Below are 458,125 nucleotides of genomic sequence, written 5' to 3' on the forward strand. Positions count from 1 at the left end.
AATCTACGCGACAGATTCGTATTACTCTTCCCAAAATGCTGATAAATTTCAAGTAACGCTTTTTATGATTCATGATTCAAATCTATGAATTTATTTAGCATCTCTTTAAGTGATCTAATATCAACAAAATCACTAATTTGCGTTCAGCGTATGGAAATATTTAAAACTCTTTTCTATTCTTGTTTAGATTACTACGTGAATAGCAAACTACAACAACTATGCTTCAAGTCATTCATTTTCACAAACAGGTGTACTCTAGAATCACGTTCTCCAGGTCAATTGTTTCTCATGTGTCCAGTTTCAGCGATTCCTCGCTGTTAATGAGTAATCCAACTCTTTCTCACCTCCTTACTTGCCTTAATTGCCACAACTACTTTCAGCGCAAGAAAACAAATTATGAACCAAGATAATGAAAATTACATGGATATTTTGTAATCGATCTTTCACAACGCAAACGACACTTATTAGAAACTCGCGTGGTCCCTCATTTAAGGAACTACCTCAATCATAAACGTCTTGTGCCCAATTACAAGTACGGAATGCCTGTATCTATGTTATATATGTATATGTATGTATGCGAAAGTGCAACAACAACAACACAAATACATACGCTAAGCTACAACAACCACCGCTGGGATAATTGTAGTAACTGGCAGGCGAAATAATATTAGAAACTCAAATACAATCAGAATCCTTCGGTATCCTACGGTGTAGCGTGGAAGCGAAAACATTTGAAAAGGTATACATGTACATATCTACTACATTAAAATATGTATATCTTTTGTTTAAAATGCTATATATTACTTTTTATGTCACGCTTTGTTATTTGTTTTAATTGGAAATTTGATGAATGAAGGTTTTCATAACGTTTACTATAATGCTTTCGATTGAGCAAATTTAGGATTTATTGGTTGGTAGTAATATACAACATAGAATTTTATTCACATGAGTATGAATATATATATATAGATATTAAAAAAAAAAATTCTTTCATCTTTCAATCAACTTCGATCTGTTGATGAATATATGCACTAAGAAGTGTTTTCTTTCATTTAAAATCCGATTAGTTTTGATATTCGAAAATGCTTGTCAAAGTCAGAGTTGATTACCGAGCTTATTCTTCGACAAGGATCTTAGCAAAATTGCTTTTTATTATAGTCCATTGAGTGCACTGCTGGAAGCCTAAACTTCTAGTAGCTAGAATAACTAAAAAGAGTTACTCATCAAAGTCCATAACTCATTTTAACACACTACCATACTCAGAGATCGTAAAACATAAGTGAATCATTTCGAATTAGATTAACATCAGACATTATTCCTAAGGAAGCAAAAAAGGCCAATTTTTAGGTGTTTAAATCCACTTATAGCAAATCGAGATCAACCCAAGGTTAGAGCCATTAAAAAAATGTAACGTGTAATCTTTAATTTCTTTTTTCTTTTTCAAGAATCACTTCTATTGTATATATAGCAATGTATAACGAGGGTAATTAAATAGTAAAACAACGAATACAACCTGTAGCCTTATACAAGGACAAAGCTCGTGCAATATGCCGCAAAGCAGTTTGTATGATGTATATAGCTTTCATTGTAGTAGTTTAATAACTAACCTTCAAATACTTCACTTTTATAGTAAGCAAGTATGCTAAGACAGAATTAACGTCATGTCAACATTAAACTGCTGGTTTATGAAATTTGTAAGCCTGAACAACGTTCTTCTAAATTCGTGATCAGAGTACAGCTTTAGCGAAAATGGTTTTGGATATGACGTCAAACTACATCTAGGATACTATTTAACGTTAGATGACCATTTTTGTCTCGGCAAAATCCGGAACGGTTTTTTTAGTCATCGATTTCTTTCCGTATTACAATTCACTGAAAAGCGCGACATACAATTGGTAAGAGAGCAACACAATTTTATTCAATTAATTTTTTTTTTTTAATTTCTAAGCTCTGTCGGGGCGCTTAACTCGGAATTCGTACTGTCAGAAACCAGGACAAATGGTCAGCTAAGTTCAACATCAATTGTTACAATATAAACGCAAATTGATAATTCCTCGATATAACTAATAGCTGGAATTCAAGCATCATGCGGCTTGTTATTGAAAAGAAATATGGCTTATTGGTGAAACTGGAATATTGTGGGGTTGAAGAAGGCGGAAAACATTTCCTGGCATCTCGAAAGCAATTACAAATTTTAATAAATAAACGACGAAATCTGACAGTTAGTAAGCCTTCAGGTTTCAAAGTTTGCTTCATTCCCAATTTCCATTTTATGCTCTGTTGTTCTTATATTATATTGTGGAAACAACTACGTACGAATTGCGTTGAGTGAAGTGAGCATGAGATGAAATGAGTCGCCGATTACAAAGCTAATGGTGTAAATGGTGAGGCGAATAAAATCATCTAACTTCAGCCCATTATGTCCGCCAGATTTTCCCAACGAACTTCTTTGAAGAATTATTTGTAGATGACTGAAAGGTCGAACATATTAGACGTTTTATAAAACTTGCAGCTCCCAATGGCTTGTGTCGTCTAATCAGGAAAACACTCTTGAAGGAAACATAGAAAAGGTTAAAGGAGAAAGAATCAACGGACAGAGGTTGACACTGTGATGTATGTTCTTGGTTCACTGTTATGGATGGATACATGTGACATCCTTGCTTATCTCAATCTGCCTAGAGGCGATTGGATACATACGTATATAACATGGTTTAACAACTTTCAAGGTTTTCAGAAATCGACAAAAACTACAAAAGTTTCCATATCCCCCTATCAAGTATTTGAGTCCTTTGAGTTGAAGAGTTGAAGGACTTTAGTAATCTTTTGTATGTATATTATGTAACTATATAAATGTATGTGTTGATATCAGTATTTTTGAAATAATTCTTCATTTCAAATAATATACTTTTTACAACTGATATTTTATACAAATGAATAATGTTGAGAAAGTTTTTAACAAGCGTGTTATTAAAAATGCGAACAACTCAAGTTTGGCGGGTGCAGCCTACAACAACAAGTGTTTGCAATATCCTTTAACCCTTTAATATTTTGCACAATATTATAATAAGTTTATATGCAACTACACGTATATTAGGGTGGGGCGAAAAATTTTATTTTTGCTTAGTTTATAGATTATAAAAAAAAAAATAATTTTTGGACAAAAAAATTTTTTTTTACCATCTAGAGACGGTAAATTTTTTCAACTTTTTATTTCGTAAACAATTTTTGATAAGTGTTCTAGAAGCTGTGCAGAGTCCTCTTTCTGGTCAATTAACAGTTATCAACTTAAAAAAAAATCTTAAACGACAACATGCTTTCCTTAAGTGTTAAAATAAATTTTGATCAAAAACCGTCACATTCGGTAATTTTTATATAAATGTAAAGAGTTTAAACCAAAGAAAATTTTAACTCGAAATTTACTTTAACTGAAGCAGCCGTAAAAAATTTTTTTTTGTTCGCTCCACCCTAACGTAAGTATATATATTTATGAGTATTAACTATATATGTATTAATAGCAGCCTGCATTAGTAAGTGTTTGTGTATTTGTATTAATGTTGGTGTTGTAAAATAAGTGGCTACAAAAGTTTCGTGCCTTTTAATTTCCTCTCAAGGATATTGACACATTCAAGCGTTGAATGGCTTCATCATTAACCGCTGCGCGAATAGCATAAGCAGCGAAGCAGCAATAACAAAAACAACAAAAAGTGACTACTTGAAAGGAGCAACAACATTACACACACAAATTATGCACTCAAGTACTCATTCGCCTATAACAAAGATAATTAAGGACAACAACAAAAACTGCTGCAATAAACGGATGTGCATACATACATACACACTTACATATATATATATACATATATATGTATATATACGGTTATAGACATACATATAAATGTATATGGTATATAAATGTATACAATTTGTGTATGTAAATGAGCGTCAGTATATGCGCGCCAGCTCATTATTGTTGTACACATCATTATCTGCGGCAGTTGAAGTGTCGGCAACAACAACAACAAAAACAGCAAATTATAACAACACCATCATTAGGAACATCATTAAGTTTATTTTACGACAGCAACTGCATTGCGCAACGCGAAAAGCAATGTTGCCAAGGAAGGCAGCAAACCAAAAAAATTCTAAAGCAACAACAACAACAAGCTAAACTGTAATCGTTTTAGCTGCCAAGTAAAAATGACGGCAAATAAAAAGGCAAAGACTGCGAAACAATAACAATTCTATGTGTTTGTGTGTGTGTGTGTAAGCCGATGACAGCAGCAACAGAAAAAAAAGAACAATAATAATAAGAGCAACAACAAGAGAGGCAGCGGCCACTACTTTTAAACGGCGTGCAAGAGTACGTTCATTCGATTAGTTCACTAAAGAAAGAACAGAAACACAACAACAACAACAACAATATTAATAATCCTTGCAACAACAACAACCATAATAACAATTACAAAAACAAATAAAATTGCTGTAACAACAACAACAACAACAACAACAAAAATGGCTACAACAACAAAAACTAAACTAACAATTACAACAACAACAATTACAAGTGTGCGAAAACAACAACAACAACACTAATATTTACAACAACAACAGCAAACACAGAAGAAATTACAAAAACAACAATACTGGTGCTTACAACAATAACAACAACAATTCCAAGTGAGCGAAAATAACAACAGCAACAATGTGCCACAATAACAGCGCGCAACATTTGCGATTGTACTCGCTGACGATGATGTTGGCAGGCTGCAAACAGGCATCCAACCAACCAACCGGCGAATCAGTCATGCCTAGCCATGCCGAGTCAAGCAAGGAATAATAATAACAATGGAAAAAATGTAACATCTGCTCCTTTTATGATTTCGGAAAAGCTGAAAACTCAAAAACACACACAAGTAATAAAAGCAACAAATGCAACAACAACAATAACGACAACAAAAGCCATAATATTAATGTATTATTTCGTTGGCAGCGGTGTGCGCTCACAGATACCGACACACAGCCGCACAAACTCACAAACACACACTCACACGCATATGCGCACCTTTGTCTGCAGAGTGTTGTACGTTTTTATTGTAACTGTTTTGGCATTTCGTTGCTTGCACACGTTTCCCTTTCTCACTTCGCTTCGCTTGCTGCAGTCACAATATAATTTTACAATACAGATTTATGTTTGAATGTGTATATGTGCGCGTGATAGAGCCTTCGTTGGTATAACTATCGCTTGTTGACACTATATTTTAGTGTTATTGTTGTTGTATCGGTTCTCATGAATGTGAACTTGCAGTTAAGACAAACTTATTGCACCAGCGCTCATGCGCTGAGAAATTTTCGCTTTTAAGCCGGCGGCATCAATACTGACAGCGTTTACTATACTCGTAGGACAACGAGGAATGCGCCTGTGAACGGGAATCCTAGTACAGCAAGATACATATATGCAAATTAGGGTGGTCTTTAAAAAATTTCGGATGAAAATTTTTTACAACAACAAATTGCTTAAAATTGGTACGGAGGCTTATATTATAGTAAGGACGAAGATATGTATGTGCGCGAATTAAAATTTTTTGAAAAGTGGTCATGGCCTAGCCCCTAAAAGGTTTTATGTACATATCTCGCATACCACTAAAGTTGTATGAACTAAACATCTTGAAATGTTTCAGACCTCTCGTTATGCTTTGCGAAAATGGGTTAAGGAGTTATCATATCCACTTATAAGTAAAATACACCGTTTTTTGTGACTTTTTTTTGAAGAAGCATTTTATTTAATAATAATTTAAATAATTTAATGTACTTTAACGATTGCGGATTCATTTTGAAAAATTTTGGATTCCCTTAATCCCGTAGCCGATATCTAGGTGGGCGTCCGAAGCAAGGCATTTAAGGGTGAGGCAGGTTTTTCTGCTTGGAATTATCTCAAAATGCCGCCTCCCCAAAAAAAAGTCGTTTGTGAAAATATATAAAATTCAAAGTGCAAAAAAACACTGATTCGTTCGATAATTACCTGAATTTAATAATATTTGGGGGTTCTGGTTATGTATGTTTATCGAACCATAAGTTTTCAAGTCCTCTTATAACCAATGTAAGGATCTCAGTGGTTCCGCTCTAGTTCCGAAAATATCGAATCAGTCCCGAATTTATTCCGAAACTATTTTTCTATTTTGCATTATAATTCCTAAATATTGATAAATTTTTATGTTCACTGTGTCTGTATGAATTTCAAAATAGTCCCGAACAAATCACGAAAATTGTCGAAGTGAACCTGAACTGCTTTTGTACTTTTTCGTTGCATACTAGTACGTAACGGGTAACAATACTTTCCCATAATAAAAAATACCCTATTTAAAACACTAATTAGTTAAATTAATTGATTGGCTTATTATAAAAAAAAATGTAAACTTAATAATACAAATTAATAATAATCTGCCGGATACCGAGTATGAGAAAGTCAATGCCTTTGGCTGACTTTTACCGAAAATATTGCTTAACATGTGAGATATTTTTGTGTGGAGTAGTTAATTATTTTCACACTTTACTATTATCAAAAATCGTTTTAGTATTCTCACTAGTCTGAAGTTAGATCTAATGCATATATTACTTTTATCCTTCACGTTATAACTAATATCAGCATACTTAAAATCAAATTCTTTGGAACTATTCGGTTAGAAAAATTTTGTCGCTGAAATTTTATATAACTAATTGCGAAATTATCCTAAAATATTTCTGCATTGATCCCGCTTCTGTCCCGAAAATGTCGAATTAGTCCCGAATTAATCCCGAAATTATTTTTCATTTTTTTGCAGATTACTTCCTAAATAACATAAAATTTGTATTGTAGAAGTAGACCCGAACCGGTCCCGAAAAATGTTGAATCAGTCCCGAAGTAATTCGAATTTAGTAGGAAGACTATATAATTACTTGTATACACTTATGTTGGAAAACTAAGCCAGTTATGTAATATCTTCGCTTTCAGTAATTTTTGCGATTTCGAAAGCTTTGTAAATCGTTTATATAATATTTTTTTGATATTTAAGAACCACCCTATATGAAACACACTATTCCATACTCATATGACTAATGCAGTCGTGCGTACATTCAACTTCTGTTCAAGTATTTTATTTATTTAAGCGTATACACAAATATGCACTAAAGCAACCGTGCGTACATACATATGTGTGTGTATGCGTGTAGATACTCATATGAGTGAGCTGCACTTTCCTGACGCTGCTACTTTAATTTTATAACACTCCTTCGCTGATAGATAGATAGTATTTTCTTATAGGCGCGTACGACTTACAATCGCACACACACGCACACAATCGTAGGACGAAATATGCACCTAGTTGCATGGTAAGAAACATACAAACAAGTTCGCATCAGTCGCATCTGTCTTACTGTTGCACATACACACACTAACACATGCATGCACATGTTTGAGCAGCAAATAGTCAAGGCAAGTTAACGAAAATGTCTCTGCACTTATGTTTATCTACGAAATAGCTGTATGTATGTATATGCATATGTATTTGTGTGTATGTTTGCATGTTTGCATATAGGAAGTGGCATTTGTGTGCATCTGCTGCTTGTTATTTGAACTCTCAATGTGAATGTCCTTTTCGCAGGACACTTTGATTGTCGAGTTAAGTATTTTTTCTTGTGACTTCACTGTGCGAGCGCTTCGAATATTTTTCTATTTACCTTAGATGTGTGTGTGTGCAAGTGTGTGCATATGACAAATATATTCCGTATTTGTTGCGACCATATTGCGTATTCAGCCGTTGTTGTTATTTTTGTTGTATTGGAATGTTACCATTGATGTTTGTATGTGTGTATGTATGTATAGTTATTCATGTAGGTAGGTAGGTAAAGTGGCTGTCATTCGACACACTTAGGCCTTTAGGAGGCCCATTGTGATAGTTATTCATGTACTTCTTGCTTTAAGTGGCTCACGAGTTTATGCCTTTGAGGATCACATTACAGCGCTACACGGTACTCATACACACATGCATACATAAATATAATAAATTTGATATCCTGCAATGGACATGTTACTAAGCGGTCTAGGAAGTAATACGTTCGGTAATGTTTGTAGGTTATGCCAACAAAGCAATGAGGAAAAATATTAAGCACAAGCTTTTACACACGTACTACATAAGTATGCTTCAAAACAGTTTTGATAAAATATTATTCATATATCGGTGCATGAGAGCCAACTTCAGCAGTTTTCTGGCATCACTTGATCTTCAGATCTAACCATACGATACCTAGCAGCTACATTTGCTATATAAACTGTAAAGTATTTTGCAAATTCTGGACAAAAAAGTCGTTATAGTCACATGATCACCTGATCACTTGCTTCTATGATGATTATTTTACACAAATACACATTTCGAAGCTCCGAAGGACGCGAAGTGATGTTACCTTCGACTAATGCAGTTAAATATTTTCAAACTTTATTATCTTCAAAAATTACTTTAATACACACATCATAATTAAAATCTGAAGCTAGCTTAGTAATCTATGTATTTTATATATTATTATTCTTCTTTACCTTATAACTAATATCAGCTCATGCTTAAACTCAAATTTTTCAGGAATATTTTGGAAATGAATCAAAACTAGATAAGTTTTATCTCTGAAATCATAAAAAAATGCTTAAGAAATAATTTTAAAATAGTCTCGAAATGGTCTAGCCTCAGTTCCGAAAATGTGGGAGTAGTCCCGAATCAATCCCGAAATTATTTTGTCTGTTTTTTTGCAGATTATATGTTATGTAACAAAATAGTATTTATAGGTTCAGAAAAATTTTGGACTAATTCGAAAATACACCCGAACAAGTCAGAAAAATCGCCGAAGTGAATCTGAACTGCTCTCAAATCTATATATACCATACACTTGTTTCGAAGGAGTCAGTAAATATACTTACAGAAACAGTCCTGGCCTATGTACATACTAGTTACGTAGTAGTAGTAAACTTTTCCATGACAAAAAAGCACTACTTAATAATAAGTTAAATAAGAAGATTAGCTTATTAAAAAACCATTTGAATCTTGTATGTATTAATAGTACGGGAACATAATAGCTTAATTTCGCCACTGAAATTGTATCTAACTCTTTTCCAAATAATCCTGAAATAGTTCCGATCCAGTCCCGAAAATGTTCAATCAGTCCCGAATTAATCCCGAAATTATTTTTTTTTTTTGCACATTTTTTCCAAAATATTAATAAATTTGTATGTTTCTGAACTTATTACCCGAACAAGTCTCGAAAATCGTCGAAGTGAACCTGAACTCCTCTCAACACTATTAATGTTATCTTGCCCTTGTTTCGAAGGAGCCCGTGAATTTATTTTCGGGTGTTGCTTTATTGTAGACCAATACTAGTACCGTAATGGCACTAAAAGGATGCCAATGTTTGTCCATGCCAATAAACAGTATCTTAGTATTATAGGTTTTACAAAAAAAAAAAAAATATTGTAACCTTATGACACAGTGATCAAATTAATTAAATTCTACACTTTTATGAATATACAATACATATGTATGTACATACTTTACATACGAGTGTGCATGTAAGCATTTCGAAATATATACGTACTTTAAATCGAACTATATGCGAAGAAATTTGATAGAAGATCTCTAAGTGGCAATTATATCTAGTTGCAATAAAGCATGAATACACACTCATATGCACATAAATATGTACAATTGCATGTAAAAATATTCACGTTTGTATGTACATATTATGTGTGCTCCATTTTCCATTTCGCCTGTGCGTACCTTTGCAAATCTGATGTTCAAAAAATTCGTAAGACAGGTCAGGGGCTTCAACGTGTTTGCATGCGTTCAACAAGGATACTACTTAATTCTACATACGTGCCAGAATACATACATACACATACGTGTCTACATACACATACATATGTATATACATATATAAGCCTGTTTATGTGACTTTGTAAATAGAAGCTTGAGTGTATTAGTTTGGCACCCCTTACCTTTGCAATGTTAACAACTACGATGGTCGAGTGTTTCAAAATACTTATTTGTAGTTATGTATGTCGATGTAGGTTTATGTGTATGCAGAATCATAAAAAAGTTCTATTCAAATATGCGTCTGCACGCACTTTTGCACTGCAAATGAGAACGAAAATAATTTTTGTTGTTTTTATTATTGTTCCCAAAAGTACTTTACTGAGAGATTTCATAATTTCAAATAAATGAAGTGCTGAAGAGCATGAGTCGTGCTACAGAAATCATACTTATACTTATAGTAATAGTTCGTTCCGATTTTCCAAAACTGGAGAGTGAGGAATCGAACAAACAACTTGCAAGAAATAAATATACTAGCATAAACATATAAGGATACATGAGTTCGTGATAATGCTAAGTATTCCTAGATTCGATGTTTATGCAAAATTTATTTCACACGAATTCCTTCATAAATCCTATTTACTTGTATAACTCTATAATATTATGTTATTATTCAAATTTACAACATTAATTGTCTATCACTAGTGAGATCCATAAATGTCTATAATATAAGTGTAAGACAAAGGTAGTTGTCTTAAAATCATCCATTGAATACACAATACGAAATTAAGCAACTGAGGTAGCTCAGTACATCCTTGGAAGAAGCTACGGTGCACTTACTGATAGATCCCCACAAGGTTTCTGGAATTCATTTTATCTTTACAATGAATAAAATATTGTGTCATCTCGGTTTGCCATATTAACAACAAAGCCATATTTAGGGGCTTGTAATGACTATGAAAGATGGATGTTACATCGCTATCATCTAAACTCATACAAACTGAAGCTGGGGATTTGAGGAAAATTCTGCTTCGATCATTTCCACGGATCCAAAAATAAATTTAGTTTAGTGTGTGGAATTCCTTACTGGTTAATTACTCGTTTCTGCTTCAGTTCCGGTACCAAACTCTGTGAGTATTTTTGAAGTTGTCATACTGATTCAGTCCGGGTCAATTTTGACTAGTTGGTATTAGAGATAAAAAATTTATAGAATGAAATATGCCATCTCTTGGCACTTAATAAACCAGATAAGAGTAGGATTAAAATCACAATTAAAAAAAATAATAATCATTCTAAAGGTCAAGTAACATTTTAGCTCTTTTGTGCTGTTGTTGTATTTCTTTCTTAACACTGAAATTAGCTAACCAATTTCTATAGATGAAGGAACAAAGCAAATCCCAGTTAATGTAACTATTGAGTTAATGAAATTCCAATTGTTACCTTTTTATGATTTTAAAATGCAGATTGACACGCCCACTTGCAAAGAAATGAATATAGTTGTATGAACAGGAATTGCCAACTGACGATGAACTTACCTACATACATACATATGTCTACATATGTGTACATATGTATGTGTGAGCGAATTTCGGGAAGACTGCATAGATAAAATCGTAAAAATTACTATATGCCAACAACAACAACATGCAAACACACGTACAAACAATACCATCAGCAGAACTGGATGCAAAGGAAACGAGCAAAGTAAGAAAAAATAATAACGAAATGACAACATTCGAATAACATTCAAAAAGAGAACAACAAAAATAAGTAACTTGCTTTCCCGCAATAATAGAATAATAGCTAGCGGGCTAGAAGGGATGGAAGTGATGCGAAATGTGAGTGAAACGCGCCGGCAGAGGGTAGTTGCAGTGCTAGTGCATTTTTGCAACAACAACATAATTGAAATTTGAAAAAGTCAAAAGAAATGGGAAACAGTGAAAAATGCAACAACAACAAAACAAAAATAATAATGAAACAAAAACAATACAAATTGCCAAAAGGATGTGCAGCGCATTGGAAACGAAACAACGAATTGGAAGAGTTCGCAAACAGATATTTTGGCTGACTGAAAAAAATATTTGGAATAAACAAAAATTTTTAAATAAAAATAATTAATTTGAAAAATAAATGAATTCTATTATTTAGCTATCAAACGAAAATGCGAAAAATATGCTAACAATTACATAAACAACAAAAAAAAAATCAAGTAAAAATTTGTTTAAAACTTATTTTTATACTCTAACCTTTGAAAAAAAATAAACAACCAAAATTTTTTAATTAAAAAATTATATAATTGGAACAACTGTACAGCCTGACAACAAAACGGCACAGAGAAACTACCAACACCAACACCAATTTTGACACCAACAATCTCATGCAACTCCAAATCGGTGCAACTATCGAGCAAACTGCGCTCAGCGTTGACAGGCAAAGTAGGTGACTTCATACAAATGAGATCGCATACAAACATAAATACTCATCTACATACATACATACAAGTATAAGCAATGTTAGTAGCGTTCGCTGTATTCCGTTCGAACCGAGCTACCAAACCTCCATCAAAAAGCGAATGACGCAGCAAACGAACCAATACAATCGCCCACCGGCAAATAAAGTTGCTTGTATGTGTATGCGCGTGTCTTTTTGTGCTTGTGTGTGTGTGTGTTCAGTTGACTGTGGTGTTGCGGGAAATATGTCGCACACGCTGGAATGGGAACAAAGCGGGATACGAATGCTGAAAGAGGAAGAAAAAATGGAACAGCGCACAACGGCTTCCATACATATCTAGCGTGCTTGCATGCATACACACAGCCATACATATCAACGCATGCAGCACACAATAATAAACCGAATCAACGAGTAGATGAAAGAAGTGTTTACAGTGTTCTATTTTCAGATTGGGAACGCTTTAAAATTTTAAAGAGTTTTATATATTTTTGTTTTGAAAAAATTGTAGGTATACTATATTAAGAAAATTTATATAAATAAAAATTGTTTTAGAAATATAAATATAAATTTATCATAAACATAAAAAATTCAAGATCCATATTGAAGTATTTAAAACTAAATTTGATTTATATATTACATTTACTATAAACAAGGGGTACTCAAACAGCAAAATAAAAATAAATTGGCTCGGGTGGCCCACAAAAATCGCACGAAAGAACAAAGTACAAAGAGATTAAGAAGTCGTCTTCCTACACGCTCAAATTTCGGCCTTTTTTGACCGTAAATTACAAAAACGCTACATATGATATTACTTATGTTTTTTTACACTGAACAAAGTGTATTAAGTTTAGCAGGAATTTTGTAACACCCAGAGGGAAATGTCCTAGACCCTAAAATATATATATCAGCTGACCTGCTGAGTCGATTTAGCCATGCCCGTCTGCCCGTCCGTCTGTATATATGCGCACTAGTCCCTTCAGATATCGATCTGAAATTTTACAGCCGTCTTTTTCTCAACAATGAACTGCATTTGTCGGAACAGCCGTTATCGGACCACTATAGCATATAGCTACCATACAAAATGGAAGATCGAAATCAAGTGCTGGAAAACTGGAATTGGACGAGATATTTTCACGGAATTTGGCATGACTTATTACATATAACAAAAATGAATAATAAATACGAAGAAATTGTTCAGATCGGATGACTGCAGCATATAGCTACAATACAACCTGGACGATCGGAATCAAATTCTTGTACGGAATAATTTGTATGTGTGAAGGATATCATAATTTGTATTACATCAAAACTCTGTCATTGACACGTTTTTGAATGCATCGCTGCTAGTGCGACATATTCGACTTCTAAGCAATAAACTTCAGCTTCAGAACCTTGAAACAAAAAAATTTTTTTTACTTAACTTTAATAATCCCAGTTATGACTCGATACAGACTTTTTTGAATATTTGAAAATCTGACAAAATGCCAACGATTTACAAAAAGTATGCAGGTTTTTACCATGCTTTTTATGCGACTAAACGGTCAGCTCGATATCTCGTAAACCAATAAGCTTGAAATCAAATCCTTTATAGGCATATTTCAAGTTATATCTTTATTAGAAATATGCAAAAAAATCAACTTTTGCAATGGTTGTCTACCTTAACCATTTTAAGGCAAAAATTCACGGATTGGGCTTTGTTTTAAAAAAAATTCACTTTTGAGTTTTCTAGGTTTTAACTTTTTTATGTATCGTTAAAACTTAATAAAATCCCTTATTAAAAAATTAAAAAAAAATATTTTTGGTACTTTTTTTTATTAATAACAACCGAAAAACATTTCAAATTCAGGCCTTTAGACTACAATTAAGCTAGTAAAAAATCTTGGCATACTTGGGTTGTGAAAATCTACACAAACAACTGAATGTTTTTGAAAAAAGAAAACACATTTTTTTTCTTAAATTTGCTATATTAATATTTTCTAATAGCCCTTTGTATATTTCATACATAAAATGCTTGTTTTTTGCCACGCACTTAGTTATTTAATTTTTTTCACATAAATTTTAAGGTTATGAGCAAAAAGTAATCACACAAAAAATGTAGATCTTTTTATAACCTACAGCTATGTCATTTTTTCCAGACTCGTGGTTTTTCGGTTATCGAGATAAACCGTTTTTTACCCTTGAAAACTCAATCATCTTACTCGCACTTCATGACCACATATCGCACGTAAATTATTTTTCCTCTAATTTTTGTTATATTCTCTTTCTTTTCAAAGAATTTCATCTCACGATTATGTTTTTGGTTTGAAAAATTATCGACCTTGGTCTACATATATATAATCAAAAATTGCATAATTCATTTTTAGCTGAAAAATCTAAACAGCATTTATAAAAATATCTAATGTGTAAAATAAATAATAAAAATTTACACATTTTAAGTAAACTGTAGTGTTTCCCTAATTATGTCCCACTGTACCGAGAAGGAAAGCGCCAACTGCTGCTGTCCAAACTAGAACATGATGAACAAATTCACAACAAAATCCAAATAAAAACATACCAAACTATAGAAAAATCAGCAAAAACAAGCGAATGACAACAACAAAAAACGAAGCACACATACACAGGCATTGCATGATAAATGTGGAACACGGGAGCGAAAAAGTAAGCAAACCAATGTTTCAAATATTTCACAACATTCCCATACCAAAAGCGCCAAGCAACATGTTGCGCTGTAGGGATGCATTGCCAGCAACAAGTTCGACAGCGCGTGTAGGGATTAAATGTTGTAAGAAGTTGTGTAGGAGAAACAACAACAACACACACACACACACACAAAGTGCGTAAATATTTGCATGTATTTGTTGTTGCATTATTGAAGACGAAACTGCTCGTGTGAAGGAAGCGGAGCAACACAGCGCAGAAAATCAAGTAAATGCAACACTGCACTCCAAGCAACACACAACATGTTGCAGTCAACATGTGCGATCGACCAATTGGCACGTTGCATTTGCGGCGCTGCAGCTATGGGCACAGTGTGACATGTGGAACAGGGGTTGGTTTTGGCGTGCGACCGTTCGCAGCGAACAGTTGTAGTGTATCCTTCGAAGGGGTGAAAAGTTGTTTTTCACACACTTTGGCACCGTACAAGCGAAGCGGCCTGTCGTTTTTTGAATTTGAATTTTTTAACAACAATTGCCGTCGTTCATATAGTCCTCATCGCTCTCTCTCTTTCACTCTCTCTCGCGCTGTCTACATCTCGGTCAAAATATATAAACATACTCGTTTACTATTTTTATAAACAAAAAGAAAAAAAGTTCAAATATTATTACAAAAACAAAAGCAACGCAAAAAATTTGTTTGTTGTAACATTTTTGTGAGCGTTTTGTGTTCAAAGTTCCAAGCTAAAAATTGTTCTGTAGTGTTACTAATGCCAGCAAAATGAAAATGAAGAAGAAAATATAAACAAATAAATAATTTAGCTGATGACACATAGTGTTGAAGATAAAACAACAATAAATAGTCTATGGTGAAATGGTGCATATCCAAGCAAACAAATATACAATAGTGAAAGTGCATTTGATTTCGTGTTTTTGGAAAATTCAAACACAAAAACTGAAAATGTTCGTCGCTTTATGAAAACAGCATATAAAAATTAAAACAGTTTACAAATAACAACAACAGCTTACTAAAAACAACAACAGTTTACAAATCGAAGGATAACACGCCACGGCAAACAAAAGTGCAAAGCAGCAAATAGACTGCCAAAAATTCTGAAATTTATTTATATTGAATTCAAAAAAATATTTTTCTAGTTGGAAAACGCATAAAAAAGTGTATAAAAAGTTCACAAGCCCAGTGCAAAGTTTTATTCCCCTTCCCATATCTTTTTTAAATTTCCGTTATTGTGTATTTCGGTTTCCCAACTCAATAAATATTATAATTCCCTTTAAGTAAAAAAAAAACAAGTTCGGTGCGTAAAGCGTTTAGAAACCATATAAAAACGCTTGGTTTATGAAAAATTAAAAATCAGACAGTGAACAACAAATGGATTAAGAAAGGTTTGTAAGCTAAATGTAGATTAAATGAAAAAAATAATATTTTGCCATGAAAAAGAAAAACAACTAAAAAAAATTATTAGAAATAAGATATATGACCCCCAATGTCTAGAACATAGAATTTATAGGAAATATTATATATATATGTATTATATATATTAAGAATAGTTGCGTTTTCTTTTCGTTCTCAACTGATTTTTCTCCAAAGTTAAAGTTCTGAAAATTAAGAGGTTCCGTGCTATGGTTTCGTCAATTTGCGTCGAAAACATTCAATGGCAACATGATCTAAATATCTAGATGATGTTTTCAGTTCCTAAAACGCATTTTTATTGCGCTTAAAAACTACGAGTAAATCCCGTAATAACTCATTCGTCGAAGAGAGCCTTTAATAAACCTTATATGCTTTTTCGCAATGTTTTTTCACATAAAAAAAGAACTAAAGTATTTACTTACCACAAAGAAAAAAATTAAGAAATTTCATTTAAATGTAAAAAGGCTCCTTTAAAAAAAAACCAATATAACTTCGATCCTCTTGATTTTCATTCGTTGTCCTTTTTTAGCTTCGTTACTTTAAAAACTTCGGTTGTGTTGCTTATTTGTTTATCTTCTGGTTTTTGGAGACGAAGTAAACTCAGGTTTCGACAGTTAAGAAACTTCACCAGTTTTCGTAGAGTTGATCTGTGTGACAAGTTTTCAGAAAGCTGTCCCGTCGCTATAGTTTTGTCTTGCATTTCGCTTACACCAGAAGTGATAATATTACCATAAAACAGTATTTTTCCAAAATATGCTACGCGAACAATATTTTATAATAAAAAGGAGAATAAAAAATTCCAATAACAAACCAGACACAACAAATGATCAAAAAATTATATGCTTTTTATTTTAAATGATTAAAATGCTGATGAGTTGAATGAAGGTTCCGAAGCATATAACAAAATTTCATTTAAAATACTATTTTTTGAAGATACCGGATAACTAAAATAATATATTATATTGATATAGCCCGTTAAAAAACAATAATTTCAATTGACAATTTTCTTAGAGGAAAATAAATTGAGTTAAGGCATAGACCTTAAGTAATTATCTTAATTTTTAACAGATCAACACTTAATTCTAATTTAAAATTAATTGATTTCTAAAATTTAGTTGACGCTTTTTAAACATATGGTTCCGAAAACTCCAATATTACAATTACAATGTCTCAAGTCTCTGATCTTTCGTCAATTGTTTACCATAAATGAAACTGTGCGGTGTTCACGGCATTCCTATGACTGCTTCTGCTTTGGCTTCTTCCAAACAAATTCTTTGTTGATCCAAAAATGGTTATAACGTAGGTTTTTTAAAGAAAATATTAATATATTTTATACATAATTTTATGATCTACAATTTTCGTCGACAGTTTCTTCTCAAACTACTATAGTAGCTTAGTTGTTATGTTTGATACACTTTTTATCGAAAAGTAATCAAATCACTTTCATATTGCTCAAGTGAGATCTTGTTAGGATCGAACTAATAATCTAACCTAAACTTTTCAAATCATCTTTTCAGATCTTATTGACTTATAAACTGTATGTTTTTTTGCGGAATAATAATATTTCTTTAAAATTATTACATTATTGAATTGATAAAAGTCCGCGCGTAACTTTTGTGAACAGACTCCTTATACATCATTAATAAACGCTCGAAATAGTAAACTGAGTGAAATATTATAAACTCATTTTGTACGATATTCGTCTAAACATATTAAGAAACTGATTAAAATTGTTGGTATCGGAGTTTTTTTTTTTAAATACTGAACTTTTGTCAAAAACCTCATAAGTCTTTTGAATTATTTGAGATAAATAAAAATTTTTAGTCTCTTCAATCGATACTTCATTTCTAGTTCTGAGATCAGGGACGTTTAAAAACACCAAAAATTATCGGAAAGGCACAAGTTAGAGACCAAATAAACAGCCATATACAACAAAAGAATTTCAATATATAATTCACCAACAACTTACATATATTTCGCTTAGAATATTTTAGCTCTTAGGCGCTTTTAAACCGAAAGTGATGCATCTGAAAAAAAAAACAGGAAGATTAAGCCGGTTTGGTTTAGAAAAGCGTTTTCTCAATGATTTTCGTTTATTTTTTTTAAATTTTAAATTAATATAATTTATTGAGAATATTTTATACATACATTTCAGTACGCACTATAAATTTTTCGAACAATTTTTTTGAAAAGCAAATAACACATATTAGTGACCCTACATTGCATTCTGGAAGACTTGATTTTCAGGTGAAAACAATTTTCTCAACATTTCTTTTGTATAATGAAAATGTTTCGAATTTCAGTTCTAATATAGCGCTATGCTATTACTATGCAGAAAGTATTTGCAAATTTTAAAAACGATTGGTTAAAAGTTTTCAAAATACAAATCAGTATGTACGCAAGTTCCAAAAAAGTAATTTTGAGAAAAATTTGTTTGAAAAAATCTCTGATTCTAGGCCTAAAGAAGAGCAGCTGACTTCAATGACTTGTAACCATAGAACGAGTCGGTATTCCTATATGAAATTTTAGGAAAGTCTTTTAAAACGTTTGCTTACAATTCATGATATAATTTTTTTTTTTGTGAACCGTCTAACCGAATTTCTCACCTTAAATAATAAACTGCAGCACAAACAGTATCAACTTTTTAGGCAAATCCTTTAAAGAGTATATATTCTTATATACTAGAGTTGATATTTACATATTTGTAAATATTAGTGCACATGTACATAACATACATATAGATGTATTTACATATGTATGGATATAATTTAATTATCTGATCTGTATACACACGTAACATATATTTACTCTGTCTCTTTTTCACTAAATAAATCCTGTTCAAATTTATCGGATTATTATAAAATATATTTAAATGCTTGCTTTTATATTATATATGTATGCATGTACGTGTATGTATGTGTTGATGAACATTCAAGGAACCAAACTAAAATACTGCATATGTATGTACGATAAAAAGTATTAAATCATGCAAAAATAAACAAGATGACACATTTATATGTGCAAACACACACACACACACCGACATAAACGGAGATAAACGCAAACGAAGTCAGCTGCCGGCAAATGTGCGCCAACAAACGGTACACACACACACACACACGCACACAAAGGCAGTTGTTGTTGGTTTGCTGGTGTGTTTGTGTGCGCAGCAGTTGAAGCAACAATCAAAGTCACATTTCGGACATAAATAAAGGCAGCCGATACAATTTGAAAGCAAAAACAAAAAAATAAAAAGTACAAGACAGCAAAGCAAAAAGGAAGCGAAAAAAAAACTAGAAAATTCAAAGCTCAAGCAGTGCACGGCCGAAGAATGAAAGAAGGCCTGTTGTGGAACGGCTGTTCGCATGCGTTGGAGCAATGCAAAAAATAAATGAAAAAATTATATATGTGTATGTATATGAAAACAACAACAATATATATATATATATATATATATATAACAACAACAATATATACAACAACAACAAACCACAACAATATATATATATGTATATAAACAACAACAACAAATATATACAAACCATATTAATATATATATAACAACAACAACAAAAACTGACTGGAAAAATATTGCAAAGGCAAGCGACCGACGTGTAGCACAACAAAAGCTAAATTTTTTTAAGCAAAACGCTGAAATGTAAGCCTGAGCTTTGGCCAAACAACAAAAACACCAACTAAAACCAAAAATATACTCGTAAAAAGCGGAAAAGATTCTGCGCGCACAGGAAGAGGAAAATGAAAACAAACCGCTTTGGAGCTACTAGCAAAAACCCAAACGAAGGCGAAAGGCAAATGAGGAGACAGCGAAATAAAAATAAAACATAAAAACAACAACAACAACGACGACGACGACGAAAGAATAATAAAAATCATAAAACACGAAACGACAACAACTTGAAGATAATCAAACAATTTGCTACCGTTTCTTGGATAAATGCGAGTTTGCGCGCCAGTTGCTGAGCTATGCTGGTAGTTAATGTCGTTGACGATGACAAAGGACAAGCCAGACATACATATACGTATACACACATATAGACATACAGACAGACATGCACATTGATGATGAAGCAGCGCGGAGGAAATTTGGACGCTGATGTGCCGCACATCATAAAGGCAATCATAAAAGTGAGTAACCGCAACGTGCAAACGACGACGGCGACAAATGTGGCACAAACAAGTAAAAACGTTAACTTTTGTTGTATTGAAGTTATAATGCCCTTCACAGGTGCATTTTTTATAACATAAGAAGATCTTTATTTTAATATTAAACGTTTAGTTTGAAGCGCAGCAACATACATATATGTATGTACGCTATAGTGGTCCGATCTGAAACATTTCTTTGGAGATTGTAGCATTGTTTTGGCTAATAAATTATGCCAAATTTCGTGAAGAAAGTTGGTGAAATAAAAAGGTTTTGCATACAGGAACTTAACTTAATTTTGATTGATAATTTTGTATGGCAGCTTTATGTTATAGTGGTCCGATAACTGCGGTTCCAACGAATGTGCAGAGTCTTGGCGTGAAAAAGTGGCATGCAAAATTTCAGATCGCCATCTCAAAAACTAAATAATGGCAATGCTTATTAATATACCCTGTTCAGGGTATAAAAATACAAGTATTCATGTATGCGTGTATGTTTGCAACAAAAAATTGTAAATGCCGTTGCTGACAGTGAAAAATCAACTAAGAAGACAGTTAACAATTGTGAGCGCCATTATGAGCACTTGCAGTTACACCAACACATCCATCTACATATATCAATATATACACCCATAAGCATATACTTGTATGTAACTGCTCTCAACTGACACCCGCGCCTGTGTCCGCTATAAAATTTTGGCGCACAAAATATATAATATAGTAATGACACATGAGTTTGTCTTGTCGTACGCTTTTGGATGTCCAGTCGGCACGTAAATATATGAGTATATGCGGTATAGCGAAAATGCGTAAAGTCAAAAACGCACACAAGCGAAAAAAAAAAAACAGAAACAGAAGATACAGAAAACAGCGCCACAGTCGCAGCAAGCAACGAAGACGCACGAAATCATTATGTATGGAGAAAACGTGCACGAAACGTGTATGCGCTCCCACAATAACAACAACACATATCCATACGAAAAAGTAACAGTACTGTGCGTACGCCAAGCGCACTCGTATTGACTCGTCATCGCAGGGAAGCGCTGATTGGTAGCTCCATGTCTCATACAAACTATTTTTAAGTTATTTATAAGACATTGGTGGAAGAGGAATCTTTGAATGTAAAGTAAACGAAGAATACTTTTATTCTATCGCGGACTCAATTACTCGTACATTTGAGGAAAGTTTTGCAAGTTATGGAAAATGTATGGATTTTAAAAAAATATCAAAAATATTTCCGAAACCTCAATGATTCTAAGAGGAGTATATTAAATACAATAATCTTTAAGACTTAAAGGTCTTCTGTGTATAAAAACAGACTTGAAAATTATATGATTATCAAGTTGATAATTGAACTTATTTCAAATTGAGAATAATATTTTTCTAAAGTTGTTAGTCATAAATTTCGCAACCTGATTTAAAGAACAAAGACATGCGAAAGATTTTTTTTTATGTTGAGAAGCAGCTTTTGAAAATAGAGAAAATAATACATTTCTCAACTTAGAAAGGTAATTTTCAATACAAATACACAATTTTTGAATTTGGTTTTGGGTTCAAGTTAAGATTAAGTTATTTTCAAGTTGAAAATTCAAATTTTTCAGATCGAGTATAATATTTTTCTCAAGTTGATGGTCATAAAGCTCTCAACATGTTTTAAAAAATATATGAAATTAAAGCCAATTCAAAACAAATATTCATATTTACGGAAGACATTTTGTACCTCTTGTTATGTTTCTGTTTTGAAAACCAGCGTTTGAGAATTGAAAAATAGATATATTGTTTCTGAACTTGGAGAAGTAATTCTCAGTAAAAATCCACATCAATCATTTTTTGAATTTGATCTTAGGTTGAAGTTAAGAATTTTTATATTTTCAAGTCGAGAACTTCAGTATTTCCAATCGAGAACAATATTTTTCTCAAGTTGATTTTCATAAAGGTCACAACTTGATTTAAAAAAAACCTAATTATAGCCAAATAAAAAAATATTATGTATGAAATGCATTGTATGAAATATATTGTTTCTCAACTTAGAAAATTATTTTGCAGTAAAAATCCAGCTTCAGACATTTTTTGAATTTGCTTTTGAGCTCAAGCTGAGAATTATACTTTTTTCTATTGTTTCAAAGTTGTATAAACGAATTTGTTTTTTATACAAAATAAATTTTCACAAAGATCTGAGACCATTTTGCATGTATTATTTTAGGCTTTTTCGCATTCTGAGAATGTTTTAAAAAAACTAAATTCATGATTATATTCAATTTATGCAGAAGTCTCTTTACCTTTTATGTAAAAAATTTTGCAAATTAAAGAAATCGTCCCTGAGAACAACTTAAAATTAAAATGGTGGCATTTAAAAAAAACTTAAATTTTTGGCATGTGAAAAATACCATATTTGATCAGATCAGAAAACTTTTATAAGCTTTGCTGATATTGCCTTCCTGGTTCGCTTGCTACATAAACACCAAGCAACGAATCAGATATTGTTGAAGATGCCTCAACTAAAGCAATCATGGCATGTCCCAAAATCACAAAAGCCATCATAGGTCATTGAAAGCAGAGCTATATACAAAGCATGCAGAAATATGATGGTGATCGGATTATCTGTTTCGGAGTAGTTTCTTGCGCAAATTCGAGAACAGCTGTTTCAAGAAAATCGCACCTAAAGATAAACAGATCAAGCTGATTGAAGTGGTTTCACTTTAGAACACTCTAACTTAAAAACCATAAAAGATATTAATTTAAAATTTTATTATGTTATTTTTAAAGGTATAGATTATTGAAATCTGCAAAAAATTAAAAAATTAATAATTTGTTTCAATATTTCACTTTAGAAGTGTGCGATATTTGTGTGTGTGGATATTTCAGCGGCTTTCACTTAAGTAAAACACTTTTTCTCTTTATTTTTTCTCATGTCTATGATGATAAGTATTGTCTTTTGTTAAAAGCTGTACTTTTACAGTGACTCAGTTACAAGCAAGTCCGAGTGCTTTGTCTTTAGTTGAAGAATATGAATAAGTTTAGGATATGTATACGCTATATGAGTATTATTATATCTATATGAGTTCTAGAATCTTGTTGTTTCGAAAAAAAAACTAAAAATAAATGGAATAAAGAACTTTGAAGATAAAAAACTAGCTTAAATCAAGATTCGAAAATTAAACTCTGTCTTGTGGCATAATAAGGGGTTATATTAACTTGCAAGTCAGAGAAAAAGCATGTTTTTTTTTTTTTTTTTTGTTTGTAACGTTATTTTATTTAAGATATAAATCAAAATTATGCAGCTATACAAAATTCAATGTACTTTAATAATCGGTGATTAAATTTAACAGCCTCCGCAAAAGGTGTCTTGCATCGAGGAAGATTTTTCTGTTTCAAATTATCTCAAATCCGAAAAACAAAATATCTATTACTGCTAGAGATGAATACAGGTAATGAACGAAGGACTTGCTTGTCAAAAATCTGAATTTTCGCAAAAGGGCGGCTTCTCAAAAAAAAATTATTATAGTTTGTTGTGAAAAACAACCGCGGTGTAGCTTAAAAAATGTAAATTATTATCAAAAATTGTATTCCTTCGATTATTACCAGACAAATATATCTAAGAAGGTCGTGTGAAAATTTCAAGTTGATTAGTCGAGCGGTTCTAGAGACAGTTTTCTCACCGACTCTGAAAACCGCAACTCGAGAAAAATGCGTTCAAAGTTTTGAGAGCTAAAATCTACGAAACTACTTGTATTGGCCAGAACAACTTAAAGTGTTCAGAGAATATGCTCAAGTATATACACACTCGATATGTGTATATGCAAAAAATCGATTTTTTGAAATACAGCAGTGGATATAACCCCTTAAGTCTCAGTTGACAGCCTAGCATATTCTTAGTTTTAGCACTTTATCTAATAGGTTTGCAATGCAACATATTTCAGGGAAATATGAATTAGCAACTTTGTTAGCAACAACAACAACATAAAACGCTTCACATTTAAAGTGCGAATAGCAAAAACAAATTTTCTATAAATATGCAACAAACTCTTTCACATGGCAGACGCATTAGCGCTTCCACCGTAGATCCCCACACAATTAGAAGTATATAACAAGGCGAAAGTAACAACAATTTGAAGATCAAGTTCAAGTGTATTTGATAATAGATGTACAAGTATGTGGCTGATCATAGGCGCATAGGCAGATCGTTGGCTTGTAAACACACATTACAGCGCAAGCAAACAGTCTGCGGCATTATACACAAAAGTATTTATGTGCCGTGCCACGTTATGTACACTCACATGTATATATAAATATATACATACACTGTAGAGTCATCCAGATGCCACGAATATGCGCAAAATCCACATAATGCAAATTTGCTTTGCTAAATGACTCAAGCGCTGCTCGCTTCATCTTGCAACATCAAGTGCAGGCATTTCTTGCAACTTGCAACATATTTCGAGTTTTCGTTGTTGCTCCCTCAACAGCAATATATACAAACTTTTGAGTGTGCGGCTGCAGACATAACTGTGTGCTTCCATAAATATGTGCCACATGCCACAAGACAACATAAATACGACAAATAAGTACCGCTACAACGGTGCGCTGCCACAATTTGTCTGTCATACCGAATAAATGACTGCAATTTCAATGTTGAAACTTTACCAGTGCATTTACCAATAAGCAGCGTGCAGACGCTGCACCAACTCCATTTTGTTGCCAACTATTTTTAGTAGCAAATGTGGCGCGAACACACCTACACCGCTTACTATTTGCCATTTACCACATTTGTTGCATTGGGGTTGGCAGGCAGTCAAATACATAGAAGACAATGTTGCTACGCAATAACGGGCGCTTGCATCTTCGAGATGAGCCATAGCGCACACACTTATGCACGCACATAAGTGCAACATATACATTGGTACGTAGCCGCGACTATGTTGCGCTATGCAATGGAGTGCATGCATAAATCCATATTTTTCTTTTTGTTTTTCCTCTTTGAAGGCATAGAGTTCTCCCCAGTTTTCTAGTTTTCTTGGCCATCCCCAATGGAATTTATGCTTTTAGTGCGTGCGGCACATTATGCCATCAGTTGTTGGGTAACTCTAAAAATACACTTCTCCACTTTTGAAAATTTTCGAACGCATGCGACTCTATCTCTTGCATACTGACAGGCAAAGGCGTACACTATGAGGGTGTACAGGGAGTTGGAAAGAGAGCGGAGATGATATTATTATTTTTAAAATGGCTCATCACTTGGGCAGCATCACTTTTTGTCAAGGTGTACTTATGCGCTTAATGCTCGGGATCGCAAGTTTAAGTGACAGAAAAAGTTTTGGAATACATGCCGTTGTGTTAACTGTACTTTAGGAGAGTGTTTTCAACTTTTTAAATTTAATATTGTGTATTTATTTAAGATTTTGTATGTTCACTAAGTAGGTGTTAAAATTTGAGTTCAAATATGTTTCTCAACTCGTAACTATTATTTTCAATAGTTTCTCAATTTGAGGATAATAGCAATCTCAACAGAAATAAATAATTTTTGTGTGGCATTCGTTTTTTTTTCGCGGGGAAATTAATTTGTGTGCTTTATCTCATATTTTTTAGGGAGTCACCTAACTGACGGTTAAGTAAAGTATACTTTAGTACTCAAATTGTAAACATTTATACCAAAAGTTTATGCTTTTTTACTGAAACCTTTTGAATTATTTAAGTGTAGGGTTACCTAACCGGCGGTTAATTTAGTAAATCATACTTTAGTACTCAACTTGTATTCGATTACCATCAAATGTATGCTATTTTGATAAAACCCGCTTATTTACATTAGTTGGGAATCGCCAAACGGGCGGTTAAGTTAGTAAATCATACTTTAGTACTCCACTTGAACTCAATTACTCTCAAATGTATGCTTTTTTGGTCAAACCTAGCTATTTATTTAAGCGTACAGTTACCTAATCAGCGGTTAACTTAGTAAAGCATACTTTGGTATTTCACTTGAACCCAAGTTTACGCTATTTTGGCTGAACCTACTTATTTACTTAAGTGTAAATTCACCTAACCGTCGGTTAAGGTAGTAAAGTATACTTTAGCACAATTACTTTTAAATGTGTGCTGTTTTGTTTTAACCTGGTAGTTTACTCTAATGGATAGTCACTAAACCGGCGCCTAATTTAGTAAAGCACACTTTAGTACTCCAATTTAACTCAATTACGCTTAAAAGTATGCTTCAATTTTTAAAAATATCTGCGAAGATTGCCATGTAATTCAAGAATGTTTTGGACTATTGGCTATCATGTCTGAAACACACTAAAGTGTTGAGATTTTGTATTAGTTTTTTTTTGTCAGAGAGAATTCTTTTTGTAAAAGAAATCAAATTTAGAAACGAAAAGAACATTGGCTAAATACCACATAAATTAGCCACAATCTCAAGCGATAGCGGAAATATTTAAACTATTACAACGGTAGCGGCAATTTGAAACATTTTCCAAGTTATATCTCCAAGAAACATTATACACATGTATAAATACCGGAAGACATATCGAAAAGTCAAGCAAACTAAGATAATATACACATTAAACGGAAACCTTAACTTTAACGTTTGGTAGTCATACAAATTAACAATGTGGCATGCAACTTTAGCTGCTTGAGCAGTATTTTCAACCCTTTCGCGAACTTTTCGCGTGGCAATTACAATACGATTACATGTGGCATGACAACAAAAAAGCGAAACCAATGTGTTACTAAAAGCCGAATGCCTGAAATGCAACAACAAAAAAAGACAATTCGAAACAACAATAACATATGTTGCATGTTTGACAGCAATGAAGGGAATTTGCAATAAAGTTTGTCATACGTTTAAGACAAAACAGCATGTGCAGGGATGAAGGAATGAGTATGTAGTGTTACTGGGAGTATATACAATATATAAACTTTAGACTTGATTATAATTATTTGAAAATTATTCGAAAATAAATTTTTGAAAAATTTCTGAACGATAACAAATGTTGCACGAACATTAACGAGCAAAATTATTGTTTTTTCTTCATTTTCAATGATTGAGCCTTATAGTAATTAAAAATTAGCAATATTTCTGTATAACTACTGGCACAATTCTGCTGCAGAAAAACCTAACCTCCAAAAAAAAATATTAGAGCAAACAGTACAGGCTAATGAAGTAAATCGAGAAAATTTATTTCCGTCATCATACCTTTAATTTACCGCCTGGCTTAATGCCCCCAATTCATATTGAAGCCAATGTACCGCATGCAGCAGTGACTTGCCACCAACAAAGGCACGCAAGCACCCGACTCAAGCTCACGAAGTGATACACATAATTTAGCTTCATAAAGAGGGTTAAGACACTCACAAGTGCCAATGCAGCATGCCTCGAATGTGTGTGTGTATGTGCAGCAACATGCAGCAATTTGCAGTCCTTTATGCGCCTTCGCAGTAAATCGGCAGGATACGTAAATCTATACACATATACATACATACATAAACAAAAGCTTGCAGATTGCTTGTTGAATCCTACCCCTTTGTTTACTTTAACATTCTTTAATGTGAAAATGTGTGTGCGGCAAGTGTGACAATGTGCAACACCCGCACATTTGGCCGCGAGCGCTTGGAAGGAAGTTCGCACTCGAAGTGTTAAATTAAAATGCCTTAATTGTGGCACGAAATGTTCAAACGCGTTTATGTATGTGTGTGTGTAGGTGTGTTGTTTAAATATAGTCAAATGCACGCGAAAATATATGCTAATAAAGAGCTTTCGCCACAAAAGCCTTATTAGTCGCATTTTTATACCCTGCACAGGAAATATTAAGCTTGCCACGAAGTTTGTAACATCTAGCAGGGAACGCCGGAGACCCTATAAATATATATTCAGCTTAACGAGCTGAGTCGATTTAGCCATGTCCGTCGGTCTGTCCGTCTGTCTGTCTGTATTTACTCGAACTAGTCCTTCAATTTTTGATATACTATCTAAAATTTTTTACACGTCCTTTCATTATCAAGCAGCTGCTTATGTGTCGCAGTCGCTGCGGGGCCTTATAGCATACAGCTGCCATAAAAACTGCTTAAAATCAAGATTTTTTATCGAAAACTTTTAGCTTGTGAAGGGTATTATAGCTTCGGTGCAACCTTAGTTAACGTTTTGTCTTGTTTGTGTTGGTATGTGTGTGTGTATGTTATTGCGTATCGGTGTGTGCTAAAATGCGCGTCAAGTCTTTTTAAATTTAATGAAACACATAAGGTTCGACAGCCGCATCGCATGTGGTATGCGCAATGGGGCACGTACGACATAAGCAAGGTTTGCATATTCTTCCTGTTGCTTTTGTTGTTGTTTTTGTTATATCTGCGCCATACCAAAATGTGGCATGTGCAAATCAGTCTAATATAAAAGCGAAAAACGTGTTGCACAATAAGCTATACGCATGTAAATAATTGCGCACTCACGCCCATATGTATTGATATATGCATGTTAGGCAGGCACCAACTACATGTGTGTTTCACATGACGCCATAAATGACACTTACACATACTCAAATCATGTATACATACACATATAATCGCATTCTGCAAACGTGCACTCACAAATTAAGTCCATTATACCTACTCATTGCAATATTAAAACACCCCGTTCGCCCACTCATTGCCCTTTGTGGCAAGCACTCAACAAAATTTAGCTGCTACTAGGTCAAAATGTACAAATACAACCATTCACCTTTCCACCAACTTTGCTACAATTGTTGATATTCAGTTTTCCATTTTGTATTTTGCTTTTGTGCCGGCTATTTTTGTTGTTGCTTCATGTTGGCGCCTCATTTTCATGGCCCAACCGATAGCTTTGTGGGGCAGGCGCTCTTCACCCGCCTAATACCTTTTGCCGCCATCGACGAATACGAATTTATGAATGAGCCAAATGTAAACAAATGTCACACCGTTACTGCTATGCTTAACGGTACTTATGTGCATAGGCATAAGTGTGTTTGTGCGTCACACATACTGAAACGAAATTCGCAAAGTGTATTGGTGTATCCTTGCAACTTCAAATTTTAATGGAAATGCTTAGATCCTAAGTTGATTTATTGTTTGTTTTTGCAGCAACTGAGTTTTTGTTGTAATATCTGTTGTTTAGATGCCTGGTTTTTAGCAAAAGAGTAAGGACTTGGAATTTCGGTTATTCTTTTTATGAGTGCATGGTTTTTCAGATCTACGGATAATGATGTGAGCGAACAAGATAGTTCATTTTGTGGAATGATAACTTAACTCCTATATTCCTTGTTTTTTTCAAATACTTAACTCTGCAGATAGAGGGGTATTTGAAATTTTTATTTGATCAAATATATTTAAATAGCAGGGAGCATTATAGCAACCTAGAGAGTCGTAGATATTTGTAGGAACACGTCCTAAAATAATATCAAATCAACTTTAATAACATAAGAAAGCCAATAACAATTCTGCGAACGTATTTCATATAGTTAAAAAATTATCTCATAAAAACGTCAGTGGCTGTACTGCGTGGCTTTAAGCTTGGTAGGCACTTAACATTTTCGAATAGCTTCAAGACGTACATCAGAAATAGAAAAAAAAGTTTTGCTAAATATCGAGAAACTATATATATGCATTATTATATCGAAAAATATTCAATATTAGTACCCACAATTTCAGAAACATTAAATATATTTTGTGTTCTTCAAAAATTTACATTTAAACTAAATTTTTAATCAATAAAGCATTGTTATATGTTGTTTTATATCATGTTTTATAAAGCCCAACTTTTTTACGCCAAAATTCTCCAAATATAATTTGCAACAAACTTCTATTACAACAACAACAAATGTTTAGTTACGTTACTAGTAATAACCAAGATAGGCTTATGGACCAGATAAGTTTCTTTGTCTATGGTATAATAAAATACTTACATATGTACGTATCACTTTAAAGAACATTTGTTTCGTATACTACACTGAGTTATCACTTGAAAATTCTGGTATAAGATGTGAAGTAGTATTTCCTTTCAACACAGCTTAATCTTAAATTAAGCTATCAATAATATGGAATCGGTCTAAGAGACCTAGATCTGATTATAACTGAAGAAATCAACGGAAGGTAACAACTTAGCTTGAAAGTTAGAAGAGTTGGACCACAACATATTGGTTATTATGAGAAAGTACAGTCTTTTAAAAATGCTTCAATTAACCACATACCTCTAATCGATTTGTTAATCTCTACTGAGTTATTCAAAATTGCTCAATGCAAGGAGTGAATAATTTATTATCAGTATTAGCTTTATCATTTTCATATAATATTTCCGTTTTTTGTTTTCTAATTCTAAAAATATAAAGAAATAATTTCATAGATGTTTCAGAATCTTTCATGTTTGACAATATTTTAGCATAAAGCCGAACTTTAAAGATTGAAGTTGTAAAATTGGATTTGGAACTCGAAAAATAGGAATATTTCAAGCTTTAACCGTTTTCAGTGATTCTCTATATACAAGTATTATCCAAAAAATTGATTCAGTTCGTATTTTGCCTCACTGTTATAAAAACTTCGTTAGAAGCTCTTGAGAGACAACGTTTACAAGACTTTCATGTATGTATCTCTTTCCAAGGTTTAAATAGTTATAAAGGGTATTTTTTTAGACATGTGGTTTTCAAGAAGAAATAAAGCGCATATAATATAATTTTATGGTCATGAATTTAGCTTTCTTATAAAGATAAAGGCTTACCATTATGTTTTTAAAATTATTTTGTATTTCAAGTGACTGGTGTTCCAGCACAGAGACCCAATTTTCGTATGACATGCAGCGCCATCTTGTTGGAAGCGAAGGTCAGTCTCATCTATCAAAAGTGAGCTTCTCACTGAACAAAATTTTCTTATGAAAATCGGGATCAGTAGCCATATTGGTTTGGGCCCATTCAGCGCGCTTGATAGTTGTTCGTCTTCAATTCTTGCACGAGTTGGATTTTGGAAGGCCGCAATCAAAGATGCTTTCGCAACACTTCCATAAAGTGGATGGGTACAGCTCGAAATATTAAGTGCGTTGGCGGATGGACTCACTTAGATCTTCGTCTCGCGTCTTTGGTGCGCAATGTGCCGCGTTACGTACCCATCGACTCTTTACTTGACTTAGTTAAATGCTATCGAGTATCTATAAGGTCTGAAAATGTGACACTGAAAGAATTTCTGCATCTTCCACTCTTCTTACCACCTTCTAGTTAGTCAAAATATTTATATTCCTTCAAAAAAAAAAAAAAAAAAAAAATATCCCAAAAACCTATCCACTGAACATGTGCTATCCACCGCTTAAAATACGTTGACCCATATGCATTAATTTCGAAGAGGGTCCAGATAAATAAAAATAAAATCAAAAGTCACATTCTTTGCTATCTTTTGTATGCTTTCAAAGTAAAAAAGACGAATTCTCTAAAATTCTATAATAAAACATAAAAATGTGCAGCAAACACCCCAATATAATATGTGGCACGTTTTGTTTTTAACTTGCCTTCATTGACAGCCACAATAGTACACTGAGAAACCAATTTTTGGCAAATGTTGAATGCACGCAAAATTTTTTTTCATTTTTCACTTTTATATTTGTATTGTATGCTGTAAGTATGTATGTATATATAAAGTATATAAAATTGTATGCGCATGAATCAACCAAAAATTAACTCTGCCTTTGACATGTTCACCCAATTCGAATGGCAGGTAAGCATGTCAAACTCCGATATCCGGCGAATAAAGTAGAAAAGTACCGAAATGCAATTTTTTGTGAATGTATGTAGGTATGTGTGTATATTTAGAAGCACAAACAATACAAACTGAATTCTGTGTGTGTTTGTGTACGTGCAACACCCCCGCAATGCTTGCATAGTAATATGTTGCACGTGCAAGGTGAGTTGCCTTCACCTAAAATCACCAAAGCGTGTAGCTACAGGGTGCAAAAAACAAAGAAGGAAATATGAAAGAAAACAACAACAACAATTGCTAAACAACCAACGTGCATAAGAAAGGCGGAAAATGGGGAAAAGGTGCAAATAGGTAGAAATTGGTGGCAAGTAAGGCATTGCGTTGCACTTCAATTCCCACAATACAACGCGCAGCAGGAGCAGCGTATTGCCAGTGAGTGGTGTGTTGCGAGCGAGCGTGTTGAAAAGTAGGGAATCTACGTGCAACAGAAAACGAAAAACAGTGAGGGAAAAGTGTAAACTTCAAAAGAGCGTTGAAATTGCAAAACAAAAAATCAACAACAACAACAAAAATTGGAAGATAAAACAACAGCAAATACGAAGAAAAAAAAACCAAGGCAAATAATGTTTGCGGAAACAGCTCAGCGCGAGGGCTGCAACAGTAAGCTTAGCTGTTGCCAGCATTGCAACATAAACATAGTTGTTGTTGCCACGCGAAATGTGAAATGCGAAACGTTGCAATTCGCGAGGGCGCCGCGGCAACAAGCGTGTTGCACAACTACAACACACCAACTACGCTACGCGCAACTTAACGTACGTTACTTCAAGCTGCATGCCACTCCACCAATGTTGCACTTGAATCGCTATAAACCTGCTATGCGCAACCCTTTTGCTTTTCGTGGCGCTGCGGCAAGTGTGGCAGCCGCAACGGTTGTTCCCAACGAAAGTAGAGTAAAGTATGGCGCAAATGACATGCCATGGCCAACGGTTATGCCTAGAAACAACAAAAACAACACAACTATAATAACAACAACAATATGCAGCTTAAGCATGTGCCAACAGTATACGCTGCCACAACGCGTTGTTTTCCGCGTACTTGTTACCACACACATACACACAAACGCACTCACACACAGGCGCACATTGGCATGCATATTGGCATGAGTATGCATATTTGCTGCCCTCCATCCGCACCGTTGCACACAAGCGCCTCAGTAAAACTTACTATACTCGCTCACTCACCAGCCTGCTTGCCACAACGCAACGTAGGTATACCCGTTATACTATTTACCTGCAGCACTTTTCCCCCTGCTTCGCAGTTCGGTCGCTTGGACCCATGTCGTCGTACAAGTGCAGCGGTATTTACCACCTTGACGACGCAGGCGGCTGCGCATTGTGCTCGTGGACTCAACGATACGCGTTTTTTGCGTCCCCATCATCGTGTTGCCCTTAATGGTAGTGCATATAGTCGATTGTGTATGTATATGTGTGTGTGTGCCAGGCGTATTGTCCGCGCAATTATTTGCAAGTTCGTAGTCACCTATTTTTCACTTGCTGCAGGCATGCCCCGCGGTTTTGTTGCCTTCCGAAGCTCACTGCACACACACATATACATATTTTACTCTATATATATACATATAGATTTATATACCTGCCTGCCTTATTTATATGACGCACACTTTTTAATTTTTGTTTTTTTTTTTACTTTTCTAATTTTCTATGCTTTTTTGTACACAATCCGTTTTTGCAAATTCATAAAAAAATTTCGCTGCTTGCATATCTGCGCCGTTGCCATGGCCGTTGCACGCATAGTCGTTGCTCTTGATGTTGCGATTGCTATTGCGCTGTTGCTGTTGTCCTGGCTGTTGCTGCGGCAATTCCCGTCGCTGTTGGCTCTGCTGCTTTCAAATTCGCTATTGAATTGCTTGCATTGTTCCAAATGTTTATTTGTTTTGTATGCATGTGGCCAGGTTTTTTCTACTTTCACACACATACATACAAACACGCGATTTTTATTATCATTTAACTGTGTTTCGTGTACTCGCGGTCGACTCTTATCGGTGCGCCTCTGTTGCTTGAGCGTGTGCAGGAATATTTATGAGTGTGTGTGTGTGTTCTATCTACAACCGCATAATGTAATCAGCTTTATCTATTCAGCTGGTATTTTAAGGGATCTGCACTACTAGAAGCTAAGTCGTGCACTGAGAAAAATAAATCTCTTAAATTAAATTAAAATTTTACCGCAATTCGATTGAATTGAAAGTTTCTTATTCGTTAGGCCCCACTTTATTATAGAACAAACAAGAAAAAACTTTAACTTCGGCTTCATTTAAACATTTGTTATAGCATAAAAGGGTATCAATAGCTCTTCGTCATGATTTTGATAGGTTAATTTGTATGGTAGCTATAAGCTATAGTGGACCGACTTCAACCATTTCTACGGAGATTGTATCGCTGCTTTAGAAAATAATTTATGCCAAATTTTGTGAAGATACTTTGTCAATTAAAAAAGTTTTCTATACAAGAACTTCTTTTTGATCATTAAGTTTGTATGATAGCTATAAGCTATAGTAGAACGATATCGGAGATTTCGACTAATGAGCAGCCTTTTGGGGAGAAAAGGATGCGTGCATAATTTTAAATCGTTATCTCAAAAATTAAGCGACGAAATATAATCCGTATAAACCTAAACTCAAAAACCTCTCGAAAATTCATGGAAATATAGTCACGAAGATTTTGTATTTACTATATTTTAGCAATTCTTCTCTTCAAATTTTCCTCAAAAACATTTTGAAAACGCAGTGAAAAGTTAACAAAGTGCAGTTTAAATATCAGATTTGAACTTTCGAAAGTAAGTATTACGAAAAACGCAAATCCTCACCAAAAACCTGCTTCAAAGGATTTTCAATAGAATCGAGAATAGGCAGTGGCAATTGAAATGTCGCATTTCTAAATAGGAATCAGCATTTACCGCGTCCAATTCGCTGGAAACCAATTCTATGTATAACCCTAAAAGTGTGCTACTTTTTTAGATATGTTTTAAACCAGTTCAATTACAACAAGACGAGGGTTACATACCAACCTAACTGAAAATTTATAAGTTATCCAATTTCAATTTATGTGAAGGCAATTTTTATTTACGAATATAGTAGGATATTTGTTCAATTCGTTGAAATCGAATTCTATGTATAACCCTAAAGGTATGCTACTTTGTTTGAAGTAATAATTTTTTTACAAATTCAGTACCATTGCAACAATACTAAAAGTGCATTCCGAAAAAACTGCAAATTTGAGTTTTTCAATTTTCAATATGGTTTATTGGGGAACGTAGGACGAAACTTAGTAAAATACAAATTTTTACCGAAAACCAGATTCAAATGATTTTCATTAGGATCAAAAGACGACAGAGACATATAACATACTGCTTTACCTGCTGAGAGTTAGCATATACCTGCTCCAGTTTGCAGGAATCGAATTTTTTGCTTAACCCTAAGGGTATGCTAAATTTTTATGAACCTTCAAAAATCTCGGAACTTCCTAATATAATGTTTTTCCCGATCTTACCTGGTAAATGGTTTATCATTAAATTATCTGTTAGAAAGTCTTTTAATTACGTAGATCATTAAAAGGTTAGTTTAGTGATTTTATACTAACATCGTGGCTGATATGGTTTTTCGTTTCTTTAGCGATTTCTTTTATTTTCTTAGATGAACCATTGCGGGTTCCAGGAGCAATCATATATCACATATCAAGAAGAGATAAGCAGCTCTTTTGGACTGATTTCTGTTAGATTCTGTGGTAAGCACCTGTCAGCAACCGGTTTTATATCAAAAGTATCCAATAGGTACACAGTATCGATGTATGATTCAGATCTCGAAAGCATCTAACCTATACGACGTTTTTGTCACATTTGCCTTCACTTCGATGTTAGAGCCGTTAGCCGATTTTTTTAGTGCTGGTTAGAAATTGGGATCGTACCCAGCGCTAACAGCGTGCTAGTGCGCCCCTTAAATACGACGGCTACCCCAGTAACCTCCTTAAATTTGCACTGTGTACATTCGGTAAAAAAAACAAAAACCAACATTCGAACGCGCAAAAGCGTGAAACGGAAAAAAGAACTTTTTTGCTTTTAATTGAAAACTACATATTTATATTTGTACATATATATACTATTTATATATATATAATGCCAACGGCATTGCTTACCGCCTGGTATCTCATGCTTTAGCTAAATTGAAAAGTGAAGTAGTTGATTTTAACGAAGCTTAAATGTCCACAGGCATTTGTTTAACGCTGATAAGATAACAGCAAGGGAGACTGAAGTATAAGATCAACAAATGTGAAGCGTCGGTTCCACCTATACACTCACGCACACACAAGCGTATAATTATTATATAAGCGTGTGGGAACGTGTTTATACACTAATACATAATAAATATGTGAAACTGACACATATTCTAATTGACAATATGGCTACTCTGCACTCATATTTTATGCGCGTGTATATGTGTGTGCATTTTCCCACACTGTATTTAGATATTTTATGAGTTCGACATTTCTTGTGTGTACATTTGTCGCTTTTTTATAATGGAAGCATAAAAATCACTGACTAAATATTTGATAGTGGCAGATTTTTAACTATATTTTTAATATTTTTTTGATGTTATTATTATTTTTATTTTTGATGTTATTATTATTTTTTTTTTTTTGATGTTATTATTATTTTTATTTTTTTATGTTATTACTCTTAAATTATTAATAGTACAAACTCTACGTTTTTTTTTTTTTGCTTCCTGCCACACCTTTTATTTCAATTTTTAATTTCTATTTCCTTTTCTGTTATTTTTTTGCAATATTCTTTTTTTTGGTTTCATTTCTTGAGCACCCTTGGCGCCCATTTATATGCGCCTCGCTTTTGGTTGGCCTAATTTCTGTCAGCACTGCGAGAATGGCAAATAAAGTGTGCAAAAAAATTAACGCTAAAAAATATTCACCGTTTTAGCGTGAACTAACAAAGTTTGCAGTTTGCTTTGAAATTATTTTAGGATTTTTTTTTTTATGAAAAACGCAAGTGACTGAATAATTCGCATGTAAAATGTGGCATATCACAGACGGGGTAGTAAAAAACTAAACTTTATTGTATTTTTTGGGAAAAAAAAAAATCAAAGGTATGTGAATATATGTAGGTATATAAGTATGTATTCAAATATGTGTATGTGTATGCTTAACATATCTTTAAATATTTTTTTTTACATTTCCTCACGTTGCACCGGAAATTATGGCTAAAAAAATGTAATTTCGCTATTTAATGTGAACGGGACTTTGTGGGTGATTTTTAAAATCTCATATATAAATATTTTTGTACGAAATGGTGACTCAAACACGCCACACAATAGAATTCGTACTATACTAGCCTTTTTTTTGTTTGTTTTACAAGTATTAATCAAATGCGAATATGCATCCCAAATACAAATTTATATAACTTGGTAGTTTTATATATACAAACTTTTTCGGAATACTCACTTAAGGCCTAGTTTATATTATATATATCTACATACATATTTTTATCATACAGTATATGCGCTACTGTTGCAATAAATTTCTTTTATATAACTTTGAATGTATATGTGTACAAAAGTATGTTTCATACAAAGAAATCCTTTACATGTTGCATTTCTAAAAAATTAAAAACCCTGTTCTATTAAAAAAAGGATATAACTTTTTAAATAACTAGAAAAAATGCTAACTTTGGCGCATCGACGCTATAATACCCTAAACAGGTGCATTTTTTATAGCAAAAAAGGGCATCCCAAGATCTTTACCTTGAGTTTGACCGGTCAGTTTTGTATGTCTGCTATATGCTATAGTAATCCGATCTGAGTAATATGTTTGGAAATTGTAGTGTTGCTTTGAGCAATAATTCATGCCAAATTTCGTGGAGATATCTTGTCAAATGAAAAAGTTTTCCATACAAGGACTGCATTTTGATCGGCCAGTTTGTATGACAGCTATACCCTATAGTGGTGCGATATTGGCGATTCCAACATATAATCGCTTTCTTGGAGAGAAAAAAGATGTGTTAAAAATTTTAGATCGTTATCTCAAAGACAGACCGACGGATAAGGCTAAATCGACTCAGTAACGCTGACATTTGTATACACCTACATATATTTCTAGGGTCTTCCATGTTTTCTTCTGTGTATTGCAAACTTCATGGCAAACTAATTATAGCCTAATAGCCACCAAAGTATATATATAAATTTTAAATATGTATCCCAACTGCAGTTTTTAGCTACTCAATGGCCACAGCAGGATATTTCATCGTTTTGTGCGGCAACACGACAGGTTAATAGGCTCAGTGGCGCGATGAAGTTGCCTGCGAATGCAAAACGGTGTGACGAGAAAAAAATGCGTACACATACGTATGTGCATAGGTACATATGTACATATGTTATATGTATGTATATACGTCTGCATTGTGTGCCTGCAGTGGAAGATGTCTTTGCTTGAGCTGATATTTATGTGACGTCTTGCTCGAGTTGTGGCTTCCTTTCGACTGTTGCACGTTTTTATTTTTTTGCTTGTTTGTGCGCTTCAACAAGAGCACAGGTGTACAAGGTTTTGCGCGCGATTCTTCGCTTATATGTTGTTGTTTTTTTTTTCGTAAACTCTGCTTTTATATGCTTCTTCTTATAAGTATTGAATGAGAGGTTCCATCATCGAGGTGTTTTGTTGTTTTTGGAGTAATTTTATATATGCTATATATATATATACGTTTTCGGATCCTAATGTATGGTTAAATTCCGGTATTTATAGAAGCTAGTTCAAATTTGTTTAACAAAACCAACTTTTCCCCCTTCCAAGTAGTTTTTTGCTAGAGACAGAGTAGTTTCCGAAAGTAATGAAGAAGTTGTGAAAAGATATTTGAATTAAGAACTTTGGGCCTAAAGCCGGGTTTAATTTTAAAATATTTTCTCGTTATCAACATTGTTAAATTGATAATTTCATTATTCTACTCATATTATCAAGATTTTCCAATAAAGAATTTTACACCCTGGAACTCACTGAACAGAGCAAAAAAAAAAAAAATCCACATTAAAATTCCCATTTGAGCCGTGTTTTAGCGACATTTATTGTTTAAATATATATTAAAATTATAGAAATAGGACACATCTATGCCCGAAAAATATTCTCAAAAATAAGCAACTACAGTAGTGTGAACTTTCTAGGTTAGTGAACAGAGGACTTTTCGTTTGAGGAGACTAAGTTTAGATATGAAATTGAGAGAAAATATTAAGAATACTAAATGAGAGCTCACATTGAAGTATAAGCTAGTCTTTTCGGAGTGGAATATTAGTGGCGAAGGCGAAATATTAGAAAAAGTAATTTACTAAAGAGTTGTTGAGACGGAATGCATAATTTCGGCTAGTGGTTGGAGTGTGTTCAATGAGCATTACTTTTCATCGCTTTTCATAAAAATGCGAAATTAATATCTTTATGAAATTTTAAAACTTATAAATGAGAAAAAAATATTTTAAAATTAATATATTATAAATATAATAATTATAAATATAATAATGACTATACAAATTTTTGATTTTTTACGTTCAAGAATTTATTGTTTTTCAAGAATGTTTTAGAATTAAATATTTTTCAACAAATAAATCATTTTGAATCGAAAATATATTTTTTAAACAGGTTTTCAAAAATAAGTAATATTTATATGAAATTTTACAACTCATTAATAAGAAAAAAAATATTTTACAATTATTATATTAAAAATAAAATCATATTTTTTTTCAAAATTTTTAAATAACAGTTTTTTTTTTAGATATATCTTAACAAATTTTTTTTAAATTTTTTTTCAAAATTTTTTTTTCAAAATTTTTTTTTTCATTAATTTAAACAATTTTTATTTGTTTACATTCAAGCATTTATTATTTTTCAAAGATATTTTATTTTTAAATATTTTTCATCAAATAAATCAATTTGAATCAAAAATGTTTTTTTTAACCAGGTTTTCAAAAATAAGTAATATTTATATGAAATTTTACAACTCATTAAAAAGAAAAAAAATATTTTACAATTATTATATTATAAATAAATCCTTTTTTTCAAAATTTTTCAAAATGTTTTGTTATTAATTTTTTCCAAGTTTTTTTTTTTTAGATATATCTTAACAAATTTTTTTCAAAGTTTTTTTTTTCAAAATATTTTTTTTTCATTAATTTATTTCAAACATATTTTCAAAACATTTTTTTTTCTCATTTCAGAAATAATATCGCCAAGTCTTCAATCAAAGAATTACAAAACTTTAATACTATCATTTCGAGAAAATAATCAAAAGCAACCAAATCTTAATTTAGTCCTACAATTTAAGTTATTTTTAATTAAATTAAATCAATAAATCCTAACAAAAATAGGTGTATAAACAAACTATACCAAAAACACAAGAAATATAGCGTAACTCTCATAATAATTACAACAATAAAGTAAAACAATTTTGGGCGCTTAAGTGGAAATTTTTGAAATTTTCGAACGAAAATTCAACAAAATTAAATTTAAAAAACAAAAATAATAATTCTAAGCATAATTTAGCATAACGTATTAAAAGCAATTAAGCAAAGCAAACAAACCAGTGGAAGACAAATTTTTTAATTTAAAACAAATACTTAAAATTAAATTAAAACAAATACAAATACATATAGCCAACAACAAAAACAACTATACAATTAAACACAAATAACTTAAGTAGCAGCAAAGTACACAAAGAAATAGCAAAAGTAAATAAATAAACAAAAACAAAACGAACAACTTTCGATTTATATTTTTTCAATAATACCACGTTACAAAACCCCGTTACAAAACCGACAAGCAAGTTAAACCAAAAAGTACAAAAATTCACAACAAATTTCGCAACGCAATAGCCGCAATTAAAGAAATATAGAAAAAACAACAACAACAACTTATATATAATATAATCGAATATATTGTAAAATACTTACAAGTTTATTAAATGAAATTCAACAAATTGTTAGTAGTAAAATTTAACGAAAACAAATTTACAAAATTTTGAAAAGTCTGAAATATAACCAAATAATAATTAATTAATACGTATAAATATCTTAGATATATTGTATTGTAAAAAAAAACTTTATTTTTTTTAAATAAAAAGTTTAAAAAAATATAAATTTTTTTTTAACAAAAATAAAAAATTACAAAGAATTTTTAAAAATAAAATTACAAAATTTGTTTTAAAATAAAATTTAAAAAAATTACAAAAAAAATTGTGAAAATAAAAATTACAAAATTTTTCATACTCAAAAACACAACGCTATTCAAAGACAGTGCAAACAAATTTAAATATTGCATTTCCCACGCAAATGCAGTGAAACGCAAGCAAGTCGTAAATAAGTAAACATATTACAACAACAAATACAAATTTTAAATAGCAATTGCAGTTTATACAAAAAAACAAAAATTAATTAAAACCCCACAAATATACAAGCATACAAAGCAAATTCGTTTAATAAGCTACCAACAACAACAAATAAATCAATAAACCAAAATAAAAATAAAAAGTAAAACAAAAATGCAAAATATCTTACAAATCTTCAAAGTACAAAGGCGCGCTTAGATTTTTGCGCACATTGCAACACTTATACATACACAGCAACGTAGCTGCATAACGGCATAAAACCGTAAGCATTTTCGTATTGTCGCACTTCAAATAGTTAAAAGCAAAATAATTTAGCAACAATATCAATAAGAATTAATATAAAAAATAACAACAACAACAAAATACCAATAAGAATTTATATTTAAAAAAACCAAAACAACAACAATAAAAAGCAAGTACACACTTAAATCAATCACGAACAACTTGTACAAATATCAGTAAAATATAGCGAAAAACAACAAAAACAACAACCAATACATTTACAAAGTAGCAAAGTAGAAATATTCAAACACAGCGAGAAGCGTTTACATAATCACTTTAAAACCAATAACAATTAATAGTTAAAAACCATAAATAATTAATCCAAATAAATACATGCATACATACATACAAGCAAACCCAGCCAGTGAGCAAAAGTTCAAATTGTTTAGTGAAAAAGATTCAAAAAAAATAATAAATAAATAACCAACGCGTAGTTCAAAACAGTTTATAAAAGCTTACAAAAACAAAAAGAAAAAAAAAAATAAATTAACAACAAAAACAAATATTTATAACGAAAATAAAGGATAAACTACCTCAAATCGAAATTTCAAGTGTACAAAAAGCAAAGTTAAGAATTACAAAAACAACAACAAGTAAATTACAAAAACGAGTTACAAGCATTTTCACAATAAACTTCCCAAATTAAAAAGACGAAAGAAAAAAACAACAACAAAAACAATCACAAAAAAACAACAACACTAAGAAAAGCAACATAACAAAAGTAAGAAAACAACAACAAGAATTAAAAACAACTACAACCCAAAAAAAACACCAACAACAAAAATAATAAAACGTCAAGCAAAGAGTTTTGAGTAAATTTACAACAACCACAAGCGCAAATAACAGTGTACAAAGCATTTGTTTCACAAAACCAAATTTTTATAAACAAAAAATAAACAAAAACAAAGCAAATTTCTGCAAAATTAAAAAAAAAAATAAAATAAATAACTTGCGTTGTGCGTGTTCTTGAGAAAAACAAAAACAAGCCATACAGTGTGTATGTGTGTTAAAGCTCACACATACACACACGCACACTTACAGACGAATTCACATTATAAATAAACGAAATAAAGACTTTACAAACAAAAGCTCGTCGAAAGCCACAAGGGCACAGCTTATTTCTCAATCGTTTGTCACGTGAGCGGTTTGACCGCAGCGCATACGGCTCCCGCCATGCCGAAAGGGGGGCTTAAATGGCGTCTTCAATAATTGCGCAGACCAGCGGCGGCACAGCAGAAACGTCAGCAGCATTAGCGACTACAACTGCAGCAGCAGCAGCAGCGGCGGTAACTAGCAGCCACTACGGCAGTCATTTGAGTCAACACGGATTACAACAACACTACGCGCACGCATATTTGCCGACAGCGCACCCGCAATTGCAGCATACATTGCAACAGCAACAGCAGCAGCAGCAACAGCAACAACAACAGCAACAGTTTTTATATCAACAGCAGCAACAACAACAACACCAGCAGCAGCAACAACTAGTTGCCGAACAACAACAACATTGGGATTATTATGCACGCCAACAGCAGCTACAGCACTTGCAAACGAGTCAGCAATTACAACAACAGCAACAACAACAACCACAATTACAACCGCCACTTCCTCAACCTCCACCCGCTCGGTCCACTGCTCAACAGCATATACAACAGCAGCAATCTGGCGCTGCCGCAACAGCCAATGCAACCAGCAGCACCACCACAACCACCACAGCCAGCAGTCGCAGCAACCACAACGGTAATAGCAATAATGAACAACAACCACAACAGCAGCAACAATCGCAACAGCAGCAGCAGCAACAGCACTCGGCTGTAAGCTCACAGTCTAACGGTAATACGAATAACAGCGGTAGCAATAGCGCCGCTAACGCAAATAGCAATAACAATTATACGCGTCCTTGGGAAATGGAGACCAAGGATCATCACAGTCAGAGCAATACGTTGAAGGGTGCCGGCATTGGCAACAACGGTAACGGCAATGGTAGTAACAATGGCAATGGCAATCTTGGCATCGGCAGCGGTTTCGAACCCTTCTCGAAGCTGCCCTCATTTCAGAGTCAATTTCATGGTTACAACGATCCACTCATGCCCGACGGCATTACACCCATGGCTTCGTCAATATTGCCGCCGTCGATGTCCTCACTGCAAACGGTGGCCATGTCACCGGCCAGCATTTCCGTCAGCTCACCAGGTATGGTGAGCGTGGGTTCACCGTTAACACAGCTGAGCAGTCTGCAGGCGAGCATCACACCTCCAGTGGCCGCCGCGACGGCAACTTCATTTGCACCACTTGCGGCACCACCACCGCCACCACCGAATGCTTTCCATCATTTGGGTGCGGTGAATACGCATGGGCATCACCGCAGCAGCACCGCTTATGCACCACTTATGCCCACCAATACCGCCACAATGGGTGGATTTGGTGCTGGCGGCGCACTCGACGATGGACGCCATCACTTGCCTTTGTATCAAACGCTTACACCGACTTACGCTACACCGCCACCACCCGGCGCACTCGCACCGCTGCCAACACAACACTCGCTGAGTGGTCTCGGTAGCTTGGGTGGACTCGGTGTCGGTGTCGCCAAGAAAGATGTTACACAAACATTTGATCTCAATAATGGTAATGGCGTTGGTCTCACACTGGGCGCAACGTCTATTAATACAGCTAATACCAATGTTACACCAATGGGTATGCATACACCGACTACGCCCTCGTATGTAGACGGTGGCATCACTATGATGGATACATCCAATGGCGCTACAGCCGGTTATCATACGCCACACTCAACACATGCTGGTGCGTCTGGCGGTACGGGGGCTGGTGGACCGCATACACCGCATACGACACAACCGCATACACCGACGCCATCGACGACAACTCAAATTAAAGTGGAGAAAGTATTGAATTCGCCGATTGCACGGGTGGATGCGAGAAAGAAAGAACGTCGGAAAAATCGGGCGAATTCGCTCGAGTCCAGCGCAGAGTCTGAGGCAAGTGCTATGGATGTAGATCCCAGCAATCCCGGACAAGTGGATGCGGTCTCGAGCACGGCCAATTTCAAAAGTCCACTCAGCGCGCTCGGTATGGGCGATAGTAATGATACAAACGGCGACAAACAGGTGAGCAGTGAAATAATACATTAGCCCTTCAAGCCACATAATTATTAGTGTGGAACTTTGTTTGCTTACCTCCTAAATTTAGACTTCTGTCTTTCAGTCGAAGAAAAAACGCAAACGTTGCGGCGAATGCATCGGCTGTCAGCGTAAGGATAATTGTGGCGAATGTGCACCTTGCCGCAACGACAAAAGTCATCAAATCTGCAAGCAGCGACGTTGTGAGAAACTCACGGAGAAGAAGGTAAGTTCCAATTTAAGTAACTTTGTAGGTAATTGTTCTTGAAATGTCGACAATTGTATTCTTAAATGATTCTCATTGCAATATAAGATTGATTAGTCGGTAACGGTGGAACGAAGCATATACTAGAGTTGAAAAGAGTTATAACTCTTCAGGTATCTATTTGCTTATGTAGGCATCAAACTATTTAACAAAACGGAAGTTGCTTATTTTTTAAATTACCGAAATTATTTTCCAATTAAGAATGAGGATCGTATGTTCTGCTAGGTGAAATAATAAAACCACATTCTGGCATACGCTAATGGTTTGGGGGTATTAACAAAAGGTCTTGCTAGTTACAGATTTAGTTTACCAAAGATCTCGGTATCTGATTGCCTCACGGCCAATTGAGCTAATAGGTATAGTAAAGAGGACTTCTGGTTAAAATAAGCGAGACCGAAGTACGTTTCGAGCTCGAAGTATACAAGGGATACAGATTAGTCATAAGTCGTACCCACGACAGTTTGATAAATGTAACAAGAACGGGCCTGAATTTTTATCCATTCAAGGATTGTCAAGTCGGCAGCATTTCTCCAAATTACTTCAGAGATGTTTTCTGCTGATACCAATAGAGCAACATAGATCATACTTGTAGGTTGAAAGCCTTGAGTTGTCGTTATGGTATTTGTCAATTATTAAATATACTTCTGCAGCTTTTGAGGGCATGACATTGAAGTATATTCGAAATGGAAATATAAAAATGGCAATCAGATAGAACCAACGTTCTTTGCGATCACTTGCCGAATTGTTTGCTCCGCTCTTTGCAAATATTATCTTAAGATAGATGAATTTCAGAACCATAGTTTTGTAGATGTGAACTTGGTATACAGGTGTGGCGTAGTAATGCCTTACTCATATGTCGAAGACCGCGAGATCGGATGTCATTAATATATGACTAATATATGTACAAGCGATTCTTCAGATATAAACAATTTCTTTGTGATTCTATCAGTTAATCAGCAGAGAATTCGAACATTGCGGAGGTGAGAGAGTAACACCCAGAAGGAATGTATAGTAAATAGCTGCCTTACAAACTATTCGATCAAACTCAAGTCCTTATATGGAAAACTTTTTTGTGGGACTTGGTATCTTAACCAAATTTGGTATGTATTTTTTCCAATGCAATGCTGCAATCTTGGAAAAAAAAGTTTCAGATTGGATCGCTATAGTATATAGCTGCCATACAAACTGACCGAACCATATTAAATTCTCGTAAAGAAAACTTTTTTGTTTGACAAGATACCTTCACGAAATTTGGTATATAATATTGTACAAAGCAACGGTATAATCTACGAGCAAATTGTTTAGATCGGATCCTTATAGGATATAGCTATCATACAAACTGTCCGTTTAAACTCAAGTATTTTATTATTGTATGGAAACTTTTTTTTTGCGAAGCGTGAAAAGCCTCGGCATTATTTCTTGTTAAAAAATGCATTTGATAGCCAGTCTATAACTTTTCTCGATAAAAGGGGTTTCTATTTAACGTAAATTGAGTACAAATATGTATACGATTAGGCACGAATCGCCTGGTGCCTGAAATTGAATTACTTTATATAACGCTAAAAATTCCTAGAAATTAACTAAACTCTCAACTGCGGAAGCTCAACAAACTTGGAGTACATTTTTTCTACATTGTTTCCAAATACTACAACAAAAATAAAACTTTTATTGTATAGCGGCGAATAATAGTATGGTTACAAAGCAAATACGCTGCCATACATATACATATTCATGTTATACATATGTATGTATATGTAGGTATAAATGTATATTGTGGCATGAAGCACTTAATGCTGCCTTCAACTATATAGCAACAACAAAAACAACGCACAGAAAATATTATAATAACAAAAATTATAAATACAAAAACAAATATAATACAAAGTTAACAACAATGAAGGCAGTAATAATAACAGGAAGGCCGAAATGCCAAAAAGGAATAAACGTATATGTATGTGTGTGTGTGTGTATAATGCCTACTACAATAGCAACAACTGTTTAGCAAACCAACGAGCAGATGTTCACAAGTTGCAAACAAACTCATGCACGCATACATACTTATATAGAAGCAGGCAGTATTTGTACAATGCAGGAACAACAACAACAAAACGACAAGCCTGAAAATGCTTTAGAGACAGCACAATAATATATACATATGTACGTATATGCATACATACAGGCGCACTAAATCGACTTACATGTGTGTGGATGTGTACGTGTGTTTAAGATATGCATGTGTATGTGTGTGTGGAATTGCGCTCATTTTATACAAAATATTCGTGTATGTATCTATGCAGTTTTTGACTCGACGATCGAAGCCATAAAACATGTACAAACAAACATACATACAGACAAGCTGGAAACTCAGCGTAAAATAAAGAGAGCCGCGAGAGTCACGCGGCACAAACCAACTGGACTCTATCAATTGACATACACACACGCACACACACACACAGAAAGGCTAATGGCAGACAAAAGTTGAATTTTTATAAGAATTACAAAAAGAATTAGTGCAACCAACAACAAAAAGACAGCATTTGTTCAACATTTAGCGAATTGGCGCAGCATACCGTAGCGCTCCGATCCAGCGTACTTCCGAAGTGACCAAGAAGTAACGGCAGACCGTGCGAGCTAGCGAAACCGCACAAAAGTGGAGCCGTGTAAGACAGCGCTAAGGAAGACAAATATTTCAACATTAATTTCACACAGACAAACAGACACATAAGCATATGTACATATGGAGGCATGTGTTTTTGCAACTCCAATTTGGTTTTTTTAATTTTTAACCTACAACATTTTGTTGTTCTTGTTTGCGAGTGTGAAAAATTGTGCGCCGGTTTTTGCGAAAACACAGCTGTCGCCTGACGCATCGGCCATTCATTCATACAATATAAAAGTGGCGCTGCGCATGCGCAAAAACCGGTTGGCGCGCAGTAGCCTCCACGTAACGCAGCTTCGATTAAACACCGGCAGCAATTGTAGCGCAATTTGTTGTTGCACACCTATACGCATATATAGCGTTAGCGTTCAACAATTTACACCGTTCCGTCTGTCTGCATGTCCGTCTGTCGGTACACATGTTGCAGCTGCTCTACTAAAAGCGTATTATATCTTCACGTGGTAGCAACCTGCCTTATTGTTATTGGCTGAGATTTCAAACTCAGACGCATTCGCTTTATTATTATTTTTTTTTTTGTTCAAGCGTGTACTCGCTGTACTTCGCTGATTTTCGCTGTCAATTCCGTTTGTGCGCTATCAATGAATATTGACGTAACTTTTAAGCGGGAAGGCTTGTATTTTAATTTAATTTTTTATTTTTGTTTTCTTGATTTGCAGTTGCAATCTTCAGCATTTTTCTTTTTTTTTACTTTTTGTGACTTTGTGTCGCTTTGCTCTTTATTTACGAGCATGCCTTGGTGATCGGTCTTCTTCAGGTTTTATTGATTAATTTTCGTATACGTTTTTGTTTTGAATTTTTTTATTGCTATTTTTTTCGAAATTACCTTTTTTGTTCTTTTTGTTACTTTGCTTGCACATTATTTTCGGGCAGCTGCAAAATTTTCTGATAACTGTATTTCAATGCACTGTTATTTTGTACCAAATTGATCGATAAGCCAGGACACTGACTTTTGAACTTTCACGTTTGTGGCAGAAGTTGTTTCCAATTTTATGTATTGCGGTAATTTATTTCGATTGACAGCGGCAATCGAGCAAAAAATTCTACGAGGTTTTTCGCTACTCGCAAAATCGCAAACTCCAGTTTATTAACCAATACACACAAAACTGAAACAATACCCAGAAACACTCATATTGCTCGTATCAACAACAAGTTTTTTTAGACTCGAAGTTTACACCATTCATAAACTCGAGTTTATTGGTAAATTGCGTGTTTATTTGTTGAAACTACTCAGACATATGGAGTATATAAAAAAACGTGATATCGCATTAAACTCGCTTTTCTTAAACTCGAGTTTATTGATAAACCCCAAACGGTAACATACGCAGAAACACCGAAATTATTAACAACAAATTTTTTTTAACTCGAAATATACTACATTCATAACACGAGTTTATTGGTAATTTTGCCGTATATCGTTAAAGACTACTCAGAAATATAGAGTATATGTATAAAAAACGTGAAATCGCATTAAACTCGCTTTATGGATCGCTAATAAATTCGATTTTAAAGATCAATAATCACCGATTCGTTATCGATTGTATCATATATAAATTTTCCTTTTAACTCATCTTGCAGACCATACACAGACTCGAGTTTATTAGTTGTTTTCATATTTAGGGTTAAATGTCAGCAATATAGAATGCAAAATAAAGTTTTAACCCGCTTTAAACTCGCCTTACAATTTCCAAAGTTCGAGTTTAATGACCAATAAACACCAAATTGAAACATTACCACGAATAAAGATTTTAACACACATAAAATTTTCTTTTTACACCATTTATAAATTTAAAAAAATTATTAAAATTGGTAATTTTTTTGCATTAATTTATTCATAGACTAGTTGATTTTTACGCAGAATTTTCTGACTAAAAACTATTAATCTCCCAACTAGTTGGCTGTTTTACAGCAGGGTACAAGTAAAATCCAATCCATCACGAAAAACGCACTAATAACAATAACAAGCTAACACAACAAAATTAATAGAAACAATTGCACAATGAGATTTAAATTTTAAATCAGGATAACTATAGCAACGAAAATAACAGTAATAACAAGCAAACCATCAAGCCGGTCAAGTAGAGGCTCTACATAATATGAACATCTGTATATAATAAACTAGTTGAGCGAACAAACCTCAACGGAAGAGCGAATTGAGTGGAAATCGCATAGCAACATTAATTACGCAATCAGCGTTTACTATTCAATCAGCAGCTGTTGCAATTGTTCACTTAAAAGCGGCTTAAATGCCACCATTGCCAGAGACCTTTGCGTATTTTAAATGCGTGTAATATGCAAGTAAGTTTTTGCCAATAAGAATGGTATAGACATATGTATAGTGCACATACATACAAATGGATTTAGAAGAAATAATAATAATTAGGGCTTTTAAAGTGAACTGTAAAAAATTAAAACAGTTTAAGCGGATGGAATCTCCAGCTAAATCTAATCTGAAGTGATTTAACTACAGAAGATTAATATTTTGGAAATTCAAGCTAAATAAGTACATATGTATTACTTGGCATCCTGACGAAGCTGGTAATGCAGACGGGCAAAATCGGACACACACACCCACAAAATGTTGTGAGAACAGGACAGCATAACAATATTCAAAGAAAAATATTAAATAGTTAACGAGTTACAGGCGAGCTGCGACGGCGCAAAAAAATGTCATCCACTGCTACAGCGGTTCCGCTCCGCTCAATGGGTGAAACCTAATAAAATTCTCTCCTAGAAGATATTTTTGTACAATGAGCTATGTTCAAAGAAAAAACCGAAAATTACCAAAATGTGTTTTACCCATAAATGTTTGTTCTATTTGGTCTGCCAAAATTCGATTTTTGATCAGCTCAAAAAATTGGTAGATTATTGATGGAGAACTATCCATAAAACATGCAAATTTGATAGTGGTCGGATCATTTGTCCCTGAGAATTACTCTAAAAGAAAATTTATAAATAAATAAAAATAATGGATATGTTGAATATTGCTGAAAGCCTTTTACCTCGCTAAATAAAAATATCAGAAGCATTATGTACATTTATAGAAAAGTTGGCACGGAAGCGCTGAATGGGAGTCGGTATTAAAAGTAGACAATATCCATACCACCGCACACTTTCGGGTGAAATCTCATATCTCAGCAAGTGTTGGACCGATTTGAACTAACTTCAGTGCATAACATTATCTTAATATTCTTATCTGTCAGTTGGAAAATGGGCGCTATTGAACTAAAACCACGCCTACTTCACATATTGCACAAATTTATATGCCCTCAGTACTTTCTTTCTGGTTTCATATAAAAGCTCACTTTATAAGCTTGCAAGTAATTTTCTGCACCCGAACAAATAAACAAACAAAAAAATTTACCCTTCAACTTGTCTGTGTCGTCTCAATGATGATAACATGATCGGCATAATATTGCATATCTGGGCACTGTGCGCCCTTTGGCTTATTAATTTTTAACACGATTAAAGGAAGACTACTTTGGTGGCTGCCGGTATGGACGCAGGCATAAATCAACTTAATTATGATAGCAATTATTTAATTAATTACATACATGTGTAAATTCATGCAAGCTTATTGCTACAAACTGCCACAATAACCGCAACAATGCTTACAACATGCCACAAGAGACAGGTGCGTCAGGATTTTTAATTTTTTCAAAATGAAAAAAAAAAACAAAAATGCGCTCATATCTATTTAGTGGAAACAAAGGCATTATGATGGCGATGCATGTTGTAAAAGCGGAAAGCGGACGTGTGGAAAGGAAAGGACGACAGAAATGAGCAAGCGAAACGAAATTTATGTAATTATGTATTAAATGAGCGGCATTGTCCAGCCGGTCAGTGATGCTGAGGAGATGAGGTCCGAAAAAAAAGAAGAACAGAAATCCGCTGCTTGGTGACAATTCGCCATAGTTATTCGTGCACGAAGGAATACCAGCGAGCAACAAAACAAAAAAGTACAACAGCAAAAACAACTTGAGTGCCTGTTGAGTTCGCGCAGATGCAGATGCAGGCACTTGAGGAGCCACACACACACACACACATACAACATCAAAGTGGCACTAGGTGAAAATGATTTAAAACTGCGCTCAAACCTACACACATGCACATGCTTGTGTGTGTGCGCACATAAATATATTAAACTAAGGTGTTTTCTGAAGAGCAGCTGGTGGAATAAGAGCCAAAGCAAAATTGAGGCCTCAAAGAGGCATACTACACTCTACCTACATGTAAGTATGTGTATATGTATCAAGGAACTGTGAAGCGCGCATCCAACAGCTGGGCCGCAAGCATTACGTTAAACCGGCTGAAATGCGAGGGAAGCGAACTCAAGCGAGTCGAATGTGAAATGAAAAAGTCGTATATGAATATATGTATGTATGTCGGTAATGGAAGAGCGAAATCCGAAAGGAATATTGTATAAAAACCAACAACAACAACAACAAAAACCAATGTGGGAAGCATTAAAAAGGAAACGGATCAGTGGAAAAAAGAGGATAAAAAACGTGCATTGACCTCCTACTTTTGTGTCAGTCAACAACAACAAAAACAACAAGCGCATGTAAAACAACAATGGCAGCAGTTGAGGATTCAGCTGCAACAACAGCAACAAGAACAGCAGAAAATTTGAAAATATTGCATTCGACATTCATTTCATAGCTGTGCAAGCAAATTATATGCGTATAAAGGAGCGTGTGTAAGTGCCCTGTAGGAAAATTTAAGAACATACTGCACAATTTTTTGGACTTTGCAAACCTATTATAAACTAAGAAAATTAAAGAAGAAATGAAGTGTTGTATTAAGTTGAAATTTTAAAGAAACCATTACCTTATATAGAGTGTTCGACAGATTTTTTTTCTTACCTAATTAGAAGGATGACTTAACTTGAAATAAGTCTTTGCTCAGAGTCAAGCTTTATAATGCAATCAAGGATTATTTGGTAAATATGAGGTTAAGCTAGTCAAGCGCTCTAAAAAATACCTAATTTTGATAATTTATTCCAGGATTGAGGAAAAATAAATTTTATTTACTTTAATAAATATCTTAAAAATAGATATAAGCAAAAAAAAAAATTGCGGAATCACCTTTTTAAAGAGAGCTTTTACGGGCGACAGTGATTCTAACAACTCATGTTATCTGAAACAAAATGAAGAAGAAAGCCTAATCTATATAAAAATTTCGAGAAGAGTATGTACTTTTTAGCTTTACATAATTTTTCGCAAAATTTTTGACTAAATTTTGGACCGGATATTCTCTGAGTACCATCTTCATCCGATTTAAAATATGAGTTTCGAAAAAAATGCATGACTGACTCGATCATTTCGACACTATAGTGAGCTTAGCAGAGAAATATTTATCTTTTCACTATTTAACAGTTGTACAATGTTTTCAGCATCCCAAAATATTTTTAACTCAAAAAATTTTCGATACCGAATTTTTGGAAATCCATAACTGATCTAACAATAAATTTTCTCAATAAATTATAATGTAAATAAGTGTATAAATAATTTCGTGTCATAAACTCACATTTTTCCTACTGGGTCTAAAGAAGTTTCATTGGTCACACACACAGCCAAGCTAACACAGCACACGAACATAAATATGTATGTAGCTATACTTGCAGGGCTGCATTTGTTGCCGCATATCCTGCCACATATCGGCATGTTGTTTGTAAAGGAAATACCGGAGGCTTATATATTTTTGTTGTGGCTTATTTTGAATTGATTTTAAGGCTCGCACGCACGTTGTTGCAAAGCATATATGCATACATTTGTTGCTATAGCTATATAAATATCATAAACCCGTAAAAGTATACTACAGCACGTACATATTCAAATGTTTTTTCAGATACATATATGAGATAAAAATGTTTTTTTTGATAAAATAAAGCAAATTTTACAAAATATTTAGACAAAGTTTACTGTCAATGTTATTTCGCCCATTTTTTATGATTTTATAATTTTGCAAATATTTTTATTTATGATTACAGAGTTGCATTATCAGATTAATTTCTATTTATGCAGTAATGTTAATGAATATGGCACCATAATTTTTGTATACTCTGCACAGAGTATTTTAAGTTTGCCACAATATTTGTAACACCCAGAAGGAAGCATCGAAACCCTATAAAATATGTGTGCTCAGTCGATTTAGCTATGTCCGTCTGCCTACCCGTTTGTCTGTATATGCATGAACTAGTTCGAAAATTTTTGCGATATCAATCTACAATTTTGCAAACGGCGTAACCTCCCCAAAGGAGTAAGGAGCTCCCCAAAGGAGCTGACGATATTGGACCAATATTTCATAAACTGATCAAGCAAACTCTAGTATTTGCGTTTTAAAAATATATCTTCACGAAATTTGACATAAATTATTACTCAAGCCAACGATATAATCTCCGAAGAAATTGTATAGATCCGGCTACTATAACATTGAGCGTCCATACAAACTGAACGATCAAAATCAAGTTCTGGTATGGAAAATTTTTTTAGTTGATAAGATATCTGCACGAAGTTCGGCATGGTTTATTGTTTAAAGTATCGCTAATCTCCGAAAAAATTGTTCAAATCGGACCACTATAGCATATAGCTGCATTACAAACTGATCGAACAAAATCAAGTCTTTGTATGTAAACTTTTTTAACTGTGAAAGGTATTACAGCTTTGTTGCAACCGAATTCAAGCATTTAAATATTTATTAACTCATGGCAACCCACTTAGCTGAATAAAAGTATGCAAAGCACTTCATCGCCATCATTGGCTTATTTTTAAATATTCAGACCAAACAGTAATCACTTTTACAATATTCGCATCAGCAAGGCTTAATTCTTAAGCAAACAATTTTTCGCTATCAGCTATTATATTCAAGTAGGTATATTTAGACTAAAGTGCGTAAAGCCGGAAATGCATTATTTTTGCTTATTTTGCCGTACAGTTATCGATTAATTAGAGTAGTTGGCATAAAAAAGCGTGATATCGAATATGTAAAGTAAAGTGTGATGATGCTTTAAGTATGGTCGTTCAGATAACCTTCGACACATCCTTTGTACCAACCAACCTAACATAAAAAATATAACTTATGTAGTCTATAGTTATTGTACAATATTTTAGTTAACGGATTATATCCACAATAACCACAATATGCTTATTTATTTATTGAACGAAATGCCTCTTCCAAAAATTTCATAAAAAACGCGTTTTTTCTGACACTGAAGCGGGTACAACCCATCAAATGAATCGAGTAAATAATTAATTGGAAAATTAATGAACCTTTACTCGTTTAATAATAATAATAGTCACAAATCCGTTAAATTTTTACCAATTTTAAACTAGACGGAAACTAGTCGCAATCACATGAATTCAGTACTAGTAACTTTAGTTTTAAGTATTATATAATAGAATCACTTCTATTTTTCACATTGTACTTAGTATATTCGCATAACACTTGTTAGGTAGTTGTCCATATAAATATGTATATGTAGATCCTGGCATATCCAAGCAATGCATACATTAATGCATCAGTTGCAATGCAATATCCTTTTTGAGTATTTCACTGTGATATGGATTCCTTGCTGACAGTGTTCTGTAATGAGAATTGCCAGCTATATACATGAAGTTAGAGGCCATTCAGTTAAATTTTTTTTTTTGTAAGTAATTTTCGAGGTTACTTTGGATTGAAGAAAAATTTGTTAAGGTTAGTTTTCTGGGAAAGGTTGTAGTAAAGTGATTTTTTGGCATTAAGTGCCTAAAATAAACATATTCTGCAGAGATAATGTCGCACATTTAGAATTTTCGGCCTAGTAAGCTTTAAAAATTTCGGTTTTACAGAAAAGGATTTATTCTAGAAAAGTTTATTTACATATTTTTCATAGAAAACTACTTTTTTTTTGCAAATTACTATTTTTTCCGCAGTTGGCACACCACACTGGCTTAGAAAAGTTTACAGTCATTATGAATTTGGAAGTCTAGGTGGCAACACTACTCAAAATGCGCCTAAATTCAGGAATTTTTGCATTTGGTCCAACACTGCCACTTACAAAAGTTGACAGATATTGTGGTTATTAAAGTCTAGGTGGCAACTCTATCCGAAAAATTTCCAAATTCAGAGATTTCTGCATTTGGTCCACAATTGCGACTTAAAAAAATATATAGTTGGCAACTCTACTCAAAATCTGTTCTAATTTAAGACTTGCCGTTGTCTGTTGTCTTTCTAAAGGCATTTCCCAACAAAAATATATGTTTCGATTTAAAGCTAGAAGTATCGTTATCTGAGTACTTCCAAATGCATAATAATCAGCATTCATATGCAAATTATATGGCTCAAAACACACTTCAAAATTTCAAAATCTTCATTAGCACACTGTAGTCGAATTGATGTGGCATAGAGTAAATGTAAATTATCCTGATTCCTTTTCGCTTGCAATATATTGCGAGCTCTGCAGTTCCCAGCCAGTTCTAGTGCGCATTGAATCACATGCTAGCTTTGCAGCGACTGAATGGACATACGAACTCGTGTGGCATACAATCACATATCGAAATCACACACACACACATATATATATATATACATTTGGCATTCGCATTAAAGCCGCATGTACGTGTTTTCATAATGGCATATCGGATTTTTCGCACTAGCATCACGTTCAGTCGATAATACCGGCATATACTGGTGCTTACCTATTCATATCGGTACATATACATATGTAAGTGTGTAACTATATAACATGATATTTTTTCTGTATCTCTATATGTATGAGGATATTCTTTCTATGCACATCACACGTGCATTTGCCTCTTCCAAGTAGAATGGCGAGCAAACCACTTGTGCTGAGGATGAAAAAAAATAAAATAAAATAAAAGTGTACAACAACAAGGATAACCGTGGTGCACATAACAAATCTGAAATACAATATTGCCAACAATAACAACAAGTGCACCTCTAAAGTACCATACAGCTACCACGTACAAACAAACATACATTTGTATATGGTATAGCTGGAAATATCGGCGCAGTACAAAGGCGCATCGGGAGTAGAGTATGTCACGAACGATATTTTAAAGGAGCATTGCCCTTCAAGCACTAGCACATGCGGATGCACAAACATAAGTATTTTTGTATGTATGTGTGAACACACCTTCGAGTGCGCTGATGCATACTTACTATTTAATAATGTTCTATAAGGATGTGCTAACAAATATGCATGCAATTGAGCTATGAGCCTGAATTTGTATATCCGTATGTACATACTTACATACATACATATATAAGGATTCTAGTGTATACATACCTATATGTACACAAACATTTTAAAGTGAAATGAAAGTGGCAAGGAAAGTGGTTTCGAATTGCAACACGTCATTTAGGCGCTACAATTGTTTAGGCTCTTTAATGGGTGAAAAAATTTAAAAAGCCGGGCCACTTCAACACTTAAATATAATATATCTCGAAAACCTATAGAAATTTTAAGTCGAATAAAGCCTAAAACATTCCTGTTTTGCATATCTAAAGTTGGGAATCTATTTTTAATAATTTTATTATTTTCTAAAGGTGGCAACTCTATTAAAGATACAAAATATTTTAAATTTTTTGACTTTCCGCAAGGTTTTTTTAAATATTTTGAACTTGGCACATATTTTATATATTTTCATTTGAATTTTATCGATAGTTGGCAACTCCGTTCCGAAATAAATAAAAATTAAAGACTTCCTAAATACAATACTTATTTGATTTTTCTCTTGATTTGTTCCAAAATATATTGTGATTTTGATTGTCGGATTAAATATTTTAAACTTGGCTATCACATGTCGCGTCGAAACCTAAATATAATATATTTCGAGAACGTTTTGAAGTTTTGAAGTCAAATAAAGCCGAAAACATTCCGCTTTTGCATATCTTATGTTTGACATCATTTTTCAAAATTTCATTTTATTTTTCGAAAGGTGGCAACTCTACTCGAAAATACAAAATATGTACAAATTTGTGGCAAGGATTTCTTAAATACTTTGAACTTGGCACATATTTTATATTATATTTATTTGAATTGTATCAAAAGATGGTAACTCTCTTTCGAAATAAATAAAAATTAAAAACTTAATTATTATTTATTCGGTTTTTCCTTGATTTGGTTGAACATGTATTGTAATTTTAATTCTTAAGAAAAGACAATTATGGTAGACAAACCTTCTCATATATCGGGTACCAAAAGAGCTTTCAAACAAAGTGTAGAAAAATACGAAAAGATTTATAGGTGGCAACGCTACTCTCAAACATGTTCAAATTTATGACTTTCCGATTTCAGGAAGGATTTTTTTAATGTTTCTATTGTAGTTTTCCCACACTTTGCCTTATTTTCATTTGAATTTTATCGATAGTTGGCAACACTGTTCCTAACTAAGTGAAAATAAAACACTTTCAAATTGCTATTATGATTACTTCAAATTGATTAAACGAAATTTAGAACAGACAAAAATTCTTATATCTCGACAACCAAGAGAGTTTTCAAGAGAAAATGTAGGCAGAGACATATTTCCCTCGGAGTTGAGGCCTATTTTCGTCTTTTATTTGCCCTTAAAAACGAATTTTAAATAAATTTAAGTATAATATTCTATAAAAAAGGGTTGTAAGCAACAGTTTTTAATTAACAACAACAACTGATTTATGCAAAAAAGTTATTTACGTATACATAGGGTATTTGCTATAAACCTGGCTTACATTCATGTTGATTTAGCTACGAACTTTGATGGAATTAAATATACATGCAATTTATTTTGAAGAAATTCCAATTATATATGAGTATGTAACACAGTAGTCTCAAGTTAACTCAATTAACCTGCTTACTTAAATCACCGGAACGCCAAAAATACTGCTTAGTTAGGTTAGAGCAGTCTAGGATTTTCAAAAAAAAAATTGCTTGAAGTATACTTTAGGATTCTTAAAACATGATTCTGTTGATATAATAGTGAAAGATATTTATTGTCTTCTGTCTAATACGCTGAGGTGTTAAAGAGTCCGAATAAGAGCGCTTCAGCTCGTAATACTCCAAAGAAATTTTTCATTTATCAAAATGTGAAAATACAAATGTTTTTTATACACCCAAAAATATAATATTTTTCATAAAACCTCAAAGAGAGAAATTCGATTCCATTATCCTTACTCCCAGATAAAATGATCAAATTTAAGACTCTTTTCGAGCTCTTGACTGGCATAAACCTCAATATTGTAGGCAATCAAAGGACGAAAATTTAATTGGAATTCCCTTATTTGTTATGAAATTCTAATTATCTCCATTCCCTGCAGCTAAGAGAAGAAAATTCATTAAAGACGTAGGAAACCATAGCCGTGAAGTTAAAACAATATGTAAAGTTGGCCAGTGAAGCTGCTGGACATTTCTTTTATTGCAGAAATTTTTGTCAAAATGTCAATTGCAGGTTTATGAAGGTACGCATGTACGTACATACATATATGCAGATTTCAATTATGAGACAAATAAAGGAAAGTTGGTAAACATGACGCAATTATGCGAGGTGTCCTCAGAAATTGCATTAAATATTTAAAAAATTTAAAATAGAATGTGTTAGAGTTAAAGAAAAAAATTTTAAAAAGTTTAGAAAAGAAATAAATACAAAAAAAAATTAAGCAGCAAAAAAAAAAAATTTTTTTTAAATAAAAAAGTTTAAACTAAAATAAAAATTTTATTTAAAAAAATAATTAATAAATAAAAAATTAGCAAAATCAAAAACAAAAAATAAAAAAAATTAACAAAAATTAAAAAAAAAAAATTAACAAAAAACTAAAAAAAAATTAAAAAATAAAAAAAAGAAGTTAAATAAATCAAAAAAACTTCTTTTTTTAGAAGCACACTTTAAATTTGTAATTTATTTAAATTTAAAAAATTAAATTTAAAAAAAATACAATATGTTAAGAATATAAAATTAGTCAAAAAGATTCAAACAAAAGGAAAATACTAAGAAAATATGTAAAAAAAATTTAGAAAATACAAATTTTAAATAAAAAAATTATGAAAAAATTAAGAAAAAATTAAAAATGAACTTAAAAAAGTTAAAGTTATTAAAAAAAATATATATTTTTTATATTAAACATTTTAAATTTTTAATTGTTGAGGGCATTGGGGCATTTGGCATGTTTTTTTTTTGTTTTGTTTGCTTGCAACGCTGCAAATCAGTGCAGCAATAATTATGCCATTCATTATGTAATTTTGTCCGCTTAGCATTTTAACATTTATATATTTTTTATTTGCCTGCTCATCTTGGCACTGTGCAAAACGAAAATTTATTCCGCATTTATCTCATTTTTTATGCGTCCTGCCAGCAAATACCACTTTATACCTTGCAACATGGTTTTGTGTGTAAACTTTTTAATTTTATTTCATTTTTTCAATTATATTCTTCAACTTTTTCAGCTGCTCCTTGAGAATTTTTTCTTCACTGCAATACTTTTTACCGCATTTCCTGTGGCAATGCTCGCAGAAAAAACGCAAACCAAATCACTGCAACATGACAACGCAGTCAAATAAAATAGCGACGCTGCGCCGCAAAGATTTTACCACAAATTGTGGCATGGTCAGGTGTAATGTTGCTAATGATTTTCATTTTTTATAACTTTTTTTTTTGTATGAAAATTGACGGCAACGGCAACTGACAATAATGACGCAAGCAAGTGTAAAAGAAGAAGAAATCAAAGAATGTAGTAAGAATGAGGGAATTAAAAAAAGCAAATATGTAGTAGCGCGGCATAACTGCAGTGAGCAGAAACATTTTTGTCAGTCTATCAGCCACCGAATGAAACCAAGGTAGCACTACAGTATGACACAAAAAAAAAAATCCTACAAGCAGTGTCCACTTGAGAAAAAATCCTAAGGACAATAGCATCAAATGAAGTCAATCACTCAAACCATTAAACTTAATTTTGAGGACATTCTTTTCTTGCTGATGTTGCTGTCGTATTTGTGGCACAATTTCTGGCTTTCTCCAATCAGCGTTGCTGCCACCACCACACTAGCTGGCATTTTACTATATATGTACATTCCTCTAATTTTTTATCATTCACTAAAGTATTTTGCCTTTCAACGTAATTTTTCCTCAATTTCACTTTGTTGCTGACAGTTTTTTTTGGCAATCTGTTGTTTTTGTGTTGTGTTTTATGTGACATTTCATAGTGTTGGTTTGCGGCATGCAGTGAGTGTTGCAAGTGTAAGATCGATTACTTGATGTGCTGACTTAGTGTTTTTATTTCCACGTTTTTATTAGAGACTTGTGAAATATTTTTAAAACTAATTAAAATATTTCCAGAACCCGACGGCGTAATATATTCGACAGAACTAAATAGCATTGAAGAATGTTTCATTGATAAAATTTAATTTTCAGTAAAGAATTGATTACGATAACGTTGTCATAAAAACTGATAGTATTTCTCACTGCCTAGAGTTATGGATCGTTACCGATACTTATCGATACCCTCGCTGTTCCGAAAATTATCGATTATTAATCGATTTTTTAAATCGATACTTTCAATGAAATAACGCAAATATTAAAATATGCACACAAATAGTCTCTTCCAATTTTCCACTTTTTGATACCGAAGGAAAATTTCGACGTTGGTATCGTTGATATGATTACAAGTGATAGGAAATAAAGTTACCGTTTTATTTAAGCCACTTTTTTAAGGATATGTAAAATAATATATAGATTAGGTTTGATTGAAAGATCAATCCAAAAAAGCGGACCTCAATAGAATAGCTGAGAACATCCCGGTACTCATACAAGTACTTCGGCGAACCTGGCGAGATAACCGGAATTGATATAAGCCAGTTCAATAAATTTATGACAGGCTCAAAGCGGTTTGTCGATTTTTGACAGTCTTTTCGATCAAAACTTATTAGTATTTAGATAAAATAATATCTATCTTTCCTACATAAAAATCTTCCACTTCAAGTTCTCTAGGCTTTCCGAGGAAATTTCACATGTTATTTTGCCGATATTTTTTTGTCAAGAATTATAATTAATTTTATAATGGCTGCTTTTGGCTCACTTTAGGTCAAAACTTTTGTAGCTTACTCACTAATGAAAGTTAGTAATTTTTTAATTATTTCAAATTTATGATATGTATTTATAGTTCTTAAGAAGTTACGTATATACAAAATTGTATTTAAGTACAATTTAATTTATATAGAAATATTTTGTATTAAATTTATCTAATTTTTTCATTTTTGTTTTATTTCCAGGAACCCAAATCCAAACAAGTACGTAATCTATGATTTATTTATTTTTTATTATTGTACGCCTTAAATAAATTTTCTCAATGTTTACAGTAAGTAATATTTACACTTTAAACTCGAGTTTGTTATTTAGTTTGTTGTTTATCATTGCACTTAATTTACAAACTTGGATTTATACAGAAAAAACTTGCATCCAACTCGACTTATACTCTCATAGTTTCTTAAATAAGAACATTATTAGTAAAACAGAAAACCTTAAACTCGAGTTTATTATATATTTCAGTGTTTATCATTAAACACAATTCACAAACTCTAAGTTAGTTATATAAAATTGGAGCTAGCTCGACTTAAACTCTTGGTTTCTTAAATAAGAATATTTTTATTAAACTCAAAGACTTAAACACGAGTTTATGGCGCAACATACACCAATGCGAAACATTTATATAGTGTTTCTAATATTTTCTAATTAATAAAATATTATATTTTTGGTGAACATTGAAGTATTTATAATTAATTGTCTGCGCCTGCTCACATCTGTTCCAATGTTGAACGGTTTGTTCCGATCCGTCGTTCTGTATTATTTTTCGCTGGTTCGTTGGCATTTGGATTAATGTACTCACCCATGTATGTATGTATGTATGTTTGTATTTATATACAAGTACTTATGTGGTAGGTACAGAAATGAATGACAAAGACGCAATTTGTGGCAGATGTTTTACTTTTAATTGGTTTTTAAAGCGTCACACTACATCTGAGTGTTGTTTTCTTCTCAAAGCGGCGTATTCTTGCGAGTTCACTAACCTGCGCTTAAGAGGCAATCACAAATTATTTATAGATTTATACATGTGCCGATACTTGTGACAGGCTTAAGGAAATTCGAGTCATTTATAAAAGCGGATATTGTTGTAAATTTATTGGTTATACCTTAGGTCTATATTTTATATGTTTATGAAATGTAAATACATTTTTGAATGAGTTTGAATATGTATTTTTCAACTTCTTCAGATCAGGATCTTCATTTTCGTTACTTTCGAAGCATTTAATTGTGCTTTGAGTAAAACCTATAAAATGTTTGAAAAATATTTTGAATAGGAGCATAAAATTTATGCAATTTTTAATATTTTAAACTTTTTGTGATTTTAGTTTATAAAACTATAAAATATATAATTTTAAAACCTAGTCAACATACATTACTTTGTAGAGATTTCAGTCGATAGATGTTCTTAAAGTCAGTGTAGACATTTCGCAAAAAAAAAGTTTCGGGTGATTTGTAATTAGACTCGGCAGATGGCGCCTTCGTCGCAATTTCTTCTAAAACGTTTAAAGTAAGCCATAGCTAAACACAGATCTTCTATACGCAAACATATATAAAAAAAAATTTGATAATAATACAGTTAAAAAAATCATGAAAAACAACAAAAATTAGCACAGTTTTGAGAAAAGGCATCTTATCTGGCATGATAGATTGCCTCTGCATGAAACCAGATTTTTCTTTAACAAAAAACTTCTTTGTTAATTTAAATAACGTAACTTATTTCTTAAAAAATTATTTTTCTACTTTTCGAAAAAGGTGACAACGTCAGCAAACCATTTTTTTTTATTAATGCTTACTTAAATTGCATTTTTCAGATGGTTTTATAGTATTGTTTATCTTTTCATAATCTAACTTGTTCGTAATGTAAATAGTGTGGCAACCTCGCCCAAATTTATACTTGAAAACAAATTTTTTGATATTAGTATTGTTATACACACAGTCGAAGTATGAGGTCTAATAGTGTTTTTAGTACAAAAAAAAAATTAATTAGGTGGCACCTCTACAAAATACATTTTTTGACGACGTTGAAAGACGTTTAAAAAATTTAACTTACAATTTTATGTAGTAACTATAAAATTTTTTGTTATCTTTTATTTCTAAATAAAATACACGTGGCAACACGTTTTTTTTAAATAAAGGTTTTGAGTGTATTAAAGTATTTGTAGGTACAAAGTGTGTTTGACATGTGTAATTTTGGTGTTTTTAAAAACAAAAAAAATTTAGGTTGGATGGCAACGCCGTAAAATCAATTGTATGTAACATAAATTGTCAGAAATATCTAGTTTACAATTCTATATACATAGTTCTAATTAATTTTGTATTTAAAAAATTAAGTGCATGTGGCAACGCTCTTCCTAAAATCAAGCTATAAAACATAGCAAAGGCTTTGTATGCACTAAATGTGCTGGAAATGTGTGACTCTTAGTTTTTCGAAAATAAGAAACGTTTACAGTTTGGTGGCAACTCCGCAATTTTTTTTTACAAAAATTGTTTAAAAAGTTTTACTTTCAATGTTATATAGTTTAAACAAATTTTTTTTTATTATCTACTATTTTCAAATAAAAAACATGTGGCAACTATTTTTTGTATTTTTTAAAAATCTTTTTAGGTAAAAGCCAAAAATAACCAAAAAAAAATTAAAAAATATTTATGTTGGCAAATTGTGAAGTTTTTTGTTGCTTCCTGTCTTCGTTGTGTTAACCGTTAATTTAATTAAAATTTGCTTATGTTAAGAATTTGAGCCTTTCAAATCACACACAAACACATCCACCTGCTTACATTGTGATTGCCTTCAATTACATACATTTTGTTGTTGTTGTTGTTGTGTTGTCGTTGTGCTCATTGCTGTCATTGTTTAGAGGCACTTAAAAGCGCTTAAATTGATTAATAAAAACAAATCACGACTATGTCTGCACAATTTAGCTCAACACTAACCGTCGCGGCTACCAAAGGCATATACACAAATATATATGTATATACATAAACACTTACATACTATAAGTTCATACATACATACATATATTTGCACTCACAAAAGTTGCTGCTGTGATTTTATGTGCATACATATGTATATGGTGCTCATTTTTTTTCTAGACAATTTAAATAGGAAAATGCTGTGGCATAAATCATTCAGCCATTCAAGCGCTAATCGCTCTAAATGTCGGACCATTCAATTGTACGTACATACATACTCGTGCATATGCGATAGTATGTGTTTGTACACATGCTGGTATAGCAACGGTGGTGCGCTTCTGAACTACGGTGACATGTTGCCATGCAATGCTTGGGAATCACACCAACAGCCGTTTCAACTATTATTATTTGTTGCTATCAAATATGATTATTGTGCGTTCTGCTAAATCACAAATAATTTCCACATCCTTGTTAACATTCAATTGAAATTTTCAGCTACTCTTAACATTGTCGTTGTTGTTCTTGTTGTTGGCACTCATACGCCAGTTATGCCTGTTGCTGCTGGCACATCAATTATTGCAACTGTGAATTGATTGCATACGCTTAGTAAATGGAAATGAAAATTGTACGACGTTTCCGTAACAACAAAAAAAAAATATATTCCAGCCGAGAATAATTTCAATATTTTTTTGAAAAAATAGTTAATACCAGACTCTCTGACTAACGCCGGCAATACACCACTGAGTCGGTTATACGGCATATATGCCGAAATAATCAATCCAATATATATATATTACTCTATGTCCTTGTGTATATCCTTGCGGCACTAAGCAACATACAACAATCACAACACATATCGCTACGTTGTTGCATTTCATTCGCGAACATCGGCGAACATTTTAAAATACCGCGAAAGCGCTGACGCAATCCAAAATGTGTTGGCTGGAGCGAGATAGTTTCGTTGCATTTGCATAATGCTGCAATCGTGGCAGCCGCAATGAAGCCATCGCTATCAAGGACACTCGCTGCCTTTAAGGGCTATGCTTCTGCATATTTGCTGCAGCAATACCACAGAAATCAGTTGTACCGTTAAAATGTCACGATAGTAAGCAAGTTGCAATATTTTGCGACATGTGGGATTGTGCTCTCTCTGGTTGCCATAGCAAAAAATAGTGTTTGGAGAGCAGAAATGTCACATTTATGTCTACTTGCAGCAAAGTGTGGTACAAAATAGCGGCAACTCTTGACCTGTTCAAATTGAATTTTTTATTTCCAATTATTTTTTATCAACTTTTCGTGAAAGTAAAGAAATTAAAAAATTTTCAACGTACAAAGCAACAACAACTTTAACGGTTTCTACAAAAATTAATATCAAAATCAATTTCAGAATATTTTCAAACCCATCTCTAGCAATTTTGACAACACTCAAGCTTCTAGGGCACGCTGAAATTATTTCCTTATTAGGCCGCAATTTGTACCTATATGATTTTGACATCACCCAAGTCTTTAAAATATACAGAACTTGTTTCCATATTAGACCAGAACTTGCACCTTATTTCTAATATCGATCTGGACTACATGGGCTGATTAAACCACAAAAAATCTCGAACCCGCACATTACATCAAATGTGTTGTTCTAAATGAAGATTACGTCGAACAATTAAATCATATTTCCATTCAAAATCCTTCTTCAGTGTTTGTTCTAATTTCCTTTGATATCCTTTCTTTGACGGAGAAATTTTTCTTTACGCTAGAAAAAGAATTTAGGAACCTCTTAGTTTCGAGCCTTACATTTTCGATAAGCAACTACAATTTATTTCAAGTGTTAAGTTTTTAAAATCATTAAAAAAATGTATTTCTATTTTTATTTGTAATTTGACATATGAGCTATTCACAATAGTTTAAACTGGTCCAAAATATGTAAAGCCAAAGTTGTTAGTAAAGAAGACAGCGGTTATACCACTCTTTTGTATCGAAATGAAGTCAAGAACTTTGTTGACTTTTATATGAACATATTTCGCAAAGATAGCGAGCAGAGAAATGGCAATCCAACACAGTTGAAATACTAGTATAAGATCTTCGTTGAAACCAAGAAACAACTTATAAGCATTTGACTATTCCAAAAATTAATTCAACGATTGAAATATCGGAAAATTATGTGACAAGATTACCTTATAAGTTCTTCTATAATGATTTTAAAATAATTAAAGCAAGGGAAGTGAAGTTTATTACATTAAAGTTGTGTCACAAATTCGAGTTTAAGGTACTGAGTTTATAATTGTGTGCTGTCAATTGTTTTTTTTTTTTTGTCAAAAAAGGGTTGTGTCATCTTCCTAACAAAAACACCCAAAAAGTTGTGAATTTTTATGTTCAGCTAAGTGAAATTTTTTACATGGTAAACTAGGGGTTTATAAGTAGTGTTCAATGCTAACTAGAAGTAAATATGTTTAAGCATTCATTTCAAAGAGTTTGTAAGTTATAAGCTTAAATAATTAGTATATGTTGAGTATGACAGACTACAACTACAGAAGCTGACAACATTTTCATTTCCAACAAACGTCAGAGCCGACTTACCAAAATTAAAAGTTTGCTGCATTAAGAATAATACGTCAATTCAACTGTAAAGCTATCAAATGCATTTGATTAAATGAAATTTGTTTTCTTATATACTTATTTCACTTTCAACTGCCAATAATACATATCATGCCAGACATGGTGGTCAAAATGATAGTAAATTCAAAGAGACCAACCAAAGAAGCACTTAAGAAAAAAAGTGGACTATATGGAAATGGTGAAATATACATGACATCAAAAGAATTCGCAACTGAATGCACACTTCAATTTGAAATCAAATAAAAAGCCTGAAAGAAATGGAAGTACAGAGTAAGAAATGGAAAAAACTGAGAAATCAAATCAAGAAAGTATTATTTGTGTACTTACTTGTATATATAAATAATAGTATGGAAGAGACGAAAATTCAAAGATAGAAAAATACAGACAAAAAAGTGATATTGAAATGCATCAATATTTGCACTAACCTCTGGAGGTAATACATATACCAACACATGCGGTGTTGCCATTAGGGTGTGTGAAAATATTGATAAATTTTTTACCTCTTGTTCTGAAAAATTTGGCGAGTAAACACCTCAAAAAAATGCTCTCCAAGTATGAGCTTTTAATATTAAATTCTTCGCTTTTCAGTTTCCTATTTTTTCCTTATTATTGGCAAGAAAAATTCGCACCTCATTTACTATTGAAAAAAATATCTCATCTCGCTTGTTTGTAGGGAATTGAACTCTCTACAAAATTGGTCTGCTGCAGCTTTTTCGTAAATCTCGACGTTTAAAAGTAGTTACAGATATATTTAAATTATTTTGAGACATATTTCTGATTTTTCATAAATTTTATAACTCGCTAACAAAAAATTATTATGAGCTTTAATAACTTTTGAACTGTGAGGTTTCCGAAAAAATTGTATGAGATCAGTTTTTAGAGAATTCAATTTCATACAAATATAAGAGATGAGATATTTTTTTAATACTAGATACAGAGATATGAATTTTTCTCTCCAATTATGAAGAAACCATAGGAAAATGGAAAGCGGAGGACCTTTCGACTAATATTAAGAGCTGCTATTTGGAGTTAATTTTTGTAAGGTGTCTACCAACTAATTTTTCAGGACATAAAGTGACAAAGTAATAGATTTTTTTGACCCATCATAATGAATATAAATATACTTTACCAACCACTTCTCCAGAGTATTAAGTTAAAAAATATTAATCGAGTTTTTTTACCCACCCTAATATTTATATAACTTTGAAGCCACTTGCAGTTATTATCTCTGAGAATTCCTAGACAAATATCTGCTTATGTCTATGTAAAAGTATGTGTGTGTAGTTAGTGGAGCTCAAAAATGAACTGCCAAAGTGAAAGTGACCTGCTGCCAAGCAGTTTAGCTAAAAGCCAGAATTTGCAATTTCATTTGATTCAATTGTCCTTTTCGCCACACTGTATAGAGGTGGCAATAAGAACGCGCCACAAATAGCTGAACTCACTTCTCACTTAATTTTGTGTTTTGTTTTTGTTTTTTCTATTCAACAAAACTTTTTTTCTTGATAAAACAATTTTTGCTTGCGAATGAAATTTGAAAATATTTCATTTTCATCTTTAAATCGATTTCATTTTTATTTATAACGGTACGTGTGCGTTTGTAAGTCGATTTTGTTTTGTCATTTATTTGCTTAAATTCAATTTCCGCGCACTCTCACCTAAACGCATACATATAAAGTTAGAAGTAAATGCCTAAGATGCAAGAATTGATTGTGTTTCTTAATATTATACATACACATACATATATATGTATACACATACACACATTTTATACATACATAACAACATATTTAAAAAAACATATTTTCGTGCGCTCACTTGGCATTCTATTTATTATTAAATAAACTCGCTTTAAACCAAAAACACATTGAAACAAGAAAAACCATCAACTTCGGTTGCAACGCCGCTATAATATCCTCTACAGAGGCATTTTTTATAGCATCAAAGGGTATGTAAAGATATTTATCTTGATTTTGACTGATCATATGACAGCTATATGTCAAATTTCGTGAAGATGCTTCTTCATATGAAAAAGTTTTCCCTGCAAGAGCTTAGTTTTGAACGATGAGTTTGTATGGCAGCTATATCTTATAGTTGTCCGATATCGGCGATTCCGGCAAATGAGCGGCTTCTTAAGAAGAGAAAGACGTATGCAAAATAACAGATCGATAACTCATAAACTGAAGAACTAGTTCGCGTACTAGTTCGTGGCAAACTTAATATACCCTGTTCGGGGTATAAAAATCTGAAAAATATTAGACAAAGATTGCGCCAACTTTTTGGAATATTTTCAATTTTTTCCTCTGTTTTCTTGCTTGGTTTGCTTAAGATTCATGCCATTCGCACACACATACATATGTATGTGTGGCATGAAGTTTGTATGTATGCGTGTATGTATTTATATTTATTCTGATTTCCCGTTACTGCTGTCTTCTGTCAAGACAAGTTTTCCAATTCACTTTGCCAAATTTGGTGGATGAAAAAGTCAAAGCGCAACCAAGTGACGCTAACTTCGAAGAAGACGCAGTGCCAACAAGAAGTTTAGAAGCGCCACGAAATGAAGCCGAAGCGGTTGGGGTAAGCACAACAACTTAGAAGTTGCACAGTCAGCGCGCTGTTTCGTTTGGCGCGAGAGTTTATTTTGCTATGAAGCCAAGTCTTTCTTTTTTAGTGTTGTTGGATGGACTCTTTTTTATGGCAAACAAAATGAAATAGAAAATCAATTGTTTAACAGCGCATTTCTCGCTGAGGAAATTGAAAAAATAATTCATTTTTGATTGCGAGCGTATATTTTAATGCTGTTGCTGTTGTTGTTGCCGTTGCTTTTCGCGCAAGAAAAGGCGTGCAAGTAACAATGAAAGAGCAGCTAGCGCGGCTGACGACAATGGGTGGGGGAGAGGTATAAGTTTTTAAGGATATACAATATTCATATATAAGCACGTTTTTTTTTTTTGTTTTTTCTGGATTTTGCTGCGATTTGTGAAGCTTTGCCTTTAAATGGAGAAATGTTTTCCTCTTATTTTAAAGCAGGACTGCTTAAAGGTTAAAGGAAGCTTAAATTTTGTATTGCTTATTTTCTATAATTTTTTGTGGAATTTTTTTGATTTTTTCTAAAGCATTTTAACCGACCTATAAAGGGTCTATAGCAGATTTTTTTTGGTTAGGTACTACTTTGCACAACTTTTAGGTTATTTTTATTAAGTGCGAACCTTAAAGTACTCCTTGTTATAAGCTTTTCCTACATATTATTAGTGGTTGAGAAAGATTAATACTAAGTCATTATCTTTGAAAATGATCCGATCTTGCTCTAGGTTCTCATTCTAAGGAGTCGGTTGTATACCAAACCGACGTATGTTAATTTAAGCTCGCTGTCATCTTTTATGGAGCTGTCTGTATTGGGGATTAATTTAAAAAATAATGGTACTTGAATTCTTTACTTCTTTGCGAAAGTTTTTTGGATTGCCATACTTCATCAATAATAGCTTCAATTACACTTGGTATGCATAATAACGATAAGTAATTGTAGCAAATACAATCTCATTACATCCTTGTATATTCAACTGCTGACCACTGAAAACCATTTGAGCACGATGATGTCATATAACTATTCCAAAAATTCATTATCATTATTGATGTTTGATTGCTGATAGATTTATGAAAAAGTGTGGGATATGTCAGAAAGATATCCAAAAATGGTCTTACTTATTAACAAAGCTGCGACTATATGAGCTAACCCAATATAATTCAAACTCAGTTAAAAAATCATTTCATATATAAAATTGTATAGCACCAGACAGTTTAATTTTAGTCAAAGAAACAACATCACATAGCAAAAGAAATTAATGTTAAACAAATTGGGGACATTAAGGTTTATCATTAGGTCTCTTAATAATATTAAAGAATTTTCAAGTCAAAATAAAAACGAAAATGTCTCAACAATATTAACAGACATCTTAAATTGACTCTCCAGAAAAAACTTGCTAAATTCAACATTAGGGTGGAGCGAAAAAAATATTTTTTTGCTTAGCCTAAGGGTAAAACTTGTAGATTATAAAAAAATAAAATTTTGGAAAAAAAATATATTTTTAAAATTTTTTTTTAGCCTGGTGGTAAAATTTCAAGATTATAAAAAAAGAAAATTTTTGAATAAAAAAAATTTTTTTTCGCTCCACCCCAGTCAACATGCATTTCAGCCAAAGCTGGAAGAAAATGACGTTTAATAACTAATGCGGCATGATAGCTCTGCTACATATTGGCACGAATGTTTAACCTTTAAAAATGCTAAAAAATTTTTTCTTACATCAACTAGACGTAGAACTAACTTAAAAACGTCATGAAATAGTGTTTGTAGCGTAAGATATCTGAAATAAAAAAAATTTTCACAAACAGAATGTAAGAAGCGTCGACATATTTACTGCCACAACGCGGATTCTAATATAAAAACGCACATTTTTAAAACGAATTTGCTGTGGCTGCAGCTGAGCTGAAGCGTTGGTGACAAGGCAATTGCAAAAAACTGTTGCTGCTGTCAAGCTGGCAAACGAAAAGTGAACGAACGTATAACAAAAGGTCCTTGAAGGTGCTTGCGGCAGCAATGACAGAGCAATACTGGCAGCAGCGGTTGAAATGACACTGATGGCACAGGACTTTGCGCTTACAGTTATTGTGTGCCAAGGAAAATATAAATTTCTCTATGTACGGTATATGTGTTTTCTTATACAGACCCATGAGGAATATCAGTCAACAAATTTTTTTTTCTATTTTTACACTCAAATAGAAATATTGAAATCTAAATAAGCTTCTTTCGTCTAATTATAAGTTCATGTAAAAAAATATTTCTACAAAAATTTCGTTAATTCTCAGCAACACATTTCTCACTGGGCATCCATCTGCAGACAAAAAAAATATATTTGAATTCGTTCGTAAAATTTTTACACGTTTCAGCGAATAAATTTTACATCATATATGTACATATGTATATATAAATTTATATAAACATATTTCTATGGCTGTGTGATTGCGCACTTGAGCAAATGTTGTTACTCGCTGTTTAAACTTGCCAACAACGACACAGCTGAGTCCTCACGAACGCTCGCAAATAAACCGAAAATCCTGAAATCGTTGGAAAAAACATTAAACATAGCAAAAAGCACGTCGAAAATGGCGAAAGCCATGGATGTTGGCTGCTCTTCAAGCGAATATTGTTGATATGCGCTTTGTTGTTGCTGACACATTCTACAATCTGCCGCCAAGTTGGTTCTATGCAGTACACATGGGTTGGTGGAGTACTATTTTTTCCCTTTTTCGGATTTTTAAGTGCATGCTCATATGCGGATATATGGCTAAAATATATAAAATCCTTTGAACTGGCATTTCTTTGTATTGCCAAAGCGGAGTTTTAATACAGTAATCAGCGCACCACTATTTTTCAGCTATTTCTAAGTTTAATGTGGACTCTCAAATATGTTAGGCTAGGTTAAGAAGGTGAGAGTTGATGACTGGTTCTGCTACCCGTAACTTTAGATGAGTTAACCATAAAATGTCAGACTTAAAAAATTTTATAATTTCGTACATAAATATTAAGCAAATAAAACTTTATTATTTTTCGAAATATTTGTCATCTAAACTCTTCGGAAAAGCCAGTCAACAAAACATTAACTCCAATAAAGAATTAGAGATCTCAGAAATATGATTTCATAACAGTTGAACAGCCTCTTCAGATACTCGAAACCTTACCAAACGCAAAGATGAGTTATCGGCCAATAAATGTCATAAAAATTTAGAAAGAATCTTTATTTCGCCTAATTTGTCCGTTTGCCATAATCATTCCAGTATAAACTCTTCGGTTTCAGCATTTCTTACAAAACCGAAGCTTTCGGACTCATTTGGATAAATTGAAGTTTCGACAGTTGACGGGAATCTTTAAATATTTGGAGAGGAATGATTATATAACAGATGATAAGATATACTCCACAAATTTGGCATGAATCATTCTCCGAGGCAACGGTACAATCTCCAAACATCTATTCACATCGGACTACTATACTTGTAGCATATAGCTGTCATACAAGCTGATCGCGCAAAACTAAGTTGGTGTATGGACAACTTTTTGACAAGATATCTCTTCTAAATTTGTCATAAAATATTGTACAGTACAAGGCTAGAAACTCTAAATGTCTATCTCTTTAAGAAATTGTTCATATCGGACCACTATAGCATATATGTAGCTGCCGTACAAACTGACTGATTAAAATAAAGTTCTTGTATGGAATACTTTTTTAATTGGCAAGATATCTTCACTATAACATATAGCTGCCATACAAACTAGCCGATCAAAATAAAGGAAATGATATTTTTAGGTATGCCTTTTTATGCTTAAAAAAATGTAGCTGCTAAGGGTTCTATAACTTCGGTGCAACCTAGGTTAACATTTTTCTTATTTTTTAAAGAATTTTGTTTTTCATTTCCTGTCTTTTAATTTCGCCCGTTAATCCATCTCGATCAAAAACTTTCGATGTTTAAAGAATGCGTTGAAAATTATAGGTATTCCTGGCCAATAGCTCTCTAGCACTACCAGCGCCATCTGCTGATTATACTTGACATTTCGACAGAGCTGTTTGGTTTTTAGATTTGGCAAAATACTTACCTACGCATAAAACATTGAAAAAATTTTATATAAGGAATAAAATTAAAATGATCACTTCCTAACTGGTGCAAAGGGAGTTATGGCATTACAATCCTTCACAAAACCAATTGGAATCGTCCACTGAACTCTTGCGACTATTGAACCCTTCAAGTGATACCGTTACTGCGCAGGAGTACACTTTCGTATATTAAAACAAATATTAAATAATAATTTCTTTTAATTAGAATTCTTATTTGCTGTAATTGCTGCTGCAACAAAAAAATAAACAACAAACAAAATGTGCTTCCCAGCACCGCTCAGAGCTTTAGAACAAGTTAGCGCCCCACCAACTGTCGCGATTATAAAAATGTGTGCAAATTTTATGCTTGATACGAATAATTGTAATTTTATCTGCAGTCGATGTCCGCCACCTCCGCTGCTCACGCCAGTAAGCAGGCACAAAGTTTACTTTTGCACTTGCAACATTTTAAATAAAAGTGCATGGAGTAAATATTTACTGTTTGCAACAACTTGCAACATCTGGCATTATCAAATTAAAATATCACTATCTTGCAGCCACCCGCTCTAGCAGTCGGTGCCTGGTATATTTCGCACCGCTTGGCTGGTAGCTTATCAGCTGTCAGCATCTTCAAGACGCGTTACGTTGCATTGCGCGCCATTGTGGCAAATGGCAGGTGGCAGGTGGACGCCGCCAAGGCAGTTGCCAGTTGGCGGTTGGCGGTTAGTTTTGCGGCAATTTGCTTATCATGACGCCGCCACCGCCGCCGCTACGTTTATATTGCAATACAACAACAATAAGAATATGGCAGTGGCAAAAGTAGTGCAACAAAAGCAGGGCACATACAAGCGCTAAGGCAGTGAAGCATGTTGCAAGTTGCGCGTTGCGCTGATGTCGTTTGATGTCTTTGCAAAAATGTGTCTTCCACATGCAATGCCACAACTGCCATCCTGCTTGCTACCGACATTCTTACTTGCCACACATACACACACGTACACTGCTGCTGCTGCTGTTAGTACGCTAGTCAAGTTAGCGAGGGTGCAACGCTGCGCTCGTATTTCACCGCCGGCAAGGCGCAACTGCTAGTGCCACCACCAACATCAGCAACACCGGTGCCATCGCCATCACCACTGTCTTGCTATTTAGTTTTAGCAAACAACGCTATTTACTAGTTGCTGCCGCATGGGGTGCATCTTTGACACGATCGCGCCCCATTGCAATTACTCAGGCCAATGTTCTTTTTTGCTGTTGTTATTGTGTTTTGTTTTTTGTTTTTGTAATGCTTCTTATTATTCTATGTCTTTGCCATTATGCGTTCCGCCCTTAAAAGCGACGACTTGCAAGCTGCCGCCGGTTGCTATGCGCTATTTATTGCAGTGCCACACGCTGCTGCACTCACTTGCAACCAATATTTTAGCAACCTGACAACAACTTTTGCACAATTTCTTTAAAACAACGCTTACTTACTGCTTTTGCTGTTTCTTTCAATTCAACTTCAACTATGTTGAGGTTGCTGCCGCACCCCCTGTCGCTGCATTGCACAAAGTTGGCTTCTTTGCGCTGCATTTGTGGCGGCAACACATTGGTAGCTGCTCGTCGCAGATGTTTTTCGTATTACTGCGCTTCAAAAGAAATAAAGTTTTCCTGTTACTGCCACGCCGCAAACTTGCAACATCAATAAGCGGGTAGTGCGTAGCGTCAAACGAACGGAAATGTGGCATGTGGCATGTGGTATGATGTGTGTCTTAGCGGGTGAACTAAAAGCGTTGCGAAAACGACTTTAGCAAACACAACTACTTTTACCGAGCGCAGTGAAGTGCCTTAAGTAAGTAAGAGGGCGCCAAGAGTCAACAGCTGTGTATGTGCCACACACAGACACATTGCGCGCGCCTTTGCAACGCATTGCACGTACGCAAACTTTCTGCTGCTATACAAGTAGATGTTGCTGATGCTGTTGCGCCACCACACAACTTTATTACGTCGCATTTTATTCTTCTTACTACTTGTGGCAGTACCAACAAAGTAAGCATAAGAAAGTGGAGACGACAAAAGTAAAATCAAAAGAAATTGTAGTCGCAAGTCAGCGCACAAAAGTTCTTTGCTGCCACACCGCATGCATCTACACAAATAACAACTATGCTTATGCGTATAACGGTAGTATTTGTGGCACAAGCGTTGTGCGTACGCTGTAGCAGCGCGCAGGTGGGCAGTTGCTGGCGCCGCCGAGTCAAACATAAGGAAATGCGTAAGAATATGCCAGAAAAAAAAACAGGCTGCGCCTTTCAAGTGGTATGCGCAACACACACACACCCACCTTTGTATATGTTGCACATAAATTATGCGCGTCCACGTTCTCCAGCCATACGCACTTTTGCCAGCGAAGAGTTTATGCCTCAGCTCTTTGGTAATTTCATACTACTTTCCAGTAACACACTCATTCCGCATCATTTTTCTATGCTTCTATGCGTGCGTTCTTTATGCTACGCATTTTGTAGAGTTTTAAGTCAGAAAATTTTTTTTTTAATATATATATGCTCGTATTTGCAGAACTTTTGTAGCGTAAAAGAAAAATGTTTTTTCTGCCTTTCACATTTTTGCATGTAAATATAAAATATTTAAATATTTGTTTGTATGTGTGTGTGGTTTTTGCATAGAAAAGGGTGAAATGCGTACGTCGCCCTTTGGCACTAACCACCCCCACAACAGTGTTCCTAAATCCCTTAGCCGTTAGAGCGCTTAGCAACAGTGCACGTGGTGCATGTTTTTATGGTTGTAAGTTGACTCAGAAAATTTCTTGAAATATTGATTTAGTAATGCCGCAGTTTATATATAAAATGCGAACTTAAGCCGAGCTTATGGTGAATTTTGAGGATTTTAGGTAAATAGAAATACAATAAAGGTATGTGGTATATAAAAAGTCAACTTTTTTTTAAATACTCTCAAGCTAAAAAATAACAATGAACAATTGCTTCGGAAATTGCATTGTTGTCCGAGATAATTACTCATGCTAAATTCCGTGAAGATATCTCGTCAAATGAAACAGTTTTCCATACAAGCACTTGACTCCATTTGTTCAGTTTGTATCGCAGCTATACGCTATAGTGGGCCGATATCGGCCATTTCGACAATTGAGCAGCTTCTTGGTGAGAAAAGAACTGGTCAAAATTTTCAGATCGATATCTCAAAAACTAAGGGACGAGTTCGCGTCCAGACAGACTGACAGACGGGCATGACTAAATCGACTCAGCTCATCATGCTGATCATTTATATACATATATATTTTATAGTGTCTCTAACGCTTCTTTCAGGGTGTTACAAACTTCGTGGCAAGCTTAATATACGCTGTTTAGGGTATAATTAGTGCGGGCTAAAGCATTAGTAGGCATATGAGTTATTATCTTCTCCAATTAAGGTGTTAGATCAATCTACAGCCCTTAACAAACCAGATTTTGACAAATTATTATGGTATTTAGGAAAAATAATACTGGATATCTTTTTCCTCTCCCTCAAGCTTTATTAAACATGCTTTTGAATGTATAAAAAATTGTTATGAAGAAATTTTTCAACAAAATGGTGGCCATTGGCCACTCTTCGGAATCAACTTTTTCATGAAGGCCTCTACGATTGACACTGATTCTGAGAACTTGTGTTGTCATTGTGTATTATAACAAAAACCGGGATCGAAATCCACCAAAGGCTTGTTAGTAAAATACTTACATTTTTCGCTTCACATCAATATTTCGCGTAATGGCGGACTTGTAAAAAAGTTAAACTTTTTACCGAAAAACTTTGCTATAAATTTTTTATAAATAAAAAAGTTGCAATAATAACAGAAAGTTGTACGTTTTTTACTTGATAAAAGCCTTGTTCAGCTGCAGTTAAGATTTCAAGTGAATACGTGCGATAAACTCCGAGTACCATCGGTCGTCCGATTCGAAAAATTCGATTTTAAGAAAAAGAAGTACTTTTAAATCTTTAAGTGCTGAAGCTTTCTCACAGCAACGCTTCGACACTACAGCACTTGGACATACAAATATTTATTATATTTGCAATTCTAACAATTGAGTTATAATTTTAGGACCCTAAAGTTAACTTTTAGACAAATAAAAAATTGATTATTTTTGCGAAATTCCCGGACTCCCTAAAAAAAGACTTGTCTGTCGATCGATATTGCGGATAAAACTGCAAAAAATTACAAATGTTTTTTAAAAATATACAGCAGTTTTCGAAGATTAAATGGAAGTTTTAGAACGAAAATCAAAAATATATAGAGAAGTAGATCGAACATTCACTCAAATATTGATCGTCAACAGTTAGACGTTCTTGAATATTAGATATCGATACCGAATTTCTTTCTTTTCCATTGGTCACAAACTACAGAGAGAGAGAGAGCGAGCTTATTTATTCTCTCTAATATGATTTTTAATTAGTTAAGAAAGTTTAACAAAAAAGTGGCAAGTTCAATTTCGTACGTGATGAGTTATTATCGCGTATTCTGGAAAAAATATCAAAATTCATTTATATAGATTTAAGGCAAATGCTTCCTTATGCTCTGGAGCCTTTGAAAATGGTAAAAAGTGAAACTTAATTTTTTGCATTTTCTGAGAAAAAATCTTAACATATAAATGCACATATATTATTTTTTACACCATCAGAAAATAGAGATTTAAACGAATATAAAGCCCACCGACTTTTTTAACAAAACGGGTATTTTGACCGGGTATTTGGTAACCCTTCCAAACACAGAAAAGAGAGAGAAGTTGTAGTCGGAGCCCGAAGAAAACGACGACATATGTTCTATTTCTTCGCTTAAAAAATAATAAGCTATAACTGAGAGCTTTAAGCCAGTGTTTGATATTTTTCCTGCTTCAAAAATATATGCAGTAATATTGACCCTTTGTATCTGAATGATTTATCGAGATAATTTAGGAGATACAAATTGGAAAATATTATTTTATATTACTTGTACTATGAGTCATTTAGTCGAAATAACTTTTAATTGGGCTTAAGGGAAGTGGGTACACATGGGAACACATGCACGGCGGTTAACTATGGCCGTAATAGACAAAAATGTTGTAACAGATTTTTCTTCTAACAATAAAAAGTAGCATAAAAAACAACAACTCTGATCAAATTGACTGAATTGAGCGGAAAGGCGCATGATTAACGAAAAAAAACGACATTGTCAGAAAAAATTCGAAAAGTTAAATGTTCTAAATGCCGTATAATACCCAAACTAACGAGTGTGACTTAAACAAGTTTCTGCAGTTGCAAAAAAAAAAAAAATATATATATATACATACATATATTTATATACATATATATAATAAGGGTGGACAAATAAGTAATAGCACCAGAGGGTTGAATACGAAATCAAACAGCATTGCAGGCGCTAGTACGAGCAAATACAGGGAATGGTAAGAGCAATGAATGCTTAGTGGCAAGTGGTAATGTACATATGGCCAAACATACATACATATATGTACATACTTATGTATCTATGCACGAATAAGACACTGATGTCTATATGTATGCATATGGCCAAGTGACTAAGGTTATATTCAAATGAAGCGATTCATACCACCAACAGCGGCAAATATGTTGCAAGTGGAGCAAAAGCATAAGTAAAGAAAGAAAGAAAACAAAAAAAAGTTAAAGAAATGTCTAAAAGGAAACAAAACTGCAGCAAAAGAAAGCTGCAAGAAAAATAAAAGAGCAGTGGGAATGCAACGAGCAGAACAAAGGCTAAAAAATTGTGGACAAAGCAAGTAAAAAGTTGCAAAAATAAAACTTTTCATTACACGTATTATATAATTTTTATAAAAAAAAAAACGAAAAAAAATTGGAAATAAAGTAACAGTAACGACTACAAAAGTCCTTGACAAGGGTAAAGGCACATGCGATACATATGCAAGTCAAACTTCATTTGCACACCCACCAAAGACAACTCGAGTGAGTGGACAGCTACTCGCACCCTCGCAGCAGTTACATACATACACAAGTACATAACTAGGTATAAGTAAAATTTTTTGTAGCTGCCACTGTTGGAGTTGAAGGTAGAACGCAAAGCTGCTGCAAGTAAAATATATTACTGCTTTTTTACCTTTGCTAAGTTTTGCAATAAGATTGTGCTGTAGAAATTGTAGAGAAAATGACAAATCTAAAAAAAAATGAATTTTTATTTGCCGAGTCGCTACAAAGACGGCTAAGAAAATGAAATTGGAGTTATTTTACTGGCGGAAAGCACTTGAATATACGTAGCATAGAGATTTGAAGGTATGCTGAGTTATGCGCTGAGCATATTTTTGAAGAGACTTTGATAGATACTTACATACGAGTATAAGCATTTAATGGCAGGGATTTGTATAAGAAATAGAAAAGGAAAATAGGAAAGACGTAGTTAATCGAATAATTTTTTTTAATAAAATATCTTTTGATAAAATATCTTTAAAAAAAGGTGAATATAAATATTATACAATGGAATAAAATTTACAAAAATTCTGGCATTACTAACATTTTTCAAATGTGAGAAATTTTCCTAAATCTCTATAAACTAATAATTTCTTCAATCAACAGTTCGGAGAGCACTATTGAACTCTTTAATGGTCAAATGGAGTTTAATACTCATCCTCAAGAACTGTTCGGATATAAAATAAAACGAAACTTTTTTTGATTTGACTGTAAATAATAGCTTCAAACATACTGGAAGATTTTTGACTAACAGCAACTACATTTTCATTGAATATATATATTTGTCAATAAAAAAAAACAATTTTTCGAAATGAATTTTTACAAAAGTTTTAAGTATTTTTTAAGATTACACACATTTCCTTTAAAAATATCGTTTTACAAATTATAATAAATATATCAATTTAAAAATTTGTAATTTATAGCTATATTTACCTTACAAAACCAAAACTGAATTGTTTAATGGATTTTTTTTTGCTTTTTGTGGGAAATTTTTATTTTTTATATATATTTTATATTATATAAAAATATATTTCAAAAAGAAAAAAAAAGAGAAAAAGCATTCTGATTTTTTTCAGAAAAAAGAAGTTTTGGCGTGAGAATTTTCAGTTCAAAATTAGGGTCCTTTTCTGTTATTAAGTCAAAATAAGTTGAAAAAATAAATGTTTTAAACCAAAAAAGTTACAGTCAAATTTATTTGTAAAAAAATAGAGTTTAAACCCAAAAATTTGGTTATGTGAATTTTTAACTTAAAATTTGAGGTTATGTGAAAAATGTATTAAAACAAAAATTGTAAATACGCGTATTACCCAGAATTGTGCCATTAAATTTTTTTCTTTTCCTATTTTTTTTTTTTTTTTGGTTTCAAATATTATAGACTCAAGACTATATATTTCATATACCTATGACTAAATGCTATAAGAAAATGAAAATTGTATATTTTACAGTGATCCAAAATTTCGAATTTGCAAAGCGTTTGGTTGACTATTTTTAAAAAAATTCAAGTTTAAGAAAGACGTTTTGAGAAAAAGGCGTTTGAAAAAATCTCTCGCCCGGAGTCTGAAGGATAACTACTCACTTTAATGGCTTATAAACAATAGAAGGAGTCAGAGTCATTTACAATTTTGAGAACATGTTTTGCAATAGTTCTTCGAACAACTTTTGAACAAAAAAAGTCGCTTTTGAACCGCCTAACCTTATTTCTTCACTTAATACAAACTAACAGAAGAAAACACCGTCCACCCCATTCAAACTCAAATAAAGCTGATAAGTCCTCATTTACTAAAAAAAAACAAAGTATTTCTTTTTGCAAACTGCCTGCAATCAACCTAAGAAATTTTCCCAAAACTACACCTACTATGAAGTTCAAAAAACTTTGCTGTCATGAATCAACTCAAGCCGATAAGAAACGCTGCTTTCGCCGCTAATGCTTGCAACTTAAGAGCAAAGTGGGAGCATGCTCAAAATAATGCGCAACATTTTTGAAGTTGATGCAAATACATACACGCTTCGTAACAACGTTACCCACGCGCATAACGGTGCAGTTGTATCCTTTTCTGCTTCTTCTTCTTATTTTTCTTCATAATAACAACGTTATCAAGATACTCGGTACAATGAAAGGCACCGACAACAAACTCGCCGTGAATCAATTTGTGTAAAGCAAGTTGAAGATGCAGTTGTGTGAATTACGTTAGAGCAGAAATGGAGAAATGGAAAGGACGTTGCCATTGGTGTAAGCAAAACTGAAGTGTGCACAGGCAAACACAAATAAAAGTGCCAGGAGGAGACGGAACTAATGCGGCCACGGCAACTTGCGCTATTGGCAATGACAGCGACAGCGGTTAGAGTGTAGTATATACTGTATACTAATATATATTAAGCTTTTATGTACAAAAAACATACCTATGTATATAAATATATATATGTGCTTATGCCTGTCCTTGCACACTTTACAATAATCAGTTGTTTGCCACCGAAAAGTTGCCGCCTTACACGACGCAGCTAGCATAGGAATGTTGCACGTACAAGCGTCGCACTCAAGCATAAACTTGATGCTTTCGCTGGTTGCTGATTATGCAACGGAAAAAGTTTGACTTCCAAGTCCTTGCAAATGAAAGAAAATAACGGAGATAAGCATGCAAAAGATGCCAGCAATGATAGTGAAGCGCTGCTGGCACAGTAACAGAAATCGAGGTTTCCGCTTCTATGCATATTTGCAGCCAAATGTGTTCCTTCGCTAGTTGTGCTTGTTGTTGATGCAATTGTAACGTGTTGCCGAAAGAGCTCATTATTTAGCGCACGGGCTTTTGTGAATATGAGTTGCTCTGTGTATGTAAGTGTTTGTTTTTTTTATTTTCCAAGGCAACGCTACACGACGAATATACCATATTGTGTAGATCGAACCACTATATTTTTTGAAAACTTTAAAAAACTATCTTTTATGAAAACTTTTATATTTGTGAAGGTAATTTAGTGCGTATTTAACAAAAAAATTCACTAGGTTTAAGTTAAGTATCTTCTAACCACCCCTAGCAATCAATAGGAAGAAGTCCAAAATGGTTATTATTATGAATTATTACAATAAGTGTCTAAATTTTCATCTACAAGAACATGCAGCACTCTATATAAGTATGTACTTGTATATAACAATGTACGGCCCACTTGCGGCACTTGCGAATCCCATTGCTTATTGCCTTCAATCAATTACTAATATAACCACTCACCGGAATTTTCACCAAATCAGCTTTGCTGGAAAATTCATCCTCCGCATTTAATCGCAAGAGATTACGCATAAATTTTCAAAATAAACACACTTTCTTCTCCCACAACACTTTTCGCACCTTCAACTTGCCGTACAATACTCGTACGTGCTGAGCTCCTTATTTGGCCGAATATAAACACCGTTTGCATTCTTTGCTTACTTTCGAAAGAAAACGCACACTTTTAACGATATTATCAAGAAAAATGCACACCTATAGAATTTTAATAAAGAAATCAACACTTTTTAGAAAATATTGCAATTTATTGTAACTAAAAGCATTTCACACGCGCCAACGGAAACTGACAGCTGTAGGTGGAAGTAACAACTGTGAGCTATGCACAGAGCTGCATTTGATCTAAATAATTTAAAAAAAAATTCATAATTTAAAAGAATTTTAATTAATCAATTATTTAAATAACTTAACTTATTTTGTAAAAAAAAAAGACTAAAATAATGAGTATTTATGAATCTTATGTGGTGTAAATAATATTATCTTAATTTGCGAGCACGAGCGCACCTTGTATTATATTTTGCTGGCAATCAGCACTGATTTATGAATGATCTGTTGTATTATATGCAATATTTTATTATATGCACCATAAGATTGAAAAAATATTAATTAATTTTCTTTAAAACTACACCTTAAAAAGTTAATTATTTAAAATAAGCCATCTGCCACACTTCTACAAAAACCAAGTTTTTTGTTTTTTTGCTTAAATAATATGCAATTAATGCACAAATTTGAGTATTTCCTTATAAAATATATACTTTTTTTATAAAATATATATAACAATAAAAAAAATTTATTTTGTTTTATAAAGTGCATTACATTTCGTAAAATAATTTTTTATAAATTTTGCACTCATACACTCATTAAAAAACATATCATATTCACCACTCAGCTGATCGTGATCATTACTTAGAAGGTCTGACGTATTCTCATATACTTAAATATAATAAATTATTTCAGATTAAACCATTTACTCTGGTCTTGCGAAATAATTTCTTATAACTGATTGTTTTTTGTTGTTATTGTAGCTTAAATTAGTTCATTTCATTTTCAATATTTTATAAAAACTAAATTTTTTTCGTAAAGCTCTTTAACACTTTTGAAAAATATTTTTATAATATAATATTATTTTTTCACATTTTTAATTTAATTTTTTAGTAAAGCACTTTGACCATTTTATATATATTTTAAAAATGTATTTCAATTTTTTTATATTTTTATTGGAATTTTTTTAGTCAAGCGCAGTAACTCTTTTAAAAATTAATTAAATTTTATTTAATTTTAATTGTTTAACATTACTACTTCAATAAAATACTTAAATAACATATTTTTTCAAATATAATTAAATATACTCATTATTTCTTTTGAAGAAATTATGTTATCACAAATTAAGATTTAGCAGTTGGGCAACACCCTGTTCTAAGTTTTTCTAATTGTAATAGCAGACTTAGGCAACTATTTGTTATGTCAAGTTTCCGCCGCCATTTCAACAGTTTCGATCAAGTTTCCATAACGCGAGTGTAAAATTTTTTGAAAAGTGAAATTTTAGTCTAAAATGTTTAGAAAGTAAGGTTCTTCAGTGAGTGTATCAATTTTAAGTGTATTTTCGTTTATATACAAGTAAAATATGATATCATTCAGCCTTTCTTACTTTGTAATTTGCCAAAGAAATCAGAGCAATCGCAGTCGGCTCTGTAATATGTATAAATGTGTGCATGTGTGTGTTAAATATGAGCGCATTAAAGTGTGAATGTTTAAAAAAAAATGTAAATATTTCCGGGTCCTTTGCTTTTGGCACCACAATACACAAAGGTGAGCACATTTAAATATCAGCCAATTTATTATATCGCTTTGTAAGTAACTGTGAGTGTTGCATCGGCCAACAACCCTACCGAAGCGTTACTTTGCTTTTGTTTTTGTGCAAGATTAAGCAACTGCGCCACCTGTCTGTCCTTAGCTAGAACTTCCGGTTAACTAATAGGCGATAGTGGAAGGATCCTAGTGCAAGGTGATACATTAATTAGAATTATTTTAGTCATTGAGATAATGATGTCCATACATATGTACTTACTGAAGCCAGCACTTTTCTCGAACATTTAAGGATTAGGTCATTCTGGTGATTTAATTAAGGCCCAACTTTGACAATTTTTAGCGAGAGCAAAGAAATAGGACTTTAAATTCTCTCTTATAGGCTTTATTAGACATGTGTTTGAAAGCATAAAAACATTTTTGTCTTGCCAATTTTGATGCAATTTTTTTTTGCCACTACTGAGCCAATTTTCATTATCACCCTTTTCGAAAGAGTCTCTACGGGCGAAGATGCTATCTGAAGCAAAATAATGGCATACTTACAAAATAAAAAAAGTTTTAATTTTCACCGAAAAAAATTAATAGTAAATTATATGCAAAAGCAATAACAAAAAAAATGTCTTACATGGTTTAGAAAAAAATTCAATTGGATATGAGCGATAGTCTCCGAGTACCGTCGTCGGTTTGAAGTTGACTAAACTAAACGCTTAGACACCAAAGTGAATAGACAATATTTTTTTAGTATTCTGCGAATTGAATTATGTTTTTAAGAAACTAAAGTGTTTTTGAAACTCCAAAAATGTCGTTTTGTTGAAAACGCTATGCTGGCTGTACCCTAACTGGTAAAATTTTGTAACAAAAAAGTATTTAAAAAATGTTTTATTTTCAGCACAGATGTCAAAAAAAAAAATTAATTGCTCACAGTAAGGTTACTGGATTACATTTAATCTCAAATTAACTATGCACGCAGTTTTACTTCAGCAAATGGAAAACAACTGATATACTCGTACATATACATCTGTATCATATTTATATCGCTCCGAATATTCAACTCAATTAATTATTAGGTTAGGTTCGGCGCCCTTAGTAAAATTCGCTCGCTTCATACGCCAACTTTCAACTTTAATTCTTCCAACTTCAGTATTTGCAAAATTTTCCACCACAAAAAAGAGTGTGCCAATTTCTCCTTTTTCAACTTCGTCCTTCTTTTGCACAGCACACATACTAATACATATTCATATATATATATATATAAGTATATAGTATGCATGCAAAGGACGTTACCAATTCGTGCTTAGTGGAAGTGAGGGTGGGATTTGCCTGCAATAACCACTTGAACACCAGCTGCAACTCGCCACCGCCGAGACTGCAACTCGAATTCTGCCATTTACTATGGTAAACAAGGCTATGTGTTTGTTGCCACTCCACACCCACCAACTTTCCACCAACTTTTCCTGCGCTCTTTCACTTTCATATTCTGCATATTGCATGCGAGCGCTCTGCTGCTGAAACTTCATTTTTGTGCTGCTTCTTCTTCTACTTTCTAGTTTTTTTTTTCCTGCTTTTTGCTTTTATTCTTGTCACTTTACTTTGTATACTTTTGCTTTTTGCAGTTTGCTGCATTTCAAATTTTTTTTATTTTTTTTTGTTTACTGTAGCTATCTTACTTCTCTTACGCCAACATGTTGTTGTATGTACTTGTGTTCTTCGTGTCTTCTGCTTTTATTTTGCATTCCACTTTATCCTTTTTTGTAGAACAAAGCATTTTTTTGTGTTGGTAGGTCAATGCACGTACAAAAGCCACTTTTCAAGTTAACTTTGGCTTTTTCTCCACATTTTGTTTTCCTTACTCGCTTCATTTTTGTTTGTTGTTTTTGCTTTCTACTAAAGGAAAAAGTGTAAAATAAGAAGTGCATGCATAGCAGCAACGAGCAAAAATCATGCCAAAGGATAGAGAGCGCGCGCATTTGAATAGAAAGGAGTTTCAATTGTATGACGCGCTGCTCAAATTAACAAAATGTAGTGAAGCGTTGCAAGCAAAGCTGTCGAAGCAACAAAAAAAAAGCAAACTCAGTTGTAGTACGTGCAGAACGAAGCGCAGGCACAAAGTGCGCGTAAATACTGAAATGTGCGCGCGTAGAGGTCGCAGGATGTACCGAATGGCGTTGAGGATGAGCAACGGTGCAATGCAACAGCGGTTCACAGCATATAGAAAGTGTACGAGTGTATGTATGTGCAACTGTGCAACATTTGGCATGCCACAAAAGCAACATGCACCTACAGGGCTTCCAGCGACTGCCAAGCATTGTAATTGGCGTTCGAGCTGCGCCAGGATAGCGCTTAAGTTCGGTTTGTGCGCGGCCCACACATATATTCACAACTACAACTATACAACTTCACATATATTTTTCTTACTCGAAAGCTTAAATACAATATCATTAGTTTGAGTGTACGCTTCCAATTGTGGTGTGTTGTGATGTGGCGGTTAGAGTCGTAGGGGAGCGGCGCGCGTTCGCAAATGCAAGGATAATAGTTGGCAGAAGTTTGACATTGCTGCACATGAAGATGACTTTGCTGCGCAAATGCTGTTGTTGCTGCATTAATTTAATACGCTCGCATTGGCGCGTTCGCGTGTAATTTCGCATAAATTAAAGAAAACTTTTTCTTCTTTGCTTTTTTATTCCACACTTATCCTTAGCCAAAGTGCGCTTTGTGGTAGTATATGTGTAATGGCGTTGTCTTTTGTAGCATAACTCAGTGATGTGGCTTTCGCGAAATAACTGCATTTGCATCATATCGTGTAGTTGGATGCCGTTTGAGTTAGAAATTGTAGTTTAAGCATGGCTAAAAGCATTTTGTGAGCTTAAATTGCGAATTCACACACATTGTTGAGTAGTAGCGATCACCAATGAAAAAAATCTTTTTCTACTTCTTCCTAAGTGTAATTTACATCCCAAAAATTATTTTATTTTTTCATTTTCAGTATCAAACATTAATTGTTTATAAATTCAAAACACATTTTCAAGTGATCTCAGATTTTTTCGTATTGCTAGTTTAGTTCAAGATCCTCTCTTGGCTTTTGAAAACCTTTCTTTTTTCGAAGATAAATATTTCCGCCACTTAAAATGACTTAAGGGTTCGAATTATATAACCTATTGTTGATAATTATCTTAAGTTTTTAGAATTCCTTAATTGTACGATTTTGACTCACTAGAGTTCCTCCTTCTATGCTCCTGGTGGGATCGCTTCTTCTAGACTGTTTCCTTATTATTCAATTTGTACTCACTACGGATCATTCTTTTGCACTGTAGGTAGCCATACTCCACGAATAGAATGTCATTGCTACCTTGGTCTTTCTAATATATTTTAGGAGTTATGCCTAGTTGTAAGTCTGAAAATGTGTTTTTTCTGGAATTTTTTGTGAAAAGACTTTTTATTATATTATATATGGTTTTCCAAAAAGAGTGATATGATTTAAAAACAAAAACACACATTAGTTGTTAAGAAAATTTAAATGTTTTTCTTATTTAATGTGAACTACAATTAAGTTCTAAATATAACATCGTTCAACTGGCCTTCACACCTTTTTTCAGGAACAAATTCAATGAATCCAATTTTCGAAAACTTTTTCCACTAAATCCTATAACAATTTCCACCGTTTCCATTTTTAAAACTATGCAGCTTGAATTATTAATTATTTATTTCTCATAATAAAACATTAAATTTTGCTCTGATCGACTTATTAATTAATAAGAATTTAACATTGGCCTACAGTTTACTTTTCAAAAATGTAAAATATGCAACAAAACGCATATGGATGTACATAAGTAAATGTTTCACTATTCTCTCTTCAGTTAACAAAGCTTATAAAATAGAATACCGCAATTTATTATGATTTCTAAAATTTCGAAGTAAATACATATACTCTCAGTTAATCAATAAAATTTATTACCATCAACGATTAATGATAATTTCGCGAACAATGGAACTACAAAAATTAATGTGCGAGCACACGCTCTTTGCCACATGTCACATGAGCTGCATATTTATTTCTATACCATTTACTTCCAGTACTACTTAATTCTTGCAATCAGTTTTAGCAATCTTCACGTCTACCATTGATGGACCGTCATTAAGATAACTATGTACTCACATGAGCGGGCGGCTCTACTAAATGGTGGTGCGTTGCATATTTTATATAATGGGTGTACGCGTGCAACATACTGGTATGAGGTTACATGCAATGTGACATCCTTCTATTGTATAAAATGCGCGTGCGTATGCATATGTTGGGACTTTCTACTTTCTTACTGGCATTTGCATTAATTTCCAATAGCCAGTCGGAAGTGTAAATGGAGAAAATAGGTTTGGGACCGTGTTCGCTCAATTATATTCATACTTTTTTTAGTCTTAAATTTTATGGAATCTACTTGAGTATATTGTTTGCATATACTTAAGTATTATATATATATAAATAAAATATTATTATATATATAAATAAATATGCACCATAAAATTGTTGAAGAATTTCTTTGGTAAATACCGAAAATATTAACGACTAATCTTTCAGGTCACAATCAGACACAGCCTTTTGCTTATACTCTGGAAGCCGCAATTTTCATCTGAAATCAAACGAGCTTGTAATTTACTTTTTTAATTCAGATATCTATCTGCTATATGAACTGAAATGCGTTCAAAAATACCGAAATGAATTTTTTCAAAAGTCCGGTTGTCCGTCTATCATATGGTGGAATTAGTCTCTCGGTTTCTGAGATATCAAGCTGAAATTTTGCACACGTGCTTTCCTCACAAACGAGCTGCTCATTTGCCAAAACATCCGATATCCGATCACTGTAGCATATAGCTGACATATAAACTGACCGATTAAAATAGAGCTCTTGTATGGAAAACTTTTTTATTTGACAAGATATCTACACGAAATTTAACATAGATTATTTCTCAAGACAAGGCTACAATCTCCAAACATATTGTTGGGGTCCGACCACTATAGCATGTAGTTGCCATACAAACTGACGAATCAAAATCATGATAAAATTTTTTTTTTACTATATACACTTTTATGCTATAATAAATGCACACGTGAATGATATTCTAGCTTAGGTTCAACCGAAATAAAGATTTTGATTTTTTTTTTTTTGTATTTATTTGATTATATTCCCCTAAGTCTTTCGCTACGCACTTTTGAAATTAATAACTTTTTGCAATGCATAAACTATATAAAAATATACATATATATAGTATTTACATATTGTATGTCTTTATATATAAAATCTTTATCTCCACTCATCTGTCTAGTCTTCTATACAAATTATTTCTACATATGTACATAATTCAAGTCCTCACAAAATCTGCGTGTATTTATGCGTTCATCACATACATATACATACATGTAAACATTACATATATACTTACATGCATAGGTTAGTTAGTTAGCAAACGCACTGTTCTCTATTGCAAAAATTCGCATTCACTTCAACTCGGCCACAACAACAACCACACGCACTTTACATGCATACAAAATGGGGGTTGCAAATAAATTGCTTTTAATTTGATTTCAACTCAATTAAATCTACGAAATGGAATTTCAAATTAAATTTTTTTTTTTCCTTCATTCTTCACTCTTCACTTCCAGCGGATTTCTTTTACGAAATACTTTTACAAACACACACTTTTTAATTCTATGCTATGTATGTATGTGTATATGTATTTGTAATCATTCTTTTCGTTTGCTATAAATTTTTTCCTATTGCATCCTTCCCATTGCATCTATACAAACATACAAACAACTATCTAGTAGATTTTACTTGTTCGTTGTGGGTGTGTGTGTGTGTTGGTGAGCGTTTAGTGCAAAGGGTGCTTACGCTTTTGTAACGAAGTTTGTGTATTTGTGTGTGTGCAAAAATTGCTACAGATGCGCTCAGTAAAATTCCAAATTGACTTGATTAAATTTTTATATTTATTTATTTACTTTTTCTGCCATATTCATCTATTTCATCTATGAGTGCGTTTAATTCAGTTACGTTCTTAATTGGTGTTAAAGATTAAGGAGAAAAATCCAGGTCCAATAATTTTAAAGTGGGTTTTCAAAGCGAGCTCATATAAAAAAATATGTATCGAAATATAGCAGATGTTATAGTTTTTAAAAATATTGAAAACTTTTTATAGTCGTGATTTACAAGTATAATTAATAATTTTTCTTCAATTACTCTGTTACTTTTGAAATTATTTTTTTCTATTTATAATAAAAAATATTTATTAAAATTTGAAACTATTAGTTTTAATCGAAATTCCGATCTGTTATATCTGTTATTTTTTTCTATGAGCTTCTTGTTGTAATAGACATTCCGATTGTTCGATATTAAATTATTATAGTAGCTACACCACAGATGAGATAAAAACAAATTTTCATCGAAATTCCCATTAAAAAACCTGCTTTAGATTTTCTTAAATATAAATAGCTCCAATATTATTTTTGTTAATTTCTTATGCTCAAATAATTTTCTAGTCATTTTTAGTTGGAGTACTTTTTGTTGCTTACCAAACATTCAAGTTCTGAAAAATACCATTGAAAAAATGATTTGGTAAGAGTCGTGAGGTGTTTTCAATATCGACGACCCAACTACATATAATGGAATTGAGATTTTGTAGTTGTTCTCTAGTAAAATGGAACATTAATATTTTCTTGGTATTCAGTACATGTTTGCCGTTAGCAATAATCTCAACTATTGCATGTTCAAAAATATTTCGAATTGCATCTATTTCCGGTTATTTATTAAAAAAAAAAAAACAGAACTGGATTTTTCATCTCTGTTTCATAGCAGAATATAACGGTACTTTTTTACTAATTTATAAAGAAAAGCCATACCATACCATCGATAAACCCTGGTGCGTGATGGACCTTCATCGCCAAAAATCTAATTAAGTTCATCGATGCACCGTTGCTGAGTTAATTCACATCAAAAGTTGTAAACAAATATTTGCGCGATTTAATTCCACTTTTTGACCGAGATGAATATTTTAAGTTACTGTAAAGAACACAAATAGCGCACATATGTCAAAAAGTTTTGCGTATGTATAACATCAAAAATGTCAAACTTTTCGAGAAAGTTATGAGTTGCAAATTATTTTTAAAACCTTATTGTTTAAAAATACTTCAGATTGACAGTTTACGAGAACCAGCAAGCAATTGAACTTCGAATTGGACTTGTGCCTCTTCTATATCTTCTTTGTGCGTCGTCTAATATACAAATATTAAAATAATAAATTTTTGAGAGAATTTTGAACACACTCTTCTTTCTTTATTTTCTCTTCGCAGTTATTTTAAAAAAATGAATAATGGACTTCATTTTACTGTAAAATTTGTAACAAAAATTCTGAAGTTTTTGTAATATTTTTAATTTTGGTAATGAGGACTGGTCTGTTGTAAGACTCAAATCGGAGACCCTAATAATTATTTATTCTACGCCTTTTGCCAGCAAGCATAGATACATTTTTCGAACAAGAACATCATCTTTCAAGCTCTATTAGCTTCGTTCCAGCGTAATTTTGAGATTTTTGCATCTAAATTATTTTTATAATTTATATATAATTATTATTATTTTTAAAATAATATTAAGGTTTTTGTTGCTTTTGCTTAGACTGTATCACAAATAAACATATAGACATAAACATGCTATGTTGTATGAAAATAATTTTTCAACTCAGTAGCACATCAAACTAGCTTAAGTCTACTTAAGTTTAGCGAACAATTTGAAGTTTACCAAGCATCTTTGTTGAGGCCAGAAAACATATTTTTTTATTAAAAGAAGCCTTAAAGCATTAATTTAATATAAAACACAAAAATTACTCTGAAATGATTGCTATGCATCAAAACTATCTCAATTAACTTAAGCCGACTTAAGCTACTTTAACATAATGCCACAATTATATTTATAGTCAATTTGTAACCCTTCAAAGTGTGTCAAGGAATAAATGAAAGCTTCGGTAAAAAGTAAACCACCGGCATTTAGCGGCTTTAATTAGGAAATGCCAAAATCTATTTGATTGCAAAGCCCCCCCTCTAACGCTACCGCACACAAACAATTAAATTTTAAAGGACATGAAAGGACATGGCAGAGAATTGCGGTCGAACCCTTTTTTGTTATCATACTAAATTACACACAAATACACCGAAATGTATGTACGCAAGTCACATGCTCGATAAGCAACAGTTGAACTTGACCTTGAGCTGGTGAAGAGCTTTTTACACGCAAACAAAAGCACACACTGTACCTACGACAAAAACATTTTGTTACAACCAATTTCACTGTGACTAATAGGAATATATGGATAAATACAAGCAAACACACACACACACACATACACATGTAAGTACAGGGTATTAAACAAAGCATCGAAATGCTCATAAGTTGAACACACGAGAGAGAAATTGGGCTGTCACACAGACTCCCTCGTCGTTGACATTGAAATCGTGAGGAAAATGTTGATTAGGGCGCTTGTGAAAGCATGGTGATGAGTCTAACTAGGCGAAAACGCACACACGCACACATGTTGCCAGAAAATTGTGAATCGCATACGAAGAAATACACGCTAAGTACGCATGAAATGGCCCAAAAACACAAACAGGAACTCACCCTTAAATGTGGAAAACATAGAAATGCTGAAGGTTTAGGGTGGAAAATGTACAAACACATACACATACATGTGTACGGTTAGAATGAGACGAGCAGGAAATGAATGATTTCATTACAGCCATTGGGTGTAAGACGCGAAGCGCAAGGGAAACCACATGAAAATTGACAAAATTTACGATTACGAGCAGGCGGGCAGACGTCTAACTGCTGCGCTCCATCCTTAAGCGGATGTGAATCATAAATGAGGAAATACCCTGTGACGCATTTGCTAAGCTTCGCGTGGGTGGTTTTCATACACATATGTATGTATGTATGTATGTATGCATGCGTGACGCGCCAAAATGCGCTACTATGCGTGTGATTCATTGGAAAATCATAAGTTTATGAATTTTTCGCATTTCAAGGACACATGCTAATAAATTTGAGTCAACAGAAATACGCGTATAAAAGTTTGAGACACTGCACCACTGAAAAATTATGACATACGGAGGGTGTATGTGTTGCAGTTAATGAGGGATACGCATTAAACGATTTATTTTGGGTGCAAGCACGTATGCATAATCTTTTGAATGTTCTGAAATTGTGGCTGTGTGGCAGAGTGTAGGTGTTGCAATTTGAGGGTAACGCAAGTAAGGCAAATTAACGCTTGAATTACGCCTAAGCGACCCACATATCTGCAAACACTTGCAACACAAACAAAAACAAACAGTTTCCCCTTATGTTGCAAGTGTAGGCATTGCGTTGCAACGGCGTTTGGTAAATGCACCCCAAGCTTTTTACGCTTAATTCAACATAATTTTAATCTATGCTAACCTTGAAATGGAATTTTTCCAGCAAACACACACAGTTAAGGGGGGCGATTTGGGTTAAGCGTTTAAAATATTTACTTCTTTATTTCAAAAATGTATAGTGAAACTATGGAAAACAAGAAAAAACTCTTTACAGTTGCATTTCTTATAGTATAAAAAGATCTGCATCTTGATTTTTGTAGGCCAGTTTGTATGACAGCTATATGCTATATTAGTCCAATCTGAACAATTTCTACGCAGATTATACCATTGTCTTGGATACATATCAAAATTAAATTTCATGACGATATCTCGACAAATAAAAAAGTGTCCATACATAAACTGGATTTTAATCGTTCAGTTTGTATGGCAGCTATATGCTATAATGGTCTGATCTCAACAATTTGCTTGGAGATTATAGCGTTGCTTTGGACAATAATTCATGCCGAATTTCGTGAATATATACTCTCAAATAAAAAGGCTTTCCATAGAGCGACTTGATTTTGATCGCTCAGTTCGTATGACAGCTATAGGCTATGGTGGTTCTAAATCGGTGGTTCCGACAAATGAGCAGTTTCTTTATGAGAAACGGATATGTGAAAAATTTCAGATCGATATCTCAAATATCTAAGGAACTGGTCAGCGTATATACAGACAGACAGACAAAATTTTTAATCTGATTGAGACCTGTAATATGAGATAGCTAATATCTTCGGTGGTTTTGAAAGAAATTCTTCAGAAATTTTATAGCTTATAGCTAAATATATGTATACGATATTCTCAAGTTTCAAGAAACTACAAACATTTTTTATGCAATAAATAATTTCATAAAAATAATTAAGAAGACGCAATTCTAAACCTAATTCCTCCTTAAATGCGATTTTACGTTATATTTTCCACAAATTTTCCCTAAATAATAAAATAATGTGTGTGTGACAGTTAAAATGCCATTCGTACACACCCCATTTTTAATTTGTGGCAAACACTTTCGCTTCACTCGAGCTTAATTGTCTCGAAATGTCAGTCCTTAAGCGCCAACCAGCGGTTTAATCCGCTTTTCATTAACGCTACACCGTTGACTCGCACAAAAAATCAAGACACAACAACAACAAAGCATATAAAGTATAATGCGAAATAAAAATGTGAAGGGATAACACTTTTGTTGGCATTACACCGTGCAATTTGCGCTCGTTAGTGACTAGTTAAGCAGCAATGCGTTACTTGTTTTTTCGGCGGCACTCGAAAATGTGTGCAAATCATTCATTTGGAAATGCTCAAACAGTCAACAAACAAATAGTCCGGTAAGCGCGCCTCAGTGACTGACAGCTAAAAAGCAACAGCAAGTAGGCCAGCCACCAGCGCGCAGCATGCGAGCAACCTACACTCGATGCTTGTGTGGGTGGCTTATAATGTACGTGCCACAAATCGAGGTCAAGGACACCCACTTGGCTATTCATGTGCACACTTGCAATTGTAATTTAAAAACAAAAAACACAGCATAAAAACACACACACATACACAACGGGAAAAATGAACAGGGTTTTCTTTTCAATTATTTGATTTCTCTGCTACTAATTGCACTGATGCAGCTGCAATTGTGAGGGAAATTTTGCAACCTTTTTTTCAGTTTATTTTGGTTGGTGTGACAGGAGTAGCGGTGGCAGAGTTTGTTGCAATATTGCTAGAAATATAATATTTTAACCATTTTTAACATTTATGGTAATGGCTGCTTAGCATTATTTGCTGCTTCATTATGTTACTTGTTCTTGGATACTGAGGAACTTAATCAATTCTTAATATTAAGTTTGTTTTATCAGTTATAATAGATATAGAAATTTTGTGCTGACTTTACTCAGTAATTGGGGTTACATATTGAGCAAAAGCAACGGTGTGTGTAGTCTTCTTTATGTCTAAGGTAAAACTGAGATGAAGAAGGGTACTAACTCACTAAATATATTATTTCCTTTAACACCGGTGGCAGCGTAGGGTATGTTGTTCAACGTCTCACTGCATAGCTTAAATTTTATTCCGGAATCTTCGAAGTTTGCCTTGTCGCAGTTGATTCAGTTATCTTCAGATTTTTCCAAACCGGCGGTTGTAGCCAAATCGCCTAGCATCACATACAGTATTTATCATGATGGGAGTCCATACAACAGATTGTTTCTTTGTTAGTATCAACATATGCATATTTGCAATATCTGAAGTACCTTGAAACTCCTTAATAAAGATGTCTGCTGGAGTAGTGGTATTTTGTTCTCTAGTCTCCGTACTGAACCCTCGAACTAAAGTAGTCGTAGTAGTTTAAGCTTTAAAGAAAGGGTATCTCTAAAAGCTAACTAGCTTGTATACATCAGTTTAGATGTAAGCAGAATTCATCTCAGTGTCTTTATTAATATAGTTAATTAATTAAAGCTTTACTGACAAAACAAGGTTAGATCGCTGAACAACAGCTCTTGAATAGAAAACCGGAGCAGTTCCGTTAGCGTCGAAAATAATGAACACACTTTTAAACATTGTAGAAAAAAACTTTACTAGAAAATATTGATCTCTACTAAAAAAAAGTTGTAAGACTCTGATGAGGATTAGTAGACTTTATTTTTTAATTAATTCTTGATAGTCAGAGTGTTGCATATCAAGCTTTTCGATTTTATTCGAATATATGATCCCTAACATACATTTTGTCTGTCAAGTGGAAACTTTAGTAATAACCCAATAAAAACAAATTCTGAGGTGAGGTTTTCAAAAAATTTTAAGTCACAATTATATGTGACTTAATATATATGTAACTTGATTGCAAATATATAATTACTTTTTGTTTAATGGAATTTAATAGAATTTTTTCAAAGTTGACTGCTTTCTCCCTTAAAAAAATAATAATATTACCCTCTTACTGGTATTGAATGACTCACATTTCGATGTATATCAACAACAATGTACAACCAACAATAATAACAAAATGAAGGCAAGCGAATATCAAGAAGCAAATCTAAGAAAGAAGCAACTGAAACAAAAATAGAAAAATAATAACGAAATGAAAGTGAAATGAAAAATGCGCTGCAAGGTATATACATACATACATATATACATACAAATAAGTACATGTCTCTGCGGTGTCGGATTACCAACTTGGCAAGTTGCCTAAAAACCTGGCACCACAACGCCAGACCCGGTTTAATGCCGTTTCGGCTTTATAGCTACATAAAGCGGCTTTAAAAGCGCAAAAGAGGCGCTTGATATAAAATATATATTTATATTTTTGTAAATAAAAACTTATGTTTTCAAAGTTTATATAAAATCGATGTTATTAACAAAAAACATTTCCCCAAATTATGAAAAATCATTAATCTTGCAAAGTTAAACTTTTTTCATTTTTGGTTGTGATCTTATTGAAAAAATTTTTTTAATTTCACTGCACCGAAGCCATTACACCCTTCAAAGTTGTATTTCTTATAGCATAAAAGGGTATAAAAATATCTTTATCTTGATTTTGATCGGTCAGTTTGTTTGGCAGCTATATGCTATAAGTGTCTGATCTGAACGATTTCCTGGGACATTAAAGCAATGCTTTAGGTGAGAATCCATGCCGAATTTCGTGAAGATAGCTTGTCAAATAAAAAAGTTTTTCATACAAGAATTTAAGTTGAATCGGTCAGTTTATATGACAGCTATATGCTATAGATGTTCGATTTCGGCAGTTCCGACTAATAAACAGCTGCTTGATGAGGAAAGGACTTTTGCATAATTTCAAGTCAATAAATCAAAAACTGAGGGACAAATTCACGCATATACAGAAGGACAGAGGGATATGGCTGCCGACTCAGCTCATTTATCGCTGATCATTTACCTATATGTGTTCTTTACAGTGACCCTAAAGTGTACTTTAAAAAATTTTCGACCTTTAGAAAACTCTATACTGGTTTAACTAACCTTTTTATAAATATATATATACATATATATTTTATTTTCCACAAGAACATGACAAAATTTTTATGAGCTCCTAGCTATAAAATTTAAAGATATGCTACATGCATATGAACTAAGCTATATACATGTGTGTTCAATCATGTTCAATGATCCATCAAAGCTTCGCTGATATATATACAAGCACATATGTCCTCACACATGCGCATATATACAAACACAAATAAACTTTTTATTGCCTATACTTTGAGTCTGACGAAATTTTATACGCACACATACTTTCATTATCCACAAAGCATCACTTCCAAGGGCTTTGCATGCGTAACTGGACCCTTCGCTATGCGCTCATTTCGCCTTCGCCAACTGCGGTCGTTAACTTCTAGGCTCATTCATATGTATTTTTGGCGCAACATACACCAAACCACATTGTAGTCGGCGCCTTTGGCTTGTTTATATTGTATGTTGTTGTTGTTGGTTTTATTATTGCTTTTGTTATTGCTGATGTTGTTGTTTTTTGTTTATGGTAGGCGTTAGCCACCGAAATTTCCATTGACATAGGTCAGGTTTCGTCTTCGAAAGACACTGGCAACGGCCGCCAACAACAGCGCAGCCATTGCCATTGAGAAGCTCCGCTGTCTCCATCATAAACATCATCATCGCCATCATCATCATCAGCATTGTCGTCATCAGCCTAACTGCCAGCGTCATTATAGCTCATCAACTTTTTTGTGTTATTCGCTTTAAGTTGTTATTGTTGTTGCTGTTGCTGTTGCTTTACGTTTGCCGCACAACGAAATTCATCTTCGTGCCAGCAGAAGGCTCGTCTCAGCAGCCTACCAATTTAGTCGGTGTATTTGTATGTATTGCTATGGCTAAGGCATGTGCGTGTATGTGTTTGTGTGCGTGTGTCTGCTTCTGTTTACGTTGTGTTGCGCTGTGGGTTAAGGTTGCGTTTTTTGCGGTTTACCAAGTCGTTATCTCTAACTGCCTCTGCGCTAAAGCCCCAATATGTGGCACATTGGTTTTGTTGTTGCTTATATTTCGGTTTATAGGCCAAAAGCGCCTACAAACCAACTAGTTGAGTGAGCAACAAGTTTTGTCAGCCGTTGAAAATGTCGGTTGTCCCTTTTGGGTATTTAGCAAAACGAAGGTGTGTGCGTGCGCTTGCATTGCTCGTGTTTGTTCATGTGTGTGTTCGTGCGTGCGGTTGTAACAGTTTTTATTAGACATGCAATGTCTGCCTGTTGCCTCGTTTCGGCGTAAAGACCCTACATATTATTGTTTTCGAGTGTTGTTGTTGTTTCTGTTGTTGTTGTCGCCGTGTAATTTGCACTCGTTTTGCAAATCAACTGTTATTATATGTGTTGCAAGTATTTTGCACAGAAAGACTTGTGTGCCACTAATGTAAAAAAGCTTTGTAACCGCAAAAATGTCCCAACAACAACAACAAGTAATTTCGTACAAACAAGCTGGCTAACAACCTGTGGCATTTAATTTGATGTATTGGCCTTTCTGCTATTTGGCGGCCAAGAGTGAAGCGCATGCACGGTTCTGTTGTTATTATTGTTGCTATTACAATATGCATGTATTCTTACCTCGTTGCGACTGTTTGTAGGTTATCTGCTTAAGTGGACAGGTGCTTTTCATAACCGCCGCCGTTTATTAGACCTCATTTGCATCTATCTCTCCCTCTGTCTTTCTCTCCCTATCTCTCTCACTGTCTCTTTTTTTATTTAACTGAAGTTTGCGTATGTGTATAGCGTTTTGGTTGTAGTGCACATACATACATACATAATAATTATTTGGTATATTACTAAATGCTATGTTTGTTGTAATTGGTTATCACGCAAAAAAATTGCTGACATTCCTCGTTTCCACTTAATGATAGTTTATGAATATACTTATGCATTTTATTTGTTCTCCTAGCGACAGCCGGAAGTACATATATACATATGTTTAAAAAATATTATATGTACATATGTCAAAAAAATATTAACTTCTTACAAAAAATTTTAATTACTTAAAAAACGAACGTCCCTTTGTGATCGTGTTGCATTTAAAATGAATTTTTAGATATTTTAAGGTGAAGTATTCATCAAAAATAATAAATAAATATCAATTTCGTATAATAATAAAATTAAATAGATAAAAAGGCAATTTATCAATTTTCATTACCAAAATATTTACTTATAAAGCTGCCACCTGTCTTTAAAAATTAATTACTTGACTTTGAACGTAATTTAAAAATTAATAGGTTGCCACACTTAGAAAATTCATTTGTAAAATTATTTAAAAAATTATTTTAAAAATTTTTAAAAAAATTACTCTTTGCAATTAAAAATTAATTATTTAAAATAATTTAAAAAAAAGTATAGAGTATATTTTTTTGTAATATCATTAACATAACAGTACGGTGTTCTTTTGAAAAAATTTAAAAAAGGAAATTTTCTTTATCTTAAAGGCGTATGCTTAAATTTATGCTCTTAAGTATATGTATAAAAAAAATACTTGTCCGTAACTTTTGATAAAGAGGAATTTTATATCGATTTGTCCGTCTGCCTGTATGTACATAAATGCGAACTAGTCGCAGAGTTTTTGAGATACCAATCTGAAACTTTGCACAAGTCCTTCCGAAGAAGTTGCGCATTTGTCGATATCGGACGACTACGAGTAAAGCATATAGCGAGCAAGATATTATCTCTGAGTCAAATTATGTGCAATCAAAACAATGGAGAAAATAATTTATAAAATTGACAAAATGGCGACTTCTCAAAAAAATGCTTTATAAGTTAGGTTTTTTAAATTACGCTCGTCAACTCCGAAAATACCCTTCGAGAAAAACGCGTTAAAATTTTGGTAGGTTTTGTGCTTATTAATACGCCTATGAAAAATTTAACGAATAAAATTTTCAAAAAATATATTTGAAATATGCAGATCATACATTTAAAATATGCACTATACAATGTTAGTGTTATTTAATGTTCAATAATTACTTTTTGGATAAAAAAAAATTTTTAATTTAAATAAAAAATTATCGAAATAAAGTTATCGATAACAGTTATCGAGTTAAGATAAAAATATCGATTAATTTTCACTTAGAAATTTTCACAATTTTTCGAAAATAAATTATGCAAATTAAAAGCATGCGTACTTTACTAGCAAGTTTTATGTGCATCTTCCCCGTTCTCCCGTTTCTGTGCAATCAGTTCTTTAATATTAATTATAAATTTTTTCGATAGAAATGTAAAATAGATAAAAATATAAGTAAAAATTACCATCGAAAAGCAATTACCGATAAAAAGTTATCGATAAAATTATCGAATTAAAATATCGATTTGCTTTTGTTTCAATTTTTCAAGTTTTCTTTAAAAGTTTCCGCGGACGAACCGTTGCACCAATGTTGCTATCTGATCAAATTTTAAATATCGATATAAAAGTATCGATATTTTTTTGTTTACTTTTTTTATTTTTCATGATTTTCGTTATTGATTTCCTTTGAAGCACAGATACACTTATGTTACCATCTGATAAAATTCGAGACAGACTAACAACAAAGAAAAAAGCATTTTATAAAAATACGTGATAATGTATTTTGAAATCTTTATTACCGCTTTCAAAATAGGCTCTTGACTAAAAATTACCAAAGCAAGCTTTTGTGCACAACTGTACTTCTCAGCAAATATAAGAAAACAATCGACAATGTGCGCAGACGCAGCGTCGTCTACACCTACAGCATATATTTAAACACACTAAAATAAAATCAAGCAATAAATAAATCACCACACTTCAGGTTTCATGAATATAACTAAGTATGTAGAAGCACTATATCCACTATATGTAAATGGATTTAGAGTACGACAAAGCTCCGCCCATGCCACTTATAAATAGCCGAAAAAAAATAGTTTCGTGAAAATTTCAACTAGAAAAACTAAGCTGCACATATGTACTTGTATTGAAATGCTTAAGCAGAAGAATTATTAGTATATAAATATGTGTATGTATATGTGCAGTCAGCTTACCTTGCTTGCAACAAACATTTGGTATTGCACTAGAGTGCCCTTTTGTAATTCATTGGGGGTAACTAAAAATAGAGCAGCTCAAAAATACATTAAAACGCTTTTCGTTAAGCGAGTTCAAATTCGAAAACTCACAAAATACACAGAAATGCTAAGAAAAAGATGACAACAACAGCATGAATGCAACAGAAAGCAGACATTTTGACGTTGCAACAACAAATGCGCCGGTTGCCAAAGGTACTACAGGAATTTTTGGTATGTATTTGTATATATATAATATATATGTATATATGTATGTATATGTATATTCTTCAAAGTATGTGCGCACATGTGTTGGTTGACAAACAAATCCTCCACACGCCATTGGGGGGCTGCGACATTAAAATAATTGCTTCCGAAAGTCAGCAGCAGTATGATGTGGCAAGGAAGATATATGAATATATATATGTATATGTATTAGGGTGGAGCGAAAAAAATTTTTTTTTGGCTTAGGCGGGGGGTAAAATCTGTAGATTTAAAAAAAATAAAATTTTTGGCCAAAAAAAATTTTTTTTTCTAACACCTAGAGGAAAATTTTTGGACGAAAAAAATTAGTTTTAAAGTAAATTTTCGAGTTAAATAAAAAAAAATGTTTTTGCCAAAAATTTTCTTTTCTTATAATCTACAGATTTTACCCCCAGGATAAGCCAAAAGCTCCACTATAATATAGATATATATATTTATTTGTAGATATGTGTTTATATAAAACAGTTGAGAGCATCTTTCTGTATATTTCGTGCACATGCTTTGAGTACTCTTGAATATATGTAGATATATAAGTAGATAAGGGCACATACATATATGCTATACATATGTAAATATATATTATTGCTTCGAGGTATGTATATTTATATATTTGCTTATACATACTTCGTTACATATGTATGTACGTGCCACTAAAAAGTAAGAACTCTTCACATCATGGACTTAGCAACAACTGGCCCAAGTTGCGGACTCAACGCTCCGCGTATTTCCTTTTTGCTACTAAAAATCTGTTTTCGTTTAACATATATTTTTTTACTCTTTTCTGACATGATTTTCCACTTTTACTCCGCTTTAACGGTTAACATGCCGCCACAACTACACTTGCGTCCTCATACCACCATTTACACATACACATACTAAGACGCATTCATGCATCTGCCGCCAAACGATTACTCAAAGCGATGCCAACAACCACAACAACAACAACAGCAACAAAACAATAACAAATGGCGCATTAAGTGAATTATATTTTCATCCGGTGCATGCAACACAGTCTGGCGGGGATGTATTGCTGTGCCAGTGGCGCGCCGCGGCATATGTGCGCACGCGTGCCAACCAATATCTCCAACTCCACTCCAGGCTGCAATGCTGCATAGCGCTCGGGCGCACAGCAACGCCTTGCCGGCGGCTGCATGCATTTCGTGTCGCTTTTAATTGCTGCCACACCGAACGGGTCTATGTATAGCCCGCGACAGCAGAGCCATTAACACAGCAACAGTGCGCGCCTGCTGCAACAACAACAACAATGAAATGAACGTTTGTTGGCGGTGGTCCATGTAGCGGGTGCCACATAGCATTTGTGGCACAAACTCATTGCTTTGCGCCTCCAAGTGCACGCGTTACATATGCACGCACGTACATATGCATACTTGCTGTCAGGGTCATATCAACAATCCGCTTACCCACTCCGTCGTTGCATCCACCAAAAATGTTGACATTCAAAGTGGTGGCATTCCCAACATGCCTCTCAGCCAGGCAACCACCTCTACCGCCACCCAACCAGTCGCCAAGCCGTTGCTTCCGATGCAGTAGCGCCTTCATCTGTTTATGCCCATTTTTATGAGGCTGCTTGCACCGTTGACGGCTGGTGTTGCACATTCTTGTGGCACTCCTGCGAAGCTACGACGCATATCTGCGCGTTTAACTGTCGGCTAATTATTTGTAGAAAGCAATCGCCACTTTGACTTTGGGGGCTGTGCGCGTACATGCGGTTAGCTGTAGTTGGCGACCAAAGGTTGACGGATGACGGCGTCGGCGTCGGCTATTTTTACATGCAAAACGTATGTCTTGACAGGCGCAACGCTCGTTCGTTCGGGTATAACGGCAATCGGAGTCCGTTTCCATGTTAAGGGCAATGCGTGTGCACATATGGTGCAAATGTGCCTCAAGAAATGCATTTCTGTAAATATACATATACATACATACACACATATGTAATGTACTTACATACATATATGTAGAATGTAAAAAACTAGGTAAAAGAAAGGAAAAGTATTAAGTGCCAGTTCATGTGAAAGCTATAATAAGTTCAGGCATTTACATGTGTGTCCAACTTGAAAACGATTTAAAATTAATTTCGTTATATAATTTTATATGATATTAATTATTTAACGCTGATCAGGATATATTAAGTTTGCAACGAAGTTTGTTTACATCCAAAACGAAACGATTGAGACCTTATAAAATGTACTTATATATAAATGATCAGCGTTACGAGCTGAGTCGATGTAGCCGTGTCTGTCTTTCTGTCCGTCTGTCGGACCTTCTGCCTGTAGGTAAATACGCTAACTATTTCCTTAATTTTTGAAATTTTGCCCACGTTTTTTTCTCTGAAAAATTAACTCCTTTTACGGAAAACTTTTTTACTAAGCGAGATCACGAAATTTGGCATTGAATATTATCAGCCGCAACGCTACAATCTCCCAAAAAAAATTTCAGATCGAATCACTATAGCGTATAGCTGCCATACAAACTAACCGATAAAATTAAGTTCTCCTATGAAAACTTCCCCAAAAATAATATTGTTATTGTATCATATCACGTTTTCATACAAACAGCCGAAGCAATTTACTTTTTTATAGTCAAGGAACATGTTGCTTGCAGCATAGTGTAGCTCACATAACTGTCAATTGCAATAGTATAATATAATCCAGAGTGATAAAAAAGTATGTATGTCTAACAGAATGAAAAAAAACTAATTTGATATTCAGATGTCTATCTGTACTTTCGACGGTTAGTTCATGCAACATATGTTGCAAGCTGGGAATTGGCCAAATTATAATTGCGATATCCTTCAGAAACTAGGTAAATATGCTTCTTGGAAATAAACGTAAGTGGATTATGCATTGGACGAAATTGAACCAATCCCACGCCCACAAAATAACATTACTCAAAAGTGCATCGAGAGCCATTATTCTATTTTGTGGCACTGGAAGTGGCCCTATTTACCAAATTGAAGATACTATTTTCCTGCAGCTAGAAACACTTCAATGAGAAAATAGTCGAAATCGGGTAATAAACACGCCTACCTATCTTGTAACTGATTCTTCTATGTAATGGATCACTGAAAACCTAAAAAAAAATCATCGAGACAAAAGCTAGTTCATTGATATTTGGAAACTTTCTGCCATAAATAACCAAATCTGCCAATAATTTCACTCTTATCTATAGTGAATATAGCAATTCCCGATTTCAGTTATCTGAAGAAACTAATAAAATACTTTACTTTTAGAGTAATTTGCTCTGTTATCAAATATAAGTGTTAATACTCCACTAATTGGCATAACATTGTGGAAGCTAACTCTCGGTTAAATTATTGGTTAATTACCGGAGCGCGCTACCAGAGATTTCTGTTAAAAATTTTATGAGTTTATTATAGCCGAACAGAAAAATCTAACCAAGACTCTTGTGAATCTTTGATGTTTCATCCATACCTTAATTTGTTAATTTCCACGTTAACTCTTTCAATTTATTGCGGTTTCGGTTATGTGAAATTGCTGTTTTTGTTGTAATAAAAATAATGAAATCAAATATTTGTTACATTAAGCATCACATTTAGCTATTATGAATAGCTTTTTAATTTTTGAGAATCACATTCTTTTCCCACTTCCATCTAAGAACAGTTGGAAAATGAATACAGCATCGATTTTCACTACTTGAACGAAAGAAATGAATATAGAATGTGTCCTCGCTAAGTATTACAGTAGGTTTGTGTCATTGCTTTACCTTAGCATTTTTCATGGTTTGTGTCGTCGATATATCTCGTCTGCATATATGAACAGTTGCTATAAAGAATTATAAAAGCAGATTTCTAAACCGTTTGCATATTTCCAGCATTTAATAATATTTAGGGGAGTTTTTTTTTCACCTAAGTGTGAACAGTTGATGCGTTTGGAAACAATTCAAAACTTTAGGCGGTGAATATACATTTTCTAGCAGCTGAGACGCAAACCGTTAAAAATTATAAATAATGTTGAGTTCAGTCTTTGTTTAAGTTCATAAATTATAGCAACTTTTGGTTTATTTAGTTATGCCATAATTAAAACATTGTAATTATTATTACTCAGATTTTCGGAAGATGAGCATTGCATTTATTTTAATGTATTCATATATTTATTTCTCTATTTCTAGATTATCTACGGTGCCGATGGTCAACCGATTCGTGCGGAAAAACGTGGACGCGGTAAAGCGCGTACCGCAACTGGCAATGGAACGCCAACAACTGGGGTAAGTGTCCTCTGTTAGTATTCTATATGAGTTTTTAATTATTTGACGTAATCTAATGATAAATTTTAGTTTAGTGTAATGATTTTCGGTCACCTTTTGACACAAGAAAAAAATTGACATTTTTAATATCATTTATTTTTATCACTACTTCAAGGGTTTACAAAAAATGTAAAAGCAATAAAAATATATTTAAAAAGGATACACACTGTTGAAGTAGTGGAGAAAAACAGGGCGTATCCACCATGACACGATTTCCACACACGCGCTTGCTTTTCTGCTTATCTAAAAATTTAAACAATTTTGTAGACTCTCAATGCCTATAAACTTTTTTATAGCGCAAATAACTTAAAAGAAATATTTTCTCGCAGATTGGGGGCAATTTAAAAAATTAACAATTTTTTTTTCACTACGTTTTTAAGTTGTTCCGAACATAAAATAAAAATTTATTCAATCAATTTATTTAAATCAATTTTTTTTTATTTTGGTTGCTAAGAATTTTAGACTTTTTAACGAAAACTTCGAAAAAGTACATTTAAAACTCCATCAGCTGTCTATTGTTAGATCCGTTCTGACTAAGCCGACCAAGTTGCCACAACACTGAAATGACTCTAACTTTAAAAATAATTAGAATTTCTAAAAATGCTTCTACGGAGATATTCTTGAATATTTATCGAAATATGAATACAAAATTCGAACTTATCATAAGGGCTGAACGCTAAATGTCAAAACTGAGATTTGCTCTCTTAATTGGTTCGATTTTTGTTTATACTACTCCTAAAGTCTACTCCACTTGTCATTATAATAATAAGTATTTATTTTAAAATGTTTTTATTGATAGGCCCAACGCGGTTTGCGCGCGAACTTTTTTTGGTACGTTTTGACTATATTGCGATTAACATTTTTTACTACAGCTTTTTCGCTATCAAATTTCAAAAAAAATGGGCTAGGACTCTAACTGAGCTTTCTAGTATCTTACCTAGAGTTTTTTTATACTCTCGCAACCTGTTGCTACAGAGTATAATAGTTTTGTTCACCTAACGGTTGTTTGTATCACCTAAAACTAATCGAGTGAGATATAGGGTTATATATATATAAATGATCAGGATGAAGAGACGAGTTGAAATCCGGGTGACTGTCTGTCCGTCCGTCCGTCTGTCCGTCCGTCCGTCTGTCCGTCTGTCCGTCCGTCCGTCCGTGCAAGCTCTAACTTGAGTAAAAATTGAGATATCTTTATGAAACTTGGTAGACATGTTTCATAGTACCGTGAGACGGTTGGTATTGCAGATGGGCGTAATCGGACCACTGCCACGCCCACAAAACGCCATTAATCAAAAACAAATAACTTGCCATAACTAAGCTCCGCAATAAGATACAAGACTGTTATTTTGTACACAGGATCACATTAGGGAGGGGCATCTGCAGTTAAAATTTTTTTTTAAAAAGTGGGCGTGGTCCCGCCTCTAATAGGTTTAATGTGCATATCTCCTAAACCGCTAATGCTATAATAACAAAATTCACTGGAAGCAAATATTTTTAGCACTTCTATTGACGGTGTGAAAATAGTTGAAATCGGGTGGCAACTCCGCCCACTCCCCATATAACGGTACTGTTAAAAACTTCTAAAAGCGCGATAAATCAAGCACTAAACACGCCAGAGTCATTAAATTTTATCTCTGGGATGGTATGAAATGAGTTTATAGGAACCGCGTTCAAAATTAGACAGTGGGCGTGGCACAGCCCACTTTTAGGTGAAAACCCATATCTTGAGATCTGCTTAACCGATTTCAACCAAATTCGGTGCATAACGTTCTTTTCATGTTTCTATGTCACAGTGCAAAAATGGGCGAAATCGGACTACAACCACGCCTACTTTCCATATAACACCATTTTAAATTCCATCTGATTATTTCACTTTCCACTATGCAAATCAGGCAACAATGACTGTATCGGGATAAAACTTTGCGTGAATAATGCGATTAAAGTATGCCACCTTGTGGCCAAAAATTGTCTAAATCGAACCAAAACTGTTTAAGCCCCTAAGTACTAAATATGTGGACCCCAGTGCCTATAGTTGACCTTCTACCGAAAATATCAGCCAATCCACAAAGAAATCTCAAACGAGTATACTATTTGACTTTGCGAGAGTATAAAATGTTCGGTTACATCCGAACTTAGCCCTTCCTTACTTGTTTTTTTACTAATTTTTTTTAAGAGATTTTATAACAGATTCCAGAGGTCATATAAAGTTCAAAAGTAAATCGATAGTGGTATTAGCAAAAATAGAGAGAGAGAAGTAAGAAAACATTAGAAGGCTAAGCTTTCAACATACCATGCTGAGAAAGGACTTATAAGGTATCAGTTTCTATTGACCAATTAAATTAGACAATATAAGATCTTCCTAACAAGTCATCAATCAAGTTTCCACTGAGCAATCGGTAATGTACACAGCATAAAGTCTTCCTGAGAGGTCATCAAACAAGTTCGTGTTTTGAATTTGTTCGTAAAATCTAAGAGAACCATCTTGTCTTTAAAGAAAGTCAAGCAATGGAGCAGAAGTCTATCTTAACCTTACATAAGCACAACAAGATAGAGGCATTCTAGATTTCTGTATTCTATATCAGCAACAACTGCTTGCCACATGACACGGAAACTGCTCCGCCATAGCGGACTGTTTACGACGACTAATGATGACATTGCCTATTGTTGACTTGTGTGGCAAGTCGATAATGAAATGCCAAAATCATTGTTATGGAAAACAAAAATGTGCGCACACAAGCTGAGGCACATGATATATAAATATGTATGTCTATGTATGTATATAGATACATGCATGTATTTGCTCACGTTTAATGATATCGTGTATCAAATGCTTAACTACCGCATAGCTAAAATGACAGCAACAACTTGAAGTTGCGGTTGCCGGTTGCCAGCTGCCAATTCCATTGCTATGCATAGACGTGCGGGTGCCGTGCAATAAAGATTATATATACTCGTATATATGTATGCATGTGACAGCATTGCTTCGATGGTGGCAATGACAATGGCAATGTCAAGGCAACGACGTCAAACGCACAACAATCATTGTCATTGCTACAACGACGGCGACAATAAACTTTTATTCTACACCTCCGACTGCAACTACGAAAACAAAGACAACAACGACAACTTTAAGTGCGATGACAAGAAAAGTTCAACTACCATTTCGATTTGTCTGTCTGGCAAGGCGTCTGGCGTGCGTCTGCTCTCAGGCGCATAGCTGGCAATTCATCAACCAAAGCCGGGCGAGCTATATGTAGATGTCAGCATAACAAAACAATTTGATTTTTGTTGCACTCACATACATATCTACACATATACATACATACTTGTACATATAAACGTAGGTAAGTTGCCGCTAGAAAGCTCCAACCAACGCAAGGCATCGAAATGACAAAGCATATATTTGTCTGCGTGTGTATGTGTGCTTATGCGTACTCGTATGTACACACCTCGCTCACCTGCTGCATTTGGCACTCGCTTGTGGCAAGTGGTGGTCTATCCACCTAACTCCCAAACAACTTACTTGAGTTTTCGTTTTATATCCCACATGCTTTAGCTCACACGCTTTTATTTACACATTTTTGTACAGACACACATAGATACATATGCGCGCCTTGTGCCCATCGTTCACCTCACACGCGCGCCACATGCCAACTTACCGTAATCTCTGTACATGGCGCCGCGTCGCAATCTTTCCGCGCTAACGCCTTTGGGGTTTAACGTCGCGGCATTAAATCTGCAATGTCGTTGCGCGCTGCGACATTTTGCTTGGGGAAAAAATAAACAGCGTAACAACAACAATGAGTGTAACGACAAAACAATCAGTGAACCCACCAATCGTCCAAGCAATCTGCGGCGCAACGGCATGTGTGTGCGCGCAAAGTTATAGACCGCGCGGCAGGTATGAGTTACTTGTTCGCAAATGCATGTCAGACGCCAGACCGACGACAGTTGGCAATGCGTCACCATTGGACTTGATTTGTGCGAGCGCTGAGCAAGAACGTTTTTTTTTTGTTTTTATTTTCGTCTCTATTTTCCCTACTTTTTATTTCCCCTTAGGAGTGCGCGTTGCCGGCGTTCGTGCGTCGTTTTAGCTATCATCAACATCAGCATTGCGGCAAGTCCACCGTACCACCGTTGCAATCTTTCATTCATTCATTCCCACACTCATTGCCGTGTGCGCGTTTTCTTTGTGTCAAAGAAATGCCGCCACCTGACGCTTACAAATTGTTTTTCTGTGGCACATACGATGGCGTTGTAGCTGCTGGTTGCCATAGCCATCGTCATCGCCATCGCGCTCGACAGCGCCATTTAATGCCCATTACCCTGGTCGCCCATTCACCCAGTTGTGTGCCGGTCTTGCCACATTCACTTGCTCCACTTACTCCGCTTACATACCGCTACACAAGTTTGTTGGTATGTTGCATGTACGTGCATACTGTCTTTGGCCCAGCTTTCCATTGCCTTGTGTACGGTCTCCATCTGGTTTAAGGCTTGCGAAGCGCGTGCTCGTTTGCTGCCGGTTGATGTCTCAATGCGGTATGCGCTGTTCCCAGCGTTGCCATATTCAAAGGCGGAAAGTGCAAATAAACCTCCTTGGTGGTGGGATGTCGTTTTTACAGTGTTTTTATTTCAATTATTAGCAAATAAATTTTAAACGAGTATTTGTTTTAGAAGGTTTCCCATAAAAAGAGGGAATATTTTCTATTCAATTTCAAAAAAAAGAACCTTATTAATTTAAATTCCCATCGGAATACAAATTTCCTGGTGAAAAGTGCTGGCTTAATCAAAATAATAAACCTTCCCAATATGAGGCAATCATGTCATTTATGAAATGTAAATATTTTTGATCCAAAAATCCGTTTTCTAAATGCGAGTTTATTTCTTCATCTTCCAACAATATGATATTATGAGTTTTTTATAATGTAAATATTGTAGTTTCTTAAACAACCAAAAAAGTGTTAAGTCGATAATTATATCTGATTTTATCGTTATTTTTTGGTTTTGCGTTAGTTTTCTATACTCTCAATATTTTTTTAAATAACCTAATTAGCACAGTTATCAGTATTAATAAACACAAATGTGTAAAATATATAAATATGTGTGATGGTATCAATATTTGATTGTTTATCGATAGTTTTCAATTCTAAATAATACTATCGCTAATTTTCCATCAGCAAGCGAACATAACCAATATATTATTATCGATAGTTTTGCTGGTTGTAGCTTCTGTTGGACAACTTTCTCTTCACAAATATATTTCTGCTGAAATTATAAAACAAGTATCGTTAAATTTATATGATGTTACTGGTACTTTATTGTTTATCGATCATTTTCAACTGTGAATAATATTATGTATAGTTTCCACAAAGCATCGAACATATCGAATACTTATTTATCGATAGTTTTGCTGGTTGTATCTTCTCGTTGTAAAATATCCTCTTTATTAATCAATTTCTGCCAAATTTCTAAAACAATAATCGATAAAAGCCTACGATGTTATCGATAATTTTTGTTTATCGATAACTTAAAACTCTTAAATACACTATAATCGATAGTTTTGTTGGAAATTTTTCCCAGTATTAATTTGTTTCTATGTAAATAATAGAACAATAAATTTGCAACCACATTTTGTTCACTTAGAACCCATAGTTCCACACTGTATGTCTAGCTTACAACAGGTAGGTAGAAATACCACCTCGTTTATCAGTGTACTTGAGTCGTTCTTGTGGCGGAACACTCAAACTCCGCCACTTCACTTGCTGGTCGCGTATTTTGCGCATTGCCGTTTTTATTCTATATCTTTACGGCTACTAAGGCTAATGTCAGTCCTCCTAACTACATAAACGAAAGGCGCTACAGACCAACAGCAGACGATTTGTCTGGGCACTAGGTGTTCCACCATTTAACTGCACGACAACTCTTTTCACTTACCACTTACCACTTCCACACATCCACTAATGTACTTGTACCTTGGGCGCTTTGATTTGCCGTTCCCCCATAAAGAAGCGAACAAATCCCTTTTGCGGACGGACAACTGCCAAGTCATAGCTTGTAGTATGGCGTTGACACGCACATTCACACCGCAAGCGAAGGCAATTGAGCGGAAGACAAAGCGTATTACACGCATCACGTGGACACTGAACAGCACGAGCACACCAATAGCGCCGGCGACATTGTCAATGCCACTGAAGACGGTTTGTGTTGATTTCGCAGACGATAAAATTGATAGAATTGGATACAACCACAACAAAAAAAAAGCAAAAAATTAAAATTAATAAAGGCAAAGTTGCAAGTCGTCCTAATGTAGACCCGGCGGCGGCGCTGACGAAAGCCAAGACGAGGGCAAAAGCAAATGTGCGCTCACGCAGCTCTATGAGGGTTCCCCAAGCAGCAACAACAACCTGAACATTTGCCGTGAAGCACAAAAGAATCCAAACGCTTTGACGTTAAAGCAGCTTCATGTCGATTAATATGAGCACTACGGTCGCCAACAAACCGTAAGCGGTTGCCTCAAGGGTCACTTGTGCGCGCCACATACTTACTCGTACTATATTGCCACATCGCCATTGTCAACGCCGGCTCAACGCACGTTATCGTCGTCGCCGCCGCACTTTTCATTGACACTGCACGCTACATACACCGTTCGACTCGACTGACTGGAGGGGCTACTTGGCAACGTAGACAGAAGATAGCTGCTTCTTAGTTACCTCACATACATTTTAACTGCTTTGTTGCCTGCCGGTTGCCAGCTGTCTGGTGAATGGTGTTGTTTGACTATTCTTTCGTTGGAGCAAAATGCTCATTCGTTCAGCAAGCGGCAGCAGACAAATCTTTGCGGAAGCCAACAACCCTCTTGGCTGACGGTTGACGGTCGCTTTTATTATGGTCGCAGCTTGGCTATGCTCTGCATGTTTTGCCGGCTGTCGGTTGCCAGCTACCACTTGCCGGTTGCTGACGACTGCTGCTCTGTTCGTAGTCTCCTTGGTAGATTGCGCGTGGGTATTCCCAACAGTGTTAGTCGGGTGCTGGGAAAACATTGCTACAATTCCGCACGTGATGTATTCACTTTGTGGCTGTAATATGAACCCTTGGCAAGCCGTTTGCATCTGCTGCCGGTGTCTGTGGCATGGCATGGCCGGGCATGTTGCTTTTGTGTAAATGTGCTGTTGACGTCTGCCAGAAGTGGCCAGACGTGGAGCGCGTCACTCGCTGTATAACATGTATGTGTTGAAAATTTTTTTCTTTTCCGCATTACCCCTCCTTTTGTCCCCTTTGTCTGTTATATGGCTTTGACACTCTTTGTTGGCTGACTTTGACCCAAGTCGAACACGGAAATGTTTTTATCGTCTGGTTTTATTAGTTTCAAGGGCAAATCTTATTTGGATTTGGGTCGCTTTTGATATGTAAGTGCACAGTTATGTTTTGCTACTTTGCGTTTTCTTTGATTGCCACACCAGCCGAACGACGAACTTGGGTTATGATTGCACAACTGTTGCTCAATGACCCTGATTTCACTCTGAGTCTTTTGTGTAGAAATAACTACAGTCTTTTACATAAGCTTCGTGGGTAAAATAGCTGTTGTTGCTTTCAATAAGTTGCATCAGCTGGAGGTGGGGTTGTAAATAGTCGTCAACTTACCTTTATGTAGGATTTTTTTCACCATTTTTTGAAGTCTAAATGAATTGATGATTTTGACAATATACATTAAGTACATTCAAGAATTTGATTTTGACCGAACACTTTATATGGCAGCAATATCGTATAGTGGTCCGATATAGGCGTTTCCGTGTAATAAGCACTTTCTTGGAAAAAAGAACATTTGCAACTTTGTTTAGACTTTAAGAGGTCAATTACCCTTTTGTTTACATTTTACGAGATCAAGTTTACCTTTGTTTACATTATGAGGTCAATGACCTTTTGTTTTCATTTTGCCGAAGTCAGTCCCCTCTTTGTTTATGCTTAATAAGATCAATGACCCTTTGGTTACATTTAGCCAAGTCCAAAACCATTGTCAATAACCTTTATATATTGTCAATGACCGTTTTGTATACGTTTTGACGTTTTTTTTATGGGGTAAGTGTCCCCTTTTTTATAATATAAGGCGAATGACTCCTTACTTTACATTTTATGAGGTCATTGAGCCCTTTGTTTACATTTAGCCAAGTCCACAACCTTTGTTTACTGTTAGGTCAAGGACCTTTTTTTTACATTTTATGAGATCAACTTTTTATGTAAATTGTTGAGATCGCACCACTATAGCATACAAGTATAGCTGACATACCATCTGGCTGATCAAAATTAAGATTAAGATCTTTTTATACCTTTTTATGCTATAAGAAATGCACCTGTGAAGGATATTACAGTTCCGTACAGGCGTAGTTAACGCCACCTTGACACAGCAGCACTCGTCTTCAGTCATTTGCATATTTTTATGCGCGAACGCTACGTGCATTGTTTTTATGACTACGAGTGCCACAGCGAGTGAATAGCGAAAGTTTCTAATGTTGCCTGAAGACAGCAGCCTCCAGCAGGCAGACAAATCCGCTAACTGTAAAGTTTCTTAAACGTCCTTGTATGTATGTGTGTAGCCATAGCGAGTTGACAATAAGATAAAGTTACAATTTTGGCTGCATTTCAAGTTCACCACTGACTCCAGCATTTCAAGCATTCCAAGCTGCAACTTCAACTGGTAATATAGACCGTTATTATTTGTTGTACGAGTGAAAATGAAATTTCAATAAAACTAGCAAATGCTCTATGCTTTTTACAGCCACCAACCAGGAATACTAGGGCAACGTGACATTCAACTAGCCGAATAACCGACTAACTGTATGCCATGCTGGATGACTGGTGTACTTGTACACTTATGCAGTTGTCTTGCACAGCGCCCACATAGTAGAGTTGTGTAGTAGACAACAACAAAGCAAAGGATCAATTGCCGGATTGTAAACTTAGGTTGCACGCGCACATAACCTCAATATTGCTTTTTTTCAATAAAAAAACACTGACACTTTGCTCCAGTTTTCAGCGCTGGTCTGTAAGCGCGTGCCATGTAGCATGCCACATCGCATAGCCAATGCACTGTTGTCCAACTGCTGTGCATCCTCACTACGTGTTTGCTTATCGATTGTTGGTCTAACTGGCGTCGAAAACAAAAACCAAAAAAAAAACAAAGAGGTGCAACAGCATTCGCACACGCGGAATTTTCATATTCCATTTGCAACACATACTTACATGCTCGCGAATGTTTAGTGGCAGCCAATGGAGTTTGGCAATGTTGCACTTGGAAACTCTAGTTTGTAAATTGTTTTTGTTGTTGTTAGTAGCTGCTGCCATTGGCTCTATCAGCGTGTCATCAAAGTGTTGGTACTTTATTGGCTTACAAATAACGGTTGCAGTGAATTTTGTGCTGACAACTTGTTGCACGGTAGTCAAATAAAGTTCATAGTGAATATTTTGCGGAAAGCTAGCACTTCTTTTAAGTGGTGGTTCTATACTAGATGCCAGATGTATGTACTTTTTGAGTACTTATATATTACAACAAAACCTTCACGATTTGTGATGTATATTTGCATAAATTTTCAAATTTTTAGCATACACTTAGGCGCATTGCTTTATTAATAATAATAAAGTTCTCTAGGTGACTTGGGGTTATAAATGCAAAAACTAAAGGTTATTGACAATTGGTAGCCTAAATCTTAAATCCTTCGAGAAATCTAAAAATGTTTAACCAAAGAATTGCTAAGAACTTATAATAATTAAAGAAAAATAAAAAACTAAATCAATATAACAGTTGCTAATTAAACAATAAATTCTCCACTCAAAGTTCTACATAAATCGCCACATAAAATCAAGTATTACAACCATTATAGGTAACTACTTAAAAAACTCTTCTAAAACCACCTGCTGCTTGCCGCACATACACGCCACACTCACGTCAACAACACTTAAATTCAAAGTTGTTTGAAAAAAATCGAATAAAACTGTCGTGTCTAACTGGCTTAAGCCTCTATGCGCTTCAGTGATTGGTTAAGTGACTGATTGCGCGTGACTAATCGCTGTCGATGTATTTCTAATTGACCACAAAGCTTCACATTCATGTCAGCCAGTCTGTCAGTTGTTGCCGCTTAAAGACATTCGTAAGGTGTCGCACGCATCTAGCTATTAAGCATAACATATTTAACAAGCTTTGAGTGTGTTTATTTTTATCTACAAGTACGTATCTAAATGTAAATAGATATAAGTAAATTTTTGAATACGTTAGGGTTGTTCTCAAATCTGCACTTCATTTTGTTATATGTTTTAGCTTTATTTTTTTTTATATTTATGTATATAAAATTAAAATAGATACGAATATTTTTCAAATACATTAGGCCGGTTCTAAGATTTTATCTTATTGAGTATATAAATAAAAATATATATGTATAATTTTTAATTTATTAGGGCGGTTCTACTTTTTAAATTATATGAAAAATACTTGTTCTTTTGGGCAATATTTAATTTATATTAATCGACGAGTACGCTTCCAATTGTAAACACATATTAATGAAGTTTTTCCTTATAAATCAGATGGGTTAAATTTTTTGATATCCTTTAATTTTGTTTTATTTTTTAGCACTATTTGATCAATATTTTTTACGAGTTGTATACAATGTAAATAGGTAAAAATAATTTTTTATATATAAGGGTTGTTCTAATTGTTTAATTTTATTAAAATTTCTAATTGTTGAGCAATATTGGATTTTTATTTTTCTATGAGTGTCTATCTAAATGTAAATATTATTTTACATTAGGGCTGCTCTATTCTTTATGATTTTTTTTTATTATAACATCTTTTTTAAATAATGTTTGCTTTATATTTATCTAGAAGTGTGTATCTAAATGTGAACTTAAATAAATACTTTTCTAAATATATTAGAATGGTTCTATTTTCGATTTAGTTTATTAGCAAAATAGAAGCAAGAAGAAGTGGGTGAAATTATTTACAATAATTTTATAAAATGTGCGAATATTTTGTATACTTCATCGAATATCTCAAATTTTCCATACGCCTAGTGATTATTATTAAATCTTATATCAACATATATAAAAATGAAGTTTTGTCCATAGCAGATTAATCTGGCTTTCTCAATTTTTGACCAATTTTTTTTTTATTAACATCTATCAATTTTGAATTTTTACATATAAAAAAAATTACAACAAAAATTTTTCAAAAATATAAAGCAACAAATATTTTGATCATTATCAAACTTTCTATAAAAAAAAGGATCACCCTAATATTCTCATTTAGAGTATTAATCTATTTTCAAGAGTAATAAAGTTCAATTTTTTTCGAAATTGTAAATTTAAAAAACTAGAACACCCCTAATGCGTTCGCTCACCAACTGCGCGTCATAGACTGTTTGACAGTTACAAAGCGATTACACAATCTTTACAATTTCCTCATAGCTACAACGCAACGCACAACCAATTAGCGGCACACGGCAATTGACCAACAAACGGCTACTAAGTGGCAGCAGCAAAAAAATCGAAAGCACCGTGCCACCACTCAATATGCCTGTTGATGTTGCACATTGGTTGCCTGCATGCGTTTATGTGCGTGTCGACTGCACTGGTCACTGTATTTGTCGCAGCAACCAGCTACACAATGCTGTAGAACTGCAACAGCACATTGCTATTGTTGTTGTATAAGCACCGCGAGGCGCGTACTGGCACTAAAGCTAAACCGTTTGACATATCAGCTTTTACGATTTGCTGCCACCGTTCCATTCATTCATTGACCGGTCTGTTGCTGTTTTTTGTACTACGCTTTTTTTCTGATTTTGTTTTTGTCATGCATACTGCTACGCGCACTGCTTTGTTGTCGTGAAGTCATTTGATGTTTTACGTCATGTCGCGCGCGCACACACTTTCACGCACACATATGAGGTGCATATGCTAAGGCGAGCGCGCGCGTTCAAATAGTCAATTTGTTTGCATGACAGTCAGCGCGACGCCTGTCTCACTCTGTCTCTGTCTTTGTCTCTGCACAAAACGACAACAAAATGCGGCACTTGAAACAAACGATGCGCCGTGTCGCCGCGACATGCATCACCCAAAGGCGCATTGCTAAGCGGCATAATTGAGACTTTTTGGCCTTGACGCATGCCATTACGTGTGCGTTAATAACACCATAGCAATAACAAAAACAACAAAAATAGGCTGCCACACTGCTTGTTGCGTGTATATGTATGTGTGTGTGTGTGTGGTGAGTGCATGTGCGTGCGCACCTCACTGTCAGCGTCTTGACAGCAACAGATACCGCACTAACGGCGCGTTGTGTCTGTCCCTGGCAGTCATGCAACTGACACCTGCCCCTTCTATTGCGCGTCGTTCATTGCAAAGCGACAACAACGCGCGTTCCAATGGCACGGTTCAACCGCATTTCAATGTTCGTTCAGCTTTTGGAGGCTCGTCTCGCTGTGGCTGCCAGCACACCATGTTGGTCGTTTGGCTGTTGGTTGCCTACATGCCAGACGCACGCGTCATTTACGTGCACGTATGTGTGTGTGTATGTGCACGCGCTTGCCAGCGTTGGCATGTGGCGTTGTTGTGATCTCAATGCGCAACGCAGTTTGCTGCCAGCGCATTCATTGATACATACGTACATGCATGCGCGCGGCCGTACAATCGTATGTTTATGCCGTTGTACCAGAAACACTACACATTTTGTTGTTGTTGTTGGCTCTTTAGCAAATCACCGGCCACGCCGAGTCACACAACGTTTGGCATGAGTGATTCGGTCACGTTATACCCACAAATGTCCACCAAATGCCAAACCCAGCCAGATCCGGCAATCGGCCAGACAGTTAGCCAGCCAACAATCACAGGCAATGTAAAAAGACCAATATGCGCCACGGCAGCCAACGCCTCTGTGGCACAGTTGGTATTGTGGCGCTTGGTGTCCGTCTAGCTTACATAATGCCACATTGAAATGCCCGACGCCAATCGCTGCTGTGGCGTGGCCATGCTACAGCGCTGAAGTGCCGTTGTCCGTGGAAACTTTTTTGTGGCGCGCTTAAAAAATCACCTTAGTTATTATGGTTTTTCTTTTTATTTTTGGTTTTGACTTTGGTGTTGATTTTGTTTTGCCAAGCTGTCATCACAATGGTTTGTAGCACCGGCGGCGTTGCTGAGCAGCCGGCTGCCAGTTGCCTTGATTATCTGGGTCAAACCGATTTGGGGTTTGTTGTTGCTACTCTGTGTATGCGTGTGCGAGAAATAAAAAAGCAGTAACCAAAACTAAGACATTGAAAACAAAATCGACTTGTGAGCATTATAGGCAATAACAATAACAACAACAACAATGTTTTACAGCAAAAACGCGTGCCTAAATCGCAAGCGTTGCCTACCGAAAGCACATTGCGCGCCGTTTAGTCGTTCAGTCGGCTGACTGGCTGCCGGTCCTAGCGAATACCACACAGCAACACAGCAGCTACAACGTACACCGCAATGCCCTGAGGCGCAACAATAACACACAAGCATATGCACAATATGTTGTTCGTTTCTTCTTTTTTCGTAAGCCATCACATACCGTTACTTTTGCTTGTGCCGCTACTAGTAGCAGCAATCATTTGCGCGCGCTCAAGTTCAGGGCCAAGGTCTGCGCCATCCAACACACGCTTACAAACATACATACATACTTACGTCGAAAACGGTAGTCAATGAATTGTATGAAATCCTCGCTGTTGCTTTGCCGCTTGTTTATGACTTTTATATTTTTGTAGTTTGCTTGTTGCCTCTGCTTTTTTTTATATTCTCCAACGTCCATCTCAAACAACACGCGCTAACAACACCCGCTGGTTAACTAACACTGACACTTCTGTGTCAAGGTCACGCTCAATGTCTGGCATGCATCCATTCACAGTCGGGCCCACAAAGCGCGCTAAACAACAAAAGTTCCGCATCATGCTGCGCATGGTCGTCGCAGTCGTCTAGCTGCTGCCTGCTGGCTGCCGTCGGCTGCTGACTGACAATTGGCAACTTTTCTTACTTGTAAATGCTGGGCGTTGAAGTGCGAAAAGTGTCCACTTAATATAATCGTCGACCCTTTTATGACCCTTTCATGCTCCCTTCTTGCCGCGCGTGCAAAAAAGTGAAGTGTACAACTAAAATACAAAAAAAAAAAATTAAGCACTTAGTTGCCCAGCGCTCGCCTGTTTTGCACGAAGACTGCGCTTTAACCCTTTTCATTTGTGTTTCGGTTTTTGTTTTTTGTGAAGAAAAAATATTAAATGAACTTTGCGCTCACCCTCTGCGGCATGCCGCTTGAATATGTCCCTTAAACTTCTACTTCCACTTTTGCTTTGTATATTCACGCGTGTGTGCATATTCTTATCCTTCGGCTTTTTCTTCCGAAAACTTTTTATTTCCGCATTTTTTGCGCTAAACAAGCATTGCGGTTGTAAGCTGCCTTCTGGCGCCGGCCAAGTGCCCACTCAAGTTGCGCCACGCAGCTACGTCGTGCTGTAAGCAATCTTGCTTGTTGCTTCTATAAATGTCCTTTTGCGCTTTGCCGCTCATTTACGCTGTGACATTGTATAATCCGGGCGTACATATCCTTGTGTGACCGACAACAGCCCCTGCGTGTCGTCGTCGTCGTCGTCGCCTTCATTGATATTGCACAATAAGCACGCTTGAGTATATTACTACGTTATAAAACGTTTAGCGTTGCCTTACCTTTTACTCCTGCAGGCGAAACACACACTGCTTCTCAAACAACAACAACACAATTACTCAATTCCGCCACAACCACGAGTCATCAACTTCCTTGCAGCTTCTCAGCAGATCCCTTTTGCTAAGCAGCCTTCGTTGTTTTTGCGTTGCGTGCGCTTTTATCGTCCCTTGCCGGATCTTGTGCCTTCTTCAACTTATTATATTTTATATCACCTTTTTTCTGGCCATTCAGCAGTCGTTGGGCTTATGATTGTTGCTACGGTTCCTTGTACTATTTGCATTATGTCCGTGTGTCTCAGAAAATTTTGCTACAACTTTTTTATTTTTTTTTCTTTTTGTTGTATTTTTTTTGCTTTTCCTGCCTCTTTTTACGCACACATTCCCCCTTGTTCCACATAAAATGTCTCTCTCTATATCTTTAGGGTGCTCACATCCACAACGTCTGCTTGCCGTCTAGTCCGCCCGTAAATGATTCGCTTCTTATTGAGTTGCCTTTAGCAGTTATACACTTAGTCCTTGCGTCCTGTCTCGTTCATTCATTGCTGGTGGCAGCTGGTGTTTTGAGTTTCTTAAGTTTTTCTTAAAAAAGCGTTGCATGTAAACCTTTTCGAGTTGTTTGACCTTTTCTCGCATGTATTTACTGCCTGCCAACGTAATGTCGCCGCAACAGGCTGTTAAGCATATCCTTTGCGTTGCCACAAGCGGTTGTGTTATAAGTATTTTCATGTTTACGGTTTACTTGCCATTCACGCGCTCATTCAAATAATATTTGTCGGTAATCGTTTGGTTTACATTTTGCCATAAGACTTCTCAGCTTATTCGGCTGTACGACTATTCGTGTGTTGCCCTGGTGCCATTGTGTCGTCATGCCGTCTGTGGCATGCTGCTATTTTTAGTTGCATGAAAAGAAAAATGTACGGCAACAATAAAAAAAAGGCGCTGAGTAGGATAATAATGCTTTCTACACGTTGGTTATATGGGTTAAAGTCAGTGACCTTGGATAATATTTTTTGGAAGGTCGTTAAATAGGAAAGGATGTCAACAAACTTGTCATGACCTAGTCTTTTTGTTACTTGATATTATGTTGCTAGAAGGTTTAGGTTAGGAATAATGGATATTAGTGAACTTTACAACAATGAGTACGATAAAATTTTTTGTAACTTTGAAGACGTGTGCTACACCTTTGACTGCTCCTTCAATCAAAAAAATTGTATGTAACATTGTAATTATGGTCAAAATATTTTATATGGTTTATCATTTCGTTATCTTTCACTAAACTCTTTTGACATTCTTTAAAAAAAATATTTTTTTTTTGAAATTAGAAAACATATATATTTCTCGATATATATAGGTATTTTTTTTTCTTTTGGTTCTTAGCAATAATACCATATTTTGTCTGCAAAATATAAATAAGTAACTAAATTAATGTTATGGCGACATCTAGTGTGTGCTTTTGATGGAAATAATATGGAAAAGAAAGCAAAATTAATAAAAAAAGGTCTTCTGCGATCAATTAATAATCTGTCTTAATTCAAAAAGTCATCTTAGGTGTAAATAAGACCATCTTTTTTACTTGAGACTCAACTAAATTTATTTTTTGCACATTTTTGATACTTTTCTCTTAATTAAAGTTTAAAGATGTGTTTTACATTAAAATTTTGTAGTAAAAAGTTTATCTAAAATAAAAAAGGTATTAAAAACATATCGTAAACAAATAAGTAATTTTACGCAGCGCCATCTAGTATAAGCTTTAGATACAACTAAATATAAATATATAAATGTAATGTTCCAAAGTCTTCAGATTTATCAAATTTTTTCGAAGATTTAAGAAGTGATAATTAATAGCTCAGTAAGGTTGAGAAGTTAAAAATTTAATTGATTTAAAAATAAATCGGTAAAATAAGTATTTTTATACAGCAGCGCCATCTATTAAAAGCTTCAGGTAGAAAGAAAGTTCAAACAATAAATTCATAATTTCAATATTGTAGAATTTTAAGCATTTTTCAAAGAATTTAAAGGTAACATCATCTATTGCCTCAAAAATCATAAAATAAAAGCGAGTTTTAGGCAGCCTGAAAAAAATTTATGGGAAGCATTTTCTTATCAAAATTATAGATATTTCGCTGGCAAAAAAAAAGGTTTTTAAAATGAGTCCTACTTGAGATATGAGTCACCAATAAATTTTTTAATAATATTACTTTAAAAAACATAATTTTTTAAATTTATATACAAAGATAATTTAAATTAATAAAATTTAAAATAATATATTAATATTAATATTATTAAAAAAAATATTATTTTTTTAATTTATATACGAAAGCACAAGGACCTATATTTAGATATTTATCTGCTCAAAAATAAAATATATTTACAAAATATTAATACTTTTATTATCAAAACACAAAGATCTATAGTTTTTGATAAATATATAATATATACATATATATATATATATGAAATCATAATATATGCATAACCTCAAATTTATTTCCTTTTCTTTTAACCTTTAAATTTTTTATCCAAAAAGTGAAATGCTGCCGGCTACATTTTCATAATTGCATGAATGTTTATGTATGCCTTTAATACTTCACTTAGTGCTTTAATACCTTTCAATTATCTCATCCTTCCTATATATAATATATACTAATAAGCAACTAAATCTTCTTAAATAGCATTTTTAGTATTAATCACATTTGATTTATGCCGACAATTTGAAATTGAATTGAATTATACGGCAATTTAATAAAATATATAAATAACGGCATTTCAGAAATTCCAAAATAATCATAAATCATTTTTTAACGATTACATAACTATTTAATCGCCCAGCATTAAATATATATGACGGCAGTTGTCTAAGAAATATCGCCTCAATAACTAAATGACGGCATAACTAAATAACATTTAATTTAATCTACAGCCGAAATTCGGCAATCGTTCAATTGTGGCATTTTAATAGCCATAAAATATTTATAGCCTCAGTCGGACGCATTTAAACAAGTCAAAGTAACTCATACGCCGTGGCATACTTGTGCACAAATATTTTATTTTATCAAATGCTTATCGTGGAATATAACATGAGGTTAGCAGAGCGTTTTCTTAATTATTTTCATACTTTTTTTATAGTATAAATAATTTATATAAATTATTAAAACTTTGAGAATGAATGGCCATAATCGTCAACCTGCCTCTAGAAGTAGTGCCTCAGTTTTCGAGATATTGATCTGAAATGAAATGAAAAATGAAAAACAGGTACCTTCCGCTCAAAGGTGCTACTCATGTGTCGGAATCGCCGATATCAGACCACTATAGCATGTAGCTTTCATACAAACTGAGTGAATTAAATCATGTTCTTGTATGAAAAGCTTTTTTATTTGACAAGGTATCTTCATAAAAATTGGACATAGAGTATAGTCCAAAGCTGCGCTATAGCTCCCGAGTAAATTGTTCAGATGGCACCAATATAGCTTAAAGCTGCCATACAAACTGATTTATAAGAAATACACCGTAAAGGTTATCATAGCCTCAATGCTGCCAAAGTTAAAATGTTTTTTTTTTTTGTTTTTGTTTTTATGCGTGTGTATTTGCGCCAACTTCTTACCACCTGCTGTTTACCTGGCTTTTATAAAGCGCACATACTCTAATGTTGCATCGCACTATGTATGTAACACATATTTAGACACACACAAAATATACTTATATAAGAAACTTACGATTTCTCATCGCGTCTGGTACTTTGAAAGCCCCCCCATTGAAGTTATTGCTCTTATTTTCAGCTTTGTTTTTCCCGCTTATTGCTGTTGTTATTGTAGCCATTTGCGCCATTATTCTCTTCACGACAACGAAATTGCAGCAATAAATTTGGAATTCAATTTAAAATGAACATAAATTGTTGAGACTTTCGAAACATGTCATTTTAAAACATTTTCCAAATTAACAACGGCACGCATACAGGCACAAACACATACACAAGAACTTAATCTGTATGTAAGCATATACATATAATTGTACATATATAATATATACATATATATGGGTGTGTGTGTGTGTGTGAGATATGTAGGCTTGTGCTGTTAAGATGTCTCGCGTGTGTTATTAATTTTCGCCATATTCGGCTTGAGCTCAACTTAATCACAGCAAACCAAGCGTGTATTCATTTAAAAGTGCTTCTCGCGCTAGTATTCGCTCGCATACGTATACACGAGTGCAACGGTATGTGTAAATATAAGCGCTTATTGCTGCTAACTTGCACATTTTCGCGTTCATTTAAATTCTCGCTCGCTGCCTTGCCGGCAACGGCTGCCGGTATTAAGCGCTTAAAGCACAGCAATTTCATAATATTTTCTTTGCTTTTCTTATGCGGGAAAATTTTCAGATATTTTTTTTTCGTTTTTTATTTATTTATTTTTTGCTTTTTGCTCATTTTCTGCACTCGTTAATTTCTTGCATTTTCCGTATTTTATTTTTTATTTATTACTTATTCGCCTTTTATATTATGTGCTACTTTCGTTCTGCTTCTTCCTCTATGTAAATGTATAAATATACATATTGTGCACTGTGCAAGGTTTTTGCTGTATTTGCATATATACATGCATACATACATATATATATGTATGTTTATTGCTAAGGCATAGCGATGGCATGTATTAAATCGCTCAACAGCCACCACCAATATTCCGCTATCCACTTTTCAATATACTCATTTACACAACTTAGCAGGTTCCACCCTCTCATACACATAGTATATAAAGAAATATAGTATGTAGCATATCTTCAGGGGCTCCTATGTGTCCGTGAGGAAATACTGAAAATCGACATACAAATTTTACAATCGCTTAAAGATGTTTAGAATTTATTACAGTCTTGCTTCAAATAAAACAGCGAGTTGAAAAATAAAATACTCACTTTAGAGTACATGCACTAATTGCGTCATCAATTTTGACCTAATATTCCTTAATTAAAAAATTATTTAAACATTATTTGCTATCTTCAAATTTCAAATTTTTAGAAATTTAAATTAATTGAAAATCAAATTTTTCGAAATTAATAGAAATTTAAGTTTTCCGCAATTAGAAATTTTTGATCTTTCAAAAAAAATTCAAATTTTACATATTTGGAAATTCAAATTTTTTAATTTTGAAAAAAAAATTTTCGCGAATCAAAATTTTAGAAAACTTAAATTTTCCAAAATTCAAATCTTTTGCAATTAATATTTTTAGACATTAAAAATTTCCCAAATTGAAATTTTTCGAAAAAAATTTTTTTTAAATTAATTGAAATTTTCCACAATGCAAATTTTTCGAAATTCAAAATTATTATTCCGCATGCTGATGTCTATATCATATTTTTAAGCATAAAATAAATTTTTCATTATTCAAAAAAATATTTTTTAAAACATTTTCAATTATTTATTATACCACGCATAACAATTAATTTCCTAAAGGGCTTCCAAATGCATATATAGCAAATTTAACTCTGTAAATTAATATGTGTGCGCTGATTTATATATATATGTATGTATATAAACGTAAATATATTTGTGCCGCCATTTTCTTACGCCAGCAATTTATTTAATTTTTTTTACTTGTTTCATTTAGTAAATTTTTCGCATGATTTTATATTATTTTTCAGCGTAAGGTCAAAAAGTTCATGGAATGAATGGATAGAGAAAAAAAAATTTGATAGATTATTTTGGATTTTTGTATTGCAGATCGGTAATAAATCGAAACTTTATAAATCATTTTTTAAATGCAAAATTATTTTCAAAATATTTTTTTTTTGTTTGGTAAAATTTAAAGTTATTAAGGAGAAGTTTGTTTAAGAAGATCTGGTTATCATTAAAATAATTTGAAAAATACAAAAATTTGAAAAAGAAAATTTAAAGAATTTTTTTTTTTAAATTTCAAATCTGACTTTTTCTCACTAAAATAAAACTTTTACTAAAAATTCTATTCTAGTTATCACTAATATTTTAATAAATAATTTTTGAGAAAAAAACTTTAATATTTCAAAACTTTAGATCGAAATTTTTATTACTTGCTTTTAAAATATAACTTTTGGTTTGAAATTTTTCTTACATTCTCCCAAAAATATAAATTTTATTACATATTCTATTATAGTTATCATAAAAAAATGTTAAAAATATTTTTCAAGAAAAAAAAATGATTTTTCAAAGCTTCGTATCGAAATTTTTCTTACCCTCTCACTAAAATATAGCTTTTATCAAAAATTCTATTTTAATTATCACCAAAATATTTTCAAAATAATTATTTATAAAACAATTGTAATTTTTGGAAATTCCATTTGGAACTTGTTTTTTCACGAAAATATAACTTTTGTAAAAAATTGGGAGTTCGTAAAAAAATTTGCTGAATTTATTATATTTTAATCGAAAATTTAAATATATTGTGGCGAACCTAAAAATAAAAAAATATTGGGCACACGTTCTAAAATTTTAATCGAATACGAACATATACGAACACATTTTCCAAAAAACAAAACAAATAATGATTTTATGAAAAATTATTTCCATTAAAAAATTAAAAGAAATGCATTTTAACTATAGTAATCACCAAATTCATATACGATATTCAAACATATGCAACAAAAGTAAAATCACTTTACTTTAAATTATGCATTTCAACTTCTTGCTTTTACTCCGTTATTCCACCTCTCAACATTCTTCAAAGTTTTCATCAATTTTTGTCTCTACTCCTGCGCCAATAACGCCCACACCAGCTGGTATTGGCATTCAGTAGCCATTTTGCATTACACACATTTGAACACACACTCGCTTATACACATTTATGTATGCACAAGTATGTATCTGTAATGGCGCAGCTGCTCTTGCTCAACATTTTGCAGTTTCTTTTAACCAGCGTTTTTGTTTTTGACGAGCTTAACGTGAATTTCTCTAGCGCCATTTCGCTTTTAGCCACGTCATTCGCTTAACGCGCACACATGCCGTGCCACTTGAAGCGCAACACACATACACGCTTACATATATACGATATTTACATTTAACACTCATACAATATTAGTTAATTCAACCCTTAGTTGGCCATTTATTAATATATGAATGTGTGTGTGTGTGTGTGCAAGCTATCGCCTTTCACTCTTTGACACATTGCAGCTCGATGGAAGCGCTACATACAGGTATGTGTATATAACATATATGTATATTTGTATATATGTGTTTACAGTTATGTTACTCCTTTGGAGCGTCGCACATTTCCCATGTCTCTCTTTGTATACATGTGTGTCAATGTATTGGTGTATTTGCAGTGAATCTTGGTTGTTGATTTTTCTGAGTTTCCGCTTTAATTCCTGCCACTTTGCTGCTGAGAGTGCATTTTTTGCCCACACCGCTTTTCAAAACGTCTACATTTTGTACACATATGTGTACAAGTATATGTGTGTGTGTGTGTTTATGCAGTTTGTGTACGCACCGTCTGCCCGAAGTGGCTAAAATGCGCTAACACAGCACTCCACGCCACTCCACTCGACTCCACTCCTTTCCAGCTGCTTCATTGCTCTTTATGCGCGCAGATGACGCGTCTTTGAACAGCTGCACGAAAACAACAACATCACTCATATCCTCCACGTCTATCGCCATAGATAGTATACATACTATATTTTTTCTGTTCATATCTATCAGTTAATTAACATTTTAACGAGCGCGTATGCCTGAAAGCTAAAAGTCGCGTAAGCATTTTTAATTTATCTACAAGATTGCGACGGGCAAAATTTTATATGCGTACTCGTCTGCGCAACCTCATTGTACACATTGAGTTCATTAACTTTAATTCGCTGAAATAATATTGAATTAATGAACACTGAGCTCCAAGTAGAGCGTAAGTAAAGTTAAGTTTACACAGTCGGTACATATTTATGTATAGTGTTCGATTCGCCATTTATCTGCTCGGTTATTCTACGCGCTGCTCTCTTGTCCAAAAACTTACATGTGGAAGCAACAACAAAGTTAGCGAGTTGAATTCAGAACAAGACTCTCTTAGACTTTGGTATAAAGCGTGTATAACAAAACTTGGTAGTTATCGGGTTATACCACTTTAATAGAAATCCGAAAAACATTTTTTTTTCAAAGATCCGACTTTGATCCCTTATGGCATCTGTCATTTAAGCTTAACCGACAAAGTGGTACTATTGAATTAAGAGAAAAACGTGGCTGATACGCATTTGTTTTTAATTTTTAAGTAACCTATATACAATAATTGAGAATGATATTTTTAAAAGATCCAATTGAACATTCAAATGCATATATTTTTGAAAAACGGAGTGATTACTTTTTCATTTTTGACTAAATATCTGCAAAAAATTGATTTGATGCAATTGCGAATGCAACAGAGTGCGTATTAGCGCACAAGCACGGTCAGCTTGTTTGAACAGCTGGTATAGTGTGTTCTTTTCGCTACTTTCCAATACTTGGCGAATCGAAAACAGCTTATATATAGAAATAAAATACGATTATAAAAGTACTGTAGGAGTGACGTTATGTTTGAATTATTGATATACGAACGAAGAGGCAAAGGGTAGTTGAGCCTTTTCTTGGAGCTTGACATATGTTTCACCATAGTAGGGTGATCAAATATTCTTTACTTTCTCAAAAACAAAATTTTACAAATTCCAAAAATGCTGTTTTTTTGCCTATAGATATAAATTTATTTAAATAATAATACTTATAACAATTATATAAATATCTATTAATTATTAAGTTAATACTAAAATTGTCCAATATACATACGATAATCAAACATGAAACCTAAAAAGTGGCAGAACTATTAGAGTTTATTTTGAAAAATATAAACATAATTCGTCTCGGCTTCATGCATTTCGAAGCGAACATGAAATAATCGAGGGGTTTTAAAACTGCATTATTTTTTATGGTTTTTAATATAAAATATGTAAAAAAAAAAATTTTTCTCATAAACACTGATTTGATCACCCTAATATATCAGTGAGCATTTACATTGATAGAAGAAGACTATAGTTTAATGAGGCATCAATGCAGTGTTTGAAGAAACTGTGTTGTTTCGAAAGCATGGACTATCTTAGTACATTTTTTAACCGATAAAGAAATCTAAATAACAAACTTTGGATTGCTTTCAATATGTGCTTGTTGGATTAGGTTATGATGTTGTGCTGATTCCAGATAATCTTTGTGAATGCGATGGATATTACATAACTAAGTCCTAAAAAAAATCATGAAAAATAATACTTTATAAACAAGTGAAAGTTTAATATAGTATAACAAACAATTCTGTTATGGACTTAAGCATTTTTTCTGGTCTTGTCAGTAATAAAAAAATCACGTATAATTGCTTTAGACGATCAATGATCTAGGATTTTAAACAGGGGAATGATATAACTTAATTAAATGATCTTGATTAAAACTAATATTTGAAGTACTAAATTTTATATTAAGAATTTGAAAGACAGGCTATTCAAAATGATTTTATTATTTCAGAGGATTTAAATATTATTTATGTATCTATATTAAATTCTGCACAAGACCACTTCGTAGGACAGCTGTTTTCATTTTTGATAGTTATGTAAATGTAAATTTTTTGTTCGACTTGGCTCGATTTTGAGTAGCAAGTGCAAATTGTGAAGGAAAAGATGTTTTACTATTTCGGACGCCTTTGAAGCTCTATATCCGTCAAATCGTGGATGTCCCAAATTATTTGTGTCAAATGCAAGTTGTTGTACTCCTGTCACGATGTAAGACTTAGCGATGAGTTAAGCGGTTAAGTTAAAGCGGATTCACAATTCGTTGGTAAGTAGATTGAGAGATCTTTTTGGATAACTTTTCGTACCTAAGAACTGAGAAACTGAATGGAGGTTGAAAGAACGAACAAATGCCGAGTTTTTTAGGTAAAACAGTTAAGCTCTTGCCTATATTTTATAATAGCGTTAAGGCTACGTTTCATAAATGAAATAATACAAATCAGCTACACCCACGCATTTAATGCTTCAACTTTCTAAAAATCTTTAAGTACCTAAAATGGTGCAGATTTACAAAATTTTCGCTGAAAATACCTAAAATAAGAAAAAATATATAAATAATTACAGCATTTTGCAGTAAAGTAAAGCTCGCTCTTTTTGCATGCATTATGAGTATATATTTTTTTGTTGCTCCAATATTGCAGCAATTGCCTGCAACAAATTGCTTTTTTTACTTCGTTGCATATGCAGTTGTGTGCACAGGCACAAGCACACACACACCTACGCACACATATTCACATAGCGGAATTACGGCACAAGCAAATTTATGCATACCTAGAAGTAATATTAATAATTAAAAATACACTCAAAATTCAGTTATTTTACGCAGAAGAAACTACACCCAATTTAAAATTAATTGCCAGACACAAAAGGATCGCCATGCCACAAACCACATTCGAGACCATTTGTAAATATACATATATTTATACGCTTATATATATATATATACTTTAGTGCTTTCTATTTATGTGTGTTTGTGTAGTCATTGCTCGTAGGAAATGGGCCGTGCAACTCCCACTGTATGCTTTGTGGCACGAAGCGGTAGATTGCGGTTATGGCTGTTGTGGAGCATGGCTGCAGCACATTAGCGCAATGAAGAAGTTGTATGTACATACATATGTGGGTGGCAGGGAGGTGATGAGCTGGTGATATTGCAAGAGAATGTGGCATAGCGTTGGGCAAATGAACGCGCTGTAGAGCGAATGCAGAAAATTAAATTTAATAATTCATATGGACACACAATTACAAAATATATATATGTACACGCACGTTTACATGGTTACAATATACTACATATATACATATATAACATATATACGAGTATATAGGTGTGTATATATAATCAGATGTGCGAATGGAAAAATGTATATGTACAATATTTATATGTATATATGAGCATATATGCCATATCAACCACACATCCATTTGTGTCAAAGTGTGGGTGTTAAAGAGTGAATTAAACATAAAATGCCATTACAGCTTTTGTACGCATTCATATACTAATATATTTATGCATACAAAGAGCTGTATTATTCCAAAAATGCAGATATTTATGTACGCAACATACGATGTGACCATTAACTTATGCATTTTTCTCATTTCTCGCAGCAAAAACCACATAACCAAAAAATATGAAAAACAAATGAATGAAAGCATAGCGTTGATGAGGTAAAAATCACAAACAAACACATTTTATTTAAAAAATGTGAAGATTAAAAACAAAAAAAAAAAATTATTTCAAAAAATACTTGTATGTTAAGGGGATACATACATTTTATAATATTTCAAGAGAAAAAATTTACGTTAAATTTCACAATGCTGCAGGACGTTGCGTTGTTTGAGGAGAGAGGGGAAAGGCCGAAAAAAACACGGTTGAATTCTCTAAAAGTACAAATTTCAATACGACAAAAAGTCTAGAAGCTGAAAACAATCCCGAAATTTCACAAAAATAAAATATATTTTTTCAGTAATTATAAACTTCGCCGATTTTTTTTAAAACAATACAATGTAAAACTATATTTTTTGATGCTTCCCGCTTTTTATACCCTGAACAGGGTATATTAAATTTTTTAGTTTGTAACATCCAGAAGGAAACGTCGGAGACCCTATAAAATAAATACATAAGTGATCAACATGATGAGCTGAGTTGATTTAGCCATGTCCGTCTGTCTGTGTATATACAAACTAGTCCCTCAGTTTTTATGCTATCGATCTGAAATTTTGCACCTGTCCTTTTCTAACAAAGAAGCTGCTCATTTGTCGGCCGATATCGGACCACTATAGCATCTAGCTGCCATACAAACTGAACAATCGGAATCAAGTTTTTGTATGGAAAACTCTTTCATTTGACGAGGTATCTTCACGAAATTTGGCATGTATTATTATTTAAAGCATTAATCTAATCGCCGAAGAAATTGTATGGATCGGATGACTATTGCATATTGTTGCCATATTAACTGAACGATCGGAGTAAAGTGTTTGCATGGAAAATTTTTTTATTTGACGAGGTATCTTCACGAAATTAGGCACGAGTTATTGCTAAAGGCAACAAATTATTCTTCACAGAAATTGGTCAGATCAGATCACTATATCGTATAGCTGCCATACAAATTGAACGTTCGGAATCAAGTTCTCTTGTAAGGGGCCTTTGTATTTGTGAACGTTTTTTCTTGTTTTTTTTTTTAATGTAAGTATTCAATAATATTAAATAATTTGAGGATATATTTTTGAATATTTAAAACGCCAAAAAAAATTTTTTTTTTAATGTTTAAAATATTCAATAACTGTATAAATAATTTTTTTAATTTATTTTAATTTTTAAAATTAAAAAATTTATTTTGTTTTTATTTTAATTTTTAAAATTTTTTTTTTCCAATTTTAAAAATTAAAAGACTATAAGATTTAAAATAATTCAAAAGTGCTGTTGAGCAGATATTGTTAAATACTTAAGTTCGATAAATTAATTTAATATTTGAAGTATTTTTTATTTTTATTAAAATTATTTTGTTTATTTAAATGGCTGTAACTTTTAATATAATTCAAATATCAAAAAATGTTTGAAGAGATATACTTGAATACTTAAATTTCAAAAATGTGATTAAAAAAAATAAAATTTTGAAAATAGTTTTAAATTTTTTTAATTAAAAATTTTTTATTGTAATTTTTTTATAATTATTTTGTTTTTTATTTAAAGAACTGTAACTTTTAAAATTATGCGAATTTCAATATTCTCTTGTAGTAGATATTCTTGAATATTTAAACCATGGAAATAAGACTAACACTTTTAATTTTTAAATTTTTAAATTTATTTCTAATATTTGTTTAATTTTTAAAATTAGTTCTTTATTATTTAAATATCTGTTAGTTTAAAAAAATTATAATTTCACAATTCTTTTGAGGTAAGATTTTTGACTATTAGACATATCGAAATTTGAAAATAAAAACTAATTTTTAATTTTTTATATATAATATTTTGTAATATTTTTAAAATATTTTTTTTAATTTATTTAATAATTTAATTTTTTTTTAGTTTAGAAAACCTTTTTGATGTCATAAACATTATATGCTAAACAATTCTTTTTTTTTTTTGTTATTTATAAAACTGTACAATTCCATACAGTAATATACAATTCCATTTAATTTTTTTTTATTTAAAATTTTTTTAACATAGAATACTCCCTTAGCTTCCTAAAAACTATACGCATTTTAAATATACACAGACACATATGTATGTATGCTTAAATATGTATCTATGCCCATGTATGACTGCCCATAAATTTATTTGTATGTGCTTAAGCGCTTAACTTTGCGACTGAGACTGCTTGGAGACAAAGCATACCAAATTTTTGCAATGGCATTACAATTAAAAAATAGTTCAGCCATAAATGAACAAAAACACACGTGTATTAACTGCGATGCCAATAACAAAAACAAATACTTAATGCAGTTTGTAGAGCTTTGCATTACACACCTAACTACATTTACGAATGCGAAAAGATGCAACAAAGAATATATATTTATAAATGTATATATGTAATGTGCGTAGATGTGTATGGGTAGAAATGCGCGCAAAAAGCTCAATTAAATGCAATTTTCGAGGTAAATATGCAATTACCACAACATACAGCGCGGCAACGTTGCAATTACGCTGCCAATGACGTTGCAACGTGGCTGCAGTCAGCGTCATCGGCATCGGCACCGCCATCGTCATCAGTGTTGCCAGCGTCACTGTATATAGCAACAACAAAATGTCGCCTGCTTGCTTTAGTCGCGCTGCAAATGTTGTTGCCGTATTTTTGTTGCCTTGTTTTTATTGTAAATATTTTATTTTCTCGTTATTTTCGTTGCTGCTGCTGTTTATGTTGTTGCTGCCTTTGACAGGATGCGCACATAAATTGGCATAATTTTGTTGCAATTTTCCTCGATTTTTTTTAAATAAAAATTTCGTTTGCTCGTTTTTTCCTCCTTTGGTGCTGTGACAGTATTGAAGAGGCCTGTGCAACACAATTTGTTGGTGTATTAAAATAAAATCACATCGTAAATTTATGTCTTGTAAAAATGCACTTGTGCAAGTTGAATGGACTCGAGGCGTTTTTACGGGCTTGAATATTTTAATATATATTTTTAAAACTTGCACGCAGAGAATACACAATTTTTTTGTGTATAATAATAAAAATTAAAAAAATAAACACGAAACGCTGTTGAAGAATATAAATTTAAAAAAAGTTGCCCGAATTTGTGCCTGGATTTTGTAAACATTTTTTAAATATCCAATTTTACTAAATAATTACATATATTGGAATTCTCGTTGATATGAAAAATTTATTTAAGAAATTTTTCTTTTCTAAAAGTCCATCCAATCATCATATTAGCTCTATTCAATTCGTCAAGCGTTAGAATGTGGCGAATCGTACAAGCTATACCAGCTGTCAGTCAGCTTGGCTGCATTTGCGGTGTCCCCATACGAAATTTTATTGCGATTCTTTCTCTAGTGGAGAAATGCTTCTTTCTGCGATCAAAAATATTTTAGAAACCTGTAAGTTTGAAGTAACTTTCATCCATTACGTTTTCTGTAAATAATGATATATTACTTGAAGTCTTAAGTTTTGAAAAAACCATGAAAAAAGACATTTTTGTTTTAATTTTTGGCAATAATTGGTTATTTGAGCCATTCACAATGGTCTAACTGATTGAAATTGATTTAAACTGATTAAATTGAATATCGAAGTTTTTCGTATTGACTCCCTGACCTCGCTACGGCTTTCACGTGTAAAAGGTTGACTAAACAGCAGCGCATATGTATATAAACGAATATAATAAAATATTCTGCGAACTAGTTCCTCAGTTTTTTTCTCTTCATCTTAGCTCCAATAGAAAATGCTGTTCCAATTTCTTTAAAGCCTTTAACAAATATAAAATTTCTTCATTTCGTTTCGAAAAACTTTTCAAAACTTCTCCAAGTATTCCGCTAATCTTAACCAATAACAAAGCAAAATTTCAAACAGGAAAATTTTAGTTCGTGACCCACAACAACAATAAATATAATAATAATAATTAGAGAGGCTAAAATAAAAATCGAAAGCCAAAGAACATCAGCCAAAGCGAAATTTGAGCAAAAGTAACGAAGTAGAAAACGGTGTCAGGCGAGCAGTCAACCAATCGAGCAACTTGCAACCGGCGCGCTGCAGCATAGCGAATTCTTCTAAGCGTACAGTCGCACAAACTACACAAACACATACATATACACCTAAAAAAAGCAGATATATACAATATATACTATATATATAGTGGTATATATATATATATATATAAACAGCATGTCGTACCCGGCAGTTTATTGCCGCAATAAGGCTGGGACCATAACTGCCAGCCGCAGCCACATTTGGCCATACGTCGAACAAACTTTAATTGCATAATTATGTGCAGTTTGCAATTTATCATTTTTTTCCTCAACTTATTATTTATGGGCTTCGCTCAGAATACGAGCGATGTACTGCTATATACTTGTATATGTAGCTATGTGTGTGTGTGCACGATCTTAAGCTGGTTGTTGCGTTTCTAAAAAAAAAAATTGTCGTTCTGGTTCATTATTATTTTTATACTCTCGCAACATGTTGCACAGAGTTTAACAGTTTTGTTCACCTAACACTAATCGAGATAGATATGGAGTTATATATAGAAATGATCAGGGTGACGAGACGGGTTAAAATCCGAGTGACTGAAACTTGGTACTCGTGATCCTTTGCAAAAAAAAAAAAAGAACGAGTTAATATATGGACATAATCGGACCACGCCCACAAAACGACCTTAAAGGAAAACTTATAAAGTGTTATAACCTATGTTAGCACTTAATTAATCAACCAAACTAGCTAAATGCTTTTAGCATATCTTTATACACTGTGAGAATGAAGAAAATCAGTTGACAACCAAAAATTCCAACTTTTAATTAAAATATATACGAAAATCCCGTAAATCATTTTAACACATCTTGCGAGAGTATAAAATGGTCGGTTCTACCCGAACTTAGTGCTTCCTTACTTTTCGTTATTTTCTTTGCCATGACTTTCGCGCTCACCATTTGCTTATTATTATTTTTAATTCTTCGGAAATATTTATGTCCACATTCATGCCTGGTATTAAAGTTTTTTAACTCTATGTGTAAGTTATGGTTTATTTGAGGTTAATTATATGTTTGTTTGGTTGAGAGTAATAAGGCATAAATAACAAAAATAATAACATTTCGGGTCAATTAGTGGGTGTGTCACAGGAATTAACGAACGTGCTAAGAATTTTTTTTTTTAACACAGTGCGCTTGAAGAATGACTTAGTAAACTGTTGGAAATGCTTATATAACTATATGTTATATATTGTGTTATGTATCTTTTTTTATATACAATATATTTATTTATATTTAATTATATTATATTTAATTTATTTCCATTTTCTATGCTAATAAAGCTACTTTTTTCTATTTTCAGGTAAGTGTCGAAAAAATATTTTACAAAGTACAATATTTTAAATAAGATTTTGCAAGCAGACAGAGACACTGAAAAAGTAAGTCTTGATATTATTTATCTAGTATAAACCATCAATAAACCATTTAAATTCAAAAAAGTTTTTAATGCGATTTTCTATCTATCTATCTTCATCATAGAACTTATTTTTATAAAACTCATTTACATCGCCCTAAAGAGTTATATTCACTTGCAAGTTAGGAAAAACGCTTTTTGTGAATTTTTATGGAAGCGACATTTTATTTATTAAATAAATAAAAATAGTGAAATGCTCAAAATCTTATATACTGTAATAATAGGTGATTTATTTTGATATACAATATTTTCGATTTTCTTAATCCAATATCCAGGATGACCTCCGAAAACAGTTGTCTGTCGGCGAGGAAGATTTTCTGCTTAAAATTATCCTAAATCCAAAAACAAACTATTAATACTCTAGATTTTGTTTGAAAAATTCGAAAATTTGACGAGGCAAAAATATTAGTAACGCGCAGAAGCATGGAAAACTCTAGAATTAGTTAAATTTTTTTTGCAAATTTCATGATGTCGACTCTCCTTACAGGAAAAGTGAATGTGTGTTTATAGAAAAGAATTAAATGAAGCTAAAAACTAAATATTTCATCCCAACACCGTTAAACCTTTAGCAACCTCAATACGTATGTACTAATCGTTAAATGTAACGATTAATTACGGCATAATGATTTTTAGACAAATCCAACTTTTGGTGATTTGTAACTAAAATAAAACCACTCGACAAAAGGGACTTTCCCAATATTTCGCCTACAGTGTCACCTAATTATAATATAATTATATAGTTAATAAATAAATGAAATATTTTTGATATAAAAGTATATTTAGGTCATATATACAATAGTAGGCTGACCCAAAAAAAAAATTAATAACATGTTTATGGGTTAAAATTAGCCTATATAAAGAGAAAAAATATTATTGGACAGATTTTTACATGTTAATTAAATGCTCACCGGATATTATTCAAATTAAGCAAAATATTCTGCCTTGCAGGTATATTTTTTTCTTCGTAGATACATAGCTTCATTTTAACCTATAAATTCGATATAGATATTTTTGCTCAGCCAAATACTTGTTGTTATATATGGTAGACCTTAATCTGTAAAAAAAAAACCATGTATTTAAACCGCAGCGCCATCTAGCGCATTATCTCAAAGATCATGGTTACAACTGAAAATAATGCTATATGTATATCACTATAAATTTGACTGCAAATCATAGAATTTTTATTTGAAAATTAAATTTTCGTTTACTCAGAAATGGAAATTTTAAACTTCCCCATAACTTTTGTTTCAACACAAACCATATTAATCAACGACAATATGCGTTCGAGAAGCGCTCAATGAAACATATGGGTAATATTAACTTGTAAGTCCAAGCGAAATTTATCGCCGCCTTTCCATTTCACAATTTTTCACTTAAATGCATTTGTCTTTGCATAATACCCACGCCATGCGGCACACCACCTCTCCCCTTCCCAGTTGGGACACGCCGGCAAACCAGCGGCACGAGCGCCGCTGACACACGAGTAATGTGATGATGCATATTGTTGCCACACCAATTTATACTTATCTATATACATACATATACATGTTTATGCCTGTGTGTGTGTGTATGTGTGTATTGCCAAAGAGTGGGTTGAGTCGGGTTGGGGAAACTTTTCACTGCAATAATAAGAATACGAAAACAACAGCATATATATACAAACAACAATAATGGCAAGAAAATAATAATAATAATAATAACAACAACAAAAGCAATGTTGCAACTAACGAAGAGACCAGCAAAATGTGGTCATAAATAATGTATGCAGTGGTGCCCGAGTTGAGTCGACGATATTAGCCCAAGTTATCGATTGCTTGGTTCTAAAGGTACCCCCTCCCGCCCCACATACCTCAACATTCTCCGTTTCTCAGTCACTGGCCACAGCCAACATAACTCTCCATCAATGTAAACAAGCGCACACTGGTGGCATTTTTGCTCGAAGAAAAAGCACAACAACATTTTCTTACTTGTTTTTCCAGGGTTGTATTTTCCTGAATGCTAAATGACTATGGCGACGAGGAACATTTTCGCAATTTGCATGAATAAACTATAAAAAAATAACAAATAAATATAAATAATGTTGCCGCAAACATATTAAAAAATAAATATTGGTTTTCTCTTATTTAGCTTTCCTGCAACGCGCTGAGAGTTGAGGCAGGGAAATTTTATTAGAAAAGTAGGAAACTAAGATAACGTATGTATGTTTGTATGTATGGTAAAAATTTAATGGCAGTATGAGAGAGCGTAATGTTTTGCTATAAAGCAGCCAGTGTAACAATTTTATACGGAAGTAAAGCAGAAAATAATAATTTTTTATTACGAGTAAATATAGTTAAATTTGTTTACATATCCAATAAATTTCAGTAGTAGTAGTAATAGAGACTCTATAATGTAGGTTTATTAGAAGAAAAGGTCTTGCAATATATTTTGCAAATTTATCTAATCATTTTACTTGCTCTTACTCGCTCACTCGGCGCTCAAAGTTAGTGAAGGAGTGGGTATCCTCACTAACAATAGCATCAAACTTCTTTAGTATCACACTCGTTTGGTTATTCTGGTTTTAGCGGAATTGCAAGAGATCGTGTTGATAATGAGCTGAGTCTCTGTTATCCTCCTGCGTTCTAGCGCTGGACATCTGGACTTTACGTGAGCTTAACTGGCCAACAACTAGTTCTTGTGTGACTGTGAGTCCCTTCTGGCCTAGAGTAGCACACTTACGATCTACTGAACTAATTGCTCTCAGCAATTGCCATCTTGGCCGTAGGAGTTCTTACGGGATTTTGATTAATAGCGTACATGCAGTAAGGCTGAAATCCTTGTCGGACGCTAATTATCAAAGGTGAAAACATATAGGCTCCTCCATTGTCCACCTTTTGCAAGACTAAGCTTGAAACATCTCCGCAGTCATATCTTCGGCGATTTTGATGAAATAGCTGGAAATTATACTAGCCGCCTCATCTGTGGCAGGCTCAAAATGCTTTGTTGATTTTTGAGGGTTTTTCGATCACAATTTTTATATATCACAATGGACCGGTGTTCTCAGCTGTTCAAGTGGGATCCATTTTGAATAGACCTTTTAATCTAACTTGCTCTTAATGTCATGAATGTAATGCGGAATTCTTCGACTCTAGTATATTTGAGAAGAACTTCAAAGCTGTACTTTTCTTGATAAATTTTGTAACAGACTCTAAGCACTCTGTCGATATGCGAAGGTTTTATTGATCTATGTTTTAGGCATCAAAACGGACCCTCGTTTCTTGTAGTTCGAGTGGGATCATTCCCAACCAAGAAGATCAATCCGTTTATCTAACTTAACTTAATCTAAGAAATCATATATATTTACTACATTTATAGGTTAGGTAAATTAAAAAAAAAACTTGCTAAAGGAAATAGTGTTTTTTTCTTGACTGAAACTGGCTTCATATGTGTTGTTTTATTTTGGTATATCACTCTATCACTCTAATACTGTTATAGGTCTATCACTCTAATACTAAAAATATAATTCAAAAAATTTATAAATATATTTCCTATACATCACTCTAATACTGAAGCTTTAACGGGAAATTTTTCTTCCAAAACCAATTTTTTTCAGTGTACAAAATGAGGAAGTTCAAAAAACACTCAAAATAATAAAACATAACAACCACATATATATAGGTAGTTAAGTCGCTATCGTTACTGCTACTAGCTAAATTAGTATTTTATGCAAATTTTGCAATTTCACTACATCAACAAACATATTAAAATTTACATAACAAACAGAGGTATATATCTGATATAAGACGTTCCAGCACGCACCAGTGCACATTGGCAAAACACACGCATAACACTCTGCTTTGACTTCATTTATATAGGTATACTTCTTAGTATGAGTTCAAGCACTTTCCTTGACTAAACATCGAGCGAAATATTGTGTAATTCTCAGCAAATTTATGCAGAACTTTTTACTAATAAAACTGCTTAGATAAAAGTTTTATTATAGTATTTTATACCCTGAACATGGTACATTAAGTTAATCACGAAGCTTGTAATACCTAGAAGGTCACTTCGGAGAGCCTTTAAAGTATATATGTGTATAAATGATCAACGTGACGTACTAGTGATTTATCCACGTTCGTTTACCTATATATACGTAAGCTAGTCCTAATGTTTTTACGATATCGATCTCAATATTTGCACTTGTCTCTTTCTCTCCAAGCAGCTGCTCTATACTATGGTTGCCGCTATCGGATCACCGTAGCATAGAGCTTCCACCTACATTTCAAATCAAGTCCTTATATGGAAAACTTTTTCATTTGATAAGATATCTTCACGAAATTTTGCATATTTTATTATTCACTGTGACACTACAAACTCCAAGCAAATTATTCTGTTCGAACCATTTTAGCATTTAGCTGTCATACAAGCCGACAAGTCGGAAGGCAGCTACTTGATGAGATTTTTTACTGAATTTATACCTTCTTTTTCTAAATAAACCTTGTAATCTTTAGAAAAAATATGTATTATTCCCGACAATAACTGAAGAAAAGAACTTTCAAAAATTTAATTATTCGAATTAGTGACAAATTAGTGAAGCTATTATAAAAAGTTAAGGCACAGGATGTGATGAAAACTCAGGCACTCACGGTTCATTAATAACAAAAACGAAGTCAAAAACTACATTTAAAGTGTTCATAATGACCACTACCATTATATAGCCGGCAAAGCTATATATGGTTTCAACTTTTTATGGCCAGGTGTTAATTAATATTTTTCTGAAATTCTTTTTAACATTTCAATTGTCATGGCCTTGGAATAGGACGAGTATGCGATAACGAATTGCGATTTTATGGCGAAAATAAACGACAGCGGCTTATAAAGCCTGGCTAAGAATGCAATACATACACATACATGCAAGAATTTCATACATTTCTTGCTTGCTTAACGCTTTTACACATATTATATATATTCGCATGTACATGTGCATATGGTTGTATATGTGTATGCATGTAAGTTGATGATAAATGCCGTGGGGAAGCATTCATTAATTTACACTTGTCAACACGGCGTAGTAGCAAATTTATGAGGTGGCACAGCAACAGAAGCTAAATGAAGTCAAATATTTTTACACGCTCACTGTTGGCACTAGCCATTTACATATGCTGCATGCGTATGTAAACATGCCAACACGTGTATGCATGTACATACTATGTACATAGGTGTGAGTGTAAACATATTTGCTGAAATTATAACGAAGTGCGCTAACTAACCTGACAATGAGAATATTGTCGCTTTCATTGCATTCGTAAATTTTCACTCGCCGGCAAAGGCGAATTTTCACGCGCGCCATTTCATCACTCAGCTAGCAATGAAAAAGAGGATTGTTTCGGAGAGTAATGTAATTACGTATAAAATTTTTATTTTCAGTTTTAGTCTCTCAACAAAACTCCTTACAAGAGCTTAATTTTGATCGGTCAGTTTGTATGGCAGCTAAATCTATCGTGGTCCGATCCGAAAAATTTCTTCGGAAATTACACCATTGCCTTCGGCAATAACGCATGCTGAACTTTGTGAAGATATCTTGTTAAATAAAAAAGGTTTCCATATAAGCAATTGATTCCGATCGTTCAGTTTATATGGCAGCTTTATCATATAGTAGCCCGATATTTGTAGTGCCGATAAATGAGCAGCTTCGATATCTCAAAAATTGAAGGACTAGTATGCATCTATACAGACTGACGGACAGGCAGATGGACATGGCTAATTTGACTCATCTTGTCATGCTGATCATTCATATTATATATATTTATATTTTATAGGCTCTCCGACGTTTCCTTCCCGGTGTTACAGGCTTCGTGGCAAACTTAATATACCTTGTTTAGTGTACAATTAGATCATCTAAGGACCACCTTTTTCTTTCCATATATAATTTAATTTAATATATTGTACCATACATACAAGGTATATAAGTATTAGTGTATATGTCCCTTATATTGAAGCCTCAGTCAAAATTGCAAATTAGTATCCTTGCTTACTCGCCTTTCCTCTTGCCTTGTAGTGGTAGTTGGAAATGATGACATCTCCACACATATACATATACATATATGTATGTGTACTTAAATATACACTTGAATTTATGCATTTCTGTAGCACTACCTTCGACATTTGTTGCGATTTTGACCCGTTGAGTTGGCTGAGTTTGTTTAGCCATTGTTATGTCAAAGTTGACAGAAATTAGATATGCAAAATGCAAACAGAGCACGTTGAGTACACTTCCATAAGTAAATCATACGTACCGTTGAGGTAGCGTTGTACATTAGGACCATGTGAAGAGCATAAGAACCGCGTAAACGTACATATTTCTTATACAATGCTAATTAATATTGACAGTAATTAGCGTGAAGTAAAAACAAGGTAATAAAGAGCGTATAGTTAAATTCAATGGAGAGAAAAATAGTGTGTGTCCATGTGGATGCTACGTAAGGGTGTGAGGTAGGAGACAATAAAAGATAGTTAGTACAATTTTATAAAAAAAGCACAGAAATTTAGAGTGAAATCTTTAAATTTGACAGAGAGATAAATAAAGTGTGCCTAAATGACCCTAAAGACATAACATAAGGGTTAAGAAAGCAGAAAGCATACAAAAATTAGGTAGAGAGATCACTATATATAGCACCTAAAATCGTTTTTATTTTCCTGTGCGATCTCCCTTCCAAAAACAAGAATCAAATCACCGAGCAATCACAATTTGTTTACACTTTTTCTCTAGAATTTGTTTAGATTTTATACCATGAACAGGGTATATTAAGTTTGCGAAGAAGTTTGTGACACCCCAAAGGAAACGTCAGACAAATCATGAAATATATAAATATATTTAAAAATATATGAGCAGTGTGATCGAGTTAGACATGCCCGTCTTTCTGTGCGTTTGTTTTTATATACCTTAGTTTTTTGAGATATCGATCTGAAAATTTGCACGTATCATTCTCTAGCCAAGAAACTTCTCATTTATCGGAACCGGCGATATCGGACTACTATAACATATAGCTGCCATACAAACCGAACAATCAAACTCAAGTCCCTATATGGAAAACATTTGTATTTGACGAGATATCATCAGAATATTTGGTATAAGTTATTGTCCAAGATATTAGTGTAAACTCCGAAGAAATTGTTCAGATCGGCTTGCTATAGCATATAGCTAACTGACTGTTCAAAGTTTTTGTAGGCCATTAAAGCTTCGATGCAGCTGAAGTTAGGTTTTTTCTTTGCTTGTTGTATATATATAAAAGTATATAGGCAACGCGATACATGTGTGTCTAATGGCTTGGCTAACTATCACAGCCAAATCATTATGGCCAAGTGTTGCAAGAGTAAATGCGCTTGCTGCTGCACAACAGCTAGTTAGAAAGTTTTTCAATGCGCTTACGCACACAGCCATTTCAATGAGATATGATACAATTTTCATCACTAATAATAAAAAAGAACTTTGCGAAAGTAACTTTTAAGACTTAATTTTAAAATATTGCGCGGAATCACAGTTGGTGTGCGAGTAAAAAGCGAGCAGAGTGAAGTTCGCTGCGCGCAAATGTGCCACACTATATTTGGTCGTAAAAATGTTGAAAAAACGAAACCAAAAAAAAAAACAAAAAAACCAAAAGCAAGAACAAAAAAATATTTTCCATTTTTTACATTTTATTGCATTTTTCTTTCAAGGTATTGGCCATTTATAGTCCTGCCTCATTTACTTTTATGACTGGCAGCGTCGCAAAATGTGCTGCACTAAATTTTTATATTACAAGCAAATACTGTATGAACATACAAACATACCATATATAAATACATGGCTTGAAGGCTTTCGACACACGCACACTAGCATAATTATGTTTATACATAATATATTAAATTTTTTATATTTTAAGCGCGCCATATATAGACATTAGCTTTTAGTACATACATAATTTCGCTTGCCTTTAATTTAATGCCCGCAGTAATGTGGCAGCAACATTATAACCTCTAAACAAATTTCAAGAAACGTCTACTAAAGTGTAGCTGGTATAAGAAATTGAAGCGAATGAAATTTTGTAGCTCGAAATTCTCACAAATCCAGGCGCAAGCAAATGCTTGAATTGCTTATCTGTTTAAATTGCTTGAAACACACCCATTTTCCACGCTTGCCTCTCTACTATACATACTATATTGAATACTCGTGCCGCTTGTTCTACAGTATGCCCCTCAACCGCTCCTGCGCCCTTCATTGCGCTATTCAATTTTCATATCATTTAATTAAAATCGCAATTTTCGTGTATATTTTCTTCTACCGATTCGCTGTGCCTCTTCTCTTCTGCCTGTTTCTTACGAAATTCGCCCACTACAGCCTACCTGCCACAAGTTATGTTGTTGTTGCCGGTTCGCATATTTGCATATATATTTTATATTTCCTTACTTTCCAAAAAAATTGAAATAAATTAAAGAAATAAATATGCATGAGTAAAAAATTGATGGATTAAATTGCCTTAATGAATTTAAAAATGCGGAAAGTAGCCTTAGTCGGTGGATTATTAATTAAAGAAAAATTTTGAAAGATATTTACTTTTAAAATAAGGTTTTTATTGTAAAATTAACACACCAATTGTGTAAGGCTACTGAATGAAAGTTGCTGGTATTTTAACGCTGAATGTATAAGATATTTTTGCTTTGCGAATGACTACTGAAAACAGTATACTAGAAAATTTAGATAACAACCCTGAGATGGTTTTTGGTTTAAAATAGTTGGCGGCATTGCTCGAATTTGTGACAGAATATAGTATATATTATACATAATACGAATGTAAACATAATACAAAGTGATCAAATTAATTTTTCTCAGACGTGGTCTCATTATCTGCTCAATCGAACAATCAAATTATTCGGAAGGCGGTTAGTTATTTATTAATATTCAGATTAATTGCCTTTGATCTCGGTTCAGACCAGCTTCGAAGAAGTTTTTCCTGCAATTTTTTTTCTAATAATGGTCACCTTTGAGCAAACTTTTAAGCTGTAACAGATTTTCATAAAATGTTCCGGATTGGCTTAAAATGTGTATATATATTTCAGACCGTCAATTAATCCAGTGGTATTTATAGAACTTTCAGACAGCTACCTGTATTAACCTGTACTTATAGACCTTTCAGATAGTTTCTTAAGTAAAAAGAAAACCCTTATTTTTATATTATATAGAAGTTTAAGTGTTTAATTGGCATTTTTAGAATGGGCCAATTTTGGTTAAGTGGACCGTTTTGTTGCCATTTCGAAGGTAATTTCATAATGCCGCTCTCATATTAACCTTCGTCCCTACAAGTATTAGCAAAAAACTGGGGCAATCGATTTACACAAGCTTCTCTTGAGGCGAATTTTTCAACAGCAAAATCATTCACCATGAACAGAAATAGGAGATAATCGCTTGAAATCAGGTCCGGAGTAGAGAATGGATCCTAAAGAAATTCCCAACCAAACTTCTGGACCTTCTAGCGAGCCAATATCGATTGTTTCCGTAAGATGGTCCACCTGTTGACAGTACAAGTTCGATTTAAGAGTTTGGACTTAGGTGAGTAACTGATGGTGGATAATTCAATGCCAATCTCACCAACCGCCTAGGCAAATCTTCTTGACCTGGTTTTGCCACCGTTTCCATCCGGTTAAACGGTTTCAGACGGTTATTTGTGCAAAGTTTCAACTAATAGGTACTCGATACAGTTCGGATTCGATTAAAATATATTCGAAAATTGGGTTTCCAAAGCGTAATGCATCTTTGGCATCAAAATTGGTTCAACGGGATCGACCAAAATTGCCGGTGATCGGCTGTTTCAGTATCGGGACCTTAAGCACTATTTCTAATTTCAGCCGCCTGGATTGCTATTTCACATTTATCGGAGATAAACTGTAAAATATGGTAGTTATTCTCTTTGCTGGTGTTCTTCTTTGACGCGCGCTCAAAAAATACTGAGGCTAGCAATATAATAATTGTCTGAAAGAGTTATTTAAGATAAAATCTTATCTTTCTGATGCCATATAGCATAACTGGATCGCATTTATACAACACGAGATACAGAATACTCAAGTCGGCTGGATTAATAATAGATTTCTTTTTAATAGACGTAATTTTCAGACCCTTTGTATATATAAAAAGTGTGTTGGATTATTTGTCCACTGTAACTTAATTAAATTTTGAATTGACTCAATTTACCATACCGAAATATAAAGTTTAATTCAAGTATAATAAGTAGATTAACAGAATTTGGATATAATGTAGTAAAAATGTACTCAAACTAACTGTAGATGTTAATTGAGTCAACATAGTGTATGTTGATTCGACTTAATTAAGATAAGACTTTAAATTTTAACTCTATTAGAAATAAAATAATTTCTTAAGGACCGGCAATATTAAAAGACGAATATTATAATATATTATATATATCTAGTAATTCTTATATAGACTAAATAATCATAATTATAATTTTTAAAATTCATGTTCATAATGATCACATTAGTATAATTGAACCATTAAGATTTCAAACCACTACGATGAAAGGAACTACATGTGGTTAAACAAGATAAGCACTGACTAAAGAGACTACGAATGATTTTTGTTTTTCAAATTCAATGCAAGCATTGCGTAAATCTTGGTTACAAAGCATACATTTTCCTAAAACAATTAGCACGCCAGCTGCAGTAAAATTGCAACGCCTTCACATGCGAGTGAAAAATGGCGCAAAAGAAATGCTCCATCAGCAAATTTAAATGCTTGCAAACGACAGCTAAAAGATACGAATGCAATACCAAAAGAAAATCGAAAAATTAAATAACATATGCCAAACTCAAGGCACGAGAAACTAGTCACCGCAGTGCAGAGTGCAGAATAAAAATAAAGCTGAAGAATAATGAAAAGAAAAAGAATAATGAAAAGCAACAAAAAAAACAAAATTATGGTAAGAAAAAGAAGAATGCAAAGAAAAGGAGCTTCACGGCCGCAACTTGAAATGCAACTGGATTTCTTCTTTGCATTCTACAAAAAGTTGCATACACTTAAATTGCGCAAGAAATAGAAGCATACGAAATGAAATTCTAGTAAAATGAAATAAAATTGAAATAAAAAGGAATACAACTACAATGCTGCACGTTGCACACTGCATCTTGCCCAACAAGACAATGGCTGCTGCATTCTATATGTATACCAGGTTAATGGTTTTGCTCTCCAGTCGCGCAGGCAAGTTGTATGCCTGGGAGAGCACACCACGCCATGCCACGGCGGCCATACCGGCCTGGGTGCAGATAAAGTTGGCCATGACCTTTTTAATGTGAAATTACGTTCACCTTTTCAATAAATCAGTTTGACAGTTTGTGAGATATTCTACGCTGCTACAGCGTTGCATTCACCATTTTTAAGACGGTTAAATGGGCCGTGTGCATTTTCGTTTCGCAATGAGAATGTAGCGACTAAGGAGAAAATGAGCAAATTAAATTTATTTAAAAGGTGAAACGTCGTGTGGGCGGCAATGGTTATGCCTAACAAATGAGATGTGCATCAGTAAATAACTTGTTATTGTACGATGTGGGCGTTTAAAAAAATTTGAAAAAAAATATATAACAAAAGAGAGCTTCAAAACATATTACTTTCGAAGCTTTTGAAAAGCAAAGTGGAGAGCGAAACAGAAAAAAGCGAGCACGGTGCATATTTCAAATTTAATTTTATTGTACTAGAAATATATTTTTGTACCTGTTTACTCGTTAATATAATTATAATTTCCTTGAATCCACAAAGTGTGCTTAGCATTTGGTATAAAAGCACTTCATTTTAGGGTTCTCCACCCGAATTCCATTAAAAATTAATATGCCACCCTTAATTTGTACGCAACATTTAGCCTTAAAGCCTTGTGGCTTAGTAATTTTATGCAAATCTGAGAATTTCAGTGCATATTTTGAAGTCACTAATTTGCATTTAAATTGAACATCAACTTTCAGTACAGAATACTCGTAGCTTGAAGAAAAGGAAGGCAGATCTTTTTTTTAAACTAAGAATTAAATTAAGTGTAACTCCTTGGTGTTTTAATTATTTTTGGTATTAGGTGGACATTAATGGTTCAAAAATTATATTTTTACATACTATTTATAGGCTCTCAGAATAATTGTCGATATACACATACTACTTAACCACTTTGATTTTTTAGAAAGTCCACATTCTGATGGATTCTATAAAGATTTTTTTCTATGAAATGAAACTCATATTGAGGATACATCTCTAAATTGAAAGAAAAATCGTATAATTCTCAACAATTCGACAACAGCGCCATCTAGCCTTTGACCCAAAAAGCAACAGCAAGTACTAATTCATAAAATAAAAATAATAAAATAATAATATAGATTTGAAAATATAATTACAAAAAAATATTTATATTAATATAAATAACAAAATAAATAAAAAATTAAAAATGAAATTAAATAAAAGAAAAACTTTCATTTTCAAAATGCGAAAGAAATAATCTTTAACGATAATTTTATAAAATACTAATTATATAATTACAAAAAAAAATAGTATTATATAAATATAAATTACAAAATAAATAAAAAATAAAAATAAAAAATTAAATAAAACACAAAAAGAAATTTAACAAGACATAAAAAAATTAAAAAAAAAAATATAAAAAAATTTAATTTTCAAAATGCGACAGTTTCTTTAAACAAAAAACTTTCATAACTTCAAAAGCTCACTTAGGGCTAGTGTTCTCAAAATTCTATTAAAACTTCAAAGTAAGCTGAAAAAAATGTCTAAGCAATTCTATAACTCCCAAGTATGCCGAAAAACATTTTTTTTCCAATTTAATATTTAAATGAAATTACCGTTTAATTTCACTTTACTTTATGCTTTTGATCCAAGCGAAAATCAAATTAACATGTAACACTAATTATAAACATTGAGTTTTTAATCTAATCAAAAATGTTGAAAAGCATACAACGGCACTAATTACGGCAACAACAATAATGACAACAACAACAACGATAATAAAAACAACAACAACAAAAACAACCAAACCAACATTAATAAAAGCAACAACAATAATAAAAGCGACAACAATAACAATATAAACAACAGCAACGTTAATGAAACCAACAACAAAAACAACCAGCATATAAGTTAAAGCGCTTTCGCAACAATAATGCATTCTTTCTTCGATAAATCTATATGAAAGCAATTCAAAATTTCATTAAAAACGCAATTATAGAGCTTGTGCGCCTAATAGCATGCTACACTGGTGGTGGCAAAGCGCTGCTATAACCCATATACATATACATCTATATAGTGTATACATAACTACCCATTAATCGCAAACACAAAACATGTTATAAACTAATGCATGTGTATATAGTTGTTGTTGCTTTCAGCTAAAAATTGCTTTAGAGCTTGAAAGTGTAGCAATATGTTCAGTAATAGAAATTGTTGCGCATAACTATACAATAAAAATTACATATAGCAATAAGATTTCAAATAAATGTGGGTCTAAGAGTTGTTATTTATATAAGTAAATATACATATATACACATATACTTTTTAATACATTTTTATTTATTGTTTTAAATTTTTTCTAAAATTTGATTTCAAAATGTTTTTAAAAACCATTTAAACAAGTATATCATATATACATACATCCATATATACACTTACTCTTATATATACAATATATATTATATATACATACATATTTTAAAATATTTCGTTTTCCTCAACAAAAGCCTCACCTTGAAATTATTTTTCTGCCTACAACTTTAATAAGTAATTTTCTAAAAGCAGGAAATCAAATTAGACTCACATTAATTATGTATAACCCTTAGCTTTGAGTGCCTCATTATTGCTTTTATGACAATGAAAGGGTGCAAACGGTGTAGAAAACGCCCAACGAACAATATGTATAAAGAATTTCATGCAGGTTGTTGTTATACCTAAACAAAATTAAAGGAAAGGGATGAAAATTAAAAGAAGAAAAGGAATTTTAACATTGTTACTAAGAGTATAGCAGAAAGCAAATTTTTACATTATAGACAACAAACAAATATTTTTTATGTTTTAATAAATATTTCAAAAAGTTGTTGTTTAAATTATAGGGAAGAACTATGTAACATGGTATTGTGACAAGGTATCTTCACAACCTCTGGCAGAGATTGTTGTCCTGAACAACGCTACAATTAACAGTTAAGATTTTTTTTCCATACAAAGTAACCTTAATTCGACGTGAAGGCTAATATAAAACAAACAGCATAACTAGAAAGAACTTGCAACATGCTATTCGTTGGTTGCAAATATCAATTATAAACCCCTCGCAATAGATAACCCCACGAAGCGCTTTGCAACATGGCGCTTTGAACCTAAAAATAATTTTATAATTTAAAAGCAAGAGAAATCGGCAGTTATTCTACAAAATTGCCAAAAACAACTATATATTTTCCTTGTCATTGCTGATAAAAGAGCTACGTAAATTCTCTGCTACCCACGCGCATGCGCAAAACTCCAAAATAAATTTGCACATACGCAACTTGAATCGCAAGCAAACAGCTCGTGTATGCATGCGGCCACGTATTTTTATGTGGGCGCTGATAAATTGTAATGTTCGACAATTGAATAAGGCCAAATGCGCTAACATTATTTGTAATTAGTGTGGAATGCAATTTGTCTTAAATGGCACATGTATGTGCTATGTATGTTTGTGATTATATGTGTATATATATATATTGAAATAAATGTGACGTTAAAATGCCGTGGAATGCCGTATATAGCATAAAAAAGTGGTATTTAGAAGTTTGGAGGCTATGAAGACAATAATGCTAGAAAGTCTCTCTCGACTGTAACTCCAGTCATCTTTATAAATTACTCGCTGTGAGTTCAATACTTTTGGCGCATAAGTAGCACTCATACTTTGCATACACAAGTTTGTAATAATATATGTACAAGTATATGCTGCATTGCGTTGTTGTTGCCTCCTCCTATACCATTTAAATGGTACAAGCAGCTAAATTACTGGAAGGCATTTTACGACAACTAAATGTGCAGCCTTGACCGCCACAGAGGTTAGTACTTACATAAATACATACTCGTAAGCATGCATATATTTTACTGACAATCAGATTATGCTGTTCGCCATCGACTGGTTTGGTCATTACAGAGCTTTTTTACGCTCAGCCGAAAGTAAGAGTGTTCAGAATTGGCTTTCAGCTGACGAGCTCGGATTGAAAAGCAAAACATATTTATTGGTTATGACTTTAAGTCAAATTATGTACATTTAAATTTCCTTATATTAGCATATATATATGTAGTCGAAGTTATATACAAGAAAAACGACGATTTATTTCTCAACATAGTCTCCTTTGAGCTCGTTGTATAATGCTAAAACCAGCGATGCTTCAACCTTTTTAAGCCGCCTCAGAAGTGCGTTTTCTGGATTTCCTCGAAGTAAGACTCCGTAATGGCGATTTTATTTTTTTCGAATAAAATTTCTGTCCGACAAGTGACTTTTTCAAACCAAAATAAGTCTAATGGAGCCGAATATGGAGTATACGCTGAATGGGAGCAGTTTATAGTCTAAATTGGCCAATTTGGCCGACGGTGGATGTACGAGCCGATTCGTTTCATGGTGAAAGACAACGGTAGTCGATGAAAAACATACTTTGTGACTCTCAAAAAACGTCGAATATCCACTTTCAAACCAATTGAACTGGCTTCACCTTCTTCGAAGCAGATTCGTTGCAGAAAATCACTGTTTCGTCCATTCGTTGGGTTTGGTTGCGTACCAGTGGGTCCCTGTTTGATAGATGATCACGAAGCGAAGCCGAAACTTCTTCTGTGAAGTCGTTTAATATTTGTAAAAAGTTTGCAATAGACTCAATTTCGAACTTCAAAGGCAAATATTTCGCTTTTGGAGGCTGTATTCGAAAAACGGAGATATAACTTTTTTAACCACCTATGACTCGATCTCTCGAAAAAAATTGTTTTGGTGCAAATTAAGCCACATTTTCGAAATTAAGTAGGTTTCTTAAAACAAAGCTCTTGAAATTTGTTTTTGCCAAATAAAAAAAAATTAAATGTTAAATTTTGTTGAGAAATTTAATTAGTTTAAATTCAAAACCATTTCTCTTGGTCACAGGGTATTTTTCAAAAACATATATATAAATATAGATATATGTTCACTTATACACAATATTCTTTGCTCAAAAATGCTTCGTCGCCACTTTTATGACTCTAAAAAAGCAACACAAGAAAAATAAATTAACAAAAAAGCGAAAACATAACGCCCATAAAACCAGAAATCTTGCTAAGAAATTTGTTGGAGCCACCACTACAATACACATATCGCCACACATGCATCACATCCTGATATGGCGAAACTAAAAGCAAAACCAAAATGAGCAAGTGGGGAAACTAAAAATGGAAAAAAATAAACAAAATCGCTTTGTCGAAATTGCAACATAACCTAAATGATTTATAGCCTTTGTGAATATTTAATGGCGCAGCCTGTCTGCCGAGATGATGAAAAGCACACGAGATGAAAAAAGGGAAAATGCAATAAAATCATGCATAAAAGACAACAACAACAACAGCACACACAAAAAACAATGGACAAAGGTGAGTAACGAAGAAAAACGAAGTGAGTCAGCCAACGACAACTAACTTGGCTAAAATGTGTTTGGTTAAAATGCGCCGGCATATTTAGCCTTCTTGCAGGTCAGCGCTAACGAATGAAGTGAAGAGGTAAAATACACATGTATGTATATATACATATGTACGCGTGTATGTGTGTATGTGTAAAGAAAGTGTATACAAGGCAAATGCAAAGTAATAAAGAGTGAAGAATAACTACTGAATGTATGAAAGTTGTTTGCTAGATGCGCCGGAGCGGTGTAAAGTTGCGAGGAATTTGTAAGGATCAGTTAGTTCAGCCCTTTCTGACCATTTGCGCTTGCTGTTGACGGTGTGCAAGTTAGCTGCTAAACAAAAAAAAAAAACAAAAATAAATAAAGTCAAAGACAATTTATTGCAAACACAAGATGACGTAAAATATGTACTTTCGTTTGAGTGCGTCAAGAAAAACAATTCAAGAAGAAAATATGAAATCGAAATAAACTACGAAAATATGATGAAATGCGATTTGAAAAAGAGTGAATAAATACATTATACAGGCAGCAAATTTTGGTCACGAAATTATTTGTGAAATATACTTAATACATTTTTTTTCTTGGAGTATCTGAAAACGCTCAAAAGTTTAGAAATTAAAAATCAATTATTTTTATGAAAAATTAACCTACAAATATAAATTTTGTACTTGTATAACGTTGGCAACCCTGTTTTCTAGTGTAGTTTTATATTAAAAACTCAAGCTGTCGAAAGCATCTACTTATTTGTCATTGTAATATTTTACGTATTTTAACTAAATATAATTTTTTAAATAGGTGGCAACTCTTAAAACATAATATGTTTGTTAAAAAACTTTTGTAAATTCAGAAACATCTAATGATTTGTAATTGTAATGTCTTATAATTATATAATAGCATATCCACTCCACCAATTTACTCCATTATTTTTTAGCTATTAAAAGGTTTTTTGTGTTCATTCAACGATAGAGTATTGTCGAATTTTCGAAGTTAAATTTCATTTATAAATTTCATTCGACAGAGAAATGTAATTTTCGACTAGATTCGACATATTCTAACATTATTTTCAAGAGTAAGTTCTTTTTTGTATTTCATTATCGGACTGAATTACATACATAAATTTTTTCTAATTTTCGAAGTTATTTGTCAAAACACGGTAATTTATCATTAAAAAATTTTATTCAGCAAATTCAATGAATTTGTGACTATAAACGACTTATTCTAAAATTTTTTTTTGAGAACAAGACTTTTTTATATATCACTTTATCTGACTGAGTAAGGTATATTTTTCGAATTTATGAATTTTGCTGTCATTTTGAACTAAGATGTCATGACTTATAAGAAAATCGATGAAATTTTGAGTGGAATCATTCTGTTCGTAGTTAAAGTGTCAAAGCAAACGTGTTTCTTGTGTTCTGATAAACGACAGACGATTGTCGAATTTTCGATTTTAAATTTCAGTTAAAATTTGAAGATTTGAAATTTGTGACTATATCCCAATATTCAAAAACTATTTTGGAACGTAAAATATTTTTGTAATTCTTTTCTGATTGAATAAAATATTTTATTTCGAAATTTCGAAGTTAAATGTCATTTATAATTTTTATTCGACAAATACAAGGAATTTTCGACAAGACCTATTAAAAGACTACTTTTGAGAGTAAACTATTTTGTATCTCTTCAACAGAGTGAATATGTTTTTCGAATTTTCGACGTTATAACGAACATTTGACGTCTACATAACCAAAACAAGGTAATTTTGACTGGTGTCTTCCCATTCAAGAAGGATGCTTCGAAGCAAACATATTTTCATATTATAGTGTCCGACCAAATCGTGAGTGTTATTCGAATTTTCGAAGTTAGCTGTCACTTATAACTCACATTGTACGTCTAAAAACCAAAAACAAAGCAAATTTAACAGGAAGCAACTTATTGCAGAATTATGTTTCGTAGCAATCATTCTTTTTAGTGTACTGTAGAAGAGAGTCGTAATTGTTTTTCGAAATTTCGAATTTAATTGTCATCATATCTAGGTAGATATTGTTGAAAATGCAAAGCAATTCAAATGTTTTTTTGTTTAATTTTTTTCATTATTTCAGAAGTAGAGTATTCATAAATCAAAAAAGCTTGAGCTTATGGATTCCCATTCCGAGAGTATTTCGGTAATCATTAATTTTTATTATATGTGGAAAATATATATATGTATATGTGGTAAAAATTCTTCCCCATATATATCTTCTATAGCTCTTTTTCCACAAAAATCTTTGCAAGTTAATGAGGTGAATTGTAAAAATGCTATAAAATGCACATAATTGTACTTACATACAGACATAAATCTTTGCAATGTTAGTACCAGTTAAATTATATGCACTCCTTTTATTATTGTTGTCGCGAGCGTTGCTTATTATTACATTTCATACACATTTCCATCAGCAACACTACGACTAGGTACTCAGTACCAGTATAACTTATATGTATATAGAGGCATATGTGTATATGTATGCACTGATGTATTGTTATTTTTAATGCACAGCTTTTATTCGTTACCGCAATTGCCATTATTACTTTTATGGTTTTTGTTTTATACTCCTTGGTATTTGCGCTGTCGACTCAACTCACCGTTGGCGTGTTGAAAAATTACCCTTAAAAGACAAAAAGCTCATAAATTGCCTTTTGCTGTTAAGTATTACTGCTGTGCCAGTCGCGCCAGCCTCCACATACTCGCTTATGTTGTGATATGTATGCTCGTATGCTAGTATGCTTGTATGTGTGTGTTGTTGTTGTTATTTTTACCTTCATAGCGTCTTTTTTAACTTGTAGTTTTATGTTTTTATTTCGGTATATTTTTTTATTTTATTTTTATTAAAATTTTTTTTGCTGCTTTTATTGTGGAATATGTCGCTTTTTGACCATTGTCGTAGCGCTTTTTATTGCCATTGTTTGTGTTGTTGCAATTTTTAATGGTTTTTAACATGTCTTTCGGGTTATTTATTGTTTCTATTGCGTTCTTCCGGCAAAGTGAAGCTGTTGTCATATAGTCATTGTGATCTGTGGTATATACAAACCTCTGTTTCTGTACCAAAAACGTATATGCACTCAATACATGCATTATATTTATGATGTTATATATATGTTTGTATATTTTCTTGCAGAAATTTGCATAAAAATGCTTTCTTCAGAAATTTATGTTTCTCTTTTCCTACCGGGTACTTTTTTCTTTACTCTATATTAACATTATAATCACAACATATTCGTTAAAGCAACTTTTTTCAAGTGTTCGTGTTGGTAGTGTAATTAATTCACATCGAGGATGTGTTTCAATTAATTTCGCTTGAATTACTTCTTCTCGGAAAACTTAAGTGTCTCAAACGCAATAAACTAAATACAAAATTGAGGTAGGCATATAACCACATAATGTTCTGAGATATACGAGCATTTCGCATAATTGCATTAACGCCAATAATAAAGTTTTTTTTTTATTATTATATACATATTTTTTAAGACATTTGTGGATGCATCTTAGGAAAAATATTACAAAAGCCCAGTTATTTATCTCTTATGAAAGCTCATATGTTTAAACCATGATATATTGAAGTTTAAGGTCTTTTGACATACACATGTATGTTTTAGGTAATCGATTTATCTTCAAATTTCCTTCCTTATGAAATATTTTTGTAGAAAATTTAGTTAAGATCCATTATTCTGAGATTTTAGTGTACGTGTTAGTTTTTTAGCTGAGCTTCTTTTACTCAGTAGTATCTTTGTTGGTTAGCTAATTCCCAAATGTGTTTAAAAATTAACGTTGTAACAGAAGGTTAAGAGTAAATTTTGGCCTGGATCGCGCTTTCTTTTAAAAATATGATAAACTCTACATTTCGGAGAAGCTCTATATAACATAGACTTATATATATAAAAATAGTGGCGAACTGAGTCGATTTAGCCATGTCCGTCTGTCTATCGGTCGGTACATACGCGAACCAATTATCCAGTTTTTGAGATATCAATCTGAAATTCTCCTCAAGAAGCTGATCATTTGTCGGAACCACCGATTTGGCAACACTATAACAAGGCAATACTTATTACAATCTCCGAACAAATAGTTTAGATCGGACCTCTATAGGATATAAATGCCATTTAAACTTCTTCAAAATTAAGCACTTTTATGGAGAATTTTTTTCATTTCTTTCAAATAACTAACACGAATATTTATTTTCCCTTAAGAAGAAGAAGTCGCGGCTACGTTCTTAATAATATCTAATAAAGGAGTAAAACAAACCTAATTCGTAATGACTTAAGCTTGTTTGGGACCAGAATCTCTTAAGAATGGATTCAGTACTTCTACTGATCTGGTAACCTACACCGTCGTTATTTTAGTTAAGTTAGCTGTCGTTTGTTGCTAATGACTTCGTACTAGATTGGCACTATGATAAAGATATACAGAAAGGAATACAATTCTCACTTTACTGAATTTTGAGTTGCAAAATCCCGCTTAAACTTGATACATCATATCTTAGGTTAGATGGCTGATCCCCCCAAGATGGCGGGGGATCATATTTCGATTCTTCTTCATCCTCTTCCAAGCAGCTTATGCAACTGGTAAAATTTTAAATCTTACTGCATACATTCCGATCTAGTAGTGTCCAGTTGGAACTTGTTGTAACTGTGAGAGATGAACTTTGCTAAGGGCGATGATCTTACTAGACTCTTGAGATTTACCCAAAAGAAACTTGCGGTCAGGCAGTTACTAGTATTTGACCAGCGCTTGTCAAGCTCGGCTGACGCCCAACCATCCAAACCAACCAACCGCAAGAAGCCAAAGGAGCTGCTATCCGTTTTCATTCCGCAACTAGTGAGACAGAAGTACCTGACTTAGCAAGTACCTGGTTTTCGGCAATTTTACTATGACCAGGCAGACAAACCAATCTAATCATGAAGTAAGTCGTTAAGGAGTAGCGAATTCCCTTCACTAGTCTCGAGTGTACGGTCAGGGAGCTCAAGGCTAGTATCACCACACTGCTATCGGAGGAAGTGAATGGTAACCACTCTGAAGGAGGCTGTACTCTGCAACAGGAGATCTACAGGCAGGCGAGGCAGGCACTTTCACTTGTAGGACAGTGGAGTGAGAAAATCTGAAGTGGAGTTGATAGCTAGTTCCCGACAGTAAAGACCATAACAAGAATGCAATCTGGAAATGGTACTAAATAAACCACAACCGAACCAGTTCGGCACAGGACTATATTTCGGCACGGTATATACAAATTTAATTGTACTTACGCCTTTGTTTTTACTTTTTTTGACCATAAAATTTCGTTTGTCTCCTTCTCTCTCCGGTCTACAAAGCTTACACGCCCTTTCATTGTACAAAGATGTCATGTAATGCGATAAAGCGCTAAAATCCACTCAACTCTCTCACATACCAAGCCATCATTTCGCTTTTCAGCCGGTCATTAGTTTGTTTTACAACAAGCATTGCATGAATTTATTTGCATTATTTTCTCCGCCGCCACACATATGTACATATTTATATGCCGCATCTGTCGGGAATATACAAAAATTTATATATATTTTCTATATATGTGTACCCTAAGCATGAAAGCGAAAGGATTTTATAGCCACGAGCCGACGATCATAAAAACAAACTACAATTACAACAATAGCAAAGAAATGTATAACACCGAAAAGCGCATAAAAACCAGTTACATGTGGGAAAAGCTCGTCAGTACAACAAAAAGCATAAAATCATTTACAACAACAACAAGCTGGCTTAAAAGTAACAAAAATCATCAAACATATGCGAGCAGTCAACGCGAATGCAAAGGGCAAGGACAGACAGACGCGACAAATACAATAACAAAACCATTATTCTAAAAAAAGTTCAAAAAGCAAAAAACAAAAAAAAAAACAGATTATCATTAAAACTCACTGCTGCGCAATCGTGAGTTATTTTTTCACTGCAATATTTGCCATATGGATACATGTTCATATGTGTGAGTATGCGTCTAAAAAGCAGAAATTTATAAAAAAAACACGAATTATATACATATGTGCGACGGCTTATATGTCGCAAAAACGCGAATAGCTAGGCAAAATGGAATTGTTCTTGTAATGCATTTTTTGCCAACATTTTCGCGAGCCAAAGTAGTAGGAGCGCTAGTAGTAGAACAAATGGCTCTCCAACGCTTGTGGATACACACATGCAGCCCTGGGGATGCACATGACTATGTACGTGTGTATCTAAATATTTATGTATATATAAGCAACAATGCTGACCAATGCCGGTTACAAAGCGACCATCGGCTAACGTAAATATGAATATAACAAAAAAAAAGTAACATTGCAACAACAACAATAACGAATTAAATTCAAAAACATGTAAAAAAATAATAATTTACAGACAACGCAGAATACGCCAAAGGACCATTGACTTTGCAGACAGAAACAAGAATGCGGCAGGGTTGCCAAGTAATTGAAGATTGTGTTTGGAAATTTTGCAAAAAATATTATATTCTGTTTGGAGACTTCTAGGGGTCTAGACTACTCTAGAAACCTGAATTATTTAATTAAAATACAATATTATTTTTATTAAAATTGTATGATATGATTCGAAAAAATTCTAGATTCTAATTCCGATAGTTACAAGAAAAATGCTAAAAAAAATATTATATTTCACAAAGTTCTTTATTTAAAATATTTCGATTTTTCACCCTTTTTTTTAATTATCTTTAGAAATGCACGTATTTAGAAAACAAATATTGAACAGTTTAAAAACTTTTAATTTTTGTTGCTTAACGCCATTAAAGATTATACAATTCTTTATAATTAATAAATGAAAAAAATTGAAAAAAATTTCAAAACAATTTTTTTTTAATTTTCGAATTTTTTAAACTAACAATTTTGAAAGTTTTTAGATCTTTCAAAAATTCTTGAGTTTCTAAATTAACGATTTTTTTTTAAATTTTCGATTTCTTAAATTTTTCGATTTTTTTTTAATTATTTGGTTTTTCAAAATTTTCTATAAAAGATAGTTTCGAGAAAAATGCGTTTAAAGTGCCTGCAGCTGTCCATTTTTAGCTATGTTCTGACTAAACGGACCGACTTGCCACGATACTAAAGTTATTGTAGCTTTTAAAATAATGCGAATTTCGAAAAATACTTTTGCGGAGATTGAATATTTTGGATTCTTGAATATTTAAACTATCGCAATATGAAAACTAAAAAACTTCTTTTTTCCTTAATTCTAGCCTAAAATGTCATCTTAAAGCGCGCGTATTCGAAATTAGTCATTGTGATTGTTTTAGTCACACTAAGACAAGCGAAATTTCTTACATTCAATAGGCCATTTTGGCTGGCTTTGATATTGTCTGAGCAACCAGTCATTAGTCTTTCAAGAATTATAAAAAATGTATATAATTCAATATCAGTCTAATACCGAAAATATCCCATGTAATTGCTTACTGTGTTCACTCTCACTGACTTACTACTTATGTGTGAATATATATATATATGTTTGTGCAAAAATCTATATTTGAATGCATATGCTTTGCATGGCTATTTGATATTTGGCTGCAATATTTTTTAATTAAGTGGAAAAAATAATGAATTTTGCATGTTTATCGCTGGCAGAGGCATTTTTTCAATTTCATTTCCATACAAATATACTTCTACATGCACAGTTAACTAGCCAGATATGTGTACTACATACAAGTAGTGGATATTTAAAAATAAATTTGTTTCACAGTACACCAAAAAGGAATGTGGATACAGTCGCCCACCCATACACATAGGGTTATATGGTTAGCAGCTTTTAGCCGCCATTTTAATTCTATTTTTTCACGCAATATTTTTGCAACATTTTTACACTTTTGATTTTTATGCACAATTTCGCTTTTTATAATGAAACTTGTTCCACCACAGCATGATTGCCACTTTTTTTTTGTGTTTTTAAAACAACAGTCGGCCTAACCACACACCTGTGCGCTGGTGTGCTGAAATGAAAGTGAATTTGACCGTGCGATTGGCATATTTGAACTATTGCCGCATGCGAGCTGCTTCAACTAGTAAATGCAATTGTTGTGGTTGTAGTTTTACGAATCCATTCATGCAGATGTCTATATATATATATATATATGTTTGTGAGTGTGTTGATGCAGCTGTTTACACTTTCGTAGGTGTTTATTTGTCATGACTTTATTGGCCTTCAAACATTTTTTGCGCTCATTTTACGATTGTGTTTGCGTAACAGTTAGGGAAGTGTGTGAGTACCGTTATTTTACGCTGTGACGCGTCAATTGGAACGCATTTTTATGCACGTCAAAAATTCATTCACAAAATTGCGTTGACGTGCCCACACTCAAATCATGCTTGTTGGTTGTTGAACATGAAACTACAACCACAAAATATGATTGTTGGGTGGCAATTATGATTTCTTTGTAAATATTTATTATTTTTCATCTCATCGTACATATTAAATAATAGTAGTTTTATGATAAAAAAATTAGTGATTAAATATTTCTTAGCATACTTTTGAGGGTGAATTAAATATTGGTATGATTTTGAAAATTTTGTGCGTTGTATTAAATAAAATTACTCTTAAATAATTCTTAGCATATTTTTTGGGTAGATAAAAATTTAAGCAACAATGTTTAATCATTTATACAATTTGGAAATTTTGTAGTAATCGCTTGTTGCTTGTCCGTATACCTCTTCGTTTTAGTTTTTCTCAGCATACTTTTTGGAGCAATTGTTATTCATGTATTCAAAACTACATAGAAACACATAAACAAATAAACATATTAATGAATACAAATTAAAAATTTAAAGGTGTTAGTACTTTATTGCATACGGTACACTTTTTTTTTTTAAAAGAGAACTGCTGTCACAAGTTTTTCTTAAAAAAAACTAGCATACTTTTTCGGGCACACTAAAATTTTTCTTGAAATTTTTATTGTTGCGTGCAAATTTGTCTATTTTATAGCTAATTTACTTGCTTTTGCTTACTGTCCACATATTTTCCAAAACACAAATAAGTGTTGAAAATTTTTCTCGAAAATTACTTAGCATACTTTTGAGGTTTTGAGTTTGATGTTACATTTTTGTTAATATATTGTGAACTGTTTTTGATTATTTACAGTTATTTTTTACATACTTTTCACATTTCTTCGAGACAGTTGTGCCGACAAGCATACTATTACGGGCAATTAGAATTGAAATTTTAATTTTTGAGTTCGAATTGTGAATTTTTAAAGTGAATATTACTACATTTTGCTTACTTTCCATACATTTTTTTACAAAAGTTGTGTTTGAAAAGATATTTTTTTGAAATAATATTTAGCCTACTTTTGAAGTTCATCAGAATTTATGCTCAATTTTTGATTATTGTAAATAAATTGCGAAGATTTTTGCTAATTTTCAGTTATTTTTGCAACTTTCCACAATTTTTCGAAACAGTTGTATTCAAAAGCTTACAACTTGCAATTGCTTAGCATACCTTTGGGTGTCACTGAAATTAATATGCATATTGCTACCGAGTTTTCTTTTTACTAACCATTTTTTGAGCTAAATATCTGAAAAATTATACGTTTTAATCGAAATTTATTTTGAAATCTCTCGAAATCACTACAAGCATTGCAATCTCACTGAATTTCGGCGTCTTAGTAAGCATACTTAAAGGCGCAACACTGAGTTTACAACAAAAATTATCATAAATTATATTGTTCAGCACGAAATGACAGAAATTATAGTCTTAAACGTGCATACTCATTAGTTTTGCATAGCCACTGCCAGATTATCAGCTTGTGCGCCTGACAGTATGCAATGTTAGCCCTTAAGCCCTTTAATAACGATACCTACACCCATTTATGTAATAATGTTAGCATACCTTTAACTCGATATATGCATACTCATGCATTTACATATACCCATACATACAAAAATAAATACATACATACAAGTGTATATGCAAATATCGCCACAAATGCAATTAAGCAAAGTGGTGAGTAGGAAAATAAAATAAAAAAGGAACAGTCACAATGCCCACTCTGTAGTAAGCGCAGGCACTGCTGAGAGTTGCCATAACGTTGCGGGTGTCACGGTCACAATGCTGCTGCTAGTGTTGCCGCTGCTGCTGCTCCAGTAGCTTGTCGCATAATTCGATTGCTGTTGCTGCAGCTGCAATTCAATTAACTGCCGTCCACTTGAATTAATGCAATGATTGCGCTTAAGTGCCTTCGATATCACATTTGGCAATAAGTTAACGCGTGAGTGAGCACCGGCACGACCAAATGGCCAGCCAGCAAGTGCAAAGATAAAAACCGATTAAAATATGTAAGTTATACTTTCTGTGATAAAATATTTATATGTTTTTATGGGTAGAATAAGCAAATTTCATATTTATGTACATGATTTAGCTTTATAGAGATAAAGAAGCGCATTTTCTTCAAAAGAGGTTAGGATATTTATATATTATATATACATGTATTGAATATTATTGGAGAGCTCTATAATGGTAGCTTACAAGGGCAACCTGTATATTCCACGGTAAAAAAATACGAAATTAAGCTATTAACTTCGAAAATATTTATAAATAATTTATAATTATTTATGGGGTTGCTGTTAAATAATTAATTTGGAGAGAGTTATAAAGTTACAAGGGAGAGCAAACTGCATATTCCCATGTAGAGAGACTGTTACTGTTCTAAAGATCGCTAAGAATATTCGGAATACCTTCATATTGAAATAATTTTTTTTGCCATCTTTCAAAAATTAAATCTATAAATTTTCGAACTGAGACATCAAGCCATTATCTTTAAAAATTATTTCTATATAATTTGTAACCTGGTAACCTTTTCAAAATGTTAACCAATATATCTTCTTAGCAAAGTAATTAAGGGCGTCTAGGTCCTTTTGGGGCTCGAAAAAAAACTATGAATAGTTTTACTTATATTTGTTAATGTTTTAAGAGTTTACAAAAAATTAAAAAAAAAAGTAAATTTCTCCAAGTTATACTTCAAGTAGAGAGAGTAAAATGTACATACCCATCCATAATGGTAAAAAGCAGTAACTTTAGTAGAAATCGGTTTTTAGTTTATCCGATTTTTTTTACATAGTACTAAAACTAAAAATTTTATTTTTTATAGGTCTTTGTGACAGAGAGATATACACAGAAAATTCTTTTCAAAATACGAGCAAATTAGTTGATAGAAGTTTTTTCGAGGAAAAAGGATTTTTTTGACCTTGCCACTAAAATAGCCGTAACTTTAAAAAAAAATTCGAATTTTAAAATTCTTTTTGAGAACATATTCCTGAATAATTAAAATATTTGAAAGCTTTCAATCTTTTTTAATTACTGGACTAGCATAAACGTTAAAAAATAAATTAAATCTTTGCCTAGGGAGAATATAACCAAAATATATCTAAAACTAACTAACTAAAAATATAAGTCGAGCTTAAGGATCCTTTTTCTTTCACCGCGTGTTAATTTGCACTTTTTAATTCCAAGCTCTGAAAATTTTCTTAAATTTCTGTAGAAAAAAAAATTAAATTTTGTTACAATATTATATAAGAGCAAAGAAAGTCGCTACAAATAAAACTAATATCTCTCAACCAATTGAACACAAAAAGTAAACAGTTTTTTCTTTTCTACACAATACAGACTCAATGACGCTATTTCTTTGCTCTGGTGTGCGCCGTAAAGTATGCCACGTTGTTGCTTATGGCCAGCTACTTGTTAGACGCTATTGAAATTGATTTTTCATAAATTTTTATGCACCATTAAACGCATGCGAAGCAAATAACGCAAAAGAAATAATATATAAAATTGTGCGCACACAAATTTGCGCAACAACAAACATGGTTATATACAAACACATACATATTTCAGCTTTTCTTGGCCCTTTATATAATTCTAACTGCTTTTCTATAGTTTCTTCTTTATGCTTTAAGCACAATTTTACTTCTGTTACGCCTAAATGTATGCTCCACACGCTGACAGCGTCAGCAATGCACAAATAAAATTATTAAATTTTATGTAGCGTAAGTTTTTTATGAGCGCCAAAGCAATTTCACAGCGCCGCTACAATATGAAGTATACACACACACATGTATGCATTTATGAAGTTTCCATATTTTTCAAGAAAATTGCGGGCATAAAATTCCGTGAAAGCGGACATATAAATTTTTATGTTGCATATTTGGAGGCGAATGCGCAAGTTATTATTGCCATATAGTCGCTTTATTGCTAATTTTGCTTTGCGCTGATTTATAATTATGCTTTTCATGCAAAAGATTATTTTTTGTAAAAAAAAATTTTAATTTTAAAAAGAATTCAAGGCACCGTAGAATTTTCCAGACAGATATAGTTATATCATATATTAAAGAGAGAAAAAGATTGTCAGATATTAAACATGGTTCCCAGACTTTTATAGATCGACGAAGTGAGCCTACCTCAAATTTGTTATGACGGCTAATATTAATCCCAGCTAATATCAATCACAGCAACTAGGCCAGGTTCGCTGAAAGTGTGTGCCCCGAGATATTTCAACGTCATTCTGGCAAAGGCAGGACAGTTGAGAATAAATTTACTAGATGATTCCAATTCGCCTTCTTACATACTGCTTCTCCATCCGACAAGATTTACATCCTCACCACATGTTTGTCTATTGGACAGTGCCCAGTTAGAACACCCATCATATAGGCGAAATGCACCTTGGTAAGAGCATTTGCTAAGAGCAGACAAATTAGCGGACCTCTTGGATTCCATTTTGCGCCAGAAGTTTTGATCTCTGATGAAATAGGAGTAAAAGTGCCCTCTATAGCAAGCTCGACGGCTTTTCATCTTCCATTGATTCCGCAGTGGATTTCTGAATAGTTTTACTAACAATTTAGAAAATAAAATAATCGATTTTTGAACTATTAAATACTAAGCGGGAATCCTTAAATCTCGATTTTTTTTAAATTGCAGCAAAAAATGTTTCAAAAGTGTCTCTCCCTTACAACAGCGGCCTTTTTTTACTTTTACACAGCCTATAAAGACGACTAAAAAAATGAACTGAAACAAAAACACAGAGAAAATAAAAGATAACAAAAAAAAAAAAATCAAGAACTCTAAAAATACACACAAAGCAGCGTAGCAGCGGGTGCACAACACAGCATCAGGGACCAAATGAGCAGCGGTAGTGAAAGAATAGGAGTAACGTAGCGCGTCAGATGAGCGGCACGCAGGGGCGGCGAACGCAAACATTTTCGTCTGACATTGAAAAATGGCCGGTCACGTTTTATGGCGAATGTTTTGAAGTTGTTTTTTTTTTGTGCTTTCTGCAGTTTTTTACATTTTTTGCGCTATACTTTAAGATTTTTTTTCGTAATTTTTTATGATTTCTTTTGTCATTTTTTATGATTTTTTTTTTTAACAATTCGTGAGCGTTTGCGAAGCGGCATAAAGCCTGCCCCGGACTAGATACACACTAAATCCATGTAGAATGGCAACAGCACTGCTAGCAGCAGCATCCGTGACAAAACATTTGCTCTGTATTATCCGCACTTGTGGTATTTGGTCGCAAAAGTACAACAACAAGAACAATACACGCATTTCAGAAATGTTGTATACAATTCTGTGCCGTTGCTTGTTTTTCACTTTAGTTATATTTCTGTATTTTTTTTTTTTTGTTTTTTTCTCTTTAACTCTTCTCTGCGTTTCCTTCCGTCCTTCCTTAGCTCGCATGTTTATTTATTTCCATTACAGGCAATTTTTATGCGTGTGTTTGCATTTCTCGTTCGATATTCGCTTGTTTACACTGATGTTTTTGCTCTGCAGTGTTGCCAACTTGTCGTATGTTGGAGTTCGGAGAGGTCTGCTTATGTTTTCATTATTATATATTCCTCTTTATTTGTTGTGCTTGTTATTATTTACATGGTTTTAGTGCGTTCTTACTTGTTATTAATATTATTTGTTATTGTTGTGATGCATCTGTTATTTTTGTGGATATTTTATATGTCATTAAATATATATATATATATATATATATATATATTGTATTATGTGTAATACATGCCCCAAATAAAGCTTTAAGTGAAACAGGGTATTCTGATACTGTTACGAAAAAAAATTCTCTCACTATAGTGTGGTTCAATGGAAGAAATTTGTGCGAGGTTATATTTTGTAATCCCAGCATCTCCTAAGATCCCTTATTTATATTCTTTTATGGCAAACACTGCCAATACAATCAAGCTTCCGCTATGTGTCTATTGCTTTACTGAGAAAGTAACTCTGCTCAGCTGGTTGTTGTCTTAGAGAAGTTAAATCCTTATAAAAACGCCTCCCAGATGATACTAAGTAGAAGGTTAAGTCAATCGGATTTACGGTAAGAACGGAACTCTTAGAGTGTGCTTTTAGCATCAGAGCTACGATTAAAGATCGTGTTCATATGATAATTACTCAAATGTGTAATTACTGAGTACTCTGGTTCCTAGGAAACTGTTCAATATTACTAAGTTCTATACACAATAAAAGAATGAAGAACAAAAATATTTAGATTATTGCTCTGTAAAATATTCAAAAGGTGGTTATTGAAAGATGTTTGGGTTTTCCCTGCTGATCGAATTTTAGTCAGATGGATATTTCTAAACGTCCAAAGAGTTTTGAATTAGCAATTGAACGCTTAACTTTGTTGCCGTTTTGATGTCGGACCCGACTGATGTCTCAGTTACGGGTCTGTCAAATATATTAAGCTTAATATTGTCAACTTACCCGTAGCCCCGTAACTATACATAGCTTCTCTTAAGAGGTTATACATCTATCCACTAGCAAATTCAAAAAAACACAACCAACAAAAAAAAACACTTTTGTTTGGCGTTTTTTCTTTTTTATTAATCAAATAAAAGTTATGTACATTTACAGAACTTATTGTACTTGGATAAACGGTGTTTCATTTAGAAAAATTTTGAATTCTTTTGGTCCCGTGTCCGATCTTCGAGAAAACCTTAGAAAAAAGCGTCCGAGGGTGAGAAAAGTTTTACAACTTAAAATTATCTAAAATCCAAAAGCCAAATAAATTGCTTATTACAATCGATAAATATAGGTAATGATCGAAGGTCTAGTCCAAATTTTGATTTTTGACAAAATGGGGGCTTCTAAATAAAAAAATTTAGATTTTTATGAAAACATTTATTCTTCAGCGTGGCCCACAATTTCGAAATTACTATCAAAAGTCCTACTGTTGACAAATATATTTAAGAAGTTCCTGAGAAATTTCAAGTCGATCGGTCCCGCCATTTCGGAGTAATTTTCCTCTATGACTCTGAAAATAGTGAATCGAAAAAAAAACTCGTTTAGGTTTTGGGAACCGATTATACCAAGTTAAAAATACTTACAAACACGATCATATCTCCGAAACTATTTGCGGATCAACTCAAATTTTCAGAAAATATTCTCTAATTTACCTTTATACGATATGTGCGCAGCAAAAGTCGTTGTCTGGAAATTTACAAGTGAATATAACCCTTTAAACAATACGCAATATGAAATTCTTGAGAAGTGAGGACAGTTTTATGCCCAAAAAGGCTTATTTTTGATACTTTATTCTGAGAGCAAAGTAAATAGCATAGCATATTTTTGTTTCAGGCTTTATAAAAGATGTATTTAAGTATCTTTCCAACTTTACTTAAATTTTTTAAAACAAAAGATGAACTTGTAGTTTCCTAGGCTAACATTTTTACAGAGAAAATGAAAGGTAAATTGTTCAAAAAACAAAAAAAATTTAAATGAGGAAAACTTGTTGGATATTGAACGGAGATTTGGAAATTATGTTTTTGTTGAATAGAAATATGTTTGTAGAACCCATACGTATACTTTGAGCCTAAACGAGAGATTTTTTTTAGCTTCTAGATGGCCTAATACCATAAAACACTCTTCCGAAGACCCGATTAGGAAATTAAATTTTTCTTGAACTCTCAAATTGAATATGCTTCATAGAATACACTGCTTAATACCGTAATTCGCTGTAGTGATGCCCCATGATTATTTAGCAAAAATTTTAGACCTTCAAATACGTACTACAAGAAATTTATTGAGCGGAAAAAAGTTTAAACCAATTTTTTATTAAATATTGCAATAACCAGCGAATTCGATTTTCAAAGTTATTATTTTCTTATAAATAATTCGAACAATTTGCTAGACCATTGTGTGCACCCCGAAGAATGCATAGTTGGCAATAATAGAACATAGTAGTTGCTGCAACAATAACAACCACAAACAAATGTAAAACAATCAAAATGCTGCTGCTCGCTTGTTAGCAACTTTGGTAAACAAGAATTTCTAAAAGCGTAACCTTCGCTTGCCAGCCACTTTGGCACAATCCCCGCACGCGCTCCCCACACCTCAACTCAAGGCGGCACAGCACAGCTGCGTGAAGACGCAGCGGACACTATAGTGAAGGTGGCGCAGAATGTGCTGCGTTGCAACAAAATTGCGCTTAATTGAAAATGCATATTTAAGCAGGCGAAGGTTAGCCAACGGCAACGAACACAGTCGACGACGATAACACTCACAACAATAACAACAAAAACATAGGGAATAGAAACTAAAAACAATAGCAACAGGCAGCAGGCAACGTCTTGGTTGGTGAAGCGCTGCTACTGCTGGTGCATATCTTAAGCGCCATTTCTGCTGGTACTTTGCTGACTGGACATTCGCTGGCAACGCAACGTGCACATCGCGCTTTTCTCGTTACTTGAACTTGGCTTACGCCTCACGATGAAGTTTTGTTGGTCCAGCGCTCGGTTCGCTGCCCGCTCGCTAGCTGGCTGGCTGGCTTGCTTGCTCTGCTGATTGGTTCGCTTTTTGGTTCGTCGAATTTGCAAGCAAAATGCATTAATCATCAATCATTCAATCAATTCCGACCGCCAGTGTTTGGAGGCAAGCATCATCAGAGTTGCATCGCAATTGAACATTAGCCTCCGTGCCGATATTTTTCCCTCTCTTTCTGCCTTTCTTTCTACAACATCCTTTTTTCAACTCAAGCTACTCATATAGTTTTTGTTCTAGTTTGTATGTATGCTTGAGTATGCCTGCAATCAGCCAGACAACAAAGATGATTGATTGCAATTACTAAATTGCAATGAGCAATCGCCAGCTTATTCTACTTTGTTTTTCCATTTCTATCTCTGCGCATTTAAAAATAAATTATTTATTCAATAATTATAAGCGATAGTGCGGAGAAAATTGGCTTAGAGCTGAACGTTTATGAAAATGACTTATGTTGAGAAATAAAAATTTCCTTGGGTGTGTCTTGACAGGTAAAAGGATAAGTACAATATTATTTACAATAAATATTTAGGTCTTAAAAAAAAAAGTGTTTATATAATTTTGTTTATACATTTTTGAAAATTAGGTGGCAACTCTACTAACAACTATAATGACAAAAATAATTGCGAAATTTGTTTGATGTTCTTATTATAGTATTGTTATTGTTTTATTAATTTTTAAACAGCCGGCAACTCTGTTTAATAATATTTTCGACAATAAGCTCTCTTAAAACCCTACATGATAATAGTAGCAATATTTATAAGATATAATATAATATATTTCAATTAATTTTTTTTTAATTAAATTAAAAACCTTTATTTATATTTTTTCAATTTGGCAACTTTTCTGATAAATATTATATCAAAACTATTTGCTAAACTTGTTCAATGGCCATATTATGGTCCTTTATAAATTACAATATTTAATTTTGTGAAAAAATTTAAGCAATCGCCGATCCCTTTTTATAATATTTTCGACAGTAAGCCCTCTCAAAACATAATTCCTGAGAGTACCTTCAATGCTGACAGGAGCGATAATCATTAAATATTTTATGCTATTACACTTTTAGACATCGAATAAGCACTCATTAATGATTTTTTTTTTTGCATTTTATGCGAATTAGATGGCAACTCTTCTCAAAACTATTATGACAGAAATAATTGCGAAATTTTTTGATGTCCATGTAATAGTATTTCCTTATATTATTAAGAATTTTTTTGTGTAACCGCCGGCAACCCTATTTAATAATATTTTCGGTATCAAGCTTTCTTAAGATACATTTTCTGAGAGTACCTACAATCTTGAAAGATACTATTACTTCTAACAAATATTGTATGATGACAGAAATCTTTCCTACCAGTATAGTGACCCTATTGCAATTTTTAACTTATTTTGATAACGAATTAATTCGGTTAAAATATATAACCGGTGGCGACCCCATTTCAAAATATTTTCAACTCTAAGATATATTTGTTTGTGTTACTTATTAAAAACAGGCGGCAACCCTTTAAAAAGAAATTGCAGCTATAAGCTATAAACATATATATTTTTTTAGTTTTATGACTTAAAATTTTCAAATAGGTGGCAGCTTTCGATATTTGATTGTTTTTAAAATTTTTAAATTGTATCGAAAATTTAAATTTTCAAATCGTTTGAAAACATTGCGTCAGTTTGATATACAGATTTATCTCATGCATTTTATCGACCGAAAATTTTCAAACATGTGGCAGCATTCAATCTTTCAATGTATTGAAAAATTAATATTTTATGAAAAAATCAAAAAAAAAATTGTTCAGATGGCTTAAAAATGTGAAAACAAAATAAAACAGTGAATTAAAAATAAAATAAAATAATGAATATAAAAATAAAAAATATTGTAAAAGCATAATATTTTTCCGACAAAAAATATATATTCACGTTTTATAAATTTTTAAACATATATAAATTTTTGCCACCAATCGTTAACAGCTGCTGTTGCAACAGCAATATATCATTAAAAGTCATTAGTTTATTGATTTTTTATTCTCGGCCATGACTGTTGCTGCTGCTGCTGCCATAAACTTGCAACGCCATCAATTTTTATAGACTTTTTTCAATGTCACCATGGATGTTGCATCTCATTTTTCTATTTTTAACATTTTCTTTGTTTTTGTCCACACCTATTTCCACAGCGATAACGAGCAACAACATCTTCGTCCGGCAAATATTGCTTCTTTTTCGCCTTCAACTCCACTTTGTCAAAGTTGCATTCGATATTGCCAACACTAGAAGCATTAGTGCTTCACAAAAACAATGTGTCTCTGACTTTTTTTATAGTTTACACTTCAACTTTTCTGCCTTGAGCTTTATTTCTTAGTTTTTTTTTTAGTTGGTGGTAGTTTTTTTTTTTTCTATTTCATTATTTGTTATTTACTTGTCTTCCATTCTGGCAAGTCGTTTGTCAATGTGAAACTTAGTTATTCTTAATTAAAACTCAACAGTTTGTAATTACGGTGATGTGTTTATGAAAGAAAGTTGCTTTTAATAATATATGTAGTTTTAATAATTATTTCATTACTTTTTCTTGTCACAGTTTATCTAAGTACTTTGAAACTTCTGCACAAAAACGTAAATTAAATCAAAAGTATAATTTTTAGAGTGTTCGAAGACTAATTAGTTCTTCAATACTGATTCAGATGTGATTTTGAGTCTAACTATGATTATATGAGCATTAGTTGATGTGATCAAATATCATATTATATATAGGAATTATTGTTACTATTGTCAATTATACTTTCGGTCAATGTCTTTTGAGACCCAATAGAACAACCTGCATCTCTCACTTAGTAGTTTTGGCGCTCTTAGCTCAGATATAACAGTGGATATTTATAGATATGTGGTAAAAATTGTTGATAGAGTCTATTATATCGACGGAACGAGGAACTGATAAAATATAGAAGTCTAACCATGCCGCTTAAAAACTTAATGTAAAGACTAAAATTTTCAATTTATGTGGGCGCTCTAAGGACACTGAATATTTCTTGAGTCAAAAAATGAAATCGTTTAACGCACATTAACTTCTCGATTATTGAAGAATCTTATTTTATCGAAAAACATAATTAAATCGGCAACAAAGCTATCTTAACATAAGAAGAATAAGCTCTAGAGTAATAAAATAGTCGAAGTAAACTTAAGCCAAGAAATCTATTTTGATTTCCAGTAAATACCATATCTGTTTATAGACTATGATAATAATTTCTTGCGAAACTCAACGTCAAGTCACGAATAAGTAGGCTACAAGAACTTAGATTTAGTTTAAAAAGGATGCAAGAGAATATGGAATTAAAAAAATGTCGCCATATGCAATTAATATGTATATTTTCTTTTATAAATATTAATATTTTGAATAGGATTATTATAAAAAAAAATTTAAATTAAAAAATTATTTTGCCACCTTATTTGAATTACACACAAAAAAAATTAACAACATTTTTTTAAACGACTTAAGATTAAGTTGAAATAAAGTTGCCACCCTCATATTTTTTTTTCGAAATACGTTTTAAAAAAGGATTATCACCAAAACTTATTAAAAAAATTATGTTGCCACCTTATTTTAATTATAAAAAAATGTTGCTGCTTGCAATTTGAAAATATAAAAATCCAAGTTATTATTACTATTACTACAAAATTTGTATATTAAAAAAAAAGTACGTTGCCACCTTATCTTAATTATAATTATTATTATTTTATTATTTTTCTTTTAGTAGTTTGGAATTTTAACATATGAAATTATAAGTTATTATTATTACTACATAAAATTAAAAAATTACGATGCCACCTTATTTTACTTATAAAAATATTTTGTTACTTAAAATTTGCAAATATAAAATTCCAAGTTATTATTACTATTACTACGAAAATTTATCAAAATTGCGTTGCCACCTTATTTTAATTATAAAAAATATTTCGTTTGAACCCAAAAAAATTCCAATTATTATTATTAATTTTTTTTTAATAAAGTTTTATATGCTTCTAACTCTTATTATTTCAAAGTCTTCGTAAACCCAACATTTTTCCACAAAGAAGAAACTTTACCATAAATATTAAAAATAAATAAATCACCTACTTATGATTTCATACCTTTATTTCTGAAACATTAATTTTCAAATCCATTCAGATAATATAAAATTTAATTAATTCTTCAAAAAAAATTACGGCAAATGAAAGAAAACTAAGGTTTCGAGGTACATTACACTTAATGAACCCCCCATTTTTAATTAATACCAAAACACAGATGCACTAATGCAAGTTTACTTAGAATATATATATACGCAGTCAATTTATGTTTGTTCCGCTTAAATCACATATTAAATAAAGCAATTAAATTATAAAATTGCAGCGCTATAAATTTTTCATGCGACTTTGGAAAATTTTTAATTACCTGACAGAAGCAATAAAAAACAAGAAAATGGCAAATATTGATGCAGCCACAAATTTCAATTACGACTCAACAGCGTGACAGGGTGGCCGGGGGTTGGCGGCACTACAAAGCAGGCGAATGAGGCAAATTGAAGTTGAAGGTGGGGAGAGTAAATACAGCTAAAGAAAAAACACAAGCAACAACAGCAGCAACAATTATAAAAATAACAAAAACAAACAAAAATACAACATGTAAGCGAGATACATGTGAAAGAAAGTGTAGAAAACAGCAGTATTTTGACGAGATGTGAGAGTATGAGAAAGGAAAGAGCGCTAGTAGCTCATAGGTAGCTCATACGCCGTGCGCACCCACTTTAAGCGAACAGCAAGTAATACAAATTGCACTAGCCTTGCTACTGTGTGGTTATGGGTTTATATATGTATATAATATAGATACGTTTGTATATATATATACTTTATATATGTATATGTATATGCATACTGTTAAAGAATGTATGTGTTTGAGGTAGAAAAAAATGAAAAGCAGTGAAAAACTGCACGACGACGTCAGCAAAGCAGAAAATACCGACTACATATATACACAAACAGTTATTACGTGTACTTATTTATGGATGTGTGTGTGTGAAAGACCAGGAAATCCGCTGAAAATTGATAAAAATGAGCAGTAACATGGGAGGTTAGAAATATTGGTTGAAAACAATATGAAGAAAAAAAGTGTAAACTAAAACAAAAAAAAAAAACAATATTAATTTTACAAATTTTTTTAATTTAATTAACATTAAAAAAAATCACAATTTAATCATAATAAGAAAAAAACAAAAGAAAATAATAATAATTAATACGAAAAAGCTAGGAAGCGGTTAAAAACAAATTGAAGAAACAAGACAGAAATTAAAAAAATTTAAATTAATTATAAATATTAATTATAAAACCCACAAATATTCAAAAAAGATATACAATAAAAAATATATTTATTTAATAAGAATACAAAAATTATTTTTTTTTTAAATTAATTAACAATAAAAAGTTAGAAAAACCACAATATTAAACAAAAAGTAAAAATTTAAAATAATAATAATAGTTAATTAATAATTTAATGCAGGAATGTATTAATAAACAATATTTAACAAAAATATTGTTAAAATTTTTAATTAATTTTTTTTTTAATAACTTAATATTTAAAAATACAAAAATCCGCAATATTTTATTATAGTAATTGATCAAAATGAAAAAAATAAGAACACTGAAAAATACAGACTTGCCCAACACGAAGTCCTCCTATCTTACGAACTTGCACGATGATCAAAATCAAAAGCCAGCAACCCTGCAAATTGAAAGTAGCCTGCTGCAAACCGGAAAACAAAGAAAAGTGCGCGAAAACCGCAGCTATGCGCCACAGAGCAGACGCTACAGTAACGCGCTCTCCAAAGAAAAGCGCTGTCAAAGCGGCAGCACCAGAGAGAGCGCACGACAGCCAATGCTTGGCCAAAACTGAAGACGCTACAACGTCGGACAATTGTGTGTTGAGCAGCAAGTAGCGAACAAATGAACGACGACCAGACAACACTGTCGGCGACGACGCAAGGCAAGTGACCCTGTGACTCCCCAATGCACAAAATAGTATACCCTCATACATATGCACAAAGAAACTCCCCGAAAAAGAAGTGGTAAAATGCGCGAGAACCCAGTGACAATGCTGCGAGACAATGCAAACGCACACACTTACAAGCGAAATGGAGTTCAGCGCTACAAAAGTGCTGCTGCTGGTGTTGGTGTTGGTGTTGGTGCGAAAAAACACGGTAAGGTCGCCGAGCAGTAGCAAGTAGACGACGCAAGGAAGCGCCTCAGCACGAATACGATGCAAAATGGAATATGACAATGAAAGATACTACTACGGTAGAGTGTGAAAATGTCAGTTACACTTGCTGTCTCTATCACACTTTTGCTCTTTTACTGCACATAAATGCTCTTCACACACACATACACTCACGCGCATGCAGGACAAACGTTTAATCAGCCACCAGCACATACACAGCCATTTATGTTCGTGACTGTTAGTGGCACTTTTGGGGCGGTTTACGTCTGAGGCATATCGATTTTCTATGCTTTACACACCCTCTACGCTCTTACCCATAGCTTCTTCTTCTTCTTTCGTTTGCACAAAAGTACCTCTGCCGAGTGGTGCCTTGTTGGCTGGTCCAATATCGAGCTGTTTTAGCTCTGCCTGATTCTGTGGTGGGCCAAACTGAAAGAATTTCACTTGTATGTACCGTAAACTTGTGCACACAGTGGGGCGAAAGGGTAAAAAATTTGCTCGAGAAAATATTTAAGTTTTCGAAAACTGTAAAATAAACAAGTGATAGTCTTTACATTACTTCGATCTGTGGAATAATGACAAACAAGTGGTTTTTAAAAATGTTTACAAATATTTGGCATGCTCGAATTCAATAAATATAAAACCACTTTTGCTGCACAGTTGAACTTCTAAATAGCATTAAAGGGTATAAAAAATATTTCTTTTGATTTTGATCGGTCATCTTATCGTATAAACAAGTTTTCCACAAAATTACTTGATGTTGATCGGACAGTTTTTATGGCAGCTATATGCTATAGTGGTCCGATATCAAAAATTTGGAGACTTACTAGTTCGCGTAAATACAGACGGAGGGACAGACGGACATGACTCAGCTCGTGATGCTGATTATTTATAATATATATACGCTTTATAGGGTTTCCGAGGTTTTCTTTCTGGGTGTTACAAACTTCGCGCCTAACTTAATATACCCTGTTCAGAGCGTTAAAATAGCAAGACTTCTCTCAAGATAAAAAATTTTGGGGGTCACTTTAAAAAATTCACAACAGATCGTATTGCATTCTACTTAACTAATGCTTTTAAATTGTATACATTTTTATTGCAACTTTCACCTCTCACGAACCATTGTGCGCTTACGAACGACGCCATTTAGTCCACACGAACCTGACACTGTCGTTTGGGTTGTTAGCGTCTACGAATGCAAACCCGAAATAGCAGCAGCAACAAAATACAACTACATACATATGACCCACACACACAGAAATGCTCGACGTCAAAATAGGCAAAAAGACGATTTAAGGATTATATTACGGGCAAAGTCTCGGCTTAGTCGTTCGGTCTAAAATTACAATGGGCACTTTTGTACGCTGCTACAAAGATATTTATGCCTATGTATGCTGCTCGCTTATTGCTTTGCGTTGTTGTTTTGTGGTCATTGCGATAATTATAGACATTTGCAAAGTGCAAAGATGCTTAAGTACAAAAGATGGCAATTAACATGGCCCCCAACAACAACAAAAGAAAATAGAAAAGTTGAAGGTTGGTTTCAACTCCGATTTTAGCTTAATTAGCAGTTATCTAGATATATGGATTAATTTATCAAGCTTAAGAGTAGAGTAAGAAAATTCACTTTTCACTTTTTCACTCTCGCGATATCACGAATACTGATAATTCATATGTATATATATTATCTAACTGAATTTTATAGCGAAAGCAGTTTATATTTCATTTCATTTTTTATGACATATCTGCTTTTAGATACAACTGCACTGAGCTATCTGATTTGTACAAATAGAGTTCTCTAAAAATGTATTAACTGGTTGAGAATTACACAATCAACGCAACGAAATTTTTAGTCATCATCAAAAAGCTGTCAAAATCAAGTTGACATCTTAATTTAAGGTTTTAATGTGTGAGAGACTTCTGTGTGTTAATAATATTTCAGAGCGTTTTTCAATTGCCAATCCCGAAATCCGATATAGAAAGTTTTTTTTCTATATTTTAAGCGACGAACGAAGGAGCTGAGTGAGATTTATCCAATTCTAAATACTGATTATTGTCTATGTTGCTTCACAAGAATGAGATTTAGCGTCGAAAATAGCAATAAACACCGCTCAATATATTTTCTTTCTAGCCATATGTTGAATCCATTTACATTTATTTCATACGTTAGAATCAATATTTTTGTTAATAATTATATTGTAAAACCTGGTGAAACCGTGTATGGGGAATTCTATCGATAACAATTCAGCAAATTGGAGCGTGTGACTGCCGAAAAATGCACGGAATTTTTGACTAGACACGAGGCAATAATTTTTCATTATGACAACGCTCTGCCTCATGTTTCAAGAACGGTTTAAAACTATTTGAAGAACAACGGTTGCGAAGTTTTGCTCACAAACCTTCTAGCCCAGACCTTGTCCCTTTTCACTACCATTCATTCCAGTGGACGCAGAACGCCCTCACTGGAATACGCTTCACATCAGAACAGGGTAACAAAAATTGGATTGATTCATTCTTGGCCGCCAAGCCGCTACAGCTAATGTGGGATGTAATCCACAAATTACCGGAAAGGTGGAAAAATTTTACAGTTTCAGATGGGCAATACTTTGAATAATACTAGTGAACTTGGTTTCCTTTAAATAAACGTTCAAATTTTGAAAAACAACGTACAAGTATACAACTAGTTATAGATCTTATATCGGAGTCTACTGTAGTGGCAGTGATTGCTATGAATTTGCTGACGTCACATTAGCAATTACTCGCGTGAGGAAACTTCTCTAAATTCTCATAGAAATACTGCTAAGCTTACGTCACAAACTTACTCTCAAGGCAATATAATTTTTCTTTCAGCAAACTTATTCTCATGCTTAAGATATTAGGCGCTCTTATGACAGAATGGAGTAATTGATAGCGAGATAACAGTAAGAAAAGATTCCGTATTATTTTCTTTTTTAAGAAAGTAGAAGCAATAAAGTTATATTTTCTCAAAGTCATTGTTATATATTATATAAATAATTTAAACCTTAGATTCACTTCAAATATATATATTAAGATTTGATCAAAAATCATCACAATTTTTGAAATATAAAATAGATATTTCAATCTTAAAAGGTACATCTAGACGATTTTTGAGAATTAAAAAAACAAATGACGCCATCAATTTGTTTTTACATTTCAAAGGTATATTTATACATATATTAAAAATACACAGTAAAATCTTTGGAAGAAAAAAATTATAAAAGGGTCTTCACTGCTGTAGTGAAATTGGACTTCTCGGTGGAAAAAACCAAAAAAAAAAATTTTTCTATTAAAGGTTGGCCCGAAATTAACGCAAGAATGGAAATAAACAGAAGACACAGTTTCTGGGCTTTCGATTGCAATTTTTTAATTGAGTTGTAAAGTATATAGGACAGGATTATTTATTGAATAGCACATCGGGCAAATGGCTTCCACGGCTTGGCTTTCCATAACATATATGTGGTTGAATTTCATTGATAAAACATTGAATCTCCTCCTTCGCGTGCTTGTGGGCTTGTTGCAATGGACCTGTGATTTTAAATAAACCTATAAAAAGGAATATAATGGTGCACAAGATCTAGGAACACGTTGTTCTATCATATAACGCTCCATTTTTACTATGACTAAACTAGCAGCAGTTTTTGTTTTTGGGGTTGTCAACACTTTACTACACAAATGGCCGCATATTTAAATATTGTGTTAATGTTGGAACACCCTGTATAAGATATTGTCCATACAATATTTGAGATATGGACTAAAATTTTATTTTAAAGGTATAATTCAACCATATATAAAATTTTTTTTTTTTTACAATAGGTGTGCCTTTAAATCACAGACTAAAGCTTCAAGTTCTAGCTTCTCTAACATATCCTCTGAAAAATTTATCTTCATACACATACATACATATATCATATATTATAAATTCCCTGCTTTCTCAAGCTCTCCCCTAACAAGAAGCACAAAAACAAAATCCACTGCGTTTGCGTCTGTTTCAAAAGCATTTTCTCGTAACGGAAGTAGACATAATTGACCGGAAACGGAAATGTACAAGTGATGACTCACAAAATACTGAACAAAGCACAACGAAGGAACACACAAAAGTAAAGCGTAAATGCAATAGAAGAATAGACAAAAATAAATACGCAGCACAAAAGCCCGCAGGCATAACAACCGCACGATATTGCGCATGCAAAGCTTCGGCAAATTGTATATATAGAATATATGTATGCAATAATATACTAATATATATGCACAACAATATTCTAGATCCAGAACATGGCACGTCTGCAAAAATGTTTGAGCCGCCCAAACCGGCTGTGTCTACAGAAATTATTCATTCATTCTTAGCAAATTTCAAACAATTGCCTCGTCATAGACCACACAAACAACACATACAAATATAACTCATATTTCTATACAATTACGCTTCAATTCAAATAAATATTTCGAGCATAAATAAAATGTTCGATTTTACATTTAGCATTGCACGCAGAAATTGGGAAACCCCAAAAGCCAAATTTCAAAAGCAAAATAAAAACGAAAAATAATACAAATAGCAATAACAACAACAAACCGAAAATAAATTCTGCTTACTAGGTATAACCGAAAAATATCTAAAATTAGTAAATATAACACGTGCTCAACACGTCTGCTCCTTGGGGAGCATTTAGCACGTCGCACTCAACATCAAAATCAAAATCAACAACAGCAACAACAAACCGAAAATCGAAAGCCGAACAAGGAACTCCAAACAGCAACAACAACACACTCAAGTATGCTTGTATGGCAACAATTCACTTGCCTCAACTTGACTTGACTTTTTCTTGGCCGATTTGTGTTGTTGATTTGGGTTGCTTGGCTCCAGCTCGAGTTTGGGTGCGTCTGAGCTGCCACTCATATTTTCGGCAAATCATTGCCACAGGACAAACTTTTTGCGTCTGCCAAATGCTGGTGCGTATGTTTTGTTGCTATTTTGGAGCAATGCGAGCATTTCCTTATTGTTTGATACATACGACTTTTTGCTGTTGTTGTTTTTGCTATTTTCGGCATTGTTTTTGTTGCTATTTATAACGTCTGCAACCAGATTTATATTTATGATGTGCGCTTATATGTGCGTGTGCGTGTGTGTGCGTGTATTGTTGGGTAACGATTACTGCCTGGTTTTTTGTGCAAGGCACTCTGCGTACGCTGAAAAGCTGAGCTGTAGGCAAAATGGCAAAGCGGAAAATGCGAAATGAAAACAAAGTTGAACTTGACTGAACTTGAACGATTATAATGTACATACTCGCATGAGCGGGATTTTCTATTGTAGAGGTACCTATGCATGTATGTATGTATGTTTGTGTGTGTTTTGTTTACGAATTGCGTGCAAATGAGTCAATGGCCTAGGCGTCTAGTGTGCATGTGAGATTCTTAAATGAAACTTTTTGAAAAGACAGAAAGCTGTAAAATTTACTTTCACAGTCTGGCTAATTGTTAAGTGAAATGTATCATATTTTATAATCGATTATCTGTATATTATATACACAACATTTTAATGATATTATACCACTTATAAAAGTATAGAGAGTTATATGAGATTTTGGAGCGTTTAACGATTTTCATACACGAAAATTAACACTAAAACTTTAAAAGTAACAAATATTAGACAATTTTTGTGTTTAAATATCATTGGTAGATATATATATATTTCAACAATTATCAATAGTAACGAAGTCAGCTTACAAATAAATCAATATTATACCTAAGAAATATATTGTCAATATTTAAGTGGACGAAAATTGGCTTGTTGAGACGCTTTGAGTTATAAATATTTTAACTGGATTATTTTTTTAATAAAACTGAAAGCCTTTATTGGATCATTGGGCATCCTTGTCGCGTTTACATCGAGACCTTGCCCTTTTTTGTTTTAGCGCAGGGCCACTGAACTTGGCGTGAGCTTTTCAGACGCTAGTCAAAAACCATATCTTATGTGACTGTGAGATATTTCTGTCCTAGAGTAGAACGCAGGAGATTCACTAAATTTTTTGCCGTCAGCAAATTGTCAAAGATGTATGCAGTTCACCTTCCACCAGGTACTTTCTCCTCCATTGTTCAACTTTGGCAAGTTTGAGGCTGTAATACCTCGCCAGTCATATCTTCAGCGAACCTGATGAAATATTCATAATATCTAACATTGCTAAAAAAACTATTAAAGTTCATTCCAGTACTATTCTGTACTCACAAGACAAGAAATTCGTTGTTTTGTTTCAGATGTATTTGGAAAGCCTTAATCAGTAGAAATTCGCCAAACCAGTTTGGTTTGTATAAGTACCGTACGAGATTTAACACCTCTCTTGAAGCTCAGTTAAAGTCTGAAATATCAATTTAATGCCGCTACTTGCTACCTTAAGTCGTTTAAGGTTTTTAAGGTTCATCATTATATCGGAATTCGATTTTTTTTAATATAATATATATATATGTGTACAGCCAAACTCAGTAATGATGCAATAGGTTACATGATTACATAATTAAAAGGTCGATCCAAACTCCGGTCCATTGTGTTATCCAAATACTCAAAAAGACCTTCAAAAATTGATAAAGCGCTTTGTGCCTGCCACACATCGACTGCTCTTCAGTAAGCTACTATACATATTCCAAATATTCACCAGATCCAAAGCGTACTAGACTAGCAATTTGGTTATCATAATTCGTAGATTAACATTCGCTCTCTAATTAATTCAACTGCGAACTTAATGCTTCTGGTATTAGAATCTAATAGCATATTTCAAGTTCAATGCTACTACAAAATAATCACCAAAAAATTAATATACTCAGCATACCAAATCACGGCAGTCACGAACTGAACTCACCGGTAAAAGAAAAAATTCAGCAGCCAGCCAGTTTCCTGTATGGCGAAACAGAGATGGAAGTCAATCATTAGACCAACCATTTAATAATTGTTTGCCCTTCAAAGGAACTTTTTTTCACTTCCGTATTTTCGCATAACTTTCACCCTTTCACGGTATAACACAAATCTTGCTCAACCCCAACCATGCAATTGTACAACACCAAGTCACGGACATACAAACATATACAGATATGTTTGGTCATTACACCGGCTTGCCAGGGATTTCCTGCCACAATTCGATGAAACACAGCAAACCGATGCAGACATTAACTTTTTTTCCAAGCTACACTTCCTTTTCGGGTGCAACACTTAATGCCGGGCCAACTAGAAAGGAAAAAGGCAAAAACAAAATGAAAATAAAAATAGTTGCGTAATCATGATGGAGAAAAGTGAGACATTGGAAAAAATTGCAGAACAAGGTGAGAAAGGCAATGGCAGCCAGCAAGCAGAAGCGAGGCAAGCATAAAGGAGTGAGGCAAACAGAGAGACGTGCGGCAAGCAGAGAGAAGCGAGGCATGCGGCAGAACCGAGCGAAACAAGCTAAAGTAACATTTGCCACACAAAGGGGCATCCGCATAGACCGACTGCGACAAACGATTGTTGTTGGGCGCATGCTTGTACATTGCTTGGCAAGTAACAGCAGCAGCAGTGGCAACTGTGATATGTAGCCCCGAAGAGCTGTAAAAGGAAATCTACAAGCCGACATGAAAGGGAAAAAGACCAAGTGAAGGCATTTAGAAAGGCAGCACGTGCCACAGATCCGGAGGAGACTGAAAAAAAAATTACTATACTTTTTTTTCTCGATTAAAATACTTTTGCATGCACTATTTGTAGTGTAGTCGGTATTTATGTGTGAAGTTGTGTGTATATATGTGTATATTTGTTTCCCGTTATACATGCATGCCCTAGTGAGAATGTTAAGTGCGCTTGCCTGCTTGCCGCTTGCCGGCGCGACTGCAGCACTTCAAGCACAAGCAATGAAAGTAAACTTTTCACCAGACGACAGCAGCAGACTTGGCATTGCAGCAAGCATGATTTACAACAGCAACAGCAAAAGCAACAGCAACAGCTGTAAACGCATTAACAATGGTAATTGTAGCAACAATAAAACTCCAGCAAGCATTGAGTCGGTTGATTAGAAAGAAGCAGAGCCAGTAGCAGTCGAAGCACAAAAAAAATGGCCACTTAAGCCAGCCAAAGGCCACAAGGCTACAAAAAGGCAAGCACAACAACAACAAGGGTGAGGAGGATCAAACGAAAATTCTTGCACGCCTTGTTGACATTTTGAACTTGAAAAGTCGGCAAGAAGCGCTCACATTTGAAGGTCACAGCTGCGGCGTTACAATGGAAACTGAAATGAAAATCGGCAGCGCCTTAAAGTATGCCTCGCATGCACACAAATACAGACACAATTTAGGGTTTATTGACAAAAGCAACTTTGTAGAAGTGTGTGTGTGTGTGTGTGCAATTCATTCATAAAATGCGTTTTTATGCAGACAACAAGTGTATTGTTGTTGTTGGTTTCTTTTTTTTTACAATAATAGAACCAAAGCAAAACGCGTAAAAGTTTTGTGTTGCAAGTGGAAATTGCAGACGGTAATATACGCGTGTAACGGCCGCCTGCAACTACGCCAAGGGACGTAAGCAGGCGTTTGCAACAACAACAATAACAAGAAAGGCAACAACAATAGCGTATAGCGCGCCAACATTGGTGGCAGTGGCAATGGCAATGACAACATGTTGTAGACGTTGTTGACGAACGGCTGCTGTTTTATGTTGCCACAAAAACAATCATAACAACAACAATGACATCAACAAACGGCTGCTAACAAAAAACAAGCAGCGCGCGCACAGTGTAATGCCGACATGCAGCGAGACTGTTTGTTTGTATGTGCCACATCAACTAGTGTAGCAAGTAAGCAGCAGCCGTCGCCGCCGACGTGCAACCAGACACATGTAGCACAAATACAAGCACAAAAACAAACAAAAAAATATACAAAAGAGATCTACAACAGGCGTTAGTGCAAAGGCGGCACGGCACACTTTTCGCCTGCCAGCGGCAGAAGAGCGCAAATGCAACACCACTTGCCGCAGACGCGTCTGTGGAAAACCGCCACGAGCTGCCAGCCAGCCCACGCAGACGTGTCTACATTTTCATATACACTGTAGCTGATTTGGCATTGCAACATTCAATGTTTTTTCAACTTGCGCATTTTTTGCAACCTTTTTGCTTGCACCGCACGTTGCAAGTTTGCATTCAACTACGCGTCGCTGAAAATCAGGTCAAATGCATTGGCGAACGCACAGTCAGCACTTCAATGCCCGCCACTAGAGTGCAACAATTCAATGCCGTCACTCGTTTGCAATTGCAATTGCAATTGATTTGTTATCGGCGCCAATATGACAAACAGCCAACATATGTATGTATATGAGTGTGTGTGCTTGTGGCATGTGTCTGTGGCGGCATGCCATTTTCGGCACAAACAGCGTTATAGCGCGCATCCGCATACATGCCACAGTTCTATGCAAAAAAAAATCGCTAAATTGTTTTGTTGCAAATGTGTGCGCACATGGCGCAGCTGTGCAACCCTCGCCAAAATAAAGCTTTTAGTCAACACAGCCGGACCAACAGCCATAGTCATTGGCACAATGTGGTACAGTGTGTACAAAAAAATTTTGCCTCGCATGTGTTGCATGCAACCCCAGCACAACGCTTGCAACATTGCCACTTAGCAGCCGCACAGTTCATTGATGGTGTTTGCTGCAAAAATTGAAATTCGGTGTTTTGACTTTTGTTTTCACTTGCAACACATACACTCAAGTAACAGACACACACATACACATCTAGGCAAAATGTTGCAAATTTATTTTTTCAGTATTTGAATTTATGCTACACGATTACGATCACGCTTTTATACTTGTACATGTAGATATGCATGTATTTGCGTTGCATGTCATGCGCTCCTGATTGCCACGTATGTTGCAACATACATATATACATTTGTATGTCATCACATCAGCAACACCCTGCCACAGCCACCGGAAAGCAAGCGAGTTAAATATTCCAATGCTTTTGTGTGGCAAATTTTGATATGCCACACACACGCTAACACTTATTTGTAGATTTGTATGCTTGTTCGTGCGTGTTGCATCACTAAAAAAGTTGCTTTGCTCTATTTGCCGACCCATATTTTCCCAAATGCTACGCTGCGCTATGCTTTTATAGCTTTTATATGCCAGCCAGTCGAAACAACCAGCAGCGGCAACAACAACAACAACAACAACCATAACTAGTGCATATCAACAATAGTGCAGCTATATGGTGAAAAGCATTGCACGGCATCCCCAGTTGTAATAAAAAATCATTTGAACATCGCGACGCGTCACACACTCGTAAAATGCAGCAACCTGTTGGTGCAACAACATGCCGGCAACGACACGCACACACACACACACGCTCTTTAGTATAACTATAGCGTGGCAGAGTCAGACACCGGCTGTTTGTTACGTTCCCGGCATCATCAACAGAACGCATACAAATGCGATTTGTTTGTTGCTCGCTTTAACTGTTGCGTGGGAAAATCCCTGCAGGTATTTGGCTTACTGGCAGTATTTGGCAGCTGGAAAAGTGTAAGCGAGCGTTTTTTATTTCTTGTTTTTTGGTTGGTAGTTGGGAAACTGAGTTGCCAGTTGAGGTCACAAAGTTAGTCGGTTGTAGGAAAATAAAAATTCACATGCGCTGCTTTTGCCTGAGTGTCTACAAGTTACTTTTTTTTTGCTATCTGTTTCAATGTTAAGAACGAAACGGCAGAGAATATTCTACTGTATTTATAGCTATAACTTGTAATCACAACTTTTTTTTGGCAATTTGTATAATAAAATTTACATACGAATAGTTAGTCGTTAGTTCTCTTATATAATCTGTTGTTAGTACTCCTTCCAAATAGCAAAAAAGAATGCCTAAAATGAATGCCACTCACTTTAAGGACTTTATATTGTGTCATAAAATCTACATATGAATAGCAGACAGTTAATTTCGTTACAAAATTCTCTCTCAAATTGTAACTTTAACTTCTTATAGTCCTCCATAACATTAATAGAAAGTCTGATATAATTTAACCCATTTAATTGTACTTGAAGGAAATGTATATTTAGTATTGTAGTATATAAATATCGGTACTTAAATATATATATTTTAACTATATTAATTAACCTTTAAATTTTTTGAAATAAATATTGGGGAAACCAATAAGCCCTTTAGTGTGATCAAACTTAAACAATTAAGTGAGGAAATCAATTAATGTAGAGTGTTCAAGCTGGAACTGTAGTATTTAATTTAAATTGCACACCCTGTGCAAAGTTTAAAAATATCGATTTTTTATATTTTGATAGTTTAAACCTTTAGAAATAACATATCAAAACTTTAAATCGATATCTGAAAAAGTTTTTGTTTTACAAACTTCTAAAGTGGCGGGGCTCAGTTCATCAGTTTATCTTTAAACGCGTTTTTTTTTCACAAGTACTTTTTTCAAATTTGCTTGTAATTACTACTCGAGTTTGGGTAAAATAATTTTTTTTAAAGGCAGTCATTTGACAATTTTGGATTTTTTTCGGTCATTATACGACATTATCTTTTAGAGAAAGTCATTTTTTTACCGCGGAGTAGCCCGGAACACTACAGCAGTGAAGCACTTTTTTAGCGCTATCGGAAATCGCGAATAGCTGCAAAAATAATTAGTTTTACTCTTAAAAATTTACTGTTTACTCTTAAAATATGTATAATTAGGTACAACCTTAAACCCATTTGAAAACAATTGATAAAATATTTTTTTTTACCTTCCAAAAACCGTTTTCCAGACTGTCACATCAGGTATACTCTTAAATTGTTAATTTAGCAACCCATTAAAGGTTAATTGCTACTAAATTTAGCATATAATTTACTATATGACTATGAATTTTGTAACATTTTAAGTCTCAATTAACGCTAAATTATCCAAATAATAGACTAATTACCATTAAATATGCGTGCAATAATGTGGTATATGACAAGAAGAAGTGAAAAATATGAAAACATTAACTGAAATTAGTTGAAATTATAAACTACTTTCTTTCAGTATTCAAATTTAAAATTCAATGAAAATTATTTCATATAGTGAATTCTATAGAATCAATAAAGCTTTGAATGAAAGGTATAGCAAATATTTAAAAAAAAAAAATTATCTCAACTCAAGTGAAGAGTGTTGCAAAATATTGCGAAGCTACCTTTTGCCAAAAATAGTTTCATTAAGTATTTTACTTTGCCGTCCATATTTTTTATATCAAATTATTATAAAACCCGAATCCAGAATAAAAACAAACAGAGATTTTAAAATTAAGCTTCATTCCGTTCTTATAAAGAAGCTATTCCACATAAAACCTGTGGTCTGATATTAGTTTTTTACGACTAATTGAGTGGCTATTAACTCTAAGCTCTAATGACACAACATAAATGCTTCGATCTCTTACGAATGCCTTAAATTAAATTTATTCAAATCACAAATTATAAAGAGTCTTGAAATATTTTAATTGCTATACTTTAATGTGGTTGTTATTATTATTAGGTAGTTATAATTTTCAAGATAAGCTGTAAGATTAAATATTAAAAAAATATTTCGAAATTCCTGCGATTTGTGAGGGTATATATTAAGAACTCCTCTCCATCAATTAATTTTCTTCAACCGAAGGATTTTCCAGTTTTTCCTGATTTGAGAGCAATTTAATATAATACAACATAAACCCGAGTTTATTGACAATTTTGGTCATTTGCACGTTACGCCATAAATTTGAGTTTAGTCATATTTTTAATATTTACCAATAAACTCGAGTTTATATAATATTAGTAGTTAACGTGCAAACTAAAATTCAAGTTACTTGATAATTTTTAAGTTTACACATTGCATCATAAACTCCAGTTTATTAATAATTTCAGTAATTTCACATTAAGGCTTAAACCCGTTGTTTGCACGTTATCTAATAAACTCGAGTTTATTGTTAAATTTAAAAATTTCCACGTTACCCCATAAACTCAGGTTTATTGAAATTTATTGTAACTTCCCTGTTATCCTATATCCTCGAGTTTATTATTGCTTTGTTAATTTCCTCGTTCGGCCTTAAACTTGAGTTTAATGATAATTCTAATAATTTTCCACTGCCCCATAACTGGAGTTTATTTATAGTATTTTTAATATCTAAAACTTTATTAATGTAAAACTAGAGTTTATTGATAATCTTGTTAATTTCTGCGTAACCCTAAACTCGAGTTTATTGATAGTTCGGTTCACTCACTTTCTCGTTCCGCCTTAAACTTGAGTTTATTAATAGCTTTGCAGCATAATATTAAATACGAAAAATTAAACTCGAGTTTATTGATTGTTTTGCAGTTTAATATTAAATACGAAAAATTTTAACTCTGGCTCATATAACTTAAGATATCTCTTTAACTCGCCTTAAACATCACATTTTACGAGTTTATGGCTATAAACTCCACTTTCAATAGTTTAGCATTAAATATAGATATATGTGATAAGAATGTTGAACTAAACTGAGAGGCCCTTAAGACTCCTAAACTTTAAACTCTAGTTTGTTATACAACAAGAATTTTGCATAAATGGGCAATTATTTCAAACAATTTATAACTTAAACACTTTAACCAATAAATTCACATTTGTACACACTCACACCTTACTACGTGGCGCTCGCTGACTTACTTTCAGCTTTTGCGGTATTTTATCACTTCCGCACAACTTTAGAAGTTTCAAACAAAAATTATTTCCTTAAACACTTGCCTTGGCTCATATCAGAAAATATGATCTAAAATGGGGAAAAAGTTTCGCATTATTACGTAAATTGGAAAAAATGTGCCCACTAAACAAACACACCAAAACACACACACACACACACACATTCTAATATATGCATATATTTTCGTGTAATGCATAATTCGAGCTTTCAACCGAAGATGGCATACTAAGTGCTTGAATGGGAACAACGCGAACAAAAGCAAAGACATTTTAGGTCGAATTTCGTTTTCTTAGGCGGTTGCCTACACTCACACACTTCTTAATAGTTGTGACAAGGGCTTGGGGCTGATGAGAGGCGCGAGCTGAACGTACTCCTACTATAGGTAATATCTATGTATAGGTGAGAAGGTGGATAATGAAATGAATGTTGTGGTCGTGGTGAAGGGGCGTGTAGTTGCACGTCTGCTGCTGCGTTCGGTCAATGAGGTGCGGTGATGCGATGGTAGGAGCAAGGCGAATATTGTGCGTTGTTGCGCATAAGAAATATGTTTACGAAATCAAAACAACAACAATAGCCACGCGCACATTGGCGATAACAAAGAAATTGCGCAGAACAATAAAAACAATAAAGCAAGCGAGCGAGCAAGCGCATCCTCAAACCAACCAATTCTGTGCAAAAAAGACCGGAAGAAGGGCAAAAGGGCACCACAAATCGAGTAGGTGGTTAGGCAGGTCGCTGTGCTTGTGTATATGCGTATGTGTGTGTGTGTGTAAATGTATTTGAGTCGCACATTAGAATGACATGAAGGGCGCTTGAAGGCAAAAAAAAAATCGTATACTTGCATATATTTCGACTACGTCGTGGCATGCCTCGCCATGAGTGTGAGTTAAATTGCGACTCGGGTGGTGGTGTTTGGCGGTTATACAGACCGACTGGTTGTGGTGGTATTGGTGTTGGTGGCGGCGCATGTTACAAACGATAGCAATTTAGAAAGATGCCAGAGGTATGCAAATTTATTGCCGGAAATGTAATTTACGAAATCGCTTTAAGCGATGGACACACGAAAAACGAAATGAACGCAAGAATCCTACAGCATTATGTGGAATGTAGGTGAGATGCTGTGGTGCTTAGAAGCACGCTTTTGCATACATATATGCATATATATACAATAGTATGTCTGTTTGTATGCATATATCTGTACACTAAGCCACAGCGACTCATTAAGCGTGCTTGTGTAGCTACGCTGCTGTTGTGACTGCTCCTGCTCAAGTCGTGCTTGATACTGTTGAAGCAGGATCTCTCGGTTTTGACATTTTTGACAGCACCAAAACTCAGTTGTCGACTCTTAACTGATGTCACTCTGTAGTTGCACGATGGAGAAGATAATGTAGGACTACAATATGTATACATACATGCATACATATATTTGTACAGGTTTTGATTATTACTAAAGACAAAGATCGCTAAGTAAAAATACTTCAACTTGTAATTCTAATTTATATTATTTTTTTAAGTCCCTTCTTAGATACCTATTAACATGTTGCTCTTGCGAAAAATAGCTAATTTTATGAAGACTTGTGTATATTGTCACATATATTTTTCTACTGCTTGAAAAAATCTTCATAAAATTTTTTTTACAAAATTTATTTTTATTTGAGAAAATTGAAAATTTCGCTATAAAAAAAACAACAATGGAACCATTTCTAAGAATAAAAAACTTTTAATTTTATATTTCGATACTTTCAACATTCAAGAATATTTCCGCAAAACAAATTTTCGAAATTCGATTTATTATTTTCAAAGTACATTCATTTTAATTTCGCGGCAATTCGACCGGTAAAGACTTAACTTAAATCTTTCTCAAAAAATCTCAAGTTTTCATCAACCTACTCTCTTCGAATTTGACATAAATTTTCTATTTATATTATTTACCATTATAGGATTAAACCAAGTAAAAAGAATTAATGTATACAATTATTTAAAAAATCAGAATAATTCGATATATTATTAGAAAGACAAAATTTTGCTAACAAAAAATTTTAACGACGAGTAACTTCAATTAATTAAGTATTTTTCGTTTGAGCTTGTTTTTTTTTTGTAAATTTTTACACTATTTATACATACCTATACATTAAGGGTATTAACTGTTTTATCAAGCATCCTAAAATGCCCGTTGTTTAAGCTTCCATGGTAGCCTCTTAATTTTAGTTCAATTAAGCAATGAATCTAAAAACAAATGCTTTTTAAATTAAATGTGTTCGTGAAATTGATGTAATTTCATTTAATTGAACCCCTTTTTTTTAAAACAGGTTGTTTTTTCATTCAGAAAAAGTTATATATCTCTATTTCAAGTAAACATCTAATTTCCCCAGTTTTGTTTTAAACTAATTTAACCATAATCTTAAAAAAATACTGTACTAATTGAAAATAGCTACCTAAAAAATTTTTTGCAATACAATTTACATTACAAATATCGAATAAACTAATTGAACTAACTAAAGCTCAATTTATCATACAATCAACTAATTGTTCAAATATTAGTGTTTCTAATAAGCGACGAAATCAACTAACTGAACAAAATTAGATACAGAATTTTATGCTATTTTATAATGAATTTTTAACAGAAAAATATGAATTAGCTAATTTTCATGCGATTTGAATTATTTGAAACGCAATTTAAATTACAGCTTGCTAATTGTCTATAAATTTGTGTTAAATTGTAGCAACTAAAAGTTTAAAGTATGTAATTTCTAAAACAATATTATGATATATGTTTATATATTTATTATTCAAACTTCAAAAATGCTCTGGAACAGTTTTATTTGACAATCAGTCGATTGTTGATTTAATACAAATATAAATTAATTTACGAAAAAATATGGAAATATTAATTTTTAATATAGAAACAAATTTCGAAATAGCCTACAGCCAATAATGTTGAAGTTAATTGAAACTTAATTTAGTTAATTGTATCAAAATTTCGTTAAAAATGTGACATTTAGAACTGAAAAGCGTTGAGTTTATGAAAACAAAATGGCAATGAATAACTTTATATTTATTATAAAAATACAAACAATTTGTTAGAGCAATTTGATTTGATTATAATAATTTCATTAACAATTACAACTAAATTTACCATAATAGTAAGGTTTAGCTAATTACATAAAACTTTTTTTATTGCCGTGTTATCCCTAAATTTGAGTTTATTGAAAATTTTGAAAATTTTTATGTTACACCACAAACACAAGTTTGTAGATAATATTGGCAATTTTCCGTGATGCTTGAAACTCGAGTTAACTTATAATTTTGGTTATTTCTTACTTCCACGTTAATCCATAAACTTGAATTTATTGATAATTTCCGTATTTTCCACGCTCTCTTATAAACTCGAGTTTATTAATAAATGTGTTAACACCTAAATTTTCTCATTCCGCCATAAACTCGAGTTTATTAATAATTTTGGTGTTTAATTTTAAATTGGAAAAATCTGAGCTCTATTTCATATATCTAAAAATCTCCCATTAACTCGCGCAACACCACATTTTACATATTTACTAACTAACTTCACCTCAAAAGTATATATTAGCTAACTTCAAAATTGTTTAGCAATTTAAGCCTTAATTGAAAATCAATTTAGCTAATTGTCTCAAACAAAATTTGGATTAGAAGTTAAAAAAGATGTTTATTTTGGAAACCAAAATGGCGAAAAATCTTTATATATATATTTACATTACCCGATAAAAATGTTCACTAAAAAAGTAGGACTATACTCATGGTAATGATTTCATTTAAAGAGTAACAAGTTCGAACTCTAATATCTCAAATAATAACACTTTTTTAAATAAAAATATTAGAATAGTCACCCAAAAAACGTAAAAAAAAAGAACCTGGAAAAATTTCTCGTTTGGATTTTTGAGCTTAAAACTGTTCATATTATTATAAATTTTTTTAATATTTAAAATTAATATTCGCTTAAAACCCATTATATGGGCCTTCATCTCTGATGCCCAAAGCAATTACTTTCTTGCACCCAAACTGCAACTAAGCTAAAAGTGGAAATCCTTAAATTTTTAGAGCAACACTAAAGCATCGCACACCACGAATCCCCGCACACACACACACTAAAAATCATACAAAATTAACAGGGCAACCATTTAGAAAAATTGTATATTGCCTCGGCGTGTGCTAAATATATGCGAGAGTGCAGGAAAAAATGTTTGCTTTTCGCTTCATTTGCTGTTACAATTTCGAAATGATTATTTTATGTAAATTTATTTGAAAATTACATATTAAAAATTATTGCCACCAACATTCCGTTTCCGTTGCTTGTGCTGTTGCCGTGGCTGTTGCTGTTGCTGTTACTGTTGCTGTTGCTCTGGCTACAACTACCTCTGCTGCTACCGGCGCTTGGCTGTCGTTGTTGTCGTTCCTTATTGTTGTTTTATCGCAATTTCCATTTTGCCTCTACATTTTCGTAGCAAAATAACAATTATACACATACAAATACATATATAAAGGGGCTCACATGCGAGTGTGTTGGTGTGAAGGAGGAGGTGACGCCTGCAAATTTAGCCCCAACATTTTGTGGTGCCTCTCTTTTGAGTCATATATACACACACACACACACATGTTTATACAAAATGTGAGAGCAATTTGGAGCTTACACATTTGGTGAGACAGAAAACGATGAGATTCACACATGCATACACATACCCATACTTATATTCAGTTTACTTCGAATGCCGACTACAGTTTCTGCTGCATAAAAACAGACTGCTCTGCATGAAAGCTGCGCGCACATACACACACACACACACATTTACCTTCTCGTGCACTATCTGCGTGTATTGCCCTTTGCAATTGCCGTCGGTGGCGATAAGCGCTCTGCTCTCTGCTGTGCATTTCCTTTTGCATTCTTCTTGCGTTTTTGCACTTCATCTTGCATAAGATGGTCGGGACTTTGGTTCTATTTGCTTTTGCTGTCAATGGGCAGAGCGCAAAGCGGCGACTTATTGAGAGAGTGCAAATTCATGTTGAAAGAAGAAATTGAGCGCTGAGCACAATGGGTTGTAAAGGAAGTTTTTTGAATTCAAATTTTCGTTGGTAAAGAAATCATGTTGAAAATTACTTTTCTTAATTGTCCCTCTTCTATATGAACTTAAATTCTATCAAAAAAAAAAACAAAGGAATATTTTACTTTCTTACAGAGGTCAATTCAAAAATTTTGATTTTTTGGCTTTTTACACCTTTTTTGCAAAGTAAAAACTGTTATAAAATTTGATAATTTATTTTGAGGTTCATAGAGAACGCGATGCTTTGAAAAGAGTAACTGCCTATTTTTAAAACAAATTTTGGATAATTCTTTAAATAGGATTACTTATAAATTATGACAAAAAATTGAAAATTGATTTTTCAACAGCCAACACTATTTCCCCACTTTAGAGAGGTATATATATATAGATGTATTATAGCCTTAATATGACATATACATATCTTCGTCCCCTTTAAATTTTTTCGATACGAAATAAATCCGAACCAGTTTCAAAACAGTTTCCTAGATCTCAGTTTCGCATGCAAATCCTCAAATCATCATATCTAGAGATTTATTCGTCGAATAGGCTTCCTCAAGCATTCTTAACTAACAAAAAGGACTATACCCTTTGAAATTATTTATAGTTGGATTAAAAAATATTTAAAAGAGGAAAACACTATACTATTTCGATTGAAAATATTTTCTTTAGATTTGATGTATGTATATAGTATTTATGAAATTTTTGAATTTCTTCCACACCATATTGCAAATTGAAATTATTCGAAAATGAACGATCGAGAAGTTTGCGACCGAAATAAAACAGTCGGGTCTAAGTAACCGGAACTGACCCAGCGTTTTATCTGGCCAAGGACTGTCACTTCGGCATCATTCCTCGAAATTACTTCAGGAATGTTTTCTGCCCCTACAACCAAAATGCTTTGAGAAGTAAAACGATGCAATTCCAAATTATTTGAGCACTCGTTTTTAGAAATATTGAAGTCTATTTCTTTTGAGAAATGCACACGATACTCACGAATAAAGTAACAACATTCCAAAAAATTTAAGTTTTTAATAACACACATTTTAATATCAAAAGTCGACAAACCATACCACTATGCAGAGTATTTAAAAAAATGTCGGCTAAACGAAGGAGTACCGAAGGAGAAGGTGCTTGCCTTTGCCAAGGCGCAAAATATTCAAGTGGAAAAAGTGAAAAAGAGCAAATAGGTAAAACAATGGGCAGAATAACGAAAACACTGTGGGGGTTAGGATAGCGAAATTAAACAAAAACACAGCGAATTCATAAATAACCGCACAAGCAAGCGCTGGCATTGCAAAAAGTGAGAGGCACAAGGCGTACAGCAACTGCAATGCCACAGCAAGAGCACACGCCTGCAGCCAGAATCAACTTATGCCGACCGCCGCCTTTGCAACCGTCGCTACAGTCGCTGACAGTCTGCGATGTAGGCATTTGTTGTTGCTAATTTGCTGCTGCCACTGCTGCTGCAGTTATTATTCTTAACGTTGCTGTGCGGGCGACGCCAAAATTGCAAGCAGCAGCAAGCGGAAGAAGAAGCAGCCGTGCGCCGAGTAAGCAATGCCAAGAAAGTGCAAGGCAAATGCCGCAGCAATGCAACGCCGCAACCCGCCGCCCATCAAATAACATGCCACAACAACACACAAATTCTCTTTTGCTGCACATTCGCCATCGATTGCTTGCCGCCCTTTTCGCGCGCTGTCGCCATCAGCAAAACGCATTAGCTTTTGGTCACGGCAAATTGTGGGCGGCAGAGAGAGTGTGTGTAGGGGAGGCGGGACGCGTGCGTGCGCCACCAGCGAACAAAAGGCGAAAGAACGTGCGAGGCGTATAGCAGAATAATTGAATTTTATTACATTGTTTGGCGAGAGTTGGTGGGGTGGTGACGCGGCGCGGCGCATCGCTATAGCGTCAGCGTCGATAGCGCTTGGTTTTTGCGCGCGCGCGCGTTCACTCCCTCCGCGTCTTATGTCCATTATTCCAAGAACGCAAATGTGGAGGCCAATTGCGTTGCGCGAGCAAGCGACGAAGTCTTTGCTAATGTCGACGGCGAGGGGCTGTAAGTTGGATGTGGAGCTGGTGGAGTGTGTATGCTAGTGGTGGAGGCGTTGCTTGTTTGTAAGTGTGTGCATGCGTGTGTTGTTGTGTGTATATGTAGTTGCTGCCACGGCGAAGAGAATAATGACCCCAAGGTTTGCCAGCGCTTGCTTACTGCTGTCTCCGCTGCTGCTTGAAGTTTTTATTGTAGTGTTTTGTATCCACACATACATATATCTGCATTTTTTAACTCATTTTTGTTTTGTTTTGCTCATTATTATTGGCAACGCCTGATGTGCCAGCTTTTGTTTTTGTTGCTTTTATTATTATTATTATTATTGGTATTGTTTTTGCTTTGTCCGTATTCTACTAACAAATGGAAGACTGTGCTGCGACTTGACTATGAAAGTAATACTATAATGGCAAATACTTAGCTGTAAATGAGACCATATAGGGAAAAGTTTTGAAATCGATTGGGAGATTTTATTGAGTTTTTCATAACTTAGCAAATATTTTATGAAGAAAAAGTAATTTTACACGTTCGATTTCCGCTATAACCTCCAAAAAATTGGAAACATTCAAAGCGAACTCTTCACAAAACTCCACAAAAAAATTCACGCTTAAAAATTTGCAAGGAATATTATTGAGAAAATTTACTATTTTAAGCTTAGAATAGACCATATATGCCTAAAAAGTAATTATGAAACGTTTTTAAAAATATAAATACACAAATTATTCCATAATAAATTTTTTAGCTTAGAATAATTTACTATTTCTCTATATGGTCATATTCAAAATATAGGAATTTGAAATTTAAAATATGTAATTTTTTTTCAATGTCACAAATTAAAATAGAAATGCCTGCAGGGTCTTTACTGCACTCCTATACGGATATTTGCTCGTATGTGTGTCGAAAAGCCGGCTATATTCGAATCAAAATGTTTTGTAGAAAAAAGGCGGCGATGGTGGGTGGTGTTCGCCAGTTGTATGGAACAAAAACAAAAAGGAATATATGAAATGGAGAGAAATAACAAGGGTGGGTAGGTAAACAGTCTGTCGAATTGTCTTGGTAAAAGCTTGCAGCAGTAAAATCATACTGAAAATAATTTTAAACTCAATACTAGAAGCAACAAGTAAGGATGGACTAAGTTCGGGTGTAACCGAATATTTCGTGCTCTTGCAACTTGCAAGGAACAAAGGCGGAGGAACACCTTTAAGTTTTGGCAAAACTTTCAATCAAACTAAGGCAACTATCGCCGTAATTTTATTCATTTAAGGAATGAGGGCACTATTAATGGAATATGGGATTTATTCTAAAGGTGGGCGGTGCCAAGCACCTTGTCCAATTTTCACACCAGATCCCGAAAAGTACTTCTCTACCATCCTAGTAGCGAAATTTAATGCTTGTGGCTCATTTATTCAATAACGTTTTATGGGGAATGGGCTTGGTTATTATCCGATTTTACCCATTTTCTCAGAGTTCGAAGAGGCGATAAAATATGTATTATATGGATTGAAAGATACGTACCCACTTTTAAATATGTTTAGCACACAGGTTTCCCTGCTACTCTTGTATCAAATTACAGTTTTGCATCTTAATTTGCGAATTAGTTATGACACTTTAAAAGTTTTCGTTCAACGTCGCTTTGTGGGCGTGGCAATGGTCCGATTACACCTATTTGCAATACCAACCTCCCTTGGGTGCCAAGAAATACATATGTGTATCAGGTTTCATCAAGATATCTCAATTTTTACTCAAGTCGTCGATTGTACGGACAGACAGACAGACGGACAGAGAATCACGCTGGTTTCAACTCATCTCATCAGTCTGATCATTTATATATTTTAGGTGAAACAAACAACCGTTAGGTGAACAAAACTATTATACTCTGTATCAGCATGTTGCAAGAGTATAAAAATAATAAATTTGCCGGAAAAAGATGAAGAATGAGGATATAATATGAGAAAAAGAGAAAATAAAGTAAACAAATATTTAAGGAGCGACCGAGGCGATGTTAATTAATGCTAAAAGAGACAAAGAAAAATTTTAACGCGAATAAATTATATTCAAATTTAAAATTTTATAAATAGTCTTAAAATTAAAATTAAAAATAAAATTAAGAATAAAACTTAATTTAAAATTAAAATTGAAATTAAAATTAAAATTTAAAATTTAAAATTAAAATTACAATTAAAATTAAACTTAACACTAAAATTAGTATTAAAATAAAATAAAATAAATATAAATAAAATAAATTCAAATAAAATAAATATAAATAAATAAAATAAATTCAAATAAAATAAATAAAATGAATTTAAATAAAGTAAAATAAAATTTAATTTAGATTAATTATAATTAGAATAAAATAATTTATACATAATTAATTTAGATTAATTATAATTAGAATAAATATAAAAATACAATACAAATACAAAATAAAACAAAAAAGAATGAAATAAAATAAAAAAATTAAAATAAATTTTGTTTATAAAAATAAAATTAAATTAAATTGAAAATAGAATTATGAACTTAAAATTAAATTAAATCAAATAAAAATTGAAAGCTAAATAAATTCCACTAATATATAATTAAAGTAAAAATAAATTAAGATTAATTATAATTAGAAATAATTAAACCAAAACAAAATAAAGAATAATAAAAACAATTAAAAAAGCATGAATTAAAACTAAATAAAATAGGGCAAAACAAAAATGAACAAAAATCATTATAAAATTAAATTAAATATAAAGAAAAATAGATTTAATATAATTAAATCAAAATATAAGAAAAAAAATTTTAAAATTTAAATTAATTTAATTACAAGTAAAATCAAAATAAAATATATTATATTAAACTAAAATAACTTAAGTAAAATTAAATCAAACAATTAAAATCGGAACTCAAACAAATATGTGCGAAACTAAATTTCACATAAGAATTCTACAAAAAATTTAAAGAACACAAAAATAATTTAAAATAAACATTAAAACCAATCGAGCGCTCCACAGCCGAAGACATTATCAGCGCTCAGCAATAGAAGGTGAAGAAGCGTGTGGGTCACAACAACAACAACAACAAGCAAGTCTACCAGCCATCCATACAAAGTTATGAGAATGCGCACAAGCAATGGTGGAATGAGGACAGAATAATAGCAATAAAAGTAAATAAGCAAAATAATAATAAAACAAAATTGAAAATTTGTAATGATGCAGCAACGTTGGCAGCGCTCACGACAACGACGACGACGCTGATGACGAGGAGAACTGCGTTGCCAACCGATATTGCGACAGCACGCTTAATATGCGCGCCTTTTGTGGGTGGGGCCGGACAATGTTGGTAGCAGAAAATGAACACAAAAGAAAAACGAAAAAATAAATATGTGTAATTTAAAATGAAGCACACTTTGCTGTAAATAGCAACAACGTAAATTTCGTAATTTTCTGCCACCAGCCATTATATGAGCTTTTATTTTTACCTCATATAATTAAATATTATTTGCTCTCTTTTTATTTTTTTCGTGTTTTTGTTTATAAGAAAGTATTGATTTTTTGCATACACATCACTGACTAGCGAGCAAAATGTGCAGTTGTTATTGTAAATATGTGTGCATGAGCTTAGAAAGTAGCCAGCTGGCGTTTTGTTTTGGCATGAAAAAGTATTTTTAAGGTGTAAAAATTATCTCAATTTAAAAAATTTTTTTGACAAATGTGTTTACCTGTTATTTATAGTTTAATTTTTCTAAATTTTGTAGTTTTTTTTTAATTAATATTTTTCCCTTAAAAAGTGTTTAAAAGAAATAATATTATTCAATCAAATCTATCATTTTTTGCAAGATTCTGGAAAAATATTTATAAAATTTGTATTATCTTAATACTTCTAAAATAAATAAAATTTATGCCTACAATTCGATCTCCTGGGGTCCATTCTGGGTACATATGTTAAATGGTACGAGTAAATTTATTTTTAACAAATTTTGTTCAAAAAAAATAATAAATAATTTTATGATCTTAAGTGGCACATATTTACAAAAAAAATTTGTTTGCGTATTTCAATAGATTATGACTTTAAAAATAAAATAAAAAAAATTTAAATCGATATCTCAAATAGTTTTTGAGTTGCATGGTTCTATGTGGACGCTCGGTTCAATCAACTCTATCAGCTTACCTTTAAACGCGTTTTTTTCAAAACTAATGGTTTCAAATTTGCTTGAGTGACTGCACGGAGTCAAATGATTCGATCGCTGTCAAATTCTTGCTGCATGTTAAGCCAGTTTAACGCATTATTATATTGTTTTTAAAAGCCGCAAAGGAGCCTCAAAATGTACACAGAAAGTAGTGTTGTTTATTTATATAATATTTTTCATAACAAAATAAAAATATATATATTATTATCATTAAAGTATAAAATCTCTTCTATTGAAAAAATTTTCAAACAAATACAAATTTTCATATGAACATACATATTGGAAAAATTATAAAAAAAAATATTTTTTGCATCTATGTACTTTCAGAAAATAATTTTATATCAAAAATTTATTAATCTTTATTTTTTTTATATTTTCAGGTAAGTTTCTCACTCACAATACAACTAAAATACGCATACAACCAACTCAAGTAAGTGTAGCATATAGAAAAAATATCTCTAAAAATTAATAACATAAAAATAACAATTAACAACAATGCAAATGTATAAATAAATATGCAACATGCACGAATTCTTTAAGTTGCCGTGTCGAAATGTGCAACAAAATACGTTGCAATGGTCAATATTTGTGGCAAGCCAGCAAGCGATGCGTTGTTGCGCTTTAAATGCTCGCCAACGAATTTTCTATTCTCTTTTGTTGCGTTTACTGTTTTTCCAACGATTTTTCCTTTCCACCATCTTCGTCTTATGCGGCTGCTCGCTGCACGCTGCCGACTGCAATGAGCATCCTTAAAATGTTGTGCTGTTGTTGTTGCTATATTTCGCTTGGCGCTGCTGCTTGCTGCAAGTAGACGTCTCCACTTTGTGTTCCTCTTATTAGAGTTCGCTGGCTTATTGTTGTCCTCTTATTAATTTTGTTGTTGCCGTTGTTGTTGTTGTTAATGAAATACCCTCACGTTGCGAGCGCGGCCTCCTTCAACAACCAACACACACACGCCCAAATAAACATGTATTTCGGATGCGACTTGCACTCCAAGTCATCCTGTTGTACACAGAATCTTCAACACAATGGCCACCACCAGCACTAACACCAACAAAACGCTAGTCATACACCACACCACACTCTCCGCACCAACACCAATACCAACACAACTACGAGACCATCCATTTCACCTGATAGCCGAACTGTAGCGACCAACACTAACGCAAGTGGGGGTCCGCATAAAGTGGTTGTGTTGTTCTTGTTGCGGCTCTTGGTGTGCGCACTGCTTCGCTTGTTTTCTCTCATTCAGTCTTCACACATGCTACGCTCCGGCCGCGCTCACAAACACTTTGCAGACCGCCAGCGCCATCGCCACCTGGTTCGTTGTTTCTTAAATTTTAATACTCTCCGTAGTAAGTTGTCTAGCTGCGCTTGCTGCTTGCTGCCGTTTCTTCGACTTGTGTGAGCTCTCGAGAGCGCGCAGCGAGAATGTCAACAAACCATTCACACACACATACACATATTCACGTCGGCATAGTCGGCAACAAACAGGTATTTTGTTGATGCATTTATGCCAAGCCGCACACTCACCACTATTGTCTAGCAGTGTGAGTGTGTGCGTCGTCGGTGTAGCAGCAGTCCAATGTTGTTAGCAACCATTGCCACGCCGTAGTTGCTGTTTACCAAAATTCACTCACTCACAATACTCGTACTCACGCACACACCTTCAGAAGAAACAACAATTTTATTATTTTGTTGCTACGGCAATGTTGTGTGCCGCATACAGTGGTGTATTTGGCGCTAAAATTTTCGAAAAGTATTTTTAGAAATTTTCCATATTTTTCTCATCCAAACTTTACAATAAATCGAAAAACCTTGTTTACTTAACAGCCTTTATTTTAATTACTCTACACAACTCTCGACTGGATATTGGAGATATGAAGAAGTAATATCGCCGCTTTTCGATGCTAGCCTCCAAAAAATGAGATACAAGTATATGCCTTCTTCCATCGAAATTGAGCTTGTTTCAGATATTGTTAAAATATTTTTCGATCAAACTTATATGACAAAAGCTATAAGGTGTTGAAGTTGTATTTTCGGCAAATATAAAAATATTTTAACTAAAATATTGGACCGTAATTTTTTAATGAAATTATCTAGCTGTTAAGCTTATACAAAAAAGTTTTAAGGGTTAAAATCGTTTTCGAAAAAAAAAACTTTTTAATCAGAACAAAATACTCGCCTGATACTTTTAAAAAAAATTTCGAATGCTCACTAAACCGATTGGGTATTGTTATGAATCCAATTCGGTTTTGTTTTTCTTTAAAAATTTCAGCAATAGTTAGACATAATTTTCAAATTGATTTTCATTCGAAAGGTCCAAAATCGGGCCCTTGATATTGCCATACGGCTAATAAAATTTGATATAAACGTTTCATGAGTAAAAGGTTAAGAAACCTTCTATTATATTCATAAAAACATAAAGTTTCATCTACTTAAAGGAAAATATGAGATACCAACCGAAATATTAAGTGCTTTCTCGGAATCACTTTTTTATCATAGTTTAAATTCTAAAGCAGTTCTAAGCGATTCAATATAAATTTTCTAATTGGATATCTTCTGTGAAAATAGTATTAAAAAGTCTAGTTTTCAAAGGTTTTAGACTAATTTTCTTCCACTTTGCCAAAATTTATTTATTTTCTTTTGTAAATGATTGATGGAAACTAGGCATAAAAAACGCTGTTCGTGTAGATTTATTGCAATTACAATTAGATGATTTTTTGAAGATCTAAAACTTTATTATATTATTTCAACGAATTTTATAAACGGTAAGCTTAAAGAATTCCTATATAGTTAGTTTTCATTTAAATAAGTGGATTTTTCTAGGGATTTTTTAAATAAAATATTTGTTATGCTAAAATACTGGCATATTGTATTAAATATTTATAGAAATAAAAATAACTTAATAATAAAAAAAGCAGTTTTAGAGACTGAATTAAAAGCCTGTTGTGTCCAAATATTTCTATAACAGCAGTCTTGCATCGGATATATGGAACGCCACCCTAAAGAAATGAGATAGTGGTCGCAGGGTGTGCAACGGTTCCCAAGATAATAGTATTTTAGTGACCTGCAAGTGGCACATATCATTGCTGTGACGAAACGATGATACGGAAAGCACTCCCGTAACAAAAAAAACTGAAAAATTAAAAAAAATGTATAACAAAAATTGTGAGAAATAAAAAAATAATAAAATAATTATTTGTAAAATGTATCTTATAAACCATATACAAGTACATACAGTTAATTTGTAACTCCAAATAATTTTCCACAACATTTCAAACGAAAATATTCCACTGTACGTTGATTACTATGCTGAGGAAGCGAGCGCAATTTTCGCGTCTCTTTGCCACCATACAATCGCCGCCACACTCACTGCCAACGCCACTATCATTGCCTCTATCGCTGCTGCCTCGCCGTACTCACACTCTCAGCGGCGCGCAGCCATGAACAAGAGGCGCAACAACAAGCCAGAGCCAACTAACTGCACACATATACACACAGAGCAATGGGAAGGGTGGAGGGGGCAGACTGGCTGATAACTATATGTATGTGTTAGTGTATGCATAGCGAACGCAAGCAGCGCGACACACACATAACAAACGCCAAGATACAATACAGGCACGTTGACTACAAACAAACTTATAAATTGTGCATGTAATATTTGTGTGTATATATATGTATATTTGAGTGTATGTATATATGTGTGTATATGTACGTAAATATGCTTGTGCATACGTTGAACAGCATACAACTTTAGCGTACGTTCGTGTACACTTGGCTTCGCTTGGCGCTGACACAGCGGTGACGGCACGTTCAGATTCATTCTGCGATTCCTCGAGGACGTAACGAAAAACGTCGGTGTGCGCGTCATACTATTCCGCCGAACAGAACAGACAAGGCATAACAGACAACTAATAACCAACCAAGTGTAGAATCAAAAAAAGTCAGCAAGTAAGCATTGATTGCAAGTAACAAATCAAGCTCGACGCAGCACGACCTTTTAAATAATAGCGTATACAATAACAACAACTAACAACAGAGATTTACTTTGGATTTTGGGCAGATTAAGAATACGAGGTAACAGCAGCAGAAGTAGAAGAATTATTATTGGATAAATGAGTTTTGAAGTAACCAAAAAAGCTGGAAAGAGTGAAGTTGAACAAAAAATTTAATTTAAAAAAAAAATTCTCGAAATTCTGCGTTTCTGAAAATTAGAGGAATTTCGAAAAATTTAAAAAAATTCTAAATAATAATAAAATTTGCAAGCACCCAGTGCTCAGCATTTACTGTTTGCCGGCTTTCAGACAATAATAACGCACGTACAAGCAAGCGCTGCAACTACAAATCAAACGAATTGTGTGTGTGCGAGCAATTTTTGAGTGATTTCACGGCAAAACTGCTTATTAGAAACAAAATAACAGGCGCATCAGTATCGAAATCCACAATCTGCTTTCTAATATAGCTTATGAGCGGAAGTCGTACTCACGTGTGCCAGCAAGCTTAGGCGGTTTATATGTGTATGCGCGTGTGTGTGTGTGTGTACGTGTTCATTTGCCAGTGTATATATTTAGGCGAATTCGCGTGCTAATGCAGTGAAACCGACAGCAAAAAACAAAAAAAGAATACTTGAAATAAACACGAAAAAAATGCACAGACTATGAAATACGAAAGAAGCACGATTTCCGCTTAACAACCGAGAGTTGCGCCACACGCAACGGCATAAACAAATACTGCAGAGGAATAAGAGTCATAAAAAAGTCAGCAAATTTGTGAATAAACAAACTACCACGACGTTGAAAAAATAACAAACAAAAAAAAATTAAAAAAAATAATAATAAAAAGAAAAAATAAAAAAGGATAACCGTTATTTTTATTTGTTTGAATTTTCACTTTTTTGCCGCTTATCAATCAGCGTGAGTACAAGCGCGTAAACTAACAGCACAACATAAACATAGCATAACGCAGGCAGAGTAAAGCATACAATCAGTGTTGTTATCAGTCGCAGCTAAACTAGCAAAGTGAAAAAATATTTTAAAAACTTGCAATAAAGAATTGTAAAACAAAATCGTGTCGTAAAATTTTATGAGCACACAATTGGTTTGAATTAATCGCTATCACGCATAAACAAGCTGTTTTTATACTGCAAAAGCAACAACAAAAACAAAAATCAGAAAAAGTTGTGAAAATAAAAATTTTAGTGAGATAGACAAGCAAGGGAATCGCTAAAAAACACAGAGATTAATAATTAAAAATTAAAAAAAAATTAAAGGAAAAAATAAAAATAAATAGAAAAAAATTAAAAACTAATAAAAATATTAACATATAAAAAATTTTGCAAAAAAAAAATAAAATAAAAGCAACATTATTTTTTCGTTAATCTGCTTGTATTTGATTGCAATGATGACTTTCGCAACGAAAGACGCGCACAAATTCACGCTTATCAACAACCCGCACAGCGGTAGTAAAATGCCAAGCGTGAGAAGTGCAAGGAAATGAAACTTAAAACAAAGCACTAGAATAAATATTATAAATAAAAAAACAAAGATAATAATAAACAAAAAGTTGTAGTTGTAACTAGAAAAAAAGCAATTTAATTGCGTTAAAGTGTTGTGAATAAATTGAATATAAAAATAAAATAATTAAAACTTAAGTAAAAAAAATTAATAAAATTTAAATAACAAAAAAATTTTTTTTAAATAAAATCAAGCAAAAGGCACAAAAAAACTAACAATATTTGAGTACTAAAGTAAAAATAAATTTAATAAAACTTCAAGTAAAATCACAAAATATTCATTAAAAATTTCATTGCGAAAAATACAATTTAATTGAAATAAATTAAATTTACTTAAAAAAAAAGAATTTAAGTAAAAAAAAATGAATTAATTAAAACAAAGTAATAAAAAAGAGAATTTACTGAAAACAAAAAAAAAACTAAATTAAATAATACTTTTAAATTAAAACAAATTAATTAATTTAAAAAAATTTAAAAATTAATTAATCAAAATAAATTAATTTTAAGAAAGTAACTAAAAAAACACAAAAAGAAAACAATTTAGCAAAAAACTAATTACAAATAATAATTAATTAAAATAAAGAAAAAAATTACCTAAAAAAATTCTAATATTTTTAGAACAACAAACACTAACAGGAATACACGAAATTCCGTTAAATATATTAGACAACAAGCTATTGCGCTAATATAGCATCATATTATTTATGTGTAACAGTTAAACAACGGCTTTGTGCCAAGCAAAGCGTAATAAGTGATTTCAGAAATATTGAAAATAAATAAATTTATTGTGCAATGTATTTTAAAAATAATAACAAATAATAACTAAAAATATAAAAATTTAATTTTTAGCAGCAGAAAACTACAGAATATTTTTCAGACCAAAAGCAAAAAAAGTAAACATTTACAGTGTAACTAAATGACAAAAATTAGTGGAAAGAAAAAAACAAAATTAAACAGCAAAACATAAATGTATATAAATAAACAAATTTATATAAAAAAGTTATACACAAAAACATCAATAATAAAAATTTCAAGCGCACGTGCACCTAAGAAAATTCCATTTCCCAAATGCGTTAAATTCAAAAACAAATAAAATTAAATTTTTATCAAACGCAATCAACACAATGCTACTAAACAGTTGTAGGAACTAAATAAATTCGCTGATTACACACGAAATTACCTGGAAATCACGTGTGAGATCTAATTTTTGCGGCAAAATAAAATACGAAAAAAGCAAGCCAGCAAACAAACAAAATGATTTAAACTATAAAACAATAACTAAATCTATAAATTGTGCAAAACTATAAATAGCTTGCATTTAGCTGACTAAAGTGGCCTAAAGTTGGTCAAGGATATCGTCATAGCGCAGCGCGTGCACAAGAGCGGCAATAAAAGGCAGCTATTCCGATTTTACTGCTAATAAAAAAGTAAGTCTGTTTTTCGCGCAAATTAAGTAGTAAATTTGTCGTTTTTTCAGTGTAAAATATTTAAGTGGGAAAACACTTTTAAATGTGGGTAGAACTCGTTTTTCTAATTAAAACTTGAGTAAAAATGTTTATTCTTGCAGCGTAGTCATTGAAATTTTGTGGCCGAAAAGGAGCTTAAAAATTTTAATAAACACAATTTTTTTTGATTTTTCAAAACTTACATGATAACTTCACTCAGAAACATTTCCCAATGATATTTTTGGAAAATTTTTTTCTTATAGATATATTCTTTGATTATTTAAAAAATTTGTTTGGGAAAAAATTTGTTATTTTGAAACAAAAACTAAAAATTTTTTTTTTTCCTATTCAAATAGTTGACAGTAATATAAATATATCATTGGAGTTCCGATAGCTTAAAACAGAAATCAAAAACAAACCCGACTTGCATTATATATATTGTATTTGCTTAAGCTCCGTTTGGAAAACTGGCCAAAACTTACGCTTGAAAAACACTAATTTAGTTACCACCCTGCACCCTTAAACTACATTCTTCAAAATCTCAAAAATCACGTTTAATTATTTTGACTTGTGAACATAAAAATACATATGTATTTATGTATATATGTAGACATATATCTAAATTAGCAATAATTCTTGCTAAAACCCATTTACCTAGATTTCAAACCTCCTACACTTACGTAAATATGCAAATTCTGAGACTTTATGGCTAAACTCTATAAACGCACCCAGAATCATAAAAATATTTCGCAATAAAAATCTAAAAAATATAATTAAAATTACAAAAACAAAAATACACATAAACAAAATAATAAAACTAAAAATTAAATTAAATTACCGTTTTCATAAACTAAACTTTTATATACTTTTATGACAAAAATAAAATGCGGCAGCACCTTATTTTTTATAACTGGTTATATGAGTTAAAGTAGCCTTGCAGCTAATCAAATATCTTGATGGAAAATTATTTGCAATGATATGATTTTATTGTCATTTTTTTATGACAAATAAATAAATAAACAAAAAAATTTTATATTCTGAATTTCAAGCTATAAAAATTTAATTTTAAATTGTTTTATTAATATTAGTATATTTAGCAACAAAAATTAAAAAAATTTCACTTTTCTTCGAATATATGTATGTACATATATATCATATCTTCGGATGCATATCATGGCTATATTCAATATTTTAATTAAATAACATATTTGAACAAAAAACTGAGTTCATTCGGCAATTATTACACTTATGCATTGTCAAAACAGCTCAATTAGCTGACACAATTAATTTACAAATTGAATCATTTGATGTTCACACACACTCAGTTAACCTTCTGCGTAAATTAGATAGTCCGAGAAATTATTCAAATAATTTAAATTAATAATTGTCAATTAGTTATTTGTGTTAGTTTTTGGCGCAATTAAGATTTGGAATATTCAAATTTAATCATACTAATTCAAACATTTAAATAAAACATCATTTGAGTTCAAATTTTAAACTATCATTTTCTAAATAATATTATTTAAATGAATTAAGTTGCTCATTCGTTGGCAAATACTATGATTTTCTATTTCCGATATCAGGAAGGACCTCCGAAAAAAGGTGTCCGGCGGAGAAAAATAGTTGTCTGCTTAAAATGTCTCAGCTGCAAAAACCAAAAAAAAAATATTAAACCAATTAATATGAATACATGTAATGATTGAAGGACTAGTCAAAACTTTATTTTTGACAAGAGGACGGCTTCCCAAATTAAAACGAGTGTGAGTGATTACACTTAGTTGAAAAATTCCTCTCCTCCAAAACCTTTTGCCGAATCTACTTTAAATTTTCGGAAAATATTTTCAAATACTATATACCTATTCCATATACCATATATGCAAAATAGAAACGTTTTTTGAAATTCACCAGTGGATATAATTCTCTTTTTTAAAGGAAACAACTATTAAAAGACGTTTCTATGCATTTAAAAATGTATATTTATATAATTAATGTCGAACACTTAGAAAACATTTCTTTGGAAAGTTTTTTGAATCGCATGACATTTAAGATAGCTTATATCCATAAACTATCATTTTCTAAATACAATTACTAAAATACATAAAACTGCTCATTTTATTGAGAAAACTATGCTTCTCCAGTTGAAAAATTGTTGAGAAGGTGTTGAGAAATGGTTGAGAAATGGCGTTTAAGATTTGAGAGAAATATTAGTTCACGAGTTTTGCTTAAACATGACTGTAGAATAAATGTTTATTAAGAAATATATATTTTTCTATGGTTTTAGCGAAGACACCCACCAATTCAACAATATTTTTGTTGACTATATTATATTTCTATTTAAAGCATTTATTTGCTTGACAAAGTTGCTACAAATTTTTACTAACAGTTGTTTCTTCAGCAAAATTTTGTATAAAATTATTATAGAACAGCACATCAAAATTATTTTTTGCTAAGCAACTTTTAAAAACTGCTTGAAAAGTAATTTTTTGTGATAATTATTCGCTAGCTACTTATGTCGATCATAAGAAAAATAGGTTTAATATTAATGTTATTGAGGTAGATTTCATAATATATACCATATGATCAAAGTTGACCCGGACTGTTTGATTTAAACAAGGCTTAACCGTTAACCGAATCGATAAACAATTTTTTCCAAGATTTCATTATTAATAGGTATTACAGACTTTCACTACAGTTTAATAAACGAAATATTATTGTCGGGTTGGGCATATGAAAATGTCTCCAATTTCGAAAATTTCTGTGAGGGAAACTAGACTTAATCTAATAAGAATATAACTGGTGACAAAAAGCCTATGGCATATCATTTTGCAAGAAATTATAATTTTACATGATATATAAAATAAATTTTAAAAAGATTTTCTTTCACAGCATTTGAGATATGCAAAATTACTTAAATTTCAAATATTAAATTTATTAAGATTAGCTTTTCATTAACCTACACACTTCTCAGCAACCATATGTCTGTAATTGAATAAAAGTATAATATTTCGCACGAAAAGCAATTTTTTTCATATATAATACTTTATGATATCTCTTCCGCAACTTGTATGTGTGAATAGTAAAATTACCAAAACCTTGCTAATTCACTTCGCAGAGTTTCACAGAAATTTGCTTTAATTTATGGCAAATGAATTGCAAATACAATCGTTCTGACAGGCGTCTAATTTCCAATGCTCATCAAATTACAACAAGCCATACATACATATATAGCGCGGACGCAGCGTTAATGATATTTCCGCATTTCCCATTTCTTACGCTGAACTCACTCATTCAAACGCAAATTGCGAAATTTTGACAGCAAATATTTGAAAAATTTTATATTCATTGGCGAGAGTGCGAACACAGCTAATTAAATGTAATTATTTTAATATGCACGAGTGGACTTGATTACTAGACTGTCTACTCAGCAATTGTAGATAGTTTTTTTTCGTAAAAAAATATTAAATAAAGCAGGTTTATAAACAATCTCGAAAATATAGAAATAAATATCTATACAATTATAATGTCATCTGCGCAACAAAGCTAGTCTTTTTCATTTCTTGTGTTAATCATGCTGCCATATGTTATAATTTATTTCCCATTTTAACAAAATGCCACGCCTATCAAGCGGCAAGTCATATTTAAAAATAAAAACTTCATTTGTTATCAAACCTGATTCTCTGAGTCTCCTTTTCTTATTTTTTACAAAATTCTTGCTTGTTTTTTTTTTTAATTTTTTTCGATTTCTTTTAATTTTTTTCTTATATTTGCTTTTGTTTTTGTGCATGACACCGCTATTATTTCCAAGCGGTGCATGCAGGTATCTCGCACGAAACATCCTTTAAATGTCGATTTATATTCACTCTGCACCATGCAACACACCGCAATCAAAGAATGTCGTAGGGATAACTTGAATTTATCTCAAGAATTCGAATCAAATACATTTAAATGCCAACACACACACATACACACATATGTATATGTTTTTGTATGTGGTGGCGAAGAAAGAGCATGGCAGAGCAAAAGAAGACAATTAATTCCATCTTATTGTATTCGTATTCGCTTGTTCCCCTCTTCCTTTGCTTTAATGCTTCTACAATTTTGGCTCACATTGTTGTAGCGCTCCGATCTGTTGTGTGTTCGCTTTTGTGTGTTGTTATTATCTGTCCGTCTTTCTCACTTTATGACATTCAGGCTCTTAATTGTATATATGTATGTATTTAAATTTATATACATACATACATACATACTTGTATATCGGTTGCTCGTATGTTATTTCTTCCTTCGACTCATTTAATCTTTGCATTTTTGCCTCAATCTCTTGCATTATAGCATTTGTCTTTTGTTTTCAATTTGCGACACACTCATATCTGATCTCTGATTTACCTAAATACAATTAAAATATATATATATATAAATATATATAAATGTGGATTTACTGACTAATTTTTGCCATTTCTTAAGATTTCTTTTGATGCTTCTTGAAAAATCTTAATTAATATAATTTTTTTGTTTTTGGTGTATTTTTCATTATATTTATTATTACATAATAATCGGACTACTCAGGTATTATAGCCGACTTTTCCATTAACTTTAGTAATTCCATTAAACTACAATAAGAAAATTTAAATAACGTGCCTAAAAGCCTTTGAGTAGTAAAGTCGTCAAGTCGACTTTTTTAGGAGAAAGATTCTTCCAAAACGTAGCACTTTTTTGTGGAAAACCAAAAACTTTCTTTGTACTGTTCCTGATTATTTTTGGAACAGCGAATTCTCTCCCAAATTCAAAATTTACAAGTAAGCACTTCCATTAGTCTCTTAAGCCAATCTTGTCATTAATTTTTCTGCATTTTTGTTCGACCTTTCGAATCAAGTACTAATATTATAGAAATATCTTAAATTTTCTTCTTAATTTTTTATTTAAATGTATAAAGCTTGAGAGATAATTTTAAGCATCCAGGAATAATTCTGATGCAGAATATTTTCGAAATTTAGAAGTGAGAGCTATTATTTTAGTCTCTTAAAACAACATTATCACAAGCTTTCTAGAATTTTGTGCGACCTTCCACGTCCAAATCTACTATTATATAAAAATATTTAATTTCTCTTTTTAATAATTTCTACCTCTCTATTGGCAAATTCAAGCCCGCGGGAATAATTCTAAAGCGTAAAAAAAAAATCCGTTAGCCTTTCGTAGGCAGCTTTCAATATTTGGTGGAGATCATTAAGACATATGTATAACACAAAGAGTAAGAAAACCTCGCCAAAACATCTAGTAAAATACATACTTGTTTAGGGCCAAAAAGATGAATATTTTCTGTGCTCTATAGTTAGATTATGTTAGGTTAAGTAAGTAGTTTTCGAAGCAAAAAGATGAATATTTTCTGTGCTCTATAGTTAGATTATGTTAGGTTAAGTAAGTAGTTTTCGAAGCTTCGCCAATCTAGTAAAGATAGAAGGCACAATAGACCACAGGTAGCAGTGCATTCCTCAACTTTGAGCCAGTCAAGAGAGTAAAGTTTATACAATTATCTTTGGCCTTAGATGGAGTGCTTTGGGGATCTATTATTGTCAGTAAAAATATCAGTAAATAAAACAAGGACATCAAAAACTGCCATCATCTTAACATAAACGACAGTTTAAGGATAGATAATTCGCTTCCAATGAAAGAAAAAACAATAAAAACGTCTAAATGTCTAATTTCTGAGTACTCCGCGATATCCCTCCCTCTCTCTCTCTACTTATTAATAATTTTATAATAATTAATAAAATAGTAACTCTTTCTCTACCGTTATCTCGCAATTCCGAAATTGAGAAATACCTCTATAACGCCAAATAAAAATTACTTTATCAATCATGGCTAACTTGAGAGCTGAAAAGCACCTCTTCATAATTAAAAGAGCCAGTATTATACCATATACAAATACAAAGCGCCAAAATGTCAACACTTTACTTACATTTTGCCTGTTAGTCTGCATGAGATTCATTCAAAAAGAGTCTCTTTAAGAAATGTCAATAAACATTTTCTTTTTACTGATAAATAAACTCAGCTCCGTATGCGCACAAAGCCAAGGGATTTCTTTTGCGATAGGCACTTAAATACTTAAAGTTATACTATATGTATATAAATATATACAATATGTATGTATATATCTACGTAAGTATGTCAATAAATTGGTATGTAATCTTAAGTCTGCGCGCAAGAATTTCCATTTTCCACTTACCTTTTTCATAGATAAGTAAATTTCCCGGTGTGCCTGTGTGTACATAAATTTATCTTTGCAATTAAATTTGTTTACTTTCTCGTGGTTTACTCACCTCTTCTTGGCCAGGCGCATCCTGCGACTTTAATGCTCCTTCACTGCTTGGCAGGAGTTATTTACGGTACGTACGCAGACGGTCTACAAATTCATATTTATCTTTGTTTGCACGCGGTTAAATGTTTATACATATATATGTATGTGTACATATTTATTTATACAAAAATACATATTTATTCAGCTATACATATGTACCATATACATCAGTTTTTCTTTATTATACAACAGGGTTTGTTTGCTACGTAGCTTGTAACACCCAGAAGAAAACGTCGGAGACGCTATAAAGTATACTTATACATGCATGATCGCGAACTAGTCTCAAAGTTATGGAAATTCTGCACACGTTCGATTTGACCAAAAGAGATGCACTTTTTTTCTGAATTGGCGATATTAGGTCACTTTAGTATACATATATTTTATAGCTGACATACAAACTGACCGCGCCAAATCAAGTCCTTGTATGGAACTCTTTTTTATTTGACGACACATCCTTACGAAATTTTGTATGAATTATAGCTAAAAGTAGTACTACAATATTCGAGCTTAATGTTCAGATCGGACCACTATAGCATATAACTGCCATACAAACTGATCGATCTAAAACAAATCCTTACATGGCATACTTTTTTATTTGACAAGATATATTCACGAAATATTGTATGGCGTATTGCCCAAAGCAACGCTACAAACTCTGAATAAATTATTCACATTGGGCTACTACAGCTTATAGCTGCTATATAAACTGATCGATGAAAAACAAGACCAAGATCTTTTTATACCCTTTGATGCTATAAGAAATGCACCTGTGAAGGGTATTATAGCTTCGGTGCAGCTGAAGTCAACGTTTTTACTTGCTTTCATATATTTTGTGTATTCCGACATCCCTGCTTTGTGCCATTTACCTGTTTCGCCTGTCGAATGACCACACATCCATTTTCAGGTTTATCTGCATCCTTACATAAAAATAAGAATAAGTTCATGAAATAAAAATATTTAAGGAATACAGAGTTGAACAGCAAATGCAAAAGACGAAGTAGTTGGAGAAGCGAAGTAAAAGCTGTTGAAGAATTAAGTCTTGTGCAGAAAAAGCAATAGAGGGCATGCCAAAAGCTGCAAAATATAAAAAAAAAATATACATATGTATGTATGTATGTATGTCTACAGCAGCGCGAAAAGGTGTTAGTAAGAATGCAGGATAATGGTGGCACTTACAAAAATGTACAAGTGCTTATATGTGTGTGTGTGAGCGCTCGCTTGCCATCACAGACTCAAGCAGACTATTTTCATAGAACAACGCATAGTTTTTCAAAGCTGCTCCTTTATTTTCAACTTCGTCAGTATGTAAACTTCTTATAAATATACATACAAACATACATATAAATACATACACACACAGCCATTCACACATACTTTTCATAGCACTTTATTACAGCGCACCGCTTGGCTGCTGTGTGTGAGTGCAATAACAAAGATTAATGGCTGCAAACACCCTAACACACATACATACATACACGTGCACACTCTGCACAGAAACACCCATATAGACAAAAAGCAATAAAACGAAATAAATTACCATATAAAGTGAACAGCAGAGCATAGCACACGAAATTAATTTCCATGTTTCAAAAAAAGTATGAAATTAAAATAACAACAACAAAACGTGTAATGTGATGAAGGAATTAAAAAAACAAAAAGTATAAGAAATAAGATTTAAAATTTTTATTGCTGTTGTTGTTGTGTTCATGTGTAGTTATTGAGGTATAATCGTACTTGTATGCGTTATCGGTCTTGGATCGGCATGTAATTCGAAAAGGGTGTTGCGCTGTATCGAAATAACTTGAGCCGAGCTTCAATGTAGTTTCATACGCATGTTAATAAGATCTAAATTGTAAATCTGCGTTAAGATAAAATTAAATGCATATTGAATATTAAAAGTTGCGCTAAGTATATTTGCAGTGGGGGGAAGGAAGCAGTATGTTTTAAAAATTGAAGGAGAGCGTCAAAAATTGATGGAGAAAGAGATTGTCAAAATATTAATCGGGGATAAAAAGTCGCACATTTGCACAAATGTAGCAGTTTAAGCGAACAATTGGTTACAAAATATTCTTAAATATTCATTGAAAAATCTGTAAAATTTATTTTAGGAAAAAAAATTAAACTATGACGTCACGCAACTGTCATAAATCTACAAAATCTCAGATACCAAGAATATTAAGTTATCAACATATAATGAAAAATAATTTTATTCTGCAAAATATTTGTTAAAATACACTTTTCTTTTCCTTATTTTCAATTCCCTAAGAAATTTCTCGAGTTTTCAATAGTCTTTTAGTCCAAATATATAAAATGATTGTGTTTTCAACCGATTTTTGCAGAATTGTTATTGAAACAAGTGTTTTCAGATCTTGAAAACTCCACAAACATACCGATTCCTCAATAAAATTTCTTTAGAAACCTACAGTGTTATTTCAAAAGCTTCTTTTTACCATAACTAAGTTGAAAAACTAATAAAACATAATTTAAAAACATTTTCGAATGTCACTTCATAATTAAATATTTAGTTTTCTAAATATACTTGCAATTTTACCAAAGGAAATGGTGTGTGATAATCGATACTATATAGAATATATCACCATAAACAAGACGTGGCTCTGGATATGTATGCCACCAAAATCTATAACAAATAGAAAACCTTTCTTTGATAATCTACTAAAATAAAGATCCCTAAAACAAAAAGCTACCCTGTTTCTACTAAATTTTTAGCCATCTTCATTCCCTTGTGAGTACCTTAATAATATACTATACTCAAATGATGTTCCTTACGATAAAATTCGGTTTTGTTTCTACTCAATTTGGAAACATCAAAGTGCCTTGAGCTTTTTCCTTGTCAAAACCGTATTAATATATTTTGTAAAACAGCTGTCTTGAAAAATTATTTGGTTTGACAGCTAAATCAAAATTTCGAATTGTGACAATTTTTTAGATCAATAATCACTAGGGAGCCAACAGAACCTTTACGTCTAACATAAGAACTCAAAACTATAGGTTGTATATCTAACTAATATTCTATTAATTATGAGTTTAATTCTACAAGTGCTATGGAAATAAATCAAAAAATGATGGATCAGTAGTAGAAAAACTACTCATAAAATTCAGCAGCTACTCGGTGGTATATTCTAAAATCCTCCACTTGTCGTAGAACAATATGTATATAAGGAAAATGTGAATAAACTGACGCGAACAAATTCTCTCTCTCTCTCTCTCTAGCTCTCCAAAACATATACAAGTATATGTGGGCATGCTCTTTGAACTTTCAGTATTTCCAAATTAGGTTTCAAATTGAGCTTAGCTTTTAGCATTTTCAGAGAGTGTTTGTTTCACAATATTGTACAGAAAATGCAAGAATTTAAGGAAATCCTTAATTTACTCTAAAAATGTTTGGAAAAGTCAAATATTAGCTGTTTTAATGAGTTTTCTACTAGAAAGAGCCTCTTATTGACTGCAAGAAACTAACTCAAAACCTAATTAACCTTCCAATTACACCATAACCTCAAAGAGCACACTAATTGCCTAAGGCTCTGAACTAACCAGTTTGTAAGCCGCACATTAACGCCATTATTCTAAAATCAAAATATACAAATAAATTTCGAAGATATGCTTATTTTATAAAATATTTCTCAAACCCATATTTTGTTACCCATAAACTTAAAACAGTTAAACAAGCGTCTACGAAAAGTACAGAAAACCAGCACTTAACCTCCGTTATAAATTTACTATCAACAAAATATCAAACATTCATCTCTTTCAGCCGCATATTTCATGCAACGCCTTGCCACCCTTTTGCGAGTAGTTTTACCTGTGCATTTTGATACATATACGTTTGTATATGCATGAGTATGAATGTGTGTGTATTTTGTAGAAGTTTATGCAATATTTCAAGCATCCAAACTTTCCCAGCCCATCCATCTATTTCTAAGTGATTTATGCAATGCAATTCATAAAACTTATTATTTCTCAGCTGCTTGAACTTCTCTCGCTTACTACGAGACACACACATACACACATATTTATGTATGTAGTATATGCTTGAGTTAGGTTTATATGCATATATGTGCGTTTGTAATTCTGCTAAGCCAGCCAAAAAATGCTTTAGCGCTCTCCTCAGCACATTCTCTAGGCGTAACGAATAAACGCATATACAGTTATGCACGTAACTGCATTTGTATGTATGTATGTATGTTAGTGAAGATTTATATTTGCGGCACTCAAACATTTGTAAGTCGTTAAGTTATCTTCGCAGTACGCAAAGTAATTTTTTTTTGTTTATGTTACTGCAGCTCAGGTCAGTTTTTCATTTGCATTCGCGCCATGACCGTCTGACCAATTCCGCTTACAAGTTTTGCTACTTGCCACCCACATAGTAGTCGAACACACACAGATGCTTTTGATGCATATACATATACTTGTATATATATAAAATATGAATGTATATATGTATGAATGTATATGAGTCTTCTAAATTTCAACCCAATCCGACCTTCGTTTTCTTTGCGCTGAGTTTCGCATTTTTTCTTTCACAACCATCACATACAGGCATACATACCTACATATAAACCCACTCAGTAGTCCTCGCTGCCTTCCAGTATCAAGTAGTTGGGTATTTCAATCTTTTAGTTGTATTAGTTTTTGTTCATTGCATTTTTTTTTTTTTTTGTTTTTGCAACAACTTTTACAAAACTGTCATAAATTTTATATGTTACATCGCATAAAGTTTATTTTTTCGTGCATTTCACATTTTGCAATTTAGCATTTTTATTCAAAAAATCGAAAAAGTAAAGCTTAAATGAAATAACGCAACAAAAATTTTGAAGTAAGAAACTTTCGTTTATAATTTTAATTCATTTTTCTATTTTGTAGAACTATATTTTCTCATTTTACGCTCAAATTAAACTTTTTGGAATAGTTTGAAGTGGAAAAAACGCAGCACATACATTAATTCAAGTGCTTTGTTATATGATATGACATTGTAGATCATCTGAAGTGACAGTCTACGTATTAGACGTATATGTTCATCTTTCCAAGTAATTTTATTGAAGTGATCATTGAAAATATGTTTTCCGCTGCTTGTGCTCCATTCTCTGAGAACTTTGCTAAAGTGACGTCATAAAATGTTTAGCACGAAAATGCCAGTCAATTACAAAATAAGCGTTGAACTGTAGTTCAAGTTGAAGTAAAAATTTCACTTTTATTACCTTAATGTATCTTTTCTAAGATAATATATGTTATAAGATAATCCACACAGTAGAACCTTAAAAACGCTGGTAACTACTATTAGAACACATTATAAGCGAATTCTTAACGAAAAACGAACTGGAAAAATATATATATTGATTTCAAGTGCTAGTCAAAACTTTGTTAGAGTTGAAGATCATGTCATCCTCAAAAATTCATTGTTAATGAAAAATGATTTCCAAAAGATCTTGGTATTATGCATTATGTGCTGGAAGATGGAACATAAAGCCTCAGTAAACACATTATATTCAGATTTATTCAGCGCTAGAAATTTTATTTGTCTCTACAAAGGAGCGTTTTTCTGCGCTTCTGTTTCGACTTTATGCCTTCCTTCATATGTTGGCTGGTCTCTCGCGTCTGTGATTGCCGTAAGGATTAGAATTATTATTGAAGATTTAATAATAAGGATCGTTATTATTGGCATTTATATAAAGTTTTCAAAGGTATTTGATGGCAAAGTTACAATAAAATTTACATACAGTTCTTTTAACCTTTGAAAGATAGAGCACAAAGTATTTCTCTGAAAAACCAAAAATTTAGAGGCAAACGCAAGGCTTAAAATCCTTATAAGATATACTCAAAGTAAACATTGAAATAAGAAATTTTTCTGGACAACTTTCTTCGAACGCCTAAATAAAATTGATACTATGAAGCTCATAAGCTGCTATGACAAGCAATATCTTTGTTTTCGGCTACAATATTGAGTTTAGCGTTGTTGAAAAATGTCTCTTGTTGCATCCGATTCTTCGTTGGGGTTCCGAATCACCTAAGGGTTTCAGGTAAAAGTGTGATAGCTAACATGTAATTGGAATGACTTCCTTCACTTATTAAACTGGTGAAAAATAGTTACAAATTATAGGAAACACATCTATCGTCTTAAGACAGGTCAATTTACTCCACCGAAAATATTTTCCATTCGTGAAAATTTCGTTTAAATATTAAACAGCCAACAGAAGCACCAACCATTTGAAGCAAAACATGTCAAAAATAAGAAATGAAGCTCGTTTGAACATAAAAGCATAAAGGTTTAATATCAGTTGGAGAGCAAAAATTTGGCACAGATTATTTTGCAAGGCAAGGCTGTAATCTCTGATCATAATACTTGAATCGAAATACTATAGCATATAGCTATCATACAAACTGAACACTCATAACCAAGTCAAAGATCTTTTTATACCCTTTTGTGCTATTAGAAATGCACCTCTGAAGGGTATTATAGCTTCCTTGTGGCCAAAGTTAACGTCTATAACAACTGGCACTTTCAAAAAATAAATTTTTGAGCTTTGATGCAATTTCGCTTCATAAAATATTTGCCTTAATAACATCACTTTCTCGTAATAATGAGGAAATCAAATTATTTAATTATGCGTATAAATCAGCATGTATGATTACATTTTCAAAATTATACAAGCGCTTTCGTCAAAAATTTATTTCTCACCATCTCACCGAAATTTTGAATAATTTTTCACGAGTTTGCTATATTTTTTATAAATATGAATAAGTACGTGCATATGTATGAAGCTAATTATGAAGTTAGGAGTCGCGCACTGGTTTGCATAGAAAAACTAAAGACAACAAAGTAGCTATAAAATTTCACATTAAATTCATAAAATGTTGTTGTACTGTATTTATTTTCATTTTTTGTTGTTGTTTTCATTATTTTCTTTTTTGCTTTTGTTGTTGTTTTTATAATTTTTTTGCGCTTTCTGTTGTTTTCATTATTATTTTCTGTATTTGTTGTTTTTATTCATTATTGTTTTTGTTGTTGTTTTTTCATTTATTATAGCTTTCTTGCGCACAAATACGAAATAAATAAACAAGGCAGACATTGTAAAGTCGAGAAAGAGTCAAGCAAAGTCGAACTGACTGCAGCTGCAGACAAAATCACAACAACAATAAATAGTTATGCAGCAACAACAACGTGGCATTGTTGTGTACATAAATTAAAGTTAACTTCGTGCCTATCATTATTATTATTTCGCTTCTTTTATTTTGTTTTGTGCGCGTTTTTTGCTGCCGTTGCAAATGCAACTGTTTGCCACTTAGTTGCCATTGTTGTTGTTGTTGTTGCTTGTGGATTTTGCAAATTTTCCTGGTTGCTGCACAACATGCAAGTGGTAACAGTTTGTCGCATGACAATCCGTTGCACTTACTCTTTTTGTTGTTGTTGTTGTTATTTTAATTTAATACAACTTTTTTGTTGTTTTTGCATTTATTTATTTATTGTTATTGTTATCTTTTGTTGTTTTTTTTTTGCCATTTTTTGGCCGAAAACGCTATTCACCTGTGCACTTTGACGCTGCAAGTAGGAAGAAAATTCGCAAAATGCGCATAAAACAGCAATAGCAACAACAACAAACACAACAAGAAAACATTGTTGTCTAAATAACAGCGAATAATTTGTGTTGGCATGCCTTTTAGCAATTAGCCTCAAAAAATATCGTACGCTAACAACTATAATCGGGCGCAAACACACGCATACACAAAATAATGCATATATATATGTATATGTGTGTGTGTTTGTTCATCGCAAATGCAACAATTTTAATTGAAGTTTTTTGGGCACAACCGTGACGTTGCAATGCAGAGAAATATTTAAAAAGATCGAAAAAAAGCTAAACAAATTTATATTTCGTTAATTTTCTTGCGAAATTATATATGTGTACATAAATATATTTTCAGAAACTTTTTTCTATTTTTTTTTTTGGCCTTCCTTACTAAACGTTTACTTGTATTGCTGTCCCACACTACCATAAAAAGAATTTACGCACACACTTGTCTACATGTATGTATATGTATATGTATGTATGTGTGAATGTATATAAATATACATACATGCATCAAAGTGCATACACCACCTTAACGGTTAATATTGTAATTGTTGTTGTTGCATTGCTGCTACTGCAATTCTTTCGCCACAACTTTCCGCTTCACTCGCATGCATAAATCAACGTTTTTCCGCTAGCACAACGTAACGTAACGCTCCAAATGCAAATTAAATATACACTCACATACATACATATGTATGTACATTTTTTGTGGTAATATCTACAATTTTCGATATTTTCAAAAATAAACAGGCATCAGGCAAGCAGTTGCTTAAATATATAATACATTTCTCTGAAATTTTGTTTAAAAATTTTTTTATTACATTTTTTAAGTTAGAGCAGGACTAAAAACTTGTATTAAGAAATCTAAAAAATTCATAAACTGTCCACTGTATTTGGCCTTTGCAACAATTTTCGAAAAGTGATTTTAAGAAAAATACTTTTAACGTTTTCACAGCCGTCTAATTTTAGATTGGTTGTGACTAAACCGACAAATATACCACTGAAATGGCTGTAACTATTAAAAAAATTCGATTTTAAAAAAACATTTTGAAGAGACTTTATGGAATATTTCAACTACCAAAATATAAAATATGCATTGCAAAACCTTTTTTTTAATTTTCATTTTTTTTTTTAATTTTTAAAATATTCCGATTCTTCTAAAATTTTCACAAACAGTTTCCACAAGCAAAATGCGTTTAAAGTTCCTACAACCGTCTATGTTTACACTCGTTCTGGCTAAACCAACCGAATTGCCACGACATTAAAATAGCTGTAACTTTTAACATCATTCGAATTTCGAAACATCTTTAAAAAAAAATTCCTAAACTACGGAAATATGAGTCTCAAAAAGTCTTTTTTACATTACATTTTTTTTTCTAAGATTTTCAATTATCGATTTCTTAAATTTTACGACTTTCAAAAATTTCCGGTTTTTAAAATTTTAATTTTTTTTAATTTCTCGATTGTTTGAAATTTGTGATTTTTCAATATTTTCCTATTTTAAAAAAATCTTTATATTAATTTTAATTTCTGTAATTCCTCTAATACTATTTTTAATTTGTCGATTTTCAAAAAAAATTTTTTTTTTAATTTTAGGTATTCTTAAATTTCTGGTTATTAAAATTTTTCGATTTTTAAAAAATTGTGTACTTATATTCATTTCTGTACTAGAATCCCCTAATATTTTTTTTTTAACTTTCCGAATTTTTTGATTTTCGGTTCTTAAAAATTTTGTTTTTTTTTTAGTTTTTGATTTTGAAAATTTTTCAATTTCTTAATCATTTCAATTTTTACTACTGTTTGCCAAAATTTGTTGAGAAAACTTCAAAAAAATTTATTTTTTCATCATACCTATTTTAAATAATTTCAAAATATGCATAATTCAAAAGATCTGCAATCAAAAAGAAAATTGAATTTTAACTCATTTTATATAGAATTGATATACAATTCTCACAACTTACCACAAAATTTTAATACCTTTAGACCACTACACTTTTATTTCATTTGGAAACACATTTTGACATCCTCGATTTTCAACTGGGTTATTTATAGGTATTTCGTAAAATTACTCAAAAATATCTCGCTGTAAATCATTTTGAAATTAGTCACAGATTAATGACAAAATTTACGGTCTACAGACATTAAAATAAAAATAAACTAGTCTAGAATTTTTCTTTACTTTTCAATAAAATTGTATTTCAAAATAGCCATCAGTTTTGAAATAACAGAGACGTAACAGTTTGTAAATAAATAAAAACAAGTACCGCAAAATCAATTACATGACATTTTTTTGAATAATTTACCAAGCAATAGTTAAATAAATCACTGTGGCCCATTTACTTACACAAGATTATACATACATACATACTTACAAACATGCCAATGTCCTTCGGCAAATGTCTGGGTGAAAAAGCAATTTCGCATTTACATTAATTTGTCATGTAAATATTTATTTATTTTTCGCTAAGAGTTCACTTGTCTCGCGATACCGTATTTATTTTCGTGCATTAGCATGGCATTTACTAGCACACACACACAGACGTGCGTGAGACCCCACACAATATGGTTAACATTTCATAGGAATATGCATAGCAGACACTTATGTATGTATGTATACCTGCACTTACGTGAAGATAGGCGCATAAAGTATGCTCTGAGCCTCTTTAGTTGAAACTTATACACAGTCAAATAAATACGCACACATGCATATACATACTCGTACATATATGCAAATATATACATATTAATGTAAGTTTACAAAATGTTGCAACAACATGCAACATTGCCAGCAATTAACTGTGCAAATACGGCAGCAACAACACCAACTACAAGCAAGCCAACAGCCGCATCGCCGCCGTCGCCAACACAGCTGCCCACCAAACCGAGCAAATCAAGTCAAGCGACCCAGCAACCGTCCGCGCCACAGTGAATTTGCATGCTACTGCATTTCTCCTATTTTTAAATAATTTTAAAATCCGTCATTTCCACTCTTACGTACAGCCTTCAGCCTCATCCGTATTGTCGTTGCCATCTTGTTGTTGTTTTTGTTGCCCTTCTTTTCATTGCATTTATTTATTTTCATTTCATTTTGTTTTTGTTTTTGTTGTTGTATTCTTTGCTTGAGCGACTGGCAAGTAAATTAAAATTAATGAGCGAATGTCATTTTCTCGTAATTATAATTGAAATTCAAATTACCGATGTTGCATGTGTGCCAATGCACCTACATACATACATACATACATTTACATAGAGCTTAATACTCGTATGATCGCCTACCGTTTAACTCGTTCGCTATTAATGATAGTATGAGTAAATTAATTGCGGAATTCTCAAGTCCACAGTAATCTGGCTGTTGCTAAGTAAGATCTCTTGTTTTCATACTTTTCTTAGAACGAAATTGATTCGGATTAATTCTTAGACAATTAATTTGATCTTTATAATTAAAAAAGCAATATTCTTTTACAGTTTTAAACACCCTAATGTTTATTGTTTGGAAATTTAAGCTATCTTCTTTTCACTCACATTCTTCTATACACACATTGTGCGAAATATTTTGAAAATAATGGCTACAGAGAAGATAACCAACAGTTAACTGTTAAGTAACTCAAACAGGATAGGCAAAGCAAAATTTTTAATTCGTAAACTGTTCTTCATCAGAATAGGCAAAAAGCGATTGATATGAATATGTGTAAGATACAACCGACAAATATTAAACGTTTTTTCGTCATTATTGATGAAAATATGAAATAATATTTAATTGAAAAAATTATCTTTTAAATCAAAATAAATCTTGTTTAATAAACGTAAAGCATAAACTTTGGTCGTCCTGCCGTCTGACCAGATTGGACCCGTACTCACAAAACAATATTATTTTAATCTTTATTATCGCCTGCAAAATATGTTCCTGAGTCAATGCTTATTCCAATTTGCCATACACTTGTTATAAGCCTTAGCTGGATAACCTTCAATGCCTTCAGCGCGTTTAGGTTTTTTCGATTTCCGCTCATTCTTGGTGCGCCATTCGTTAGATTATTGGACAATTTCAGTTTTAACAATTATAATATTATATTTATGTAATTATGGACTGCCAGGCCAGAACAGGTAGTTTTAAGAGCATATTATATGGATAGATACATATATATTTTTACTCATAAACTATACTAAACTCCTAACGAATTTTAATTGTGATAGTATTTCTGCAGTCAAATCACATAATAAACCATACATTATTTATTCCACGCATTTGCCTTAATCCAAATTCTAATTGCATCATGTGACTATTGATAGTTAATTATGCAACAAATTTTCCATACCATCAATAAATAGCAATAAAATCAGGCATACAAATAAAATACAATTGATATACAAAAGTTAAAACAACAACATAAAAAAAATCGAAATTCATTAAAAACACACAAATTAAAAAAAATAATAAAAACAATTAAAAAAACTGGTAAACAAGGAAGAGAAAATATGTAATGTTTGGTAGAAAGTTGCCGCGACCAGTTTCGCAGTTTTGCAAGTGTCTCAATAAAATCCAGACTTTAGACGGTGTGCCAATAAATATATGTATATATGTATATACGAGTATTTGTGAAGATATATGTATGTATATATCTATGGGTTGTTTTATTTTGTGAAATTCAATTTTATTTTCCTCTGGTTGTTTTTTTATTTTTTTGTTTTATTTTTCGATTTTTTAATATTTGATTAAGGTTTCTATTTTTTATTTTTCTGTTTATTTTGTTTTCCTACAATTTTCACAATTTTAATTTTTATTTATTTACTTTTTCTCTCACTTTTTTATTGCTTATTTGTTTACTTATCATTTTATTTGGCTTGTTGTCGTTGTTGTTGTGGGTCGGCATGGTTTTAGTTTGTGTTGCTTGTTGTTTAGTTTTCGGTTTTTATTGCGACTTTTGTTTGCTTTTAAATTTATGGCACTAAGATACCGGCAATAGGCTACAACAACAACAACAATAATAACAACAGTAATAGCAATAGCTAAAACAACAACAACATGAACGATAACAACAATTCGTTAACAGCTGCAGTAAAAGTTGAAGTTATAAAAGTGGCAGCGGCGACGTCGTGCGCAAGCAATCGACTGAAGGGTAGCGGGTTTGGCAGTGAGTGTGCTGCACTGCCTTATTGCAATCTGCATAAATTTGTTACTTACTTGTAGTACATACATGCATATGTATAAGCTCATAGAGTTCAGTTAGTGCATATTCACATTTATATGAATGTGTTGCATATTAATAGAAATAATAATTATTATATTAAAAATAAATACTCATACGTTTTGTAATTTTGTATTTTAAATGGCATAAAAAATGCATGAGTCCGATCACTTCTAGTCTAAAGAATAAACGTTAAATTCGGCCGCACCGCAGCTATAACAGTCTTCACTAGCGCATTTGTTATAGCTTAAAAGGGTATAAAAAGATTTTTATCTCGATTTTAATTGATCAGTTTGTATGGCAGCTATATGATATAGCAGTCCAATATGAACAACTTCTTCGGAATTTGTAGCGCTGCCTTAGAAAATAATGTTTATCTAATTTCGATAAGATATCATTTTAAATCAATAAGTTTTTAATGCAAGAACTTGATTTTGATCGATCAGTTTGTATGACAGCAATATGGTATAGTGGTTCGATTCCGGCAATTCCGACAAATGAATAGTTTTTGTTTTTTTGAGAGACAAGAATGTCTGCAGCAGTTCAGTAAATATCTCAACAACTTAGGGACTAGTTCGCGTATATATAAATGTACATGGCTAAATCGTTTCTGCTCGTCACGCAGATCATTTATATATATGTGTATATATATATATACTATATACGGTCTTCGACGCTTCTTTCTGCGTGTTACAAACATCATGACAATCCTAATATACGCTTCAGTGTACAAAAAAGGTACATGGTAGGAAGTTCAGAAAATTAAAACATATTTTCTAGCCGAATGGCACCAACTCGAAAAATATCGATTTTTTTTGTAATTTTACAATTCTCCCGAATTAAAAGAAAAAAAAATTTTAAATTCTTAATTGTTTGTCATTTTCCGTCACAAAAGGGCATAAGAGTATAAAAAAACTCAAGCTAAGGTTCAAATTAAAAAAATTTTTAATTAACTAAATACTGTAAAAATAATCATAATTAATAAAAAATAACTAATCAATTAATTAGTTAATTGATTTTTTAATTTTCATTGAATTTTTTAATTACTTGCTTTTTAATAACTTACTTTTTAATTTTTTATATGTATTTTTTTGTTTTTATATTTTGTTATTTTTTTAATTTATATATTTTTTCACCAGTTAGTATTTAGTTTTTTAAATTAATTAATGTTTTTTTTTTAATTTTTATAGAATTTTATTTCTAATTTTTTTCCAATTCATTTTCTTTCTTGAATATTCACTAATAAATTTAAGATTTACTAAACCAAAACTATGTAAGTATGTATGTATATAAAACAGTATCTATTCATATGCAATTCTGTTGACAAAAAAAAAAAATACCATCTGATCAAATTTGACCCGGACTGGTTGATTTTAAATGCACACGCAACCCGATCGAAACGTTAAACGTACGTGTGAAGTTTCTTGTCAGTCCGGGTCAAATTTGATGAATGAATAATTTTAAATATGCTTGATTTTACTATAATCAAATATCGTTCCAAAAACGGATAAAAATACTAGATTGAGACTAGATACACTTGCGTCGGTTTGTTATAGACAAAAATGTCTAAAATAAGAATGCCTGATTTTTTTTTTTACATTGGCCTATATTAATTTAATGTATATATATAATATTATCCTGCTCAACACTGCTATAGTTTTCAGAGTCATAAATTAATTGCGTTTAGAAAGGATACTTTTTTTTTGCAACTACATATGAACCAAAATACGCCGTTTTCACAAAAACTGTCAAACATAAAATATACCGCCTAAGCGCACTTATGTCAGCTCCTCATACATAATAACGGTATAAAACAATACTAATGCCAAAAAAAATGGCAGCAAATAAAACAATTTTAATGCAATCTAGGACATAATAATATATGACCGCAATACACGTCGCTTACTTGCCTCGCACTATGCTACACACAGTGCGAGCGGTTATTTCTTTGCCACAAACACATGTGCACCTATGTACGTATAAAAGATATAGTATTTACAAAAAAAATCAGATACCTATTCGTTGCCTAGATAAAAGCAGACATGCAAAGGCTTCACTCACTTCAATGTTGTTGTAGTTGTTGTATGCGATAGCAACTGCGATATAGCCGCAATGGCACACACACAGCTATACATAAGAATGTACAAGGCACTTGGTTGTGTGTGTGTGTGTGCGAGGTCGCTTACGTTACACAAAATATAATGGGTAATTATTTTAAATTTATTGCACTTAAGGATTTCCTACATTTGATATTAAGCATTTGAAATTGTAATGCGCCATATATTTTATGGATATAAATACACGCAAATGTAGATATATATATACTATATATGTGTATGCGAGTATACATACATAAGTACATATATATTTATATACAATTTGTAGGTAATGATTTTGCCTGGCTGTTAGAGTTGACATACATACTCGGCATGATTTCGCAAATATTTGCCGAGATATAAACTAATAAATGTTATATGACGTTACCAGATAATTTTTTACTATTTTCTACATTTGAAACAACGGTAAAAACAATGTGCATTTACTTCGTACGTGTAGGATTGAGAACACCATGAATTCAACTTGGCAATAGGTCCCGAATATCACGAAATCACCGTTCTCAGCATTAATATTGTTTTAGAAAGAAATAGAGAGCGAGAGAGAGAGGAGAGAGGAATAGAAAGAGCTCTGTCAGAGAGTCTCAGATATTGTTTTTTAACCAATTCGGGACATATATATATTCTTATATGTATAAAAATTTCTGATCTTTCGCTTACTTAGTCGAACTAATTTTAGAATAGTTAGTGGGTTGTATAGTGTCTTAAACCTAAGCTGCTTTTACTGTTATGTATTTTATAGTATTGTATCTTGAAAATAGCAGAGTTTACTGCTCAATATTTTTAGTTCATGTTCTCATGCTTGAACATGAAAAATGTTTAATTCCTAATACCGGATTATTTCTTAGAAAACACTTAATTTTAACATAAATAGATTCATAAACTTTTTAAAGATCGAGACAGGAGAAGCTCGAAACCGCGAAAAATTCAATCCCCAATATAAAATAACCCCAAAATTAAAATCACTAAACACAATTAAAATCCCTAAACTTCAAACGTAACAGTACAGGAAGCAGGTCCAAGCGAAAAAACTACCCCGGTGCAACACTTTTTTGTTTTGAAGCACGGCCGACAGTGCTGAAAGATGTTTTTGTTGATTTTGAATTTAGGGGTTTTGTTTTGGGTATTTTTAAATCGAGGATTTCAAACCTAACCCGACGTAGATGTATGCCTGCAATCAATATATCGTTTATAAGTCATATTTATAATATTTTACGAAAGTATCAAAAACCTGATAATGTAAAAAAATAAGACGACCTTTCAAAAATCTCAAAAACTAAAAAAACTAATAGTTGTAATCAAAGAAGTAATATTTCTTCAATAAAAATTTTAGAAAAAATCACTGGACAGAAAAACGAAAATCAAACCATTAGCAGAATGTTTAACAACTCTTTCTGCTTTAAATCTAATGAATTTAGTAAACTAGAATTATTCGAAAAGGCCTCCGAAAACAATTAAAAAATTTAATGATGTTGTTCGACCCCAAATCAACACATATCACTTAGAAAGCAAAAATGCTTAAAGTAAGTAAAGCGTAAAATTATTATACTCTCTGTTGCAACACGAAGCGAGAGCACAAAAAAGTAATATACTTGTAACATATAAAAATATATTTTCTAATAGTTCAACATTTTTTAATATTTATTTGCATTTCTTTTTTGTATTTAACTCTCATTTTCAGTTGCTCAAGCATATGCATTAATTTTTTTTATTTTTTTTTCTTTAGTTTCTTGTTGTTTTCAATTAGCCACGCTTGCCTCTTACTCATTTTCAACTTTCACCCACACATTGCCTAAGTGCATTTAGCAAAATTTACGCGCACACTGAATAAAATAAAAAGTAACAGCAAAAAAATCGCCACTCAATTAAAGTAAGTGCAATAAATTTTCTTAAAAAATTCATTTCCTGTACGCTAAGCAAGCTGCCTAGACGGCTGCAACGACTGGCAGCGGCACCACCTCCGCCGCTTGCAACGCCTGCACACACAGCGCCCATGTGGCGAAATGCATTAGAGACTCCACACAGAGTTGCTCGTTGTTTTTGTGCGCATTTAGCGCGTTGCATGTTGTTGCTGTTGTTGTTGTTTACAAAACATATTACTTGCAAATGTATGCAAGTTAAGTTAGTTCATTGTTCTTGTTATTGCTGGCTTTGTGGCAAGCATTTGCTATGCTTAACGAGCGCTTCTTTTTTATTAAAATTTTTGCTTGCTTATTTTTATTTCGCAAGTTTTCTTACTTTTTATTTTTATTTTGTATATAATTTTTTCTTTTTTTTTTTTTTGCTTTTGTGTTTATTTGCATTTGCATTTTTCATTTAGTTTGTTCAGGTTCATTTGCTCGCCACGAAGCTCGAATTTAATTCGCCCCAAATGCTTTGATGAGCTTGTCTGATCCACAAGTTGCGCTCCAAAGCGCTCTAATTCGCTTCGTTAGCGTACTAATTTAAGCTGTTCCGTACGGCGTTTGTTACAATCATTTTTATACGCTTTTGTTTTGTTGTTGTGAGTGTGCAGGGATGCATTTGTTGTGGTTTATTTTTGTTCTTTTGTACTTAGTCTTATTTACTGTTGAGTTTAAAAGAAAGAGAGCAAAGAAGGCGATAGCAAGTGACATTTGAAGCCAGTTGTATAAAATTTTCATAAAGAAATATTAAAAAATGCGTCATTGGCAGCTATGTATTATTCGGACATGGCTCGGAAGAAAGTAGGATTTCAGTTTCCCTTATAATTTGTTGCTGGATCTATTGAAATCGAAAAATCAAGGTTCATTCGTTAGATATATTAGTTTTCTCCAAGTAACGCCGTTTTGGTTTTCCGAAATTACAATTTTTCATTAATAGAACTATTTCAATAGAAAAGAAATTAAGTTAAAATTAAACAGAACAAAAAAAATAACACACAATTAAATTAATTAATTAAAATAAGGGTCTGAATTAAAAAATTTGGAATTAAAAGTTGCAAATGTTTTATTTATTATAAATTTAATATTATACTAACTGCCAAACCAGAATTAAAAATTGATAAAATAATTAGATAATAAGAAAAGAATTCATTAACAGATAAAAATATTATTTTTCATAGCAAATGTTGAACGAAAAGGAATAACAAGAGAATATTTACATATTTCTAACTGAAAAACTTTAATTAAGGGTAATTAAATTAATGTAAATAAGACAAAAAGTGCCAAATTATGTTCATATTTTATTAAAAATAAGCTTTTTAACAATGCAAATTGTTTTTTTTTTATTTTAATTAAATCTCATATATTATCTATTCTTTATTTTTCAATACGGTATTTGGGATTAAAATTTTATTTTTTTATTTTTAATCCGGAGATTTTTGGAATGAAATTTTTTAACCTTTCCAACCGGTATTTATGATGAAAATTTTGAAAATTATTTTTAATTAAGATTTTAGGGATTACAAAAATTTAACTTAAATTTTAATTAAATTGTCTATTTTATACATTCTTTGCTACATCGAATTTTTAATATTTTTAATAATAAAATGAACACCTAAGCACCTTGCTAAAACATATACATTATATGTATACATAAAATTTTTTTTCGGTTACCCTGAGGATAAAATTTGTAGATTATAAAAAAATAAAATTTGTAGATTATAAAAAAATAAAATTTTTGGCAAAAAAAAATAATAAAAAATAAATTAACATCTAGAGGCGGCCTTATAAAGTAGATTTCGAGTTAAAATTTTTTTTGGTTTAAATTCTTCACATTTATATAAAAATTACCGAACTTGACGGTTTTTGACTCAAAATTTATTTTAACGCTTAAGGAAAGCAATGCTTTTTTTAAAACTCCAATAATGACCACAAAAAAATTTTTTGAAGTTGATAACTTTTCATTGCCCAGAAAGAGAACTCTCCACAGCTTCTGGAACACTTATCAAAAATTGTTTACGAAATAAAAATTTTAGCTCGAAAACTACTTTAAAAGCCTCAATATGTTAGAAAAAAAAATGTTTTTCCAAAAATTTCCTTTTTTTTATAATCTACAAATTTTATCCACAGGATAAGCAAAAAAAAATTTTTTTTCGCTCCACCCTAATACATATATAATATTTATATCCTATTTTGCACATCAACGCATTGCAAATTCATCCTCAATACTCATTGACCTTTTAAGTGCAGCAATATATTTATATATACACATATATTTCTATACACATCTGCTTGTTACTGTTTCTCACTACTATTCAATTGCATATATAACATACACAAGTGTTATATACACAACTCTAAACACTGTTGCTAAATTTCTTTTCTTTTATTATTTATTTTTATTTATTTCTTATTATTATTTTTCCCTGTCACGCTGACGCACTTTACGCTGAATAAAATCTGCATATTTGCATGCATTAATGCCAGCTGTACCGCCAACGTTCCCACTCTCCCCCTGCAGCTGTTGCCACGCATTGATACGCGCTGTTAGTTAGCACTTCCCTACATTTACACACACATTCATATAAGTGTATATGTTTTGCATGCAAGTTCTTACACACTTAGCACAATCGCGAAATGGCTGTGACGGCACCTAGCAATATAGTATTTCGAACTTCGCGAACCACACATTTTTCGCCTAAAACTTCACCATTTATTTATAGACAACTTACGATACACACCATCGTAGAAGCGCCCTCAAGCCGTTGACTGTGCCAAGTCCCCGCATTTCCATATTATTTCGTAGTTTTGTTATTTTATTTTAACTTTCATTTTTTTCTCTGCCTTAAGTTCACATCGGCCACTGCCACTCACTGCGGCATTATTTTTTATCATTTTGACATATTGACGCGCGAAACGAAAAAGTGCATTCGCAACGCGTCATCGTGCCGAACATTGTGCAAAACTTCATTGATACTGAAACTGTTCGAAGTGGTGACATTGTAGTGAATTTGGAGGCAGTACTAGTCCTCTGTATTGTCCCTATATTAAATTGCATGAAATATTATAAAATAATTTGAATGGAAAAAATAATAATTGTTTATTTATTTTATTTTTAATTATTTTTTTCTTTTACCAAAAGTGTATATAAATCTTGAATTATTATAATACATATTACAAAAAAATCAAAAAATATGTATAGTAATATTAACTAATAAAATCGTGGCAGATGTACAACATTTTCATAAAAACCAATAATAATTATTTAAAAAAGAAAAGTGTCCATTTTTAACCCACCTTTTCTTTATCCTATGTAAAATTTAAGCCTTTTCGAACGATCTCACAACTAGCCACGAAAGAACTAGTTATGGACTACTTCTAATATATTTACCGATCAGTATATTTTACATATACTAATCAAGACATAAATATCTTTATATAAATTTATGTTCATGTGTGAGAAAATCCACTGCACTTAGTTCCTCCTAATTTATTTTCCTTAATTTCTGTTTTCATGCATAAGTGTCCATTCACATATAAGAAAGTAAAAAATTGTATGCGGGTTAATGCTTAAATATACGTACTTACATGCATATATAAGCACACATTTACATATAATTTTTCACGCTTTAATCGCTTTAGCCGCAACTTATCCCACCTCCTTTGCCGGCGCACAATTTGTTACAACGCAGAAGGTGGTTGCCACGACTAAAGGAGAAAAAATGAGATGAGTTCGAGATGTGTTCGGGTTGTACGACTAATATTTATTTATTTTTTTATCATACCTTTGTCCTTTGAAAAGCGGAAATTTTATTTTTATTATTATGAATATTAGATTGCAGTTTAGCACTAAGCAACCTCTTACTATAACTTTTGGAGAAATTTCTTTACAACTAATTTATACCCAAAAGTATCCGAAAAGCAGGATTTAAGGACTAATTCATGTTTAATCTGAGTTAATTGCGCCGTATAGAGAGTTATCTGACTGTACTCTCCTTAAAGACTTCTTGTACATATAACCGCTTAGGTATACATATATATACATATATTTCTTAACTTGGAACAAATAATTAAAAATAATATTCAAAATTATGTATTAAATGTTTTTTTTTTAATATTTAATACTAATTAATATGTTTTTCTTTTTTCTTTCAGGTAAGTTTCGAGGCAAATTATTTTTAGACAATAAACTGGCTTATACTATATAGCTTCCTGGTGAGCACACAATAAAAAAAATCGTGGGTATTAATACAAAAAAGTATTTATTTTAAAAAATGTTATGCTATATATTGTATCCAAAATATTTATAGCACAGTCTTTAAAAAAATTTAACAAACAATTTTTTTTTAAATATTTATGGTATAATATTAAAAAAAAATCTTAAATTTAAATCTAATTCTCAATTTTTTAAATTTTAAAACCAAAATATTTTTCAAAATATTTATTTAAATTAGGAAATTAAATAAAAGAAAATTTACAATTTTTTTCAAAATATTTATAGCACAGTGTTTAAAAAATTTAAGAAACAATTTATTTTTAAAAATAATGAAAGTATACGATTAAAAAAGTGTGAATTTTTTTCAATGTTTATAGTAAAAGATTTAAAACACTAAAGAAAAAAAATTTCAAGTAAAAAATATAAACAGTACATGGTTTTTCATTGGCTTACAAATTAATTACCCTTGTATAATTCCTCATTAATTTTGAACACTTTTTTTTAAAAACAAAATGCAATGAAATCGTTTTAAAATGCGAAAATTTTTGTTATTATTTTATTTACAATAATATTTTGTGGTTGTAATTTAAAAAACAATTTTTACAAATTTTTGCTGCCTTTAGCAAACCAAAAAATTGTGAAACTTAATTGATTCAAAAAAAAATTATTTTTCAAAAAACAAATTCAAAATTAACGACGGCAGCGATGTAAAATTCAAGATTACATTACCTTACTGGCTTTTTTATAAATTTTTTATGCGAGCGCATTTGTTTATGCCTTTACCACATATAATTTTACGAATTTACAATTCCAGCAATTATTATTATTATTATTTTACCGCGAACCATAAACGAGTTTAGTTAACCTCATTTGCAAGCTACCAAAACACAGCATCAGATTGAAAGTAATAAAGCAGCTGCTGAGCTGGCAGCATTGAAAGCTGCAAATTTATTTATTTTTTTTTTATATTTTTATTTGAATTTTTTGTCTTTTTTTATTGTTCTGTTGCACGTGAACTGCTTAATATGCAGACAAAGTGTTATTAACCTACATATTTACATATATGCTAATGCAGAAGCTACTATACATAATACTAGTAGCATAAACAGTCTTAAATATGGTATGTGTCCTCAGCACATATATACATACATACATACATACATAAATATGTGCTTAAGTACCTGCAACATATATTCAAAATGCAAAGATGTTGCAGCTGCAAACATTTTTTTGGCGTCTCTCAATTTATTATGCTAATAATATGTTGTTAGTTTTGATATACGAGTGTATGTATATACAAGCTTATCCACATATAGGTATTTATGCAAACATAAGGCCTTACTGACTTTTTAAAAAACTCAAGGCAGGTCAATAAAGTATTTTTTTCGCTGCTTACCGTTTTTATAAAAAGTTTATATAAATTATCACTTTATTAAACAATTTCCTAAAAAATATCAAAAATTAATTTTCAACAAATTTTCAGTGTTGCCAGCTCGATTAACAAACTTACAGTTTGATCTTCACAGGCAATGAAATGTTAAAAGTCACGCTCCCGCTACTTAGCTGGTTTAAAACAATTAAGAAAATAAAAAATACAAAAAAATACTAAAAATTAATTTTGAAAAATTTTCCAATGTTACCAATCCGATTAACAAACATACAGCATCCAATAAACTTTCAAATGCTACAATTGCAACATATCTTCAGCTTTCGCATACTCAGTAGTCCCTGAGCAAAAGTTTCTTAATAAGTGTATTTACACATATGCACAACACATACACATCCATATGTATGTGTACTTGCATCTCATATGTATTAATGCCTACATCCGTTCCACGAACGTAAATTTCTAGCTTCTCTTCTGAATGACATTAAATTAAATTCATTTCACTTGAAGAATTTTATTTACTTTTATTTCTTCTATTATTTGCTGCGTTGTTGTTGTTTTGTGTCGTAAGAGCTGAGATGTCTGCTCGCATGTGAAGCAACTAAGGCAATATTAAATGCGTCGAAGACGTTGTGTAGAAATGACTAAGTATGTATATATTTTTATATGTATATGTATAAGGAATGTGTGTGTATAAGGAATCGAAAGACAAACTGCAGCGGTAACATTCGCACACAACCTCATACTTAGTTAGTATATACTCTTGCAAGTACTTGCAGTCTTCTGAGCAAATGTACATGCATTAAATTTGCTGCCCTGTAGAATATAGGACTTCAGACGCTTTTTTTTTATATACTAATATAATGATTTTAAAATCAAAAATATAGATCGATGCGTTACTTTCGAGTATACAGGTAATAGAAAAAATTATTGTATAAAATTAAGGAGGTTTTTAACATAATAAATATATGTTAAAAATTTTTTTTCTCTGTGTTTATGAGAATTGTACAGTCTCAAGCAGTGCTTTAAAATTGATCTCTCTGAATTACTTTTCTCTTTAAATTCATATTTAGGCACTGTTTACCATTGATATTCCAAAATATGCTCCTATATTTCATACAGAAAAAGTGTATGATACCGAATCCACTATATATTACCTATATAAACTAATATTCAACATCTTAACGACTAGATTAATAAGATGTGTCTCAAATATTGACTTTTTGACCACTCAAATCAGTTCGAAATTTAACAATTAGAGTTCAACAATAGTAGAAATAAGCGTATGAAACATGTATTCGAAATTTTTAAAACTCAAATATTTAAGTTTGATTTTAAAATCATTTTTTTTATTTTTTTTCTCCCGAAGATATGTATATTACACCAGGGGTAAAGCCGTTGAAAATGGACAATTTTCAATTGAAAATTTGGGTCTTTTTTAAATATTAAGTCAAAATAAGTAACTTAAATAAAAAAAAATTATAGTGTGCTTGAGGCATAAAAGGGTTACTTTATCCCAAATTTAGTGCAAAATAAATTTTTTGTAAAAGATAAAAATAAAAAACCAAACACTTGGTTATTTGAGTTTTTCACACAAATTTTGAGGTTATATCAACAAATTGTGTTATACCGAAAGTTATAGACTGAAAGTTGTAGATAGAAAATTGTAGTTGTAGATCCTTCTATTATTCCTAAAAATTTGCTATTCAACTTTTTTTCCATAGGACTTGTAGTTTTTCTGGATATTAAGATAAACCTTTAAAAACTCAACCACCCCTCTTTTCTACCACTTCCCATCCTCAGGCCGCTAGCAAATTATTTTTATTATTTTTTCATTGTTTTTATATTTTCTTCCTATTCGAATGACTTTCATACTATTATTATACTTTTTTTTAATTATACACAGTTATTTCTCAATAAACTAATATTTGTAATTTCCACCAGAGTTATTTTGAAAGCTGCATTCTTTATACAAATTAACCTACCATAGTGGCATTACCTAGAGTCTTTCCTACTGGGTTGCTTTGTCGTTTAATGTAAGCATGTATGCCTCTGTTTATTTTCATTCCTATACATATGTATGTATAGTACGTATGTCTTTCTGCAACTTTTTAATGCAATGCGCAAATTTATGTGTTGATTTATTTATTTTTTTTTGCTCTGCATTTTTCAATTTAATTGCAATGCGAAATGTGTCAATTAAATTTGATTTGAATTTGATGATTGACAGTAAAATTACAAACATAAGCAACATGAGCTTGCATATACATATGTACATAAGTTAAGTATGTAGTAAGTATATATGTATACAGAAGTGAAGTAAGAGAGCAAAAATGGCGTAAGGTCGTATTATGGTAATATTGATTTTTAGTTGGATTATTTAAAATACAATGTATTTGTATATAATATTTATGAAAAAAGAAACGAATGTTTTTTTCGTTTGATACTCTGAAAAATTTATTGATAGACAACTCTAAGAAAGTTTTTCCAAGTACGAGCTGTTAATTGAAACGGGAAGATCCTCCGCTTTACAGTTTTGTAATTTTTTTCTTATTATCAGATAGGAAAATTCATATCTCGCTTCCAACTACTTACAAACGAAAAAAACAGCGTTATTTTAACCACCCTACTATGTACAATCAGTCATAAATGTATGTCTATACTTTTGTAAATTCTCATTATTTAAAGACATCTTTTGGTTTTTTAATATTTTTTCTGATGCTCAGTCATACCTTAAAAATTTATCCTGTCCTCGTGAGCCTTGAACAGATTTATCTTTTTTACGTTTTAATTTCGGATCCTGATGAGTTACTTTGAGTATACTTTCGTAGTCTTACTTTGAGTAGTCCTTTTTCGGTTATAAAAACGTTACTCATACAAATTTCTCTTATTGGCAGCATTACATTTCACTTTTCTACTAAATCTCAACGTTTTTTCTCACAAAATTATTTCGCTAAGCTTTCTTTAATTAAACATAATCTACTCAAAATCTAAAAAAAAGTAATTATACAGAAATTACACTTTCCGCTGACAACTGAAGTAAAAAATGGTTTACAAAAATTTTTTAATAAAATTTCTACTTAAAAAAAAAAATAATTTAAAAGGTCATTCACTCTCCAATATTTGTTTGAAGAAAAAAAAACTGACAGTTTAAATTTCTAAATTTTGCTTAAAAATTATTTACAAGCCAGCAAGCAAATCTACTAACATAAATGCAAAAAAAATGTATATATATATATAAATAAATACATACATACATTAATTTACAACTGTCAGCTAATCAAACATCCATTTCTTTGGCACAAAAAGCAAAACTTCACTAAAGCAAACAAACAACGAACATTTCATACTAGTTTCACTTAAGAGCAGCGAAATTACTTTGTTGTTGTTGTTTTTCCTGTTTTTTTTTTTTGTACAATTTTGTCTCCGGCTTCGGCAAAGTTACAGCCTCCTTGTTTGTTTTCCACCAATTGAATATTTAATTCAAGTTGTCTTCTGCCCAGCTTTTATGTAAAACAAATTTTGTCTCCACTTAGTGATGTTTCTTAGCAAATCTTTCTTCCTATTCTTTTTTTTACTGTCTTTTTGGTATTTTAAAAGCTGGCGGATAGTTGAAAGCGAATAAAGAATAAAGAATAATGTAAGAAAATGAAATTAAACTGCAGATTAAACAAAGGCAAAAATTAAAAGCAAATATTAGCGCACAAATGCATAGCAAGAGGAAGAAGTAGAAGAAGACGACAATGAAGAAGGCAGCAGCCATGTACAAAGCGGGAGCAGGCACATTACACACACACAGAGATTACACTGGCAGAAACAAATTCAAGCGCGAACTGTAATTTGTTGTGGTTGCACGGATTCCCAATGCAACACTCCAACCATTGACAAATTATATTTTTCAAATAGATATACAAAACTTTTAAGAAATTCTCCAATATCATTCTTCGGTCTTTTTAAAACTTATAAACATTTTTGTTCTCAAGTTGACATCCCAGTCATTCTCAATTCATCCTCCATCCTATGATATATGTATAACTTCACTTTTCCCTTATCCTTTAAATTTTTTGAGATCTAAGTCGAGACCTATAGCATGCTCGAGTTGAAATGAATGGTCTGAACCTCCAATTGCAGTATCGTTAAGAAATAAATATATTTGATAAATAACGAAGAGATGCTCAGTTAAGAAGCTACAGAAAAATTTTTGTGATACTGCTAATAAAAAACGATATGGTTATTTGTTGAGAAATTATTGAGTTACAAAAAGTTTCATTAACTAAAATACTGTTAAGAAAAAAATACCATGCTACTTATTGTTGAAGAACTAATGAAAAATTGGTGAGAAACAATATATGAAGTACTCTTGAAAAATTTAAATGAGGCATTATTGAAGAACCATTGACAAACAATGAAATAATCCTCAGTTGAGGAACTGTTGCGAAATTGTTGATTTACTGTTGATAAAAAACGATATAATACTTACTTGAGCAACCATTGAGAAATGATTGCGATACTGTTGAGAAACATTGAAATGATTCTCAGTTGAGAAATTGTTGAAAAATTATGAGTTGAGAAAAGTTTCACCAACTAAAATACTGTTGAGATAAAATGATTTGTGTAGTTAGTCATTTAGTTAGTTGTTGAGAAACTGTTGAGAAATTGTTGAGATACAGTTGAGAACAGTATTTAAGATTTTCGAGCTTAGCTCTCAACATGAGCTGTTCACTGTATGCTCCATCGGCATGCTGCTGCCTCGGCTGTGTCGCCGACATGGTCGCCGTAATATGCCCATGGCCGTTGTTCTAGCTGTTGCCGATCTTTATGCTATTGTTATTGCTGTTGTGGTTGTTGTTGTGTTTACATTTCTTGTAGTTGTCGTTTGTTCAATTTCACTGTGAATTTTAATAAACGAATGTCAATATTTACATAACATAAAAGAAGCGAACCAACGCAAGAAAACGAAATGCAAACATGCCAACGCACCGCCCTGCCACCACCACAAACAATGCGGCAAGACAGCGTTACAACTATAAACATCTATATAAATATACATATGAATTTATGTTATGTATTGCTGGGGTCACACTCCACTGCCTTGGCTTAAGCTTGTTAAAGACTAAGCAGGATATGCACAAAAAATGTAATGGTTAACAAATATATGCTTAAAACACATTTACACATACTTGTATTTATTTAATGTAAGTACCACAAAAATATTTAATCTTGAACTTAGCTCAAAACTGAGTCTCGCACAACTTTCTCCAGAGATTTGCACAACTTTATGGCTTTGCACCTGAAAATGTGGTAGTTGCCTTAGTATTACCGTTATTTTTGCTCGCTTTCTTCCATACCTTTTCTTTATAATCGCTAATTCATTTGTCAACAAGACATCCTTAAAACAACACAAGCACACACACACAGCGCTACACTTTTGTTGCAGGTTATATAAGCGCTCGCGCTATATTATTACGGGAACTCATAAAATATGGCGACACACACCTGCAAAAAAGTATGCACATAAATTTGCATTACATATCGTTGCAATAATTTAATTACAATGAAATCTTGAGTCAACAAGCAAATGCACTTTTCATCAAAAAAGTAATAATAATAATAAAAATCAAAAACAACAACAGCAATAAACTATTAAAGTGCAGCAACAACAAGAAAATACGTTAACTTCGGTTGTACCGAAGCCATTATACCCTACATAAATAAAAACGATTCCCTACAAGAGTTTGATTTTTATCGATCAGTTTGTATGGCGGCTATATGTTGTAGTGGTCCGATGTGAGCAATTTCTGCGGAAATTGTGCCGTTGCCTTGGACTACAATCCACTTCAAATTTCGTGCAGATATCGTGTCAAATATAAAAGTTTTCAATACAAGTACTCGATTTCGATCGATCAGTTTGTATGGCAGCTATATGTTGTAGTGGTTCGATCTGAAAAAGCTTTTCGATGATTTTACCGTTGCTTAGGGTAATAACTTATGCCAAATTTTGGTAAAGTTATCTCGTCAAATCAAGAAGTTTTCTTAACAAGACCTTGATTTTTATCAATCAATTTGTATGGCAGCTAGGTGCTATTATGGTCCAATACCGGCGGTAACGACATTATCAGTTTCTTGAAGAGAACAGAACGTGTACAAAATTTCAGTTTGATATCTCAAAAATTGAGGGACTGGTTCCCGTGTATACAGATCCTGTATAGGGTATAAAAAGCAACAAAAATAAGCGGGCATGCAAATGTACACAGTATATGAAGGTGTATACTTGTATGTACGAGTATGTGTGCGCAAATAAAAATAGTTGCAAAGAGATAACCTCAAGTGCATCTTATAGCCCACGCCACACTGTGGTGACAGTGTGCGCAACAAGTGCTGTGCACAGAAGTATACATATATGTATATGTATGTACAATATAAAAAAAAATATACATATGTATTTATAGAGCTATTTTTAAACGTTAAAATTTTTTTTTTAGACAAACATACATTTATATTTATATGGCATGTATATTTGCCTCACAATTTAATCTTAATTGCAAATCCGTGCACACAGATAAGCAGTGCAATATTAATATTAATTATAACAAACAAAATATACATTGTACAATAATAAACATAGTCTATATTTACAATAAGCATACATATTTACATATATGCTATGCCGTTGGTACAACTTAAAATACAACCTTTCATATTAAACCGGCACTAACGACGTCAAAATAATTTGTCCGAACAGGATAGTAGGCATCAGTGCTGCGAATATCTTCCAGCGGAAGACCAAAAAATAAATTAGACACTTTATTTGAATTAAATTTTATTTTTACTACTTCTTTTCGAAACTTTTATTTGAAACTTGTAAAAACTAAATTTCAAAATTAAAGCTTCCGGATCAATATGGATGATGATGATCACCGACAGCTTAAGAAGTTATAGGAAAAATATTCTTGAGAAATCCTCGTCAAGTTTCTCGCACAATATAATTGGCATCGTTGACAAGCACCTAAAAACGGAGAGAACACAACGCACACCAAAATAATTTCGAAAACCTCTTCAGTTAGATACTCTAACGTATAGCATTAGCAATACTTCGCCTTATGTAAGTTTCCAGCGCCAATTCCATATAGTGGTTACTACTAGAAAGGAGTTGTTTCGAATACTAAGAAGTAGCCTTCTAAATAATTCTGATACACACATAACACAAAAATTATTTAAAAATTATATAATATATAGTTAACGACAAAGAAATTTTACCTTCAAACTGGTTTTCATACACTTATTTGTAATAATATCGGCACTTTTCGCATTAAAAGCTCAAAAAAGAGCTTAAGCAGCACCTTAGAAACCTAACCTCAAAAATATTTTTCATAAAAAAAAAACGTCTCGATGAAAAATTTTTACTTCGAAGTTTTTTAAAAATAATAGTAAAATAATTTTATCTTCAAAAATATTTTTTTATTATTTTCAATAAAAGAAGAACAATACTTTTTTTACATACTATATATAGAATGCACACTTAGAGTCATGTATATAAGTGACTCTGATGCTTTTAGTACAGAACTTATTAACAAATGACTACATGCGAGTCTATGTGTGTACAATATGCTTGCATATAATTAATTACTGCACAATAAAAAATAAATATTATTTCGAAAAAAAATCTAAAAGCTTCAAGTACACTCGAGCAATAGCAACTTGTTTACGATCACACTTATTCCAATTGCATATTTAACTTCAAAAAAATGGTCCTTCAGCACCCTCTACACAAATTTGCACATTTGTTTATATTCTGTATAATAGTATAGTATAGTAGTGTAGTGTATAGTAATGGTTATTAAATATAGTATGTATATTTGTATGTGTGTTGCATTGATTTTACACGCTTATGCGCAAACATACAAATATTTACTCGCATTTATCTTGTTTAATATTATTACAACTGATTGTGGTTGTAGCAAGTTTCCACGAGACTGCAATCAATACACACATATTTACATATGTACATATTATATTTATTATATTGTACATAGATCGGCAATTAAATATTATGACACCGCAAAGATGCCGTGCTTTGCATATTTACCATATTTCATGTATGTTGCTAATAATTACGGTTCACATCCGCTTTAATGTGCAAATACAGGTAAATGTATGTGTGTGTGTGTGTAAGTACAAATATGTATGTTAGCACAATTATTAGAATAGTTGAAGTAAGCGATAACTTCACACGCTTACAGTTCCGGCAAATTGAATTAATTTTATGTGGTGTTATTAAAATGGGGCTGATATATGTACATATGTAATTAGTGTTGTTGTTGTTTGCTAAATTATGTATTACAACAATTTTGATTATTTATACTTGTAGGTAATAATATATCAAATTCGTATATGAAATGTTTTCAATAAACTCAACTATTAAGAGTTTTACAAAAATGTTGGGTTTCAGAGAGCTTTCGCGCAAAGTCCTTGTATGGAAAACTTTTTCATTTGAAAAGGTATCTTCACGAAATTCGAGATAGATTAGCGTCTAAGATAATGCTACAATTGTTTAGATCGAATCACTATAGCCTATAGCTAGCATACAAACTGACCAATCAAAATCAAGTCCTTGTATGGGAGACATTTTTATTTAACAAGATCTCTTCACGAAATTTGGCATGGATTATTATATAAATCAACGCGACAATACCTGTACAAATTGTTACGATCGGACCACTATAACATATAGCTGCGATACAAACTTACCTATCAAACTCAATATACATAAAAATTTTTGTATACCCTTTTATGCTATAAAAAATACACCTATCAAGGTAATATATCTTGGGCACAGCCAAAGTTAACGTTTTTTCTTATTTTTATCAAAATTTTGACATTATCCAAAGAATATATACCATATATAATTCAAAATAAAACGTCTTCCAATGACGTTTCTATATAAGCAAATAGTCTCAGAAATCAGTGAGTTTATTCCCTTAATTAGTTGAACGCTTTAGCTACCGAGTGTTCTGCACGCACTCGTCAAAGATATCCGCCTAATTATAATAAAATCATATTTCGCAAATATTATTACTATTTGCGGCCTTGTTTCAGCTTATTTAATGCAATCAAGTATAGTTAGTGTATTGTTGTTGCAATAATTAATTAGCAACCGTTATTAATATAATTGGCAAATGCACTTACACAAACAAATATATGAATATCTCTACATAATTTATGGCCTGACTCATTCTTAAGCCGTTTCTTGAACGTTCAATAACTTCAAAACAACTCGTAATTGAATTATATTCATTAGTGTCAAAACAGTACGTAGCAAGCTTATAATTACGGTAAATTTAATTATAAACTAATTTAATGTAATCAACTTTTCCTGCACACAATATGAAATAAAGTAATTTAATTGGAGGCACAAATGAATTATTTAATATAATATGGGTATCAGAAAATGCATGAGCTCACAATTATTATGGAAATACCAGTTATTTTCGATCTTTTATAGTTCTATAACGCATTTCTGCTCTGGATGAATAGTCTCTGAAAACTGTTATGATTTAGTGGCATATATCTAATATTTTGCTTATTAGTCCCTGTTACTGTGATCAATTTTAAGAAAAATATATGCAAATACAACTCACCTTAGTAATTATTACCGCTTAGCTCCAAGTAAACGTGGTAATTGTTGAAATTTTAGATTATAACTGTGTTCGATTCGCCACAACAATAGAGTTAGAGAGTTGAATTTGGTACAAGAGAGTATGCCTCCTTTTTATCTCCTTGAAGTCTTTAACCAGCGGTTTTTAATGATCGCAAGTTTTGTTTTACAAATTTTAGGCCAGTTTATACTTTGTTTAGCTCAAAGGACAAATTGCTCTCAAAATTGATTAAACTACACTTTTTTAAATTTATTTTTTAACTTCTTGAAAAAAAATGTAATTGGACTACTGCTCGAAACTAAGGGGCTACTAAAATGTTTTTTGTCGAGGTAAGAAACATATCTCCAGTAAAGAAGGAAGTTCAGCTCAATTGCTGCTAATAAGTTTGAACAACTGGTTTAATGTGTTCGATTCGCTACTCTCCTTGACGAAAGGAGATACATTACAAAAATATTATTAATTTATTCATGAACAACTTTTTGTATCGCATTTCTAAATATATCGACCCCTATTGAACACTCCTTTATATACCAAAATTCATGTATTTCCATTATAATATTTCAAAGCGATTTTTCTCTATTTGTAAATACTTGTAATCACTATTTTTTATACACAATAAAAATGTTCTCCTTTTGAAAACATTTTTTAAGACAACAATATTTTTATTTTTTATTATTTATAAGAAAAGTTAATATTTGGTAACCAAAACTTCAGAACTGAAATTACTGAACTAGTATGAGGATACTAGTTTACATCAGTCTAATTACCGGTACTACTTTTTTTCGAAGAGAAAACTAACTAGTTCAAAAATAATATTTACAACTAAAAATTCCCGATTGCAACTAAACTAGTATGTCTGATACTAGTTTAGATCGGTCTAGTTATCGCTACTAGTTTATTTCGTAGTGAAAAATAACTAGTTCGAAAAAAGCCAAATTTGCTTCAAATATAAAACAAACTCACTACTTCATTTTCTTTCAAATTATACTTCTTAATACGAATTAATGCTAATAATCCTAAATTTTATTGCATATGGTGGTGGTCTGATATATTTTCGATTGAAACACAGCAACTGACAGCTCGTAAAGCATTGTCACGTAAAAATATTACTAGCTTGCTTGGAAAAATATTGTCGACTCAATAGTTATAAACTTTATTACACTGAGGAACATTGAAGTTGCCACAAGCATTCACTCCCAACATTTATGCTCACACTAACATAATTTTTGTCTGTCCGTGAGGTCACGTATTTGCCTCATTTCCTTTATTATGCGTAAAATGAACGAATACAATTTCGCCAATAATAATAAATTGTATGCAATTACGAGCAAATTATCGTTATTTATGTGTGGCAGGTCAATTTGGTGTTTGCACGTGTGCACACAAATACATACATACTCACTTGTAGATATATGTATGTATATCTTAATATATATGTACATATATCACACATAGTATTTAAGTATTGCGGGTATTATTTCTTATGCTTCTTGTTATATATGCTGTTTCTTTTGCTGCTAACCTACGACTTCCATTTTTATACCCTTAACAGAGTGTATTAAGTTTGCCACGAAGTTTGCAACACCCAGAAGGAAACTTCGGAGATCTTATATAATATATGTATGTATATATAAAGGACCAGCGTGACGAGCTGAGTCGATTTTGTCCGTCTGCCTTTCCGTTTGTATATACCCAGTTTATATATTCTCAGTTTTTGAGATATCGATATGAAATTTAAGATATGTCATTTCCTCCATAAGAAGCTGATCATTTGTCAGAACCACCAATATCGAACCATTATTGCATATAGTTGCCATACAAACTGACCGATCAAAATCAACTCGTTGTATGGAAAACTTTTTTATTTGTGAAGAGTATTATTGCTTCGGTACAGCCGAAGTTAATATTTTTGCTTCTTACTTATTCCATGTTTAATGTTCACACTCATATACACATGCATATGTACATATGTATAAGTGTGTGTGCGTGTTATTGCCGCCGCTTTGAAATTTTATTTGCACTTAATTGATACTTTCCGATAGCATCTGCGTGGCGTAAATCAAAGACGCGGCGCATATTGAATGTTGCACATTGCAGGTTGCATGTTGCAAGCTACTACATAACATACTATAACACAGTAAGTGCTAAGAAAATTAACTGGCGTTGCAAGTGCAATCAGTTTTTTATGTGTTATGCGAAATTTAATGGCCCAGCATTTGGACGAGCGATATACGGGCGGAGCGGTGGTGCGCTGTTTTTGGCGGCAGCGCGCTAGCACTTACATATGTACATATATGACTTATTGTACTAATATGGCATTTTTCTTGTTGCGCATGCGTAGAACTCCGCCTTTTCTAGTACTAGCAGCGCTTTGTTCTACTACTATTATTTACATTTTTTTCACTTTTCCTGTTGCGATTTTCGCAAACTGCTTTTCCTTTTTAATCGCTTACTCACTCGTCGTTAATAAACCATTTTAAATGTCGGCAATTAAATGTAATTATTGTTTTGAAATCGCAATTTCTCAAGCAATCAGCTGTGACAAACACCCCGCCACACCCCTCCACACCCCTCCACACACCGCAACACACCACAACTCACCACAAATTTTTACGCACCACACCATGCGCTCTTCACGAGAGAATAACGCAGCAACAAAGTAGTGTCCGAAATGACTAATAAAAATTGTTAGCAAACACTTAAAGCTACTAGCAATTGCTAGCTAGAAAGAATGGCAGCATGCCGTTGAAGAGTAGCATCTTATCCGTAGTAGGTAGACTTGTAATTCACTTAAGAGGCGCTTGTTGGCCCATTAAAACGGCATGTTGGCTATTTGGCCTGCAGCTTTTATTGAGCGTAATTTCCACTTAATTGCACTCTAAATTACGATGCAATTTTTTAATAGCTGCTACGAGTAGCGCTGCGCAACGCCGCAGTCACTTAAAACCAAACATGCAGCAAGCCGAAACACATCTGCCGCTAAACGTCCAACACACCGCACGAAAGTAAAAGCAGTGCCGTGACTGGCGTTAGTAGAAATCACATTCGCTTTACAATTTCCCACACACGGAAAGCAACAGTCAGCAATAGGCAAGTGTATGGAAAAAAAACAACAACAAGTGCCTTGCAGTACGCCGGCGCGCATTTTACTATCACACTTTTACGACTCCATATTTCCACATAAAATTATCAATGCACCATAAGTTTGGCGGCAAAGCAAAAAGGCATAGACAAACCAACCACACACAAAAAAAAAACCAACACACATGCAACGAAATACAACACACACACACACACAACAGCACAGTAAAAAAACACACACACAAAGCGCATATTCAAAATTTTCCGTCTGGCAGCTTCTAATTAACAATTGGAAAATGTATTTGTATTGCAGCACCTTGTCTTTATTTCCATCCACAGTTTCACTGCAACATCCCGACTGCAATTGTGCGCCTCTGCTGCATGTGTTTTTTCTTCTATTTGTTCGAATGTATGTATGTGTGCGCTTGTTTCACAGCTCATAAATGCATTGAGGAAAATCCAAGTGCCTCGTAAAATCTGTTAACGTTTCTATAAGTAAGTGCATCTAATTGCAATTATATCGGCGGCGATAGCTTCTCCAACAAAGCAGTGATGCGCATGAACAAACACACACACTCGTACATACGAATTCATTCATGCTTAGGTAGTTGGGATTCTCATCACAAAATAATAACTGCTGTTGCAGATTTTAAAATTTAACGTTAATTAAAACAATTTAACAAACACCTTGGCTAGAGCTGCGTAGGAAATTATAAATAAAACAATTGGAAAATTAAACAAATATATATTGAATCAATTAAAATAAATTAAATTTAATAAAACAATTGGAAAATTAAAAAAATATATATTGAATCAATTGAAATGATACGAATACTAAGTTAGTAAAAAAAATTTGCGACAGAAAATTGATTTGTAAATAAATAAGGTGGTGCGAATTTTGGTTGGAAAATAAATTAACTAACGAAAATAGCTGTTTTTAGTACAATTTGTATTATCAACGAAATTTTAAGGCGGCATTCGAATCTAGAGGCTTTAATTTCGGACATTTTTTTGACGTTCGATAAAAGAAAAAATAATTAAGAAGTCCATTATTTTTTTATCAGTTATTTACTAATACTTTCATCAATAATTTTACAATCAAATTTGCAAAAAAAAAGTTTCAAATTCACAAAATTACAGTTTCTTAAAATACAGGGAAGTAAAAACGACAAGATGAACACGTGATTGCCATTCTGATTATCTAAAACCAACAAATGTCATTATGACAAGAAGCTTACAAACTGAAAAATTAAAAATTTTTCTACCGAAAATTTTAGCAACTTAAAATTAACATCGATTCCTTTAGTAATTTTTTAAAATTGCCATTTTTTTTTAAAGTAATAAAAACAAAATAACACGTTAACTTCGGTTCCACCGATGCTATATTAACCTTCACAAATACAAAGGCTCCTTACAAAAACTTGATTGCGATCTTTCAACTTGTATGGCAGCTATATGCTATAGTGTCTGATCTAAAAAAAAAATTTCGGAGATTACTTTGATGCCTTAGAAAATAACTCATGCCAAATTTCATTACGAAGATATAATATTACGTCAAATAAAAAAGTTTCCCATACAAGTACTTGATTCCGTTTGTTCAGTTTGTATGGCAGCCATATGCTATGGTGGTCCGATATCGGCTGTTCCGACAAATGAGCAGCTTCTTAATGAGAAAAGGACAGGTGCAAAATTTCAGATCGATAGCTTAAAAACTGAAGGATTTGTTTGCATATATACAGACAGACGGGCATGACTAAATCAACTCAGCTCATTTATGTATATATTTTACCCTGAACAAGGTATAATTAAATTTGTTTATTTTTCCTCACTCCAAACTTCAAGCAAATCGGTGGATCAGAACTTGAGTTGTTTTGACAAACGCTTTGAATAATACACCTGTTATTTTTAAACTACTACCAATTTCCTTTAAGAAGATATTCATAAATACTTAAACTATGGAAATATGAAAAAAAATCGAGTCCGATTTTTTACTAGTGTGAAATTTTTAAGAAATTTATTTTTCATTTATTGACCATATGCAACATAATATTGTACAAATGAAATATGAAAAAATATAGTAAAAATTTAATGCAAGTTGAAATATTTTTCAAACCCGCTACTTTCCATTCCAATAAACAGTCGTAAGCCCCGTATTTCGTTAGCGAAACGCGGTAATTAAGAACACGGCGAATTGGCAGTATTTTTCGTTTGTACAGCATTTAAATTGGCATACAAAAGAAGACAACAACTCAGAGCTGCATACAAAACTACAATTTAATTTCGCATTTCAATTAGTTTATTATTCCACGCTATCCCTTAAGTTATTCCAACGTATTTACAATTTGCATATTTCACCATGAGCAACAACAGGACAACGCAAAAGTGCAAGTCAACAACTTTGCAGCCTTCACCTATGCAGCCTTCAACTTTTCAAGCATCGGTTCTTGCTCGGTGAAAAATATAACAAGCAACAACGACTTACACAGTCCTTACGTTAATCGAGCGATTTTTTTAATTAATCGCAATAAATTGAATTTTATATGCGAAATTATCATTCGGCCGAGCGGCAGCCAATCAAGCGCGCCGAGTGTAGGAGGCAATTAATACCAGGAGAGAAATATATAGAGGCAAAAGGTATGAACCCATATACATATAGAAGTTTGGAAACAGTTGTAATCGGTTTGCGAAAAGTCAAATTATCATTCAAAAAGGTGGTGGGAATAGTTTAAATTTACGGCATCCGAAATTGAACCGATTCTACGATCATAACAAACATTTAGCGTGAAATATCTATAATACATATATAAATATAATATTAATATCTGTTGAAAATTAAAAAATCTAATAAAATTGGTAAGAAGAAATTTGCAACATGTGTAAAAACAACAAAGTAAACAATAATAACTACAAGCGACTGAAAGTTATAATGCACACCCGCGCAGACGCACAGTCCGCTACTCACATATAGAGAACATACAAAGCATATAGTAGCTACATATATAACCATACAGCCTTCAACCGCTACAGAAATCCGCGGATATCCTTGAAATAGTGCAATGGCCGTAGATAGGCAATGCGCACGGTCAGATTCCTTTGACGCCCCACAACAATGCGAAACTGGCCGCTTATTCGCCGCTACTCCACCTCCCGCCAATGCAAGCAGCAAGGTAAATACGGTGATGGAGGCTTGAGATAAAAATCAACGAATCGTATTGAAGCGGCTGAAACAATTTGCGATTAAAATAAATAACAGCAACAACAACAAAATAAAGAAAATATTGTTATATATATATGTGTGTGTGTGTGTGTTTCGGAAGGAGGAGAAAGCAACAACAATTCGAAACAGATAAAATTGGCAGCAAAAGTGTATGTGTGTGTGTGTGTGTGTGTGTGTGTGTGTGTGTATTTGTTTATGCAGATATAACTACATACACCTATATATATATATATGCATTGTAGTGTATATAACAATGTGTATAATGCTTTATGCAAACAAAGTAAAGCAACGCGAAAAACGCTGAACAGGAGTACACCACTCGTATGGCAACAAAACTCGATTAACTCTTGCGTCGCATTAATTTTAATTCGACAGCCGCACCGAAACGCGACAGGCCGTGCTGAATTCAACCGTGTTGCCGCCGCCGCCGCCGCTTAATATTCTTTAGTTGCCATTGTTTTGTTTGCGCCACATAGCCCGAAGTTGCTGCCATTTTAGCTATAGAGAAACTGATTTTAAATTAACTTTTATTTTTTTGTTTTTTTCTTTATTATTTATTATTTTTTTTTTTTCATTCTTTTGTTACCATTCTATCTTTTAATTGCCTGCTTTGTGGCGCAGTATTTTTTTTTTTTTGTTTTTTGAACTCCAATGTCTAGCTAAAAGTGTATCAAAGGGATTCTTTGGATTTTGAATACTTCCTGCAATTATCACCATATTCTATATTGAATTGTGCGAATTTCTTGATGAATTAAACAATTTAAAACCACTTTGAATTTTTTTTCGTTAGCAAATCTATAATTAATTTTGGTTTGACTTAGATATACACAAACTTCAAAAATTTTTAAATTGAAAAATGAGTTTAAAAAAAAATTTTTCAATACCAAAAAAAATCTTTTTCGTAGGAAAATATATATTTAATTTTGGGTTGGCTTAGGTATATAAAAATTTTGAACAAACAAAAAATTAGTTACAATACCAAAAATTTCCAATACCTTTTGGACACCGGCAAATTAAAACATAGCCTTAGTATAAACCAAATATAAATTCTCTAACAGGTTTTTGTAAAATGTGATTCGACCACTTAAAAAGCTTTCTGAATACCAATCATTGTCTTGTTGCGTTTATGGTGACCTATTCTGTGCCTTCCTTATATTAGTTTCAGAGAATTTAAGATATCATTTAAACAATTAAAAGTAATTACAAGGCCAGCTAGACCAACAACAAACCGTGCTTATTTAATTACTTAATGAAACAGTGGCTGCTAGGAAAGTGGAATGTAAGCAGACACACACCGATGCTACAATACCCTTTATAGGTGTATTTCTCAAACAATAGCATAAAAGGGTGTGAAAGATCTTTATCTTGATTGTGGTCGGTCAGTTTAAGGCAGCTAAACGCCATAGTGGTCTACTAGCGGCGGTTTCGACAAATGAGCAGCTTCTTGTGGAGAAGTGGATTGCTTAAAATTTCAGATCGATATCTCAAAAACTGAGGGACTAGTTCGTGCATATACAGGCAGACAGACAGATGGTCGGACATCACTAAATCGATTTAGCACGTCACTCTGAGCATTTATATATATATATCTTATAGGATCTTCGTCGTTTTCTTCTGGGTATTACAAACGTCGTGGCAAACTTTATATACGCTATATAGGCTATATAGGGTATAATTATCAAGCAAAATATATATATTAATACTTAAATGAGCTACTTACTATTTCTTTCAACTAAAAAACATATATATATTTTTAATAAAAGCCTAGAGACCAACCAGAGCTCCCTTAAAATAAGGTTTCGCCTACAATTAGTTAATTGATTCAATTTAGGTATTGCCTGCAATGCGTTATTATACATTTAACTTAATTTAAGCTTCATTCATTGCTTTTATTTAATTTATCCTTCCAGAAAATCTCATTACTGATTTCAAAAACAAATAAATAAACAATATTGCGTTACCTAAAAAATGCTTTACACATTTTTCTTTTATTTTGGTATTTTTCGCTCTAAAATCAACTAATTAAAATCGCGCTCTTTCTTTTTCTGCCGAACAGACTCATTACCGTTTTATTACCTCATTGCTTGAATGCATTTCATATGAAATTTTCGAAATCTGATTTTCTTACGCGCTTGCTTTATTTCATCATTACATTTGCCTTTATTTGCTTACTTTGAATTTGTCTGCGCTTTTATTATTATTCACCGCATTCATTGCGCATTTCAACTTCTTTACTTTCCTCTAGTCTTTTCTTGGCGCTGTCGGGGATTTTTGTTTTGTTTGCATTATTATTATTTTTTCCTTACTTTGCTTTAGCGCTCTGCTATTCCTTTTTTATTTAATTTTAGTGTTATGTATTCCATTTTTACCTGCCATTTCCGCTCGCGTTTATTAAACATTTATGAGTTTTAAATGAATTCGTAAAAATGGGCGGCAAAAAGTAAAGCAACACTGGCAACGTCGAGCCGCACAGTGTTCTTGTCCGGTGATGTGGCGGGTAGCGGTGTTTTGGCAGCAGTAACGAGTACGTAATTTCAAATATATAATTCCAAGCCAGAGCGACAGTGCAAATAAAATATTTTGCTTGCCCAGAAATAGCAGCAAAGATAAATATTCACAGCACAGACTCAGACATACACACAAACTTTTGCATTTATTGATGGCGATAGCGCGCTTGGAATGACGCTGCAAAATAGTTGCACGTCACTGCGCATATAAATTTGTCTTGCGCTTTGCTTTTATTTCTGGTGTAATTGTGACATTTTGGTATATTTCACTTAAGTCTATACGGATACTTAGATGTAAAAATATCTTTTTAAATATATGCGCAATTGATTTGGTAAAACTGCATTTGTAAATATTTAATTACTCTTCTTTTTCTATTTTCAAACTTTTTAAAATATATATATACATATTATATTTTAAACTAATTTATATTTATTATTTTCTTTACAGGTAAGTTTTTACGAGGTTTCAAGTATGACGTAATATTACTCTCTTAATATTTGCAGGCGTTTGGTAAGTTGTGTAAATAAAATTTCCCTAGTTTTTGATTCCACAAATTTTTATGGTTTCAAAAATTCTTATTACGATACTAAGAGACTCGAGAACAAAACCCAATTTACTTGGCTATCTAAATATATATTCGTATCTAAATATACCTTTAACATATCCGAATATTTGTATACTTAAGTTCAAATGCGACCCGGACGGATCCATTCAAACAGGTTGAACTCTTACAACCCTTTTTATGTTCATGTGAAGTTTGATCGCTCCATATGACAATTAGTGGGCTTTTGGCAACTATTTATTTGCGCAAAAAATTTTCTATGAGAAATTAAAATTTGATTTCAATTAACATTTAATTTTTATAATTTTGGCATCAACTTATTAATTTTTATTTTTTTTTTTTATTTATTTCCTAAATTTACCTCAAATTTTTTTAAGTATATTTGCCAATTTCGGTTATCACTTCCGCTTATTCAAAAAAATTAATTTTCTTGCTTGATTTCTCTCTGACTCATGGCTTTCTGTGTTCATGATTCACACAACTCAGTAATTAATAAACTGGAAGGTAAATACAAAGCACAATTTGGGTATTTACTGCTTAAAAAGTGATATATTTAAAAGGTTTAAAATTGTCCATAAATATTTTGCAGTAATAAGAAAGACAAAGTAGAGATAAATATGAATTAAAACTCTCTTCGGCGTTCAAATATATATTTTTTTTTATAAAATTTTCTAATTTTGTCTGGTATAAATATAAAAGAACACTGGATACAGCAGAATGGGCTATCCACCTGATCTAAACTATTGTAGTATATTAACAGTTTGTTGCTGAGATGCTAAGAATTTTTTTTCCAGTCATTTATGCTATAGATTTGTAAGTAGAAAAAATTTTGGGACGAACGTAGGATTACAAAACCCTTCGGTTAAAATATCGTGGTGTAGAACAACAAGAGTTTTATATGGAAACCGAACTCTCTCTGATTCTCAATTGTGGTTCTCATTACAAACGAAAACTCTCCCTTCGCATCACTCTAAGAATAGTGAAAAGAAACTAGTAATCTCGCCTTTTGTACTCAAAACAATCAATGTAGCCGAACGCTAACCGAATCTAGCCGAAAACTTTCGCACTTCCACGAACTTATGCATATCATACATTTTTTTCTCACAGCTTCTTGAGCCATTCTACTTTGACTATTTTACTTTCTAAATGTTTGAGGTAACAATCGGGTCTTAAATTTAATGTCCTGCCACCTAATACAGCACAGCCATAAATAATATCATGTTATCACTGAATTTACAGGTCGAACATAAATAACATTAAAAAATGTCTATATTTTTCTCATATTTTTGCATATTTTAATCGAAAGGAATGAGTGGGAAAATTTAATGTAGTCACTTTAGTATCTTATAAATCTAAGTATGTGCAATAAATCTTCATATTTTAAGTACCCCCCAAACACCGCCCACTGCACCAACGTAGCGAATAGCTTCCACGAAGCCTGGCAACATAACAGTACATTAGCGGATGGCCCAGATTCGTTGCTCTCAAAACGTGAAACAACCTCGAATGGAGGCCAGTTAACGACAAAACAACGATGATGAAGAAGAAGAAGAGGCACAACAAAAAAAACAACAGCGGCACCTACAATTGAACAGATGCTATAGCTAAATAAGCGCGCGAACGCGCGACTAAATATCGGTACGTGCTATATACAGATATGTGCGACTATATACATATGTGTGTATGCATGTAAGTGTCTTCAAGATACGACGCAATCTGCGCGAGAAAGGTGCAATCTCTAACTCAGCCAAGAAATAAACGTGCAAACGTGAGCTGCATTCCGGAGCGTAGCGTGATGCTGGGACAATATTAAGCGGTTTAAAGAGATGTTATGCGGTGAGGTGCTACGCTGTGCAATGCTATGTACTGCGGTACTATATAATGCGATACACACATATACTCACAGTGTTCGCATTACAGCTTGGTTGACTTTTTTCTGCCCCACTTTGAATAATTAACGCAAAGGTAAAGAAGCGAGAGAAATCTGCCAAACATATGTGTGTATGTTTGTATGTACATGTTACAACTGTTCTAAAATCGAAAGATATGGCAACAACGCCATGCAGCTGTAGCGTAAACAAGAAGCCACCAATTGCCTGCTACCGGATTGAAACTGACTACTGTCCGCCTGCCGACTCGCGATTGGCAACTCGACACAGATAAGGGAAGTCATCGCCTGTTGGTGGCTAAAGTATAACTAAAATACAAATCAAATCAAAAATAGAAATGAAATCAAATTAGATTTGTGTGACATCAAATAATATCAACGCTGCAAATAGATTTAATTAGATTTAATTACTTAAGTGCAAATAAGGTTAATTAACAACAATTAATGCAATTAGAAGCAGGCAACAGTGTCACCAGCAGCACTTTATGTGACACAAAAAAACAATAACAACTAAAAAGCCGTGGCAAAAATGGCAAGCAAAAATGCGCCAATAACAACAACAACAATATGAGAGTGAACAGATATGAGTTGAAGCAGTGAAGCAGAGCAAATCAAAGTGACAAACCGCTGAAAACTATGAAATAACAAAAAAATTTAATGTACACATATGTATATTAGGGTGGATAAAAAATAGCGATTTTTTTACGCTTGAAAATTAGGTTCTTACACAATTCTAAGCAAGTATCTTCAAGTATGAGCTCTTAATTGTAACGGGAAGCTTACAATTGCAGTTTTCTATTATCAGATAGGAAAATTCAAATATACGGCAAAATTTCAGATCGATATCTCAAAAACTGAAGCATTAGTTCGCGCATACAGACGATATACAGGTAATTTTTCGATTAAATATTCATCATCAAACATCAAATATATATATATATTGTAATAAGATACCATTTTTGTAGAGAAGTAAATTTTCTACAAAAATATGAGGTTTCCGATTTATAATGATTTTTCCGAAAATCCGAATTTCTCGAAATAACAAACTTCAATCGTTAATATCTTTTAAACGGTTACACGATTTTCTGATCTTATCTGATAATATGAAAAAAAATATGTAACTGTAAAGTGAAGGAGCTTCCTGCTACAATGTAGAGCTCATACTTGAAGAAAATTTCTTTGAGGTGTCCAAGAACCTATTTTTCAGAGTACCAAGCTGAAATAAAAAATTTTCTTTGGCCCACCCTAATACTGGTACAAAAGTACTCTTGTTCATGTCGGTTATACTCATTTTACTATGAATTTCTTAGAATTATCAACACTTCGCTAACTCCGGTTAATTTACTCATATCATTTGTTTGCTTTCATTTGTATTTAAATTTCATGGTTCAACTTCCTCATTTGCGTTGATATAATAAATTAAACAATATGTGACTAAGCAACACCAGCACCATGTGTGTAATAAAAACAACAACAAGAACAACAGCAGCAAAAATGGACATTAATTAATGTGACTACGATGAAGACAAAAGACACAAATCGCCAAAACTGAAATAAAGTTCAAAAGCGCGCGTAAACATATACATATTTACATATTTAAAACACACTGAAGGTGCGTTGAACCTTAATTATGGAAAGTTAACAACAAAAAAGTAAATAATCAAAATTAAAATATAAAAATAACAAAAAAGTAACATAAAAGAAAAAAAAATTAATGAAATGAAATTATATGAATGTGGCAAATAAGTTAATTGGGAAAAATGCTGAAGACAAAGTGTCAAATATGCGCGAAGTAGTACGCGAAGAAATGTGTTTGCGCAAAAAGCCATGACTTAAGATAATTATAATTTTTTTGTCACATAATTAGTGGTATTTTTAATGTATAAAATCATTAGGAGACTCAAACACTTAGGTACGTAATTTTCAAAGTCTGGCAGCACATTATTACTAAAAAATTTAAATTTTTGTCAGTATGAAAATTATAGATTTATTTTGCATTTTAATTGTTCTAGTGGAATCTGAGCGTTTCAGACTGCTTCTTAATTGAGTCAATTAGCAAACTGCCTTATTTTTACCAAAAAAAAAAAAATAGTTCTGTGTAAGTTTAATTCTTCTAAGCCGATATGAGCTTTCTTAATTGAGTCAATTAGCGAAAAGCCTTAATTTTCAAATGAACACTAATGAAATGGAAATAAAAAATTAAATCCATAAATGAAAGTGGTACACAAGTTCTTAATTGTGTCAATTAGCAAATTGCCTTAATCTATAGTAATGCCCAAAAAATAAGAATAACCATTTTAATATTAAATATGAACACATTATAGATTTCGATATTAAACCCAATCTCCAAATTAATTAAAACTGAATTTAAAAAAAAAATCGTAGAAAAGAAAAAGGTTCTCAAGAATATCTTCGTCAACTTCGTTAAATTTATATTGTAGTAAATCAAAAAGTTATCGCAAAGTAGAAGATATGAAAATAAATTGAAAAAGTGTAGCTCAAAAAGACCTGGTATCGAGGCAGACCGGCAGGCTGACTTACAGAATGTTCTTTCAAAAGAAAAACCTCTCTCCAGAGGCCTAACTGGGAAAATATACGCAATAGGAATACTATATAACTGGTGGTTTCAGCTTTTTATTTGCTTGGCTTAACTTCTCTTCCAATTTATGGCGAGAATCTTGATTTTGTGTATCAAATGAAGCATCCTACCAATTTTTAGCTTCTGCCAATAGCGAATAGATTATATGGCAAACTTTTCTATGACAGCTATGGATTCGAAAGATTTAAATTACCTATCGGGCGACGACTACCGTTAGAAAGCTCTTTTAATATAATTGTAGAGCTTGCATCAGATTTTAAATCACGTGGTCGACACTCGCCTACAATGACTACCAGAAAAATATATATTTATATGCCCTTATAGTATTTTTTTTAATGTTGTTACTTTTATTGTTTTTGTTGTTATACCTTATAAACGCTGATTACAAACTTTCAAGGTGTCCGCGTCGACTGCATTTGTGCCGCCAGTTTTTAATTATTTATTTATTTTTTTTTTTCATTTATGATTTCCGTTGCATTATTGTTTATCATTTTAAGCGTTCTTTATTTCCTATTATATATTTTTTACATTTCTTGCATTTATCTTAGTACTTCGAGCTCTGATAACAATACCGTATACCACGCACTTACGATGCACTACTACTACATACATACTCTAGATATCATAAAAGTTAATATGAAGAAAAATTATCAGCACCGCCGCGAAATGTAAACACATTTTTTAATCAGTTGGATAAAATGTTTACTGCGTCAATGCTCTGTTTATTCAATTTTTTTTATACCTTGATCAGGGTACTTTAAGTTTGCCATGAAATTTGTAACGCCCAAATGATCAGCGTGACGAGCTGAGTCGATTTAGTCTGTTCATCTGCCTGCATATACGCAAACTAGCCTCTCAGTTTTTGAGATATTGATCTGCAACCAAAGGTTCTTATTTGTTGGAATCGTCGATATCGGGCCACTATAGGTATAGCTGCCATACAAACTGATCGCTTAAGATCAAGTTCTTGTATGGAAAAGTTTTGTAATTGACAAGATATATTTACGAAATTTGACATTAATTACTACATAAGACAGCTCTATAATTTTCCAAAAAATTGTTCAGATTGGACCATTATAGCACAATGCTTTCATACAAACTAACTGATCTAAAGCAAGTTCTTGTATAGCAACATTTTTTATTTTACAATTTGGCACTAATTATTGCCCAGGATAACGATATAATATCCGAACAAATTTTATGGCACTGTAGCATATAGCTACCATACAAACTGATTAATCAAAACTCAATACTTTTGTATCTGGGAAGGTTATTATAGTTTCGGTGCAGCCGCAGTTAACGGTTTTATTTTATTATTTTGCCTTTTAATTTGTTATTATTAACAATAATTATTACTTTCTTGATTGATATTATCTATGAATTAATTTCCGTGAGTACTAAATTTTTGCCATAATAAATATATAAATTTTATAACTCAAATGTAATATTCATTCAAATTAAGCATTCAAATTAGTTATAAAACGACTTCAGACTAATTGCTTAGCAAGTTTACTGAAAGCAAAATAATATAAACATATAATATCTCAAATTTATGTGCCATAAAAATATGCATAAAATCAGCTTCATTAGCTGAACAAATCACGGATTTAATAAAATTTTATTACAAAAACCCTTTCATACTATAATCTACTAAACCGGCAATCTTCATTTGTTAAACTAACCAAATCATTACAGGCATTATTAATAATCATTAATTGTGGTAACTAATTAGTAATGCAAAATATGAATGAAATAAACATGAAACTCAAACAAATCACAGAATTATAAATGCAGCAAGGCAAGTCAAGCTTTAGCGCTGAGCTTGTCTCCTATATATGTCTGTATGCTTGTATAAGTGTGAGTGCTGTATGTGTGTGTATGTGTAAGAGAGTCTAGCATGAAAGGAATTGTGGAAAAGATTTTATTAGCATTTTTAAATGAAAGCAACGAATCGTGAATACGAAATTAATAGCGCTTAAGCGTACTAAAATCTCATCATGAAATCAAATGTCGTAATTAATTTCTTTTATTATTATTATCTTCTTCTGCTTTCATACTCTGCCAAAGTGATTATTAATGTGAGAGTATACATAGTTATACATACATAAATATTTATCAATTCATCAATCTCTCTCTCTCCATTACATACACATGTCATTATAAAGCTCAAATACCATTATTCATACATGTCAGGGTGGGCCAAACAGTACTAAAATTACCAACAGTAATAAAATTCATCAATTGTATAAGAGAATAAAATTTCTAATATTTTCAATACTGCCAATTATGTTATTGTAAAAAGTGTGTTTTTTTTTGCAATCGAAAAAAAATTTTATAAAAAAAACCCAACAAATTCATCGGTTAAAATAACAAAAGTTATATAACATAAAGTCATAAAATATAAATTATCTTTTACGATTTAGGGTTGAACTTTGACCTCGAATATATATTTGTATTGTTAAAATTACCTTTTACGGTTTAAGTTTGCGCCTCGAATAACTTTTTGACTCATTCAAAAACTCATTTCAGACTTTTTTTGTAGATCATTTATAAGAATAGCTCAAACTTAAAAAGCATTTTTTTCGATATTTAAAACGTTTCAGGAGAAAATTTATATTTTGGCACACCCTAATACAAATTGTATATACTTATATATACTCAACACATTCAGACACTTGTATTTATAATTGAATGAAAGCTACTTTGCGCTCAGCTTCATTGAAAATTCCTTTCACATTTTAATATAATTGATAAACTCTACATAACAATGGTTTTATTATTCAAAAAGAAATTTTATTTGTATGACAGGCATCAATATCCACAAATTGTAACATGCTGAGATATATTTTAATTAAAGCAGGATATAATAGAACCTTTTATTTTAGTTAACGCCCTCTTCTCACTTATGAAAATGAAACTTGAGAGAAAACAAAGCTGGATGAATGAGAGGAAGAGATAAAAATGTGTATTTAAAGCGTCTTATCACAATGTATTTTGTTCAATTTCGCATGAGTTTGCAAGTATTTAGTGAAAATAATTGGAAGAATAAGTCACTAAAGTTTGAAGTTATGTTTTTTTAAATCCAAGCTCGCAAAGAATAATGCTTTCCCAATACCGAAGAGGGTGCTATTGAAAAATGAAGTATTTTTCTCCCATAAGATCGACTTGTTCCTTCATTTTTCCCAACTCAAGCAATTTTATTTATATTAAATTAATCGCTTAAGGGCTTGTATATATTTTCAGCTCAGAAAAAACAGTGTTTATTGTGAATTTTGTTTTTGTTTTTGAAAATGCATTTTTTTATTATCAACCAAATTTTGTAAATTTATAGAACTTAATGCACTTTAATAATTGGGTATCCATTTTGAAAAATTTTGGATTTCCATGTTCCTCTAACAGATCTCCAGAAAGACCTCCGAAAAAAGGTTCTGGCGGAAAGCAAGATTTTTCTGCTTAAATTTTTCTGAAATCCAAAAATCAACGAAAATTTGTATACAATCACAAAACCAACGTTTACGCAAGCTAATTGTGTTACTGAAAATATTTTCTTTTACTAAAAATATATTTTCCAAAAAAAAGTCCCAAACCGCTTAAAGTATTTATCGTTCATACTAGCTTAAGCTGCAACGTTTGTGGGTAATCAGAGTTAAATGACAGTGTATTAAATTTAATGACAGCATAAATGACAATAATTGTCATGTTTACAGAGCAATAAGTCAAACTGCATAAGCAACAAAAAAATTACGATTATATAAGCAAATACACATACAAATAGCACAAATAGGAATCATAAATTGCTGCTTCTACTGAAGTATTAATCAATACTTTAAGTTTGATTTATGCATATTTTGCTTCAGCAACATTTCTTTTTAATATACCATATTCCATCTAAGTGGCTTTGAATTGTTTGTGTGTGTCTGCGACAAATACTTCTGATTGAAATATATAAATAATTGCAGTTCAACGAACTGTATATGGGCGGTTACGTCTATAATTTAATAATTATTATTTATTTGTGCCAAATACTTGGAAGACATAAAATTCGCGATAAAAAATTAATTACATTAACATAATGAATATTGTGTTTACAGTGGGTAACAAAAGTTTTCAAGCATTTTATACAGTTTTTTTATTTTTTATTTATTTTTTCCAATTTCTAACGATTTGTTTAATTTTTATAATTTAAAAAAAAAATCGAATAAGCATTATAATAATTTTTCTTAAAAATGTAGGAGTCGCTCGAAAACCCAAAAATTTAATCCCCTAACATAAAATTCACAATATAAAAATTCCCAAATTTAAAATGCCCAAACTCAAAAAGGAGTTCTATTCTAGTATAAAGATAACATTGTTTTGTTTTTGGAAATTTTAAAGGATTTTTTTTTAATACAACAAGAAGCTTAATATGCTTAATATGCTTGTCATCAAAAGTTCGTTGCAGTTACATAAAAAAAAATTATAATTTTATATAAAATTTCAAAGGAAATAGAAAGAAAATGATTTTTTTTGATATATGTAAACCTGACCATAAGACATTAATTTCAGTTACATAATAACATAAAAACTTGTATAAACAACAGAAGACGGAGTTTTATGCAAATTATAACTAAAATTCTAATACTAAAAATTCAGAAAATTATTTGGGACAAAATGCAAATAATAATAAAATATACAAATTTAAAATAAATCAAAAATTTTTTAAACTAAACTTTTAATATAATTTAATTATTTTTTTTATTTTTTGAATTAATTAAAAAATTTTTATAAATTTTTTTAAACATTTTTAATTTGTTTTTAAATTAAATAATTTTTTTTTTTTTTAATAATTTTCTAATAATCTTTCTTTTCAAAATTTATAAAATAAATATTATTTTGCTACCTAAAAACATACTAAATTTCCACTAGATACAATACTTTTAACAAATACTGTATGCCAGCAAATACTCTTCATATATTATATGTATATGTATCTGTTTTATAGCTCTTCACCATTGTTCACAAGCTGTTTTATTGATATAAAGTAACCATCTAATTCGTATTGAACCCGCAGCTGCACATTAAATACACAGACACAGACATATACATATGTATATAAAATTTTAGGATAAGCTATAAATATGAAAAACACATAAAACATATTTTGTCACAAGCATATATCACACACACACACATGCGCTTTGTGATAAATATGCTACAAAAATTTAGCGCGCGTTTTTGCCAATAGTTGTTGTATGTGTATTAGCAGCTTTTACCTTCACTTACGGTGCTATACACATACGAGGCATATGTAAATATGCTTAAGCGTGCTTGAGGCAAAATAAAAGTGTTTTGCCTGTTGCCAGGTGTGCCTTGTTTGTTTGTAGGTCTGCTTGTAGTTATGAAAAGCCGCAAAGCAAATAATGTCAGCTACTTCGGATATAACGATATACGAGCGCTTTCGACAGTAATATATACTTGTAGTATATATATGCGTGTGTGTTTACCAAATGAATAATGGATGAATGGGCGCTGAAAATATTTAAGCTTAGGGATTTTTTAAGAGATCTCTATTACCGAATATATTTGTTATTGTTGTTAGCAATAAACATTAATAAACGCATAATAAACTGTTAGATAGAGACATAATAGGTAGGCATGTGAAATCGTTGAGCTAACTGGGTTAATAAGTAGGCAAATAGGTATTTAGCGTGGTAGACAATTTCTACTGTCAAATTTTGAGAATGCGAAGAATCGTTATTGCATTTTAATACGAGTTAGGCTCGATTTCAAATATTTCGAATTCAAGAAAAATTTGTTGGGTTAACTTTTTTTTAAAGGAACATGTCTTCGGCGGTAATTACGTCATTACAGGAATCGAAATGCCAGTTCGGTTCTTTTAAAATTCACAAAACATTATCTAGCAACTCAAGTGAAAATGAGGATTTCTAGACCTTATTTATTGAAATAAGCCTATGATTTTTAACGATCTTAAATATTCAAACTTTAATAATATTCTTCTAAAATGTAGTTTTATTAATATTACAATTTTGAGTACCTTTAGGCGAATTTTCGAGATAAAACTTATCGTGTTTGAACACTATTTCAATAAGTCATATGAATTTTTGTTTTCGATAGTTAAAGCTTTTCCGTTACTCTAGTTTCAATTCTTATATTGAGAGCTTTTAAAGGCCTAAATTCATTTAAATTGTCTGAATTTTCAAATCATCTGTTTTCAAAAGTTCAGAAAATCGCCAAAACGAGTGCTCTTCACAACTTTTAACGTTATATGGGTTATCCTACAATAAGAGAAATAAAAATTTTAGTGCTTACAGACAATAACGGTCTTCGATGCACCATTACTATATTCGCTATCTTTACGCGCTTTGCTGTCTGTCAAAAAATTTAGTTGAAAGGCAACCACAAAGTTAGCGATTCGAATTCGATACAAAATTTGTTTTCGGATACCCCATAAAAGTAGTATAACCGATATCTTAAAGACTTTTGAGATTTGTTTCACATATTTTAGACCAGTTTTACCTTTGTGAATGGCTCAAATGTCAAACAAATAGCTAAAAATGAAAATACAATTTTTTTAAGATTTTAGCTTGAAATACCATCCGGTCAAATTTGACCAGAACGAAGAAAAACTATATTTTTACGTATTTTAATATAAATCTTTATAAACGCTTTCAAAATAGGCTCTAGAACCAATAAAAGCATGATAACGCTTAATTCAATTTTCCAAGCCATTTGTCATAAGTCTCGACTGGTCGAGTTTTGTTTTTTTCGGTTTCGACTCATTTTTGGCACGTACGTATGGATAACAAACTTCAAGCGAACATAAAAAAATGTTTACCCATCTAGGTAAAAAGCGAGTGGACCAGTCCGAGTCAAATTTGATCAGATTGTAAATGATATATTTTTATAGAAAACGTAAGACATGAAAGTTGCTCGTCAACAAGGGGTTAACCAATTGTTTTTCAGGGTGAGAAGAAATACTCCTCCGCCAAAGAAAGAAGCAAAAAACTAAGCGCAAGGTTGCGTCGCAAGTGTTGCTAGTCTATTTGATAACTGGTATAGCTTGTTCGATACGCTACTCTCCAAGGTTGGCGAATCGAAGACAGCATTTTAATCATTTTTTCATGCTTTTGAGTCATGAAATAAGTGAACTTGCATTTAAAACACAATTTTCTGAGATTGTAAGACTCACCACGCATGAAAGAATGACTCTTAAAAATAACCAAAAATAAATATTTGTGATTGCAAACTTATTTCAATGACCTATTCTAGTGTTTTAAAAGTTTGTATATACTTATCAGCTATTCTGTTCAAATAGTCACAGTTGCCAAGTCGCAAAAATTTAACTTACACAGTCGTGCTACAATTAGCACATTCGTGTTTTGGCATATCAGTAAGCGCATAAATACAAACATACCTTCATTTTTTGCATATAACTTTGTATTTTTATGTGCAAAATTCCATATTTTTGCCTTAACATTTATATTTTTAAATACATACATATCTGTATGTATAAGTACTTGTATATATTATATATTATATAATTATATTATTCTTGTTGCCGTTTCGCGTAAATGTGACCTTGCTCAATTTTCAAATTTATCTAAAAAAACAAAAAAGCATTTATCATATTTATTTTCGCAAAATGCCGCATATGCCGACGTTTTTATGCCATTTTATTGATGATGTTTTTTCAGTTAGCAACCGAGCAAAAATAAGCTAAAACAAAAGCAAAAACAACGTTTAAATTTGTTAGTGTTTGTTGTGCTTTTTGTTAGTAGTATTACTTGTTTTTGTTTTTTTTTTTTTTTGTTTGCTTCAATTTTTGTTGTTATTCCCACAGCATTAAGCACGAGGTCAGTTAACCCTTCGCATGAGTTCAATATCCGACGTCAAATTGCGAATGCACACACACACACATTTATACACAAAAACATATTTACTTACATAAATGTGAGGTTTTGCACACAAACGCGGCGGCGCAGGCAAAACGTCAATGACGAGCAACAAGCCAGTGTGTGACGCTCACGAAGCAACAAATGAAGCGGCAATAAATGCAAACACAAAAACAACAACTACAAACTTTACTATAGACAACAACATGTTAGTTTGCAAAATAGTACACATGTATATGGTATATATGTACATATATATAATGCGGGTGCAGTGTTGGGAAAAACTATAAAAAATAGTTTAGCAGCTGGTTATTTGTTTGTATGTAACAGAAGTTAGACAGACGGAGTGACAAATAACACGCATACATACGGACGTATGTACATACGAGCGTACATGTGCAGCTAAGCACAGCAACTACAATAAATATTATCAAAACTATTTATGTATATTTGAGTTCCACCCTGTATGTATCGAAAACATTAAGAATCAAAAAATTATAAAAATTTATATTAATTATTAACTTCGGTAGCACCGAAGCTATAATACCTTTCACATATACAAATTTTTCTGTGGTTCCATATCGGCCGTTCCGACAAATGAGTAGCTTCTCAGTGAGGACAGAACAGGTGCAACAATTCAGATCGATAGATTGTATATATACAGACAGACGGACATGGCCAAATCAACTCAGCTCATAATGCTGATCATTGATGTATATATTTATAGGATATCCGACGTTTCTTTCTGGGTATTACAAACTTCGTGGCAAACTTAATGTACCCTGTGCAGAGTATAAAAATAATTTTTATAAGTAAATTCGAAGTAAGTTTTTGAGGTCATAAAAATATTTACCTCTAATATATTTTCTTATATGTTGTACATATATAATTTATAATTTGTACTTTACTTTTTTTAAGAAAAGAAAATTTTGAAATTCAAAATATTAAAAATGTAATGTATTTTTTAAATCTAAAATACAATAACAAAACAAAAACAGTATTGAGTAAAGTTTTACTTTTTAGTCACAAAATTAAAAAAAAAAATATAAAACTTGTTAAAAAAAAAAATAATAAATATGTTTTACAATAAAACTTGTTATAAGCAAATTAGAAAGATTTTCTGGACAAGCTAAAATATTAATTCAAATGCTTTTTCTTAAATAGTTACCATACAAGTATATGATATATTATGTATCTTATCAATAATTTATAGTCAGTTTTAAAGACCTCTGCTGCCATCATCTATAGAAATTAAAATTTTTTAAATACAAAATATTGCATTTTTCTGTTATGAGAATTCGAAAACTTATTAGATTTTTAAAACTACAATATAAAATTAAAAAAAAATATTCAGAATATTATATATATGAAAATAATTTAGTCAAAACAAAAAAATTGTATACAAAAATATTAAAATTAAATTTTATTTAAAAGATATTTTTTTTCGAAAACTAAATGCTTAAAATACTACAAACTACACCACTTTTCATATCCCTAAAATGGTGTTGTGGTTGCACAATTTGCTATGCCACAACCGTGTGCCATCGTTTTGTAGCACCACTGTATTGACCTGATTTTATATAGTCAATAAAAGAACAAGTAAATATACATATAAACATTTACATATGTATGTATGTACTGCAAAACAACAATAAATTTTGGCATTATTGTTGTTGCTATTTTTTACTTTTATTTAAACGCTTACCGATTGTTAACAAACAGCTATGATACGACTAAAAATAGTGTATGCTACAAAAACAGTAAAAAAAACCAACAACAACAAATTCGTAGCGTAACTGAAACCAAGAACACGCTTAAGAAAATAACCAAAAACTACAATTTTATGCACATGTTTGTGCAAATGCGCATACATGCACACATACACATATGTATGCATATAACTATATGCATACAAACATATATACATATGTATATGCATTCGGCAAAACAAAATATTTAAAACAATTTTTCACAATTTATTGCTATTTGATGTCATGTTGCACTCAAGTAAACACCGGCAAATATGCAATAAGAGCAATAAAAACAGCAACAACAACAACAAGAATGCCGTAACAATATCAATATATTTTTCGCGTGCGCATTGTCAACAAATTTTAAGCATTGTAGACGCTACAAACGCGAATATTTCTATATATGTATGTATGTATATTTACAAACACTTATATATGTACGTATATGCGTATTTCATTGTTATTATTTTGGCGCAGGTGTTCCAAATTTATAATTAACACGATTTTTGGCAAGACAGAAATAGCAATTAAATAATCCAACTACTGCTGACTAACAAAATTTTAGTACTTATATCATATATAGGAGTGTATATGTATGTATACTTGTACAGTATAGTATCTACACAAATACAGTACTTACATACATATATACAGCAAAAATCCGCATTAATTATCAAGCAAAAAAAGCACAATTAATACCGACAAAACAGTCATTCATTTTTTGGCGCTCAAAATTTCTCGTTTGTCCACACATTGAAACTACGATAATTCGCTCACCTCATTCTCATTGGTTCATCAACAAAATTACTCAACTTGAAATGCGTTCCGGCATTTCCTGCATCACTTGAGGAGCTTAATGAAATTTTACACATTGATTTTGAGTCATCATTACTGGGGAAACAGGAATATAAAAGAGTGTATACTAACATATATAGTGTACATTAGGGTGGATTAAAAAAAAACGAATTTTATTTTTTCTTCGTACTCTGAAAAATTAGTTGACAGACACCTTTAAGAAAGTCTCTCCAAGTATAAGTTCTAAATTGTAACAGGAATGTCCTCCGCCTTACAATTTTCTATCTTGTTCTTAATATCAGAAAATCTCGTTTCATAGATTTTGTAGGAAATTGAATGCTCTACATAACTGTTTTATTTTTTTTGTAAACCTAACCGTTTGTAAGATATTAAAGGTTGATGTTTGCCTATCTTAAGGGAATGTGTTTTTTATTTTTGAATTTTATAACTAAATGAAAAAACATCATTTTTAATTACAAAGTTCATAGCCTTGTCGTAATTTCCAGCTCTACAAAAATTTTCTCTTTTTTATTTTTTTTTTTATATGTGCGTTTTCTTTGATAGGCATTGATGTTTGACGATGAACCGAAAAATTATACAGACTATTTTTTAGAGCAGAAAATTTTTTTTTAACGAAGCGAAAAAAAATTATTTTTTTGACCCAGCTTAATTTATATATTATCAGTTATTTTTATAATCTTTTTTTTAATAATTTATACATTTTTTTTTAATTTTGAAATTTTTTTTATTAATTTGTGTTATAATTTTAACATGTTTTTTTTTTAATTTTCATTATTTTTAAATTTTTTTCACCTTTTACAATATTTTAATAACGTGTTATTTGTTATTTTTAAATTTTTTTTTTTTTTTTTTTAATTTTTTTATAAATTTCTTTTAGTATTTTTATTTTTAATATTCTTTTTATTTTTTAATTTCTTTTTATAAGTATATTTTTCTTTTTTTTCTTTCTTATTTACTTTTAATATTTTTTTTTAAATATTATTTATTTTTATTTTTCTTTTTAATTTTTTTAAATATTTTTTCCAAACTTCATCTGGTTTCAGCCGCAATAAACAACATAAATCGATAACTTACAAATTTTTTAACACCCCGCAATAAAACGAATTACTTGACTTGATTTGTCTTAGACAACTATTCAAATACGAATTAAATATTTTATTTGAGACTTGCAGAGTTAATTGGTAAATAAGATTAAGAATGAAAAAAATGCTAAGTCGAGATAAGTTGTTTTTTCATATATATAATAAATGTATACATATATATATATATCAAACATATCATACATATATGTTTATATATCAATACTAACACCGTTTATTTTAACCTAAAAAAGTAAATTAATTAAAGAAACAAATTTCGGTATTAAAACAAAAAGAAGAGGGATTCTAGATATTTAATTTCAGATAAAAGCGTTATCAACATTTAATTTTCCAAAACAGACATATCTAAAAAACTACCAGCAACTTTACACATATATTATAATTACCTTCTATTGATTTTTTCTCGTAAACAACAAAGTCAAAAAACCAAAACGCCATTAAAACTAAAAGAAAAAACTAAAAGAAATCAACTCACTAAAAATTTTAATGGAAACGTGACAAAAGTTAATTACATACATAGTGTGTTTTTTGTGTGCAAAATTATATCAAAAGCTAAGCTAACCAACGCCAGTCGCGTGACCATTAAACGTTCTTTGCCCCTTCATCAACCAATTTTTATTTTAGTCATTTACCGCTTTTTCTTTATTGGCGCATTAGTCGATGAAAATCAACCCGCTACTAGTGAGGGGAACCAGACAGACTACGCGAGTTTCGTTAATAAATCACCACTATTAAGGGGAGTTTCAAATGTTGTTTTCACTTTGTTGCTGTTATTGTTGTTGTTCACTCACTAGTAGTACTATTTAAACATGCAAGCTTCACATTAATTATTTTCGGTTGTCATTAGTAACAAAATACAACACACATACATAAGTACATACTTATGTGTAGTTACATATATTAGTTAGGAAGTGTATTTGTGTGAGCATGTGTGTGTGTGCATTGCGATGTCCCCGTCGTTCAACACGGTGACGCATAATGTCCGTAAAGCACGTGAGCAGTAAACGTTTAGTAGCAAATGCATTAATGTGAATTCGGTCATAATGTGAATACAGACATACATACATGCATACATATGTATATATGTACAAGTATGTGGTTTTAAGTTTCTATTAGCACTATTATAAATTGTTAATCTTAGCACTAGATAAATAAAATTGAAATAATTTAATTAATTCGTATATTATTAATTTGTATATGATAAAATATATATTATTGTAGAGTTACCATCTGACCTTAATTTAAAAAAGTTGTAATATATGCATATATGCAAATAGTAATCTCGAAGTGTGAATAGAAAGTTCTAAAAGTTTCCAAAATTTAACATATAATTAAAAATTGCAACAGAGCTGCCAGCCCTGAATATCTAAATTGAGTTTATACATATGTAAAAATGCTTGAAAAAAAACATTGAAACGCAAAAATAAAATATTTTAAAAATGTATAAGTATTAATTACTAATTTTTATAAAATAGAAATATTTTGTAGAGTTACCACCTTACCATAAATTAATAGTATTTGAATATTTATAAATACTAACCGCAAAGTGTGAATACAAAGCTCAAAATATTTAAAAAATGTATATCTTATCAAATATTGCTACAGGACTGCCACGCTTATTAAATTTTTAAATTGGTTTTATATATGTATACTATCTGTTAAACTAAGCTCGAAAAAAAATTAAAATGCAAAATAAAACATTTCATATATACATATATAAAATTTATAAATATTAATTTAAAAAAAAATAAAATTTATGGAGTTACCTGCTGATCTTAAATAAAAAATGTTTGAATACATGTAAATAGTAACCCCAAAGTTTGCATACAAAGCTTTTATTTAATTAAAAGTTGCAACAGAATTGCCACGCTTATTAAATTTCTATATTCTTCTTAAATCAAAACTGTAAAAATTTACAAAAAAAAACTTTAAAAAAATGTTTGATGTTGCCAATTATTATTTTTAATTTATGACATTTTTTCCCATGTAGTAAGAAATAAAAGCCCACATGTACTACAACTGCTATTACAACAAAAACTAAATTATTGCTGCAATTCCAAATCAATTCAAAATCAAATATTTTCGACTTACGCTATTTTGCATAAAGTTGATTCCCGACAAGACTCCATAGTTTAAAGTTGCAAGTGTTTATAAAAAGTTTAAATTTAATTAAAAGTTGCAACAGATTTTTCACACTATTAAATTTGAAAATCGGTTTTAAGACAAAACTATAAAATATTTACAAAAAATTTTACAAAAAGGCTAATTTATGATATTGGCAACTCTTTTTTAAAATTAAAAAAAAAAATTTTAAATAATTTTGTTAGTTTATTGTACCAGCCTTTTTTTCAAATGTAGTAAGGAATAATAATTATTTACTTAAATAACAAATTAAAATTACTTCTTCCAAAATTTAATATTTCAACTTACGCGGTTTTTGCATAAAATTTACTGTCGGCGGGAGACATGACTGAATTGACTACAGAAGCATGAAAACTATTTTTATATCGCTATACATTTGTAATTTATTTGTTGTTGTTGTTGGCAATGCGAAAAAGTTGCTGACACTAACATAAAACCGGTAGAAATGTATATAAAAAAACATACATATTTATATAAAATGCGAAATGAGGAAATGTCAAACAAGTTTAGAGCATAAAATGCATGTCATAGATAATATATTGCAAATATTTATGGTTATTAATCAAGCTTTCTGACAAATAAAAATAAGTTAACACAAATTTAATTTCTTTGCTTTACAATTAGTATTAAATCCATACAATATACAAGCAGAGTCAGCATAAAAGAACCTATTTCCACACACTTATATAGAAAAGCTTTTAAACTGTTCATTCGATCGGAAAATGTTTAAATTATTTATGCGCCCCGCATCATAACAACCACCCACGTAATGTCTTCTCTAAGCAACCCACCTACCTTGTTGCTATTGTTTTTGTAGTCACTGTTGGAAAAATGTCTACAAATCATTTTTGTTTATAGTTGAGTTAGTTTTTAATTAAAATCCTGTTATAATAAATTATAATTTATAGGGGTGGATCCAAGTGCGCGCCACATTTAGCCACAACTACAACAATATCTACATACATACACTAGTGTAACTGTATATAAAAACATTACACTAATACAGGCACATGCTGAAATATGTCGCTATAAATCGAATTTTTGTTATTTATTTTCATTGCTGTCGACTGGTGGTGGTCGATTTCCGCTTCTCTAAGGATATGCGCATAAAGATGCACACACATCTAGTGTGTATGTGTGTGTTCTGGTGTATAATTTTTGCTTTGTATAATTTTGTTAGAAATATTTTAGTTGCTTATACCCTGAACAAATAGACCACGAAGAAGCAAACGACGGTTATCTCATAATATATACAAGTATATATTTAAATATATATAAATGATCAGCGTGACGAGCTAAGTCGATTTAGCCATGTCTATATATACATGAGTTAGTACCTTAGTTTTTGAGATATTGATCTGAAATTTTACATATGTCCTTTTCTCTTAAAAAAGCTGCACAAACTGAACTATAAAAATAATTTTCTTGTATGGAATGGACCAAATTTGGAATGGATTATTGTCCAAGAAAGTGGTATAATCTCTGAAGGAACTGTTCAGATCGGACCACTACAGCATATAGCCGCCACACAAATGGATCGATCAAAATCCAGTCCTTATATGGTAAACTTTTTTATATAACGAGATATCTGCATGAATTTTGGCTTTAATTATTATTGAAGAAAGGAATAAACGCCAAAAAAATATAGCATATAGATGTTCAGTTCCCGTACAAACTGACTAATTCAAATCAAGTCCTTTTTGGAGAGTTTTTTATTTATCAAGGGTATTATATCTTCGGTACAACCGAAGCTAAAGCTCTTTTGTTTTGTTTTTTCTTGTATTTATTAGATGATTTTGTTTTCGTTGTTATTATTATTATTATGTTATGATTGCCATCGCTAGCGCCGTTGTTGTTGTAAGTTTATTTATGAACCCACCATGCCAACAACATGGCAAGGCAAAACAAAACAAAATCAACTTGAAATTTACGAGCGTACAATTATGCTAAATAAAATGCAGCATAACAAAATGTGGCTACAAAAGCAACAAGCGGACATAACTACATACAAAACTATATACTTGTACATATAAATATATATACATGCACACTTACATATATATGTAGCACACTCAAAGCAACTGATTTCCATGCCATCAGGTCTGTTTGCGTTGCCTCACAAATTAAACCTTCTACGTACAGCGTTTGGCGCAGCACCACTCCGCCCCCCTCTCTATACGTCACATACATATTTGCGCCTCACTAATTTTCCATATTCCGAAAATTTTACATTTTACATTTTGTATTTTGCATTTTCTGTTTTCCATTTTGAATTTTGCATTTTCGTGACGCCATTTTTCTTCTTCACTCACACACATACCATATACTTGTGTGCTTTGTAAATTTGTATGGTTGTGCAAACTTTCTGCTCGCTTCTTGTTTAGTTTTATTATAAACTCTATTTTTGCATAAAGTATTTTATTTGCATATAAATTACAAAGAAGCCCCGCATAATTGCATTACGGCACAATGGGCAAAACGGGATGGGTAGGAGCAAAGTTTTCATTCGAAGTTTTTCGATCGATTTTAATTTTAATGCAGAAGGTCGGTCGACCGGTCGGCCGGTTGTGCTTCAGAACGTTGGTATAACATTCATATGTACATATATGTGTGCAGTTAATTTGTTTTGAAGATTTAAGCGAAATTTAAAAGGTGCTGTTTTTGGAGATATAAAACAATGATTGCAAAAAAGGGAAGCAAGGGAAGCAATTGAACCTGGAGCGTGTATAAAGGATTGTTCGCAATGCAAATATAGAAAATTACCTTAGTTAACTATACTTTAAGCCAAAAATGTGCTTCATCACTGAAGCTGATTTGACGATAAAAATTTAAATTTCGGTGTGCATCAAAGCTATTGAGTTGTGACAATAAATTTTTACGATTTTTAATATGTTTTTACTACCTTCGCTTTAGTGGTTGGTTTTGACAATATGTACTGATTAAAAATCTCAAACACATGTGTTTACCTTGACAGCTGATTTGACAAATATTGCTTTAAGAAATTCTCTCTCAAAACAAAAAACATACGCTGTTTATAGAAAAATATAATGAAATTTATTTTTCAATTGTCAAATTTTAAATTAAAATATTTAAGTTTTTTTGCTACAATAATTTGAAGCTGCTTAAAAACGTACAACTAAATCGATTAAAGAAAGTTAAAGAAACTACCTTTGAGTTGAAAAAAATGTAGACCTAAACAAATACTATATAAAAGCTTTTATCAATAGACTGTCTATATTGATCTCATTCCTAAGCGCATTATTACACGCCACATTTCTTTAAGCTCGTAATAGAGCTTTGAAATAAACATTGCCTACATTCAGGGGCACTTTTTTATTTTTTATTTTTTGACCGGGAAAGCATATAGAATTTTTATTTTTTTACTGTGATTTCATTTGTACCCTGCATATGCCATGGTATAAGTTTGCCACGAAATTTGTAACACTCAGAAGGAAAAGTCAGAGACCCTATAAAGTACATATATATAAACGATTAGCGTGAGGAACCGACTCAATTTAGTCAATCTGTAGCCCAGCTGTCTGTATATACGATACAGTTTTGTATAACAGTTTTTGAGTTCTCAATCAGAAATTTTGCACTTGTCCTTTTCTGCTTAATACTGAGTTCTTGTATGCAAAACCTTATTAGTTGACGAGTTATCTTCTCAAAATTTGGCATGGAATATTATCCAAACCAATATTACAAGAAGTTGTTTAGATCGCATCACTATAGCATATAGCTGCCATACAAGCTGACCGATCCAAATCAAGATAAAGATATTTTTTTTTTACACTTCTATGATGGGTAATAAAGCTTAGCTGAAGAAGTGATCTTTTTTACTTTATATTTAAGTTCAATTTTTTTTCGCTAGTTAGTTTTAGGAAAAGCTCGATTATTCGCAGTACTTACTATATAAATTTGGATCTCTCAATCATGTGGACCAGGTCATCGCGGAAACAAAGAATTACTTTTTCTGCCGGCATATAATTATAATAACCGTGAAAATATTTCTTAAAAATTGTTTTCTAAAAACTATGTAAGCTTTCTCGACTAGTTCCAAATTAGTCGCATAACTTTAGTAACCAGAGAAAAATTAAATTTTTTTCGACGTTGTAAATGGAGCGTGCAAATTAATTCTTCTGCAATATAATTAATAAATTTTTCACATAAAAAAGAAATTTCAAGAAATATATTGGCTCCTAGGACTAATTTGAAACTAGTCGCATAAGCTCAATAATGAGTGAAGAACTAACTAAGCTTTTGTAATCTAAAAATTTTCTGATATTGTAAATCATACTTGCTGATAATTATTATAAATTGTATTATATAATTTTCTCAATTGATTATATAAAAACAAATCATTCCGCCTTAGCTCATAAAAATGTATAACAACCATTTACAATAAAAACAAAAAATTGGTTCCACTCGTCCCATAAAATTTTTAATGAGAAATGGAACAAAAATAATAATTAAAAACTAAACCGCTAAAATGTCGTTAAAAATGTTATTTACAATAAACACTTTTTTTATCAAGTAATTATTAATATTTTTTCATATTTATTTTAATTACCGCAATTAGTTTTGCTACTTTACCAGCTCATATTTCATTTTACTAAAAATGCTAAAAATGCATAAAGTAACATGAACCGGTTTTTATTCATATTTATATTTTTGCGCGCGCTAATTTATTTACATAAAATATTTGTTTTTGCACTTTTATTTCTTCGCTTTAATTACAACAAAATGAAGTGATCGCCGCACATTGATAGGCATGTCAACAGCTCGGGGCACAATGCACTCGAAGTGTTCTCATGCAACACACATATACAAGCACATAAAGAGTGTATGTGAGTATGTGTATATGCATGTATGTATATATTTAAATGCATATATATACAAGTGCATTTAACAGACCCCAGCGAACTATAAATAAAAGCACACACTCACTCACAGCTATCGAGTCATGCATTTTTGTATGTAGATATACTGCTTTGTTCATGAGCCTTGCTGCAGCGATCGCCAAGCAACCAAGCAATGCAAACGCTCGCTAGACAACAACAACAACAACAACATGCATACTCATTGGATAAGCGGATGCATATAGCCAGAGCCAGAGCCGCGATGTGCCGAGCAGCTCTTCCAACCAGCTGCAGTTAAGCGTTTGTACTGTTGTAGTTGTTTTTGTAGTTGATACGAGCAACTAAATTGTGGCTTTACAAGTGTTGGTGCTATATTTTTGCAGCAATTTTTTTGCACTTTTTGTTCAATTTTATTTTTTTTTCAATTTATTTATTTATTGTTGTTGTTGCAGTATACTTGTTGTCAGTGAGCTTGACGTTTTCGTTGTGGCGGAAAATAGCAATAGCAAAAACAACAAAAACCACAGAAAACAACATGCTTATAAATAATTGCATGCCACTTTAAGTATTTTTCCCCAATTAGTTTTAGAAAAGTGTTGTATTCCAGCGAACAAAACAAACTGTTTATATGTATTTATGTATGTATATATGTATGTATGTACATTAGAGATAGTTGATAATTTAAGTGAAAAAATATAAATGCGGAAAATGTGTGAAATACTAGAAATTGCGCAAACGAAAAGCCGAAGAATGTAGGCAATGCAATCGAATTGCGCTGTCGTCTAACAGTAAATTTATGTAAATGATGGCGTGTTATGTAAATTTGCTGAGAAATTTTTTATACGAATTTATGCAATAAAAAGCAATCAACGAGATACTGATTTGAAAGTTCGAAAATTGTAAAATTTTTACAAAGTTATACGCGAAATAATAAGTCACAAGGCTACCGAGACCCACAGCACAAGCAGCTCTCAAACTCTCTCTAATAACAACAAGTAGCTCTCTCTCTCTCTCTATCTATTGTCGTAACCTAAAAAAATCGTAAGTAATAAATAACGAGGCTCCCTAAACCCACAACACAAGCAGCTCTCTAACTCTCTTTTGCCATAACGAAAATGGTCTGAAATAAAATAAAGGAAACAGAAGTAGCTCACTCTCTCTCTCTTATACCTTAACCTAAAAAAGTCATAATAAAGCGACTTCAGAGACCCCCAAATAAGTAGCCATCCCTCTTTCTTTCTATTGGCGTATCCTAAAAACGTCGTAAGAAACAAATTAAGAGACTTCAACTCTGAACACGAGTAGCATTCTCGCTCTTTGTCCCCTGTCATAACCTAAAAAATCAATTGCTTAAAACTCCGTAAGTAACCTAACTCCTCATCGGTACTTTCTTCTTTCATAACAATGAAGAAAAATTAGAATATTTTTACATATACTTACATTTCTTACTAAATCAGCTCTGTTTTAATTAATATACACAGACAGCTGATGTCAAGAGAATATTCTTCTCTTCTCTTCTACTTTCAAAATTTTTAGAAATAGATGTTCATATACTAAACATTTTAAATATTTGGCAAGCATGTGCTCAGCTTAAAATCTACGCTAAATTGCTGCTGAGAATAATTACACCACTTTAAAAATACCAACGCGAGAAATTTTCACACGAGTATTAGAATCAGTATAAAAGCCGAAAAATAAATTTATTAACGGGAATTTTATGAGAGGAATTTAAAAATCAGATTCATCACAATGAACCAAGTCAAAGCTGGAAAGTAGCTACACTGGTAAACAAAAATTAGTAGATCATATAAAAAACGTAAAGTTTTGCTAAATTTTTTCTTATATTTTTACTTTTTGTTTTCTGTTTTTAGGACTTTTTACGGAAATAAAAAAATATTCAAAGTCAAATACAACAACAACTTTCAGCAAAATCATGTAACATTTTTTGTATGGGAGAAGGGAATAAGAGTAAATTTAAAGAAATAAAAACTATTAAACAAATACAACAACAACAACAAATGCGTTAAAAAAAAGTTGTTTAAATGCGCTAAAATTTGTCTTACTGGCCCATTTAACTATTATCTCAGATATAGGCAAGAGAGCTATATTTGCAAAACAAACTGTACCGAAAGGTTTAGCGCCACAGGCAAATTAACTTCATAATCGTACTGTAAATAGAATATTTGTTTCGTAAGAGAAATTAATTAGGAAAAAATTACTAGCTAGATGGTAGAGATACATTGTAGGCAAATATAACTGAAGGAAGAGGATCTAACCTCACCTTTAAGGGGTTATATTCAATATGTAATATAAAATAAAACAAACGTGTTTATTTATGTAAATATCCAGAAAAAAACCAGTACTTTTTGAAGGATCAACTTTGAATTTTCGAACAATCTTTTCAAATATACTTGTATGTATGTACATTAGATATATATAAAATACAAAATCCGAATTTTTTTCAGCTCAGAAGTGGATATAAACCCTTAAGGCATAATCATTTTAAACAACACCAAATTTCAAAACTTTTATATGAAAGTGATGGTGATGTGGTGAAGACTTTTCTCAGTTACTTCAATTCTACTTAAAAAAGCTACTAAGCAACTAAGCTTTAATCAAGCTTTCATTTAATGAAAGCTCTCATTTAAGACTACGAGTATTTTCTCTTCAGATTTTGAGCCACCGAAACGATTATTTACCGATATGAACATAAAAAATAAATAAAAGTACATCGTATACTTTCGTTGATGATTTCAACATTTAAGTTTCCGAAAATAAATATACAAATAAAATGACAAAACAATAAATAACGCTTTCACAAGAAATCTTATTATAATCCCTTAATTAAAACCAAAGAAGTACGTATGAGCAGACTATACATAACATATCTAAAAATAAATATATGCATGCATACATACATACATGCAATACTCATATAAAATATATGACAGCGGTTTATGAAGCTTAGCATAAGCTAGAGAGCTCTAAACAGAAATTCATTTGTGTCTCAACAACTTTTAGCATTTACTTGGAAAACCGTGACAAGAAATGTACAAAATTAAAGAACGCGAAAGAACATACAAAAACCTTAAAGCATAAAAAATAACAAATAAATTATATATGTATATTTATATAAATATATATGTACGAGTATATATGTTTGCCGATCTGACTGCATGCTGTTTAACATATTTCAACAGCATTTGAACGGATCTCACTTCTTCAGCTGATCCTTTAAGCTGTGCGAACTTGACTCAGCCAACAATAGCTCTAAAAGCAACAACAACAATAAAACTAATATCGAATCAAAAATCAACAATTTTTTGCCAAAGCACTGATGCTGCATTTACGTTCCATTTAAAATGCGAAATGTGTTTATTTTGCGCTCCAAATTCTAACAACTATAACTGCTGTTGTTGTTGTTTTTGTTGTGCTAGTTTGTTGTTCTGGTTCTAAAAAGCTATTTGGTTGGTTGTTCGCTTGCCTGCCATTGTTGATCCCCAGCGGTTGCCAAGCGTTGCTGCATATATGTATGTGTATATAAATGTCTATTTGTATGTGTGTGTCTTTGTGTGTTTACTGCAGAAAACTTGTACCTTCTGCTGGAGCTTGAGACGACGCCGAGATAAACTCTCGCTCAGTTGGTGCGCATGCGAATTCTATGCTGTCACTATACTTATTGTTGTTTTGTTACTTTTAGTGCTGTTTTTGTTGTTCTGACAGTTGTTGTAGTCGCCGCGGAGTCTTGAGTGTTCTTTGTTGTTTAATTATTGTCAGACATGCCATTAATTTTGGCATGTCATGTTGTTAACGAATTCCTTTTTTCCAGTTTTTTTCTTCTTCTTCTTCTTCTTTTTTCGCTTATTGCTTGTTTCTTTCTTCCTTCAGTTGAATTTTAATGTTGTTTTTATATTCACTGTGCTTTTGCCTTACATTATTGTTGTCGATATGCGTTTTTTATGTTCTTATATACAAGTTGTATAAAAAATTATATTTTTTATTACTTTTTAATTTTTTTTATCGAGACCTAAACATACATATGTATATATCTTAGTTATTTTATTTGCATAACATTTTTTATAGTTTTACCTTACTTTGTTATTGTTGTTTGCAAAAATAAATAAATTGTATTTTAATCAAAGCGGTTTAAGCTTCGTAAACTACTTTTTTTTGCCAGAGCATTGTCATTGAAAAAACATGTGGTTCATTAATTCTTTAGTTTTTCATGAGCTACATTTACACTTTTATCATTTCGTGGAAAGAAATCATTAATTAAAATTACTTATATGTATATATGTATTAATGCATATGTGTATGTAATGTAGTTTTAGCGTGCATGAAGTGAAACTGTAAATAATTAACTAGAAATTTACATGCAAATCTCTGATTTTAGCACTGAAACAGATCCATATTACACGACTGAATATGACCCAAATAACTTGTAGTATATTCGTTAATGTGTATATTTTATTTCATCCAGACAAACTATTGTAAATTTCTTAAAAGTAACGAAATCACGTATATAATCATTCCACTATGTTCCTAGCCTTAGTTTAAAAAAGAACAGCTGCAAATACTAGTCAATATTTTAAACTCGGCTTTATTATTAATAATTACTGTTTGCTTTTAGTTTCTCAACATTTTTTCATTATTCCACTATATTTCTAGCTTTATGTGCACGAAAAGTGCATCCCACGCTTAAGCAATGTTACAAATATAACACGATATTCTGGATATTTTTTATATAAATACATATTTAAATGTATTGTATTCATTAAAATCGTATACATAATCGTTTCACTACGTTTCTAGCCTTAGATCAGAGATATAATGAGAAACTCCACCTAACTTAATTTAAAGATATTCACATATTCCATATGACAATATATCTACTTTCTATCATTATCATATATACAAAAGTAATATATGCAAATTATATAAACTTTAGAACCCACATTTAGAAAAAATATTAATATTCATGCAGACATACAAGTATGTGTACTTTAAAATAATAATTTATCACATCCTTTCATTTACAATTCTCTTACACTATCTAACTCCCGTCGCATTTTTGTTGTTATTGATTGACATTTTTCTACTGTGCACTTAATGCAATCAGCAAATTAGAAAAGCAATACAATTTGTTAAATAAACTAATTAAAAATTCTGCCATTAAAAATCTTATTAAATTTAATTATTTATCCATGGATTCAGCCATTAACGTTGCACGACAACTTTGCAGCGGTTGTAAACTTGTTGTTGGCGCACATGCATGCACCCAACCAGCCACCCACCAATCCACCAATCTGGCAAGCGAGCAGCAGCCAACCAACTTTTCGTAATATTGCACATATTACTTGAAGCAAATTTATTGCATACGAAAATTGCAATGACTCGCCATACACATACATAACAACAACTAAAATATTCATATAAAACGCAACAACAAGTTTGTAACAGGAATGTACACCGAAAAGGATGAATACTCGCTTGCTTTTAAGTTTACAGCCAAAGCGAAAATGTTAGTAGGAAGTTTATGGGTATTGTGATTTTACATACGATGGAGAAAGTGTGCTTTATTTAGAGGTGTATTATATAGAGGAATATAAGATTGACAGAACTCCATTTTGTATACAAGTCCTCACAATAGCTAAATTTGCAAGGATTTAAAAATTGCAGCTTTAATATTTGCTTAAATAAATATCCAAGTCCAATGTAGCTCTGTTTTCTGAGATACAAAGTGGCCTCTTCTTGCTGTCAATACTAGAAAACCCGAAATGGTATGGATGTTGTTCTCAAAAGAAGTTATGCTACTCTCTCACTCTTTATATTTGTATTGTGTAGGCTATTGAAAAATGCTTAGAAAACAAATTTTTTAAGCGCAATCCGAAAACAGTGCTTCAAGAACTAACTACGGAACAGTCAACCTCACTCTTGATTTTTTTAGGAAAGCAAATCTGATACTCTCCAAACACTATCTTACTGAAGAAAGAGTTTCAGGAACACTTTAGTATGAAAGTCTTAATATGAATTAAATTTGAGAGAACTAAAACTCATACAGCTTCAATATTTCCGTGATGAAATATCGCACATCGGTTTACCTCTGTTTTCTAAGATTTTTAGTTACTTATTCTTGCTCTCAGTTCTAGAACAACCGATGTAATAAGTGATAAGATCAACTCAAACTCAAAACACAATTTTCCACTCTTCTCTCTCTTCTTTGGAAAGCAAATCTAATACTATCCAAATACTAACTTAGTAAAGAAAAAGTCTCAGGAACCATAATCATAAAATAAATTTAATCGCTTTTACAACACTGAAATCACAAAACTCAGGAAAGTACTAAGTAATTGAGCACTCAAAAATACGTCTACTCTCAATTTCTAAGAAACAGAAACCAAACTGTTTACGAATAATGCAAAAAGATTGCCTTGAAAACTAAGATATAGAAGACTCAACCTTATTTGAACAGTGTTTCATGGTAATCCTTAATGAATTCTTATTGTTATATACCTATGAAATCTTATAAAACTTTCCTCCAAGACCATGTTCCAACATCTTTGAGCCATTATTATAATAACCCTTTTTTTTTGTTGGATACTGGCTTAAAATATTTTCTATCTGCGAACATTTTCGCTTGTGCGTCACATGCGCATGAAGGACATAATAAAATTTCTCGTTTGTTATGCTGCAAAATTAACATTAATGAAATCAGAAACTTCACTTGATGTGAAGCTTTTAAAAAATCAACTAAAGCGCAAATAACATTATCGAGCTTAACATCCAGGTTGACATGTGAATACATGAAGAGTGAACGAAGTAGGGAGAGAGTGAGTGAGAGTAATGGATGACGTAAGACAAGATAAGCGCAAAGGAGTAGGATAAGACAAGGTATTATGCTAAAATAAGAATGATGTAAGGTGTAGGGCGAAAATGTATTTAAATACATTAATATGCAAGCTTTTAATGCATATGAGCAAAAGGTTGCCATATAATTGTAATTATATAAAATATTTATATTATTGACAAAATGGTGGTATTAATTTAAATTAAATTTAAATTAAATATCCAGTACCAATTCCAATCAAAAATAATTGGTAAAGCTCTAGAATTTTTAAGATATAATATATTATATAAACGCACAAACATCTCAAATATCTCACACATCCTCCGGGAATAATTAATAACAAATTTTTTTATGCCAAGCAATGCATATTTAATATATTTTTTAACAAATTAATCAACAAATTTTCTTTGTAGCAGAAAATTTACTCTCACATGCTTGCGAATTTTCAATTAATATTATTGTTTATTATTCTAAGCAGTTAATACAATGCTAAATATATACCAAAGCCATGAATTCACAAGTAAATATTTACGAATTTCTGATAAAAACTAATTTGTTGCTTTTATTTAGACAATGCAGTGTTTAGTTTTCGCTAACAAAATTTGCGCTCAATGTATTATTGTAATTTCAACAGCAAATAATCGGTATTTCTACAGATTGTCTTACTTGCTAAGTTGCTTACAAGTGCTAATTAAAAGAAAATACATATTTGTAGCAAGCAAATGCAATGAAGATTCTATGCAACAATATTTGCTTGAGTGAGTTTGACGAATGAGCTCGGGCATTAATTTAGGCGACAGACAATAGATTTGCAATGAAATATAGCTAGAATATATTTCTAGCTCCAGCCTAAAGTAGCTTAAGTCGAGTTAAGTTCATACATGGAAATTGATATATAACGAGCAACTCTTCGGAGGGTCAACCTACAAATAATTCTAAATCAGCAGCTTTATGTTTAGTTGAAATAAAGTTTATATAAACACACATATCTTCACTAAAAATCAAAATACCAAATTTAGCTCAAATCAACTTAAGCTATTTTGACATATTGCCACACATGTACGAGTATGTTTATTGGTATATATACGTTAAATGTTATAATTAGAATATTTCATAAGTGTGTTTCTGTTATTATTTTATGCTATCACACATATAAATATAGCCACATATTTAGTTTATGCGGTCATAAGCACGTAACTCAATATACGTTTGTATATAAGTATATTTATGTACAGCACTGTCTTCAACAATAGTCGCCTAATTGCATGCTATGTACAATCTAATTTCACTACACATATCAAATTAGTATAAGTTTAATTAAATCGCAACAGCAAAATAGCTCTTATTGCGGCATTGAAGATAGCTGTGTGTAGGCCACCCACGGATTGTAGAGCACTGGCAAGTACTCAAAGTCAACGAGAGAATCTTTGACCTTAAAGTATGAATTTGTGGTCACAAACTTTTCGAATATGCAAGTAAAAATAAGATAAAATTAAATAAATAACAATAATTAAATTCAATTTAGTAATTAAGGAGATAATTTATTAAAACAAATAATTAATAACTTATATTGCTGTAAATTTTAAATATTCCCTAACAATCGGTAATTAATATAATATAATATAAAGCTAAAGTGCCTACCTAAAGTTAGATACTAGTGTTTACTTTGGGCCTGAGGCAAATATTTTGAGGTTAGATTTGTTGAGAGTCAACTTAAAAATTACTTCCGCAGAAACTTTCAAAGAAACATGCTTCAAAAACATAGCGTAGATATTATATTTGAATTTCTTAAACCTGCAAAATAAAAATCGCATATGATTTTTGAAAAATTAAGGCCAGATATTAACACTTTTTAAATGAAACAATTTAAGCATCTAAATTTTAAAACAAAAATCATGAAAAAATTTTATACTCAAAACTTTTAATAAAATATATGACTAAAACATAGATTTATGCAGACTATAATATCATAAATAACATATACGACATATTTCTTGACTTAAGTAAATTGCAATTAAATTAATTCTCTCATAAAACCACAAATGTCTATTAATGGAGTTTTAGATAGCACACTAATTAAGTCAGTTAGCAAATTGCTCATATACACAACAAAAAGTATGATGATAATTTAGTTAATTGACTCAATTAAACTACTGCCTCGGACATTAGTGACCACTGTTGTTTTCATTAGCACTTCCTTGCTAACTTAACACTAATTGAGTCAATTAGCAAATTATCCACACACAAAAGTATGAAGAAAAATGAGTTAATTTACTGTTGCTTTAGTAACCTGCATTACACTTAGTAACTACATTAGTAGTTCCAACTTAACTTCCACTACTTATATGTGCTTTTCAGACAGCGCCCTAATTGATTCAGTTAGCAAATTGCTCATACACAAAATATGAAAAAAATTAAGCGACCATTTCAGCCAACCATAGCCACTGTTGCTTTAGTAACCTTCATTAGCACTTCACCTATTCAAACACCAATAAAAAAACGCCTTTCATAATTAACTATTTGCCACACACAAAAACAAAAACAAAAAATAAATAAAAAGTTAAATTTTCCATTAAACTAATTTCTACAATCTTTCAACTGTATTTAAATGTATGTTTGGCTTACAAATTCTTACATTCTCATGCCACCAATGCTGACGGAAGAGGTTGTCCAACTCAATTTACTCGTGTAGCGGCACAAACACTAACAAAATTTCGCTTGTTAGCTCACTGTATGCTCGCTGCTATTGCCGTGTTTGTTGTAGTGGTTCTTGTTGTTGTTGTTGTTGATGCTGGAGGACGTGCAGGCAATTAAAAAGTTTTACGATAAGTATACTTGAAAGGATTTACAAAAAGTTGTGTAATTTATGTAACACAAAAGATGCAACAACAAAAATAAAAAAAATAAAAACTTTCATTAATATAAGGGCAATAAATAACTATGTGAATACATGCATACTTCTATATGTATGTATACCTATGAATATTCTTATGGTGTATAGCAGTCACATGTCCAGCTTGTAGACCTCTTCCTGTGTGTGTAGGTTTAACTTGAGTATATGTATGTCTAATTTATTTTTGAAAAATTTGCAAATGAAAAAGTGATAAATTAAATATTCAAATTCAAGTGCAACTAAAAATTCGGTAATTAAAAAAATTGTATATATAGTTGTAGTAACATATTTGTCAGTCTAGAACTAAATATCATGTAAAAAAAAATTTTAAGGGAAAGCTCTCCAAAACGGCTTAACTGATCGACTTGAAATTTTCACGCGACTTTCTAAGATATAATATATTTGTCGGGTTAATGATCGAAGGAATACAATTTTGAAAATAATTTCGATTCTTTAAGCCGCTCTGAAAAATAATTTTTTTCTGCAAAAAAAGTTTTTTTTAATTTTGGGACGACGTCATATTGTCAAAAATCCAAAAACTTGACTATTCCTACATTCATATCGTAATCATCTAGAGTAATAATAATTATTTTTTCGTTTTTGTATTTAAGATAAGCTTGCACAGAAACTCTTGCTGACCGCCAGAAACTTTTTTCGGAGGTTCTTCTGGAGTTCGGCTACGGCTTCAAGGGAACCCCAAATTCTTCAAAAGTATTCACCGAATATTGATAGACATTAAATTCTGTAAATATAAATTATTTTTATTGATTTATAAAAAAAAAAAATAAACAAAAAAGCTCGTTTTTTCTGCAACAAATATAGCTTCTCGTATTGCAACTGAATATAACACCTTAATACAGCAAATATTAATTCAAGTTATTAGTAAGCTTTTCTACCATAAAATTAAATTTGATTGTCTACTTCTCAAATTGCATTAAATAAAATTAAAATACAAATACAATTACAATAGCTTCGGCACACCAACAACTCTAATGCGATCACCAAGCTTATAATTATTTCGAATTTACTTCAATTTATCTGCCGTGTTGAATTTAACTTTAATTGCGTCTACAATGGTTTCGCATACATAAGCAAATGCCATGAATTGAACGTACATATAAGTTTGAGCGCCTCAAAGTATGCTATGCTTTTACATTTACATCGAAATGTATTTGTATTTATTTAGTTGAATTGCATTTAAAAGGCTGCCAGGCATGTAAACAATTTCGTTAAATTAAGATAACTTGTAGAGCAGCAAGATGTATACTGTTGCAACAACAACAATCGGTGTACACACAGCAAGCACGGACGGCTCAGCAACTATACATTTGTGTGTGTTTATATATGAACACATAAAATTATCTTATACAAACAGGCGTGTGATTGCTTGCTGCTGCCTACAGCGACCTCACGCGTACATCGATACAGTTGTAAATGTCACGACTGCAACTGCAACTGCTTGAACGCTTTTAAAATACGAAAAACATTTTTAAACTTTTTGTTGTTATTTATTTAAATTTATTTCACTTAATAGGAGTTACGATCAACCATGTACATTTATGCTTGCATACACATATATATACTATATGCATATACTTATGTATATTATCATACTTTCTCTCCACTTCATGATGCTTTTGGTTTATTCTGAAAATTTAAGTATTTTTTAATGAAATTTTGTATTTGCTTGATTCGTTTGCACTAAAAACTACCTGTACTCACACATACATACACAAATATTTACTTAACTAATGATTCGTAGCCTATCCACGGGCGTTACGCATGCTCATTCAGCCAACAGCAGTTTAAATATTTGTCTTCCATTTGAAATATACATATACATTTATATATTTACTTTTTGTTTAATAAATTGCATTTACACTTTCATTGATATAAAATATTGCATTGACGACAGTTCATTCATTCATTTTCTTCAATATTATTTTTTTATGTGCAATTCATTTACGATTTTCTTAATCATCTGCAAGTGTCTCGTAAAATTTTTGCAGACACTTTTATTTCACTTGTTCTTGTATTTAATGTTAGACGAAGCTTATGCTCATACAGTGTTGGACAAAATTATAGAGACAGTTTAACAAATAATATTAAAATATTTTATTATGTCGGGAATATTCTAGGAAAAGTAGTTTCCCGCATAATAATTGTTTTATGTTATAATTTAAGTGTATAGATCAGTATAGAGCCCTAAAAAAGACTCAACTTCCACAACTTATTCTTGGAGTAAGGAAAAGGTAGTCAGACCTCTTTCTTTTAAGCTTTATTAGATATGTATTGGAGTGATAAAAAAATATTTTATGACAAAATGTTGGATACTGAGCCGATCCTCGACATTACCTTCTTCAAGAAGGCCTCTACGGGGTACGTCGAGCTATTTAAAACATTCCATAATACAACATCTTAATATAGATAATAAAGACTTTTTTTTGTTTTCCAACAATTTTTTGCAAAATGGTAGATTTGAAGAAAAGGTTTAAATTTTTTACGGAAAAAAATTTGCAATAAAATTTTAAATAAAAAAAATTGTAATAATGGCAAAACTTGTATGTAGTTTATTTAATAAAGATAATTATAAAACTACCAGGGAATTCATCCTATATTTTGCGAAAACCATCACCGCTCGATTCAAGAAATTCGAAGTTTCGAGATAAAGTTTTCGGCACTGCAGCGTTTTAGAAGGAAAACATTTTTTTCACTATTCTTTATTAGTTCAATAATATTTTTAGGACACACTAAATTTTACTTCGAGCTGACAAATTTTTTTCTTCATTTTCAAAATTCTCGAAACTAACTACAAAGGTTTGGACAGGGAAAATAATGTTTGTACCAAATTGTCCTTTTAGAAGCTTAAAGTCTATTTTAAGCCAAAAAATGTGTATCTTATGACAATCAAAGACCAGTTAGGCCAGTTCTTATCGAGTAAAAATTGTTATTTACTATTTGATGTCTTAAAAGTAAATCCGTTTCTATTTATATACTCAACACTGCGCATACTAACGCTTACTAACTTTTGCTTTCGCAAAACACACCAAAGTAGAAATCAAAAGTGTAGAGTAAACGCCTCACAGGAGAATACGAGATGCTCTACGTTAAACAATAATAATTTTCGCGTAAATTTTTTCGCACGCTGACCCCCAAAACGACGCGCGACTATAAAGCAATTGACTGCAAGCTGTAAACAACACTGTGTATTTGTATATTACATTTCGGTGGAGTTCCTCCTTGGCGGGCGCACACTGTCCCTCCCATTGCAATTCGGATTTTTAACACTTTTTTTACAGCTTTTCTGAGCACTAGCAACTAACATAGCGCCTTTGCCGCACCTAATTGCAGTGACGTCCTGCTCTCGGCAACTGCATTTCATTCAGTCGCCTTTTGGGATTTTCGCCGCCAACTCGCTTGTAATTTGACCGCACCGCCACTTCAGCACAGCTGCACCCAGTGTTTCTTTTTTCTTTTATTGTTTTTACTATTTTACCTTTCGTTTTCTTCGATTTTCATTGTTGTTTTTTTTTTTTAGTTTTTTACTGTTTTTCCGCCTATTGTTGTGTGTATTTTACTTTGCATAAATCAAATAAATTTTTATGTCTATTTCTGCGCTGCAGCCGCATGCTGTTTCACGTTGGGATAATTGAATACCTTACAAGGCAGCCGAGTGTTGGTCAGAGTCCAGCCGCCTGGCCGCCTAACCACCTAACTTTTATTGCTTTTACTGCTTTTATTGCTTTGCTTGTTTGTTGCTGTTGCTCTTGCAGCGACTGCTGCTGCTGCTGCTGTTCACTCCAACTTCAACTCCACCTTTGCGCCCATATTGGGCTGGTTGCTGCTCATTTTTATGGGAATCTGCAAATTTAATGGCTTTCTTGGGTTTCTTTTCGGGATTTATGTCCATCCTTATGCACTTGGTGTCTCCGCAGCGCACTTATATATTTATATGTGTTTTTATTCAAGTGCTTATGTATTGTGTAATTTTATGTGTAGGGCTGCATAAGTGTGTGTGTTCTTCCTGTGCTTTGAATTGGCACTTGTATGCCGTTTTAATAGCATTTATTTCACTTTCATTACTATTTTTCATTGCCCAGACAGTCAGGCTGTGTTTCGTGTGAACCTAACGAGCAAGCTGTTTTGTTTAGTATACATATGTATCTCTACGATTATATATATCTATATATAAATATATCTTCTTGCATCATTACTGCCAAGACTTTGCTTAATTTGAATTTAAAAGCCAAAATTTGTCACCTATAACAAAACTGAGCGGAAGTTTCGATTTATAATGTAACTAAAATACCTTCAAATGCATGTCGATCAGAAAATAAAATATAAAATAATTCAATTTTAAACTTTTTGCACAATTTGTAAAGATATTTCAGCAAAGTTTCATGTCAGTACCAGATAAATGGAAGGGAGTCGAACTTTTGTGCGAGCACTAACAGACAATCCTGCGAAGAAAACCCCTTTAACAAAAAAATAACAAAAACAACGTACAAAAATTCCAGAAATATTCAAGTGTAACGGAAAATCTTTGCAAAAACTTAATATTTATAAATATTCAAACAAAATTTCAAAAAAATAAGTAAATTAGGATGACGATTTTTTTCGATAAACTCTTCGAAAACAGTGGTTTTGAGAATAATGTTTCAAAAAATTTAAATTTTAAAATAATTGAAATTTCGAAAAATATGTATACTTGTATATTTTAACTACCGTGATATAAAAAAATCTTTTATAATAACTTTCTAGACTAGAATATTCCTTTCGAAACATTCAAACCCAAGAAAACCAGGTTTTTTTATATTCGGCGGAATATTCGTGAAACGATCAAAAGCGTTTAGTTGCCCAACCGGCGATATCCAAATACTTTTGCACAGCTTAGACCAATCTTAATAAATTTGTGGCGCTTTATCGATATGCTACGGTCATTTTAATCCCTACTGTGGAGTTTTGGGCAAGACAACGGACCGGCGTCTCTAGCTGAACAAGTGGGATTATTCGTGTCCTCATGAATATCAATCTATTTATCTAACTTTATCTAACTTGAACCAATCTAACTAAATATTATTCGGTGTACTTCAGTAAAAAAAGTTCCCCGGTTTTTATGCTATCAATCTTATTGCAAGAATTGTTTCAGAATTTCATCACTGTTTTTATGCTCGAAATTTTAGTTTTCGGGCATTAAAGAAGGCATTATCTTTTACTGTATTTTAATTTTACTATTTTTTCGTACTAATTACTTTGTTTTGCAAAGTATGCTCAAGGTAACTTTAATATGAATTATTTCATAGTGATTTATTATTACAAGACTTTTAGTTTGAAATAATTATTTTTTTTTAATAAAATAAATTGCGAGTAATCAATTTTGATTACTTTTAACACTTTACAATTTAATATCATTAATTAATATATAAATTACATTAATTCATTAATTTTATAAACATTAATTAATTATTCAAACAAGCTTCTTTGAGTATTGCACTAAAAAGTGCGATAAATCTGCGAAGCAAATTAAGAATATAAAAGTAAAAACAACAAAAGCTTCAGCTCAAAAGTTTCAGTAAATACTGAAAATAAATGTAATTCATTATAATCAAAAATTTTTTTTGAAAAAAAAAACACTTTCAACTCTTCTACTGAAATATTATATAATAATTAAATTCAAATAAATCAAAAATTTTCTTTGAACAAAATGTCACTTAATTATTAATTAATGCAATTAAACTAAAAATTAATTCTATATTGCATAAAATATATTTTCAAGTGTTATCAAATGTCGCTTCTTGTGCAATTTATTATTTGTGCTTGTATGTACAATAGTATTTGAGTTCTATCTAAATATGCAAATATTCTCACAAGAAAATGATTTCCATTTGCGCAATTAGCAAAAACTGAGCCGCACATAACAAACTTTCTGCAAAACTAACTATATATGTGTCCGTCCTTATTTGTGTAGACTTATACATATGTACGTGTATGTAAGCATAGATGTGCGCATATTTGTCGACCACAAGCAATTAAGCTTTACTTCAACTGTAATTGCCAGCGCTGCAGGATATTAGCTCACCAACACAAGCAGATTTCGGCATACATATAAATACATATATATACATATATGCATGCATATGTAATATATACAAACACACACAGGTACATTTACATATACATACATACGTATGTTTGTTTGGCTATTATTGCTTTTTCTACTTCATGCTAGCCACAATAATATGCAGCACCTGCCAACCATGTTGCAATGTGGCAGCTGAGATGTATACCATAGATTTGTTGTTGTTGTTTCTTTTTCGTTCTTTGCTCGCTCACACACACACACACACACCAAGCAGCTAACTAACTAACTATGTTGGTAATATAAAGAGCATACTTACATACATACATACGAACTTTTACGTATTGTTGCTGTTGTTGTAGTTAGTATGTTTGTACAGCGTCTGCTGTCGTTTTCATCTTGAAATATTAAACACCATAAAATACCGTCATAAATTTGCATTTACGCCAAATGTATTAATGTTGTTTGGTCGGGAGGTGGCGGTGGAGGCGCAGATTGCGTTCTTGGCACTCCTACAATCTAATTCAGCAACGCATTTTCTTATTATGCGATGCTTGCCGACTATACTGACTTGATATACAAGCACTTACTATAAACAAATATGTATGTATGTGCTATATGCAATGTATATATATACTCGTATAAGTAAATTATGGCCAAGCAGCAATTAAGCAACATAAATAATTATGCAGAAGAAATATAAAATTAAACTTACTCTCCAATTTAATCACTCATGTATGGGCTGTATACTATTACTGTCGGGTTTTGGCCCTTACTGTAGTGTTCTAGTTGTAAGTACATACAATACATATGTACTTACTTATGTCTGCAAATCTAGCTGTTGTAAAGGCCATATAACTTATTTATAAACCCTCTTTATTGCTCTTTCCATCCATAAATCTTTTGGCAGCAGCTGTAAATGCTGCACTTGACTGCTATTTGCTTTGCTTTATTTTATTTGCAGCATTTTATAACAGTGGCGTGTCCTTTTACCGACCTTTGTTGCGTTCTTCAAATATTTCTCTGAACAAAAGACGCTTTTCATATCAAAGCAACCTTGTAAATGAACATTTGAAATATCAAAAAAGTGCCGAATGATTTAATTATGATTTCATTGAAAGTTTTTGAATCAAGAACTCAAAAAAAATGTTGCACGACCACTCTAACTCTCTGCTGTGTCAAACTTCGGCATAAGTCAACAATAATACATTTATTGAAAATTCTAATTTTGGATAGCAGAATTTACTATAGACTATATACAAGTATAACTGTAAAAGGTTAACAAATTAACCAACTAATTTGCCAACTAATTTTAAATAAAAAATATAATAAAAAATTGATACTATTTATTAAAAATTAAAAAGTATTTATAAAAATGTATATAAGTTTTATAAAAAATATATATATAAAAAGTCAGAACTTAGAGATGCTGCGTTACACCATAAGACAAGAGAGCGTTGCCCTCTTTGAGATATTTATTAATTGCTAACTAACCGCATAAAAGTTTAGATAGTTTTATTACAAAAAATCCTATTTAATATCAACTTTATAATTAATATTATATATTTTAAATAAAAGAAACATACGTAAGTTCATAAAGGGTTGCCATCTTTAAAATATTTATAAATATATACGAATTTATTAATTAAAACAAAAAATTTTCTCGTAAAATATTTGTTATTAAAGCAGTATTTAGTGTACACGTAAAATCATATGACGTTGCCATCTGATTTAAAATAAAAAAAATTTATAAAATGGTAAAAATTGTAATAATTTATAAAAGTTAATAGCTGAAATTTTCTTAAAAAAGAGAAAATAAATTAAGATCAATTTTTATAAATTATTATTAACATTGATTGAATTAAATTGTAAAATTTATATTCTAAGAGAAATGGAATATAATTAATATATGTGTATGCTTTTTTTCCACACATTTTAGTGCCACAGAGACTTTCACTCAAATAGTTATATGTCGAATATAAAGCTAGCTTTGCGAGTTGTATATTCGAGAATAAAAGGTTTTATAAAAAAAATGAAATTGTACAACAATAACATTTAATTAATTGATGGCAACAAAAACCAGAAAAAATGTTAACTTAGCCTGAAGCTGTAATACCCTTCACAGGTGTGCTTCTTTATCTTATTTCTGATCGATCACTTTGTCTGGCAGTTATATGCTATAGTGGTCCAATATCGGCAATTCCGACAAATGAGCAGAAATGTAAGAGTGCAAAATTTCAGAGCGATATCTCAAAAACTGAAGAACTAGTTCGCGTATTTACAAACTGACGAACCTAGTAAAAGCGCCTCAGCTCGGCACACTGATCATTTATATACATACCTTATAAGGTAGATCTCCGACGTTTCATTCTAGTTGCTACAATCTGCATGACACACTTATTTTACACTGTTCAGGGTATAATTATATTCATAGCACCACAAAGCCCTAAATCGACTAAATCTACACTCGACCATATTTTACTAAATAATTAAAATTTTTCCATTGCCTAAGTTATTCATTATTTCCCTTACACATTAGTCTATTTTTGTCGTGTCATTTGCATTTAATTGCAAATCATTGAAATGCATTTTCAGCTAACCAGCCTAGGTTGGCCCGCTCGTTGGAATATGGGATTAATTAATTTCAATTGGTGTGACGGCGCGTTAAATTTCTATATTAGCAATTAAAATTGCATGTGAAATGCTAAAATTGCCGTCTCGTTAGTAAAAGACAAATTAATACACAAAAAAAAAAATAGATAAATAATTTTAACAACAACAAATTTTTGCTATAATAACTTTATGTGAGTTTTGGTGTTTTAGTGCGGCAAAAAGCTAGCAAAGCAGTTTAGAATGGCTAATGCCTGCTGATGTCGCATGAAGAATATTCATATTTCAGCAAATAAATGCCAATGTGTGTATGAACCGAGAGTTGAACACAGCTTACATACATACGCATGCAAATTAAATGGTCTATTATGGACTATACATAGTTACACATACATACATGCGGTTGTATCGTTCAATTACATTTTAATTGCGATATTTAATTCATAAAATATGAAAATTACGTGTACAAAACTGGCATTATGATGGTCAGCGGCGGCCAACAGCGGCGGGTTCACCGCAAGCCAATGCCGCAAAGGTCAATCAATTGCACCCACAACCATATGTGCTGGACACACCCAGAAAAATACTCATTCTATATATGGTATACATACACATATAAATATATAACTATACATTTATTTATATCATATATAATATAATATCTGTATATATGTAAATGACAGCGTGTAAGTACAAAAAGTAATAATAATTTTGTAAGTTCAAACCACCGCAGCCAACAGCAGTAATGACAGTTAAGCTGGAATTTATGGCATGCAATTTGTAAACGTATGCAATTTATCGGTCAACAACAACAGCAAACAAACAAACATACATTGATATCAACGCACTAGCTGCGTGCTTATGTACATACTTATATATATGTATATGTACATATATGCATACGTAACTAACTAGTATAGCGGCAAATGATGGCAAATAAATGTTTTGGTTTTACTTTTAGTACTTTGGCAATTATATTTGACATTTAGTTAATTTGAGATTTTAATAGCATATAAATTCGTTGTAAATTGCCAAATTGTTGGGGTCAGGAGTAACAAGATCTTTCAGTCATAATTTACAAACACATTAATTTTATTATTGACAAATTGGATAAAAATATTAATTATTTATTTTGAAACAGATGCATAAACAAGAAAAAACATTAACTTCGGCTGCACCGAAGCTGTAATACCCTTGACATGTACTTTTTTTATAGCATAAAAGTGTATAAAAAGATCTTTGGCTTAACTGCGATAGGTCAGTTTGTATGGTAGCTATATATCTGATATAGTGGTTCGGTCTGCACAATTTCTTAAGAGATTGTAGCGTTGCCTTGGGTTATATTCCACGCCAGTTTTTGTGAAGATATATTATTTAACAAAAAAGTTTTTCCAAAAAGGGCTTGATTTTAAACGTTCAGTTTGTATGACAGCTATATGCTATAATGGTTCGATACCAGCAAATCCGATAAATGAGCAGCTTCTTTAGGAGAAAATGACATGTGCCAGATGACAGACTGATATCTCAAATACTAAGAGTATATACAGACGAGCATGGCTATATCGACTCAGCTCGTCACATTGATAATTTATGTATGTATATATATATATACTTTATAGGGTCTCCGACATTTCCTTCTATGTTACAAACATCGTGAAAAACTATATACGCTATTTAGAGCATAATAATTTACTAGTTATAAGTACATACTATTTATTATACATATATTTAAATATTTTTATATAATATACTCAAGAAATATCCTCAAAACTAACCACACTAACCACAATTTTCACTCTCTCTCTCAACTTGCAGGCACGTGGTCGCAAAGCTTCAACCGCCAAGTCGAATAAATTAAATGCCGCCAACGGTGCTGCTACCGCCACAGCAGCTGCCTCATCGCCACGTCAAGCCTCAGCGACTGTGACCGCCGCCGCTAATTCGGCGCTAAGTCCGTCAGCGCAAACGATAGCCACTGTTGTGCCACATCAATCGCCAAATACGAATAGCGGTCTATTAGGTGTAGGTACTAATCAGCAGCAACAGCAGCAATTAAATACATTACAGCAACATCAACAGCAACATTTGCAACATCAGCAGCAACATAGTCAACAGCAAGTGCAGTCTAACCAACAGTTGCAACAACATCAGCAACAGCAACAGCAGCAGCAGCAGCAACAACACTCACTACATCAACAACAACAGTTGCCGCAACAACAGCAACAGCATCAACATCAGCATCAGCAACAACAGCAGCAACATCAGCTGCAACAGCATCAAATAACCGCACAAATACAAACCATGAAAGATCAACCGCAACAACCGATGGTGAGTACATAGCTGCGTCGTATGTTATTTATGTTAATTATTATAATATTTTTTGTTTTGGATAAAAATTTTAATTTCCAAAAATTGTGTTAAATGTAGTTTAACAACAGAAAACGCATAAATGCGTAATAAATTTTGAAGAATTTTAAATCAATATAAAATAATGCTGACCAGTGAATATAGTAATATAGGTATCAAATACAATATGGTTACTTTTGAAATTTACATTAAATTTTTTTTTTTAATTTTTGCTATTTTCAAGCCAAAAATAAATACTAGCAACAACCATAAATGGTAACGTGTATGCGATTACTTTTTTTATTGATTACCAAGTACTTTTTAGTAACGATTATAGGAAAAAAAATTAATTTAGTTATCAATAATATCAACATACATACTTATATATGTTTTTTTATGGATACCAAATACTTGGAAGTATCGATTATTGGAAAAAATCATTTTGGTGCTTTCTGGTTTCATTTTGAAAACAAAGCAATTTTTGCATTAAATATAAAAAAGCAGTTATTTAAAAAATAATAATTTTAACATCCAAGTTTTTAAAAGGGCTTGTCCATATATTATTACCACGAATTTCACTCTGCTGTTCATTAAAAAACAAAAGCTGGATAGATTCTGCATCAATACGAATTTGTTATCACGCCAAGCTTAAAAACTGAAAAAATTTATCAAGCGCTTTGGCGGCAACTTAAAAACACAGATATTATCAGTAATTTTTTAACTTTTCCGAAATTTTTTAAAATAATTATAATTAAACATTTAAATTTTTTGATTATTTACGCCATAGAGGGATGTATAAAGAAAATGTATGCCATAATTCAAATAAATCGGTTCAGTAGGATTTGAAATTTTTTGACAAAAGTTTCCAAAAATAATTTTGAGAAAAAATACGTTCAATTTGTCACGAAACTAAAAAACCCGAAACTTTTAAAATAATTCAAACTTCGTTATGAGAAAATATTTTTGATTAAGTAACCTACCGAAATATTTTTTTTTAGTTCTTGACCTCCTAAAGAGATTAGAGCAATTAGATTTTTATCGGGAGCGGTTTTGCCCAGAACACTTCAATTTTTTTAAGACTTAAATCTCTCCAGGAAACTTTTTTAATTTATAAAATTCGTTTGGACAAAAACTTCAACGGTTTATATGATATTTCTTTGCTTTCGAACTCAAAATTCACTTGCAAGCTATAAAGTTGTCTTAAAAGCATTCATATGTACACAAATCATATGAATTCAGCAAACTTTTTGACGCAATCTCTGCTTGCAACATTTTCATAAATTGACTTAGCACTCACAATTATATAATATTATATGCAATCGTATTGATTTTTGAACAAATTTGCCGAGACAACACTTTTGGATTGCTCTTAAAATGTTGTGTATAAAATATCAAACTTGAGTATACTTCTTGCATCAGTTTGCCTTTGATTTTGCTTCATTCTATTTATACTATTACATTTGCATTATCCTCAGCTAAAGAAATGGGAGAAGCTATACAAAAACAGCGCCGAAAAAAAAACTTTGCACAAATTATATTAAAAATCAAAGTTTCGTCAAAGTTTTGTTGATGTTCTCTTTATATACTTGTATGTATGTGTGTATGTTTGTAAGGAGAAATGCACATGCAACACACAAACACACTTAAACAGCTGTTCGCGCCATAATTCACGCTCCATACCCAAACTTTATACATATACTCACACATTTTCGAAAGTGTTTTGCAGTTGAAAGCATTGAAAAAGCTTTATAACAAACGAAATTGAATTAAAATTTGTTACGAACAAAAGAGGAAAAAATGAAACGAAAAATCGTATAAATTGCGCAAGTTTTCCTGAATGCAACCTTGTGAGTGCACTCTCAAGGAGGAAGCTTGCACCTGGTCGTCAAAGGTTTACAAATAGGTTTGTATGTATTAAAATTTATATACATATATACACACATATGCTGGGCATATGCATACCTATATGTGTGTATGTGTGGGCATAAATAATTATTTGCAATTGGGTCACTTGCCCGTGATAAGACTTTGTCAGTCATAAATCGAATTTATTTATAAAGAAACCGAAGATAGCTGACGTGTACATTGCGCTACATTGCAAAGACGTACGTGTACTAACGAGTGCATATGACTGTTAAGTTATGCAAATCAAGGCCACTATCGTAATTGCTCTGATTTAAGATATTACCGTTATATAATATTTTTTTTTATGCATGAACTGCGTGCTGATAAACAAAATGGCGCATTCGCCAGGTTTTTCGCATAATTTTAAAATTCTTTATAGTTTATATACATACACATTTTGTATACATTTGTGCATCGACAGATAAAAGAAAAGACAGGCAATCAACTATTTGCAGTTTACTTCCATTATTAACTCGGTGTTGCCCTCAGTTGTAGTCCTCTATAATTTACCTTATCGCGATTTGAGTTTAAATGTAATTTAATGGCTTTACCTTGCCACCCATTTGCTTCCCACACAATTGGCACGTTTTCCATTTCTGTGGCAGTTCAAGAAATGTAAACAAATAGACTCTTACACACCCCTATTGCAACCTTGTAGGAAAGCTGTCGAAAGCTGAGCTTAACACAAAATTTTAGGTGGAGAAAAAGAAAACTGATTTGTTTATCTGTATATGTACACATATGCAAATTAGTCAGTGAGTTTTTGAGATGTCGATCTGAAATTTTACACTAGTTCTTTTCTCCCTAAGAAGCTGCTCATTTATCGGAATCGTTGATATCGAAGCACTATAGAATATAGCTGTCATACAAACTGATCGATTAAAATCAAGTCCTTGTATGGAGAACTTTTTTGTTCAACAAGATATCTTCCAGAAAATTGGCATAGCTTTTTGGCCAAGGCAACGCCACAATCTCCAAACAAATTTTATTGATCAGATCACTATAGCATATTTTTTTGTTATAAGAAATGCACCTATAAAGGTTAATTCGGTGCAGCGGAAGTTAACGTTTTTTCTTGTTTTTGTATAAGTTATCTTTAACTAACTGTGCCTACTGGGTTGTTACACTTATTTACACCAACACATACATAAATATTTCCGCATACATATACGAGGACAAAAAACACAAATTTCTCCCATGGGACAACGCCACCTGCGTACAGGGCGCTCTTTCGTGATTCCAACCCCAACATTTCACATTCAATTTCACCCTGCCTTCCTTTCTCACGCCAGCAGAGCATTCAAGGGAGGTTTTACATGTGTTTGTATAGCGTTTTATGCTAACTTACTTTCTCACTCTACTTAAAAGCTTTCGCATATTTTTTCTTCTTACTCTTGGCTGGTGTCACGAATTTTATCAGCGCAATCGCGCATAGGCAATTGCGCACATTGCAATCAATTCCCGTTGTTCCGTTTTATGCGCGATACACATACACATGCAGCAGTCATGAAATAGAAAGTCGTAAATTTTTCTTTGACATTTTTATTATTTTTGAAATAAAAAAATATTATAAATAAGAAATGTTTAATCATTGTGATAATTTTTTTAATAACAAAAGATTTAAACTTTCGCTGCTTGAATGCTCAAATCATATTCATGCGAAGTTTTAGCATATAATATTATCGCCTTCTATACTTCTAAACTTCTGCCTTGTGACGTCAACTGTCATTTTGAAATTTACACCCACGCAGCAGTTGCCTCGGTTAGTGCAGCAGCATTATTCACAGAGGTGTCGACTAAATACAAATTCATAATTGCAGTAATTTATCATGGAATGAATAAATATTTTTCAAGTACACTGGCTTGTTGCAAATTATATAAGAAACTTTATATACAAGTTTGCATATTTTGCTATTTAAGTTTCTAATTTATGACAAAAATATTTGCAAATAAATTTTCTTCCTTCTACTTATGAATTTATGTTTATTAATATATAAATTCTTGATTACAAATGTAGTTGCTTTTAATTATACAAGCACATCTGCATATAACCATACATCGTACATATTCATAAGTGGAAGAATATCATTATCCGTTTACTAAAAATAAATATATATATATGTATTCAAAGAAATAAAAATATGCCTAGTAGATACATTTTTTTCTGGAATTTTCTCGAACAGGACTTTTTGAGATAAACATGGTCAAAAATTCCAGTAAAAATTGATTTTGGACCAATAATATTTCGTGAAAGTATTATTTGAAAATGTTTATAATAGTCTCTGAAAACAAAATTAACCTTAAATTCAGTCTCATTAATAATTGATTACATTGTTTAACGCCTTGGGTCCTTGGGTAAATATAAATATATAATTTAATATTTTAGAGCATGATTTGTATGCCGGAATCTACCTCGAATATAACCTTTCGAAATCCATTGTAAAAAAATCGTTTAAAAATTGGTTTTGAAGCGTTAAAATAATTCCGAATAGATTTTTGTCCCTGAACACAAACACCACAATCTTGTTTGGCTTTTAGTTCATAAAATTTAATTATACCCTAAACAGGTATATGTTAAAGTCTGCCACAAAATTTTTAACACCCAGAAGTAAAGGCCTTCAGTTTTTTAGAAATCGTTCTGATTTTTTGCACATGTTCTTTTCTCTGTAAGAAGCTGCTCATTTTGTTGGAACCGCCGATATCGAACCACTTAAACGTATAGCTGCCGTACAAACTGATAGATTAAAAACAAGTACTTGTTTGGAAAACTAATTTATTTGCCAAGACATCTTCACAAAATTCGGTATGGATTATTAACTAAGGCAACTGTACTATAATTCTTCAGATCAGATCACTATAGCATAAAGCTGCCAGATAAACTATAATATGGTCAAAATAACTGATTAAATCAAGTTTTTGTATAGAAACATTTTTATATTCTAGCTTCGATGCAGCTAAACAAAAAGTTTTTTCCTCTTCGTTCATATTATTCAGACCGATTTTTTATATCTGATCTGTACACTGCAAAAAATATTGACATGATTAGAAAGGCGATAGAAAAGTAATAAATTCCAATTTATTTTTATTTGTTTTCAAAAGTTCAAGTTTATAAGCAGAACATATCCTCCAGGAAAAATACATTTTTATTATTTTTTTAGCGGCACTTTTTGAAATCAGTAAGTAAGTGCGTTTAAGTATGACATATGTAATCACTAAGATTACTCGTTTAATGGATTGTATAGATAAATTTATAAACAGTTAAGCAGTAATAATATACGATATGAAAGTTTATTATTGCCAGTACTTTGGTAGATTGTTTAGTACCTATATATTTTCTATAAATTGCAATGCTGATTTGCTTGTAAAATATAGAATATCTCTATAGAATTTATGTACCTAGATATTCGTAATTTATGGTGACGTATTTTTTATGTGCATAAAAATTTTGCAGCAGATAATGAAAAGTTTAGTCTTGTTTTCCACATTAAAATGTAGAGATATTGAGACATTGACAATTACTTCTAAAAGAATAAAGCAAAATTTCAAGCCACAAACTTAGCGAAGACCAGCATCTTTCGTTTCACAAAAAATAACATAAATAATACAGTAGTAAGTTAAAGACTAAATCAATAAAAATTTGCTTGCTTTTTTTACTTTGAACTTTTAGCAAGCTTAAATTTGCTTTGCTGCTTACATATTTGTCAATAAACTTAAAAAATGTCTAATCGCTGATTTAATCTTTCTAGCTGAGTTTCAGCATTTAAAAACAGCTTTTGAGCTTTCAGTTTTTAAGACTACTATTCCACTTTACCATTAAATTAATCATTTAAAAAAAATATAACTGCATAATTGCTACCATTTTGGTATTTCATAAATATCTAAGCATTAAACATTTAATTTACCTTCTTATGGATATTCGACTTTCATAAAAGTTCTCATTAAAAGCAGCAATTACTCATAAAGCTTATCATCTGCTCACTACATCCGCCGTCACTCAGTCATATTTCATCACGTGCATATGTACATATATAAAATTGATACATACATATGTACACGAGAATTTATGGCATTTTCGTGGTTGATAATGTTAGCGCTCGTTTCTACTTTTCGTGGCACACCGGTGTATCATCAACACGGCCATTGCTGCAGTCAAATTTTAACATTTTTCTGCTGCTTTCAAAAATTATATTGCAAATGCCGTTAGATGCGCACATATGTTTATTTGAAATAGAGTGCTCTTATTTTGGCATTTAGCTTGAATACCTTTCTTTTCATATATCTACTACATTAGAAGGTGTGTGAATTTATTTATTTTTATATATTTCTAATATCCTAGAAGTAATATGCCACATATATAGATATAAATATGTATATAAACACAATATTAACTGTCATTCACACATAAATGTATTCTATTAAGAAAGAATCCCGAACAAAAATTTTTCCTTTATTAGTCTTCATTCAAAGCAACAAAATATCGCTACAATTTATATTTATTTATCTTTCAAGCAATGGTTTCATTCGTGAGAATGCTTATTTAACATATATATTCATACATTATTAATGACATTATAACTACATGAAAAAATATACGCTTATATATAAGTTGTGTATAAATTTTTATATACACATGTATATTTATTCCCGACTTTCATTCATAAATCGGCAATTTGTTTGTTTGGTCTATTTTTTTTTTTTTTTTTGATTTCAATATCATGTACAATGTGCAAATGAATTTCGCAAAGCAATGCAAAAAAATACGACAAACATCTGCAAATTCAATGAAATGTTTTATTAACCCAAACCCAGGTGCGATTTTTCGCAACAAAAGTGAAAGTTGTTTTTACAGTGAAATGTTCAGAATTACGCAAAGTTTATCATGAATTGGCAGCCATAAACACATACACACTATATACAATATATATACATGTGAAGTTAAAAACTAAAAAAAAAATTACAAATACAAATGTTTTATAATGCATACATACATATATGAATAGATAAACTTTTGTGAATACTACGCATCGAGCCAACTCACAAATTCTGTGGCTGAAAACATTTTATAACTATACACATACAAAAAAATATTTTCAATACACTCATGTATAATATTTACTATTATTAATTTTACTAAAAAGATAAAAATATCTATATAACATATATAAAAATAACGTGCCATATTTTGGCCGGCGTAAACCCCTAAACTATTGAACTAATTTTAGTAAAATTAAGCACACTGTATCCAGTTTAATTCAACTTAAAAGATAGGTTAGCTTAATTATGTTAAAAGTCAAAACAATACATTATTAAAAAAAAAATATTTCTAAATATGCATTCCTTTTTCCGTTGACACATATTTGTATCAATCATTTTCATATGCTTCGAGGTTACTTAGACTAGATCCAAATCTAGCACTCTTTTTTTTATATGTTATTTGACGAATATTAGGTTAAATAATAGATTTTATTGTAGAATTTCCTGAAGAGTTAGCTGTCAAACCAGCTGTCAAAGTAAACGTATGTGTTTAACAGTTATGGCCGGGAACAAGTAACATTATATTCTGGACAAATTCTAAGAGCTTTTCTTGTATCCAACCATTTATGAATTTCTCAAGCTGTATTCTATAGACTTTATTTCCAAAAGCATAGAATTTCTTAGAAGAAAAGCTGCCACATCAACTGTCAAAGTAAACATACGTTATTGACAGTTATGTTCAGGAACAAGAATCCTCAACCAAACCAAATTCTTTTATTTATTTCAATAGTTGTACAACTTTACATTAACCTCCCCAAACTACATATGTTGCTTAGGTGTTTTTAGAAATATAGAATTTGCTAGAGGGATAGCTGTCAAACAGGCCGTCAAAGTAAACATATAGATAGGTATATGTATGTGTTTGACATTTATGTGGATTACATTTTTTCTGAAAGTATTTAATATGTAATTTGAATAGTTATCAACTCAGAAAGATAAAATAACTCTGGTCTTCAGCGATTGTATAGAATTATTTTTAAAACAAAAATAGATATTTTAGGATATAATACTTAAATATTTCAAAAATTGAGTTAAGCTTTTCATATTGTTGGAACATCTTTTATGCCAATAATACTATATGTAGATAAAACATATCTAGCAAACTATAGAGTATGGCACTAAAATATATGATACTACGGGAAATCGAAAATTCAAGAAGGTTAGGTTCATAGTAACGGTACTATAGAGAGTACGCTTAATTTTCTGAACTTTACCACATAGAAAAGGTAGGTTGGTCACTTCTTTGTTGTTTGAATTAGATGCCAACTAAAAGTGTTAAAAATTAGCGATCTCTCAAAGCAATATTTTATTCTCATGATTGCATAAGTATATCCTTTTGTTGTTTTATCTTCACGTATTTCAAATATTTACTGTTGTCTCAACATTTTTTCTTTTTGGCATATGTATGTACATAGTCAAATGAGGCATTTATTAGCATTACAATGAAATTTAAATTCCTCAAAGACGCTTTTGCTTTTAACTACCCTAACAGATGCTAATGCGTAAGCATACACACACACACACACATACGCATTCATATATTACATAAACTACATTTCCATCTAACGCCATTATCAGTTCTGGGGTATGCCGCAGCGAATCACTTTAAAACTCACCCCCCGAAGAGAAAGTGTGTTGATTTTCGTGCAGATGCTTACAATTTAGGAATTTATAACCCGACAGATCTGGCAGCGACCTTTAGCACCGCCTGGGGTAGCATAACGAATGAAATATGATAGCTTAAATGTTTTAAAGAATGCTTATATATTTATGTATGTATGTGTGTGTATGCGTGTATGCGTGTATGCATGTTTGTATGTGTCTACAATTGAGCATTAGCAATTTTCATGGCTATTACTGGTTTAAAAAAGCCTACATGCGCACATATGTGCATATTAATGCTTTTTAACGGTACTATAATAAAAGTGTATATGTATATTCATATGTATGAAAGATAAGTATTTATGCAAATCATTATCACTTGCTTACCTTAAATTACAGAAAATATTTATCAAATTGTATCGAATTGCATTCAACCAACTGACTCTTTTTTGTTTTTTCGTGTTTTCCAGGCGCCCATGGCCTTCTACCCCACATGGCAGGCTGATCCTTCACAGGGTTGGCAAAATCAATTTATCCAGCAAATTCCACAAAACACACCACCCATCACATCGCTCAACTCTTTGGATTTCCAAACGCAATCATATGCTTACCCATCAAATGGTTATGTGCAGACTGGCCTCGGATTTGATCCGAATTACGGACGTTCTCCGTATGGTGCTCCCGTGCAGCGTTACGATTTCCAGAGTCAACAACTCTCCACTGCACCTATCAATCAGGTGGGATTGCAGGGTGTTGGCTTTAGTCCGGCCGCTGTTACATATGCCGGTCAGGTGTCGACAGCGCCAGCACCGCCCACAGTCGGTTTGCAACAGCAGCAACACTTGGGTGTGTCATCTGGTGATTTGAATAAGACGATGTCGGGAAACGACACGCCTGGATATCCGCGAGTGAGCAGCGTGCCGCCGCGCTCACTCAATTGTAACGGGTATTCAGGCGACTACAGCGGCTCAAGTCAACAACAGCAACAGACAACAACGAGCAACAGCTCATCAGCTGCAGTAGCCGGCAACGCAATTGCCGGCAACAATGCGAACGCAACACCGCTAAATGGTGGTCAAACTACAGCAGCAGCGACAACGGCTGCCATTGATCCAACACCAATGCAACCGCCAAGCGTTCCCAATGTGCCACAATCGCCAACGCGTAGCTTGATGCAACAGCAACAGCAGCAGCAGCAACAACAACAACAACCCCGCCATGTTTCTCAATCACCGAACCATATTGCACAATCGCCCAATGGCAATATGCCAACGGCACAACAGACCTACGGCACCAACATTCCACCTTCGCCACATCACAATTCCATGCAACAACAACAGCAACAAGCACAAAGCCACATTGCATCACCGCCGCAAGCACAGCAACACCAACAGCAACAGCAGCAGCAACAGCAACAGCAGATGCAACAAGACTGGAATTGGAATAGTCAATCACAACAGTCGCCAGGGATTGGCGCTGCCAGTGATCCTTACCAGCAGGGGGAACGTGTTAATCTGAATACACGTATAAAATCAATGATACTTCGGAAGAATGATCCCAAAGATCCACTTTCGAATACGCCCGCCGATCTGCATATGTCCAGCAATCCCGCATCGCTCGGTGCTGGTTCCAACGCGTTGGGCACAAGTCAACAAGCGCAGACCGGTCATTTTTTATCGTATAGCCACCATCTCCGCGGCGATTCAGTAATGAACGCCAATGGTACGACTGGTTCTAATGTGTCTGCCACACAAGCTGTACAACAACAGCAGCAACAGCAACAGCAACAACAGCAACAACAACAACAACAGCAAATGCAAGGCATTCAAACATCCAATAGTTCGGGTTTAACACCCGGTCATGGCACATTAGCAGCCGAACCAATAGGAGGTGGTGGCGATCAAATATGGAAGCCACACCACACGAATTCGTTTAAGAAACCGGTGGCAAGTAGTTTCCCCACAGCCGAACATCATCATCAACAACAGCACACAACAATCAGTCACGGTGGACATACCACTATTGCGCACACTGAAGTCCAACCGAAAAAATCCAGCCGTAAGAGTAAAAGTCGTGCTGCGGCAGCGGAAGCAGCTGAACTCGATAAGAATAGCAATGATCCTGGTGGTGGACTCCATGGTCCATTACATGGCTCAAATAGTATAAAATCTTTGGATAAGACTGGCTACCCTCCATCACATGGCTATCCCCCACCACAGCATCCTGACTACCACACGCCATATATCAAAACCGAACCTGGTCTCTTGCCTGCGCAACATACCAAAATGGAGGGCTATGAGCGTAATTATCAGAACTTCATACAATATGCCGACTTTTGCCAGAATGAGGTACAAGGCATGCCATCACAGCAGCAGCACCACCAAAGTCAGCAGGATTATGCTAGTTATCATAACTCACCATACTATGGCAGCTCGACCTCATTCCAACAAAGTTATCAGCAAAACTTTGTGCCCGGCTATCAGCATTCGTCGGCCGGCATTGGTTATGGCAGTACTCACGGCATGCATCCGCATCACTCCAGTTCGCTTGGCCATTCCAGTCACATAAAAGCGTCCAACGGTCCACTAATAAAGTCCAGTAGTAGTTCAGGCTTGCATCATCACAACAATCATCATTTGATGGATATTGACCGTAAACCGGATACCAATAGCATCATACCATTGCCCACTAACTATGAAAAAGACATACCAGCCCATGCCTATCCAATACCACCGCATCGGTATCCACTAGGGCCAACGCCATCACACTTGGGTCACACGATGATTGAGCCGAAAATCGAAGACTTGGGTGTGCTGCCACATAACACGAGTTATCCGTTTATGGGTGAAGGTGGACCAGCAGCTATTAAAAATAGTTCTGGTTTTTCGTGTTGCCGTCAAGGCAGCACACGCACACCCACTGCTGAACATCTGAAAGACGGCACTTGTACGGGTTTACAAACTAAGGATGAAATTATGGATGAGGCAATAGAAGAGCCTGAAGTTAATAATGGTGCAAAACCTAAAAAGAAGGGTGCAAAGCAGGAAGATAATGAAATTGTAGTTAAGCATGAGAAAATCAATCCTATGTTTGATACCTCAGATAGATTGGAAAAAGGCAACAAGACGGAGATACCGGAGTGTGAATGCTTTCACTCCGACAAGAATCCACCCGAACCGGGAACATATTATACCCATCTCGGTGAGTCGTAATGTGATGTCAAACAAGGCGACACAACTGAATACTTATACTTGTAACATTCCTTTCAGGTACTGCATCCACTTTGTCCGAACTGCGTAGAGAGTTCGAAGAACGTTGTCAAATTTCTGGTCGGCAGCTGCGTATAGAAAAAATTATTTACACGGGCAAGGAAGGTAAAACCACGCAAGGTTGTCCGTTGGCAAAATGGGTTATACGCCGCGCCGATCCAGAAGAAAAAATTTTGGTTGTTGTCAAGAAGCGGCCTGGTCACAGGTAACGGGTTCGGTAGAAGTTTAAAATTTATAATATTAACAAGATTTTTGTCAACTAAATAGGTGTGGTGCTGCTTTCATCATCGTGTGCATGGTTGCTTGGGATGGCATGCCGCGTCTAGAAGCGGATAATGCTTATAAAAATCTAATACCAAAGCTTAATAAATTCGGACTTCCAACAACACGTCGCTGTGCCACCAATGAAAGTCGCACTTGCGCATGTCAAGGTATGACGAGTTGTCTTTATTCATTACCATAAGTTAATATGAATTTTGCATCATCTTCCTATCATAGGTCTTGACCCTGAAACATCAGCTGCCTCGTATAGTTTTGGCTGCTCTTGGTCCATGTACTATAATGGCTGTAAGTATGCACGCTCAAAGACCGTGCGCAAATTCCGACTGTCCGTTAAGAGTGAAGAGACGGCCATCGAAGACCATATGAATCTTTTGGCCACAGTGTTGGCACCACTCTTCAAACAAGTTTGCCCCCGTTCATATGACAATCAAACCAAGTACGAGAAGGAGGCAACAGACTGTCGTCTGGGACTGGAAACTGGACGACCCTTTTCTGGCGTTACCGCTTGTCTAGACTTTTGTGCGCATGCTCATAGAGATTTGCACAATATGCAGGATGGCTGTACAGTGCAAGTAGCGCTGCTAAAACCATCCAATCGTGATGGACGTCCACCCGACGATGAACAATTGCATGTGCTACCGCTATACACCATGGATACGACAGACGAATTCGAGAGTATGGAAGGGCAACGTGAGAAGCATCGCACCGGCGCGGTACAAGTGTTGGACAAGTGAGTGTAGTGTTGAGTTTTAATAGCAGCCCATTGGCATGCGCCATCCAACATTGAAGCATTCAATAACGCATCATTTATAATAATTACACTTTCAGATTTCCCTGCGAAGTACGTGTGCGCTCCACACCACTTATACCTTGTCGCCGACATGGCAAAAAGCGAAAAGAGGACGAAACGCCCGCACCTGACGCCGAAGCTGCAGCCACTACGGCCGCCACAACAGCGACGACTCCAACGCCTACTGCCACGCCGCAATCGACAAACAATGCAGCTAATGCCAACAACAATAATGGTAATAATGGCACTGCTAACGCGGCTAACAACAATGCCAACACGACTGCAATCAACGGCAAGAAGGAAGGTGGCGGTAGCAACAGTAAATCAAAGTCGAAATCAAAAGCGGTGGCCGCAGTCAATAACGCAGCCACAACACCGTTATCAGCACCGCCATCAACACCATCGCCGCGCTGTCAAACGCCAGTCACCAACAATCCCAGTCCGGCGGGTAGCGCTTTCACGACGCCGCCAGTCAACAATGGCAACAACACGCACATAAATACCGCTGTGAACAACGCGGTCGGAGGTAACCCACCTAATCAGCTCATGTCGTCCAATTCCAGTCTAATGAATATGGCGACTATGATAGATACCTTCACAGATGCGCAATTGCAATCCAATCAGATCTCAAGCACGGTGCTCGATTCGCCCTACTCGTACGACTACCAGACCGGTTCCTACATAGACTCACGCAACTACTACGGCAACTGGCCACCGCCGCATGCAACGCACGCTACACACGCCGTTGGCATGAGTGCAGCACCAGGCGCCACCGCAGCACCGATGGCACCGCCGCAAGGCAACGTACATCATACCACCACCGCCGCACCGCTAACACCACACCACGACACGACCAATGCAACATACGGTAGCAACTACAATAATCTACCAACGGCTGGTAGTCAACAGCTAACGCAAGTTCATGATGTGCGCGGCGATGTGAAGAGCCGCGGCAGTGAGGAGAATCCCGACTCCACCACCATAGTGAATAATACTTTAGCTGAAAGTAAGTTGACCACACTCACTCCATTGACACCAATGACTAATCTAACACAACACCATCATCATCCACACCATCATGCTACGCCCATCGAAGAAGGCTTTGTCAAACCAAAACCACCGGCAGACTATCAGTACACCCAGTACCCAAGCAACTATCAAATGTATCCGCCACCACATTCGGCCTACTCCGCCTACGACGCGTACCAGAACATGAACTACAACTATGGTTATCATCAGGCCTACTCACCATACAGCATGTATCCGCAGCAAACACCGCCACCTACGCCACCACCACCATCACCGAACTGGAATATGTACGGTCATCATCAGAGCACCGCCTCCACGGCTGCGTACGCAACCACAGTGCTACCGCCGAACGGTGGCACGCATCAGCACGCCTCGTTAGCTACCGCCATACCACAAGCGCAAACGCAAATGCCGCTCTCTAATGGTAATCTGAAGAATACGTTATCCACACCAGTAGCGCAGGTCATACCAACAGTTGATGCTCAACAGATGCAGCAAGTGCAAACGCAAGTGCCGCTGCAGACGCAAACGCAATTGCCCATGGTGCAAGCACAGACTGTACTGCCCGATCTCAACAACGGCAATGCGCAGTCGACGCCGTTAAATACGGAGCATACGAACTCCAATGCGACACTTGTTACAAATGCTAATGTAACCTCACCCATAGCCAATACCGCTGTGCCGACACCAATCACTGCTATCAACAATGATAACAGCAACAATAGCACCAGCAATAGCAATGATAATGGTAGTCCAATAGCATTGAATGGCGCTGCAAACGATACGGGCGCAAGTACGTGCGGAACAAGTACCAGTAGCAACACAACAACAACAACCACCACCACTACTGCCACAACGGCGGTGGCAACCACCTCTAATCCGAACAAGTTGGAACCGATTGGCGAAGTAACGGAAATCAATGACAATTACGAGGCATTCGCCGATCCACAAATGGGTGGTGTGGCCATAGCGCTCAATCACGGCAGCGTACTGATCGAGTGCGCCAAGCATGAGTTGCATGCAACAACGGCATTGCGCAATCCCAACCGACATGAGCCGACGCGCATGACTCTCATATTCTATCAGCATCGTAACTTGAATCGACCGCGTCACGGTATTGACGAGTGGGAGGAGAAGATGCGTGTGAAGAAAATCAATACAGACCTCGATAATAAAGCCAAAGAAGAACGTGAAAAGTTGAAGAAAGAGCGTGAGAGTGGCGATGGCGAAGACGACGAAGACAACGCTGAAGGCGCGCTCACAAATGGCACAGCACAAGGTAGCGGCAGCGGCAATGGCGGCGGCGGCAACGGCAACGGCATCAAGAAGGACGGTACGAATACAACAAATCACGGTAATAGCGGTACTGGAACACCAATGGAGACGACAACGCTAGCAAATAGTGCAGCAACGGCGCCGACAACAGTGAAGAGCAGCGGGAATGGCGGTTCGGCAAGCAAAAAGAAAAAGGATTCGGGTAAGAAGAATGCCAACTCAAATGCAAATGTGAACGAAATTGCTAATGAGAATTCTGCTTCTTCTGTTGAGCAGGCAAAAGACGGGAAAGCGTCACTCCACGCGCCAACACTAACAACCACCTCATGGACGACCCTCTTTCCTATGCACCCGTGTGTGGTTACGGGACCCTACCAGGAGGGCAACACTAGTCCAACAGCGGCAGCAGCCTTGCAACAACAGCAACAGGAATTGCAACAGCAGCAGCAATCGCAGCAAGAACAGCATAAACAGCAATTGCAGCAGCAACAGCTACAACAGCAGCAATTGCAGCAGCAACAACTGCAGCAGCAGCAATTGCAGCAAGAACAGCATAAGCAGCAATTGCAGCAGCAACAACTACAGCAGCAGCAATTGCAACAGCAGCAGTTAATGTTGCAACAACAGCAGCAACAGCAAATGCCTGCTTAAGTTGGTGGCGTGTGTGAGTCAGCCTGTGTTGCCTTCGTTCAACTTGTGTATTACGGTAGTTTTTGTTTTTGTTTTAAGCAATTATGCTATAAATTATATTTAAGCCGGGTTTTTTTTTTCTTTTTTTTTTTTGTTGTCAAACGAACTTCTAACTTTTTGGCTTGTATTCTTCATACATACATATTCTTAACACGTTGCGTGCCATATTTTTTATTTATTTTTGACATCTCTGGGTAATTGTAACAAACAAAAGGTAGCTGTAAAACAAAAAGAGTGACAATCTAGCCGTTGAAAAGTTTTTTTGCAATTATTGAGCGCATAACAGACATACAAACATACTTTTACTTACTATATGTTGCTCAAACAACGGATTACATAACAGAAATTTAAGAAATTGTAGCGTTAAATGCACCAATCTCAAAGCAGCAGATAGCAAATGGCATGAGACATACAAATTTCACCAAAAAAAACTTATTTAGACAATGCTGCAGTCAAAAACTACTACAAAAACTACTCATACTTTAAAAAAAAAAATTTTTTGGTTTCTGTTTTTGAACGACCAAAAATTAACTAAAATATTTTTTTAATATGCTTTATAAGAACTTTCAACAGCTTAAACACACAGAAGTCAGCGTTGAACAATTAAAATTTTCTTTACTTGTCTAATTTTTCAACACAAGTGAGTGTTAAAATCGGCGCTGTAGCCAAGAAGAATATAAATAATTCTAATAAAGTCATAAATTTGCGAAAACTAATTTAGCAGTCGTTAAATATAACAAAAAATTAGCACAAAACTGAAATATTTTGTATTTTGAATTATTACATTATGTAATCAATTCAAAAACAAAACTTTCACGCTTAAATTTAAAACACTCACAACAACTACAAACACACAAACTACTAAAGTAAAATGAATACTCTACAAATTACTAAAATACTAAACTAGTTGAATTAGATACACATAGCAGCAGCAACGGCAGTATCAAAAACAACAACAAATACAACAAATCACCATAGTAATACTCTACATATTATTTTCTTAATTAGTCGTACAGGAAAGCAAGACTATAAATTTAGCAAAGCGTAAAAAGCATAAACCATTTGAAAATACATACTAATAGCAGCATACATACACACATACATACCTACAATAGTTTGGAGTGTAATACATTTTTTATGCAAATAGCCGACAAAACTCATTTAAAATACAACTGTAGCATACTCTTAAGTAAATACTAAGTGTAAAAGTCAACAAATTACAAATAAAAAAAATTTACTGTTAGAAAACAAGAACATTGCCAAAAGTACAAAGAAAATAAAACCGTTTTAAATAGACAAAAAAAAAATACAAAATTTAAATAAAAATTTCACTACTCGAGTACATACATACGTGCATACAAACAAACATATAAGCAGCTTAAAAACATACATACATAGTTAATATATCATAAATTTTACGAAAACGCTAATGAAATGCAATATAAAGGCACAAAACAGTAAAAAAAAAAAATACACAACCAAAATAAAAACTAAAAAAAAAAAACATTTAAAAAAAATTTTATAAAAAATAAATTTTAAAATTTATAATTTTTGTATAAAAAATGTGTGAGTTTAGTAACAATGAAGCGTGCGCTAGGACGTATTCAAAATACAATATTCAAAAATTTTCAAAATCAAAAAAACATTACATTTTCATTAAAAGAGATGAGAATGAGCAATAATGCTTGCATTGAATTCTTAACAAAGTTGTTTATAAATATTTTCAAAATATTGGTAGACAAAACTCAAAACAAACATATTTTGGACTTAAATACATTTTAATACATATTTATTTATAACAGCTTAGTGCACTGAAAAAAATTTTTTTTTTTTTAATTTTTTGAAACCATAAATAAAATACTGCAGTACATTTTCAAACAAATTTATAATAAATTGCAAAAGTTTGCTAAAATTTTTACTGGAAATTGTTAATAAATATTTTCAAAATAATTTCAATCTATTAAATTTTCATTTATTTACTACAGCCTAGTAAAATAGAAAAAAATAGTTTTTGAAAAAAATTAATAAAGTTTGACTAATTTTCTTATAAATTATTACATACAATTTATTTCTTTATATGCATATTTTCAAGTAAACACAAAAATTTCACAAAAAGCTGTAAAAATACATTTTCACTTTTGAAAAGTATTTCAAATTCAAAAACAATGCAAATCAAACTTAACCTAAAATTCGAATACGAAAATACATTAAAAGCAACAAAAGCAATTACTGTAATCATTCACTTTTTTCATTAACCTTTTTTTGAAACACTGCTTTGACTAAATATATTATTAATTATTGCATAAGATACATGTAGAAACAGCAAAGTTTCGAAAAACACAAACTAAAATTTGATTTTTATTCATAAAGCTGCAAAAATGTATTCTTCGGCAGCGTTTTCTAAAGTATTTCAATTCAAAAACAATTCAAATCAAACCTGACCTCAAATTCAAGCACCAAAATACATTAAAAAAAAACAACAAAAGCGATATATTATATATATGCTACATTATTTTTTGACGGCAAATTCGAAAACAAATTTTACCATAACAACTATTTTTTTAAGCTAAACAATCACTTTCAACATTTTTGAAACAATGATTTAACCAATTTTGTAATTAATTATTACATAAAATACATGAGCATCCAGCATATTTAAAAAAAACACAAAAAAATGTTGTTTCTAAACTAAAATGTTGTTGCTAAACAAGAAAATGTATTTTTCTGTAACGTTTTCTAAAGCATGCCGAATTCAAAAACGCACTTAAACAAAACGAAATCAAACTTAACCTAAAATGCAAGCACCAAAACACATTAAAAACAACAAAAGGGGCATATAGGCTAGAATAACCTTTTTGCGGCGAACACAAAACAAATTTTATTTAAAAATTTTTTTATTTTTGTATGCTAAAAAATCACCTCTAGCATACAGTATTCAACATTTAGAACTAAATACTGCAAAAGTTGAGCGCAAAATGCCATAAACATTGCGCACACACACACACATTTCAACACTTGCCAAAAATGATGAACAAAAAATCTAAAAAGTTGTAAAAACATGTAAAAATTATTATAAAAAAAATATTATGAAATGTTTAAAAATTGTATTTTCACAAAAAAAAATAATAATCATAAAAATACTGAGCGAGTAAACGCAGAAAAGCAGAGTACTGGCACACACACACACACATAATTACAAGTAGTTGTAGGCAGCGAAAGACATAAAAATAAACAAGAGATTGAGAAAAAAATATTTTAAATAAAACATAAATACTTATCAATATGTATACATACATATGCATAGACATAGGGAATGAGCGTGTTTTACGCAAGATTTAAGCGAAGTAAATAGAAATGATAAAAAATTAAAATTTAGGCAAACACACACATACATATAAACAAAGAAGTTAGTGGCATTAATGATTATTGTTTTCAATAATTATGAAATACATGAATGCAAAAATTGCATGCGCGTATTTAGCATTAAAAATATACATATATGGAAGACAAAAGTAAATAAAGTAAATTACAAAAATATAATAAACAATATTTTTATTACTTAAGTAATAAAATAAAAAATTTGACTTAAACACACAAACAAACAAGCGGCAAGCACTAAGTTAGCGAGATTGAAGAATACGAGTATAAATATTTACGCTATAAATTTATATATTTCAGTTATTTGTGTAAACATTTTTAATTTTTTTTTTTTGTTAGTTATAAGATATTTAAAGAAATTTTTAAGTTTCTCTAACTAGTTCTAAGCAAAGCAAAACAAACATAAGACATTTTTGAAAGCAGAAGTTTGGGTAAAAGAAAGAGATTTATTATTATAAATATTATGAATATTATAATTAAAAATATGATAGAGACAAAGAAAAGCATGAAAATATATATTTATTTACGTAAAAGCAAGGAAAAACAAAAGCAGTGCAGTGGAAGACAGCAAAAATAATTACACTAAGGCATAATTAGTATATACATATAGTTATTTAGCATGAAAGCAAGGAGATTGAAGGGTACGCATTTTGAGAGAGTATGAAAAGATAAACAAAAGTAATGAATATTAAAATTATACCTAAGAAGAAGCAGTAGAAGAAGAAGAGGAAGAGCGAAGGAAGCAACTAAGCAAAACCTAAAAAAAAAATATTAATAATAAAAATAACAGTACACAGCAGGCAAAAAAGTTAAACCGAAATAAAAATTTAAACTGAAAATGGCAATTGGACGTAAAAAATTTAACAAAAAAGACTCGAAACCAACAAAGTATTAAGTACGTAATGAAGCATATGTAAATTGTATGACTATACACACATACATACATAAATATGTATATATATGTATATGGTATATATTGGTTTTTACATAATTAGCAAGCCAAGCACGAAAAATGTCTACAAATCAAAAATTAACATTAAATGCATAAATAAAAATAAAACACAAACAGAAACATAAATATATGGTATATGCATAAACATATACATATGTGTATGTATATGTATATATATATATATATATATATATATACTTATGTCGTTATGCAACACATATGTAATAAGAAAATACTAACAAAATGGAAATACAGTAATTTACATGCGTAAAAAGCGCTTAAGTCTAAAAAATTAAATATAAAACCACAACAACAACTACAACTACACAAATATATATATGCATAAGTCATGTAACAACACATACAATTTAATACATTAATTTCATTAATTGAATATAAATTTATGAATTAAGCGCATAAAATCCAACAACAACAACAACAACAACAACAAATCATACAAACTTACGCATACTTATACATACATATGTTTTGCATATATGCATAAGCTTCAATGCATACAAACATACATGAACACATCGATCCAAGCAATGTGTTTGCCACAGCAGCCATGCAACTAAAGCATTTCCTTCATACACACACACACACACACACATACATACATACAAACATACTAATCATACATAGCTCGACAAAACAGCAAAACGTTCAAGACTTTGTTGCGCGTTGCTTAACAAAGCAAAAAAAAAATAACAACAACAACACAAATATAAACAAAATCAAAATAGTTTTACTGACTTATACAAATTATCTACTAAAATTTAATTTTATTTATATATTATTACATTATATTTCATTATTAAATAATAATTTTTTTTGCTCTTACTATCGCTTACTATAATACTTGCGCTTGTACGCGACATAAAGTGCATATGTCAGTTATGAATTTTTATAAAATTTCAAATAAATTTGTATTAATTTAATTCAACTGCATAAACGCGTTACTATTTATTACAAAAAATAAAAATTAAAAATTAAATAAAACAAACCAACAAAAAACAATGTTAATTGCATTTCATTAATGGTGTAGTTGTACTTTTCAATAATTAATTTTAATTTATACTTACTAATTTTATTATTATAATTTTTTTTTTTTTTGTCAATAATTTTCAAACACTTGCAACCAACGCTTCGGCTTGTTTTGCGGAGTACATAATTACAAAAGGTAAATAAATAATATGTATGTGTTAGTAAAAAGTGAAAGATCGGCGTAACAAATCCAAAAAGCAACAAAAATAACAACAAATATAATAAAGAAATAAAAAAAAATCAAAGTAATTGCGCGTATGTGTCACTTCGATGTAATTCGTTGGCGTAAGATATTATAAGATTACGTTAAGATAATCTTAATTGTAAAACAAATGCACATAAATACATATATATTATATATATAAGCATAATATATATACGTACGAGTACATATACATTTAAACTACATACAAAATATACACACACCGTATATTATGTTGCAAGCATGCGACAACATGCAACACTTTTCTAAGCTAAACATTTTGCATTCATACATACTGTTTGCATAATTATAAATATTAATAATATATTACTATAATTATAATTATTACTATTATTATTATTATAATTATTATTACTATTATTACCTATTACTATTATATAAAATTTCTATTGGCCTATATTTCATTGATTGATTGATTTCATTTCTCAGTTTTTATATGCATAAACAGAAACAAAAAATAAATGTATTTTTAATGAAATTGAATACAAAAAAAAAAAAAAACTAACGGCGTTTTATTTACTACATATAGAGAAAATAGTCGAGCTCATCGTTCTATATGTTGCTTAAAAATAAATATGAGTTTATCTTCTAAACTACCGAAATTAACTCGTTAGAAAGTAAATGACTTGCTCGCGGACTTTTTCATGGAAATAACGTTATGTTCCGAAAATATAGGAACCCTACTACTAGCTGTGCGAAGAAATACAATAAAATTAAATTTCTATAACCTACGTAATAACCCGTAAATACTTAGTGTTATCTTCGACAGCCAGGAGGCCACTTTACTCCTCACGCTATAGCGATCAAGAGCGAAGCGGTGAACTGCAACAAATTATCTAATTGCAGACACATAGCGCAAGAAGAGAAGCCGAAGCAGTATCGTTGGTAATATATCAGATTATTCTTAAATTCTATCCACACTAGATGAAAACAGAAGAAGAAGAAAACACACAACATCTAAAACCATATCTATATATGTATGTAAAGAACGGAGCTTCTTGGAGAGCAAAAGACGTTTGCAAATTTATTTAGATCGATAACTCAAACACTCAGCGACTAGTGCGCGTATATACAGACAGACAGACGGTGATGGCGAAATCAACTCAGCACGTCATGCTGATCATTTATATATATATATATATATTATAGGGTCTACAACGTTTCCGTCTCGGTGTTACAAACTTCGTGGCGAACTTAATATACCTTTTTCAGGGCATAATAACCGAACAGTATAAAAATTTTTGTTACGAACAATGTAATTTTATAAATTACTACTAAATACATAAACATATGTACTTATATACTTTAGGGGGGTTTTCTAGTGCAGAATTAAAAAAAATCGATTTTTTTTCATATTTCCAAAGTTGAACTATTTAAGAATATGTCTACGAGAGGATTTTAAGGAAAATTTAAATTATTTTCGGAGATATAGATATTTTACATATTTATTATTATTATTTGGTTCGGCTGGGTCTAATCGAACAAAAGAGCTTACGCAAAACTTTAAATACGTTTTGTTTAGACCAGACTAGACTTTTTCAATACGATACCCACGATTTCTCGAGTTCTACTCGACCGATTTACTTGAAATTTTCAGAGGATCTTCTTTATAGAACTCTCGCAAGTGTGAACTAGCCTCAACCAATTTCAATTTTTACTATTTAAAAAAAAAAAACGAGAAAATAAAAAAATCGTCGAAACAGTCAAATTTTGTCAAAAAAACTTTTTTTTAACTTATTGCTAGTTCATTCAGCTGCCAGTTTTTTAGATTTTTAACTTTTTTTTTACTTTTTTTCTACAGTACTCTTGTAACATTAATAACCAACTGATAAAAAAATCGATAGCAAAAATATTGATTGGCTTTTTTTACGACACTTTAAAAATTATCTAAAATTCATGTCTCTAGACTAGAATACCGCCTTAAAAGTTGGTAAAAAAAATGTGTAACTACTTGTTAAGGCATAGTTTCGAAATAGCTATCTAATAAAGTGTCATTAACATTAGCGAAGTCCCATTGCATTAGTGGAAAGTTGGTGCGACACCTATTAACTACAACATATTTGGATGCGGGATGAGCCTCCAGACATAAATGTCTTTTTCCACCATAAACCAACCACTTATGCCGACGATTGTAATACCATAATTGATCCTTATTACCATAACTGCAATCATAGAGCAAGACCTTAGAATTTGGTTTTCGGTTAGCCGTTTGTAGGCAATATTCTTCGCCACGCATACGCAAGTCATGATCTTCACTTAGCGACCAATCCTGTCTAAAACTTGGAAATATGCTTGTCGGTTCGCACTCGTTAACTTTGATGACTCTGTAATCGGGTCGGCCTAAGGTGTCGAGACACAATTCTGGCGCGCCCACACTTCTCACCTGACCATATGCGAAATCTGCGGTGCCTCTTGGTGGATATATTTTCACCAAGTCAAAAGCGACATTTTCGATAAACCACTTAAATGACTTGCAATGCAATTTCTCACGCAAAGCCAATTGCTTCGTTAAATCACCTGCATCAATTTTTTCATATATACCGCGCGCATGCTTGTACAGATAATACTTGTAATCGTCCATCCACACCTCCGCAACGCGTTTATAATTCTGCAAATAAAAAATGTATACCAAATATGTATATAATTAAATTATCAAGGTTTTCCGTTCTCACTTTATGCAAGTAATCCTCTTTGCGATCTTCCGATACGCCAGTCCAATCATCGCTTCGAAAAATGTGACCGACACGCGAACATGGCACATCCAACAACCGGCCACCACACATCCAAATCTTAAAACTCAACTCATACTGCTCACCACCCCAAATGTCTAAGCCCTCATCATAACCGTCCAACTTCCAAAACCATTCCCTTGATATCGCGAATAAACCACCCGCCATAATTGGGTTCTCGAATGGTTTTGTGCGATTCTTCTTATCACTTTCGAGCAACGGCAGTCGTTTATAATCAAGTATCCAATCGAATGCGCCACGTGCACCCTCATCTTGTGCAGTATACTCGAAGGTAGCATCCTCAATCACATCGATCATGGGACAAACCGCGGTGCGTTTATTCAAAACTATTTCATGCAGCAGCGGTGGCAACCAATTGTAATTGGCCTCCACGTGTGCGTCCATAAAAACCAGCACATCGGCTACAGCTTTAACGGCACCTGCTAAGCGCGCCGCGATGAGCCCTTGCCGCTTACGAAAGCGTATAATTTCCACTTTCGGAAAATGTTGCTCCACATACTCATCGAGCGGTTTCTTCAAATTGGCAACATCGCTGAAATCATCAACGAGTATAATTTCTTTAATCAATTCGGGTGGCGTACGGTTTATAATACTGTGTAAAGAACGTACCAAGGCGCTGAAGTGTTCATTGTAGAACGGTATTATTATACTGACCGTTGGTAAATCTGCGAAATATTTCAGTTTTTGGCAGCTGTAAGCAAAAATTGTTTTATTGGATGAATAGGTTCTTTTATTTATGGTTGCATGAATATACAATATTTGGAATGGACATATATTTGCTGAGTACCTACAAGCTTGTAATAATATCACGAAACTATTTTGAAATCGCTGGTTAAGCTGGATTCAGAGTATCGCATCTTTTTTAAACCAATTATCCAAGACCATGGTGTGGTTTTCCGGTTTTAAACAGAAGAAGAGCTGGCAGTATCTTTAGCAGGCACTCAAACAACCATTATAAAATATTTCAAAGCAGCCGAATAAATTCAAAAGCAAGGAAATTGGGCGCCACATGAATTGAAGCCAAGCGACGTTGAAAGGTATTTTGCATGTCAGAAATACTGCTTGAACGCTTCAAAAAGAAGACTGTGGTATTCCTTGCATTGTGACTGGTTAACAATCATATGTGAAGCCTGGCCAACCAGCCAAATCAACGGCCAGATATGTTAATGCTCTGTATTTGGTGGGATCCGAAAAGCGTGCTGTAATAAGAGGTTCTAAAGCCAAATAAAAACATCAATGGGGAACGCTACTAACAACAACTCATCAAATTGATGCGAGCGATTGGGAAAAACGACTAAAATTTGCGACTAGGCACGAAGCGTTACTTTTCCATCATCACAACGGTTAAAAACTCTTTGGAAAACAACGACTGTGAAGTTTTGCCATACCCGCCTTATAGCCCAGACTTTGCCCCTTCTGACTCTTATTTGTTCCGATCGATGCAGAACCTTCTCACTAAAATACAGTTCACATCAAAACAGGGTATCAAAAATTGGCTTGATTCATTCTTGGTCGTCATGTCAGCGCAGTCCTTTTGCGAAGAAATTCACAAATTGTCAAAAAGATGGGAAAATGTTATAGCTTCAGATCGGCACTACTTACTATTGTACAACGCGACAGCTAAATAAATGGATCAGATCTTTAGCGTCGATGACATTTGGGTCGGAATCATACGCAGGATGCGTAAGAAACATTGAGCCGAGCTTAGTATGCCCAAATATGCAAGAGCGATATATTCAACACGTCTTTCGGTTATCAAAATGTCTGCTATCTAGATCAACTTCATTGTATGGCCAAAAAAACGTAACAGTCTCATTAGGAAAGCTAACTGCAGCGCTCGAAAAACTACAACTACGTAAATCAATCCTATATCTGTAAAATTTGAACTCCAGCCTTTTGAAGATTCATTTCAATTACAAAACATAGGCATTCAAATATAGTGACGCCCTCCCAAATAACCGTTATAAACATCTGATCTTGCCGGGAGAGTATGCATCTACAAAATTTACACACTTACCCTTGATCGCGTATATCAGGCAACGACCGATTAACAGAAATCATATCAGACAGCAAAGCATTAAATCCGTTCTTTTTTCTTAATTCACGCTCTAACTTTCGCTTGGAGAGATTTGTAATATACGCTGGTTTACCATGTTCACCTAATCCACTCCGTGCTGCATCCCTGGCCATGGCTTCGGCGTCATGCCAATCCTTCAGTACTCTTTTAGAGTTTTGTTGGAAAAATGGTGTTTTTTGCAATAATTCAATTTCTTTCCCATGCAGCGCTTCTCTTATATAGATCCATTGATTAACAAGTAGAAATATTACGACACCGGCTATTAAAAATATTAACAATCGTATGATATTTTTATAATTTGTATAGCGCATTTTTTCGTAAAGAGAACCACAATTTAACTGGCTTTGTTTCGACCGTCCGGTATCGTCTTTACAATTCCACAATTGTTCCGCAACTAAACGAAATTGAATTTTAGTACCAGCATCAACCTCATTCATTTATTTATTTAACTAATATTTTTGTTGTTTTAGAAAATAACATCTGTAATAATCACATTTTCACCTGAATAAATAAACGAGTAAGAGTAATAAACAACAAAATCTAACGAAAAACTAGTTCAAATAGGTCAGATCACACGTATATACCTAATAAGTACATATAAAAATAGAAACACTTGCGAGTAATTCAGAAAAATATTTCTTTCAAATTAGGTAATATAGTAATAAAACTAAGTGAGTCTATGACCTATAATATAACTTAATAAAATACCAAATTTAATTGAAAAGTCATTCACGATTTCGTTGAATAATGACGGTTGAATTCTTTCATAACATGTTTATAACCTGAAAGTGTATATTAAGTTTACAACAAAATTTGTAACATCCAGAAAGCAACGTCGAAGACTCTATAAAATCAATATAAAAATAATCAGCAAGATTAGCTGAGTCGATTTAGACATGCTCGTCTGTCTGTCTGTCTGTATATATGCAAACTAATTGCTCAGTTTTTAAGATATCAGTCTGATAATTTCCACACGTCCCTTTCCGCCGATATCGAACCACTATAGCATATAGCTGCCATACAAACTGAACAATCGTAATCTAGTGCTTGTATGGAAAGCTTTTGTTGGGTCTCCAACGTTTCCTTCTGGGTATTACAAGTACAAACCACGTGGCAAACTAAATATACTCAGCTCAGGCTATAAATGTTAAAAACAAATTACAAAAAAATATTTAAAAACAAATAACTACTTTTTTAAGTGTTTTCTATCATAAATGATAATAACGATCATACCATTGAAGAGAGATCGCAAATAGCTTAAATAATAGTTTAAACCAACTAATAATAAAACAAAATACTTATTAATAAAATATGTAAGCAATAAGAAATGAATGGTAGAAGTGATAAAAATTCGGAGAAGTATTTAAATTCGACCTTCTATTTCCATAAAAGTGAACCGACTAACCTAACTAAATGTAAACATTAGGGTCATTGACCAGAAATGTAAACAAAGGTAATGTAAACAAGGGTTGTGGACTTTGCTAAATGTAAAGAAAAGGGTCATTGACCTCATAAAATGTAAACAAAGGGGTCATTGACCCCGGCAAAGTGTAAACAAAAGGATCATTGACCCCACAAAATGTAAACAAAGGGGTCATTGACCTCATAAAATGTAAACAAAGAGGTCATTGACCCCGGCAAAGTGTAAACTAAAGGATCATTGACCCCATAAAATGTAAACAAAGAGGTCAATGACCCCGGCAAAGTGTAAGCAAAAGGATCATTGACCCCATAAGATGTAAACAAACTTGCATACGTCCTCCGGAATGACCACCGAAAAAGTGTCTTACTAGTCAAAATTTTGATTTTTGACAGAATGTAAATATCAAGTCGATCGGTCCAGCCATTTCGGAGTAATTTTCCTCACAGACACTGAAAACTGCGTTTCGAGAAAAACTTGTTTAAAGTTTTGGTTGAAAAATTCTTTCAAATACGATCATATTTTCGAAACTATTTGCCGGTTTAACTTTAAATTTTCGGAGAATATTCTCAAATATTTGCCCATTCGAGATGTATGAAAAACACAAAATCGATTTTTTTAAATTCCCAAGTGGATATAACCTCTAATTAAAAATAATATTTTCTTTTGGAATGATGAACCATTTTGTTTATTTCAATTTACTCGTCGTTTTTTCTTCATCAATCAAACAATTTTCCATCATTTGTTTTACAAATATACTTATTTACAACTAAACTTCAGTTTCTAACCTTAAAAACACAGGCCATACTATAATATTATATATATATTAAAAGGTATAAATATTCATCATATTGTCACGCATTTAAAAAGATGAGCGCATTCTAATTTTAATTTTATTTTTTGTGCATAATTTTGATATGATTTCGAAAATGTTTAAACTTTTCCGAGCTAACTAATACTATGCATATATAAATGAATACTTTTTTTTATTTTACAAAATTATATTGGCAAGGACAACTTATTTTAAGATTTATAATTTCGATTAAATAGAAATTATTAAATGGAAATAGCTTAGGCAATGTTTTGTAAATTATATCATACATTTAATAGTATAATATCAAAAATTGTATAAAAAGAGTGAGTGGAGCACGGACTTCAAAACAAACAAAAAAAAACTGAACTCGTCTGTTCACTGTTTACTTAAACTATGACTGTTTTACAAACAAGATATTAGGGTTTATAGCTAGTTTAGATCCAAATACAATGGCAAGTTATGGTTTCAATAGTGACTATGCATTATTCGGTGCTTGTACAAAAAACAAGTCTAACGCTGTGTTATTCACGTTACCGAAATTCCATTTCATATTGGGATCATCCGAATCGCAGCGATTAATATAGATTGCACGTTTACTCGGTGCAGCTTGTAAGCAACGTTCACTGCCTTTACCAGCAATAAGCCATTTTTCAGCACGATCATAATACCAAAATTGATTTCCACCCATACCGTGACAATCCCAAAGCCATACGGGTGCATCTGGCGGTTGCTGTTGCACATCTAAACAGTCGGTTTTGAAGCGTAAACGCAAATCTTTGTGCCAGCTTAAAGCCCAATTTTGATTTCTTTGAGGTTTCTTCAGATTCGGTGCACACGGATAGAGACCGATTTTTGAATGACGCGGTTTACCCATTGTATCTACACATAGCGTTGGTTCAGCCACGCTTTGTATAGCGCCAAAAGCGTAATCGGGCGGCTCAACAGGTGGATATTTTTTAGGCAAATCAAATGCCACGTTCTCCATGAACCATTTGAACGACTTGCATTTGAGTTTTTCACGTATTGCTTTTTGTTGGCTTAAATCACCGGGATCAATGTTTTCATATACACCTTGACCATGATCATACAAATGTGTCTTGTACTCGTCCATCCACACCTCAGCGACACGTTTGTAGTTCTATAATTAAAAACAAAGAAGTAAATTGTTTTGAAAATTTCATAATAATAATAATAAATAAAACTATATAATTTTGGTAATATATTGGTAATAACTATATATATCATAATATTTAACACTTACTCTATGCAAATAATCACTTTTTCGTGGACTGGGTTGTGAAGTACGTGGACCTCTATATATGTGACCAACACGTGAACAGGGCGCATCTAAAAGTTCACCACCACACATCCAAATCTTGAAACTCAACTCATATTGTTCACCACCCCAGATATCGAGACCTTCATCATAACCGCCTAATTCCCAAAAGAATTCACTTGATATAGCAAACAGACCACCAGCCATAACAGGACTTCTAAAGGGTTTAGTTCGATCCTCCAAATCTTCCGGTAGCAGTGGTAAACGTTTGTAATAAAACTCCCAATCGAAAGCGCCACGTGCGCCCTCATCCTGAGCTCTATACTCAAAATTACTATGATCAATAACGTCGATGAAGGGGCAAACCGAAATTCTCTTGTTTTTTGCGATCGGCTCCAACAACGGTGGCAGCCAATTATAGTTTGCTTCAATGTGCGAATCTAAAAATATAAGTACATCCGCAGTAGCGTGACGTGCACCCGCCATACGCGCACCAATCAGTCCGGTACGTTCTTTCAAACGTACGATTTGTACTTTGGGAAAGTTTTCGGCAACATATTGTTCGAGTTGTTCGAACAAATACTCGCGATCACTAAAATCATCCACTAAAATGATTTCCTTTAGCAACTCTGGTGGCGAACGATTCACAAGACTATGCACAGAACGCATAAGTACACCCAAATGCTCGTTGTAGAATGGAATTATGATGCTTACTGAAGGTAGCTTAACAAGATGTTTCTTATTTTTGCACCTACAAGCAAATACTTATAATAATATAATTAATAATGTCTGAGCGTCATTCAAAACTCACCCTTCATAACGAATATCGGGTAAGGAACGATTTACAGAAATGGAGTCCGAAAGTAACGCATTAAAACCATTTTCTAAAGACATCTTTTGTTCCAAATCCTTTTGCGATTCATCGTTTAGTGCAGCTCTTACCCCTCTTTCACCGAGTCCAACTCGTTTTTCATCGCGTTCCATAGCCAAACGGTCATGCCAATCTTTTTTGTGATTGTCTGCAATCAACAACTGACGATTTTCACTATCCCCACCATTATTCAACCGTGGCAGTTTTGATGCTTTAACTTCGCTCTCTGCACCATTGTCCACATAATTTTCAGATTTTTTTTTATGTGCACGCAAATTTTCCGCATGTTTTGCCGTCAAAATGGGCAATTTATTTCTATAGGGGCTTGAAGATATCCAACTCGTGATCAAAATAAATAAAACAAATGATAAAATCAACAGTATAGCTGCTTTTAATATCCATTTTACGTTTCGACGACGCATTTTTGTATTACTAAATATATAAATGCACACGTTGCAAATAATTTTCCTGATATTGCTATAATTTCTGCCTATTGGTACGCTCCAGCCCACAACACAGCGAAGACACGACTATGCCACTTTGCCTGAAATTAAAGTCAAAATAGGTGTTTCAAGATGAATAACGAAGTTGGTAGTATACCCAATATATTGGCAAAAAAATACATATGTATGTATATGTTTATTTGATAACACAGTTGAATTCAAAATATGACAATAGTTAATGTTGTGATAAAACTTAACTGCAAACAAAGCAAAGAGAACAAACAACTAACAACGCCAAGAACAAATGCCAACTAAGCAAATGTTTAAGAACGCTCATTTGCCGAGGCAAATAAGATAAATAACCTCCGGAAATAATTGAGTATTGCTGATAAGTATGTACTCTATACCCTCATGTGGAATATCAGCCTCGTTTTTTTATTACAAAGTTTATCTAAGAAAGTTGCATATAATTTAGTAAATAAATAAATTTCAATTAGCACTAAATTTCTTTAACTAAATACGTAGAAAATATCTTCAAAATTAGGAATGCCCAAATGAAATAAAAAGGTTCGAAGCAAACGGCTAGGTGGTTAGAACGGTTTATGAATTGTATAATTTTTGAATATACATATTTAATATAATATCTAATTATAATAATAAATTCCGTTTATTTTTACACACACCTTTGACTTATTACTATTAGTGCCAAAACCTGATAGGACCATCTTCATTTATGTTTATGTTTACAAATGTTTTGTTCACTTTAACAGCATTAAATACATATGAATAATTATATATACATGTGTGCGGAGATTGTTAACAGGTTTCCAAATTTCATCAGATGTCTGTGTATTTAAAATATAATAAAGTTTTAAAAAAATATACCAAAAAAGAATTATTTTAATGCACACAATTAGCTGCGCATTATAGTTTCATTTTTAGTACGCTTTGCAATCTTATCGGATAGAACTGTCTTTAAAATTAAACATATTTATGTAAATATATAAATATTTCAGTTAGTCTTTTGCCATGGAAAAAATTTACTGAAAGAGATCTTACCGAATTCGGCAACCAGCTTCTTCCGTTGTCTAATTTTTTATTGATTTCCTTACGGAGATTAGCTAACATTAATTAAATGAATGCATTCTATGCTTTTCTAGCACATATATTTTTTCCCAAATCGCTATGTCGGCTAAATATTGTTAATACGTATATCAAATTAAAAAAATAAACAATCTCTGACAACCACTATGTAGCTACGTAGTAAAAATAACAGCTGAGATTAAATGCGGAGAACGTATATAATAGAGAAGGCAAAGAACGTATATAATAGAGAAGACAGATAAAATACGGTCTCTGCGCGATATAAGCGATTTTCACTATTTTCATATTTGACATTTGAAATTAACGTTTTTACAATAACATTTTGGTTTTTGGATTTAATAAAAAAGCATTATAAAATGAAAAACAGTTAATATATATATATTTTTCTAAAAATACTCCAAACGCATATAAACAATTTTTACTTCAAGTAGTGATTTATATATAACTAATTTTAGCATTCGTCGTGTTCACAGGTGAAGGGTCAAAGCCTTTGTTTCAAAGAGATGATATCGTGGTGAATCCAAAAATGGAGATTCAATGAATAAACAACGTTCACAAACACGCAGAACTTATTTTCGTCGGTCAATTTCAAGGGATCGTTATATGGGTGACAATAGTAAACGGGAACTAGAAAAATTACTATCAGATAAAGATTTGGGTAGCACACCGAGGCAATATCGACATAGATCAGAAGATCGTGCTAAAAATTTGCATAGACACCGAAGATCTCGTACACATTCAAGATCACACACTCGTTCACGTGAACGTTCGTCGCGTATAGGGACACAAAGTAGCGAACAACATAAATATCGTCATGAAATTGAGGAAAATAATAGAAACGACGAAAAAAATCTGACACAACCGCAAATCATAGCCATACCCGTGCCAGTTCCAGCGGATTTTATGAATTATGGTTATGTAAATTAATTATGGTTAAGTTGTATAATATATACATATGTACGTGACATCTTCCTAATAGCCATTTCAGCTTAGTTTGTTTCGATTTTACAGTATTTGCAACTGAAATACAGTTATTTCTCCATATCTGTGAACAGTATTCGTCATAATTAAGAATACTTTTTTTTCGATTTTGTAGCCAACCTGGCCGACTCCATCGCAGTGGGCACCTCAATCATCACGGTATGGAACTCCCCCTTATCCTATGCCTACATTTTTGCCTGCTGTTTTACCACCAATGCGGCACCCAATGCCACCATATGGATTACCTCCACAACCCATACGTTACGGTGCACCTAGTTATAGATTACCTTCACAATATGGTGCATACATAAATTGTGACTGATAAATGTAGATTAAGATATAATACTAATTAGATAACACACGTAGGATTATAAAGTTGATTAGGTAATCAAATCTTATTGCAAATTTGAATAATATATAGATATGTCACACGTAAGAGTTTGTGTTTTTTATTTATTTATTTCTAGTCCCAACAGGGTATATTAAGTTTTTGGAGGCGCTATAAAATATATATGTTAATATATATTCAGCGTAACTAGCTGAGTCGATGTAGCAATATGTATGTACGCGAATTCGGGCGTCAGTTTTGAGATAACAACTGCTTATTTGTTCGGAACGACCGATATCGAACTACTATAGCATATAGCTGCCATACAAACTGAACGCTCAATATTAAGTTCGTGTAAGGAAAGCTTTAATTTTCAAGATATTTCCATGAAATATGGCATGGATTATTATTCAAGGCAACAATACAATCTCTAAACGAATTGTTCATATCGTAGTACTATATATACTCGTATAGCTACCAAACCAACCAATAACTGATCAAAACTGATCGATCTAAAAATATTTGAGCACGGGAAGGGTAAAATATTTTCGGTACAGCCGAAGTTAATTTTTTATCTTGTTTTTGTTATTGTTGTAGCGGCAAAAAACATTCCTGAAGTCCGTTCCGGTTACTTAGACCAGACTATCATGGGAACGGTAAATATCCTTCCTAAAACGATTTTGAATAAGTGGACCTTTATCAGCATATATGTAAATTTCCAAACAGATTTACGTGCTCCCACTTTCGTAATTTTAATTGTAACAAATACTTATAAATCGTAATAATTACATGATTACAATCATACATATTCCTTATTTCAAAATTGCGAAGCATATTGGAAATAAACTCTCACTTGTTAACGAAATTATATATTTGTACATATATTTTTATAAATACCTTAAGCTATATTATGTGTAAAACAATATTGTTTTATGGCAGTACGTTAATTACATAGCATTATTTTCACGTTTCCTACGTTCCCGATCCTCCATTTTCCGGCGCTGAATAGCAAGCATTTTCTCACGCATTGCAAAAAGTTCATCTCTATGATTTGCTTTCACATTTATCGTTTCTATTGAACTAGTACATGATATGGGCTCGACTTTTAAGTTGCTCGATTTTCCCGTAGAATTTTTCGATGATGTTGCTTCTGAAGCGTTTTCGGTTAAATTTATTCGACGCTTTCGTGTATTCACAGAATTCTTCTGTTTTTGTGTCTTCAAAACAGCAATTTTTTCAACTTGCTTACTAAATTGTAGCTGTTTCACATTCTTTTTAAAATGTTTGGTGTTCGACGAATTAGAAGAATCTTCTGAATTTTCTAAGCTTACATTTGCAGATGTTTCAATAGTTTTAAATTTATCATTGCTGAAATACTTTTCAAACAAAGCCACAAGCTCTCCATGACGACGCTGCTGGTTTCGCTCCTGAATATCATTAATTTCCAACAGAGTATTTCTAATAGTACTTGTTATGGCTTCAACACCATCTTTACAATGAATACATTGTTTTTTAGAACATTCCAAATAATTTATAACTTTTAATATATTCCCATCAGTATCAATTTTGTCCATTGTCATTTACGCTGCTGTCCACAATAAACGAGTACGTATAGGATTTCGATTTACTGAAAAAGATATGATATTTAAAAAAGCAGCAATCATAAATCATCTATATCCCACAAATTTTTAACTATTAAGAAATTTGTAATAAGTGCAACTCCATACATTATATGGTAATATGCAATTCTTAAATATAAAATAGACAGCCACTTTACCTACCTACCTACCTAAATATAAAATAATTAATGTATGTCCAGAAATTATACTCAACTTGTTTGTAATTATGGTAATTGTTTACGAAAAATAATATAAAAGCAAAATAGTAAATTTATTTGACAAATATGTAAAGCGACTTCGACTTTTCGAAATTAGTGTTCGGCCTTTCGTAATTCGTAGATGGCGCACAAACAAATATCAGCTGTTTTATAATAACCTCAAAACAATTAAAATGCTCCGTTTAATATTGCGGCAATTTAGGAATATTTCACATAATTATCCACTTGTTCAACTGTCGCCGTCATGGAGGTGGATGCAGACAACCAATAGTAAGAACTTAATTTCTTATTATATTGAACTGATATATAATTTTCATGGTTCTAGCACTTTTCCATGGTGAATATGAATGGCAAGATCCCAAATCAGACGACGAAATGTATGCAAAATTTTATGTAAAACAACAGCTTCTCAGTGCGATTTCAGCCATGTTCGCTATCAAACTATATTGATGCATAAAAATACTCAGCCGGCGCTTGAACTCGCACCGAAAACTTAAGATAATCACTTTGTACAATGAATTGAAAATGTGTAATAATTTCAGTGTTCGTGTTACGTACATCGACAAAGATGGTAAACGCACTGAAGTCAAAGGAAAAGTTGGTGACAATGTACTTTACTTGGCACATCGTTATGGTATCGAAATGGAAGGTTTCTGATGACTAAATGAAAATAGTTTTATGGTATTACAATTATTAATTTACAGGCGCTTGTGAAGCATCACTGGCCTGCACAACTTGTCATGTGTATGTAATTGGAAATCATTACGATCAACTGGCGGAAGCAGAGGAAAAAGAAGACGACTTATTGGATATGGCGCCATTCTTACGTGAAAATTCACGACTTGGTTGTCAAATAGTATTAACAAAGGAATTAGATGGTTTACAACTGCAGTTGCCAAGCGCAACACGAAACTTCTATGTGGACGGTCACAAACCCAAGCCACATTGATCAACTGATCGATTAAAGCATACTGTTCAAAACTATGCTTCTTTCTATGTGATTACCTGATATATATAGAGCATTCATGCACTGAATATCTAATATTTAGTTCTTACTTTCACCTAGCATGAGTAAGACAAATAATTATTGCTATTCATATATGAATATGAATAAAAAATAAATTGTGTAAATAATCATAAACAGAAGAGTGTGCTTTTGTTATTTTTTTTTTTTATTCAAATTAAAGATTATCCACTTTACTTAAATAAGCTATATTATTAATGCCGTTGCAGAAATCAAAATATTGATCAAAAACTTGAATCTTAAAAATGTAAATAAAATAAAGTGTTAAATAGCCAAAATATCATTTGCAATGCACATACAACTAAAGCTTATAATAAAACTTTAATTTACATCATTCTTACTCAAGCTACAAAGTGACAATTGATATACTGTGCATTAAGTAACTTAAAATAATACAAAGTCTCACATATACATTTAACTGTGGAAATTTAAAAAAATAAATATCCATTCTTAATGTACATACTCTTATAATTGATACTAAGTTTTCTTACAATTTTTTTATATTTTTAATGAAAAACGGTACAACAGCTCATTTTATAATTATGTAAATAATGCTTGAAAACATAATTTAACATCATAATGGTTCACAAAGTAAACATTTAGTATAAAATTTATACATCTTGATTAAGTGGAATATTGTGTGAAAGCGTTGTATACACTCGTAAAATTTTGTTATACAATTTAACTAACACATTCTACTGTGACAATCATCAATTTGTTACCGGGCTATTAGAACCAGAACCCACACTCCTCTTTTCCTCGGTTTCTTGTTCTTCGTCACTTTTAAGTTCGTCTTTATCTATCTTTTCCTCTTTTACTTCCTTTTCGCGCGATTGCTCTTCCTCAACAATCTCCTCTTTCGGCGAAAAATTTTCTCGTTTTTCACGTTCACTTTGACGCTCCTTCGCGTTCGCACCGCCACTAGTTCCATTCTTTTTTGAGCTCTTCTTAACCGCAGCTAATTCTTTTAAGAGACTACTAACTTTACGATTAAGATTCTCTACTTTCATATCATGTAACCTATCAACTTCCTTCAACTTGTTGCGCATTTCGATTTCCTTTTCGAAGTTCTTGCCTTTAAGCTCTGTCAACTGAAATAAATTTACAACAATAATTATTTTTCTATGAGTTCCCACTTTCAAGTACTTACTAATTTATCTTTTTCCAATAATTCTTTATCCTTTTGTTGAAGACGCTTTTCCAAACTGGCGATACGTTCTTTTAAATTTGTCATCGCCACTACATGATCCGCTGAATTGGGATCAATTGTTATAACTGCTGGTGCTGCAATAGAACTTAATCCCATTCCAGAGCCGTTACCACTGCCGCTGCCACCACTTCCGCCAGATCCTGTACGACTTATTTTTTCAGGCAAATCACTGCTTGAAGATGCAATAGCATTACTACTTCCACTCCCACCAACGGCGCCACTACTTTTGATATCAGCTGAAGGTCGAGACGATTTTTTACCTGAAGTTGAACTCTCGCGATGAGATTTTTCATGCTGTCGTTTTTTAGCGGATATTCGTCCTTCTTGTTGAGCCTTAAGCAGAGCGCGCTTAAATGAACTGGTACACAGCCAACAAAGCAATTTACCATTCACCTGCAGATTAAAAAAAAAAAAGTTGGTCTAATTAGAAATTCTTTATTAATCATTTTATATGTATATAGTGTAAAAATATTTAAGTCTATGAACGCATACATTTCGGGAATTTCTTCTACACAACGTTCCTGAACATATTATTTCTTAAATTCATGAAAATCAATTTTTTCATAATCCAATATGCAATTAATATTTCACCGCGGAATTTCGCGTATATGAGGTGTTATTCCTTTTCTAACCTTTTTATTCTCTTCACGCTTATCGAAAGCACATCGCTGCTTGCATTCATCACATTGTATCGGTGGGCCATATTTCGCTTCGTAGGTTGCACATCTATCAATCATTGCATTTACAGGCAAGGTACAGGAGAATTTATGGATATATGTTGCAGGAGAAAAAAAGAAGAAGAAATGTTTGCGTTCATAAACGTTGCATTTGTAAAGGGATTGTTTTCAATAATCTACATTAGAGACTACAGTCTTTGATTTAACAAAGAATTAAGAGCTTAATAATTTCTATAAAAAAATACGAAAGCACAATATAAAAAATGTGTGGGATATAATGCTCCAGAGTAGCGTTTTTATATTCAACTCGATTGATAAAATACTACGTTATACTGAATATACAATGTACTGTTTAAATACTATTTTTCAAGCCCGTATCATATTTTTTATTGTGCATCCATTTGAAATTATGAATCCGTTTGTTATACCAAACTACATACTACATATAAACATAATTCACATGTATACAGACCTTATACATTTTGAGTTTCCGAATGCCGCTACAATCTTGCAACATTCACAGGCATTAGGTTTGCCATACTTATTCAGACAATGCTCACATTTTTTACAGGCTGTCTGATTCTTGCTGGAAGTGAAAACATTTATCATGTTTGTTAGTAAGAATTTTATATGTATATTGAGTTTATTGCAGTACTTACGTTGTTGGTTGGAATTCAGTGCGACAATAAGTACATTTAACAACGGAGCTATTTCCTCGGCAATTCTGAAAAAAAAGTGATTTGTCAAATATTGAAATTTGGAAAGTCTTTCACTCAATAAAAAGCACCGTTGCTACTTTCACTATGATATTTGCAAATGCGCATTTGCTTTAGCGATATTATATAGATTCGGTAATTTGGCGTCACAGTTCGACAAAGTTTGTCTACGTCATTCTATACACATTATTTTCCCAGAGTTTCAATTTCTTATTGCATGTCACCATAAATAAATTTGATCTTCACCTTGCATAGCTGTTGACCTGCAGACAATTCCTCAAATGGATGTCTTGAGAAACATTTTGAGCAAGCAAATAACACAGAACTCATAATTTAGCACTATTTAAAAATATTCAGCTGAAATAACTTATTTATAATAATTTATTTGCCGGGTTCGATTTCAACAAGTTTACTAAAATAATTACACTTTTGCAAAAGGACGCAAATCGCCAAATTTCTGTCAATACGATTCATGGAAAATGAAAATGGCGTACAGTTTCGATGAAACGACATAGCATACAGAGTTGCATAAAACAATTTTTTTTTTTGTTTGTTAGGAATATTTAATAATTGCAAAATCTGTTATAATAACTACTATTTTAACATAATATATCAAATCATTATCCTTTTAATGTCCAATAAGAATCATTTTTTTATATTCTAAAAATTCATAAATAATTAATAATACGTAATCTAATCATAATTTCACTTGAATCACATCCGACATATAAAACAACCTCGAATTTCACATTTGCTATTTCTATGATAATATGGCTACATTGTTGTCACTTAAGCAATACTACCAACCTAAAAATGATTTCAAACAGTTGAATATTCAAACTGGCAGCAAAAACAAATTTTTCCATCATAAACAAGACGCTGTACGAAAATTTAATTTTAGCTTGATTTTAAAAGCATTTACAAAACCTAAATCACAAAAAATACGAAATGTCAACAGAACAAACAAATATTAAAGTTGTTGTAAGAGTGCGGCCCTACAATCGAAGGGAGTTGGAACAGAATCAGCGGCAAATTGTCAAGGTATTGGACAACAGCACTCTTCTTTTCGATCCCGATGAAGAGGATGATGAGTTCTTTTTTCAAGGGACAAAACAGAACTATCGGGATATTACAAAACGTGTCAATAAAAAGATCAGTATGGATTTTGACCGAGTATATGATCCAGAAGCAACAAATCAACAAATTTTTGAAGAATGCACATCACCTTTGGTTGCTTCAGTGTTAAACGGGTAAGCTACGACAACTGTACATTACCCTTTTGAAACATTTAATATTTATATTTATTGCATTATTAGATACAACTGTTCCGTGTTTGTTTATGGTGCCACTGGTGCGGGAAAGACATTTACGATGCTTGGCAGTGATAAATACCCTGGTCTAACTTTTCTTACTATGCGTGAACTATTTGAAAAAATACAAATTCAAAGCACTACTCATAAATTTGATGTAGGTGTAAGCTATTTAGAAGTCTATAACGAATTAGTGATGAACCTTTTGACAAAAACTGGACCATTAAAGCTGCGAGAGGACTCGAATGGTGTAGTTGTTAGTGGGCTCGTTCTAAAACCAATTTATAGTGCCGATGAACTTTTACAACTACTGGCACAAGGAAACTCGAATCGCACACAACATCCAACTGATGCCAACGCAGAGAGTTCACGTTCTCATGCTATTTTCCAAGTTCATATACGAATGACAGACCGCAAAACGGGCACAAAACGCACAGTGAAATTATCTATGATTGACTTGGCTGGCAGTGAACGTGCTGCTAGTACAAAAGGAATAGGAGTCCGTTTTAAAGAAGGTGCTAGCATAAATAAAAGTTTACTAGCATTAGGAAATTGCATCAACAAATTGGCCGATGGAATGAAACATATTCCTTATCGTGATTCAAACTTAACACGCATACTGAAAGACTCTCTTGGAGGTAATTGCCAGACATTAATGGTAGCTAATGTTTCTATGAGTTCGTTGACATACGAGGACACCTATAACACTTTAAAAGTATGTACTTTTTGTTATTAATTATGATATTTTTTATTCATCAATTAATAATGAACATTTTTTTAATACATTTTAGTATGCGAGCCGAGCGAAGAAGATTCGAACAACACTTAAGCAGAATGTGCTCAAGTCCAATATGCCTAAAGATTTCTATATAAAAAAAGTTACAGAACTTATGGCTGATAATGAACGTCTTAAAGCTAAAGTAACTCAGCTAGAAAAATCTTCAGAAGTTACCCGATCTTATAATGAAAGTGAATTGAAAGCCTGGTATAGCAAGATTGATGAAGTGTATTTATCTGTTATGAAAACACAAGAATATGTTATTACTAATCGAAGCAAAATCAAGAGTATGAACTTTCGTGAGAAATTGAAGAAGGAAAATATAGCTTACAATACGCTGCTTGAGCGGAATTCCTTTAAATCAGAGGAGGTAAGTGCATTTAGAAATAATAATGTTCAATTCAATACGAAAACATTATCAAGGCGAATTGATAACAATTCTTATGAAAATCATTAATATTTGTAATGATATAAAAAAACACAGAAAAAACCAAAAAAAAATTTTGTGGCAGCTTTTTATTATTTTTATTACCAAAATATTTCAGTCTTAATGCTCCAAGCTTCATAATATTATGATTCGCCAATTAGCTCTTTTTGTTTCGTTGAAAGTAATTTATCTGCTTCTGCTATGTACTTGTCAGCTATAGCGGTTACTTGTGTTTGAATCGCGAAAATATCATCTTTAGATATATCACTTTGTTTCTTTAATTTTTTTATAGTATTATTTTGTATGTCTCGAATTAAATCACGATACTTGATGAAAAGTGTTTTCGCATTTTTCGATAGGTTTTCACGATGCTCCTTTGTGACTTTCGGTATAGGAATAAATATAGTAGTTCCATCCTGTTGTGGATTAAGATTCATGCCACTATTTGCAATTGCTTTTAGGACATCAGGTATAGTTTGAGGGAAAGCAATCATATTAATAACGATAGTTTTAGGATTTTTCCTTGAAATTTGTGCAAGTTCTTGTAACTCATGTTCAGTGCCGTCGATATGCACCCGCAGACTTTCTATAGCACCTGATGTTGAACGCAGTGATAAATGTTTAACAAAATCGTCTCGCATTTGTTGCACTGCTTTCTGCATATGATCGTTTACAGCGTCAAAATTTATTACTTCGCGAAGCTGTGCTTCATTGATTTCAACTTTCCCCGCTTTTTTACCTTTCTCCTTCTTCTTATCTTTGCTTTTTGCATAACCTCGTATCTGTGAGGTATTTATAAAGGCTGATTGTGCTTGTGTTACCCTAGCCAAGGGCAAGGTTTTAGGAGCATTGCTAATGCCTGGGAAAATTGGAGAAAAATTTAAATTTCCTAAATGTAAATTACGCGTTGACACATTCCGTAAAATTGAGAAAACTTTCCTTGTGTACATCGTTAAAACAATGCGTTTGATTTTGCAGTTAAAAATATTTCACCCTGATGCTTTTATTGCTTTGCCAAACGATTATCAATTTTGACGTTTCAACAGATTGGGTGATCAGCTGATAGCAACATTTTGCCAATTCTCTTTTTTCTATCTCTTATGTTTTTAAAGGTATATATTTACATATAGACATCTAAAGGAAAACGACGAAGTCCATAATTATGTTTAATTAAATAATAACTTAATAAGTTGTGTACATATGTATATGTATGTATTCTTGAGTTCAGATTATAAAAATTCTTTTTTTCCAAAAGTAGTACTTGTACATATATAATAAAATCATCACACTTACATTTTCAGAAATGATAAAAATACTTATTTTTTCTTTATCTTGTATTATTCCTAAAGGTGCTTGCTGCTTCCACCTCTGGTTACAATAAAGAAATCGCCAGGCTTGAAGAGGAATCTATGCTCTGGCGCCGAAAGTTGCATGATGCAAATAAGGATCTAGAAAAACTTAAGAAGGAAATAAAAGAATCTAAATATGTTGAAATTTTGGAAAAATATGAAAAAGGAAAAGATTTGGAAGTGCGTTATTCAAAACAAGATATTACCATCAACCACATATCCGGCATAAATGTTGAATTTTTGCGGGATTCAGATAAACTGCGCAAAGCTTTTGGTATGGCATGCGAATTATTACAAAAGTCGTATGATGATCTCAATACAAATATGCAAGATAAATATGAACAATTACAACATTTTTTAAAGACACATACATATTTTGGCCAAGAGGATTATAAAAAAGACATCGATGAAGATTTAGAAGTACCAACACTAAAGATAACAAATGGAAAGCAGTTGCATAAAATTACTGACGCCGATATACCCACAGCCAAGAGCACTGTAAAAAGATTTCGTTCGCAACGAACAGAGTTTGAGAATGACTTTGAGTTAGGATTAGATATTATGGAGGACACGGATTCTGATGACTACATTAGTAATTTCAAAAAACCTAAAATCAAACATGCAATTATGGATGAAACACATGTGTTGTCGTGCGTCACAGATGATGAGTACAGTACGAGTACGGATGTGAGTGCGAAAAAGTCAGTAACAGAGAGCAAGGAAACCAGCAGCTTAACGCGAAAAAAGAATTTCGTCAGTAATATACTATCGGAGCAAATAGCTAAAGTGCCAATGAACAAGGATCGAATGAAGAATGGTGGTTATTTATTGCAATAAACCTAATTTTAAATAAGTTGACTTAACAAATTTTTATTGCAGTGTTGTTGAAATCGAAGACATTTAATCATCATGGGCTTTTAAAAACTGTAACCGCTGGCGTACAAAAAGAAAATAAAAAATTCAGTCCGGGTCGCGTACGTAAAAGTCCGCGTAGTGTTATGGTTAAATGTAAGTATTAAGCATGGTAGGTGCGTCGTCAGACATCCATCCTACCTACCGTAGTAGAATTTTAACTAAATTTTATATTCTTTTATAGCGCTTGCGACAACTGCGAACATTGTGAAACGACAAGCAGTGCGCACAGTAAATGCTAATAGCCATGATCCTATCGTTCGAATAAACCGCGCTGCCTCTTTTAGAGTTAAGAAATAGTTTTCCTTTTTTCCTTTCCAATTGACTTTCAGTCCAAATCTATGTATTATAGTTTACATCATCTATATTGCAAGTAATAATATACACACATACTTACATACATATAGACATATATCATTCAGATACATTGTATTTATATCTATATATTTAAATCTAAGATTTTTAGCTGTAATGTTGAAACAACTACATCAACACAAAACAAACAGATTTTATTGGTGTGAAATATTAAAAACTAAAAACATAGATCGAAGATAAATTTGTATTTATGAAAATACGACATTTACATATACATATATTTCTGTGCTATACTCCAGTTGCAAATAAATTTAGCTTTAATTATATTTATTGCTATATTCATCTCGTCTGTGGTAATCGTGCATATTATAAGGTAGTCTAAAATTCGTGCCCAGCGCAGCTGCCGATAACACCGACACAGTATTAATAAATAAATATAAAAGGATACCAAGATTAAGGACCAACAACAGTGATATTGGTAGAGACCCTGCAACAGTGCCAACACCGAAATGGTTTATATCAGAATGCAACATATGCGGTGCAACAGCATATGGGTTAAAGTAACCGAACTCATTTATAGGCGATTTTGCTTCAGTTAATTGATTTTTATAATTAACTGATATACGGTCCCAAGTATCTTCACTCCGACGGATTTGTGGACTATTAATATTATGCTGCTCAACAAGTTCGCTTTCAACTCCTTGATTGTTGTTGGAAGGATTCACCGCCATGAGTTTATATCGACCACTATTATCGTTTCCAACAGTTGCTTTAAGCGAATACGGCAAAATGGAGGCTTCAGCTGGCGGCACATTTTCAAGATCCACAACTTGAGTCAAGGCGGTCGTAAGCGAAGCACATATGTAAATTATGAATAAAATTAAATTGAACATCTTAGTCACTCGTTCACGTCTAAAAATAGTCTAATCTATTTACACAATTTTACGCTTTTATATACAAGCTTATTGTAATAGCTTGTGTACATTAGAGTGACAACATAAACGTTTTGCGTGTACATTTAGGTTGAATGCTTTTCAAATGAATGCTCTTTTTCTGCATATAATATTTTACATTTATTATTGTCCTCTAAACCATATAACAATAGAAGTACATACGTACATATATATATCATATATAAACATTGTAAACGTTTTTAAATAGAACGTGTACGCTTAAAATGCCAGTTAAACGCCATAGTGATTAAATGCTTTTGTTCTCTGTGTCCTCAAACCGGTATAATAAAAAGGGATCAACAGTTATTTAATTTCTTGTGCCTTTAGCACTACCAGTGGGCTTTCAATAACGCCTTTACTTTGTATCAATTTAAGTTCGCACTCTTGTGCAGTAACTTTACGTTTACCGGACAAAATTTCTACAGGCATAGATTCAAGTGTGCGTTTTATAACAGCTTGCAATGAGGCTATCGTCTTCTCAAAAGCGACACCTAAATCATTGGAGTAGTGACTGTGCGCCAGAAAAAGCGAAGCAAATAGGTCACCAGTGCCTAAAATTGTAGCGAGAATTCCGAGTATTAATACTATTCGCATTTTTCAATTATTTTTTTTACAGTATTTCCCATAGTTTAACATTTTTAACTGTAAATACCTGTGAATGATATGCCGTTTCCTTGACGTGGAATATTTATTATATAACGATTGCCATTTTTCTTGCTTAAAAAAGCACGTAACTCATTTTCTCTGCCCAGTTCACTGCTAGAAATCACCACGGTTTCGATATCACGATCATGAAACCATTGAACCGCCGACCAAATATCGTCCTCGTTAGTAATCTTTTTTTCCGTAAGCAATTCGACTTCATATTGGTTTGGAGTTATTATATCGGCAAGTGGTATAATTTCATCGCGATAAATTGGCAGCAAATCTTCAGGTACATACATTTCGCCATTGTCTCCCATGACAGGATCACAAACTACATTTAATAAGATAAATGTAAAGTTAATTTACACAAGTTTTTAATCAGACACTTGCTGATATTTAGTTATAACTTACCATATATCAAACGTGGATTGATTTCCCTAAGCTTTTTTACAATATAAGAAATTCGTTTTAGAAAAGACCCGTTACCAGTATAACCCGTTAGTAAATGAGAGTAAAATTGTAGCAAGTTATTGGCCTCTAATCCTTCAAAGAGTTCAACTTCAAAAAAACAAAAAGAAAACAAAATATTATATTGTATATATACCTATATTAACTTTTTTAGATATTAGTACTGCGTACCAAGTTCTTTTTCTTGCAATATTTGCCCTTTGATGGTTTTGTAACCAGTATGATTAGACAATTGCACAGAATTTATAGCATCAACTTCAAAACCCAATACCTGTAAAATTGTAAATGTTTGCTTACCAATGACGAATTGTGTAAATATACATAAATCTAAATACAAAATGATTTACTATATAGTGGTCATATACTTTACCTGTAATGGAAACGCTGCACTCTTATTCCCGACATAACCGTGCACTACGTGACTTTGTATAGAGAGTACACGTCTGTCCAAGTCTGGATTACCCATTTTGATCTTCTATGAAGAAACATATACAGGAATTAAATCAAGGTATTTTATTTTATGGATACCGAAACCGTTATATATGTATGCGCTTATGAATTGAGACCGCAACCAGAGAACGTATATCATAGAGAATGCCACGTTGTATCAGAGAACGTATATCATAGAGAATGCCACGTTGTATCAGAGAACGTATATCATAGAGAAGGTTCAATTGCGGACCAGCGTGTGAATTGTCAAAACCTAACAAGACTTTATTAGTGAATTTCACCACATCTCGCTCGGAAGGAGAAACTTTAACAGTGGCGCGTAAACAGAGCTGAGAATTCAATGAAAATTATGCTTTGATATTACCAGAGAACGTAAATGAATAGAGAAGGAGCAAATGTTAGCTGTACTAAAATGTTAATTAAGATGAGTTAACATCGAAAACGCGCAAGTTCGAAAATAAAATTTCACCATCCTATCAATTTACGCAACGAAACTACACCACTCTATAAGCAAAATGTATACACATACATATGCACAGATGTTCTTTGGTATGCACATGAACAAAAATTAAAGTAATAAAAACGGAAGAAATTGACTTCTAACAAGAAAATATAAATAATGAGGGAAATAATATGAAAATAGAATTAAAATATCATTTAATAAAAAAGGGTTATAAAAATAAAAAAAGATTATAAAAAAATATCTGATAGTGTCAATATGTATGCGAGCTCATATATGTATGTATATGTGTATATACATATGTATGTTTGTGGACAAAGTCGTCATTTGCTTGTTTTCAACAACACAATGTCTGCGCGAACTCGCCGTTATTTTGTTGGCTTGCTACCATACACAGAGGCATAGATCCATGCACAGAGGAGTATATTATTATGTTGCTTAATTTGTATTGAAAAATACTGATGCATTTATGAATTATTTTTGTAATATAATATATATTAGGTAAAGTAAAAAGTTCGTTCGGTTTTTTATTGATTTTTCAAAAGATGATAACTTTGTGTGCATTTGTCCGATTTAAGTCAAATATCTGCCGTTTTGTTCATAAACTTGTTGCCACCGAGATGCCAACTTCATTACACCCCTTTCGTGGAAGGCTGCGTCCCTATTGGCAAAAAACTCGGAGAGCCAATTTTCACAGGCCTCTCTTGAGGCTAACTTCTCACCATTAAGTGCGTTCGCCATGGACAGGAAAAGATGGTAATCACTTGGTGCCAGGTCCGAACTATAAGGTGGGTGCATTAGGACCTCCCATCCGAGCTCCCGGAGCTTCTGGCGCGTCACCAAAGACGTGTGTGACCTGGCGTTGTCCTGATGGAACACAATTCGGCCTCTGTTGATCAAAGATGGCCTCTTCTGGATGAGTGCTGCCTTCAAGCGATCCAGTTGTTGGCAGTAGAGGGCCGAATTGAGCGTTTGGCCATAGGGGAGCAGCTTGTAGTAGATGATTCCTTGCCAATCCCTCCAAACACACAGTAAAACCTTCCTGGCCGTCCATCCGGTCTTGGCTACCGTCTGGGCCGCTACCCCGAGCTTTGACCACGACCGTTTGCGCTCGATGTTGTCATAAGTGACCCATTTTTCATCGCCAGTCACAATCCGCTTCAGAAACGGATCGATTTTGTTGCGATTCAGCAGCGATTCGCAGATGGGAATTCGGTCTATCATGTTTTTTTGCGTTAGTTCGTGTGGCACCCAAACATCGAGCTTCTTTTTGAATCCAAGGTTATGCAAATGGTTCCAAACGGTTTTCTGGCTTAACTTTTGTTCCTCAGCAATTAAATAAGTGCTCACTTGACGGTCTGTTTCCACTATTTTCATGATTTTATCGCAATTTTCGACGACAGGCCTCCCGACGCGTGGTGCATCTTTGACATCGAAATTACCGGAACTTTGCAAATCACTTTTGTGCTACACGTTCGTTTACAGTATCGGGCCCGTAAACTAAATTAATGTTTTCAGCCGCTTTGGCTGCTTTTTCGCTTTGATCGAAGAAAAATTGTAAAATATAGCGAATTTTCTCTTTGTTGGTGTCCATCTTTGACGAGCGCTCACAACGTACTGAGTCAATCAATCGAAAAACTGTCAAAGACAAACTTTTAGCACGAATAAACACGTTTTTAGCGCCGTATAGTATGACATGATGCGACACGTAACCCTTATACTATGGACAATAACGCCATCTCTTAGATAAAAACCGAACGAACTTTTTACTTTACCTAATATTATATATATATATAAATACCCATAAATTCATACCTATATTCGTTTTTAAACTAAATTCGATAAATAAAATATATATCTGAAATAATTATGTGGCAGTGCGCCCCAATCCCTCCTTGCCTGCGATCTTTCAACTCGCAAAAAGCGTAGACAAAAGTCATTGCTTGTGCGGGGCAAGAAGAAGCAAGCATCTGCGTACGTGTATTTAAGAATGTATGTGTGATTATCACATTTGTCATTTGTGTAAATACGCATAATAAGGAAATATTCAATAAACCTAATCTTATGAACATATTTTCCTGATATAATTTAATTATATCAGGAAGTAAAATATGCTATTAGAGAAATTGAATTATGATATGCTTAGACTCCAATTAATAAAATAAAATTTCAGTTTCATGAGTTTTAGGATTCGAACGTATAGGTTCGTATTCGGATTGTGCTTAACCCCTTCCCGCTTACGACCTCAGCCACCCGAAAGTGGAAACGCGGCCGCTTAGTCACCGTTTTATTGTTATGCTTTGTTCAATAAGCAATTACTCACGCAACGCCCATACATAAGTTGGAAAAATAGCCTATTAAATGTTTATTTTATTATGAATTCCGGGGTTTTTACCAGTAATACAGATTTTTAATTCAGAAGGCTTTTTATAATTATAAATTTATCATATCATAGAAATTGAAAAAATAAATCTAAATAGGTATGCGCAACGATTTTTCATTTAGGAATATTCGTTGTGTCTATTTATAGCATTTCGCATATTGTGTGGTGTATTTTTCTTTTTCGAAGTTATATTTTTCGATGTTCCCTCATCTGGAATTACAAATTAGTACTCAAAAAGATTTCATTTAACATTTGCTCCTTCTCTATTCATTTACGTTCTCTGATTTTATCACTTATCAATACACTTAATGTGCGCGCATTGATTTATATTTACACGCATATATCTATGTAAAATTATCTGTATAAAATTGTTGATTATGATATACGTTCTCTGATTATGATATACGTTTCTGGCAACACTTTTCGAATTGTCAACATGACAACACTGGTGTATATTCTTTGACATGTTTTCTTTTTGAGTGCCAGTAATTTTATTACGGCATTAAAATTTAGCAAATTTAACTGAAAAAATTAATGACTGCATAACTTGTAAGTGAAATAGTTTAACGATTTTTACGAGAGGTCGGTTGTAAGCAAAAATGGCATCTTTAACACGTCTGCTTGAGAGGAATTTACGTAATTCCAGCACAGCAGCAGGTAGACGACTATACAGTCAGACGCAAGAAGAACCAACAGCTGGTAGCAAGCATGAATTTAACGACGAAGGTTAGAATTGTAAAGTATTTTGAAATATAAAATATAAATAAAAATTATTATTTGTTTGCTTAAGAATTTCGTGTCCTCAACTTGCGTGCCGCAAAGCAAACAGAACAACAGAAACGTCGTGTATTCAAAAAAGAAGCAGTGCTGCCGCCTCGTCACCTCAAAATGGCAACAGATCAGGATTGGACTGCTGTGTGGCCGGGTCCACGTACATTTCAACCAAGTAGTGTGCCGTTGCCTTTGCGTCAAGGTTACACAGAAAAGGGTGCACCACCTCCATCTAAATTTGCCAATGCGGAGCTTATGAAAATTCCAAATTTTCTACATTTAACCCCACCGGCCATTCGTCAACAATGCGAAGCTTTGAAAAAATTTTGTACACCATGGCCTAAAGGTTTAGAGACCGCGGAAAAATGGGAAAAACATTTTCCTATCGTAGTTAAAAGTACAGATTACTGTCATGCTCTACCCACCATACGCAATCCAGAGGCTCGGCGTGTAACACTAAATATTAAGTTGTCAGATTTAAAATTTGACGCACATGCAAAGGATAAATTTTTACGCTTAGTTGGTGATCGTTACAACCCGAAGACCGGTATACTTACAATTGTGGCGGATAGATGTCCTTTAAGGAAACAAAACTATGACTATGCAATGTATTTGTTAACCGCTTGCTATCACGAATCATTTGTTACTGAACCATGGGAACATAGCAAATCGGAAGCAGATATGGAATATTATAGTTTTGAACGAAATAAATCAAAACAAACGGCAGAGGCTATAATAAATTGGAGTATACCTACTGATGCCGCGAAATTAAAAGTCAGTCAAGATTTTGCACAAACCGTAGAACTTCTAATAAATGAAGGCGAAAATGAATACAATTTGGGAAGGTATAAAGAGGAGGTATTAAAGTTGCTAAATGTAAGAAACGAATAATTGTTAAAATTTCGTCTTAATAAAATTATATGAAATGTTGCGAAAAATCCATAAAGAAGTTGTTTACTTGTTTTAGAATGTAATTTATTTTTATATCCTAAGCAGGGTATATTAAGTTTTACACGATGTTTGTAAGACCCAAAAAGAAACGTCAGAGACTATGAAGTCAGTCCTGTCCTTTTCTTCTTAGCTATTCATTTGTCGGATTTGCCCGAATCGGACGACTGTAGCATATAGCTGCAATACAAACTAATCGATGCAAATATAGTCCCTGTGTGGAAAACTTTTTTGTTTGACGAAACATTTGTTTGTTCACTAAATTTTGAATGACATTTTGAAGACATTTTTCAGATCGGACCACTAAAATATATAGCTGCCGTACAAACTGGGAATAGCCCTGTTACATGTTGCCTAACAGGATACCACCCGAATATAGGCTACTTCGTGGTGAAAAGCGTTTGATACTTCGGGCCTTTAACGCGCACCACGATCTTTGGCACTCCTGCCTGCCAAACGATAGTAGGGTAATAGAGCGAAACAGATAGACCATTCGACATTCAGCACAATGAATGACAAAGCCCGCACCAGAATTATGAACACTTGTAATTGCTCGACGGATAGTTCCATCGCTAGCGGTGGTCTGATAAATAGCATAACCTGGTGATCTATGCTAAACACTTACTTTTAATGATGAGGCGGTTTGGAGTGTCATTAACAAGGCAAAATCATCCAAATCAATTAAACCTGATGGAATTAACATGCTGAAGCTAAAGCATCTAGGCTTGACGGGAGTAAGTTTCCTAACCAAGATCCTCAACCTCTCGCTGACCACTCTTTAAATACCCGATGTGTGGAAAATCGGTCCCACCATTGAAACCTGGGAGGTCCGATAACTCTCCTTTCGCCAATTGTGAGACACGTGATGCTTTGCTACTCCCGATATTTACTCACCACCTGAGCCTAGCAGACCACCAGCATGGCTGCCGAAAAGTGCACAGCACTTAGCGTTATAAACGTCCAAATAGTTCATGGCCTAAACCAGAAGCCACCCTGTGAGAGGACGATCCTCGTAGCGTTAGACTTGTCAAAAGCTTTTGATACAGTCAATCACACAACGCTACTTGAGGGCACCGAAGAATCCATGCTCCCTCCAGGGTTGAAGCAGTGAACTATCTAAAGCATACTGTTTCGAGGTAAAAATCTAAACTAAGAAGAATTAATAAGGGTCCTGTACTGTTTAATTTCTACATATCGAAACTCCCCCAACCACCCGAATGAACTTCCATCACCTCGTACGCTGATGATTGTACGATATTGACGTCGGGCAATGGAATCGATAGTATGTGTTCAAAAGTAAACGGCTCTCCGGCCTTTCTCGCTTCTTCTCTGCAAGGAGCTTTACACTCTCCTCCACACAATCCACAGCGACCATATTCATTGGACGAAGAAATACAGACTGGATCTAAACATTACAGTCGATGGCTTTAGGTGTAACCTGTGCTCATTCACTCCTCACATCCCCTTCTGCGATATCTGCCAAAGTACAAAGCCGCAAAAAAATCCTCAAGTCGTTTGCCTTGTCTTAAATTACGCCGCACCGATATGGTCGCCTGGATGTAGTACAGCACAAACGAAGAAGTTTCAAACATGGCAAAACACTGCAGTCCGGACTACCAAGGAATGCCTATTGATGTCTCCGGTCCAACACCTATGTACATAGCGAAGCCCATGTGCTTCCGGTTAAATAACACAACGAGTTCCTCTCCAAGCAGTTTCGGCTGCGATGTTTTCGTAGAAACCACCCCTGCAATCGTCTGCTTAAAGCGGAACCGTCTCCTAGGATCATCAAGAGTGACCTTTACTCAACTACGGTCTGGGTACTGTAACAGGTTAAACTCCTACTTATCCAAAATCTACCCCGGCATTACAAATATATGTCCAGCATGCAAGGAGTCTCCGCATGACACTAACCACCTCTTTGCATGCTCAACCTGACCACCTAAGCGGAGATTAGATATCCGCTACAACAACAACAACAACTTCCATACAAACTGACTGGTTGGGCTTGTTTATGTTAAAATTGGTTGTTAACGAAAAGGAAAGTTAAAATTTTTTAAATAGTTTTATTGATTACTAATTTTCCAAATGTTAAATACAATATACAAGTATACAACATGAATTCTATAAATTGGATAATGAGGAAATATCTTTAAGCAAATTCTCTGTGCTTTCATTTACGAAATTCCGCCATTCTTGGCCAGTTATATAGTTAGATGTTTGGAGGAGTTTCGCAATTTTATGCTTGGCATCATTTTCAATTTCTTCCGATAAATTTATATTGCTTAATATACGTAAAAGATCGTCAATATTTTGTTTAAAACTGTAAAAACATTGTTATTAGGATAATAACCTACAACGAAAAATTAATGTGAAAAAAATTTACCATTGAAATTGTTGTTGTTTTCGCTGATAAGCTTCATATTGCCAACCTAGTTGACGAGCGAGTCGTTCAGCGTTGACTTCCAGTTCCCACAGTGATTTTCGTTCGCGTTCTATTTCATTTATCATACTTTCGCCAATATCGCAAATTTTTTCAATATATACGTTAGCTGAATTCGAACTCATACTTGTCTCAATCTGGTCTAAGTGTAGATTTAAATTATTTTTATAAGAGGTAATCATATCCGCAGACTCTGTAAAATAAAGATGATATCTATAGTATAACCTATAACTAAGTGAATTTCCTATAAAAAAATATTTTAATTTAATTGGCTATATATTTTATATAAGATTTTATAATATAGTATGAAAAGTTGTTCTACCATAAAATACCTTGTAAGAGTGCTTTTGGTTTTGGTGCGGTAAGACTTTCGTTTCTTTGTATGGGACTATTCACGTTAACTTGGCACTTTTCTTCTACCACGGCTTTGGTGGTGGTTGTTGCTGTAATCCTTGAGCTAGTTTTTGAGAGATTAAGTGGAGTATTCGTTGAAGCTGCCAAATTTACTACAAAATTTCGCTGATGTATAAAACTATCTTGCTGTGTGATTACCGACGTTCCGGTGGTGGTGACTTGGCATTTGGTAACGCTGGTGGTTTTTCGAAAATTTTGTAACGGTAATTGTGGCGTTAAGAACACATGTTGCTGTCCTTTTGAAGGCAATTCCAAAGGTTGTGTCAGCGAAAATTCTCTATTGTTATTTGAAATTATGGATTGCTCACTATCACTATCGTTTTCAGATCGCGAACAATATATGATACTTTTTTTCGATTCCGATTTGTTTGCGTAATCCATTAGAGCTGGAGACTTTGGTTTAGTAGGCAGTGTCAAGCTAGTGTCAGCCTGTTGTGTGGTTTTTTGCGCTAAATCCTTATTCGTTTCACGTTCAGGCGATTGGGATATATTAGAAATATCCAATAGAGTGGAAAAAGTCGGAAAATCACTAAATTCCTCATACTCGCATACGTCATCAATGTCAATTTGGCGCACATCCTGACGGCAATCCTGTATGTCATCAACTTGTTCTTCTACGTTCACATCAGCAGCAATTGCTGGCACAGACAAATTGTTGCTGATTTCAATCGCTTTTACTGCATCATTATTGGACGCTTTTTTAAGCATTTGAACGAACGTTTTGGATATTTCATATTCATTTCTTTCAGTATTGTTTAATTGCATAGCCTTTTCTGCGTTGAGTGTCTCTGTGTTATATAATGTGCGTTTACGACCGACAGCATCGTTTAAAGTATGCTGTGTTGTCGGGCATAAATCTATATCCGTTGAACAAACAGTTGGGTTTTTATTTGTGAATGCTGCTTTTTCCGGATTTTGAAATTTTGATTGGGTTATCTTCAAATTTTTCGGATCCTTATGAAAAAATACACATTATACACAAGTTTATATTTATAAGTTGCATATACATAAATTAATGACTTGCACAGAAGCTAAATCACCTCACAAAAACTGAGGGACTAGTTCAAACATAGCTTAATCGACTCAGTTCGTCATGCTGATATATAATATATATATATATACATATAGTATTTATACAATATATATCGGGTCTCCGAGGCTGCTTCTGCATATTTCTAACTTCGTGGTAAACTTAATATACCCTGTTTTGGGTATGATGAAACTAACTTAAATTTGAACAGTTAAGCGTTAAAGATTAGTTAATAAACTTAGATATAAAGCTTAGTAAACATATTCCTGCAATTAGCTGCGAATTTGTCTTTCTTACGTATTTCGCGGTTAAAATAGGTTAGGTCGAATATATGTAAACTGATTAATCTAACTACTAATTAGTAGTTAAAGAGACATTCGGAAAATAGGAAAGACAACTTTTTTAAGTTTATTAAAATAAACAAAAAGTAATACAGATTATTTAAAACATCTTTGTATGTTTATACACATATGTATAGAACTTTTCTTATTTTCGTTGAGCTTTAATACATACCAGCGTTTTCTTTGCTCCGGGTTTGATGGACCCGAGGTTGGTGCCGACAAGTTGACCCTTTTTTTTAATACTACGTGGTAATGAGTTTCGAGGTTGTTTTGCTTCGTTCTTAGTATTTTCATCGTCAAACGGATTACGCCGAATTCTAAAGTTACGATATGATTGTCCTGGCTCGGCATCACTTACGGTTAGATCTTCATAAATATTCGTATTTAAATTGGATAACTGTTCTACTATTGTGGAATTTGTTCTACTATTGTCGATGTGATGGTTTAAATTAGCACTAACTTCATCAGCGAAGTGACTCGTATATGTGTTTGCAACAACTTTCGTAAATTCTTGGTTCGAATATAACATAGGCTTCACTTCATTAATTTTTTTCATCTTATTTATAGAAGTATTAGAACTTTTCTGCTTTGTGTTTCTGCAATCAAAAATAGCGTATTAATAGTAATTAATTAGCAAAAGAACTAAAAAAAAAAACAATAAATAAAATATTAATCATGCCTTAATACAAACCTGGAATTTCGTGGTCGTGAAATTCGTTTTGTTTTACTGGGAATATAATCAGTGTCGGAGTTGGATTTTTGAGTTTTAAAGAAGCGTTTCCGCGGTTGTTTGACATTTTCATTTAAAGAGTTTGTAGGTATTTGTGATTCTGAAGTGGATGTTGAGTAGTTTACTATTTTTCTTCGAGAACTACGACTACGTGTGTTTTTTGACAGTTCATGATCAAATTCCTTTTCTAACTCTGGTAAATGTGGCAATTGAAAATTAATTTTTTCTTTGGAATTTGCAGTTTCATTCTTTGTATTTCTGAGTTCGCGATTTCCTTTAGTTTTTTCGTTATTACCCTTAGGTAGGCCTATTAAAATCTCATAACTTTTTTGAAATTGTTTTGAACTTGTTTTCTTGTTTGAAGTTCCGTTTCTAGTGTCTAAAAAATTAAGAAAATACGGGAATATTTTATGAATTATTCTTGGTTAAGCCGGATTTACCGCGATTAACTGATATTTGTGTGTGTTCTTCAGGTGAAATATTTTCCTTGTTCTCTATGTTGCGATAATCATTTGTGCCTTTAAAAGTGGATGCCATGTTTGTTTTGCTGCCAATCGTCTTTTCGGTCTTTTCAGTACTTGATAGTGGCGTGGATATATTAAGTGGTTTAACAAATGATGAAATTCTGTTGTGTAGATTCGACAGATGGGATTCGTTAAAGTATTTCAATATGAATTCATTTTCCAATAAACGCATAGCTTCATCCCTTGGTATAATGATTTTAGCTGTTGTAATTTGACTTATATCGGGTAAGTCACCAGTTTCTTTAAAAATTTGCACTGGTGCTTGAAAATGCACAGTGAGGGTTAAATTATTGCTATTTATTGTATATGCAACAAGAATGAAACGTAAATAAATAAATAATTTAATTTCTTAATCGATTATGGCATGAACTTACAGTGACAACTTAGTAATTTTTAAGCTCGCAGAACAGTTTGTATATATTGCTTTGGTATTTGTTTGGCAACGCCCATTGAACGAGAGGGTACGTGGACAGTAATTAAAGTCTATCCAAAAATTTTCTACATTCTACGAATAATAATTAATTATTGAAACATATTTATACTACTGATATATGTACATAAGTAACTTACCAAAGGTTTGAAAAAATTTATATTTTCTCCAAACTTGAATGATTTGCACCGAAATGAATAAACAAGAATGTTTTTTGCCAAATGCATGTTATAAGTATTCAAGAGATCCCTTGCAGTCTAAAAATATAATTATTATATTTTCAATAAAAAATAATTTGAATTTTCTTCTTGTTTCTAAAAAAACTTAACGCTATTACTCGATAAAACATAAATTTAAATTACGTTTTCAAATTTCGCAGTATGAAAATTGGCGACAGCTATAGCAGCAGTTAATTTATCTTTTAAAACGGATTTGTCTGCGCAACGAATACTATTGAGTTCACTTTGCTGTCGCGTAGAATCTGCACATTTTAATAACATTGCCAATAAACGCAATGCCAACAATTGTGTATTAAAATCACCAACAAATCCAATGGGAAACCAAACGCAAGCTCTGAAAATCACACAAACGAATTATTAACTTAACATCAAGTAACTAAATACATATGGTAGATAGATTAAATAAATTTTGAGTATATAGTACATACATAACACCCGTTTCGAATGTAGCCAACTTTTCGAGAACTCCCGGTCGTAGGTTAAGTAATAACTCATGTATCATTTCCAATAATTGGTAGTGATAAGAGATTATAGTCTTAGTTTTGTATTGCAAACAACCAATAATATATGTAATTGCGGGAGGCACTACTTTTTCAAATTGTCTGCGAATTCCATCATGTTGATTTGTAATGCTAGACTGAATTTTCTAATAGAGTATAAAAATGTGACACTTGTATTTTTTTAAATAAAACTATAATTTTTTTATTTTCACTTACCAAAAATAGTTTAGCCCAAGTTATGACCAGCTCGTAAGCTTCCGACTGCTTATGTTGCAGTGCCTCCTCCAACATACGAAATCCCAATAGCATATCATAAAATAACTTAGATTTCTAAAAAAATAAGCATTTTTAATATCTATTAAAACAAATTATTGTTTTCAAGGTCAATTATACCAATTTTTTTGTTGCAATTAGCATTTCTATTTTCTTCACTGCTTCCGTTAAGTCCGCAAAACTGGGCGGCGATCCTGAGAAAACTCCGTCTCTCGACGTCATATCTGTTTTGTTTAATTATTTAAAATCAAAGAAAAGTAATTGCTGGAGACTTACTTAATATGCTTATATATTATTATTTTTATTATAATCAGTTTTAATTTCAAACTTTATTCAACTGACTTTTATTTTTACAGTTGAAAATTAGGAAACTTAGAGACAAAGGAAGTGACAAAGAAAATTATGCTTTTACAAAATATGGGAAACACTTGCTTATTTTGAAATTTTTATTGATTTGGTAACACAGAATAATGTTGTTGCCGTTCACACCCGCCAAATCATCAGAAAATTATAATAAAATTATTCAAAATTATATACTTTGCCATTGTTATTGGTACTTATCGAATTTTTATGTATTAATTTTGTTGTCTAATTATTATTAACAAATAAAACATAACTAATAAATATTTATCGTGCGACTAGGAACACTTTATTGTGGTATTACTGTACATTCTTAGCTGTATTAGAAGGTCGTCAAACATTTCATACGTCAATTTCCATATGTTTTCTATTTACATACATCTAGTCATTTAAAAAAACGCGCGAATTCAAATAGATAACTAACTTAGAATAGTGTAATCATTTCTGATTTTTATTAGCATTTAAATAATATATACCAGCAACATTTCTTTTACATAATTGACATTAATGTCGAAAAACGTACGAAAAGTGAAATGGGGCTCTCCTGAAATAACTAAACGAAAATGTCTGGATACAAATTTTAAGAACAGTGTACATCAAACCGAAAATCTTTTTGTGTCAGATGAAGAGGAGGACAGCTTCTTTACAGTTTCGAAACTAAACTCTGCGAATAATTATAAAGACGCTTCTAATGTACTTGAAGTCGAAAGTAATTCAGTTTTACAGACCCTTGAAAATGATACTAGCTTGTTTTGCGCGCAGCTGACAATGGATATAAATCGGGAATCAACACTACTTGCACTACAGACGAATAGTAGTTTCCAAATAAGTGATTTCAAAGAAGACACATTTTTGTCAAAGTCTGTCTTGGATAATGTCATGTCCAATTGTAAAGAAAGTATTCAGTATGAAATTGAAACAGATCGTTTATTTTCCAATACAACCACCGACAACCTAACTGTTTCCGCGATGGAAAATTTGCTTAATGAAACTCCTCTTGAGCTTTTTGGTAGTCCTAACAATCACCCAAGCATAGATAAATCACCGGGGAAAAATGCTATCATAATAAACACAGATAATAGCAACAACTTTCATGTAGACGACAGCATATTTAATACGATTAATTTGCATAGCGAACAAATTGACGGAAGTCAAAGGCAGTTAAAGATAGATGATACATTCGTTGAAAATATTAAAATTGAAGATTTGACAAAAGACGAAGAAAATGAACTCTTCACTGATTTGATAGTTGATACCGTAGGAGTACAAAACTCTCAAAGATTTCTAAATGATGTTGCAATATTCAAGATTCCAAATGCACCACCGCCTATTAAACGCAAAGTAAATAATGAAGAAACCACGGATACTGTTATTTCTGCAAGCCAATACATGGTAAACAATGATTTGGCAAATACGACAGTTCTGACGAATCTTTCACGACTGGACTGGGACTCCCAAGTATTCTCTGATAAACTGGAAAATAATTTTCCTAGTAAAGGAGATTTTTTTGGATTACCAGACAGGGTTAAACAAATGATATTCGCACATAAGGGTATACAAAACTTATATGGTTAGTAATTTTTGTTTTAGTTATGTGAATAATATAGCAATTACGTATCTATTAAAGAATGGCAAGAAGAATGCTTAAATTTACCAGCCATTCATACCCGCAAAAACTTAATATACGCTTTGCCAACAAGTGGTGGTAAAACACTAGTTGCTGAAATATTAATGCTACGAGAGGTGTTATGCCGCGAAAAGGATGTGCTATTTATATTACCCTACGTCTCAATAGTACAAGAAAAGGTTAACGACGAATTCGTAATTTATATATTATGAATATGAAAATATTTCAATACTTCAATTTAGGTCAGTGCAATGTCCCCGTTTGCTATAGCCATGAACTTTATTGTGGATGAGTACACCGCCGGCAAGGGAAAATGTCCACCAACCAAACGCAAAAAACGTAAATGTATATTTATAGCGTCTATTGAAAAGGGTGCCGTTTTGATGGACAGTTTGATCGAAGCACAGCGCGCTGATGAAATAGGTTTGGTAGTGGTCGACGAATTACATCTTATAGGGGAAAAAGGACGAGGAGCCACTTTGGAGGCTTTACTTACCAAAATTATGTTTATAGATGGTAAGTACTCTTCTAGAATGTTCCATATTTGCATGCGTATTTATATGTATTTTTTTCTTTACTTCAGTTAATATACAAATTGTTGGAATGAGTGCAACAATTGGAAATTTAACCGAGGTTTCCACCTTCTTAAAAGCAGATGTATATACACGAAGTTTCCGGCCAGTGGAATTAAGAGAATATATAAAATGTGGCAATGATATATTGGCGATAAACTCGGCAGGCAAAACTTTAGAAGAAGTATTTGTTTACAATCGAAGCGTTGATTATAACGTAAGCTATTGCTAGATATGTATTCCCTGAACAGGGTATTCTAAGTTTACCACGAGGTTTGTAACACCCAGAAGGAATCATCGAATACTATAAATTTTATACATATATAAATTAGGATTAGCCATGTTCGTCGTGCCTCAGTTTTCGAGATATCCATCTAAAATTTTGTACTTACGCTTTGCTGATCTTTTGTCGAAATCGCCGATATCGCACCTCTATAACATATAGCTGCCATACAAACAGAACGACCAAAATCAAATTTTTGTATGGAAATTTTTTTTATTGGACAATATATCTTCACGAAATTCGGCAAAAATTATTGTCCAGAGTAACACTACAATATCTGAACAAAATTATTAGATCGGACCACTAAATCATATAGCTGCCATACAAACAACACGCTCAAACTAAAATTTTTGTATGGACACTTTTATATTTGACGAGCTATCTTCACGAAATTTTGCAGGGGTTATTATCCAAGGCAACGTTGTAATTTTCGAAAAAAAAAATTCAAATCGGACCACTATAGCATGTAACTACCATACAAACTGAACGATTAAAATCAAATTCTGGTTTGGATACTTTTTTATTTGTGAAGGGTTATAGCAGCGATGCAATCGAAACAATCATCAGCAAACATCTTTTATTGTACAATTTAAATATATATTGTATTTATATTTTCAAAGGCATGTAATTATAATTTTACATTTATTTTTCAATATTTAGTATAGTGAATCTGTAGCACGTTCTGATCCAGATCACTTGGCTGGATTGGTGGCAGAATGTGCGCCCGAACACTGCGTGCTTATATTTTGTCCGTCGCGTAAAAACTGTGAAAATGTTGCTTTGCTGTTGAGCCGTATTTTACCCAAGTATTTTATTTACAAAAACAAAATAAACTAAAAATATTTCTCAACACATTTTAATTTATTTAGAAAGTTTTTGCAACACCGCAAACGTGAAAAGCAGGATCTTATGGATGCACTGGATAAAGTGTGTGGAGTGCTTGGTAATGTGTTAGCTAAGACTATACCTTATGGCATAGCCTATCATCACTCCGGTCTGATAATGGATGAAAGGAAATTCATAGAGACTGCATATCGTTTTGGCGTCTTAAGTGTAATCTGTTGTACATCGACTTTGGCGGCTGGTGTTAATTTACCTGCAAAACGTGTCATAATACGTGCACCTTATGTGGGAGCCGAGTTTATGACACTCTGCCGCTATAAACAAATGGTCGGACGCGCTGGACGCGCAGGCATGGGCGAAGCTGGTGAAAGTTTTCTAATTACAACTAGTCGTGACAATGTACGTGTTGGCGAAATGCTATTTTCACCTATGGATAAGGCCATCACTTCTTTGGACTACGACAATTGTATTGGTTTACAAGTATGTGCAAATTTTATTTATTAATTACAAATTTAATATCTACTAAAATATTAATCAACATTCGCACAGAGTTTGATGTTAAGTGCGATAGGTTTGGAAATTGCCGCCTGTCGTTCGGATTTGTATCGTCTGGTAGGCAGCACTTTATTAGCTGTCCAAGCACCACAACTAAAACTTTCAACCGAACAAATGGTGCTTCAATTAATTCGTGCAATGTTTAAGCATAAAGTACTGGAATTATGCTCACCAGCAACAGCTGTACAACGTAATACATCGAACATACTTACCACACAGGATGTAAAAAATGCAACCAATCACACATCACAAGAACATCGGCGACTTTTTATTAGTAAATCTACACGCTTTCAGCTGACAAATATTGGTCGTGCGGCCTTTAAAGCCGGTATTGACTATGAACGGACCTATGCCATACATGCCGAATTAAAATTAGCACAAAAACAATTAATACTAACTAACTATGCACACTTGTTGTATCTCGTTGTGAGTTTCAATTCAAATACAAAAGGTGATGAATTATTCCAAACTGACACTAATATCCTTTATCGCGCATATATGTTGTTGGATGAAACCACACAATCACTCTTCCATCTACTCGGTTTCACCGAAGCGATTGCTGTTAAAATGGCAAAAACCTTATCGGTACAAGGACCGTTAGAAGTGAAATTGAATCGCCTTTATAAGGTGTTGGTTTTGGTGGATATTTTAAATCTTACACCTATACATATAGTGGCGTCCCGTTATAACGTTGAACGTGGCATGCTGCAAACGTTAATCAATCAGTCTGCCGCTGGTGCTAGTGCAATAGTGCGTTTATGTGAACAATTGGATGACTTTTGGTGTTATAAATCACTTTTCGAGCGTATCCTCGCAAAATTAGATCGTTGTGGTACAATGGAGTTGGAAGCGTTACTTGATTTGCCAGCCGTTAAAATAGTAAATAAATGAAATTATTGTGTAAAAAAATATATATAATATTATCCGTTATTATTTTCAGAATCGCGCGAAACAACTTTATAATGCGGGTTTTAAGACAGTCGAAGATATAGCGAAATGCAAACCCATTGATTTACTAAGATCGGTGGAGCATATGCCAATGAAAATAGCCAAAGAAATCATCTCAGCAGCTAAGGTAAGCAAAGGTGTGATTTGATTTGTCTGATGAGGGGGATACGGAGCAATCCTGCTGCAAGCTGTTGCTCCAAGAATGGCAAACTTAACTTTATATACATAAATGATCAGGATTGAGAGGCGGGTGTCTGTTTGTCCGTACGTCCATCCGTCTGTGCAAGCTTTAACTTGAGTAAAAATTGAGATACGTTAAGGAAACTTGGTATACATGTTTCTTGGCTATTGTAGATGGGCGTAATCGGACCACTGTAATGCCCACAAAACGCCAATTTAAATTCCATCTGATTTTTTGACTTTCCAGTATGCAAATCAAGCACTAATGAATATATTAAAATAAAACTTTGCAAAAAATAGAGCCTTCAAGATATGTCAACTCAAGTTAAAAAGTTGTCAAAATCGGGCCATAACTGTTCAAGCCTCCATATACCAAAGGTGTGGACCCCAGCCTAAAATGGATTAAATCGGGTGAAAACGTATGGAGGCCCCATATAACTAATATCAGGATTTTCAAATATCTGGTTGATTTTATTCCTTATATATTGGTGATGTTATGTGAAGTACCTTAATGAAAGACAGAGAGCATATTTTTCTCTAAATAATATGTAGTAATGCTAAAACTAAATAAAATCGTCAAAAATAATAAAAATATTAGATATACTATAGTTTAATGCCGAAAATATGTGAAATTGGTCCACGAATTACCCAAACTCTCACATACTACATAAATGATTTTCGTTATATCGCCGCCTTTGATACTTACCAGTTGCCATACACTGTACTTATGTTATTAAAAGTATTTTTTTCTATAACTACTTTTTTTAAAAAGTCGGTGTGCTTTTTCTTTGCCGAAATCTCCATTTTCTGTTAGTTTCAAAAATGTACTGGTTACGTTATTATTGTATATTAATTTTTTCAGAACATGAAAATAAAAGATCTCAACGATTCAAGGCTGTTTTTTTACAGCGGCTACTACTAAATATCTGGTCGATTTTTTCACTGTAATCGCTTTTCAAAATTATTCGCAATAACGTTATTTTTTTGAGAAAATAGGAGAGCTGTGTGATGATGCGATCACTTTAAAAAAATTGAAAAACAAATTATTCTTATATTTCGTCTGATTATTTTGACTTTAATACATATGATCTTCATATGATATGATATGATATTTTTTCATTGCTTTGACGTTCTTCTGATTAACTCAGATTTCCTTTTTCAAGAATATATCTCGTGAATTGATTGTGTTGTTTTCCTTTTTTGTAGATTATATTAATGAAGAAATTGGACTATCTGGAAGAGGAAGCTGAAGCTTTGAAAATCTGCCTACAATAGCCTACCATTTAAACATGAAAAGTAAGCAAATGACACAAGCATTACTTTTACAGTATATTATATTACTTTATTTTAATTTCATTTCCACTTTGCATTATTTAATTTTCGCTTACGCTTAGCTACACAAAGTATATATATTTATCCAAAATTTAGAAAATACCCTATCATTACTATTATAACAGTGTAATTTTAGAAATTGCCAACATAAAACTATTATTTTGGAACAATTTAGTTACATTATCTCTCAGTATAAAAGATTATGCCAGTTTTTAATAACAATTGTATTGTATTTAACTCAGTACAAAATAATTTACAAAGTATAAGTAAAGTATTTAGCGAATTAAGGGCAAAAAACTAAACGAAAACACTGGGAAAACAGACATTTGTATATGTTTAGTATAAAGTGTGTACGCAATAATTAAAATAAAAATTAATTAAAACAGAAATAAAAAGAGAACTCATTTAATTATGTTTGTATGTATTTTATGTGACAAAACTTTATAGAATTCTGTCTTTGCTATCACGAAAATTGAGTATTTAATTATTTATAAATTTTAAGCTTAGTTTACACACACAATCAACTAAAACTTATTACCGCACACATACATGTGTATGTATATATATATATAAATTATATTTGATGCTCCAACTAGCAATGCCGCATATTTTCAGCATCATATTATATCCTGTGGGTAACTAACTTCCGTTATGCTCTGCCAACGGCTTTAATTTTGCGTTCCAAAATGTAGATATGCAGATATTCGCGGAGTACAAGTATTTTTCATAACATCCCAAGGAATAAACGATACGTGTGAACATTTTCATATAAGATTTTTAGTTATCAAGTCGTTGGGCGTGTGCTGTGAGTTTTGTGTGCGTGGTGCTGTATAGTGTGGCTGTCATTAAATACACTTATATACATTTCTAGAGAGACCTTAAAGTGGAATGAATAGCAAAATTCTCATTATTGCATAAATATTTTTTGAAACGAAAACTGATTTAAATATTTTCTATGAGCGAAGAGTGAAAAAGCAACGCAACTGCATATTGCGGTTATGAGCGAAGATGAGCGAAAATATGAGAGCAAAATAATAATTATTGAAGCTTGTTTCTTGCCATAAACTTGTAAAGCTTAGAGTTGCACAATGCAAAGTAATGCTGTTTAGTATTTTTTTTTTTTTTTTTGGAAAATTGAAAGAAAAGGTACACATTTAAGTTATACAGAATAAGTTTTGTTATTTTAAAAATCAACAGGCAAGTTAATTATGTCAAATGCCAACAAGCAATTGATAATAACGGCATATATTGCGTACACATCAAAGTTGCGTTTTTATATTTTTGCATTGCGTTAAGTCAATTTGACATATACTATTTATATAGAGAGCCTGGCTTGCTTCATCTATGGTGGAGAGCACCTAATGAATATGAGTGAAATGCGAAATCATGCAAATATCAAATTAGTACTGAATAAATAATTTTTGAAAGCATGCGAAATGATTTGCAATTCTTATGAATGCTTTGAAGACATACAATACATATATACATATAAACACACATCCGTATGTACAAGTATGTATGCAAATATGTTTGTTTTGTATGTATTAAGGATAGGTACATAGCATTTATGTATGTGATTATGAACAAAGTGGCCATGATGAATACATAATTGCCCTTGATGCTAACCTTTAGTATTCCAAATCATCATAGAAATGTTGGGCTATTCTCATGCCGACGCCCCTGTAGTCCGTTCGGCTGGAATACGGCTGTGGCGCTGCAACGACCGCGCGCCTTCGGATATCTGTTGATGAGAAATACGAATCGTCACTATTGTAGTCATTATAGGCACTTTGTTGTTGCTGTGGTAATTGTTGTCTAGTTTGTTGTTGCTGTTGTTGTTGTTGTACATGTAAATGTTCGGTTTGATGATGAATTTGAGTTTGTAATGATTTGGAATTTTGTTGTGGTTCAAAATGGGTTTGTGGTTGACTAAGCGATGGAGTGATTTGTGATTTAGTTTGATAACCATTTAGTTGTTGATGTTTATGTTGTTGGTATTGTTGTTGTTGTTGTTGTTGCTGATATTGATTATTGTTATTGTTATTGTGATAGAGTGTGGGTGACTTATTGTTATTGACAAATGTACCGACGCCCGTCTCCGATGCGAATGCATGCTCAAAAGCGCCATTGTGAATCGTCGCATGATTGCTGTGTTGCGGCGAAAGCGGTTTAAGCGTCGGATTGAGTGCGTCATTCAACGTGACGTCATAGTCGGTTTCGTAGAGCTCATCTAATGTAATTTTAGGTTGAGGCTCTGGTCGCACCTGCGATGCCGGCAATGCGCTACGCGGTGGCAATGTAGTACGATGCGTTTGCGTTACATGTAGCTCTCTATCTCGTTCATGTTCACGTTCACGTTCCCGTTCGCGTTCGTATCCGTTTGAGTCATGTAAATGAGAATTAATTAGCGTGGTCCCTGAAGCACTACCCGAGTCTCGCAATATCGGTGCACCATGTTCGAGTAGACGAACCCCCGAGATTGTAGAACCCATATCGATGGGACTAGTGTCCGTTGTGTGCGAGCTGAGTGGCTTCAGAGCCACACCAACCGGTTGTAGGCCACGTGGCAGGTATGGACTACCACCGCGCGATGGTAAAAATGGACGCTTAACAACACGTACCGTTGCAGTGCGTCCCGAGGGTGAGTGACCGGAACCTTTGCTCAATGTAGCGGGCGCCGATGGTTCCTCCTCCTCCTCTTCTAATTCGATGTCAGATGCGGCATCTTCGATTGGTGCCGCTGTTGTCGTACTAGTTGTGGTTTGTCGCAAACGTGCGTTACTTCCAATACGAGCGCGATTTACACTTACGCGATTTCGTTGCAGTGGTTCGGGTTCGGGCTCGTCCTCGTAAACATCTTCTTCTTCTATTGGACGTCGCGGTTTTTTGGTACCTTTGCGTGCGGCTGCCTTTGGCCTTAACCGATGCGTCGGCCGCAGTGGCCGCTCTTCGTAGTCATCATCGATAAAGTCGACATCTTCAGCACCACGACCAATGGCGGGACCAAAGGAACTGCGATTTCTCGTGCTAAAAGGACGCTTCCGGTTGCTGGTATGACTGTCGACAGGTTCATCAGATGCGCCAACACCACTTTCGTAGTATTCTTCATCTGTAGTGGACACATGTTTTTTCTCAGTTGTTGGTCGACGAATCGTTGTACGCGAAGGCTTCTTTATTAAAGGTGTATCATTGTGATTACGTCTCTTCGAATTGGGTGCTTCTACTTCTTCATCTAATTTGCTATCTACAACACGTCTACGCGGTGGTACACGTTGTGGACGTACATCATCGTAGACTTCGTCCTCATAGTAGTCATCTGCGCTTGCGTGTGTAGCTTCGGGACTAGGAGTCGTTCCAGTTTTCTGTATGGGATATTGAAACTTTTTCTTCTCATTCAGCGGCACCGGACGCGCTATGCGTGGAGGTGCTCGTGGTCGTGCGTAAACGGAACTACTACTAGCCTTCGGTGTGATAAATTCTTCCAATGGTTTCGGTGTCGTTTTTACTTTAGGAGGCGCTTCTTCTTCGGCAGCCTCCTCCTGATCGGGTGCATTGGCTGGTCGCTTTTCGAAATCATCCAAGTCATCGCTGTTTGCTGCCGATGCACGCTTCTCATTACTTCTACGTCGACCATTTAGACGACGCGGTGGTGGATCTGCCGCATCAACTGGATCTGCTGATGGCGTAATGCGCGATTTATCCTTCCGTCCTGGCTGTGCACGATCGTCACTTAAACTGCGGCGCTCGTCGCCACCTAAACGACCCCCGCCTGTCGTAGACTTACGACCACCAATTTTTCGTCTATCTGACGCTTTGTTTCGTGTATTGGTTCTATCATATTTGCGACGATCAGTATCGTAATCCACTTCCAATTCCTCCTCATCGCGAAAACGATCGCGCGAATTATGACGCCTTAAGAGAGGGTAAAACGTTGATTACTGCTTGTGTTCAAAAGTTAAATTGTTCTCTACTTACCTTGGTTTATCATCGCTGTAATCTTCTTCATAATCTGTGACTGGTTTTCGCTGTCGTGGTCGTGGCTTGCGCCGACGATTCAAACGTTCTTCATAATAATCATCTTCATACACTGCCGCCGGTTCTTCCTCCTCATCATAGTAATAATCATCAACCGGCCGACGATTCACGGGACGTCTTAACGGCCTCAATGGTCTTACCAGCCGTCTACGTGGTGTTGGTGGTGGTGCCTCCGTACTGCTTGTTGTCGTCGTTTTTGGCGTTGTTGCCATGTAGAGATCATCATTTCTGTGGTGAAATGACAGCTATTATAGATACATAAATAACTTATTTTGAGTTTAATTTAGATACCTATTCCAATAATTCTTCGAACCTTCACAGTCGACATCAGACACAAAGTGACAAATAAATGTCCGCTGATCGAATGCTGTAAAATTGGCGCAGAGAAAATCATGCCTGATACCATAAACACAGTGATGATATACCTGGAATAGAAAAAACGCGTTAGAGGGATATAGATATGTATATTTAGATCTGACTACTTCGTCGGAGGAATAAGAGGGTAATATTGCAAGGCTTAATACAAAGAAATCTATTAATTTTTGAAAAAAGTTAGAAATATAAGATTTTGTACTATTTAAAAATACTTTTTAGAGAATATTGTGATTGCTTAATTGCTTTAATCGTCAAAGATGGACACCAGCAAAAAGAAAATACTATAAAGGCGAAAAAGAAAGTCAAGTCGCTGAAAATGTGCATAATGTTTCTGTTTCTGTAATAGCAAAACACGCACAATTTTAGTAACGATTGCTTTCCGGTAACACGAGGTAACGCCAATAAACCTCATGGCCGAGTTTCCAACCGCGTATTCATTTCTGAAGCGGATGGTTACTGGTGATAGAATGTGGGTTACTTATGATAATGTCAAGCCAAAATAATCGTGGTCGAATCATGGTAAGCTGGCGCAATTAGTGGCAAAGCCAGTTGTGTGTTTGGTGGATTTGGCAAAAAATCATCTACTATGAGAGTTGCTCTCCATCGACCGAACTCTTAATTAAAACTGTCAACAATTGGCCCATCTGAAGGAAGCAACAGCCTAGAGCGGACAACTAAGACCATTGGAAGAGGAATTGTGTGCCATGAAGGCAATGTCAGGCACACATATCGATAGTGACTGGCCGGAAACTCCGGACGCTTGGTTGGGAGGTTCTTAGGTCTGAACCTTGCACCAAGTGAGTACTACCTCTTTCTGCCTATGGCGAATGATTTTGCTGGTGAAATATTTGCTTCAAGACAAGCTTGTAAAAATCGACTGTCTAAGCTTTTTGCCAACAGCGACGAGTGTTTATATGAGAATACCATTATGAAATTACCATCAAACAGGCAAGAAATTATCGAAAAAAATGGCAGAGCATAAAAAACTCGTCTTCGAGGAAAACATATTGCTTGGTTATTAGAAAGTTTTGCATTCTCAAAAAACCAAAAATATTAGTTTTGTAGACATACAAAAAAATTCGCTTTTACATGCTTTAATGGCGGGCAAAAGACCTGAAAGCGATGCAGCAGAGAACAAAAAAATTAGTCGTTAGTTATTTAATGGATTAGGCTTCCTGAGTTCCCTTTGTTTTTGTTAACTTTTCGTAGAACGTGTGCATCAATCGATTTGTTGAAGTAGTTATAGGTCAAGTATAGAAATTGGCGAATCGATCAAGCAACTAGCATAAGTCAAATGGATTGACATAATTAATAGAGGGGGAGAGGGATGTAGTACTACTTTACGCTGTATCTACTTACTCTCTTGTATTGCATTCAATTGAATAACTCCTCTGACAGGTACATTTTTTGACAACAGAGCACAAATATAGCAAGCAAAGAAGTGGCGAATCGAATGCGATTTTTAATTGTTAGCGTGTCTTTATTGACCAAATATCAGCGAATTTGAAAATAATATTATATTATATAATTAGAATCTAAATAATTCTTAATAGTCTAGCTCAAATTTGATAAGATGATACATTTACAATAAGTTCAGTGTTAAAATCAGAAAGAAAAGTTTTAAAATCCGTTGTGATATAATATCAAAAGTGAAATATATTCGGATTAGCAAAATACATAATTAAAAACAACAATTAAGCATGAAAGGTAGCAAAATACAAAAAAAAACAGTGTGTGAGCAGGTACACACATTTTGAGGTCAAGATCAACACGCCAGCTTGTTTCGGACATAGTCAATAGCGCGTTAGCAACTGTCGAAACGACAGCAGACAAATTTATACTTTTATTATTTACTAAATTTATGCGTTCACATAACAACAAACAGTTAACTATAGTCTCATATATTTGCACAGAGTTGTGTTTACTCATGTTGTTGGCTTCATTACTAAAGCGCCAGCCCGGTGGTGGTAATAGGTTCGAGAAATTTTCAAAATCACGCGTGAAATTAATAGACATTCCCTAGTGCGATTTCAGCAAACCAACTGCGTTAAGCTTCACTATCATACTGTTTGCTGTTGGAGATAATTTCGGTTTCAAATGAAATTGAGCCCACTTTACCTGAAGCCAGCAGTTTAACCAATCAATAACTGCATAGATGAAGATTAAAAGAGTTTTGGTCATTATCTCAATAAATTAACGGATAATTTCAATGCTTCATTGTTTTGTATTATTTTTTTTTGAACTAAACTTACATATATACATGCATGTTACACAAGATAAGATAATGGGTCAAGGTCAGCAGCAATCGCTCATTTGATAACTTTTCCATACATATCTGTATAAATATCTATCCAACACACACATGCATGCATACGTACATGACTTATAATTATGTTGTGCAATATTATTGAACTTACCTGACACTTATGTTCAATGGAAGCGTAGAATCCATCATGCAGACCATCGCATTTGAAGTGAATATCATCTTCTGGCGGCACAGTTGAGAAGAATGGGTAGCTCGAGAGATTGTAACTGTGAAATTGGTATAAAGAAAATAATATTAAAAACTTAGTAGAAGCATCAATGCGGGCGAAACTTACCCACGCAATTCGCGTGGTAAATTTGGATCCCAGATATAATCGATTTGTGGAATGCCAGTTAACTTGGAGTTTTTCGTTGGACCTGACGCCGAAGTATCAGACTGAAATTCGTGGTAAAAAGTAAGTAAAAATAGATATTTTATATTTTTAGAAGTAGAAATAATGAATAAAAGACGAATAATTTAAATATGAAACGTATTTACATACTTTAGTAATTTATTCTAACAAAAGACTTAAGACGCAAACTCGAATTAAACTTAAAGTTGTGTTAAAAGCAGTTTTAAAATTAAAAAGAAAAACATAACTAATATTATCATTAAAAATAAAATGGTTTAAGCCAAGGTTTTGAGTTATTTAATCAAAAAGTTTCGGAATAAAAATTTAATTTTAAAATTTTAAAACTTTTATTTTGAATTTCATACATATGTATATAATTTAAATCATTCATTTTGCTTGAACACTGCAGAGTATTAAAGATGATAGAATTACAGGATTAAAAATCCATGGTAAAGAAATGAATTTAAATGTTTATTCAATTATTTTTAAATGCATTATACTGGTAAATAAATTAAACTTTTTTTGTTGTATGAAATTTCTGTTTCTTACTAATTTGTCGCCACTGATTTCAAATCTACTCTCAGTTTCTTTGTAGCAGCTCTGAAATATCGTTACTCGGCTTACAAGAATTAATTTTTAGGGCAAAAAATTACTAAATATCATAAATAAACCGCTATGTCTACTATGAGAAGAACTTTAAATCATCGGAATAGTTTTTATGCTATTTCTAGTGAATATATGTTTAGAGAATGCTGATTAAATGTGTCTGATTCAGTAAAAGGCCTATTTGGACTACTTTCGGAAGACATTAACTGGCTGATATGTGCCGATCTTAAAATGGTCAATTTTCTTTTAGGTCAATAAGGAGGATATACCAAATACCGCTGTTTCATGTGCTTATGGTATAGCCAAACCAAGACAGAACACTGGCATCAAAAAGTTTGGCCTTTGCAAGTGAACTTAGTACCGGGTAGTATGAATGTGATGAATACCCTGATAAAACAGTTGTAAAAGCTCTAAACAATAACTAGAAATGATTATTTTAAATATAACAGTAAAATATTTCCGAAATTGAGCACATAAAAAATTAAAACTGGCATTTTTGACGGTCCTCAAAACAGGGAATTTATAAAGGACAAGGAACATGTTACTGATTGTATGACAGATAAGGAGAAAACATGAACTGAATTAATATTCGTACTATGGAAGAGCAATACCAGGGTGGTTGGAGTGTAAATATGATGGCTGATTACTGCTGAAGCATTCAAAACAATACTGATGTTTCTACTCATGCAAATAAAGCACATAAAAGAAAGTTTTTTTCATGTTAAGTAAGATCATTATATTTTTTAATTCTAAAATTGTAGTATTTTTGGTTAAAAATGTATAATGTTCGTATTTCGAAAACTAAAGCTGCGAGAGAAAAACTGACTACAGATTTGGAATCAGCGTGACAAAATCATACAAAATCGGGTAAGAAAGTTCATAAAACAAAACTACTGTTTCCCAGTGTTATTTGCAACCCTAATTAAAGCTACTATAAGAAATATGTAAAACTTATGAGTGTATGTTTATGTGTATGTATTTACTACTTGCTGATTACAAAAGACTTAAGACACAAACTTGGGTCAGAATAAAATATGTTAAACGTTTTTATTTAGATTTCTATCTTTTTCTACTAATTATAAAAAAAATCATTTTAAAAATAAAAGTTGGTACATAATTCTATCACTATTTTTGCTTTTATTTTTATTTTTTTTCTGAAGGAAATTAAAATATATTTATTAAAGAGTATAAACCCCTGTTCGAAGTATTACTCATTCGAAATGTTTGTACACATATACTTATGTAAAATTTTCAAGCAATATCAGCGGCATTCAAAAGAATGTTTGGCTTTAAAAGTGAAAAAAGTAAAAACTTTCGCCACCTAGGTGAAGAAAGGAACGTAGAATTCCATATTAGTAGATAGGCTTAAAAGGAAAATGAAGAAATTGGCACACAAAACAAAAAGTGAACAAAAAAAGTATTGTATGTGCATACGAGTATAGAAATATGAAAGTCAATTAAATTTCTAGGTGTAATAAAATATTCTTGTTATATAGATACTATATATATTTATATATGTACACACCTCCATACACATATATGTTGATAAACAATATTTTACAAGCTCAATCAATCTAATATGTACTTGTAGTTAAAAGTGCATAGTTGGTTATTTGTGAAAAAATAATCAAGTTAATATTATATACTGGAAAAAATATACATAAACAGGTATGGATGAAATCAATATTTAACAAACTTGTTAAAAATATTAATATTCATAAAATATAGAAATATTCTAAATATGAATACATTTTTTTATTTTTTATATTTTTATGCAATTTAGTTGAAATATTTAGCAATTGTAATTCAAGAAAATATTTACTGTGGCTTCACTGCTCGGCGCTTCATTTGTAGCTGTTGTTGTTTTCGTTGTCGTCGAGGCAGTTGTTGTGGCAATTGAAACTTTTTTAAAAGGCGCCACTGCTGCTATGTCTGTCACTAGCATTAACAGAGCTGGAAATAAAATTAATTTGAAATGCAAAGAATTATAAAAATAACAAAAACATAATTTGGTTTAAAGAAAAAATGCTTAAAAACTAATAGAAGAAGATTAAAAATGTAATAGCAGGCGATTTTTGCGAATTAAAAAAACTACAATACTTTATCAATTGCTTTAAATATTAAATATATATATATATGTATTGTATTTCCACATATTTTATGAATACATAGAAAAATTTTTGAAGAAAAAATTAAGTATTTTTCGAGTTACACGCAATCTTCGACGGCGCTAAAAAAGTTCTTCACTGCTACCTTGATTTCGGCCTTCTCCATGAATGAAATAATAAAAAAAAAAAATATCTACTAGAAGATATTGTTCGTACAATGAACTATCTTCGAGATAAAAAAAAAATTGACTAAATTGTGGCGTTTTAAAAAAAGTTGAATTTTACCCAAACTTTTGTCGTGTTTGGTAGGTCATTACTTGAAGAAGAAAATATCTTTTTTACACGGTTTTGATTTAACACGGCTTGAAAATAAACTATTTTTAATTTTTTAAATGATTTTTTTGCATTTAGTACGATTTACATTTTTTTGGGCCTAAATATTATTGGATATATTCAATTTTTGCGAAATATGTTCGCATCACTTATTTAGAGAAATTCTCTTTGTGTGGATACAAGCAAGTTTACTGGTCAGAGCAGAGAAATATGTCACCCAGAAATCACTCAAGTAAATTGTAGTTTTGAGAAAAACGCTTTTAAAGATGAACTTGTGGACTTTATTGAACTTAATGACTATTTCTTAGAAGGCGGTAAATCAAAAAATATTTGAGATATCGATTTAAAATTTTAGTACATTGAAGGTATTACCTGTAAAAATATGAAAAAATCGATCTTTGTTTAAATTCACACTAGGCGTGCGCCTTTAATATTATTATCGATTATAATTATCGATTTGAAAAATTTAACCTTAAACTTATTTTAATATTTAAAAATTAGAACTAATAAGTTATCATTTATATTTTATTTCATTTGTTGTACTCACATGCCGTTATGAGCAGCCATCGCCGGGCTTTTTTCATGTCTGTAGTTTTGTTTCTGAAAGAAGTAAGAAATATTTTATTTTTTCTCAAAGTTTAATTTATAATTCTACATAATTATATACATATGTTTCAGCTAAATTAGTGAATAAATAAATCGTCTAATAAACATTTTTCGAGGGCTTCAATACACTATTAAGTTTTTATAGGAACAATAAAGGCATGAGTAGATCAATAAGGATATGTTTTTGAGTCCTTGGAATTAGAGGGTACAATTTTATTACCATTATTTTTTTTTCTTAATCATTATGATGGGTAAACGCTAATAAGTTAATTCACATAATATTGTAACTTGTACTTCGACTTAATATCCTTATTTCGCAAATTTAAGAGTTTTTCCCTAAAGAGGTAAAGAGGTGATTGTTCGCTTATAAGATAATTAGAAAAAAGCGCTCGAAATATTTAACAAAAGTAAAGGCATTCAATTCTCCATCAGATGTGTTATGAGGACGCTTAAAGCTTGCTTTGATCGAACTTATTGGTGCTTTACAGTGATTTTCAGCGACATCGTCGGACTAAACTACCAAACCGCTTTCTCCTCTTGCTATAAAATAAAAAGGCTTGACTCACTTTTTTCTATCTTGGAACAGACATAAACACTGAAAACTGGCTTGTTATATATGTCTTGGGATCACTTCTACCTACAAGTGCTGTTTTGGATTCAGTTCAAGGTCCTTCCTCAAGGAATAAAACAAATACTTAAAAAATCTCTTAAGGTCGATCAGATGTAAACGCAACGAACACAGTTTTATATCCGACCAAGGGTTGTCAATTTTGCAACGAGCTGCAAAACTTGTTGGATATAATTTTACCGCTTCTATAACAACAACAAAATCTAAAATTCCGGAGTATGAGATGAAGATTCTCGTATATATTGTATTAACGAACCTCTAAGTATATTTCAGTTGGTTCCTCGCTGCGGGACTTCCACGATAGAGTCGGGATTGTATATAACCTAATGACAACAAAAACAATGGCAGATCTGAATTTTAGATACCGTACTTGGTGACTATGAGGAGGGAAGACTGTTTATTTACACATTCGAAATGGATATAGATGGCTCTAAATACATCAGCATAATAGTTTATTAAAAAAAAAGTTATGATATGCAGTATAGAGTAGAATGTTCAAAAGTTCCATAGTTTGTATTATATGTGAGTGTCATTTATATAAGCGGATAAGCAGAAGTGTAATACTTTTGTATCATCCTCACGATCGATGGTATTTCGGCAAGAACACAGTTATTTGTGGTTTCTTATTAATGCACATACACTTCTACGCTTTGCGTTCAATGTGCGTGTTATTAACAAAGAATCGATTGAAAATTTACGTTTATTAATTCCATAAAAGTATTCGATTTGTTTTGATTAAAAAAGCAGCAACAACAACGCTGTGTGATAGTGCCGTGTCAATGATCCCCAAAAGGGATATATACGGACAGCAATATCGCAGCAACTAACGGGTAACTGTGTGTATATAAGTATGTGTATATATCTGTATGTATGTACTTTTGTCTTAAACATATTCGCAATTCTTTAGCGACCGTGTCTTCCTTATTGGAAATATTTTTATGCATACACACCAGCAATTCGACGTGGCGACGGTTTTTTGTGTTTTTTTTTGTTGCATTTACCTTTTCCTATCGTTTTTTTCTTATTTAACTCATTATTATTCGTGACACATGTTTGTCATAAGACACCAGCTCTTTCAATTGCGGTTTAACGTCATACTATTTATACTCGCATACGCCCCCATTTATATATACAAACTTACATACACACATGTTCATACGTGACAGGGTGCGCCAAAGCAACAAGTGTATGCACGCGCTCATTTACCTACACACATACATATTTATGTATTGTACAAGTGTAAACGCTATGCTGCAAATGGGTACGTGCGCGTTCTTACTGTGGTACTTTCAGAAATTCGACTTTATGACTATAAGCTCTGCACTTCGTACACTTTGTTGCATATAAAAATAAAAATAATGATAATAAATTTTTATATGCATTTTTGTTGGTAATTGTATGCTTGTAGTATATGAATCTGTATTTGCTGGAAGGTTTTTTTCAACTGTCAACCGACATTCAAAAGTGTTAAATCGCTTTAGGCGATGTTGGAAAATTTATGAGTTTTGGTTGTTGACTGATGTCTGCCGTCAGCCAGCCATCTTCCAATCTACCCATCTAGTCATCTAGCCATCTAACTAGCAAGTTAGGTTGTCAGCTCGTTAAAAAGTCGAAAATATACGGCTCTAGGTATTTATGGCATAAGCACTTATTTAAATGTAGCTTATTTTAAGTGCAGTTTTTTGTTGTTTGTGTATTTGGTAGTTTATGGCGCATTACCGGCATCTTGTGTCTGTTCGCAGACGCTTGTAGGTGCTCATTAGCCCACCGCAAGTTGTTGGAAGTGTAAAAGCGACGTCTGTTTAGCTACCGGAAATACTTGGCTTTTCAGCGCTTAAAATGCCCTCAAGGAAAATCAACCAAGTGTGTACCGGCAATGTTTGTAAATAGCTATAGTTGAACGACATTCGTTCATAGACTTGAAAATTGTGAGTTTAGTGTGAAAATATATGTGAAATGATAATTTTCAAAGGTAATTGGATTTTAGTTATACTTTTTATGACTTTGTAGGCAAATTTATGAATAATTTATATATGGTCCGTCTTTATATAAGTTAGTAGCGCATTTTTGGGTTGGCGAAACAACTACAATGTGAAACTATAATTAAACCCCTAACAGGGTATATGAAGCTTGCCATGAAGATTGTTACACTCAGAAGGAAGCGTCGAAGACCCTTTTAAATGTATATAGAAATGATTAGTGTGACGAGCTGAATCGATTTAGCCATGCCCAAAGTAGTCACTCAGTTTTTGTGATTTCGACCTAAAACTATGCACACGTCCCTTTCTCTCCACGACTCTGCTCATTTGTCGGAACCGCCAATATCGGTCGTTGATGAAGTCCTTGTTTGAAAATCGTTTTTATTTGAGAATATATATACATATCTTCACGAAACATGACATAAGTTACTGTCTAAAGTGAAGGCCGGGAAGCCGATATTAATTAAAAGTTCAGTAATAGAAATGGAAGAAATGGAAGCCAAGTGAGAGCAATTTAAAGAAGGCAATGACTTTGTGACTAAAAAAGACAATCCTTAACCGAGATTTCTCCTGTTATCGTGTGACTTGGTGTGGTAATTTTTTTATTTACTAAACCTTCATATCATTATTTGACTTTAGTTTATCAAGTCAGCCTTCACTGGTCGTGAGATTAACCTTAAAATAATTAGTAGCCTACTTATTCAATATAAATATTAAATAAAGTATCATATACCAGATTTTAAGCTAACACTGATAAAAAGATGGTTTTACACTTACTTTAACGGATATTCGTTAGTGTCCCTAGAATCGTGAACGAACTGGCTGACGAGTTTGCCCGCTCTACAGCTGCTTTCTGGGTGATAAGACCGGAACCCTGCATCCCCGTGTCTCCCCATATAATAAAGCAGCTGCTCCGCAAGGAGGAGAGAGTGGGCAGGGTATTGGTAACAACAAAGTTGCTAATGGGTGGTTACAACCTCGCTAGGTTCAAAAGTATAAGAAACCTTTACTACGGGTTTTGCGACATGGAGCATCCTGGAATACATCAAAGTGTGGGCCTATGTGAGTCTGTGTGACAGAGGGGAAGGCGCAATAGACCTCAGCTCGCATTGTAAGAATTTTAATTTAATATAATATTTAAGAAGGGTTCTTTAGTCTCGTAAAGCTTTTATTAAGGCCAAAACTTTTATTTTATATAAATGCTTGATCAGTATTGAATCAAATTTAACTTCATTTTTCAGACGTACTTAACGAAGTAAAACACAGTGTGTAGTTCGTTTGCTTTAAATACTGGATAATGAGTAAAATATTAGTGGCTAAAGATTTTCCAAATTTAAATTTAATGTTATTGTATTATTATTATTCTGAATGACTCAAGGGAAATCAATACTCACCAGTATCGAAAGACTCATAAATATGTTCAATACAGGTTTCTTGAAGAACGACTAAAAACAAAAGTTATTAACACATTTCAATATCGTTTACAAAATATTTTCTTATAGTAAGAAATTCAAAAAAATCACTCAAGTGTTGCCATCTAAATATGTCTTTGTCTTTTCCGCATCAAGTCTGCTAAATCAAGCGCAACAAATGCAAAGTTGTAAAAACTCAATACACTACTGTTTAAGCGGCTAAGGCGGTAGTCTCAAATTTACAACTAAATACATGCAAATTATTGTATGTATGTAGATATATTTGTGAGTTTTTCACTCCATTCTGCAGTGCACACCTACAAAATCTGCAATTTTACACATTCACTTCACAATTACGAACACATTTCTAATTGATTTTGATTTATTGCATACAAATTTATTGATAATTTATGCAGATTACAAATTCATTATAATTATAAGAAAAGAAAGTACTGTTTTGTAGCTACTAAAACTGAGTAACGGTGTGTCTGCAAACAGTTTGTGGGAAAATCAGTTTTTCTTCTTTACAGTTACCGTTATTAATAATTGTCCACTACTGTGATCAATCAAAAGATGCTCAGTCAATAAGTATGACATTTGCATCGTCGCTTCAAGATATTGTTATGATTATGTAATTGTAGTTGGTTTTAATCAAAGATGTACATACAAGTTTATGATATAATTGTGTTTATCAAATTTCTGCTGTGTAATGGGCGCATTATGTTTACAACGACGGGTGGTAAGCCGTTGTATACTTAACAACGTTGTTATGTAATTTATTTACGTTGTCTATTCAGTCATTTTTACTTTGTTTGGTGTTAGGTCGAACTACTCTACCAAAAGCGACATACCAATATAGGGAAAAAAGGCTTTAAGAAATGCAATTTTGAACAGTGAAAAATCCGATGAATACGCAAAGCATTATACGCTATAATTTACGAAAAAAATCTAACATTTTTGTTGCCTGCAAGATATGTATTCCCGGAACTTTCTTGCCATGTTTGTATTTATGTTATCATGCCTTAAGATTGAAACCAAACCAAAATATAGTTAACTAAATTTCGAAAGCTTTGAAAAGTACAGGCATTGCAAGCTAACCCGCTCCAATGAAGTAGAACAGTATTTCTTTACAATTTGGGAAAGATTTTTCCCAACACCGGTAAGCCACTGTGTATATTTGTAATTCAGAAAGCTTCATCACAAACAATAAGTCGATCAGATGTACATATATAGGAAGTTTTCCAAACGACAACAACAGAATAAAGAGCTAATTTCTTCAAACATTATTAAGTTCTTGTATGAAAATTTTTTTTAGCTCACAAAATATTTTCACGAGATTTGGCATGCATCCACGGCAACACTGAGTTTTTCGAACAAATTTTTTTAAATAGGACCACTATAGCATATAGTTACCATACAAAATGGCCAATTAAAATCAAGATAAAGATTTTTTTATACCCTTTTATGCTATAAGAAATACATCGGTGAATGGTATTATAGCTTCGGTGCAGTCGAATTAACATTTTTTTCATGTTAAATCTGGTTTTATAACGGGATAAAAGAGATGGTGCGACTTGACAATTCCTGAAAAAGGCGGTATTGAGTATTGCAGCCATTAAATATCGTGTATCAAGTATTTACAAATAAAAGGCAAAGGAGGTAGATAAGGTACTAGCTTGAAAAAAGTAAGCGTGGCACCGCCCACTTTTAGGTAAAAACCCATATCTTAGGGATCTGCTTAACTCATTTCAATCAAATTCGGTACATAACATTCTTTTCATATTTCTATGTTATAGTGCGAAAATGGGCGAAATCGGATTACAATCATGTGATTCTTTCACTATGCAAATCAAGCAACAATGTTTGTATCGGGGTAAAACTTTGCGTAAAAGTTTGATTTTTTACCGAAAATATCGGTCAATTTGTAAGATATATAATTTAAATTCATATAATAAAATAAATAATTGCAACTCTCGATAATAGGTCGTCTTTGGTTGAATCGGATAATTACTTCCTTTAATATAAAATTTTGCCAACACGTGAAGTAATTTCCCGTCTTTGATCCTTGCAAGTTACGAGAGTATAAAATGTTCAGTTACATCCGACTTGTTTTTATATATTTTCTTTGCAAATAAAAATTCAGGTATATGTTATTTCTTACAATATTAAATGCATTTAACACTTATTTCAAATTCAATAACCATTATACTAACAAATATTTCTTGTTTAAAACAACAACAAAACGGCTAATAATTTATTTTTGTATAGAACTGCTTCACTTTTCAAGGTAAACATTAATGGTCAATACGAATTTAATGATTTACACGATTGCACGATTGAATATAAACCTTCAGGTTTTGCGATATTGTCCTTCAAAGCATGCTATGAAACGCATTCACAATATAACTGTTTCACCTGATTTACAGATTTTCAAAAAACTTTCAAAAAAAGTGAAACCAGTATAGAATAAAAAAATTTGCATGATCTATGGGAAGCAAACAGCTCGTACCACGCATTTGCAGCACCTATGGATGGCGAATCTGTTTAGCAACACCAAAACAACTCAATAACACAAGCCATCGTTATAAATTGACAACTGATGACGTTGACGACCTTGAAATCAAACACACACAATAGAGCAGTAGTACCAAAAGTCGCTCAACAGCAACAGCAAAAAAAAAATTAAAAAATATAATGCAAGTATTACTCAGATCAAACATGTTTCTTGCCCAGCTAGTGTGATAATAAAGATGGTAAAAGATGCTAATTAGTTGTCACACGTTAAACGTGAAACGCCTTAAACCACAAAAACCGCTGGCGATGCTTTGGGAAGAGGAAGCTCGGTGCTCACTCGAATGTAGTGCTAATGTTTGTTGGCCATTGCATGCACTAGTGTTGTTGCTGTATCCCCAAGCACAAAATAATACTAAGCTATCTTATTACTTTTTAAATCGATTGATAAAGTTCTCTAGTCAGCGCTTGGCGATAATTTAGTTTGACTGTCAAACTATAAAACTGGTTGGTAATGGTAATATTTTCTCAAGCAGAATATACAATAATAATACGATTAATGATGAGTCTGACATGACAGCATCTGTAACCTGTTTACACACTTCGAACAATTGTTGTTGTTGTAGATTTGATGCTAATCACAAGCTCACATTAAGCATTTTTATTTTCTGTTTTAGCATAAGATTAGCGAAACATACGGCGCGCTGAAATTCGAAATGAAATTGAGAGTGTTGTGCAAATGAGTACATAAGCGTAAACAAATAATGCCAATGATAGGAAAAATAAGGTAAAACACATAAAATATTGATATTTAATTTTTTTGTGTGTTAAATATTGTGCGAATGACCTTTTTCATTTGTTAGCAAGAGTTCCACGAAGCCTAGGTGGGTGTTTTCTCATGAAAGGTTCATTTACATTATCATTGCATACGATTTGTTCATGTACGAATATGGTTAGCTTTAATAAAATCCGCCTACATTGGTTAATTTCTAATAGATGGACATCTGAAGCATCTTAGCAATGACACTTGATGGATATTATAGATAAGTGAATATTTCTTCAAATAACATTTAAAAGAAACTTTAAGACTAACTACTAACTGCGATCCGAGAACCTTTATGAATAGTTTCTGAGAGTTATAGACACTGGTTCTCTAAGTAACTAACTCATGCAGAAATATTTAGAAGCTAGGCATGTCTAGAATTGACAACATTTGAATGATTGCTTTCAGTGCGGAGAGAAAACTGGCTGTTATGAGTCCAGAGTTGATAATGTTTTAAAGCAAAAAAATTTAAGTAGTATGAAACACATTGAAAAATTAAGTTAAAATAATAGAAATGCGAGCATATGCGAAAATTCAAATAACCAAGTTTTTGAATTTTGTTTTTATCTTTTTTAAAAATTGGTTTCTTTCACGAAATTTAGTTAAAATTTTTTTATTTGGAATATTTTTTCACATTACTTTGATTTAATATCGGAAGAGCGAATTAATTTGCAATCCAAAACTTTCACGTCAAAATATCTGTTTTTTTAAAGTCGGCCGGTTTTTTCCGCAAAACAAAATACATTATTACAATGTAAGTTGCAAGGTTGCTCAGTAAATATAAAAAAATACCCGAAAAAACTCAGTTAGTTATAAAGTACGGAAACTGAAACTTCGCCTTCAATAGACTTTAAATCGTTATTTCAGCGGAAAGCATCCGCGTAGCTTTTGGTTAATGTAGAAATTCATATAGAATGAAAATAACCAGATTCACTAACCAGATCTATTATTAATATTAATATTTCCGCGGTTGCAAAAATTGGACATCGATAAAAATTTTTGGGCCAATGAAATTAAATGTTATTGGTGAACACTACAGAGTGCTTTTACATATATGTTGTAGTTCTTTACTTTATTAAAATGTGGTTCTAGAGGCAAGGTATCACCAAACGAACAGCCTAATGTCTACTCTAGATAAATAGTTTAAAGGAATAATTTTATGGCATAGAGGGTATGTGAGTAGTATTGCAATATTGCAGAAATTATGATCAACCAAGTAGAAGTCTCATTTCCTAAACTAAATGCTGCTATTAATAATTCAACCACCGTATTCACTGGATTTGGATCACTATGCAGTTCCTGAAACTTATATGTTCACGTGCGATAATATATTTAAACTAAAAAACTCATATATAATAAGTACGAGGGAAATTGAAGGGTGAAAATTTGGATTTTATGCGAACATGGACAGAACAAAAAAATCCAAGTAGGTTTTCATTTATTGCACACATGATTTTTAGTAATGAATAAAAATACATAAATATATTTAATCTTTTATATAAATGTGGTTAATTTGTATATTATTTTTAAGTCTGTGAGATTGCTAATGATATAACCACAAAATAATATCGTTTTCTCAAATTTACAAGGAACGATTGTCACTTGTTTATGATCGCGCAAAAATGAAGCAAAATGGCTGCATACAATAAAAAATTTTAAGCCAAGGAATCCATTCAAATTTAATTTTAAATTTTAGGTTTTCTTACCTCATATATATACATACACAATTAGTTTATTATAAATGATAGAAAGTTTGTTGCATATTTCTACACATTTGTCAACTTTTTTTTGATATTTAAATGTGTTTATATAATATATATTTATATATTGCCTTATAATAGTTTACTTTAACAACAATATATACAAAGTCATTAGCAAACAGAGCAAAATTACTTAACAACTCAATTAAATTTTTATAATTGGCATTGGCAACAAATAAATATATATATATGATATATACATACATATATACATTTATGTATTTGTATAAGCCTTACGCAATTGCGCAACAAATTATGAAAAGCATTATAAATGAAAAAAAAAAATGTTCAATGCAAATTTAATTGAAAGGCGACTTAAATTAAAAGCAATATTGCAAAAAGTTCACAAAAGGTTCAAAGCTTCTCTGAAAAAACTTAACAGTACATAAATACTGTACCTTATATTTATAATATATGATTGTATGGTTTTACGCGTCTACCCAAACATGTAGATGAAAAACATCAAATGAAAGTGAGAAGGAAAGCGAGGTGCAATTGAAAGTAAAATTGGCGAAAATTTGTTACAATTTCTTGTTGCGCATCAAAGCAGGCGGAGCCGAATGTGGTTTAAGTGGTTGCTTTGCGTTGGTGCTGTTGTTAGTGCTGTTATTGTTGCTATTGCTATAGGCGCTTGCAGTTTTGATAACTATGATGGCGTGCAGCTCGTTGTTGTTTTTATTTGGTGTAGGCACTTAAACACGCTGTCGGTGCGCCGCATAGTAAAATATAGGGTATTGGCATAGGGAAAAGCTGTCGCTATTTTTTTTATAAATTTTATAATGGCTTGTAAAATATTAAAACACTTTATGAGTTAGTTGGAACCAACGGAAAATTTTGAGAGGCTTTGTGCCTGAGCCCAATTTTATTTACCCATTATTTCTTCCACATAATAAATATATATAAAAAGCATTTAGCGTCTAAAAGTTATCGAAAAGTGTTCGTCGTTCATTTATAAGAACCCTGTATAAGCTTTTAATTTTCTCAAACATTTTTATGATTAAATACATACTTGTAGATATAGATCTAATAAAAAAATCACTTTTTGTATTAAATATATTATAACAGCGCCAATATTGTACTCAAATCATAAAAATGCTTGAGAAAATTATATATAAACATGGCAAAAATATGGTATATGTGTGTCTACATGTCTATCATTCAAAACACAACACAAAGTTATTGCAACGCCTTATGAACGCAACAACGATGGAGGGTTGTTTGTTCATGCCACACAATGGGGCATAATTAGTAATGCCTTAAATGTTTCGAAACCTTTAAGTTAGTAAGTGAGTGTGCGTGTCTATATGATGCTTGGTAAATTTGAAAACACTATTGACTTTACATATAATAATTTGTTGGTATGTACTAGTGGCGCACACAAATACATGCATACATACAATAACGTCTGCATGTGATTTTTATATTCTTCAGCTGTTGAATTTGTTGCGCAAAAAAGTAATGCAACCGCAGGTGCCACAGCAAGTGGCGTATTTCGCCAGCAAACATGTAATTTGCATTTTCACAGCGTGTCCGAAGGCCTATGCGGCAATCAAGGGTGCGAACGTAAAGCATACAAATGTGCCTATTGTGTCATTCGGGGTTTTTTCGCAATATTAACATGTTGTTATTTTTGTCATTTGTTTTTTTTTTTTGTGTTTTTGTTATGTTTTGCTGCATTAATGCAAAATTTTGTCATAAAACTTACTTGAAATTGTACCAATGTGGCAGTACTCTACAAATTTTATTTCAAATCCAAGTTCGTTGCTTAAGTCTTTTTTGTTGTTGCTTGGTTCGGTTTGGTTTGCCTTACTTGTAAGTAAATATCTTCCTGTTGTTGTTGTTGTTGTTGTTGTGTTAGGCACAGCGTTTCGTTTCACTTGACTTGTTATTGCACTTTTGTTATTGTTGTTTTTATAAGCATTTATTTCCAACACTTCAATACGCCGTTAACAATTATTATTTTCTTTAATTTTATTTTTAGTTACCTATTAATAATTCTGTTAACTTTTATTACACAAAAAAGACAATTTGTGAACTGTATTGCATAAAGGAATGAAAAATTAGTTAAAATCTAGAAATATATATTTGGTGCATATATTAATAAATTGCATATAGTTTGCAATACAAGCCATAAAATTTAATGGCGAAAATGAGAGTTCAGCGCAGAAAAAGCATGGCAAAAATATGAAGACAGTTGATAAAAGATATAAGAAAAGACACAAGAAAATGCAATTGTGCATACAAATGCAAAAAGTGTTCGCATGAACGGATAAAGTTTCGTATGCAAGCGGCAGCGCTCGCATAAAATACTACAAATGCACGGCGCGCGTCTTTGTTCCAACACCCAGCTGCATACATACATACATATATATATATACATATATATATATATATATTATATATATAACATATATTTATGTGTGTGTAAGCAATCAGCTTTGCTGACTTTGTATTTGTTATATTCGGCTTCAGTGTTTTGGTGTTTGTGTTGGTGTGTGCGAAACTAGACACTTTTCTTGTTGCATGTTGCACTGTGGCCATAAAATACAAGCGCAAGCCAACAGCAACACACACATATACAGCTAAAAAAAAATGCAGCAGATTTAAACACTATTTTGTTTTTGTTTTTATTTTTAGTTTTGGTTTTTGCATTCAATTTTAATGATGCTTTTACATCCAACAATTTTAAAAAGTACTTTTTTGTTTAATTTTTTTCAATCAAATTTATTCGTACTGCAAATATTGCATATTAAAATCCACTTGACATTCGAGCACAGCGCAGTCGTAAAGTTATATAAACGAGTAATATGGAAAAACACAAAACAGATTTGTCAAAAAAGTAAGTTGTTTGCATATTTTAAATATATTCAGCACTTGCAACACACATTTCTTAATCAATTTAAACAAAAATAAATTTCAAAACTATATTTTATGGCACAAATTTGTGGATTTTTTAGTCTTATTTTATTTTATTTTTAAAACAATTTCCAACACAGTCACATTAGCAACAATCCGAAAATAAATTAAGTTAAGTGTATTTACTCTTTTCCTTATTTTGCAATCCACCGAATAAAGGGTCACTTTCAATGCGTTTAAAAATTTTGTTAACCGTTCGCAGTGCTGCTCAAACGCAGACTAAATTGGCCAACGATTGGCCAACTACCATTTGCTTTTCAAATAAAATAAATATATTCACTTGTTGCTATTGCCACTGCCACTGGAAGTTGCTGACACCAAAAAGCCAATTGAGCAAAATTCACTTACTCCCATGCAAATTGATTGGAATTGTGTGGCGCCGTGGCGGAGCAGCTGTGCTGAAATACACACAAAGTCAACAGTAAGCAACGCATGCGCAGCTGTCATACCACATTTGAGCCATACAGGCGAGCATATGTACTGCTTTGGCGGTGCTCATTTGCAGTTAGCTTTTTCTCTAAGCTCAATGGTTGTCGTTGTTATCTGTGCTTGCTCTCTCAACCGGTTGTGTAGCGGCTTTACATTTGCTTTTGCGCATGTGCAGTATGTAAAATTGCGAGTATTATAATATTATTTTGTGTTTTTATTTTTGTTTTATTTTTTTGCTTTTTTCAGAATGCTACAACAATATACTTTTAATAAAAATGATTGCAAGAGATAAGGGTAAATAACAAACAAATAAGTGATAAATATCTAACGATCAAGAAGTTTAATCGATGCATCTGTAAATGTTATATAAAACACAGTTGAGATTTTTTTTAAACTTTTTATAAATATCTTATAACTATGGTTGAATTTCTGTATGTACCCGAAGGGTAGTTGTGGAGTACATTGTTGGGGCCGTTTGGTTTTATACCTGTTTGAATGCAAATTACTCACTTTTTTAACATCTTTATAATTAAAACAAATTCCGGTTAGTTACAAAACATATACTTCAAGAACGACTGAAAAATATGGCGAAATAGAAAAATAACAATTTAAAAAAGTCCATAGATTGACTTAAAAATATTAATATGGAAAGTGATCCGAATATATAGAAAATATTATATTTCAAATGTAAACAATAATATAAAAAATTTTCAAAAAAAAAAATCAAAAAGAGTCTTCTAGAAGTTTGCTTCATAAAATATTATACCATCTCATCAAATTTGACCCAGACTGACAATATAGAAATACATTTTTACGTATCTTAATACAAATCTTTATTATCGCCTTCAAAATAGGCTCATGAGCTAATACAACCATACTAACGCTTAATCGAACACTTGTTATAAGCCTCGGCTGAGATGACCTTCAATGCCTTCAGCGAATTTTATTTCTTTCGATTTCGGCTAATTTTTTTAATTCGAAAGGTTGTTGAAAAGTTTTGACGTCATATTGATAAATTCACGTTTCGTCACCAGTAATGATGCATTTGATGTAGGGTTCTCAGCTGTGTTGCCAAGCATCTACTGGATGTTATTTTACAAAAGATTCAGGTCTTTTGATACGAGCCTAGCATTGACACGCTTCATACCCGAAACTATAGCCAAAATGTGTTGAGTCGATCTATAAGAGATGTTGAGATCCTCTGCTATCACTCTGATGCCAACACGGCAAGCACGATGGATTCACTGTAGCAAAATATGCTGTAGAACATTCTCGTAGACTTTTATTCAATTTCAGTTAAATCGGACTTAGAGTTTTGTTTTGATTGCTTGTCAGAAAACTTGCAAAGTATCGGTTTTTATGAGCTTTACCCAGAAATTTGATAATAGCTACCACGGAGAATATGAAAAGAGTCTTATATTGGCAGACCGCATATGAAATGGGCGTGGGATAGCTTAAGCAATAGGCACCTTAAAAGTCTACGTCTACGGTCATGCTGCATGACTATTGGACATGAGAAAACTACGGCCGGGATGGGTGTCACGTTTGCTCAACCCGGACAGCAAACGCAATCATAAGACTACAACATAACAGGGGATTTTCGCTGTTTAAGGCAATTCGGACCGAGTTGATTTTTTCATCGTTTCGGGACCGTCGACAATTTAAAAATCCGTTGTAACACAACAGAAATCAAGGTCAGTGGTCTTCATCCGGTTCTATCGGGCGGAAAGATGTTGCTCACTGATTTAATTTTTACAAAATGTGATCAACACCTAAGAAAGGGCAAAATGGCAAAATTATGGAGCTGAATTTTCGCAGAATTGCAGCAAAACCGGCACCATTGGCAATTGCTTTCCCCCCCTAAGAAGGCACAGGCTCACACCTTCGCCATCCCTACGGCTAAATTGGTCGAATTAGGCTCGAGCGGGTGCCCAATCTATCACATTCTCTATATTTTGACTCGTGCCATTTTTGTTTTTCCGATCTTGAAAAAGTCACTGATCGGGCAGAGTCGAATGAGGAGGATAGTGGAGGACTACTTTGCTGATATCTATAAGACGTATTTTACAAACGGCGGGTATTCTGTTTTAGAAAATCTTTATGAAATTGTTATACCTCTTGTGGAGATAGCGGCAGAGAAGGAAAGAACAGAAGGCATTAAAAATATATACGAATATTTAGAATATTTATCAGTTAATATTATATTTAAGTAATTTAATGTATGGTTAGGCACAGATAAAATAAACAAGTAAAAACGTTAACGTCGGTTGCACCGAAGCTAGAATAGCCTTTACAAATAATAAATAGACCATAAATTTTGTCTGAAAATTTTAGCGTTGTCTTGGACAATAATCTATGCCAAATTTCATGAAGACACCCTTGTAAAATTAAACAATTTTCCATACAAAGCCTTGATTTCGATCGACTAGTTTATATGACAGTTTCGTATTATAGGCTATAGTAGTTCGAATCGACGGTTCCGACAAATAAGCGGCTTCTTATGCGAAAAGTATATGTGCTAAATTTCAGATCGATATCTCAAAAACTGAGGGACTAATTCACCTATATATAGACCAACGAACATGGCTATATCGGTTAAGCTTATCACACTGATCATTTATATATATATACTTTATAGTGTTTGCAACGTTTTCTCCCGAGCGTTGCAAACTTCATGGCAAACTTATCATGTCCTATTCAGGGTAAAAATATCGGAGTTGGTCAGGATAACACAAATTGTCTCCAATAACCTGAGTTGACTTAAACAACGTTGACATATTGCCAAAGATTAATCAAATAAAGTAGGCGAGCCCTAAATTGTAAGCATAGATTATATTTGGATGTATATGCTCTCAAAGCAAGAACGCTTTATGTTGCCGCTGCAAAATGAAAAGCAATATACTATTTACATTTTTTTATTCAAAAGATTTATATGTTAATAAAACTGATTAATGTATCCTTTATGCTAACAGCAATACAAATACACATTTCTGATTATATGTAAACACATATTTGCTTGCGTGATAAAACTACTTTATTCAGTTGTATTCGTTTCATTTTTGTTTTGCTAGCCGGCTGTTACAGGTTTGGTGAGGCGCGTGTTCGATTCACTTAGCAAAACTGGTTTTAAATCCACAAATTTATTTATTTTATTTTATTTAAAACTGTCTCGGGTGCTAATCTTATATTTGCAATATATACATACACATACTTACTTATAATTTATATCAATGCTTTTATACGAGTATAACCACTTTTGGTTTCGATCGGTTACTATTTAAATACTTAGCTGTTGGATTTATTATAATTGGAGTAAAGTAGTGCGTGTGGAAATAACTATGAAGAGATATATCCTAATTTTGTCGTTTTATTGTTAATTTTAATTATTTTCCAATTATTTTGGTACCGTCTAGCGATTTGAATATGTATGTGTGGATATTACAATATTTCTTAGATTGATTATCAAAATTTTTCGCTTAGCATGCATCCCATATATTACAATACTACAGCGAATTCCGCGAATCGAGGTCAGCTAAAACTGAAAGGCCAATAAGAAACGACAGTAGTATCGGTTTCCTTACTCACGTGCTTGCGTTACATCAACAATTAGTATATGTAATTGGATTTAATAATAATTTGTGCAAATACATTTAACATTCGCTGGTTAAGCAGTTCGTGTTAATTTGTGCAATCGTTGGCCCTTTAGCCCGCCAAAACAATGACATAACAGCCCAAAGCGGTGTGTAATGCATTTGCGAGTTTATGGGTCGATAGTTCGTTGGCTGGGCACGCGTTACTATTGCCGTTAAGTGCGCAAAACACTAGCTATTAGTCACTTTTCTGAAATCGAAATTGTTAATCGAAACATGAGTGATTGCGCTGCCAGCTAATTTATTTACAAAACACCGCAAATTACTAAATACCCGTACTTAATTCAATAAATTCGATACGCTTTGCAAGTGAGTAATTCAGAGTATGAGAGCAGCAATAAGCAGGCCATAATTTGTGTGCACTTTCATTACATTTTTGTATTCACATTGAAAATTATAACACAAACTTTATATATACATTTTCAACTAGATTATAGGCTTTTTGAACAATCACCTTCACATAATACTATACTAATTACGGCATACATTCCATTACAATAGTCGCCGCTTAATTGAAATGTAATACTTTTTTTTAATTTTATGAAAGTTTTTCCACTCTATGTTTGCCCATAACATGATAAAATTAATAATGAAATGATAAGTTGGGTATGGCGCAATATGTTGCTCATAGGTGCAGGAGCTTGACAGCTTTAGATATAATTATATATACTTGTAGGTATTGAAGAATTTAGGTGGAATTTTTCTTTGCAGGTTTATTCAGATAGTCATCAAGAAAAAACGTAGTAAGACGATACTAGGACCTAGTAAATACATTAGGTCAAACAAGAAAGCAAACGGCTTAAGAAAGGTATCTGAAAAAAAGAAATTTTAAATAATTATTTATTCAAAGCGCAAATATGTTAATAAGCCGTCCAGTCACCACCATTTTTGATAATTTCATTACAACGGGAAGGCAGGCTTATCAACTATTTAGCCATCATATGGCTGTGGTAAATTTCGACATAATGCCCTAATATTTTGTTTTAACTGATTATTGATCGCATCTTTGTTTCGCGCTGTTTCATCTTCATCAGATTTGCATCTAGCGACTGTGAGTGCCAATCTAATGAAGCTATTCGAAGTGAGTCGACAAAAGTGAATCGTACGAAGCGAAATCTGGTGAATACAGTGGAAGAACATTTTTTTCTTTTCGAAATAGAACCGATATTGCCCTAATCAGCGCAATTATTTGGCCTAGTAGAGCCCGGCTGCATTTTTTTCCTTCTCCAGGCAGTCAATGTATTTCGCATTTTGTAAATCCTAAAAAACATTGACCATCCACTTTGTGACCAAAAGGACAGTTTTTAACTTGGGGCAAGTTCGCCAATAAAATTCACCGTTTCTTGGCCTATTCCCTTAATAATATAATAACCGACGGATATTGCCATCCACGGAGACGAACTCTTCCACACGCAGTTAAAACCAAACTCCGAGTCCCATTCGGCGGCAACTATGACATTATTCGTTCATGAGAATGTACTACACGATAATAAATTACTCTTGCGATTGTAGGCAGATCATTAAATATCCGTTTTGAGACAAAAAATTAACATTAATAAGTAGTTTGATAAATAGGCTTAAATAATGTTTTTTATTCGACTTATCAGCTAATCCAAATGTTAAGCTAAAGGTATATAATATGTAGATATATTTATACATATCTATGGCCCTTAATCTCAATGGATTACTTCATTATTTTTAACAAAAATTACCCTTTCCTTACTAGTTATGTTATGGGCCGGAATTCACCAAAAAGGTACCAGTCGGGAAACGCTGCTTTTGTTGCAGTCTCAACAGCATATGCTATGTATATGGGTACTTACATACAAGTATATACAAGTATGTATATAAACGCGTACTTCTGCAAATGCTTATATAAGCCTTAATTTTTTTTTGCCAAAGTAGAGTTATGGTTAAAAGTAGGCAAAAGCTTGGCATGTAAGTAAATCAGTTGGATTCGATTGTCCGACTAAGCATAAGAGTGGCTTTAACTTACTTTACCGGTTTTCACGATGTGAAGGTAGTTTGAGCCATTTTCATATATAGAGCAATGCATAATAGCAATTACAACCATTTACAAAGTACTCGCATAGACATATTTAATATTACACAGATTTTTTAACAAACAAACAAAAAACGAACCTATCACGCTTTGATCTAACAATTTTGTTCATTAATATTTAGTGCTTTTTATTATAATTTTTACCACGTAACAATATACTGTTATTTAAGCGTGTCTTACACCCCCACAATAGCTGCTTACCAACTATTTTAACACAGATAAAAAATTATATTTTCTTTTTTTGTTATTCAGGTTAGGAAAGATGTCGCCGACGCTTTACTTTGGTGTTGGTGGGGTTGTTGACGTTGATGCTTTTGGTCACGAGCGGCTTTACCGTCACAGTTATGCTACACATTCTAATTGGATTCTGAGAACAAAATTTGCGGTTTACAAGTGGAAATCTGGTCAAACGTGTTTCAGTTGTCTTTATCCACAATTAACTGCTGTTTAACACAAGTTAAGGTAGTTGTTTTTGTTACTATTCTTATTGCTCGTTCGTGGACCAGCTTGTTAAGTTCTTTGGCATAAGATTACATACGTACATGGTGATTTTCCAGTAAGTGCTGATTTTGTTGACGCGCCGGTTGCTTGTGAGTTGAATTGTAAATCAGTTTCGCTTTTTAATATTTTTGTATCATAATTGTTGCTATTTTGTATACGTTTGTATGTGTTTGTTGTGATTTGATTATGATCACAATCACTTAAGGCCTTGGCGAGCGTGCAATTTTATGTGCACAACTATTATGTAATCCAATTAAAAAGTACTTATATACACATACACTTATGCATATGTATGATAATATGAAATCTGTACTGCGTTTATTTTTTGAACACATTCGAAAACTAATGGTTCGTTCAATTGTGTATGTCTTTACAGATATTTTGATAGTATAAATGTATTTTGTTATTTGAACTTTTGTGAACATTTCATTACTTGGGTTGTGAACAAAAGTTGTAATAATTTAAAAGCGCTTTGCATTAAACAGTCAGTTAAATTTTATACGAAAATACATTTTTATTTACTTTCATAACAACATTTTTAATATCATCTAATACTTATTTATAATGCTTAAGTAAACTGATTATCATTTTTTATTCAAAACTAAGGTGACGTAATCAAAGACCTTGTCCTTTGTTTTTCATTAATATTAAAAAGTCTAAGTCTTCCGCAGTAGTTAAACGTATATACGTTTCCGTTTTGATTTTATTTTCGACATGAACATTAAAATAACTATAACATTAAACATACAAATTAAATAAAAATTAAAATAATACTAATTTCATATAACTAAACTAAATCAACATCTATCTATGGCTAGCCTAGAAAAAAATCCAGAACAAAACGATACACTTTACTAGCGGTACTATTACTGACCGGTTTCAACAGGGGCTGCGGTTCCTGGAACGTATCGAAATCGACATAATGCAGTATATACCATTCGGCCACAAAGTAAAACACCAAAGTAATAAGGCCGAACTTGAGGTAAATCTTGAAAATATCAAATAAATGACCTAAAAGAATTTGTAAACCTTCCATGACGCAATTGAAAGCACGGCCAAACGCCACCATCACCATCGTCGGTGCTTTACCAAAGTGACAATTGATTGCAGCTCACGCTGGGCCAAAATGAGGTGAGCTCTTCGTCTTTGCGTTTTCGGCTATTATTTGTTTATGGCTGCGCGCATGTGCGAAAACTGTTCGTGTTAACGGTGTTGGCCTGGCGATTTGCTAATTTTTTGCCTGCGCCGTGTATGTGCCTCGCATGTACAAACAAACCAACGTACGAATATATGCAATTGCAACTGTAGAGCACACAAATCACATATCCAATAAATGTGTTTATTTGTGTGCTTGGCTGTTATTTTTAATATGCAAAGTAGTGTAGAAGCAGCAATTTTTCGATTTTTCGTAAGTTTTTGCGAAGCCTCCTCTTGGATTCGGCGCGGAACGGCTCACTTAAGTGCTTTAATATGTGACTGCTTTGAAATTCGTTTAATAATTCGCGAATTCGATGCGCTTGTATTTTTGTTGACAACGTCTGGTTTCACTCCACACAGAGTTATATAATTATTGTACTTTGCTTTTTTCAAGTTTACTTTAATTAATTTTTAAGTTCAATTATTGATTTGTTTTATTTTTATTAAATTTTTTCTTTTTTGAAATATTTATGGGCGTCAGCAGAATACCAATGTTATTGTAACAGTTTATTCCAGCTGTGTTTGAGGTTCAATATTATATTTTGAACTTTTGTCCTTTTATTTGAGATCCGGAATGTAAATCTGTAAGTAAAATATTAATATTTTTTAATTAAATCATATTTTTTTTAAATAATTAAGTTCAGAACGGTGTGAATTATATAGTCTTCGTTAAAAGGTTCGGGGTTGTCAAAATTTCCAAAAAAAATTTTTACATTTTATTAAATAATAAATATAAAAAGCTTCTATCAGGGCACGAGATTGTCTATAAATAAAACAATTTTTTTTTTATTCATTTTAAATGAATCTCAAAGGACTGGTGTAGGGTCACCGCAAGGAGCTTCATCCGAAGGATTTTTTTTAAATAAAATTTTTGTCAACTCAAGTCGAATGTTGTTATGTTTTTACTTTAATAAAATAAAATAAATTATAAGCGAAAAGAAAATTGAAAATTGTAATTTTTGCATGTCTCTGCTACACTTTACCCCATAAGTACTAAATGAAGTTCGTTGCTTAAGTCTTTTGATTATTTATTAACTTTAGGTTGTGTCAATTGCAGAATGACGACATTAAAAAAAGTAAATGCAGTAATTGAAGAATAAATTTATAGTTGATTAAAATCTATAATGAACCCTTTGTTACTAACAGCTGGTGATATTGACGCAAGGTTATTTTATAGTTTATTAGCAAACAGCGTTCCGTTTTTTTGTACCTAAATATACTTGGTAATAAAATTTTCAAGCCTATGAAAAACTTTAAAACCGATCAAACATTTTTTACTACAACTTAATTTCAACGCTATCTAGCAGGTTTCTGTTGTTTAGGAACACTCTCTGGAAGTATGAGCATATTCTATTACGCAATATGGTGATACAGTGTAATAAAAATCGAATAATACAATAATTATATCAATTTTTAACTACTATAAGCCTAAAATTGTTAAATTTACCTAGAAGGATGGTGCAACATGCATTTGGATCCCTTGAAAATTCGATAGATGGGAATATCACCGCTCACTTTTAGGTAAAATTATAATAAAACCGAGTTGAACCATATTGAGCACAATTAGGACACATTCCATGTGGTAACTCCGATTCAAAATTGGCCAAAATCAAACAATACCTGCCTGTAGCCCCTGTATAATGAATGTGAAGATTTCAGTGTATGCTCCTAATTTAAACGAGATATGAATCTTAATAAAACAATCCTCACAAATCTAATACTATCTGATTTGATTTAAAATTGTAGTAGAGTTTTGAATAAATCATAAAAAATTTCACTAGGAGAAATTTAAAAAAAAAATGTATGTTCGGCTGCGCCCGAACTGAACACTTCCTTATCTATTATTTATACTAATTTTTCATACAATAAATAAGAAGTGACTAAAATTTTACTTTATATATTTATTAATTTATTTTTTACTGAATATAAATAAATATTCGCTTAAAGGACTTTAAGCTACGCGATGCGAATAATTTGCTATTTAGTTGCTTATAAAAATTGTGAAAAATTATTTTTCAGACATTTTGTCTTGATGGAATTGGATATATGTATGAATATATCGCTTATCTGTGTTCTGTCAGTTTTATAAGTATCGTTTTTAATCCATTTAATATGATCGTGGCAAATAAGAATACGAATACAAATATGCAAATATTTCGTGGAATTTTAACATTCATTCTGCCTCCTTGAAGTAAATGAAATATTGAGAAAGATATGTCCATAAAAATTCATTTCCAGCTCTTTTAAATATATTATTGAACGATTTTATATTTTGCGTGAAGAAAATATTGTACAAGAAAAACATAAAACTATAATATACGTATGTAGGAGTTTCGGAACCGGTCGATAATGCCCAGAAATACTTGCAGGTCGCAAGCCGTACAAGCCGATTACCTTCAGTTCGGTACCGGCAAAGCCTGTTGTTGTGCATTAATGACAGCTGTTTTTTATTTTTCCTTCTTATACTCTTCAACTTCTTCTTCGAAATGAGTTGAGTATGAATAATAAAATTAAAAAATCGAAAACGATGTTAATTAAAGCCAAAAGATATTAAGTCCTTAAATTTAGAAGATGTAGATATATTTTTGGGTATTTGTAGTTTGATAACGTCTGATATTGGTAGCGAAGCAAAAAAATATTTTAAATATCAGTGAAATTTCCTAGAAATACTTATAGCAAAATACCAAGGTTCTTCTTTACAATATTTTCACAGTATTTGTGTTGGTAAATTTGTCAATATTATCGATGCGTTGGTTGATCTAATGAAAAAATGTAAAGGGTACCTGATAAGTAGCTCCGTTTGACCTATAAGGAGGCTTTTTATAATAAATAAAAATTAATCTGAGCTTTAGCAAGAGAAATAAAGATTCAAGTATGGATCGTTATAGAAGACATCCCACCTTAATTGAATTAAAGAGAGGCACTTTCATATAATTCTTCATCTTTCTTAACAAATGCCTGACATTCTGGCGATTCCTTCGGATCTAACTAATAGAAAACCTGAAGTCTTAGCGACTGAAATAAATACCAGAGAATTTTTTCAGTTTAAGTAAGTATGTTTGTTCATCTATCACTAGTACTATTTAAAAGTTACGCCCCATCAGTTTCTGTTCCAGATGTAGACATTTTCATTCATGGACCACTGCTTCACACAACGATTTAACGGGTTATATTCATTTGCAATTTAAATTATTAAACATTTCAAGTAGATCAGTGCAGCCGCTTTGAAAGTTTTGTGAGTTGATTACACTAAAAAATTCTTACAAATATGCCAACTTCTCCGAAACTATTTGCCAGATCAATTTCAAATTTTCGGACAATATTTTTATATATATAATATATGAATATACAAAAAAATCGATTTTTTGAAATACCCAAGTGGATATAACCCCTTAAATAAAAAAGAGCTTTGGTGATCAACTGCTCACCCTTTCCAATTTAGTTCTCATATAAAAAGAAACCCGCTTAGATACCTTCTATAGTTTTTAAAATTCTTGCTAAAAACCATTTGTCGTCAATTTGCCTACATGAATCATTACGACGCGTGCCAAATTTTTCCAAAGTGTTTTTGAGTTTGAACTCAGATGCCTTGACTTGACATACTTGACTTGGCTGTTAAGTGACGAAATGTCAAGACTCAATTACAAGGTGTTTGTAGAGATTATTCATTATATCATTAAATGATATAAATAATAAGGTATGTTTTTAAATATTTCCAATAGTCAAAAGACACTTTTTGAATTTAAAAATAGCAGAATAATATTTTGCATATGAAAGCAAATTCCAAACTTAAGTCCTGTTGATTTTAAACGCCAAATTTTAATTTTTTATAAGACAAAAAATAAAATAATTAAAAAAGTTTATTAAATATAATATTATATAAAAAACAATTATAAATAAATTGAATATAATAAACGATATACTTTCATTCGCATAGTTTTCCCTACAGGGCACATATGCATAATGTTACATAATAACTGAAGCAATATTGTTGTTTTGTTTAGCATGCGGGCTTTGACTTATAAAAAACTCATATATATGTAAGCATTTTTGGATGCTTTTTGATATTATTTGTTTTGCTCAATTTGTTGAGCTTTTTGACTTTGCATGTACTGTCACAATATCTCTACCCTACAACGGGCTATAGTTAACCCAAAAAAATGTGGGTGAACGCTGGGCTATATACTCACAAAGCCATGCATGTGAAGCACATATCTTCGTTGCCCTCTCTAGCTACACTGGTGCCTATAAAGCACACTTATATATATATATGTATGTATGTGTGTAAACAGTGCTAGCCCACTACTCAATGACTCTTTGCCGCTGTTTGGACACATTACTGTAACTTATTTGAATTAGTATGATACACATGCGCAGTTGTGCAGTTAACGTGAACGCATTCACTACCGGTTTGTTGAAAGATACGCATACACACACGCATATATACATATTGGTGTACCAACAGATCCCAATCACGTCGTTAAAATGTGTGTCACTTTTTAGTTAACCGAAGGTGTAGCAACCACAATACGGGCATTATGCATGCCTTCGGCTAATTATATGAGGCATAATAAGTTCATTAGCTGTTAAATTATTTTGGTTATTTTTGGGTTATCACATTTGCAGTTTTCTGCCGGCGGAGAATGTGAGCTTTGAACGCCCCCCCACATTGTGTACACGCGTTACTAAATATTTTGAATTGTGTGCACACACACATATACATATTGTATGTTTTTATTGCAATTTTTTATGTGTAAGCTTCGATTACTGAATAAACTACTGAAATTTCTCACACTCCAACTACTCCATTCATGCATATATAGTATGTACATATAATATATCGATATATATGCCCATATGCTACACATGCGAAAAGAGACTAACTTTTTTCCATTGTCATATAATTTTTTTTGTTTACAAACTTCGGCTTCGATCACTCACTGAATGCAATATTGCGTCGAAACCTCTTATTGCTGATAATGTATGTATTACTGATATGTACATGCATTTACACGTATACATATATATATATATGATATATATTTTACTTTTTCACGATTTGTAATAATTTAAAGAATATCATCAAAATCCAAATATATTTATTAAAATTATTTTGTTGCTGGTCTTACGTATTAAGAAAGAGTTGCTCCGGCGACTGATGTTTGGCTTTTCGTGTTTTGACAACTGGAAATTGTTTAAACTGAGCACGCTTACAAGCAGCTGAATACAAAGAGTGTAAATGAGTTGAGTTTCATGTTGGAAAAAAAGCTTACTCAGCAATTTATGAAAGAGCGCTAGTAAAGATACACTGAGAGCAAAGAGTAAAGTCGCTTTTTTAACAACAAAGCGCGATCACCTGTTTAAATCATTCGAAAAAGCTTCGTTATATGAAAGCTTTATTGATGTTATGGCGCCTAAAACTATGCGCTCTGTTATTATTAATATTTATAATAGTGTAAAAAAAATCTATAATTTTTTCTAAAATTTATAAATATTTAAAACTTTGTTTCACTAAATTTCTATATTTTATTTAATAAAAATGTAATAAAAAAAAACAAATTTAAAGAGTTGCCATACGATTTTAAATCCGAACTTTTTAAAAATAAATTATAATTTTCAAATTTGAAGTACTTTGTGGGTACAGAAATTTATAATGTATTGGTAACAGTTTGAAAAATTTAAATTTTTAAGTGGTAAAAGTTTGAACACTCTCATTTATATATTTACATATTTGTATACTCTCGCAACATGTTGCTAGCGAGTAGAAAACTTTTGATCAAATAACGGTTGTTTTTATCACTTATTACTAATCGACATAGATATTGAGGTATATATATGTAATTGCTCAGGACAACGAGACGAGTTGAAATCCGAATGTTTGTATGTCCGTCCGTTCCTCAAAAGGTATAAAATATATATCTCACAAACTACTTAAGCTAAATCACCCAAATTTGCACTGGACAAAACTTTTCGATAACAATGTGAAAATGGATGAAATCGGATTATAACCCTTTCGACTCTCCTTGAAAACTACTAATAGTCGATAACTCACCAAATAAATACGTTAGAAGCATTAAAATTCACATCCTATATGATAGAGTGTCATAAGAGCCAGTATCAAAATCGGACAATGGGCCAAGAAGCGCCCACCTTTAGGTGAAAACCTTTTCCTAAAAAGCTAATGGATTTCCACCAAATTTAGTGAACAATATTATCTCAACATTTGTATATTACCATGTGAAAATGGGTGAAATCGGACCCCAACCACGACTACTTCTCAAATATACCACAATATTCAATTCGGACAGTAAGCCCCAGATAGCGATTAAGTGGACTACATTGCTTATATCTGATATTCTCCTGAAAATAAAGGTAAATCTATGAGGTATATAATTAAAATAATTTTTCTGATAATAGTGTGCGCTTGCGCCAAATAAGGGTCAAAAGTTGTTCTAGCCCTCTTATACCTCATATAAAGATTTTCGAACTTCCGATTGACTTCATACTGTATATATCGGTCAGTATGTGAGTTATCTTAATGAATTTCAGAAGCATATTTTTCTAATAACAACATAATTTTTCTAATAACAACATAACCTTGTTCCTAAAATGGGTACAATCGGATAAATACTTCCCCTAGACGCCATATAGCTAATATAAGAATTTTTAAACATCCGGTTGACTCTATGTCTTATGTATCGATTAATATGTGATACGATCAGTAGATATTTCTTAAACATAATATGGTTAAGCGCTGAGTATGAATAAAATCAGTCAAGACCATAGTCAAAGTCGCTTATATCTAACATATTGATTTCCGTTTCTCTAGTCCTTAGTTAAATCCATTATTTTACTTCTATTATATTATTATAAACGCAATATTGATTAAAAACCATTTTAAAACGTAAAAAATTTGTATAAAAAACATTTAATTTTTTATTTCCAACACATTTGATATAAAAAATGAATTTGAAAATATATATTCAACAAATATAAAAAACAATTATAAAAATTTTTACAACTTAAAACTAGGAAGTTTATCAATTAAACATGAAAACAATCAATAAAAATGCAAAAATATAATAAAAAAAAACCAATTGAACAAAATAAGAATTTCGTGTGAAAAACTACCCAAAATAAAAATTTATCAGCAATGTCCACCCAGGTAAATAGCAAACAAAGCTAATTGAGGGCACTGGGAGCATGAAGGGTCTGAACAGCTGAAAATTGCTACCGACACGCCAATAATCGCTAGCACCAACGCCATCGTTACTTCGTCACATCGTCAAAGAAAGATCATCAAGTTCATCATTTACCGAAGTTAACGATTGCAGCGACACATTTATTCGATGGCCTCGATTATTTCATACTCATCATCCAGCGAATGATCATAGTCGATGTTGTATTTGTTTTTGATTTTGCTCTTGTAGTCTTTAAGTTCATCGTTATCCAGATTATTGGCATTGGTTGATGTGCTTTTATTTCTACTATGCTTACTCTGAACACTATTGTTGTGGCTGTGGTTGCTTTGATTTCGACTATTCAAGCTGCGATCATTGGAACCACCGATTTGATTTGATATACTATAACCCATATTATTCTTATTCTTATTGCTACTACTGCTATTGCTCTTATATTGATAATTATGGTTGTTGTTGTTGTTATTGCTGTTACTATATTTATTACCGCCATCCGAGTAAGTATTGCCATTATTTTGTGAGTATTTGATGTTGCCTCTAAAACTACTTTTTGGTAAATTATGAGTGGTCAGCAAAGAATTTTGCTGTGATTGTGGTTGTGGTTGGCGCTGTCGTTGTTTATTGAACCGCATTTGTTTTTGCCCATATTCTGATATGGTTAGCTCACTCAAGCCATTAATTTCACGCGCATCATAATAGGCATCTTCCATTTGAAATTCTTTTGGTTTCCTTTGTCTTTGTTGTTGTTGTGCATACTGCAGCTGTTGCTGTTGCTGTCGTTGATGTTGTTTCGCTTGCTGCTGCTGCTGCTGCTGCTGTTGTGTTTGATATTGATAATTTTGTTTTGGCTCGCTCAATAAACTGGTTTGATTTATGGCATGAATGGCCTTATATCAGAGGTTCTGTTCGGGATTTGGTTCGGTGGTACGGTATAGTTCATCGTTGTTTTTGTACAATTGCTCTGCCACCGGGCAATTGACATTCGTCCACCAATCACATACACGTACAGCTTGATTGAAAACGGTGCCGTTGGGGCATATGAATGAGTATTGATGGCCCGAGTGCAGGCACCAATGCCAGACCTAAACAATAAAAAAGCAAGAAAATTTAAAAATATTAGAGTACTAGGAAATAAATAATTCGTTGGCATTTACTGGTAGTGACAGACCACACAATAAAACTAACTTTACAAAAATAAATCAGCATCTCAGTTTGAGTCTATAATGAACTGAAATTTCTGAACCCTTTTTAAAAATTGCATGTCATTGGAAGTGTGTTGCAATTTACTTGTATGACCTAATGACTTTTAGTATTACCACACATCATTTGAGAATTCCAATTGATGTACAGCGTACTTCGAAAGTTATGTATGTCACTTATGATACTTTCGTTTACAGTGGCTCTAAAAATGCATCTTATGAAGTAAATATAAAAAGCAAGAAAAAACGTTAACTTCAGTTTCAATGAAGCTATATAAAATAAAATAAGAAAAGTTACCATACAAGAACCTGATTTTGATCGGTTAGCTTGTATGGTAGATATACTCTATAATGGTCCGATCTGCATAATTTATTCGGAGATTGTAGCGCTGTCTTGAACAATAATCCCTGTCCAACTTCGTTAGATACATTTTCGAAGATTCCATACAAAAATTTGATTTTGGTTGGTTGGTTTGTATGGCAGCTATGTGTGGTCCAATATTGGCGAATTCGACAAATGAGCAGCTCTTGGGGAGAAAATGATGTATGCAAAGTTTCAAACGTATGCAAATTTTAGATCGATATCTCAAAAACTGCTCTTCACGCTGATGGGTCTCCGATGTTTTGTTTTGGCTATTAGAAACCTTGTGGTAAAATTTATATACCCTGCACAGGATATAATTGTCGTGACATTATTTTTGAAAAATATCAAAGTACCTTGGTAAGATAAGAATATAAACTACCTTTAATCAGCCGTGTAAGTTTTTCAAAACTTGTTGAACTAGAAAATAGTATTTCTATGAATTTTGTCAAGTCATATACTATTGGACTAATGTATCTTTGGCCATTAACTTTATAATTAACATTGAAAAAATTTCTGCAACTGAAAGTTTAAAAATTTGGTGCATAATAAGTACATAATTTATATACACTGTTGACAATCGACTGTTTGGTGGTTCCAAGTTTCGTCACATAATAGTTGTTCGCTCGAGAAGCCCGGCCAAGAGAACGGTTCACAAAATTTTTGTAAATCGGTTAACATTTAGCCTTAGATTATCGTGAGCGGTTTATAAATAGTATGTGAGGATGTATTTGGCTCAAGTATTTAGAGAAATCTATTTCAAATAGGAAGTAGAGCCGAATCACTCACCACCAACACCTTGTTAGCTTCACGCCATGGAAAATTATTTCCATAAAAACAAGTAAAACAACTAAAGAGTAATCTCTCACTAAATCAAAAATTGTCCCAATGCACCTTTTTTTACTTTACATCAAGAAGAAAATGGATCTTCACCCGTTGTCGAAGCTAACAGAAGCAACTAAGTGCTTCGAAGACTCAAATAATTTTCAATGTTTTTTCAAATTTTAAAATGTTTTTTTGAAAGTGGAGAAATTTTAGTACTGTTGAAGTAAAATTAAAGGGTGAGAAACATTATATATCTTTAGAATCAGAGACAGAGACTATTGTCTGTAGTAAATTTAAAATTATTTAAAATATATATTTCGAAAAATATATTTAAGATATAAAAAAAATAATGATATCCTTAAAAATTTGTGTAATTTCTCATAGTTTCTTCGATATAATGTGACTACTTCAACTAATTCGAGTAACTAACAATATAAATATATATACGATATATATCTACATGTTTTTTCCAACTGTATAAAAATCGACATAAGATTTTACCGACTTCAAAAGAAAACTTTCGAAAATTGCAGTAGGGTTGAAATATCGAGTGATAATATCTTATCGATTAAAATATCGATAAACTATATCAGACAAAATGAACTAGTCTCAAATACTATCTTTAAGGCCTAATACTGCTATTAAACGGCCTTGGTCAATCAAAATGAGACCATTGAGTAAAATTTTGGCTAGAGATAAACATGTGACTAATATAATATTTTATAATTCTCAGTTCATATACCTGACAACGGGTCTCCGTATCAGCATAGTAACCTGGCAGCCGATTTCTGCATTTGAATGAAAGTCCTTTGGGCACCGATTCATAGGCAGGATAATCAACGCCTGCTGTATAACCATCAACTTGCTGTGAAAAAAACATTAAATTGACATTAAAATTTTATACATAAAAAGAGAACATCGTATAATTTTTTTTTTATAATTTTTATTATGTTTCCTTTTTATAATATATCGCATATGAAGTGTGAGTGTGCAAAGAGTGGAAATAATTAAATTGCGTAACATCGTAAAAACGACCTTCCATAGACAGTTTTTTCATATAGTTCATTTGCATATTATATGGTATGCAACAACACAAAATCTGCATGGAAGCTCAAATTTCGATATGTACACACATACATTCATCTGCTTATCTGCATTTTCAACAGTTCGCTTCCATATGATGGATTTGTCGGCGCTAATATTTGACTTTGCATGACAAAAACTGGGCAACAAAAACAATGTGCTTCACGCCATACAATAAAAATATCAGAGATAAAAAGAGCAAATATTTAGGTGTGCAAAATTGTATATATGTATATACATTAGGGTGGGAAAAAAGTAATGGATTTTTTTCAGCTTAGTAATAAGTAAAATTGGTTGATAGACACCTCAAAGTAAGGTTCTCCAAATATTAGCTCTTAATTGTAACGGGAAGCTCCTCCGCTAGTTGGAAACGAGATTTGAAAATATGTATCTGATAATAAGAAAAAAAATAGATGACTGTAAAGCTGAGGACGTTACCGTTACAAATAAGAGCTCATATTTGGAGAGCCTTTCTTATACCCACCCTAATATACATACATGTATGCACATAGGCCTGACACATAATATATACACTTACTTAGTAGTGTAAATTAGAATTTCAAATTTGATGCGAAGAACAAAAAAAAACAGATTTATGCATATATTTATGCATATAAAATTTTTTATATTCGTACTTGTATATAAATATATGCACATTTATCTTAGTAAATGAGCGTAAAATCAAAATATATACATGTAAATAATTTATGTTAGCTACCTGCTAAACGAAAACTATTCCATTTTGGAATAGTACTAGTCTTAGTATTTTCACACCAATTCCTTTCGAACTCATGTTCACTCCCAGCTGTGTCCTTCACCTATTTGTGGTGCTCGACTAAAGGTTATCCCACAATAAAGTTTCAGCGATTAAAACCGACTCTAAATGACTGTCAGATTTTGATTAGAAACTGTTTTGCTTCATTAAATTAGCATTAAAAAATATATGCTGGTCTACCATATTTTCAAGTATATTTATATATTATTGATTTCTAAGTAAAATTTTAAAAGAGAGTACATCATGACTTATAATTTTATAGGTCGATAGTGAGATTAGTTCAAAACCTCTTTAGGAAATAGATTTTCATATCAAGTCTATACCAATCCGCCAAAAATCACAAGTTAAAATTTTTTCTTCTTTTTTGCACTAATCGTTACAAATCTAGCTCATTTACTACATGAGTTCCCAATGGTAATTGTAATATCCGAACTATGCAACTCGTGCTATCAATCACGTGCTTATGAAACCATGAAAAACAAACAATTAGAAGTGGCAACAAAAAACCAACAATTTCAGTGTGTTTACATATTTGCGATTTGTAGGTGTACAAGAGGCTTTTGGCATAGTCATGGTAGTGTAGTGCCAACTGCTATAGGGATGGGCTTGCTTTAGTTTACGTAACATATGCATTTTTTAAGTCAGGGTTGATTATCTGAAAATTAGTTAAGCGAATATTTATGAAGTATTTGCTTCAAATAATCTTTGCTCTATCAAAGCTAAAGAAATATATTTTAATATATCCCGGATTTGCACTCTATAGATAGCACAATTGTCGAATAGCAAACTATATTAAATTTTTTATAATAATTTGGCTGAAAATATTGATTGTTTTTGGTTTTGGTGATTTTTTTTTACTTATACGTCAGTCATGAACACTATTTTTACCATTACATTATCGGGTAACATGTGACCATTTTCAAACGTACCGAATTATATTCGCCGGAAAACTATCTAAAAAACTTATAGAGTTTTAGGCAAAATTTTTGACAATAAGTGTTATTACTTGTATACCATCTGATCAAATTTGACCCGGACTGGTCCATTTATTGTGTGTTGGGCAGCTAGCGTTTACGACACCAAAAGCGATTTATTACCATGTCTCCAATGGAATCACGGCTACGGAATCATTGAGAATGTTGCAAAGAGTTTTGGGGATTCTACTTTATCACAAACACAAGTATTTGAGTGACACATGAACTCAAGGTTATCGAAAATTTTGTTAAATTGGTTAAAGAAAGAGTACTTGAAAGTCGGCCTATTAGCATCAGAGATATACAAGGAGAATCTCAACATCACTTATGAATCGACTCAACACAATTGGATTAATGTTTTGGGTATGAAACGTGTTGTTCGACACACTTTTATAAGGCAAATACCCCAAATTCAGTATCTTACTACCTTTTTTTATCAAAAATTAATTATTATATTTACATATTCAATAAATTCATACATTTTTTTATACTAATACTAATAATATTCAAAATTCACTCCTTACATACAAACATAATAATAACAGTTTGTATGATTCGTATATAGTATTTAAGGAATGAATTTTGCTAAAGTTGTAAATGAAACGAATTACAGTTAATTACACCCAATTGCCTCACTCTACGTAATTTCACAGTCTGGCCCGACAAAATTGCATCAAGGCTAATTGAGTAATGAATGGAAAAGTCGCTGTATATGATAGGTACTTGGCTGAAAAATTACCCGCAACAACGCGCCATTAACAACAACAACGATGATACGCCCATTTCGACCACTCGACGCGTTCAATGTTGCAAGTGCAACGACAATGTGGACGAGGCAATAAAAACAAACACCCCCACTGCCGCAGAACAGCAAAGCAGAAGACACACTCGTAAACCATAAAAACATGCTATTGTATGAAAAGTATTAGCAAATACCTTGCAACATTTCAAAATCACTTGCATCTTCTCTTCGGTTGCACTATTGCACGAATGCAGCTTATTTCCTTTTGTAATTGTTGCTGGTGGCTGGTGTGATTGCTGTTGACGCTTTTTATACAACTTTTTCATTCGTTTGCCGCTTGTGAGTGATTTCAGTTTCTTCGTGATGTTGCGGTTACTACTTAACAGTTGTATTTTTTCTCTTTTGTAATTTTCTGTAATTCTTTCGTGTCTTTTTGTTTGCTCTTGTTTTTGTTGCGACCGTTGTGGTTGTTTATATTCATTAATGCTATTAGTGTTGCAGTAGTGATGGTCGCAACTGTGCGTGGGAGTTCAGCAGGCGACGATTATCACTCAAATAAGAGACAAAAGAGACAAATTTGTGCAATCACTTAGACATGTGTACACATATGAGAGTGTGGCCTATGAGCATGGAGGTGAAAAAAATTCAAAGACCAGGTGGTAAAATGCAATAGTCATGCACATATTGGGTTAGGGTGCCTCTAAGGTAATCATGATGTTTATCAGAAAGGATTTGATAACTATTCTCTGGAAATTATAGATCATGAATATAAAGGATAACTCAATAAACTTTTAAACTATTTACTTGTAATATACTCGTACATAAATATAACATTGTAGAGCACAAATTCAAGACACCATTTTGGGAAGATTTTAGAATAAAAAAATATAAAAATATATATAAAGTGAAATCAAGGGTATTTTTCTAGACTTCTTAAGTTAAATTTTGTTATTTTTGTTATGGACCGAATATATATAAACTAATACATACTTGTATATAAAACCCAATGGTTATCATTTTTAATAACTACTTCTGCATACTATTTAATAAAAACATTATCTAAATATTTTTATCTCAAATATCACATTAGTGTCTAAAAATGTCACTATAGCAAATAATATATTCCAAAACTAGTATTAGTCACTATGTAACCACTTTAAAAACCATTTATGCACACTAATTGAATTGTTTGTCGCCATAAACAACTTTTAACCAATACCGGTAAAGGTTTATGCACACCAAACAAAGGCGGACTAACTATGTTTACGGTATTAAGTTATCAATGTTGACAGTTTTGGCGTAATTGTTGCATTCTTGCATTTTCCCAGGCGAAAAGCATATGTATGTACAAAGGTGCCTAAATATTAACACTATGTATGGGCTAATTTCAAGCAAATGTAAACAAAAGAGTTTGGTTGAAAGGGAATGTGGTTACATACATACCTCTTTTGTGGTTTTTTAGGTTTTTTTTTTCCTAAGATATATAATATTTTTATGAATAATAATATAGAAATTGTGACAGCGAAACTGAATATGTTGAATAGGTGTCTATGCAAAATATAAAATGAAGTAAAAAAGTAATTTTATAATAATAGTCACAGCGATGGTAAATCAACTTATCCGAAAAGAATCGATAATGATTTTCATTTCGCATACTGAGCAGTAATAATTTATGTAGCTTTAGCAGTTAAATCTTTATCATATTATTAAATGGACTCTGACGTGAAGCTAGTGTTTCTTTGGAAAATCTCTATTTATCATAAAATATAAAGATTCAGATCATAGAAAACGAATATTTATATACGTAATGCATGCAACTTAAGAAAAGCTTTTAGTTATTGGGATAATGAGATTAATGAAAGATAGAACATTTGAAGGAGGCCTATGCTTTGCCCATAAAATAGAAAATTACCTCATAAAAGTGTTTGGAAACTGTTTACATACTCAAGTCCCGCAACCAAGTACTAAAATCCTGAATCAAATACTTTACGTGAGCTCTCTAAATGTCTTTCACAGTACTATATCTCCATTATCTTTGCTCTGGACTATAGAACAAGTTATGGTATTAAAAGAGACCCCAAAGATTGCAAAATCTCTTGATCAGGAGAAAGGTTCACTAGTAATTTAAACAATTAGCTTAACACAAATCGATCTACGTATTTAAATACAAGAAAAACGTTAACTTCGGATTCACCGAAGCTATAATATCCTTCACATTTGCATTTGTTCTAGCAATTATATGTATAACTAAATCTGAAAACGTAACCGGTCAACGGTTTGCATCCAACGAAAAACTCTTTGATCTTAATCGATCAGTTTGCATGGCAGCTACAACCTATAGTGGTCCGATCTATTAGACAATAATCTATGTCAATTTTCGTGAAGATAATTTTTTAAATAAAAGACCTTGCCATACAACGACTTAATGTTGATCGGGCAATTTTTATGGCATATAATCCAATAGTGGTCGTTATCGGCGGTTACGACATATGAGCAGCTTCTTAAGAATGAGAAAAGATTTGCGAAAGTTTCAGATTAAAATCTCAAAAACTAAGGTTCGCGTATTTACACACAGACGGACAGACAGGCAGACTGACAAGGATAAATCTACTCAGCTCGCCTCGTTGATCATTTATTGTATAAATATACTTTATACGGTTTCCGACAATGGTGTTACCAACTTTGTGGCAAACTTAATAATCCTGTTAAGGGTATAAATATAACATAACAGAGTTAGTTCAGACATTACAAGGTAAGTTTATGACTTTTACTTCTAAAATTTATAGTTACTTGCATTGTAAATTTTTCCCTTTCATAAAAATTACTTGAGACTTTTAATACGGTTACCAATAATACAATAAAAAAATAGTTGAATGAACATTTGAATTAATTTTTTTTTATCTTTTAATATAAAAAAGTGAAAGCCCACATACCGAATTACAAAAAAAATCATTAAATCCCAAAAATAAAGATACATTTTTAATCTCAACTATCGGATTGAAAAATAAAAAATAAAAATTTCACTCTTCAGCATAAAATTAAGAATTCGCTTTAGAATTAACATTTTTTCGAGTTCCTTCAAATCAAAAAGTAATATTTTTAATTTTTAATCACAAAAATATTGGATTAAAAAGTTAAAATTTTATTTTCAATCCCAACATCTGGATTAAAAAATAAAAATCTAACATCCGAATTAAAAAAAATAAAATTTATTTTTAATCCCAAAAAATCGCAACCGTGGCTTTAAAACGTTAACCGATAAATCAGTTATCGACGTCAAGTGTCAAATTGCATAAGTTATTATATAATTAAAATAAAATTGTTAAATAATCTATTGAACGGCCTTCATCAAATCACCGCCAAACACAATAACAACAATACAGTTGTACTGCAAAAAGGTAAAATAATACAAGTGCTCATCATTTCATATGATACTCATACTTGGTTGTTATTTTTGTACCGAGGGAAATGATCGGTACACAATGGAATTAAATTGAAATCGTGAATGTTGGCCGCTCATTCGATCAATTGCGCCAAATTGGAGCTGCACGGATGAATAGCAGAGTAACAGAGTGAATCTTTGCAATCAACTTTAAGAGGTGATTGGCAAATAGAAACAGGCGCACAACTGAGCAAACGGACGGCTTATGGAGTAAGATGCCAGATACAAGCGGTCACACATACAGAATATATATACATACGTATATGCATGTGTATTACGAAGGGACTCATCGGCGCATCAGAGCAGTTGATGGTACTAAGTGAATGAAGATATACTTATTTGTAGATGTGTTCGTGTTTGGTGATTGTGATGTGCTGATCTGTTGCACTGACGTTGCGATGGATGCGCAAACTCACTTTCACACGAATGCCAGCCACAAATGGCTACAACAAAAACAAAACAAAAAAAAACGTGTGGGATGGCGAGGGCAGTTGCGATTTAATAATCAACAGCATAAATATGTATGTATGTATATTAGTAAGTGTATGCGGCACCTATTCACATGGATATAGTTTTTGGTGTGTTTTGTTTGTAATACACTTACCCCACTGACACAAATCGCAGTACAAAGTAATCCAAAAATAATAGCAACCATTGAAATTGCAATGGTTTGCAGCTGAAACGGTGTTGTTCCCAAATGAAGATGCAACCGATGTGAATAATTCGAATTTTGTTTTTGTTGATGTTGCTGTTGTTGTTTTTCTTCTTGTTTACATTGCTGCTTTTGAGTCATCTTTGTTGCTATTGTTGATTTTGTTTTCATAGCCATTAGTATTAGGTCTGTGGTAATATGTAGGTATGTGTTTTTGTGTTTATCCCAGCTACGAAGCGTGGAGCGTATACGTAATTTATTTTGAATGGTATTCACTTATCTACAACGACCAGAACAAGGAAAATGTGAAAAATAATAAAGAAGTAGCAAAAAAACTTTTATTTATGCATGCAAATAACAAATTTACTTCAATAAATGATTTCAATTGAGTTTTTGAAAAGCGTGAAACATTGTGATACACTAGTAGGAGTATAACATGTATCATATCATAGAAGTATCAACATATAGAATTATATATAATATTTTACAAATGTATAGAAAGGAATTGTTCTTTTGATTAATTTTTATAATTTATTTCTCTCATTACTTATTATTTATTATAAATAACATTATTTCATAATTTATAATCTTCGCCTATCAATGTCTTAATGTATATCTATATAAATTACTTTAGAAAATTATTTTAAAAAAATATTTTATTTTGTGTAGGAAAATGTAATTTAACTGACTTAAACAATTTATTTTCTAGGTGTGATAAGAATCGTATGCCACCGAAAAGAAATTAGACGATGTGCTTTTCACGTAGATTTGTGCACCCCTCTCCCTATGTAGTAATTAACTATAGTTTAAAAAGAACAAGTATTTAATTTTAGTAATTTTGGGAGTTACTAGGGACTCTATGCTTAATTTGAATATTCATATTAGAATCATGGATTTGAAGGCGAAAGGTGTTCTTAGTTTTGTAAAATGTTGACCTAAAGAATTAAGAGAACCCTCTGTTATTAAAACCATTTTTTTTCAACGTAGGTTAGCCCTATATTGGAATATGGCTCTGTGATAATAGAACCCTAGTTACCAAAATCATTCTAAAAAGTTATAATCCATTCAAAAACAATTTTTTTCTTAAGACGCTAGTCGTTCAAAACTTCTAAATCTATCTATACTCACTAGAGATAAGCTTACTATAAAATTCTTAGTGAAACTTGAATCGTTTGCAGTTCTATCTTTTTGTTTTCATTTAAATTTAATATCCCATATCAAAGCAGTTTAGGCTTACTGTTAAAATCACGAAGATCAAATTTTGATCTAAACACCCCATTTGACCGCATATGCTATAATTTTAATTATCTTGTAAGATTCAAAGCCGGTGTTCCTTCAGGTGTTGGAAACTTTATATTATATTCAAATAGAGAAATCAGACACTGTTGTTAGAAAGAGTTTCTTTCGAAATTTCATAAGTTTTCTTACATGTTGACCGATATATGCGGTATAAAGTCAACCGAAAGTTCGAAAGTATTTATATTCGGTATATGGAGGCTCAGGGAAGTATTGACCCGATATAGTTCCTGAAGTATTGGATTTCACTTAAAGGCTGGCGGTACAACGCCTCTTGTCCAAATCCTTGCCATTTTGATTACGAAATTTAAAGCATGTGGCACATTTATTCAACGAGTTATAGCACTTTTAGATGTTTTCAACATAACCGTTATATGAGGAGATTCTATTGCGCTTTCAAAATCTTTGCTCGGTACACGAATCGAAGTTTTCAATCCTGGGAAACATCCTCAGGTATTGTTAAAACGTTATATTAAACTAAGGAAAATAGCGGCGTGATTTTATTCATTTAGGGCAAGAGGAAAGAGATTTCGGAAAAAGATTCTATCCGATTTCATTAAGATTTCTTACAAAGTGAACCGGAAGTTCGAGAATATTTTTGTTAGGTATATCGGCGCTAAGGGAAGTGTTGACCCGATTTTACCCATTTTTAGCACAAGTTATAGCTCAATTTCGAAAAATTTTGATTATTAGATGAAATACCTTGTGGGCATTTTCACAGTGTCTAATAGGAATTTTTGGGACCTCACTTTTAGAAGTTTTCAACATAATCATTATATTGAAAATCAACTTGAACCACGAACACAAAAAAAAATGTTTAGTCCACAAGTGTCCCTAGCTACTGCGATCCCCTGTACTTATTTACAGTTTTTTATCTTAAGTTAGTGGTTAGTTATGGTAATTTATGGCTTTTCATTTAATAGCGTTTTGTGGACATGGCAATGGCCCAATTTTGCTCATCTACAATCCTAACCTCCCCTGGGTGCCAAGAAACATATGTAACAAATTTCATCAAGATATCTCAATTTCTACTCAAGTTATCATTTGCACGGCCAGATAGTCACTCAGAATTCAACTCGCCTCGTCATCTTGAGCATTTATTGTATGTATGTATATATATATATATATATATATATACATATATAATTCCATATCTACCTCGATTAATTTTAGGGGATACAAACAATCGTTAGGTGAACCAAAATATTATACTCTGTAAAAACATGTTGCAAGAGTATACAAATTTTTAAATTAACGTTTTCTCGCTTACTTAAAATACTTCCGTTTGTATCTGATTTTGCTTAACTAACTCAATTTTGTGTACTTTTTCAATAGGTGGCAATCTTATCTTAACATACTTATTTTTGAGTTCAAAATATAACCATAGTTATTTCTGTAAAAATGCATTTTATTATTTTCATTCACTTCAATTGGCGTCAAATCACTTCCAAAGACCTGCTTAGAATTCGACCTTTGTATGTAGTTTTACTTTTATTAAATGCTGGCAACTCTATTTACAAAAATGTTTACATATAATTTTCCCTGATTCTTCTTGATCATTTCGGAACAACATTCAGATTTAAGTCTCTTCTTAACAGATAAAGTCTACAGATGGCATACAAAAAAACAAGCGTTCATCCATATAAATGCATATAGAATATCTGCTACTCAATTACTTTTTCTTATCAATTGTATCCATAATGCATTGGAAACTTGTAGACTTTTAAATTCTCATCCTTTTACAAGAAATCCATCTCTTTTGGGAATACATTAAAAATAGTTTGTTCTAAGATCTTTGTAAACATCAACATATCTTTAAACTTATGCAAAATTTACTGTTACATGTAAAATTTGTCTTCTACTTTTTTTCTTTTTGATTTCTCAACAAGCGTTCTACTCAAACACGTAATAATCAAACGAAATTATTATTAGATAAGCACCGGTCATTGGTGAGGAACAATATAGCAAAGTATTTATTAAAAATTTTAACACTTTATGCATATGTTCTTGAGGCATTTATGTTTTAATATTAATTATAAATATTGTTTAATAATATCCAACAAATTTATTTGAAACAAATATCTGAAATATTCCACAATTTGTTTTTTTGTTTTTTTGTAAGAAATGAATTTTCTTTTATATAAATTATTTTAAATATTTTTTACGTTCTTAACATCACTTAAATTAAAAAGTAGTTTTATCTTTACGCACTTTCCAATTAACACGCCTACACTTGATATTAACGCGACTATGTCAAAAGGGGGGAGAATATGCGAATGCGCGTTTACACGTGCGACTCTGCCGCTAGTCGAGATGCGAAAGTTAAAAAAATCGTGCAAACAATTTTATTTTATACCTCGCCAAGTATTCAAGCATTGCCGCGCCAAACGTACGTACAACACCGAAGCGTTGCGCTTTGAGCGATGAGTGCGCAAAATTCAAAATCCACAAGGCATCATCATCATCAGCAACAGCAGCAACAGTCAACAACAAGCACAAAAACACAGCAACAGCTGAAGCGCAACTAACAAGAGCCACAAAAGCAGAAGCTGCAAAATCAAAATCAAATTCAAATATAATAAAAAAACACACAAACAAAACAAAACTTTAGTCAAAGCCAAAATCAAACGTGCTTGAAGAAGAATTCGCTAAAATCCGCTTTACGTTGTGGCCGCTGCGATTACTCTGCATCACAGTAGCAAGTATGGCAGTGTCCATACACACACACACACACTCACTCGGCAATAGCAGAGTAAATAAATGAAAAGCCACCGAGTAATAACAAAAACATATGCAACTCATTTGAAATTAGCTCAGAATCCGCAATAGCCGCGCTCACTAACGTGGTACCTCAAACAGCGACACTCACTAAATGCCCCGCATTCAATAGGCGCTAAAGTGCCGCGATGGCCCTATTTCGCTTGAGCACTTCGTTGCGAATAATTTAATAGGATTTAAAATTTTGATTGATGATTTTCATTATTGGAGGTTTTATGAATTTTGCAATGAAATTGACAATAATGTGTTAGTGTAATGAAATTTAACAATTTCGCTTAGATAATTGTGTGGTTTGGGCGAAACGAAAGAGTCAAACAGCGAACTAGTTCAATGGGGAACACCAGACTTTTGCAAAGATAGATACAAAGTTAGGTAATCATAGGTGCATATGTATGTGTGTAGCAAAATTTAGCAATGATATATTAACAATTAAAGCTTTTGCATATAGACGAATAACATATTATCAAATACAAAATATTCAACTTTAGATGTAGGTTACACAAACAACCGTTAGGTGAACAAAACTATTATACTCTGTGCAACATATTGCGGGAGTATAAAAAGCTGCCCAAAACTATAACACTCTTCTCAGGTGTATTTTTTATAGGAATTCCTAAGGAAAAAAGGACACGTGCAAAGTTTTGCACATATAAAAATGAACACACAGACATGGATAAATTGACTGAGCTCGTCGCGCTAATCATTTATATATTCATATACATATATATATTTATATATTTTATAGAGTCTCTGACGTTTCCTTCTGCATGTTACAAATTTGTTAGCTCTATTGAGAGTATTATAATATCTATAACACTTTATAGAATAATAAGGTGTTCCCTTAGTACTTTCGTCTTCGGCAATGTATTGTAACATCGATTTGGGTTATAAGATAGGAAAAGTAACTTTCTTTTCTCCCCAAGTGGGCAAGTCTGCCAAAGTGATCTTGCCAATTGAATGAAAGAGACTTAAAAACTAGCCTAACATATATAATATATTATGTACTATATATGTATTAGGGTGGAGAGAAAAAAAATTTTTTTTTGCTTAGCCTGAGGGTAAAATTTTTGGCCAAAAAAAATAATTTTTTAACACCTAGCACTCAGTTTTAAAGTAAATTTTCGAGCAAAGGCTATGCAAACAAATTTTTTGTTTCGCTCCACCCTAATACATATATGTGTCTGTGAAAATAGATGCTTTTACCCCTTCTTTCCATAATGATTGAGTTAATATTAAATAAGTAAACTATTTAATTCGAAGCGAATTTCAGTAGGAAATAACATATTATAAGAAAATTAGTAGGTATCTTAATTAGTTTTAACCACTTTCGCTTCACAAGTAAGCAAACATTTTAATTACATTTAATCTACCATTATGTTATAATGTAAAAATATGTACGAAATTATATATAGCATATATAGCGAGTTTTATAGTATAGTTATAGTTTTTTTATAATAATTTTTTGCACAGATTGTAGATTTCTTTAATATATTTTCCTATTGTGTCTTTTTTTATATGTTATTGTAAAGTCTAAACTATAAGCTATTTAGATCTTCTTTATAAGTATTTATTAATAATTTGTCTAGTATATAGAAAGAAAAAAATAAAAATTATAAGCGAAAACAAAAATTTAAAGAGGAAAATATTGGATGGCAATATTGGAGATCCCAAAAAGGTATTTTAATATTATTTACAAATCATAAAAGAAAATTTTAATCATTATGCACACTTTTATGGTATTTAACAACTTCTCCAACGCACATTGACTAATTAACCGATAATTCGATATAAACAACCGGAAAACTGCATGTACATATGTATTCAACAGCGAGTGACTATTTTAAATGCAGTAAAAATAACACAATTACAACACTTCTGAAATACTCTCTCAGCTGTAACATTGCAATATTACAACGCGGCACGCAATCACGCTCAATTCTAGTTCACCTTCGAAGAGTTTTTCCATTCATATTCGCAGACGCTGAGAATCGCTATAAAATTACCGGAGTGCACAGCGTATTTGCTGTGAGAAAATCCCTAAAATAGGAGTTTGCACAGAAATCGAATTAATTTCCACACGAATGCTGGTAAATACAAGATTTGGTGTAATACCAAGCACTAATGCTGTCTGGTTAAGTGAGCATCGTCTAAAGTTGCACTGCTCAAACATACTCCTACATGCTAATACATGAGTTGTTGTTTACAATTGGAAAACCCGCGTAAAGAAGAATAAATGAAAGGAGAAGATCATAAAATTTTTATTTAAAGCAAAAGAAAAGATAAAAGAGTAAAGAAGTAAATAACAGTAAAATATTATGCACACACGTTCAAGCATATTCAGTGAACGCGACTGAATTCTTACTAATATGTATTTGCCGGTATCTGTTGTTGATTTTATTTTTGAAAAAAGATACATGATAAATTATTGTTTTATATCAGCTTAGCTTTAGATATCCGTGAAGCAATTTGAGATGGCATTAGATGGTCGATAATATTTCCAATCACTGTGGGAGCTAAGCTCTCAGATCACTCAGTTGCATATCGTAATTAAATAAGTAATTCTCCGTGTTAAACAGTTTACGTATGAAGGTTAGAAAAATCTAAGTCCCCCTAAGCCTAAGCCTAAGAAGCCTAACTTTACTCTGTGAATAAGAAAAAAATATAAAATTTTTCTCTTTCAGCCTTTAAAAAGATATTTATATTGGCATTTTTAGTACAACGACGGCTACTGGGTAAATCGTAGAGATCACCTATTCTAAGAGGCGATTCTAGGAACTCGTGATGTCTTAAACGAAACCAAAAACGAAATCTTAAACTAAATAAGACTTTTTAGTAAAACCCGTATGTTTTAAAACAATGTTTTACAAAACCGCAATATTGTAAAAAAAATATTAAATTTTTGACGGAAAAAATATTGCTAGTTCTAACATTTAGCTAGCTAGTACTAATATTACAGTTAAAATTTTGTATCCACAAACTTTTAGTTTTAAGAAAAATCGTTTAAAATTTTACATGCTGAACTGTCTGACCCGAAGTTTTCGACATCACAGTGGATTGAAGAGGGAAAATTTTTTCACAATCCTTACAATTGAATATGCTTTGAGGACCGTAAAGTGTACTTAAGCAGAAAAGAAATAGGTTTACTGAAAATTCCATATCATGAAATGTCGAACAAAAATTATTTTTATTTCCATTTTTATTTCAATTTAAACAAATTGTATGGTGATCAAAAGACTTAATACACAAACTTTTGTTGATAATAACAAGTGAAGAAGTTTTAAGATCTAGCAGAGTCGAAAACTCTCCCAAATTGAAAGAATTCAGGGAGTGTAAAATAGTTTAATATTCAGAGGAATATATATGAGGGCTCAAATAGTTTCGAAAGTATGTACATGAATCTAGGAAAAAGCAATGCTACGCACACTATTCCCAAATATGCTTATCCAAACAGAAAGTATTAAGGTACGAGTAAGTAATATTCTCGAAGAACTTAAAATCGTATTTAAAACATGAAATGGAAGTGTAATTGATTTAAAATATTTCTTCATTATCATGTTCATATTAAATTTATATATAAATTATCTGTAAGTCTATTTATAAACATATCTAAAATAAGAAGAAGAAAAACGTAATGCCAAACAAATTTCAGTAGGATATAAGAAATAATATCAAAAATTTAGTATTTTGAAGTATTATTAATCACTTCCGCTTCACTACAAGTAAGCAATCATTTTAATTACATTTAAACAAGCATTATATTATAGAAAAAATATGTACGATATATATACAACACATACATATTCACAAACAAATATTTTCCAGCGCAAATTAGTTGTTCATATACTTAAAATGAAATAAGAAGAAGTTAATATAAAGTAATTAACAATTTAATTAAAACGGTTTCTTGCCAATTAAACAGTAAACAATAAAATGCTACCATTTATGGCAACACCACATTTGCCGCTACATAAATTCGCTAGTACATAAAAGGTACGGTGTAAACTCTCACATTACAGCACAACAACAATTCACGCCAACTCTGCTGACTACGCACATTTAAGCTACTGTGCAGCAGCAACGCAAGTTGTTACAACCATTAGATCAGTTCAAACAGCACTGAGCGTTGAGGTTATGTACACCAAAGCATACATTTAATTACATTCATCAAGGGCGTGTTGTCAAAACTTTAAAGCGGTTTATTTGACATGCCTTATCATTATTATTTATGGCTGTCTAAGGACTTGCAAATTGCCAAAATGCGTGAAGTGTCTTTGTAAAATGCTCATCATTCAAAATGTTGATCATTCATTCTCTTGTTATTTATTATGGCGCACGTTAACACCCTCACACACAAGCATACCGAATTAGATTGTGGTTTGGTGGTTAGTTGATGCCGTGAGAATTTCTTTAATGATTGCGAACATTGGCTGTGGCATATTTGGTTAACCCTTGTGAAAATTTATTTATATTTATAACTGGAGATATATATTATACAATATATTAGTTTTTAACAGTTTTTAATTGCTACTTTAATAACTGTTGGTTTTCTTACTTATTTATAAAATGTTTGTGATTTTTGTAAATTAATATAATTTATAATAAGAAGAAATTACAATATTAAGGAATTGTTACAAAAAATTAAATACTTTTTGAGTTATACGCGATTTCCGAAGGTAGGCTAAAAAAAGATTCTCTACTCGAGTGATTCCAGCCTTCTTCGTAGATGAAACTTGAAAACGAAAACTTTCGACTGGAGATACTGTTCGTACAATGACCTACGGTTGAAAACAAAAAAAAATTAACAAAATTTGGAAATTTGACCTGTCGAAATTCAATTTGTGATCAGATCAAGAAACTAGTAGGTTGATGGAGAACTATATACAGAATATGCAGTAAAAATTTTGTAGTAATGAGATCACCGATATTATTTCAAAAAAAGGTTTTAAAGATAAACTTATCTATTGACGGCTAAGCTACAAGTCTATTGACGGCTAAACTTTGGAAGGTTGGAACTCAAAAACTGTTTGAGATACTCATTTAAAATTTGAGTACGTTTTTTTTAAAGGCATGGACAATGGATATATGCAAGAAAAAAATTACATTTATTTGAAATTTCGCACTAGGTATGCCCCTTAAAAAAATAATAAATCTCACAAGGGTTAATAATGCAAGTACAGTAAATACCATTTTCCATAAATTGATAATCTCATATTAAATAAATGTTCAAAATATATGTTAGTATCAGCAAAAAGGTTAATCCAATCATAAGAATATTTTTCAGAAATATGTTGTATACAAAGATACCATTTCTCACAATATTTATGCATATAGGTTCAAAAAGTATGTAAGGGTCAACAAAAGTGTTAATACAGTAATTTCACAAAAAAAAAAAAAAATGTTTGTATATATATAACAGATTCCATTTTAAAAGCTTAAAGTTAATTAGTATCATTATATCATAGTATTATCGAATAGTCATTCTAAGGGTTAAGCTGTGAAAAATTACTCAATAATTTCATAAACAAATGTTAAATTTATTTTTTTTATATAGCCCATGCAAATATTATATGTTATCATCCCTCAGAGGTTACTTCTCGAAGTGCCATAATTAAATGTGCCGCGTGTGAAGGTCATTTAAGTTTGGACAATCAAATGCCATAAATGTGGAGATTTTGATCTTTATTTTTTGTAGTTGAAAACTGCTTCTTCTACAAAAATATTGTACTACTCAACGACTTATTCCACCTTATGTACCGCTTAGAATTTTATTACTACCGTTTGTTATTGTTTTATTCTTTTTATTTCTTTGTATGAAAACTATTAAAACGCTATTAGCACTAAGAAGTTCAAGTTGAATTAAAGACAAAAATTACAGCTTACCGTGTTCATACAGCAAGCAAAAGTAGTTTATTATTATGTAATTGAGGGTGTGCGGTATTTTATTTATTAAATGAGCTTCTTATAATGAAAACTTAAATTGTATGCATAAATATAACCACCAACTTAACTTTTTATTATTTCTAATAAGAATAATGTTTTGTGATTTTTTATGGCAAACTTTATATAATTCTGCTAGTAATAATGTGTTATTGAAAGAAAGAAATTAAGCAAATTTTACTTTGAAAACAATTACATCGAATAAAAGAACAATTTTCTATAAAATATTGCTACAAAGTGGGCAATTATACTATTAATTAATATAATAAATTGTGGCTTGCCAAAAATGTCGTAAATATTTAATTAGAATAGCGTTCGATAATGTTTAATAAATCAAAATATAAATTACCGATATAAAAATATAATACATATGTGTATTAAAAATGTCCATATTTTATATAAGGTAAAATAAAAAAAATACAAAGTTTTGCATTAAATTGGAGGTTTTATTTAACATAGTTAAAATAATCCGATTTAGTTAAAAAATACATTGTTTTGTTAGATAGCGTGTTGCCATTTTGGAAGTAATTTCATAACACCTCTTTCATGGCAACCCTCTATTAGCTAAAAAATGAGACAAAGCTCTCTTGAGACGAATTTTGTAGATGACAAATCCTCTCGTATTAGCCAAAGCAGACCACTTCTGGACGATTGCTTGCTTCAGACTGTCGAACTGTTGACAGTACAGATCCGAATTAATAGTTTGGACGTAGGGGATCAGTTCATAGTAAAATATTCGCTGCCAATCTCACCAAACAAATAGCAATACTTTCCTGATCGTCAATCTGGCCGTTTGCACCATTTAACTGAAATATTAATTTTACTAAAATCTATTTGTTATTTAATTTTTTTTTTCATAATGGTAATTGTTAATTCATCAATAAATTTCGTATAAATGCCCCCGAGATACCACTATGATCTAGGAATCATAGATTTTTGAATTAGCCATAGCTTCATTCAAAAATTTATTTATAGGTTGAATTTAATATTTAGTGTAAAAAAAAAAAAGAAAAAATTATCACTTAACAGCTTAGCTAAAAGAAAAACCAGTTGGGTACTTTAAGCTAAATTTTTTTATATAGCCTAAACTATTTGTAATCTTAGTAATTTGGTGAAAAGATAAAAAGGAAATTTATACGGTTATTTTTTTTTCTTTTTTCTTGGACAGATTTAAAACCAGGGTTGCGAATTTTCTGAATACAAAATTTTGGATTAGAAATTAGACTTTCAATTTTTAAATTTAACGCGAAATATGTTTAAATTCAAAAATTTTATTTGAGTTCAAATTTTTTTTATTCCGTTTTGATTTTATTTTATAAGAAAATTATTATTTTTCCTTTTTAAATAAATAAATTGTGAAGTAGTGAATATTATTTATAAGTACATATTTAACTGGGTCTACATAATCACATATAATCGTAAACAAAGCTAAAATTGATTTAAAAAAATATATATACTAAAATAACTTCTTAGGTAAATAAATATTTAAAACTAAATCTGCTTTTGAAGGTGAAACAACTAAATTGAAGTCGTTGTACGTCAGCCAACGTCAAATAACTGCAAACATTATATATTGCTGGCCTTTCATCAGTCAGCAATTGCAAATCAGCGCGGATGTACTTTGCTACAGCATAAATTTGTGCCACTTGGATCCGCCATTGCAGGTCCATCTTCAACAAAATTCTTATTTCTTTGTGTACTTACATACACATATGTACAATATGTACCACATACTTGCATGACTGTGTAATGTTCTCCCTTCGTGTGAGCAGCCATGCAAAAAACGGATGCAGCGCCTTCCACCCAACGTCGCATAAGAGTTGCATTGCGCTTGCGTAATGCCGGTGTGTGGCGGCGGTGGCAAACGGCACCATAGCTACGACAAGTGGCGGATATACGTTTATTCATTAATTTACATCAGTGTCTGCTATAATTGTGGTAACTGCAGCAATTGTCGCCAGCGCCAAGCATATTGCCAATAAATTTTCGCATTACAATGATAGCAAAACTTCGACGCGCATACACACGTACTCGTGCATACGATCTTTTACTCGTATGTAATGTTTATGTAAATACTGCTACGCTGTGTCGTTGTTAATGAAAATGCAGCAATCGTAGTTGCTGTAAGAAAAGGTTTAATAGCAACATTTCGTGTTGCTGCTGCTTAGCATATTCTGATCGCTGTTCAGTGATAAATAATTCAGAACGTACATGCATACATACATATGTTAACTTAACTTTTGCGCTACCACACAAGCAGAAATTGCCACTACCAAGTGGCACAAATGTATAGCTTATATATAATAGTGGGTGCCACATTAGGATTATCTAATCAGTATTTTTAAAGGAAATAAAAAAATTTGTTTTGATATATGAAGTATGGAATAAATAGTTTTCTAAAACTTCTGAAAGTTTTCTTCTAAAAATTTGAAATGAAAATTCCGAGTGACTAACGCTTATAGAATTATATTAATATTATCATTATTTAATTTTTTTTTTTTTTTGCAAACGAAGTTGAAACAATAAAAGACGTTAACTTCGGTTGCAGCGAAGATGATAAGAATGGCAAAAAGTGAGGCATTTTTGTTTTGGCCCCTGTACAATATTCAAATTCCAATTTTTTGAAAACCAATTAGGTGCATATAGAAATGAAGCATACATACATATATTATAAGAAAACAAGTTTTAACCTCGTTTGTTTACAGATAAAATAGCGCTGATATCTTCCGTTTTTTTTCAAAGATATTCTTAATTTGTTTGTTGGTGCATATATACTTAAATATATCTGTAAAATACTCTCAAACTTAAAAAAAAATGTATTCATATATTATACTATAAAAAAAATTCATGAAAACCATTAAGAAAGTGCTGTGTTAAGCCTATTTCTCTCCTCAATAAAGCCAGTCATAACAACTGGCCATAAAAAAATGCCGCTAAATTTTAGAGTGCGATCTTCATGAGATACCCTTTATTTTCATATGCAATGCAAACTAATCCTAAATTTCTGAATAGTTCTTGTTGCCAGAAGCCATATAATCTTTTGCATAAATAGAGTGTTCTCAAAGCAAAATATTTCAATATCAAAACAATATGATTTAAAATTTTACGACAACTTTTTTTTTAAATACATACTTGTTGTACATTTTTCGACTACTTAATAAGTACGAGTACAATATGTGATTGTTAGAAATTGTATAGTTGTTGTTATTGCCATTGCACTTGTTACTGTGATTGCGCAGGCATTCTTTAATTCACACAATCTTTGAGTAGCATAATAATGGGTTTAAAAGTGTATTAGGAGTGTACTTAATTTTAAATATTCTAGTTCTCCAACATACTATGTTTTGAATTGTATAGTAGGGATGCTTTTACTTAATTTTAGTAAATTGATTATAAATATATTTGTTTTTAGTAACATATTTTTTCTTTAAGAAATTAAATTAAGTAGTTTCAGTGGCCCTGTTGATCTACATATCATTATTATGCCCTGAACAGGCTATATTAAATTTGCTATGAAGATTGTAACACCCAAAAGTAAACGTCCGAGACCCTGAAAAGTGTGTATACGAGTATAAATGATCATCGCTGAGTCGAATTAGGAATGGCGGTCGGTCTAATCATCTCTACATATAACTACAAATTCCCAGTTTTTGGGATTAACTTACAATATCCGAACATATTGTTCAGATCGGACCACTGTAGCATTTAGCTACCATACAAGCTGAACAATGAAAATTAAGATAAAGATCTGTTTTCCTTATTAAGTAACCGTAATTCGTCTTGAAGTTGAAGGTGGCTAGAAATAAATAGCAAAATGATTTCCGTTTGATGTAAACCGTTAGTCGGTTACATTTTCAGATTTTGTTAAACATATAGTTGTTATTAGAAATACAACTGTGACGGGTATTATAGCTTCGGCGCAGCGGTTAAGTTTTTGTTCTGGTTTTAAATCAACCTTTGATTAATTTTCAGTTAATAGGTGTTGGTATTTTTGTACGTTCCGGGAACAATTGTAAATTTGTAGGGCACATTTGGTCTATTTAAAGAAAAGTTAAATAAAAGTAAGATATTCATAACAGGGAACAGAAATAATAATAATTTTGGCCAAGTTCTTAGAAGAATTCACTAACCAATAATATTTTTAACAAAGGAATCATGGTATAGAAGGAAATCGATTTTCGCTTTGTATGGGTTTAAATGCGTTGCACGTGATGATTTTATGAATAAATTTTGTATATGAAAATAATTCTAAAAAAGTAGTTCGAATTTTAAATTTTTTCGAAGCATTATTTTCTGACTTGATTTCTGAATACATATTATTAATAATTTTTTTTTTAAATATTATATTTCAAATTTTAGTTTAGTAATGAAACAAATAATTTTAATTAGAACACCCCTAACGCTGACGCATTTACATATGTTCTATTTAGTTAGTTATAGCTCCATTTAATGCAAAAATGCGCAATTAGCATGCAGCACAAGAACAATGCATTAATGTACTTTAATAATTTGGTATTGAAAATTATTCCAAAAATTTGCACAACTTCCCTCTTTGTCAAATTGGCGTTGCGCTCTGTTAAATTTTGAGCATTTCGCAGTAAAGCAAAAAGAAAGAAAGAATTCAACATGATGATTGCATAGTTGCTCTTGTAAATGCAAATAATTTCTTTGTTTTTGCCTAATGCACAAACATTTGACGTGATTCCATTAAATACAAATGTGAATTTGGTTCTTTTCGATTTAGTTAAAGTGTGCCCAATATTAATGAACATTTGCATACCTATTTATATAATTCACATAAATTATCATACAAAATTTTGCAAATGCTTTATAGTTTACTATAAAAGTTTTAGTGCATAATATTTTTGTATATATTGCATATTGTTGACATTATACAATGGTTGTAACAAAATTTCACTTTTGTTTTGTTTAAACTTTATGAGTTGTAACTTTAGTTGTAATAGACTTTTATGAATTACTTGCTAAAAGGCTGGACAATAAGACATATTTGATATATTTAGTGGGAGGAAAATAAGTTTTGGTTGTATTTTAATGAATTGAATTTGATATATTTAAACATATACTTTCCAAAGCTGTAGTTCAAATTTTATTTGTTGTTCCATTCAATATTTTAAATCTAGATATAATAAAACTATAAAAAAAAACTCTCTAAAATACGAAAAAGTATTGGCAGACAACACTGATCACACAAATTAAAGCTTCTGAATTTTTTTATAGTAGCCATATTATAACTGTATTAGACCAGAGCTAAAGCTTTTAAAAAAGATAAAAAGTGAAACAATAATCCCAGGATGAAATTTATTGGAAAAGGTAGAGAATATAACAAAAATTAAAAAAAATAATAATAATTTACAGATTATATGAGACCGGGTTGTGGAAAGTTTTGAGTTGAGTTTTATAGGGTAAAAAAGGTTTATCTACGAAACCTATGAAAAAAAGGTTGAATGGCACAGTAAATTAAGTAACAAACAGGCCTAAAACTTTTGTATTAAAACTTTTTGCACATAACCTCAAAAATTCTGTAAAAAATGCAAATAACTGAATTTTTATTATTTTATTTTTAACTTTTACGAAAAATGTTTTTCTCTCAAAAAACTGTTGTAAACTTGGTGTAAACTTGCCTCTTTATATCCAAACGCATTATAATTTTTTTGACCTAAAAAAAATTCTTTCACTTTATTTTGACTTAAAAAGACTTCAATTTGTTTCACTTTATTTTGCTCGAAAAAGCACACGAATTTGCAATCGAAAATTCTCTCGTCAAAATATCTGCTTTTTTTAAGCAATTATCTTCTTTTTTTTTGCTGAAATCTTAATTTTCTGATGGTGTAAAATATACATACTTTGCTTTGTTTTCTCAGAAATTTCCAAAAAAGACCCTGTTAATCGATTCACCCCCTTACACTTCCTGACCTGAGATCGCCGGAAGTTATTTTTCCTTTTATTTTTGTTATATTCTCTCCCTTTTCTAATGAGTTTCAGCCTACTATTATCATTTTTGATCTATATGGAATTCGAATATAAATATCTACTACAATTGCAATAAGTAAAATCTTTTTGCTAAAATTTTAAACCCGATTCCGTCATGTATCTTGTAAGTCAACCATTGGCATAACCAAAATCTCAATGAACTGCAATTAAGTTTTATCGTTATTTAAAAAATGCAACTATGACATCTGCGGCAAACCACACATACTCGCACACACAAACACATACATATATACATACACAGACTCATATATTCAAAGTAATCAAATGCAGCACATATAAAGAAACCACTTCGGAATCACAAAATCAGAGCACGTTAACAAAATGATAGTGTCCACAGCGATAGTTGTCGTCGTTTTTATTGTTGTAAATTTGCAACTCTTCAACAGCTTGTTGCTATATCTATTTTGCTTAGCCTGTTGTTATTGTTGTGTTTGCACTTGACAATTTGATGCAATTGAGCGGCAAGTTGCGCGCATGCCACTCACTCGTCGCCAGCGGCCAGTCGCGAGGATGATGTTGCACGCGCTATTGCACCACACTGCATGCTATACAACAACAATGCTACCGACACTTGATAGGAATGCAGTAGTCATGTGCAGTTTGTTGCAGCAGTGATTACTTCAGTCACCAGCAGATGCATCGCACTACATGCTGATTTGGTGTAAATTCATATTTATATATATACGAATATATAGCGTAGTGGACTAAATGCGGATCGCCAGTTGACCCTGTGATTTAGTTCAGTTTTTCGCGCTTCACTGCAAAACATGTCGATATATGTATATGTAAATGTGAGTGAGTACATAAAAAGTAATATATGCACATACGTATGTGTTTTGTTCTTACAATTTCCACCTGTCTTTCAGCAAGTTTCGACTTCTTCCACACATCCACATCTATGCTATTCTATGTTTACGAATACTGAAATTTTTAGCAATATTTTCCGTTACAATATTTTTTTGTTTGTTTCTTATAACCAACTTGACCTTAAGTAAACTCGATTTGGTAATAAATATATTAGGTATTATCTTGCATATATATTGGATACTACACCGAATATTATCATTTTTAAAAATCTTGTTTCAATGAAACTCAAATTTTTCAATTTTACACACATACGTATACGAGCATTTTATTATTATTTCATATTTTTTCTATGGTAAGAAAAATTTTAAAATCCCATTAAAACTAGCCATCATATTTGAAAAAAAAAACGTTTAAAAGCAGTTTTACACTCCAACAAGAGAGAGAGAAAGGGAGTTTGATAGTTTTGTACACTCCATAGGTATTAATATTACCAATAAATAATCGCGTTATTTATAGTATATCCCTTCATGACATGCATTATATTGTAGTGGACCAAAGGCTGGTCGTCTTATATACGTCTATTCAAACAAGCACTAAATTCAGTACACTTGATATATACCTCGGCTGGGATCGCCTTCAGTACCTTCAGCGGGTTTTTGTTTTTTTCGGTTATTGCTCTTTTTTGGAGCGCCATTCGCTAGAATATAGGACATAGGATCTTTTAGCAAAAGATACATGTCAACTGGTTTGACTTTAGCATTGACTCACATCCTACCAAAAACATTAACCAAAATATGTTGAGTCGATCCATAAGAGATGTTGAGATCCTCTACTATCATTCTGATACCCACATGACGATTTTCAAGCCCAGTCGAAGTATGGACCACTCGCATGAGTCTCTTCACTTAAATAATGTGCTACTTAAATACTTATTTTCGTTATAAAGTATACCGCCCAAAAAAATTCTGTAAGATTTTCTACTATTCACGTAGCCGTGATTTCATTGGAAACAAAAAATTTTAAGTAAACTCGTTGTTTTTCCTTTTCATGGGAAAAATCATAAACACACAGCTGCCCGACACACACTAATTGTCATATGGAGGTCAAACTTCACACGAAGATCTTGTACGAAAAGAGCTTGTACAAATCTAGGAAGTAATATATATTTATTCGGTTTGTATGCATAGTTTAAATAGACCAGTCCGGGTCAATTTTGATCAGTTTGTATAGTGGTCCCTCTATGATATATAGTATGATTTGTCTATTAATATGGCCATATGATTTCATCTAAAGTTCATAAATTTCTAATTATAAGCTAATAACCTACATTTGTATAACATACATGTAAATAATTAAAATACCTTTTGTAACAACCAACGTTTCGTTATAAAAATAAATGCCTCTCAAATGTCTGCAATTTGAAGTGGATCTCAACATTTTTACTTAAATGATTGCGAGATTGACTTTATGACTCATGCGCTTCAACTACTTGCCGGCAACAAATAAATATAAATCAAGTTTGAAGATGACACCGTCATGAAGCGCAGCACAGTGTCTTGTTTCACGAATTCTATATAAAAAATGGGTATTTTATATTAACGCTTAATTGCGTAATCTAAGCTAGTGTAGATGCATGGGAAAATTTATAATGGATCCATATTATACAGAAATGTGTTATAAAGAGTATATTTTCATAGAACATTGAGCATTTTGTATGTTATAAGAAATATCCGACCAATATGTGTTATTCTTTACTTCGGTCATTCTCTAACAAATCTTTAAAAGGTTAGGTCAATCAGGCATTTGCAAAAAAATTGATTTTGGTTTTTGGCTTAAAGTATAATTTAGTGTCCCAAGAGCAATATTCAATTAGGTAAATAGTGAAAAAATTTGTTTATCTGCCTGTAGTATCGAACTGTCAGGGTCAGCGGTCCGGCATGCAAAACTTTGAATTTGATTTTCTTGAAACTACCTTTTTTAAATCTGATATCGTACTTATCCACTTGAAATTTTAATTGTACCCTCACAGTAAGATTATCTAGTAAGTTTTTTATATACGTAAGTTTTTTTTTTGTTATGATTTACTTTTTATAAACAAGTTACTGGTTTTTATTTTTGCAAATAGTTAAATTATTTTTACACTTCCTTAATTTTGAGGAAATTTGATGTAAATGATATTGATTAAGATTCTTTGTTTAGCACAAACTTCAAGAGTAGCCGCCACATGTCAACATATTTTTTTTTATTTTCTCTAATATATGTTCAATAAAACATAAAAGAGAGAAATTCGCTAACAACTATTTTTAATTTCCAGTACTAAGAAGAAGGTCCCACTGTGTGTAATTTCAGTGTAAAATCCAGATTTTAAGATTGTCTCCCTCGGAATACAACTACAAAGCGACCAATACAATCATACTTGACATACACCATGTCTCAAGTTACCATTTACATTACCATATATTTTACGCTTCCTTCACTGCTTTAATTTTTCATAATACATTTTTATTGTCTATTATAATATTTGTTCGTCTTTGCGTGTAGTTTTTTCTGCAAACTCTTTTTTCCTTTGTTGTTTGATGTTGTTTTTTTTTTGCTAACAAACTGGGCTATGAAAGAATTATGATGAATTGTTATTTAATTTAAAAAAATCGTGGGAATTCGGTAATTATTTGTTTTAAAACACTCAACAATTTATTTCCAAATATATAAGGGACCCATTATCAGATATTGCCGAATATTCATTATTATTATGGAATTTTACAGATTTATACAAGTAAAGTAAATTATAAATAAATATAAACATATAAATATATAATAATATTATGCGGTCAACTGGATAATGAATTTATTTACTTAGCATCCACACTAACAATACCGAGTCTGCAGTTCCCCGAAATTCCCCAAAAATTACCCCAGCCTTCTGATAAAACAACATAGTATTACACATTGTTCACTCAAAAACATTTTGAATTTGCAATGAACTAATGCACATTTTATTTATTATGCTAAAGTATTGAGAATTTATAAGTGTTAAATATTATGTGCAATACATATGTACAAATGTGTGTGTGTATGAGCATGCTCCCCTTTACAAATTTATCTAGTGTCGAATAAAATTTCGAAATTGTATATCTGCGAAATTTCGAACAGTTAACAGTAAGCAAAAAATATTACATTGAGTACCCTGTGAATTTAACAGCGCACTTACTATTGGAAGCACAAATAAATCACAAGCGGCGCTTAGCGATTGTAAGGCCCTAGACGAGCTCTATATGCGAATTTATTTAATCAAGCTGCCTAATAGTCGCTAGGTGTCGCTGGCAGTGGCAAATATTGCCTCCATTTTCTACACTTAAAATGAACGGTAGATTTGAGTATTTAAATAATAAAAATCCAGTTTATATTTTCACAAAATTCGGAAATTTTATATATTTGAAAAATATGGAAACATATTAATATATGTACCTGTTTTTAGTAGTAAAACTAACAATTACTTGTTATCTTTAACAATATTATTAATAATAAATTTATTACAACGAAAACTTCATGTAGATATATTTATTTATATGTGTCAACAGTGGATCGAAAATTCTGGAGCTAGTTCATTTTTAAGCGCTAAATTAGTGATATCAAAAATTATACCAATAAAAAATGGATACAGATTACTGACGTATGTATGTACACATGCAGGAGACAAGCGATCATTACGAAGCAGTAAAATATTATACTAATAGGAAAATATAATGGCTTAAAAATAGAGTTTCCGGTGATAAACATGATCTCGTGGAAAAATGCCAGAATTGTTATACAATTATTTTTGAATGAGTTGTGTTAACAAATCTTAAGCAAATTAAAATATTTACCACACAAAAAAATTGTGTTCGTAGAACTTAGCCACACAGAGGTGAAATTTCCTCGGGTGTCGGAACCGTTGAATTCAATAAGATTGATATGTAATAACTGAGGCGTGATGAGGAGTACAATAGGAATGTTGGAGTACGAGTCTATGTAACAGAATAAAGTAACTCAATGTACCGGAGATATCGACTAAAAATGTTTATATGTTATTTTTAAAAAGTATATAGTAATATAAAAAATATTATTTTTAAATTTCACACTAACTGTAGGAGACACACCACCAAAGCATTAAAACTACACAAAAATGCAAGCCCGAATTTTAGTGAGCTTCACAATGTCGTTGCGGTTGGTCGGTTTTACTACCGTACTTATGAGGTTTCACTTCTTAAGATGATCTCTATTTAACTTCTCACTGCTGCAGAGTCTTGAAAACTAAGTGGTATTTATGTAGTTAAACATTTACTGCTTTTTAATCTGTTATAAATATATAAAAGTTAATAACAACTATTTCTTCCAGTAGTAAAATAGCTTTTTCATTATAAAAATTCCATGTCCATTCATAAATGTTTCACTTCCCACATTATTTCAATTGCATGCCACAAAATTACACTCTTAATTAAATGGTTATTTCATATTTTGTACTCTCTTACTAAATGACACTCTTAAACGCTGCACACACATTTCACCAGCATGCATTTTATTTAGCGCTGCTGTTGTTGTAGTTTTAGATAGATATACTGCTACCTATGAACCATGACCCTTGCCAACATAAATTGAATTGTTGCACTAAAGTTGTTGCATTGTTTTTATATGACAATTGGTTTTGAAAGCTTCCTTGCCAGTATGCACAACAACAATATAACGGTAATAACAATAATATAAGTGCGATGTCATACAACAAAATGTCAACGACTTATTGAATTACTTAATTGCAAAAGCAACGGTGTTAATTTGGTGGGCGTCGGCCCACTCTGAAGGATAAGCAAATATAAAGCATAATAGTCCTGCTGAAAGCAATAACAATAATAAACCAGTGGTACCCAATTATTTACGAAAGTATGTAGGTGTGTATATATGTATGCACATCTGCTGTACAGTTATCTTGGCGAAAGTTTTTGCTCAAAATTGACTTTTATTTATGACACTCTTATTTGAATTGTTTGTCAACAATGTGGAGATTTATCGCACTGAAAGTGGATCAAAGCCTATACCTATGAGCTGATACACAAGCACTTTGGATTCATACACATCTACTTCTTGTACATACATATACTTATATTCATTGGAAATTTTCAATGGATACTACTCCATCGCACACTAACTACAAAAGAGTCATAACTCGAATAATGACAAATGTTCAGGAGCAGCAAAAAACAGTTCCTGTAAAAATTATTAATATTTTACAGTCAAAATAATGATGTCAATGAAATTAAATAAAACGAAATTTCTTCGTTAGCTAGATAAATGCATTACAATTTATATACTGAAAAAAATTGATTTTGAAAAATTTTTGAGTTGTTAATCTTGTGTAGTTAGTGTGCGATATGTATATAGAATGTGGTGAAAAATGAGTAGAAAAGCATAAAATTCCAGTAGAACAAATCACATAAATTACTCCATTAATAATGAAATGTATTCATTTTGTCTTGTTTGACCAAATTTCAGTCAGAAACATAAAAAAAATATTACCAAACTAAAAAAAAAAATTTATCGATTCGATAGATATACTCTGAGTCAAATTTGATTCGATGGTATGTGCCTATACATGATTATAAATCAATTTCAGAATTTAGGGAGTGTTTTTAACATCTTGATATTGATGTGTGTATTAATTGGTGTTCTAAAAATTGTATTACAACTCGAGTACTCCATTGGTAAGTCTAATGAAATGATAAAGCTCAAAATGAAGTTTAGAGATGTGTTAAGAAATAAATTGTGTGACTTTTTCTGCAGCTAATTTGAATGTAAATTTGAGAAAAATGCGTTTGAAGATAATCGTAAAATTACTTTTTAACTAGAACAAGGAAACAACCCTTGTCCTACATAGTAAAAGTGTGCACCTCTTACTGACATACAAGTATCACAGAGGATCCAAAAGGCTTTGATGAAGCTTTACTTTTTAAACACAACAAATATCGTATCACGACAGCATGAACATAGTTCAACGAATCAAAATACATATACTTACTTTGTAGTTATTACAATATATATGTATATATAAGTATATGTCTATCCTTCACTGTATCCATCGTCCTTGTTTTCGTTGTCTATGTAATCTTTATAATTGTGGCTTTTCATAGTTTTGCGTTTTTATTTTTTAAAAAAATTCAGAAAAAAAGCAAATACAATGTTAAAAGTAGTTACGAAATAGTGTGTATGTGAATGTAGAAACTCTCGTTACAGAAACATATACCATAAACTCGCGAGCATACATTAATTTTCACACACACACACATTTGCTCGGAAAAATTATTTAAATATTACGAGGCTGCGGTCAACTAGTCGAAACGAAAGCCAACAAACAAAAAATCATTACAAAATGTAGAGTAGCGATTGTTCAGTAGTTGAAGCAGATCTCACAAACAGCACTCTTCCCTCTGTGTCTTCGCTGGCACTCGAAATTGTGAAGTATCCACATTCTTTATGAACTCCGAGAGTGTCTGAATGTCAACAGCCAAAAATTGTAGTGATTGCCTTCACCGCCGTAAGCAAGTATGTTTTTAGTAGTTAAGCCTGCTAAAGTAAGGGAATCAACGTTTTACCTATATCGTAAGCCTACTGGTTTTTGAACTAGTACTAGTTGATTATGCTATATTTAAGGAAAAAGTATTGTTTAAGCAAAGATTTTTTATTACGATAAGCCAATGGAATGCAAGGCTAACATGTTTGGGGCGCTAGTCGGTCAGTAAGAAAAGTTTGGAAACCCCTGCAATCTCTTGAATACTAGTAAGAAGAAGATGAGCAGTTTATGAGTCACTGTTCATGGCCAGAGTAGGTTATGTTAAGTCTGCCATGATGTTTTTAACACCCACAAGAATATTTTGGAGACCCAATAAAGTATGTACATATAAAAATGATCAGTGTGGCGAGCTGCATTATACGGGAACGACTCTCTCAGTTTTTGAAATATCGATCTAGTCATACAATTAGTTTTTTGTATAAAAATAAAAGGCCAACTTCCTGCCTCATGATATATCATTATATAATTACAAAATTCTGTTAACAGTTCTCACTAGTGCCACTTAGGTCACATTAAAAATTATATAAATTCATAATTACATTTCACTACTGGGTCCTTATTCTACAAAAAGTATGAGCTAATGTATACATACATATACACACTTGCCTTGTAATTTGTGAAACAAACCGCAAGCATTTAAATCAAAATGATAAAGCTGCCTACTTAAGCAAAGTTATTCACAGCAGCCGCAAAGCGAAAAGCAACTATGATAAGTGACACTGATGAAAGCGTCAAAAACAAAAGTTCTGAAAAACAAATTAATTTCTAGTCACCACATTTCAATTTTAAATGAAATGAATGTAATGGATAATTTTTAATAAAATAGAGTATTAGTAACTTATCTAACAAAAATCGTCTAATAAAATATATTTTATCTCCAATATATATATATTTTTTTTTAATAAGTAATAACAGCAGTTGCAGTTTACAATAACAAGTCTTGTCATTACAAGCATTAGAAACCAAGATAATTGGAAATACTAAAACATGTCAAAAAATTCTTTTTATAAGACAAAGTACAATGACTTTAAAGGTCCTCTTATTTGTAAATTTAAAAAGTAAAGTTTTTGTGTGATTATATATCGAATGAACATAAATATGAAAATATCATCCAAAAAATTTAAGTTGATCCAGCAAAGAGTTTCGGGGAAATCAGCGTATTTGTAGACATTTTTTAACCTAGTGTAAGCAGCTCTCAAAATTTAGGAGGAAATTTTCTCCCAAATGGCTGGACCAATAGACTTGCTTGACTAGTAATATTAATTTTTATTTTTGGATTTGAAATAATTTTAAGGTGCAAAATCTTCCTTACGGCCAGACACTTTTTTTAGGAGGTCCTTCTGGTGATCGGCTAAGGGATCAAGGGAAACCAAAATATATCAAAATGTTAATATTAAATTCTGTAAATGTACATTATTATCATATATTTATTAAATAAAATTCCTTTTCAAAAATATAATGGTACCATCATAAATTTCATTAAATGTACTTTCATTATAATAATAATTAAAAAAATGACATTTTCAAAGTTTGCAAAGTAAAAAATTATATTAAATTAGTTTTCCAATTAGATCATACATGGCGTATGAGTAACTTTTAATTTCCTGCTCAAAGTATAGCGGCCTAAGTTATACATCTAGCCAAATGTTTTTATGATATGTGTACCGTTAGCTATGAACACAAAAAGCGACCGGCGAAAAAAATTAATTTAAAAGTCGAAACCACTTCGTTGCCAATGAGTTTTTTTGTTCTCTCCCATGCTAAGGGATCAAGGGAAACCAAAATATATCAAAATGTTAATATTAAATTCTGTAAATGTACATTATTATCATATATTTATTAAATAAAATTCCTTTTCAAAAATATAATGGTACCATCATAAATTTCATTAAATGTACTTTCATTATAATAATAATTAAAAAAATGACATTTTCAAAGTTTGCAAAGTAAAAAATTATATTAAGTTAGTTTTCCAATTAGATCATACATGGCGTATGAGTAACTTTTAATTTCCTGCTCAAAGTATAGCGGCCTAAGTTATACATCTAGCCAAATGTTTTTATGATATGTGTACCGTTAGCTATGAACACAAAAAGCGACCGGCGAAAAAAATTAATTTAAAAGTCGAAACCACTTCGTTGCCAATGAGTTTTTTTGTTCTCTCCCATGCTTTCCATAGGCATATGCCTACGTTCAAGTGAATTTTACGTTGACGTTGTTTATATGTTTTCACGTGGTCGCTGTTGTCTACCTCAACGATATGCATTATCTGCTTTGTTTTATATTATATCTTCACCACGTTATAAACTTTGCTCAAAGCAAACTAAATATGGTGAAAACAACAACAATAGTGAAACACCAAGAGGCACAGCGCTATAATCACCTTTGCTCAAAACAACAAGAAGCAATAATAAACAACTAAATTACATTTATAAATAGGCACACAAGTATTCACAAATACAAATTAACTTTTTATATTTTAGAGTTTTACTCCTAACTTTAGTTTTTGCTACAATTTCGGCGATATATTATAAGTAGAAAACACGAGTATGCAAAGCTCTTTTAACCTTTATTAACATGTAGACGTAGCTTATTAAATTATTCTTTTCTTATAGACAAACATTAGAGCTGAGCTTAGTTAGGCCATTATTTAAAAAAAAAATTCCCTTAAAAGTAAACATTCATATAAAGAAAAAAAGAAAGGAAAATTGACCTTCTTAACCTAGAAACCATGTACTGAGAAAGATATGTCATTATCTTGCCGAAGAGGTTGTACCACCTCATTCTTAAAGCCAGCGCTCATAGCAAGGATAAGAAATTATATCGGACTTTACACTTTGAATATCAATTGAGAAAAACTTATTTTAGTTTTCGGAGTAAGATAACTAAGCGAAATGCAGAAAATTTCCGAAAATATTAAAATCCAGTATAACATATATATTCGAGAGGACTTAATTCACAAGTAAGGACGAGGAAGCTTGTAGAAAATTAAGAGTAAAAGCGAGTTGAATTCTGAATTAAACCATGAAACACGCTTTAGTAGAATTCCATGAACACAAAAACGTAAACTAAAGACCTGGGAGCATTGCAGGAAGCTCTTGTTTTTAGCTGAAAAATAATGAAACAAGAAAACGCTTTAACTTCAGCTGCAGCAAAGCTTAATACCCCTGACGTGTGCTTTTCATCGCATAAAAGGATATAAAAATCCTGAAGATATCTTGACAAATAAAAAAACTTTTCTAGACAAGAACTTAATTTAGATCGGTCAGTTTGTATGGCAGCTATTACCTATAGTGGTCCGATATCGACGATTCCGACAAATAAGCACTTTCTTGGAGAGAAAAGGACGTATGCAAAATTTCAGATCGATATCTCAAAAACTGAGCCACAGTACATAATTGAATGCAGTTGAGAGTGTAGTCAACCTATTATGCTTATCTGTAATGTCACCTATTTTAAAAGTTTAGTTTTAGGTATAGCATTGGCACCTTCCAAAATAGATATAGTATTAAGTAGACTTTGTATTCAGCATATAGCGATTATCCCGAATAGAGAGCACCTTATTCTATCTGAAATACACTAGAATAAATAGTTTGAATCAACTTTAAAGTGAATATCGCACATTAAGGGCGATTTTTAAAAGAAACAACTTTCTCTTGTGAAACCAAGACCAAGATTTTGCTTTCTCATTTGTAATTTATATTTACTTTTGCCCGCAATTGCTGCAGCACACACTCTCCATTCGAGTGATATACGATGAACATAAATATGAGTTATTGCATTCAAGTTTATTAGTTCTGGAAAGCCAACGGCCGTGGCAACAATTGCACTAGCGATAAATAAAAAGTATTTCAAGTTAAATTAACAAAAGGCAAAGCTGCAATTAATTCACTGCGAAGTATCCGACCAAGTGCTGAGTGTGACCTCAAATAATACTTAAAGAACGTGAGTTTTTACGCGTATGTTAATGAGATGATTAAATAAAAATTATGGAATTGAAACAGTAGGTAAGTCGGAATTACTGTTGTGCATATGTAAGGTGCATTCTTTTTAATTTCATGAGTATTCATAATTTTTATTCAAACCCATATAGCAAGCTTAATTGACATGCACTATTTTTTGGTAAAATTCTTTTATGAAATTCGTAGCGTTTAAAGTTGCCTGCATATATATAAAATATACAAGCAAATAAATCTACGAGTATGTAGATATGTATATACATATATGTCAGTGAAGCCAAAAACCTGCACAGATGACAGTAAAACTCGCAAAGTTAGTGACAAAGCTAGGGAAGGAGTAACATAAAAATCCCGCAACAACAATAGGACTAGACTAGTGCAGCATTATGACAGCAGCGACTGTGGCAACATAATTTTCCAAGTGAAAAATAACTCTTGACAGAATTTAAGAAAAAGAACGCACCACATAATGAGAACAGGTGGCACTACAATGGGTTACTGCTGCTGCTGAATAATAGTCCACACAAAAACTGCATGAAGGATTTGACACTTAATCTGGGTAATTAAAGTCTCTTTTCTTTGCATAAAGAAATTTAAGTACGGTTAAGAAATTTTTGGTTTAGATTTAACTTTATCATAGTAGAAGCATATAAATTTTAAAAATACAAATTACTCTTCAAGTAAGTAGACAATAAATTAGGAGTATGAAATTAGTATTTGTATTTGTATTTGTAATTGTATTAGTATTTGTTATTGCTAGAGTATTATTGGTCATGAATTCTAGACCGTTTTTGGCAACAAAGTATCTTATTCTATAATCAATATTGAAATAATATTTTCTTTGAACTAAAGCATATTCATGGAAATCAGTAGCTGGCACATGTGCATAATATCGAAGTGAACAATTTTAAATTTTTAAATAATTTAATGGAGAAAAATTAATAAATAATTGTTTCAACAAACGAAATTAACGTTATTTTTTGGACACTCCTCGTTCCGATATATGCAACAAAGCAACGTACGAAACCAATTTCAGACGAAACTCAAAATGCCACGGCTCCCCATTGACCTATGTAGCACTTTGGTCAGTATTTACGCTATGAAAAGGGCGTAGCGTAATCATATTTCTATACTTGGTCCCATGACCTAGGCAAAAATATGGAACAATCTTTGTGTATATTAGGCTTTATATTGAAAGTGGACGTGTGGTGGGATTTCACCCATATTTTTAGCTTTGCTAGAAGGGATTGTATCACTTATAAAATAAATATTTCTACTTAAAGTAGACCCCCGGCAAGATTAAGGGTGTTGCAAGCACTCATTTTAAAATTAAATTTATAATGGTGGGAAGTATGCCAATACAGAAGCAAATTACATTTTATTGTACTTATATAATCCGGGAAATTTAAATATACGTCTTCCTTTCTGAAACACCTGGTATATTCAACAACAATATTAATAGTTTTATTACTTTCCTCATTGCTTGTCTAGAAAAATTATATGTCGCATACATCGTTGACAGTTTTTTGGCCGATTTTCTTCTTCGAGTGTTGAGTGTACGCTACTTAGCGACAATAACAAATATCAACATACAAAAGAGTTAGGAATTCTGAAAGCTATAATACAGCAAGTCCCACCTCTATAGTTTAGCACTTAAACAACACAATAAAATTACTTGAAATTTTGCCAACGTGTCAGTGACAACACATGAAAATAAAGTAAATTGGATTTAAAGCGAATTCGTTATTAAAAAATTGTCATTGTATCTTTATTTATACTTGTATGTATATGTATTTCCTTTAATAATTTCATATTTTACTTTTGACATTGCGAAATTGTCACATTCAAATAAGAGTTAAGCAATAGCTGAACAGCTACCATTTTTGCTAAAAAATATTATAATAATATTGATACCAATTTTTATACATCTTACGTGCAGACTTAGCATAGTCTTATTTCAGCCAAATATTATATACCTCTTAGCTAGGCATGCACCGTATAATTGCAATTGGAAGGTTAGTCACGCATTTATTTATTTAAACGATGCTTGATGCACTATGGACATAAAACAATTAATATGCAATTTCACAAGTCGCAAAAGACTCAAGTTTAACTTAAAATGAGAAAGAAACGGTAACATCGACTGCACCGAGGCTATGATACCCTTCACAGTTGCACTTATTATAGCAACTATATGTATAACTAAATCTAGAAACGTATCCGCCTACCGGTTCGCATCAAACCTTTTTACAGCGTCAAGTCGAATAATTAATTTAATTAAAATTAATTTAATGAAAAAAAGGACCTTTTATGAAAATATTTGTATTGATTTTGATCGGTTAATTCGAATTGCAACTATATGCTATGATGATCCGATCTAAACAATTTATTCGGAGATTGCGGTGTTGTCTTGAACAATAAGCTATGACAAATTTCTGGAAGATATATTGTCAATAAAAATATTTTCCATACATTAACTTGATTTTGATCGGTCAGTTTATGACAGCTATAGGTATGCTAAAATGGTCTGATATCGGATGTTCCGACAAATAAGCAGTTTCTTGGAGAGAAAAGGAATGGGAGACTAATACACGGCACACAGACGACATGGCTAAAATGACTCTGCTTGTCACGCTGATCATATATGTATATATACTTTATAATGTCGACTGGTGTTACAAACTCCCTCCCTAATTAAAAGCTCGTTAGATGGGGGCGAGGTGATGTTATGCGATTTCCTTGATATCAAAGCTACCTTTGGCAATACGTCTCACGAAAGCGTATCGAGAGCATTGGAGAAAAGGAGTGTGGCAGCACCGGTACGCAGATGGATCGCAGCCATACTACGCACTAGAGTAGCTGAAGGCTCCGTAGGAGATACCAAAATTCGTCTTGGAACAACAAGAGGTTGCCCACATAGTGGAGTGCTATCCCCCCCCTTTGGAGCCTTGTTGTGGACGATATGATAATCAAACAGACAGCCAAACAGACTCTACTCCGAATGACAGCAGAGGGAGTTGGCAAAGGGAAGGTAATCTCGTCCCAGCAGATGAAGACGCTAAGTGAGGAAATGCCACTGGCCCTTCTCCCAAGGGACAGCATTATGAAAATATTAAGCTTCACTAAGAAGTTCAAAGTTACCATTGGCAGCAAGACGGAATGGAATGTTTCATCACTGGACCTGCTGCTAAGGGAAAGCACTATCAAGTGGTAAACCGATGGGTCGAAAACGGCGGAGGGGATTGGTGCAGGGGTCGCTGGGCCAAGCACCAAACTTTCCACAATAGACCATAGGTCGCGGTGCATACCTCAAAATTATTCTATCTATCTATCTATCTAAAAACTTAATATACACTGTGCGGGTATAGAAATTATAATTTTGGATAAATATTGCTTAAACGTTACTGCAATTGCATTCGATTGTGACCACACATTTGGTTTGGTGGAAAAACATTTTTTCTTCGGTTAAATTTACTATCGACCCTGTTAAATATATCGAAGCAATTATCTGGTTTTAATTATTTTAAATAACAATATACTTTATAAGTGTATTATCACAAGATAATAATATTGAATAGAACTTTACTCCTTTATGCATCTGCTGACTAAAATTAAATAGACTTTCCAACATTTATTCGGCTTTTATTTATTCAAAGCTTTCAGTAGTTAAATTTAAAAATTTGCGACAAACAGTGAAACAAAATGATTTTACATAGGATGTAGTTGAGTTTGTTAGCCTTGGTGGGACATGGTAATATACAGTCAATATGTTCATCATCCGGCGTTAGAAAAATTTCCTAAATTTCCGTATAGTAACCAAAGTCGTAGCGCCCTGCGCTTAACATTGATAAATCTTAAAACCTAGCTACACTGGAAATTGTTACGAGAAACTTGATTTTGTTAAGACACCTAACATTAAGAAGAGAATTACTGGAAAGACAAAAGTTACTTAGTAGGTAGATATACACTTTGTACGTTCGTACATACTTGTATGTATGTTTTAAATTTTGAACCTTAAAACAACTCCCTAATTTATACGAAAATTTCTGTTACCGTTGAAAAAGGAATTCAAACACTCTTATTTTAATTTTAAATATATTTAAGAGATCAAAGGAATAATGGAACATTGCGTCAATTTATTAAACTGGCAGTTTTACGGACGCATATTTAATACTTCGTGGAAAGATTCTGCATATTCAATGTGAACTTTAGTTTGATTTAATCAAAATTTTTAATAAATAACCATATGATATTGTATAATTATAGCACAAACGTTGCTTTTATATAATTCAGAAAAAAAGCATCAAGGCAAATTGTGAAGATTATGGAGTAAAAGAATAAACGAATAAAGCAAGATAATCAAAAATGGAGTGTATTTTTCAGTTTCGGTTAATTGTTAATCAGATAAAGTTTAATTAGTCGCAAACAATTTTTTTTTTAATGTGAAGAAGATTAAACCTGCCATTGAGACCGAAGGAGCCTTAAATGGGACTTAATTACACTACTATAAAGTTCAAAACAGGTTTTTTAAATTACATGTAATGAATCGCAAATGAGTGTGTACAAACATGTTAATATATGTACATACTCGTACATAGTTTTCGCCCAATGTTGACGGAGTAATTTCGTCAGTTTCGCTTAAAGGTTACTTGTAGAGCTGTATTTTATTACACTTTGACAGTTTTCAAATAGGAAGTTTTTCATGAATCTAATCATTAAAAATATACATATATATATTATATTTTTCAAGAAAAGCATGTAAAAAATATTATTCAAAGTATTGACCATCTAAAGCTATAACTTTTTCTCTTCTTTCTGGTAATTTGTACATTCACCACAAAAGAACTCTGCCGGCTCGGCGGCCGACAATGATTCAACCCAATTTCTTATATGCTGTTCTGATGTGAACCGTATTTAATTGAGGGCGTTCTGCATCGGTCGGAACTAATGGTAGTTAGAAGGGGTGAGGTCTGGGCGATAAGGTCGTTGATGCAAAACTTACAAACCGCTGTTTATCTAATAATTTTCAACCGGTCTTGCAACATGAGACCGAGGCTCGCTTCAATTTGATGAGTGGTTAGCTCTTGTGTTTGGCAACAATATTGATCAAAAAAATGCTTCCAGCACCTAATCTTCAACTTTTTTAAATACCCAGAACATTATTTATCTTTCAAACCTAAATCTTCACTTTTAAGTCGCGCAAAGCACTTTTGGCACGTTCGCTCAGCTAGGGCATATTTACATAAACAATGAAGAATATATACTGAAAAAGACGCACAAAAACAGTAGATTTCCATTGTATTTTCGGAATATTGGAACAATGCAATAAAAAACAAGTTACGCCTTGACGAATCGCACGCTAATATGGTAGTTACCATACGGTAAATGTCGTTCATAGCGCTCGAAAATAATAAACAGATGTACATAGTTTAAAATAACTTAAAGACTTCAAATAAGAAGTCTAAGCTGTCATTTTTTAGGATTGACATGGAATTATTTTCATCGTTATTGGATCGATTGGACGTCGAGATCAAAATTATGCAAATTCGTATTATAGAAAACTATTTTGGGTTTTCTACTAAATCGAAACAAATTACTGTGCTGGTGAGCCCTTTTTATGATAATTTTACAGCATGTTAATATGTTTGTAGTCATCATTAAGTATGTAATGCGGTTAACAATGTTATATGTGCGAAAATTGACCTTCATTTTGGCGTTGATTACTTTTTTCGGTTAACTTGAAAATTTTATGCCGCACAACAATTACACAGCTTCCACACGTGCATGCGAAAACAATGCATTCAAAACGAAATACGAAATACATGTCCTACAGATGCATACAAATAAAAATTTTGCAAAACAAAAACTCGTTTGCCCTTCATGCACAGAGTAGCACCACTGTCCATCGCAATAAAAGCTGATGTGGGCAGAAATCGAAACAGCTTTTTATGTCGTAAAGCAGACGCATGAAATGGTTTGTTCACACGCCAAAAAAATCATCGGTCAGTTCGACAAGTCGCCGCAGCGTGCACTTTATACATAAATATCAGCGCTTGTACATAAATATGTGCATATGGATGATACTCGCATATACATAAATACATATGTATGAATTGCCGAATGGAGCATATGTTAAGTGGTGCATACAAATAATGCCGGTAGTTGAAGTGTGTTTTATTGACTGCCATTGATGCGAGCTGCATAAAAAATATTTAACTATATATATATATATATATATGTTTATATAATATACACACATTATATATTTATATATAATACACATATCTAAGTGCATCCCAATGAACACGATCAAAAGTTGCGGCCGACAAGGTGCCACTTTGAATGCAACAAAAAGATGCGTCATTGGACAGCAAGGTCATTGATTCAATTACACCTTTGAATTTTAATGTTTTTTTGTTTCTCGTGGTAAACTTTAAGAAACGTATTTATTTTGACATTTTTATTGCCAAATAATTGTCGCGGTATATAAGATTTACTTTTTGACCTACCGCACTGATGGTGTTATAACATTAAGTTACCTAATATTCCTGAATTAAGATACAAGGGTGGTACCGGAAATTCTTGGCTTGAGAAAAAAATAACAAGCAATGTACAATAAACAATATGTATAGTTATGCGGCAAAATAGTGAACCCATTGCTCTCATTATACGCTGAACGGGGTATACGAAGTTTTTGCGACGAAGTTTGTAACACGCAGAATGAAACGTCAAAGACCATATAAAGTAGTAAATACTAGAATATCCAAATAAATTAATCGGACTACTATAGCATATAGCTGCGATACAAACTGATAGGAAAAATGAAGTTCTTGAATGAAACACTTTATATTTGACAAAATATCTTAACGAAATTTGGCATAGATTATTCTCTAAAGCAACGCTGCAACTTCCGAAAATATTGTTCAGATCGGACCAAAAAATCGTATAGCTAACATCCAAGCTGACTGATCAGAATTGATCCCAGTAAAGATCATTTTATACTTTTATGCTAAAAGAATAGAACTTGTGAAAAAAAAGACTAAGCTTCGGTGCAGCCGTATTTTTCATGTTTTTCTATCAAATTATTTTATTATATAAATAAGGAAATATCTATATTGTGGTCGATCGAACTTACGAAAATCAGTATATTCTTCATATAAGGCTTGTAAATTTCTCTATAAATCCATTTTAGCGATTCTTGATACCATATCATAATATGAAAACTTCAATATTTACCAAAGCCCAATTTGGCCCACTTTTTGATTAAAGATATCCACCACATTGTGCAATAGTGTATTCTCAATTACATTCAAGGCGCGGATTTTTTTCCATTTTCAAACTGGACTAAAAGGCCAAGATGCGACTTGTCCCAAATATCGTTCAAATAGGTAAAGTATTTTATAAGTTATGAAATTTTAAGCAAAAGTTAACAATGCCACACCCATAATCTAGTAAAATTTATTAAAACGTAAGCCTAATGTCTAAAGGACTAATTACACTGAGAAACCGTGGTTTTATATTATGAAGTTTCTTACCCGATTTTGTCATGCTGATTCCAAATTTGAAGTCAGTTTATATCTAGCAGCTTTAGGTTTGGCAACATATAACATTTTTACCCAAAAATACTACAATTTTGGGATTAAAACATGTATATTGATCTTACTTAACATGAAAAAAAAACATTCTTGTATGTGCTTTATTTGCATGAATAGAAACATCAGTATTGTTTTGAAGCCTCCAGCTGATATCGATATTCCATAGTGCTAATATCCTGATGAAAGCGTTCTCCTTGTTCTTTGCTTAAGTCGCCTAAATTTTCGGGTAATTCTCATGTAACATCCTAGTCTGGAAGTGCAACAGTGAGCACCGTCAAAAATACCAGCTTTAATTTTTACTATGCTCGATTTCGGAAATATTTTACTTATATGCTTAAAACATCCCCCATCCAGTGTTCGGCTTGGCTCGGCTATCCCATAAGTACATAAAACAGGGGTATTTGGTATATCCTTCTTGTTGACCCAAAAGAAAATTTTCCATTTTAAGATCGACACATATCAGCCAACATAACTGGCATGTAATTTTTATTTCATAAAGCAATAAGAAGTTGAAATTTGTTTTCCAGTGTTATTTATGTCTCTTATAAAATAATATCCAATTTTGCCACTTACATTCATGCAATACTTTTCAACTTGGACACGAACGGAAAGATGCATATCCATTCATATATTATATGTCTCAAGTAACCATCATCTGAGCCAAATTTTTAGGTTCTATCCCATTTTGTTATTTTTGTACAACATGGCGCATTATTTAAATAAAAATGGACTTGGACTTAAAAATAAGAATTAACTAATAGAAAATTAATCAAAATGAGTGTTTATTTATTTATAGATTAAAAGTTAGTGTTAAATTCTTCTGGTGATTTTTAATCGTTTTCTTAGCCCTACAACGTATATTCAACTATCAACAAACTTTCCGTGCATTTTAAGGTGGAAACTCTTTTGATTACTTATACGGGCATTACCCTGATAGGCGTAGAACCCGAAATAACAGAAAAAGTTATAAAATTGGTAATAAATATACACAAAACAGTGTAAATTAACTTAAAAAACAAGTTACGGCAAATTCCCATAAACTTAACCTACGAAGTGTTTGCATTAATTATGCAAACGTAGTTCGAGAAAATTCAAAACGAGAAAGATGTAAATTTTGGAGGAACAAACAAAGTCTACCTTATATTTATAGAGTTCATAGACTTCTGTATACACTAATTCATTAACGAGTTGAATATGTATGTATACATTTACATGTCATTACTGGCTCATATAGACGAATCTTTTCTATATACACCTTATTGTGTGTAATCTTTTTAGCGGTCACCGATGGCATTCCTCAAAGTCTTGTGGCGCAACAATGAATAACACACTAATGCAGTTGTCAATCTCGACCACTCTAGTTCATGGTCAATTTTGGCTATTTTATGGCTATTGTCAGACATATTGGCGACACGAATTGCCGTCGAAAAGGCATTTACTCATAACATGAAAGACGCGCACACGCTAATGTATATATGTATGTAAATGCAAGCTTAAACGCATAACATAATATTTACATATAAGTATATACAAACGTGCTTACTAAGTTAGGGTGTAACCATTTCGTGCGTGCCTTTGTTGCTTCTTTTGTTACCTGCAATTATCCACTACAAAGCGCAAGTGCGGCAATTAGACACCAACTGCCCCTGATCGTTAACAGATGACGTGTTCGTATGTATTACCACAATTGCTCAGTTTGCGGCAGCACGATCTACGCATCCATCATAAGCCCCTATTTTGCTAATAGATTTGTCTGTACAAAAGCAACGATTAGTTTCATTTATGCATACTCACACGTTTCTGTGATCAGAAAAAATACTACACTTGTCATTACATGTAATCAATTGCTGAATGCCCAAAAATAGCGAGAGATGATAGGCGCGGATGAAGCTTTGCAATTTTTGTCATTGTTGGGTATTTTAGGAACAAAGTAATTCGTAGAAGATTAAAATACATGTTGTGCTTATATACATAAATACATACATACAGACTGACAAAAAATACTATTTTACGTATTTTAATACATATGATCAATAAATTTAAAATGGGCTCCTAAGCCAATACAAGCATGCCAACTCTAAATTCAATTTTCCAGTTCTTGGACAGTTTCGACCCACGTATCGTCACCAGTAATGATGCGTTTGATGAATGTAGGTTCTTCAGGTACGTTGTCCAGTATTTTTTTTTGCGACCTTTACTCCACGTCGTTTTTGCAAGTGGTTCGGGTCTTTTGGTACGAGTTTACCATTGACATGCTTCATACCGAAAACATTAACCAAAATGTGTTGAATCGATTCATAAGAGATATTGAGATACTTTCAGGCTCTCTGATGTCAACTCATCTACAAGTATTTTCAAGCACTGTTTCCTAACCTGTTGTTAACGTCATTAACAGAGGTGATGGACGACGTGCATTCGGAAAATTTTCGATGACTTCACGACATGCACCGAAAGCTTTGGTTGTAATTTTTTAGTGCTTGCAATCTAAATGGACCAGTCTGGGTCAAATTTGATCAGACAGTATAATATATAAAAATGCAACTATTTTATAAAAAATTACCAAATATAATGACACTATAATCATCAAATAGATATGTAAATTCACTTGGTGCTGATTTTAAGTCAAAAAATTATATTTAAAATTCACTACTCTGTAATTATTTGTTTTTTTATGATGCATACATATGTATATAAAAATATCACCATACATGATTCCAATTTACAATATTTTGTTAAAAACAAAATGTAGCTCGGTCGGTCGTACTTAACCGTTGTTAAGTATGTACGTCTCGAATTCGTAATAAATTGCCAATTCAAATGGTTGCAAGTGACAATAACCAGTGTCAAGCACGTGCGTACACTGATTATACAACTGAACTTGGGCAAAATATATTCGTCTTAATATTATATAATAATATACTAAAAAAATGTAAACAACTGCCGCTTATGAAATTTTATTTAAAATTATGTTTACGAAAAAAATTCCCAAATACTCTGTGGTAATGGTATGTAAATTAAAAAAATATTTGTAAAGAAAATGATGTCGAAATAATAATAACTCTATTGTCTGGGGTTTCAAATTGAGTTGATTATTATTATTTAATATTAAATTCTAAGCTCCTTAACTCTTTGAAAGCTGGAAGTTCAATCAACTAAAGCACGAAACTATATATGTACATATTAGGGTAGCTTGTTTTTTTCATGATACTCTGCTCCGCAACAATTTTTGTTTTATTTAATACCTCATATGTTCACATTCTCGTAATTTAGAGCAGGTTCTCAGTTTTGGTGTAAATAAGTTTAGCGTTCTGAAATTAAGGTGCAGAATTTATCACAAATTGTAGACCAATAAACAACAACGATTTTAACACACAAGGGTGGTTCGATAATTAATATGGTACACGCTCGTAATATAAGCCGCAGAAGAATCGTAGTTCTGTTTTGACCCATGTGGAAATGGTGGTGACTGCAGTTTTAAAAAAAAAAAACATATCGGTCGGTAATTTGATTCTTGTTTTTGAAAGAGAAATTGCGCAGTAGAGTCGAAAAGCGCTGGATTAATTTATATGGTGGCTGTGAAAAATTGGTTAAGGTTTTTAGAAATGTTTTATGTTTGCTTAATGTTTATAACCCAAGTTATGGCTAGACAAAAGCTTTTTTGAACAAAATGGGCACGATTTTAGAAAGGACATATTTCAAGCAAAAAAATCGAAAATTAAAATTTTCCAAAAAAGCTCGTGTCTAAACATAGCGAAATGTTTTGTGATTAAGTAACAATTAATTTAGAATATTACTACTACTTTTGAAAAAAAGCATTTAAAGTTGACTGAGCGGTATGAATAGGAAAGTGGGAGGATGGGTTTGGGGCTTACTATCTCATAAACCAACATGCTTTCGAACAAATTGCTTATAGTGCATATATTCAGTTATGTCTACATTAGAAATATGAAAAATAAATTTATTCAAACCACGAAAGTATACGACCCACTTAACGAGTTTCAACGTGATAGCACGTCGGTTTTGTTGAACCCCTCTCAGGCATCCCAAAAACGGCTGCCACGGAGAATAACGTGAGAAAAAATCACGATTTCATACAGACAAATACCGATCAACATCAAAAATATATTTGGAATAGTGTTGTCGGCACGGCAAGCAAAATTTGTATTCAAATTCATACGCAATTTAAATTTCATAAGAGTAAAACCCACAAGGCTCTGAGCTCAGATTGATACCCAAATGATACGGTGGTTAATTAATTTCACCAATTTCTTATTTAGAAAAGTCACCACTCTATTTAATTTACTTATGAACTTGCACATATGTTAACCCAAAATTTTTGAACCAGAATCTCCTTTCTTTCAGTCAAGAATGCTATATGGATAATGAAAGAAATCAAATGAGACCTGCTGTTGCAATATTAGAGAACGTTTTTTTGCAATATTACAGAACCTATGGGTTGTGGACTTGTCAAGAGTTATGCCCGAATGTAGTTTTTCGTTGAGAAAATTGTATAAGTAAAATATTCAACTGCAAAATATTTTTTTTTATACCTATTTACGCAATTGTCAAAATACTTTTGTTTCATTAAGCGCCACCCTAATACCTGCTCACCTTATAAATTTGCTTCGTAATTTTCTATAATTCTCTCCTTGAAATTGAAGAATTTTTCCGCTTAGCTGCTCAAATATATTATCACATCTTTAGCATGGCCATAAACACACCTTTTAAAACTCAATATTTGTTTAAAAGATTTTGTGTTAGAAGTGTTGAAAATGCCGTTGCTTTAAGGTAAGTGAAGTATGGTGCATTATTATGAATGAAAGTGTTTGTTTAATAAAAAAACTGGTTTTAAAAATTATTAAAATGTTATGCTCACATTCATTTTGTATACACATTAATTTGTACGATTATACATTAAAACTGTTTCAGGTGAAATAATAATGGATTATCTAAAAAGTTTTGTTACCAATTAGTTATTTATTTTTTTTTTTTTTCTTGCACAGTGAAGGTATATAGGGGCCTTTGATGGTAATTTCTGTACTACATATTTAATGATTTCATATCTAATGAAATGATGTATTCGTGCGGTTTACCAAGAGAGGGTGTAACTTGATTATTATTCCGATGTTCCAATATTCAGAACATGGGTTGAAAATCTTTTTCAGTATATGTCATTCATTTGAAACGTAAACAGCAATATTTTTTTCACTCAAATATGTCGAACTTTGTGTCTGAAAAATGGGTTTTGAGGAGAGCTTACATTAACATGAAGAAAACCTCAGCCGAAAGCCATCGTATTTTGGTGGATCTTTAGGGTTAACATGCTCTAGCTGAGCGAACGTGCCAAAAGTGGTTGCCCTGTTAAAATGTTGTGATTTTAGTTGAATATCCATCCCGTGAAGCTCTATATTTAGTGGGATCAGAAACGAATGCTGTTTTATGAGCTTCTAAGCCCGAGTGAAACCATTAATGGAGACCGCTACCGACAACAATTCATCAAATTAAAGCGATTGATTATTGGAAAACGCGCGGAATTCGGGACTTGACACGAGGCAAGACCGCTTAAAAACTATTTAGAAAACAGCGTCGGGAAAGTTTTGCTTCACCCTCCTTACAATCCAAACCATGCCCCTTCTGACTACTATTTGTTCTGGTCGATGCAGAACGTACCAGAAATATAGAAAAATATTATAGCTGCAAATGGAGAATATTTTGAACATCTTTTTCGTAAATAAACGTTCAAATTTTGAAAAAAACGCGCAAATATATTCATAGTATATTTATTTATTATTTTATTATTTTTAATTTAGCAAGTAAATATATGTATAAGCTGATATAATTTATTTAACAATTCAATGCCCTTACATTTACACAAATACATATATAAATAACCATCAATAAAATTCTTTGGAAACGGGTTCCCGATTTTAATATTCTTCTTTATCTCTTTTGTTTATCCATCTATGATTTCATAATTAACACAAAAAAATAAATATGTATGTAAACATAAAACTATTTTAACCACAAAATCGTTTCCCTAACAGACCAACGATTGAAGATCTTCGTTTTACCCTTTCTTACATTTACTGACTTCACATTTAGCAAAATGTTTATATGTATAGGTATATACCATATCTGTCTGTATACAAGTATATGTGGATCTAAAAAACTCTCAAAGTATTCATTCTTTTCATGCAATATGCATAAAAATTTGCAAAATCATTTGACTTTACATTTAGCAGCGACTGCAGATTGTTGTCGTAAGCGTTTGTAAAAATAGAGAATATATTCAAATCACCTTCAAACTTTTCTGGTTCGTAGCGACATTTTGCTTTCACATTCATTAATTTGGTCACCTCACCAAATACCTGTACTAACTCGACATATACCCAATAGATCCCACGATTAAAATATAGCGGCATCGCTTCCATTCTAACAGTGCCGTTCTCCACGTAGTAAAAGCCGCGTTTAAACGGGCACGAATTGATGAAGGTACTCTGCAGTATCGTTTCGTTTTTACACTCCTCCTTAGTAAAATTATGCAACATTTCGATGATTTTGCATAAGTCCAAATTTTTGTGTTTAAATATATTGACCGATTTCTCACCCAAATTTTTGCCAATTTTGCGTATGAATATGTTGAAGAGTATTTTCCCCGGAAATGACTGCAGCGCTGAGACATTATAATAGATGCCAATATTATTTTCAACACGATATGAAATGTGCAAAGCGTTCGGCACAAACGATTGCGAATAGAACTGTTCAAATTGCAAAAAACTCTAAAAGATTGCATACAAGTGTTAACTGTAGTTATAAATTATTATATTTAGTAGTTGTGTAACTATGACTTACCGAAGCGACACCTATACTATTGCCAGTCCATGAGCTTGTTGTAAAAAGCGCAATGAAAGTAAATCCCCATAAATATTGCATTTTACTGACCAATAACACACCTTTTGCAATTCAGAAAAGTCCAAATATTTATTGGTTTAGTATTTTTTAACTCATTATACCTCTAGTTTAGATTACATATAATCTATCTGGTCTGACAATTATTGGATATATGTATATACGTAGAGTATACATTCGCTGCCGTAAACAATTATTGAGATATTTAAAAAGTATACATAATACAGTGAAACCTCAACTTGCGGATAAGCGATCCCCTCTCTTAACCGGAACAAAATTTTGGGTTTTCAGAATAAATTCCACTATAACAACTGGACACTCACAAGACCGGACGTGGACCATTTTTTCACTATTTTTTATTTTAATTACCTTTCGTAAGCGGACGCGCCTCTCTCGATAGCGAACAAGAAAATTGAATAGTCTTATATGCGTACAACGAAGATCAATAATTGAAATAAAGGTTAAGTAACTAAACCAAACCATAAAATCTATGTATGAGTTATATGAGCACATACACACATATTCTGAAGCACTAAACAACGATACTCACACTTCTTTAATGAGTCTGAAAATACGTGGTCTAGAAACTGGCAAGGTAGATCTACGTGCCGACGCGAACCTTATCATTCACTAACATTTCTATCGAGTGTGTGACTTTTTCAAGTTTAGGTATAAAAGTCGCCCGGTCCAAAAGTGGAGAACAAAGTGGAGGGGTATCCTCCGTGGTAGCCGTTTTCGGGGTATCTGGGCGAGGCTCAACTAAAGCCATTCGCCACCAAGAGGGAAGAGTCAACGCACACAATATCTAAAAATAAGAATCGAAACACTGACCAACATTGATTTTCCATTTTTTTATAATCCGCGGACATCATCTCTTTCACACGCTGCCAAAACAAAACTACGAGTCAGATTCAGCTGAAATTTTTAAAGTAATCGTCTACGAGAATGTACGACAGTAAATTAGCATTAAGGTCCCATCGAGCTGTGAGGCCTATACTTATCGGACCGACCAATTTTGCTTTGAAATTTATTAACCGGATTCAAGTGATGCAAATATGGAAGAAAATGGCTGCAAATAAATTGAATTTATTTTAACATTATATTCTAGCAGAGCCCAAAACCCTAACACAGTATGAAAAAATAAATACATTTAACTGTAGATAAATAGAGGTGGAATACTGTAGTGGGCTCTATAACTTGTTACGTACCTTCAGCAATCTACATGCGATATTTAATATCTACTTAATGAGAACTGTTATTACAGTTGCCAGACTCTTAAAATGGAAATCATGGACTAATATATTATTATTATTAAAAAGAAAACAATTTGTTAGATTTTTATAAATATTCTAGACAAAATAAATAGATGACAGCACTGCTATATGATTGGCTGAGTTTAATTTTTAAATAGATGGTATGCATTTTGTTTTCCGTCGATATGTACTGGCTTTCACAAGTTCTAAACTGTCTACAGATTTTATAAGACACTTTTTGATGTCCAAAATTGGTTTGAAAAATATCATAAAAGAAATAATAAAATTCATTAATTTGAAAATTATTATTAATTATATAATTAGCATCATGATGAGTGCTTAAATAGCGAGATGTTTAAGTACTGATAATAATTAAGTAATGTCTGATTGCACGCTAGTCAAAATACATTTTTGACTAAATTATTATGATTACAATAACTTATAATTTAACTACTTATTAAGTAGTGACTGTGGAGTAATTGGCGGAAAAAAACATTCATGAATATGAACGTGGTAGTCTCCGCTACTACTGACCAAATTTTGAAATTCTTTTTACTGTTTGAATCGTAACATGGCCTGAGTGCCATGGGCTTATTT

The 458,125-nt window shown here is 32.6% G+C and overlaps 16 protein-coding genes and 3 long non-coding RNA genes across 35 annotated transcripts; 9 read left to right on the forward strand and 10 right to left on the reverse strand.

Moving 5' to 3' along the window:
• The first annotated feature begins 15,372 nt into the window (after window positions 1–15,372).
• On the forward strand, window positions 15,373–40,985 carry LOC118681182 (uncharacterized). Its single transcript, XR_004976870.2, has 2 exons — window positions 15,373–16,333; window positions 40,471–40,985. It is a non-coding gene; the product is annotated as an uncharacterized lncRNA (long non-coding RNA).
• Window positions 40,986–41,463: 478 nt separating this feature from the next.
• On the forward strand, window positions 41,464–321,889 carry Tet (Ten-Eleven Translocation (TET) family protein). 5 transcript variants are annotated; one of them, XM_036364831.2, is made up of 11 exons: window positions 41,464–45,043; window positions 45,126–45,281; window positions 62,240–62,257; window positions 107,077–107,172; window positions 301,217–301,729; window positions 310,759–313,489; window positions 313,558–313,762; window positions 313,825–313,988; window positions 314,056–314,569; window positions 314,668–315,635; window positions 315,726–321,889. In XM_036364831.2, the coding sequence occupies exons 1-11, from the start codon at window positions 43,112–43,114 to the stop codon at window positions 317,582–317,584; spliced, it is 9,156 nt and encodes a 3,051-aa protein (XP_036220724.2). In that variant the 5' UTR covers window positions 41,464–43,111; the 3' UTR covers window positions 317,585–321,889. The 5 variants fall into 5 exon arrangements, with proteins under 5 accessions (XP_036220724.2, XP_014091336.3, XP_036220722.2 ...); XM_014235861.3 differs by having other exon boundaries at window positions 314,668–315,155; window positions 315,219–321,889; XM_036364833.2 differs by having other exon boundaries at window positions 41,465–45,043; window positions 314,668–317,135; window positions 317,210–317,464.
• LOC118681180 (uncharacterized) lies at window positions 155,135–155,742 on the forward strand. The gene is made up of 2 exons (XR_004976868.2): window positions 155,135–155,166; window positions 155,255–155,742. It is a non-coding gene; the product is annotated as an uncharacterized lncRNA (long non-coding RNA).
• Window positions 206,997–257,978, forward strand: LOC118681181 (uncharacterized). 2 transcript variants are annotated; one of them, XR_004976869.2, is made up of 3 exons: window positions 206,997–207,282; window positions 209,567–210,144; window positions 257,811–257,978. It is a non-coding gene; the product is annotated as an uncharacterized lncRNA (long non-coding RNA). The 2 variants fall into 2 exon arrangements; XR_011397107.1 differs by lacking the exon at window positions 257,811–257,978 and adding an exon at window positions 237,454–237,571.
• A 2,859-nt stretch (window positions 321,890–324,748) lies between the features above and the next one.
• Window positions 324,749–328,455, reverse strand: LOC106618213 (N-acetylgalactosaminyltransferase 6). The gene is made up of 3 exons (XM_036364835.2): window positions 327,991–328,455; window positions 325,896–326,664; window positions 324,749–325,831 (listed from the first exon to the last, which is right to left on the reverse strand). Exons 1-3 carry the CDS (start codon window positions 328,359–328,361, stop codon window positions 325,178–325,180), a joined length of 1,794 nt encoding a protein of 597 aa, XP_036220728.2. The 5' UTR covers window positions 328,362–328,455; the 3' UTR covers window positions 324,749–325,177.
• Window positions 328,456–330,129: 1,674 nt separating this feature from the next.
• LOC106618225 (Polypeptide N-Acetylgalactosaminyltransferase 6) lies at window positions 330,130–334,145 on the reverse strand. 2 transcript variants are annotated; one of them, XM_014235876.3, is made up of 4 exons: window positions 333,934–334,145; window positions 332,372–332,975; window positions 331,546–332,311; window positions 330,130–331,422 (listed from the first exon to the last, which is right to left on the reverse strand). In XM_014235876.3, the coding sequence occupies exons 2-4, from the start codon at window positions 332,851–332,853 to the stop codon at window positions 330,760–330,762; spliced, it is 1,911 nt and encodes a 636-aa protein (XP_014091351.2). In that variant the 5' UTR covers window positions 332,854–332,975; window positions 333,934–334,145; the 3' UTR covers window positions 330,130–330,759. The 2 variants fall into 2 exon arrangements, with proteins under 2 accessions (XP_014091351.2, XP_036220712.2); XM_036364819.2 differs by lacking the exon at window positions 333,934–334,145 and adding an exon at window positions 333,133–333,228.
• A 101-nt stretch (window positions 334,146–334,246) lies between these two features.
• Window positions 334,247–335,395, forward strand: LOC106618226 (female-specific protein transformer). 2 transcript variants are annotated; one of them, XM_014235878.3, is made up of 3 exons: window positions 334,247–334,344; window positions 334,452–334,896; window positions 335,075–335,395. In XM_014235878.3, exons 2-3 carry the CDS (start codon window positions 334,516–334,518, stop codon window positions 335,279–335,281), a joined length of 588 nt encoding a protein of 195 aa, XP_014091353.2. In that variant the 5' UTR covers window positions 334,247–334,344; window positions 334,452–334,515; the 3' UTR covers window positions 335,282–335,395. The 2 variants fall into 2 exon arrangements, with proteins under 2 accessions (XP_014091353.2, XP_014091352.2); XM_014235877.3 differs by lacking the exon at window positions 334,247–334,344 and having other exon boundaries at window positions 334,358–334,896.
• Window positions 335,396–337,236: 1,841 nt separating this feature from the next.
• On the forward strand, window positions 337,237–338,270 carry Fdx1 (Ferredoxin 1). The gene is made up of 4 exons (XM_014235880.3): window positions 337,237–337,394; window positions 337,450–337,501; window positions 337,667–337,773; window positions 337,829–338,270. Exons 1-4 carry the CDS (start codon window positions 337,298–337,300, stop codon window positions 338,071–338,073), a joined length of 501 nt encoding a protein of 166 aa, XP_014091355.1. The 5' UTR covers window positions 337,237–337,297; the 3' UTR covers window positions 338,074–338,270.
• A 46-nt stretch (window positions 338,271–338,316) lies between these two features.
• LOC106618227 (protein FAM76A) lies at window positions 338,317–341,242 on the reverse strand. The gene is made up of 6 exons (XM_014235879.3): window positions 340,998–341,242; window positions 340,695–340,759; window positions 340,508–340,621; window positions 339,991–340,084; window positions 339,299–339,751; window positions 338,317–339,239 (listed from the first exon to the last, which is right to left on the reverse strand). Exons 1-6 carry the CDS (start codon window positions 341,079–341,081, stop codon window positions 338,859–338,861), a joined length of 1,191 nt encoding a protein of 396 aa, XP_014091354.1. The 5' UTR covers window positions 341,082–341,242; the 3' UTR covers window positions 338,317–338,858.
• A 338-nt stretch (window positions 341,243–341,580) lies between these two features.
• Window positions 341,581–346,168, forward strand: Klp67A (Kinesin-like protein at 67A). Its single transcript, XM_014235870.3, has 6 exons — window positions 341,581–342,001; window positions 342,068–342,776; window positions 342,853–343,209; window positions 344,616–345,432; window positions 345,495–345,623; window positions 345,712–346,168. Exons 1-6 carry the CDS (start codon window positions 341,700–341,702, stop codon window positions 345,825–345,827), a joined length of 2,430 nt encoding a protein of 809 aa, XP_014091345.1. The 5' UTR covers window positions 341,581–341,699; the 3' UTR covers window positions 345,828–346,168.
• Window positions 343,341–344,309, reverse strand: mRRF1 (mitochondrial ribosome recycling factor 1). The gene has a single exon (XM_014235872.3). It carries the CDS (start codon window positions 344,214–344,216, stop codon window positions 343,410–343,412), a length of 807 nt encoding a protein of 268 aa, XP_014091347.1. The 5' UTR covers window positions 344,217–344,309; the 3' UTR covers window positions 343,341–343,409.
• A 722-nt stretch (window positions 346,169–346,890) lies between the features above and the next one.
• Pdxk (pyridoxal kinase) lies at window positions 346,891–348,537 on the reverse strand. Its single transcript, XM_014235871.3, has 5 exons — window positions 348,279–348,537; window positions 348,080–348,179; window positions 347,852–347,998; window positions 347,448–347,771; window positions 346,891–347,346 (listed from the first exon to the last, which is right to left on the reverse strand). The coding sequence occupies exons 1-5, from the start codon at window positions 348,372–348,374 to the stop codon at window positions 347,099–347,101; spliced, it is 915 nt and encodes a 304-aa protein (XP_014091346.1). The 5' UTR covers window positions 348,375–348,537; the 3' UTR covers window positions 346,891–347,098.
• Window positions 348,538–351,628: 3,091 nt separating this feature from the next.
• On the forward strand, window positions 351,629–352,921 carry mRpS35 (mitochondrial ribosomal protein S35). The gene is made up of 2 exons (XM_014235864.3): window positions 351,629–351,927; window positions 351,992–352,921. The coding sequence occupies exons 1-2, from the start codon at window positions 351,801–351,803 to the stop codon at window positions 352,861–352,863; spliced, it is 999 nt and encodes a 332-aa protein (XP_014091339.1). The 5' UTR covers window positions 351,629–351,800; the 3' UTR covers window positions 352,864–352,921.
• A 2,045-nt stretch (window positions 352,922–354,966) lies between these two features.
• Window positions 354,967–360,208, reverse strand: LOC106618214 (serine-rich adhesin for platelets). Of its 2 annotated transcripts, XM_070110914.1 has the most exons (13): window positions 360,121–360,208; window positions 359,965–360,068; window positions 359,788–359,901; window positions 359,500–359,717; window positions 359,195–359,405; window positions 358,973–359,089; window positions 358,777–358,907; window positions 358,319–358,695; window positions 357,840–358,257; window positions 357,321–357,744; window positions 355,696–356,731; window positions 355,307–355,556; window positions 354,967–355,243 (listed from the first exon to the last, which is right to left on the reverse strand). In XM_070110914.1, the coding sequence occupies exons 2-13, from the start codon at window positions 360,064–360,066 to the stop codon at window positions 355,045–355,047; spliced, it is 3,597 nt and encodes a 1,198-aa protein (XP_069967015.1). In that variant the 5' UTR covers window positions 360,067–360,068; window positions 360,121–360,208; the 3' UTR covers window positions 354,967–355,044. The 2 variants fall into 2 exon arrangements, with proteins under 2 accessions (XP_069967015.1, XP_014091338.3); XM_014235863.3 differs by having other exon boundaries at window positions 359,965–360,163.
• Window positions 360,209–360,587: 379 nt separating this feature from the next.
• mus301 (mutagen-sensitive 301) lies at window positions 360,588–366,863 on the forward strand. 2 transcript variants are annotated; one of them, XM_036364810.2, is made up of 10 exons: window positions 360,588–361,774; window positions 361,832–362,010; window positions 362,074–362,347; window positions 362,415–362,620; window positions 363,347–363,492; window positions 363,556–364,009; window positions 364,079–364,963; window positions 365,025–365,159; window positions 366,419–366,508; window positions 366,607–366,863. In XM_036364810.2, exons 1-9 carry the CDS (start codon window positions 360,712–360,714, stop codon window positions 366,485–366,487), a joined length of 3,411 nt encoding a protein of 1,136 aa, XP_036220703.2. In that variant the 5' UTR covers window positions 360,588–360,711; the 3' UTR covers window positions 366,488–366,508; window positions 366,607–366,863. The 2 variants fall into 2 exon arrangements, with proteins under 2 accessions (XP_036220703.2, XP_014091348.3); XM_014235873.3 differs by having other exon boundaries at window positions 366,419–366,863.
• An 85-nt stretch (window positions 366,864–366,948) lies between these two features.
• On the reverse strand, window positions 366,949–389,539 carry LOC106618224 (nucleolar and coiled-body phosphoprotein 1). 7 transcript variants are annotated; one of them, XM_070110921.1, is made up of 11 exons: window positions 389,420–389,539; window positions 388,083–388,412; window positions 377,206–377,258; window positions 376,040–376,170; window positions 373,555–373,655; window positions 373,372–373,486; window positions 370,871–371,004; window positions 370,520–370,807; window positions 368,809–370,456; window positions 368,171–368,285; window positions 366,949–367,421 (listed from the first exon to the last, which is right to left on the reverse strand). In XM_070110921.1, exons 3-10 carry the CDS (start codon window positions 377,240–377,242, stop codon window positions 368,211–368,213), a joined length of 2,529 nt encoding a protein of 842 aa, XP_069967022.1. In that variant the 5' UTR covers window positions 377,243–377,258; window positions 388,083–388,412; window positions 389,420–389,539; the 3' UTR covers window positions 366,949–367,421; window positions 368,171–368,210. The 7 variants fall into 7 exon arrangements, with proteins under 7 accessions (XP_069967022.1, XP_069967021.1, XP_069967020.1 ...); XM_070110920.1 differs by having other exon boundaries at window positions 368,635–370,456; XM_070110919.1 differs by having other exon boundaries at window positions 368,631–370,456.
• Window positions 389,540–396,473: 6,934 nt separating this feature from the next.
• On the reverse strand, window positions 396,474–402,312 carry LOC106618217 (uncharacterized). 2 transcript variants are annotated; one of them, XM_070111552.1, is made up of 2 exons: window positions 402,262–402,312; window positions 396,474–397,714 (listed from the first exon to the last, which is right to left on the reverse strand). In XM_070111552.1, the coding sequence occupies exon 2, from the start codon at window positions 397,008–397,010 to the stop codon at window positions 396,750–396,752; it is 261 nt and encodes an 86-aa protein (XP_069967653.1). In that variant the 5' UTR covers window positions 397,011–397,714; window positions 402,262–402,312; the 3' UTR covers window positions 396,474–396,749. The 2 variants fall into 2 exon arrangements, with proteins under 2 accessions (XP_069967653.1, XP_036220702.2); XM_036364809.2 differs by lacking the exon at window positions 402,262–402,312 and adding an exon at window positions 402,074–402,237.
• Window positions 402,313–404,138: 1,826 nt separating this feature from the next.
• On the reverse strand, window positions 404,139–418,018 carry LOC106618218 (probable basic-leucine zipper transcription factor O). Its single transcript, XM_036364806.2, is given in 4 exon segments — window positions 404,139–405,413; window positions 407,459–407,581; window positions 414,337–414,664; window positions 417,892–418,018. Coding segments are annotated over 3 exon segments (1,251 nt in total). The 5' UTR covers window positions 414,526–414,664; window positions 417,892–418,018; the 3' UTR covers window positions 404,139–404,474.
• Window positions 418,019–455,130: 37,112 nt separating this feature from the next.
• LOC118681176 (uncharacterized) lies at window positions 455,131–456,458 on the reverse strand. Its single transcript, XM_036364804.2, has 2 exons — window positions 456,219–456,458; window positions 455,131–456,145 (listed from the first exon to the last, which is right to left on the reverse strand). The coding sequence occupies exons 1-2, from the start codon at window positions 456,297–456,299 to the stop codon at window positions 455,528–455,530; spliced, it is 699 nt and encodes a 232-aa protein (XP_036220697.2). The 5' UTR covers window positions 456,300–456,458; the 3' UTR covers window positions 455,131–455,527.
• Window positions 456,459–458,125: the final 1,667 nt, after the last annotated feature.

The sequence above is a fragment of the Bactrocera oleae genome, chromosome 6 (assembly GCF_042242935.1).
Source record: "Bactrocera oleae isolate idBacOlea1 chromosome 6, idBacOlea1, whole genome shotgun sequence".
In the NCBI taxonomy this organism is placed as follows: domain Eukaryota; kingdom Metazoa; phylum Arthropoda; class Insecta; order Diptera; family Tephritidae; genus Bactrocera; species Bactrocera oleae.

Coding starts and splice junctions, on each gene's coding strand:
- Tet (XM_036364829.2), top strand. CDS start 43,112: ATGGCGTCTTCAATAATTGCGCAGACCAGCGGCGGCACAGCAGAAACG. Junction 313,490..313,557: donor AACATATTATACCCATCTCG/GTGAGTCGTAAT, acceptor CATTCCTTTCAG/GTACTGCATCCACTTTGTCC. Junction 313,763..313,824: donor AAGAAGCGGCCTGGTCACAG/GTAACGGGTTCG, acceptor TCAACTAAATAG/GTGTGGTGCTGCTTTCATCA.
- LOC106618217 (XM_070111552.1), bottom strand. CDS start 397,010: ATGGTGATGGTGGCGTTTGGCCGTGCTTTCAATTGCGTCATGGAAGGT.
- LOC106618227 (XM_014235879.3), bottom strand. CDS start 341,081: ATGAGTTCTGTGTTATTTGCTTGCTCAAAATGTTTCTCAAGACATCCA. Junction 340,760..340,997: donor CAGGTCAACAGCTATGCAAG/GTGAAGATCAAA, acceptor CTTTTTTTTCAG/AATTGCCGAGGAAATAGCTC. Junction 339,752..339,990: donor AGCGTGAAGAGAATAAAAAG/GTTAGAAAAGGA, acceptor TTTAATCTGCAG/GTGAATGGTAAATTGCTTTG.
- LOC106618213 (XM_036364835.2), bottom strand. CDS start 328,361: ATGCGCTATACAAATTATAAAAATATCATACGATTGTTAATATTTTTA. Junction 326,665..327,990: donor CCTGATATACGCGATCAAGG/GTAAGTGTGTAA, acceptor TTTTGCTTACAG/CTGCCAAAAACTGAAATATT. Junction 325,832..325,895: donor AAGAGGATTACTTGCATAAA/GTGAGAACGGAA, acceptor TTTTATTTGCAG/AATTATAAACGCGTTGCGGA.
- LOC106618225 (XM_014235876.3), bottom strand. CDS start 332,853: ATGCGTCGTCGAAACGTAAAATGGATATTAAAAGCAGCTATACTGTTG. Junction 332,312..332,371: donor CCCGATATTCGTTATGAAGG/GTGAGTTTTGAA, acceptor ATTTGCTTGTAG/GTGCAAAAATAAGAAACATC. Junction 331,423..331,545: donor AAAGTGATTATTTGCATAGA/GTAAGTGTTAAA, acceptor TTTTAATTATAG/AACTACAAACGTGTCGCTGA.
- mRpS35 (XM_014235864.3), top strand. CDS start 351,801: ATGGCATCTTTAACACGTCTGCTTGAGAGGAATTTACGTAATTCCAGC. Junction 351,928..351,991: donor GCATGAATTTAACGACGAAG/GTTAGAATTGTA, acceptor TGTTTGCTTAAG/AATTTCGTGTCCTCAACTTG.
- LOC106618226 (XM_014235878.3), top strand. CDS start 334,516: ATGAATAAACAACGTTCACAAACACGCAGAACTTATTTTCGTCGGTCA. Junction 334,897..335,074: donor ATTTTATGAATTATGGTTAT/GTAAATTAATTA, acceptor TCGATTTTGTAG/CCAACCTGGCCGACTCCATC.
- mRRF1 (XM_014235872.3), bottom strand. CDS start 344,216: ATGTACACAAGGAAAGTTTTCTCAATTTTACGGAATGTGTCAACGCGT.
- mus301 (XM_014235873.3), top strand. CDS start 360,712: ATGTCGAAAAACGTACGAAAAGTGAAATGGGGCTCTCCTGAAATAACT. Junction 362,348..362,414: donor CAAAATTATGTTTATAGATG/GTAAGTACTCTT, acceptor TCTTTACTTCAG/TTAATATACAAATTGTTGGA. Junction 364,964..365,024: donor ATTTGCCAGCCGTTAAAATA/GTAAATAAATGA, acceptor TATTATTTTCAG/AATCGCGCGAAACAACTTTA.
- LOC118681176 (XM_036364804.2), bottom strand. CDS start 456,299: ATGCAATATTTATGGGGATTTACTTTCATTGCGCTTTTTACAACAAGC. Junction 456,146..456,218: donor ATAGTATAGGTGTCGCTTCG/GTAAGTCATAGT, acceptor GCAATCTTTTAG/AGTTTTTTGCAATTTGAACA.
- Pdxk (XM_014235871.3), bottom strand. CDS start 348,374: ATGGGTAATCCAGACTTGGACAGACGTGTACTCTCTATACAAAGTCAC. Junction 348,180..348,278: donor GTGCAGCGTTTCCATTACAG/GTAAAGTATATG, acceptor ACAATTTTACAG/GTATTGGGTTTTGAAGTTGA. Junction 347,999..348,079: donor ATTGCAAGAAAAAGAACTTG/GTACGCAGTACT, acceptor GTTTTTTTGAAG/TTGAACTCTTTGAAGGATTA.
- LOC106618214 (XM_070110914.1), bottom strand. CDS start 360,066: ATGACGTCGAGAGACGGAGTTTTCTCAGGATCGCCGCCCAGTTTTGCG. Junction 356,732..357,320: donor CCGGAGCAAAGAAAACGCTG/GTATGTATTAAA, acceptor TTTTTTCATAAG/GATCCGAAAAATTTGAAGAT. Junction 355,557..355,695: donor ACCAAAAGCACTCTTACAAG/GTATTTTATGGT, acceptor TTTATTTTACAG/AGTCTGCGGATATGATTACC.
- Fdx1 (XM_014235880.3), top strand. CDS start 337,298: ATGCTCCGTTTAATATTGCGGCAATTTAGGAATATTTCACATAATTAT. Junction 337,395..337,449: donor GTGGATGCAGACAACCAATA/GTAAGAACTTAA, acceptor TCATGGTTCTAG/CACTTTTCCATGGTGAATAT. Junction 337,774..337,828: donor TTATGGTATCGAAATGGAAG/GTTTCTGATGAC, acceptor ATTAATTTACAG/GCGCTTGTGAAGCATCACTG.
- Klp67A (XM_014235870.3), top strand. CDS start 341,700: ATGTCAACAGAACAAACAAATATTAAAGTTGTTGTAAGAGTGCGGCCC. Junction 343,210..344,615: donor ATTCCTTTAAATCAGAGGAG/GTAAGTGCATTT, acceptor TTATTCCTAAAG/GTGCTTGCTGCTTCCACCTC. Junction 345,433..345,494: donor CAAGGATCGAATGAAGAATG/GTGGTTATTTAT, acceptor TTTTTATTGCAG/TGTTGTTGAAATCGAAGACA.
- LOC106618224 (XM_070110915.1), bottom strand. CDS start 377,242: ATGAAAAAAGCCCGGCGATGGCTGCTCATAACGGCAT. Junction 376,171..377,205: donor ATGGCTGCTCATAACGGCAT/GTGAGTACAACA, acceptor TTTTATTTCCAG/CTCTGTTAATGCTAGTGACA. Junction 373,656..376,039: donor CGCCGAGCAGTGAAGCCACA/GTAAATATTTTC, acceptor CACGAATTTCAG/TCTGATACTTCGGCGTCAGG.